The sequence below is a fragment of the Bos mutus genome, chromosome 14 (genome assembly GCF_027580195.1).
Source record: "Bos mutus isolate GX-2022 chromosome 14, NWIPB_WYAK_1.1, whole genome shotgun sequence".
In the NCBI taxonomy this organism is placed as follows: Eukaryota; Metazoa; Chordata; class Mammalia; order Artiodactyla; family Bovidae; genus Bos; species Bos mutus.
This window is the reverse complement of record NC_091630.1, coordinates 28,528,751-29,105,466: the sequence shown is the minus strand read 5'-3', so window position 1 is coordinate 29,105,466 and position 576,716 is coordinate 28,528,751. Positions and strand designations below refer to the sequence as shown.

Sequence of the window (576,716 nt, the reverse complement as noted above, 5' to 3'; positions counted from 1 at the left end):
TACTGATATTTTCCCAGTAATCTTGATTTCAGCTTGTGCTTCATCCAGTCCAGCGTTTCTCATGAAGTACTCTGCATACAAGTTAAGTAAGCAGGGTGACAATATACAGCCTTGACATACTACTTTCCTTATTTGGACCCAGTCCGTTGTTCCATGTCCAGTTCTAACTGTAGCTTCTTGACCTGCATACAGATTTCTCAGGAGGCAGGTCAGGTGGTCTGGTATTCTCACCTCTTTAGGAAGAGGAGCCAGAGACTAAATTGCCAACATCTGTTGGATCTTCAAAAAAAGCAAGAGAATTCCAGAAAAACACTTACTACTGCTTTATTGACTATGCCAAAGCCTTTGACTGTTGATCACAGCAAACTTTGGAAATTATAAAGTGATGGAAATTCAACAATATTGTGAATATACTAAATGCCACAGAATTATGCACTTAAAAATGGTTAAAAATTTAACTTTAATTTACCACCTTAGAAAATTTATAAATACATCTGTGTCTTACAAAAAAATAGATTTGCATTCTTATAAAATCTGTTATACCTAGTAAGGAGGATATTTTATGAAGAGAGCAATTTCTTAAAAGAATATTATAAGTAATAAGAAGACAATAACAAGACACAGAAAAAAACAATCATATCATGTGGTATACCAGAACAATTGAGAAGGCATTTTGAATTTTGCACTGGACCAGTAGTGTACATATGGTTTGAACATGTAAATAAGTGGATACCCACAGTCAGTCTAGAGAGAATAGCACAAAACCAGGTAATTGAATAAATAAAAATTATTGCATTTCACAAAGCCCCAAACTTAAAACATCTTAAATATGAATTCATTATCTTATCTAACACATTTCTGCTATAGTTTTCTTGGGTTCACTTAGGGGCACATTCAGAGATTTTAAGACAGAAACTCAGCCTTATCTTCCATGCATATTCTTATCTGGTTTCTACTTTTACTAAGTCTTGTCATTTTTATGTTTTGACTCTGGTTCTAAGAGTTCCTAGTCTGTGATGAGCTAAGAGGTACATGAATTCTTCACTTACATAAAGAGACATTTTCATTATGGGCTATTTTCTTATACTACATTAATTACAGAATTTTCATGTTTGTCAATGGCCCCTGGTCTATAACTATATTAATTACAGATTTATTTATAATGTGTCCCCCATCTAGTCGAAGCATATCTTTGTAAATCCATATGTACACAGGGCTCTCCTCCTAATAAATATCATTAGTGTTTTTGTCTGTAAGCCTATCAAATTACCACATTTACAAGTGTATTTGCCCTGATGATATCCTCCTTTTTTCCTCTTTTTAAGATATCCCCAGTAACAGAAGAAAATAGACTACAGGTATACTGTTAAACAAATCTTCCCCAAAGCCCTTTAAATATTTTTCTTCCCTTTCCCTTCCTAAGATGGTATGAAAAATCCCAAATGAATTTTATGGTCAACCAAATGTTGTTTATGAAGATTTCCTTCATTATCTGAAGCAAAATTGTCTTATCTCCTTTCACTCTCATTTAATACATATATTTCACACATTCTAAGTTTAGGGTGTAAGCCTCTCATGACATGGTCTGTGTATTATTTTTCTACATACGCAGCACTGGGTTAGTTTACCATATTGCCTGGCACGAAGTCCTCAATCTATAAATGTTTGTGGAATGGCAGGAGCAGATGATTTCATGAGAAACATTGTCTAATCAGGATTTATTGTAACTTCATAAAAATTAAAATCATGCTATAAAAATGTAGGCTTAGAATGACAGCACCTGAGCAGTAGCAAATGAAGAACTTTTTCTCATGTCATTTTTATATCAATGTAAAAATGATAATTTATAAATAGAAAGTAATTTATCTTTAATTGAAATCTTTACAGAGATAATTGTAGATTCACGTGTACTTGTAAAAAATATATATATATATATACATATATACACACAGAGTCTATATGCTCCTTACCCAATTTCCCTCAATGATAACATCTGTAGAATAGTATCACAACAGATTTCACATTTATATCAAACAATACACTGACTTCACACAGATTTCTGTAGTTTAACTAGTAATGATTTGGGGGCTTCCCTAGTGGCTCAAATGGTAAAGAATCTGCCTGCAATGCAGGAGACCCAGGTTCAACCCCTGAGTCAGGAAGATACCTTGGGGAAGGAAATGACAACCCACTCCAATATTCTTGCCTGGATAATTCCATGGACAAGGGAGCCTTCAGTCTGTGAGGTCACAAAGAGTCAGATATGACCGAGCGACTAACATTACATTACATTACATTTAGCTCTATGCAATTTTATCACATGTGTGGATTTGTGTTCTACCACCACAGTCAAATACAGAACATTTCCATCATTACAAGAATTCCTTTTAGAAAACTAGCTACTTTTTCAAAATATAGTAGCTAAAGAAGGATTCATAGCATGTAATGTATAAGGAAGTCACTTTAACTCTTAATCACCTATTACATATTACATGTTTTTGTTGGTACCAAGTATGTGCTATAAAAAAAAAACACCACACTACTTAAGAGATTTTGTTTGTGTACACACACACATTAAAATAATCTGAAGAAGGCATACTGAAAATTATTCACTGCCTTTAAATCTAATATGAGAAATATAACCAATATCTTGGTAGAAAAATGCTTGAGTAATGAATACAGTTGTAACACAAATTATCTGCTACTTTCTCTTTGATTCTCTGAGAACATCAACTTAAAATGTAATAAAATAAAATGGCCTACTCTACTCTGAAGTTGAGCTTATATAATTTCAACATCAATGTCTTTCAGGCCTAGTGTGTATTTTTTGGCAATAGCTTTCATTAGAATAATACACTAAAAGTTGGGAGGAGAGCTGAGCTGCCATTCAATGTAAAATGTACCCTATGAGCAGGCTTCCATAGCTGTTACTCACACATTATATGGAACAAGATGCAGGTTCATAAAGTAATTGGGGAAATGAAATAAAGAAAACAGAAAAGAATAAGTCTGTCAAATATATTCTTTTTTTATTTTATTGCTTAATTTACCCTCCTAGAAAAAGACAATGAAGAACTCTCTGTAACCTTACAAAGACAGTTTTAAGAATTATAAAAGAAAAATAACTGCTCAAGTTTCCTAATGGAGCTGTGAAAATTCTTAGTCAATATTATTTTCAATAAATAAGATTATAAAGAGATATGAGAATGTTTGCCAGATGGTATGCTTTTAAGTACCAATTTATGATTTCTAAAATATACTAGGAAGATAGATTTGCTCAAAATGAAAATAAGATATAATTCTTGGCATTTTTACAGTTACTTTCATCTTTGTTTCTCAAAAATTCCTTTTCTACACATAATATATTTAGAATGTAGGTGAGTTGTTGCCATGGTTGTTGTTGAAAGAGTTGAGAAGTGAAGAAAGCATGAAAATTCATCCACTTAGTGATAGGAGAGGGTCAGAAGTTTGATTAACTGAAGTACATGCTATATTATTTTTAAAGTATTTATCTGCCACATAGTAAGTGCTTGAAAGTTTTCACATTTTTATTATTAATCATCTGATTAGGAATTAGCCAATAATCTTAGACTTTTCCACTCAAAATAAAATTAGTTTTTATAAATAATAGAACTTTCTATATCTGGTACATAATAAAATCTATGGCTTGTATTAGTATGGGGCCATCTCAACATTTTCTTAGTGATAGCTTTGATTATCACTGCATATAAACCAAACCTCAAATTTAGTTCTGTGGTTAACTGGACTCATCTATGTGCTTCTGCTTGGGGCTTCTCATGAGGTTACAATTTGCTGCTTGCTAAACATGCATTCATCTTCAGTTCAGTTCAGTTCAGTCTCTCAGTCATGTCCGACTCTTTGTGACCCCATGAATCGCAGCACACCAGGCCTCCCTGTCCATCACCAACTCCCAGAGTTCACCCAGACTCACATCCATCAAGTCAGTGATATCATCCAGCCATCTCATCTTCTGTCATCCCCTTCTCCTCCTGCTCCCAACCCCTCCCAGCATCAGAGTCTTTTCCAATGAGTGAACTCTTTGCATGAGGTGGCCAAAGTACTGGAGTTTCAGCTTTAGCATCATTTATTCCAAAGAAATCCCAGGGCTGATCTCCTTCAGAATGGACTGGTTGGATCTCCTTGCAGTCCAAGGGACTCTCAAGAGTCTTCTGCAACACCACAGTTCAAAAGCATCAATTCTTCGGTGCTCAACCTTCTTCACAGTCCAACTCTCACATCCATACATGACCACAGGAAAAACCATAGCCTTGACTAGACAGACCTTTGTTGGCAAAGTAATGTCTCTGCTTTTGAATATGCTATCTAGGTTGGTCATAACTTTGCTTCCAAGGAGTAAGTGCCTTTTAATTTCATATCTGCAGTCACAATCTGCAGTGATTTTGGAGCCCAGAAAAATAAAGTCTGACACTGTTTCCACTGTTTCCCATCTATTTCCCATGAAGTGATGGGACTGGATGCCATGATCTTCGTTTTCTGAATGTTGAGCTTTAAGCCAAAATTTTCACTCTCCTCTTTCACTTTCAACAAGAGGCTTTTTAGTTCCTCTTCACTTTCTGCCATAAGGGTGGTATCATCTGCATATCTGAGGTTATTGCTATTTCTCCCGGCAATCTTGATTCTAGCTTGTGCTTCTTCCAGCCCAGCGTTTCTCATGATGTACTCTGCATATAACTTAAATAAGCAGGGTCACAATATACAGCCTTGACATACTCCTTTTCCTATTTGGAACCAGTCTGTTGTTCCATGTCCACTTAACTGTTGCTTCCTGACCTGCATACAAATTTCTCAAGAAGCAGATCAGATGGTCTGGTATTCCCATCTCTTTCAGAATTTTCCACACTTGATTGTGATCCACACAAAGGCTTTCATCTGAAGATTCTGTATAAATAGATGTTTAATTCATCCACACGGTTATATTTAATATTAGCTGAGGACTTGGAGCTAAGCTATCAAAGCTGATCAGATCCTGCATTTGGACTTCTTATAGCATGGTGTATGGGTTACAACAGGAATATCTAGAGAGAGAATTGTCCAAGAATGAGCATACATGCGTGAAAGGGAAGAAAGTATATGATGGAGTTCTGATGAATATCAGTAATTTTTTAAAGGGTATTAAAAGGAGATCCAACCAGTCCATTCTGAAGGAGATCAGCCCTGGGATTTCTTTGGAAGGAATGATGCTAAAGCTGAAACTCCAGTACTTTGGCCACATCATGCGAAGAGTTGACTCATTGGAAAAGACTCTGATGCTGGAAGGGATTGGGGGCAGGAGGAGAAGGGGACGACAGAGGATGAGATGGCTGGATGGCATCACTGACTCAATGGACGTGAGTCTGAGTGAACTCCGGGAGTTGGTGATGGACAGGGAGGCCTGGCGTGCTGCGATTCATGGGGTCGCAAAGAGTTGGACACAATTGAGCGACTAAACTGAACTGAACTGAAAAGAGTCAGAAGCAGAAGTAAACAAGATGTATAGGATGAAAACAAGAATATTACTTTACCATGGAGGAATTTTGACAAACCCTATTATGAAGTCATGTGAGATAAGTATTAAATTCTGTGTCTAGTGCTTAGTGACATGTAATTGCAGACTTGTGAAAACAATTGAATTATATGCACAAGAGTGAGGAATAAATGGGAAAGTGTAGAAAAGCACAGATGAGTTTAAAACAGAGGAAAGGGAAGACATAGCAGTGAAGGAGGGTGTATAATATGGAATTCCTTCAATGCTTTGTTTTATTTGTTGTGTTTTGTTTGGTAGATTTTGTTTTGTTTTAAAAAAGAAGTGTCATACTTGTATAAGAGAAAATCAGTAAACAGAAATGTTGATTACATAAGAGAGAGAAGAAAATCTATTATTTCAAATTTACTTAATAGTTTTCACATTATGATGTGAAAACATTGTTAAGACAGTGACTTGCAAGAAATTTTTCTTCAGTAACCACTCACTGTGGTTGAACTCTCTACTCTTGCAGTTTAAAAGAAGGAATTTCCCATTCAACAGACATTTTCCCTTTTCTTTAGGTCCAAATACAATTTCCCATTATTTTCATTTAGAAATTAGTTCCTGATATATATTTGTTTTATTTTAAATTTGTATATGGATTTTCAGACTTTTTTTTTTAAAGGATTTATTAGAAATCAAGGATATATTTGGGAGAAAAGTAGACACCCTGAAAGATAAATTGTATGAAATCAATAAATACAACTAAATTTCCTGAAAGTGAGTGACAGTAAATGGATGCTTGGGGCTGGTGCACAGGGATGACCCAGAGGGATGGTATGGCAAGGAAGGTGGGAGGGGGGTTCAGGATGGGGAACACATTTACACCCATGGCGGATTCATGTTGATGTATGGCAAAACCAATACAATATTGTAAAGATATTAGCCTCCAATTAAAACAAATGAATTTAAATTAAAAAAGATAAAAATTAAAATATTAAAATAAATAAACACCATTTAGTTTATTAAAATAAACAGAATGTGGAGAAGTAAGATGTATTCCATGTCAAGGAAATAAATAAGTTACAAATTATTTATAATCAGTTCAGTTCAGTCGCTCAGTCATGTCCGACTCTGTGACCCCATGAATCGCAGCACGCCAGGCCTCCCTGTCCATCACCAACTCCCGGAGGTCACTCAGACTCACTCCGTCGAGTCAGTGATGCCATCCAGCCATCTCATCTTCTGTCGTTCCTTCTCCTGCCCCAATCCTCCCAGCATCAAAGTCCTCTCCAATGAGTCAACTCTTTGCATGAGGTGGCCAAAGTACTGGAGTTTCAGCTTTAGCATCATTCCTTCCAAAGGAATCCCAGGGCTGATCTCCTTCAGAATGGACTGGTTGGATCTCCTTGCAGTCCAAGGGACTCTCAAGAGTCTTCTCCAACATCACAATTCAAAAGCATCAATTCTTCAGTGCTCAGCCTTCTTCACAGTCCAACTCTCACATCCATACATGACCACAGGAAAAACCATAGCCTTGACTAGATGAACCTTTGTTGGCAAAGTAATGTCTCTGCTTCTGAATATGCTATCTAGGTTGGTCAAAACTTTCCTTTCAAGGAGTAAGCGTCTTTTAATTTCATGGCTGCAGTCACCATCTGCAGTGATTTTGGAGCCCCCCAAAATAAAGTCTGACACTATTTCCACTGTTTCCCCATCTATTTCCCATGAAGGGATGGGACCGGATGCCATGATCTTCGTTTTCTGAATGTTGAGCTTTAAGCCAACTTTTTCACTCTCCACTTTCACTTTCATCCAGAGGCTTTTCAGTTCCTCTTCACTTTCTGCCATAAGGGTGGTGTCATCTGCATATCTGAGGTCATTGATATTTCTCCTGGCAATCTTGACTCCAGCTTGTGCTTCTTCCAGTCCAGCATTTCTCAAGATGTACTCTGCATAGAAGTTAAATAAGCAGGGTGACAATATACAGCCTTGACGTACTCCTTTTCCTATTTGGAACTAGTCTGTTGTTCCATGTCCAGTTCTAACTGTTGCTTCCTGACCTGCATACAGATTTCTCAAGAGGCAGGTCAGGTGGTCTGGTATTCCCATCTCTTTCAGAATTTTCCACAGTTTATTGTGATCCACACAGTCAAAGGCTTTGGCATAGTCAATAAAGCAGAAATAGATGTTTTTCTGGAACTCTCTTGCTTTTTCCATGATCCAGTGGATGTTGGCAATTTGATCTCTGGTTCCTCTGCTTTTTCTAAAACCAGCTTGAACATCAGGAAGTTCATGGTTCACATACTGCTCAAGCCTGGCTTCGAGAATTTTGAGCATTACTTTACTAGCGTGTGAGATGAGTGCAATTGTGCGGTAGTTTCAGCATCCTTTGGCATTGCCTTTCTTTGGGATTGGCATGAAAACTGACCTTTTCCTGTCCTGTGGCCACTGCTGAGTTTTCCAAATTTGCTGGCCTATTGAGTGCAGCACTTTCACAGCATCATCTTTCAGGATTTGAAAGAGCTCAACTGGAATTCCTTTACCTCCACTAGCTTTGTTTGTAGTAATGCTTTCTAAGGCCCACTTGACTGCACATTCCAGGACATCTGGCTCTAGGTCAGTGATCACACCATCGTGATTATCTGGGTCATGAAGATCTTTTGTACAGTTCTTCTGTGTATTCTTGCCACCTCTTCTTAATATCTTCTGCTTCTGTTAGGTCCATACCATTTCTGTCCTTTATCGAGCCCATCTTTGCATGAAATGTTCCTTTGGTATCTCTAATTTTCTTGAAGAGATCCCTAGTCTTTCCCATTCTGTTGTTTTCCTCTATTTCTTTGCATTGATTGGTGAGGAAGGCCTTCTTATCTCTTCTTCCTGTTCTTTGAACTCTGCATTCAGATGCTTATATCTTTCCTTTTCTCCTTTGCTTTTTTTGCTTCTGTTCTTTTTCACTGCTATTTGTAAGGCCTCCCAGACAGCCATTTTGCTTTTTTGCATTTCTTTTTCCATGGAAATGGCCTTGATCCCTGTCTCCTGTACAATGTCACAAACCTCCATCCATAGTTCATCAGGCACTAATATCAAATAATAATTAGCTTATTTGAACTCTCATTTAAGAATACTTATGAATATTAATCAGAGTGACACTTTATATTTTACTCCTCCTGTTGAGACAGATGATGGTGTTCAACTATTTCCACTAATTAATCTATATTTAGTCATTAATATTTTTACAAATTTTCACTCTTATTAGACTCAGTCAATTGGTACATTTTTATTAGTTGAACAAAAGTAAATGATTTTCAAATTGAGATATTCACTACAAAATGAGGACATCAGAGTCAATGAATTTTTAGTTAAACTTTTTAACATATCCTTTGTTTTACTTTTTAAAGCTGTCAGTAGATTATAAATAATTTGCCTCATCATTTGCCAAGATTGACGGATTGTAATCTAAGTGACCTTCTTCCAAGGATGAGTTAACAAGATTGATTTAAAGATCTGTCATACAGGAGCTTTAAAGCTTTGTCAAAATGCATTCAAGATTATGAATAATTTATTAATACAAACTTGTCACATCAACCAGTTCATATTTTCCCATTTTAATACTGTGCTGTAAAATAAATAATGAATAGTTATTAGATCACCTGTTTCATAATATAAATATTTCACTTTAACCATACCCTAAATTAGTTAATTAAAAAAAGTAAAATGTCATAAAACTAAAACTGCATAAACATTAGTTATAATAATGGAACAAATGCAGTAATAAATATATTTTGATTTTTAAGTTAAGATAGTCCTGCTATATAATAGGAAAAAGAATGTTTGAAGAGAATTAACTTTATTTTATATTTCTTGTAAACCTAACTTATTAATGTCAAGATTTAATCATTAGATAGAAAAATATATATACATACAGAATCTATAAAATCTCATCTCAAATACACATGCATGCATTTTTTTTTCTCATGTTGCTCATAGATTTCTTCCAAGACCTAATAATGAGAAAAACTATGGAGCCAAAGAATTTTCTTTTTTTCTCTCTCATATTTATTCTGCTAAATATCATTCTCCCCATATGATTTACTACATCAGACTTTTTAGATTTCTGCATAATTTGTGTGCATTTCTTTTTCCCTTTCATTTCTTCCTGTTACAAGTCATTCTTAAAATTATATTTTTACCCAATAGTTTTGTAAATACCATCATTTTCCTAATACTCTGTTAAAATCACTTTGATGATATATTATGGTAATACATCATGAGGTTATTGTTGCACTATTGTATTACTATAATACATCAAAAACACCAATATTCTGATTTGTAGTACAACAACTAATCATAAGTGCAGTTCCAGTTTAACTGTAATAATGGTTTTATATTTTTAAATTTTCTATTAAAATTGAAGCAATATAATTAACTTAAATGCAGACAAAATAAAAATTCGCTATGTATGCTATTGTTTTAGCAATAGTTTACACACTTTCCTTTATATTACAATTAAATGGGATTTAATGGGTGGTAGAATTTAACTATATATGTTGAGATGACTGAGTTCTCATAAATAAGAGATGTGACCTTTATTGGTGTTAATTCCCCATTTCCTAACCAACACCCCAAAACTTGAGGAAATATTGAGGGAAGACACTGAAACATACGACTGTACTTTCAAAGAAAGGATACTCTTGTGATTGTAAACTCTTCATTTAATTATGCAATTTTCTTGGTATATTGTCATTCAGAGAAAACTATAAAATTATATTAATACAACTGCAACTTAATGCAAGCCTAAACTTTAATATGTACTTGTGTTCTTTACTTTGATGGATATTAGCTAATATGAAAGATGTTATAAGTTGGTGAAGGGTATTATAAAGCATAGAATTGAAATGAGAAATGGATGCTTTAATCCCAGCAAACAAATTGGACCCTTGCCACCTACTGCAATGGAACTGAGCAAAAAAAAAAAAAAAAAAAGTCAGGTGACTGCATTTGTTAAAGACACTTATTTTATGTAACTATTAGGAAAGATTCTGACATATTTTCTAAATACAGCTAGAAAGTTTCTGATAGTGACATCTAAAGAGATATATGAATGTCAAGGAAAGGCACATGTTCTTACATATAATGTGCCCAAATTTTAAAAAGATATGTGATTTCAGTTTATTGCCTTCCTATTTTTATGTGGCCTAGATATTTACAGAACTGACCTCCAATTCCACATATCCATGCCCATAAGTTCTCTGGACTTGGCCATAGGGCTAACTTCAGCCAATGGAACAAAAAGTAATATGAGTAGAGGTTTAATATCACTCGTGAATTGGGTTTGTACTTTCTTATTTCTTAGATCTCTCATGCTGTCATGTGAAAAAAGTCTGGATTTATCTTGTGAGAATAAGAGGTTCTCTATAGAGAGGCCTGAGTAGTATCAATCATACCAGCATCAGAGTTGAGGTTTGAGACCAGTCAATTAGTCTATCCTAGACCTAGAGCCAGACATCCTGGAATGTAAGTCAAGTGGGCCATAGAAAGCATCACTATGAACAAAGCTAGTGGAGGTGATGGTATTCCAGTTGCGCTATTTCAAATTTGAAAGATGATGCTGTGAAAGTGCTGCACTCAATATGCCAGCAAATTTGGAAAACTCAGTAGTGGCCACAGGACTGGAAAAGGTCAGTTTTCATTCCAATCCCAAAGAAAGGCAATGCCAAAGAATGCTCAAACTATTGCACAGTTGCACTCATCTCACACGCTAGTAAAGTAATGCTCAAAATTCTCCAAGCCAGGCTTCAGCAATACGCAAACCACGAACTTCCAGATGTTCAAGCTGGTTTTAGAAAAGCCAGAGGAACCAGAGATCAAATTGCCAACATCCGCTGGATCATGGAAAAAGCAAGAGAGTTCCAGGAAAACATCTATTTCTGTTTTATCGACTATGCCAAAGCCTTTGACTGTGTGGATCACAATAAACTGTGGAAAATTCTGAAAGAGATGGGAAAACCAGACCACCTGATCTGCCTCTTGAGAAATTTGTATGCAGGTCAGGAAGCAACAGTTAGAACTGGACATGGAATAACAGACTGGTTCCAAATAGGAAAAGGAGTACATTAAGGCTGTATACTGTCACCCTGCTTATTTAACTTCTATGCAGAGTACATCATGAGAAACGCTGGACTGGAAGAAGCACAAGCTGGAATCAAGATTGCCAAGAGAAATATCAATAACCTCAGATATGCAGATGACATCAATAACCTCAGATATGCAAATGACACCACCCTTATGGCAGAAAGTGAAGAAGAACTAAAAGACTCTTGAAAGTGAAAAGGAGAGTGAAAAAGTTGACTTAAAGCTCAATTTCAGAAAACAAAGATCATGGCATCTGGTCCCATCACTTCATGGGAAATAGATGGGGAAACAGTGGAAACAGTGTCAGACTTTATATTTTGGGGCTCCAAAATCATTTTAGATGGTGATTGCAGCCCTGAAATTAAAAGATGCTTACTGCTTAGAAGGAAAGTTATGACCAACCTAGATAGCATATTTAAAAGCAGAGATGTTACTTTGTCAACAAAGGTCCGTCTAGTTAAGACTGGTTTTTCCAGTGGTCATGTATGAATGTGAGAGTTGACTGTGAAGAAAGCACAGATGAGTTTAAAACAGAGAAACTGTGGACATAGCAGTGAAGGAGGGTGTATAATATGGAATTCCTTCAATGCTTTGTTTTATTTGTTGTGTTTTGTTTGGTAGATTTTGTTTTGTTTTAAAAAGAAGTGTCATACTTGTATAAGAGAAAAATCAGTAAACAGAAATGTTGATTACATAAGAGAGAGAAGAAAATCTATTATATTTCAAATTTACTTAATAGTTTTCACATTATGATGTGAAAACATTGTTAAGACAGTGACTTGCAAGAAATTTTTCTTCAGTAACCACTCACTGTGGTTGAACTCTCTACTCTTGCAGTTTAAAAGAAGGAATTTCCCATTCAACAGACATTTTCCCTTTTCTTTAGGTCCAAATACAATTTCCCATTATTTTCATTTAGAAATTAGTTCCTGATATATATTTGTTTTATTTTAAATTTGTATATGGATTTTCAGACTTTTTTTTTTTAAAGGATTTATTAGAAATCAAGGATATATTTGGGAGAAAAGTAGACACCCTGAAAGATAAATTGTAATAAATCAATAAATACAACTAAATTTCCTGAAAGTGAGTGACAGTAAATGGATGCTTGGGGCTGGTGCACAGGGATGACCCAGAGGGATGGTATGGCAAGGAAGGTGGGAGGGGTTCAGGATGGGGAACACATTTACACCCATGGCGGATTCATGTTGATGTATTGACAAAGCAAAACCAATACAATATTGTAAAGATATTAGCCTCCAATTAAAACAAATGAATTTAAATTAAAAAGATAAAAATTAAAATATTAAAATAAATAAACACCATTTAGTTTATTAAAATAAACAGAATGTGGAGAAGTAAGATGTATTCCATGTCAAGGAAATAAATAAGTTACAAATTATTTATAATCAGTTCAGTTCAGTCGCTCAGTCATGTCCGACTCTGTGATCCCATGAATCGCAGCACGCCAGGCCTCCCTGTCCATCACCAACTCCCGGAGGTCACTCAGACTCACTCCGTCGAGTCAGTGATGCCATCCAGCCATCTCATCTTCTGTCGTTCCCTTCTCCTGCCCCCAATCCCTCCCAGCATCAAAGTCCTCTCCAATGAGTCAACTCTTTGCATGAGGTGGCCAAAGTACTGGAGTTTCAGCTTTAGCATCATTCCTTCCAAAGGAATCCCAGGGCTGATCTCCTTCAGAATGGACTGGTTGGATCTCCTTGCAGTCCAAGGGACTCTCAAGAGTCTTCTCCAACATCACAATTCAAAAGCATCAATTCTTCAGTGCTCAGCCTTCTTCACAGTCCAACTCTCACATCCATACATGACCACAGGAAAAACCATAGCCTTGACTAGATGAACCTTTGTTGGCAAAGTAATGTCTCTGCTTCTGAATATGCTATCTAGGTTGGTCAAAACTTTCCTTTCAAGGAGTAAGCGTCTTTTAATTTCATGGCTGCAGTCACCATCTGCAGTGATTTTGGAGCCCCCCAAAATAAAGTCTGACACTATTTCCACTGTTTCCCCATCTATTTCCCATGAAGGGATGGGACCGGATGCCATGATCTTCGTTTTCTGAATGTTGAGCTTTAAGCCAACTTTTTCACTCTCCACTTTCACTTTCATCCAGAGGCTTTTCAGTTCCTCTTCACTTTCTGCCATAAGGGTGGTGTCATCTGCATATCTGAGGTCATTGATATTTCTCCTGGCAATCTTGACTCCAGCTTGTGCTTCTTCCAGTCCAGCATTTCTCAAGATGTACTCTGCATAGAAGTTAAATAAGCAGGGTGACAATATACAGCCTTGACGTACTCCTTTTCCTATTTGGAACTAGTCTGTTGTTCCATGTCCAGTTCTAACTGTTGCTTCCTGACCTGCATACAGATTTCTCAAGAGGCAGGTCAGGTGGTCTGGTATTCCCATCTCTTTCAGAATTTTCCACAGTTTATTGTGATCCACACAGTCAAAGGCTTTGGCATAGTCAATAAAGCAGAAATAGATGTTTTCTGGAACTCTCTTGCTTTTCCATGATCCAGTGGATGTTGGCAATTTGATCTCTGGTTCCTCTGCTTTTTCTAAAACCAGCTTGAACATCAGGAAGTTCATGGTTCACATACTGCTCAAGCCTGGCTTGAGAATTTTGAGCATTACTTTACTAGCGTGTGAGATGAGTGCAATTGTGCGGTAGTTTCAGCATCCTTTGGCATTGCCTTTCTTTGGGATTGGCATGAAAACTGACCTTTTCCAGTCCTGTGGCCACTGCTGAGTTTTCCAAATTTGCTGGCCTATTGAGTGCAGCACTTTCACAGCATCATCTTTCAGGATTTGAAAGAGCTCAACTGGAATTCCTTTACCTCCACTAGCTTTGTTTGTAGTGATGCTTTCTAAGGCCCACTTGACTGCACATTCCAGGACATCTGGCTCTAGGTCAGTGATCACACCATCGTAATTATCTGGGTCATGAAGATCTTTTGTACAGTTCTTCTGTGTATTCTTGCCACCTCTTCTTAATATCTTCTGCTTCTGTTAGGTCCATACCATTTCTGTCCTTTATCGAGCCCATCTTTGCATGAAATGTTCCTTTGGTATCTCTAATTTTCTTGAAGAGATCCCTAGTCTTTCCCATTCTGTTGTTTTCCTCTATTTCTTTGCATTGATTGGTGAGGAAGGCCTTCTTATCTCTTCTTCCTGTTCTTTGGAACTCTGCATTCAGATGCTTATATCTTTCCTTTTCTCCTTTGCTTTTTTGCTTCTGTTCTTTTCACTGCTATTTGTAAGGCCTCCCCAGACAGCCATTTTGCTTTTTTGCATTTCTTTTCCATGGGAATGGCCTTGATCCCTGTCTCCTGTACAATGTCACAAACCTCCATCCATAGTTCATCAGGCACTAATATTAAATAATAATTAGCTTATTTGAACTCTCATTTAAGAATACTTATGAATATTAATCAGAGTGACACTTTATATTTTACTCCTCCTGTTGAGACAGATGATGGTGTTCAACTATTTCCACTAATTAATCTATATTTAGTCATTAATATTTTTACAAATTTTCACTCTTATTAGACTCAGTCAATTGGTACATTTTTATTAGTTGAACAAAAGTAAATGATTTTCAAATTGAGATATTCACTACAAAATGAGGACATCAGAGTCAATGAATTTTTAGTTAAACTTTTTTAACATATCCTTTGTTTTACTTTTAAAGCTGTCAGTAGATTATAAATAATTTGCCTCATCATTTGCCAAGATTGACGGATTGTAATCTAAGTGACCTTCTTCCAAGGATGAGTTAACAAGATTGATTTAAAGATCTGTCATACAGGAGCTTTAAAGCTTTGTCAAAATGCATTCAAGATTATGAATAATTTATTAATACAAACTTGTCACATCAACCAGTTCATATTTTCCCATTTTAATACTGTGCTGTAAAATAAATAATGAATAGTTATTAGATCACCTGTTTCATAATATAAATATTTCACTTTAACCATACCTAAATTAGTTAATTAAAAAAAGTAAAATGTCATAAAACTAAAACTGCATAAACATTAGTTATAATAATGGAACAAATGCAGTAATAAATATATTTTGATTTTTAAGTTAAGATAGTCCTGCTATATAATAGGAAAAAGAATGTTTGAAGAGAATTAACTTTATTTTATATTTCTTGTAAACCTACTTATTAATGTCAAGATTTAATCATTAGATAAAAAATATATATACATACAGAATCTATAAAATCTCATCTCAAATACACATGCATGCATTTTTTTTTCTCATGTTGCTCATAGATTTCTTCCAAGACCTAATAATGAGAAAAACTATGGAGCCAAAGAATTTTCTTTTTTTCTCTCATATTTATTCTGCTAAATATCATTCTCCCCATATGATTTACTACATCAGACTTTTTAGATTTCTGCATAATTTGTGTGCATTTCTTTTTCCCTTTTCATTTCTTCCTGTTACAAGTCATTCTTAAAATTATATTTTTACCCAATAGTTTTGTAAATACCATCATTTTCCTAATACTCTGTTAAAATCACTTTGATGATATATTATGGTAATACATCATGAGGTTATTGTTGCACTATTGTATTACTATAATACATCAAAAACACCAATATTCTGATTTGTAGTATAACAATTAATCATAAGTGCAGTTCCAGTTTAACTGTAATAATGGTTTTATATTTTTAAATTTTCTATTAAAATTGAAGCAATATAATTAACTTAAATGCAGACAAAATAAAAATTTGCTATGTATGCTATTGTTTTAGCAATAGTTTACACACTTTCCTTTATATTACAATTAAATGGGATTTAATGGGTGGTAGAATTTAACTATATATGTTGAGATGACTGAGTTCTCATAAATAAGAGATGTGACCTTTATTGGTGTTAATTCCCCATTTCCTAACCAACACCCCAAAACTTGAGGAAATATTGAAGGAAGACACTGAAACATACGACTGTACTTTCAAAGAAAAGATACTCTTGTGATTGTAAACTCTTCATTTAATTGTGCAATTTTCTTGGTATATTGTCATTCAGAGAAAACTATAAAATTATATTAATACAACTGCAACTTAATGCAAGCCTAAACTTTAATATGTACTTGTGTTCTTTACTTTGATGGATATTAGCTAATATGAAAGATGTTATAAGTTGGTGAAGGGTATTATAAAGCATAGAATTGAAATGAGAAATGGATGCTTTAATCCCAGCAAACAAATTGGACCCTTGCCACCTACTGCAATGGAACTGAGCAAAAAAAAAAAAAAAAAAAAGTCAGGTGACTGCATTTGTTAAAGACACTTATTTTATGTAACTATTAGGAAAGATTCTGACATATTTTCTAAATACAGCTAGAAAGTTTCTGATAGTGACATCTAAAGAGATATATGAATGTCAAGGAAAGGCACATGTTCTTACATATAATGTGCCCAAATTTTAAAAAGATATGTGATTTCAGTTTATTGCCTTCCTATTTTTATGTGGCCTAGATATTTACAGAACTGACCTCCAATTCCACATATCCATGCCCATAAGTTCTCTGGACTTGGCCATAGGGCTAACTTCAGCCAATGGAACAAAAAAAAAAATAATATGAGTAGAGGTTTAATATCACTCGTGAATTGGGTTTGTACTTTCTTATTTCTTAGATCTCTCATGCTGTCATGTGAAAAAGTCTGGATTTATCTTGTGAGAATAAGAGGTTCTCTATAGAGAGGCCTGAGTAGTATCAATCATACCAGCATCAGAGTTGAGGTTTGAGACCAGTCAATTAGTCTATCCTAGACCTAGAGCCAGACATCCTGGAATGTAAGTCAAGTGGGCCATAGAAAGCATCACTATGAACAAAGCTAGTGGAGGTGATGGTATTCCAGTTAAGCTATTTCAAATTTGAAAGATGATGCTGTGAAAGTGCTGCACTCAATATGCCAGCAAATTTGGAAAACTCAGTAGTGGCCACAGGACTGGAAAAGGTCAGTTTTCATTCCAATCCCAAAGAAAGGCAATGCCAAAGAATGCTCAAACTATTGCACAGTTGCACTCATCTCACACGCTAGTAAAGTAATGCTCAAAATTCTCCAAGCCAGGCTTCAGCAATACGCAAACCACGAACTTCCAGATGTTCAAGCTGGTTTTAGAAAAGCCAGAGGAACCAGAGATCAAATTGCCAACATCCGCTGGATCATGGAAAAAGCAAGAGAGTTCCAGGAAAACATCTATTTCTGTTTTATCGACTATGCCAAAGCCTTTGACTGTGTGGATCACAATAAACTGTGGAAAATTCTGAAAGAGATGGGAAAACCAGACCACCTGATCTGCCTCTTGAGAAATTTGTATGCAGGTCAGGAAGCAACAGTTAGAACTGGACATGGAATAACAGACTGGTTCCAAATAGGAAAAGGAGTACATTAAGGCTGTATACTGTCACCCTGCTTATTTAACTTCTATGCAGAGTACATCATGAGAAACGCTGGACTGGAAGAAGCACAAGCTGAAATCAAGATTGCCAGGAGAAATATCAATAACCTCAGATATGCAGATGACATCAATAACCTCAGATATGCAAATGACACCACCCTTATGGCAGAAAGTGAAGAAGAACTAAAAAGACTCTTGAAAGTGAAAAAGGAGAGTGAAAAAGTTGACTTAAAGCTCAATTTCAGAAAACAAAGATCATGGCATCTGGTCCCATCACTTCATGGGAAATAGATGGGGAAACAGTGGAAACAGTGTCAGACTTTATATTTTGGGGGCTCCAAAATCATTTTAGATGGTGATTGCAGCCCTGAAATTAAAAGATGCTTACTGCTTAGAAGGAAAGTTATGACCAACCTAGATAGCATATTTAAAAGCAGAGATGTTACTTTGTCAACAAAGGTCCGTCTAGTTAAGACTGGTTTTTCCAGTGGTCATGTATGAATGTGAGAGTTGGACTGTGAAGAAAGCTGAGCACCAAGGAATTGATACTTTTGAACTGTGGTGTTGGAGAAGACTCTTGAGAGTCCCTTGGACTGCGAGGAGATCCAACCAGTCCATTCTAAAGGAGATCGGTCCTGGGTGTTCATTAGAAGGACTGATGCCTAAGCTGAAACTCCAATACTTTGGCCACCTCATGCACAGAGTTGACTCATTGGAAAAGACCCTGATGTTGGGAGCAATTGGGGGCAGAAGGAGAAGGGGATAACAGAGGATGAGATGGCTGGATGACATCACTAACCCAATGGACATAAGTCTGAGTAAACTCTGGGTGTTTGTGATAGACAGGGAGGCCTGGCATGCTGCAGTTCATGGGGTCGCAGAGTCAGACACAACTGAGTGACTGAACTGAACTGAGACTCTAATGAAAGTAACTTAGTCATGTCTGACTCTTTGTGACCGTATGGACTGACCAGGCTCCTCTGTTCATGGAATTCTCCAGGGAAAAGATCTTCCCAACACAGGAATCAAACTTGGGTATTCCACATTGCAGGCAGATCTTTTACCATCTGAGCCACCAGGAAAGACCTCCTAAATCATAGAACTGCAGTTAATCTACCACCATCTGAATGAATCAACCAGGAAATAAATAGAATAGTGACACATAACTGTTGATTGTTTTAGTCAAGATTTGGGTGGTTTGTCAAACAAAAGCCAGCTGCTACTTTGGAAAGAGATACATGGGACTACATGCATGTACTAATAATAACTTCAGTATGAATTATTTAAACATTTGATTGCAATGCACACTCATTTCTGACAACTTGTATTGACTGATTTAAGTTTATATTATTATATTTATTTTCATTGCAACTTGGGGGAGAGTCCAGATTTCATTGCTTAAACTTTTGCTGATCTAAATATGTTAATAAAGTGCATTCACATTTTTTCTCTCCCTCTGAATTAGTAACTATACAAATGAAGATGAAAATCTAACAATAAGAAAGACAAAGAGAGATGATTTTATTAAAAGCTTTTATAGTCATTGGAGTTCAGATCAGATCAGTCGCTCAGTCGTGTCCGACTCTTTGTGACCCCATGAATCACAGCACGCCAGGCCTCCCTGTCCATCACCAGCTCCCAGAGTTCACTGAGACTCACGTCCATTGAGTCAGTGATGCCATCCAGCCATCTCATCCTCTGTCGTCCCCTTCTCCTCCTGCCCCCAATCCCTCCCAGCATCAGAGTCTTTTCCAATGAGTCAACTCTTCTCATGAGGTGGCCAAAGTACTGGAGTTTCAGCTTTAGCATCATTCCTTCCAAAGGAATCCCAGGGCTGATCTCCTTCAGAACGGACTGGTTGGATCTCTTTGCAGTCCAAGGGACTCTCAAGAGTCTTCTCCAACACCACAGTTCAAAAGCATCAATTCTTCGGTGCTCAGCCTTCTTCACAGTCCAACTCTCACATCCATACATGACCACAGGAAAAACCACAGCCTTGACTAGATGAACCTTTGTTGCAAAGTAATGTCTCTGCTTTTAAATATGCTATCTAGGTTGGTCATAACTTTCCTTTCAAGGAGTAAGCATCTTTTAATTTCATGGCTGCAGTCACCATCTACAGTGATTTTGGAGCCCAGAAAAATAAAGTCTGACACTGTTTCCACTATTTCCCCATCTATTTCCCATGAAGGGATGGGACCGGATGCCATGATCTTAGTTTTCTGAATGTTGAGCTTTAAGCCAACTTTTTCACTCTCCTCTTTCACTTTCATCAAGAGGCTTTTTAGTTCCTCTTCACTTTCTGCCATAAGGGTGGTATCATCTGCATATCTGAGGTTATTGATATTTCTCCCGGCAATCTTGATTCCAGCTTGTGTTTCTTCCAGTCCAGTGTTTCTCATGATGTACTCTGCATAGAAGTTAAATAAGCATGGTGACAATATACAGCCTTGATGTACTCCTTTTCCTATTTGGAACCAGTCTGTTGTTCCATGTCCAGTTCTAACTGTTGCTTCCTGACCTGCATACAAATTTCTCATGAGGCAGATCAGGTGGTCTGGTATTCCCATCTCTTTCAGAATTTTCCACAGTTTGTTGTGATCCACACAGTCAAAGGCTTTGGCATAGTCATGCAAAGCTAATTCAAGCACTGGTTTAATGAGAATGAGAAATACAAAGGAAGGTAAGTCATATAGTGATATGAAAATGAAAGTGAAGTCGCTCAGTCTTGTCTGTCTCTTTGCGACCCCATGGACTGTAGCCTACCAGGCTCCTCCATCCATGGGATTTTCCAGGCAAGAGCACTGGAGTGAACTGCCATTTCCTTCTCCAGGGGATCTTCCCAACCCAAGAATCGAACCCAGGTCTCCTGCATTGCAGACAGACACTTTACCATTTGAGTTACCAGGGAAGTCATAATATATTGATATAGAGGGAAATATATAGCAACATGGTAGACTGATTAACCACTCTTTCTCTCTCTGAGTGAACACATATACATATATATTTAATATTTTATATGTATGCAATTATGCATACTACTTTGTAAAAATATCCTCATAAAATAACTAACACTTTATCTGAAATGCTTGTTATAGCCTATTCAACATGCTTGATGTTATTTTCTACTAAGTAATGAATTACAGGAAAGTGAAACTGTTAGTTGCTCCATTTTGTCCAACTTTTGTGACCCCCATGGACTGTAACCCACCAGGCTCCTCTGTGCATGGATTTCTCCAGGCAAAATTATTAGAGTGGGTAGCCATTCCCTTCTCCAGGGACTCTTCTCCACCCAGGGATTAAACCTCAGGTCTCCTGCATTGGCAGGTAGATTCTTACTGTCTGAGCCACCAGGGAAGCCCTGTGTTATAGGAGCAAAACTTAAATAAAATTGCAGCAATGGATACTATGTCTGATAAGAGTGGTATTGAAGTAAAATAGTAAAGAGGACATTTTATAAGGTTCATGGTAACGGGGGAAAAAAAACAAGTATGAAATAATGTAGATTGAGATGGAAATTTTAATAAAATGCAAAATATGGGTCATGGAAAACATTATTTCTCAAATCTTATATGAAAGAATTGGACCATGCCTTTAATAGAGAAACTGTGCCAGAAGAGTAATAAGAAAATAGTTTCTATGATTGTGTTTATCTGCCAGAAAGTATAAGAATGTAATAACAGAGAGTAGTCAAGATGGCAAAAGAAAAAAAACCCTGAGCCTCCCTCTTATAGTCACACCAAAATTACAACTATTTCCAAAGCAACTATGGTTGAGAAAAAGAACAGATCAGTAGAAAATATCTTCTACAGCTAAAGGTATAAAGAAGAAACCACAGAGTTTTTCTAGGTGCAATGCTAAATTCCCGAGCTATTTACAAATACAAAGACTCAGCAGTAGACAAAAGAAAAGGAGTTGTCTGCATATTCATGTGCATGGACTAAATCGGGGTGAACCAAGGTTAACACAAAATTTAAGGGTAACTTAACAGTATTTTTTAGTTATTTTGAATACTAGGTCAGTTGGTGGTTTGCAGTAACTTGAAAATACTTCTTATGTTTAGAAACCATGACAATGGGAAAAAGGCTAAATAGCAGTGTTTGCATGTGACATGCACCATATGCTTTGATCTCGCAGATAATTGCTTTCATTTATAGAAGAAAAGTTTGAATCATTCAATAATTAGGGTTTCACTTTTGAGAGATGGAACTAGGACCCACTGTTCTGAGGCAATTCCTGCTATTATATTTATTCAGTCCTTTTGTTGCTGCTGTTTAGTCACTGAGTCATGTCTAACTCTTTTGAGACCCCATGGACTGTAGCCCACCAGGCTCCTCCTTTCAAGGGATTTCCCAAGAGAGAATGCTAGAGTAGGGTGCCACTTCCTTCTCCAGGGGATCTCCCCAGTCTAGGGATAAAACCTGTATCTCCTGCATTGGCAGCAGGAGATTCTTTACCACTGAACCACCTGGGAAACCCATTTGGTCCTTAATAAAACTTAAATTTGCACAGATATATTCTAGTTAAGCCATCAGTGCCAACATGTGAACTTGTTTTGATTAAAGACTTTCTTATATTAAAAAAGATACAAAGCTATATGATCATTAGGTCAAATCATGTTATCTTGTCATGTGTAATACAATAGTAAGAGAATGGCAGAGCGTAGTCAGATTCTATGATTGGAAAAATAAATTTTCAAATGATTTTTTGTTACAATATTGGCCTTGTTAAATGAATAGGTAGAATAAATATTTTGATTTTTAGACTAATAAGAAATAGCTCACAAAAATAACATCTATTTAAAGAGATTAAAAAAATTTTTACCTCAACTGAACATTTCAAGCACTATACTGAATAAATAGGATATAAATTATTTTCTTCCTATTTTAACAGATGAAGAAAATGATATTCCAAGATGATAAATTTCTCAAATCATCTCAACAGTATGTTAGAGGGATATAATGTATGATGTAGTTTCTAGGGCAATCAAATATTCAGTTTATCACGATGTCAAGGGAAAGTGGAAGTCCTGGTAGTTACAATAGTGATTTCAATATATAGTCTAGATTTATTTTGTCATTGCTGTGTTGGTGGTGGTGTTGAGAGATGTATTGAGAAGGGACTGAAAAATTAAATATGCTATTATTCTGGGGATCAATTTTATAAATTTAAGTTTAGACTGTGAATTTAGGCATGTTGTTTTCAGAATAGCTAAAAGAAAAAAAAAATGGAGCAGCTACACTATATAATATGATACATCACTTGGAAGTTTAAAAAAATTACCTATAACATAAAACCCAGTGTAATTTTGTAGCTTTCTTAATGTATGTAGGAATGAGAATTCTTGGATGAGCACAAACTACTCATGTGGTCTGAATTTGAAGATGTACTGTACTGGATTGCTCAGCTTTTTGTTAGGTGAGAAAGACAAGGATATGAACACGAAGAGAGATACACATTTGTGTACAGTAAACATGAACTATTTTGTTTTTTGTTTGTTTTTCCATGTGCTGACTTCAAGAAGTAAGTAGCACAACAATGTAGCACATGGCAAGGCAGGGTTGACTTTTGGGGGTGGGACATCTCTAAAAGGCAAGCAGTAGGAAGAAAATGACTGAGAGAAGAGTTAGTTATTTGACTGGAGTACTTTAGATCCAAAGTTGTATTTGACTCCTAAATATAATTTTCATTACTATAAGAGGATCTAGGCACTAAATAATAATGTTGACAAAATACTTTTTACAAACCCTTTAGATGCATATACAAATTTTAAAATTTTATTCATATAATATTAATTGATATCTGTTTGTGCATTTCCTATCATAACCAGAGACCAAGATCATCTCTAGTTCTTTTTACATTCAACATAAATGATTTTTCTGCTGTACTTCAGTTCTATACTGTGTTCAAAATTACTCTTAAATGTCCTTTAATTTTCCATAATTTTAAGATAATACTGAAATCTCTACAAGAATAAACTAATTTATGTTCATAATAAACATTATCAAATCCTTTGAATAAATAATCCACAGCTGTTAAACCATTTATCAACTAAGAAAGCTAATATGATAAATAGGTGGGGAATCAGTAGTTCATCATTTGTAAGTATATTCCATGAGCTGAAATAAAAAGAATTCTGTTGACAAATTAAAAAATTAAATGATGGCTATTTTTATGAAAGATTATCTGCTCTAACAGACTGAACATTCATTCACAGTACAAATATTACATTTTGAGTTATAACTGATATTTTTGGTGGCATATTGCCTTGAGTAAAGAGTAAAATAATATTTGAAAGTAACAAGAGAAAAAGAAAGAAATCCAATGAGACCACATGAGTAATTTCTCCTTGGGTTGCCACTTTACTCGGTAATTCTATTAGTAGTCAAAGGCTACTGTTACTAGTCTATTACTGTTTGCCTATAATTATGATGAATATGTTTAATCATATTAGAAGAGTTTATACCACATAAAGAAAGACATATTAATGTTATATCAAATATATTTAAAATATTAAAGCATTTTCATAATGTTAATAATGTTACTTTCAAATTCATTCTTCTGAATTACAGTTAGATATTTTAAACTTGTTTCTTTTTTTTTACTTATATATAATTGACTATTTAAGGTAATTTTGGAATTGTATAATATTTTTTAGTATAACCTTAATAAATATTACATATATTTATGATTATAAAAGAGCTCTTATCATGAACAACTGAATATTTTCATCTCTCTGGGCTTCATTTGATGATATTGGATCAATTATTTTAATCAAATACATGAATCAAGAGCAGGTAACATACAGAAATGAACACATTCTATTTGATATATTTATTAATATACCTGTAAAATACATGTTGAGGTATCTTGTATCATACAGACATGTTGAGGTAGTGTCTCACATATTATATAGGTGTTTTTGGGTATATGTTTGAGTACTGAAGCACTCTTTATGATAAAAGATTACAATAATGAAAAATATTTAAAATTCAGCATAATAGCTTTATTAAGTCAACAAAAAAGGACTTCTTGACTCTATCAAATTTCAAAAACAAGTATTAAAATTTGATAATAAAATATATATCTCTCATATGTTTCCTTATCTTTAAATTTAGAATATCCTGCATGCAGTTAGTTTACTTCTATATTTAGTATTTACCTCTTCAGTTTTCCTATGCAGTAGACTATAGTCATAGTATATTTAACATCAATGATTTTAGCCAACCTATAATTCAATTAGAGTTTCATAGCAGAAGAGTTTTACTTTTGCTGAAGCAGAGGATTCAGTTCACATACTTAGAAATTGGGAAGATTGTCATGTAGTGATTGAGCCTAAAAAACTATTCAACGTTGGCACTGCAAGACTTTTTTTAGCTTATTGGACTTCCAGCAATTTTAGGAAGTTATAAAACTACTTGTTTCAAAAATACAAAATTACTTTGAAAAGAAATCAACTGTTTTGGCTAGTGAAACTGGTAATAAAATGAAGAATCCCGTACGAATAACTTTTTACCAATAAATTAAGGACAGGGTATATAAACAGGTGACTATTCAATTTATGCTGCTGCTGCTAAGTTGCTTCAGTCGTGTCCGAGTCTGTGTGACACCATAGACGGCAGCCCACCAGGCTCCCCAGTCGCTGGGATTCTCCAGGCGAGAATACTGGAGTGGGTTGCCATTTCCTTCTCCAATGCATGAAAGTGAAAAGTGAAAGTGAAGTCACTGAGTCATGTCTGACTCTCTGCGACCCCATGGACTGCAGCCTACCAGGCTCCTCTGTCCATGGGATTTTCCAGGCTGGAAAATCCAGTACTGGAGTGGGGTGCCATTGCCTTCTCCGATTCAATTTATAATTGTATATAAATTATTGTGAATAAATGGCTGTATAACTTTAAAGATTTTTTAAAACAGAATTACGAAACTATTACAATCAGTATCTGTGATTCATAAATCCCTCACTCAGTCAAAATAGTATTTGAATAAGAAGTAAGCTAAAAAGAGTTAAGCACAAGTGCACTTAACTTCTGGAGAAAAAAACTCTTGGGAGATACATCTTCCTGAGGGAAACTTTCTATGAACTATAGATTGTAAGAAAGTTAATTTGATCAGCAATCTAAATTTCACAAACAGCAAACATAACTTTAAATATTTAAAAAATATTATTTATAACTGTATATTAACTGGAGAGGAAGGTGTCTAAATTATTATAGTGTTCTTATACTGGAGAATCATATAAAAATAAATGTTAGTGTAATTTTAGGAGAAAATGCCTTAAAAACCTAGAAACTCAGAGAGAAAGAAATTGTCTAATTTAAGGGAAAAAAAAAAAAAGATGATCAACTGATTCACTGTGAAGTCAGATACCAGAGTTCATGATCTTACTATGCTTATTCCATCATTATGAATCACTTATATGAGGGTCAAAACCAAGAACTTTTCATGCATTTCAGGCTATGTACAAATTCCTACTTCTGATGCAATATTTTGGAAACTGATTTTGTATATGTGAAAGATAGATAGACATGCTTCATTACAGGCATTTAAGTACTCATCACATACTTTATTGACAATCCACAAAATCTGCCAATGTAATAATGATTATTAAGTAAATGTTGCTTATTTCTATTAATCCTATGGAGTTTGATTCCACTGACACAAAACTCAAGATACTTTTGAACTTAAAATTGGCAAATATTTCATTAAATGGCTGAAAGCAATATGAAAGAACTGGTGAGTATATAATATAAAAATAGAAGGATTATTTTTAAAATTCCCCAGAAAACAGTGAAATTTAGAGAGACTAAATTTTTATAAATGTGGAAAAAATAGTAATAGTAGTATTTACTGACATTTATTGAGTTGTATTGTGTGCAAAATACTTAATACGAAGTACATCAATGAATCTTATACCTATGCTGAAACTTAGTCATGAACTGTCAAAATTTCAAAAATTGTGTTGGGTACAACTTAGTTTTATTTTCAATGTTTTTATCCAATTTTTCATGTGTTTTCTGCTTTTAAATAAACACTTGTAAGCAGTAAATATGCACATACATATATAACTTAATATTAAACATTTTTTTAAACAAATTTTTAAACAGTATGTAAAGTTTTTAATGAACTGAACTGAACTGAAGAAGAAATAAAGAGCCTCTTGATGACAGTGAAAGAGGAGAGTGAAAAAGTTGGCTTAAAGCTCAACATTCAGAAAACGAAGATCATGGCATCCAGTCCCATCACTTCATGGCAAATAGATGGGGAAACAGTGGAAACAGTGTCAGACTATTTTTTTTTTTTTTTTTTTTCCAAAATCACTGCAGATGGTGATTGCAGCCATGAAATTAAAAGGCGCTTACTCCTTGGAAGGAAAGTTATGACCAACCTAGATAGCATATTCAAAAGCAGAGACATTACTTTGCCAACAAAGGTCCATCTAGTCAAGGCTATGGTTTTTCCTGTGGTCATGTATGGATGTGAGAGTTGGACTGTGAAGAAAGCTGAGCGCCAAAGAATTGATGCTTTTGAACTGTGGTGTTGGAGCAGACTCTTGAGTCCCTTGGACTGCAAGGAGATCCAACCAGTCCATTCTGAAGGAGATCAGTCCTGGGTGTTCTTTGGAAGGAATGATGCCAAAGCTGAAACTCCAGTACTTTGGCCACCTCATGCGAAGAGTTGACTCATTGGAAAAGACTCTGATGCTGGGAGGGATTGGGGGCAGGAGGATCAGGGGACGACAGAGATGGCTGGATGGCATCACCAACTTGATGGATGTGAATTTGAGTGAACTCCAGGAATTGGTGATGGACAGGGAGGCCTGGCGTGCTGCAATTCATGGGGTCGCAAAGAGTCAGACATGACTGAGTGACTGAACTGAACGGAAAGTTCTTAATTTGATAGAAGAGTATGCCCTTAATTTTTTTCTGCTGATTTACTGCTTTTGTCTCCCTAAGAATCTCAAATCTCACAAGATCCTGAGAATATTACCTCATTAATCTGTGAAAACTTTTGGTGACCTTAGTGATAGATGTTTCAGCCTCCATTTCACAGATGGAGAAACTTGGATAGAGAAAGGTTAATTTGTTTGTGTAAGTTGACATACCATATCAATTGTTATGTTAGAAGAATTTAGGGGTTTTGCCTTGCTGGCTACTATATTATCCACTCTATCATTTTCGCAACATTGAGAGACAAAGTAACTCAGAAGTGAATAAAATGCGTACTTGGCCTCAACCATACTTCAGACCCCAACATATTCTACTGCTTATTCTAATATTCTTCTTTTATTCCACTTATCTTTAAAAGCATACAACAGAAGAAGGGAAGAAACTGAAGAAAGCACGGAAAAGAAATATTGCTGTAGCAACTGTCTCAGTGGGTATAACCACTTTCTCCGGGTTGGAGGGAGGCTAAATGACAAAGTCATGGGTTCTAAGATAACTCTCTCCATTAAAGAGTAAAAAAGAAAAAATTGAGTAGAATTAATGTTATTATGTTTTGAAACAAGACTAAGTGAATCATAGTGAATAAAAGAAAGTATTGCTGCCTTTCTGCAGTCCATACAGAAGTCTACATAAACAAACAAAATACTAGTTTTATTTCCCTGAACTACTCGGGAACAAAATTTAAGCTTTTCAAATTTTTCAAAGCATTCTGTTTGTCTCTGACAAAGCAGAGTAAAAGAAGTGTCAATGCTATCAAATGTGACCAATGCAAAATACTAAGATGTGCTTTTCCATCTAGAAAATCTAAGATCAATTTTATATAATTTTATAAAACTTGTCATAAACTCAATTATCAATCCCTAATCTAACTGACATCTCAAATAAAACTACCAATAATTTCATTTCTAAAGTAATCAATTTTCCTGCTTGGCAAAAATATTTATTCATGTTGTATTAAATGAAGTCAGGTTACATCAACTTCCTCTGAGAATCTAATTGGAAATGAGGGCTAAATGTCACTAAGACATGTTTTACTTATTTATAAGTTACTATCTACTTATTTGTGTTTTAAGTCTTATTTTCTGTATACTCTATGTGAAATGAAAATGGACATAGTATGGGTAGCTGCCTACCAGATACCATCCCACTATCTTCAGCACAACTTCAGTGTTAGAGTGGAGGAGGGGGAAGCAACAGAGCTCAAGCAATGTATTGATTCATGAGTCTAGGACCAGGGGATATGAGAAAGATGTAAGTTAGCTAATACACAAAGATTAGGGTCAAAGATTATGCCTCAATTTCTCCACTACATTCCATGATCCTCTGGTCTCTTTGAATAATTTTACTTATACTTTTGCTGTCACCATTTTTAGGATATATGCCTGAACAGGAGAAGGGATGAGCAAGCAGCTCATTTTAGAGGAATTTTAGGCAGTGAAAATACTCTATGTGGTACCATAATGATAGATACAGGTTACGATACCTTTGTCCAAACCCATAGAATGTACAACACGAAGAGTGAGTCATGATGTAAGCTGTGGACTTCAGGTGATCACAATATGTAAATATAGTTTCATTAATCGAAACAAAGGCATTACTCTGGTGGAGGATGTTGATAATAGGGGAGCGTATGCATGTGTAGTGACAGAGGTTATATGGGAGATCTATGTATCTTGGACTGCAAGGAGATCCAACCAGTCCATTCTGAAGGAGATCAGCCCTGGAATTTCTTTGGAAGGACTGATGCTAAAGCTGAAACTCCAGTATTTTGGCCACCTCATGCGAAGAGTTGACTCATTGGAAAAGACTCTGATGCTGGGAGGGATTGGGAGCAGGAGGAGAAGGGGATGACAGAGGATGAGATGACTGGATGGCATCACGGACTCGATGGACGTGAGTCTCAGTGAACTCCGGGAGTTGGTGATGGACAGGGAGGCCTGGCATGCTGCGATTCATGGGGTCACAGAGAGTTGGACACGACTGAGCAACTGATCTGATCTGATCTGATCTGATGTATCTTCCATTCATACTTGCTATGAAAGTTAAACTGCTCTGACAAGATTTTAATGAAAAAAATTGAAAGAAAGAGAAAAAAAGAGAAAGAGATGGAGGAAGGAAGGAGAGAAGAAAGAAAGAAAGGGAGGGAGGGAGGGAAGGAGAAAGCAAGAAAAGTGAGAGGGAGGGAGAGAGAAAGAGAGGGAGGAAGGAAAGACTTATGCCTGAGACAACTTTCACTTGTCTCAAAAGGAGGAAGAGAAATACATATAGAAGAATTCTTAGCATTCCCTCATGTGCATGAGCAAGAAGAGTCAGAATTACCAAGCTGACAACCAGCCAGCCCATAAATGCACAAACTATGATGACAAATTTGGGATATTATTTTAAAAAGTTAATTATCCCATTTCTATACTGCAATTCTCTGTGATGTGTTTGCAACTTCATTTATTGAGAAGAGTTGCCCATCTGCCAACTCCTTAAGCACTTGCTTTGAGTAATAATATGATAGTAATAACTTATACCTGTTGTTTGTCCAGGCCTTTTTTTTTTTTTTTTTGGTCTTGGAATCCTACCACATTATGTGACAAGAAAAAGGTAGCTTGCTGGAGTAAAGGAAACCTTGTGCTTCTGAATACAGTTAGTGGATTCATTCCAACAGAGGCCCTAGAGTTATAAGAAAGCCCAACCAAGATCATTGCTTCCAGTCATCTGGTATGCATTCAAACCTCAGACTCCTGGGGAAGCCCAGACGTGGCCAGAAGAACCACCCATAGAGAACAGTGCAAATCAGTGACTCATATAATCATAGCATACGATTATAAGTGGACTTCCCAAGTGGCTCAGTGGTGAAGAATCTATCTGCCAATGCAGGAGATACAGGTTCAACCCCTGGGTCAGGAAGATCCCCTGCAGAAGGAAAGGGCAACCTGCTCTAGTATCTTTGCCTGGAAAATCCCATGAACAGAGGAGCCTAGTGGGCTACAGTCCATGGGGCCGCAAAAGAGTTGCACACAGCTTAATGAATAAACAATGAAAATACCCTGAAATTCCACCAAAGTCCAATTTTTACTTAATTTAGGATGGAAAGAAAATTGATGGTGATCAGATTAGTATTTGAAATTAAGGTTGCTGGAGGCACTGAACATTGTGGTAATGGCAAATTTGAGTTTTTGACTACATGCTGGGGGCCTCAGGTCAGGTAAAAGCAGTGTGGGTGAAAAGGAGGTGATAGAAATGAGAGGTCACATTCTGGAAGGATCATTTTCATGGGAATCAGATCACAAAATATAATGACAGGAATAATATGGACAAGAGTAGCAATAGTTCAAGAGCTAAAATCTTCAGGTTTCAAGGGATGAGAGTGTGTCTTAAGAAGAGGTCAGTTCAGTTCAGTTCAGTCGCTCAGTCGTGTCTGACTCTTTGCAACCCCATGAATCGCAGCATGCCAGGCCTCCCTGTCCATCACCAAATCCCGGAGTGCACTCAGACTCACGTCCATCGAGTCAGTGATGCCATCCAGCCATCTCATCCTCTGTCATCCCCTTCTCCTCCTGCCCCCAATTCCTCCCAGCATCAGAGTCTTGACTGTAAAAGGCATAGTGAATAATATAATCTGATTTCATGGGATAAAAATATAGGAAAATTGAAAATAGAATGGAAGCAGCAATGAAGACAAACAGTATGTTTGACATTCCCCAAGCTGATACTACATATATCATGGCGTTGTTCATTGCCCAGTCACTCAGCCGTGTCTAACTCTTTGCCACCCCATGAACTGCAGCATGCTAGGCTTCCCTGTCCTTCACCATATCCTGGAGCTTGCTCAAACTCTGTCCATTGAGTCAGTGATGCTATCTAATCATCTTGTCCTCTGTTGTCCCCTTCTCCTCCTGCCTTCAATCTTTCCCAGCAACAGGGTCTTTTCAAGTGAATCAGTTCTTCGCATCAGTGGCCAAAGTATTGGAGTTTCAGCTTCAGCATCAGTCCTTCCAATGAATATTGAGGAGTGATTTCCTTTAAGATGGACTGGTTCGATCTCCTTGCAGTCCAAGGGACTCTCAAGAGTCTTCTCCAACACCACAGTTCAAAGGCATCAATTCTTAGTGCTCAGCCTTCTTTATGGTCCAACTCTCACATCCATACATGACTCTTGTGTGTTTATATGGACTTTTGTTGGCAAAGTAATGTCTCTGTTTTTCAATATGCTGTCTAGGTTGGTCATAGCTTTTCTTCCAAGGAGCAAGTGTCTTTTAATTTTGTGGCTGCAGTCACCACCTGCAGTGATTTTTGAGCCCAAGAAAATAAAGTCTGTCACTGTTTCTACTATTTCCCCATCTATTCGCCATGAGGTGATGGACTGGATGACACAATCTTAGTTGCTTGAATGTTGAGTTTTATTATTTAATATTATGACAGAGGAAAAAAAAAAAAAAGGGACTTATTTAAAAGCCTCCAAGTAACATTTAGTGTCATTAGGATACAGTCAGATTTATTTTAGAGAAAAAAGGTGAACTCAGCCTGCTGGATGAAGCACAAGCTGGAATCAAGATTGCTGGGAAAAATATCAATAACTTAAGATATGCAGATGACACCACCCTTATGGCAGAAAGCAAAGAACTAAAGAGCCTCTTGATGAAAGTAAAAGAGGAGAGTAAAAAAGTTGGCTTAAAAGTTAATATTCAGAAAACTAAGATCATGGCATCCGGTCCCATCACTTCATGACAAATAGATGGGGAAACAGTGGAAACAGTGGCTGACTTTATTTTTTTTTTGGCTCCAAAATCACTGCAGATGGTGATTGCAGTCGTGAAATTAAAAGACGCTTACTCCTTAGAAGGAAAGTTATGGCCAACCTAGATAGCATATTAAAAAGCAGAGACCACTTTGCCAACAAAGGTCCATCTAGTCAAGGCTATGATTTTTCCAGTAGTCATGTATGGATGTGAGAGTTGTACTATAAAGAAAGCTGAGTGCTGAAGAATTGATGCTTTTGAACTGTGGTGTTGTAGAAGACTCTTGAGAGTCCCTTGGACTGCAAGGAGATCCAACCAGTCCTTCCTAAAAGGGATTAGTCCTGAGTGTTCATTGGAAGGACTGATGCTGAAGCTGAAGCTCCAATACTTTGGCCACCTGATGCGAAAAGCTGAATCATTTGAAAAGACCCTGATGCTGGGAAAGATTGAGGACAGGAGGAGAAGGGGATGACAGAGGATGAGATAGTTGGATGGCGTCATTGACTCAATGGACATGGGTTTGGGTGGACTCTGGCAGTTGGTGATGGATAGGAAGGCCTGGCATGCTGTGGTTCATGGGGTTGCAAAGAGTCAGACATGACTGAGCAGCTGAACTGAACTGAGCAGCAATCACAGACGAATTTAAGAATATAAGGATTTGTTAAAGACTGAAATGTTTAGTTCTAGAGGATAAAGTGAGAAACTTTAAGGCATGCTAACAAAAATTCGTCTATGGGGTCGCACAGAGTCAGACACGACTGACACGACTTAGCAGCAGCAGCAGCAACAGAAATAAATGTTTAAAATGTGTAAGGACTGGAAACAATCTATGAACTCATCAACAGATGAAGATAAAATAATGTGATACACACACACATACAATGGAATATCACTCTGTCATTTAAAGAAAAATGAAATCTTGCTGTTTGCAATAGCATGGGTAGATTTTGAAGGTATTATGCTAAGTGAAATATATCTGAATGAAGAAGACAATTACATTATGATTTCACTCATGTGGAATATGAAAAATTAATAAGCAAAACAAAATGAATAATAAGCATGAACAAACCAAACCATAATGAACACATTGATAGAATAGAATTGTAATTATCAGAGGGGAGCTGGAGGGACAAAATGGATAAAGGGGATCAACTGTACAGTGACAGATGGGGTCACTGAAAATAAATTTTTGGTAGTTATTACAGAAGTAGAAATGTAATGTTGCAAAAAAAGTGGATAAGGATTAGAGTTGGTGCCTTGAGACTTCTGGAAGTTTTCTTACAATTTATGTGAAATAAATGTAGAGCATTAACAGAAAATAAGAAATGTATGTCATAGATTAAAACAGAGACTCACAAGACAGATTTAATTAGTGTAAGCCAATGACTACTGGTGTGGAAGAGAATTGGAGAATCTTGCCAGGAAAATACAGTGTTGAGAGATTTCAACTTGACTCTCTCTATTGGAAGGGAGTCTTTTTTCATGAAAGTAGTTAGTGCTACCCTTTATATCCCATTCTAGAGATATATTGTACCTCTAGGTGATGGGTCAGTTCAGTTCAGTTCAGTTGGTCAGTCGTGTCCGACTCTTTGCAACCCCATGAATTGCCACACGCCAGGTCTCCCTGTTCATCACCAACTCCCGGAGTTCACTCAAACTCATGTGATAGGTAGAAAGTGGTAAACAAATCATTTTTGTTCTTTTCCTTTATAAATGGTGAAAGAAAATGAGAAAATGTATGAGGGTTGGGAATAATTTAAAAATATATTTAATAAAGATATCACTAGTTTTTCTTAATATTAGATTTTTAAAATCAATTCAAATTTGGGAGGTATTATTAAGATAAAGGGGGGCCCCTGGTGGCTCAAACAGTAAAGAATTTGACTGTAATGCAGGAGAAGTAAAAGTGTTAGTCACACAGCTGTGTCCAATGCTTTGTGATCCCATGAACTGTATCCTGCCAGACTCCTATGTCCATGGAATTCTCCAGGCAAGAATACTGGAGTGGGTTACCATTCCCTTTTCCAGGGGAACTTCCCAACCTAGGGATTAAACCCAGGTCTCCTGCATTGTGGGCAGATTCTTTACTATCTGTGCCACCAGGGAAACCATTTGTCCGACTCTTTGTGACCCCATAGACTATACAGCCCATGGAATTCTCCTGGCCAGAATACTGGAGTAGTAGCCTTTCCCTTCTCCAGGGGATATTCCCAACCCAGGAATCAAACCCAAGTCTCCCACATTGCAAGTGGATTTTTTACAAGCTGAGCCACAAGCTGGATTCAATCCCTGGGTTGGGAAGATCACATACAGAAGGAAATAAAGAATATTTTTTTATCTTCAATGCTATGTGCAAAAATTCCAGCTTCATCTTCTAGACAGTGTATAAGTTTTAAATCATATGACAAAAGTGTCCCTTCAGAAACCTCAAACTAGCAGTGATATATAGACTTGATTGAAGGGGAAGAGATCAATTGCAGGATAGAGGCTGTGGATAGCCTATGTATGAAATAAACCTAGTGTTTGCATGGAGAATGGAAGACAGAAATCACTAGAAATATATTATAAAGCAATGATAATACAGGGTGTGAAAATTTCATATGGATATAAAATTATGAGAGCTGTGAAGTTGCAATGTTCTACAATTTCCAGTCATTTGAGATACAATTGTTTAACAATAATGAGAATTCTGTTTTTATATTCAGAAGAGACTAAATTATTTTTAATTGACTAAAGATTTGCCTTTGATTTTTAAAACTTGGGGAACATTTATATTATTAAAAATAAAAGTTGTGGTAAGGCTTGATGAGACATAAGGTGATTTTGTGAAGTAGCTATTGCTGCCATTTAGCAGTTTGTTAGATGATAATTCTCAAAATGAAACTGAACAAAATTCTGGTTTGGAATTCATTACTCAGTCCTTAAGGATGTTTTATTGGGAAAAATACGGTATTGTGCTGTCCAAATAGAACTTTATAATGAGCTCTTTTTATTTTACATTGGTTTTATAGTTACTAAAAGCACTGATTTTATGGGGGTTTCAAAAATTATTATCCCTGCTGCAACATTATAAATAGAAAGTGCATTAGTCTGTCACAGAGCTAACTTTGCTAAATTGGTTAATTTTGATCTAGTAAGCACAGCTTGAATGTAGAAGTAATTATAACTTGTATATATATTATACAAAAAATAAACCCAATAACTTATAATAAGGAAATGTATATATTATAGTGCATGAACATAAATTTATCCTAACATAGAAATTAATAATCTTATATATACAATATTTAACCCATTTTTTCCCCATGAACTATGAACATGGCAAATATATTTCTAAATCAATACTTTCCTAAGCAAAATATAAAAGGTTTAAGTCAACCTTCGGGAGATTATTGAAACATTTTTGAAATTAGGATTGTCTCAGCTAATCTCTGGCACTATTGTTAAAGAACTTGCCTGCCAATGAAGGAGACAAGAGATACAGGTTCAATCCCTGGGTGGAGAAAAGCAACCCACTCCAGTATTCTTGCCTGGAGAATCCCATGGACAGAGGAGCCTGGTGGGCTATAGTCCATAGTGTTACAAAGAGTTGGACATGACTGAGCAACTCAGTGTGCATGTACACATCTCACAAGGTTATTCTGAATATTTGTAGTAACGGTTATGAAAGAGATCACAGAGTCTGGAAGACTGTAAGTGATTGATGATGATAGTATTAATGATACAATTGATATTTATTGAGCAATTATGTGTCAGGAACAGTAAAAACGTTTTATACACTTTGGTCAAAATTTCCTTGAAATAACTCTACATGGTAAGTATTATTTTAGTTTTCATGTTATAGGTGAGGAAATTGAGGCTTAAAAACTTGCATGACTAAATTTAAAGTTATACTAACTAGAAAAAAAGTGAAGCTAGCATCCAAAGTCATGCCTGAAGCAATCAAATAAAATTGATATGTCGCCATGCCCATAAAACACATCTCTCTAAACTTCATATTCTAATTTTAGACAGGACATATATTCCACTCAACATAGCTAGATATAAATATTCTGAAAATCACGTAGTCGGAAGTCGCAGAGTTGGGATCTTATTCAAGCAGTTTTAAATGTTAAGGACTAGGTTGAGTACCCATGGAATTATTAGTTTCATTCATTCATACTTTTAAGTTTATCTTTTTTATGAACTTGTGTATATTCCACAGTTTTCAGTATTTTAGCTTCTGCCTTCTGAAATATTTTCCATTTTTGCTTTCTATATTTCCTTTAATTAAAATCCATATTCTTTTTTTATAAAATGCAAATATCATTAATCACCTTCTAATGTCCACCTCAAAAGTCTAACGTCAAATACCGTAGCTACAATGGAGTCATTGTAATTTCTTTAATATATTTATTGTTTTATGTTTCTATATGTTATTCACTTATTAGCTTGTTAAATATTTATTGAATGAACTAAAAGAATGAAAATGAGAAAACTATCTAAAATTCTTGACACCGTACCTAGGACAAATTAACTGCTTATTATGTATTCCTATTTTAGCTTGAACAAAATTAAGGCCAAAATCTCAGTGTCATCTTTGCTTCCTTACTTTCTCTAATTTGAAAATATGCCCAGAATCTAGTCGTTAATCATCACATCTATTGTTAGCACATTAGTCCAAGCCAAGATGTCGTCATCTTTCATCTGGACTAAGGTAGTTGTCTCTAATCCTCCATATTCTATATTTACTCTCTTCATCTTCTTTCAAACACAGTCAGAATGATCCTGTTGAAAATTGATAGATATGTAACTTCCTTACACAAAACTCTAACATTCTCATGACTTCCCATGTGATGTAGTATCATCCTCTCTCTCTCACTGTGCTCCTGCTATACCTATACAAACCTCCCTTATTGTTACCCGCATGCACCCCAGACATGATCCTAATTCAGGATGAGTGTACAGGCAGCTCTGTCTTCCTTAAAAACTTTCCCCCTGATACCTGTATAGCTCACCTGCCATGTCTCTTAAATCTTGTTCAAAAATTAGGTTTTTCAATGAGGTGTTTGTTGTTACTGTGGTTTACCCTATATAAAATTAAAATGCTCAACATCCTTTTCTATATTTCGTTTCCAATTTGCATTTCTCCATAAAGCTTATCATTTAACATACAACATACTCACGTACTCATTTTGTGTATTATATAACTTCCCCTAATATTTAAAACATGAAGGGCTGGAATTTTATTTTTATATCAACACCTAGAACAGAGCTGGGCACATATAAAAAAGTACTCAATAATATTTTCTGAATGAATATATTAACTATTTTCACTGAAAATTAAATTATTTTCACTGAAAATTAAATTATGAGCATTTCCCCAGATTACTATAAATTCTTCCCAGACATAATGTGTAATGACAGAAAGTGATATCCAAATTATGTTGATGGTGATTAACAGAAGTCCAATTTATATTAAGGTAAAAAATAAAGGTATTTGCTTAAATAACTTGAAAAGCCAAAGGCTCTATAATTAGGTCATCCATAGTGAGGGACTCTGAAGCACCAAAACTCTCTACTTCTCTTTGTAGATTAGTTACATTCTTTCCCATTGTCAGTCTATCTCCAAAGAGGAGAAGCAGGGTCACTTCCATGGACATAAAAGCTGTTCACAGAACACTTTGCTCAGAATGGCTCTGTGTTTAGTTTAATACCCTCTGGCTGCTATCTTGAAATCTGAACAGTAAGTCTTCCATTCTCATCTTACCCTAGGCCCTCATCATCATGTAGCTGGTCCTGGGTAGAGGCCATAGTCCAATAAACTTTGAACTCTTTATTTACACAATTTAAGTACTTCTCAGGCCAAAAATGCCTCTTCAGGCTGCCACCACCATGTAATCCCAGAGCCACCTGATACAAAGAGCCAACTCGTTGCAAAAACCCTGATGCTGGGAAAGACTGAGGGCAAGAGGTAAAAGGGATGATGGAGGATGAGAAGGTTAGATGGCATCAATGACTCAATGGACATGTGTTTGAGCAAACTCAGGGAGATAGTGAAGGACAAGGAAGCTTAGGTATGTTGCAGCTCATGGGGTCACAAAGAGTAGGAGGTGACCTAATGACTGAACAACAACAAAGTACTCCAAGAGAAGTGATTCTTCTACCTCTTTGTCTATCACTAGCATCAGTTCAAAATATATTGGGGACTCCATTGGCCCACACGGAGCACTTCCCATTCCTCTACACAATACTGTGCTTAGAAAACAGACATTTAATTAGATGAGAGTTTCTCTTGGACAAGGGGAAATCCCAGAGGTGAATAAGACCATGTTCACATTAAAAAAAAAGTGGGGAAGTGATACTAATCAATAAAAACAGTAAATATACATCACTTTGTATAATTAGAATTTGGGAATATGTCATAACTTTCTTAATTTCTGTTTACATTGCTCTCATTTAGACATTATATATATCACTATTAAGAAATCTTATTATATAAATATTTCCCCTGATTCTGATCATTTTTTATAGATAAGAAATCCTAGAAATTAAACTTATAACTTATAAAATATGAATAAATTTAGCCTTTTGATTTATATTTTCAAATTGATTCCAAGAAAGATTATGACAATTTATATTCTCATCACTCAATCACTAAGGGGCCACACTCAGCATACTTACCGGAATTTAATATTACCTCAAAATGGCCTAATAATTTAATATATTAAAAATAGAATCTGTGATTGAAATATATTGATTTGTCTTTTTGTTATCCCTAATTATGTGGAACATAATAGTTATATATTTTTAACAGTGCTTATTTTATATTTTAAATTATCCACTTATGTTTTTGCTCATTTCTCTTTTGTTTTTATCTGTTTTTTAGGGACATTTTCAATCTTGTGTCTTTCATAATTGTGGCAAATAGTTTTTCACAGTGATTTATGCTTAATTTACAATGAATCTTTGATGTGTCACCTTGGGAGAAGAAGTGAAAATGTGATTGACTGTGTGATACTTTGACTTTTTTAATACTCTAAATGTATAACTTCAAACTTGAGAATATAAAATAATTCTAATATATCAGTTTCATTTTAAACATTAAATATTGCCTCAAATCCTCACTGCCAACTCGCAAAATGTTGTATACCAATCTCATAAATTGGTAAAGCAACAGAATGAAAATGTCATGATTTCTATGTACAAGGCACACAATAATCACTTCTTTTGTTCCAAGTAATGTTATTTAGGTGCATCTTCTTGCCACTCCATAAAAATTCATGGTATCTTTATCAAAGTATCACTATTAGAGATTTTCCCCCTATTAAAGTGTTTCACAAAGGACTGCAAATATTGCTTAAGCTGTGACATCTTTATTTATTAAAAGTAGTTTTCTGTGGTTCAAGACAAGACAGTCAGACCTGTGCTGAAAATAAATAAAAATGTGAAGATGGGAATTTTTTACACTCATATTCTGTGAACTTTAATATACATATAAATACCCTATCCATTATTTTCTACTGAGTGAAGAGAATAAAATATGTTTCTTTCCAAATTATTTTTATAATTCTCCCAATTGAGGGGTATTAGACCCTGATGCTGGGAAAGATTGAAGGCAGGAGAAGGGGATGCCAGAGGATGATATGGTTGAATGGCATCACCGACTCTATGGACATGAGTTTGAGTAAGCTCCAGGAGTTGGTGATGGACAGGGAAGCCTGGTGTGCTGCAGTACATGGGTTGCAAACGAGTTGGACATGATTGAGTAGCTGAATTGAACTGATGGTTAATAACAGCTTTTGCTATGTGCCTGGCAATATTCTAAGTACTTTATATTTATTTACAAATTTAATCCAAACTACAAATTTGTAAAGTAGGTACTGTCATTAACACCATTTTTCAGATAAAATTTCAGGTCCAAAAGGTTATGTAATGAAAGCAGAGGCTGGAGTTTGATACAAAGTGATTTGACTTTGAACGAACACCTCAAGAGAAGAAAAATTCACAAGTAGATAAGCTCCAAGACTGTTTACTGACTGAGACTGCAAGAAATTTTTGCTTTTGATGCCCCAAAGACAGCAAATCAGAAACAGAAATAAGATTTACTATCACTATATTTAATATTTATTTATTTAACATCCTGGTTAATTCAAGACAGGGGAGTAGTATAATAAAGAGAAATATTAATGGGTGGAATAAGATTGAAGAAGAAAAATATTCATTATTTGCAGGTAATGATTGTATAGCTAGAAAATACAAAAGTTTTAGATTATTAGAAATATGTTTATTTATCAAGGTTTTTGGAAGAAAAATCCATTGTACATACCTATACTAGCAATAAACAAATGGAAAATAAATTTTAAAAGATCTTTAGAGAAATGCAAATTAAAATCCAGTAAGAAACAATTAAACCCTCACCAAAATGGCTAAAATTAAGAATTTCAAAGCCAAGTGTCGGTGATGATACACAGTGACTGGAATTCTCATGTTTCTGATGGAAGTCTAAAATGGCATAATTGCTTTGGAATACTGATTGACCTTATTAAAGCTAATTATATGTATATACAATGACTCCACAATTTTTTATCTGAATCAGAAATGAGTATTTATGTCCACCAAAAATATGCAAGAGTATTTGTAATGACTTTATTTGTAACAGTCACAGTTTAGAAACAACTACCCATAGATAATAGAAGGGATAATATATTTGTACTCTGGACTATTACATAGAAATAGAGAATAATAAAATTGGGACATGTAGTTTGGATAAATCTCACAAACAACTTTTAGGGGAAAAATTCATAAAAGAGTTTGTAATATGTAACTTTATTTAAATTAAGTTCATAAACAAACTAAAGTAACCTGTGGTAGAAGTCACAAAAATGATTACCTTTATGGGATTTACTGTTTGGTAGCTTTCTGGTGCTGGAATGATTATATCTTTATCTGAGTGGCAGTTGGACACTTACATACATATGTGGAAAATTTCAACTTGCACTTCAGATTGGTAAAATGTATTAAATCTAATCACAATAAAAATAATTTGTATACAAAAGAAATGTTATATAACATTTCTTTCCTTTATCATTAAGCAATATATTTGTTTACATTCTCATTTGGGAGAAACACTCAGGAAAGCATGAAAGCAGAATGCTGTTATATTATTATAGTGCCCCGTTGGTTTTATCAAGGATGCAAAGGGGAAAATGGTGGTTGACCCAAACAAATAAATATACACACTTATTAAAATAATTCTACTGGAATCCTTGAACTCCAGTCTGGTCATACGTCACTGAAGAACTTATTCCCGGAACTGTTCAGTTTGACTCCTCAAGCAGATAGCTTTTTAACCCTTTTCTCCTCCAGATAATGGAAAATCCAAGGGCTTTTCCCAAGATCTTCTCAAAAGGGGACAAGTGATTTATGTTGTAAATATCAAATTATGAATACAAACAGTAGATTTTGTTTACATTCTTCTCTAAAAGTAATGAAGGAATATATCTACATAAATTTTCCTTTAATTCTGAAAAGGTCATTGTATTCTTAGAGTTCCCCAAAGATTTTAACTGAAATAGTTTGGACTTTGTAACTGAATAAAATGTATGCACATAAAATAGGAAATTAAAAAAATGTAATCATTGTTCCAAATAGCTTTATATTAGCAAGAAATAGGCAAAGATTGCTAGTGATCAAAACAGGAAAATGATCAAAACTGATCTAAAAGACAAGAAACTATAAACAATCTAAATCGTGCATCAAGAATTTGCACTCTATGCCTTTGCATTTCTTTTCTATTTACATTAGATTTTTATGGTAAAATCTCTCTCTCTGCCACCCTACATTTAAAAAAATAAACTAAAACATTTATCCTGTCATTGTCTTAGCTGGTATTGGTAGTAATGTCTGTGCCTATGGCAAAGAGCGTATGACTATACCTCAAGATGTTCCTCACCAAGCAACTCACAACCAACAAGATTATACCAACTTCAGCCAAAAGGTATTCACAATACAAGTTCTTACTATTGGAGAACTAGACCATCAGTTTTTATAGATGGAAGATACTACATGCAGTCAGAGTATTCATTTGATTGAGAAAGAAACTGAGACTCTCTAGATTGAATAAAAGAAGGAATGAAGTGAAAAACACTGGTGTGATTATAAAATAAAGATCTGCCTAAATGGGGATCAGTCTAATTGTTTTTTCCCAAGGAAATCAGGGGAAATCCTGAGATTTGGGTGGAATCCTGAAGACTATCAATAATAGATTTTATAGGAGATAAGGAGGATATTTGAAAGTAGTAGCAAAGTCATTCAGCATGACTGACAGTTAAAGGGAAAGAAATGTACATTTATTGATCATCTTCTATGGAATAAATATGATACAAACCTTAAGAAAGCAGAGAAGAGTATTTTATACAAAAAATGGCAAAGATTTTACATCACTGTAATAAAAATAAAACTTTAATGTCAAGACAAAAATTTTTCTTGATATAATTATTAATTTTAATGAGCTGACAATATTTTATTCATGGTATAACTTAATTATTTTTCTTTCTTGAGTAAATATCAAAATTCAATCAGAAAATTTAAATCAAAAGTAGGAAAGCATTAAAATCAAATAATTAATGCCCACAGATACAACCAGTTTCTCTACACTTAAAAAAAATAATATATTACTTACACAAAAGCTGAGTTACTTTTTGGTTAAAAAAAATACAGTAACAGTTGGGAAAGGTAATGATTGAGAGCTTTTTACAAACTAAGATAGTATATGTACTTAGTATGAATTTTTCTTTACAATTCTTTGAGAAAATTACTTGTCACAGATATATTTTCCAGGATAATAACATGTAAGGTGTTCTCTTGGGAAAAAAACACCTGCAGATGTGGGAGGATAGGAAGGAAGTGGGAATAGTAAAAGGAAACTGAACTGACATGCTCAGTATTTTCTCTGGAGAGCTCAAATGTTGCAATGGCATTTCAACATTGTTTGCTTTGGGTGAGGAAGGGCGGGGGCTTTGTATCCCCAAAGAGACAAAAAATTGAAAGTCTCTGGAAGGGGCGTGACTTGGGCAGAGTGGTTCTGTTCAGCCAAGAAAACCCCCAGAAATGGAGAGAAATAAAGGAGGTACATGTGGGGAGAGAGCCAGTTATCCAAGATGGCATGTTCAGTCTGTCTTGCCCCACATTTTATAAATAATAACTAAGTAGCAGCTGAGCTCATTTATAGCCCTGCGCACGTGCCTCATAAGGTACTCATTTGGTCACAAGCTACTTTGTGCTGTAGGGATATATGGGATCCACCTAGAAACTGGCAGCATTACTGCTGTATCACAGCTGTGTCCATTGGGTCAGCCATGAGAGGAGAGAATATAGCGTATCTACTGTTACACTGTACAAACTAAGCTATTGGAGGTGACGGAATTCCAGTTGAGCTATTTCAAATTCTAAAAGATGATGCTGTGAAAGTGCTGCACTCAATATGCCAGCAAATTTGGTAAACTCAGCAGTGGCCACAGGACTGGAAAGGTCAGTTTTCATTCTAATCCCAAAGAAGGCCAGTGCCAAAAAATGCTGAAACTAACACACAATTACATTCATCTCCATGCTAGAAAAGTAATGCTCAAAATTCTATAAGGCAGGCTTCGAAGTTTGTGAACCCTGAACTTCCAGATGTTCATGCTGGATGTACAAAAGGCAGAGGAACTAGAGATCAAGTTGCCAACATCCGTTGGATCATCAAAAAAGCAAGAGAGTTCCAGAAAAACATCTACTTCTGTTTTATTGACTATGCCAACTATGCCAAAGCCTTTGAGTGTGTGGATCACAACAAACTGTGGAAAATTTTTCAAGATATGGGAATACCAGATCACCTGACTTGCGTCCTGAGAAATCCATATGCAGGTCAAGAAACAACAGTTAGAACTGGACATGAACAATGGACTGGTTTCAAATTGGGAAAGGAGTACACCAAGGCTGTATATTGTCACCCTGATTATTTAACTTACATGCAGAGGAAATCATGAGAAATGCTGGGATGGATGAAGCACAAGCTGAAATCAAGATTGCTGGGAGAAATATCAATAACCTCAAATATGCAGATGACACTACCCTTATGGCAGAAAGTGAAGAAGAACCAAAGAGTCTCTTGTAGAATGTGAAAGAGGAGAGTGGGAAAAGTTGGCTTAAAACTCAACATTCAGATAACTAAGATCATGGCATCTGATCCCATCACTTCATGGCAAATAGATGGGGAAATAGTGAAAACAGTGACAGACTTTATTTTGGGGGTCTCCAAAATCACTGCAGATGGTGACTGCAGACATGAAATTAAAAGACGCTTGCTCCTTGGAAGAAAAGTTTTGACCAACCTAGATAGCTTATTAAAAAGCAGACATTATTTTGCCAATAAAGGTCCATCTAGTCATAGCTATTGTTTTTCCAATAGTCATGTATGAATGTGAGAGTTGTACTATAAAGAAAGCTTAGTGCTGAATTGATGCTTTTGAACCCTGGTGTTGGACAAGACTCCCATGGACTACAAGGAGATCCTCCAATCAGTCCATCCTAAAGGAAATCAGTCCTGAATATTCATTCAAAGGACTGATGCTGAAGCTGAAGCTCCAATCCTTTGGCCACCTGATGTGAACAACTCACTCATTGGAAAAGACCCTGATGCTGGGAAAGATTGAAGGCAGGAGGAGAAGGGGATGACAGAGGATGAGATTGTTGGATGGCATCACTGACTCAATGGACATGAGTTTGAGTAAACTCTGGGAGTTGGTGATATACAGGGAGGCGTGGCCTACTGCAGTCCGTGGGGTCACAAAGAGTTGGACACGACTGACCGTCTGAACTGAACTGAACTGTTATGGCTGCTATGTCACCCAGAGAGGCTGTGCTATGACTGTTGTGCCATCCAGGAAAAAATAAATATGTTTTCAGTTCCTATGGCTCCTCGAGTCTTCTTCCTGCCTCTTAGCTGATGCCTTGTCTACCCTGGGTTCAGCAAACAGTGTGGACAGTGTGAATAGCAAGACAATTGACACTGAAAACAGCATCAGAAATACAGTACACTAAAGTCACACTGTGTATCTACAAACATTTCCTGACAGTGTCAAAGGGAGGTTGCCGGAGTCCAGCCCCAGTGGATCCAGGGAATTCGAAGGGGAGACGGCTTCAGCGATCAGGATACGATAGAATTAAAGATATAAAGAGTGGTTAAATAAGGATAGCTCAGTAGGAAAATTCAGCGGAGAAAAGAGGATGAATAACTTGGTTTACACGGAAAGCCAATAAAATTTCAAGACAAGAAATTTGCGTCACCTACATAGGCCGCAGGCGTCCTTCCTTTCTCCTGTTAAGGCCTCCCCAGTCAGATCTTAGAAGCCCAGGCATAATTAGTAGGCTTGACGAGCCTCCACGCTCCAGATGGGAATTCAGCCAGAAGGAGAGAGAAAGAATGACATGCGGAGACCAATCTTTCTAGGAACTGATCCCATTCTTTATTTTCCAGGGTCCGCTTTTATACACAGAAATGTAATACAAAAGTCATGCAGGGTCAGCAGTCCTGACTTTTGTCAAAATCAGGTGCTTCATACAAATGTATACAAAGGTTTTAGGGGTGTTACATCATCTTCTGGCCAAGGGGCCTGCTAAATTTATGACCCTCTCCTTGTGATAGTGGTCAGTCAACCAGAACACTTATTTTTCCAGGAGTGATTATTCTTAAAACAGACGCCACCTTCCGAAAGCGCCAGATAAGGTTACATTCTTATAGGGTGAGGGTGCAGTGGGTTTTAATTAAGAAAAGAATTTACTTAGCCTAAGGTCCAACATGATTAATATCAAGGTTAATACTTATTTCTCTTATATGTTAGTTACATTCATTAATGTGTATAAGGGGCAAGGGATATGGAGATGTAGCAAACATTGGCTCAACAAATGAAAAACCCTTCACCAATACAATTTTTCATCAGCCCACTATACTACACTAATAATTTCCTAACTTCTTAAAATAATCTGTTTTTAGAAAGTTTAGAGCATCTCGTGCCTCTCACGGTTGGGAGGCTGTGAACAATCACATGTGGCCGGACAAACCTGTCAGGCAGGCTAGAGAACCTTCAAAGGAGTTTGTAGGTTGAAACATTCCTGTCACGTCCAGGAATTATTATTAACTGGAACTCTAAGTTAACTCCTTCTCCGAAAGAGGTGGTGGAGGACAGCTCCCCGTAAAGTCAGAAGTGTAGTTGAGAGCACAAAGCAGTAAAGTATGCAGACTCTGGTTTTGGGGGTAGATGCTCGAGAATTTCCAGGGGGACTCCTGAGGCTTGATCCCACCTTTGCATATGCCGAGCCTCCTTCCTCATGACCTTTGCCACGGGCGGAGTTCCTCATGCTGGCTCCCGGCAGGAGGTAGAGCCCATACTGAACACTGAGTACAGGCAACAATTGTGGATTTATTGAAGCAACTGAAACTTGCAGGGTATCATTCCCAAGAGGAGAGAGCAGCTCAGAAGAGGATCCCAAAATTTGGCTGGCAGGTTTCCCATGATTCACCTGTTTGAGGTTTGAACTGCACCATGAGCAGGGTAAAACTCCATTAGGCTTTCAAAGTGATAGACATGGAAATATGTACTTAATATCACATAGTGTTGGAGTTCTGGCCCAACCAGAGTGGAGAAATTTATTAATTTCCAAGACACTAAAAGAAAAACTAGAAATACCACATCTCAAGAATAATTTGTTTAGTCCCTGAGTTGTGCCCAACTTTTTTGTGATCCCATGGACTGTAGCCTGCCAGGCTCCCCTATCCATTGGATTTCCCAGGCAAGAATACTGGAGTGGGCTTCAATTTCCTTCTCCAGGGGATCTTCCCCACCCAGGGATCAAATCTACATCTCCTGCTTTGGCAGGCAGATTCTTTACCACTGAGCCACCAGGGAAGCCCACATCTTAAGAATAGGAATACTATTTTATAAAAAGGAAAACTACATCAAGACTTGGAAAGACAGAAAGCTGTCTTTAAATTAAAAGCATGCAAGAAAAAAATTCAACACTGTTAAAAGAAAAACTGCATAGTCCAAATACCTAGTATAATCCAAAGTGGAATTTTAAAGATTCAGAGAAATTTAAATAAATCTTTTTTATGTAATGTTAAAAATTAATGAACATGGTTTCCATGGTATGTAGGAATATATTGAGTGATCTGATGTGCATGCTTGAAAATAAGAGGATGGGAAAAAGGGACAGGAGAAACATATAAAGATATAATTGCTGAAAAATTCCCATTTTATGAAAAAAAAATCAATATACAGATAACAGAAGCTCAGTAAATTCAAATAGGTCCAACATGGTGAAAACCAAAACAGACAGTCCAAAAAGAGAAAAACAATAAAGAAAGGGAGGATGGATTGGTGGATGGATGAGAGGAAGGAAGAAAGGGTCCTATATTCAGGAAACATTTCCTCCAAAAGTGAGAATGAAATAATGCCATTTTCATATAAATAGAAAGTAAACACTAATAAAAATTACCCAGACTGAACACTAATAAAAATGTTTTCTGATAAAAATCTGACTCTAAAAGAAATAACAAAGAATACTAGAAAATATAAATATTTGGGTAATTATATAAGATGGAATTTCCTCTTAATTTGCTCAAATGTCAGTATCTTATTAAAGAAAAATTATATGATTTACAAGTACAGATAAGTAAAATATATGCTAATAATACCAAATTATAGCAAAGAAATGAAATTACATTCTTGTAATATTCTTATGTTTGTGAAGTGTGACTTGTGAAGAATAGTGTGAACTAGTAACAAAGTAATTCTAATTTCTAAGAATGAACATCATAATACCCATTTCAACCACACACAAAAAAATGTGGTTAAAAGGAGATTTAGCTAAAAAGTCAATTGTGGATATAAAATGGAATAAAAAGCCAATTTATAAAATAAAATGGAATAAAATAAAAATAAATAATAAAAATAATGTGGAACAAGAAAATAAAACAATTTGAACAAATAAGAATAACAAGGTGGTACATTAAAATCTAAACACATCAAAGACTAAAATTATATAGAGCAAGTAACTCCATTAAAATGCAATTAAAATAACTCAATATAAAATGCAGTACAATCATTTTTGTAAACCTTTAGGCAGTTTCTAAACATTTCAAACACAGACCTATCACATCACCCAGAAATTCTACTCCTGTGTGTATATTCAATATAATTGAATACGTGTCCACAGAATGATTTAAATAAGACTGTTCATAGCAGCTTTGTTCATAATACCCTAAGACAGGAAACAGTTTGAATGTTTTCCAATAAGCAAATTGGGTTATATTCATGTAATGAATCCGTACAGAGCAATAAATCAAAAGAACAAACTGCTGACATACATACTAACATGGGTGGGTTTTAGAGCATTATACTGGATGAAAGAAGTGAGAAACAAAAGAGTACATAATTTCTGATTCCATTTACATGAATTTCAGTAATGGACATGTAATCTATGGTGATAAAATTAAGAAGAATAGTTATTTCTGGGAAGAATATGTTCATTGATTAGTAAGTGGCATGGAACACTCTGGAATTATCTAGGTGGTGGCATATATGTAATTTGTTTCACAGAATTTTTCCTATCAAATTAAGATGATTTATATTTAATCATTAGCAGTTAGTGTCATTAAACTTTTCATGGTCATAGGTGTTGTTTATTTTTCCTCCTAACACTTGTTTTCCTACTTTGTTAAACTGTTTTTTTTTTCTTTTGCAAATATAAATAGCATTGTTATTAAATCAGACTTGTTATTGCCTATTCTATTTCTATACTGCATATGATTTCTTAAGCTTTTGTTGTACAAAGCATTCTAAATATTGTTTATTTAGTTAGATTCTTAATACATTTTTTTTAATGTGTATAAGATCACAATATGATGTTCATGATTTCTGTATTCACTAGGTTGATGACTTACTTCTTAAGCTGTCATGATGGCCTTATCTGGAGCAATAACATCAGAGCTATCACAAAAACTCTAGATACTCAACATTATTCTGAATGAAAAGAAGGAACCAATGATTTATTAGGATTCAATGTTTAATAATTTGATCAATGTCTTAGAAAAAAATCAGATTTGTCACACTTTCAAGTAACTCTGAACAAAACATGGAATAAAGATGTCTTTACTTTTAAAATGAATGCATGTTTACCTGTGTGTGATAACTAGGTTGAGAAATGACAGGGATGAGGAATTGTTTTCCAATTAGATCTTTACCACCAAAATAAGTGGAATTATCTCAGAAAAATATTTCAGGGGAAAAACAACAACAAGAGGCCCTACCAATTTTCTTGTAAGGGAACAGTTGTTTTTAATGGTGGAAATTTCCTGCTGTGGCTATTTGACTACCTGCAGAGTTCCAGTGACAATTATGTGCTGCATTCACTATGAAGAAGATATGGAGACTGAAGCTATGGAGAAGCCATTCCCAAGTTAATCACTTTTCTTCAATAAAAACAACAGTTGGGCTCTTTAGAACTGTAATGTAGTCTTAGAAAAATTGAATTGTCTTGAATAAATTTTTAAGAATTATGAAACATGCTTTTCTTTAAACACTACCCCAAAACTACATTTTTAAAGATTCATGGTATTAAAGTTTAGAAACCAATATGAGGCAGCCAACACATTCATGGTGTGATCCCTGTGGCAGTGAACTTTGAACATTTGTTGATTAAACTCCATTAGCATGCACTTAATGTACTGGCACTGATACTGGCTTCTGAACATAAATATCTTATATTATTAGGCCTTAATTCTGAAACACATTTGTATAAAACTTTGCAAATAGATATCATCATTTGGAGGATTATTTCTCTAATTTTAGAAATAAAATACTGAACTGCACTACTACATTAAAGTGATAATAGGGAAATACACATATGCATATGATTCATAAAACTAGAAAAATAGTTATTTGAATGTAGATAAAATATTACTCCTTTTATCTGTATATTTACTGTGAAATATTTTGGAAATACAAGAAAATTCTATGGAGTAGAACTAACAGGTTAAATAGAAAAGACTCAAGTTAAATGTTTTATTATATTAACTTTATATAAAAATGAAAGTTATTTTATATTATAAAATTTAAATATGGTTGAGGTATTAAATGACAGGAATTATTAATTTTTCTGCTGCTGCTGCTAAGTCGCTTCAGTCATGTCCAACTCTGTGCAACCCCAGAGACGGCAGCCCACCAGGTTCCCCGTCCCTGGGACTCTCTAGGCAAGAACACTGGAGTGGGTTGCCATTTCCTTCTCCAATGCATAAAAAAAAAAAGAAAGTTATTTTAAAATTACTCATAGTTGTTGAATGTTAGTCATTTATGGCAATTAAATGAAAGAAGACTACTTGAGGTACCTTAGAATCTACATGGTATGCATATTTGCACAACCAGCTGTACTACCGCCCCCAAACTTGAGCCAAATCATTTTCAGACAATGGCTATGGCTCAAAAGTCATATAAAGAGATAAGAGTGGCACTTACGCTATGCTACACTAAGTCACTTCAGTCGTGTCTGACTCTGTGCGACCCCATAGAGGGCAGCCCACCAGGCTCCCCCATCCCTGGGATTCTCCAGGCAAGAACACTGGAGTGGGTTGCCATTTCCTTCTCCAATGCATGAAAGTGAAAAGTGAAAGTGAAGTCGCTCAGTCGTGTCCGACTCTTAGCGACCCCATGGACTGCAGCCTACCAGGCTCCTCCATCCATGGGATTTTCCAGGCAAGAGTACTGGAGTGGGTTGCTATTGCCTTCTCCCACAGAATACCTCATTTCTGTTCTCCATCCTGAACTCTTTCAGTGGGTGTTGGAGGTCAGCAGCTGCAGCAGAACATGATTTAATCGTTGTAGAAGTAGATGGCATGCACCCATGGCAAGTGCCAACTTGTGGTTGACACATTGATACAAATTATCAACCTCAAAGAATATTAATTCTATTTGCTAATCATGCTATCTTTATAGTCTTTAAACTTGGAGTTAATAATTTTGATTTAAATTTCTCATGGAAAAATAAATACTCAAAGAGAACAAGAAAAAACATGAAAAGAGCAGTTGAAATGATTCATACCACATGAAATCAGAAGTATTTTTACTATGAAAATATTTATTTTATAATAATAATGATAATTATAATAAAACATCAACAAAATAATAACTTCAAGAGTAACTAAAACAGCACAATAAAGATTTTTCTGGACCAAACCCAGTATTTTCAAAGAAGAAAATATGTGTAGATAAAATGATGATAGTCACTGTTATGATCTAAATTATTTTATCAAAGATCCAAATGAAGAAATATCTTAAACATATAAATCAGATGCTAAGTTAAAGACAGGGTATCTAAAAGGCAATTAATAAAAGTTTCAGAAAGAGATAAAACATTCAAAAGGATAAAAATTAATAATAGAAGAAATGTTTTCTAAACTGAAGAATGATTTAATTATTTCAAAGAAAAGAGATTACTCTGTTCTATTAAGACTGATGAATAAAGTCATGGACATATATACATTTAAAATTCTGAATACCAAGTCTAAACAGGGGAAAAAAAAAAAAAAAAAGAAAGCCTCAGCAGGAAAAGAGCAAGTTATTCTACATGAATTTAGGGTCATTCAGACTGACTTCTCCTTAGTGTATCTGGAATCTAGAATGTGAGACTCTTTCTCATAAAGTCTGCCTGACTGTGCAAAAGCATTTATAGTCATAAATAGCATTTATACTCTTTACTTTTCAGTTGTCACCTTTAAAAAACTTAATGAACAGGAACCTTGATTAAAAAGGAGACCAAAAGGTCAAGTTCTCACACCTTTCAAGAGGAAGAAGGCTCCTCTTTCCTGCCAAGGACTCAGTCAATGAAAAGCTATGAGTTCTTGGTTTACTAGAGCTTTCCAACTTCCTATTTCCCTCTAAAAGAGTATTTTCCTTTTCTTAATATGAAGACTCATAATGGTTATAGACCCAGAGTTTCAATTTTCTGCTGATCCCAAATGTCTTTAGGTGAAAATGGTATTTAGCATGAGGACTTCCTCCTCTTTTGTGAGTTACTCAATTTTCTTCTTTCCCATGTATGTGCTGTGTTTAGTCATTCAGACCAAAGTCTCCTGCATTGCAGGCAGATTCTTTACCAGCTGAGCTACCAGGGAAGCCCCTTTCCCATGTATATATGTTATTAAAATTCTGTTTTATTTTCTCCTGTTAATCTCTCTTGTGTCAATCTAAGTCTTAGATCAGCCAGAAAAACCAGGAAGGGTAGAGAAAATTTCTTCCTCATCAGTAAATGGATGCTATGTGGGATTTTATTTAAAGATATGAAGGAAATTATGATTAGAACCAAAAATAGAAATAAAATAATTACATATTCTTCAGAGGAGTGAAATTGGGTGACTGGTGTGGTGGGGGGGAAGCACTCACTACTGTTTCTTAAAAGATCTTTGTTATGATTGGACATTGCTGGTATATACAGACATATGTTATTTGCAAGTTTAAAGGCAAAATTAAAATTACTCAGAATAGTAATCAGATTTGTACCTGAGAGAAAGCAATCAGTAGAATAGGTCCCTGCCCCTATATACAAAAACAAAAATTTTCAGAAACTAGTAAGGAAAAAAGCATATAATTTATGATACAAACATAAATAATAATATTCTAATGAAAAATCAAATGTATAAAATGGTAATATATATAAATGGAAAGATATAAAAGAATGTTCTTTTGTTTTTCACGGATAGGAAGACAAAGCATTTTTCAGATGTTAATTCTTTTCTGAATATTCTATACATTTAAATCTATTTTAATAAATGCCAGCAGCACATTTAGAGTAAATTTTGACAAATGATATTGACATATTATAAACAGTTAATAATATTCAGAATGGGCTTCCAGGGTACTGAGTTGTAAAGAATCCATCTGCCAATGCAGGAGATGCAAGAGACCAGAGTTTGATCCCTGGGTCCAGAAGATCCCCTGGAGTAGGAAATAGCAACCCACTTCAGTATTCCTGCCTAGAAAATTCCATGGACAGAGGATCCTGGTGGGCTACAGTCCACAGAGTGGCAAAGATTTGGATGAGACTAAGAGACTGAGTTAGGACTTCCCTGGTGGCTCAGAGGGTTAAGCGTCTGTCTACAATGTGGGAGACCTGGGTTCGATCCCTGGGTCAGGAAGATCCCCTGGAGAAGGAAATGGCAATCCACTCCAGTACTATTGCCTGGAAAGTCCCATGGACAGAGGAGCCTGGTAGGCTACCCAGGGGGTCGCAAAGTAGGACACGACTGAGCGCCTTCACTTTCACTTTCACTTTCAAGAGACTGAGTACATACAGTCACTCAGTCATGTCCAAATCTTTGCCACCTGATCCAAAGAGCCAACTCATTGGAAAAGACCTTAATGCTGGGAAAGATTGAAGCCAAGAGAAGGGGATGACAGAGGATGAGATAGTTGGATGGTGACACCAACTCAGTGGACATGAGTGAAGGACAGGGAAGCCTGGAGTGCTGCAGTCCATGGGGTCGCAAAGAGTTAGACACGACTAAGCAACTGAACGACAACACACACACACACACACACCCATATAAAAGAAGAGGAGGACTTCACTGGTGGCACAGCAAATAAGAATCTGCCTGCCAATGCAAGAGACACAGACAGGTTTGATCCCTGGTCTGGGGAGATCCCACATGCCACAGAACAACTAGGCCTGTGCACACAACTACTGAGTCAATACTATAGCCCACGAGCTGCAACGACTGACCCTGTGTACCGCGACTAGTGAACCCGGGGCACCCTAGAGCTGCACACTGCAACGACTGAGCCTGTGTAGCGCTAACCTCAATTATTGAGGTGCGCACGCCTACAGCCTGTGCTCTCCAACAAGAGAAGCTGCCGAAATGAGAAGCCCACACAAAGAAGAGTAGCCCCTGCTCATCGCAACTAGAGAAGCCTGCATGGAGCAGCAAAGACCTAGTGAAACCAAAATAAAATCATTTTTTTTTTAAAGACAAGGGGAGGTTACTAATTTGTCAATTATTTTAAGTTAAAATGATCAAAGTAGGAATAATGGGAAAACAAAATTTGATTCAAAAGCCAATGGAAATTCAGTATATCAAAGAGCTACCTGAAAAATTGGTGGATTTTCTATAGGTGTTTGGCGTCTGAAGCAACCATTTGGAAAACAGCATATCTGGAGTTCAAATTTAATTCTTAGAACAAGAGATAGTACAAAAAATCAAACATTTAAGTTAAAAAAAATCATAAAAGTTAATGTAGAATTAAAAAGTAAAAATTGTACACTGTGAAAGATTTTCCTTAGAAGGCATAAATACAAAACAAAAACAGATTTACTAATAGCAGTCCAATTTACTTATGAAGAAATCAGGGTAAAGTCAACTTTATTTGCCCAAGGACATAGAGACAAGTATTAGCATAGCTTGGATCCTAATCCATTCTTTGAATATATTTACTACATGATTTGCTATTATCATAACTAAAATGATACCTTATTAGTATTAGCTAAATGGAGGTCTCCAAATAGCATTATAGTTATTAAATAGTCCTTAATCAAGGAAATGGTTTTGATTTGTATACATTCATTAGGTGGTGGTAAATGGTTTGATGCATTTTGCTAGCGAAACAAGCTAAGAGACACAATGATCATGGATATTCTATATTCAGTATTAATTTATGTATTCCTCTTCTATATTCAAACATTATCTGATTGAACTTTCATCAGAAGATTAATTTCATCATATTTTATATTTTAAGGACTTAAGAACACAAGTGATTCAGTCTATGATAAGTCTGTTGAGAGCAGAGATAGTAGCTTATTCATGATTGTATGCCCATAATAGATGAAGAATAACTTTAAGTTATTTTATATAAAAAAATATTTATTATATAAGTATGCTATTTACTATGCTAGGTGTATATTATTTAAATCAAGGGGAAATTTTAGCATAGGTATATACAATGAAGTCTATACAGGGTTTTCTTTTGTCAATGAATATATTTCATTTATAGACTATAGAAGTCTTCATATGTAGAGAAAGTGACAATAAATATCAATAAGTTACAGGGATGAGTTGATAAAAGGTAATTGAGAAATGAAAAAATATAATTACATGGCTGGGGCATATATACTATTAAAAAAATGGCAACTTTTACAGTGTCAGTTGTCTTTTAAATATCTTATACATGATCAAAAGAGGTAATTAATTTCTACTTCCATGTATCTAGACTCATAGTGGGTGTAGTCAGTTTAAATATATGTATACAAATAATACTCTGAATGCATGTTGACCTCAAATGAGCAACACTTAAAAGACATATTTTACTAATTAATAGAGGACCTTTGTACCAAAGTTTCACTAGCAGCATTACCACTTGGCAGGATGTTTATTCATTTACTTCTTTTTTAATTTTTAACTTTATGATTATGATTCACTAAATTGATTCTAAACTTCCTAGTGGGTCACTGCTAGAGTGAAAACACTCTAATATATATAACAGATCTTTTAAATACATACTATATGCATATACTTGGTTCTGCTCTTTGTTTCAATGCTTTTATTTATTTATTTTTCCTTTGTAAAATTATTTATTTTGGCTGCCTCAGGTCTTTGTTGAGGCACACAGGATCTTCATTTCATCATGCAGGATCTTACATTGAGGTGCACAAATTCTCTAGCTGTGGCACAGGAGCTCAGTGATTGTTGCTCAGTGGTTGCAGCTCAGGGGCTCCAGAATGAGGGAGCAAGCTTCAGCAGTTGCTGCTGGTAGGTTTCAATGTTTCAGTGCTTTTAAATTGCAAAGCACATTCAAGATGAAAAAGTTGGGGATATGGAAAAATATTTACAAAAATATGTGAGAAAATAGTGTTCAGTTGGTATAATTTGAATGGACTTAAACAGTAATTTTGGTGAAGGAAATCACAATCCACTTTAGCATTCTTGCCTGGAAAACCCCATGGGAAGAGGAGCCTGGTGGGCTATATAGTCCATGGAATTGCAGAGTTGGACAGGACTTAATAACTAAATAAACAACAGTAATTTTATATTTATATGAATCCATTAGCTTTTCTTTTTTCATTTTTAAAGTTAACAACTGAAATATTTATTTGCCATCCTACTTACCTCCTATATGCCCTTTATTTTGTAAAGTTTCTAATCTAATTCTTAGTTCTATAAATACTTACAGTACTGTATAGTACTGAGTTATAAACACAATCATAAAATTGGTTTTCCAGTTTATTTGAACTAGCATATTTTAATACTTTTAATAAATTGAATGCATTGTATAAATGCTGTTAAAATTGTTCTTTACAGTGATAAGTGTAAGGTTCAATTTTGTAAACTAAGATGCTTTCAGGAAACTTATCTAATGTATATAGACTTCAATAAATTTCAAAGAGGTTTGGAAAAAGATGTTCTTTAAAACCACCAGGAACAACAATTTTTAAACAACAAGAAATAGTTGAATAAAGAGAATGTTGTGATCAGTTATTATTTTTCAAATAAATGCATCTAGTACCCCAAAAAGATAGTGACAGAAATGTATCAAAGCTATAAAAATTGCACCCATAAGTTCAAACCAAATGCTCTGTTTAAAAATGTTGTTGATCTCTTTATGCCATTCCCATATGGATCCTGTCTACCATCACCACTTCCCTAAACATTTATAAAAATTTATTACTTAAGATGTGTATCATAATTGGATTATCAACAAACTAACAAACAGAAAACATGTGTAGTTGTACTCAATATAATGCAAGTGAATGAGGCACAGTGTTAAGTTGGTGGCAAATGATATAATGAGTTCTAGGAAGAACTCTTTGTAGGGAAAGCTTGTGACAGAGGGAGAAAATGTAAGCTCTGAGAATGTATTTGACAATCAGGGAAGGTATTAAGCCTATCTTTTAATATGGTTTGTGGGGTGTGGGGGGAAGTGCTCTGCTTTCAAATGGATGAGAAGCAATATCCTTAAAGAGAGATGAGTTTCATTTGAAACTGAGAAGTGAACAATACATTCATGGGAGAGTATTATAACAGGGGAAATATGGGAAATTATAAGCACCAACAGTTTAGGAGAGATCACATGACCAGAGGCATACAAATTTGGAGGAAAAAAGAATAAAAAGGATAATTGACAGGGTGATTTTACTCCAACAACCACTAGGAGGATAATGGACACTTGGGCCCTTCATGATACAATCTGTGATCTAAAATACAGTGGTCTCCTGTGAGATAATATCCCTTTACTTCTTTTTCTTTAGGAATTGGAAACAGAAGCTACCAGAGTATGATTCTCTTTTTCCAGCGGATGAGGGGGGAGGAGAGGTGACAGCTTAAGGATGGAAGAAACTAGATGATTAATTCAATACCAAAAGTAATAATGGGTGAGTGAGGATGTGGTCCTAAGAGTGTTATCAAGTTGGAAGCAGCCTAGAATATTGGATACTGAGTCTAACAGTGGTAAAAATGGTGTATGGGAGCTTTGAGAAATCTTTAGAAAAACTCTAATATCTAGCAAAACCTGGAAAATGATGGAAAGCCTTCTAGAATATCAAAAACAATAAAACCACAACTAATTGGATGCAGAATTTCCTAATTTGCTAATTTATAAAATATTTGCATTTTGGATTCATATAAACAGGTAATTAAGTACTGTGGTAAAACAAAATTTACTTGGACTGGTGCTATTTTGATATGGCACATTTGATTTTTCTAAACAGATATAACTAACTCTGCATACAGATGTTAACATATTTTCTTTTACATTGTTTTTTCTCTCCCATTTATCCTTCATTAGAAGTTCATCCCATTTTTCTTTCTCTATTGGCATCATCCCTTAAAGACTCCAGGAAGTCTTCATGTGGATATGGCTCAAAAAATGTCAGCCGGCACCAAACAGTACCCCAAGAATAAACAAGAGTCTAAATAGTCTAAATAAACCAGAGTGTTATGAAAACTTCCCAGCACTAGTCAGTGCAAGCTGTGGAGTGTGTGTGCCCTGCTCTAGGACCTGGAATTGAACCAGGCCATCGTTTCACCCTCACTCTCTTTTCCTTATGGATTCTGTTTAAGGGGCATTTTCTCTTCTTTCCTGAGAGAAGAAGTTAGACAGAACCAACCTGGGCTCTCTCACTGAACTTCATGATTGGAAGCACCATCTGGAGTTCAGCCTTTTCTCCCTGAAAGTATGGGGTTTCTTTTACAGTATGATCTTTCTCACATCAGGCTTCCCTTTGGTTCAGGGGTAAAGACTCTGCCTGCCAGTGCAGGAGACAAGGATTGCATCCCTGGGTCATGAAGATCCACTGGAGGAGGGCATGGCAACCCACTCCAGTATATTTGCCTGGAAAATCTCATGGACAAAAGAGTCTGGCAGGCTATGGTTCATGGGGTCGCAAAGAGTCAGACATGAGTGAGCTACTAAACAACTTCATATCAGAGAGAGTTCTGTGCAATATGTATTAAACCATGAAAGTCTTGACAGATTAAATCCCAACATTTTCTATTAGATTTTCCTTCCTCCCTGTACAACCTCCTTGTACAAGACCAGGGATGACTGCAAAACAAAGATGAAAGTTTATAGATATTTCCTGAATAAAATATATTCAAGGCAATCTAAAGTGCCAAGCCATTTAAGAATTACTTTTCAAGTACGTGGATACTAAATTAACATTATACTATACACAGTTTTAACTGCTTATTTTCCCTGTAGATATATATTTACTAATTCAAAATATATGAACATTTAAAAATTACATTATACATGATCATATCACCTGAAGTCTATAGATGTTTTTGTAATTAGTGACAATTAAATTTTTGTTCATATATTTTAAAATTGCTAGATTAAAAACAAATTGTATCTCGCTGTTTACAAGCAGAAAGTCATCATTAGTTAGGGTGACTTTAATCTAAAAATAAATATAAAATTAAACAGCAGTAACAGGCACAGAAATAATACATACTTTTTCTCTTCTTTCCAGTTTCATGAGTTTTGTCTCTGAAAGAAAACTAGACATTTCTGAAGCCCCAGGGTTATGATTTACAAAACTAAACAAGAATGGTAGAGTACCAATAAAATGTGCATATGTTTTTCAGTTAAAATATACGAATAAGTATATTTCTTTAAAATAATTATAAACAGTTTTGTATTGATATATAGTATATATATTTACATAAATATATATTATATTTATATGATATCAATCATATGATGTTTTATATGGTATATTTTGGTTCAAAATGAATTCCACCAAATCTCAGCATGTTGGCACTAAAGTGGTCTGGGATTGTACAATACAGTTTGCAAGGTTAAGAGAGATTATAGAAGTAGTGCTATTCCCAATTTCCTAATCATGCATTAATTTTACTTATTCTCATGTGATCACACAGAGCCCTGACCTTGCAACACACCAACTAATGTGTTTATATCTATTCTAAAGGAAAACAGAGTCAAATTATATATATTTTCTAGTAATTAATACTGTAGTTATATATATGTCTTACCGTTTTAACTCTGTATTTAATTTTCCTCTTAGACCCTACCAGTCAACATGCTTTTGTCCTCCACTATTTCAGTGAAATTTCCCTCTCTCACTCTCTTATGTAGGAACATCATCTATTCCATTATCTATTTCACTGTGGCTTTTTCTTTCTTTTTTGAGAATTGACTCAATCTGACAGTGAAATGGACAAAATTTAAATGTGGATTTCTATGAATTTTGACAAATGCATACATTCAATTAGCACACATAACCCAATCAACTGAACACAATCAGGTAATGGGAATTTCTATCACCATAGAAAATCTCATTATACTTCTAAAGCCTTCTGGTTACTTTCTCACTAATTTAGTATTTTTCCACTTAAGAACATATTAATAAAATAATAGACTCTGCGCTATTTTTGTACTTTTACAACTCAGTATGATTTTGAGATTCACCTGTGTTTTTTTTTTTAAAAACATATCAATGATTCTTTTTCATTGTTCAATAGTACTTTATATTTTTAAAGATGTGGGCCTGTCTATTATAACAGTTATTTGAATTACTTCTAATGTTTTGTTGATATGAATAAGTTCCTATGGAACATTCTTACATAGGCTTTTGTGGATATATATTTTTACTTCCCTTGAGAAGTACCTAAGAGTGGAATTACTAGGCCAGAGGTAGATGAATGCTCACTTTTATAATAAACTACCAAACAGTTACCCAAGGCAATAACATGACTTTACATTTCCATGAAAAATATAGGAGAATTCATGTTGCTTTTCATCTTTGCCAGAATTGAATGATTTTGATATTTTTAATGAAAACTATTCTAGTGTGGATGAAGTAATAAGTCACTATACTTTACTTTGCATTTTCCAAATAACTAACGTGGTTGAGCACTCTTTTTTTCTGTTAACTGGTTTTTCATATATCGTAACTGGTTTTTCATGTATCTTTTTTGGTAAAGCATTTTTTAAATTATATCCTTAATTTTCTATTGAATTGTTGGATTTCTTGTATTGAGCTATAAGAATTTTGTGTGTATTCAGATATAAGCTCTTTGTCACATACAAGCTCCTCATCAAATATGTGTATTCTGAATATTTTCTCTGTGTGTGGTTTGCACATTCTTAGTGCTTTTAAGTAAATTGGAAGTTATGAATTTTGATGAAGTTTATTAATTTTTCTTTCATGGTTAGTGTTTCTGCTGTGCTCTGGAACCTTGTCAAAGTTGCAAAGATACTCTTTGTTTTCTTATATAAGCTTTATATGTTTTTAGATTTGTGTATAAAAAATAATACATTTCAAATCATTTTTTTTTTTCATGTCTATGGCTATCTGTTGTTCAAGCAACATTTTCTGAGGAGACTTTTTTCTCCAGTAAACTTCTTTGGTACCTATTTCCGAACTATTCACCCATCCATTTCTTTTAAAACTCCAATGCCAATAAATATTCTTGATAACTGTAATTTTCTAAGTGTTCAAACAGGTAATGTAAACCTTGCAACTGTGAAATTCATTTAAATGTATACACAAAATATGTGCATTTATTGTATATAAACTGTGCAATAATGGTTTTAAAGGTTACCAACTATAACTGTGATTTGTCTTATTTTTCTCTTTACTGCTGTCAGTTTTGATTTTGTCTTTTTGAAACTCTAAGTACATTTGCAGTTAAGTTCCTGTTTTATTGATGAATAAACCTATGTCATTATATAATGTCGTTCTTTATCTCTTGTTTTTATGCTGTTTTTGATGATTATTACTTTGTGTTATACACTTTTTTTTCTTACATTCTATTACATCTTTTTTTTTTATCTTAGCATTATTTTATTTACAGTTTGTTTCTATGGACAGTACTTGATTGGGGCTTGTTTTTTTTTGTATCTTTGTGACAATTTTAGCCTTTCAAGTATCTAGTCCATTTATAAACTTTTAAGCTCTTTGAGATAACTGTAAATTTTCATATGGTTATAAGAAATATTAACCATATGGAAATTGGTAAATCTTTATTAATTATAATAAAGAAAGATCACACAATTCACCTAATTTTCCCCAAGAAAACTTGTATAACTATATCACTACCAGGAAATAAATATTAATAAAATCCATTGACTTCAGCCATATATCACAAGTTTTTCATACATTTATTTGTATGTGTGTGTTTTTGAGTTTGTTACTTAGTTCTGTGCAACTTTATCACATGTTGAGATTCACGTGACTACCAACATAGTCAATATACAGGACAATTACAGCAGAAAGATCGCTTATGCTACTGCCTAAACACCACAGCCATTCCTTCTCTATCTCTGTAATACCTGGCAACCAATAATGTTTTCCATCTCTATACTTTGGTCACTTTATGAATTTTATTTCTATGGACATGTGCATTATGTGAGCTCTGACATTTTCACTCAGCATAATACTCTTGAGAACCATACAAGTTTTGGAAAACCTCGTCATTGTGGTTCACTGAGTTTTCTACATTTTCTGAATTACTATTTTTCATAATATTTAGAAAGGTTTAGTCACTTTTTGATTAAATAGTGTAACCCCTTGTTCTGAATTGCTTCTCCCTCTGGGACTCTAATTAAACTCCTGTACATTAAATATTATAATATCATAGACACTGCAGATTTCTTTTTGGTATCTGCTTATTTTCTCTGCACTTCATAATGGAGCATCAGAGGAATAGGAAAAATTAAACTAATTGTATCATTATTTATAAAATTAGTAGACATCACCTAAACTGATTGGGGATTATGCAAGTTTGATTTATAAAAATTAAAATATCCTTAGTAATCATGAAAAAATTATATATGAAAGAATCATGAAGGGTGGATCACGAGTGGAATATTAATAAAAAGCCCATAAAAGTATAAACTAAAATGATGAGATGAATAAACATATCTGTCTTATTAAATATGGCAAATTCAGATATTAAAAGAGAAGTATATAGTACATTCTTTTTAATAAACAGAGGTATATAAATGTTCGGAGAAGGCAATGGCACCCCACTCCAGTACTCTTGCTTGGAAAATCCCATGGACGGAGGAGCCTGTTAGGCTGCAATCCATGGGGTCACTAAGGACAGGACTGAGCAACTTCACTTTCACTTTTCACTTTCATGCATTGGAGAAGGAAATGGCAACCCACTCCAGTGTTCTTGCCTGTAGAATCCCAGGGACGGGGGAGCCTCGTGGGCTGCCGACTATTGGGTCGCACAGAGTCGGACACGACTGAAGTGACTTAGCATAGCATATATATGTTAAAAATAGTTATTAAGCCCAAATGCCTCTGTCTTTTTCAACTAAGTTTTAAGTACATATTTATTAACCAACCACTCAATATTTTAGCTCCAAGTTTTACATTGTTTCTACTCTAGTATTGGGAGTATAAATTTATGTTTATATTACTATCACTCTGAATTGTGTTGGAAGGATTTCCTAAAATAATTTATATGAAGTGATCACTAAATTATTAAATCCTGTACCAAAATTATGTGATGGTTTTCAATAATACAGGTATGTATTTTTCTCATTCTTATTTACATATATATGCATAATCTAAATGAAAGAATAGGTAAATTCTACAAGTTTAATCTGATATTATAGTGGATAACTTGGAAAAGATGCAACACATTTAGCACTGGCAATTTTTAAAAAAAAGAGTAGAAAAAGTCCAACTCAATTGCACGCTTTGAACTTCTCTGCTTTTATATTTAGCAGTTATAGGACTATATTCTTGAATAAGGATTTTTTTTTTTTTAAGAACACAATTTCCTTTACTAAAGAATACTTCTCTGAACAGTATTCAACAAGAATTGTGACTGATCTAATTAAAACTATAATAATCCAGTCACACTTCTCATATAGTGCCCCTTATTAGCCTTTCAGGGAGTTTCCTTTGCAGTATAGCAAGCCGTGGCCAGGTCTGGGTTAAGGAAAATTGGATTCATTATGGCAGTGATGACAAATTATCTTCTGCAAGAATAGTTTAACACAATGGGTCAAAAGGGAAGAAACTAAACAAAAGAAACGAATGGCATGAGAATGAAAAAAGAATAAAATTGCATATTAAAAAAAAACCCAAAGCAATAGAAGAAATTATAAAAACTGAATAAAAAGGTAATGCAAAACTGTAGGCGTAATGAGTTTTCCTTGTCATTAGAGGTTATTACATTCTCATTTCTTTTATGATCATATGTGGCATATCCCAGTTTTTAAGGGCCTTCAACACATTTAGCAAAAGCAGTACATTCAAAATTACAGGAAACTCTTAGCTTTGAAATAATGGCTAACAGGCAATAATGAACCACTAATTTTTTTGGCAAAAGTTGGTAGCAGTTAGTATGGGTTAAAAGTTCAGTCTGATCCGGTATTTGATTTGCTCAAAGTTAAACTTTATTAAGTAATATATAAGCACTTTTCTTATCTCACTCTATTTTGCCAATATCAAAAATTGGAAAGGGACTTTAATACTTTTTGACATTTCTGTTATTCACACACTAATGATTTTGTTAAATCCAGCTTAGGATAAAATCATCCCAGGCATACTTAATATGAAATGGATTTCAACTGATATTTGGATTCGGTGCAAATATACCTAATATTATAGTATTAGGTAGAATTATTTAAATGATTAATAAAGTGTGTATTGTCTTTATGATGACTTATGAATATATTCAATACTGTGGATTTTACTGCAAAAAATGTCTCTAGATCTTTTAAAACTTCATTTGACTTTCGTAAAATTTTATTGTAATATATAGAGTACAGGTTTCCCTGATGGTTCAGACAGTAAAGAATCTGCCTACAATGCAGGAGACCTGGTTTCAATCCCTGGGTTAAGAGATCCCTTGGAGAAAGGCATGGCAACCCCCTCCAGTATTCTTGAATCCCCATAGACACAGGTGTCTGGGAGGCTACAGTTCATGGGATCACAAAGAGTAGGACAGGACTGAGTGACTAAGCACAGTACATACAGTATAGGTGCAATGATATCTATAGTAGATAATAGGAAATTAAATATTTGAGAAAGTGAAACAAATTTATGGTATGCTGTAACTAATACTTTGGTAAGGACTTAAGGTTAGCTTTTATAAATAACTTTTCTGTACCTTTGGAGACTATATTAAATATATATGTTAATATATGGTATATGTTATTCAATAATATGGACTATAGAACACATTAAATAAGATTTACATATGTGTTCTTCTACATAAGCATTAAATTTTTAGAAAAAATCCAAAACTGACATCTTTGTTTAATATTATTACTTTAAACTAAATGTAATTGACCAAGATGGTCACATGGAATTGGTCAAGATGTGTACCTTGGTAAACTCAGCAAAAGGCCCTTACACCATGATGTCTATTATTAAACGAATAATATTTGTTAATGGCAATTTGATTATTTGTTTAAAAAATACCACCATGAGCACTACATTGAGGAATTAATGTAAAGAGATACAAAGATGAAAAGGACATATGGGTATGAATGAGTTTTCAAATGAGTAAGAAAGACCAGTTGTGTATATCTATGTACCTAAAATTCAAGGTATGCCCATATATACCTAAAGTTCATTGTATGTTATGAGAAAAATAAAGTACCTATATAAATTGTGAAAACTATTATAATAAAAGGTTTGTAAAACATGTAGATTTTGTATGTGCCTTAGGACAATGGATGTATTTTGAGTATGTGGAAAAAATAGGAAAAGAATTTGTGTCTGAGAAAGTAATACGGACAGGAAACAAGAAATATAAAATACTGAAAATTTGGGGTCATGTGTAGAGAAGATTCTGGAACAAAGTCCTATTCAAAAGAATAGGAGATAGTGTTGGAGAGTTGGAGATAGGTTGTGGATGGAATTAAATGAATAATAAATGGTTTGTTATTCATACTTTGAAGATTTTAGGTAAGGGAACTGAATGATATCAGCTTTTGCTCTGAAAGGTGGATATAGCTATTTTAATTTAATAAATTGGAAATGACACAGACTTTACGTAGAATTCACATAGGGACAATAGGACAAATGAGAGTCAATGCCGACCTAAATTGGGTTGGAATTAGAGGGAATGAGAATGTTGGAAGAAATATGATTCCTTGTGGGGGATAAATAGGAATTAGCAGGTTATTTGAGTGGCAAGAAACATCAAAAAAATAAAGAAACCAATAATACATACAAGTTTATATTTAAACCCGAGTGGTCATATTGTCAAAGAACTCACGAAGGGACAATACTGAATAGCAAGCACCTTCTGATTGTTTACTATGTGGCAGTCACTAGCCTAAACGCCTCACGCCCATTATTTCATTTAGTCCTTAAAAAAACTCCAAAACTTGTGATGAACACATAATTTTTTGAGAAATTTTTAAACATTTTTGGAAACTTGCCCAATAATTGTGGATTATCAGGACTGGGATTAAACATAAAGAGTAAGACTCCAAAGATCATACCTATCCTGATTTTTATATAGAAGAGGCATAACATGCTTAAGGAGTGGGAGGACATACAACCAGGATATGGGGAGTCCAGGAGTAGATCTTAGAAATAATAAAATTCATTGTGTATTTGAGAAATAAAACACACTTTGTATGGCCTAAGAGTGGAATGCCAGATGAATTATGACAAGTAATGGTGTAAATAAAGAGAGATAATTTAAATACTTTTAAGGGCTGCCCTGTGGCTCAGTGGTAGAGAATCTGCCTGCCAATGCAGGAGATGCGGGTTCAATCCCTGGGTCAGGAAGATCCCCTGAAGAAGGAAATGGCAACCCACTCCATTATTGTCTGGAAAGTCCCATGGACAGAGGAGCCTGGCAGGCTACAGTTCATGAAGTCTCAAAGAGTTAGATACAATTTAGTGACAATGCAATGCCAATGTCAGTGCAAGACATGGCAAGGAAATTGGGCTAAAAGCAATAATAAGTTCTTTGTAAGTGTTAAGTAGGGAAGTAATATGATTAAATTTGGGATTTAAAAAGATAACACTGGCTGAAGTTAGGTAAACTTAGTTTGGGAAGAAGGAACAAGAAAGAAGGTAAGCATAAAGTTATGTTCCTTTTCTTGTTATTCAATCAGAAGCTGCATAGGCCATGGAAAATATAGCAATCTTAGATTCCTAGAAACAGGACCAGCAGGACTTGGACATGAACTGAATGCAGATAAGAGCAGAGGCAGTATGGAGAACAAATTTTATGCTCAGGATTCAGGATTGGGCAAGGTGATGTGATTGATGAGGTGTTCAGGATCCTACATATTGACAGAAACATGGCACATAAAGGAATGCCTTGGAGACAATAATGCTAAGTTTTGCTCCGTGCATATTCATTTAAGATGCTGGTAGGGCATTGGGTAAACATTTAGAATTGAAAGACCTTCCTTAAGAAAAAAAGAAAGGTCTTTGCATGTAGCTTTAAGTATTATAGTGGATTTTCCCCCAAAATTCTTTCCATGTGGTTCAGATAGTACTTACTAGGTCTATGAAGTGGATACATGTCATGGGCTAGCTGATGAGTATATGGCATTCTATTCAGCTCTTTCCACCTAGAACTTTTGCAAGGATGGGTATATGACCCAAGCCATACCTTCTAAACACACTGCATACATGCAGAGGTTTTTACTGGGACTTCAAAGTTACACAGTGCAAACCTGGTGGTGCTAGTGGCCTTATATTTAATGCCTTGCTAAATACTTTATGACAATGAAATACAGAGCAGAACCTATGGAAGAGACTTTTGACAGAATCACAGAACAACTGAATCCAACATTGGCTGAATCTACAAGGCACCAAGAGTCTCCTCAATTCTGTGAGTCAATTATTTTCTTTTATGTTTAAGCTCATTTGAATTATATTACCGTGCCATGCACCTAACACAGTACTGACAAATGCAGAAATCATTCACATGAGATTATACTTAGAAACCACATAATCTTCATAGAAAGGGAGAGTTTTACCTTGGATAAAGATGTCAGAGGAATCAATAAAATTGGGAAGTACTAAAATAGTACTGAGAAAAGAGTCTTAGTTGATGATGACAATTTCAAACTGCAAAGATATATGATACAATTTACTAGAAAGTGGGGTTGTAACCTTTTATTTTTAAAAGGAAAATACTATCTAAAGAAATTTTATTGGTAAGTAGACATAGAATTAGCTATGCAGACCAAAAACAAACAAACAAACAAAGAACTGCCAAAGGAAGTTTTTTGGTTTTTTTTTAATAATGGAAATTTTTGAGCATACTTATAATCTACAGAAAAAAAATCCATTGTGGAGGGAAATAATTAGGATGCCATGCAGAAAATAAATGATAGCAACTTCTATAGCTAGACAGGAAATATGAGTTCAAAAGTAGATGTGATATATTTATTAATAATTTTAAAAGAGCACACTGTAAATTGTTTATCAGCTCATTTAAAGAGGCTGGCTATCTATTTGCATTCCACATCATACCTTTTCATAGCAAGACGATAAGACTCAAAAACTAGTTGATTTGCCATAGCAAATTGCAATTGTAGCAAATAATTTTGTAATGGTTCTTTTTAAAGCAATGAATGAGGTTAGATGCCATCTGCAAAATAAAATTTGTGTTTATAGAAGATAGGCATTATCATTGCTTCTATCAAATTAATATATATTCTCATTAAATCATTTTTATTTCTCACAATTACCTAAAATAATTTATATGAAAGCTGCTGCTGCTGCTACTAAATCGCTTCAGTCGTGTCCGACTCTGTGCGACCCCATAGACGGCAGCCCACCAGGCTCCCCCGTCCCTGGGATTCTCCAGGCAAGAACACTGGAGTGGGTTGCCATTTCCTTCTCCAATGTGTGAAAGTGAAAAGTGAAAGTGAAGTCGCTCAGTCGTGTCCTCTTCCCAGCGACCCCATGGACTGCAGGGAGGACTACCAGGCTCCTCCGTCCATCGGATTTCCCAGGCAAGAGTACCGGAGTGGGTTGCCATTGCTTTCTCCATACATGAAAGCTAAAGAAGGTAAACTAAAACTTTTGATTAACTAAGGGAAATTATTTTTTAAGTTTCTTTTATTATCTTGATTAACATAGATAGTTAAGTGTCATGATAATAAATTGATTTAGTTCAAAAATTAAATTTTTCTTAAACTGACAAAAATTCATGACCTTCACCTGTCAGTTTCTTCCTGCATGATCCAACATTTACCTTTGTCTTACTTCTCTATTTTATTTTACATTTAGACTTTCTGTAGTTTAGGACTTTGCTGCCTAATGAGATTCATCAGTGTTTCTGGATTTTACACATCCAAGAGTATCCAGATTGTTCTTTTATTCATATCCATCTGGTCAAATGATTATAACCATTTCTTTCCAATGTAGACTCCACAGTGGGATTTACCCTTAGCTCTGAGTGTCATTAATATAATGCGCATGATAGGAAAAGCATCTGCAGTTTAAATAGTGATGAAATGTCATAGCAAAAAGTAAACCAAATAATTAATTTTTAATATTGCCAAAATTTCTATGTTAGTTTACATATTTGGTCATAACATTTTTATAACTTCTATCAGGATTGACAGTTATTTTGGTAATTGACATATACATGCAACATCTAGAGGGTGAGGGGAGATGAGAACAATATTATATAGGAAAAAGAATAAAATCCAAGGGGTTATAAAACTGAATAAAGATGGAATTAGTGGAGTTGTCTTACCCCAAGAGCCATTTACTCTTTCTTTAATTTGATGTAGTCTTTTAATGTTGGTTCAATTAAATTTTATTCTAACTCAAATTCTTAGATGCACATTGCTGAAAAACAAACTCCTACTATGACCATCACCTATCATGTTTCAAAGAAACAGTGTGCTTTTGTTTCCTTTTTAACCTAAAGAGCTTTACATGTTTGTCAGTTGTCATTAAAATGGTGCAGGACCTTATGATCCCTTCCCACCATGTCCTCAGCCTGCCTTTTGCCACTGCAAAACCTTCAGCCAAGTTTAATCAGAAAGGTGTGAAGATGCAAAAGCAAAGAAAAGCAGTCAAACAGGACAAAACAATAAAAGTTAAGTCAGGAAACAAAGTCAGGGACCTTTAGTTGCTTCTCAAAAGCTATAGATAATATTCTGAGCCATAACCCATAAGCTGTCTTATTGGTTCTGAACTGCACACCAGGTGGAAGAAGTTAACTACATAATCAAAAAACTGTAGCCATGACTTAAGCTGAGACAATTCCGAGAACTGGCCTCAAGAAAATGGGAACAAACCAACCCCGAAAGATGACACTGATCAAACCATTGCATGACCGATTTCAAGATGACCATCAGAGCTGACTGTGCTGTTTCTGAATTTAACCTCCTCCCTCATCTATAAAAGCTCTTCCCACAGTTAGGGGAGTTGACCATTGGACCAGAGTTCACCCCACCACTCTCCACATTTCAAGCATCCAAAATAAACCAAACTTTGCTTTCTACCAATTGCCTCTTTATTGGCTTTTGTGAGTGAACACTTTCAGTAACATCATCAATATGTTAAAATAAAAAACAAATGGAGACTAGCCTTGAAAATCCCAAGCAGACAAAACCAGTTTAATCATACAAGCAAAGCTTAATTTATCTTATTTTGTTAGATTAATTTTACCTGTGCCATTTCTTGCTTATGCCTCTGGAAATCATAAGTAAAACTTTAACTGTTTCCCAAAATTGATGAGGTAACTATTAACCAATTTCCTATTTTTTAAGAAAATTCTAATATTATAACCAATCACTGGTTTTTAAAAATGTCACTCTTTTCTCACTATATAAGCTGCTTCATAACAAGATAACCCTGAGCCTCATTTCATGTTTTGATTGAGCACTCCTGGGTCTCAAACTCATTCCTTTTTTTTTTTTTTTTTTGGTATATGTACAATAAACTTTTACAAATAATTACTACTTCAGTGCATTAGTTTTAATTCTGTTGTTTCTGAACTTTTAACAAATATAAAACACAAATGCATGACACTTACCTGAATTTTTGTGAATATACAACAAATAGATGTGAAGTCCAGTATTGGAATACTTCTTAACAGAACTCTCTTCGGGCTGGTCATCATGGCTTTGACTTTCAGGCCATCAGCATTGGAGAAAGATAAGGAGTTCCCTAACCAGCTCCCCATACTTGTGTTCTCCCATAAGCGTGATGCCTGAGCAATCTGGGTGCCGTCATCCTGGGTCCTGGCATTGCCCTTAGCCTGCCTGTTTATAAACTCCACTCAGGCTTAATTATCTCACCTGTCTAAGACATTACATTCAGCTGAATGATCACTTCTATAACTCTCTCAACCTTTCAAAAGTGATAATTTTATGTGTTATGTATGAACATTAATTTTCAACTTTATTTATATTTAGGGTACAAATATAATACATTATATGGGGAGTTATTTTCAAATTTATAGAACAATTTGAAGATGTAGCCTATGCATCCTACATATAGTATATATACTTTTGAAAATGTATGAGGCATTCATGCACTTAAATTTTGGAATGAAGTACCATGCTCTCGGGTGTCAAACATTTCTGCAACTGCATACTAAGTTTCTAACAATATTCAGCAATTTCTCCTGACAAAGTGAAGTGGAATTATAAGTGATAACCTGTGAAACCTTTTTGATATACATAACTGCTATGGATATTTTAGGTTAAAAGGCTTAGTTTTCCCACAGGCAGCAGTATTTTCTCTTTATACATCATTTTCCTCTTACCTGTTTATTCTGACAGTTTATTTCTTTGTCTTATTCAGCCTTGGAATACTCCACAAAAATCAAATGCTGTTGAGAAATTTAATGCATAAAATCATCAGTAGTCTGCTTCTTCCCTGAGTACCCATTCTTTGCTTGTTTGTCATCGTCTGTGCTCAGTCATGTCTGACTGTTTTCAATCCCATGGACTATAGCCTTTCAGGCGCCTCTGTCCATGGAATTTTCATGGCAAGAATACTGGAGCAGGTGGCCATTTCTTACTCCAGGGGATTTTCCTCACCCAAGGATCAAACCCGTGTCTCTTGCATCTCCTGCATTGGCAGGCGTATTCTTTACCTCTGAGCCACCTGGGAAGCCCAGCTGGCTTGTTAGAGTTGCTATAAAAACTTGCTTATTTGTGGGTGAGTGTTCAGTTTGGGTTTTTTGTAAAGGGACACTAAGAAATGATCAAAGCAATCTTGTTAAATTTAAGAAAATTAGAGAGAAAAAACTTTTCAATATTTTAGTCATTTATCTTCCTAAATATTGTCGTGTACTTCCTTTTATCCACACAAATGTCTAATTAACCAAATATAGTTTCATGGTAATTGTGTATTTCCACATTTCACCCTTTTTCACTTAATAATCTATCTTTCCATTAGCATTATTAAGATTAAGTGGTTGTGTGCCCACATGCTAAGTTGCTTCAGTTGTGTCTGACGTTTTGTGACCCCATGGACTGTAGCCCTCCAGGCTTCTCTGTCCATGGCATTCTCCAGGCAAGAATATTGGAGTGGATTGTATGCCTCCTCCAGGAGATCTTCCTGACCCAAGGATCGAATCCATGTCTCCGGCAGCTCCTGCTTTGCAGGTGGATTCTTTACCATTGAGCCAGAGGGAAGCCCCTAAATTAAGTGGTTAATTGTCAGATATTTAGCTATCTGTCTCTCTCACTTTTAATGATCAGCAGCCTCATAGTTTTACATAGATATCTACAAATATTACATGAAAGTTTCAAAATACATAAAGATTTAAAAATCAGTACATTTTATCATTATTTTAAAACTTGGTTAATTCTTACACTATTTTTATAAAATATAACTGCCTAAATCTAAATATATATGAGATATATTCCTTCTTTTTACACTTAACCAAAATACAGTCAAGTGCATTGGATCATTCAACACTCACTTGAATAAATTTTTTTTTATATCATATGTGTGTGCATATATTTATTTGATCAATTCATCATTATAATAGGCTTTATCAATTATCCACAAGTGTAACCTAGGGATAAAGTAGAGAGGAGATTATGAGAAAACTGTTTCTAAAAATAAAATACTGCTTCTATAAATAATAATACATTGAAACAAAAACAAATTAAATAATATTTTAATGCCATTATTCTGAGTTATTTTCATAAGTAGATATATTTTCTACATGTGTAAAATTTTCTAAATTTATAATCATATATGTGTAATGCATAAATAACTTGCATTCTTATTTTGGAAATTATAACTGTATCACAAGATTTCTGCATCTAAGACAATTTTTATAGTTGTCATGGTAAATATGTTTAATAAGCCATTTGTTGATATTATTTACTAAGTTTTTATAATACTAGCAAATGCTCTAACTTTTGAGAAAAAAATTGCTCAATATGCCAGCAAATTTGGAAAACTCAGCCGTGGCCACTGGACTGGAAAACATCAGTTTTCACTCCAACCCCAAAGATATGAAATGCCAAAGAATGCTCAAACTACCACACAATTGCACTCATCTCACATTCTAGTAAAGTAATTCTCAAAATTCTCCAAGACAGGCTTCAACAGTAGTGAACAATGAACCTCCAGATGTTCGAGCTGGATTTAGAAAAGGCAGAGGAACCAGAGATCAAACCACGAACATCCACTGGATTATCTAAAAAGTATGAGAGTTCCAGAAAACCATCTCCTTCTGCTTTATTGACTACACCAAGGTATCTGACTGTGTGGGTAATAACAAACTATGGAAAATCTTTAAAGATGAGAATACCAGACCACCTGACCTTCCTCCTGAGAAATCTATATGCAGGTTGGTAAGCAGCAGTTAGGACTGGACATGGAACAACAGACTGGTTCCAAATAGGGAAAGGAGTACATCAAGGCTGTATATTATCACCCTGCTTACTTAACTCACATGCAGGGTATATCATGAGAAATGCTGGGCTGCAGGAAGCACAAGCTGGAATCAAGATTGCCGGAAGAAATATCAATAACCTCAGATATGTAGTTGACACCACCTTTATGGCAGAAAGTGAAGAGGAACTAAAAAGCCTCTTGATGAAAGTGAAAGTGGAGAGTGAAAAAGTTGGCTTAAAGCTCAACATTCAGAAAATGAAGATCATGGCATCTGGTCCCATCACTTCATGGGAAATAGATGGGGAAACAGTGGAAACAGTGTCAGACTTTATTTTGGGGGGCTCCAAAATCACTGCACATGGTGACTGCAGCCATGAAATTAAAAGACACTTACTCTTTGGAAGGAAAGTTATGACCAACCTAGAAAGCATATTCAAAAGCAGAGACATTACTTTGCCAACAAAGGTCCGTCTAGTTAAGGCTATGGTTTTTCCAGTAGTCATGTATGGATGTGAGAGTTGAACTGTGAAGAAGGCTGAGTGCCGAAGAATTGATGGTTTTGAATTGTGGTGTTGGAGAAGACTCTTGAAAGTCCCTTGGACTGCAAGGACATCCAACCAGTCCATCCTAAAGGAAATCAGTCCTGGGTGTTCTTTGGAAGGAATGATGCTAAAGCTGAAACTCCAGTACTTTGGCCACCTCGTGCAAAGAGTTGACTCACTGGAAAAGACTCTAATGCTGGGAGGGATTGGGGGCAGGAGGAGAAGGGGACAACAGAAGATAAGATGGCTGGATGGCATCACTGACTCGATGGACATGAATTTGAGTGAACTCCAGGAGTTGGTGATGGACAGGGAGGCCTGGCGTGCTGAAATTCAAGGGGTCGCAAAGAGCCAGACAGGACTGAGCGACTGAACTGAACTGAACTGAAGTTATTTAAACATAATAATGTACTGCCATCTACTGGATTATGATGAATCAACAGGTCACTGAATGCACTGTTGTTATGTTGTCATGATATTTTGATGACTAGGGAGTCAAAAGTCACATGTTTGTAGCTAAAGAAAACTTCCTTTTTCAAATGGTTTATAAGTATATATTGGAGAAAAAGAGTAGAGCATATTTCTCTTTCTGACCTCATTCTACCCATACACAAACACACATACACCAAAAAAAAAAAAAAAAAATCTATCACTTCTCTAGGGATTATAGGAATTACATAATAATGACTAGTTTATAGCTTGATTGCTGTAAACAAAGATCTTGAAATCTGTTTGGAGAAGCAAAATATACTTACATAACAAAGAAAACAGTAAAATAAAAGGTTCAATTACAAACTATAAAGAGTCATTAAAATACTGTAAAAATTAAAAATACAGTTTAGGATTAGATTTTAGTTTGAGACAAACCTGAGTGTGAATCTTATGTCTGCACGTAGTTGACACATCATTATGTAAAATTTTTCTATAAGTTTCAATTTCCTTATAGGTACTGTCTGAATGGAAGCTGGCTGATGGGAGAGACTGACTGAGGGGGAAAGTAGGTCTTGTTCTGAAGGGTGGGGCAATATTCAGTAAATCTTTAATCCAATTTTCTGTTGATGGGTGGGGCTGTGTTCCCTCCCTGATATTTACCTGGGGCCCAACTATGGTAGAAGCCACTCTTCAGGGTGTGAACCATTGCTGAGGGCAAGGGCTGGGGCCGTGGTATTAGGCCTGGCTAGGTTTTGTTAGGAGAAGGCAATGGCAACCCACTCCAGTACTCTTGCCTGGAAAATCCCATGGACGGAGGGGCCTGGTGGGCTGCAGTCCATGGGGTTGCTAGGAGTTGGACACAACTGAGCGACTTCACTTTATTTTTTCACTTTCATGCATTGGAGAAGGAAATGGCAGCCCACTCCAGTGTTCTTACCTGGAGAATCCCAGGGATGGGGGAGCCTGGTGGGCTGCCGTCTATGGGGTCGCACAGAGTCGGACACGACTGAAGTGATTTAGCAGCAGCAGCAAACTATGGTAAAGGTAATGAAGATAAGGACGACCTGCTTGAAAAGGTCACTTGCAGGCACTGCTACACTCAGTGCCCCCAACCCTGCATCAGGCCACCGCCGACCCATGCCTCCGCTAGAGACTCCTGGCCACTCAGGGTAAGTCTGGGTCAGTCTCTTGTAGAAGTGCAAAGTCAAGTGGGCTTTAGGAAGCATTACTACGAACAAAGCTAGTGGAGGTGATGGAATTCCAGTTGAGCTATTTCAAATCCTAAAAGATGATGCTATGAAAGTGCTGCACTCATGCCAGCAAATTTGGAAAACTCAGCCGTGGCCACTGGACTGGAAAACATCAGTTTTCATTCTAATCCCAAAGAAAGGCAATGCCAAAGAATGCTCAAACTACCACACAATTGCACTCATCTCACATGCTAGTAAAGTAATGCTCAAAATTCTCCAAGCCAGGCTTCAACAGTACATGAATCATGAACTTTCAGATGTTCAAGCTGGATTTAGAAAGGGCAGAGGAACTAGACATCAAATTGCCAATGTCCATTGGATCATCAAAAAACATGAGAGTTCCAGAAAACAATCTACTTCTGCTTTATTGACTATGCCAAAGCCTTTGACTGTGTGGGTCACAACAAACTGTGGAAAATTATTTAAAAAATGGGAATACCAGACCACCTGATCTTCCTCTTGAGAAATCTGTATGCAGGTCAGGAAGCAATAGTTAGAACTGGACATGGAACAACAGACTGGTTCCAAATCCAGAAAGGAGTACATCAAGACTGTATATTGTCACCCTGCTTATTTAACTTATATTCAGAGTACATAATGAGAAACGCTGGGCTGGAAGAAGAACAAGATGGAACCAAGATTTCCGGGAGAAATATCGATAACCTCAAATATGCAGATGACACCACTATTATGGCAGAAAGTAAAGAAGAACTAAAGAGGCTCTTGATGAAAGTGAAAGAGGAGAGTGAAAAAGTTGGCTTAAAGCTCAACCTTCAGAAAAATAAGATCATGGCATCTGGTCCCATCACTTTATGGCAAATAGATGGGGAAACAGTGATAGACTTTATTTTTGGGGGCTCCAAAATCACTGCAGATGGTGACTGCAGCCATGAAATTGAAAGGTGCTTGCTCCTTGGAAGAAAAGTTATGACTAACCTGCTGCTGCTGCTGCTGCTGCTGCTAAGTCGCTTCAGTCGTGTCTGACTCTGTGCGAACCCATAGACAGCAGCCCACCAGGCTCCCTGTCCCTGGGAATCTCCAGGCAAGAACACTGGAGTGGGTTGCCATTTCCTTCTCCAATGCATGAAAGTGAAAAGTGAAAGTGAAGTCGCTCAGTCGTGTCTGACTCTTAGCCACCCCATGGACTGCAGCCTACCAGACTCCTCCATCCATGGGATTTTCCAGGAAGAGTACTTGAGTGGGGTGCCACTGCATTCTCTGACCTAGACAAACATTACTTTGCCCAAAAATGGTCCATCTGGTCAAAGCTATGGTTTTTCCAGTAGTCATGTATGGATGTGATTGATGGACTATAAAGAAAGCTGAGCACCAAAGAATTGATGCTTTTGAACTGTGGTATTGGAGAAGACTGTTGAGAGTCTGTTGGACTGCAAGGAGATCCAACCAGTCCATCCTAAAGGAAATCAGTCCTGAATATTCATTGCAAGGACTGATGCTGAAGCTGAAACTTCAATACTTTGGCCACCTGATGCAAAGAACTGACTCATTTGAAAAGACCCTGATGCTGAGAAAGATTGAAGATGGAAGGAGAAGGGGATGACAGAGAATGAGATGGTTGGATGACATCACCAACTCAATGTACATGAGTTTGAATAAACTCCAGAATTTGGTGATGGACAGGGTGGCCAGGTATGCTGTAGCCCATGGGGTCACAAAGAGTCAGACATGACTGAGCAACAGAACTGAACTGAACTGAACTGTCTGAATAGAGGTAATTCTACATGTTTATTATGAGTATTAAGTATAATAATAGGTATAAATAGCACAATGTCATTTACACAATGGTTAACTAATAATATTGTTTGAATTTATATATTTTTGACTAAAATTTTCATAGAAATTTGAAGACAAGATATTCTAATGTGATTTGTAGTAACTGAAATAGAAAGTTGAAGTAGGCTTTGAAATATTGAAATGATTTAGATAGGTTGTGATTAGGTATTGATACGTTATTACATTTACATTTTCATGTATTTTATGAATGTATTATTGAAATCATATGATAAAACTTATCTTCTCTTCTGAAACTATTGAAGATTTAGCATAAACAGGCTGGTGAACTTAATAGAGTTCCAACTTATAGCTGGCTTGATATATCCCTGCTCTTGAAAGAGAAGGAATAAACATTTATATTTCTGAAATAAGGACTTTAGGAGACATGAAATAGAAAGCTGTTCTTAAACAGGAAGAAATATTACATATATTGCTAACAGAAAAATGTTTAATATATTGTGTCTTAATTTCAGGATGCTATAAAAAATTACCATAGTCTGAGTGACTTGTAGACAAGAGAAACGTATTTCTCACAGTTCTGGAAGCTGAGAAGTCCAAGAACAAGGCACAGCAGTTTCCATGGCTGGTGAGACCCATTTCCTGGTTTATAGATGGTCCTCTCTCTGTGTCCTCATATGGTAGAAAGGGCAAGCTAGGTCTGTGTGGTGTTTGTTTGATTTTAATTGGGCTTCCCTGGTGGCTCAGACAATAAAGAATTTGCCTGCAATGTGAGAGACCCAAGTTCGATCCCCGGGTCAGGAAGATGCCCTGGAAAAGGGATTGGAAACCACTCCAGTACTCTTGCCTGAAGAAGCCCATGGACAGAGGAACCTGGCAGGCTACAGTCCATGGGATGGCAAAGAGTTAGACACAACTGAGCGGTTAACACTTTCACTTTATTTTAATAAAAAATCAAATGTTTTTATTAACTTTTTTTTAAATTATATAAGCTATACCCTCTAGACTTCCCAAAGCCCTGCCTCTAAATACCATAATTTTGAGGATTAGGTTTCAACATATGAATTTTAGGGCTCACAAACATTGGTGCCCACAATTTTTTTTTTTTTTTTTAAGAAAAGAACTTGTGTCCACACACAGAGGAAAAGAGAGTTTCACATTTTAGAACAAAGTCAAGAATAAGACCCAGAGTCATGAATAAGTGCAGAAGATGGAAAAGGAACGAAACGGTAAAAATGCTTTCAATTCAAAGATCAGAATCTTTGTGTGTGTGTAGTTTGTGTGTGTACTAAGTCGCTTCAGTCATGTCCCACTCTATGTAACCCTATGGATGGTGGCCAGCCAGGCTCCTCTCTATGGGATTCTTCAGGCAAGAATACTGGTGTCTGTCCCCATGCCCTCCTCCAGAAGATCTTCCTGACCCAGGGATTGAACCTATTTCTTGTTTCCTGTATTGGCAGGAGGTTCTTTACCACTAGCTCCACCTGGGAAGCCCATCAGAATCTTTAGAACCAAAAATAAAGACAGAATAGGCGTGCAAAGTGCACCAGCTTTGCAGTTTTACATATCCAGGTTCAAACAAGACTTTTATGTTAAACAGTGGTGTGTTGTTTATCTTGTAGAAATTAGTTAATCCTTTAAATTTTTCATAACATTCATTACAACCTAACCAGACAAAGACAACAGGAATAAGCCTGTTGACTGACAACAATACGCCTGTTGTCAGATTTATTGACTTGGTGTAGTGAGGGTGGAAATTCCAGAGGAATTTCTTTAAATTTGTGTTGATGCCTTGTGATTCTGGTAGAGCTATAAGTGATGTAGTCCTGCTTTCCCAGTCAAAGCAGGGAGCACCTCACCCTGGCCAAATATTTAGTGTTCTTTTCAGAAATGTGAATGTCCTACATTAGAGAGCATTGCTTTGCTTTGTCTGTGCTACCTGGATATAAAGATCTTGTAAACCTGGAGACTCAGTGGCCAACCTTGGATCACATGGAAAAAGAAGTTTTCAAAATGAAGACAGCACAAAAAAGATGAGTCAAGAAAACATCATCAGCCATGTTTAAAGGGGGCCTGATCTCTTTATTTTGTAGCTATGAGAAACAATCTATTCTTTTCTTTTTTCCTTTTTTAAATTGTAATTTTTCAAGAGACTGAAAATGATATAATGTTTTAATGAGGAAGATACATTTGAAGTGCACTTTTGAGAATAAATAATTTCCCAGAATGGGGTAAAGGACATCGACTGAGATATTTGTCCACTTCTGTTGTAAAGATACAACTCTTATTTTTAATAACTTGGTAGAAGTCATTAAAACCTTCTAGTGCTCTTAAGTGTATGATAATGTGTTTTAATTTTCATTAGTATATTTGACACATCTTTCTTGTCACTGTGGGGACCCACGCTTGAGTAACTCTCTTAAGTTAACTCATATTATCAACCTAAAGGACTCTCTTAAGTTTTTGCATTATCAGAATTGGTCTTAGATCCACAAAGAGAATTATATGTTCATATAATGTTTTGTTCGTATACGTTTTGTTTCTGTTTTTTCTCCAAGTGTCAAGTTTCAGTCCTTACCTATTATAGATTCATATTCAAAGCTGATGGCTAGTGATGACTTTCATTTCTATATGTAGGTATAGTAAACTGATTTCTTAACTGTTAATAGTAATCTGTTTGCCCTAATATAAATTCCATTATGTCTATTATTTCTCCTAAATTACGTGAGAGAGTATGTACAACCAAGAGGTAAAATAAGAGAAAGTGAAAATAATCCTCAGTTTAAAATGAGATAGCCTGAAACAGAAAGAAACTCTAGGTTTTAGCCAAAACTGAAAATCACTTGTGACATTCTGTCCAACTTCCTTAAATCACACATAAAGAATTAGTTATACATAAAATATAGCTTTCTACCTGATATGTGGTCAAGACATTTGTGTTGAGAGTCTCTAAGGCAACTTTCAGTTTTGGAGATTTGCTAGAAATACTTAAATAACTACTTTGGCTAATATTTATTACAATGAATGAATACAAAGTGAAAGAAACAAAGGGAAAATGCATGTGGGTAAAACTTTCAAGACTCTTCTTCAATGGAAACACAGGATATGCTCAATTCTTCCAGCCACAAATTGTGAAAATGTTTAAAGTATTTATTAAGGAAGCATATTTGAGACTTTTTATTGGTGGATGGTCATGTATCAAAATTCCAGATTCTCAAAAGGATAATGTTGTACTGCCTATAACATGTTTTTCCATAAATCATTTTGCACAACTTTCTATTCATCATTTATGGAAACTTGAAGAAACACAAACTGGAATCAAGATTGCTGGGAAAATATCAATAACCTCAGATATGCAGATGACACCACCCTTATGGCAGAAGGTGAAAGGAACTAAAAAGCCTCTTGATGAAAGTGAAAGTGGAGAGTGAAAAAGTTGGCTTAAAGCTCAACATTCAGAAAATGAAGATCATGGCATCTGGTCCCATCGCTTCATGGGAAATAGATGGGGAAACAGTGCAAACAGTGTCAGACTTTATTGTTTTGGGCTCCAAAATCACTGCATATGGTGATTGCAGCCATGAAATTAAAAGATGCTTACTCCTTGGAAGGAAAGTTATGACCAACCTAGATAGCATATTCAAAAGCAGAGACATTACTTTGCCAACAAAGGTTCATCTAGTCAAGGCTATGGTTTTTCCTGTGGTCATGTATGGATGTGAGAGTTGGACTGTAAAGAAGGCTGAGCGCCGAAGAATTGATGCTTTTGAACTGTGGTGTTGGAGAAGACTCTTGAGACTCCCTTGGACTGCAAGGAGATCCAACCAGTCCATTCTGAAGGAGATCAGCCCTGGGTGTTCTTTGGAAGGAATGATGCTAAAGCTGAAACTCCAGGACTTTGGCCACCTCATGCGAAGAGTTGACTCATTGGAAAAGACTCTGATGCTGGGAGGGATTGGGGGCAGGAGGAGAAGGGGATGACAGAGGATGAGATGGCTGGATGGCATCACTGACTCGATGGACGTGACTCTGGGTGAACTCCGAGAGTTGGTGATGGACAGGGAGGCCTGGCATATTGCGATTCATGGGGTCGCAAAGAGTCGGATACGACTGAGCGACTGAACTGAACTGAACTGAACTGATAAGCAGTCATGGTCCTGGATATCTATCAAAGATCCACAATGTTAATAGTCCTTCTAAGGATAGTTTACTCAGGTCTGCTAACAGTTTTTGCCTTGTTAGTTACTCAGTCATGTCCAGCTCTTTGCAAACCCATGGACAGTAGCCTAGATGCCAGGCTCATCTGTCTATGGAATTCTGCAGGCAAGAATGTTGGAGTGGGTTGCCATTTCCTTCTCCAGGGGATCTTCCCAATTCAGGGATTGAACCCAGGTCTCCTATATTGCAGGCAGATTCTTCACCATCTGAATCACCAGGGAAGCCCCTAACTCTTGTGCTTTTCTGATGAAAGATGCAAATGTATCAAAGTGTTAATATAGGAAATTTAAAAGAATGAATAATACAGCCTTGAATACTAATATCCTTAATAATTCATTGTGTAAACACTAAAGAGAATTAATTGTCTTCGTAATGGATAAATAATGGAGCCCTCACAAAAACAGATTTTAAATTTGCATTAATCAGTATACCCCAAACTGGTAATAAGTTAAAATTGGACTTTTACACCAGTGATAATTAACCCTGGCTAGGTGTCCTCTCTAGTTATGAAATCCAAATATCAGTATTTTTTTTTTAACTTCTCAGTTAATTATAATGTGCAGCCAATGTTGAGAACTATGGTTATAAAGCGATTAAACATTTTAATAACTGGGATTCAGGAAGCAACATTGCTGAGGTTTGGGTTCTGGGCTAGTAAAAGCTTTTTTGGAATATTGCTCCCCTATGGGACAATTTGCCTAAGAAATCTCATAAAAAAGCTTGCTGTATGGGTTTAAAGCTTCTTAACGAAGCTTTAATCACTTATTAACATCTTAGACATTTCTGTCTGTTCTTTATAAGTGTTTTTAGAGCAATTAGTAAAGATATTTTCGAAGAAATGAATCCTCACCACAGGAACTAAGTGTCTTAGGGAGAGAGAAAAATTATAATCAATAAATTTTCAATTGGTGGGAAATGTAGGAGTCTAATCCCAATATGAATCCAATTATGTTAGTAATGTTCATTGATTGTTTACTTTGTTCAGGCATTAGGTGAGATATCTGTGATACTAGCATTAATTGACAACAATTCCTATCATTAATGTATTTAGGACTTACTGTGCTTATAAGCTAATTGGGTCATTGTCATCCTGATAGCCCACATTAAGACTCCACCTTCTTCCTTGTAGTCATTTAATATGATTTTTATTTGACTTCCCTTCCAAAAGGCAATTGCTTAACATCTTATTCAGTTTTTCTCTTAATTGGATCAAAGTTCACTTTGTCTCCATTGTCAGTTTTGAGAAATGAAATTCTAAGTGCTTGGGTAATGGATTTGATAAGGTGACCATTAATTCAATTTTGCAAATGATTATTCTGATTTTTAAAATCTTTCTTAATTAATTAAATGGAAATCTGTGAGATCGGGGCTAATAATCATTTTAAATAGCTTCCTAGTCCGTGAAGATCTTTTCTTTTATAATTTGAAAACATTTCTACTTCCATTTTTTTGTTTCTCATTCTTTCCATTTTGGGAATTCACTTTTAAGTTCACTCCTTAATTTCCCACACAAGCCTAAAGGAAATCAAATAAAGAGAAATAATTAATCACACTTTCTTTTCTCTCATCAGTCACTATCATGATCACTCCATTACCTGAAGGAAAGAGGCAAATTTTCAAAACTATATCTTAAAATGTTCACATTTTATACTTTTATTATATAGAAAATAAACATCTAGACACATCAAAAAATGAAACAATATATTATAAATCAAATACTATCTCTTCAAATATGCACTACTTCCCACTTTTCTCATTAACATAGTTTGTACTGTATTATGTTACTTTTTGGAAAATCAGATTTATAATTATTTTTGACAATTATTTTACTTTGTATATTTTTCAATCACCTAGTTGATTAGTTCTTTTTCTGTAATGTAGTGTTCCTTTGCCTCTTCAATTTTTACTTTCTGTATTTCTTATACTTTTCTTTCTCTCAGCAATAACCATAGTATCTTAGCTAGAAATATCAATGTTTTCTTCATCTTTTTATAATCAATATATATACTCTATCATAAGAATAGTCAATATGATTATAGTTCTATTTCATATGAATAATAATATTCAATATGATACCAATCAATATTATGTAAGGAGAATTTTAGGACAAAATTTTTCATATCCATTTTCAAACTCTTGAATTTATAAAGTCAAACACGTACAGAATATCATGGTACTTATAAGTGTTTTATTAAAGAACAACCCAGCTACAGTTTTATAATTTCTTATTGTTTAAATGTTGGGGTCATTTTTTGCCATATTATTTATAATATATCTGTGAGATCCAGTATGGGTACCATATAACCTACTGCCTAAGACTTAAAGAATTCTACTATTAATGGAAGCATTTTATCAGTTTCTTGACCTCTCAGAAGGACAACATGAAGAAATGAAAAAACCAGTGTTCTTGGAGACAAAGAATCTTGATTTATTGCCAACATTTTTTAAAAGCAGAACCATGGTTAAGCATGTAGTTTCTCATTATGAATTTGAGATAATTCTGAAACTCAAACATCAAAAATGCATCCACATTTTTTTCAGTAAAAACATAAGCCATTGTTTTCATATTATAAATCCTGACAAATGTTTTAACCTCATTTTCTAATTTATCTGAGGCCATCATTTCTGCTCCAGCCAGCTGAAACTCTATGTCATCTACCACACATCATTTGTTGAGCTAACATTTGCAAAAAAACTCACACAAATGTATAAAATGATCTTCAAAGTATTTTTGTTGTCACAATGGTTGTTTTGCTTTTATCACTCGTGAAAACTGGCAGGTCTTTTTTCTTTCTCTTAAAAAATCTTGTGTATTGTTTTTAAACTGGTAATTATTGATGGAATTGGAATATATTTCAGTTTTACACAAGAAGAAAAATCTAATGATCATAAAGAGTTAATTTAAAGCCAAAAGTCCTGGCTGTTGTAGAAACGGAAGTGTTCATATTCATTAGAGAGAACATTTTTTATCTCATCTCTTCTACTTTATTTCCTAGTTAAAGATGCCTGTACTACAAAATTTAAACTAAATCACTCCTAGTTAATGTATATAGAGAGCTTTGAAGATGAAAAGTGTTACAGCAGATTACAGTTCTACTTATTGCGTATAATGAGAATTCAGCAACATAGATTAAATCTCACTTTGCAAATGGTATTTGCTAGTGTAGCTAACATGAATGAGGCTTCCTTCTTTTAAGTCTTGCATATTTGTCTATTTAGCAGTAATTAATTTGACTTTCTTTGATATTTTCAAAGGTAAAAATTATTTCTGCATCTTTTAAAGTGCCATTTGGCTCCTGGAAAAGTTATATATAATTTATTAATGTTCTAATTAGATGCAATAAAAGAGTATCTGACCTTTAAAATATCTGACAGCATATACTACTTTTTATCGACATAAATATTTTGCTCTTTTGAACTTGAGCAGTTTGACAAGTACTTATTTCTCTGTAGGATACAGGGAATTCTTAACAGAAATGGCTAGTACCAAAATTTTCCCATTTGCTTCCCAGTTGACCTAAAATAATCCAATCTGAAGCATTTATATATCACAGGTGTGGTGGTGGTGGTTTAGTCATGTCCGACTCTCAGGACCCCATGGACTGTAGCCTGCCAGGCTCCTCTGTCCATGGGATTTCCCAGGCAAGAATACAGGAATGGGTTGTCATTTCCTTCTCCAAGGGATATTTCTGACCCAAGGATTGAACTGATGTCTTGATCATTTGTCTCCTGCATTGTAGGCAGTCTCTTGCATGGCAGGTGGATTCTTCACTGACTGAGCCACCTGAGAAGCCCGTATCAGAGTTAAAGAATTGCTGTCTATCAAAGTCTTTTGCAAACTGGTATTGAGTCGTTTACTTGTATTTCCTTATCTTTTGTTTTGTAAAGATTGACCAAATTCCTTTCCGTTTTATTTACTCATCTCTACTGATTGAATTTCATTTTGGTAGGAATGTCCTTTTGGTACTTTTCTATTTCTCTGTCTTCCCGTGTACTTCCTGTGGCATGAGTCCTGCAGCTCTGCTTTTTCTGATTTTAGTTTTCCTAACCTGACTCTACCTAACTTCTACCCCTCATTCTGATAAAAACAAATTACCCCAACCTATATTTTCCATTATATCCACTACTGACAGTCATCAATAATCATACTGATGACAGTTCGTGCACCCATGCTAAGTTGCTTCAGTTGTGTCTGACTCTTTGTAACCCTATAGACTATTGCCAGGCTCCTCTGTCCATGGCTGCCATGCCCTCCTCCAGGGGATCTCCCCAAACCAGGGCTCCAACCCTCATCTCTTATGTCTGCCTCATTGGCAGACAGGTTCTTTACTACTAGCGCGACCTGGGAAGCCCACTGATGACAGGTAAATATTCCTAATTAGAAATTTCAGTATGTTTGGCTATGTTGGACTGAATATACATTGTTTTCCCTGAAACAGAATTTTGTTTATATGTTGAATATATAAACATTTTTACATGTGTATAGTTAGTTATTAGCATTACATATATACCTGCTGCTGCTAAGTCGCTTCAGTCGTGTCCAACTCTGCAATCCCATGGACTGCAGCCTACCAGGCTTCTCCATCCATGGGATTCTCCAGGCAAGAACACTGGAGTGGGTTGCCATTTCCTTCTCCAATGCATGAAAGTGGAAAGTGAAAGTGAAGTCATTCAGTCGTGTCTGACTCTTAGAGACCCCAATGACTGCAGCCTACCAGGCTCCTCCATCCATGGGATTTTCCCAGCAACAGTACTGGAGTGGGGTGCCATTGCCTTCTCCCACATATATGCATAGATGTACATATATTTCAAATATATGAATGCATGTGCATGTACATGTACATGGGCTTCCCAGATGGTTCAGTAGTAAAGAATCTGCCTGCCAATACAGAAGATGGGGTTCAATTCTTGGGACAGAAAGATTCCCTGGAGAAGGAAATGGCAACCTCCAGTATTCTGGCCTGGAGAACTCCATGGACAGAGGGCCCTGGGCCACTAAACAACAATGCATGTATGTGTATATATGTACTTTATCTCCCATTTCTGTCTACTCATATATGAGGCAGATAAAGCAAGATTAATTGTACTATTCATATTTCCTTTTATTTGCTTTTCTAAATAAAAATAATGATATGGCCTTATGATAGTAAATACATCCATAACTAATTTTAATAGCAGCTGTGGAATGTTTCATTTTGCTATACTACAATTATGCAACTGAATGCTTATTTTCAAATGTGAAAAATTCACCCCCTCCTTTAATTATGATCTCCATCAATTTTTATTGTGTATTTTTCTACCTTACAAGGAAAAAGTATTTTAATTAAGGTATTTAATTAATTTAATTAATGAGGGATTGAACTGACTTCACTTTAGGGCTTCTCAGTCTTCTACAATGGGGTGTTCACATGCTGTTCTTTCTACCTGAAATACTTTTACCCATCTCCACTGGGGATCCCCCATTCATTTTTCAAACCTTCACTTAATTGTTTTGGCTCTTCTGAATCCCTTGAAATTTCATATGAATACGAATCATCTAATTGTCAATTACTGAAGACATTTCTGCTGAAAATTTTATAAGAACTTCATCAAATCTGTAAATCAATTTAGGGATTACTGATATTTTGTCAATATTAAGTCTCTAAATCCATGATCATGGGATACCTTACCATTCATTGGAATTTCTTTAATAGCTTTCAAAAGTGCTTTCCTAGTTTTCAGTATACAATTCTTACACTTCTTTTGTCTTATTTAAACCAAAATATATTTTTCTTTTTGATGCTATTTTAAATGGAATTTTTTGATTAATTTTATTTTTAGAATGCTCACTCCTACTATACATAGAGTTGACATATATGCATGACTATGCACCCTTGCTGAAATCATTTTTTAGTGGAACTATTCAGTTCAGTTCAGTCGCTCAGTCGTGTCCGACTCTTTGCCACCCCATGAATCGCAGCACACCAGGCCTTCCTGTCCATTACCAACTCTCGGAGTTCACTCAGACTCACGTCCATTGAGTCAGTGATGCCATCCAGCCATCTCATCCTCTGTCGTCCCCTTCTCCTCCTGCCCCCAATCCCTCCCAGCATCAGAGTCTTTTCCAATGAGTCAACTCTTTGCATGAGGTGGCCAAGTACTGGAGTTTCAGCTGATCTCCTTCAGAATGGACTGGTTGGATCTCCTTGCAGTCCAAGGGACTCTCAACAGTCTTCTCCAACACCATACTTCAAAAGCATCAATTCTTTGGGACTCAGCTTTCTTCACAGTCCAACTCTCACATCCATATGTGACAACTGGAAAAACCAGAGCCTTGACTAGACGGACGTTTGTTGGCAAAGTAATGTCTCTGCTTTTCAATATGTTATTTAGGTTGGTCATAACTTTCCTTCCAAGGAGTAAGTGTCTTTTAAATTCATGGCTTCAATCACCATCTGCAGTGATTTTAGAGCCCCCCAAAATAAAGTCTGACACTGTTTCCACTGTTTCCCCATCTATTTCTCATGAAGTGATGGGACCAGATGCCATGATCTTCGTTTTCTGAATGTTGAGTTTTAAGCCAACTTTTTCACTCTCCTCTTTCACCTTCATCAAAAGGCTTTTTAGTTACTCTTCACTTTCTGCCATAAGGGTGGTGTCATCTGCATATCTGAGGTTATTGATATTTTCCCAGCAATCTTGATTCCAGCTTGTGCTTCTTCCAGTGAAGAGTTTCGCATGATGTACTCTGCATATTAGTTAAATAAGCAGGGTGACAATATACAACTTTGACGTACTCCTTTTCCTATTTGGAACCAGTCTGTGTTCCATGTCCAGTTCTAACTGTTGCTTCCTGACCTGCATACAGGTTTCTCAAGAGGCAGGTCAGGTGGTCTGGTATTCCCATTTCTTTCAGAATTTTCCATAGTTTATTGTGATCCACACAATCAAAGGCTTTAGCATAGTCAATAAAGCAGAAATAGATGTTTTTCTGGAACTCTCTTGTTTTTTCCATGATCCAGCGGATGTTGGCAATTTGATCTCTGGTTTCTCTGCCTTTTCTAAAACCAGCTTGAACATTGGGAAGTTCACGGTTCATGTATTGCTGAAGCCTGGCTTGGAGAATTTTGAGCATTACTTTACTAGCATGTGAGATGAGTGCAATTGTGCAGTAGTTTGAACATTCTTTGGCATTGCCTTTCTTTAGGATTGGAATGAAAACTGACCTTTTCCAGTCCTGTGGCCACTGCTGAGTTTTCCAAATTTGCTGGCCTATTGAGTGTAGCACTTTCACAGCATCATCTTTCAGTATTAAAAGAGCTCAACTGGAATTCCATCACCTCTACTAGCTTTGTTCGTAGTGGAACTATTAGGACTTTCTATATACAAAATCATTATCTGCAAAAGCAAATAGCTTGACTTTTCACTTCTTTTTTTCCTAATTGAAGGCGGTTTCTTTTTCATAATTAATTTTTCTGGCTATACATTGCACTGAAATGTTGACTAGAACTGGTGAAAGAAGACCATAGAATATAATCAGAGAACATACCTTGTATGATTTCAATCTTTTCAATTTATTAAGACTTTTTTATGACTTAATATATGATCTATCTCGGAAACTCTCCCATGTGAACTCGAATAGAATGTGCTCTATTATTAGGTGGTGTGCTCTATAGATGTCTATTACATCTAGTTGGTACATAGTATTATTATTATCTTTTATTTTTATACTAATTTTTTTGCTTATTTGCACTGTTGAGTTGTAGTGTCGAGTCCTAGAATTTGCAGTGTTGAGTCCTAGAACTGTTATTGATGAATTATTTATCTTCCATTCAGTTCTATCAGATATTTCTTCATGTATTTTGAGATTCTCTTTTGAGGTTCATGCTGCTGCTGCTGCTAAGTCGCTTCAGTCATGTCTGACTCTGTGTGACCCCATAGAGGGCAGCCCACCAGGCTCCCCTGTCCCTGGGATTCTCCAGGCAAGAATACTGGAGTGGGTTGCCATTTCCTTCTCCAATGCATGAAAGTGAAAAATCAAAGTGAAGTCGCTCAGTCATGTCTGACTCTTAGCAACCCCATGGACTGCAGCCTACCAGGCTCCTCCATCCATGGGATTTTCCAGGCAAGAGTACTGGAGTGGGTGCCATTGCCTTCTCCATTTGAGGTTCATACATTGTCATAAATGTTATATCTTCTTGATGGTCTGACATTTTTATTTTTATCATTGTGATTGTGGCCCTTTATCTCTAGTAACTTTTTTTACTTTAAGATCAATTTTGTCTTGATATTGTTGAGCCATTCCAATTCCCTATAGTTGCTCTTTGTATGGTATATATATTTCTATTCTTTTTATTTTCAAGCTATTTGTGTCTTTGAATTTAAATTGCATCTCCTGCTGATAGCTTCCCTGATAGCTCAGTTGGTAAAGAGTCCACCTGCAATACGGGATACTAGGTTCGATTCCTGGGTTGGAAAGATCCCCTGGAAAAGTGTAAGGCTACCCACTGCAGTATTTTGGCCTGGAGAATTCCATGGACAGTATAGTCCATGGGGTCGCAAAGAGTCAGACACGACTGAGGGACTTTAACTTTCCTGTTGAGAGCATATAGTTTTATCTAGATTCTTTTTTTCTTTCATCCAATATAAATATCTCTGCCTTTTCACTGGGCTTTGTAATCCAGTTACATTCAATGATATAATTGATATAGGTTATCTATACCTGCAGTTTCCTCTTTTCTTTCTACTTCAGGTGTATTTTGTTGCACTATTCTCTTTTTGGTATACCTTTTGATTATATAGATTTTTTAGTATAACATTTAAACTGTTTAAATACCTTTTAAATTGTATTTTTTTAATTATTAGTGACTTCTCTAGGGCTTATAATATATATCTAAAGTTATAAGAATCTACTTTAGATTTATATTGACTTAGATCCATAACAATATAGAATACATTATATATTGTATATGTAACATATATATATATGTTATAACATATATACTTATGTTATAATGTATGCTATAGCAATATAACATGCATAAATTTTATGTCATTGTTTACTTTTAATCATTTAAAAGTAATACCATATCTAAGAACAGAGATTCAAAATGCATTAAGTAAAAAAGTAATAGAACTGAAAGGTGAACTAGAAAAATCCACAATTATAGTTGTGGATGGCAACGCTTTTCTCTCAGTAATCAATAAAATGAGTTGACAAATAATTGGCAAGAAAGAATACCTGAAAAGACTACAAATCACAAGACCTAATTGGCATTTATAGAACATACCATTAGAAGAAAAATATACCTTCAAGTGCACATATAAGTTTCTTGAAGATGTGCCAATAAAGACCAAACATTGAAAACACTTAAAGTATACCCTGTTACCATAATGGAATTAACATCAAAATCAACATCAGAAATATCTAGAAAAATCCTCAAATATGTGGAAACTAAGCAATATACTTCCAAAAAAAGTGTGGGTCAACAGTAATTTCTACTAGAAATTATTTTGAAGTAGATTAAAATGAGTTCACTCTACTTAGCTTTAGAAAAATAATAAATTACTAGGTTTTAGTAATGCATAATTAGAATTTAAAATATACCAAAACACTGTAGTATGTACAATAGCATCCCCAAATGTTTAATATTTAGGGATATCTAACTAAATATTCAAAATGTGCATGTGTGCTCAATCACTCAGTTGTGTCTGACTGTTTGCTACTCTATGGATTCTATCTCACCAGGTTGCTTTGCCCATGGGATTTTCCAGGCAAGAATACTAGAGTGGGTTGCCAATTCCTCCTCCAGGGGATCATCCCAATGCAGTGATCAAACCCGTGTCTCCTGCATCTCATGAAGATTCTTTACTGCTGAGGCATCAGGGAATCCCCAAATATGCAAAATATTTGAAGTTAAATAAAAATATCAATGAATAATAAATATAGACATATGCCTCATTTTCTGTATCAGTAGAAGAAATTCTCTTTGAATTTATCTGCCAATTCATTGCAACCACAATCTAAATCTCACAAAATTTTTGTAGACAACGTTTATTTGAAAATTGACATTGAAAAGGGAAGTCTATAATAATAGCAAGACAAAAGAAGAAAAAGCTTAGAGGACTAATATTACTTGATTTCATGGTTTAATAAAAAGCCACAATAATCAAGACAATGTGATAGTAGCACAAGCACATAGATTAATGGAGAAATTCAGAAAGAGAAATTTAAATATATGTCAATTGATTAACAGCCAAAATTTCAAGTTATTTAAATTGAGAGTCTTTTCTACTAGCATTTCTGGAACACTAATATATGAAAGAAAAAATCAAAACCAAAATGGGAAAAAAAATTCTTGAATTCATACTTCTCATCATATACAATGAAGATTTCTAATATTTCCCCCATCATTCTAATCAATATGTCAAATGACCAAATATGCAGTCTGTTCCAAGTATTGTTAGTTCATCACGTGCCTAATCTCAGGGATCTCTTAAAGGTTAACTTTAGCCCCAATTTTATGTATATATGTATGTATTATATTTGCTCTTGAGTGCCCCTAAATGTGACAAATTGACTATTTCAGCTTTCTTCTAATTTACTCATAAAATAGTCAATATAGAAATTATAGCATCCTCCTTTGATACATATTACAGTGAACATGTACTGTTAAATTTTTTAATGCCCGGCAGAAAATATTTAGAAATTTTAAGAGAAGTAGTATTATACTATCTAACTTTTCTTTGTTTAAATATACAATTTATATAGGTTATGGTTTTTCTCATATACATCTCATTTCTAATTGATTTTCAAATATTGCTGTATATACATTTTACAATATATAAACATTACTTTGTACCATCATAACACTCAGCCTGCCTACTGACTTTGGAGAAAGAGTTATATTTCACAGATTTTATGTTTCTAAGAGTTAGCAAGTATATGGTTCTGTGATAAGTGCTTCGTTGTTGTCCACATATTAAATTCTAAATTAGGTTTCTGACTGCCAAAGATCTAATGAACCATTTATAATTTATCTTTTGTGGATTTCAAAGACTCTTATTAGAATTCTGAATAAGCTTGGAGAATGTGAATAGAAGTCACAGGAAAAATAACCAAATTTAGTAAGATATATCATATATTTAAAATGTTATGCAACATATACTTGGATATTGCAAACCTTAATTAATGCATTAAAGTGCCTTCATTATAAAAAGCAATATTTATAAAATAATAAACAATTTACCTCAATACTTACTTTTAAATGTTTAAATATTCCAACACTGGTTAAAAAAAAATCAATACATTCTATTTAGAAGAGTGACAAGAATTGTGTACAAGGTTAACTTAAAGTTCTATAGATGAATCAGAGTAATAAACAGAAATAACATGATTTTAAAGGAATTCTGCCATAATTTCCATAATATATTGTTTAACACTTTCAAGTATTAAAATGAGAGCAATAAGTGGAAATGTAATGTTTATCCAACACTTATCAAGTGTATATTATAAAATATGTGGTGTGTTGAAAAAATGGATGTAAACAAAATCTAATTCCCATACGCGTGTGTGCACATTCAGTCATGTTTGACTCTTTGTGACTCTATGGACTATAGCCCACCAGGCTCCTCTGTCCATGGGATTCTCCAGGCAAGAATACTGGAGTGGGTATTCATTTCCTTCTCCAGGGAATCTTCCCAACTCAGGGATCAAACATGTCTCCTGCATTGCAGGCACATTCTTTACTTCTTGAGCCATTGAGGCTTCCCTAATTTCCAAATATTTTAGTAAAATCAGACAGATCTCCATGCAGGCTACAATAAATTATAAAATCATAAATAGATCATTATAAAAGGACAGAAATATTATTTCTAATTTGTTATATTAAGGAAAGATCCCTCGCTTACTACCTCACATCCATTAGAATAACTAATATTTTTAAAAAGAAAAAAAATCTAGAAAATAACAAGTGTTAGAAGTGATGTGAAGAAATTAGAAGCTTTGGACATTACTGGTAGGAATGTAAAATGGTACAGTCACTGTAGAAGATAGTAGGATGGTTCCTCAAAAAATTAAACATGGAATTATGACAGGATCCAGAAATCTCACTTGTATGGTTATACCCAAAAAGAATTGAAAAAAAGAGACACAAACAGACATTTGTATTCCAAATAACCATTACTCACAGTAACCAAAGATAGGAAGAAAAAAAAAAAACTATGTCCATCAACAAATGAATGAATAAACAAAATATGACATACAGAAACTATGTATTATTATTCAGCATTAAAAAGGAATGAAACTCTGATACATGCTACAAGATGTCTAAACCTTGAAAACATTATGGTAAGTGAAATTAGCTAGATAAAAATGACAAATACTGTAAAATTTCATTTATACAAGGTACCTAGAATACTCAAATTCATAGAAACGGAGAGTAGAATAGTGGTTACTGGAGGATGTGTTTAATGGGTATAGATTTTCAGTTTGGATGATGTAGAAGCTAGTGGTGATAGTGAAACAACAATTTAAATGGACTTAGTAATAAGACATCCAGACAGCCTGGAATGTGAAGTCAAGTGGGCCTTAGAAAGCATCACTACGAATAAAGCTAGTGGAGGTGATGAAATTCAAGTTGAGCTATTTCAAATCCTGAAAGATGATGCTATGAAAGTGCTGCACTCAATATGCCAGCAAATCTGGAAAACTCAGCAGTGGCCACAGGACTGGAAAAAGTCAGTTTTCATCACAATTCGAAAGAAAGGCAATGCCAAAGAATGCTCAAACTACTGCACAATTACACTCATGTCACACGCTGGTAAAGTAATGCTCAAAATTCTCCAAGCCAGGCTTTAGCAATACGTGAACCATGAACTTCCTGATGTTCAAGCTGGTTTTAAAAAAGGCAGGGGAACCAGAGATCAATTGCCAACATCCACTGGGTCATTGAAAAATGAAGATAGTTCCAGAAAAACATCTATTTCTGCTTTATTGACTATGCCAAAGCCTTGACTGTGTGGATCACAATAAACTGTGGAAATTTCTGAAAGAGACGGGAATACCAGACCACCTGACCTGCTTCTTGAGAAATTTGTATGCAGGTCAGGAAGCAACAGTTAGAACTGGACATGGAACAACAGACTGGTTCCAAATAGGAAAAGGAGTATGTCAAGGCTGTATATCGTCACCCTGCTTATTTAACCTATGCAGAGTACATCATGAGAAATGCTGGGCTGGAAGAAGCACAAGCTGGAATCAAGATTGCTGGAGGAAATATCAATAACCTCAGATATGCAGATGACACCAAGCTTATGGTAGAAAGTGAAGAGGAACTAAAAAGCCTCTTGATGAAAGTGAAAGAGGAGAGTGAAAAAGTTGGCTTAAAGCTCAACATTCAGAAAATGAAGATCATGGCATCTGGTCCCATCACTTCATGGGAAATAGATGGGGAAACTGTGTCAAACTTTATTTTTGGGGGCTCCAAAATCACTGTAGATGGTGACTGTAGCCATGAAATTAAAAGACGCTTACTCCTTAGAAGGAAAGTTATGACCAACCTAGATAGCATTTGAAAAGCAGAGACATTACTTTGCCAACAAAGGTCCGTCTAGTCAAGGCTATGGTTTTTCCTGTGGTCATGTATGGATGTGAGAGTTGGACTGTGAAGAAAGCTGAGTGCTGAAGAATTGATGCTTTTGAACTGTGGTGTTGGAGAATACTCGAGAGTCCCTTGGACTGCAGGGAGGTCCAACCAGTTCATCCTAAAGGAGATCAGTCCTGGGTGTTCATTGGAAGGACTGATCCTGAAGCTGAAACTCCAATACTTTGGCCACCTCATGCGATGAGTTGACTCATTGGAAAAGACCCTGTTGCTGGGAGGGACTGGGGGCAGGAGGAGAAGGGGACGACAGAGGATGAGATGGCTGGATGGCATCACTGACTGGGTGGACGTGAGTTTGGGTGAACTCCGGGAGTTGGTGACGGACAAGGAGGCCTGGCGTGCTGAGATTCACGGGGTCGCAAAGAGTCGGACATGACTGAGCGACTGAAGTGAACTGATACAAAGGATGAGGTTGTATACTGAAGTTTAATATGCCAATAAAAATTCACAGACATCTGGTTTCTCATTTCTCTCAAGTGCTAGAATGTACTCAGCTTTATTTTCAAGCCTGAAGCCAAGAGAGATAAATATAGGGACAATCAAAGAAGAACAACATTTTTGCCCTGAAGTTTTCTTCCATGACTCAAACTATGCACATATTTGATGAAGGGAAAAATATGTCCTAACCCAGGAGTATGAAATATAATTTATAAAATTCTTTTAGAATTTTATATCATAAGACAAGTTCTCTTCTCCAGTATGTAAGTGAAAAAATATATAGCATGACTATCCTTAAGAAATAAACTTTTAAAAATATTGATTTATCTAGTATTTACTAAATTGTGTTTTTTTAATTTAAATTTATTTATTTTAATTGGAAGCTAATTACTTTACAATATTGTATTGGTTTTGCCATACATCAACATGAATCCGCCATGGGTGTACACATGTTCCCCATCCTGAACCCCCATCCCACCTCCCTCCCTGTACCATCCCTCTGGGTCATCCCAGTGTACCAGCTCCAAGCATCCTGTATCCTGCATGGAACCTGGACTGGTGATTTGTTTCTTATATGATATTATATATGTTTCAATTCTATTTTTCCAAATCATCCCACCCTCTCCCTCTCCCACAGAGTCCTAAATTGGTTTTTAAAATGAGCAGTAGTAAGTATATTGATATCCTTGCTAAAATTAAGCATACAACCTTTCCCAAGCAACATTTGAAATAATTATTGCATATTTGTCTGTATATTCACACATTTAATTTTTAAAACAAATGCAAATTCCCTTCTACTATTTAGTTAATAAGCAAGTTTACAACATGAACACAAACTACAAAAATATGCCATATTTTAAATTTGAAAAATACTTAAATGACTATATTATCTAAGAAGAGTACTTTGAGAAAATCTTTTGAACAGGTTTTGACTCTTTAATATCTTCAACCATAGCCTCTACAGCAAAATTAAGACACTTTCTGGATAACTCTGGCCATGCTCATGGCTAACTATCCTTCCAAATATGTCTTCATTCAGAACTACTAGACACAATTTCTTAACTCTCACTAAGACATCTTGCTGCCATGTAACTTTTTATTCACTGACTACTATCTGACTTTGTAGATAATGGGCAATTAATGATTAACCCACGTAAAAGTAGTTTCCCTTTATTTAGATGTGTTTATCTTTCCCAAAATGAATATTTTCATTATACAAGTACCTAACATAGACATTATTCAACTTCAAAAAATTAGTGTGTGGAAATTTCACTCGTCTTTTAGAAAACTTGAATAAATCAATTATCCTCATTCAGAATCCTGAGAAAACTGTCTTTTGCATCACTTAATTTCTGCATTAAAGAGAATCAGGCACCCAGGTGATACTTTTATTCACCTTTAACAGAATAATGAGTCTACAAATTTAAAGTTTTTATGTTACTACATTAGTTACTTGAAAAATTTTCAAGTTTTAATAACCTTTATTGATTCTAAACTCCTGAATAGTTCCATGTCAATAAATTATACTCTAAGAACAACTTTAAAATCTTAAATTACAAATACTGAGATCTTTAACATATTTTATATAAGCTAGTTGTTTGGATCTCTAAGTCAAACATGGATTTGCCAGATTGTAGGATTATTCTCAGCAGTTTGACATATTTACCTGGGTAGAAGACAAATAGGCCTCCTGAAAAGGAGTAAGAACATGAAATTGGTTCAGAGTTGTATTGACAATAAGGCTTAAAGAACAAAACAATAAATGGACAGTTAGTAGTTTAACTGGACATATCCTCTCTCCAAACTCTTAAAAATATGCTATGCATTCTAAATTACAAGTTAAAATTTGGCGTTATAAATAATATATTTTTGATGACTGTATTGTTTATTCCATAGAGTAAGTGCTAAATTGACTAATATTAAATTGTGTATTTTATTTCTGAATCTAGGGTACATAAAGATATTATAAACAGATATATGGATAGATGTATAGATACAGCTGTTCAGTTCTAATGCTAAAGATGTCAAATATCTGGCATTGAAATGTCAGTTTCATTCACTAAATTGATATTTTAATTATCCCTTTTATATTTTTTGCATAGAAATTTATATATGTAAGGAGTCTTAGAAATCTGTAAATATAGTCTTTTAATCTTATAAATGATTCAACTCGTATCTAAACAACTTGTCAAAGTACATGCAGCTATCAAGTATAAAAATAAATAATAATTTTGATTATCTATCTTCTTAGTATTTCTTTTGCTTTTACTTAAAAACTGTAACTAGTTAAAAAAACTAGCTTACTTTTAAAAAAGGAACATATGTTGCAACTAATATTTAATAAACCTAAATGATCCTGAGCATTCCACCCAATTTGTGATTTTTCAATGAATTCTTATTATTCACACAACTACATTTGAATGTGAATATTTATGGGTAATAGTGTATGAATCTGACTAAAATGTCTAAATAATGTAAGTTCATTTTATTTTCTAAGCTATAAAGGTATATAACAAACTAATAAAAATCAAACTGCTTTAGTATGATGTCCTTTTTGAAGGCAAATAAAGGAATTTATGTTCTTGTAATAAAAATTAAGAAGTATACATTCTTATAATAAAAACCTATTAATATTTTAGTGTATTCTAATAATGACATTAAGCAAACAATTGAAACTGCTGAATAAAGAAAATGGAGAACTTTTTCTCCTTCTATGTTATGCCTCAAGCCAACATTTTATCTACATAATACACAATTGTATTAGTAGTCACATTATTCCCTATTATTTACTTTTCATCTAACTTTACTATGTTCTAGTAGAAATCAAACTAGCACTCACCACTGGTTTAATGACTGCCCCAGCAGTTCTGGCAGGGAAAAGGAGAACCACAAATTAAAAAATTACTCATAGGCTACATTCTGGATCATAGCTTCCTTTAACCCTAAAAGACTATAAAGGTTATGCATTCAAACCTTTCAGATTTGAATTCAAACCATTCAAACCTTAAAGATCATAGTGGCTAATGACTTTCTATGTAAAGTCTTTACTTTCTATGTGATGGGAGTTTTCTATAGTCCCAGTTCTCCAGCTTTTCATTCAGAACTTTAACATGCCTTATGTGGCAGAATGTATTTTCCAAACTTGGCCAAACCACAGTGTCTCCCATCCAACGCATTCTTCCACTCTGCAATTCTCATCAAAATCTGGACTCAAATCTTTTCTTGTTGAATCTTGGCTGGTTTGATGACTGCTTCTAATAAAAAAGAAAATGGCATGATTTCACAGACTGGGTCAGAAAAGAGTGTACAGCTGCCACTTGACTCTTCTGGAAGTTTGGTTCTAGAACACTCCTTCTCATGATTTTTCCACTCATAATAATGCCATATGGTGAGAAGCCCAAGTCACACAAAGAGGCCACCTGTAGATACTCTGGTTGATAATCACAACTATTCCAAACCATTGTCTCACCCAGCCCAGGCACTAAGTCAGTGAAGAAGTTACCTGGGGAGTAAATCTTCCAGACCAAATCATTCTATCTTCCAGCTATTCAGGTCTTCAAAGATAAGCGTTTGTGGAGAACAGAGACACCTTCACCACTGAGTCTTTCCTGAGTTTCTGTCCAATAGAATATGAAGCACTATAAAATATTTGTGATTTAACACCACTAAATTTGGGGGTGATCATTATGCGGCAATTGGGCTACTGTTGCAAAGAAGACACATGTTGGATGTGAAAGTTAGAAGAAGACACCAAGGTCTCAATCTGAAGGACATGTATGTTAATGAAATGGAAACCAGAAGTGGTATCTTGGGTGATACAAGCAATAATTCCTTGGCATCCTACTTCTAATAAGAAATGATTATTTGAAAATGACTGTATTTTTAAATTACAGTTATTTTTGTTTTTCCTTGAAATACATTTAGGAAATCTGCATCTTGAGTATATAATTCAACAATCCATAAACTTAAGAATTCAGCTATATGAAGCTAATATTGAAAGAGAAACTTTTAGTCATCAAGTTTCATTCACCAAGTATTATTTGGGAACACATAAGAATGGGAATTAAGGACAGTTTTTTCCTTGATCAGGGATCAAATCTGGGCCCTCAGCAGTGAAAGCAAGTTCTAACCATTGGAGCCACCAGGAAATCCCCCGGTTAACCTGTTAATGTAGATTTGTAGACACATAAAAGACTTCCAAAACAGCTGAGCTTATTGGGAAGCATGGTCTTGATAGAGCCTCATATTGAAATAACATTAATGATAAAAGATATAAATTATTATATTTCATTAGGCTTATCTTCAGAGTAGATTATGTATATATGAGTTTCGGAAATATACATATACTTTGAACCCTGCTTAGAACTTCATCTGAATATAATCAAGGTCTACAGTTTTACCAGAGGCTCGGCAGGGGAAAGAGCTGCATCTAAGATCCCTCAGGTTGCTGGCAGACTTCATCTCCTTGTAGTTTTAGGACCAAGACTCCATTTTCTTGCTGGTTGTTAGCCAGGAGTTGCCTCTGCCAGTCCTGTGCCACATGGTCACTTGTGACACCCACTCCCCCTTGCCATATAACATAGCCTTATTAAGAGAGTGACATCACGTCACCTTCACCACGTTCTTCTGGCTCAGAATCAAGTAACAAGTCCTGCCCAAACTCACCCTGAGAAGGAATTACATAAGACTGTGTCTATTTGGTGAGGTCACCCTGTGTGTATGCGCGCATGCTCAGTCGTATCCGACTCTCTGCGACCCCCTGGACTGTAGCCAGCCAGGCTCCTGTCTGTGGGATTCTCTAGGCAAGAATACTGGAGCGGGTTGTCATTTCCTTCTCCAGGGGTCACCCTAAGGCTGTTCAAAAATGTCTTTGAATAATGTATTCAGTCACAGGGAAAATGTGATTAGACACAGAAGGATATAGTGCCTGTTTTGAAAAGCAGAGTTTATATCAAGAATTCAAAGAATTCTTTACTCAGACAATGGATATTTAATTATTAACACTATCTAATGTTCGAGTAGTCCTTGTGTGTCAGATAGTATCCTACGTCACAATACCCTATGCAATATGTTTTATTATCACTACTTTATATGTGAACAAAATGAGGCAATAAGATCTTACCAAACTCACATAGTTAGTTAGTAAGTAGCAAATTGAGATTTGAAGGAAGACAACTTTTCTACAACTCTTCACTATTTGTCCTTATAATATCTCTTGAAGATAGTCTCCATTAATTTATGCTGAATGGTTTATAGACTCTAAGCAACATCTAAAATATGGCACATATTTTGTATGTTTAATAAATATATATTATTTTTCCTTTATGTATGCACATGCTATGAAACCTATAATCAATACCTATATTTGATTAATAGGCTTCCAGGTGGCTTTAGTGGCAAAGAACATGCCTGCCAATGCAGGAGACATAAGAGACATGGGTTTGATCCCTGGGTAGGGAGATCCGTGAAGGAGGGCATAGCAACACACTCCAGTATTCTTGCTTGAAGAATCCCTTGGACAGAGGAGCCTGGTGGGCTAGAGTCCATAGGATTGCAAAGAGTCAGACATGACTGAAGTGATTTAGCATGCATGCATGCATACATGTTTGATTAATATGAAAATAAAATACCACTTCTATGGAAACTTAGGTTTCTGGACTGAACATAAGTCCATTTTACATGAAGCACTATCTCATAGGGAATGATGGAGAGAATCTAATGTTATATTAAAACCCATCCTGTACAATTTGCCACAACCTGACCTTTATCCTTCTATTGATGGAATCAGTATTACAGACTACCTGCTTCCTACACAATGTCTGAAAATTAATTACAACATATTACTTGACCTTTTTTACTTTGTGCTTGTGTATACTACCTGCCTGTTCTGTTTCAATCCTTGCTTCCTTTTAAACATCACATTTATCAGTTGTTATCTATGTACTCTATCCTAGGTTGTCTTTCCCCCATTAATAAAATCACATTTGATACACTGAGTTATTTCAGCTACTAGATTTATTGGCTAAGACTCAATCTCTCACCCTTCTCTCCCTCACCCTCTACCCCTCTTTTTCTTCCTCCCTTCTCTCATCCTTCCATTTACTTCACCTCATTTCTAGCTTCTCCTTCTCTCTCTTTCTCTCTCTTCTTCTCAGGCTCTCAGTCTCCTATGCTTCTCAGTTTTCCACTGAGAACTACACTTCACAAATAAATAATCAGTTGTAAAGAACTGTAGATAACATGTACAGTTAAAAATACATGCTACCACTAGGTGAAAATATATACATACAATATCAAGTCATAATATTACCATAGACATAAATTAACTCACTTGAATTCAAACTAAAGTTACTATAATAGTTGAATTCATACTATTTTAGTTTAAGACTGGCAAGAAATTCAGTTTTTTGTTTTGCATTTTTTGTTTAGAATCACCTGACTTGTGAAACACAGTGACAGAAACTCCTCCTTATGCATTGACTTCAGAGAAAATTAAAAACAGTTTCTTATCCTTTCTATCCAAAGATCCTTGCTGAATTGTGACATCAGGTCTTGTTTTACTAATTTCACATTTTTCAGGTTTGTTTTTTTTTTTTTTTCTTCCCATTTGTTGGGAAGAAGAAACCAAAACAATTTGATAGAGAATTTAACAAACATAAAATTAAATGATGATTCATGTCACATGCAACTTCCTCTGGGTCCCTGAGAAATTTCTGCACTTTCTATTTATGTTTACAATCTACTTTCTAACTTGACATGTCTTAAGAACTGGCTGAGTTTCCAACAAAGGCTGGATGAGGTGTGAGGCTTAACTAAGACAATGAAGAAATTCAGTGCCCCAGGATTTTAGGGGAAAAAAATAGAAACACAAAGACATTCATGAAAACTTGAGTTTATTATAATAGTTATATTTTATCACTTAGAAAAGTTACTTATAAACATACCTTTTCACGTCTGGGTCAGCATCATATTGATTGACTCCATGTATTTTAACCTTATTTAATCTTCTCAGGATGCAATAGGTAAAGCACTCTTCCACACATCTGAAACAGGTTTTATATTTGCAAGTTCCCTAATGCTACAGCACTCCCAATGAACAACTTTTCAATTGCCATAAAAACCATTCCTAAATTCTGATCCTTTAAAAAATATATATATTTCTATAAATATACTTTATTATTACTATTACCTTCTGGAAGTTTTATTTCTTTGTTGATATCATTGATTATTCTCTTCAATAAAACCATCTAATTGAAGATACCTAAATTTTATTGCATTGTAGGTGTATTAAGAATGGACTGTGTATGTATATTAGGCACTCAGTTGTGTCTGACTCTTTGTGACCTCATGTTCTGTAGCTCCTGTAGGCTCCTCTGTGCATGAAATTCTCCAGACAAGAATACTGGAATGGATTGCCATTCCATTCTCCAGGAGATCTTTCCAACCCAGCGATTGAACCCAGGTCTCTTGCATTGCAGGCAGATTCTTAACCCTCTGAGCAACCAGAGAAGCTCTAAGAACAGATTAGGTACTTTTATTTTTCAGTTGAATCAATATATTTAAGACCTATCAAGTTTTAGCTTTAATGTGTACATTTGAAGTGAGAATAAGTTTAACATTTGGGGCAAATAGGACACAATGAATTTTGACTGGGGGAGCAAATAAATGGAGAGAAGAAAGAATAAATGAACAGTGAAAGGTGTTTATTTTTATTAAAAATGACAGAAAACTTAATTGAAATAAAGTAGCATATATTATGCATTTATTCACTTATACAACAGATGTCCACAGAGTGAATTCTGTAACAAATGAAATATACACACACACACACACATATATATATATATTCTAGTTGTAGAGTCAGACTATAAACACATAATTTAAATTATACAGATTCTATTTATGACATTCTTGAAGAGGCAACACTATAGTGATGGAAAAAAGATGAGTGGTTGTTAAAATTTGGGGTTGATGTGGTATGATATTGGTTATATGTGGCTTTGCACACACTAAAATTCATGGAAATGCATATCCTAAATTAAAGGTGATTTTATTGAACATTAAAATAAAACCCAAGGATATAGAATTTTCAATAATAGACTGGTTAAAATATAATAAACTGACAGTATCAAGTTTTAATAATGATGTGCAACAATTGAATAATTCATTTACTACTGGTAGAAACTAGATTTGTACAACTTTAGAAAACTTCTCGGCATATTTACTACATATGCATACCTTATAACCCCAAAATTCATGTCCCATAAATATACCCAACAAAAAATGCAGACATCAGACTCTAAAAACTGTGCAACGTATATCTAAGCAGTATTCATAATGGATTGGTATGTGTGTGATATTTTCAAGGACAGAAAGAACCTCAAGGTAATTTTTTAATGAGCTAATAATTTAAATTTAAAACATTAATTTCTGAAATATTGTAAAAGTAATTTTCATACTTAAAAGCGTATAATGTAAAACAAGTTTATGATTGTTAGAATTCAAGATTTTAAGCATGAAAGAAATTAAAATGTAAGTAAAATAAATTCCTAAATTAAATTCCTTCCTAAATTAAAATTGGAAATAAGAATGCCAGTTTCAGATGCATTAAATTATACATACATATATATATATATATATATATATATATATATATAACTACCTCTGAGCTCTACTATTGAAATATGGAAACAATGACTAGTACCAGTATTGACAATCACCTTTAGTTACTATACTATATTCTCTGAAAACCGTTTTCCTCTAAGGGTATCAGGGCTAATTTAATGTCTGAGGTAGCTGTACTCAATTCCTTGGTCAGGAAGATCCCCTGGAGGATATCATGGCAACCCACTCCAGTATTCTTCCTGGAGAATTCCATGGACAGAGGAGCCTGGAGGGCTACAGTCCACAGGGTTGCAAACAGCTGGACACAACTGAAGCTTCTAAGAGCTAGTAGAGCTTACTAGCTCTACTAGTAAGATGAAGCAAGATCCTGTTACACAAGACAGAAATGAACCCAGAAAAGCATCACACAAATGTTAAATGCCATTTATTACTTGTTCCTTTGTAGCTCAGATGTTAAAGAATCTGCCTGCAATGCAGGAGACCCCGCTTTGATCCCTGGGTCTGGAAGATCCCCTGGAAAAGGAAATGGCAACCCACTCCAGTATTCTTGCCTGGAGAATTCTATGGTCAGAGGAGCCTGGATGGCTACACTCCAGGGGGCCGCAGAGTTGGACAGGACTTAGTGACTAACACTAACACAATAAATAAATGAGTGACCATTTATGTTAAAAACATACTTCCTACAAACATCATCTTAAGAAAGTATGATATTTTTTAATGTGCCTAGTATTGCATTGGATCTTCAAAGAAACAGAATTATTATCTACTTTGTAAGCTGTACCTAAAAAAATCACTGTGTATTGATAAAAAGGAGGGTGGCATCTTCTAAAGGACCCCTTATCCCTAGATATGATTAAAAAAAGAAGATAGAAATATATTATCTATTGAGACTTGAATAGTCGATGTTAAACTAAAGAGGAAAATCTAAAAATTGTGAAATTATTAAAACATACATCAAAAATTTATTCTTCTGTGTGTTGTCTTAATATATTGTCAAATCATAATATATTTTATCTAAAGAGCAATAAATCATATAAAGACACCAAGAAATTATTTGTTTAAAGTCTGCTCATGTTTTAATGCCAAAGACAACTAACTCAGTACTATATTTTAATCTTATTCTCTATTTATTATATGACCATGTGTTTTTAAACAAAATGTTTCTTACTGACTAAAAATTGGACAATATTAAATAAGTTTTATCATATTAATAATCATAACTGCAGTCATAATCAGCAGAATTTCAATTCAATAAAATATTTGCAGTATTAGGGAGGGGAAACTTCCATTTTCTGGCTCTATTTTCCTGTGGGGAGTTTGCTCTGAGTGGCACTGTTGGTCAGTTTCCATACCCCACAGCTGTTCTTCCCCATCAGAGGAAGACGGGCTTATCTGAGAGTGGAGTAATGAGAAACAGATTGTGTTTAGCTCAGCCCCACCTATCTTCATTCTCTCAAGTCTGCCAATCAGCACAGAGGCTCATTCTCATCCTCTCTAGGCCATGGATTATATTGAGTAAGACAGGTTCCCATTAAGGAAGTTGTCTTACTAAACCTTTTAGATTCTAGTAATTTCTGTGTCTAGGGAGTATGCTTATTCAGGAGTGTAATGTAAACAAGTCACTTTATTATTAAATCTATAGCCATGTATGCAAATCTAGACTTTGTCAGCATATCATTATAAAAATATTTTATTCTATCTGCTGAAAGTCTGTGACCCTCTGTTAATAGAGGCTGAACACAGATAATGGGGAAATTTTCATTTCTTACTTGTTTTAATCCTAGATTCAGGTGCACTTGCCTGTGACTCTATAGGCAGAGATAGAGACTGATATTAGGAAGTGAAATATACATGCAATGCTATGCCTTTAAAGTTTAGAGGAACTTGGTTTGGCTCAATTCATGCAGAATTTATAGGGAATTATATTGTACCATGAGAACACTTACAAAATTGTGCAGTTGGATATTAACAATGCAGCCTTAGTAAATAGACTTTTATAGTAAAAAGTGCTATAGCTTGACTGTGAACTCCCTCCTCCTCAGCTCAGCACCAGGGTGACCAAAGTGAGGGACCTAGAAAAAATAAGAATTTTTGAATATTTTTGAAAAACAACTTAGTTAAAATGAAGCCTAAATTTCTTAAAAAGTCAGAAATAGCTCAAAAAATTACAGTTGAGGCTGCATTCCTAGGTGAATTTTTATTTCAGTGTAGTCAACAATGTGTCATAAACATACTCTTCATGGGCACTTTTTCACATTTAAATTTGCTTTCCAGAGTTCTGGTTTCCAAGCATCGGACATAGACTGACAGGTTTTCTGTCAAAGGTAAAGTCAAGTGGTTTTCCCCACTGATTCCCTTTAACCAAGACACCGTTAAGACCTCTAATTTCTTAGACAATGCTAGGTCCTGGGTTACCTAGCAAAATATAAATTTGCCAGGAATAGTTTTGCCATAGGAACTAATGATACTAAATCACTTGAGTATGAGCCTGTCCTTTTTTATTCATTTGTTGGGCTCTTTCACAGACCCAGGAAATACTCACACCTGAGTATAACACTATGTCTCAAAGCGTCTTTGATTCTTTTTTGATATACAATATTAAAACTTTGAAGGAAACTGAAATCAACCCAGGTATCTAACACATCTCAAGATTAGATTAAGTATAGAAAAAAAGGATTTGGGGGAAACGCTAATAATTTTATGACTGGATTCTTTATATTTTGATTTATGTTGGAATAGTTATTAGCACATAATTTCATGAAGGATTTTGAACTTAACCTACCTCAAGGACTTTTAATATATGATCAATAGCTAATTTTTCCTGACATTGGTAATGGTGGAAATTCAACTGAGAATCTCATCATGGTTGACATTTTATTTTTGGACTATCTGTATTTTATCATTTAATCTCATTGTAAAACTTTCATAACATATTGATACAAGTTTGAACTTTTTTGGTTTGAGGTTTAAAGTTGGCTTACAGATATCTGAATTAATGTACACCATGACTTATAATCCCATGGATGGAGGAGCCTGGTGGGCTGCCATCCATGGGGTCACTAAGAGTCAGACATGACTGAGCAACTTCACTTTCACTTTTCACTTTCATGCATTGGAGAAGGAAATGGAAACCCACTCCAGTATTCTTGCCTGGAGAATCCCAGGGACGGGGGAGCCTGGTGGGCTGCTGTCTATGGGGTCGCACAGAGTTAGACACGACTGAAGCAACTTAGCAGCAGCAGCAGCATGACTTATTTTTAAACTGTAATTTTCTTTAGAAGTGATATTAGAACAATCAGCAAGTGATTGGGGCACATGAAGTTACAAGCAGAATGGTTCAATTGCAATCTCTCTTTTGCTGGATTGCATTATTGTAAAAATATGCATTACCCTCTTGTTAAGCTTTTTCCTTTTGGAACTCTCTCTATTGTATCCCTTTCCACTAGACCTCTCCATGATATTAGGCCATACTACCATTTCTCAGCCTTGACTGGGTGAATCTCTTTAAATCTGTGATTCACAACCTGACCCATATCTTGTCCCCAAGGAACATTTCATATTTTCTGGAGACTATTTTATTTTTTACAGCTTGGGGTTGATACTTGTATCTAGTGGGTAAAGAGATTGAAGACATTGGTAAACAATAATACACAAGACAATGCTACCTTCCTTTCCCTCCCCCAAAAGACAAAGAATTATCTGATCTCAAATGTTAGTAATGGTGAATTGGAGAAACTCAGCTTTAGACAATGAAATGTATAAAGGGACATGAATCACTTCTGAGCACTGCAGTATATTTCTGCCACTAGTCTTTTCATCTACCATGAGATAAGTGAAGGGGCTCAGATAGGATTTGCCCCCAATGTCTTAGATCCCCAAATGAAGAAGATAGGGAGGAGTGTCACAGGCAAGTCACAGGGGAAATATAATGTTGAGAAAGAAATCTTTTTGTTGTTACAAGCCATTAAAATTTAGGAATACTTTGTTATCTTATATAAATGTAAGCTGATTAACTACTTACTGTTTTTTAGTGATAAGATGAACAGTTTAATACCCGATATAGGTACAGTGTCTTCTGAATGTTTCTCAATTGGTTCCAAGAAAGAATCATTTTATTTATTGCTCTGCATTAAATTTTAAGAACATACGCTAAGATAAGGTTGATAATTCAGAAAAAAATGTGAACACTTCTATCAGAAGGGTTTTTATCTCCTAATAATGCCAGAAAATATTAAATGTGATAAAATTCACCTTCTCTTGAAAGGCAAAAGCATGTCAGTGGGCAGCTTAACTGAGTAAATTTTCTTAAATTTAATGTAGTTTTTAAAATGGTTGAACTCAAATCCCAAATAATCTGTAACTTGTGAAATAGTTCATAGACACTGGCTCTCAACAGACTTGAGAAAATAAAAATTTGAAAATGATTTTATTTAGGATAAATATACAGCACCCTCATAGCTTCCTATCATGAAGCCAACATTATGGATGACTGGCAAGTTCATTTCAGTGGCAAAATGAACAAAATCTGTGGATGCAAAATACTCCTGCTCTATAGTCAATGGTCTTGAATTTCAATTAGGGAGAGCAAAGAAGCTTGAATATCTGTAACCATGTGTGTGAAAATAGTTTCAGGGTCTCTTATTTTAAAGTCCATCCTCTAATCTTCAGTGTCCATACTTTTCTCATCGTTTATCAAAATATTTGGTGAGCACACATGAATACATGTGTCGGTGTTATATTCTTCTTGGCCTCCTTGATTCATCACTCTTCACCAGAAGGCATTTTCTTTTTGGAAGAGTGTTTTGCCTTATTGTGTATAATTCAGAATAGTTGGCACATAGTGAGTTTCAATATTTATGACTGAATTAGTGAACACATACATGAACAGATGACTTTAAATTGTGCTTATTCTCACAAAGTAAAAAAAAAAAGATATACATGAAAAGTTAGAGATTTAGAGCCAACCTAATGTTTCTATTATTATAATATTTTGCATATTTATTTCCTTAAATCCACACTTTACAAGAAAGAGAAATAAAATATTTTATCGTAACATCACTTTTTGGATTAGGAGTCAACAACCATTTTTACAAGATGATGAGTGGTTTGTGGCTACTGAATTTCTTAAAATGGACTGTGAGTATTATGAAATAAGCCAAGGAGTATAGACGTATAAAGAGGGTGATCAGATGCTGGAAAATACAGTTCTCTCACCTGGAAAATTCTTTCAAAGAAAGAACTCAGAGCCTATAAACTCTCTTGTCCTCGCAACAAAGTACACCATGCTGATGTTTAAAGTTTCAGTCTAGGCTCTTTGCCACATTATGATAGTAATGTATCTTTTTGAACTGTGTTAGATCCCTGGTTTCATTTGGAGAATGACATCTATTTTATATTTTTGTATTTAATATAAGAGAATTTGAAGTTACTCTAATGAAAACATAAAGGAAATAATTTTCCTTAGATGTTTAGACTTCATAAAAATTTAGAAAAGTTGAAAGAGTTTTGAACCTCAAGCTTCTTTATATTCAGTATAAAGTGATTTTATCTTAAAGCCTTGTGTATTTCAGAGGGAATTTAATTTTTCAAGAGTCTGTACCTTGGATACCCACAGTATCTCTCTACTGGTGTTAACTTGTTTGTCTCTATAATCACTACCTTGTTGAGCAAAAAGAATGCTTTTCCTGGAATTTACACACACACACAAACACACACTAATACACAGACCTGCTTTCTGAGGAGCATTAATTTTGTATAATAGTAATGTTTTTCTCTTGCCATCTAACTTACCTATATAAACCAGTCCACATTTATTGCAAGCATCAAGACTTTAGTCTAGAAATAATTAGGTGAGTAGCATGTTATTTGTCATTTGAGTTTAAAGTAGGTAAAATACAAATCACTATGAGCTCTAATTCTTTGTGTTTTGTAAGCATGTATATGCTTCTTGGGTCTTACTGTCCCCTGAATTCTGCCCCTTGTTTCACCAATATGCAAAGAAAATGTTTACTTCTTTGATTTGCATTGAAATAATTTTGAAAATTGTCAAGTTTGCTGGAAAATTACATTTAAAATCACTTTATTTTGCAAAATAATACCTGAAGGTATTGAAGAAGTTCAAGATTTACTTCCTAATTCGGAATCAATTTTTATAAAGAGGTTTTTAATTCCTAGAAAACTAAGATTGACAAAGAACCTCAGAAGAGAAATTGGATCAGTGCCATTAAAGCCTGCCCATCTGACTCAAGAGAAAGGCCATTTTTATAGCATCCTCTGACCAGATCCCATTGTTGTCCAGGTGGAGTGTGAAAGTATTTCAGCAAAGCAATTCATTTGCCTAGCTTGAGTAAGGAAAATAACCCTCCAGATGTTGCAGAAAATTCACATGCTTTTTGTTGTTGTATTGTTGCTGTTTCTTGAATTTATTTTTCCCGCTGCAACTGATTTGTCAACTCAGTTTGGGTCAGTTTGGCTTCCTTAATTTAGTCATAATCAACACCTGAACAACAATCATACAATATTAATATTTTATCAATAGTATCAATAGTAATGACTGTAAGAGGGTTTATACACTACAACATGTCTACTGAGGCTTAGGTATTTGTTTTATGCACCTTCATAAACAAACTCATGCTCCTTTGCTTCCCATCAAGATACAACAGAAACAAGCTTCCTGTCCACAGAAATTTAAACCAAATAATGAATGACTCTTTGGTGTCCCCTCAGTTCCCAGAAATGTCCCTCCTTCTCTTGTATTTTTCTAAAAATCTCAAGCTAATTAACCTGTTGTGAATGAGGGCTTTGAAGTCTGTAATGAAGTTTCAATATGAAACATATATGAGACATTCTGCCTTATGATTATTCATTCAATATAACACCCATTATGAGTCAGGCATTATAATGACTACTGAAGATAGAGACAAAAACAACAACAAAAACACAGAATGCCTGCCTTCAAGGGTTTCATAAAATAGAAGAGGACAGCAACCGAAATAATAACCTCCTTCCAGATGGCTCAGTAGTAAAAGAATCCACCTACCAATGCAGGAGATGCAGGTTCGATCCTTGGGTTGGGAAGATCCCCTGGAGAAGGAAAGGGCAATCCACTCCAGAATTCTTGCCCAGAAAATCCAATAGATAGAGGAGCCTGGTGGGCTACAGTTCATGGGGTCACAAAGAGTCAGACATGACTACGTGACTGAATATAGATATGCTTGAATAATTTCCAAAACAAAATGAGTTCTAAATGAATTTATTTGGTATGAACATGGATGATTCTTGTTAATATTTTTGCTTTCTTTTGATGTTCTGTAAATGTACAGTCTCTTCACTAACAGAGGTGACTGGTGAGTCTACCACAATCATTTTCTTTCTACAAGGTTAGTGGAAGAAGATGATAGAGAGAAATCTTCCTGATTATGTGACTACTTTTTTTCCAGGTGAGACACCTGTTGCACCAGAACTGTGGCTCCACCAGACTGCCAGGCTCTGCTACTTCAGGCGTGTATGGAGCAGGGTGAACATGTGAGAGCCTGGAAGGCCCTGTGCCTGACAGAGTCACTCTCCTTAGTGGAACTCACAATCACCTCCTCAGAAATTGTGTGTGTGTGTGTGTGTTAGTCACTCAGTAATGTCTGATTTTTACAACCCTAGGGACTGTAGCCCACTACTCTCCTCTGTCCATAGGATTCTCCAGGCAAGAATACTGGAGTGAGTAGCCATTTCCTTCTGCAGGAGATCTTCCCAATGAGATTTTCCCAACCCAGGGATCAAACCTAGGTCTCCTGCATTACAGGTGGATTCTTTACCATCTGAGCCACCAGGGAAGCCCTTCAGAAATACTGCTACTTCTTATGAGTGCTGCTGTTTCTTTTCATATTGATGACTTTCAACCTCCTTCCAGTTCTCAAAAACTTCCTCCACTGGTCTCCTCCACACCACTTATCTTCATTTCTTACCAGAATCCCAATTAGAAAAATGAAGGTTTTAGACACACACACACAAAAGCCAAGAATTAAAGCACTTTCAACCAACTTCATCTTTAGGGAAGAATCATAACCTGTCCCAGGGGCAATTTAGCACTGGGAAGTCTGCCTGCTTCAAGCAAGTGGGCTTCAGAGAGGAGATCGTTTGAGTACAAAATGATCATATTTCATTTTTTCTAACACATTTAATGAATGTTAAGCTGAAGATTAGAATGCCATGCAAATACTGTGATAGAAGAAGTCACCAGCCATGTGACAAACAGAGAAGATGTCCCTAACTCCTGACCATGAGAAACTCAGGGAATGATCTAAAAATTTTTTTCTGGGAAGGCCTCCAAAATGATTTTTGGACACAGCTGAGTCTTAAAAGACAGGGTGAGTTAATCAGGTGGTTGAAAGGGCTGGATTTTATTCTAAGCAGAAAAAGCAAGTACGACTAGTCAATGTCCTGATCTATTTAAGGAATCACATTTAGATCAGAACACACTGTGTACAGAACATGAAGAGTGATGAAAGAGAAGACTGGGAAAATAGTAGCCAGAGCATAAATGTTCTTTTCTACTCTAGAGATGTTATCTTTAAAACAATAAGACACAGGTATTAGCTCATGGAGGATCATTTTATTTATTGTTTTATTTATTATGCTTTTTTCAAATGTTCATATAGCTGTTAAAGCTGTTAGACCTTTAAGTTTAAAAAAAAAAAGAAAGGGTCTTGTAGCTATTTCCTATGAGTACTCCTAAAATGTCTTTAAATAGTAATTCTCAGTCATTTGGTAACATTTGGATCTTGCTATTATTATTTTATGCATTTAGTCATGGTATATTTGTGAATTTTACTGAAGTTCTAATTTCTGTTTTCAAGTCAAATTTTCCCTTTTAAGCCAAATTTTCTATGTTGGGATAATGTTGAATTCTATTCCTTCCTCAACTTTCTAATCAAATAATGCAATTTTACTCTTTACAATTGAATTAATAATCCCTTTGAAGTTAGATGAATATATCTCAGTTTCCCTTTTGAGGACTGAGGACATTTTAGCATAAACGTTAACTCTTAGAATGCACTATAATTTCATTTGTAGAGATGGTTTTTAAAAAAGAATAAAAAACAGAAAAAAATCTACTAAGTATATATTGAGTCAATTTTAGTTATTTAGCACTTACTTACTCAAAGTCATAGTCATTCCAGCCATTTGTGCTTTTTTTTTGTAAGCATATTATTATTATACTACTCCACATTTAAATAGGAACAAAAATAATTATCTGCTTGTGCAGCATAGCAGAAAATAATGAACCTAGAGGATGGTTAAGAGAGTAAACTATTACACAAGAAAAAAAAAAAAAAAAACAGAGGAAAACTTCACTATCTTGTGTGATATTCTGTTATTCTTGTGGTGTATAGGTTTGGTTTATGGAAACTACTGAGATGTTTCCTGTCTTCCAATCTATAAATCCACCCATTTGTGTGTGTGCATGTAAGAAGTTGATATAAATTAGTGAAGAGACTTATAACACCTCACATATCTGTTCTCTTTTTCTTATTAATACCCCACCTCTCACCTTTTATCTGGGTATAGGATGGATAGAATAATAGAAGTGACCTGGGTCTCTCCTGAATACAGTACTTCACAATCTGCCAAAATCTGTAGTGCCTTCCCAAACACACAAGTCTCAAAGTCAAAAAATCAGGAAAAGCACTTCTACCAGTCAACTGTTCTAGAATCATGTATCCTGGCTATGACTGTACCCACAAAATGGATGCACTATGCTTTCTGTCTCTCTCCATGTGATTTGGCTCTAAATCAAACTCTTAAGGAGGATCTATGTCATATTCTTAAGCTTGCAAGATAGTTTTAGAAATGTAGTTTTAAAATTGTTAGCTTCTGTATGCTAGTACAGTGCTTCCAAGGTGGCAATAGTGGTAAGGAACTCACCGTCTAATGCAAGAGACATAAGAGACACAGGTTTGATTCATGCCCCTGTAGGAGAGCATGGCAACCCACTCCAGTATCCTTGCCTGGAGAATTCCATGGACAGAACCTGGAGGGCTATACAGTCCATGGGGTCACAAAGAGTCGGACACAACTGAAGTAGCTTCATACACATCAGTGCCTATACTAGAAGCGGTCTGTGATATCTACCAACTGAAATTTTAATGAAGCTATTCAAGGTCATCACACTGGCCAAATAATATTAAAGTGTTTGTTTGTTTGTTTATTTTATGCTTACTACTGAACTCAGAAAATAAACAAATAAAAAAGCTTAAATAGCGGGAAAAAAACAGTGAAAAATTCACAGATCATCTACAGTCACAAAGCACTTTAAAGAGCTCTTTGTGGTTAATCCCCAAACATCTTTATCCACTCTTCTTTGACTACCTTGATAGTATGATTACTGAATTGACTGATTTACTTGATGCCATAAAGGACACTGATCATTGTATAAAACTTGTGTTGAACTCACTGACTTATAAGGATATCTAAAATGAACAGACTTCAAACTTGTTTAAAGTATAAGTGGTATCTTCCTAGTATAAAACAAAAGTATGTCAGAAAAAAAAAATGCCTATATTTAACTAGCTTTGTGAGAAATATCAAGTATTTTGCTAATACCTTCAATCTTATTTTTCTCAAATGACTTCTAATCACATCCAATGCCTTTGGAATAATCAGTTCAGTTCAGATCAGTCCCTCAGTCCTGTCCCACTTTTTTGCGACCTCATGAATTGCATCACACCAGGCCTCCCTGTTCATCACCAACTCCCGGAGTTTACTCAAACTCATGTCCATTGAGTCGGTGATGCCATCCAACCATCTCATCCTCTGTCATCCCCTTCTTCTCCTGCCCCCAATCCCTCCCAGCATCAGAGTCTTTTCCAATGACTCAACTCTTTGCATGAGGTGGCCAAAGTATTGGAGATTCAGCTTTAGCATCAGTCCTTCCAATGAACACCCAGGACTAATCTTCTTTAGAATGGACTGGATGGATCTCCTTGCAGTCCAAGGGACTCTCAAGAGTCTTCTCCAACACCACAGTTCAAAAGCATCGATTCTTCAGCACTCAGCTTTCTTCACAGTCCAACTCTCACATCCATATATGACCACTTCAATTAGACGGACCTTTGTTGGCAAAGTAATGTCTCTGCTTTTGAATATGCTATCTAGGTTGGTCACAACTTTCCTTCCAAGGAGTAAGTGTCTTTTAATTTCATGGCTGCAGTCACCATCTGCAGTGATTTTGGAGCCCCAAAAAATAAAGTCTGACACTGTTTCCACTCTTTCCCCATCTATTTCCCATGAAGTGATGGGACCGGATGCCATGATCTTCATTTTTTGAATGCTGAGCTTTAAGCCAACGTTTTCACTCTCCTCTTTCAACTTCATCAAGAGGCTTTTTAGTTCCTCTTCACTCTCTGCCATAAGGGTGGTGTCATATGCATATCTAAGGTTATTGATATTTCTCCTGGCAATCTTGATTCCAGCTTCTGCTTCTTCCAGCCCAGCGTTTCTCATGACGTACTCTGAATATAAGTTAAATAAGTAGGGTGACAATATACAGCCTTGTATACTTCTTTTCCTATTTGGAACCAGTCTCTTGTTCTATGTCCAGTTTTAACTGTTGCTTCCTGACCTGCATATAGGTTTCTCAAGAGGCAGGTCAGGTGGTCTGGTATTCCCATCTCTTTCAGAATTTTCCACAGTTTATTGTGATCCAGACAGTCAAAGGCTTTGGCATAGTCAATAAAGCAGAAATAGATGTTTTTCTGGAACTCTCTTGCTTTTTTGATGATCCAGCAGATGTTGGCAATTTGATCTCTGGTTCCTCTGCCTTTTCTAAAACCAGCTTGAACATCAGGAAGTTCACGGTTCATGTATTGCTGAAGCCTGGTTTGGAGAATTTTGAGCATTACTAGGATAACAAAATTTAGAAACGTGTCTCTGTCTTGCTCTACACATACAAAGAATATTTGGCCATGGCCCAGTCAATTCATCACTTTGACTGACTTACTGGTTAGTTATCATTTATTCCAAGGCTAGCTTTCCCACAATTTAAATGTCAAAATAAACTTGTTAGGTAGTTAGAATAGGAAAAAGGAGTCCAAAATTGCAGCGCCTAAAAGACAAAGAAAGAGAAAAGCCAGTGAAAACAGAACAAAAGAAATCTGTGGACCAGAGTGCAAACTTCAGGTGAAACACACCCCCTTCTTGGCTAGCCAATTTGCATAGGGCAGGCTCAGGGAGTAGGAGACAAAATGTATAAAAAGCAGAAACCAAGACTGATTATGCCTTGAGGGTGTACTATCCTTTGCTTGCCAAATAAAACTGAGTTTTAACCAATGGTCTGCCATTTCAAAACTTTGCTGCAGCAAGACAGAATTGAGGAAATTACACACTACCCCCACATATCTGTTTCTGTGATCCGGATGTAACCTGGTTGAAGCAACCTTGGCTCGGCCCCTACAAGGCGGGGCCAACCACAGCAGAAGCCCAACTCCGTGAAAGCTCATGCTGTGGAAGCTGAAAGTGAGGGAAACCTAGCATAGTAGAACTGACAAGAAGCTCAGAGTTCTGGAAACTGGGGCAGCAAAAATAAAATTGGCAGAAAGCTCACACAGCTCAGTCTCAGATTCCAAAAGACCTTCAGTTAAGGTAGGTCACACCTACCTCCTCACACCTATGGCTGGAAGGACATCTGGCTAATAAAATCTTAATTCCTTTACAATCTCTCATTTCTTGTTTCCTTGAACCCCCTGTGAACAGGCAAGCAGCAATGGGTGCAACTGAGGGACTCTGGCAGAGGCTACTCCCTAGTGTGTCCCAAAGGCTTCACTATCTGCTTCACCCTAGTAGCTGTTGCCCAAACAGGTGAGGGTTCTTCTGCCCTTAATCTTCTTTGTGCTAAGGATCCGGCCAATGAACATTGTGGGCACAGGTCAGGCATTTAGCAATTTTTCCAGCAAGTTATGAAAGGGGTTCCTTGGCACGTTTTTCCCACTGCTTTTTCCTCCTGTCTTTCAGCTCCTCTCTCCATCCATGCCACTCTTTACAAAGTATTGGGCAAGTCATCACCATTCTATTTCTGAAAATTGTGTTTGAAACTGTTTACCTAAGAATGGGACTCAGACCCATCTGGCAGGGACTCTGCTATGCTTGCTGCTGCTGCTAAGTCACTTCAGTCATGTCCGACTCTGTGTGACCCCAGAGATGTCAGCCCACCAGGCTCCCCTGTCCCTGGGATTCTCCAGGCCAGAACACTGGAGTGGGTTGCCATTTCCTTCTCCAATGCATGAAAGTGAAAAAGTGAAAGTGAAGTGGCTCAGTCGTGTCCGACTCTTAGTGACCCCATGGGCTGCAGCCCACCAGGCTCCTCCATCCATGGGATTTTCCAGGCAAGAGTACTGGAGTGGGGTGCCATTGCCTTCTCCGCTGCTATGCTTAGTCACTCAGTTGTGTTCAACTGGGACTTGAGCCTGGCCAAAACTCACACGGCCTTGTTTCAATACCTAATGAAGCACAGGTTCTTGGTGTCTTATTGCAAAAAAAAAAATTCAGTGAGAGACACAGCAATAGGTAAGAGGTAGATTTATTTGGATTCAGAGAGAAGCACACTCCACAGAGTTTGGGCCATCACAGAGGGAGAGTTGGAGGCCATCAAATGTGGTGTGGTTAGTTTTTTATGGCCTGGGTAGTTTCATATGCTAATGAGTGGAAGGATTCTTCCAACAATTAGGGAACCACCCACTCCTTAGTCTTTTGATAGTGCCTTGGAACTGTCATGGAGCCTCTGGGTGTATCATTTAGCTTGCAGATTAAGGATCTAGGTTTAGCTGAATTTGACTTGTCTGCCATCTTGGACCCATTTGATTTTAATGGGTTTATGTTATGCCCTTGGGCTATGTTATTTTTTCAAAAGTTGCACCCTGCCCTTTCCCTCCTGTTTCATGCTCTTTTCAGGAGCCCCATCTGAGCCCACAATGTTGCATATACATTGTGGCAACAATGTTTCTGGTTGTCCTGCCTGTCTTCTGGAAGGACAACCAGAAAATAGCTGGCCCTGGGGAAGAAAATACTGTATAATATCCACTCCATCCAGATATTCAAGCCTTCATCTTCCATGTTTCCTACAACACGTGTGTCAACTACTCCTCTCAGTGAACCTGCTAGGGCAAGTGACAGGCACACACACAAATGCCAGCTATAATTCCATCTGTTGTTGGCATCCCTTCAAAGGCAACTGGGCTTCCAAGGATAATGTTTGCACTGGTTGTTAGTCCTGCAGGCCATTTGGGCCCAAAACCTTACCACCCTTCTCCTAAAGCTACAAATATACCCCAGATCAAATCTCTGCTCCACTTTTATGGAACATCTGGTCTGTGGACTCTTGTCAATTTGTTCTTAGTTCAGTCACTCACTCACATCTGACTGTTTGTGACCCCATGGACTGCAGCACGCCAGGCTTCCCTCTCCATCACCAACTCCCAGGGATTACTCAAATGCATGTACATCAAGGAGGTGATGCCATCCAACCATCTCATCGTCTGTCATCCCCTTCTCCTCCTGCCCCCAATCTTTCCCAGCATCAGGGTCTTTTCAAATGAGTCAGTTCTTCTCATCAGGTGGCCAAAGTATTGGAGTTTCAGCTTCAGCATCAGTCCTTCCGATGAATATTCAGGACTGATTTCCTTTAGGATTGACTGGTTGGATCTCCTTGCAGTCCAGCAGACTCTCAAGAGTCTACTTCAAAAGCATCAATTCTTCAGTGCTCAGCTTTCTTTATAGTCCAACTCTCACACCTGTACATGACTACTGGAAAAACCATAGCTTTGACTAGACAGATCTTTGTTGGCAAAGTAATGTTTCTGCTTTTTATATACTGTCTAGGTTGGTCATAGCTTTTCTTCCAAGAAGTAAGCGTCTTTTAATTTCATGGCTTCAGGCACCATCTTCAGTGGTTTTGAACTCCAAGAAAATAAAGTCTGTCACTGTTTCCACTGTTTCCCCATCCATTTGTCATGAAGCGATGGAACCAGATGCCATGATCTTAGTTTTCTGAATGTTGAGTTTTAAGCCAACATTTTCACTCTCCTCTTTCACTTTCATCAAGAGGCTTTTTAGTTCTTCTTCGCTTTCTACCGTAAGGGTGGTGTCATCTGCATATCTGAGGTTATTGATGTTTCTGCCAGCAATCTTGATTCCAGCTTTTGCTTCATCCAGGTTGGCATTTCGAAGGATGCCATTTGCATATAAGTTAAATGATCAGGGTGATATGATACAGCCTTGGCATACTGCTTTCCCAATTTGGAACCAGTCTGTCGTTCCATGTACAGTTCTACTTAAGCCAGTTACTAACTCCTACAACCAGGATCCTGCCCCCTTGTAGGCAACATCACTCCACCCAGAAGCCTCTAACAGGACCAGATAATTGATTCCTTTGTCATTACTTCTGTTATTACCTAGAGTGGGTCTTTGACAATGAAATGTTTACCATTGGAAACATGTTTATCCTAAACTGCCCTTATGGAGGACTAGAGTAGAAATCAGTGACTTACATTCCCTCGGAGCAATAAAGGATATGGCTGTTTTGCCAGGTTCCCAGTCTCAGGGCACAGGATTGGCTTGCTTCACATCATGGTATTTATTTCCATCCATGGTGTACAAACCAGCAGTGAGTTAAGATTACACCTCCTTAATTCTACCCAGCAGTAGTTATGTCAGAGATCTTGGGGATGCTCAACTGCAGCCTGGGGTCCCAGGCGGTCTACCTGCCTCGACAGCCTAGAGATCTGGTCTCTGGGAGGTTGTCATGCCTCAGCCTGCTCAGGGGTCCATCAGCCCAGGCTGCCAGGAGTTCGACATGGCTCGACCTGCCTAGACATCTGGTCTCTGGGTGATTGTCACGCCTCTCCTGCTTGGGGATCCACCAGTCTGGGGGTCCCAGGAGGTCAGTCAGCCTCCACCTGCCTAGAGATCTGGTCCTTGGGAGGTTGTCTTGCTTCAACCTGCTCAGGGATCTGCCAGTCCAGGGTCCCAGGAGGTAGACATGCCTCAACCTGACCAGGGACCCAATTCTTGGATGCCAACATGCCTCGACCTGCCTGGGGATTTTATGTCTAGGAAGTTGTCATGCCTCAACTTGCTTAGGGATCTGCATCTTAACCCAGGGACGCCCAGCTCTTAGGTTGCAACAGTTACTGGGTAGGATAAGCTTCAGAAAGAGTTACTGCTAAGGAAGTCCACCCATGAAAAATATAAAGAAGCCAATTAGTTGTGGGACAGTGCCTGGTCTCGGCAATAACTCGAGTCCAACGAGAACCCCAAAACTAAAAGAGGCCCTCTAAAAGTTTACCAGTCTAGACTTAGACTCTTATGAAGAACAGGTGATTTTAAAGGACAAATTCCTGTCCCAATGTGCATCAGGATAAAGTTACAACAGCTACAGCAGCAGGACCCCGCTGCCTCTTTAGATGAGATGGTCTAGACAGCCACCAATACCTTTTATAACAGAGAAAAGGAGAGGGAGGCCAAGGCCCAGGAAAGGCAAAGAAGGAAAGAGACAAGGCATGCCTGGATGCTGGTTGCCCTCCAGCGAAGCCTTATGGCAAACTCCAAGTCCTTGAAGGACAAGACATGAGGCAAATGCTTATTCTGTAGACAGGCAGGACTCTGGGCAAAAGAGTACCTAAACTGTGTCAAGTCTCCCAAAGCAGCTTGCTATAAATGCCATCAAATGGTAAATTGGGTGGTACTCTGCCCTGGGGACCCAAGAGCCTCAAGGTCGTGGGCCAAGCCTTCCCTCACAATGGTTCAACAGAACTGAAGCAGCCCGCTCCAGCCAGCCCACCTGTCACAGATAACCATCACCGGGCTTTAGCCAAGGGTACAACTGGATGTGGCAGGTAGGTCTGAGTATCCCTTGGTTGACACAGGGACTACCTACTCTACCCTGACCTCCTACTCCAGAGCCTTCTCCTCCCAAACCTGTACCATTTGGGGTGCTACAGATAAGCAATTACAAAAAGATTCACCCAAGCACTTCTTTGTTGCTGGGACGGACAAATATTTTCCCACCAGTTTCTGGCGGTCCCTGAGTGTCCTACTCCCTTATTGAGAAGAGACCCATCTCTGCCTTTGAAATCTTACAGCTATTGCAGTCCAGATAGAAGATGCTTTAAAACTCTCTTTTGGGGGCAAACTAACCATTTTTACCAGCCACCAAGTGAAAAAATTCCTGAATGGGAGAGGCCATTTATGGATGTCACATCAAAGGATCCTCAGGTATCAAGTAGTGCTGATGGAAAATCCAGGCCTGACTATATCCTCTTCTGAGGCTCTTAACCCAGTTACCCTCCTGCCTACCCTAGAATGTTCTCTCCCCTTTCACTCTTGCCTAGGAAATTTGGACCACTGGACAAAACCCCTAGAGGGATTGTCAGAAGATCCTCTGATCAATCCTGAGGAAATCTGGTACACTGATGGAAGCAGCTTTGTCATGGATGGAAAAATAAGAGCTGGATTTGCAGTGGTCTCCAGTTTTGAGACCATAGAGGCCAAACGTTTGCCACCTGGTGAAAGTGAAAGTCGCTCTACCATGTCCAACTCTTTGCAACCCATGGACTATACAGTCCATGGAATTCTCCAGGCCAGAATACTGGAGTGGGTAGAATTTCCCTTCTCCAGGGGATCTTCCCAACCCAAGGATTGAACCCAGGTCTTGCCACCTGATACTTCAGCCCAATTAGCTGAGTTTGTAGCCCTGACTCACGCTTTAGAGCTGGGAAAAGGAAAAAGAGTAGCCATTTACACTAACTCCAAGTATGCCTTTCTGGTGCTACATGCGCATGCTGCTATTTGGAAAGAAAGAAGCCACTTCAGCACCCAAGGGTCCCCAATCAAATATGGTGATTAAATCCTTAGGTTATTGGAGGTGGTCCATCTGCCCCTTGAGGTTTCAGTCTCCTATTGTAAAGGACACCAAAAAGGGAGCAGCAAAGTGGCACAAGGGAACCAAGCAGCCAATCAGGCAGCTGAGAGAGCAGCATTACAGAACAAAGACCTAATAGGGGTTGCAACTGTAGTTCCACAGACTAATTTTCCAGAAACTCCTTCATATACTGAGTGTGAGACTCTTAAAGCTAAGAGTGAGGGCTTTTAAGATCTTTTGGGGTAGTTCCAAAAGGGGGACTCCTTTTTTTCTGCCTGGGAACTTCCAATGGAAGTTGGTTAACTCTTACATGCCACCACTGATTTAGGGGAGAAGGCTCCTCAAAGATTACTAGAAAGTTCCTTCAGAGTAACAGGCCTCCAACGACTCTAAAGCAAGTGGCCTCCTCTTGTCTCACTTGCCAATTAAACAAACCACAAGGATCTCGAAGACCTCAGATGGTCCAGCCCATCCAATGGCAGTTGGACTTCACCCAGATGCAAGTTCCTCAAAGGTATAAATACCTACTAGTCATGATAGGTACATTTACAGGATGGATTGAAGGCTTTCCCACCTGGACTGAGAAGGCTGAGGGGATACTAAAAAAAAAAAAAAAAACTGCTCCATGAAATCATTCCAAGATTTGATCTGCCCAAGTCATTACAAAGTGACAATGGGACATAATTTACTTCTAAGGCCACCCAAGGGGCTCTAAAGCATTGGGCATTACTTATTACCTCCATTGCCTGGAGGCCTCAGTCTTCAGGGAAAGTAGAAATAGCCAACCAATTCTTAAAATCTGAGATAAAATAGGTAACCCAGGAGATCTCCCTGGGATGGAAGGAGGCTTTAGCAATAGCTCTTCTCCGCACCCATATTGCCCTTAAGGAACAGGTTGGTTTTAATCCTTATGAGATGCTATACGGGAGACCTTCTGTTTATGTCAATGACCTCTTCCTAGAGTCAGAGGCTCAGACCCTCCAGTCTTATACTATGGCCATTGTGCAATTCCAACATAATATATGTTTGTAGGGTATCAACCAGGACCCAAAAGATCCTAAAGACCATTATATGCCCCAGGGACTCAAGTCCTAATTAAAGTATGGCAGGAGGGTCCCCAAAGGCTCAACTCCAGCCTACATGGAAGGGCCCCTACCTTGTAATACTTTCTACCCCCCATAGTAGCCAAGGTACCAGGGCACAATCCTGGATTCACTCCTCGTAAGTCAAGTTGTAGAAGAAAACAGAAGAGGATGCTCAATACACCTCCTGGGAGATCCCAGATATCTGTTTAGGATTACAAATGACTGCCATTCTAATGAACACCCCCAAAATTAATTTTCTGGGGATAAGATTTCTCAGGATAGCTCTAAAGAGCCAACACAGCTTGGCAGGGGTTGTACTCCAAAATAGACAGGAGATAGATCTCCTGATCCCTGAACAAGAGGGACTTAAGCTATCTTGAGTGAGATGTGTTGTTTCTGGGTAAATACCTCCAGCTAAGTTAAAGAAAGTTTCACAGTCCTCAAGATAAACATTCAGATCCTAAGGGATCTCAAAGAATGAGCTGAAGAGTTCTTGGGGTGACTACAATCTCTCTTTGGAGGATCCTTCTCCTGGCGAGGGGGGATTTGGAGTTGGCTAATGCCCCTACCAACCCCTGTTATCACAATATTGATACTGCTTATGATTGCTCCATGTATTATAAATTGTTTAACCCATTTTTTCTCTGCCCAGGTAACAAGCTACAAAATGCTGTGCTAGTTCAACAAGGATATCTATAACTACACCCGACCACAGAAAATATCACTCACCCTTTGATGGACACCATTATAATGACTCTGAGGCTTGAGACTAGCAGGAGCAGGAGGCTCAATGCCCCTTGCCATCCCAGCTCAGCAGGAAGTAATCAGAGAGATTTCAACACCACTATTCCTAAATAATTGGACTTCCCATATCTTGACTGGGGAATGTTAGTGGTTAGAATAGGGGGAAAGAGTCCAGAATGGCTGTGGCTAAAAGACAAAGAAAGGGAAAAGCCTGGGAAAACAGAACAAAAGAAAATCCGCAGACCGGAGTGAGAACTTTAGGTGGAACAAACACACCTCCTTCTTGGCTAGCCCAATTTGCATAGGGCAGGCTCAGGGGGGAAGAGACAAAACATATAAAAACAGGAAACCAAGACAGATTATGCCTCCAGGGAATACTATCCTTTGCTCGCCAAATAAAACTGAGTTGTAACCAAGCTGTGGGACTTCCCTGGTGGCTCAGATGGTAAAGCATCTGCCTACAATACGGGACACCCGGGTTCAATCCCTGGGTTGGGAAGATTTTCTGGAGAAGGAAATGGCAACCCACTCCAGTATTCTTGCCTGGAAAATTCCATGGACATAGGAGCCAGGTAGGCTACAGACCATGGGGTCGCAAAGAGTCAGACACGACTGAGTGACTTCATTTCACTTCACTTCACTTCCAAGTTGTAACAGTGGTCCACTGTTTCAAATCTTCGCTGTGGCAAGACAGAACCAAGGAAATTACGCATTCCTCCAAGAAACAAATAGATGTAAATGTCACATTAGGCTGTTACTTATTAAAGAGAAGAGATTGCAGACTGCCTTTACACTCAAACTGTAAGTCTTCCCTGGGTCTCCAGCTTGATGGCCTACTCTATAGAATTTGGACTTGCCAAGCCTCCACAATTATATGACCCAAATCCTTAAAATTAAAAAAAAATTAATAAAACTAATCTATCCACATATTTATCTATTTAAAAAGACATCTTATCCTGTTCCTCCGGAGAACCCTGACTAATATACTTCTAAATCTTTGGAATTCTCACATAATAAGAGTGTCTTTGTTATGCATGGTAAGTAAGCCTTTCATCATGCTAATGAGGTGACTCTGGATGGAGCTCTAGATACCTTATTTTAACAAGATGACCTAGGATATGGCTGACAATGTTAGAAAGACTAACCGGATGATTAGAGGGTTCTTTGAGTCCCATGATATCAACTGGACCTCCAGCTAGAAATCTAGTCTCCTGGCAGTGACTTCCCAAGCATACCCATACAATGAAACTCAAAAAACCTCCAAACACAGAAGCTCAGTTGAGTTTCTCTGGTTGGCTATATCCTTTGAATATTGTTATGTATCAGTTTCAGGAGGGAATCAGCATGGAAGTTTCACATCTAGAACCGTTTCAGACTTTGCTTATGTCAGGTGAATGTATGCTCCTTGGTTCTATCTGGTCGCAACAAAGATTTGGAGTGACAGACATTAAAGCCCTCGGCGCATCACAGCTCTCAGGTCTTGGACAAACCATGTTATAACTTTTAGACAAATCAGTGTTACAGCTCTATTTTATTTAGAAAATAGCAGGAGAATCCATCCTTGAAGCGTGAGGGCATGCCAACCCAAAGATGAAAAGAGAAGAAAGTGGAGGAGTGCACCAGCATGTAGGGGAGAGAGACAGAGAGAGAGAGAGCCCTTTGGCTCCTCTTTTTATATGTTTTTCTCTCCCCCTGGGCCTGCCCTATGCAAACTGGGCTAGCTAGGAGTGCTGTTTGTTCTACCTGAAGTCCTCACTCTGGTCCTCGGACGTTCCTTTGACCTTCCTTTGTTCTATTTTCGGGGCTTTTCCCTTCCTTGTCTTTCAGCCACCGCCATCTTGGACTCCTGTTTCCTATTCTAACTACCTAACACTTATAAGCCTCTTTCTTCAGCTGGTTATTATTTCTATCTTTTGGTTACAATACAATTACAATTGTAAGTATGGCACTTGAATTGGGTTCTGTGTACCTTTCCAGCAAATTATCGAACCTATGAATAATTGTGGGTACCCCCAAGTTTGTATGCAGTTAGTCTAAAATGAGGGTGACCCTGCTGCTGCTGCTGCTGCTGCTGCTAAGTCACTTCAGTCGTGTCTGACTCTGTGAGACCCCATAGACGGCAGCCCACCAGGCTCCCCCGTCCCTGGGATTCTCCAGGCAAGAACACTGGAGTGGGTTGCCATTTCCTTCTCCAATGTGTGAAAGTGAAAAGTGAAAGTGAAGTCGCTCAGTCGTGTCCAACTAGTAGCGACCCCATGGACTGCAGCCTACTAGGCTCCTCTATCCATGAGATTTTCTAGGCAAGAGTACTGGAGTGGCTTGCCATTGCCTTCTCCAGGGTGACCCTGGGGACCCCTAAAATTGTCACTAGTGTCTATAAACTGAGGGCAGTTTTATGGATGACTGTTATTAAACTTAATTTTGGCAAACCCATTGCTGGAAGAGATATGCTACATTAATTTTTAAGTAAAATATATTTTTATTTAAATTTCCAAATTGTAAAAATTTGCATTACATTTTAGGCTTCAGGGGGCTTATGTCTAGGGACATGAGTTGAATAAGAATCTCATGAAGTTCTGACTGCAACATATCTATGGAATGGTTTTTCTTAGTTTTAACCTTAACTTCAAAAACTATACACTCCATATCCTAGCCTATCCTAGCCATTTCTGACCTTGCTTAAACCATTTAGCTTATATAATTCTCAAATTTTTCATTTGTAAAAAGAAAAATTATGCCTATTATATTTAAAAATTTATATTGAGATCAATTCATAACAATCTACAGACTTTTTCATGAAACAAAATAATAACTATTTTAAAGCCAGTACCACTATTTTTCTATAGTTTTGGAATGTCAAATTACACTAAGTAGTTTACCAATTTTAGTATAATCTTAATTCTGTAATTGTAACAGATAAATCAAAAGTAAGCATAGCTTTATTTAAATCTTTGAAACCTTCTTGCTGGCTCTAGTGGTAATGCGAAAAAATTGAAATAGGCATTTAAACAAAACAAAAAATAACTGCCCTGTGTATTTTCAAAATAAACCTTTAAAATTCAATATCCTATTTAAAAACAAAACAAAAAACCTTGGTATGTAAGTGTACCTTAAATGTTGGACTGCATAACATGAATAATTTTTAATGTAATTTGACTTTTTTTTTTAGGTTTTTCTTTAAAAAGATAGACTTTTAAATAGTGAAACACCCCCAGGAAGTACTAATAGAAACTGAGTAAATAATCAATAGGCATAACATAATACTGACATCCAGTGGCCACTTAGGCTAATTGCAGAGGGATGTTCTGCTCAGATTATTCAGTGTTGGTAAGTTTGTCATGATTATTTAACTTGATGCTATCCACGTAAGAAGCAATTTCCTTATTGATCACAACATAAGTAATAAATGTAAGGTTAAAGATTGCTTGTACTAGTAATATGTTTTTTCTCTAATAACTCACACAATTATTAACAGACTCCCAGAGTATTAAGCAAACAAAAAACAACAGAAAATAACTACATCTCCCTCAATTCAAAATTTATATAGATAATTATCAGCATTTCACTTTTCACAAATAATCCTATGGATACACTTTGATTTTCAGGTTGCTTTTATAGACTTCTTCACATGCTCCTTTGAATTACATGTTTTTATTTGTAGCTGAGGTACATGTTTCAGTCAGGATTGTTGTTGCTATTTAGTCACTAAGTCATGTCCAGCTCTTTTGTGACCTCATGGACTGTAGCCTGACAGGCTCCTCTGTTCATGGGATTTCCCAGGCAAGAATATTGAAGTGGATGGTAATTTCCTTCTCCGGTGAATCTTCCTGACCGAGGGATAGAACCTGCATCTCAAAAAAAAAAAAAAAAAAAGGAACCTGCATCTCCTCTACTGGCAGGCAGATTCTTTACCACTAAGCCACCAGGGAAGCCCTTCAACCAGGATAGGCTGGGCTATATAGTTATAAATATCCACACACATTTATTCATTATTCAAATTACCGGTTAGAAGGAAAACTGTGCTCACTAGAATTACTTATGAGTCCAGACAGAGCAGCTACCATCATGAAATTGCTATTTGCTGTGGAGAAGGAAAGAGTGAGAGAATCTTAAAGAGTTCCATGTGTCAGTCAGATGTGATACTTCACAAAGGTCACAAGACTGTACTGGCAGAGCCAGTCACTCAGCCACACTCAGCAACAGGGGTCATGCAGTGATTCCTAATGTGTACTGGATGAAGAGAAAGCAGCTGGACATCAGCACCCTTGAAATTACATCCCTCTGTCTTGTTCTTTTGCCTTCTTGGTTAGTCTTTCTCCAACATTCTCCTAAATATTCAGGCCTTACAGTTTTAATCCCAGCTTCGAATAACATTTAGGCTGATGATTCTTAAATTTATTTTTCAGCCTATGCGTTTCTATAGCACTCCAGATCTTTTTAGCCAATATATTACTTAATATATCAATTTGATACCATCAAATCCCTTAAATTAAAAGTGACTGCAATATAAATTATGTTAACACTCCTGAACTTTTTCTATTTTGAAGTTTCTATATTTGTAAAATGACATTCTGTTAAACTTGCCAAAAATCTAGCAATCATCCTTGAAAATCCTAGGCTATTATTGACTTAGAAGGCCTTCTTTAAAAATTCCATCTTAATAATGACATTTCCCTGTCCTCAGTGAGGTTCAAGGCTAAGTTCATCAACCAAGTCAAGCTACCTAAGCAATTCAGATCCCGCACACAGTGCTAGAATAGTCAGTGGTAATAACTCTTTGAATCCAGGATGCTAAAGACAGCATCTACATCTGTTAAACTGCCACACTGTCCTGAAAATAAATAGATTGAGGTAAAGAAAGCCAAGTCAACTGATAAGTGAATCCAATTCTTTTTCACTTGTTTCAACACCTAATACAGCTGTGCTTGTATCTAATAGTAGTCCTGACTTTTCATTTACATGAGTCAATACATTGCTTTATTTTGTTTAAGGCAATTTGATTTAGATTTTCTGTCACTTGTACCTAAACAAGTTCTAAAGGAAATATACACAGAGACACATATACTTACAGCAGTATTACATTATTTAAGTAATTATATAATGTACTGCTGTGTATTGCATATAGTACTAATGCAATATATGTAATAATTATGTGATAATATTGAGGTATTTAAAAAATTTACATTAAGTACTATGAAAGTGAAAGTGTTATTCACTCAGCTATGTCCGACTCTTTGAAACCCCATGGTCTGTAGCCTGCCAGGCTCTTCTGTCCATGGAATTCTCCAGGCAAGAGTACTGGAGTGGGTAACCATTCCCTCCTCCAGAGGATCTTCCCGACTGGGTCTCCTGCATAGCAGGCAGATAGATTCTTTACTGTCTGAGCCACCAGGGAAGCCCCATAAAATATTATACATGTATATATACATGTATAATACTTTATGCATACATATGTTTATAAATATATATGTATAATGCACACATATATATTACAATAGACAGCATATTTCAATTAATGTAAAAATAATGGATACTTATAAAATACAGGATTTGTAGTATAAAATAAGTTGTATTTATATGTTTAGAAAGACTTTGGTTGTAGTCAAGTCTGTGGTTCAGGCTTCCATTTTAGGGATCAGATTTATGGAATTATTAGTTTCCAAAGTGACCTCTGGGCTTCCCTGGTGGCACTAGTGGTAAAGAACGCACCTGACAATGCAGGAGATATAAAAGCTGTGGGTTTGATCCCTGGGTTAGGAAGGTCCCCTGCAGGAGGGCATGGCAATCCCCTCCATTATTCTTGCCTGGAGAGTCCCATGGACAGAGGAACCTGGAGGGCTACAGCCCATAAGGTCACAGAGTTGGACACAACTGAAGCAACTTAGCATGCATGCAAAGTGACCGTTATGTGTTTTTCACACAAAATGATTTTATAGTTACATTTATGTGATGTGTATGGTGATTTCTATTTTTCTGCTCATGTGATCTGAAGCAGAGGCCCAGGTTCAAAGACCTACTAGCTATTCTATCCACTTTTACATCACTTGCCTGAGCCAATACTTATAGGAAAACAGTGGTCAAATTTCTGAATGAAGACAAGGTTTTCCTATACATTCCTGTTTCAGAATTTTTCTTTCCTAACCCGTCATTTTATGTTGGAAATTTGATTGTTGAAAAAGAACTAGAGAGAACATTTTAAAATAGACTGGAAAGAACTTAATAATAATTTACACAAGTTTTGATTAAAAATGTTTATCATTTAGATGGGCTGAAGAAACTACTTCACCTCTTTCTGATGTGAGTATTTGGCTTCATAAGGAAAGTAAAAGCCCACAATTTGCATAAGTCAGATCAACTTTGTCTGGTATTTTATGTGGGCCACAAACTACTGGTACCTGAAATAATCTCTTCCTTATTTTCAAAGTCAGGTTTTCTAAAATTGTGTTTTAGAGGCCATAGTCTCTGAATCAGATGCTCTGTGTGACTTTTGGGAACCCGTACTTTAAGATTTAGGACTATGTGTCCCTAAATTAAAAATCTGATGTTTCAAACCAGGAGCTTAAAAGCTGAAAAACAAAGGAAAAAAAAATCCTATTTAGTCATCATATTTAAGTCTCAAGCATATTATTGACTGAAATCTTGGGGTGCTAATAAATCTATTTTTGTGTCTTCCTTTTCTAATTAATTCCTTTATACCACAGATAGAATTCCTATAAACTACAGTGGGCACTGATGACATGAAAGAAATGGAAAAATAGACCCACTTAGGTGGACTTTCTGCCTTATGTTCATAGGAAAGTGGGAAAGAGAAGGAAGAGAGCAGGTGTTGGTCTGCACCCTGCAGGCCTATAAAGCCCTGTGCTTGCTCAGCCTCAAGACCAAACAAAGAACCCAAGTCACTGACGAAGACATCAATGGTTTAATGGATAGGGGAAATCTTACATTTCTGAAGCAAGGTCCTGGAGTGACACTACATCGTGTGCCACAGACAGCAGCGACGCGTAGGATATGACAGTAGTCTTTGCTCCTAGCAGGGAGGGGAGGTTCCCAATTATAGGAGAAATTGAAGTCAGGTTGGCTCATCAGCTACCAGGAGAAGTCAGGAAAGGGGCATGCCCTCTCACTGGCCCTGTGATAAGCTATCTTGGTGAAGATGTTCTGATCTAAAGATAAAAACAATCACTAGCTGGGGAAGTCAAGTATATGGGAAGGTCAGTTGTTTATGTGTAGGGTGTAGGTACGGAGAAGGCAATGGCAACCCACTTCAGTACTCTTGCCTGGAAAATCCCATGGAGGGAGGAGCCTGGTAGGCTGCAGTCCATGGGGTCGTGAAGAGTTGGACCCGACTGAGCAACTTCACTTTCACTTTTCACTTTCATGCATTGGAGAAGGAAATGGCAACCCACTCCAGTGTTCTTGCCTGGAGAATCCCAGGGACGGGGGAGCCTGGTGGGCTGCCGTCTATGGGGTCGCACAGAGTTGGACACGACTGAAGCGACTTAGCAGTAGCAGTAGCAGGGTGTAGGTGAAGCAGGCACTGGTTTAGCAGCAGGGAATGTTCACAGAGCACAGGAACAATTTTCTTGTGTGCTTTGACCATACAGAATGACTGAACAGAATATAATTGAGCATACTGGAAGAGATTACTACAAAAAAAAAAAAAAACAGAGAAATTTTACTCACCAAATTTCTTAGCACCATTTTCTTCAGCTGTTTAGTAAAACAAAACTTTGTCTAACTAGCCAGCACAAATGAACTACTGAGCTAAAGTGATCTAACCACTTGTTCACAACTTGTGTTGTGAATTGATTACCTCCAGGAGTTAAGCTAAAGGCTTTGTATCACTCAGTAATTGTAATTGAAGCTGAATGTAATTAATTATATAATTCTGGAATGTTAATATTAAATCCCATTCTAATCACATGATGAAACTGAATCATTATGAAAAATTTAGTTAGGTATGAGTAAAACCTCTGTAAGGGATTTGTTGGACATTTTTATTAGGAACAACAATAAAATTACTTTCACCTATAAAATGATACATGTTAGACTTCAGGCAGCTATTAATTATAATTAGTGAACTCTGTCTCTTTTTTCCTCATATCATAAACTCTTCTTTGTTCCCTAATACTTCTTAAATATAATTGCCTGATAGACTGAAACCAATTCTTTCCCTTCCCCTATCTTTCCGTAGTAATTTTCTTACAATGTTTGAATTTTAATTCACATAGCTATTTTAAAAATAACTGCATAAAGTTAGTAGATTCAGATCAGATCAGATCAGTCGCTCAGTCGTGTCTGACTCTTTGTGACCCCATGAATCACACCACGCCAGGCCTCCCTGTCCATCACCAACTCCCAGAGTTCACCGAGACTCACGTCCATGGAGTCAGTGATGCCATCCAACCATCTCATCTTCTGTCGTCCCCTTCTCCTCTTGCCCTCAATCCCTCCCAGCATCAGAGTCTTTTCCAATGAGTCAACTCTTCGCATGAGGTGGCCAAAGTACTGGAGTTTCAGCTTCAGCATCATTCCTTCCAAAGAAATCCCAGGGCTGATCTCCTTCAGAATGGACTGGGTGGATCTCCTTGCAGTCCAAGGGACTCTCAAGAGTCTTCTCCAACACCACACTTCAAAAGCATCAATTCTTTGGCACTCAGCCTTCTGCACAGTCCAACTCTCACATCCATACATGACCACAGGAAAAACCATAGCCTTGACTAGACGGACCTTTGTTGGCAAAGTAATGTCTCTGCTTTTGAATATGCTATCTAGGTTGGTCATAACTTTCCTTCCAAGGAGTAAGTGTCTTTTAATTTGATGGCTGCAGTCACCATCTGCAGTGATTTTGGAGCCCCAAAAATAAAGTCTGACACTGTATCCACTGTTTCCCCATCTATTTCCCATGAAGTGATGGGACCGGATGCCATGATCTTCGTTTTCTGAATGTTGAGCTTTAAGCCAACTTTTTCACTCTCCACTTTCACTCTCATCAAGAGGCTTTTGAGTTCCTCTTCACTTTCTGCCATAAGGGTGGTGTCATCTGCATATCTGAGGTTATTGAGATTTCTCCTGGCAGTCTTGATTCCAGCTTGTGTTTCTTCCAGTCCAGCGTTTCTCATGATGTACTCTGCATAGAAGTTAAATAAACAGGGTGACAATATACAACTTTGACGTACTCCTTTTCCTATTTAGAACCAGTCTGTTGTTCCATGTCCAGTTCTAACTGTTGCTTCCTGACCTGCATACAGATTTCTCAAGAGGCAGGTCAGGTGGTCTGATATTCCCATCTCTTTCAGAATTTTCCACAGTTTATTGTGATCCACACAGTCAAAGGCTTTGGCATAGTCAATAAAGCAGAAATAGATGCTTTTCTGGAACTCTCTTGCTTTTTCCATGATCCAGCGGATGTTGGCAATTTGATCTCTGGTTCCTCTGCCTTTTCTAAAACTAGCTTGAACATCACGAAGTTCACGGTTCACATATTGCTGAAGCCTGGCTTGGAGAATTTTAAGCATTACTTTACTAGCGTGTGAGATGAGTGCAATTGTGTGGTAGTTTGAGCATTCTTTGGCATTGCCTTTCTTTGGGATTGGAATGAAAACTGACCTTTTCCAGTCCTGTGGCCACTGCTGAGATTTCCAAATTTGCTGGCATATTGAGTGTAGCACTTTCACAGCATCATCTTTCAGGATTTGAAATAGCTCAACTGGAATTCCATCACCTCCACTAGCTTTGTTTGTAGTGTTTTGCTTTCTAAGGCCCACTTGACTTCACATTCCAGGATGTCTGGCTCTAGGTCAGTGATCGCACCATCGTGATTATCTGGGTCATGAAGATCTTTTTTGTACAGTTCTTCTGTGTGTTCTTGCCATCTCTTCTTAATATCTTCTGCTTCTGTTAGGTCCATAGCATTTCTGTCCTTTATCGAGCCCATCTTTGCATGAAATGTTCCCTTGGTATTTCTAATTTTCTTGAAGAGATCTCTAGTCTTTCCCATTTTGTTGTTTTCCTCTATTTCTTTGCATTGATCGCTGAAGAAGGCTTTCTTATCTCTTCTTGCTATTCTTTGGAACTCTGCATTCACATGTTTATATCTTTCCTTTTCTCCTTTGCTTTTTGCTTCTCTTCTTTTCACAGCTATTTGTAAGTCCTCCCCAGACAGCCATTTTGCTTTTTTGCATTTCTTTTTCTTGGGAATGGTCTTGATCCCTGTCTCCTGTACAATGTCACGAACCTCATTCCATAGTTCATCAGGCACACTATCTATCAGATCTAAGCCCTTAAATCTATTTCTCACTTGCACTGTATAATCATAAGGGATTTGATTTAGGTCATACCTGAATGGTCTAGTGGTTTTCCACACTTTCTTCAATTTAAGTCTGCATTTGGCAATAAGGAGTTCATGGTCTGAGCCACAGTCAGCTCCTAGTCTTGTTTTTGCTGACTGTATAGAGCTTCTCTATCTTTGGCTGCAAAGAATATAATCAATCTGATTTCGGTGTTGACCATCTGGTGATGTCCATGTGTAGACTCTTCTCTTGAGTTGTTGGAAGAGGGTGTTTTCTATGACCAGTGCGTTCTCTTGGCAAAACTCTGTTAGTCTTTGGCCTGCTTCATTCCATATTCCAAGGCCAAATTTGCCTGTTACTCCAGGTGTTTCTTGACTTCCTACTTCTGCATTCCAGTCCCCTATAATGAAAAGGACATCTCTTTTGGGTATTAGTTCTAAAAGATCTTGTAGGTCTTCATAGAACAGTTCAACTTCAGCTTCTTCAGCATTACTGGTTGGGGCATAGACTTGAATTACTGTGATAATTGAATGGTTTTCCTTGGAAACAAACAGAGATCATTCTGTCGTTTTTGAGATTGCATCCAAGTACTGCATTTCAGACTCTTTTGTTGACCATGATGGCTACTCCATTTCTTCTGAGGGATTTCTGCCCACAGTAGTAGATATAATGGTCATCTGAGAAATTCACCCATTCCAGTCCATTTCAGTTCGCTGATTCCTAGAATGTCGACATTTACTTTTGCCTTCTCTTGTTTGACCACTTCCAATTTGCCTTGATTCATGGACCTGACATTCCAGGTTCCTATGCAATATTGCTCTTTACAGCATCAGACCTTTCTTCTATCATCAGTCACATCCACAGCTGGGTATTCTTTTTGCTTTGGCTCCATCCCTTCATTCTTTCTGGAGTTATTTCTCCACTGATCTCCAGTAGCATATTGGGCACTTACCGACCTGGGAGTTCCTCTTTCAGTATCCTATCATTTTGCCTTTTCGTACTGTTCATGGGGTTCTCAAGGCAAGAATACTGAAGTGATTTGCCATTCCCTTCTCCAGTGGACCATATTCTGTCAGATCTCTCCACCATGACCCGCCCATCTTGGGTTGCCCCACGGGCATGGCTTAGTTTCATTGAGTTAGACAAGGCCCTGGTCCTAGTGTGATTAGATTGCAAGAGGGCATCAGAGGGCAAACACACTGAAACCATACTCACAGAAAGTTAGTAGATTAGGTTCAGCAAATATAATACACAGCAAATGTATAAACACTCACCCTTTCTTTACCCATATTTGATATTCAAAGCTGAAAATGACATTTTTCCTCTGTGTGTGTAATTTAAATGATTTTTCATGGACAGCTCCAAGCACCTACTAACCATAGATCAAACCAAGCAAATAAAATGAAATCTATTTGCCAACCCATCATTAGTTTATTAGCTATTCAAAGAGATGAGAAATCTCCCATTAACTTTTGTAGTTTCAATGCCCAGCACATTTGGGCCCTATGGTAATTATGCAGAAAGATATTATGAAGAGATGGAGACTCACTTCTATCAATATATCATCTATCTTCTACATATTCATGCCAGAACTGATAATCACTAAAGCGTAGTCATATATGTAATGAGAGTTGGACCATAAAGCAGGCTGAGCACCAAAGAATTGATGCTTTCGAGTTATGGTGCTGGGTAAGACTCTTGACAGTCCCTTAGCCTGCAAGGAGATCAAACCAGGCAATCCTAAAGAAAATCACCACTGAATATTCGTTGGAAGGACTGAAGCTGAAGCTGAAGCTCCAATACTTTGGCCATCTGATGCCATCTAAAAACAAAGAGAAAAGAAAACAACAACAACAACAACAACTCTTGATTGAACACAATAGACTAAAACACTAAAAATCATATTTAACATGGCTATCTCTTTCCAGGTCTTCAATGGACCTCTGCAACTTTTGTCTCAGTTTATACCCTTCACTTTCCCATGAATATTACTAGATCTTTGGGTGAAAGGATAATTTATCTGAAATAACAGCAGCTATCTGGATTTTTATTCTTTCTCAATGTTTTTGCTTTCTTTTTTCTTTCAGAATAGTTAAAAAGAGCTGAAACTCCCCAAATCATGAATTAATAATTTATGCAAGTTAACAACTTTCCTATTTAAAACCGCTTTAAGATAAAAACAAAAATTAATATGGCAGGTGACAATTTTGATTTTGTGACTGGTTGAGGATTACTTTAAGTTTAAACCTTTATTCAGTATTTAGTATTTTTGAAGTTCATTAGTTATAGTAATGGAAAGTAGGGTCTGTCTGCTCACTGCTAAAAAGCCAATAAGGTGGAGAAGCTGGTGGACTAGAATTTTTGCTTTTTTTCAGATGCCAGCAATAGGAACAGAGGGGTGAAGGAATTTCTGATCCAAAGGCTGACTCCCCTGAAATCAGTAGGTAAGAGCTTTTATAGTCAGGAGCTATATGCAGAAACAGCACAGTCACCTCTGACAGTCATCTTGAAATTGGTCATGCAGTGGCTTTGATCAGTATCATTCTGATTGTTTTAAGTACAGTGAATGTTCAGTTTTAAGGTCAGTTTGTTCCCTTTTCCTTGAAGCCAGTTCTTGGAATGTCGCAGCTTAAGTCTTGCCTGCACTCTAGTGATCATGTCATTAACTTCTTCCACCTGCTGTGGCTTTCAGTATCTGTCGGACAGCTTACAGGATATATAGCTCAGAATATTGTCGATAGCCCTGAGAAGGAACTAAAAGTCCTACTTTGCTTACTGAATAAATTGTTATTGTTTTGTCCTGTTAGACAGATTTTCTTTGCTTCTGCATTTTTTTACTTCTCTAATTAAACTTATTTCTCAGCTAAGTTTTTGCAGAGACAAAAGGCAGGCTAAGGACATAGGGAATATAAGCCCTAGATAGGGCCCCACTCCATTTCACTATAATTTTTAAAAAAATCTCCTTACAGACTATTTTAGAAGAAATATCCACTGTGCTTCATGGTCTGTGTCTGAAGCTCCATTGAGTAATATTGATGAGGATTACTTTCCTATAGGGTACTTTTAATACACATTGCCTGTAATTACTCTCTCTCAATAAAGCAAAAAAAAAAAAAAAAAAAAAGATTGTGTCTGATATAACTTCCTTGACCACCAAGATAGATCTCTATTTCCATTCTATATTCTTTTTGCTCATGCTTTAAATGTCTTCATTCTGTAATCCCATATAATTTTGCACAGAATTATTTAATTACATATGTATCTTCTATTGTCTTCAGAATGTACACTTTAAGAGAGTCTTTCTACTTTGTCCTTGTGAATATGTACTATGTAAATAGAACAATTCCTGGAATATAGCAGATGCTTATTAAATATTTTTGAAGAAATATGTAGTTAATCCAAAATTGGAAATGCACAAAAAACAGTTTTAATTTAAAACTCATTTCATTTTTATCACAGTTTTGTTATTGTTGTGATATGCAACAAAACCAAAATGATAGGGTTATTCTAAAATTCCACATTACAAATTAGGCTAAGATTTTACAATCCAATTAGATATAGTGTTTTTATTACATAAATAAAATTATCTATTGTCTTATAAAACAAGAGAAAAATTGAAATGGAATTTATCTCATATTTGAGGTTAGAATATTGATTTAGAATTTAAAATATCAACAGAGGCCAAGCTTACTATTATCCCTGTAAATATTTTGAAAGATATATAGCTAATCATTTATGTTTTCCACTTTCCTACACTCATGGCATATGCAAAACAAAACAGATACTATAGTTTGCATATAACAAAACATCCCCATTCTAAGGTAAGAAAAAAACAATCATTTAAAATTTATTATCCCAGGAGGTAATCTTAGATATGGCAAACACTATTAGGAGGTCGTTGTTGTAGTTTATGGGAGAAGGCAATGGCACCCCACTCCAGTACTGTTGCCCAGAAAATCCCATGGATGGAGGAGCCTGGTAGGCTGCAGTCCACGGGATCGATAAGAGTCAGACACGACTGAGTGACTTCACTTTCACTTTTCACTTTCATGCATTGGAGAAGGAAATGACAACCCACTCCAGTGTTCTTGCCTGGAGAATCCCAGGGATGGAGAAGCCTGGTAGGCTGCAGTCCATGGGGTTGCACAGAGTCGGACACGACTGAAGCGACTTAGCAGCAGCAGCAGTTGTAGTTTACAATCCTGTTCAACCAGGAGAGTTTGGATATTCAGCAAGCTGGTCCATGACAAATTTTCACCCAGGATCAATAGATTTGTTATAAGGAATAGTTTTAGGGAACACAATATTTTCTTATTTCTTTATCACTCTTAGTGATCTTTGTCCAACACTGTTTTCATATCCCTGGTTAAAAGCTCCTGGGAAAAAAGCTGTAACACTAGAAAGTTGTTTTTCCATCTAGGTTGCTTTGTCACTGCTTGTTCAGACCTGGCTTTGTAATGGGAAACAAGTAAAGGAAGACAACATGGGAGAGTTGAAGTTTCTTTCTTTCTTTCTTTTTAATTTATTTTTTATTGAAGGATAATTGCTTTACAAAATTTTGCTGTTTTCTGTCAAACCTCCACATGAATCAGCCAGAGGTATACAGATATCCCCTCCCTTTTGAACTTCCCTCCTATCTTCCTCCCCATCCCACCCCTCTGGGTTGATACAGAGCCCCTGTTTGAGTTTCCTGAGACATATAGCAAATTCCCATTAGCTATCTATTTTACATATAGTAATGTAAGTTTCCATGTTACTCTCTCCATACATCTCACTGTCTCCTCCCCTCTCCCCATGTCCACAAGTCTATTCTGTATGCCTGTTTCTCCATTGTTGCCCTGTAAATAAATTCTTCAGGACCGCTTTCTAAATTATGTATATATGTTAGAATACTGTATTTATCTTTCTCTTTCTGACTCACTTCACTCTGTATATGGGTTCTGGGTTCATCCACCTCATTAGAACTGACTCAAATGTGTTCCTTTTTATTCCATTGTGTGTATATATACCACAACTTCTTTATCCATTCATCTGTCCATGGATATCTAGGTTGCTTCCATGTTCTAGCTATTGTAAATAGTGCTGCAATGAACAATGGGATACATGTGTCTCTTTCAATTTTAGTTTCCTCAGAGTATATGCCTAGGAGTGGGATTTCTGGGTCATATGGTGGTTTTATTCCTAGTTTTTTAAGGAATCGTCATACCATCTTCCATAGTGGTTGTATCAATTTACTTTCCCACCAACAGTGCAAGAGTTTTCCCTTTTCTCCACACCTTTTCCAGCATTTATTGTTTGTAGACTTTTTAATGATGGCCATTCTGACTGGTGTGAGGTGATATCTCATTGTAGTTTTGATTGGCATTTCTCTAATAATAAGCGATGTTGAACACCCTTTCATGTGTTTGTTAGCCATTTGTATGTCTTTGGAGAAATGTCTGTTTAGGTCTTTTTCTCACTTTTTGATTGGGTTGTTTGTTTTTCTGGCATTGAGTTGTATGAGCTGCTTGTATTTTGGAAAGTAATCCTTTGTCAGTTGTTTCATTTGCTATTATTTTCTCCAATTCTGAGGGCTGTCTTTTCACCTTGCTTATAGTTTCCTTTGCTGTGCACAAGTTTTTAAATTTAATCAGGTCCCACCTGTTTAATTTTGTTTTATTTCCATTACTCTAGGAGGAGGGTCGGAGAAGGCAATGGCACCCCACTCCAGTACTCTTGCGTGGAAAATCCCATGGACGGAGCAGCCTGGTAGTCTGCAGTCCGCGGGGTCGTGAAGAGTTGGACCCGACTGAGCGACTTCACTTTCACTTTTCACTTTCATGCATTGGAGAAGGAAATGGCAACCCACTCCAGTGTTCTTGCCTGGAGAATCCCAGGGACGGCAGAGCCTGCTGGGCTGCCGTCTATGAGGTCGCACAGAGTGGGACACGACTGAAGCGACTTTGCAGCAGCAGCAGCAGCAGCAGGAGGAGGAGGGTCATAGAGGATCTTGCTTTTATATATGTCATCGAGTGTTCCGCCTATGTTTTTCTCTAAGAGTTTTATAGTTTCTGGTCTTATATTTAGGTATTTAATCAATTTTGAATTTATCTTTGTGTATGGTGTTAGGAAGTGTTCTAATTTCATTGTCTCACATGTAGCTGTCCAGTTTTCCCAGCACCATTTATTGAAGAGGCTGTCTTTGCCCCAGTGTATATTCTTGCCTCCTTTGTCAAAAATAAGGTACCCTTAGGTGCATGAGTTTATTTCTGGGATTTCTATCTTGTTCCATTGGTCTATATTTCTGTTTTTGTGCCAGTACCACACTGTCTTTATGACTGTAGCTTTCTAGTATAACCTGAAGTCAAGAAGCTTGATTCCTCCAGCTCCATTCTTCTTTCTTGATACTGCTTTGGCTATTTAAGGTCTTTTGTGTTTCCATATGAATTGTGAAATATTTTGTTCTAGTTCTTTGAAAAATGCCATTGGTAATTTGATAGGGATTGCACTGAATCTGTAGATTGCATTTGGTAGTATAGTCATTTTCACAATATTGATTAGTCCTACCCAGGAACATGGAATATCTCTCCATCTGTTTATGTCATTTTTGATTTCTTTTGTTAGTGTCTTATAATTTTCTGTCAACAGTTCTTTCGTCTCCTTAGGTAAGTTTATTCCTAGATATTTAATTCTTTTTGTTGCAATGGTGAATGAGATTGATTCCTTAATTGCTCTGATTTTTCATTGTTAGTATATAAAAATGCAAGTGATTTCTGTTTGTTGATTTTGTATCCTGCAACGTTGCTAAATTCACTGATTAGCTCTAGTAATTTTCTGATACTATCTTCAGGGTTTTCTATGTACAGTATCATGTCATCTGCAAACAGTGAGAGCTTTCCTTTTTCTTTCCTGATCTGGATTCCTTTTCTTTCTTTTTCTTCTCTGATTGCTGTAGCTAGGACTTCCAGAACTATGTTGAATGATAGTGGCAAAAGTGAACACTCTTGCTTTCTTCCTGACCTTAGGGGGATGCTTTCAGTTTTCACCATTGAGAATAATGTTTGCTGTAGGCTTATCATATATGGCCTTTACTATGTTGAAGTAGGTTCCTTCTATGCCCGTTTTTGGAAGACTTTTAATAATAAATAGGTGCTGAATTTTGTCAAAAGCTTTTTATGCACCTATTGAGATGATCATATGGTTTTTATCTTTCAATTTGTAAATGTGCTGTATCCCATTGATTGATTTCCATATATTGAAAAATTCTTGAATTCCTGGGAATAAACCCAATTTGATCATGGTGTATGAGCTTTTTGATGTGTTGCTGAATTCTGTTTGCTAAAATTTTGTTGAGGAATTTTGCTTCTATGTTCATCAGTGATATTGGCCTGTAGTTTTCTTTTTTTGGGTTGACTTTGTCTGGTTTGACATCAGGGTGATGGTGACATCATAGCATGAGTTTGGAAGTGTTATTTCCTCTGCAATTTTTTGAAAGTTTTAGAAGCATAGGCATTAGCTCTTCTCTAAATGTTTGATAGAATTCTCCCGTGAAGCAATCTTGACATGGGCTTTTGTTTTTTGGGAAATTTTTAATCACAGCTTCAATTTCAGTGCTTGTAATAGGGTTGTTCGTAATTTCTATTTCTTCCTGGTTCAGTCTAGGAAGATTGAACTTTTCTAAGAATCTGTCCATTTCTTCCAGATTATCTATTTTATTGCCATATAGTTGTTCATAAGAGTCTCATAATCCTTTGTATTTCTGCATTGACTGTTGTAACCTCTCCTTTTTCATTTCTAATTTTGTTGATTTGATTCTTCTCTCATTTTTTCTTGATGAGTCTGGATAAGAGTTTGTCAATTTTGTTTATCCTCTCAAAGAACCAGCTTTTAGTTTTATTAATCATTACTGTTGTTTCTTTCATTTCGTTTTCATTTATTTCTGCTTACAACTTTATGATTTCTTTCCTTCTATTAATTTTGGGGTTTTGTTCTTCTTTTTCCAGTTGCCTTCGGTGTAAATTTAGGTTGCCTATATGATGTTCAAGCTGGTTTTAGAAAAGGCAGAGGAACCAGAGATCAAATTGCCAACATCCGCTGGATCATGGAAAAAGCAAGAGAGTTTCAGAAAAACATCTATTTCTGCTTTATTGACTATTCCAAAGCCTTTGACTGTGTGGATCACAATAAACTGTGGAAAATTCTGAAAGAGATGGGAATACCAGACCACCTGATCTGCCTCTTGAGAAATTTGTATGCAGGTCAGGAAGCAACAGTTAGAACTGGACATGGAACAACAGACTGGTCCCAAATAGGAAAAGGAGTTCGTCAAGGCTGTATATTGTCACCCTGTTTATTTAACTTATATGCAGAGTACATCATGAGAAATGCTGGACTGGAAGAAACACAAGCTGGAATCAAGATTGCCAGGAGAAATATCAATAACCTCAGATATACAGATGACACCACCCTTATGGCAGAAAGTGAAAAGGAACTAAAAAGCCTCTTGATAAATGTGAAAGTGGAGAGTGAAAAAGTTGTCTTAAAGCTCAACATTCAGAAAACGAAGATCATGGCATCTGGTCCCATCACTTCATGGGAAATAGATGGGGAAACAGTGGAAACAGTGTCAGACTTTATTTTTCTGGGCTCCAAAATCACTGCATATGGTGACTGCAGCCATGAAATTAAAAGGCGTTTACTCCTTGGAAGGAAAGTTATGACCAACCTAGATAGCATATTCAAAAGCAGAGACATTACTTTGCCAACAAAGGTTCGTCTAGTCAAGGCTATGGTTTTTCCAGTGGTCATGTATGGATGTGAGAGTTGGACTGTGAAGACGGCTGAGCGCTGAAGAATTGATGCTTTTGAAGTGTGGTGTTGGAGAAGACTCTTGAGAGTCCCTTGGACTGCAAGGAGATCCAACCAGTCCATTCTGAAGGAGATCAGCTGAAACTCCAGTACTTTGACCACCTCATGCGAAGAGTTGACTCATTGGAAAAGACCCTGATGCTGGGAGGGATTGGGGGCAAGAGGAGAAGGGGACGACAGAGGATGAGATGGCTGGATGGCATTACTGACTCGATGGACAGAAGTCTGAGTGAACTCTGGGAGTTAGTGATGGACAGGGAGGTTGGCGTGCTGCAATTCATGGGGTCGCAAAGAGTTGGACATGACTGAGCGACTGATCTGATCTGATGTGATTTTCTTATTTCTTGAGATAGGATTGTATTGCTATAAATTTCCCTTTTAGAACTGCTTTTGCTGCATCTCATAGGTTTTGAGTTGTTGTGTTTTCATTGTCATTTGTTTCTGGAATTTTTTTTTTTTTTTTGGCTTCTTCAGTAACCTATTGGTTATTTAGAAACATGTTGGTTAATTTCCATGTGTTTGTGTTTCTTATAGCTTTTTCTTGTAATTTATATCTAGTCTTATATCACTATGGTCAGAGAAGATACTGGATACAATTTCAATTTTCTCAAGTTTACTGAGGTTTGATTTGTGACCCAAGATGTGGTCTATCCTGGAGAATATTCCATGTACACTTGAGAAGAAGGTGTATTCTTCTGCCTTTAGATGGAATGTCCTAAAGATATCCATGAGATCCATGTCATCTAATGTATCATTTAAGACTGTGTTTCCTTTTAGATTTTCTATTTTGATGATCTGTCCATTGGTGTGAGTAAGGTGTTAAAGTCTCCTACTATAATTGTGTTACTGTCAATTTTTCCCTTTATGTATGTATTTCTCTCATCTAATGTATCATTTAAGACTGTTTCCTTTTAGACTTTCTGTTTTGATGATCTGTCCATTGGTGTGAGTAAGGTGTTAAAGTCTCCTACTATAATTGTGTTACTGTCAATTTCTCCCTTTATGTATGTTAGTGTTTGTCTTATGTATTGGGTGCATAGATATTTACAACTGTTATGTCTTCCCCTTGGATTGATCCCTTGATCATTATGGAGTGTCCTTCCTTATCTCTTGTAATCTTCTTTATTTTAAGGTCTATTTTGTCTGATATGAATTGCTGCTCCAGCTTTCTTTTGCTTCCCATTTGCATGCAATATATTTGTCCATCTTCTCACTTTCACTGTTTATGTGTCTTGATGTCTCAAGTGGATTTCTTGTATGCAGTATATATATGGGTCTTGTTTTGTATCCATTCAGCCAGTCTGTATCTTTTGGTTGGAATATTTAATCCATTGACATTTAAATTAATTATTGATATATATGTTCCTATTGCCATGTTCTAATTATTTGGGGTTGATTTTGTAGATCTTTTTTCTTCTGTTGTATTTCTTGACTGTATATGTCTATTTAACATTTGTTATAGAGGTGCTTTGGTGGTACTGAATTCTCTTAACTTTTGCTGGTCTGAAATGCTCATTATTTTTCCATCAATTTTGAATGAGATTCTTGCCAGATATAGTAATCTTGGCTGTATATTTTTCCCTTTCAGTACTTTAAATATATCCTGCCAATCCCTTCTGGCCTGCAGAGTTTCTGCCGAAAGATCAGCTGTTAAGCATATGGGGTTTGCCTTGTATGCTACTTGTTTCTTTTCCCTTGCTGCTTTTAATCTTTCTTTGTGTTTAATATTTGTTAGTTTGATTAGTATGTGTTTTGGAATGTTTCTCCTTGGGTTTATCCTGTATGGGACTCTTTGTGCCTCTTGGATTTGATTGCCTATTTCCTTTTCCATGTTGGGGAAATTTTCAACTATAATCTTTTCAAAAATTTTCTCATACCCTTTCTTTTCTCTTCATCCTCTGGGACACCTATAATTTGAATGTTGGTATATTTGATATGGTCCCAGAGGTCTCTGAGACTTTCCTAAGCTCTTTCCATTCTTTTTACTTCATTCTGCTCTTCAGAAGTTATTTCCACCATTTTATCTTTCAGTTCACTGATTCATTCTTCTGCTTCAGATATTCTGCTATTGATTCCTTATAGAGTATTTTTAATTTCAGTAATTGTGTTGTTTGTCCCTGTATGCTTATTCTTCAATGCTTTTAGGTCTTTGTTAATTGATTGTTACATTTTCTCCATTTTGTTTTCAAGGTTTTTGATCATCTTTACTATCATTATTCTGAATTCTTTTCCAGATAATTTCCCAATTTTCTCTTCATTTATTTGGACTTCTGTGTTTCTAGTTTGTTCCTTCATTTGTGCAGTATTTCTCTGAAGTTTCATTTTTTTCTTCTTTTAAATTATTGTGTTTGAGGTCTCCTTTTCCCTGGCTTCAAGGAAAGTTGAATTATTTCCTTGAAGAAGTTTGAATTCTTTCTTCCTTTGGGTTTCTGCCCTCCTAAGGTTGGTCCAGTTGTTTGTATGAGCTTAGTATTCCGTGAGATTTGTGCTGAGTTTGTGTTTGTTTGTTTTTCCTCTGATGGGCAAGGCTGAGGGAGGTAGTAATCCTGTATGCTGATGATTCGGTTTGTATTTTTGTTTTGTTTGTTGTTGAGGCATCCTGCACAGTGTGCTACTGGTGGTTGGATGATGCTGGGTCTTGTATTCAAGTGGTCTCCTTTGTATGAGTTCTCATTCTTTGATAACCCCTAAGGTTAGTTCAGAGCACCGAGGGCTGCGACGGCACACACAGCGCGGCCGAGAGGAACTACCCCACGTCCAAGGTCAGGGGCAGAAGCCAGGAGGACCCCATGCCCAAGGGGCGGTGGCTGAGAGGAGCTACCCCATGTCTGAGGTCAGGGGTGGCGGCCGGGAGGAGCTACCCCATGTCCGAGGTCAGGGGCAGCAGCCGAGAGTGCCAGGCTGTGACAGCGCAGGAGCAGCTGAGAGGAGCTACCCGTCCAAGGTCAGGGGCAGAAGCCAGGAGGACCCCATGCCCAAGGGGTGGCGGCCAAGAGGAACTACCCCACATCCAAAGTCAGGGGCAGTGGCTGGGAAGAGCTACCACACTTCTGAGGTCAGGGGCAGCAGCCGAGAGGCACTACCCTGTGTCCAAGGTCAGGGGCGGCAGCCAAGAGAAGCTACCCCCTGCCCAAGGCCAGGGGCAGCAGCCGAGACGAGCAACCCCAAGTCCAAGGAGCAGTGGCTGCATGGGCACATGAGGGCCTAGAGGAGCTATTCCACGTTCAAGGTCAGAAGGGGCGGCAGTGAGGAGACAACCCTCATCCAAGGTAAGGAGTAGCGGCTGCACTTTGCTGGAGCAGCCGTGAAGAGATACCCCACGCCCAAGGTAAGAGAAACCCAAGTAAGATGGTAGGTGTTGCAAGAGGGCATCAGAGGGCAGACACACTGAAACCATACTCACAGAAAACTAGTCAATCTAATCACACTAGGACCACAGCCTTGTCTAACTCAATGAAACTAAGCCATGCCCATGGGGCGACCCAAGACGGGCAGGTCATGGTAGAGAGGTCTGACAGAATGTGGTCCACTGGAGAAGGGAATGGCAAACCACTTCAGTATTCTTGCTTGAGAACCCCATGAACAGTATGAAAAGGCAAAATGATAGGATACTGAAAAAGAAACTCCCCAGGTCAGTAGGTGCCCAATATGCTACTGGAGATCAGTGGAGAAATAACTCCAGAAAGAATGAAGGGATGGAGCCAAAGCAAAACAATACCCAGTTGGGGATGTGACTGGTGATAGAAGCAAGGTCCAATGCTGTAAAAAGCAATATTGCATAGGAACCTGGAATGTCAGGTCCATGAATCAAATTGGAAGTGCTCAAACAGGAGATGGCAAGAGTGAATGTCAACATTCTAGGAATCAGCAAACTAAAATGGACTGGAATGGGCGAATTTAACTCAGATGACCATTATATCTACTACTGCAGGCAGGAATCCCTTAGAAGAAATGGAGTAGCCATCATGGTCAGCAAAAGAGTCCAAAATGCAGTACTTGGATGCAATCTCAAAAACGACAGAATGATCTCTGTTCGTTTCCAAGGCGAACCATTCAATATCACAGTAATCCAAGTCTATGCCCCAACCAGTAACGCTGAAGAAGCTGAGGCTGAACGATTCTATGAAGACCTACAGGATCTTTTAGAACTAATACCTAAAAAAGATGTCCTTTTCATTATAGGGGACTGGAATGCAAAAGTAGGAAGTCAAGAAACACCTGGAGTAACAGGCAAATTTGGCCTTGGAATATGGAATGAAGCAGGGCAAAGATAATAGAGTTTTGCCAAGAAAATGCACTGGTCATAGCAAACATTCTCTTCCAACAACACAAGAGAAGACTCTACACATGGACATCACCAGATGGTCAACACCAAAACCAGACTGATTATATTCTTTGCAGCCAAAGTTGGAGAAGCTCTACACAGTCAACAAAAACAAGACTGGGAGCTGAGTGTGGCTCAGATCATGAACTCCTTATTGCCAAATTCAGACTGAAATTGAAGAAAGTAGGGAAAACCACTAGACCATTCAGGTATGACCTAAATCAAATCCCTTATGATTATACAGTGGAAGTGAGAAATAGATTTAAGGGCCTAGATCTGATAGATAGAGTGCCTGATGAACTATGGACGGAGGTTTGTGACATTGTACAGGAGACAGGGATAAAGACCATTCCCAAGAAAAAGAAATGCAAAAAAGCAAAATGGCTGTCTGAGGAGGCTTTACAAATAGCTGTGAAAAGGAAAGAAGGGAAAAGTAAAGCACAAAAGGAAAGATATAAGCATCTGAATGCAGAGTGCCAAAGAATAGCAAATAGAGATAAGAAAGCCTTCCTCAGCGACCAATGCAAAGAAATAGAGGAAAACAACAGAATGGGAAAGACTAGAGATCTCGTCAAGAAAATTAGAGATACCAAGGGAACATTTCATGCAAAGATAGGCTTGATAAAGGACAGAAATGGTGTGGACCTAACAGAAGCAGTAGATATTAAGAAGAGGTGGCAGGAATACACAGAAGAACTGTACAAAAAAGATCTTCATGACCCAGATAATCACAATGGTGTGATCACTGACCTAGAGCCAGACATCCTGGAATGTGAAGTCAAGTGCACCCTAGAAAATATCACTATGAACAAAGCTAGTGGAGGTGATGGGATTCCAGTTGCGCTATTTCAAATCCTGAAAGATGATGCTGTGAAAGTGCTGCACTCAATAGGCCAGCAAATTTGGAAAACTCAGCAGTGACCACAGGGCTGGAAAAGGACAGTTTTCATTCCAATCCCAAAGAAAGGCAATGCCAAAGAACGCTCAAACTACCACACAATTGCACTCATCTCACATGCTAGTAAAGTAATGCTCAAAATTCTTGAAGCCAGGCTTCAGCAATATGTGAACCGTGAACTTCGTGATGTTCAAGCTGGTTTTAGAAAAGGCAGAGGAACCAGAGATCAAATTGCCAACATCCGCTGGATCATGGAAAAAGCCAGAAAGTTCCAGAAAAGCATCTATTTCTGCTTTATTGACTATGCCAAAGCCTTTGACTGTGTGGATCACAGTAAACTGTGGAAAATTCTGAAAGAGATAGGAATACCAGACCACCTGACCTGCCTCTTGAGAAACCTGTATGCAGGTCAGGAAGCAACAGTTAGAACTGGACATGGAACAACAGACTGGTTCCAAATACGAAAAAGACTACGTCAAGGCTGTATATTGTCACCCTACCTATTCAAATTATATGCAGAATACATCATGAGAAATGTTGGGCTGGAAGAAGCAGAAGCTGGAATCAAGACTGCCAGGAGAAACTCAATAACCTCAGATATGCAGATGACACCACTCTTATGGCAGAAAGTGAAGAGGAACTAAAAAGCCTCTTGATGAAAGTAAAAGTGGAGAGTGAAAAAGTTGGCTTAAAGCTCAACATTCAGAAAACGAAGATCATGGCATCTGGTCCCATCACTTCATGGGAAATAGATGGGGAAACAGTGGAAACAGTGTCAGACTTTATTTTGGGGGGCTCCAAAATCACTACAGATGGTGACTGCAGCCATGAAATTAAAAGATGCTTACTCCTTGGAAGGAAAGTTACGACCAACCTACATAGCATATTCAAAAGCAGAGACATTACTTTGCCAACAAAGGTCGGTCTAGTCAAGGCTACTGTTTTTCGAGTTGCCATGTATGGATGTGAGAGTTGGACTGTGAAGAAGGCTGAGCGCAAAGAATTGATGCTTTTGAAGTGTGGTGTTGGAGAAGACTCTTGAGAGTCCCTTGGACTGCAAGGAGATCCAACCAGTCCATTCTGAAGGAGATCAGCCCTGGGAGTTCTTTGGAAGAAATGATGCTAAAGCTGAAACTCCAGTACTTTGGCCACCTCATGCAAAGAGTTGACTCATTGGAAAAGACTCTCATGCTGGGAGGGATTGGGGGCAGGAGGAAAAGGGGACGACAGAGGATGAGATGGCTGGATGGCATCACTGACTCAATGGACGTGAGTCTGAGTGAACTCCGGGAGTTGGTGATGGACAGAGAGGCCTGGCGTGCTGCGATTCATGTGATCGCAAAGAGTCAGACATGACTGAGCGACTGAACTGTACTGAACTGAAGCTTAGTTCTCTGGTAGTCTACGGTCTTGGAGTCAGTGCTCCCATTCCAAAGGCTCAGTGTTTGATTTTTTGTCAAGAACAAAGATTCCACAAGTGGCTTCTTATGGAATTAAGGGAGAGTAATACACATATCCAAAAATGAGAAACCAAAGATGAACCCCAGACATATGGCACTTACAAAATCAGGCAAATATTAATTGAAATAATGGAATATAAACATGTACATATATACCCATGACCAAAGTGAAAACAGTCCAGCAAAAATAAAGTACAATAGATTGACCTGGCAAATAAAGAAAATCAAACATTATATTTACCAGTTAAGAACAAAATGAACTTAAGAACAAACTGTTAAACAAAACTAAAGCAAATGCCATAAAGCAATGAAATGGGGAGTAAAGCAATGAAAACAAAACTAACAAATATGTTGAGAGGAAAGGAAAGAAAGAATAGATATGCAAAGTTAAATAGAGGTAGATGAAGAAAGTTTATATGCATTAAAGATTAACTACAAGGTGAAAAGAACAGTAGGAAAAGCAAACAAAGGAATGAATGTAGAAAAAATAATAATAGGTTTAAAAATTAAAATTAGAAAAAGAAAAGAAAAAAAAAAGGGGGGTGGGGAACCCCACAGAACTGCAAAAGCCCAATGTAGAGACAGAGGTTTATGACAACAACAACAACAAAAAATGTGTCTGAGGATAAAGAAAAATAAAAGCTCAAAATCTTAATTGGATTTCTTAGTGCCAATGAAATCTACAACTATAATGAGTTGGTGGGGGGAGGGTGGGAGGAAAAAAGAAGCAACAAAACTCCAAAAGAATTACAGAACAAGTCAAAATATAATAATAATAAATGTTTTTCTTGAGTCAGTACTGTCAGCGTCCTTTCCTGTGCTGGGAATCACAGTCCATCTTACCTTCCTAGGATGCTCTCCAGAGATCTCGTACTGATCTCTGGACCTGCTGTGGGGGCTGCTTAAATTCTAATCTGGTTCTACTCCTGTTTGTTCTTGATTCCAATGTACACAGCTATCAGAGCTAGTGTGTTTTCTTTTGTGGGAGCTCCTAATGGCCTTTTATATATTCCATAGACACAGAGTCTGCCTTGTTGATCCTGTGTATTTAACCTGCAGCTTTTACTGCTGATGGGAAGGTTTAGGGTCTTATTCCTTAGCCACACTGCCCCTGGGTTTCAGTTGTGGTTTTATTTCCTGCTCTACATGTGGGTCGTCCACTGGCGTTTAGCTTCTGAGGCTTCCCTGGAGGGCTTGGGTTTGCCCCTGTGAGGGCCAGGTGTGGAGGTGATGCAGCTGCTTGGGTCGCAGGGGTTCTGGCAGCACCAGGTACGCAGGGGGATTGATGGCCAGGGCAGCAGGAAATATAGTGCTCTAGAAGGCTATGGCAATCAGAATTGGCCAATATGTTTCAGTATTCTTGTCTGGTGAACCCCCTCTCTGACTGATAAGCCTGACAGGCCACAGTCTACAGGGTCACAAAGAGTCAGACAAGACAGAAGCAACCCTGCATGCATAAACACAAGAATTTTTTTTTTTTTTTTTCAGCCTGTGGCAGCTCTGCCCCAGTGAGAGTTGAGCATGAAGATGGTGCAACTGCTTGGCTTGCAGGGATGCTGGCAGCACCAAGTGTTCAGAGACACGAACCACCTCCATGGCAGGAGTTATGGCCCTATCAGAGTCTTTTTCTGAGCCTGTTGTAGGTGACAATCAGAAGGCCTCTTTGGCCAGTCTTTCTCTGTAGTGCCCACCATTCAGGCATTTAAAAAGATCCCTTGCCTGGGGTCCTTTTCTGTTGTTTGGCACATCAGGAATATAGAGGGGGCCCTCCTGACTGGGACTGGGGTCCTACTCTGTAGATTGGCCCATCAGGCACTTAAAGGGGCACCCTGGGTGGGGTCCTATTCTGTAGTTCAATGCCTCAGGCATTTGATGGGCCAGCCTCTCTATTGTTCAGCTGCCCTCGCTGGCATGTGGAGAGAGAGAGAGGCTACGGTGATGGCTCTACCTGCTACGTGTGACTCAGCAGTATTGCCTTGCTTCCATGGCTGCTTGGCTTTCCTCCACAGGCATTTCCCACCACAATCTCCTCTCTCACATCCCCTTGATCCAACTCTCTGCAGTCAACAGCAGTCCTTGCACTGGGATTGCTCCACAATCCTTAGACTCCAGCTCCCAGCCACTGCCCCTTCCAAGAGACCGACGTTCCTGCCAGGCATATGTATGGCTGTTGCAAGGATTGTCTGATTCTCACTCCATTTAGGCTGCCACAGATCAGCTGTCTCACTCTCAGCCTTAAATGTTTCTTCTCTGACTCAGACAATAACCCCACTGTGGGGATCAGACCCCTGCTTCAGATCCCCCACCTGCTGAGGGTAGGTCCAGTCCTACTATTACTCCTGTTTTTCCCCCTAGTTCCTTGTCCTACCAAGTTTTGTGTGGTCCTATGTATTCTTTTCCATTGGTCAGGTCCTCCTGTCCACTCTCAGCTGGTGTTCTGCATGCACTTCTGTGTCTTAAGGTGTATTCCTCATGTATCGGTGGAGAGAAATGTACTCCATGCCCACCTACTCTGCCGCCATCTTGTTCTCCTCTGACGTTTCCTTTTTATTAATCCCAAATGAAAATAGTCCAGCTACTGAGTTCCTGAGTGCACCCTGGTATATACCAATCAAAAGTAATGCTACCAAGTGGTAATGCTTATTTTGAGAAGCAGAAGATAAAGTTTTCAAAATTCAAATTATATCATGTTCTTTCTTTGTGGTATCTATGTCTACACGATGCCAGGAGATTAATTTAGATCACAGTTTTCTGCTCAACAGTTTTGCTGACATTTATAGCAAATGTGACAGGCAGAATAATAGCCCCCTTCGAAGATGCCCATGAACTAATCCCTGGAACCTGTGATTATTAGGTTCCATGGTAACAGAGAACTTAGGTTACAGATAGAATTGAAGTCGATAATTAACTGAGTTGGTGATATTATTCTGGATTATCTGAGTAGGCCTAATGTAATTACTTTAGGGTTTTTCTAAGTAAAGACAATCACAGGAGAGTTAATATTACAGTGCTGTGATATAAGTAACACTTGGCCAACTATTGCTTGCTTAAAGATGGAAGGGGTCAATGAGCTAAAGAATGTGAACAGTCTCTAGATACCAGGCAAGAAAACAGAATATCCTATAGAGTTTCCCGGAAGGAATACGGCCCTGCTAACACTTGATTTTAGCCAAATGAGAACCATTTTGGACTTTTGGTCTCTGGAACCATAAGGTAATATATTTGTGTTGTTTTAAGTTACCAAATTGTTACAGAATTCACCAGTAATAAATAAGATACTTGATCAAATTAGCTTTTCCTATTTCAAGTTTACAGCAGTCACAAGCATGGATCTGTAAGTGACTTTAACACTTAATCTTCCTTCAAATAAGACTATGTAAACTAGTTTTCTAAAAAATGGCAAATAAAATAAAAAATGGTATTGGACAATTTATACAAAAATGGAATCATTATGTTAGACACTAATACTGATATAATAATGTATGTTAATTACATCTCAATAAAAAAATAGTTTAAGTCCCAGTTATGTGAAAAAAAATAAAAATAAACTTTACATAAAAAAAAAAAGAAAAAAAAAAAAAAAAAAAGCTGAGGAGCAGATGCTGGAATGCTGTGACCCTGGGAAGTGACTGTGCCCTGCCAGGCCTGACAGCTGCCTCCCCAGATGACGCATTTACCCCTCCTCCAACTGCAAGCGTGCTGGCATGTAACTGCATCGGACCTGAACACACGTGCATGGGATTAGCTAGAAGGTAGGCTCTGTTTAAGGCTCCATCTCTTGTGGAATTAGGACCATTTTCTTTGTTCATTAGTAATTCATTTCAGTAGCTGGGATCTGAACCTCAAGGCATAGCATCTTTACTTACAAGACTTGCATTTTGGATAGCTGACTTTGAATGAATTTGCACCTGCAAAAACAGGTTTTTCTCTTTCTTCAGGGGGTAAATTATCTTAGACAGAAAAAAAAAAATGGCAAATAATAATTGAAATCTGCTGCTGCTGCTGCTAAGTCGATTCAGTCGTGTCTGACTCTGTGAAACCCCATAGACGGCAGCCCACTAGGCTCCCCCATCCCTGGGATTCTCCAGGCAAGAGCACTGGAGTGGGTTGCCATTTCCTTCTCCAATGCATGAAAGTGAAAAGTGAGAGTGAAGTCGCTCAGTCGTGTCCAACTCTTCAAGACCCCATGGACTGCAGCCTACCAGGCTCCTCCGTCCATGGGATTTTCCATGCAAGAGTACCGGAGTAGGGTGCCATTCCCTTCTCCAAATCGAAATCTAGTGCTAGGTAAAAAGTTCCTAGACTGGATACTAAAAGTATTATCTATAAATAGAAAATTCCCACTTGGAAACTGGGCTTCATTGCTCTGTGAATGACCTTGTTAGTAAGACAGCATAGCGTTTGGGAGATAATATTTGCAAACCAGATATCCAAAAAAGGACTAGTCTTTAGATTGTATAAAAACTCTTAAAACTCAATATTAAAAAAATAAAATAAAATTGAAAAAGGAGCACATGCTGTGGCTAAACAATAGACCCCACATCTGAGATTAATAAAATTCATATATATTAATTTATCACCTTATTTTAAATCTTTAGGTTTATATTGATTCAAGATTCTTGGTTTATCATATCATCATGGTCAAAAATCAATAACAAATGGTACCACTTTTGTTTTCTTTAAATATGGGCACATAATTTTATTGTTTTGGACATGATCTGTAACAGTTGCCATAATTTGATGATTTTGTGGGCCCATACTGTCTCATGGGGTGCTAGCCAAAATTTTCTTCAAACCTGACTTCCTATCAAAGACACTCTTCTGTGTTTCTAGAGAGATGAAGTTGTACTTCGTCTCTGGAAGTAACCACATTCCTTTCTTCCTACTATTTCCCTCCCTTCCCAGTCAATAACAACCATGACCTTAAGTTTCCCTTAGATTTCACTATTTTCCCAAATCTCCTGAGTTGAGAAGATCCCCTGGAGAAGGGAATGGCTACTCACTCCAGTATTTTTCCTATAGAATTCCATGGACAGAGGAGCCTGGTAGGCTAGAGTCCATGTGGTTGCAAAGAGTCAGACAAAGCTGAGCAAACTAACACTAACCCTACCATACATTCTACTTTAAAAAAAATATACAGGTACACCTTGTGTTATCAGTGATTTTTGATGTTACTGTCATACTTGTTTTCACATTTTTAGCAATAAAGTATTAATCTTTTTAATTAAGGTAGGTGCATTGTTTTTTAGACATACTGTTATTGCACATTTAATAGATTACAGCAGAGTATAAAGATACATGCATTAGAAAATAAAAAAATTCATGTGACTTACTTTATTGCAATATAAGCTTTATTGCAGTAGTCTGGAACTGAACCCACAATATCCCTGAGGTATGCCTGTATTAAAAATAAGTTCTGATTTAAAATTGGCTAAGTAAATGAAAATCAAAATGTTGAAGGCTTGAAAATGGACCCTTAAAGATAGGTATTTAAGCTGGTAAAGAATGTCCCTGCAATGCAGGAGACCTGAGTTTGATCACTGGGTTGGGAAGATCCCCTGAAGAAGGGCATGGCAACCCACTCCAGTATCCTTGTCTTTAGAATCCCCATGGACTGGGGAGCCTGCGGGCTACAGTCCATGGGGTCGCAAAGAGTCAAACAGGACTGAGCAACTAAGCACAGCACAAAAGTAACTAAGTTAAGGGTCTTGAATCAGGTAGAGTACCTGGATTATCTAGGTGGGCCCAATGTAATAACAAGTGTCCTTATAAGAGACAGGAAGAGGGGGATTTGTCTACAAAAAAAGGAAAATCAGAATAACGTAGTGTGAAAAAAGAGTTAGCTAGTCATCTTTGGCTCTGAAATAGAGAAAGTGGCCATGAGCCACAGATTTCAACTGACCTCTAGATGCCAAAAAAGGTTCAAATAAACAAACAAAATCACTGTCCTTGACTACACATTCCCTAGCTTTAACTCAGCAAGGCTTATTTCAGACTTGACTTTCAGGTAACATATTCATGTTGCTTTCAGGTGTGATATGGTCATCTGTTTCAGAAGCAATGGGAAACTACCAGGAAGGATGTGGTAAAAACAGTAACTGGGGATTTAGATTTGTGGTAAACTATAGGGGGAAATGCCTAAAGTATAATTATCAAATAAATCGCCACTGATATTTGTCATGTTTCAGTATATCTCTTGTTTTGGTGAATCCAGTTGTCAACAATTTAGTATAAGTTGGAGATAAATTTTTCCAGTTTTTTTAATTAGAAATTTTATATTTTAAATGCTTCCAAAGGTATTATTTTCATATTTTATTGAGTCATCACACAATTCAAAGAATTCAAGCAAAAAATTTAAGTAAAATGAGAAATGTACTTTAATGTAGGTGTAACTTTTTGAAATGTCATTATCATTTTTGGATGTGAGACTTGTTCCTAAAATTTTGCTTTTGATATTCATTTTCTGAATATAAAGATAATTATTTTTTGATAGTTTTGCTACTTAAGCTGAGATGAATTTCATGAAGTTAATTTTTGTTTATTATTATACTTGTGTAACTGACATAATTGGATTTTTAATAGTGCCATTCCAAAGCACATGCTAAAAGAAATCCCAACATAGATAATAATTTTATATATCTTTGGAGATACTATTTGAATTACATTTGAATTAAGATACTGAAGCATTTGTTTAATGCCACAATAAACACAATATCTGAAAAAGCTACTAATACTTTAATGATAACATTTTAACAAATAGCTGACTCCATAGAAAAATATTGCTTTATTTGTACAGGCATGATAAACATTTTAAATGGGATTTTACAACATTTAAAGCACTTGAAATAAAGTTTAAATATGGTTAATTAAATTTCACAAGAGTTTATTGAAAAACTATATATTATTCAACTAAAACTCTACAAAACCTCGTTTTACTTTTAAAATTGAAGTATAATAGACATACTGTAAATAGCACACATCATAAATGCATTTTGTGAACTTATTCATAAAATACTTAAATATCAAGACAGAAATTGTAATCTGAATCCCAAGAGCCTCATTTGTGTTCCTGCCCAGGCATTAATCCCATCAAAAGTAAAGGTTATCATGACATCTATCATTATAATTTGGTTCTGCCTATTTGAACAGTTGCATGTGTTATGTTGCAATTCTTTACTCTTTACTGACAATTATATGATTATATTGATATGCTATGAGGTAACTACTAAATCTACTTTTGATTGGAAGTTGATTTTTTTCCCCAAGTTTGGAGCCACTATAAATAATGCTATGTTGAATATTCTTATCTATGTCTCTTGGAATAATCTTGCTCATCTGTAGACTATATTACTAAAAGTGGAATTGCTTTGTAGTGCTGTAGATTATGGTAATGATTCATTCTGGTAGATAATACTAAACAGTTTTCTAAAGTGGTGACACCAGTTTATATAATCACCACGTTGCATGAGATTTCTAAATATTGCATGAGATTTCAAAAACTGATTTTGACATTTTCTTCAAATTCAGCTATTCTATTTGCTTAGTACTATATTTGTTGGAAATCAACTTTCCATAAATATGTGGAGGCATTTCATATATGGGTATTATCTGGAATCTTTTTATGCAGCCCTGGAAACATAGGGACAGGAAATTCCTTGAAGCAAATTATTTACTTTTCTGGGTAAATAAAGATAGAGATAGTAACTCCTTCCAGAGTCACTTAGTGATGTCTCTCAGAAGAAATTTGCCTAGTTTTCAGGGTAATAGACATAGGAATGACTTACTCCCCTCCCGAGAAACATTTGCTTATATTCCAGGGTAATAAAAATAATGTTTGTTGTTTCTGTATATTGGAGGGGATGAAAGAATGAGCAAATTTTCCAGCAGCTCCTCTATATCAGAGTGTTTCAATCTTATGTTTTATATTCTGTAACACACAGTGAATACATGAACAGTTACCAACTGGAACTCACTACATTGCTCTATGGGAAATGAGGCTCTAGGAATTACCATTATAATTTTACCCTGGTTTCTGCTTTCCCTGTGATAATAAAATGTGTTTGCTTCCAAGTTGAATGTCTTCTATTTTCTCTCTGTGTGACACACACATGGACATAACACACACACCTGAAAATAGGTAAAATACCAGACAGTTTATAGATTCTGACTTAAAAATATTATGGTTTTAATTTTCACTTCTCTGATGAATAATGAAATAAGACACCTTATTCTATGCCTAATGATGTTTTGGATGTTCTCTTGTAAAGTGCATATTTAGGTCTTTCCCCCAAGTTTATTAGGCTGTTTTTATTTGATTTGTGATTTAGTAAGTATTAAGTTCTTTATACAATTTTTGTCAGAAATAATAAAAGTTTAACACTATGGCTTTAATTTTTTCATTCTAATAATTGTTTCATCTGATGATAAGTTCTTAATTTTGATGAAGTATTTTTGACCAATATTTTGACCAATATTTTCTTTATATTTACTTTTGTTTTCTGATTAAGGATTATTCACTTCTCCTGTGGTCATAAAAATATTCTCTTTACATTTTCTTTTAGCTATATGTTTTATTGATATACCTTTCATATCTTTCTCTAAAATGCTATTTTACCTGACTTTTCAAACACAGTGTGAGTTAGATATCAGAGCTTATTTACTTTTCACACATCAATTTTCATTTAACCTAGCACATTCCTTCAAAGCACCTGTCTACACTACATGGTTAAGAGCACCTTTATTATAAACCAATTGATCAGCAGGGTCGAATCTCTCCTGATCCCTCTACTTTCTTCCATTATTTTATTTTTCTACTCTTATGCAAAACTTTACTATATTTTCTAGCTTTATAACTTTCATCAATTTTTTAAGCCATCAGTTTTCTTATTTTTCATAACTATTAATTATCACATATGAACTTAATGAAAATATTTTATGGTTTTATTATATTTATTTAGGTCAATTAAAAATACTGACATCTTTAAATAACATTTTTCCATGTACATGCTATGTCCCTCTGTTTATTTAGTCTTCTTTAATTTCTCCTAATATATAATATTTTGAAATTTTGGTGACAGAATTTTGCATACTCTTCATCACATTGCTTAGTCATAAGTTTAAAAGCTATCTTTAAAATTTTTATTTTTAAACTCTTTGCTTCTGATTTATTGAAATAAAATTGATTTTCATGCACTGAATTTTTTAGTAACTTTATCTTATTAATGCTATGTATATTTATAGTAACTCTATGCATAAGACTATACACAATATGATCCTCTTTTTTCATTTTCAGTTATGTCTCTTCTCTTGCCTTACTACACTGGCTAAAACTTATCAGTTAAGTAGTGATATTTTAATATTCTCAGTGTTATCAAAGCAAGTTATATTTTATCATTGAATACAATATTTGCTTCAAGATTTATATACGTATGTTTTATAGTTTCAGCGTGAAAGTCCACTCAGTCATGGCTGACTCTTTGCGACCCTATGGACTATACTGTCCATGGAATTCTCCAGGCCAGAATACTGGCCTGGGAAGCCTTTCCCTGCTCCAAGGGATCTTCTCAACCCAGGGATCAAACCCAGGTATCCCACATTGCAGGCAGATTCTTTACCAGCTGAGCCACAAGAAAAGCCCAGTTTAAGCATAAGTGACATCTATTATATAAATGTTTTAAAAGTTATCAAGTATAATTTTGGCATTATATGAAGCAATTATCTTTTTTGCTCAGTTACTCTGTCAATTTAATAAACTGATGATTTGAAAAGATAAATTTTGAAGCCATAAAATGTATTAAAATTTGTCATGACATTTACATGTTAATATAGAGAAAACATAGAAGTATGCTAATATGTTGCATTTATGATTATGAGAGTGTTTGCCTTATTCTCTGGTCCTGTAATATATCCTGGTCAGGGTATATACTCAAGATGCTCCTGCTAACTAAATGAGTTAACAAATTCTCTCATATGTTCTCTTTTGTGAATGAATTTGTATATGATTTTAACTATTTTTTGTCAGGATTTTATTTATTGTATGTATAAAAAGATGAGGCCTTAGAAATCTTACATCACTCACACAATTCTATCTGGCTAGTAGGTGGTGCATGCATGTTAAGTCACTTCAGGCTCTTTGAGACCCTATGGACTATAGTCTGCCAGGCTCCTCTGTCCATGGAATTCTCCAGGCAAGAATACTGTAGTGGGCTGCCATTTCTTCTCTAGGGCATCTTCCCAACCCAGGGATAGAACCTGGGTTTCCTGCATTGCAGGCAGATTCTTTATGGTCTGAACCTTGGGATATGGGCACAGGCTGTCTGGTGCCCAAGTACATATTCTAAACCTGTGGTTCCCAGTCTTTTGTGTTTCATAGATTTACAAAACACTTAGGAACGGATAATAGGTTTTCAACTTTTTTGAACTTTTGCATGTAAACAATGTTTTAAATATCAAACTAAGGATCTTCACTTCCTGAAAGAAATAGCTTCCCTTCCTACCACCACCCCCCCACCTCCCCTCCAATATGACTAGTGTAATGCACCTAACTCTACTTGGAATTTTTACTGTGTGCAAACAAGTTGTCTTTTAGCAAACAGTTCAGTTCAGTTCCATCACTCAGTCATGTCTGACTCTTTGCAACCCCGTGGACTACAGCACACCAGGCTTCCCTGTCCATTACCAACTCCTGGAGCTTACTCAAATTGATGTCCATTGAGTCAGAGATGCTATCCAACCATCTCATCCTCTGTTGTCCCCTTCTCCTCACACTTTCAATCTTTCCCAGCATCAGGGTCTTTTCAAATGAGTCAGTTCTTCACATCAGGTGGCCAAAGTATTGGAGTTTCAGCTTCATCATCAGTCCTTTCAATGAGTATTCAGGACTTACTTCCTTTAGGATGGACTGGTCAGATCTCCTTGCAGTCCAAGGGACTCTCAAGAGTGTTCTGCAGCACCACAGTCCAAAGGCATCAATTCTTCAGTGCTCAGCTTTCTTTGTAGTCAAACTCTCACATCCATACATGACTACTGGAAAAACCATAGCTTGGACTGCTGCTGCTGCTGCTAAGTCGCTTCAGTCGTGTCCGACTCTGTGCGACCCCAGAGACAGCAGCCCACCAGGCTCCCCCGTCCCTGGGATTCTCCAGGCAAGAACACTGGAACGGGTTGCCATTTCCTTCTCCAATGCATGGAAGTGAAAAGTGAAAGTGAAGTCGCTCAGTCATGTCCGACACTCAGTGACCCTATGGACTGCAGCCCACCAGGCTCCTCCGTCCATGGGATTTTCAGGCAAGAGTACTGGAGTGGGGTGCCATCGTTGACAAAGTAATGTCTCTGCTTTTTAATATGCTGTCTACGTTGATCATAACTTTTCTTCCAAGGAGCAAGTGTCTTTTAATTTCATTTCTGAGGTCACCATCCACAGTGATTTTGGAGCCCAAGAAAGTAAAGTTTGTCACTGTTTCCACTGCTTCTCCATCTATTTGCCACGAAGTGATGGGACCGGATGCTAGTTTTTTGAATGCGGAGTTTTAAGCCAGCGTTTTCATTCTCCTCTTTCACCTTTATCGAGGCTCTTTAGTTCCTCTTCTCTTTCTGCCATGAGGGTGGTATTATCTGCATATCTGAGGTTATTGATAGTTCACCTGGAAATCTTGATTCCAGCTTCTACTTCATCCAGTCTGGCATTTCTAATTGCTAATTAAGTCTAATATCTAATTGCCAATTTAATTCAATTGCTAATATTATTGGTCAATGGGAAAATGCATAAGACCACTAAAAATTTGGATTTTGAGAGTATTAAATTAGAGTCACACCACTTGTTAAATATCTCTGACTTGCCTGTTCCTAGCAGAAGGTACAGAAATAGGAAATGGGAAGTCCGGGTAAGAAACAATGATTACCGACATAACTTCCATTACTGATGAATAGAAGATAAGATTAAAGTAGCTGTGCTTTAGATTAATTCATGTTTTGTCTCCTCTTATATTCTCACACACGTCTTGCTAACTTACATGTTATTTATTAACATTTTAAGTTTTAGATGGGCATTGTGTTAGTTTCTGGGGACTAATGTAACAATGTATCACAAACTGGGTGAAAGAAAACTACATAAACTTATTGTCTCAGTTTTGGAAGCTGGATTCTGAACTCAGTATACTGGCAGAGCCATGCTCCCTTCAAAGCCTCCAGGAGAGAATCCTTCCTAGCATCTTCTAGATTCTGATATCCCCAGGGGATCCGTGGCTTATGGCAATGTAACTCCAGCTGGCCTCCCTCTTGTAAGGACAAATAAAAATTAAAAAGTAAGAGGTTTAATTTTCACTGTTGAAAATAAGGGAGAAATTCCTTTCCCCTCCTTTTCCTATAGCATCTACTGTAGAAAACTTAAAATCTTAAGTGCTTTCCCCTCTTTGAAATTTAAATAGATCATTTTGAAAACTAGACAAGTCTTTTGTCAGTTTTCTGATGCAGGAATGTCTTTCTCAAAGAAACAGAAGCCATCTCTTTGAAATGTAAGCATCAAAGAAGTTTGTTCTTCCTCTGGAATAAGCCAATTAGCTGACAGAATGTTGCCTTAATTACCAGGTAAAGCTAGCATGAACTACATGTGACAAATGGTACTGTCAATCCTCTTAATTGAGGACTAGCTGTAGCTTATCTTAACATGAGTTGTATCTGCTTGCCTAAATAAAAGTGAAATTTATTTCCGTCTTTGAATTCTCTTAGTGGAAATTGGTTTTGCACATTACATTTTGGTATAATGCCCATTCAGTACTATTCCTGTATAATGCTAATTCACTAACAAAAAATGTCCAACAATTTACCTTCTACCTTTTATGGAGAGGATTTCCAGGTTGGTAGGAGATTTTATTTTTAATTATATTTCCTTAGGAGTTTTCATAGGACCGTCTTCCTCTGTTATCTGTATCTTCTCATGGCATTCTGTATGTGTGTGTCCAAATTTCCCTCTTATAAGGCCATGAGTCATTTAAAATTAGGGATCTAATGGCCACATTTTAACTTTATTATGTATCTACAGACTTTACTTCTAAATGAAGTCACATTCACACATCCTAGGCATTCAGACTTCAATATATTTTAAAGAGAGAAGGGAACACTGTTCAAGCCATAATAAGAATATACCTGGGTTAACATCATTGCATAATGGTATAGTAGCTGTGTTTCTGGTATTTGGAGGAAAATCTTTTCATCTGGACAAAGCACAGGGTTGGATAATATGAGAGAAATGGGTAAGTGTTCTGAGTATTCTTTTGTTTCTCTAGATCCATTCTCAGCTCTTCTCTGTGCCCTTGATGCTGAGTTCCATACAAGGCATTATCTGGAAATCACATGACTTCTGTCTTCCAGTGAGGTTCAAACAACAGGAGTTAGAGTGTTGAGAAACTGGATTAGTTATTACTGTTCTTCCTGCATGTCAGTGCTTCAGTTTTATTACTAAAGCTTACAAATGCTGTCTAGTGGTCATCTTCTACAGGTACACACAATTCTTGCTTAATTCTAATAGACTCTCTGCATATCTCTTCATTCCAGAGTGATAAAATGTCTCCAAATAGGGGAGCATAATACTTACTTGAATGAGCTTGTAAAGTGTTGCAAGAGATTTTTGATGGGAAGTTATACCTAAGCACAGTGGGCTGCACACTCCCCAACGTGCATGAAAAAAAGACTGTGCAGGCCAATTAAGCGATTGGCTCCTAACCTTTCCCCACTCATGTAAGCAATAATGCTTTGTAAGTGTTACAAAAACAGGTGCTATAGACATGTTCCAAACCATGTATGACAGTCCGATTTCTATTGTAAATTACACATGAGGGTTTCTATTTAAATGAGATAATTCCACCCATATTTACTTATTTGCAGTTTTCATGCTTCATGGTTATACAACTGAACTAACAATTTCAAATGGTTTATAAACAGATTCTTCCCTAGAAGACAAGTGATATCTTAATCTCTTTACTCTGCTCTAGGAAAAAACTTCCCTACATGTCTTAGACAACTCCTTCTTTTTCATTTCTTCCCTTAATTTAAAAAATAGTAAAAAACATTTTTATTAAAAATTCTTTTTGTATGACTTTCTGAACTTGTCATTCTCACATTCACCAAATGATTAATAAAAAAAGCAAAAATATGTTTAACAATTTCCCTTTCCCTTTGTTTTCTTATTTAGCATTGCCTTTCCCTTCCCATCAAGTTGCTTGATTTATCTTTTATTCTACTTCTTACAGAGAATATTAATGCCAAAAAAGTATCAATCAGCTATAATTTTAAGCTTTTTCTCTACCACTTACTGAATTTTTAATTAAAAGTTTATTGTTTTGCAGACTATGCTTGAATAACTGAAAATATATGTGCAAATTTTTGATTCACCTCATCTAATTCAAAGAAATAAATTTTAATTTGCATATAAAATTCCTTGATAATGAGACTTTCTTCTATCTGTGTTACTTTCCCCATAAGTGCTGTAAGATCTTATAGTGATATTTTCATTAATTATGAAGTAATATAAGAACTTTTTATATATTCAAGTCTTTCAAAGAGAGAACCTGAAAATGAATGAGTTGTCTATTTGAGAAAAATAAATAAGAAAGGATTTTTGTTAATATTTTATCAAAAATATAACTCATGATTTCAATGCTACTGAACCACATTTTACATAACAAATTAATATGAGGAATTGTGAGTTGTGAATGTCTCTGAGGAAAATCATTCAAAAAAGACAATATTTGACCCAGTCTCACAAGAAAATTGATTTATAACTTAATATCATTAGGGAAATTAAAAAAAAAAAACCTATAGCTAAAAAAGTGAGAAATATTCAGGTATTACACAACAGCTAAGATTTTAAAATAATACTGACCTTTATACCTAGTCTAGCAAGGTGACTGCATCTTCAGAGAATTTCTTTGTGTTCCAAACATTCATCCAAGAATATGAATTGTTTCTAAAGTATGCTTTTCACAAAATAAACAATAATCCTGTATCAAAATTCAACCTTAAAAGGCCTTTTTTTTTTTTTTTTTTAGTATTTCAAAGATATAGAATATGGGTATATCCTATTGGGTTTCCCTGGTAGTTCACTGGGAAAGAATCCATCTGCCACTGCAGGAGATACAGATTCTATCCCTAGGTCAGGATGGTCCCCTGGAGAAGGAAATGGCAACCCACTCTAGTATTCTTGCCTGGGAAATCCCATGGACAGATAAGCCTGGTGGACTACAGTCAATGGGGTAAGAAAAGAGTCAGATACAACTTAGCAAGTAAATAGCAACAATAACATTTCAATTGATACATACACCACTTATGGGTTTTTGCTTATCTATTAATAGCATCTTTGTAAATATGATATTTGTTGGCAAAATCATTCTATCTTTAAATCCAAGTTTGCCTATGTGGTTACAGAGCAGCTGATTGTCATGCTTCAGTTCAGTTCAGTTCAGTAGCTCAGTTGTGTCCGACTCTTTGCGACCCCATGAATTTCAGCATGCCAGGCCTCCCTGTCCATCACTAACTCCCAGAGTTCACTCAAACTCACGTCCATTGAGTCGGTGATACCATCCAGCCATCTCATCCTCTGTCGTCCCCTTCTCCACCTGCCCCCAATCCCTCCCAGCACCACAGTCTTTTCCAATGAGTCAACTCTTCGTATGAGGTGGCCAAAGTACTAGAGTTTCAGCTTTAGCATCATTCCTTCCAAAGAACACCCAGCACCAATCTCCTTTAGAATGGACTGGTTGGATCTCCTTGTAGTCCAAGGGACTCTCAAGAGTCTTCTCCAACACCACACTTCAAAAGCATCAATTCTTCAGTGCTCAGCTTTCTTCACAGTCCAACTCTCACACCCATACATGACTACTGGAAAAACCATAGCCTTGACTAGACGGACCTTTGTTGGCAAAGTAATGTCTCTGCTTTCAATATGCTATCTAGGTTGGTCATAACTTTCCTTCCAAGGAGTAAGCGTCTTTTAATTGCATGGCTGCAATCACCATCTGCAGTGATTTTGGAGCCCCCCAAAATAAAGTCTGACACTGTTTCCACTGTTTCCCCATCTATTTCCCATGAAGTGATGGGACCAGATGCCATGCTCATCATTTTCTGAATGTTGAGCTTTAAGCCAACTTTTTCACTCTCCACTTTTACTTTCATCAAGAGGCTTTTTAGTTCCTCTTCACTTTCTGCCATAAGGGTGGTGTCATCTGCATATCTGAGGTTATTGGTATTTCTCCTGGCAATCTTGATTCCAGCTTGTGTGTCTTCCAGCCCAGCGTTTCTCATGATGTACACTGCATATAAGTTAAATAAGCAGGGTGACAATATACAGCCCTGATGTACTCCTTTTCCTATTTGGAACCAGTCTGTTGTTCCATGTCCAGTTCTAACTGTTGCTTCCAGACCTGCATACAGATTTCTCAAGAGGCAGGTCAGGTGATCTGGTATTCCCATCTCTTTCAGAATTTTCCACAGTTTATTGTGACCCACACTGTCAAAGGCTTTGGCATAGTCAATGCAAGGGGAGCAATCCCATGTCCAAGGAGCGGTGGCTGTGCGGGTGCAGGAGGACCGAGAGGATCTACTCCACGTTCAAGGTCAAGGGGGGCGGCTGTGAGGAGATACCCCTCGTTTAAGGTAAGAGAAATCGAAGTAAGATGGTAGGTGTTGCAAGAGGCATCGGAGGACAGACACACAAACCATAATCACAGAAAACTAGTCAGTCTACAATTACACGGACCAAGCCCTTGTCTAACTCAATGAAACTAAGCCACACCGTGTGGGGCCACCCAAGACAGGCGGGTCATGGTGGAGAGGTCTGACAGAATGTGGTCCACTGGAGAAGGGAATGGCAACCACTTCAGTATTCTTGCTTGAGAACCCCATGAACAGTACGAAAAGGCAAAATGATAGGATACTGAAAGAGGAACTCCCCAGATCGGTAGGTGCCCAATCTGCTACTGGAGATCAGTGGAGAAATAACTCCAGAAAGAATGAAGGGATGGAACCAAAGCAAAAACAATACCCAGCTGTGGATGTGACTGGTGATAGAAGCAAGGTCCAATTTTGTAAAGAGCAATATTCTATGGGAACCTGGAATGTCAGGTCCATGAATCAAGGCAAATTGGAAGTAGTCAAATAGGCGGTGGCAAGAGTGAAGTTCGACATTCTAGGAATCAGCGAACTAAAATGAAATGGAATGGGTGAATTTAACTCAGATAACCATTATATCTACTACTGTGAGCAGGAATCCCTTAGAAGAAATGGAGTAGCCATCATGGTCAACATAAGAGTCCGAAATGCAGTACTTGGATGCAATCTCAAAAACGGCAGAATGATCTCTGTTTGTTTCCAAGGCACGCCATTCAATATCACAGTAATCCAAGTCTATGCCCCAACCAGTAATGCTGAAGAAGCTGAAGTTGAATGGTTCTATGAAGACCTACAAGATCTTTTAGAACTAACACCCCAAAAAGATGTCCTTTTCATTATAGGGGACTGGAATGCAAAAGTAGGAAGTCAAGAAACACCTGGAGTAACAGGCAAATTTGGCCTTGGAATATGGAATGAAGCAGGGCAAAGGCTAATAGAGTTTTGCCAAGAGAACGCACTGGTCATAGAAAACACCCTCTTCCAACAACTCAAGAGAAGAGTCTATACATGGACATCACCAGATGGTCAACACCGAAATCAGATTGATTATATTCTTTGCAGCCAAAGATGGAGAAGCTCTATACAGTCATCAAAAACAAGACCAGGAGCTGACTGTGGCTCAGATCATGAACTCCTTATTGTCATACTTAGGTTATCTTTATTGTGTTGGGCATGGAAAGAAGGCTTATTTTCCAGGATGCCAAATTAATTAGGAGTTTTTACTGGGATTTGGAGACAGACATCACTGGGGATAGAATTCTCCTTGGAACACTATACTACTACTTGGAAATTATCTAGAAATGTCACAGTGAGCTCATACAAACATAATCATTGCTCAATTTCCTTTTCAGCTGGGGAAGCCTACAAACATAATCACTATACATAATACTTGGTCTAGATATTCAAATTTTGTTTTTGAAAGTTGGGGGAATATTTCAATTTTATGTGACTCTAATTTTTTTTTTTTTTTTTTAAGAGCTAGTCTTTGGCTACTTAATGAATTTCATCAATTGCCCTGGACCTGTCTTTTGGATATGTGCTGCAGAACAAACAGATTAAGATTGTGTGCTTTTTCTAGACAGATCTGAGGATAAAATCCTATAGCATCACTGAAATTCTATTGAATGGGATGGGAAAACTGTATGGAAGCCAGTGGGAGAAGGTAAGAATCTTTCTTGTTGCTACTGTATCATAATAGGCCCTTGTTTTAATGTGAAATACTGATTGATTTGGGTTATCAATTCAGTGATACAAATTTCTATTTCTATCAAACCACTCTTTGATGATGCCATATTTGTGAATCAATCAATTGTTAACTGACCTAAGGAATTTTGGTATTCACAATTTTCATTTTCCTATATGAATACTCATAATTTCTAAAAACAGTTTGGAAGTTAAAGCTATATATATTCTCTTTCACAAGTTCACTAACGTGTCATTTATAAAAATGTAAGCAAGTCTTATATGGAATTCATCCACACAAGCATAGAAGTGTCATAAAAACTCTGTCCTTGAATATTCATGAACTTCCTTTTCCCATCATTTTAAGTACTTTAACAAGAACTTTGCTAAGATTTCACTTCTAGAAATACATAGCAATATATTGAAAACTGGATCAGTGAACTTTCTATTCTGACCAGATGAGAGAGAATTATTTAATGTGGCAGATGTAAGGATCCACTGGAGTCCCATTGGAATTCTATTTCAATGCTATACAATAGAATGCTCTGTGATAATATTATTCCATATATGTGCTATAAAATATGTTAGCAACTTAGTCACTTTAAATGACAGAAATTAATTTCATTTAATTTTAATTAATTTAAATATAAACAGCTACATATTTAGCCCATTTCTGAACTAAGAGCTCTAAGCTAAAGCCATATGAGCACTGGTTTATTAAATTCTTATAGCTTACACATGGAGGCATAGAGGTATATTTATAATCTTTTTAATCAACAACAAATTTTAAATATTACTCATTGCACAAGTGAAACCTTACTTTTATCATTCTTAATTGTTAATTTCTGATAAAAATGCCAATTGTGGAGTGTGGATTAGGGAGATTAGTTTCAGAACTGCTAACTACCTACTCAAGAAATCAAAATCTTGATAAAAGTAACTACTCTTAGGTTGTAGATTATTGTACATTTATTTCCCCCACATATATACATCATGATGTTTATGTTGAAATATCTTAAGTACTTACAGAATAAAAAGCTATGTATCTTCATTTCTCAAACAATAAAATGGTAATAACACTAATTATTTTAAAATATAATATTGCTTTTTGACTTGAATCTGAAACTCCAAGAGAGAAACTGATGCTGAAATATCCCTTGTAGTTGTAAACAACAACAAAAATGACCATATCATATGAAAAATTAGAACAAAATTTCAGATATTGCAAATCAACTGTCCTCTCCAAAGAAGAAAATACAAAACACAAGCCCCAGTACCAATACAACTATTTGCCTTAAGGCTTTTTGAAGCCTCACACAGGGATGTTGAGCCCAGGAACATAGTAGCAGTAATTACAATTCAGTTCTGCTGAAGTTACTGGAATTTGTAAAGCAGGACACCTGAAAGAAAGAGGCTGTGCAAAGAAAGAGGTCCAGGTATCTGCACAGGGACACTGAAACCAAGTCCCCTTAAAATTGAGTTCCTTTGCTGAGTTTGCAATTAACCTCTCTTTCTAAAATGTTATTCCTTCTCTTGTCCTACCACTGTTCCCTCAGGATTGAAGACTATCAAAGAAAAGGGCAGATTGAAACCCAATAGGTCTGTGCAGGGACCTCCCTTATACAAAAGACACTATATATCCTCCATTTCTTGTTTGTAAAAACAAAAACAAACAAACAAAAAATGCCTTAATCTCCTATTGTTTTCGCTAAATTCCAAAATACTTATTCAAGCAGTTACTTACTAGGGAAGTGAGAGAATTCAGAAACAAAGGGAAAGCAGTCTAGAAACAAGAATTCAGTTATAAAAACAGAATCCTAGTTGCTTCTCAAAGAAATACATACAAATCTGAATGGTTTTGTGGAAACTAAAGACCCTGCCCAAGTGGAAGATGATGACTGCATGTTGACCATTAGAATGTACACCCTAAAGTGGTTGAAATCAGGAGGTTGATGATTGAGATTCTAGAAACACCACCTTCACCATGAACCAATTAGAAGAAAGTCATGTACCCTGTAGCCCTCAACTCAAACGTTGCCTTTAAAAACCCTTCCCTGAAACCCATATTAGTGATTGAGTCTTTTGAGCATGAGCTATCCATACTCCTTCTTAACCCCTGAATAAACATTGTACTTCCCTTCCCTACAACCTCATGTCAGTAAATGGGCTTTGCCATGGAATAGGTGAGGGAACCCAAGGTTGTGCAGTTTTATCCAGCTAGTAAGAAGAGAGATTACTATAATCCCTAGTATAAAATTGAGACCTTAGAAACATCACATTTCAAGAGTGCTGCGTTAGACTAGCCCTAATGAAAGCTTTTTGAAAGCCTTAACACTGATTCACAGGTAACTTAACTGCCTTCTAGTATAAATTCAACATTCTGGAAAAGGAGGAGCACATGATGCTGATTTTCAAAAATGTAGAGTCCTCGATGTTCAGTATACAATTGTAGGGGAGCAGAATTTGCCACTCTAAAATATGTCTCTTTGGCATGTTAATTGTTCTAAGTTGGTAATTTTCTGAGAAACAGCAGACATGGGAAAGGCTCTAAAAATCAAGTACTATTTACCCTTTTGCAAGAAACATTTACATTGTAAGGGAAATCTCCATATATAAGGGCATCTCCCTCTCCAAACCTGGAAGAAGAGGGTGACCAAATCTGAAGAAACTCATATCAATGGAGGAAGCAATAACTTTTCTTTTAAAAATATATTTTATATTGGAGTATAGTTGATAAATAATGATGTGTTAGTTATACATGTACAGAAAAATGATTTAGTTATACCCATAAGTATATACTATTTTTCAAATGCTTTTCTCATTTAGGTTATTGCAGATTATTGAGCTAAGTTCCCTCTGCTTGATAATTTATTTTAAATACAGTACTGTGTACATCCCAAACTCCCAAACTATCCCTCCCCACCTCACCCTTTCCCCTGGTAATCATAATTTTCTTCTATAAGACTATGTTTGAGTTTTGTAAATAAAGTCATTTGTATCATTTTCTTTAGATACAACATATGAGTGATATCATATGATATTTGTCTTTTTCTGTCTAACTTACTTCACTCAGTATGATAATCTCTAGGCCCATTCCTGTTGCTGCAAATAGCATTACTTTATCCTTTTTAATAACTGAGTAATATTCCATTGTATGTATGTACCACATCTTTATCATTCAACTTTTGATAGACATTTAGGTTGCTTCCATGTCTTGCCTATTGTAAACAGTGCTGCAATTAATGTTGGGGTGCATGTATCCTTTGGAGTCAAACTTACATTGGTATCACAATCACCTTTGCTTAATGAGCTTTTCCTGGTAAGCTTCCTAAAACTCTCAACATCCTCTTTAGCCTTTAGTTGATGGTTTTGTCCATTTTATCAAGTTACTCAATTTTCTGGGTCTCTCCCAAGTACACACAATTAAAATTTGTTTTATTTTCCCTGTTAATTTGTCTCAAGACAATTTAATTCTTAGGCCAGCCATAAGAACATAGAAGGGCAGAGGAAAATTTCTTTCTCCCCAACACAATAATAAATTATTAGATAAATGAGATGTAGGGAAATCAGAAAACAAAGAAAAGAAACAGCTAACATCAGAAAATAAGAAACAGCTTCAAAATAGCCAAGAAGTTAGAATTAACAGACAAATATTTTAAAAGACGTTCAGTTCAGTTCAGGTCAGTCGCTCAGTCGTGTCCGACTCTTTGTGACCCCGTGAATTGTAGCATTCCAGGCCTCCCTGTCCATCACTAACTCCCAGAGTTCATTCAGACTCACATCCATCGAGTCGGTGATGCCATCCAGCCATCTCATCCTCTGTCGTCCCCTTCTCCACCTGCTCCCAATCCCTCCCAGAATCACAGTCTTTTCCAATGAGTCAACTCTTCGCATGAGGTGGCCAAAGTACTGGAGTTTCAGCTTTAGCATCATTCCTTCCAAAGAACTCCCAGGGCTGATCTCCTTTAGAATGGACTGGTTGGATCTCCTTGTAGTCCAAGGGACTCTCAAGAGTCTTCTCCAACACCACAGTTTAAAAGCATCAATTCTTTGGGACTCAAGCTTTCTTCATAGTCCAACTCTCACATCCATACATGACCACTGGAAAAACCAGAGCCTTGACTAGACGGACCTTTGTTGGCAAAGTAATGTCTCTGCTTTTGAATATGCTATCTAGGTTGGTCATAACTTTCCTTCCAAGGAGTAAGCGTCTTTTAATTTCATGGCTCCAATCACCATCTGCAGTGATTTTGGAGCCCCCAAAAATAAAGTCTGACACTGCTTCCACTGTTTCCCCATCTATTTCCCATGAAGTGATGGGACCAGATGTCATGATCAGATTATGTTTAAGAATTTAAGGAAAAATGTGAAAAATTGGAGATTTCAATAGAGAATTCTCTATTATAAAAAAATCAAAATTCGAGAGTGAGTGGTACAATGTCTCCAGGATATTGGAACAGCCAATTAGGCAATGCAAAGGAAAAGAGTAGGAAACAGAAAGGAAGAATGAATAATAGAAACTATTCAAATCAAAGCAAAAAGAGATAATGGGCTACAAACCATGATCATAGTCTCAGGGATGTTGGGACAAAAACAACTTGTCTAAAATTATGTAAAAGAGGAGTCCCAGAAAGAAATGGGAAAGAGAAAGACAGACTTATTTTAAAGAAAAAAATAATGATTTTTTTTTTTTTTTTGCTTGAAAAGTTTAATTTATGGATCCTGGAAGCTTAAGGAGCTACAAATCAAGATAAATATTGTTTAAAAAATAAGTACTATATGTAGCAAAGAAAAAATCCTTTAAAAAAAAGAAGCAAATTGAAGATACTTTCAGATAAACAAAACATGAGTGAATTCATCTCCAGTAGACCTGCTTTATAAAAAATGACAAAGGAACCTTTTCCAGGCTGTAAGAAAATAAGCTAAATGGAACTGCAGGACTATACAAATGAATGAGAGGGTCATAATTGGTAGTTGTGTGTGAATCTGATTTTGCCTATATTTACATTAGCTCAATGATGCTAAAAGAAGTGAATTTTAAACAACAGGATGTATATAGGCTAGATTTAAAGGATAGAAAATACATGAAATGCAAATATTTATGAAAATAAACTGTGAATGAAAACAGTGTGGTACTGGTACAAAGCTAGACATATAAACCAACAGGCAGGAAGGAGAGATAGAGAGATGATATTTTGCTAGCTAGCTAGCTAAAAATAATTTTCTACAAGGATGCCAGGACCATTCAGTGGGAAAGGGCAGTCTTTTCAAAACCTGCTGCCGGGAAAACTAAATATGCACAAGATAAAAAGAAAAGAAAAAAAGAAAGAAATTTGACCTTTACATTACACCTGATACAAAAATTAATTCAAAATGAATTAAAGACCTAAATGTAACAGGTAACACTATAAAGCTCTTGGAAGGAAACAGAGCAAAACTTCACAACACTGAACTTGGTGATGATTTAGTGGAGATGGCACCAAAAGCATAAGCAGGAAAAGAAAATTAGATAAATTGGACTTCAAACTTAAGAATTTTTGTGCCTGAAAGTACACTATCAACTGAGTGAAAAAGCAAACCACATAGTGAGAACAAATACTTGTGAATTGTATTTTCTGATAATGATCAATATTCACAATATATGAAGAATGAATACAGCTCAGAAATTGAAAAAAAAGATACAATTCAAAATGGGCAAAGGACTTGAAGAGAGTCTCTTAAAAAGTATACAAGTGGCTAATAAGCACATGGAAAAAAATGGTCAACATCACTAATCATTCATATCAGGTCAGATCAGTCACTCAGTTGTGTCCAACCCTTTGCAACCCCATGAATCACAGCACGCCAGGCCTCCCTGTCCATCACCAACTCCCGGAGTTCACTGAAACTCACGTCCATCGAGTCAGTGATGCCATCCAGCCATTTCATCCTCTGTCGTCCCCTTCTCCTCTTGCCCCCAATCCCTCCCAGAATCACAGTCTTTTCCAATGAGTCAACTCTTCGCATGAGGTGGCCAAAGTACTGGAGTTTCAGCTTTAGCATCATTCCTTCCAAAGAAATCCCAGGGCTGATCTCCTTCAGAATGGACTGGTTGGATCTCCTTGCAGTCCAAGGGACTCGCAAGAGTCTTCTCCAACACCACACTTCAAAAGCATCAATTCTTTGGTGCTCAGCCGTCTTCACAGTCCAAATCTCACATCCATACATGACCACAGGAAAAACAACAGCCTTGACTAGACGAACCTTTGTTGGCAAAGTAATGTCTCTGCTTTTGAATATGCTATCCAGGTTGGTCATAACTTTCCTTCCAAGGAGTAAGCGTCTTTTAATTTCATGGCTGCAGTCACCATCTGTAGTGATTTTGGAGCCCAGAAAAATAAAGTCTGACACTGTTTCCACTGTTTCCCCATCTATTTCCCATGAAGTGATGGGACCGGATGCCATGATCTTCGTTTTCTGAATGTTGAGCTTTAAGCCAACTTTTTCACTCTCCACTTTCACTTTCATCAAGAGGCTTTTGAGTTCCTCTTCACTGTCTGCCATAAGGGTGGAGTCATCTGCATATCTGAGGTTATTGATATTTCTCCTGGCAATCTTGATTCCAGCTTGTGTTTCTTCCAGTCCAGCGTTTCTCATGATGTACTCTGCATATAAGTTAAATAAACAGGGTGACAATATACAGCCTTGACGAACTCCTTTTCCTATTTGGAACCAGTCTGTTGTTCAAAATGTAAATTACAACTACAATGAGAGGCTTCCCTAATGGCTCAATGGTGAAGAGTCACCTGCCAATGTAGGAGAGGAGGGTTCAATCCCTGATCGGAGAAGGTTCCTCTTGCCAGGATGCAGAATAGGGAGGAAGTTATTGTTCAAAGAGTACAGAGTTCGGGAAGATGATCAGTTCTGGAGATGAATAGTGGTAATGATTGCACAGCAACGTGAATATGCCAATGCTATTGAACCATACACTTAAAAATTGTTAAGATGTTAAATTTTATGCTTATTTTACCACAGTAAAAAATGGAGTAAGTATATTAGTATCAGAAAAACTCTCAAGTTAAAGCATGTTACCAGAGAAAAAGAGGTAAATTTCATAACAAAAGTGCCAGTTTATCAGCAAGGCATACATACTTATCCTAAATGTACAGACATCAAATGAGAGCTGTTCTAAATAATTCAAGTAAAATCTCCCAGAAGTAAAAGGAGCAATAAATAAACCTACAATTATATTTGAGACTCCTATCTCAGAAATGGATAAAACAAGTAAGTTCTACCAACCATATTCATGTATTTGCTATTTATACAACACTATACCAAACGCACTGGAATAAATGCTTCTTTCAAGAACTCACTACCAATGAACCAGAAAGACTACATTAGACCAATAGAGGAGTCTCAGTAAACCGAAAAGGATTGAAAGAATATACAGTATGTGATTTGAATACAGTGTAATTGCATAAGAAATAAAAAAGAAAATGATATATCAGAATTCCCTAACTATTGGAAATGAAAATAGTATATTAGAGGAAAAAATTCAAGGTGAAAATTAAGAGATTTTTTTTTATAGGACGTTTATAAGACAAAGCCTCAGAATTTGTGGGAGGTTGTTAAGGCAGTAATCGAAGGGAAATTTTTAATTCTACCTAATAATTCTAGAAAATGAAAAATAATTTAAATTCTGTGACTTTAGTTTCTATCTTCAGAAGCTATCAAAGAGGTGTAAATTAAGCTCAAAAAAGTGGGGAAAGGAAACAATGATGGTAAGAGCATAAATTAATAAAACAGTAAAAAGATAATAATGTAGAAAATCAATGAAGCTGAAAAATATTTTCCAAAAGTATTAATAAAATTGATAAACCTCTAGCCAGACTGATCACAAAAATGAGATAAAAACATATTTCCAATAGAGGAGAGAAAGGGAAAGGAAGTGAAAAAAATGTCAAGAAGAATTAATGAGTTTCAGGAAAGATAATATTTTACTTCAATCTGGAAAATACAAGCAAAAAATGCCCCAAGATTTTCTTCTAGCTAAATAGAGCCACTTCAACTCTCTCAAAATGACATCATCGAAAGTCTTAAATACTTTTTAGCTTCCATAATTATATTTTTAGAACATACAAATTAATATGAACTAAATAACAGATGTGACTTTCACCTTTAAAAATTCAAGCTTGTTCATAAAAAGCTTTCAAAACAACTTTTAAAATTGCCCTATCAGCAAGATACACTTTATATTAAAACATGTTGTAAGCATTTAATTGTCATGCTGTTGTTATATGGAATTTATAGACCAGTTATACCCATTTTTCACATAGATATAATCATCAGTAATTCTCTACATGCAGACTTATATTTAGATATCTCCTGCCATTTTGCCTGAAATGTTAAAATTTCAAAGTTAGACAATTCTTCCTTTATCTGGGATATTTGAGATTTTCAATTAAAAATCTGCTGGAAGCTTTAATGTAAATTAGAAAACCATCTTTTACTTTTTTGCATAAAGTACAGATTTCAACACTGTATCTATACATCTAAAATCTTTACTATGTATCAATTTTCCATCCTAGGCAATTAAGATTTAATTTCCCTATGCCAGGTTTTTGTATGTTTAAAGAAACAGAATCTACATGTTTCCCCTTCATTTTGTTTTTGCTAATTTTAAAAAGAAAATTGTGATTATAAAATAATGAACAGTCACACATGCACACAGACACACATACACACACCATATAAGGTAATTTTCTTGATCATAAACATAGTTTAAGAATACTAGAGGTTAGAGGGATATACTGAGAGTTTGGAATTATCTATACACTGCTACATTTAAAATAAAATACTTTTCCATTTAAAAAATAGAATACTACAGGATAAATACTTATATTACTCCATCAATTATTAGAAATTCTACATTTAGAGTTAAATTTCTTGTTTAAATAGCCTAATAATTTACACTTCCTTAAAATAGTCCAACATATACTTTGTCATAATGCAGATATAGAAATAGTGTTTCATTAACTATTTATGAATTTTCCACAGTTTATTGTGATCCACCCCATCAAAGGTTTTGGCATAGTCAATAAAGCAAAAGTAGATGTTTTTCTGGAACTCTCTTGCTTTTTCAAGGAGATCAGTCCGGGGTGTTCTTTGGATGGACTGATGCTAAAGCTGAAACTCCAGTACTTTGGCCACCTCATGCGAAGAGTTGACTCATTGGAAAAGACTCTGATGCTGGGAGGGATTGGGGGCAGGAGGAAAAGGGGACGACAGAGGATGAGATGGCTGGATGGCATCACTGACTCGATGGACGTGAGTCTGAGTGAATTCCGGGAGTTGGTGATGGACAGGGAGGCCTGGCGTGCTGCGATTCATGGGGTCGCAAAGAGTCAGATACAACTGAGCAACTAAATTGAACTGAATTGATCTTGCTTTTTTGATGATCCAGCAGATGTTGGCAATTTGATCTCTGGTTCCCCTGCCTTTTCTAAATTCAGCCTCAACATCTGTAAGTTGACAGTTCACATACTGTTGAAGCCTGGCTTAGAGAATTTTGAGCATTACTTTGCTAACATGTGAGATGAGTGCAATTGTGCAGTAGTTTGAGTATTCTTTGGCATTGCCTTTCTTTGGTATTGGAATGAAAATCCCACTGACCTTTTCCAGTCCTGTGGCCACTGCTGAATTTTCCAGATTTGCTGGCATATTAAGTGTAGCACTTTTACAGCATCATCTTTTAGGATTTGAAATAGCTCAACTGGAATTCCATCACATCCACTAGCTTTGTTCATAGTAATGCTTCCTAAAGTCCACTTGAATTTGCATACCAGGATGTCTGGCTGTAGGTGAGTGATCACACAATTGTGGTTATCTGGATCATGAAGATCTTTTTTGTATAGTTCTGTGTATTCTTACCACCTTTTCTTAATATCTCTGGCTTCTGTTAGGTCTATACCATTTCTGTCCTTTACTGTGCCCATCATTACATGAAATGTTCCCTTGCTATCTTTAATTTTCTTGAAGAGATCTCTAGTCTTTCCCATTCTATTGTTTTCCTCTATTTCTTTGCACTGATCACTGAGGAAGTCTTTCTTATCTCTCCTTGCTATTCTTCTTTGCTATTCTTTGGAACTCTGTGGAAAATTCTTAAATAGATCGGAATACCAGACCACCTGACCTGCCTCCTGAGAAATCTGTGTGCAGGTCAAGAAGCAACAGATAGAACTGGACATAAAACAACAGACTTGTTCCAAATTGGAAAAGGAGTACGTCAAGGCTGTAAATTGTCACCCTGCTTATTTAACTTATATGCAGAGTACATTACGCAAAATGCCAGGCTGGATGAAACGCAAGTTGGAATCAAGATTGCTGGAATCACTAACCTCAGATACACAGATGATACCACCCTTATGGCAGAAAGCAAAGAACTAAAGAGCCTCTTGATGAAAGTGAAAGAGGAGAGTGGAAAAGTTGGCTTAAAACTCAACATTCAGAAAACGAAGATCATGGTATCTGGTCCTATAACTTCATGGCAAATGGATGGGGAAACAATGGAAAGAGTGACAGACTTTATTTTTTTGGGCTCCAAAATCACTGCAGATGGTGACTGCAGCCATGAAATTAAAAGACGCTTGCTCCTTGGAAGAAAAGCTATGACCAACTTAGATAGCATATTAAAAGGCAGAGACAGTACTTGCCTATAGGTCCATCTAGTCCAACCTATGGTTTTTCCAGTAGTTATGTATGAATGTGAGAGTTGGACTGTAAAGAAAGCTGAGTCCCAAAGAATTGATGCTTTTGAACTCTGGTGTTGGAGAAGACTCTTGCGAGTCCCTTGGACGGCAAGGAGATCCAACCAGTCCATTCTAAAGGAAATCAGTTCTGAATATTCATTGGAAGGACTGATGCTGAAGCTGAAATTCCAATACTTTGCCCACCTGAAGCCAAGAACTCACTCATTGGAAAAGACACTGGTGCTGGGAAAGATTGAAGGCTGGAGGAGAAGGGGATGACAGAGGATGAGATGGTTGTTGGCATCACCGACTCGATGGACAGCAGTTTGAGTAAGCCCCAGAATTGGTGATGGACAGGGAGGCCTGGTGTGCTGCATGGTCCATGGGGTTGCAAAAAGTCAGACATGACTGAGGGACTGAACTGAACTAAACTGAACTATTTATGAAAGAACCTTTAATTATTTTCCTTAGATAATTTGCTGATCATCTTCCTTTCTTCCTCCTATTGCAAAAAGGCATTTTATCACAGGCAGCTACTACTACTACTTAGGCAGGTACCCTGACTGTTCAACAAAATATGCTTTTTGGTTTTCACTTATTTAAATTAATAATATCTTTATTGTTTAATTTCAAATACTTATAACTTCAGTTAATTTGGATTAAGAAAAGAAAATTTTAAAAATCCAGGATTCAAAATGTAAAAGAAAAATATAATAATACTCATATGCTCATCTTTCAGCCTCAACATTTATCATTTTGCCAATCTTATGTCTTCTCTTTCCCAGTTTCTTCCCTTTCCTCATTTACTGAGTATTTTTTTCAATTACTGAAGTATAAAGTACAGTGTAATTTTTTCCATAAGTGCTTTAGTAAACAATATTACTATTTTTTACCATGTTGTTAAAATACTGTATTTTTAATTCTTTCAGTAAAATTATTAACAATATTTATTGTTTCTATTATTTCAGCAGAATATATGGTTATTTTGATACACACATGGTAAGTACTATTTCAGAATTAAAGAAAAGTACTGAAATGAAGTCAGTTCTATTTTAGATGTTTCAATTGTGTGAGTCTATTGTTTCTTGGGAGAAGGCAATGGCAACCCACTCTAGTACTCTTGCCTGGCAAATCCCATGGACAGAGGAGCCTGGTAGGCTGCAGTCCATGGGATCGAAAAGAGTCAGACACGACTGAGTGACTTCACTTTCACTTTCATGCATTGGAGAAGGAAATGGCAACCCACTCCATTGTTCTCACCTGGAGAATCTCAGGGACGGGGGAGCCTGGTGGGCTGCCATCCCTGGGGTCGCACAGAGTCGGACACGACTGAAGCGACTTAGCAGTAGCAGTATTGTTTCTTGCCTAGATTACTACATTATTCTCTTAAATGATCTTACACACTTTCTCTTCTTCAGTCTCTAAACACAGTAGCTAGGTAATCTAGTTAAAATATAAGTTGAGTCATGAATCTGTGCTTAAAACCATCTAATAACTTTTCATATCACTCAAAACAGAAACCATAGTCTTTATAACAGCCTACAAGGCTGGGCCTTTCTAACTGCTCTGTGACCTCCTCGCTTGGGTCACTCTTCTTCAGTCTTTGGACCCTCTTGCTTTTTCTCAAACTCCCTGTGTTCTGAACTCAGGATTTTCTTTCTATTTGCTATACCTAGAATGTGTGACTTACTTCCTTTTCTCCTTCAAAACTGTATTCCAGTTAACATGCTTATTGATGGCTTCTTTAAAATAAATATATAAAAAATATGAATAGAACCCAGTTCCACATCCATTTCAGGACTACAGAACTCCTTATCCCCTTCCCCTAACTTATTTTGTATCATTATCAAGTCTGACCTATGAAAGTGATATGTTTTACTTAATGTCTACCTCCTCCTACTAGAATTAAAAGGCCCTGAGAGAGTTTCAGGGGCTGTTTTGAAAATACCTGAGCATGACAGGCAATCAACACATAATGTTTAAGTAAACTGAAGAAACATTGAAACTAGGAGATCATCTTAGTCCTATTTTTAGATATTGGATGTGGGGTTCTCAAAACTCCAAATCACGGATCCCAGATGATGAAGAGCCTGTGAAGATTATAATGATTCATATAATTGGTTATTTTTTTACTTTTACCTGAAGCAGAATGCTACCACCTCGCTTGTGTTGTACTATTTTCTTTTCAATATTTTATTATGAGTAGAGTTGAAATAATTTTACAATGACCATTCACAGAACACCAGCTAGATTCTACCAATATTTTATCTTTATACTTCTTTTAGCTTATATTTATCCATCTAACCATCTCTCTAATCATCCCTTCATCCATCTTGAATATGATGTATTTTAAAGCTAGCTTCAGTTATTAGTATACTTTCCATAAATACTTCAGCATGCATATAATTTACTGAAGTTTTATTTTTTTAACTTGTTTTCCCTTGACATAAAATTTACATAGAACAAAATGCATAAATTTTAAGTGTACATTTTCTGAATTTTTATAGATCCATGACATCAGAATGTTACTTTACGCCCCTTCCCAGCCATTCCCACTCACAGTCCTACAAGGTACTCATAGTTATGACTTTTGAATATGGAATATTTCCTCATTCTATGATAGCATATAAATGAAGTAATTTGTTTATACATATAATATAAAGTTCATTTCACATAGCATAATGTTTTTGAGATTCATTCATGTTTTGGTGTGTATCAGCATTCCATTCCTTTACATTGCTGAGTGATATTAATATTACATTATATGGAAATACCACATGCTATTTATCCAATATCCTATTAATAGACACTTGCACCAGTCCAAATTTCTGAGATGGATATGTATCTAAGTCTTTTTGTGGACGTATGTTTTCTTGTCTCTTATGGTAGTACCTAATAATGATATGGTTGGATTATGGCTTAAGTACATGTTTACATTTGTAAGACATAGCTGGAGCTTTTTATGATTATACTATTTTGCACTAATATCAATAATATATGAAAATTCTAGTTTTTCCATATCCTTGGCAATATTTGATTTTTTTGGTCTTTGTAATCTTAGTCATTCAGCTAGGTGTGATTTTTTATCTATTTATGATATTAATATGTATTTTCTGAGGCCTAATGATATTAAAAATATTTTTCATATGTTATTCATATATCTTCTATTTGACTTTTATATATATTCACATTATTTGACTTTTTATTATTGAGTTATAAAAGTTCTTTCTATATTCTTTCTGAGATAAATATTGCATAAGTATTATGCCTCAATTTTTGGCTCTTTATTTAAATTAATTTTGATGAACAGATGCTTTCAGATTGATAAAATCTAATTATCAATATTTCCTTTCATTTTTATTCCATTTTGTATCCTTCTAAGAATCTTTGCTTAATGCAAGTCATAAAATTACTTTCTAATATTCCCTCTATGTTTTCAGCTTTGATGCTTATCTTCATAAACAATCTTGAATTGATTTTTATGTTGTGAGGTAGACATCAAAGTTCCATTTTTAAGAATATGGATATCCAGCTATATAAACATCATTTTTTAAAAAGACTTTCCCTTTTCCAGTGAAGTCAATTGTTAGCTATTAAAAAAACAAAATGACGATATAAGTGTGATTGATCTAGGAACAATATAATATATTCTATTTATCTCTTTGTTGAATTGTATATCAAAATCATACCTTCTTGATTACCCAAGCTTCAATTTCTACCCTTATTTGAAGTCAGATAATGTACATTTTATACCTTTGTTCTACTTAGTTTAAGAATGTCTTGGATATACTAATTTGTTAGCACTGATGTATAAATCTTATCATTAGCTTGTCATTCATACAAAACAAAAAAAAACATTTTTTCTTTTCGTTGTGTTTTGCTTAGAAGAACTTTCCAAGATTTCAAACTTACATTTCCATTTAATTAATCTGGTAGGAAAAAATCTAATCATAATTTCTTAAACTCCATCTCTTGTGTTCTTTTTACAGATACAACTAGATTAATCAATATATCAAAATAATCATATCATTAGTAAGGCATTACTACATTTTAATTAACAGATAATAAAATGCTTGTATTGAGAATACTTTAATACTAATGGTCCTGTGATTTCCTACTTATTAAGTGCTTTGTAGAGATTTTAAACTATCAAATATAAGAAGGTAGTTAGAATTGCAAAACATATTTGATGAAATGATCTTGTCAAAACCATTTTTTGACCTAACAGCTGCCAATTTCATTTCATCATGCTAAAGTTTCAATTCTGGAAGTTAAAATTAAAATCCATAAATATATTTATAAATACGTTGAGATTAATTTCAACATTAGCTATAATAATAGTTTGTTTCTCTGTAATTTGTAAATATCTGATGATGATATCAAGGTAATTATATCTCAATTAAATATTATTGTATGTAGTCATCAAAATGATGTTGATAATAGTGTGTTTAATAAGTTCTCTCATAGCTAACCCTTGCAATACTGATAGTTGCATTTTAAATTTGTTTATACCTCTTTCTCATAAAATATTGGAGAAATGTTGGTAAAGTCATACACTAAATTTGTTGCTATGGGCTCAAATTATTAGTAAGATGAGCATGCTAATTAATTTATAAAACATATCTACTAAGTTACTATCTTGTGCCGTACACTTGGCAGGCATGCTAATTTGCTTCCGTTTTGTCTGACTCTATGAAATCCTATGGACTGTATTCCACCAGGCTCCTCTGTCCACGGGACTCTCCAGGCAAGAACACTGGATAGGGTTGCCAGGCCCTTCTCGAGGGCATCTTCCTGACCTAGGGACTGAACCCAGGTTAGCTTTCTGTAAAAAACATAAAGTATTATCATTGGATAGAGAAAGACCTAAGGTAAAAAAAAAAAAAAAAGAGATATGATAGACTGTGGAGTATGTAATAATAGTTATGGTAAGCTGAGTTTTAATATGTCCCAACAGATTTTACACATTCTTGTGTACCTGTCCCATATAATTAATTCCCTGGACAGTAAATCTATGTATTTCACTTCTGTGGTTAGGTCATGTTCTATGGCACTTATGAGTTTAAGAAAAAGATGCACTGGTGCTTCCCTAACCAGGAATGCTAAGGAGGCTGAATAGGGTTAAATACAATTTCTGCTACAAGTTAAAATTTTTGTCTTGGTTCCTGATTATGTGAAAGAAGTGAACTTTAATTACTTAAACATGCAGTTTACGGAACTGATAGCTCAAGTATCAGGTTCCCTCTCCTGATACTTTTTTTGGGGGGGGCTCCAAAATCACTGTGGATGGTGACTGCAGCCATAAAAATAAAAGATGCTTGCTCCTTGGAAGAAAAGCTGTGACCAGCATGTTAAAAAGCAGAGACATTGCTTTGCCAACAAATGCCTGTCTAGTCAAAGCTATGGTTTTTCCAGTAGTCATGTATGGATGCGAGCTTAGCACCGAAGAACTGATGCTTTTGAACTGTGGTGTTGGAGAAAACTCTTGAGAGTCCCTTGGACTGCAAGGAGATCCAACCAGCCAATCCTAAAGGAAATCAGTCCCAAATATTCATTGGAAGGACTGATGCTGAAGCTGAAACTCCAATACTTTGGCCACCTGATGCAAAGAACTCATTCATTGGAAAAGACCCTGAAGCTGGGAAAGATTAAAGACAGGAGGAGAAGGGGATGACAGGATGAGATGGTTGGATGGCATCACCGACTCAATGGACATGAACTTGAGCAAGTTCTGGGAGTTGGTGATGGACAGGGAAGCCTGGAATATTGCAGTCCATGAGGTCACAAAGAGTCAGACGCTACTGAGAAACTCAACTGAACTCCTGAATCTGATATCTGAACCTGCTGAATCTCTATCCACAGCCCTAAATCCAATGGACAATGACGCACTTGGACAACTACGCTTTACCCATCACCAGGAACATGAGTTTACCTCCAATGAACACTGCTCCAGTAAGCCTGATGCATTCCATTTGTGGTCATTTTCCTTTGTTTGCATTTAAGTTCAAAATTCATAAGGAAAAACAGATATTAACCACTGGACTAACAACACTGCAATATGCATTTGCTGATGATAAAAGAATCGGATCAGTAATTTTCAACTTTAAAAAAAACATTAGATGATGGATGAACTAAATATTTTATCTGTATCCACTTATGCATAAATCCTATATATACTAACCCATGATGTGTCAAGACCCAGGTTTTGTCTCCCACATGTTGTTAAATTATAATGAATAGAGTAATCCAAAAGCTTGGAATCAAAGTGTGCTCTAAACACTGAGTCTAGAATCTATCTTTGTTAGCCATCTGCCAGAAACTCTTGCTTCTATGACACAAACACCAAAGCTAATCTGTTGGTTATATCCCTATCATGGGTCACTGCTCAGCTCTTTCTAAGTCACAAAGAAATGAGCAACTTGCTGTTTAAGCAAATGTCTCCTGGCAGAAGGAAGAAATTTATTTTACACTTGACTTTTGTATACTTCCAGACTCCCCACATTTCTTACCTTCTAAACTTCTGTGACCCCATCTCCTGGTGGCTTCTTAGAGTGTTCCTTATGAAATAGTAATTCTATTCTGTCTGTTTCTATACCTGTGTGCCTGTCTTTGTCCATCTCTCTCATGACTTACTTGACTCCTGAACCCATCACAAACTAGAGTTTGAACCTGTGATACCTGACCACAATCTGTCCCTCCTTGATCATTGTCTTCTAGTCATGTTTCTTTTGTAACCACTAACCTTCATTCCAAACTTCATCCTGCCTCTGTTATGCTTGGTCAGGTTAGTATACTATAGTTGGTATACCATAAATGATTTAAATGATATTTAAAAGTAATGTGTACATTATGATTGTCACCAATTATCTCCAAGGGGATTAGTAATCCTTATTAGAAGTGGATTTCATATCTTCAGTTAAAAAAAAAAAAGCATCAGTGACACAGAAAACTTATACAAAAGCATTCTCAAGATATTTTCTAGTGTATATGAAGGGAAAATGAGGTTAATAAAAAAATCCCTTGAAAAATTCAGTGACAGATAAAATAATTCAAATTTTAATGCATCCCAGAAGAGAATGTAAAATTATAATTGACTACTGAGTGTAAAGATGGAACAGCACCTAACATGAAGATATATGTTTCTGAAGAGGATAAATGGAAGAAACATTTTTTTAAGTCATTATTAACTTCAACGTTAAAAAAATGAAGATAAAGGCAACAATCCAAATCCAGGCAAACAAGAAATCAAAAACAAACCTGAAAAGTCAAGTCCTACTGTAAAAATATATATATATACATATTAAATCATTAATTTTATCATGCTTCCTCCTTTCTTAGCAAACACAAAGTTTTGCTCCTATACATCACATAACAATGATTTTATGTAGAGAATGATTATGCGTTGGTAGATTTTAAAAGGCACTCTTTTTCAGTAGAAAATAGCACAATATTGTAAATCAACTATACTTCAATAAAAAAACTTTTAAAGGTACTTTATTTTAAAATAGCTTCATTAAGATATAAATGGCATGCAATAAACAAACTTAGAGTGCATAATTTGATAAGGTTTGACATATATATACATCATAAAACCATCACTACAATCAGGATAATTAACGTATATCTGTCACTTGAAACTTTTCTTCCTACTTTGAGTCTTGCATCAACCTCTCCACTCCTGCCCCCAACAACCACTGATCTTCATTACTGCTGACCAACCTAGGTTAATTTGCACTGTGTAAAGTTTTATATAAGAGATATTAAAGTATGTTATTTCCGTTTTTGGTGTGGCTTCTAAAACTCAAGAATTATTACTTTGTGATTCATCTAAGTCACTGCATGTGTCAATAGTTCAAATTCCATTACATGTATATGCTACAGTTTACTTGTCTACTCACCTGTTGATGAATTTTTTATTTCAAGTTTGAGCCTACTATAAATAAAATTACTATGCACTGCTGCTGCTGCTGCTGCTGCTAAGTCGCTTCAGTCGTGTCCGACTCTGTGTGACCCCATGGGCGGCAGCCCACCAGGCTCCTCCGTCCATGGGATTTTCCAGGTAAGAGTACTGGAGTGGGGTGCCATCACCTTCTCCGATTACTATGCACATCCATGTATAAATCTTTGTGCAGATATATATTCAACACTTAGAAATGAAGTGGAATGATCATAGAGTAGGTATAGCTTCAATTTCTAAGAAACTGCCCTGATGTTTCTCAAGGTTGTTGTTGCATTCCCACCAACAGTGTATGAGAGTTCTAATTTCTCTACACCCTCATCAATGGTCTATCTTTTTCATTTTAGACACTGTAATAGGTATCTCCTTATGGTTTTAATTTGCATTTTCCTTTAATTAATGATGTTAGGTCACTTTCAAATAAGTTAGGTCACTTATTTGACACCTGAATATTTCTAGGGTAAAGTATTTGTAAAATATATTGCCCCCATTGTTTTGATTATTACTTTTCATACTAAGTTTTGAAATTAAAAAAACACATTATATATAAATGTGTGTGTGTATGTGTCAAAGAATTGATGGTTTTGAATTGTGGTGTTGGAGAAGACTCTTGAGAGTCCCTTGGACTGCAAGGAGATCCAGCCGGTCCATCCTAAAGATCAGTCCTGAGTGTTCATTGGAAGGACTGATGTTGAAGCTGAAACTCCAATACTTTGGCCACCTGATGTGAAGAGCTGACTCATTGGAAAAGACCCTGATGCTGGGAAAGATTTAAGGCAGGAGAAGAAGGGGATGACAGGATGAGATGGTTGGATGGCATCACCGACTCAATGGACATGAGCGTGAGTAAACTCTGGGAGTTGGTGATGGACAGGGAGGCCTTGCGTGCTGCAGTTCAGAGGGTTGCAAAGAGTCAGACATGACTGAGTGACTGAACTGAACTGAATTGATGCGTGTGCGTGTATATATATATATCTTCTGCAAGCCAAATTTGGAAAACACATTATGCAACAATTCCTTATAGGAGTAAGGGTATAGTATATGTAATGCATTTATCACACAAACTGTCACATAGCAACCCATCAGTAAATAGTTACTTTTCAGTTATTTTTGCTACCTTTGCAAGTAAACACAAGTTCTGAATGTCACTACTGTGTTGTGAAAAAGTTAAGCAAGTGCAAGTTTTCTATGTGTGATATGAGAATAATGATAAAAATTTTTAAAGAAATAGTAGAATTAAGACACTGAGCCTGCTTGAAATTAAAAATACTAAACTGATTGTTGATTTGTCTTTTCCTCCAAATTACATAGCAATATGATTGAAAATTAAGGAGCATTAGGAGCAATCAACACTTCTGAGTTTTACCTAGAAAGAAAATGAAGCAGAGGATTGGGTGGATGGTGAAATGGGAACTTTATACTCCACTACATTTGATTATGAATACATAAAAGTGGAAATAACATTTTTGTATTATCTCTGATTTATGAGTTATTTTTTTTTAAAAAGAGTTATTTTTATGTATTGATATTGTATAAAGGCTTTTTATTCATTAATGGATCTATTTGGCTATATCTTCTTAGAGCACTTGATATTTTAAATAAACTTGATACTCTTGGTAAGAATATTCTCCTGTACCAAAAATAAATCTTACAAAATTTTAATTCAAGTAAGATAGTAGACCTAAACTAACTTTCTTCAAAATATCTTTAAGTTATAAAAGAAGGACTGAAGTACAAAAACAGAGAGCAATCTCTTGATCATCTGTATGTATTCTTTGGAAAAAAGCTTATTTGGGCTCTCTGCCCTTTTTTTTAAATTGGTTGCTTATTTCCTTGATATTGAGTTATATAAGCTGTTTATAATTTTGGATATTGACCTCTTATCAGATATATGATTTGCAAATCTTTTCTCCCACTTTATAGGTCGTCTTTGGGTTTGAAGATGTTTTTCATTGCTTGTAGAGCTTTTTGGTTTGATGTAGTTCCATTTGTTTAATTTTGCTTTCATTTCCTTTGCCTGAGAAAACATATCCAAAAAGATATTGCTAACACTGATGTCAAGGAACATATGGTGTATGTTTTCTTCTAAGGGTTTTGTGATTTCAGCTCTTACTTTCAAGTTAATCCATTTTAAGTTAATTTTGTGTGGTATAAAAGAGTGGTCTAGTTTCATTGTTTTGCATGTGGCTGTCCAGTTTTCCCAAAACTATTTTTTGAAGCAACTATTATTTCCATACTGTATGTTCTTTGCTCCTTTGTTGTAATTAATTGTTCATACATATATGGGTTTATTTCTGGAACTTTAATTCTGTTTCATTGACTTCTGTGTCTGTTTTGCCTGCCAATACCATGCTGTTTGGATTACTGTAGCTTTGTAGTATAAGTTGAAATCAGGGAATGTGATACCTCCAGCTTAGTTATTTTCTTCTCAGGATTGCTTTGGAGTCTTTTGTGGTTCAATATACATTTTAGGATTTTGGGTTCTATTTCTGTAGAAAATTTCATTGGGATTTTGATAGGGATTACACTGAATCTGTAGATTGCTTTAGGTAATATGGACATTTTAACAATGCTAATCTTCCAATCCATGAGCATAAAATATATATTTTTTTGTCTTCAGTTTCTTTCAAAAATGACTTGGAATTTTCAATGTACAGGTCTTTCATCTCCTTAGTTAAATTTACTGCTAGGTATTTTGTTCTTTTGTTGCTATTGTAAATGAAATTGTCTTTTTAACTTGTCTTTCTACTAGTTCATTTTGAGTGTACAGAGATGTAACATTTTAATATTGATTTTATACCCTAAACTTTTCTCTGTTAATTTATTATTTCTAATTTTTTTTTCTAATAGCTTTTTGGCAAAGTCTTTGGAATTTTGTACATATAAAATCATGTCAGTCACAAATAGTGACAGTTTTACCTCTTCATTTCCAATTTGTATACCTTTTTTTTTTTTTACCTATGTGTATGGTTAAGATTTTCAACACTGTGCTGAATAAAAGTAGTAAGAGTGGGCATCCTTGTCTTATTCTTGATCTTAGAGGGGTAAATTTCAGTTTTTTACCATTGATTACAGTGTTAGTGTAGGTTAGTCATATTGTGTTGAGGTAGATTCCTTTATTGTGTTGAGTTATATTTTTTCTAAACTGATTTTACTAAGGTTTTCTATTTTAATCATAAATGAGTCCTAAACTTTGCCTAATGCCTTTTCTACATCTTTGGGACTGTCATACAATTTTTATTTTGTTAATGTGGTATATTACATTGATTGGTTTATGGACATTGAATCATTTTTGCATCCCTAGAATAAATCCCATTTGATCATGGTGTTACTCCTTTTACTATATTATTTTATTGCATTTATTAATGTTTTTTTGAGGATTTTTGAATCTCTATTTATCAGAGATATTGGTCTGTATCTTTCTTTCTTTCATGTCAGGATGATCTTGATCTTGTAAAATGAGTTAAGAAGCATTCTGTCCTATTACATTTTTTGAAATAATTTGAGAAGGATGGGTGTTAATTCTTTGAATGTTTGGTAGAATTCACCTTTTAAGTCATCTGTTCCTCAATTTTTTTTTTCTTTTGGGGAAGTTTTGATATTTGTTTCAATCTCTGTATTAGTGACTAATCTATTCAGATTTTCTATTTCTTCAAGATTCAGTCTTGGAAGATTGTATGATTCTAAGAATTTATCCATCTCCTCTAAGTTTTCCAATCTATTGACCTAAAGCTGTTCATAGTATTCTGTTTTAGTCCTTGGTACACCTGTGGTATGCACTGCAATTTCTTCCCTTTCATTTCTGATTTTATTTATCCAAATCATCTCTCTTTTTATATTAGTGAATCTAGCTAAAGATTTGTCAATTTTGGTTATCTTTAAAACAAAAGAAAACAAAACAGCTTTTTAGTTTGATTGATCTTTTCTATTGTCTTTATTATTTCCCTTCTTTTTGTTTGTTCTTATTTTTCTAGGTCCTCTAAGTGTAAGGTTAGATTGTTCATTTGAGTTGTTTTTTGTTGTTTTGTTTTTCGTATTTCTATAAACTTCCTTCTTCATACCCTTTTGATGTCTCTGATAAATTTTGGTATGTTGTATTCATAATTTTATTTATCTTCAGGTATTTTTTCCCTTTGATTTTTTTTTGTTGTTGTTGATGAAATAGTTTTTCAGTAGTATGTGCTTAGTTTCCATATATCTGTGATTTTTTTCCTGCTTTCTTCTTATTAACTGATCTTTACCTTCATACCATTGTGGCTGGAAGATGCTTGATATGATTTCAATCTCCTTATGTTTATTGAGGCTTGTCCTATCATATTACCTATCCTTGAGAATATTCCATGTGCCTTTGAGAAAAATGTGTATGTATTCTACTGCATTTGGATAGGATGTCCTGAATAAATCTATTAAGTCCATGTAGACTAGTGTTTCATTTAAGGCTGCTATTTCTTTATTGATTTTCTGTCTGAATTAGATATCCATTGATGTAAGTGGGATGTTAAACTCACCTACTATTCTTGTGTTGTTTTCAAGGTCTCCCTTTCAGTTCAGTTCAGTCACTCAGTCATCTCTGACTCATTATGACCCCATGGACTGCAGCACACTAGGCTTCCCTATCCATCACCAACTCCCAGAGCTTGCTCAAACTCATGTCCATTGAGTCAGTAATGCCATCCAACCATCTCATCCTCTGTTTTCCCCCTCTCCTCCTGCCTTCAATCTTTCTCAGCATCAGGGTCTTTTCCAATGAAACAGTTCTTCTCATCAGGTGGCCAAAATATTGGAGCTTCCGCTTCAGCATCACTTTTTCCAATGAATATTCAGGACTGATTTCCTTTAGGATTGAACTCCCTTTAGATATAGTAATGTCTCCCTAGACTTCCTTTCGGTCTATTAATAATCACTAAATATTTTGGTGCTTCCATGTAGGTGCACATATATTAAAAAAAACTTACATTTTCTTGATGAATTGTCCCCTTTAATCGTCATATTGCGGGGTCCAGCCCCGGTAGATCCAGGGAATTCGAAGGGAGAAGGCATCGGCGATCAGGAAACAACAGCTTATTTAAATGTTAATTAAAGATATAAAGAGTGGTTAAATAAGGATAGCTCAGTGAGAAGATTTAGTGGAGAAAAGAGGCTGAATAATTCAGCCAGAAGGTGAGAGAAAGAACGACATGGGGAGACAAGTTTCGGTGAACAAGGCCCGCACTTTATTTTCCAAAGTAGTTTTTATACCTTAAGTTATGCATAGAGGATAATGGGGAAGGGTAGAGTCATGCAGTAAGCCAGGCTTTCTTCCTGCAAACTTATCATATGCAAAAGTTTAGGTGATTTGCATCATCTTCTGGCCCAGAGGCCTGTTAACATTTTAAGACCCTTTCTTCAGAAAACTTATTTTTCTCTAAAGGTGATTATTCTAAAGTCAGGCGCCACCGTCCAAAAGCATTAGATAAAGTTGCATTCCTATAAGGCAAAGGTGTAGTGGGCTATAACAAGAAAAGAATTAACTCAAGGGTCCAAGTTACAAACATTAAAGCTACTGCTTACACCAATTATATTAATCAATACACTGCCAGGGACACAGCAGGTAAGGGATATGGAGACTTAGCAGCAAACATTGGCCCAACAAGTGAAAAACCCTTCACCAATACAATTTCTAATCAATCTTTTAACTGCTCAAAGGAATCTGTATTTAGACAGTTTAGAACATCTCATGCCTCTCACAGTTGGGAGGCTCTGAGCAATCACATGTGGCCGGAAAAACCTATTCAGGCAGGCTGGAGGACTTCCAAAGGAGTTTGTAGGTTGAAACATCATCACACCCAGGAATTATTAACTGGAGCTGTAAGTTAACTCTTTTTTTCAGAGAGAGGTAGTGGGGGACAGCCCCCCATAAAGTCAGAGGTGTAGGTGAGAGTACAAAGCAGAAAGTAGGCAGACTCTGGTTTTGGGGGTAGATGCTCAAGAATTTCCAGGGGGACTCCTGAGGCTCGATCCCACCTTTGCTTATGCCGAGCCTCCTTCCTCATGACCTTTGCCATGGGCGGAGTGCCTCACTCAGGCTCCCGGCCGTCATATGATGATTTTTATATCCTGTTTCCTTCTTTTTTTTGACTTGAAGTCTATTTTGTCTGATGTGAGTATGGCTAACACCCATTTTCTTCTGGATGTCATTTTCTTGGTGTATCATCTTCCATCCCCTCCCATTGAGCTCATGTTTTTCTTGACAATTGAGGTGAGTTTCCTGAAGGCAGCATATTTAGTTTTGTTTTGTTTTTTAATCCATTCATTCCCTCTTTGTCTTCTGACTGGTGAGTTCAATGCATTTATAATTATGGTCATTATTGATAAATGAGGATTTCGTGTTGCTGTTTTTTACCTTCTTGTTACTCCAGATCTCCACAATTTCTTTTTCTTCGTGCTTCTGTCCACCATTTTAGCTTGGAGGTTTTATGTGATATTTTGCTCAGTTCCCTTTTATAATATTTTTTGTTTACTACTTTAGATTTTTGTTTTGTGGTTGCCACAAGTTTTACATAAAACATCTCAGATAAAATAGTCCTTTTTCAGCTGATAGCATCTTATTAATTTGCTTATACAAATTCCATCCTTTTATTTTTCCCTTTTATGCTTTGTTGTCTCAAATTATCCCATTTTATGTTCTGAATTCGTTACCAAATTGAAATAGTTATAGTTTGTATTTACTACATTTCCTCCCCTTTAATCTTTATGTTATAATGAAATGTTTAACAACCTATTTTGATATATAGATTTACAATTTTCTGATTCTGTTTATCATCTTACTCAAAGTTTTATGCATTGTTTTGTTTGTTTGTTTCAAGTAAAGGAGTTTCAAGGACTTCCCTGTGGCTCAGATGGTAAAGCATCTGCCTTCAATGTGGGAGACCCAGGTTCGATCCCTGCATTGGGAAGATCCCCTGGAGAAGGAAATGGCAACCCACTCCAATACCCTTGCCTGGAAAATCCCATTGGCAGAGGAGCCTGGTAGGCAACAGTCCATGGGGTCGCAAAGAGTCGGACACAACTGAATGACTTCACTTCGAAGGAGTTTCAATACCTTGTAAGACAGGTCTAGTGGTGATAAACTTCCTCAGCTTTTGTTTGTCTGGAAAAGTTTATTTTCCTTTATATCTGAATGATAACTTTGCTGGATAGAATATGCTTAGCTAATAGTTTTCATCTTTCAATAGTTTGAGAATGTGAGTCCACTCTTCTGACATGTAGAGTTTCTGCTGAGAAATGTGCTGATAGACTAATGGGAGTTCCTTTGTAGATTGCTAGTTTTTTTTTTTTTTTTAATTGACTGCCTTTAAATATCTCTTTTTCATTAACTTTTTACAGTCTTAATATAATGTCTCCTAGAGAAGGACCTTTTGCATTAGGGTAATTAGATGTTCTCTTACCTTCAAGAATGTTTATCTCAGTTCCTTCCCTGTGTTTTGGAAGTTCTCAGCTATTATTTCCTTAAATATCCTCTCTATTCCTTTCTCTTTTCTCCTTATATTGTACCTATTATTATTATGTTGCACTTCTAATGGAGTCAGATAGCTCTTGTAGAATTTCATTTTAATATCCTATTTCTTCTCATCTTCTACCTATATGATGTTTAGATTTCTATCTTTGAGCTTGCTATTCTCACTCCCTGATGATCTTCTGTATTACCACTGCTTTCTAAATGCATTCTTTATTTTACTAAGTTCTTCAGCTCCAGAATTTCTGACTGGTTCCTTTTTAGAGTTTCAGTATCTTTGGTAAGGTATTGCTTCTGTTCATTCATTTTAATCCTGAGCTAGTAAACATTTTTTCCCTGAGTTTTCTCATAGTTCAGAGTTATCTCATGATGTATATTTTAAATTCTCTATCAGTTAGATCACAATATTCTATGAATTTAAATTAAGTTTCTATAGAATTATTTTATTTTTGTGATGCTGTGTTAAGGTAATTTTTAATGGTTCTGGATGAAATATTTCTTTGCCAATGCATGTAACATAATGGACACCTTTCTTTAGGTAAAACATTATTGTTGTTGTTTGTTGTTTAGTCACTAAGTCATGTCTGACTCTTTTGCAACCCCTTGGACTGTAGCTTGCCAGGCTCCTCTGTCCATGGGATTTCCCAGGCAAAAGACCTGGAGCAGGTTGTTATTTCCTTCTCCAGGGAATCTTCCCAACCCAGGAATCAAAGCCACATCTCCTGTATTGGCATGTGGATTCTTTACCACTGAGCCACCAGGAGAACTTTTTAATTTGATTTTTTTCTTTTGTTTTTGAGTAGGTCGCACTCTAGCGTAAGTTTGCTTCCTCCCCCCCCTACCTGCGCTGCCTCTGGCTATATTTTAGAATGAACATTTTTCACCCTCCACCACCTCCCGAAGATGTCACCCAGTGACCTCATTGCTTATGCCTACAGGGTTGCTGGTGATTTGCTGCTGCTGGTGTCAGTGTTGTCACTGGTTACAGTACAAGGGACACTGAGATGGCAGGCACCTCCATCTCATCCGGATTTGCTTGGATTGTGGGTTCCACTGCCTTGGGTGGAGGAGGATTGCCAGGGGTTAGGATCATGGATACTTCTGCCACTTCCCTGGTTGTCAGGTTTACAGGTGCCACCGTGGCAGGCAAAGAGGTTGAGTGGTGGGTGCTTCTGCAGGTTAGGGATGGGGTCACAGGCCCCACCTTCACTGCTGCCCAATTCTCTGGGGCTATCAGCACCACTGTGACCAGAAGACTGGAGTCATTTCTTCCACCTCCCCTGTTGCTGTTGTGTTCTCTAAGACTGTGGGCTCAGATCCCAGGGCTGGGGAGGCAGTCCAGTATTGCATGCATTTTATGTTGTTCCCAAGTTCTGCCTCCTCTATGTGTTCCAGTCCACCTACATTTAGGTGTACAGATGTGTGGAACTCTCTTGCATCCTGGTGTATTGAATAGAGGAAACTTTTGAATTTTAAAGTTTTACTGGTTGTAAATTGAAGGGGAGAAATGGAGTATTTCATATCACCATGATGTTGACCAGAATTCTGCCACTATAATTTTCATTTCATGCATCACACTTTTTTGGTAGGTTTTTGATAGGTTTAATTTCCATATAAACTGGTCATAATAATTTTATTTCAATTAGTAATATTTTTATCAAATTAAATTGTTATTTCTCCATAAACTTGAAATTTGTTTTTTATGGAAACCTCCATTTCAACTAGTTCTTTAAACTATTAAAATTACAGAAGGTATGAGGCACTGACTGTTTTGGGCATGTTAAAATACAGCACGTAGCTGAGAGGAAAGAAAAAAGAAGCTAGGATAAGAAATTATATTGTCTGAAAATTTTAAACGTTGAAAGTAGGCCTCTTCTGGCAGAATTTGAGCATTATAATAATACAGTTTCTAACATAGTAAGAATTTCACTAAAAAGAAGGATATAATCCAGTAGGGGGAAAATGAGGAGAAATAGTTCAGGAGGTGGGTTCCCGGAAACATTTTTTATATGTAGAATGTTTTCTACAGAGTTTCAGTCAGTGACTTGTGCAGGAAGAATCTAATCACTAGAAGACAGATGTGCAGTCAGGTGAGCTTCAAGGGTATCTTACAACCGCAAAAATAAACAAATAGAGTCCCAGAAAAGAAAAGAGAAACAAAATCCAAATTTTATGGGTGTATAAGTTCAGTTCAGTTCAGTCACTCAGTCGTGTCTGACTCTGAGACCACGTGGACTGCAGCATGCCAGGCTTCCCTGTCCATCACCAACTCCTGGAGTTTACTAAAATTCATGTCCATTGAGTCAGTGATGCCATTCAACTATCTCATCCTCTGTCGTCCCCTTCTCCTCCTGGCTTCAATCTTTCACAGCATCAGGGTCTTTTCGAATGAGTCAGCTCTTCACATCAGGTGGCCAAAGTATCGGAGTTTCAGCTCAATATCAGTCCTTGCAATGAATATTCAGGACTGATTTCCTTTAGGATGGACTGGTTGGATCTCTTTGCAATCCAAGGGACACTCAAGAGTCTTCTCCAACACCACAGTTCAAAAGCATCAATTCTTTGGTGCTCAGCTTTTTTTATAGTTTAACTCTCAGATCCATACATGACTACTCTAAAAACCACAGCCTTGACTAGATGGACCTTTGTTGGCAAAGTAATGTCCCTGCTTTTTAATATGCTAAGTTGGTCATAACTTTTCTTCCAAGGAGTAAGCATCTTTTAATTTCATGGCTGCAGTCATCATCTGCAGTAATTTTGGAGCCCCCAAAAATAAAGTTTGTGCTGTTTCTCCAACTATTTGCCATGAAGTGATGGGACCAGATGTCATGATCTTTGTTTTCTGAATGTTGAGCTTTAAGCCAACTTTTTCAACTCTCCTCTGCACCTTCATCAAGAGCCTCTTTACTTCTTCTTCACCTTCCACCATAAGGGTGGTGTCATCCTCATATCTGAGGTTATTGGTATTTCTCCTGGCAATCTTGATTCCAGCTTGTGTTTCATCCAGCCCAGCTTTACTCATGATGTTCTCTGCACATAAGTTAAATAAGCAGGGTGACAATATACAGTCTTGATGTACTCCTTTTCCTATTTGGAACCAGCCTGTTGTTCCATGTCCAGTTCTAACTGTCGCTTCCTGACTTGCATACAGATTTCTCAGGAGGCACGTCAGGTGGTCTGGTATTCCCATGTCTTTCAGAATTTTCCGCAGTTTATTGTGATCCACACAGTCAGTGGCTTTGGCATAGTCAATAAAGCAGAAGCAGATGTTTTTCTAGAACTCTCTTACTTTTTCAATGATCCAGTAGATGTTGGCAATTTGATCTCTGGTTCCTCTGCCTTTTCTAAAACCAACTTGAATATCTGGAAGTTCATGCTTCACGTATTGCTGAAGCCTGGCTTGGAGAATTTTGAGCATTACTTTACTAGCCTGTGAGATGAGTGGAATTGTGCAGTAGTTTGAGCATTCTTTAGCATTGCCCTTTTTTTGGATTGGATTGAAAACTGACCTTTTTCCAGTCTCGTGGCCACTGCTGAGTTTTCCAAATTTGCTAGCATATTGAGTGCAGCATTTTCACAGTATCATGTTTAAGGATGTATCTTTATGGATGTATAACAAAATCCAAAAGAAGAAAGTCAACAGTTATATAAATCAAAGGCTCACTTTGTATTCAAATTTTGTGCATATACTTTTACTAAGCAGTTATACTATAATCCTACACCAGATATACAACTGAAATTCCTACTGTGCTTCATGTTGTCTTCAATACTGACCCAGATATATCAGTAGGTATAACTATGCAGAGTTAGTATAAATATAAGGAAGAAAGCTCATAATTTTAGATATAACATTTGGTGAAAGAACCAGTTTATACTACTTGCCACATTTTAAGGTCTCAATAGACACACTGTAGCTAGTGATTACCATATTAGGCAATGTAGATATAAGAAAATATCCATTATCAGAAAAATTATATTAGAAAGATATGTTCTAGATGTTTAATAAATTAGATAACATTCAGTGTAGTAATCTTAAATGATAATAGAGGGAATCCCTGGCTTGGAACTGCTAAGTTTTGCAAGTCAGTGTTCCCCTCCCCTCTACCTTCTTTCAATTCCTCACACTAAAAATTGTTAACTTTTACTGACATATTTTCCTCTCCCCCTTTACAATTTTGGTGGCAGTTCATTACGTTTGAATGAAACATATTTGTAAAAATCATTATAAATTATGGTGTAATGTATTATAATTATAATACAAATTTATTTTATGTAAATCCATAGTGATATATCTTGAAATAAATGAAACTTGACTTATTCAATTGTTATAGTACTAGAGTATAATTAAAATGCAAGGTCATTTAGAAAATGACATAAAAACTTTTTAGGACTGGTATAAACATTTTATGTGGTCAAAGAAAAATAATTGGAAAATGCTAACCTCTTTCCTCCACAAATTAAACTAATTGAGATAATTGTGAGTTCCATAATTGAATTAAGGAACTGATATTTTAGGGACAGGTCAGGAACCAACAATTAGATCTGGACATGGAACAATAGACTGGTTCCAAATAGGAAACAGAGTATGTCAAGGCTGTATATTGTCACCTTGCTTATTTAACTTATATGCAGAGTACATCATGAGAAACGCTGGGCTGGAAGAAGCACAAGCTGGAGTTAAGATTGCTGGGAGAAATATCAATAACTTCAGATATGCAGATGACACCACCTTTATGGCAGAAAGTGAATAAGAACTAAAAAGCCTCTTGATGAAAGTGAAAGAGAAGAGTGAAAAAGTTGGCTTAAAGCTCAACATTCAGAAAACTAAGATCATGGCATCTGGTCCCATCATTTTATGGCAAATAGATGGGGAAACAGTGGAAACAGTGTCAGATTTTATTTTGGGGGGCTCCAAAATCACTGCAGATGGTGACTGCAGCCATGAAATTAAAAGATGCTTACTCCTTGGAAGAAAAGTTATGACCAACCTAGATAGCATATTCAAAAGCAGAGACATTACTTTGCCAACAAAGGTCCATCTAGTCAAGGCTATGGTTTTTCCAGTAGTCATGTATGGATGGGAGAGTTGGACTGAGGGCCGAAGAATTGATGCTTTTGAACTATGGTGTTGGAGAAGACTCTTGAGAGTCCATGGGACTGTAAGGAGATCCAACCAGTCCATCCTAAAGGAGATCAGTCCTCGATGTTCATTGGAAGGACTGATGCTGAAGCTGAAACTCCAATAATTTGGCCACCTCATGTGAAGAGTTGACTCATTGGAAAAGACTCTGATGCTGGGAGGGATTGGGGGCAGGAGGAAAAAGGGACAACAGAGGATGAGATGGCTGGATGGCATCACCGACTCGATGGATGAGTTTGGGTGAACTCTGGGAGTTGGTGATGGACAGGGAGGCCTGGCGTGCTACGATTCATGGGCTCGCAAAGAGTCGGACATGACCGAGCGACTGAACTGAACTGGACTGACTACTTCTCTTAAAATACACAATTCTTAAACAGTCTGTATGAGTGTTATATTTAGAATAAATTCATCAAATTGACTTTTCCTGAATGATGTGCAATAAAGATTAGTGAGACTGTGTCTTCAAGAATGACTTTATTTATTTAGTTTCTCAGATGATTTCTTTATGAGAGCAAACTTCCAGGTATACTCAGTCTAAGTCACCCAGCATCATCTTATAGTCAGTTGGAATTACTTGGAAATTCACTACTTTATTCTGTCTTTTACTATCAAATTATGTTAGAATTTACTCTTATTCTTAATAAAGGCAAGTTAAGATAAAATAATTGTTATTTAGAGGATCTCACACTCCCAATAAAGTGATACCTCTTAATCTTTAAGATTCTAATAATCAGTCTATAGTTATTTCAAATTGGGTTTGAACAAGTGGACATTTTATTATTGATATAATTAGACAATTGAACTGGTGATTTTATCACATAATTTGTTGTATTCATAAAAAGTTTATATAATATAAAACTAAGTGCATACAGTTATATAAAACACATATATCTTTGTCCTCATTCACTAGAAATAATTTATTGTTTCATTTTTAGGGATATTAAACATAGCTTTGGAGAAAGATATATTTTATCCAACACTAGGAGAATAATGGCTCAGATCTTATCTATATAACAAAAGTTGTATACAGCTGTTGTATTTCAAGATTCCTCAGAATGAATTCATAAACAACTGAGGTGAATATTTTTTTCAGAGATTCATCAAAATTTAAGTTTCTCTCCATAGAGCTTCAGAAATAAACAATTGTATTTTTGATATTATTGTTTATTTTGGTCTAATACTTGATTATTTTTGGTAGAGAAATAGTATACAAATGCATCTTATTATTTTATGCACATATGCCTTAAATCCTCAGGGTTTACAAAAGACACAAGAGCACAAGTACATATACACAATCACAAACACCTAAGTCATTGATTCACTTAACAAGGAATCAGTGTTAACAAGGAATCAATGTTTGGCTTTGAGTAAGCCAATCAGGGGGAAAAAAAAAAAGGTGAAGTGGTGGGCAGTATCTCTAGTATCTCCTGGCCAAGTAGTAAATGGTTCAGGCATCACAATTAGTTTTTCAAAGAATGAAAAGAAGAAACTCAATTTATTTTTTTTTCCTTGTTGAAAATAAGAAAGAAAATTCCTATTTTCTTAAAATTTTTCTTTTATATTGGGGTATAGTTGATTAGTAATGCTGTGTATAGAAAAGTGATTACGTTATTCTTTTCAAATTTTTTCCCATTTAACTTGTTACACAAATATTGAGCAGAATTCCCTGGGCTATATAGTAGGTTCTTATTTTAAATATAGCCATTCTTTTTCAAAACTTTTCTCATTTAGGTTATTACATGAATATTGAGCAGAGTTCCCTGGGCTATATAGTAGGTTCTTATTTTAAATATAGCTATTCTTTTTCAAAACTTTTCTCATTTAGGTTATTACATGAATATTGAGCAGAGTTCCCTGGGCTATACACTAGGTCCGTATTTTTAATACAGTAGTGTGTTTATGTCAATCCCAAGCTCCCAAATTTATCCCTGTCCCTCAAGCTCATGGGGTTGCAAGAGTAGGACATGACTTAGGGACTAAACCACCACTCATTTCTTTGCTAACCATAAGATTATTTTCTAAGTCTGTGAACCTGTGTCTCTTTTATAAATAAATTCATTTGTATCATTTCTTTAGATTTCACATATGATTGGTATCAGATGATATCTGTTGAAGAAACTCCATTTCTGAAAAGTGAAGATATTCATTCATTTTTTGAGTGAAAAAAATAAAAGTTTTATTTTCACATATTATGTAATTTTAATATAATTTCCATTGACAGTTTAGATAAAGGTAGATTGAAAGTTAAAGTGGCTCAGTCCTGTCCGACTCTTTGCAACCCCATGGACTACAAAGTCCATGGAATTCTCTAGGCCAGAATACTAGAGTGGGTAGCCTTTCCCTTCTCCAGGGGATCTTCCCAAACCAGGGATCAAACCCAGGTCTCCTGCAATGCAGGCGGATTCTTTACCAGATGAGCCACAAGGGAAGCCCAAGAATACTGGGGTGGGTAGCCTGTCCCTTCTCCAGGGGATCTTCCCAATCCAGGAATCCTACATTTCAAGTGGATTCTTTACAAACTGAGCTATAAGGGAAGCCCAAAGGCAAACTGGGCTTCCCTTGTGGCTCAACTGGTAAAGGCTCAGCTGATAAAGGCTCAGTTGGTAAATAATCTGGTAAACTGTATGTTATCATACACTTCACTGTTATTGATATACATGTTAGCTTCTCATTTGAAGACATATTCCTGAAGTCAGGTTTTTATCTTATATATCCCCTGCTGCTGCTGCTAAGTCGCTTCAGTCGTGAACGACTCTGTGCGACCCCACAGACCGCAGCCCACCAGGCTCCCCTGTCCCTGGGATTCTCCAGGCAAGAACACTGGAGTGGGTTGCCATTTGCTTCTCCAATGCATGAAAGTGAAAAGTGAAAGTGAAGTCGCTCAGTTGTGTCCCGTGTCCGACTCTTGGCGACCCGATGGACTGTAGCCTACCAGGCTCCTCTGTCCATGGGAGTTTTCAGGCAAGAGTGCTGGAGCGGGGTGCCATTGCCTTCTCCGATATATCCCCTAGCATTAGTATTTATTTTTTAGAATATAGAAGGCATTCTGCAATTGTTTGATGAATAAACAATTCTGTCTTCCTATGTTATTGTGAAAGTATTGGGTACAATACTGAAAATAGAGAAGTAATTTTCAAGATAAATTTCAGTAACTGACCAGACCTCTGGTATATATATAATATTACTTTGAATGTTTCGTTCCTAACAATATTTATTCATGCTATTTCTTTTCTAATGGTATTTGTTAGTTTTTCTATATGTAGAATGAGAGAAATTCCTTTTTGCAATGGAATGAAGGCAGCAGTGCCTGAGCTATGTGTAATAGGAAGAAAATATCTTTTTTAAATCATGAATTGTAATGAATTATGTTGAATAAGAAAGCAGGAAAAATTAATCTTTGAAAACACATTAAAGTAACTTAATTTACTTTAAATCCAGATTTAGCATCAAATTCTGTATACTTTTATGTAAAATTTATAATTAAAAATTTACCAACTAAGATTATAAATTATACATTGATTTATTACTCAGAAATATAAAATAATGTTAATTTATTCTTATATTATATATGGTAAAATACCTTACCACGTAATCCAAGCTTTGTATAATTCACTGATTAAAACCTTATTACAACTTATAAGCCATATTCTGAATTTTAGAAATAGTGTCATTAGCTTAGAGAGGCATCCTGTTTGAACCATGAGTTTTTAAAAAATCAAAATTTTAGAACAAATTTTACATTAAATTAACAGTATTAAAACACTGGCACTGGGAACTTCTTTTTAGCCAGAGCGAAGCTGAGTGTCAGAGCTTCCCACATGGCTTGAACCCGAGGCCTAGGTTTTAGCTTCCCAAAAAACATTAACACTAAAGCTACACACATGGTCACCCCAGCCAACTTCCAGGCTGTTTTAGAGTAGTGGATGGGGATGGGATGTGCACTTTGCCAGTTACTGTGGTCTACCCAGGAGTTCTTGGGAGCAGCCAGTACCTAACCTTGGATCTTATTAGTTAATTTTTGGTCTTAGTAAATGATATTTTGGAGAAGGCAATGGCACCCCACTCCAGTACTCTTGCCTGGAAAATCCCATGGATGGCGGAGCCTGGTAGGCTGCAGTCCATGGGGCCGCTAAGAGTTGGACATGACTGAGCGACTTCCCTTTCACTTTTCACTTTCATTTATTGGAGAAGGAAATGGTAACTCACTCCAGTACTCTTGTCTGGAGAATCCCAGGGTCGGGGCAGCCTGGTGGGCTTCCATCTACGGGGTCGCATAGAGTCAGACATGACTGAAACGACTTAGCAGCTTAGCAAATGATATTTATTTTTCATAATGGATGCATTTAAATAACTTAACAAGTCAATCTGTATGAATACTGCCTAAACTATAAGTTCTAGTCTAAAAAATATTGTTGTTTTCAGGGGAAGTTTTCCTATGGTATGCTCAAGAAGAAAAATAATCTATAAAACATGAGAGTTGAATCAATTTAGTAAGTACTAATAGATTTTTTTAAGGGTTTATTTATTTATTTCTTTTTTTGCCACACTGCATGGCTTGTGGTGTCATAGCTCTCCAACCACAGATTGAACCTGGGCCCTCAGCAGTGCAAGTATGGAGTTCTAACCACTGGAATGCAAGGGAATTCTCTTAGTACTAGATTTGAGAGAAGAGCACATATATATATTTTTTTAATGTTGATTATGTATAAATTTTCATTGAACAGGTATATCATTTTCATGGATTTTTGAAACTTTTCATAAGTAAATGGTGAAAAAAACCAATAGACCAAAGGAATATCAAACAGAACTTAATAAGTAGATTTTTGCTTAAGGGGATTTTTTCTAGAAGGATTGTCTTTTCCAAAAGGTAAAACTGAATGGAAAAATATTGCTTTCATTCAGTACTATACTATTTGCTATACATTTAAAAACCGATGCTTTCAAAATATAATTATTTTCATTAATTCAAACAGTTATTTACTAAAATATCTATTTGATACCTTCAATGTATCAGTAGTGTTTCTACATGGTTTTTATATCAATTACATTTAAAATAAAGACATTTGTGGGGGATCTCCTGGTGGCCCAGTTGTTGGGATCAACACTTTCATGGCAATGGCCCAGGTTCAATCCCTGGTCCAGGAACTAGGATCCTGAAAGCGGTATGGTGTGACCAAAAATAAATAAATAAAGACATTATTTAAAAATGAATTCTCACCCACTAAAAATTATTGAGTTTTTAAAATAAAATAGGTATTATTTCCTGAAATATTTATATGGAAATATGACAACATTTGGGGCTTCCCTGGTAGCTCAACTGGTAAAGAATCTGCCTGCAGTGCAGGAGACCCAGTTTGATTCCTGGGTTGGGAAGATCCACTGGAGAAGGGATAGGCCACCCACTTCAGTATTCTTGGGCTTCCCTTATGGCTCATCTAGTAAAGAATCTGCCTGCAAAGCGGGAGACATGAGTTTGATCTCTGGGTTGGGAAAATCACCTGAAGAAGGGAAAGACTACCCTCTCCAGTATTCTGGCCTGGAGAATTCCATGGACTATACAGTTGCAAAGAGTTGGACACACCTGAGCATCTTTCACTTCACTTTGCATGACAGAGTTTAAATAATTTTAGTCTATTGATCAGGGAAAAAAATAAACTTTTTCAACATCTAATTAAATACAGTAACATTTCACCTTTTAAGGAAACATTAATTTATGTTTATGCCATAAAAATCCTAATTTCTTTGTAAATTGAATTGTCTTTCTTCAGTTCAGATCAGTTCAGTCACTCAGTCGTGTCTGACTCTTTGCGACCCCATGAATTGCAGCTCACCAGGCCTCCCTGTCCATCACCAACTCTCAGAATTCACCCAAACTCACATCCATCGAATCAGTGATGCCATCCAGCCATCCAGCCATCTCATCCTCTGTTGCCCCCTTCTCCTCCTGCCCTCAATCCCTCCCAGCATCAGGGTCTTTTCCAATGAGTCAACTCTTCGCATGAGGTGGCCAAAGTACTGGAGTTTCAGCTTTAGTATCATTCTTTCCAAAGAACACCCAGGACTGATCTCCTTTGGAATGGACTGGTTGGATCTTCTTGTAGTCCAAGAGACTCTCAAGAGTCTTCTCCAACACCACAGTTCAAAAGCATCAATTCTTTGGCACTCAGCTTTCTTCACAGTCCAACTCTCACAAGCAGCTTTATTGAGATATGTTACACACCTAAGAGGAACTCATCAAACACTAGACTTTGAAATGAAGTTCGGGGCTATTCTTGTCAGTTACTTGAAGAAAGACTAGTCAGGCAAGTATGAAGAGTGGCAGAGAAATGTATGTTCAACTATCAACTATTCTACTTCTCTTACATCTCATCCTTCATTGTTATACAACAAAAATATATTTCTGAAATTTCTATTCCCGTGTGACAAAATTAAAAGCTTCACATACTTCCTAGGTACCTTATTACTAGAAATATTTTGGTTGTTGGCATAGCCTTTCTCCTTCTCCCCTTCCTATCCTACAATCTCAAAGGAAACTTAAATGTATTTTAGAAACATGTGACAAAGATATGAAATGAAATGGTGTAGTGCAAACCAGGCAGAAGGCAGCACACTGAAAATCAGATTCTAAGTCTTGATAATATGTGTACCTACTGAATGCACTTCACCCTTTTAAGAACAATGGTGGGTTTATTTGACTCCCCAACTGATTTTTCTTGTTTATAATGTCTCATTATTTTTTATCTATAACTATTACTTCTGATTCTTGATAATTGATAGCTAACTTTAAAGAATTTTGAAAATCTTAAATAATACATTTCATCTCTTGTATTATTTTGAAATATTTTATTTTAGCCTCATAGATAGTAACTACTTAATGACATCATGAAAATGATTTATTTGTTTCAACGATATCCTTAGAATGCTTTTTTTGTCATACCAAACTACTAACCTTAACCCCTCTGCCATATTTCCTTTGCTGATGAGCAATATCAATTCTGATATCTCATGAACTCATGACAACTTACAGTTCTACAGCACTTAGTTTTATAGCATGTTTGTTCTAGACGAGGATAGAAAAGCATTTGCCAGAAGGACACATGGTATCTATTTTCTCTTTACAAGTGACATTGTAAACCTATTTCCAAACAGTTATGTGAAAATGTGAGATTTTCTCCTCCACTCTAGTCTGCATGTGAGCTTAATCGTGCAGTCATGTCTTTTTATGTCTCCATGGATGGTAGCCCACCAGGCTCCTCTGTTCATGGGACTTTTCAGGCAAGAATACTGGAGTGGGCTGCCACTTCCTCCTCCAGAGGATCTTCCCAATCCAGGAATCAAATCGGTGTCTCATACATCTCCTGCATTGCAGGTAGATTCTTTACCTGCTGAGCCATTGGGAGAGCCCACTCTTTGGTTTAGAAGACTACTAAGACCACTAAAGATATTTTTAAGTTTTAAGATATACAAATCCATATGGGCAGAATCTCAGAACTGGAATCAATTAGTAAATTTCTCTCAGATATTAATTATAGCTTTAAGGACTATGAGAGAGTAAGAGAGAGAGATTTGAGGTCTTGACATAGTTATAAATTCAATCACTAAAACCAGAACCATGGGGTCAGCATTCTTCTTTTATCTTACCACAGGCATCTAATGGCTATTGTAGTTTTTTTCAGTTCTATCTCCTTACTAACTCCTTAACAACTCCGAGAACAATTTTCTCCTTCATATCCACATTGATATTGCCTTGGTTCAAGTTATCAGCATCTCTAATCTTGTTAGAAATGTACCGTTACTGCCATTGCTATCTCTAAATTTATACTTCCAGTTCATCCTCTCAACAATGCCAGAGGGGTCATTCTAAAAAATAAATGTGATCATAATATTTGTCTATTTGAAATTCTATAGTAGACCACTATTGGCTAACATAAAGTTCAAATAGTTCAGCTTGGCACACAAATATCTCCCTAATCTGGCCCCTAGAAATCACTGTAACCTCTCTACAACTAGGCTTTCTCTATATTTCTAGAATGAAAAATTACTTACTGAATTCACTGAATATTATGCATGTTTAGGAAATACTAAGTTTTGTGCATGTTTTTTTCTGGGCTTCCCAGGTGGCTAGTGGTAAAGAACCACTTGCCAATGCAGGAGACATAAGAGATGCGGGTTTGATTCCTGGGTCAGGAAGATACCCTGGAGGAGGGAATGACAACCCACTCCAGTATTCTTGCCTTGAGAATCCCATGGAAAGGGGAGCCTGGAAGTCCTCTGGGTCACAAAGAATCAGACATGACTGAAGCAACTTAGCCTGCACACATGCTTTTCTACAAGTTCCTCATCATATTTTCTCAAGAAAAATACCTAATATCATGTGATATAAATCTTGCACATCTCATCTCTAATGCTTGCTGCTGCTGCTGCTAAGTTGCTTCAGTCGTGTCTGACTCTGTGCAACCCCATAGACAGCAGCCCATTAGGCTCCTCTGTCCCTGGGATTCTCCAGGCAAGAACACTGGAGTGGGTTGCCGTTTCCTTCTTCAATGCATGAAAGTAAAAAGTGAAAGTGAAGTCGCTCAGTCGTGTCCAACTCTTAGCGACCCCATGGACTACAGCCCACCAGGCTCCTCCATCCATGGGATTTTCCAAGCAAAAGTACTGGAGTGGGGTGCCATTGCCTTCTCTGCTCTAATGCTTAGTGGCCACCATTTATTTTAAAAATGAATAATTGACATTAATTTTCCACACTGTATGCTATGTGGGCAACATTAACATGTTCAGCATTATGGTAAATGTTATTAATAACATTTTATTCCTTTTTCTTCCAGGAGACAATATTTTTCCTATAGGCAGTTGTTCTGTCTTGTTTCCTGCATTTCTAAACACAAAATGTCTAAGTAACGTGGAGGTGTTCCTGGAGAATGTTTTCATTACATTTTGTTCATTTCTTCCTCCACCTATGTCTTCTTCCTAAGAAGTAAACAACCAGCTATAGCAATGAATAATTAAATGTCAAAATAATATTTCCTTACCTAAAGGGACATGCTTTTCCTCCTGTTTTTTTTTCATTAAATTTATCTATAAAATCTTTTCTAATTTGCCAGAGTCTTTAGTACTATTTTTTGTCCATCAATATTTTAAAAATAAGCAACTCAGTAATGATGGATGAACTAATATTAAACTAATCTTCCCACAGATAAGAGCTATAATGTCTGAATTTAAAATATACATATATATACATACCTACATATGAAAAAATATGTATGCATATGAGTGAGAAAAAAAATATATGAAGGTACTTTGAGAGAGAAAAAAGACAGATGATCCTTAAAGAGTGGGGTTGCAATAAGTGCGATGATCATGTGTGCTGACTTTTCCCTAAAGGCACTCTCCAGGATTCACACAAGATGTCTGGAACTCAAACAGGAATCTGCAGCCTTACCATCCTGAGGACCTGGAGGGCAAAGTTAACACAATCCCCTGGATTGTGAAATGTAGGTAATAAATACACTTAAAGGAGGGAATTGTAGCGAGATGCTCCAAAATCTGTGCAAACTCGCTTTAGATCATGCCAAATTATACAGAAGTGTGGGAGATCCCAGCGGATCCAGTGGCAGAGAACAATAGCAAAAAAGCTGAAAAAATTAAGCAGAACCCATAATTTCTACAATCAAGCATCTACACCATCCAGAATATAATCAAAATTTGCTCTACTTGTGAAGAAACAGGAAACTGTGACCAATAATCAAAAGTAAAAGAAGTGAATCTGAAAACAAGAGTTTGAAATTTATAGAGAATTTAACGTTTATTTTAAATTTGAAGAGTTCAATGAAAACTATAGTCACTTAGATAAATGTGAGTTAATCACAACTGCAAAATGAATGTAATGAAAAGAAGCAAATTGAAATTGAAGAATTGAAAAGTAAAATATCAAATGGATGGCCTAACACCCTACTATAGACTGCAGGAAAAATCAACTGTATATTTTAGTCCCAGATAGACCACTAGAAGACTTAAAAGCTGGAAATATAGATTAAAAATAGTTTGAAAAATGAATATATCCTCGGCTTCCTGTGGTAAAACAGTCAGCATGTACACAACTGGAGTCTAGAGAAAGATGAGAGACATAAGGCTGGGAAAAAATGGAAGATTAATGGATTCAAATTCCCAAATATGGTGAGAACTATATAATTACTGATCAAAGTTCTATGAACCCTAATCAAGGTAAAACAAAGAAAATCACATCCAGAAACGTCTTAGTCAAATTGCTCAAAAATCAAGACAAACAAATAAAACAGAATAAAAGAACAAATTACATACAGGAGAACAATTGTATAGATGAATAACAATTGATTTTACATTAAAAAAGGAAACCAGAGGTCAATGGAACAACATCTTTAAAGTATTTTTCAAAATATCCCACAAAACTGTCAACAAAACTGTCAACTAACTGTCATTCGGGGGCAGACACAACCCATGGTAACCTCTGATTGCTAAATCCTTATATAATCCCTTTTTGAGTGTTGGGAGAAACTGTGCCTTGTTTCAGCAATTTTATCCATGGTTTTCAAACTAAGGGAAATAAAAGCATATATAAATGAAGTTACATGATTTTTATAGCAGCTTTATTCATAAAATCCCCAAAATGTAAGCAATGAAAAACCTATTAACAGGTGAAAGAAATAAAAAATTATATTTGTATTCCCACAATGGAATGCTTCTTAACATTGCAAAGTGACATGGAAATGACAGAGTCAACAACATAGATGAATCTCATATATATCCTGAGTGAAAGAAGCTGAACACAGAACAGTGCACTCTATACATTTCCATTTTTATGAAATTCTAGAACTTGAAAACCCAATCATGAAAATAATTGTAAAAACTGTTACTTCTGGGTTGTTCATTGACTAGGAAAGGGCATGGAAGGCCTTTAGATAGCAAGGAAATAAACTAAACTTATAGAGGAATTTGTTACAGATATGTGTTTGTCAATGTTCATTTTCACAGGTCAGGCCCAAGAAGCTGACTCTGAAATGAAGGTGAGAAGGATGGGAGCTGAAGAACTGAATTGCAGGCCCAACTGCTGCCCTGTACCAGTAAGATCAACCAGCAGAAGAACTATGGTGTGATTTTAGACATCAATAGAAAGCTTATTAAGAATTAACATGAATTTTATAATCCATCATTATACCAATTAATGTAAAAAATATTATACTTTAACATTTAGTGATACACTAGATACATAAATTTTATAAGGAAAGAAATAACTTAATTGAATCACCATTTCATCTCTATTTTCTCATTCACTAGTATCAGGCCACTGACCTAATATCTGGGGGCAAAAATAAAGGAAAATGTACGGTTTCACTTTTTGAATGTGAAATATTTATTTTGAGTGGCAAATTATCAAGCAGGAAGATGTAAATGAAAACAATGGTACACAGATATATATGAATTATAGAAACTTAAAATTACTAAATTCTTGCAGAATTCATGTAAATTAGCAAATTTAACAATTTATGGTTATGCTGGAAAAGATATTTAAATCACTCTTTTATATTAAAAAATAATTCTGAGGATATATGAATACCTTGTATGTAGGGTAACAAATGGTGCAGAAACACCCAAAAAAGTTGTATATGCCATGAGCCATCATTATTTTATTAACATCTTTTATTCCCAGATGTATGACTACTTATTAGGTGTTAATTCTTTAATGTTAATATCTTATTTTTGTCCCTCAAATATGCTTAATCATGTACGGAAGTAATGAAATAACCCCTGCTAAGTATTGTTCTGCAAATATGGGTAATTAGTTTTATTGGCTATAATATAAATCCACCTAAAATTCATAGCAGGGCAAAACTATATTCTTGAAAACTACCTTATATTTAGCTTACTAGAACATGTCCCTAAGTAAATATTTGCGATATCAAGATTGTATCCATCCATTTGTTCCTCAAGTATCCCCAGACTCTGGTAAACTATTTGCCAATTAATAGGCACATATTAATTTTTAAAACAAATGACAGATTAAAATTATTAGACATAACATAATTAGTACAATATTTGCAATACTTTTGGTAATATTTTATTTTATATTCAAAGTATTTCAGTTAGCTTTCTCTATTGTAAATTCATTCTGAATATATTCAGAAACTCACCATATATGAGCAGCTTTAAGGGATAACTTTTAAATAAGTGGAATTTTCTCTGATTCTGATAATATCAAGGTTTGCAAGCCTAGACCAGATTTGGATATTCTTAATGTGGATAACATCTCTATCACAGAGTTAGATGAGAGATTTGAAATAAATAGTGCAAACTTTGTTATAGCCATTAGGGCAAGGAGGACAAAATTTTCTTACTATGAGGGAAATTCAGGATGGATTTAATAACTGCAGAATATTGTGTATTCGACCTTAATAGTCTACTCCAAGGTCATTTAACTTCAATGAAATACACTGGAAATAAAACTTGTGAAATTCAGTATGTATCAAAATAAAAATTTATAAGAATCCCTCTATCCCACTACCACTCTCAGTCACAGTGTTAAATTTCATTTTATGGAAAGTATTAATAGGATTTACACATTTATCTAAGTAAAAAGAGCTATAAGTTCCCTATTTAAATAGTGGAATGTATCATAAAAAATAATTTCAGCTGCATTATTAAAAAATACTTATTCTCCTCTTTTTATAACACATAAATCACCTGGATACTCGAAGGTTATAACTCAAGTTTTCCTATGAATCAATAGTTTCTTAATTTTATAGCCAAAAAAAAAAAAAAAGTATGCATTCTAGAATGGTAGATCTTGGTCCTGTTCACTGATCATTTCTCCACCTTTGGCACTTTTCTGCTTTCAGAACTGTGCCCATTTTGATGACTTTTGGTCAAAGAAAAGAGACAGTAAGTGATGTGCGTCACTTCTGCATAGGAAGATTTAATTTTTAGTGCAAGACTCTAGATACCCCTGCACTAATGATTGTGGAAACAGTTGTTGATGTTTAGGTGTACATGTAGCCGTCACTGGCACAATAACCAGGACTTGTAGGAAATTTTACAAGAGCAATTAATACCTTTGAGATTCAAAATGTTGTGTTGCTATTGTTGTCCCTGTGTTGTTGTAATTGCAATATATCTTATCATACCTTGATGGATAACTTCAGTGTTATTTCTATTCATATGTTCTAGTAGAGAAGAAAAATCATAAACTTTCTGTCTAGTAAAGAGACAACCTAAATCATTCATTGAAATCCTAAGTATCAAGAAGGATAAAACCAATGCCTAGGACAGAAAGGAGAAGTCTATATTCAGATGCATATTCCAGCATTATCCCTACAGTAGAGTTTCAGTTAAGAGAACAGGAGGTGCCATTTAGAAAGACCGAGTATCAAATGTGTAGTTTAAGCACAAAGTTTTTACTCACTTTTCTAAAAGTCACATTTTATTATAAAAATCAGACTATGTATTTACAAATGAAAAAAAAAGTCACTAATTCAGAATATTATGTGAACTACCAAAAAATAAGTTATAAATGTGTTTATGTAAATAAAGTGCCCAACAGCTTTGGTATCTATTTATTTTTTAATTAAAACTTAGATATGGATGGCTTCCTAGAGTATAATTCTAAAACTTTTCCTTATTTGTTATTTCAAATTCAGTCAGTTCACTTCAGTCACTCAGTCATGACTGACTCTTTGTGACACCATGAATCCCAGCACACCAGGCCTCCCTGTCCATCACCAACTCCCAGAGTTCACCCAAACTCATGTTCATCGTGTCCGTAATGCCATCCAGCCATCTCATCCTCTGTCGTCCCTTCTCCTCCTGCCCCCAATCCCTCCCAGCATCAGAGTCTTTTCCAACGAGTCAACTCTTCGCATATGGTGGCCAAAGTATTGGAGTTTCAGCTTCAGCATCAGTCCTTCCAAAGAACACCGAGGACTGATCTCCTTTAGAATGGACTGGTTGGATCTCCTTGCAGGCCAAGGGACTCTCAAGAGTCTTCTCCAACACCACAGTTCAAAACCATCAATTCTTTGGTGCTCAGCTTTCTTCTCAGTCCAACTTTCACATCGATACATGACTACTGGAAAAACCATAGCCTTGACTAGACGGAGCTTTGTTGGCAAAGTAATGTCTCTGCTTTTGAATATGCTATTTAGCTAGGTTGGTCATAACTTTTCTTCCAAGGAGTAAGCATCTTTTAATTTCATGGCTGCAATCATCATTTGCAGTGATTTTGGAGCCCCCAAAAATAAAGTCTGACACTGTTTCCACTATTTTCCCATCTATTTCCCATGAAGTGATGGGACCAGATGCCATGATCTTAATTTTCTGAATGTTGAGCTTTAAGCCAACTTTTTCACTCTCCTCTTTCACTTTCATCAAGAGGTTCTTTAGTTCCTCTTCACTTTCTGCCATAAGGGTGGTGTCATCTGCATATCTGAGGTTATTGATATTTCTCCTGGAAATCTTGTCTCCAGCTTGTGCTTCTTCCAGCCCAGCGTTTCTCGTGATGTACACTGCATATATGTCACATAAGCAGGGTGATAATATACAGCCTTGATGTACTCCTTTTCCTATTTGGAACCAGTCTGTTGTTCCATGTCCAGTTCTAACTGTTTCTTCTTGACCTGCATACAGGTTTCTCAAGAGGCAGGTCAGGTGTTCTGGTATTCCCATCTCTTTCAGAATTTTCCACAGTTTATTGTGATCCACACAGTCAAAGGCTTTGGCATAGTCAATAAAGCAGAAATAGGTGTTTTTCTGGAACTCTCTTGCTTTTTCCATGATCCAGCAGATGTTGTCTATTTGATCTCTGCTCCTCTGCCTTTTCTAAAACCAGCTTGAGCATCTGGAAGTTCACAGTTCATGTATTGCTGAAGCCTGGCTTGGAGAATTTTGAGCATTACTTTACTGACATGTGAGATGAGTGCAATTGTGTGGTAGTTTGAGCATTCTTTGGCATTGCCTTTCTTTGGGATTGGAATCAAAACTGACCTTTTCCAGTCCTGTGGCCACTGCTGAGTTTTCCAAATTTGCTGGCATATTGAGTGCAGCACTTTCACAGCATCACCTTTCAGGATTTGAAATAGCTCAACTGGAGTTCCATCACCTCCACTAGCTTTGTTCATAGTGATGCTTTCTAAGGCCCACTTGACTTCACATTCCAGGATGTCTTGCTCTAGGTGAGTGATCACACCATCGTGATTATCTTGGTCATGAAGATCTTTTTTGTACAGTTCTTCTGTGTATTCTTGCCACCTCTTCTTAATATCTTCTGCTTCTGTGAGGCCCATACCATTTCTGTCCTTTATCAAGCCCATCTTTGGAGGAAATGTTGTTCCCTTGGTATCTCTAATTTTCTTGAACAGATCTCTAGCCTTTCCCATTTGGTTGTTTTCCTGTATTTCTTTGCATTGTTTGCTGAGGAAGGCTTTCTTAACTGTCCTTGCTATTCTTTGGAACTCTGCATTCACATGCTTATATCTTTCCTTTTCTCCTTTGCTTTTCACTTTTCTTCTTTTCACAGCTATTTGTAAGGCCTCCCCAGACAGCCATTTTGCTTTTTTGCATTTCTTTTCCATGGGGATGGTCTTTATCCCTGTCTCCTGTACAATGTTACAAATCTCCATCTATAGTTCATCAGGCAATCTATCTGTCAGATCTAGTCCCTTAAATCTATTTCTCACTTCCACTGTATAATCATAAGGAATTTGATTTAGGTCGTACCTGAATGGTCTAGTGGTTTTCCCTACTTTCTTCAATTTCAGTCTGAATTTGGCAATAAGGAGTTCATAATCTGAGCCACAGTCAGCTCCTCGTCTTGTTTTTGCTGACTGTATAGAGCGTCTCCATCTTTGGCTGCAAAGAATATAATCAATCTGATTTTGGTGTTAACCATCTGGTGATGTCCATGTGTAGACTCTTCTCTTGTGTTGTTGGAAGAGGGTGTTTGCTGTGACCAGTGCGTTCTCTTGGCAAAACTCTATTAGTCTTTTCCCTGCTTCATTCCGTATTCCAAGGCCAAATTTGCCTGTTACTCCAGGTGTTTCTTGACTTCCTACTTCTGCATTCCAGTCCCCTATAATAAAAAGGACATCTTTTTTGAGTGTTAGTTCTAAAAGGTCTTGTAGGTCTTCATAGAACCGTTCAACTTCAGCTTCTTCAGCGTTACTGGTTGGGGCATAGATTTGGATTACTGTGATATTGAATGGTTTGCCTTGGAAACAAACAGAGATCATTCTGCATCCAAGTACTGCATTTCAGACTCTTTTGTTGACCATGATGTCTATTCCATTTCTTCTAAGGGATTCCTGCCCACAGTAGTAGATATAATGGTCACCTGAGTTAAATTCACCCATTCCAGTCCATTTTAGTTTGCTGATTCCTAGAATGTTGATGTTCACTCTTGCCATCTCCTGTTTGACTACTTCCAATTTGCCTTGATTCATGGACCTAACATTCCAGGTTCCTATGCAATATTGCTCTTTATAGCATCGGACCTTGCTTCTATCACTGGTCACATCCTCAGCTGGGTATTGTTTTTGCTTTGGCTCCATCCCTTCATTCTTTCTGGAGTCATTTCTCCACTGATCTCCAGTAGCACATTACCTTAACAGCTCTCTATACTAAACATATTAACTTTGTTCAGTTTTGTTATAAAAGTGCATTCATTTTCCTCTTAGCAGCATGAAATATAACTGTAAAGGAGAGATAAGTTTGCCAGTTGTTCAATTTTCACAATATTTAGCATTCTTTTTAAGAAACAACATGAGAAATGATGCCTGTAATAATAGCTAATATTTGTACAGCACTTGCTGTGCCAAATTATGATCCTAGTGCTTTATATTGCTTATCTCATTTATTTTAACAACCAACCTATGTGCCTGGGCCTGTTATTGTAAACCCCTGAGGCTAAAATGCTTAAGATTATTGCCCAAGTAATCCATTTAATTCAGTATGGATATTAAACACAAATGGTAGGCACAGGCTACAGAATCTGCTCCCATAACTGTCATATTAAGTATGAATATTGTGTAGGGCCTTATTATTTAAGATTCATTATCATTATCATTTGATAATGTATTGGTGTCTCCAATTTTCTTATCCAGTCTCTGGGTCTGTGCTCAGGATGAAAATTTTTAAATCAGAATACCATGCAAAACAATTCACAGAGCCAATGGTGTTACAGTAGGTGGATAGCTAGATATGAGCAGAGAAATGGGGTCAGGGGCCAGGTGGGAGGAAACCACTCATCTTGTTATTAGCGGAGGTCTGTGGACAGACAAGGAAAGCAGGAGCCTTCAAACTAATAGGAAACCACACATTTTGGGTTATAATGATCCAAGTAGCAGACAAGGAAAGGTGAGGAAAGGCAGGAATTTCTTGCTTCTAATGTAACATCTTGCTTGTTGTGCTCTCATTACTATGAGATTAGCTTTACAGGTAAGAAGTACCCATCACATACCTATACCATGACACTTCTAAATTAAGCTAAACAGGGACAAAAATCCTTCCTTGCCTTGGGAAGATGGAGCTGGGATGAAAACCAGGAAGTCTATCCCCAAACTCCTCCTTCCCCAGTGAATATTCTGCCCCTTCATTTGTATGCCGCTCGTAACCATCTTGCCAAAGAAATCCAGGGGGCAGCTTCTCACGAAAAAGCCTGCTCCCCATCTGAGAGTCTATTCTTGCTTAAATAAACTTTCACTTTACTTTATTACGTCTCTGCATCATCTCCGAATTCCTTCCTGATGAAGAAAAAACCTTAAATTCACGGCCAACAGTGTGATTACAAATTTAGTCTTAGTGACCAGGCAGGCAATACTGTATTTCATTGTTAATGAATTGTGGTTCATTTACTATAAAGACTATCTGACAAAAATGTTCCTTATTGTGCCACTAAGTTTTTTTGTTGTTGTTGTTGTTGTTTTGTATACGAATTCAACACAAGAGTTCTTTTGTTTCAGGGGGATGAATTATTTGCCTCAAGTGAATGTCTAAGCTTTTCATAGCAGCGATACATGCATTTTTAAGAGTATGTATTGAGCGTCAAGAATTGATGCTTTTGAACTGTGGTGTTGGAGAAGACTCTTGAGAGTCCCTTGGACTGCAAGGAGATCCAACCAGTCCATTCTGAAGGAGATCAGCCCTGGGATTTCTTTGGAAGGAATGATGCTAAAGCTGAAACTCCAGTACTTTGGCCACCTCATGCAAAGAGTTGACTCATTGGAAAAGACTCTGATGCTGGGAGGGATTGGAGGCAGGAGGAGAAGGGGACGACAGAGGATGAGATGGCTGGATGGCATCACTGACTCGATGGACGTGAGTCTGGGTGAACTCTGGGAGTTGGTGGTGGACAGGGAGGCCTGGCGTGCAGCGATTCACGGGGTCGCAAAGAGTCGAACATGACTGAGCGACTGAACTGAACTGAACTGATTCTTACATTTGAACAAAAAGGTTTTTCTTCAATTTCTTTTTTAGGGAGGAATCAGATTTTGATTTTGTTTTTGATATGATGTACTCAACCCTTATAAGATGACACTAGTTAACTAGAAATACTTTTTTCACAAAGTAATTTGCTTCTACATCAAAAATGCAAACAAATGAAGCTAAAGAAGTTTTCCAAATTGCTACTATTTTCATTTCACCAGCTGTGTGTGAAAATTCTAGTTGATCCACACCTTTACTAGAACTTGGGGTCATCAGATATTTAAAATTTCACTTTTCTAAAGGTTGTGTAGTAATATCTCATTATGGCTTCTTTTATATTGCCCAATGACAAATGATTAGGGGAATGTCTTTGATTTGCTGGTCATTTGTATATTGTATTTTCTTTTGTGAAGTGTGTGTTGAAATAGTTTGCACATATTTATGTTGATCGTTGCCTTATTATAAAATTCTAAATGTATTTTGTATAGTCTGCACAAAAAAACCTCTTTATTAAATAAATGTTTAGAGGTATTTTCAATAATTTTAGAGTTTCTAAGTCAAAATAGACATATTTATAATCTAGTATTATAGAAATGACTGCCTGAACTGAAAAAATAGAAAATCAATGAAATGTGTTCCCCTTTGAGATTAAGGAGATTTTTCCTTTTTTTTTAAGGTGAATAGTGTTAAAAGAATTTGATTTTTAATTTCAAGTATGTGTTTCATTTTATAATGACACATATACTCTTTCTAATCATTTGTCCAATTTTTATGATATTGGAATACATAAAACTGCAGAAATTCGGAAATAGACATATCAGTTTTATCCCTAAGGCACTGACAATATGCACATTCTCATATAGAGGTGTCACATGTGGCCTAAGGCAATGTAGGAACTTAGCTTTCCACACTGGGCAGGGGAAAAAGAAAAAAAAAGTCTTCTGCCAATCAGAAGCATTCTAAAACTTGCTGACAAAGAAAAATACTAGTATTGCTAACTCTAAAAATTTGAAAATTATCACCTGATGATAGATAACAGATTAACTCATTTGAAAAGTTAATTTGGAATGCTTAAATAAGATCCTTGCTTTATTTTGTTGTTAACAATATAATTTTAAAATAAGTAATCAAATATTTCCAAAGTAATGCCTTTCTTTCTTTCTTTTTCTGAAATATGGTGCCATAATAACTTAAAAGGTAACAATAATATATTTTAATTTCACTACCTTGATAGTCACTATATATTTCTTCTGTGAGGTAGCATTGTGCTTCCCTTGATGCTATGGAAGAGTTTACATTGGGTTGAGAGGTGTCTTGGGGAATATTCATGTTTAAGAGAGAGGTATTGAAATTAGAACTTGGCAACATACTTTATTCAGAAGATGAAACTTATTCTTTGTATGTAAGTAGACAGAAGCAAACTATTTATTCATAGGGAAATAAAGGAAATCAGCTTGTGCTCCAGATGCTATGCTTACAAAAATAAAATTAAACACTACTATTGGGAAATGTCAGAAGGAAATGTCTTCTTCACACAAACACAAGGCAGAGATTTTTAAAATTAACATACCAACATTTTGAACTGACTCATTGGAAAAGACCCTGATGCTGGGAAAGACTGAAGTCAGGAGGAGAAGGGGACGACAGAGGGTGAGATGGTTGGATGGCATCATCGGCTGAATGCATATGAGCTTGAGCAAACTCCGGGAGTTGGTGGTGGACAGGGAAGCCAGGTGTGCTGCAGTCCACGGGGTCGCAAAGAGTCGGACACAACTGAGCAACTGAACTGATACCAACATTTTAAAAATATACCTTTCAGCTTTATAGTTCTATGCTCATTGACATACAGATAGAATATGATAATGTTTTGTATATCTCTTCATGGTCAGAGAGTTTTTAAAGATACACTGTCCATCCAAATTATTGGCAAACTTAAATTCACATCGATAAATTAATTGAAATCAATTACCAATATAATATGTATAAAAACTAATGTACTATTTAGTGTAAAACAAATTAAATAGGCATAAATTAAATTCTGGAAAATGTTATAATTAATTGTGGAGGTACCGATTGAATTTGGCTCTTCCTTTCTTCCATAGAAACAGAGTTTAACCTATGCTTATGTTATCCAGATATTGAATATACTTTCCACTATTTATTTTAATCTTTACTTCCAACCATATTTCTAAGTTCACACAAACAGAAGCAAAACATAAGATTTGTATACCAATCCAACCTCAGGCAACTAAAAGAAAATTTCTGCCCTGAAGTCTATCTCTCTTTTTCCTGAGATCTGGAATTTGCACAAGGCAGAAGCCATCTCTGAATAAGTAAATGTGTTCGAAACTCCAGCAAAAGGTGGGATGCTGCTGCTTCTGCTGCTGCGTCACTTCAGTAGTGTCCGACTCTGTGCGACCCCATAAATGGTAGCCCACCAGGCTCCTCTGTCCACGGGTTTCTCCAGGCTAGAATACTGGAGTGGATTGCCATTTCCTTTCCCAAAAGGTGGGATAACACTGGAATAAACTAAAATCCTTGAATAGTCATGTGGAACAGAGTCATTCCAATTCTGACCATTCGCCTCATAAGTATGACTTGAGAAAGATGCCTGTAGGATTTTATCTAGCTGCATATGCCTTGGATTTCTTGGTTAAAGCCTATTAGCAAATAAGTAGTTAATGACTGGAAGAAAAATAAAAACTGAGAATAAATAGTTTTAAATGAGGCAATACATTATTAGGATGACAAAATTTTCATATCTGAATGCTATATCTTAATTATATTATATGAAAAAACTGTCAAATGTATGGAAATATCCATAATGATATTACTTGTTATATCACATTTTAATCAAGAGAAGAATATTTTTAAGAGAGGGGAAAAGATAATGCTATCATATAAAAATAACATTTTAAAACTATGTTTATATATATATATATAAACTAATATAACACACATAATTACTATAAATTTCACATATTTCTACTGCACTATTAAATCATGTAATTATTATTTTAAGGTATTTCCATGCAATCTCAAAATATGGACAGTTTTTTCCTATTGGAACACTTAGAAGGGCAACTTGCTAAAAACAGGTTTTTTGTCTTATTCAACATTTAAAAAAATGTATTGTATCCTGAAATGTCATTAGTGTCATAAAACTGCCAGTTAAGTTAATAAAAATTCATTTTTTTAAGGAAAAATGTTGAGTTTTAGTAGTTCTCTAGCTGTATGTTACATGAATCCATCATGTACCACCAGTAGAGCACATTCTTCAAGTTGATACTTCAGTTAGAATTTTTTCAGATATCAGAAAGATGAAAAAATAAAGTTGATTTTTGGAAAAGTCAGTGGGAATTACTCAAAGCTCACTTTAAGAGGAAGTCAGCTAGTGCATCTCCAAAATCCTCTGACCTTACTGGAATATAAATACGATTCTAAACTTGAGAGTCCAAATTGATCAAAATTTTTTACCCGGGCTCACTTGAAAACTAGAAAAATAGCCAGCCTTTCTCATAAGTGTTGTCACAAAAAATAGCTGTAAAGTGTATAAAATTCAGATAAAAGGTGTATTTCATATTTTCCTTCGATACTGCCCTCCTTGCCAATGTTTAGTAAACTTTGTCTAATGTGAAGAAGAATAAATGATAAGTTAAATGGTCAATATAAGTGGTCCCCATTATATTGATATTTTTAGAATATTTAAACTCTATATCATCTGAGAAATAAATTAGAAATAAATAAAATTCATAATTTTAGAGGATAAACTGAAGAATGCATTATGCCAACAAAAGTAATTATATAATATCTCTATAGTCATGGGAAATAGATGGGGAAACAGTGGAAACAGTGTCAGACTTTATTTTTCTGGGCCCCAAAATCACTGCAGATGGTAACTGCAGCCATGAAATTAAAAGATGCTTACTCCTTGGAAGGAAAGTTATGACCAACCTAGATAGCATATTCAAAAGCAGAGACGTTACTTTGCCAATGAAGGTTCATCTAATCAAGGCTATGGTTTTTCCAGTGGTCATGTATGGATGTGAAAGTTGGACTGTGAAGAAGGCTGAGTGCCAAAGAATTGATGCTTTTGAACTGTGGTGTTGGAGAAGACTCTTGAGAGTCCCTTGGACTGCAAGGAGATCCAACCAGTCCATTCTGAAGGAGATCAGCCCTGGGGTTTCTTTGGAAGGAATGATGCTAAAGCTGCAACTGCAGTACTTTGGCCACCTCACGCGAAGAGTTGACTCACTGGAAAAGACTCTGATGCTGGGAGAGACTGGTGGCAAGAGGAGAAGGGGACGACAGAAGATGAGATGGCTGGATGGCATCACTGACTCGATGGATGTGAGTCTGGGTGAACTCCGGGAGTTGGTGATGGACAGGGAGGCCTGGCGTACTGAGATTCATGGGATCGCAAAGAGTCGGACACGACTGAGTGACTGATCTGTTCTGATCTGATAGTTATTTTGGTAGACATTTTGCTACCATTGGTAGACACTTGGTGGACAAAATTTCAAATATGATCATTGCAGAAAATATTATTTAAAAACCACCATCAAAACAAATTTGAATGAAAACTACCTATTAGTTAAAAACCTTTAGGACTTCATCAAATTCAAGGTTGGTTAACTATTATCCATATCAAGGATAGTGATTTACTTGTTTGACCAAATAATAGCAATGCCAAAGGTGAACACTGTTTGCAAGACAAACATTCATGGAATAAGAAAGTATTAAAGAGTAGAGAATATCGTATACTTTTCAAAAGATTACTGGGTATTTATCACCAATCAAAATTAATCTCTCTCTCTCCCTGCCACCCCTGCTTTTCCTGTTATGACCATTAACATAGACTAATTATAATTCTACCCCTGACCTGCAAATAAAGATTAAGTAAAATGGATCATGATAAAGGTAAAACAGCCATATTAGTTCCAACAGATTGCATTAGAAATAAATTTATAGTTTGGAGTATGAAATCTTCACTCTAACAAAGGCAGTAATGGTAGTTTTAATCATTGATCATTCTGAAACAAGATTTTAAAAAGGTAGTATTTTTATCTATCTTTGTCTTTACAAAACTTTCTGGCCAATTGATTTTGGGAAAATTACTTAAACTTTCCTTCCTTCAGTTTCCTTAATTATAAGATTGGCATAATAATAATTTCTATATTTTAAACTTATGTACTTTAATTGATTAGCTTCCTAGGACTGCCATAAAAATTTTTTTCATAACTTGGTGGTAGGCAACAAGAGAAATGTATTTTCTTACACTGCTCAAAGATAGATGAACAAAATCCAGTTGTGAGCAGGCCCAAGGTCTCTGATAGGGCTACAAAGGAATCCTTTCCAGCCTCTCCCTAACTTCTAGCATCCCTGACAATTCTTGGAGTACCCTGGATTATGGCAGCATAAATCCAATCTCTGCCTTTGTTCTCACATGACTTTCATTTCTGTGTGTCCCTTCTTCTTTTAAGGACATTAGTCATTGGGTTTACAGTCTACTTTCATCTACTATGATCTCATCTTAATTTAATTACGTCTGCAAAACCCTATTTCTGAAAGAGAGCACATCTGAAACTCTAGGTAGAATTTTGTCTATTCAAGCAATTACACTATTATAGACTTATTGACAATTCATTTTATAGTATTGTATTTAATCTAACACATTTGTGCAATCTGATATTACAAAAAAAAAAAAAACTATCTTAGGTTTTACCTTTATACAATTGAATTTGAAAAACACTAACCAATTAGAGACTTTGACTAAGAATTTGTGACTTCACTTTGGGAATGATAAAGTAGCTTAGAAGAGACAAACACAATAAGTGACTTCAATAAATAAAAATTATTGAATTTAAAATATTCATACTTTAAAAGCTTTAGATAATTGTTAAATAAAAAACTTATGAGGATATCCACTTTAGGCCATGATGAAGTAAGTGAGGCCAAATTTACCATACACCATAAAAACTAGAAAACTGAACAAAATATATTAAGCAGGTGCTTTCAGTTATTGGACAACAGGTAGCACATGGCTATGATCCCTGAAACAAGAGAAATAAATGAGGTGAATATCAATATCACCCCAACTCTTTACCTGGGGATATCTCCCTGCCCAATGTTCAGAATGAAATGTTCAAGTAGACAATGTTTGTCTCAGAGCTAAGGAGACAGAAATTGGAGTTGAAAATTTGGAAGTTGATAGAAATTGTGGGCATAAACTGTAACATGTAGGAGATACATAGGATAAGAGCTATAAAACTGCTGGATTCTTTGCATAATGCTACTCTGATCATGCATAAAGCATGTGCCACTGGTCAAGAAAAACAAACATGCAAACAGAAAGAAGAAAAAGTAGGTGCCAATAATAAATAATTCTCACATATAAGGTGGGAGAAATTTGAAACAAGACTGTTGATCAGTTGATGATCAGTAGAAAACTAGGAAGAAACATGCTTCTGTAATATGGCTAAATTAGTCTGAGTAAAGACTAAACAAATCTCTAACAAAATTTATGAACAAGCTTCCAAAAGATGAATCTGATTAGCAAATTACTTGCCAGTCATTTTACAAGAAGAAAAACAAATCCAAACCTCAACAATTTAACAATCATAATGTTTGTCATCTAATCATATATTACTATTTGTAAAAGAATCAGCAAATTTGACTCATAATCAGGAGAATTTTATAAGGTAATAAAAATATATAATAAAATGACAGAAGATGAGATCAGTATACAATAACCTTAAAGGAGCTATTATACATATGCTTAATAATTTAACAGAACACTTGAATATAAAAAGAAGAGAAAAGGAAACAGGTGGAATTACTAGAAATGGAAATTGAAAAGACTGAATTTATTGCATGAAATTAAGATTTCATGAGGAGTTGCAGGAGGAAAAAAAAAAAAAACTCAACTTGAAGACAGCGATTGACCTTAGCTAAACTGAACCACAGAGAAAACGAAAAAGACTGTACAAACCATCCCTGATCCCAGGGATCAAGCCAACTAACATAAATGCTATTGAATTTCTAGAAGGAAGGGGGATATAAAAAATACTGTATATATGAAGAAATAGTAGCTAAAAATTTCCCATGTTTGAAGAAAAATGTTTCTGGAAACAAGTATTCATCAAACTCCAAGTAAGATAAACTCAAAGAAAACCACACACAGTCATATTATAATAAAATTAATAAAGTCAGTGATAAAAAATATTTAAAGCATCAATATATAAAAAAAAAGATACAATGCATACACAGGAACAATTTAAAAGAATAATCTCAGTTTTCTCATCAGAAAATACACAACTCAAAGAACACTGGAGAAACATCCTTGATGTATTAAAAGAAAAGGAAGAATTATCAACCAAGGTTTTAAATATACAGTTAGCATTTGCTTCTGAAAGGAAAGTAAAATAAAGACATTAACAGACAGGCAAAATCAGAGAGCTTATGCTCCTAGTACATCTTCATCACAAGAACTGCTGAAAGCAAACACTTACTTTTTCTGCCTGGCATGTAGAAGCTGGAAAGAACATCACTCCCACCCTGACAAATAGAAAGAGCTGGGTGATCTACAAAATAATAACTTTTCCTGAACCTAGCAGAGAGCTGAGTTCATATGACAATCAACCAGCCTGTGTGCTTAGAGAAGACAGCACCTCAAATGAGCACTGCAAACCACTGACAGCAGGAGGAAGACAAGGCCTCCAGTCAGGCAGGTAAGATGTTGCTAAAATGTTTACTGAGTTGCTAAAGGGGCCAACTGTGATCTAGCATGAAAGTACAGAATCCAGCGGAACCACAGACACGGGGGCCTTTAAATGTATTTGCAGGCTGTTCTGCACAGACCTCACTAAGTTCTCACGAGAAAGACTGGGGGCAGGGAGAGTCCAGAGAAAACTTCTTTGGCTGAGGCAGGAATAAGGAAGAGGAGTGGCAGTGCTGTAGGAAAGGCATATACGCTGCTTGGTTCTTTCTACCTTGAAAAACCAAAGACTTAAGTCCCACATGGAAGGACAACAAATTCTGTCACCCTCAGTATAGGAAGACACACTGTAGTGGGTAACTCGGAGAAATAAACCTGTCTACTTCTCAAGGTTGGGAAGAAAACTACCCTGGACCCACACCATTAGACTCTCCTATTATGTTGTTGCTGTTATGTTAGTCACTAAGTCGTGTCTGACTCTTTCATGACCCCATGGACTTTTGCCTGCCAGGCTCCTCAGTTCATGGGGTTTCCCAGGCAAGAATACTAGAGTGGGTTGCCATTTTCTTCAGGGAACCTTCCCAACCTAGGGATTGAACTACTTGACTTCCCTGGTGGCTCAGATAGTAAAGTGTCTGCCTACAATGTGGGAGACCCAGGTTTGATCCCTGGGTCAGGAAGATTCTCTGGAGAAGGAAATGGCAACCCACTCCAGTACTTTTGCCTGGAAAACCCCATGGACCTAGGAGCATGGTAGGCTACAGTCAATGGGTCTCAAAGAGTCAGACACGACTGAGCAACTTCACTTTCAGAGATTGAACTTGTGTCTCCTGTTTGGCAGGAAGATTCTTTACCACTGAGCCACCTAGGAAGCCCATCCAATCATGTAAACAGCTGGAGATTAGGGAATTGTCAGAGACTAAGAATCCACAGAAAGTGTTAGCTTCATCCTCTTCTATAATTCTTGATTGACTGATAATTTTTCTAGAAAGGGGATAACTCAGAGAGGATTAATCTAAAAAGCAGTAGTGGAAAGTTAAAAAGAGAGCAGAGATTGTAAGAAGTGACATACTGTAGCTTGCATCCACACAACTCCCTGTTGTACAAAATCCTCACAATCATCAGAAGAGCATGAGAGAATTCAATCTCCACAATGCATTACTACATTGCTTGTTTTCAACCAAATACTACTTGATATACACAGGAAAAGTGTGACTAACCTACAATTAAAATAAAAAGTAGAGAGTGACTACAAGTGGAGCCACATGTTGGTTTTAGCGGACATAGATTTCAGAGCAGCTATTATAAATAAATTAAAAGGAATAAAATATTATATGTTCAAATAATTGAAGGTTGATATTGTATTTGTGACTGCAGCCATGAAATTAAAAGAAGCTTACTGCTTGGAAGGAAAGTTATGACCAACCTAGATAGTATGTTCAAAAGCAGAGACATTACTTTGCCAACAAAGATCCGTCTAGTCAAGGCTATGGTTTTTCCAGTGGTCATGTATGGATGTGAGAGTTGGACTGTGAAGAAGGCTGAGCGCCAAAGAATTGATGCTTTTGAACTGTGGTGTTGGAGAAGACTCTTCAGAGTCCCTTGGACTGCAAGGAGATCCAACCAGTCCATTCTGAAGGAGATCAGCCCTGGGATTTCTTTGGAAGGAATGATGCTAAAGCTGAAACTCCTGTACTTTGGCCACCTCATGTGAAGAGTTGACTCATTGGAAAAGACTCTGATGCTTGGAGGGATTGGGGGCAGGAGGAGAAGGGGATGACAGAGGATGAGATGGCTGGATGGCATCACTGACTTGATGGACGTGAATCTGGGTGAACTCCGGGTGTTGGTGTTGGACAGGGAGGCCTGGCTTGCTGCAATTCATAGGGTCGCAGAGTCGGACACGACTGAGCGACTGATCTGATCTGATCTGATTGTATTTGTGAATAAATAGATTGATAACTTCACAGAGAGATAGAATTTATAAAATGTAGACTTTCTACAGTTGAAAATTATAATTACTGAAACAAAAATTTCAGTAAATGATAGTATAGGATTAGAGATGCAAGAAGAAACAGTAACTAAAACAGGGATTATAGAAATTAATCAATCTAAAGAGCCAAAAAATAAAATAAGAAAAATACACAAAACATCATCAGAGTGCAGTGTGTCCATATGATGTTGTGAAACACTGTAGTAGGAATCTCAGAAAGAGAAATATGCAGAACATATATATAAATATGTTTAAAAAATAATGGCTGAAAACTTCATCAGGCTTCCTTGGTGGCTCAGATGGTAAAGAATCTGCCTTCAATGAAGGAGACTGGGGTTCTATTCCTTATTGGATAAGATCCCTTGGAGGAGGGCATGGCAACCCACTCCAGTGTTCTTGCCTGGAGAATCCCCATGGACAGAGGAGCCTGGTGGGCTGCAGTCCACGGGGTGGCAAAGAGCAGGACACGACTGAGCAACTAAGCACACATCAGATCAGATCAGTCGCTCAGTCATGTCTGACTATTTGCGACCCCATGAATCGCAGCACGCCAGGCCTCCCTGTCCATCACCAACTCCTGGAGTTCACTCAGACTCACGTCCATCGAGTCAGTGATGCCATCCAGCCATCTCATCCTCTGTTGTCCCCTTCTCCTCCTGCCCCCAATCCCTCCCAGCATCAGAGTCTTTTCCAATGAGTCAACTCTTTGCATGAGGTGGCCAAAATACTGGAGTTTCAGCTTTATCATCATTCCTTCCAAATAAATCTCAGGGCTGATCTCCTTCAGAAAGGACTGGTTGGATCTCCTTGCAGTCCAAGGGACTCTCAAGAGTCTTCTCCAACACCACAGTTCAAAAGCATCAATTCTTCGGCGCTCAGCCTTCTTCACAGTCCAACTCTCACATCCATACATGACCACAGGAAAAACCATAGCCTTGACTAGACGAACCTTTGTTAGCAAAGTAATGTCTCTGCTTTTCAATATGCTATCTAGGTTGGTCATAACTTTCCTCCCAAGGAGTAAGCGTCTTTTAATTTCATGGCTGCAGTCACCATCTGTAGTGATTTTGGAGCCCAGAAAAATAAAGTCTTACACTGTTTCCACTGTTTCCCCATCTATTTCCCATGAAGTGATGGGACCAGATGCCATGATCTTTGTTTTCTGAATGTTGAGCTTTAAGCCAACTTTTTCACTCTCCACTTTCACTTTCATCAAGAGGCTTTTGAGTTCCTCTTCACTTTCTGCCATAAAGGTGGTGTCATCTGCATATCTGAGGTTATTGACATTTCTTCCAGCAATCTTGATTCCAGCTTGTGCTTCTTCCAGTCCAGTGTTTTCATGATGTACTCTGCATATAAGTTAAATAAACAGGATGACAATATACAGCCTTGACGAACTCCTTTTCCTATTTGGAACCAGTCTGTTGTTCCATGTCCAGTTCTAATTGTTGCTTCCTGACCTGCATACAAATTTTTCAAGAGGCAGATCAGGTGGTCTGGTATTCCCAACTCTTTCAGAATTTTCCACAGTTTATTGTGATCCACACAGTCAAAGGCTTTGGCATAATCGATAAAGCAGAAATAGATGTTTTTCTGAAACTCTCTTGCTTTTTCTATGATCCAGCGGACACACACACACACATTTATTTACAGACCCAAGGACTTGACATACCCCAAGAAAAATAAACACAAAGATATATAATCACAGACACTTCAGAGGAAAGGGTAGACTGTGATAGCTAGAGAGAAAATCTTGAAAGCAACAAGAGGAAAACATGGTATGTAAATGTATGTAAAGATACAATCGAAGGCAAAAGACATTAGAACAAAGTATTCCATGTGCTATAGTAAAATAATACCATCAAGCAATATTCAATATCTAGTAAATCTACATGACAAAAGTCAAGGCAAGACAAAGATATATTGAGATAAAACCAAAACAAAAAAGTTATAAACAGCAGATTTTCAGCATAAGAAAGGCTAAAGGAAGTTAGTTTGGAGGAAAATGACACTAAACGGTAATTGGGATAAACAGAAAGAGATTAAGGGTAAAAGGTAAATTTGTGAGTAAAGAAAATAAAGTATTATTTTGTTTTCTTATTCTATTAAAGGATATTATTTGATAAATCAAAAATTAAAATGCTATGTTAAGAGGAGTTGTAATATATGTACATGTAATATTTATATGAAAATAATATGAGAGAATGAAATTATTTATAAATTATATATCTTATAGAAGTCTATTATTCTCAGTATACAAAAAGACTTTATGACTTAACTGTAAAAAGTCAAAAACTCAAAAGGGGCAAAAAATATGAATAAACATTTCTCCAAAGAAAATATACAAATAGCCACTAAGTACATTAAAAGTAGCTCAATGTCATTAATCATCAGGGCAATACAAACCAAAACTGCAATGAGTACCACTTCATACCTACCAGGATGGCTATAATAAAAAGATGAACAAAAAGTAAGTTTTGGCAAGGATGTGCAGAATTTGGAGTCTTCATACATTGCTGGTGGGAAGGGAAACAGTACAGCTGCTGTGGAAGACAGTTTGGCAGGTCCTCAAAACATTAAACAGAGTTATCCAGCATTTCCAAACCTAAGTATATACTGATAAAACTGAAAATGTGTGTTCATACAAAATCTCATACATGAATATTCATAGTAGTGTTACAAGAATCTTTAAAATTTAGATATCACCCATATGTCCATAATGTGATGAATAGAAAACAAGATAGCATATTCTTCAGCCATGGAAAGTAATAGTGTTATGATACATGTTACAACCTGGATGAATTTTCAAATTACTATGCTTAGTAAGAAAGCCAGACACAAAACCCCATGCATTACATGATTCACATATTACATGATTCACATTGATAAATGTGGAAATTAAATGGTTTCAAGGGACTGGGCAGAGGGAGAATAGGGAGTGATTGCTAATAGGTTCAGGGTGTTAGTTCTTGTTGCCATAACAAAATACTAAAGAATGGGTGGTTTACACAACAGAAATTTATGAGGACAGTTGTCTTCTCACTGTGTCATTACATGGCCTCATCTCTGTACATGCATGGAGCGATCTCTGGTACCCCTTCTTTTGGTAATGACAACATTCCTATCAAATTATATCCTGACACTTTTGACTCCATTAAACTTTATCTCCCAAAGATCCCATTTCCAAATACAGTCACACTGGCATTAGGGCTTTAACACGCACATTTGGGTGGGAGGCACAATATAGTCCATAGCATGGAGTGATGACAATGTTCTAGAATTGGATAGTGGCAGTGGTTGCATAATCATATGAATATACTGAAAGACATTACATTTTACTGTAAATTTTATAGTATGTGAGTTGTATCTCACAAAGATGAGCGTATGTGTGTGCATACATACACCTGCTCACATTTCATTGATGTTTTAAGAACTTCTCTGGTCTAGTGTGACAGTTGATAATCCCTGGTACCCTTAGGCACAAGAGATGTATGTCCATATTCAACAAGCTCTTTACAGTGGGGCTCCACTGCATGCTCAAAGAAAAGGGGGAGGAAGACCATGGTTCTGTGGAAGTCCTTCCCAGTGGCACTCAAGCACAAATCCCATATGCCTCCTGGAATCTTCAAAACCTGTGTGGGGGAGTAAGAAACTCTTCCACTCCAACTCATGAGAATGAGCATCATACAATGCTTCTAAAACAAAAGACAAAATGCCATAAACTGAGTGGCGTAGTTAATAGAAATGTATTTTCTCAGAGTTGTGGAGTCTGGAAGTCTGATATCTGGGTGCTGGCATGGTCTAGTTCTAGTGAGGCCTTTCTTCCATGTGGGTTGGGAGGAGAAAGAGAGGCAGAGAAGGTGTTGTGGTGTCTCTTCTTCCCAGAAGGGCATTAAGCCCATTTTGAGGACTCTGCTCTCATGGTCTCATCTAAACCTAACTATCTCTCACAGGCCCATCTACAAATACCTTCATGTTAGGGGCTACAGCTTCATCATGTGAATCTTAGGGAGACACAATCTAGTCCGTAGCAAGTATCTCTGAGGAAGAGCTAGAAGCAAAAGCTTGCTGCCCCCGTGAGAGTGACTGGAAACCCACTCACTCTCAGAATCCTGAACTGATACAAAGCAGAGGTCTCAGTGGAAGAAGCAGGAAACCCTTGACTACTCAAGTTCTCACAGATGCAAGGCTGATTGTCTGTTTTCACTTTTCCACAGTGCCATTTTTTCCAATAGTACTGAATTATGAACTGAACTAATAATAAATGTTCTTGTTTAAGAAAGTATCTTAAATATTACCTGGATTCTATATAATATGTAAAAGAAAATATTATGCTTTTCTAATAATGAATCCAAGTGTTGCTTGAAGAGAGGAAGCAGTTTTGAAAAATGAATGTAATGTCATATTTTTCACATTATTATATACTTTATTTGTCACACACACATATGACATTTGCTTTATATTAAGAGGAATCAACAGAAAAATAAAATATTACAAAAAGAAGCAAAAATAAATCATGATGCTATTTGGCTAAGAGTTAGATTATTTTGTCAGTTTGTAGCATAAAAAATTGTTTTCCCCTATAGACTCAAATAGAAGCCTAGTATTCTTTTATATACTTTAATAAACTAATATTTCCTATAGTCTCATAGTAGATATTGAACTCTTTTTCAAAAGAACAAGCACTGTAGGGAACATTTTATGTCATCACTAAATAAAGTGAAATATGTATTATATATAGCAGACAACAAAAGAGCTTTGAGACACTACTTTGTCATTCCAACTGGCAAAAAAAAATAGATAACTGGAGCTATAATATGACTCTGTACTGTAATTATGAGGTATTAAATATGTGAGTCTATGCCATACATCAAAGTTGAACTTATTTTCATTTATCTGCCAGGAAAGCAGTAGCAGCCAAAAGCAAGCAAATCTCTGTGCTCCCAACACCAATAACAGTGAACAAATTTTCCTTTAGTCTCTCATGGCAATAACACAAAATGTTACTAAATTAGAACACTATAAAGATTTAAAGTTCAAAGATACGGAAGGAGATAAATAGAAACAAACATGCAAGCAGTGAAATCTTTACATCTCAAAGCATCTTCTGTTCACTCTCCATTTTAAAATTCTAACTAATCTGGCTTTTCATCATCGTAATGCTTAGTCTCTCAGTAATGTCTGACCCTTTGCGACTCCATGGATTGTGGCCCAGTAGGCTTCTCTGTTCATGGGATTTTCCAGGCAAGAATACTGGAGTGGATAGCCATTTCCTTCTCCAGGGGATTTTCCCAAGCCAAGGATGAAATACAGGTCTCTTGGATTGCAGGCAGATTTATTACTATCTGAACCACTGGGAAAGCCATAATCTGACTTTTACCTTCATTCCAATCCCAAGAAAGGCAATGCCAAGGAATGCTCAAACTACCACACAATTGCACTCATCTCACACGCTAGTAAAGTAATGCTCAAAATATTCCAAGCCAGGCTTCAGCAATACATGAACCGTGAACTTCCAGATGTTCAAGCTGGTTTTAGAAAAGGCAGAGGAACCAGAAATCAAGTTGCCAACATTCGCTGGATCATCGAAAAAACAAGAAAGTTCCAGAGAAACATCTATTTCTGTTTATTGACTATGCCAAAGACTTTGACTGTGTGGATCACAACAAACTGTGGAAAATTCTGAAAGAGATGGGAACACCAGATCACCTGACCTGCATCTTGAGAAACCTATATGCAGATCAGGAAGCAATAGTTAGAACTGGACATGGAACAACAGACTGGTTCCAAATAGGAAAAGGAGTACATCAAGGCTGTGTATTGTCACCCTGCTTATTTAACTTCTATATAGTGCATCATGAGAAAACCTGGGCTGTATGAAGCACAAGCTGGAATCAAGATTGCTGGGAGAAATATCAATAACCTCATATATGCAGATGACACTACCCTTATGGCAGAAAGTGAAGAGGAACTCAAAAGCCTCTTGATGAAAGTGAAAGAAGAGAGTGAAAAAGTTGGTTTAAAGCTCAACATTCAGAAACTAAGATCATGGCCTCTGGTCCCATCATTTCATGGCAAATAGATGGGAAAACAATGGAAACAGTGGCTGACTTTATTTTCTGGGCTCCAAAAGCACTGCATATGGTGATTTCAGCCATGAAATTAAAAGACATTTACTCCTTGGAAGGAAAGTTATGACCAACCTAGATAGCATATTAAAAAGCAGAGACATTACATTGTTAACAAAGGTCCATCTAGTCAAGGCTATGGTTTTTCCAGAGGCTATGTATGGATGTGAGATTTGGACTATAAAGAAAGCAGATAATTGATGGTTTTAGAACTGTGGTGTTGGAGAAGACTTTTGAGAGTCCCTTGGAATACCAGGAGATCCAACCAGTCCATCCTCAAGGAGATCAGTCCTAGGTGTTCATTGGAAGGGTTGACGTTGAAGCTGAAACTCCAATACCTTGGCCACCTGATGCGAAAAGCTGACTCATTTGAAAAGAGCCTGATGCTGGGAAAGATTGAGGGCAGGAGAAGAAGGGGATGAAAGAGGATGAGCAGGATGGGGAACACATGTATACCTGTGGTGGATTCATTTTGATATTTGGCAAAACTAATACAATTATGTAAAGTTTAAAAATAAAATAAAATTAAAAAAATAATAATAAAAAAAAGAAAAAGAAAGAGGATGAGATGGTTGGACGGCATCACCAACTCAATGGACATGGATTTGGGTGGACTCCAGGAGTTGGTGGTGGACAGGGAGGCCAGGCATGCTGCAGTTCATGGAGTGGCAAAGAGTCAGACACAACTGAGCAACTGAACTGAACTGAAATGTAAGTAGTTAAAGAGTAAGGCTAGAATGACCACCAGGGAGTACTGCTTGATAGCCTATATGATAAAATGATCAGAATTTGTTAATCTCTGAAGGACGAATATCTTTCTGCTCTTATAAAAATTCAATTTAGTTCTTAAGGAATGTACAAATATATGTGGAGTATAGAGATTTCTGCTAAATATAACAATGTAAAATAGTTATCAAGCAAAAGTAAAAAATAGAACAGTATACTTTCACTTTTTAAACAGTAAAATTGGGGAATTAATGAAAACAGAATGGTAAAATATATAAAATAATATAAATTTTGGTACCGCTTCAACAAAAAACAGTTCATTAAGTTCCTAGTATCTAATTCAACAACAAAAAATGATAGTAAATGATATGCCAATAAATGTTATGTATTGTTCTTATCATTATTGAAATCTTACTAAAAATAATTACATCTATTGTTCCATTGAGATGGAATTTCATCAATAAATTCCATAAAAGCACAGATAAATAAAAATGTCATTGCTTTTATAAAAATCTACATAAATGGAACTAATATAGTAGTTCAACTTTTGACATCAAGCAGGAAGTATTCATCTTTTTATATTATTATTGTTCTCTTTCTGTTAGTGCTTAGATATGCATTCAGTCTCAATAGGGAATGAAGCTTCTCTTTTGATATCTCTGCCTAATTTGTAGAGAGCTGGAATCAAAGCTGCTCTAATAATATCTACTTCTTCATTATGTTTAAAAGGATTAAACAATGTTAAAGTCCCTGATGTCATCAAATTTTTTGCTTGATATTTTTCTCATTTGATTTACGGTATCTGTGTGATTTTGAAAGTCGTATTGATAGTAATGGGAACACAGCAAAAACCTTAAAAATCAAAATGTGTAATTGAGTTCAGAGTAACTCAAGATACAGGAAAACTTGTAAGTTAAAAGATTTTCTGAAAAAAAATGAACTGGAAGGTTTTTTTTTTTTAAGTTCTTATACACTACTGCTTCAGAATTAATTAATATATCAATATACCAGTTTTGGTATATAAATAAATGTAACTCTAAAGCAGATTAATTATTTCTTATTAACACTTTACACATATAGATACACATAGTAATCATATATAGTTTTATTATTCTTTCAAGTTATTATATGATTTAGAAAAGTTTCCATTTTTTTTAATCGAAAATTTTACATTTGCTTAGAATTATTTCTTTCTTGATGGATTAAGAAAAGTATTTTTCTTAACTTTGACCTGGTGGTTTGTAGTGAAGTATCTAAATTTTTAATATTGTTTTTCAATTGAATAAAATTGATATAAAGCTTTCTTAAATTTTTCACATTCTCTTGGTAAGTGTTGGACACTTACATTTTTCTACACTATATGTAATTTCCGTTCAGTTTAGTCGTTCACTTGTGTCTGACTCTTTGTGAACCCATGGGTTGCAGCACGCCAGGATTCCCTGCCCATCACGAACTCCTGGGGCTTACTCAAACTCATGCCCATCGAGTCTGTGATGCCATCCAGACATCTCATCCTCTGTTGTTACCTTCTCCCACCTTCAGTCTTTCCCAGCATCAGGGTCTCTTCCAGTGAGTCAGTTCTTCGCATCAGGTGGCCAAAGTATTGGAGTTTCAGCTTCAACATCAATCCTTCCAATGAATATTTAGGACTGATTTCATTTAGGATGGACTAGTTGCATCTCCTTGCAGTCCAAGGGACTCTCAAGAGTCTTCTCCAAAACCACAGTTCAAAAACATCAATTCTTTGGTGCTCAGGTTTCTTCACATTCCAAATTTCACATCCGTACATGACCACTGGAAAAACCATAGCCTTGACTAGACAGACCTTTGTTGGCAAAGTAATGTCTCTGCTTTTTAATACGCTCTCTAGGTTGGTCATAGCTTTCCATCCAGGAGCAAGTGTCTTTTAATTCCATGGCTGAAATCACCATCTGTAGTGATTTTGGAGCCCCAAAAATAAAGTCTGACACTGTTTCCCCATGTATTTCCCATGAAGTGATGGGACCGGATGCCATGATCTTAGTTTTCTGAATGTTGAGCTTTAAGCCAACTTTTTCACTCTCCACTTTCACTTTCATCAAGAGGCTTTTTACTTCCTCCTCGTTTCCTGCCATAAGGGTGGTGTCATCTGCATATTTGAGGTTATTGATATTTCTCCTGGCAATCTTGATTCCAGCTTGTGCTTCATCCAGCCCAACATTTTGCTTGATGTACTCCACATATAATTTAATAAGCAGGGTGACAATATACAGCCTTGACATTCTACTTTCCTGATTTGGAACCAGTCTATTGTTCTATGTCCAGTTCTAACTGTTGTTTCTTGACCTGCATACAGATTTCTCAAGAGGCAGGTCGGGTAGTCTGGTATTCCCATCTCTTGAAGAATTTTCCACAGTTTGTTGTGATCCACACCATCAAAGGCTTTGGTGTAGTCAACAAAGCAAAAGAGGATGTTTTTCTGGAACTCACTTACTTTTTTGATGATCCAACAGATGCTGGCAATTTGATCTTTTGTTTCTCTGCCTTTTCCAAAATCAGCTTGAACATCTGGAAGTTCACAGTTGACATACTGTTGAAGATTTTCTTGGAGAATTTTAAACATTACTATGCTAGTGCGTGAGATGAACGCAATTATGTGGTAGTTTGAACATTCTTTGGCATTGCCTTTCTTTGGGATTGGAGTGATAACTGACCTTTTCCAGTTCTGTGGCCACTGCTGAGTTTTCCAGATTTATTGGCATATTGAGTGTAGCACTTTCACGGCATCATCTTTTAGGATTTATAATAGCTCAGCTGAAATTTCATCACCTCCTCTAAGCTTTGTTTATAGTGATGCTTCCTAAGGCCCACTTGACTTCACATTCCAGGATGTCTGGCTCTAGGTCAGTGACCACACCATCGTGGTTATCTGGGTCATAAAGATCTTTTTTGTATAGTTCTTCTGTGTATTTTTGCCACCTCTTTTTAATATCTTCTGCTTCTGTTAGGTCCAAACCATTTCTATCCTTAACTGTGTCCTTCTTTGCTTGAAATTTTCCCTTGGTGTCTCTAATTTTCTTGAAGAGATCTCTAGTCTTTCCCATTCTATTGCTTTCCTCTCTTTTTTGCATTGATCACTGAGGAAGGTTTTATTATCTCTCCTTGCTATTCTTTGGAACTCTGGATTCAGATGGGTATATCTTTCCTTTTTTCTTTTTCCTTTAGTTTCTCTTCTTTTCAACATTTTTACACATTTAATGTAGATACAAATACACTGTTATTTTAAAAATCTTCTACTACATATTTTTTGCAATTTCAGTAATACAAACAGAATATTCAATATTTGTTTTCCATTGAATAATTTTTGTGACAAAAATACTTCAACAAATAATCAACATTTGTTTCTTTGAAAGTATCTTATTAGCATATGTTTTCTGTTATGTTTTCTGTTTTTTTCTAATTTCACTGCTTTTTATTTTTTTAATTTTATTATTTTTTTTACTTTTCATTTTTTTAATATATATATTTTATTTTTAAGTTTACAATATTGTATTGGCTTTGCCATATATCAACATGAATCCACCACAGGTATACACGTGTTCCCAATCCTGAACCCTCCTCTCTCCTCCCTCCCCGTACCATCCCTCTGGGTCGTCCCAGTGCACCAGCCCCAAGCATCCAGTATCGTGCTTCGAACCTGGACTGGCAACTCATTTCATATATGATATTATACTCATTCCAATGCCATTCTCCCAAATCATCCCACCGTCTCCCTCTCCCTCTCCCTCTCCCACAGAGTCTAAAAGACTATTCTATATATCAGTGTCTCTTTTGCTGTCTTGTATACAGGGTTATTGTTACCATCTGTCTAAATTCCACATATATGCGTTAGTATACTGTACTGGTGTTTTTCTTTCTGTTATATTTTAATGTCATTTTCAACTACTATTATATTTCTATTTTATTGTTTTCATTTGTATAATTTTATTTGTAATAAAATCAAGTTGGAAAATCTTATGCACAAGAACCAGTGATATAAATATAAACAAATATAAATGTATATGCACATATAATGGAACACAATGTATTTTCAAAATATGATTTTACATTATGTCATTAGATTTTATATACTTTTGAATCTGTATTTCATCCTTTCTTAAGACTAAACTGGTTGAAATATGAGAGTAGTATTTAAATGAGAAATAAATATTTTGATACATTTCTGCAAGGGACTTATAACCATATTGTTTCAAGTTATAAAACCAGATCAAGATATTATTATATGAAAAGCTCGTTTCTTACAGTGTAAACTTACATAGCATATTTGGTACTCTGTTACAAAGTACTAATCTATTAAACATAAAGTCCCCTCCTGTATATTTCCCTCCATACTCCTTTACAAACACACACACACTTCAATATATTAATAAAAAGATTCCTGCATTTTCTATTTTTGATATTCCTACAAAAAATAGAAAATAATAGTTGCAATCAAATAAATTAGTAAAAATATAAATGTAGAAATATATAACTTCACACATTCTTTCCATATGAACAAATATACAGACTGCCTTCTATGAAGTACAAATATAAACTTTTAACATTATATACTGAACTGATTTGGCAGGATTTCCACAAACAGATATGGAATTTTGACTTACAGAGTTACACATTTATTGTTTACCTATGAATGTTTTTCAGTACTTTGCATTTTTTACTAAAACGTCAAGAGAGGCAATTTGCACATCTGCTTTCAGTGATAGTTTTAAAAAAATTAACTGAATATTGCATTTGAATTAAAAAAATATGTATTCATAATGTCAGTGTGCATTTGAATACTTCCCACTGTGAAGTATGTGCAAATAAATACCTCAGAGGATTTATTTGGAAAGAAATCCCATCTGAAAATAATACATTGGCAGAAAATTAAGACCTATTTAATTACTATTATAGAAATAATTAAAATGTAGGTAACTCAAAAAAAAATGTAGGTAACTCAATTAATGCAAATGACATCTAGCTAAAATTGTATTTGCTACAATTATGGTCCATTCCTAAATATTCCTTTAAGTTCCAAGATATTAAGCATGCTCAACAATCAGATTTTTCCTATTTATAGAAAAATAAAAGCTTTACATTCATCCTTACTTTTAGAGACTTTAATATGCTTTATATAAATATATAATTCTCAACAATTTTCATATTTACATTACCTTTTGAATTAAGTACTTATATTAAGATAGAAAATTTAAGATTCCACATAAAGAGGCACAGATGTAGAAAACAAACTTATGGTTACCCACGGAAAAAGGAGAAGATTACAAAATACCTGAGATGTAAAAATAAGATTATAGAAAATTATTCTTTCCCCTTACTTAACGACTACAACAACAAGGCTCAGTAGAGAAATAACGGACTATAGAAGAAGAGCTGCAAGACATACACTCTGAGGAGAAGTTCTCAGTGAAACCCCAAGCCAGAAGAAGAGACCAAAGCAAAGAGACAAGAGTAATTTAAAGCTACTGTAAACATTAAATATAGCCCACTCCTAGCCAGATTAATCTAAATCCTCATACTGAAAATCTACTTACTTATCACATGCTACTGTCAGATATAACACAATACAGCTTTCAAGAAAAAAATTATAAGATATGCCAAAAACACAATCTAAAATAAACATAAGACAAAGCAAGCCTAAGAACCAGAATCATATACTGGACAAAGATGTCAGAATTATCAGACAAAGAGTTTAATATAACTGTGAATAACATGTCAAGAATACTGATGGGTAAAAGACAGAAATATGCAAGAACAGAAGGGGATATAATACCTGTAAGAAAGAAATTCTAGAAATCAAACACACTATAGCAGAACTGAAGGCTGACGACTATGGCCTCAAAGTACATTTGGTCATAGTTAAGGAAAGTATCAGCGGTACTGAAGATAGGTTAATAAAAACATGAAAATCAAATGCAAAGAGAATAAAGTGGAAAAAGAAACAAAAAGCTTTCAGAAACTGTGGGGTACTTTCAAAAGTTATAACATTTACATGATTGGAATACCAAATGGAGAAGAAATGGAGTAAAAGAAATATTTGAAGTAACAATGGCTATGAATTTTCCAAAATTATTCACCAAACCACAAATATAGGAAACTCAGGGAAAACCAAGAAAGACAAACACCAAGAAAAATATATATAGGGAATTTTTCAAATTAACTGGCACATTTCTAAATAACAATGGGTAGGAGTCTTAAGAAAGATTTAAAAAATATTTTAAACTAAACTAAAATTAACAACATCAAAATTTATTAGATACAGCAAAATCAGTGCTTAGAGAGATATTTATAGCATTTAATGCATATACTAATAAAAGAAAGAAAATCTAAAATTAACAAGCTAATCCTTGATCTTGGAAACTAACAACAGAAGAAGAACAATTTATGACTAAACCAAGCAAAAGAAAATAAATAGTAAAAACTAGAAATGAATTAAATTGAAAACAGAAAAGTGATAGAGAATATCAGCAAAATCAAAAGCTTATTCTTTGAAAGCTTCAATAAAATTAATAAATCTCTAGTTCAAGCTAACAAAAGAAACAAGTTATCAGAATCATATCAGAAATGAAATAGGTGCCTCACTACTGACCCCAGAAACATTAAAAAGAAATTATGAACAAACCTAATGCCCATAAATGTGACAGCAAAAAAAAATGTATCACTATTATGAAAGATTCCCAAAAATCAAAACTCATACAAGGAGAAACAGACGATCTGAATAAGTTTGTAGTTATTATAGAATTGATTAAATACTTTCCTAGAAAGAAAGCACCAGCTTCAGATGTTTTCAATGAAGAAAGTTACTACATTTTTAAGGACAAAAATACTAATTTTCCACAATTTCTTCCAGAAAATAGAAAACACTTCCTAACTCATTGTATGAGAACAGTGTTACCCTAATAATAACAACAGATAAAGTCTTACAAGAAAGGAAAATTACAGGACAATTATCTTTCATGAATAAAGAAAAATTAGCAAAACAAAGATAGCAATGTATGTAAAGATTTATTAAATACCATAACCAAGTGGGAATTTATTTTCACATTTGAGAAGCAGGTTCAATATTTGAAAATCAATCTATGTAATCCACCAAATCAAAAGATAAAAAGATATATTATATGATCATAGTAATGGATGCAAAAATGTATTGTGAAACTTCAGTATTAAATCATGGGGAAAACACTTGCCAAACCAGAAATAGAGTTGAACTTTCTCTATTGGCTAAAGAATAGCTATATCCAATCTCCTCCTCAAAAAAGTTTGCAGCATAATTAGTATTGAGAAACTTTGAAGATTTCTCCCTAAAACTGAAAATAAGACAAAGATGCTATCTCTCACCACTTCTTTTCAATATTGTCCTGGACTTCCTAGATAGTACAACAGAATAAGAAAACAAAGTATAGATTGGATGGGAAGAAGTAACTCTCTAATCACAAAAGACATAATTATCTATTTAGAAAATCCCAAATAAACAACAAAAATAAAACACCTAGAAACAAACTAGTGTATAAATGGAAACAGCATTTATTGTACAGATCAGTTACTTTCCTGATACACTAGTAACAAACATTTAAAGAATAAAAAAGAATTTAAAAGCTATATAATAATACCAAAAATGATATACTTAAGTATAAATCTAACTTCACAAGTTCACGTGAAATTTTCAATAAGATAGATATTATTAGCCATAATTACGCAATAACTAATTTTTTTTAAAGTGGGTGTTAGACTTTATTATGGAGAAGGCAGTGGTACCCCACTCCAGTACTCTTGCCTGGGAAATCCCATGGATGGAGGGGTCTGGTAGGCTGCAGACCATGGGGTCGCAAAGAGTCGGACACGACTGAGCAACTTCACTTTGACTTTTCACTTTCATGCATTGGAGAAGGAAATGGCAATCCACTCCAGTGTTCTTGCCTGGAGAATCCCAGGGACGGGGGAGCCTGGTGGGCTGCCGTCTATGGGGTCCCACAGAGTCGGACACGACTGAAGTGACTTAGTAGCAGCAGACTTTATTAACTCTTCTGGTCTGTGAAAGACATTGTTAAGAGAATGAGAAGATAAGCCGAGGGACTGGGAAAAAATACTGGTAAAACAGATGTTTGAGATAGGACATATATCCAAAATGTGCGAATAATTTTAAAAACTAAACAATAAAAAAAATACCCAATTTAAAAATAGGAAAAAGATGTGAACAGACAACTTTGCCAAGAAGGTATATAGATGGCAAATAAATATATGGAAAAAAATACTCAATATCTATTGTCATCAGAGAATTTCAAATTAAGACAACAGTGAAATACCACTACTCACTTATGACTATGAAAAAAGAAGGGGAAAAAAACTTTTAATACAAATTGCTGGCAAGTAAAATTCCATGGACAGAGGGGCCTAGCAGGCTATAGTCCATGGGGTCACAAAGAGTTGGACATGACTGAGCGACTGAGCACACACACACACATAAAGAGAAAAAGGAATTTTCATTTATGCTGTGAATGCAAAATGGCATAGTCACTTTGGAAGACAATCTGACAATTTGTAACACAATTAAGCATAGTCTTACTATATTATCTCATAATTATGCTCCTAGATTTGAAAATTTATGGTCATAAAAACTGCATGCAAATGTTTTTAGCATGTCCAGTCACTATTCCAAAAACTTAAAGCAACCAAAATGTCTTTACATAAGTGAATGGATAAACAAGCAATTGTATATCTATACATTGAATTACTCTTCAGCAGTTAAAAATAATGACCCAAACAAGTTTATGAAATATACAGGATGAATTTTAAATGCATATTACTAAGTATACGAGCCAATTTTAAAACACCGAATACTATATATACTGTATTATTTCAATCATGTGACATTTACAAAAGGCAGAAATATTGATTAGTGGTTGTCATTTTAGAAGAAAGGAAAATGAACTGGTGAAGTAGAGGAGATTTTCTTTAGGATGGCAGAACTTCTTTTACTATAATGATGAAAACAAAGGAGAACCTTGATGTAGGCAATTTAAAATATTTTAAAAGCCAGGAGATTCCACAATGGAACGTAAATTGTGAAAGGAGATCTAATCATATAACAGTCTTAAGAATAACCTCACTGAAAGAGATGGGAGAAAAAAATGTGCTGACCTACGCAACTCTGGAAATGCAAAGTCTGTAAGACTAAATCCAAATGGAGCTGCATTCAAGCATTGCCCTTTGGTTGAAAAAGTTATTTTCCACGGTAGTATGAATTCATTTCTGCTACCTCTATATGTGTATACTTGAATTAAAATATTATATAAATGGATGATTGATGGTGAGAATCAGACATCTCATTTTTAGAGTAGGAGGTTATGGATAAGCTAGAGGGAGGCTAGAATGATCCCCTATCATAATGCATTAGGGTTGGAGGTGTCCTTAATGAACTCACATTTATCTTAACATAGATGAAGATGATCACATATATAAATATTTACAGATAACTATATATATGAGTTAATATACATACATATATGTTGTAGCAGGGAGGACCTAGAAATAATGACATCCCAATTGTAATAAACACATCTAGCACTCAGATAAAACTAGAACAATTTGAGGTAGATGATAGTTATATATTTAGAAAAGGCATAGGAACCAGAGGTCAAATTGCCAGCATTTGTTGGATCATAGAGAAAAACATCTACTTCTGCTTCACTGACTGTGCTAAAGCTTTTAACTGTGTGTATCACAATGAACTGTGGAAAATTCTTAAAGAGGTGGGAATACCAGATTACCTTACCTGTCTTCTGGGAAACCTGTATGTGAGTCAAGAAACATAGTTATAACTGAACAAGAAACAATGGACTGGTTCAAATTTGGTAAAGGTGTATGACAAGACTGTATATTGTCATCCTGGTTATTTAACTTCTATGCAGAGTGCATGCTCAGTTGCTTCACTCATGTATGACTCTTTGTGATTCTGTGGACCATAGTCCACCAGGCTCCTCTGCCAATGGGATTCCCCACACAAGAATACTGGAATGGGGTGCCATGCCCTCCTCCAGGGGATCTTCTTGGCCCAGGTATCGAGCCAGCATCTCCTGCACTTCCTGCATTGCAAGTGGATTCTTTACCCACTGAGCCACCTGGGAAGCCCTTTATGCAGAGTACATCATGTGAAATCCTGGCCTGGATGAATCACAAGCTAGAATCAGGATTGCCAGGAAAAATATCAACAACCTCACACATGCAGATGATACCAGTCTAGTGGCAGAAAGAGGAACTAAAGAGCCTCTTGATGAGGCTGAAAGAGGAGAGTGAAAAAGCTGGCTTAAAACTCAACATTCAAAAATAAATAAATAAATCATGGCATCCAGTTCCATTACTTCATGGCAAATATTAATAGGAAGAGAGAAAGTGTAAGCAGTGACAGATTTTATTTTCTTGAGCTCCAAAATCACCACAGATGGTGAGTGCAGCCTGAAATTAAAAGACACTTGCTCCTTGGATGGAAACCTATAACAAACAGTGCAGAGACATCACTGCCAACAAAGGTCCATATAATCAAAGCTATGGATTTTCCAAAGCTATCGAAAAGTAACACTTTTCCATATAATCAAAGCTAGTCACATATGGGTGTGAGAGTTGGACCATGAAGAAGGCTGAGCACCAACGAATTGATAATTTTGAATCATGGTGCTGGAGAAGACTCTAGAGAGCCCCTTGGACAGCAGGGAGATCAAATCAGTCAATCCTAAAGGAAATCAACTCTGAATATTCTTTGGAAGGACTGAAGCTGAAGCTGAAGATCTAATGCTTTGGCCACTTGGTACAAAGAGCTGACTCATTGGAAAAGACGCTGATGTTGGGAAAGACTGAAGGCAGGAGGAGAATCGGGCAGCAGAGAATGAGATGGTTAGATAGTACCACTGACTAAATGAACATGAATTTGAGCAAACTCCAGGAGATACTGAAGGACAGGGTAGGCTGCTGTGCTGCAGTCCATAGTGTTGCAATGAGTCAGACATGACTTAACGACTCAACAAGAACAATATAGATAAAATAGTAATCAATTATAATCCAAAGTATAAATATTTATGAGTTCATAGTGATATAAATAAATAATTGAATAAAAAATAAGGGAGAAGAGACAAAATCCCCATGAGATAGAATTCCAAATAATTATTGTAGATACTTCACTCTCAAGGTTGTTAAGGAAAACTTCCCACAACGTAATAGTGGGCTGTGTACAGTTCTTTCTAAATATACAGTGTGGAAAAGAAAGGCGGGGGTGGGTAGGGTGCAGTGTATGGCAAAAAAGCACAATTTTTTTCAAACACTACCTCAATCAGGTAATAAAGTTAAGTATCCATTGTGATAAGTTACACTGTTAGTGTGTTCTCTTTCCATGAAAAAGTAACAGTTTACCTCTGTGGTATTGTTTCCAAGAATACATAACCTTAATCTAATTTTGACTAAAACATCTGACAATCCCAATAGTGGAATAGTGTACAAATATCCAGATATCATTCCTCAACACTGTTGCTGCTGCTGCTGCTGCTGCTGCGTCGCTTCAGTCGTGTCCGACTCTGTGTGACCCCATAGACGGCAGCCCACCGGGCTTCCCCATCCCTGGGATTCTCCAGGCAAGAACACTGGAGTGGGTTGCCATTTCCTTCTCCAATGCATGAAAGTGAAAAGTGAAAGTGAAGTCGCTCAGTCGTGTCCAACTCTTAGCAAGCCCATGGACTGCAGCCTACCAGGCTCCTCCGTCCATGGGATCCAGTACTCGTCCAGGCAAGAGTACTGGAGTGGGGTGCCATTGCCTTCTCCGTCAACACTGTTAAGGTTATCAAAAACAAGGAAAGTGAGAAACTGTCACTGCCAAGAGGACTGTTTATTACTTGTCATATCAACTAAATAAAATGGGCTTCCTAGATGGGACCCTAGAGTGGAAAATAAAAATAGGTGAAAGCTAAAGAAATCTGAAATAAAATACAGATTTTAGTGATAATCTACCAATATTGGTTAACAATTGTAACAAATATACTGCTGTACAGAAAAATTTAAGCTGAATTTCCTTAATTCAGTATGTTCAAATAGAAAATCCTTGAAGTTATTTAAATAACAAGATCAACACCTTCCCAAAATGCTGATGTTCAAAATCTTAGGTAGGACATCGCTTCTCTCTTAGCCATTATTTCTCTTTGGTCACCAGTACAACTCTACATTGCTATGTGAACTGTAACACTGCACTTTGATTTATCCTTCTCTCCAGGGAATGGTATTTCTATTTTCAAAAATGAAAGCATGGTAAAAATATATAAGGCATGAGATTTAAGATCAGAAACAGATTGAGTTAAACTAATGATGTTGCTATGTACAACCTGAAACCTTGGTGCTAGACTGAATGGTTTTGTCCCCTCTCCCTCAGTTTATATGTTGAACACTCAGTCTCTAATGTGATGGTATTCAGATGTGGGGCCCTTTCATAGGTAGTTGGGTCATGAGGACTACACCCTTGTGACTGACATTAGTGCCCTTTTAAATGAGAGCCTAAAGAGATCTTTCACTCTTTCTACCATGTGAGGATCCAAGAAGTTGCCAGTTTGCAGAGGATACAAGAAAGTTGCCAGTTTGCAATCTGGAAGAAGACACTCACCCCAACTCAAAAATACTGGCATCCTGAACCCAGACTTCCAGTCTATTTAGAACTATGAGAAATTAATTTCTATTGTATATAAGCCCCTCTGTCTATGGCACTTTGTTATAACATCCTGAACTGTTATAACAATCTGACACTTGGGCATGTTGCTTAATATACTTAAGCTCAGTAGTCTTTTATATAAAAAGTCTAAATGAACATAGTATTGCTATAAAGATTAAATGAGTTATCATATGTGAGTATACATATATTTGTAGTCTATACTTAAGGTTCCACTGTACCATTTGATGTTCCATAAAACCAGTTTAAATGTTTACCATGTCCTTTTGAGGACTGAATAATCATTTACCCTCTATTTTCTTTTTCTCTACCCAGCATAATGACTTATATCTGGAAATTTTTACATGAGGAATGTTCATATAATTATCTGAAATAGATATATCTCTTAGAGAAACATCATAGTTGATTAAGTCTACATAGGGTCATTCTAGTCTATTTATTAAGAATGCCTCACTTTTTACATAGTAAGGACAAATACACAGATTATATAATCATCTCATCTAAAGAGACTATTATTTGGGGATAGAACTATTTTAGATGAGACGTTTTTGCCAAAATTTAAAAAATATTGTATGCATTAGAATTAATAATAACAAGAGCATCAACAGCAATAGCAGTGACAACTTTGCTAAATCTATGTCAAGCATAGTACAAGTGGGAGAATCACCTATAACTTTATTACAGTTCTTACGCTGAATCCCTTAGGTGTGCAACAAGCAAGAAGGTTAATGAAACAAAAAAGTCTTCCTTTGTTTATTACCCAAAATACATGATTATGGCTATTTCCTATGCAGGCAAGATTTACAAAGTAAAGTGTCTTTTCTGCTGCCCATTTGGTTAAAGGATAAGAAGCATGTGAAACATTTTATGTAGTAAGTCAAGTGTTTCAGATAAGGCAAACTTCCATTTTCCTGGAGAAAAATGTCAAGGTGAATGCCTTCAAATCAATTCAGTTAAATTCAATAGAAAAAAAATTCAGTGATTATGTGAAAGACATTAGCAGAGATTAGAAGCGGTTGGATGGTGGTGTTGATGATGTAGAAACAGAATTAGACATGGTCTCTGCATTCATTTTACAGAAGAACCTGTCCATTATGGATATGTCACCAAAATTTTGGACTGCATTAGGCAAATGACATTCTGTTCTTTTTAAAGAGAAATGAGGAAGTTTTGAAAACTTGAATATTAATTTTGATTTATAAAGATCACATTTCTTAAATGTCTTTTACCTTTGATCTGTCTTTCTCTTGCCTAATCCTTTTCAAATTGAATTGCTTTGAGCATTGTTACATAGTTCATCTTTAGGGAGGAGGAAAAGTAAAATAAAAAAGAATTATTTAATACATACAGGCATCACATACATCCCAACAGATAGTAAAAACATTTCCTTTATGTCTTTTAGAATCTGATTCCTGAAGAGGTGCATTCCTAAATATTGCTAAATATTCTATTCAATACTGGTATGAACCTGGGATAAATGGCTGTTTTAGACCAACCTCAGTACTGATCAAATTTAAAATATGTACCCCCATACTTGAGCATAATTGAAAGTTAAATGTTCTCATTAAAAATACAAATAAAATATTATATTCATAAGCTAAAGAAAAACTTGGTCAAATTTTCCATCACTAAATATCTCATGGCTCCAACATAAGAACCCTCTTAAATCTTCCTTCCATCCCCCATATTCCCTCATCTGTCCTTCAAATCCACTCCTTACAGTTTGCCATTATTTTTTGCTTGTTCAAATTCTAGTCCTTTCCTCCAGCACAAATTCCTTTGCCTTACAAATTTTAGCCAATCCTGTTGTTCTCAATTCTTTCAAACTCTTCCACCAGAATGTTCTTTATTGGACAGAGGAGTCAGAAAGAAAGAAAGTGAAGTCGCTCAGTCATGTCCGACTCTTTGCGACCCCATGGACTGAAGCCTACCAGGCTCCTCCATCCACAGAATTTTCCAGGCAAGAGTACTGGAGTGGGTTGCCATTTCATTCTCCAGGGGATCTTCCCAACCCAAAGATCAAACCCAGGTCTCCCGCATTGTAGGTAGACGCCTTACCATCTGAGCCACCAGGGAAGTCAGAGTTGTGCTAAATTAAATGTCAGTTGGTTTCTCAAATGCTATTAATATGTTTAAATCTGTATGCAACAAAGTCTCACTCTGCTGATTTTTCACAAATTAATCTGCACTCATAATGTGTATGTTTTATGGAGCCTGTATGCTGTTACAAGTATCAATGTATAATCTTGCATAAAGATTAGGATTTGAGATTTATCAGATCAGACTAGATTGGATTCACCCAGATAATATAGTATACTCTCCCTATTTTAAGGTCTATAATTTAATTATATCTTAGAGGCATTTTCCACAAGTAAAGTAACACATTGACAAGTTTTAGTGATTTAGTCATGACATCTTTGTCAGTTAAGGCAGTAGGACATTTGCCTACAACCAGAATCATGATGTTCAGCAAGTAAATGCCTTATTACTGATTAAGCTCAGGAAGTAAATCCAGGGTACTACCTGGTTTATCATTCTCATGTCAAGCATCAAGGTTTAGATAATCAGTAGCATAATGGTAATGAATGGTCAGTAAACCATTTAAAACCTATTGTTTACACAAAAGATATTAATTCTTAATTTTGAAATAATTAGGAAAGTTTGAATTGCATCTGAGATATGTATTTACCTTATTCACATAGGAGCCATTTATACCATGGGCCATCACCATTTTAAACTAAGGTATTTATAAAACCTCAGCATTTTTAGAATATATTATTTTAAAATTATACAAAGTACATATCATTTTTAATGTTATGTGTTTTTATTGCTTTGATGTTATCATTATCTGATAAAATTGTACATTACTCTTTTTCAGAATTTGCTTTAACTAAAATCTAAAAAAACAAAAAAACAAAAAACTGTACATTTAACTAATAAGCCCTATCTAACATGATCATATAATTATTCATGATCATTCAAATCAAATACTATCTTGGGTTGTTTTACTTAAAACAAGAAGAGTGTTCAACTGACATCTGTTTTCAAACATCAAATTCATCTCATGCATTTTTGCATTTTTTAGTATCACATATCATAAAAGAAAATACAAAAAGCATTTAAAAAGTTTTAATTAGGATTTCTTATTTCTTCTACTGTGATGTGAAGATACTATACTTGTTTTTTTACCTTTGGCCTTAATAAGTATGATTCAGAAGTAATTTCTTTCTCAGTTACTGTCTCAGTCTGATTTGCTCCATTAACTCCAATATAGGAAGCAAGTTCTGAAATTGGAAGATAAAATAATTCTGGATGTATCAAATAGCCTTTTAAATTTTTCATTGTAACCTGAAGAAACATTTTGACCAAACTTCTGAATATTAAACCTTAAAGAAAGAACACTTGTTATTTTTCAACATCTGTGTCAATGGAGAGAATCTCTCTGCTACTTAATATAGTCTATTAATCTATTTGGAGCTATGAATTTATCTTCCCCCCCAATGCTACTAACATTTCATGGATTACTATGGCATCCTTAATTTAGAGGAGCTGAGTTAAAACAGGTACAGGTATTGTTATCTAAAATGTGTTCTTTACATACTTGTATATTACTAAATCAAAAAATATTTTATAAGTTGCTCCTATTGAGAGATACTGATGAGGTCTCTCAGAGAATAGAGAAATAAATTTTATGTGGTCCTGATATTTCATAGGTCAGATTTTTACCACAGCTGGTAGAAAGAGTAAAAGAAATAGAAATATTCACATATATCCCTTTCAACATTATACTTATCATTTTTTCCAGTTTTCTTCAATTAAGCCTATTTCCCCTACCTTCTCCAAATATCATCAGTAAACTTTACCCTTCACTCTTCAAATCCTGTCTTCATAATCTTTCTGAAATGTCTACATTTTAATACTAAGGGCCTAGGCATTCTAAACAGTCATCTTGACGTTAAGTCCTTAGAGTGTTTATCTACTCCACGTTCAAGGTCAGGAAGGGCGGCCCTGAGGAGATACCCCTCGTCCAAGGTAAGGAGTGGTGGCTACGCTTTGCTGGAGCAACTGTGAAGAGATACCCCATGACCAAGGTAAGAGAAGCCCAAGTAAGACGGTAGGTATGGCAAGAGGGCAGCAGAGGGCAGACACGCTGAAACCATAATCACAGAAAACTAGCCAATCTGATCACACTAGGACCACAGCCTTGTCTAACAAATGAAACTAAGCCACGCCGTGTGGGGCCACCCAAGATGGGCGGGTCATGGTGGAGAGGTGTGAAAGAATGTGGTCCACTGGAGACGGGAATGGCAAACCACTTCAATATTCTTGCCTTGAGAACCCCATGAACAGTATGAAAAGGCAAAATGATAGAATACTGAAAGAGGAACTCCCCAGAACGTTAAATGCCCAATATGCTACTGGAGATCAGTGGAGAAATAACTCCAGAAAGAATGAAGGGATGGGGCCAAAGCAAAAACAATAAATACCCAGTTGTGGATGTAACTCGTGATAGAAGTAAGGTCCGATGCTGTAAAGAGCAATATTGCATAGGAACCTGGAATGTCAGGTCCGTTAATCAAGGCAAAATGGAAGTAGTCAAACAGGAGATGGCAGAGTGAACGTCGACATTCTAGGAAGCAGCGAACTGAAATGGACTGGAATGGGTGAATTTAACTCAGATGGACATTATATCTACTACTGTGGGCAGGAGTCCCTTAGAAGAAATGGAGTAGCCATCATGGTCAACATAAGAGTTCAAAATGCAGTACTGGGATGCAATCTCAAAAACGACAGACTGATCTCTGTTCGTTTTCAAGGCAAACCATTCCTCATCATGGTAATCCAAGCCTATGCCCCAACCAGTAATGGTGAAGAAGTTGAATGGTTCTATGAAGACCTACAAGACCTTTTAGAACTAACACCCCAAAAAGATGTCCTTTTCATTAAAGGGGACTGGAATGCAAAAGTAGGAAGTCAAGAAACACCTGGAGTAACAGGCAAATTTGGCCTTGGAGTACGGAATAAAGCAGGGCAAAGGCTAATAGAGTTTTGCCAAGAGAACGCACTGGTCACAGCAAACACTCTCTTCTAACAACACAAGAGAAGACTCTATGCATGGACATCACCAGATGGTCAACACCGAATTAACATTGATTATATTCTTTGCAGCCGAAGATGAAGAAGCTCTATACAGTCAGCAAAAACAAGACCAGGAGCTGACTGTGACTCAGTTCATGAACTCCTTATTGCCAAATTCAGACTTAAATTGAAGAAAGGAGGGAAAACCACGAGACCATTCAGGTATGACTTAAATCAAATCCCTTATGATTATACAGTGGAAGTGAGAAATAGATTTAAGGGACTAGATTTGATAGAGTGCCTGATGAGCTATGGAATGAGGTTCGTGACATTGTACAGGAGACAGGAATCAAGACCATCCCCAAGAAAAAGAAATGCAAAAAAGCAAAATGGCTCTCTGAGGACACCTTAGAAATAGCTGTGAAAAGAAGAGAAGTGAAAAGCAAAGGAGAAAAGGAAAGATATAAGCATCTGAATGCAGACTTCCAAGGAATAGCAAGGAGAGATAAGAAAACGTTCCTCAGTAATCAGTCCAGGTTCAATGCAGGATACAGGATGCTTGGGGCTGGTGCACTAGGATGACCCAGAGGGATGGTACGAGGAGGGAGGTGGGTGGGGGTTCAGGATGGGGAACATGTGTACACAGGTGGTGGATTCATGTTGATGTATGACAAAACCAATACAATATTGTAATTAGCCTTCAATTAAATAAATAAATTTATATTAAAAATAAAATAAAATATTTTTTTGAAAAAAAAAAAAAAAAGAAATAGAGGAAAACAATGGCACCCCACTCCAGTACGCTTGCCTGGAAACTCCCATGGATGGAGGAGCCTGGTAGGCTGCAGTCCATGGGATCCCTGAGGGTCGGACATGACTGAGTGACTTCACTTTCACTTTTCACTTTCATGCACTGGAGAAGGAAATGGCAGCTCACTCCAGTGTTCTTGCCTGGAGAATCCCAGGGACGGGGGAGCCTGGTGGGCTGCCATCTATGGGGTCGCACAGAGTCAGACACGACTGAAGTGACTTAGCAGTAGCAGTAGCAGAGATCTCTTCAAGAAAACTAGAGATACCAAGGGAACATTTCATGCAAAGATGGGCTCAATAAAGGACAGAAATGGTATGGACCTAACAGAAGCAGAAGATATTAAGAAGAGGTGGCAAGAATACACAGAAGAACTGTACAAAAAAGATCTTCATGACCAAGATAATCACGATGGTGTGATCACTCACCTAGAGCCAGACATCCTGGAATGTGAAGTCAAGTGGGCCTTATAAAGCATCACTAAGAACAAAGTTAGGGGAGGTGATGGAATTCCAGTGGAGCTATTTCAAATCCTGAAAGATGATGCTGTGAAAGTCCTGCACTCAATGTGCCAGCAAATTTGGAAAACTCAGCAGTGGCCGCAGGACTGGAAAAGGTCAATTTTCGTTCCAATCCCAAAGAAAGTCAATGCCAAAGAATGCTCAAACTACCGCACAATTGCACTCACCTCACACGCTAGTAAAGTAATGCTCAAAATTCTCCAAGCCAGATTTCAGCAACATGTGAACAGTGAACTTCTTGATGTTCAAGCTGGTTTTAGAAAAGGCAGAGGAACCAGAGATCAAAATGCCAACATCCACTGGATCATCGTAAAAGCAAGAGAGTTCCAGAAAAACATCTATTTCTGCTTTATTGACTATGCCAAAGCCTTTGACTGTGTGGATCACAATAAACTGGAAAATTCTGAAAGAGATGGGAATACCAGACCACCTGACCTGCCTCCTGAGAAACCTATATGCAGGTCAGAAAGAAACAGTTAGAACTAGACATGGAACAACAGAGGGGTTCCAAATAGGAAAAGGAGTACGTCAAGGCTGAATATTGTCACCCTGCTTATTTAACTTATATGCAGAGTACATCATGAGAAACACTGGGCTAGAAGAAGCAGAACCTGGAATCAAGATTGCCAGGAGAAATATCAATAACCTCAGATATTCAGACGACACCACCCTTATGGCATAAAGTGAAGAGGAACTAAAGAGCCTCTTGATGAAAGTGAAAGAGGAGAGTGAAAAAGTTGGCTTAAAGCTCAACTTTCAGAAAATGAAGATCATAGCATCTGGTCCCATCACTTCATGGGAAATAGATGGGAAAACAGTGGAAACAGTGTCAGACTTTATTTTTGGGGGCTCCAAAATCACTGGAGATGGTGACTTCAGCCATGAAATTAAAAGACGCTTACTCCTTGAAAGGAAAGTTATGACCATCCTAGATAGCATATTCAAAAGCAGAGCCCTTACTTTGTCAACAAAGGTCCATCTAGTCAAGGCTATGGTTTTTCCAGTAGGCATGTATAGATGTGAGAGTTGGACTGTGAAGAAAGCTGAGCACTGAAGAATTGATGCTTTTGAACTGTGGTGTTGGAGAAGACTCTTGAGAGTCCCTTGGACTGCAAGGAGATCCAACCAGTCCATTCTAAAGGAGATCAGTCTTGGGTGTTCTTTGGAAGGAACTATGCTAAAGCTGAAACTTCAGTACTTTGGCCACTTTGTACAAAGAGTTGACTTATTGGAAAAGACCCTGATCCTGGGAGGGATTGGAGGCAGGAGGAGAAGGGGACGACAGAGGATGAGATGGCTGGATGGCATCACCGACTCAATGGATGTGAGTCTGAGTGAAATCTAGGAGTTTGTGATGGACAGGGAGGCCTGGTGTGCTGCGATTCATGGGGTTGCAAAGAGTCACACACAATTGAGCGACTGAACTAACTGAACTGAGTGTTTTATCTTTTTCTCTTTATATTTTTGCTAAAAACTATGTTAGCAACTGTAACTCATATGCATAAAAGACAACGATGCTTACCATAACAACTCGAGAATTCACAACAGATCAGATTCTAAATCAGACTCCTCCCATACATCAGGGATATTGTGTCAAGCTTTATCAGTAATTTTTAAGGATACAAAAATTTTGTGACACAAATTAAATGGCCAAGTCCAGGATCCCTTATATAGTTCCACACTGATTTTTCTTCTCCCTTGGAGCAACTCTGGCCTAGGTTAACACATGAGGTTTCTGAGTGAGATGTATAGTCATCTCATTTACACAGAAACCATTTATATCGTGGAACATCATCATTTTAAACTGAGATATTTACATAACTAGCGTATTTTACAGAAACTATGTCGCATAAGTTCTTAGACTCCAGGTCTTTTACAGTAAGAGATTCAGACAACCAGGTCTATTCTGCTGAAAACATTCTACATATAGAGACTATCTTCCTAGCAAAAAGCACTAGGTTATTCACCAGGAAGTTTGCCAGAACATAAACATGTCTAAAAAAAAAGAAACACAAATATGTCTATGAAAAAAACTTGACATGTTTAACTGTCTCACTTTCTTTCATGTGTCTCACACCCAGAATTTCACAGCAGCTTTTTAATCCTTTAAACACATTTCTTTTTAAAAAGTATTTTCCCAATTGGCCATTAAGACAGACAAAAGCAAAACAAAGAAAAATTTCTTAAAATTATTCTGGCTTCTTGTTCTCTCATTTTATGCAACACAATTTTGACCGCATTTTCCCATGGAAATTAACTTGTGGAATTTTTTCTCTGTATATTCCTACTACATACTATCCTAGTGACTAATGGTATCCTGGGGGAATAAAAAGAGGTGGTATATTGACTGTGATAAAATTTCTCATTATTCAATAAATGATTTATTGATTTTACTTCCTATGTTTAAGTATCAAATATGATCCTTATCTCTACCAACAGGAGTAATTCTTTAAAATAATTTTAATTTTTCTACAAAATATTCATTCCACCTAGTATAATATTCTCCAAGTTCATCCCTATTGTTGCATATGTCAGAATTCTCTTCTTTCTCAAAGATTAATAATCCATTGAGTGCATATATATTTTCTTTATTCAGCCATCTGTTGATAGACATTTGCGACACTGCCATATCTTGGTTAGTGTGTATTACGCCACAATGTATCAAATCACTGTAGTACAGATTATCTCTTCAAGGTCCTGACGCTATTTACTTCGGATACATACCCAGAGATGCGGTTGCTGTATCATATGGCGGTTTTATTATCAATTTTGGGGAGCTGCCATGCTCTTCTCCATACTGGCTGCACAATTTTAGAGACACCACCGATAATGTCCAAAAGTTCGAATTTCTATGTGTCCTTGACAATACTTGCTGTTATTAATTTTTTTTACAATAGCCATCCTAAGAGGTATGAAGTGATATTTCATTGTGGTTTTGATTTGCATTTCCCTGATGACTGATAATCTATTCACGTACCATCTGTATATGTTGGCCATTTATATAATCTCTTTGGAAAAATGTCTATTCAAGATTTCATCCATTTTTTACAGGATTATTAAGAGTTCTTGCTATTGAGTTGTACTCTTATATGTTTTAAATATGAATCGCTGATCAGATAAATGGTTTGCAAATATTTTATCCCATTCTGTAGGTTGCCTTTTCACTCTGTAATTGCTTTCTTTTCTGTGCAGAAGCTGTTTAGTTTGATATAGTCTTACTTTTCTAATTTTGCTTTCTTTGCTCATGCTTTTGTTATCATTGCCAAGACTAATCTATGAAGATTTTCCTCTACATTTTTTATAGGAGTTTTACAGTTTCAGGTCTTATGTTTAAATCTTTAATCTGTTCTGAGTTGACTTTGCATACGTTGTAAAAGAAGGGTCCACTTTCATTCTTTCACATGTATTAATAGATGTTCAGTTTTCCCATTACTATTTATTGAAGAGACTGTTCTTTACCCATTATATACTCTTTAGCACTGTTCTAGAAGATTATAACCATTTATAAGAAGTATCTAAAGTAGTTACACTCAAAGAAACAGAGACTAGAATGCCAAGGGTTGGAGAGAATGTGAAATGGGAAGTTGCTGTCTAAAAGATAAAAAGTTATAGTTAGTCTAAGATGAATAAGTTTTGGAGATCTGCTATACAACTGTGGGACTATAGTTAAAATACTGTATTTATATAATATATCAACCTAAAAAATTGTGAAGAAACTAGATCTTATGTTGTTTTTACCACATTAAAATGTATAAACATAATTAAACTTGGTTCTAACACTTGCATAATTTTACCAACAAGTTATATCACAATTTTAAGTTTTTCTTTAAGAATTTTTTTCTCAGTATGCTAAAAAATTAAAAAGCATAATTTTCTCTGCAGTTGAGACAGGACATTACTACTAACAGAATACCCAGGGGCTGCATGAATGCTAATTTACATAGTATGTATAAATTCACTTATTCCCTCATCAAGCAATTCATGAAACTGAATTATAGTTTGTCTCAATTTGGCAATGTTTATTGAGTAAGTGAGATAAAATTTTCACACAAATTGGGCATTTAAATTCTTAACATTTTGTGCTTATTCCTCACATCTCCATAAAAATATAACAATAATTAAAAATTTTGAAATACTGTGAGAATTACCAAAATGTGACACAAAGATACAAACTGACCAACTGCTGTTGGAAAAATGCTGCCAACAGACTTGAGCCATACTGGGTTGCCACAAATCTACAATTTTTTTTAAGCCCTGAAATGTCTGCAAAGCACAACAAAGCAAAATGCAAGAAAACAAGGCATGCCTGTATTCTTCCTTTGGAAAACTCTATGCCCAGGAAAGGCCAAAGAACCTCCTTCTACTTTACTTCCATAGCTGAGTTTCTCAGGTGTGAGTTCAGCACCAATGCTCTATGTCTCTCAACCACAGGAGGGTCAGAGCACTCCAAAGCCTTTCTTATCAGAACAGAGGTAAAGAATTAGCACTCCGCCTCCTCCCACCACGTGGCACTCATAACACTTATGGCAATAGCTGCCTCTGATAGTCCCTTCCTCTCCTCACCCTATATGAATGGAATCAAGAGTCCAGGGAGTGACTTCTCAGACACTTCCAATTCTGCAGTGATCTAATTTTGGAATTTCACATTTTTTAGGAATCTTCAGGCCTACTGATGAAATTCAGTGTTCATACCCTTTAACATCTATACATCATCAATTGAGACTATTTTTACAGTTTCACATGTTGCTATATTTCATTAAAAATAAGGTATACATTTTCCATATTAGCATGCTGCTGCTGCTAAGTCACTTCAGTAGTGTCCGACTCTGTGTGACCCTATGGACGGCAGCCCACCAGGCTCCCCCATCCCTGGGATTCTCACAAGAACACTGGACTGAGTTGCCATTTCCTTCTCCAATGCATGAAAGTGAAAAGTGAAAGTGAAGTTGCTCAGTCATGTCCGACTCTTTGTGACCCCATGGACTGCAGCCTACCAGGCTCCTCTGTCCATGGGATTTTCCAGCCAAGAGTACTGGAGTGGGTGGCCATTGCCTTCTCCATCCATATTAGCTTATGTGTGTATATATATATATATATATTTACTTCCGGCAGTACATTTTTCATTATATGACTACATATTTATTCTGTCCCCTACAAATAATGTATCTAATTTCAAATTTCAGGTCATGAAAAAAAAACTTTTTTTGCATATTTTATTTGTAAAGTGTCTGGAATACTATAGTTCAATTTCTTAGAACAAGATTCAGTGGGCTGAGAACTAATGTATGCTTAAATGTTAATATGCATTTGATAATGTATATCATCAAATTATACAACCATTGGTAATATATGCCAGTGCTGAATTCCCTACATCATAACTCAGATTGTATGTCATCTAATGTGGAGCCTTGGTAAAGGATTTCTGTATTGATAACTATTTTTAATTTGAATTCCCTTTATTATGAGTAAATTTGAAAATATTTTTGTGATTTTTTTAAGCATTTTAGAAATTCCAATAAACTGTCTGCTTGTATATATTGCCCATTTCATTTTTCCCAATCCATTTTTGTAATTGATTTACTATTCAGTAAGAATGTTTAATGGAGAAGGCAATGGCACCCCACTCCAGTACTCTTGCCTGGAAAATCCCATGGACGGAGGAGCCTGGTGGGCTGCAGTCCATGGGGTCACTAGGAGTCGGACACGACTGAGCGACTTCACTTTCACTTTTCACTTTCATGCATTGGAGAAGGAAATGGCAACCCACTCCAGTGTTCTTGCCTGGAGAATCCCAGGGACGGGGGGACCTGGTGGGCTGCCGTCTATGGGGTTGCACAGAGTCGGACACAACTGAAGTGACTTAGCAGCAGCAGCAGCAGCAGCAGCAAGAATGTTTAATATATTAAAAAGATAAAGTGTTTTCTATACATATTGTCAATATCTTCCCCTAGCATGGCTTATATGTTTGGCTTTGTTCATCATGTGTTTTTCTTATGTATATATCAAATTTATTACGATGGCTTTAATCTTTATCTTAGCTAGGATTTCAGAACTACAAAATAATATTTAAATGAAGAATATACATACATAAAATCATATGAATAATAACTACCGCACAATTGCACTCATCTCACATGCTAGTAAAGTAATGCTCAAAATTCTCCAAGCCAGGCTTCAGCAATATGTAAACTGTGAACTTCCTGATGTGCAAGCTGGTTTTAGAAAAGGCAGAGGAACCAGAGATCAAATTGCCAACATTCGCTGGATCATTGAAAAAGCAAGAGAGTTTCAGAAAAACATCTATTTCTGCTTTATTGACTATGCCAAAGCCTTTGACAGTGTGGATCACAAGAAACTGTGAAAAATTCTGAAAGAGATGGGAATAACAGACCACCTGACCTGCCTCTTGAGAAATCTGTATGCAGGTCAGGAAGCAACAGTTAGAACTGGACATGAAACAACAGACTGGTTCCATATAGGGAAAGGAGTACATCAAGACTGTATATTGTCACCCTGTTTATTTAACTTATATGCAAAGTACATCATGAGAAACACTGGACTGGAAGAAACACAAGCTGGAATCAAGATTGCTGGGAATATATCAATAACCTCAGATATGCAGATGACACCACCCTTATGGCAGAAAGTGAAGAGGAACTCAAAAGCCTCTTGATGAAAGTGAAAGTGGAGAGTGAAAAAGTTGGCTTAAAGCTCAACATTCAGAAAACGAAGATCATGGCATCTAGTCCCATCACTTCATGGGAAATAGATAGGGAAACAGTGGAAACAGTGTCAGACTTTATTTTTGGGGGCTCCAAAATCACTGCAGATGGTGACTGCAGCCATGAAATTAAAAGACGCTTACTCCTTGGAAGGAAAGTTATGACCACCTAGATAGCATATTCAAAAGCAGAGACATTACTTTGCCAACAAAGGTCCATCGAGTCGAGGCTATGGTTTTTCCTGTGGTTATGTATGGATGTGAGAGTTGGACTGTGAAGAAGGTGAGCACCGAAGAATTGATGCTTTTGAACTGTGGTGTTGGAGAAGACTCTTGAGAGTCCCTTGGACTGCAAGGAGATCCAAGCAGTCCATTCTGAAGGAGATCAGCCCTGGGATTTTTTTGGAAGGAATGATGCTAAAGCTGAAAATCCAGTACTTTGGCCACCTCATGTGAAGAGTTGACTCATTGGAAAAGAGTCTGATGCTGGGGAGGGATTGCGGGCAAGAGGAGAAGGGGACGACAGAGGACGAGATGCCTAGATGGCATCACTGACTCGATGGACGTGAGTCTGAGTGAACTCTGGGAGTTTGTGATAGACAGGGAGGCCTGGCGTGCTGCAATTCATGGGGTCACAAAGAGTCGGACAGGACTAAGCGACTAATCTGATCTGATAAATATTAAATTATGTATGTGAAATGAGAACTACCAGATGTAAAACCTGGGTTTAGAAAAGGCAGAGGAACCAGAGAGTCTGATGCTGGGAGGGATTGGGGGCAAGAGGAGAAGGGGACGACAGAGGATGAGATGGCTGGATGGCATCACTGACTCGATGGACGTGAGTCTGAGAGAACTCCGGGAGTTGGTGATGGACAGGGAGGCCTGGCATGCTGCGATTCATGGGGTCGCAAAGAGTCGGACACGACTGAGAGACTGATCTGATCTGATGTATATTTAAATATTCAGACTATTCAAAAAAGGATAAAATTTGGGTGAAATATTCCATAAAGGCATAGGGTTTTTTTTTCTTTTTTTTTTTACATGATGGTTACACAGTTGGGATTAACAGCATTTTAGTTAATTGCTTTGTAACAAATTTAATATATTTAAGGATTTTGTAATACAGTTTACTATCTAGGAGGGCAAGATCTCCTTATGTTACTCTTTTTTCTTGTCAGAATTTTCCATGCAATCTGTTTCTATGTTCCATATTTACTATCTATATCAAATTTAAGAATAGTTAGCTACTCAACTTTGAAAAAGTTTTCCTGCTTAGTATTTTTTTAGGAATAATTCATTTCAAACATACTTGAGGAAAAAACCATTAGAAAATTTCTATCAGAAGATAATGATGCTGTTGGATGAAAGAAGATGAAGACTGATAGTAATCCTGGGTTTTAGCAATATCCTTTAACAGAATGCTCATGAAATGAAGTGATTTAGAGATAATGGTGAGAGGAAAGGATCTGACACTTTTTTTTCCCTTTGATCTATCAGTATACTTAAGCTATATATTGATACTTACATAAAATTATGTATATTTTTTAAAACGACTTGTGCATGAAATTACTTATAATGATAGTTATTAGTTCAGAATATTATCTGGAAGGCTTGTTGTAGTCCATGGGAATCTGGTAACCAAATACAAACATACATACAAATATACTTAATATACATATACACACTAATATTTTCATTAAGTGCATATGAATGTACGCATGCATGTATATTTTACCTAATGTTTTGTGGAGTACACTTAAACCTACAGGCTATTTATATATTACCCATTGATGGACTAGACTAGACTTTGGTGATTCAGATCAGTAATTGTAACAGGAATAGGATAACAAGAATGAAAAAAAGCTCTGTGGTTGATAATGAAAATAAGTTCTGCTGAAATGTCATGTTATAAGGGAAATAATACAAAAGATATTTTGTTTTCTTAGCAAAAAGAAAGCCTTCCAAGTTCTCCATTTTTCTATTCACACACACACACAAATACAAAGTAATAGATAATTATGTTAGGTTAATATTTTGATAAACTTTGAGTTTGGAAGGTGAAACTCAAAGGCCATGCTGAAGGAGCAATGGTAGGTCTTTGCTCTGTTATCACACTTTTTAGTTGGCATTCACAAGATAAGAGAAATTTCTTCCATAGGTGAAGGGTATTGAAGAGGAGAAATGGAGAAAGATGTGTGCTATCAAGGGAGAGATTTTGAGGATGAAGAACTAGATAATTAATGGGAAATTTGTATATTTTTACATTTTAGTATGTAATGAGTGTTCTTTTCCCTTTAAAACTCACACTTCCTCTGAATTCTTTCAGAAATTTTTGAGGTATACAAAAAGTGAGAAGTCGTCTTAGAAGCTGAGAAGAGGGCATGAATAGAGACCTGTTGTTAAAGTACAAGCATTCACTAGGGCATAAAACCTTTTGTATATCATTTACAGTTTAATGCATTTCATTGAATAAACCTTATTTATGAGCACATAGTAAAGGATATGTAAAAATAGCTCACGAAAGTTTTGACAACTATATATTGTATAAGTGGATACATTAATTAACAAGCAATCCAATTAATATATGTGTTATTAAAGGAAAACTGGGCAAGGATAGGAATACAGAAAAGCTATGTGGTCCTTGACAGTATTGTTTTTATATTATGTGGCTTGTAAACCATAAATTTTCTTGTGATGATGTACATGGAGTGATATGCAGTTACTTAAACAAAAACTGTCAAATCAGTTTGACAGCTAGAAACAGTCTTCCAGTGGTATGGAAAGGGGAAGAAAACTTTAGCAATCAGGAGCAAGAAACTGGATACAAAAATTGGTATTGTAACACAAACCTGGTCACAGGCTTAGATTGGTGTCCTCCAATATATTCATGACAGTACTCAGAGACCCTATAAAATCACCCTTGGGATTCTGAAATAGTACATCTATTATCCTTGGCCAAAATACTGTCAGAACTGCTTCTACAATTATTGAGTAAACTATATTACCTGTTAGCTCATGATATAGAGTTATTGCCTTTTTAGGATTTGAAGTCCTAGATTTAAGGGCCAGATGGGACTTATTTGTCATAAAGTAAACTAAAAAATGGGTAAAAAGATAATCCTCCAGTTTATACACATTTACTTTTATACCTCAGTCCTAAGCTATAATACCTGCTATTACCCTAACACCTTTGTTTCTGTTTTAAATCCCAAAGGGCACTTATCTTATTTTGAAACAGATGTGCAGATAAAAAAATGGAGCTGTTAAGGAAGATTTTTATTGTTAGAAAAATGTAATATAGTTGATACATCTCAAACAAATAGCAGAAATGCACTATTTCTACTATGCAGATTCATTTAGAAGTGTGTTTTCTTTTCCAGAGACCCAGATGCTTTCTAATATGGGTATGGCAAGAATTTACTCATGAGCTATCTGGAAAAATATTTGGAAATATGTGCTAAGCAACTATTTTAATTTTATATCACTTAATACAATAAAGAATACAGAATAAATACATAAGCATGTATTTACCCATGAAATCTCTACCCAGATCAAGATATAGAATATTATTAACATTTCTGAAGCATTACTTTTCAATCAGTAACCCCCAAATATTAACTACCATTCTAACCTCCATCACCATAGAATAATTTTGCCTGAGTTTTACCTACATAAAAATACCATTATAGAACATAAACAAACTCATTTATTTATGGCTTCCTTTGTTCAATACCATATGTATGAGATTCATCCCCTTTGTTGTGAACTTCACATGTTTCAATTGTTGTATAGTATTCCATTGTGGGTATAAAGAAAGAAAGAAGGTGAAGTTGCTCTATCATGTCTGACTCTTTGCAACCCCATGGACTGTAATCCACCAGGCTCCTCTGACCACTGGGATTCTCCAGTCAAGAAAAAAGGATTGGGTTGCCATGTCCTCTCCAGTATATCTTTCCAACCAAGGGATCAAACCCTGGTCTCCCACATTATAGGTGGATTCTTTATTGTCTGAGTCACCAGGGAAGCCCCCAAATACTGTAATACAATACAATAAGGATATTATAATTTCTAATGTTAGAGGCAATGTTTGTATATTTCATGCTTACAATTTTTGGAGCATTTTGAACATGTGACTTTATGTTTTCTATAAGATCCTGGGCTCAAATTTTTTCAAATATTGTTTTGCTACTTTTTCTCACAGCACTGTAACTTATACCCATATTTATACCCTTTCACTGTTCTAATTTCTCATACAAATTTCTTTTCATATATTCCATCTTTTTCCTATCTGTGCTTCTTTGTGAATATTTTACCCAGTTGACTAAATACGTTTTCAGTTGTATGTAAACTACTGTTTAATACAATAAATTTCATTGAAGTATAGTTTGTATACACTAGAGTATGGATTTTAGGTTTATAGTTTTATGAATTAACTACTGATGGACAGAAACATATGATTTTTGTGCAGGTATTTTGCAACCTAAAACTTCCATGAATTAGTTTACTACCTCTAATGCTTTCCTGTGGATTTTCTATGTGTATAGACTCTTGTCTTTTATGACTAGATATAGTTTTATCTCTTCATTACCAATTTGGATGCATTTAAAATCTTTTTCTTGTCTAATTACTCTGGCTAGAACTTCCCATACAATCTTGAAAGGAGTGGTGAAGGCAGGCATCTTAGTATTGTTGGTAGTTTTTGGGAGAAAGAATTTCAGTTTTTTACCATTGATAATAATGTTACTCAGTAATTTTTCATAAATGTCCCTTATTGTGTTGACAAATTTTCCTTATATTCTTAGCATTCTGAGGGTTTTCATCATGAAAAGGTACTGGATTTTTTCAAACGTCTTTTATGTGTTAACTGAGATGAACATGGAATTTTTTGTGTTTTGAGTTTTTCCCCTTAATTCTAGTAATGTGATATGTTACATGCACTTATTTGTGTTAAACAACTCTTGTATTCCTTGGATAAATCCCACTTGGTCATGGTATATAGTAATACTTCTAATGTGTTGTTGGATTTTATTGATTAAGAGTATTTTCTGGAAAATTTTTGCATTTAAGTTCATCATTATTCTTGGCCTATAATTTTATTTTATTTTGATGTCTTTATCTGACTTTGAATAGGGATAATATTGGCCTCATAAAATGAGTTAGGAAGTGTTCCTTCTTCAGTGTTTTAGAAGAGTTTGAGAAAGAACAGTGAAAAATAAATTTTTCTTTCCATTTATTTTACTTTTTAACACCAGAAATTTCTATTTGGTTCTTTTATATAATTCATACGTCTTTATTCATATTTTTACTTTTTCTTGAATTATTATTTCCCTAATTTCCTTTAATTATTTGTCCGTGGTTTCCTTTAGCTCTTTGAGCATAATTGAAGTAGTTAACTTAAAATCTCTCTCTAGTAAATCCAATGCCTGATTTTCTTAGAGGATACTTTCTGTTCATTTGTATTTTTCCTATGAATTAGCAGGAGTGTCATATATATCCTATGTCTTTGAATTCTTGGTGATACTTTGCTATTGAAAAAAATTTGAATATTATATTCAAAATTTGAATATTTTAATAGTATAATATGGTAATTATGAAAATCAGATTTTTTCCCCTTCCCAAGGGCTTGCTGTTCCTGGTTGTTGAAGACTGCAATCATCTGTCTGTTTAGTTACCTTTTCCAAACTATTATTTCAGAGATATATTTCTTGTCCTTATGGTCACTCAAGTCTTGGCTCCTTCAGGTTTTATTCAGATAGTGTTTTGACAGAGATTTTCTTGAATGCCAGGAGCATTTTTAAACTGCCCTTTTCTTTACTCAGTACTTGTTTGGTACTATAAACCTTTGATCTTTCTTAGAGTTCTAACAGGTTGGCTCTGACAGATTTTGCTTCCTTTTCAATGTTTCTATGGAGGGACAGAAATTTGGAGCTGCCTACTCTGCAATTTTGCTGATATATTTGCCTTGTTATTTTTGTTTGGATGTAGTATATTATATTTAAGTTATAACTTTTTTAAAGCTTCAGAAAACATTATTTTCATACAAATTTTTTTTTTATCTTAAACTGAAATCATAAATTTGTCAGTAGTCAGTTTTAGATTCTGTTTCTGCTGATATGCTTCTATTTAGCCTACTCTAAGCCCTTATGGTTGGGCTTCCCTGGTGACTCAGATGGTAAAGAATCTGCCTCAATGCAAGACACTGGGGTTCAATCCCTGGGTCAGGAAGATCCCCTAGGGAAGGGAATGGCTACCCACTCCAGTATTCTTGCCTGGAGAATTCCATTGACAGAGGAGCCTGGCAGGCTATAGCCCATGAGGTTGCAAAGAGTCAGATACAACTGAGTGACAAACACTTTCACACTCCACACACATAGGTTCTTGTGGTATCTGATCAAAAGCTTGGTGTGTTTACTGAATCCTTTCACCATAGTGCACCTTAAATTTCAATGTTTGTTACCCTAGTACTACATGATTGTTGAATTCTCTGCTAAGTTCTATAATATCCTTATTTAATCTATTTAAAATAGATAAATGCTATTTTATCTTTTTTTCTTGGAGCTCTTTCTAGTGCATTTGCAGTTTATGAACTGGTTAAATTCACTGAAGTCAGTGACACATACATTTTCTGGCATTTTGTGCAGAGCAGGTCCTCTGTGGTTCTTTTGTGTATGTTAGTTGCTCAGTCATGTCTGACTTTGTGCGATCCCATGGACTGCAGCTCACCAGGCTCCTCTGTCCATGGAGTTCTCCAGGCAAGAATATTGGAGTGGGCTGCCATTCCTTTCTCCAGAGGAAGTCCCCAATCCAAGGATCAAACCTGGATCTCCGGCATTGCAGGCAGATTCTGTACCATCTGAGCCAACAGGGAAGCTCCTCTGTAGTTCTTACTTTCAATTTTTTTGTCTGTAAAGTTAAAAGCTCAAATTCCAACCTGCCACCTGCTGCAACCATAGTCTCAGGTGGACTTTACTTCTTGCTTGGACTCTAGTTTGTAAATTGTTAAATGTCTTGGTTTGAATGTGGAACTTTCCATAATGTTCATTCTTTCTCTCAGGAGGCATAGTTCCTTATAACATACTTCTTTGACTCTTCATGTCTATGAATAATTGTTTTTGTATTTTTTTCAGATTTTAATGTCGTTTGGAATTGCTAGTATTATTCATGTTGCTTCCCTCACTTTTGAGGTTTAGTCACCAATGAAGATATTTTGAATTCACCTGTGTCCCAAGGCAACACGGTGCTGTGTTCTCAAAGCCTGTGAAATTTTGCCAACTATCTTTCCTCTAGTAGGAGCCTTTCTCAGGTATAGATCCACGTTTTCAGCCTCTTGCTTAGCTCCAAGATGAGCAAATGCCTCTTGGGAAAAAAATGACTGCAAATATCACCATTTTCAATTTCTCTCTCTGGTGTATAGTTCTGAAATTCTTCTGTTTTGAAACATTTTACTGAATTCAAATACATGAATTCTTTAGCTGTCTTCAGTAAGAGCAATGGTCTGAAGCTAGTTACTCTAATTCACTTCGGAGTAGAACACTGATACATGTATTTTAAATGGTAAAATCAAGTGTCTTGCAGTATTATTGTTAATGGGGATTCTAGAGAATGATGAGCTGAATTCTGGAATGAAGACATTATATTTTTCTTTACTAATTAAGTGTAAATTTTAATTCTATCATACATATAAAGTTACATAGACATGTTCCCAATTGTTCATATGTATCTATTCCATTACTTTCTCAAAATTTCATTTAGAAGTGTTTTTTCATTAGATCTTTTCAATCAATAAAATTTTCAGAATCATTTTTCATATATGTATATACACATGTACTTTGAGTAGTCACAAAGTGAATATGTGTAAGAACAACAGTAATTTTTAACTCTTCCCAACTACTCATCTAATAATAATTTCCCAACAGCCTTAATAATTTAAAGATCAAATATAACTTCCTACTTTAACTGAAATCTCAATCACTTTTAGGACAATATTTCCCTGAAAATTTCCTTTCAATAGTTTATTCTCTATCTTACTACTAATGACACTGATACTAGATTATACAATGCCTAAACTACATAATCAATAAGACAGTTATTTTGAATGCTTATTAAATTTATACTTCATTATTGATAAATATGCAAATATCCTATTTGAACAAAAAAGAGACAGTTCTCCATATGGACATCACCAAACGGTCAATAACAAAATCAGACTGATTATATTCCTTGTAGCCAAAAAACAGAGAAACCCTATACAGTCAGCAAAAACAAGACCAGAGGCTGACTGTAGCTCAGATCATGAATTCTTTATTGCAAAATCCAGACTTAAATTAAAGAAAGTAGGGAAAACCACTAGCCCATTCAGATATGACATAAATGAAATCCTTTATGACTATACAGTGGAAGCAACAAATAGATTCAAGGGATTAGATCTGATAGACAGAATGCTTAAAGAACTCAGGACAGAGATTCATGACATGAATCTCTGTACAGGAGATGGTGACCAAAGGTGGTGATGGTACAGGAGGTGGTGACCAAAACCATCCCCAAGAAAAAGAAGTGCAAAAAGGCAAAGTGCTTGTCTGAGGAGGGCTTGCAAATAGCTGAGTAAAGAAGTAAAAGGCAAAGCAGAAAGGGAAAGTTATACCCAACTGAATGCAGAGTTCCAAATAAAAGCAAGGAGCGATAAGACAGCCTTAAGAGAACAATGAAAAGAAATAGGAAAATAATAGAATGGGAAAGACAGAGATCTCTTCAAGAAAATTAGAGATACCAAGGGATCATTTCATGAAAAGATGGGCACAATAAAAGACAAAAACAGTAAGGATCTAACAGAAGAAGAAGAGATTGGGATGAGGTGGCAAGAATACACAGAAGAACTGTACCAAAAAAAAAGGTATTAATGACCTGGACAGCCATGATGGTGTGGTGACTAATCTAGATATCCTGGAGTGTCAAGTGGGCCTTAGGAACCATTACTATCAACAAAGCTAGTGGAGGTGATGGAATTCCAGCTGAGCTATTTCAAACCCTAAAAGATACTGGTAAAGTGTGCATTCAATATGCTGGCAAATTTGGAAAACTCAGCAGTAGCCAAAGGACTGGAAAAGGTCAGTTTTCATTTCAATCCCAAAGAAAGGCAATGCCAAAGAATGTTCAAAGTACCATACATTGAGCTCATTTCACATACTAGAAAGGTCATTCTTTTTTTTTTCTTTTTTTAGAAAGGTCATTCTTGAAATCCTTCAAGATAGATTTTTCAACAGTACATGAACTGAGAACTTCCAGATATACAAGCTGGATTTGAAAAAGGCAGAGGAACAAGAGATCAAATTGACAACATTTTCTGGATCATGGAGAAAGCCAGAGAATTAAAAAAAAAAAAAAAAAAAAAACCTTCTATTTCTGCTTCATTGACTATGCTAAAGTCTTTGACTGTATGGATCACAACAAACTGTGGAAAATTCTTAAAGAGATAGGAATACCAGACCACTTTATCTGCCTCCTGAAAAACCTCTATTCATGTCAAGAATTAACAGTTAGAACCAGACATGGAAAAACAGACTTGGTTCCAAATTGGGAAAGGAATATGTCAAGGCTGTATACTGTCACCCTACTTATTTAACTTATATGCAGAGTACATCATGTGAAATGCTGGGATGGTTAATCATGAGCTGGAATCAAGGTTGCTGGGAGAAATATACAAACATCACATAATCAGATACTATCACACTAATAGCAGAAAGTGAAGAGGAACTAAAGAGCCCCTTGATGATGTGAAAGAGAGTAGAAAGCTGTCTTAAAACTCAAAATTCAAAAAATTGAGATCATGGCATTTGGTCCCATCACTTCATGGCAAATAGTTGGGGAAACAATGGAAACAGTGACAGACTCTTTTCTCAGGCTCCAAAATCACTGAAGATGGTGACTTCAGCCATGAAATTAAAAGATGCTTGTTCCTTCAAGGAAAAGCTATGACAACCCTAGACAATGTATTAAAAAGCAGAGACATTTCTTTGCCAACAATGGTCCATATAGTCAAAGTTATGGCTTTTACAGTAGTCATGTACAAATATGAGAGTTGGACCATAAAGAAGGCTGAGTGCTGAAGAATTGATGCTTTTGAACTGTGGTGCTGGGGAAGACTTTCACCACCAAGAGAGAGTCCCTTGGACTGCAAGGAGATCAAATCAGTCAATCCTAAAGGAAATCAACTCTGAATATTCACCGGAAGGGCTGATGCCTAAGCTGAAGCTCTAATACTTTGACCGCCTAATACAAAAGTGGACTTATTAGCAAAGACCCTGATGCTAGTAGAGATGAGGGCAGGGGGAGAAGGGAGGCAACAGAGGATACGATGGTTGGATGGCATCATTGACTCAATGGACATGAGTTTGAGCAATCTCTGGGAGATAGTGAAGGACAGGGAAGCCTGGCATGTTGCAGTTCATGGGGTCTCAGAGGGTCAGACATGAATTAGTGACTTAACAACAACAATTAATGCGTATATCTTTTCCTCAAGTGTACGTTAAACATTTTCACAAAGTGATCAACATAACCATGAATAAGTTCCATATAGCAAGAATAATTTATCACAAGATAATAAACTAGAAATTAACAGCACCAACAAAGATATAACAGCTCATCTATAAGAAAATTTAAAAAAACATAACTCTAAAATGATAAGGCAGACAAAAGCAGAATTTGAAAAAAAAAATATCATGGAACCACTCTATTAGAGGAAAATTACAGCCTTGTACACAAACAAAATGATAAAAACGTAAAATTAAATTCTAAACTTAAAAAGAATAAAGAAAAAATTTAGAGAATACTAAGTACACCAAGAGAAAGCGTATAAATAAGATAAAAAAAAAATTGATAGAACACAGGTTATGCTTTGGATACACCCTGGATGTAATTAACTAGAAACAAAGCCTAAAATAGGGATTTTGACAAATATAATTAAGAAAATAATCTTAAGGAAAAACTGAATAGAGAATCAGGAAAACTTTGCACATATAAGGTTCTAGGTACCTTTTAGTTTTGCCTTGATTTGGGGGCAAACTGAGTGAAATATACATTATACTGCAGAGTTTTCTCACTTTGAAGGAAGGTGGCTGGGCTACTAAACTTGCAAGTCAACCAAACAGGCAGTCTTCTGGGGGAAATTATGCTCCAAGTTATCTCCAGCAAGGAGGTTCTCATCAACAAAGGGCAATTCTCCCAAGAATATCACACCTTTTATGCCACTCCCTGTAATGCTTGCTCTCCTTGTGAGACTAATGCACTGGCAAATCAAGGGCATCTAACAACGTACCTGTGGACTACACCGCAGAACACCTAATGTCTATTAATAAGAATGAAAGGAAGGCTTTATAAGGATATCAAAGTGTTAGGTTGGAAATTAGGCATGAGCATGAAGGGGTGGCCTAGCAGAAAAGAATGAAAGCTGATCTCTAAGCCCCGTCCCAGACATGCCCTAATGTGGCTAGGAAAGTTCACAGATACCTAAAAAATAACCAGAGACTTTTCTAACTCCTGTGCATGTGCCCTAGCCACACAGTGGATACAAACTAACCACAGGGGCTTCTCCAACTCCACAAGTGCCCTTGATGCACATCTGTGTCCTCAAGGGGCCTCAGGCAGTTGGGAGCCCATTAAGGGTTCATAAATATTCTATACATGCATAGATCTGATTATAACAAATTATGGGAAAGACATGCACAATAGAGTCTATTGTTACATAATTTGTCAATCAAAATTGTAAGTCTACACCCACCTAGATGAATATGTAAAAGCCCTGTCTTGAAAATCCCCATACCTCATCATTCCCAACAAAGATCCGTATTGTCAAAGCTGTGGTTTTTCCAGTAGTCATGTATGGATGTGAGCGTTGGACCATAAAGAAGGTTGAGCGCCAAAGAATTGATGCTTTTGAACCATGGTACTGGTGAAGATTCTAGAGAGTCATTTGAACTGCAAGATCAAATTAGTCGATCCTAGAGGAAATTAACCCTGAATATTCATTGGAAGGACTGATGCTGAAGCTCCAATACTTTGGTCACCTGATGTGAAGAATTGACTCATTAGAAAAGACCCTGAGGCTGGGAAAGATTGCAGGAGGGAGGAGAAGGGGATGACAGAGGATGAGATTGCTGGATGGCATCACTGACTCAATGGACCTGAGTTTTAGCTATCTCCAGGAGATGGTGAAGGGCAGGGTAGCCTGGCGTGCTGCAGTCCATGAGGTTGAAAAGAGTCAGACACAACTGAGCGACTGAACAACAACAGCATCATTCCCAGGTCAGTACCTCTCTCGGCTTGGGCAACCTTTCCCTTGAGGTGTCCTTTCTGCTGTTTCCCTAATAAACTTGTCTTTGCCATGGGTAAGACCTCAGATTCTTATTTGTGTCTTTTCAAAGAACTGAGGCCCGCAAAGTAGGGTTCTCTTCAACTCTCCCCAAATCTGCTATCAAAAGGATCAGACCTATCAGGAAAAGAAGCTCAAACTACTGAGATGGAAGCTGAAGAATAGAGCACCTAAACTGAATAGTAAAGAAGAGTAGTCACAAACATTACATAAAAACTCATTTGCCATTATTGAAATGATGATTGTAGCCTTTGTTTTATTTCCTTCCTTCATATGTTTTAAACATAATTAAACTAAAACTGCTTTCTTCATTCTTTTCACTTTGCCTCATCATCTTATTTAGGCTGGGATAAATTTTACAATTTAGTCTTCAAAATTCATAAAGTTGGATAAGATTATGAGAAATTGAGAGTTAAAAGAGTATCAAACAGATATTCTATCAGAGTCAATTACACTAAGCAATAATACCTGGGCAATAATTCTTTTGAGATAAATTGGCGGTTTTGTTGCTTTTTGTTTTGTTTTTATTTTTAAATGCAAAATATTTATATTATGATGAACTGAAGAACTGTTTTTCAAATATAGTTAAGAGAATACAGTTCATTGTGGAAGATGAGCTCAAAATATTGGCATGTAATGAATATTTGTCAATATTTTAGCAGTTCAAAATTTGAACCCTGTACCATGTTTTGGAATTCCTCACTATATAAATTGTGGTGGGCTCCATCTTTTACATCATACATAGGAGAGAATATGAGAAAAAGAGTAAGCAAATTAAGAACAATTGATTTGATTTCATATCTGGCATATAAATTACAAATTAAAGAATCAATGAATTAATATCTAAAGAATAAGTTCACCAAGAAGTAAGTGGAAGGAACTTACTTCCTTCAGGAGTAAGGTCCTGCAGGAGAAGTGGAAGAAAACTTCCCTAACCTAGGGCATTAGTGAGCAGGAAAGTGAATAGAGATTGAGGCTGGCACATTAATATTTACCTGAAGCTCTTCCCAGGAATTTCAAAATACTTCATGAAGTATTCCAAAGGCCAATGGGAAGAGAAGAATTAAAACAAGAATGTATTAAGGATTTGTAATGTGGTTGGATTTACTGTAAGCCTTTTGCTAAGCAACTGAGTAATCTGAGTGATTTAGACACTTATCAGGTCCTTGACAGCAAACTGTAAATAGAATGGAGTAAACCATACAGTTGACAAACAACAGAAAACATTTATCTCAACCTTGGCAAAATATGTATTCAATTTATTCTGTTTACCTCACCATATATCAATGTCTATTCTACTATTTTTCTTAGATATATAAACATGACTGATGACCTTTCAGTCTTGTTTTCTATTTTAGAGAGGAAGTATTTCTGAATAAATATTTATCCAAAGTATTGATGTATAACATAAATATATATGTGCATGCATATGTATATGAATATATAGTTTGTAATTTGCATATATGCATATACATATATGTGTATATACATACTGTTTTTCAGTCACTAAGTTATGTCTGACTCTTTTGTGACCCCATGGGCTGTAGCCCACAAGGCTCATCTGTCCATGGGATTTCCCAGGCAAGAATACTGGAGTGCCATTTCCTTTGTGAAGAACCAACTCAATGGAAAAGACCCTAATGCTGGGAGAGATGGAAGGCAGGAGGAGAAGGGAACAACAGAGGATGAGGCAGTTGGATGGCATCACTGGTTCAATGGACGTAAGTTTGAGCAAACTCCAGGAGATAGTGAAGGACAGAGAAGCCTGGCATGCTGCAGTCCATGGGTCACAAAGAGTTGGACATCACCTAGCGACTGAACAACAATGAGATTCCCTGCCCTTGGGATCTTCCCAACCAAGGTATTGGATTCACATCTCTTGTATTGCCAGGCAGATTCTTTACCACTGAGCCACCTGGGAAGCCTGTATGTATATATGTGTGTGTGTGTATGTTTATATATAAATATATTTACAAAAAAAAATATATATATATATAATTCCTTTTCTTCTATTTCCTCCACCCTCTAATTCTGCAGGTGATTCAATGGGGTGACAAATTTGAAAAACAGTGAAGGTTCCGATTTCTACATCAGAAATCAAAGGAATAAAAATTGTTTCTTCTCTGCATACTTCTGCTGCTGCTGCTAAGTCGCTTCAGTCGTATCCAACTCTGTGCGACCCCATAGACGGCAGCCCACCAGGCTCCCCTATTGCTGGGATTCTCCAGGCAAGAACACTGGAGTGGGTTCCATTTCCTTCTCCAATGCATGAAAGTGAAAAGTGAAAGTGAAGTCACTTAGTTGTGTCCAACTCTTAGCGACCCCATGAACTGCAGCCTACCAGGCTCTTCCATCCATGAGATTTTCCAGACAAGAGTACTGGAGCAGGGTGCCATTGCCTTCTCTGCTGCATACTTCTACACTACTATAAAATAAAGAATGTGGCTCACCATATGGATTTGTAATGTGGTTACAAATTTTTGTAATAAGGACTAAGTCATATTGACCAACAGTACACCCTGAAAGGAATTCATGACAAAAACCAGGATGAAGTACTTTACACTTTGGAGAAACAGGACCCTTAGGATGTGTATATCTGGAAGAATTTTAATGAACCTAGATATTCTTGCATCTTCTCATACACAGAAAACTACTAAACTCACCAACTGAGATATCTATTTTTTCTGACTAGCAGTGACCTTTTACTAAGATGTATGCTTGAGTGCACAAAGCCATATTTACTGATTTATTTGCCTACCCCTTTGGGCAGTCCCCAGAGCTACTGAGAGGCTGTTTCCTGGGCTATAGTCTTCAGTAAGTTCCCTAAATAAAACTGAGACTCACAACTCTTACTTGGTTTGCTCTTTTTCCAGTGAACAATATCCATCTATATCTGTATCCTCCCAAAATGGCTCTTTGTAAAAATGAAAGTGCCTCCTGCTTGGATGTGAACTTCTATTAAAATAATTTGCACAAGCTTTGATGTTAATAAAAAGTTGAGTTGATCCCTGACTTTTTAAACTTTTTATTATTAGTTTCATGATTTGCGATAAGTACACCTCCTGAGATTGTTTCCCCATGAATAAAAATGGAAAAATATAATCTGTTGACTTGTGGATTAAATAATGTGCATAGGAACCTTAATAGAGTACTTCAGATATATTACTTGAAACATATAGGATCTGTGGGATGGTACAATTAAGTACCATGATCAGGATAGTGGTGACATAAAATTAAACATGTAATACTATTGTCCTTGGAGAAGGGAAATGGCAATCTACTTCAGTATTCTTGCCTTGAGAATCCCAAGGACAGAGAAGCTTGGTGGGCTACAGTCCATGGGGTTGCAAAGAGTTGGACACGACTGAACAACTAACACACACACACAATTGCCCAGAGCTAAGCATACACTCACACACAGAAATGAATGCATGTATAACTGAGGAAACGTACTAAGCTATTTGGATTGAACCAAGCAGATTTTGAGGTGTCCTATAGGCATTTGATGTTGTATTACAGCACATTTGATGCTGTATTACAGGGGGAGGCCAGGTGAATAATGAAGGGGCATCTCCATATATTATGTTGCAGGTACCTATGAATTACAATAATTTTTCAATATAAGTTTTTAAAACTAGTATGACCTGATGCTTTTTTCAGGAAGAAGGAAATTTTCCTCTACCCTTTTAGATTCTTCTTGCAGTCTAAGTATTAAATTGATATGAAAGATTAACAAGAGAAAATCAAACAAAATCTTAATAACATGTATATATTGGAAAGACTTAGGAAAACTGAGTAATTTCCCAAAATGGCTGAATCCTTCACATTAAGTACAATTTTCAGTTAAAAACAAAAGAGCGTTCTCTTGAGGGTAGTGTTTCAGGACTTCAAAGGGGAGGTAGGTAATTTATTTACATGGAGGTAGAAAAGCAAATACTTGGTAAACAGATGTTTGCTGGACCATCCAAAGACAGCAGGACACAGAGAGAAATTTTAACCAACAGACTTTGCTAGGTTCCTGCCTGTCCACACACCAAGTTCATGCTACAGTTAATTATCTGTAACTATAGAGTTAGGTCCCTTCCTGAAACAGGTCTTCTGTCTACATTCTTTTAGGCAGTAAGGGGTAAGGTCAAAGTTCTTCCTGAGTCTTTTGGGCTTTAAAAATAATCAGCCTAAATTAATTTTCCTGCAAAAAAAGACACAGTTGGGGGTAACAGATTTTGTTGGCCTACATTTTGTTTTTATTGTAGCAGTGGTGATTGAGGGTGTAGGGGTTATGATATGATACTGGTGCTAAGGCTGTACTGTTTAAGGGCACACTCTCTAATCTTCCACACAAGTGAAGTGGAGAGTCTACAGTGTTAACTATGAAGACACTGACATCCTGGAGAAAGAAATCCAGGGTAATATCTTTATTCCCATCTCTGAGTTAGCTCTTTTTGCTAATGGGTCAGTTTGTACTTAAGATTTTCTGTTTTAAAATTCAATTTGGCACTATAGATAAAACAAGGACTAGAGTTTTAACTCCATGATAAAATTAGAAGGGATATTTTTTCAAAGAGATGCCATTTCATTTAGTCATAAATCACACTTGTTGAAGTAATATGGCCAGTTATTTGAAATAGGAAATGGCAAACCACTCTAATATTTTTGCCTGGAAAATTCCATGGACAGAGGAGCCTGGCGGGCGACAGTCCATGGGGTCGCAGATTTGGACACAACTGAGCATATACACACATGGTCAGTTATTAGAACTAACTGTGACAACCTCATGAGGACAGGGGTATTCATCAAAGATTCAGTAGTTACATTCCATAGCAGAGGGAAATAATGCATTTTAAAATTGCTAGTGAAGATGGACCTTAAGTCAGTTTAAATGATGCCTTTCCAAATTCCCAGGGCATCCTCAATGAAAGGCATTCACTTTCAGTGGAGATAGTTTCTGCTTAAGCCTTCATACATAATTAACTACAGGAAAAAAATATATTTACAAATTATTTATTTACCTATTTACAATTAAATTTCTTTTTTTAAGTTATATTATTTTTTTATTAAATTTATTTATTTTAATTAGAGGCTAATTACTTTACAATATTATATTGGTTTTGCCATACATCAACATGAATCCGCCACGGGTATACACATGTTCCCCATCCTGGACCACCTCCCACCTCCCTCCCCATACCATCTCTCTGGGTCATCCCAGTGCACCAGCCTCAAGCTTCCTGTATCCTGTAAATTTCTTTTAGGTAGTCAAGGAAGCTGTATTTCCTATTTATGGCAATCTATGTGGGATACCATAACCAAGGCCCTTTTCATTTTTCTGTCAATATATTTTCCTTTACACTTATTAAATTCTCCTCTACTGTACATTCATAAGATGACATTATACCACCCTTTTATCTATTCTATAGTTCAGTTTCCTTGAGAGCAGTTTAAAGTGAAGAACATTCAGTCTTTAGGCCTCGTGGAAAAGAACTAAATATTTAGGAAAATCATACAGTTCTTCAGTAGTGGAAGAAGTACTCCATAGCTGTCATATGAAATGGCTTAAACAAAATTAAACATTTAGCCATAGTATTCCTATTCTTTAAATTTATGCTGCTTTTTGCATGCTGCTTTATACTAAATCCACTTAAAATACATATGCAGCTCTGATAGTGACAGCTTAAATTTGAGAAGATTGACATAAAGGCCAAGTAAAAATGCTGTGTAGTCCTGTGAAGGGCATATGGAGAAGACTTGGTTTTAAAAGTCATTTTTCCCATATCAGGTTATTTTTTCAATTATAGAGCTACATTTATATACTCTTCAAAATTTTATTAAAGGCCTATTATGTTATAAAATATTTCCAGAATACTTCAAAAAAGATATTAATATTTGATAGTTCATATTTATACATTTTTAAAAAGAATGTATTTCCTCATTCTTTAAAAAGTTTAACCATAGTATTTAACTGTATTTAAGTACTCCTAATTAATTTAAATACACTGAAGAAAAATATAAATCATGTCTAATTAAATATTTTAATAAATAAACTCTTTAAGTGTTCACTATAATTGTCTTCAAACAGAAAGATACAATTAGAAATTAATCTGCATAAATTTTCAGTCATTTGACAATCATAGGTCTAATATTATATATACTGCTATAGAGAGACCATTACAAATGTCAACAAAGAGCAATCTAGTTGAACTGGTTTTTCTGCAATAAATTTTGGTGACAATTAAATTTGAAAACTTTCCCCTTCCTTTTCTTTATTTCTCTTCTTTCTTCCTTTTTGAGTGGTTAAACCAGGGTTTCATCACAACTTCCCTTAGTATTTGGTTCTTTGTATCCTTTAAAACTTTCAGTGCAGTTCAGTCATTCAGTCGTGTCCAACTCTTTGTGACCCCATGAACTGCAGCACGTCAGGCCTCCCTGTCCATCACCAACTCCCGGAATCCACCCAAACCCATGTTCATTGAGTTGGTGATGCCATCCAACCATTTCATCCTCTGTCGTCCCCTTCTCCTGCCCTCAATCTTTCCCAGCATCAGGGTCTTTACAAATGAGTCAGCTCCTCGCATCAGGTGGCCAAAGTATTGGAGTTTCAGCTTCAACATCAGTCCCTCCAATGAACACCAAGGACTGATCTCCGTTAGGATGGATTGGTTGGATCTCCTTGCAGTCCAAGGGCCTCTCAAGAGTCTTCTCCAACACCACAGTTCAAAAGCATCAATTCTTTAGTGCTCAGCCTTCTTTATAGTCCAACTCTCACATCCATACATGACCACTGGAAACCATAGCCTTGACCTCATGGACCTTTGTTGGCAAAGTAATGTCTGCTTTTCAATATGCTATCTAGGTTAGTCATAACTTTCCTTGCAAGGAGCAAGCGTCTTTTAATTTCATGGCTGCGATCACCATCTGCAGTGATTTTGGAGCCCCAAAATATAAAGTGTGACACTGTTTCCACTGTTTCCCCATCTATTTCCCATGAGGTGATGGGACCGGATGCCATGATCTTTGTTTTCTGAATGTTGAGCTTTAAGCCAACTTTTTCACTCTCCTCTTTCACTTTCATCAAGAGGCTCTTTAGTTCTTCTTTGCTTTCTGCCATAAGAGTGGTGTCATCTGCATATCTGAGCTTATCGATATTTCTCCCAGCAATCTTGATTCCAGTTTGTGCTTCCTCCAGCCCAGCATTTCTCATGATGTACTCTGCATATAAGTTAAATAAGCAGGGTGACAATATACAGCCTTGACGTACTCCTTTTCCTATTTGGGACCAGTCTGTTGTTCCATGTCCAGTTCTAACTGTTGCTTTCTGATCTGCATACAGGTTTCTCAAGAGGCAGGTCAGGTGGTCTGCTATTCCCATCTTTTTTACAATTTTCCACAGTTTATTGTGATCCACACAGTCAAAGGCTTTGGCATAGTCAATAAAGCAGAAATAGATGTTTTTTTGGAACTCTCTTGTTTTTTCGATGATCCAGCTGATGTTGGCATTTTGACCTCTGGATCCTCTGCCTTTTCTAAAACCATCTTGAACATCTGCAAGTTCACAGTTCACGTATTGCTGAAGCCTGGCTTGGAGAATTTTGAGCATTACTTTACTAGCTTGTGAGATGAGTGCAATTGTGCGGTAGTTTGAGCATTCTTTGGCATTGCCTTTCTTAAGGATTGGAATGAAAACTGACCTTTAAAACTAAAGTGAGCTCTTAATTATTAAGACAATTACTACTTTGTCATATGCCTTTCCAATATTTTTTTTTAGTTTTTACCTATTTGCCTCTTATTTTTAATTTGTGTTATTTTTTAATCTATTTTTCTTTTTTTCTTACTTTTTTCCTTTTGCTTCAAGTTTGGATAGACCACTTATAAATAGTGTAACCATGGGGAAGTCACTTAGCTTTGTTCTGCTTCAGTTTGCTGAATGGTAAAATGGAAATTAAAATTGCATCTCCCTTTATGCTTGTTGTACACAGGTAATTTTCATAACACACCAAGGGGCTTAGAACATTGTTTGGAGCACAGTGTTACATATTATTATTATTATTTATTTAATTCTTAATCATACAATAGTCTCTACATGGGTACTTTCTTCTGTTCATCAATCTACTATTTTCTGGACTAAAGCCACACTTTTAATCTTCCAATATTTTCAAAATACAATTTATATATTTAAAAGGGATACTAACTTTGTTTCTTTCCATTATACAATATTAAGCCATTTTAATAAATATTTTATTTCTATATAAATGTTAGAATTTTTATTAATGTTTACTATATTTATAGCTATACTGAATAAAATTCCATTTTACCCTGAAACACCGTGCACTGTCCCATATGTTGAAAAATCCACTACAGACCTCAATGGAATCTTGTAATTTATTGTCCATATACGTCTTGATTGTCACTTTGTTGTGATTGTTTTATGCATTTGATAGATTTTTAGAGGTTATAAATGAGAAAGAATTAACTGCATTAGTCAAGGATCACCAGAAAAAGAAGGTGATATATATGTGTGGTTATATATAGTCTTTTCTAACAAGAAGTATATTTGTTTTAAAGAATTGACTCACACAATTGTGAAGGTGCAAATCAAAAATCTGTAGGGTAGGATGGTGGGATGGAAACCCAGGGAAGACTTGCTGAGTCCAAAGACACTGCCAGAAATATTTCTTCTTGCTCAGAGGAGGTCAGTATTTGTTCTGTTAAGGCCATCAACTGATTGAATGAAACCCACCCACATTATGGAGGGTAAACTGCTTCACTCAGTGTTCTCTGATTTAAATATTATTTTATCTAAAGAACACCTTCACAGAATTATCCAGAATAATCTTTGACCAGATATCTGAGCATCTAGGGCCATCCAAGCTGATGCACAAAATGAACCCCCACCTGATATTTCAAGTGACTAACATTTTTCACAGATGTCTTAAGGTTCTTCAAAGCATTGTTAGGATTTAAGATATCCAATGATCAAACACATTTGCAAAAAGTGGCAAGTTCAGTTAATCTTGTTACTGAAATGTATTGCTTTTAATTCATCTTTATTTCCCTGTCATCACCATGTCAGCTCTGTTTGCCAGGTGTCTTTCAATTTCAAGTGAAAGAATCCCAACATGAATTAGATAAAAAGGTGAAATGATTTTGTTTTAGGTAGCTGCTTATTGATATTAGTCATGATTAGAACAAGGTTTCAAAAGGAATAGTCAACTGTATTTGTTGACTGTATTTGTTTGCTCTGTATTTTCCCCCTCAGCTATAGGCTTAGTCAAGTTGATTTCATCTAGTGGCAACAAGTGCAACTGACATCTTTGGGTTGGAATTTTTTATACTTAGGGAATCCCAAGGGGTAAAATATCTAATAATAAAACTCCAGGGAATTTTCTGTGTATTTTTACTTTGATTTATGTGCTCATCCCTGAAACCTTCAGTGGAAAAATATTCTGAAAATATGAACCTAAATGATATTCCTAAATTTGTAGTCACTGAAGAGAGAAAGGAAGAAACTCTAACAACCTATGCATACTTGGATGACTTTCTAGATAAAGAGGAAAAAGAAAATGATTCTGGTAACAATAGATATGGTAGATGAATCTGGCCAAGGTAAACAAAAGTGTATACTACAAATTCAAAATGTGTTACATTCCTCTTTATTTTCAGTATTGATATCTATAACTTATTTGTTTTCTATTTCTATCTATATAAATATATAATTTCTTGAATTAATAATGTAAATAATGCATTTTGACTTTATTATCAAAAGTTCTCCTTGTATTCTTTCTGACTTACAGATTTCCCCAAATGTCATTATTTAGTTATTATAGCGGGCTTCCCTGGTAGTTCAGCTGATAAAGAATCTGCCTGCAATGCAGGACACCATGGTTTGATTCCTGAGTCGGGAAGATCCCCTGGGGAAGGGATAGGTTTACCCACTCCAGTATTATGTTAGATTAAGCTAGTGTAATTTTTGTTTGTTTTTTGTTTTGCTCTTATCAAAAGTTACACTTTTTAATAAATGTAATTTCTAAAAGTCAGGATTAAAGTTGCAGTTGGTCTGACATTTTATCAATATGATCATAGGGCTCTTATTCTTTTACTCATTACAAAGAAAAAAATATCCAATATATCTTATAAAACCTTACACTGTTAGACTTTAAAAAGTAATATTTTAAATGTATCTGGGTATATTTAGTTGATAGCTGAAAATTGTTGTTGAATGATGCTAGTCTGTGATTGTATTTTAATTTTCTACATTTTGAGGTAAAAAGTACCTCATAAACATTTTCATTTTCAAATATTTTTAGCCTATCTACCTACATCATTGCTAGTTTTTAATCTTAATGCTTCCTTTCTTTTTCTTCTGTGTAGCTAAATTAACCTACTCTTAACTTTTATTATTTTATCAACTTTAATTTATCATTTTTATTCTTTTTTCTTTTATTTAGTTTATGTTTAGTTTTCTTTAGCCCTCTTTGTTGAGTTTTAAAATTTTATTTTGAAAGAATTCTAGTTATATAGAGGAATTGCCAGTGTAATAAAATTTCTGCATATTCTCAACCCTGCTTTCCTTAATGTTAATATCTTGTATGCTCATGGGGTATTTATTAAAATTAAGAAATAACACAAACAGAATACTATTAATTAAATAAGATTAACTTATAAGAATGATTTGCTGTATTTTCCAGTTGTTGTAAATCTTGTTCTAATTTCTATTGTAAATACTACACACAATATATACACAAGAAGTGAATGTTGCCCATAATTTCTATTAAGCTTTTAGTTTGAAAGTGAAGTGACAAGCGTTAATCACTCAGTCATGTCTGATATTTTGCGACCCTATGGATTGTAACCTTCCAGGCTTCTCTGTCTACGGATTTCTCCAGGCAGGAACACTGGAGTGGGTAGCCATTCCCTTCTCCAGTGGATCTTCCCAACCCAGGGATCAACCCAGGTCTCCTGCATTGCAGGCAGATTCTTTACAGTCTGAGCCACCAGGGATTAACATGAAATTCTGAAAAACAACACGTAGAGCACTCACATACATTTTGCCCAATTTCTCCCATTTGTTCAGTTCAGTTCAGTTGCTCAGTCGTGTCCAACTGTTTGCAACCCCATGAATCGCAGCATGCCAGGCCTCCCTGTCCATCACCAACTCCTGGAGTTCACTCAGACTCACGTCCATCGAGCCAGTGATGCCATCCAGCCATTTCATCCTCTGTCGTCCCCTTCACCTCCTGCCCCCAATCCCTCCCAGCATCAGAGTCTTTTCCAATGAGTCAACTCTTTGCATCAGGTGGCCAAAGTACTGGAGTTTCAGCTGATCTCCTTCAGAATGGACTGGTTGGATCTCCTTGTAGTCCAAGGGACTCTCAAGAGTCTTCTCCAACACCACAGTTCAAAGGCATCAATTCTTCGGCACTCAGCCTTCTTCACAGTCCAACTCTCACATCCATACATGACCACAGGAAAAACCATACCTTGACTAGACGAACCTTTGTTGGCAAAGTAATGTCTCCGCTTCTGAATATGCTATCTAGGTTGGTCATAACTTTCTTTCCAAGGAGTAAGCGTCTTTTAATTTCATGGCTGCAGTCACCATCTGCAGTTATTTTGGAGCCCCAAAAATAAAGTCTGACACTGTTTCCACTGTTTCCCCATCTGTTTCCCATGAAGTGATGGGACTGGATGCCATGATCTTTGTTTTCTGAATGTTGACCTTTAAACCAACTTTTTCACTCTCCTCTTTCACTTTCATCAAGAGGCTTTTCAGTTCCTCTTCACTTTCTGCCATACGGCTGCTGTCATCTGGATATCTGAGGTTATTGATATTTCTCCCGGCAGTCTTGATTCCAGCTTATGTTTCTTCCAGTCCAGAGTTTCTCATGATATAATCTGCATATACGTTAAATAAGCAGGGTGACAATATACAGCCTTGACGAACTCCTTTTCCTATTTGGAACCAGTCTGTTGTTCCATGTCCATTTCTAACTGTTGCTTCCTGAACTGCATACAAATTTCTCAAGAGGCAGATCAGGTGGTCTGGTATTCCCATCTCTTTCAGAATTTTCCACAGTTTATTGTGATCCACACAGTCAAAGGCTTTGGCATAGTCAATAAAGCAGAAATCGATGTTTTTCTGGAACTCTCTTGCTTTTTCCATGATCCAGCAGATATTTGCAATTTGATCTCGGGTTCCTCTGCCTTTTGTAAATCCAGCTTGAACATCTGGAAATTCATGGTTCACATATTGCTGAAGCCTGGCTTGGAGAATTTTGAGCATTACTTTACTAGTATGTGAGATGAGTGCAATTGTGCGGTAGTTTGAGCATTCTTTGGCATTGCCTTTCTTTGGGATTGGAATGAAAACTGACCTTTTCCAGTCCTGTGGCCACTGCTGAGTTTTCTGAATTTGTGGGCATATTGAGTGCAGCACTTTCACAGCATCATCTTTCAGGATTTGAAGTAGCTCAACTGGAATTCCATCACCTGCACGAGCTTTGTTCATAGTGATGCTTTCTAAGGCCCACTTGACTTCACATTCCAAGATGTCTGGTTCTAGGTGAGTGATCAACCATCATGATTATCTGGGTCATGAAGATCTTTTTTGTACAGTTTTTCTGTGTATTCTTGCCATCTCTTCTTAATATCTTCTGCTTCTATTAGGTCCATACCATTTCTGTCCTTTATTGTGCCCATCCTTGCATGAAATCTTCCCTTGATATCTCTAATTTTCTTGAAGAAATCTCTAGTCTTTCCCGTTGTGTTGTTTTCCTCTATTTCTTTGCATTGATCGCTGAAGAAGGCTTTCTTATGTCTTTTTGCTATTCTTTGGAACTCTGCATTCAGATGTTTATATCTTTCCTTTTCTCCCTTGCTTTTTGCTTCTCTTCTTTTCAGAGCTATTTTTAAGGCCTCCCCAGACACCCATTTTGCCTTTTTGCTTTTCTTTTCCATGGGATGGTCTTGATCCCTGTCTCCTGTACAATGTCATGAACCTCATGCCATAGTTCATCAGGCACTCTGTCTATCAGATCTAGGTCCTTAAATCTATTTCTCACTTCCACTGTAGAATCATAAGGGATTTGATTTAGGTCATACCTGAATGGTCTAGGGTTTTCCCTCCTTTCTTCAATTTCTGTCTGAATTTTGCAATAAGGAGTTCATGGTCTGAGCCACAATCAGCTCCTGGTCTTTTTTTTTTTTTCTGACTGTATAGAGCTTCTCCATCTTTGGCTGCAAAGATTGGCCATCTGGTAATGTCCATGTGTAGAGTCTTCTCTTGTGTTATTGGAAGAGGGTGTTTGTTATGATCAGTGCATTTTCTTGGCAAAACTCTATTACCCTTTGCCCTGCTTCATTCTGTATTCAAAGGCCAAATTTGCTGTTACTCCAGGTGTTTCTTGACTTCCTACTTTTGCATTCCAGTCCCCTATAATGAAAAGGACATCTTTTTTGGGTGCTAGTTCTAAAAGGTCTTGTAGATCTTCATAGAACTGTTCAACTTCAGCTTCTTCAGCATTACTGGTTGGGGCATAGACTTGGATTACCAGGATTTTGAATGGTTTGCCTTGGAAATGAACAGAGATCATTCTGTCGTTTTTGAGATTGCATCCAAGTACTGCATTTCGGACTCTTTTGTTGACCATCATGGCCACTCCATTTCTTCTAAGGGATTCCTGCCTGCAGTAGTAGATATAATGGTCATCTGAGTTAAATTCACCCATTCCAGTCCATTTCAGTTTGCTGATTCCTAGAATGTCCACATTCACTCTTGCCATCTCTTGTTTGACCACTTCCAATTTGCTTTGATTCATGGACCTGACATCCAGGTTCCTATGCAATATTGTTCTTTACAGCATCAGACCTTGCTTCTATCACCAGTCACATCCACAGCTGGGTATTGTTTTTGCTTTGGCTCCATCCCTTCATTCTTTCTCGAGTTATTTCTCCACTGATCTCCAGTAGCATATTGGGCACCTACTGACCTGGGGAGTTCTTCTTTCAGTATCCTATCATTTTGCCTTTTCATACTGTTCATAGGGTTCTCAAGGCAAGAATACTGAAGTGGTTTGCCATTCCCTTCTCCAGTGGACCAGATTCTGTCAGATCTCTCCACCATGACCCTCCCATCTTGGGTTGCCCCACGGGCATGGCTTAGTTTCATTGAGTTAGACAAGGCTGTGGTCCTAGTGTGATTAGATTGACTAGTTTTCTGTGAGTATGGTTTCAGTGTGTCTGCCCTCTGATGCCCTCTTGCAACACCTACCGTCTTACTTGGGTTTCTCTTACCTTGGGCGTGGGGTATCTCTTCACGGCTACTCCAGCGAAGTGCAGCTGCTGCTCCTTAACTTGGATAAGGGGTATCTCCTCACCACCGCCCTTCCTGACCTTCAATGTGGGATAGCTCCTCTAGGCCCTCCTATGCCCACGCAGCCACGGCTCCTTGGACGTGGGGTTGGTCCTCCTGGCCGCCGCCCCTGGCCTCAGGCATGGGGGCGTGGGGTAGCTCCTCCCAGCCACCGCTCCCATTTGTAACATATTGGAAAACTATAATAAAACATCACCAACTGGAATATTGCCATGATACAGTCAATATACACAAAATTTTCATCACCAATGGGATCTTTATCTTCCCTTCCTATAGCCACACCCTTCCTTTCCATCTCACTCCTTCCTTAATTGCTGATAATCAGTAAGCCCTTGCCTGCCCAAATCTAAAGCTTTGTCATATTAAGAATGTTATGTAAATTGAATCATACATTATGTAAGTTTTTTTGTTACTGGCTTTTTAAAAACTTAGCATAACTCGCTGGAAATTCATCAAAGATATCATGTATGAAAGAAAGAGTTAGTCACTCAGTTTTGTTTGACTCTTTGCAACCCCATGGCATCTGGTCCCATCACTTCATGGTAAATAGATGGGGAAACAGTGGAAACAGTGTCAGACTTTATTTTTGGGGGCTCCAAAATCACTGCAGATGGTGATTGGAGCCATGAAATTAAAAGACACTTACTCTTGGAAAGAAAGTTATGACCAACCTAGATAGCATATTAAAAAGCAGATATTACTTTGCCAACAAAGGTCCGTCTAGTCAAGGCTATGGTTTTTCCAGTGGTCATGTATGGATGTGAGAATTGGACTGTGAAGAAGGCTGAGCACTGAAGAATTGATGCTTTTGAACTGTGGTGTTGGATAAGACTCTTGAGAGTCCCTTGAACTGCAAGGACGTCCAACCAGTCCATCCTAAAGGAGATCAGTCCTGGGTGTTCATTGGAAGGACTGATGCTGAGGCTGAAACTCCAGTACTTTGGCCACCTCATGCGAAGAGTTGACTCTTTGGAGAAGACCCTGAACCTGGGAGGGATTGAGGGCAGGAGGAGAAGGGGATAACAGAGGATGAGATGGCTGGATGACATCACTGACTCAATGCACATGAGTTTGGGTGAACTCCGGGAGTTGTGATGGACAGGGAGGTTGGCGTGCTGCAATTTATGGGGTCTCAAAGAGTCGGACATGACTGAGCGACTGAACTGAACTAAACTTGCAACCCCATGGACTGTATTCTGCCAAGCTCCTCTGGCCTTGGGATTCTCCAGGCAAGAACAGTGGAGTGGGTTGCCATTGCCTTCTCCAGGGGATCTTCCTGACCCAGGTATAACTCTCTGGAAATTCATCAAGGATATTATGTATATAAACAGTTAGTTTCTTTGCAATGTTGAACAGATTTTATGGTATGGTTTGCACTACTATTTGTTTAACAGTTTACTTGTTGTTTCTAGTTTGGAACTATTACAAATAAAGCTACTGTAAGCATTAGCTTACAGGGTTTTTGTGAACATAAGTCTACATTTCTATGGGATAAGTATTCATGAATGCAATTGCTTTGTTGTAGGGTAGTTGCACGTTTAGATATTTTTTAAGTAACTGCCAAGTTATTTTCCAGAATGGGTCCACCATTTAATATGCCTACCCACAATGTTTGAGTAATCCAGATTGTCTACATTTTCACCAAAATTAATGTTTCTAATATTTTAAAATTTTAATCCATTTTTGGTAAAGTGGATGGAATATAAACGTTACCATTAATGATAGTGCAGTCATAATATCGTACAAACATCATTATTTGCTCCAGAACATTTTTTACCCCAAAGGTAAATGAAACATATAGGGGCCTTGTGGGTTTGTAAACACAGATGCCCTTCTGTCTTCCATTTCTTATAGGTAAGACTCCAGCCTCTATGATCTTCTTTAAGTTCTGAAAGATGGTTTCCAACAGTTGCTAATCAAAGGAGGAGCAGCCAAAAATTAAAGGGACCAGAGAATCTCATCAAGATTGGGGGGCTTCCCTGGTGGTGCAGTGGATGAGAATCCACCTGCCAGTGCAGGGAACGTGGGTTGGATCCTTGGTCTGGGAAGGGTTCCACGTGCCATGGAGCAACTAAGCCAGTGCACCACAACTACTGAACCTGTGTGTTGCAATAACTGAGCCTGTGTGCTGCAACTCCTGAAGCCCATGTCCCTAGAACCTGTGCTGCACCACAAGAGAAGCCACCTCAATGAGAAGCCTATGTACAGCAACTAGAGAGCAGCTCCAATTTTCTGCAACTAGAGAAAGCCTGCATGCAGCAACAAAGACTCAGAGCAACCAAAAAAAATAAATAAAGATAGAAAAAATTAAAAAATAAAAGATTAGGTCACCCAGCCACCTGGGTTGAGATTAAATGAGTGCAAGTCCTGCTCACCTTCTAATCTTGTCAGAGACCCCACCTTTGAACCACTACTCATCAAATCCTCTGGGGTTGACACACCAGTCAGAAGCAATAAAGCTATACTTTTCTATTTCAACCAAAACTCTGTCCCTGGATTTTAATTCATATTCACATACAGAGTCTTAGCTTTCCTTAATGTAAATCCCATACCTGCTAAGCAATCACTGCCCATCCTTATCTCTCCTCAGTGCTTGTATATCTAAACCACTAATCTGCTTTTTGTCTCTATCAGTTCAGTTCATTTGCTCAGTTGTGTCTGACTCTTTGCAACCCCATGGACGTCCATCAGCAACTTCTGCAGCTTACTCAAACCCATGTCCATTGAGTTGGTGATGCCATCCAACCATCTCATCATCTGTCATCCTCTCATCCTCCTGCCTTCAATCTTTCTGGAAGCCTATGTCACTAGAACCTGTGCGTCACAAGAGAAGCTCCAATAAGAACTAGAAAAGATTACTTTTCATTCCAATCCCAAAGAAGGGCAATGCCAAAGAATGTTCAAACTACTGCACAATTGCACTCATCTAACAGGCTAGTATGAAAAGGCAAAATGATGGGATACTGAAAGAGAAACTCCCCAGGTCAGCAGGTGCCCAATATGCTACTGGAGATCAGTGGAGAAATAACTCCAGAAAGAATGAAGGGATGGAGCCAAAGCAAAAACAATACCCAGTGTGGATACAACTGGTGACAGAAGCAAGGTCCGATGCTGTAAAGAGCAATATTGCATAGGAACCTGGAATGTCAGGTCCATGAATCAAGGCAAACTGGAAGTGGTCAAACAAGAGATGGCAAGAGTGAATGTCGACATTCTAGAAATCAGTGAACTGAAATGGACTGGAATAGGTGAATTTAACTCAGATGACCATTATATCTACTACTGCGGGCAGGAATCCCTTAGAAGAAATGGAGTGGCCATCATGGTCAACAAAAGAGTCCAAAATGCAGTACTGGGATGTAATCTCAAAAACGACAGAATGATCTCTGTTCCTTTCCAAGGCAAACCATTAAAAATCCTGGTAATCCAAGTCTATGCCCCAACCAGTAATGCTGAAGAAGCTGAAGTTGAACAGTTCTATGGAGACCTACAAGACCTTTTAGAACTAACACCCAAAAAAGATGTCCTTTTCATTATAGGGGACTGGAATGCAAAAGTAGGAAGTCAAGAAACACCTGGAGTAACAGGCAAATTTGGCCTTGGAATACAGAATGAAGCAGAGCAAAGACTAATAGAGTTTTGCCAAGAAAATGCACTGGTCATAGCAAACACCCTCTTCCAACAACACAAGAGAAGACTCTATATGTGGACATCACCAGATGGTCAACACCGAAATCAGATTGATTATATTCTTTGCAGCCAAAGATGGAGAAGCTCTATACAGTCAGCAAAAACAAGACTGGGAGCTGACTGTGGCTCAGACCATGAACTCCTTACTGACAAATTCAGACAGAAATTGAAGAAAGTAGGGAAAACCACTCGACCATTCAGGTATGACCTAAATCAAATCCCTTATGATTATACAATGGAAGTGAGAAATAGATTTAAGGGCCTAGATCTGATAGATAGAGTGCCTGATGAACTATGGACGGAGGTTTGTGACATTGTATAGGAGACAGGGATCAAGACCATCCCCATGGAAAAGAAATGCAAAAAAGCAAAATGGCTGTCTGGGGAGGCCTTACAAATAGCTGTGAAAAGAAGAGAAGCGAAAAGCAAAGGAAAAAGGAAAGATATAAACATCTGAATGCAGAGTTCCAAAGAATAGCAAGAAGAGATAAGAAAGCCTTTTTCAGCGATCAATGCAAAGAAATAGAGGAAAACAACAGAATGGGAAAGACTAGGGATCTCTTCAAGAAAATCAGAGATACCAAAGGAATATTTCATGCAAAAATGAGCTCAATAAAGGACAGAAATGGTATGGACTTAATAGAAGCAGAAGATATTAATAAGAGATGGCAAGAATACACAGAAGAACTGTACAAAAACGATCTTCACGATCCAGATAATCACGATGGTGTGATCACTGACCTAGAGCCAGACATCCTGGAATGTGAAGTCAAGTGGGCCTTAGAAAGCATCACTATGAACAAAGCAAGTGCAGTTGATGGAATTCCAGTTGAGTTATTCCAAATCCTGAAAGATAATGCTGTGAAAGTGCTGCACTCAATATGCCAGCAAATTCGGAAAACTCAGCAGTGGCCACAGGACTGGAAAAGGTCAGTTTTCATTCCAATCCCAAAGAAAGGCAATGCCAAAGAATGCTCAAACTACTGCACGATTGCACTCATCTCACACGTTAGTAAAGTAATGCTCAAAATTCCCTAAGCCAGGCTTCAGCAATATGTGAACCGTGAACTTCCTGATGTTCAAGCTGGTTTTAGAAAAGGCAGAGGAACCAGAGATCAAATTGCCGACATCTGCTGGATCATGGAAAAAGCAAGAGAGTTCCAGAAAAACATCGATTTCTGCTTTATTGACTATGCCAAAGCCTTTGACTGTGTGGATCACAAGAAACTGTGGAAAATTCTGAAGGAGATGGGAATACCAGAACACCTGATCTGCCTCTTGAGAAATTTGTATGCAGGTCAGGAAGCAACAGTTAGAACTGGACATGGAACAACAGACTGGTTCCAAATAGGAAAAGGATTTCGTCAAGGCTGTATATTGTCACCCTGTTTATTTAACTTCTATGCAGAGAACATCATGAGAAACGCTGGACTGGAAGAAACACAAGCTGGAATCAAGATTGCCGGGAGAAATATTAATAACCTCAGATATGCAGATGATACCACCCTTATGGCAGAAAGTGAAGAGGAACTAAAAAGCCTCTTGATGAAAGTGAAAGTGGAGAGTGAAAAAGTTGGCCTAAAGCTCAACATTCAGAAAACGAAGATCATGGCATCTGGTCCCACCACTTCATGGGAAATAGATGGGGAAACAGTGGAAACAGTGTCAGACTTTATTTTTTTCGGCTCTGAAATCACTACAGATGGTGACTGCAGCCATGAAATTAAAAGACGCTTACTCCTTGGAAGGAAAGTTATCCAATCCAGATAGCATATTCAAAAGCAGAGACATTACTTTGCCAACAAAGGTTCGTCTAGTCAAGGCTATGGTTTTTCCTGTGGTCATGTATGGATGTGAGAGTTGGACTGTGAAGAAGGCTGAGTGCCAAAGAATTGATGGTTTTGAACTGTGGTGTTGGAGAAGACTCTTGAGAGTCCCTTGGACTTCAAGGAGATTCAAGCAGTCCATTCTGAAGGAGACCAGCCCTGGGATTTCTTTGGAAGGAATGATGCTAAAGCTGAAACTCCAGTACTTTGGCCACCTCATGCAAAGAGTTGACTCATTGGAAACGACTCTGATGCTGGGAGGGATTGGGAGCAGGAGGAGAAGGGGTCGACAGAGGATGAGATGGCTGGATGGCATCACTGACTCAATGGACATGAGTCTGAGTGAACTACGGGAGTTGGTGATGGACAGGGAGGCCTGGCATGCTGCGATTCATGGGGTCGCAAAGAGTTGGACAGGACTGAGCGACTGATTAAAAAAAAAACAAAAAAAACAGGCTAGCAAAGCAATGCTCAAAATTTTCCAAGCCAGGCTTCAACAGTACATGAGTTGAGAAGTTCCAGATGCTCAAGTTGGATTTAGAAAAGGCACAGCAACCACAGATTAAATTGCATCATACAAAAAGCAAGAGAATTCCAGAAAAACGTCTACTTCTGTTTTGTCTCTATGAATTTGCCTATTTTGTATAATTGGCAGAAATGGGATATAGAACATATGGCCTTTTGTGTTTGGCTTCTTCCACCTACTGAAAGTTCATTAATATTGCAGAATGTATTAATATCATTTCTTCATTCCTTTTGATGGCTGAATAATACTTCATTGTATTTCCTTTTTGGTGACCATGTATTCATTGTTAGCATTCAGAAATAGAATTCATTTTTAAATTTTTATCATATATCAAATGATTGTGCTAAAATCATTAAAATATTTTTATAAGTTTTTTTCTTCTATTTTGTATATTCCTTGGTATTTTCTATGAAATAATCATATTATCTGCAAATAGAAAACATTTTATTTTTTCTGATTTGTATGCATTTTCTTACCTTTTTAATCTTACTGCATTGGCTAGAATTTCCAATCTTGTGCTGTGTGAGTGGTCAAAGTGGACATTCTTGCCTTATTCCTAATCATAAGAGGAAATTATCATCTTTCAGAATTTTAGCCATAGGCTTTTTTTCTGTTCTTTATCAATTTAAGGAAGTTTCTTTGTATTCAAAGTTCTCTGATTTTTTTTATCATAAATTATTTATTTATTTTTCTAGGTTCTTGAGATGAAATCTTAGGTTAATTTTAGACTTTCACTTTTCAATAATATGAATTTAGTGCTATAAATTTCCTTCTTAGCACTGATTTTGTTGTGTCTCACAAATTTTGATATGTTGTATATTCACTTTAATTCAAAGTAATGCATTTAATAAATTTTTCCTTGAGACTTCTTCTCTGATCATGCATTATTTAAAAGCATGTTGGTTACCCAATGTTTGGAAATTTTCCTTTTATGTTTCTATTATTGAATTCTGTTTCTATTATAGACAGGGACAATATTTGTATGGGTTCAATTTCACTTTTATGTCACTAAAATTGTATTAAGTATTTTGAAGATTGTTTTATGATTCATGATATGGTCGATTTTGGTATATGTTTTATGGGCCTTGTTAAAAATGTGTATTCTGTTGTTGGACATGTATGTGTTTTATGAATGTTGATTAGATCTTTGTTGAGAGTATTGTGTTCTATATTTTTTTTTTATTTTTCTGTCTAATTTTCTATCTCTATGTGAGAGAAGGATCTTGACGTTTAATTATACTTGTGGAATTTTCTTTTTATCTTTTCAGTTCTATCAGCTGTTTTCATTTCACAGATTTTGTAGCCAAGTAGTTTCATATTTAGGTTTTCTATGTCTTACTGTTGCTGCTGCTGCTGCTAAGTCTCTTCAGTCGTGTCTGACTCTGTGCGACCCCATAGATTGCAGCCCACCAGGCTCCCCCATCCCTGGGATTCTCCAGGCAAGAACACTAGAGTGGGTTGCCATTTCCTTCTCCAGTGCGTGAAAGTGAAGTTGCTCAGTCGTGTCTGACTCTTTGTGACCCCATGGACTGCAGCCTACCAGGCTCCTCCGTCCATGGGATTTTCCGGGGAAGAGTACCGGAGTAGAGTGCCATTGCCTTCTCTGCTATATCTTACTAGTAGATGGATACTCTTATTAACATCATTAATTTATAATTTCCCATCTCTGGAATTGATTATTTTCTTTACTCTGATTTTTATGTTTTTCTGATATTGAAATGCTCACTCTTTCTTTTCATTAGTGTTTTCATACTATATATAAATATTTTTCCATCTTTTACTTTCATTGTGCCTATAGTGTTATAGTTGAAGTGAGTTCCTTTTAAGAAGTACACAAGTGGGTCATGTTCTTTAATCCATTTTCCTAACCTCTCATATTTATTGGATTAGTTAGGCAATTTGCACTTAATTTATCAGTATATCAGGATTTTCTTTCTCCTTGTTCGTGTTTCCATGTTGCAAGCTTCTGAGATATGCAAAGCAAAAATATAGCTCAGAGAACTAGTCGCTGTACCATTTCTTATTTACAGAGACCCTCAACTGGGTTTTCTTCTTTTCTCTACCTTTCAGAGTCTTCCTGAGCTTGCTCTCTGTATGGTGCCTGAAAATTTCAGTTGTACTTGGTGGGAGGAATAAGGAAAACAGTGTCTATTTGACCTAAGAAGCAGTAATTCCTCAAAAAAATAATAATTTGGAAATTATTTGTTCTGTATTCTTTTATGTAATGGTCAGTCAGATGTGGTCATGAGAGGAGATAAATGAGAGGCTATGGAAAAAAGTATATTACATTCACAAGTCTTAGAAACAGGAGGCACAGCACACTTAACAGGACAATATAGAAAAGTATCAGCATTAGTTAGGAGCAGAAAGGGCAGGGGTAAGGGGAGAACATCTGTCATGGTCTTTATTAAAGTTTCTACCAAAAAAAGGCAGGGCAGGGAAGGATAAACACCTTAGGATTGGATACTTTGGGTCATGGTGGAGAGGTCTGACAGATTGTGGTCCACTGGAAAAAGGAATGGCAAACCACTTCAGTATTCTTGCCTTGAGAACCCCATGAACAGTATCAAAAGGCAAAATGATAGGATACTGAAAGAGGAACTCCCCAGATCAGTAGGTGCCCGATATGCTACTGGAGATCAGTGGAGAAATAACTCCAGAAAGAATGAAGGGATGGAGCCAAAGCAAAAACAATACCCAGCTGTGGATGTGACTGGTGATAGAAGCAAGGTTCAATGCTATAAAGAGCAATATTGCATAGGAACCTGGAATGTTAGGTACATTAATCAAGGCAAACTGGAAGTGATCAAACAGGAGATGGAAAGAGTGAATGTCGACATTCTAGGGATCAGCAAACTGAAATGGATTGGAATAGGTGCATTTAACTCAGATGACCATTATATCTACTACTGCGGGCAGGAATCCCTTAGAGAAATGGAGTAGCCATCATGGTCCAAAAAAGTGTCCGAAATGCAGGACTTGGATGCAATCTCAAAAACAACAGAATGATCTCTGTTCCTTTCCAAGGCAAACCATTCAAAATCCTGGTAATCCAAGTCTATGCCCCAACCAGTAACGCTGAAGAAGCTGAAGTTGAACGGTTCTATGAAGACCTACAAGACCTTTTAGAACTAACACCCAAAAAAGATGTCCTTTTCATTATAGGGGACTGGAATGCAGAAGTAGGAAGTCAAGAAACACCTGGAGTAACAGGCAAATTTGGCCTTGGAATACAGAATGAAGCAGGGCAAAGACTAATAGAGTTTTGCCAAGAAATTCCACTGGTCATAAAAAACACCCTCTTCCAACAACACCAGAGAAGACTCTATACATGGACATCACCAGATGGTCAACACCGAAATCAGATTGATTATATTCTTTGCAGCCAAAGATGGAGAAGCTCTAAAGTCAGCAAAAACAAGACTGGGAGCTGACTGTGGCTCAGGCCATGAACTCCTTACTGACAAATTCAGACAGAAATTGAAGAAAGCAGGGAAAACCACTAGACTGGGTGATATTTAGGTGATATGACCTAAATCAAATCCCTTATGATTATACAATGGAAGTGAGAAATAGATTTAAGGGCCTAGAACTGATAGATAGAGTGCCTGATGAACTATGGACGGAGGTTTGTGACATTGTACAGGAGACAGGGATCAAGACCATCCCCATGGAAAAGAAATGCAAAAAAGCAAAATGGCTGTCTGGGGAGGCCTTCCAAATAGCTGTGAAAAGAAGAGAAGTTTCAAAAAGCAAAGGAGAAAAGGAAAGACATAAGCATCTGAATGCAGAGTTCCAAAGAATAGCAAGGAGAGAAAAGAAAACCTTCCTCAGTGATCAATGCAAAGAAATAGAGGAAAACAACAGAATGGGAAAGACTAGAGATCTCTTCAAGAAAATTAGAGACGTCTAGTAAACATTTCATGCAAAGATGGGCTCGATAAAAGACAGAAATGGTATGGACCTAACAGAAGCAGAAGATATTAATAAGAGATGGCAAGAATACACAGAAGAACTGTACAAAAAAGAGCTTCACAACCCAGATAATCACGATGGTGTGATCACTGACCTAGAGCCAGACATCCTGGAATGTGAAGTCAAGTGGGCCTTAGAAAGCATCACTATGAACAAAGCTAGTGGAGGTGATGGAATTCCAGTTGAGCTACTTCAAATCCTGAAAGATGATGCTGTGAAAGTGCTGCACTCAATATGCCAGCAAATTTGGAAAACTCAGCAGTGGCCATGGGACTGGAAAAGGTCAGTTTTTGGTCCACTCCCAAAGAAAGGCAATGCCAGAGAATGCTCAAACTACCACACAATTGCACTCATCTCACACGCTAGTAAAGTAATGCTCAAAATTCTCCAAGCCAGGCTTCAGCAATACATGAACCACGAACTTCCTGATATTCAAGCTGTTTTTAGGAAAGGCAGAGGAACCAGAGATCAAATTGCCAATATCCGCTGGATCATGGAAGAAGCAAGAGAGTTCCAGAAAAACATCTATTTCTGCTTTCTTGACTATGCCAAAGCCTTTGACTGTGTGGATCACAATAAACTGTGGAAAATTCTGAAAGAGATGGGAATACTAGACCACCTGACCTGCCTCTTCAGAAACCTATATGCAGGTCAGGAAACAACAGTTAGAACTGGACATGGAACAACAGACTGGTTCCAAATAGGAAAAGGAGTTCATCAAGGCTGTATACTGTCACCCTGCTTATTTAACTTATATGCAGAGTACATCATGAGAAACGCTGGGCTGGAGGAAGCACAAGCTGGATACAAGATTGCCAGGAGAAATATCAATAACCTCAGATATGCAGATGATACCAGCCTTATGGTAGAAAGTGAAGAGGAACTAAAAAGCCTCTTGATGAAAGTCAAAAAAAGGAGAAAAAGTTGGCTTAAAGCTCAACACTCAGAAAACGAAGATCATGGCATCTGGTCCCATCACTTCATGGAAAAAAGATGGGGAAACAGTGGAGACAGTGTAAGACTTTATTTTTTTGGGCTCCAAAATAACTGCAGATGGTGATTGCAGCAATGAAATTAAAAGATGCTTACTCCTTGGAATGAAAGTTATGACCAACCTAGATAGGATATTCAAAAGGAGAGACATTACTTTGCCAACAAGGTCCTTCTGGTCAAGGCTATGTTTTTTCCAGTGGTCATGTATGGATGTGAAAGTTGGACTGTGAAGAAAGCTGAAGGCCACAGAATGAAAGTTTTTGAACTGTGGTGTTGGAGAAGACTTGAGAGTCCTTTGGACTGCAAGCAGATCCAACCAGTCCATTTTAAAGGAGATAAGTCCTGGGTGTTCTTTGGAAGGACTGATGCTAAAGCTGAAACTCCAATACTTTGGCCACCTCATGCGAAGTGTTGACTCATTGGAAAAGACTCTGATGCTGGGAGGGATTGCGGGCAGGAGGAGAAGCGGACGACAGAGGATGAGATAGCTGAATGGCATCATTGACTCGATGGGTGTGAGTTTGGGTGAACTCCAGGAGTTGGTGATGGGCAGGGAGGCCTAGAGTGCTGCAATTCATGGGGTTGCAAAGAGTCGGACACATCTGAGCAACTGAACTGAACTGAGATGATAGGGGTAATTTTTCATTGGTGGTGCCAGGCCCTTGGTGATTGAGACAGAAGAATATTTCTGGCTGAGGTGGATGTGCAGTCCAGATAGAGGAGATATGGCTCTGGATTGGTTAGTGTTCATAATAAGGCATGATTCTGCTACACTACACTATTCTTGCAGTCTCTAAGATCTGGCTATCCTCTGGAAGGGAAACTCTCCCTAGCCAGAAAGAGTTTTAAGATGTCAAATGTCCTACTATACAAAAAATAAAAATACAATATGTCCCTTTCCTAGGGTTTATTAAATAATCAATGTTAATGTTCTAGTTACAAAAGGGAAATCTAACATTTTTATATTATTTTTATCTTTTGCAAAAAATCTGTGTATTTTTCACAGTAGTGCTTATATTTTATGGGAAAAATTATGAGAATTCAACACTCTGAACTTTCAGTAAGCAATCTTTTTCCTTACCACTGCTACCACCTTAATCACATAACGTGGTTGCTTTCTCTTTCAAAAGACATTTGTTTGTATATTATTAGTGACTTCAACACCCAATTCTTATTTTGTATATAGTGATAAAGTGATCCTGAAATGAGGGGCTGGGAGTCAGGGGATGTGGACTCCTGGGAATGGAAGCTTAATTTTTTTGAGTCCTGTTTCTTGCAGGCAAGACTCCAGCCTCTATGACCTTCCCTGAGTTCCGAAGGGCGGATTCAAATAGTTGTTAATCAAGACGGAGGGCTTCCCTTGTGGCTCAGCTTGTAAAGAATCTGCCTGCAATGCGGGAGTCCTGGGTTACATCTCTGGGTTGAGAAGATCCCCTGGAGAAGGAAAAGGCTACCCACTCCAGTATTCTGGCCTGGATAATTCCATTGACTATACAGTCCATGGGGTTACAAACAGTCAGACAGGACTGAGTGACTTTCACAAAATCAAGAGAGAAGCAGCCAAGAAACCACCTGAGGTGAGATCAAGGGACTAGAGAAGTTCATCAGTGATGAAACCCTGAACACACCCTAATCTTGTCAGCAACCCCACCTTTGAACCATTGTTGTAGGAGTTAAAGAGAAGTTGCTCATTCTTGTCCAACTCTTTGGGACCCCATAGACTGTAGGCTACCAGGTTCCTCTATCCATGGGATTTTCCAGACAAGAATACTGGAGTGGGTTGCCATTTCCTTCTCCAGGAGATCTTACCAAACCAGGGATTGAATCCGAGTATCCCATATTGTAGGCAGACGCTTTACCTTCTGAGACACTGGGGAAGTCGACTCCTTGTTTGTTGTAAAACTCCTCATCAAATCCCCCCAGGTCAGGACACATAGTTTTCAAGGGCAGGGACCCTCAGTGTTCCCCTTTGCAAGACAAATAAATAAAGCTATTCTTTCCTTCTTTACTCAAAACTCTGACATTCAATTTGGCACCCAGTACAGAGGTTGAGATTTCAGCATTCATCCCAAAGAACATCTCCCTGAGAATCAGTTGTGCCCTTAGCACAAGAATAAACAGTAGATCTAAATAGGCTCTTTATTTCTTTTTTTTTTCTCCTCCAGTTGGAATGCTACTAGAGACTTCCTCCTTATTTATAGGTCTAGCAAAATCTGTTTTCATCCATATTATTGGTATTTGTGGTCTTAGGATACACTTACTTTCTTTGGGTAAGAACATTTATCTGGGAATAATTCAGATAACTTTTTATTATGGGTTGTATCTATCATTATTTAGAAAATGAAAACTTAGAAAATTGAAATACTCATGTTAATATAACATCAACATAAATAAAATCCACATGTTAACAATATTAGAATTTATATGAAAAAACATTTTCTAAAAAAGTTCATTAATTGTAAAAATCACACTTAAGTTTTTGAAAATCTTTTTCATTTCTTGTTTAAAAAAATTCAGACGAACTCTCACATCAGTATCTGCTTTTAATATAATCTTATACTTTGTTTTTATTGAAGCATATGAAAATATGGTTTCACGTATACAATGTAGTTTGAAAAAGGAGGAATTATTTTATTCTTAATTTTAAATGATTGCAATTACTCTACTTTAATAATACATCAAAACTCAAAAAAAAAAAAAAGGTAATAAGGTAATTTATTCAAGAACAGTTGCAAGTTGGAGCCTGAAATCATATCCATAAACATTTCATACTCAGTTATATTAAAATCCATTGTTCTAGCTTGGATTTTTCAATAGATATATTATGCATGCTTGATTTTATAACATCATGAATTGGTCATTTGGAAAACAGTGAATTACTGGTATTAAAATCTTCCAAATATTGACACTTTGTATGATGCAATATCAAAACAATTTGTATGATCACTCATCTTGAGAAATTTTTTAAATATTGTAAAGCTATTTAGCTCTTTGCCCTGAATGTGCTTTCTAAAATTTTTATCTTGTTGCAAGTTTAAATTTTGCCACCTACACCAAATACCAGAGAATTTCCCCCTTGTAGTGATAAGTTACCTTCAAGCATTTCTGAGAAAATGCCTGCCAAATGCCCAATACCATAGCTAGTTGGTCAGTTTTTCTTATAAGTGGAAGTGACATTTCATGAAATAAGCTAGTTCAGCTGGCAAATCAAACAATCACACAAATATTTTTTCATCAATACAATCATTTTACTTAAGTATGTAACAGAAGAGCTTTTTCTGTATTTCCAATGTGTCACAGAGAGTATCAAAAAATATATTAACTTAAAGTTCAAGATATGAGAAAGTTAATTATTTCACGTCTTCCTCAAAACATTCTTAGAGAAACTTATTTGTTTCCTGTGAGTGGTGACAGGATATGATGATTACTGTTAAACTAAGGTGGAAGTGTTTTGATTTGTGCTAAGTAGTTGCCAGTCTAATTTGACAGTTTTTATACCAGCTGTGCAAAAATTAACACACTTAAAAAGGAAATGAATGCCTTAATATTATTACCTAAAAATTATTATAAAATAGTTTTGATTTTGCAGTTGTACTATGTTTTATTCCCCTTGAACCTCAATCTAAGATCTACTTGATAATTTTTGCCACCAAATTACCACCTGCCACAAATATCACCAAAACCTTCTTACTCAAAATTCCCACAATTTCAACTTCTGCTACCAACAAAATAAATAAATATCAATAACTACTATATAAAAAGTAGCTAAAATAACTCATTTCTATTATTTTTTGCCTTAACATACAATGTATAATTCCCTCACACATCACTGTTCCAGGAGGGTCACAAAATAAGAAAATCAATAAACAAAAATGTCATGGGTTAAATCCAGCACTTTATAACTATGTATCTCCAAAATTTGTTTTTAACAAATTTATCTCAATATCTCTTTAGAAAGAGATCAGACCCCAGCCAGGAAACAATATCAGGCTTCATCTTAACAAAATTCCAGAGGGGGAACAACAAAAAAACAGAAAAGACAAAACAGAAACATAACCATGCTGAGAGTGTCTTGGATCATGAGATAAAAGCCTCAACATTGGTTTCATATTTGAATATATGGAGTTCTAAAGAATTCTGTGGATATACATTTATCCAGAAACATTTGCATTCTAGTATATACAAAAAAGACTGAAATGTGATTAGGCATGTTGCTTCATCATAGATGTCTCATAAGAGCAACAGAGTAGTCATCGCCACATTTTTTAGTTAAACTTAGTAATTTGACTGTATACATAGTCAAAGTTGAGATAACTGCTGTCTGTTGTTTGTCACTTGGAGACCTGTTTACTATTTCACTTGTCATTTAATTTGTCAGAACCTACAAATGTTTGTCACTCAGAAAACAGTGTCAGACTTTAATATTTGGGGCTCCAAAATCACTGCAGATGGTGATTGCAGCCATGAAATTAAAAGACGCTTACTCCTTGGAAGAAAAGTTATGACCAACCTAGATAGCATATTGAAAAGCAGAGACATTACTTTGCCAACAAAGGTCCACCTAGTCAAGGCTATGGTTTTTCCTGTGGTCATGTATGGATGTGAGAGTTGGACTGTGAAGAAAGCTGATCACCAAAGAATTGATGCTTTTGAACTGTGGTGTTGTAGCAGACTCTTGAGTCCCTTGGACTGCAAGGAGATCCAACCAGTCCATTCTGAAGGAGATCAGTCCTGAGTGTTCTTTGGAAGGAATGATGCTAAAGCTGAAACTCCAGTACTTTGGCCACCTCATGCGAAGAGTTGACTCATTGGAAAAGACTCTGATTCTGGGAGGGATTGGGGGAAGGAGGAATAGGGGACGACAGAGGATGAGATGGCTGGATGGCATCACTGACTCGATGGACGTGAGTTTGGGTGAACTCCAGGAGATGGTGATGGACAGGGAGACCTGGCGTGCTGCGATCCATGGGGTCACAAAGAGTCGGACACGACTGAGTGACTGAACTGAACTGAACTGAACTAGCAGGGTATTTACAATAAATTCTATTCAATTACAAATTAAGACATGTTTCCCCATTTTCTACAATGCTTTGAAAATTCTGGGTAGACGTCTCTGGGTTTTATATCAGATCCAGTTTCCACTTAATGTACTCTTCCCTATTCTATAATCTCTTAAGAAATGAATATTCTTTCCCTATGCCTTATTTGTGAACATTCCTTTCAATCTACTTCATATTAAAATGTAGTTCAATAGTGTTTAATTCAATATTTAACTCACCTGTCATTTAGGTACCAAGTATTGAGTTTAAACCTTACATATACTAGCATTCATATGTTTCTCAAAATTTCTTATATCCATCATGTTAAATAAATGTATGTTAGGATGAGGGGTGATGATAAATAAAATACAATAGATACCAGGAAGGTACCTATCTGCATTGGTAGATGAACTCTTTTATCACTGAACCACCAGGTAAGTCCCTATTTATAAGCTAGGAACTTAATTTTTAAACACAATGATTAGGTTGATTTACACAATACCAATTAATTAAAAATACTTACTCTATTATTGAGAAGACTAGAGGTTAAGAGGTAGGAACTTTTAGCTTTCAATCAGAGGCCTTTCTAGAATAAGATGAGGGTTTACCATGTATATTTATTTATTTAACAAATGTGGTTGCAGTTTCTGATCTAGTATATAATAAGCTTGAAAGCCACAGCTCTATCCTAATAAGTAAAATCCTGAACAAACTGAAAACTCAACTCATCTTAGATCCCTAAGAGAAGTGAGGTCACAAAGCAAACCACTATGTCCCAAATTCCATGGCGTTGCAAAGAGTTGGACACGACAGAGCAACTAAGCACATCCCCCAAATGGAGAAACAACAGGTGAATACAGATAATCACAACTTACCATGAACTGAAACCTATGTTGAAATCAATATCAGGTAGGCAAACCCAAAAAAGAATCATGGAGCTGCTGGTGATATCAGTGCAGATAAAGTTGAGAGTTAAGAACTCCAGGGGAATCTGATATATGAAAATCCCTATGGTTTTGTGACTTCTACCTCCAGGAGGTCTACCAGACCCTTATAGTGAAAATGTGAGAAAAATTCCCTCATGCTTCCAGAAGGCGAAGAGAAAAAGAATTATTTATAAAATACTCTGCTGTGCTTAGTCGCTCAGTCGTGTCTGACTCTTTGTGACTCTATGGACTGTAGGCTGCCAGGCTCCTCTGTCCATGGGATTTTCCAGGCAAGAATACTGGAGTGGGTTGCCATGCCCTCCTCTAGCGGATCTTCCCAACTCAGGGATTGAACCCAGGTCTCCTGCATTGCAGGCAGATTCTTTACCAATTGAGCCACCAGAGAAGCCCAAAAATACTCCAGGGCAATGGTTAAGACTCCACACTCCCAATGCAGGGATCTGGGTTCTATCTTTGGTCAGGGAATTAGATCCCACATGCTGCAACTAAAGATCCCACATATTACAATTAAGATCAAAGATTCCATGTTCCACAACTAAGACCTGGTGCAGCCAAATGAATAAATAAATATTTTTAAAAAAGAAAACTACTCAGAGCATCTGTTCTTATCATGGTCTGCTCACAGGAGCAACTATTTAAGCAGAAGTTATACTGCTAGAGTTCTATCAGAACCCTAGTAAGAAGCGGAATGCCCAACTTCAGTTGTTTCTATCCTTCCATGACAGGGAACAGAAATACCAAACCCCAGCCCACTCTAGCCATCTTTTCCTACTAAAAAAAAAAAAGGATATTGAGAAGTACTAGTGAAGTTCACAGAGGCACACACTCAAAAGACTAAAATTTAATGAATCAAAGGACTATAGAATGCTTCCTCTCTCCCAGTGCCTTATCATTGAGGTTGAAATTGTTAGTCAGTAAACGTAGGAACTCTGAGACCTCAACCTGTTTCAATAAATATCCTATTCCATTTACCTAAAACTATACCCTTTGTCCCAAATTCTTGGCTCTCAGAGGCTGTGTACTGAGTGTACCAGCACTCAGGTTCAAGAAAGGGTAATAATTAACTTCTGTTCCATATGCCTGAGGGGAAAAAAAATTGGTGATCATTAATCTTTAGCTCATATGTCTGGTCCATTGTAAAATGGCCAGTGGTCATGAGAAAAGGTCAAGGGATGGCAACTTAATGACTAAGAAAACTAAGAATCTGAGGATCAAAAGAAGCCATAAAGATGTCAAGTAAAGCATTGTGACCTTTAAGCTGATGGCTTAGAAATGACATATGTTAAAAGTAAGAACTAATCAGAAGTGTACAAATCAATACTAGTAAGAAAATAAACTGCTGTAAGTCCAGTCTTTTGGGGTATTTCACCCCCTCTCAGTGTCTATGCTGAGAGCTTGTATTTCCTTTCTCTCTGAAATAAATCCTGTTTGCTTGCTACCATGAGAGTTTGCATGTTTGAGTTCATTCTTCAGCTGCCCAAACAAGAACTTGGATTCCCGTTTCACCATCACATTATAAAAAACCTATCTATACAGTTTCTTTTACCTAGTACATGATGTCTGTCCATTAAGGAAAAAATTATAAGACATAATAAAAGACAAAATCACATTTTGAGTATAACGAGTAAGCATAAACAAGGTTCGGATATGGCAGGGATGCTAGAACAATCAAATCAGAAATTTAAAAGGACTACAATTAACGAAACAGAGTAGGACCCTGCAGGACTGTCCAGGGTATAAAAACTCCTTCGTGTTCCTTTTTTCTTGTCTGAAGGAAAAGGACTTCAGTCTCCTAGACCTTCTCTGAGTTCCAAAGAGAAGACTCAAACAGTATCTAATTAGGGAAGTGAGAGCATGCAGAGACAAAGAAAAAGCAGTCAAGGAACAATAATGCAGCAAAAAAGCAGAGCCCTAGTTCCTCTTCAAGGGATATACCTTCAAGGGATATACATAACAATCCGATACATATCTTTTGAGTTCTTCTACAGGAACTAAGGCCACCACCCAGGTGGAGGTCAGTAATTTCAGACTTAGAAGCAGCATGTAGACTCCAGACTGGTTAGAAACAGAAGGCTGATGATTGAGATGTTTGAAACACCATCTTATTACCTCAGCACCAACAAATCAGAAGAAAGTTGCACACACTGCAGCCCCTTCTTCTCCCCTAGTATTGCCTTTAAACACTCTTTTCTGAATCCTATCATGGAGTTTGGATCTTTAGAGTAGGAGTCTCCCATATTTCTTGCTTGGCCCTTGCAGTAAAACTTTCTCTCTACTCTAAACTCTGACATTTTAGTTTATTTGGCCTGTGCATCGAGCATACAAACTTAAGTTCCGTAACATTAGTATACTAAGGGATCCAATGCAAGTAAACACTGTATAAGAGCAGATAGGAATTATAAGAAAAAACCAGAAAAAAATGCTAGAGATCAATACACTAATAGAAATGCAGATTGCCTTTGATGGACTTATTAGTAGACTGGACATGCTTAAGGGAAGAATCTCTGAGATTGAGGATATTTCAGTAGGTACCCCTAACACTAAAAAGCAAAGAGGTACCCTTAACACTGAAAAGCAAAGACTGAAAGAAAAACAAACAAACAAACACAACAGAATATCCAAGAAATGTGGGCCAACTACATTGTGGCCAACCACATGTGGGCTTCACTAAGGTGAAGCATATGCTTAATGGCAGAAAAAGACGAAAGAACAGAAGAAATATTTGAAACAATAGTGACTGAGAATTTCCCTATATTTTTCACATTTTTGAGGTCTGATTGACATATAACATCATATAAGTTTTAAAGGCACAGCATATTGATTCAATACATTTCTACTGCAATGTGGTCACTATTGTAGCATTAGCTTCCCTGGTGGCTCAGACAGTAAAGCATCTGCCTGCAGTGCAGGAGACCTAGGTTCGATCCCTGGGTTGGGAAGATCCCCTGGAGAAGGAATGGCAACCCACTCTAGTACTCTTGCCTGGAAAATTCCATGGACTGAGTAGCCTGGTAGACTATAGTCCATGGGGTTGCAAAGAGTTGGATATGACTGAGCGATTTCACTTTCACTTTCTGTTATATCACATAATTATCATTTTTTCTAGTGGTAAGAGAATTTCTCCATATTGTTAGACAAAACCTACAGACTCAGGAGCTCAGAGAACATCTAGTCACATAAAAGCCAAAAACTCTATGCCTAGACATATCATTTTCAAACTACATAAAAATTAAAGAGAGTCCTGGCAGAAATCCAAAGAAAATATACATTGTCTATAGAGGAAAAAAATATATACATAAGAATTATATCTGATTTATCCTCAGAAACCACACAAACAAGAAGATTGGAGTGACATATCTAAAGTGGTGAGGAAAAAACCAAATCTGCAAAATTATCCTTCAAAACTGAGAGAGAAATAAAAACTTATAGACCAACCAAAGTTGGAGGAATTTGTTGCCTGTAGATCCAACTTGCAAGAAGTGTTAAGTGTTTTTTTAATAAGAAGGAAAACGGCATAAGGGGAGACTGAATCTACATAAAGAATGGAAGAGCACCAAAGAAGAAATTAGTCAAGGTAGAAAAAAAATTATTTTTCTTTTATTTTTAATTAAACTAAAGATAATAGTTTATTCCAAACAATAACAGCAACTATGCGTTCAGTTGATGTATAAGTGAAGTGAATGACAGAGACACAAAGGACAGAAGAATTAGGACTATTTTACTATCATAATTACTTGCACTACCTGAGAAAAAGCGACATTTATTTACCAACAAAGGTCCGTCTAATCAAAGCTATGGTTTTTCCAGTAGTTGTATATGGATGTGATAGCTGGACTATAAAGAAAGCTGAGCACCAAAGAATTGATGCTTCTGAACTGTGGTGTTGAAGAAGACTCTTGAGACTCCCTTGGACAGCAAGGAGATCCAATCAGTCCATCCTAAAGGAAATCACAAGGCTATGGTTTTTCCAGTGGTCATATATGGATGTGAGAGTTGGACTGTGAAGAAAGCTGAACGCCAAAGAACTGATGCTTTTGAACTGTGGTGTTGGAGAAGACTCTTGAGAGTCCCTTGGACTGCAAGGAGATCCAACCAGTCCATTCTGAAGCAGATCAGCCCTGGGATTTCTTTGGAAGGAATGATGCTAAAGCTGAAACTCCAGTACTTTGGCCACCTCATGCGAAGAGTTGACTCATTGGAAAAGACTCTGATGCTGGGAGGGATTGGGGGCAGGAGGAGAAGGGGACAACAGAGGATGAGATGGCTGGATGGCATCATGACTTGATGGACGTGAGTCTGAGTGAACTATGGGAGTTGGTGATGGACAGGGAGGCCTGGTGTGCTGCGATTCATGGGGTCGCAAAGAGTCGGACATGACTGAGCTACTGAACTGAACTGAACTGAAAGGAAATCAGTCCTGAATATTCATTGGAAGAACTGATGCTGAAACTGAAAATCCAATACTTTGGCCACCTGATGTGAAGAACTGACTCATTAGAAAAGACCCAGATGCTGGGAAAGATGAAGGCAGGAGGAGAAGGGGACAACAGAGGATGAGATGGTTGGATGGCATCACCAATGCGATGGGCATGAGTTTGAGTAGGCTCCAGAAGTTGGTGATGGACAGGGAAGCCTGGTGTGCTGCAGTCCATGTGGTCAAAAAGAGTCAGACATGACTGAGTGTCTGAACTGAATCTGAGAAGATATTTATGTTATTTAAAAGTGGACTTGGATTGTGTTATTTGAAAGCGCACTTGGACTGGCTGCAAATATATACTGCAAACTCTAGAGCAATCACTAGAAAAAGTGAAAACAGAAGTGCAACTGATATGCTAAGAAAGAAGAGAAAATGGAATCATATAAAATGCTCAAATAAAACTACTACAGGGTAAAAATGTACATAAAAGCTAGGAACAAAGAAAAAGGGCAACACATAAAATACAATAAAATATATTGCAGATATTAAACTGATACAGTTCTAAATGTACTAATTTAAAAACACAGTTTCAGAGTGGATAAAAATTATCAACTATATATCATTTATAAGAAACCCAATATGTGTGTTTCTAAAGGCAAATATAAATTAAAATATAATAAGTGGAGAGATATATGCTAACATTAATCAAAGGAAATATTAATAGGAGCAGTTACTGAAATTATTTTCTGACAGAGCAGACTTCAGAGCAAGGAAAGTTATAAGGGATAAAGAAAGCTATTATGCAATGATAAAGACATCTCATCAAAGAAAATATGCAGGTGGCAAATAAGCATATGAAAACATGTTCCCCATTATATGTCATTTGGGAAATGCGAATTAAAACAACAGTAGGGTATCACTACACCTTGGCATGGCTGAAATTCATAACACTGGCTTCAAATGATAGAAAGGGTGTGGAGCACCAGGTGCTCTCACTCATTGTTGATGGCAGTGCAAATTGGTACAGCTGCTTTGGAAGACTGTGGCAGTCTTTTTTTTTTTTTTATAAAACTAATCATACTCTGAGCATATTAGCAATCACATTCCTTGGTATTTATGCAAAGAAGTTAAAAACGTATGTCCACAGAAAAACCTGCATATGGATGTTTATAATAGCTGTATTCATAAATGCCCAAACTTGGGAGTAACCAATATGTCCTTCAGTAGGTGAAAAACAAGTAAACTGTGGTACATCCAGACAATAGAATAATATTCAGTGCTAAAATGAAATAAGCTATTTTTTCATTAAAATATATTGAGGAAATTTAAATGCATATTTCTAAGTGAAAGATGTCAAGCTGAAAAGGGTAAATAGTATAAACTTCCAACTATATGATCTTCCCAAAATGGAGTTGGGGTGTGGAGATGAATAGGCAGATCACAGATAATTTTTAGGGCAGTGAGAGATCTATGTGTTAGTATAATGTTGGATGCAAGTCACTAACTTCAAATTCATAGAATGTACAACACAAAAATCCCAGTGTGCACTATGGATTCTGGGTGCACTATGGATATTGCTGTGTCCTTGTAGGGACTCAACTATAACAAATTTACTACTCTGGGGGGATATTCTGATATAGGGAGGGCATGCGTGTGTGGGGATAAAGATGAACCTATGAAATTTCTACTCAATTATATATGAACTTAAAACTGCTCTAAAAGTAAGTATAACAAAAAATGAAATTGAAGAAAATGTGTGGATTGCATAAGCCTATTATAGATTTGCCAAAGTTTAAGGACTGGAAAAGGTCAGTTTTCATTCCAATCCCAAAGAAGGCAATTCCAAAGAATGCTCAAACTACCGCACAATTGCACTCATCTCATATGCTAGTAAAGTAATGCTCAAAATTCTCCAAGCCAGGCTTCAGCAATATGTGAGCCATGAACCTCCTAATGTTCAAGCTGGTTTTAGAAAAGGCAGAGGAACCAGAGATCAAATTGCAAACATCCGCTGGATCATGGAAAAAGCAAGAGAGTTTCAGAAAAACATCTATTTCTGCTTTATTGACTATGCCAAATCCTTTGACTGTGTGCATCACAATCAACTGTGGACAATTCTGAAAGAGATGGGAATACCAGACCACCTGACCTGCCTTGAGAAATCTGTATGCAGGTCAGGAAGCAACAGTTAGAACTGGACATGGAACAATAGACTGGTTCCAAATAGGAAAAGGAGTATGTCAGTGCTGTATATTGTCATCCTGCTTATTTAACTTATATGCAGAGTACATCATGAGAAATGCTGGGTTGGAAGAAGCACAAGCTGGAATCAAGATTGCCGGAAGAAATATCAAGAACCTCAGATATGCAGATGATACCAGCCTTATGGCAGAAAGTGAAGAGGAACTCAAAAGCCTCTTGATGAAAGTGAAAGTGGAGAGTGGAAAAGTTGGCTTAAAGCTCAACATTCAGAAAACAAAAATCATGGCATCTGGTCCCATTACTTCATGGGAAATAGATGGGGAAACAGTGTCAAACTTTATTTTTTGGGGCTCCAAAATCACTGCAGATGGTGACTGCAGCCATGAAATTAAAAGACGCTTACTCCTTGGAAGGAAAGTTATGACCAACCTACATAGCATATTCAAAAGCAGAGACATTACTTTGCCAACAAAGGTCCATCTAGTCAAGGCTATGGTTTTTCCTGTGGTCATGTATGGATGTGAGAGTTGGACTGTGAAGAAGGCTAAGTGCCGAAGAATGAATGCTTTTGAACTGTGGTGTTGGAGAAGACTCTTGAGAGTCCCTTGGACTGCAAGGAGATCCAACCAGTCCATTCTAAAGGAGATCAGCCCTGGGATTTCTTTGGAAGGAATGATGCTGAAGCTGAAAGTCCAGTACTTTGGCCACCTCATGCGAAGAGTTGACTCATTGGAAAAGACTCTGATGCTGGGAGGGATTGGGGGCAGGAGGAGAAGGGGACGACAGAGGATGAGATGGCTGGATGGCATCACTGACTCGATGGACATGAGTCTGAGTGAACTCTGGGAGTTGGTGATGGACAGGGAGGTCTGGCGTGCTGGGATTCATGAGGTTGCAAAGAGTTGGACACAACTGAGCGACTGAACTGAACTGAAGGATTCTTTCCCTTTTTTGTTGAAAATTTGATTTTCAAATGGTGAAGTCTATAAAATGAAGCTGATATTTATTTGCAATCTAAGTAGACTTCATTACTAATTCATGTTCTATTTTATATTCGATTCAATGTATATATCTTTAATTGTTATATATTTTCCACTCACATACAGTGATTATATTTCGATATAAAACAGTATAGCAGCATGTTTCTATTTTCTCAGTTTTACTCTTTGCATTGAATTGTTTTGTATATTACTTTTATAAATCTTATATATTACACATTATTTTGTTACTATATTTGCTTAAATCTGTCATCTTTTAAGGAAAATTAAGATTTATTTTATACTTATACCTCCAGCTTCCACTTCTGGTATGTCTCATTCTCTCATATTGAATCTATCTAGCATTATTTTCCTTCTATCAGAAGAACTTCCTTTAATATTTCTTTTTGTATTATCTATTGGTGATGAATTCTGTATTTATTTTATTATTATTTCTCATAGATCTTTTATTAGGGGTATAGTTTTTAGTTGACAATATTGCCTCATGGCAACCTGTTAGTATCTTAAATATTTTGCTTCACATTTTGTCTTTTTTTTTTTTTTTTTTTTGGTTTGCATCATTTCTGATGAGATGTTTACTGTCAAATTTGGTCTGCTATGCCTAATTGCCTTTTTTTCTCCAGCTACTTTTAATATTGTCTCTTTTTCACTGCATTTCAGTAATTGCAATTATCTAGGGCTTAGATATGGTTTCCTTCATATCCTTTTTACTGAGTTTGTTAAGATTTTTGAATATTTGGAATTAGAGTTTTCATCAAGTTTGCAACTTCATCACCATAACTTTTACACTATTTGTCTGCACACTTCTTTCTGAACTCCAATTATATATATATCTTCAGTTCCGTTCAGTTGCTCAGTCGTGTCCGGCTCTTCACGACCCCATGAATCACAGCACACCAGGCTCGCCTGTCCATCACCAACTCCCAGAGTTTACTCAAATTCATGTCCATCAAGTCGGTGATGCCATCCAGCCATCTCATCCTCTGTCGTCCCCTTCTCCTCCTGCCCCCAATCCCTCCCAGCATCAGGGTCTTTTCCAATGAGTCAACACTTCGCATGAGGTGGCCAAAGTATTGGAGTTTCAGCTTCAGCATCAGTCTTTCCAATGAACACCCAGGACTGATCTCCTTTAGGATGGACTGGTTGATTCTTCTTGCAGGCCAAGGGACTCTCAAGAGTCTTCTCCAACACCACAGTTCAAAAGCATCAATTCTTCAGTGCTCAGCTTTCTTCACAGTCCAACTGTCACATCCATACATGACCACAGGAAAAACCATAACCTTGACTAGATGGACCTTTCTTGGCAAAATAATATCTCTGCTTTTGAACATGCTATCTAGGTTGGTCATAACTTTCCTTCCAAGGAGCAAGCATCTTTTAATTTCATGGTTGCAATCACCATCTGCAGTGATTTTGGAGCCCCCCAAAATAAAGTCTGACACTGTTTCCACTGTTTCCCCTGTTTCCCCATCTATTTCCCATGAAGTGATGGGACCAGATGCCATGATCTTCGTTTTCTGAATGTTGAGCTTTAAGACAACTTTTCCACTCTCCTCTTTCACTTCCATCAAAGGGCTTTTTAGTTCCTCTTCACTTTCTGCTGTAAGGGTGGTATTATCTGCATATCTGAGGTTATTGATATTTCTCCCAGCAATCTTGAATCCAGCTTGTGCTTCTTCCAGTCCAGTGTTTCTCATGATGTTCTCTGTATATAAGTTACATAAGCAGGGTGACAATATACAGCCTTGACGTACTCCTTTTCCTATTTGGAACCAGTCTGTTGTTCCATGTCCAGTTCTAACTGTTGCTTCCTGATCTGCATATAGGTTTCTCAATATGCAGGTCAGGTGGTCTGGTATTCCCATCTCTTTCACAATTTTCCACAGTTGATTGTAATGCACACAGTCAAAGGCTTTGGCATAGTCAATAAAGCAGAAATAGATGTTTTTCTGGAACTCTCTTGCTTTTTCCATGATCCAGTGGATGTTGGCAATTTGATCTTTGGTTCCTCTGCCTTTTCTAAAACCAGCTTGAACATTAGGAAGTTCATGGTTCACGTATTGCTGAAACCTGGCTTGGAGAATTTTGAGCATTACTTTACTAGCGTGTGAGGTGAGTGCAATTGTGCAGTAGTTTGAGCATTCTTTGTCATTGCCTTTCTTTGAGATTGGAATGAAAACTGACATTTTCCAGTCCTGTGGCCACTGCTGAGTTTTCCAAATTTGCTGACATATTGAGTGCAGCACTTTCACAGCATCATCTTTCAGAATTTGAAATAGCTCAATTGGAATTCCATCACCTCCACTAGCTTTGTTTGTAGTGATGCTTTCTAAGGCCTACTTGACTTCACATTCCAGGATGTCTGGCTCTAGGTGTGTGATTACACCATCATGATATGTATCTTAGACCATGGAATTTGCCCTGCAGTTCACTGCTGTTCTTTGCATTATTCTATATTCTTTTTTCCCCCTCTCTTTCTGTTTTATTTGAATGGTTTCTATTTCTATATTATCATGTACAATAACTTTTTCTTTTACAGTGTCTGGCTTGCTGCTTGTTTTATACAGTATGTTTTTCATCTTAGATGCTGTATTTTTTAATCTCTAAAAATTTTTATTTTATTTTATTTGTGAGATTTTATTTACACCTACATTTTTTTTTTCATCATGCTTATGTATTTTTCTACCTGTTTCTATTAACTGAATTGTTCTTGGTTATGGTCATATTTACCTGCTTCTTTATATATCTTGCAATTTTTTTGGGGGGTGCTGAACATCCTTGCATAACTTTGAGTAGTTTTGTTCTTATTTAATACACAGTTATTAGGAGTAATTGATTGTTCTGAGGCTTGAGTTTAAGATAATATATCAGCAAGTTTATACTAGCCTTTTTTATTGGGCTAATTTGGTTCACTGCTGAGCTATGCTCAAAACAGTATTGCAATATTGCACACTGTTTTCCTTCTATCATACTATTATATTTATATTTACTTATTTTCTTTATGCTGTGTATAAGTATTACTGTTATTGAGCAAAACAACATGGATTGGTCGCCAGTGCTAGGGGAGGACTTCAACTTCATGAAGGAGAGTAAAAATCACCAGGATTAGAAATTCAAGCACATCTGTCACCTGAAATAGGTAATAGAGTTGCCAAGGAAAACACAACACAGTCAACCACTGAGTAGACAAAGAGTACTTTTACTCACGTAGAGACAAGACAGCAAAATCAGCTAGAACAGTCAGTGCTGGTATCTCACGGTTAGTGGTGCCTCCAGCAGCAAACAAAGGGCAGTTGACCTATGTGCGCCCATCTCTTGTTGCAGAAGTTACACTCCTCCTCCTCCTTCCAGTGAAGTCTGAAAAGCTGAAAGCTGCAAGCCTGCCTGAGCACCACTGATACACATACATAAGCAGAACAAAAAGAATAGTCATTGACCATAATACAGGGAAAGATATTCCCACAAAAGTTTTATCACCAGCACAGGCTATGTGGTCTCTTAAAGAATTAGCTCTTCCTGCTAATAGTGTGTGTGAGGTTCATAGATCAGCCTGTTAACCTATTTTTTTCTCTTCAGAAAACTAAAAATCTAGTATGTATTATAAACAGGTTAATATATAGGAAAAATTAGACTATTATGTCAATAGTATTTTCATTCAACAAAAAGAGAATTGACAGAATCTAGATTTGGAAAGGCACTGCTGCTGCTGCTGCTGCTGCTGCTGCTAAGTCGCTTCAGTCGTGTCTGACTCTGTGCGACCCCATAGACGGCAGCCCACTAGGCTCCCCCATCCCCGGGATTCTCCAGGCAAGACTACTGGAGTGGGTTGCCATTTCCTTCTCCCTAGACTCCATGAATTCCCTAGTTTTCATTTGGCAAATTAGGATCCCAAGCCTCAAAGCCACTCAAGGTCTTGGACAAAATGGTAATACTTCAATATTCACGAAATGTTAGCACATTTTATTTCCAGTCTAAAACTAGTTTTCCTTAATTTATATTCAAAATGATAGTAATATGTAAGACGCAAATCTATTGAACACAATTCTCAATTGAACACTTAGTTAAATCTGAAATAAAGGCAGCAGTGACCCATTTCTCTTTCACTTGTTCATTTTAAATCTCTGATTTTTATTCTACCCTTGAGAAGAACAGCACATAAGATATACACTGCTTAGAAAGAGGTGGGGGGGGGGTGGGTCAGGGTTATGGAGGCCAAGTAGCAAAGGATAGCTAGATACTTAGGGGTAATGGGGGAAATTTTTGTTGGCTAAATAATGTGCCCCAACACATGCATTGAGGAGGAATGCTTTCAAGGGCCTTAACAACCTCATCTAGCTTCTGTAAATCCATGGCAATAGAAATCTTAGAACAAACAACATATATTTTTTTTTGCTTTTATAAAACACATTTTGTTCCATAAAACACTACCAGATATATTTTGGCATCAGGTGCATTTAGGACATAGTGCATTAATTGAAAATGGACAGGTTTGGGGTTAGTCATAAATAGTTACTACATACTTGTGACAATTGATACTTTTAACTGTAAATATAGGGGGACAAATCCTAAATGTGTTCAAATAATAGAGATATTTTTTACTTCACATATGTTGACAGGTGTTAATAGGGAGGATCCAGGACTGGTTCATTCCAAAATCAAGTGAATTCCCCATAGATGTGTTTTCTCTATTATTTTCACTCTGTCATTCTCAGCATTTTTCAGCATCATACATTGTTGCTAGATGGTCACATATTATTTAGGAAATTTATCTTCATATACGAGTTTTTAGAAATACTAGTTTTATGAAAATGTCCTTCTATTGACCAACCTTTAAGTTCAAGAAAAACCATCCAAGTTTTTCAATCCTTAAGAATCTTCTCTCATCTTACATGGGCCAGAATTATTTCAGAATTCTTTCTACAAACAGACCAATGACACCACATGGATTTATTCAGCTTTTTCCCAATATGCTATAGGACACAATGAAGCCCTAGAGAAAATGACTTGAAACGCTATGTTCTCACTTTTCCCAAGGACAGTACAGAGTGAGCACCAATTCAGATACACAGGAGAAAGTTAGCTTATTATGTAAAATATATGTCTTAGGGCATTAGGATGTAATTCTTTCCTAGAATCCCAGTGGAAAAGGGCTATCTGTATTAACCTTATATATTCTCTGTGTCTGGGTTCTGGGGACACAGATGTCTTCTGTAATGTAAATATCTGCTAGAGTAATTTCAACTAAATTCAGCTTCCATTAGCAAAAAAAAAGAAAAAGAAAATGGGTGTTGGGTAGAATAATAACTGTCTTCCACATGTGTTTATTAAGAGTGATACATATTGTGTTATGCTGTGATATGTTCCTTCAAGCAGCTCCTCAGGACTGAAGGAATTTTTCTGCTTGCTATTGGAAGCATTGCCAGCAGACACTCTTGTACTCTGAAACCTCACTGGGAATTGTCTCAGCTAAAAAGATTCCTCTCACTAAATATCATTCTGGCTTCAAAATTTCCCATGGTGTTGGATAGAGACTTTGCTGAACAATATCACAAGGTAACTACTTCTTTTATTCCAATCTGTTTCTTTTCTTTCCCTTCCAAAGGTGGTCATCCCAAAAGCACATCCAGATAATCTCCTGCATGCTTGTGTGCCTCTCTGAGTGTAGTATCAGGAAATGGTTCTAAAAAGTTCCTGTTATTGTACCTGATTTCTAACAATTCATTTGACAAATAGATAATATATAATGTTTCACCATTCTCTTGATGTGCTACAAGATAAAACAGAGAAGTTTAAATGGGGGAATAGAGGGAGATACTATAAAACTATATTTTTGTTGGATTTTCTAGAAGAATGAAAGTTCAAATAGAATGTTTGATGATTTGTTAATTCAAGGAACATTACAGTGGGAGTGTAACATTTAAGTTTTAATTAGTAAGAAGTAGGCAGATGCTATATTTCAATGTTGCAAATATTCTGCCAGTTTTACAGTCTACTTTATAAATAAGGACATGATAATTTCTTGATGTAGGATTAAGTTTAATAGGCAAGTAAAAACAGCATTTGAATCAAGCAACTTAACATGATGAATAGACCTACAGAGTATGGTATTTCATTAGGAGGCTCAAAATGTTTTGGTGCAAGGCATAGAACTTATAGGTGAGCACACCTTAGGCCTTACTACTAGCTTGTCACCTTTGTTAATTAGCTTCAATACACATGACCTCTGGTAACTATCTGGTATTAACCTGAGTCTCTTTCATTTAACATCTTATATCCACTGCTTTATTCCTTAGTTTTAGGCTATTAAGTTACATAGCATTGTGGCAGAAATAATCATGATAGGAGAGTGTTCCCTGGGCCTTTCACTGCTCTTCATTCCCCAACATTCCCACCACTGAGATAAGGTTGGGTTTCCTTTCTCCTTCCCTCTCTCTGTCCTTCTTAATCCTTACACTATCTTAGAATTAAAAAAAAAAAAAAATCAAATTATGCTATGAGAATAAATCCAGATCTGATAAAAGAAGTCAACTTATAAAACATATTTTCTCCTCTGATGCATTTGCCAGCTCCACAAAAATGGTGAGTAGGGGCAATTAAAGACCAAAGATAAGGGAAGGATAGAAAAAGGAGAAGCATTGAGATCTATATTATTAATTATTTATTTCTTCTGGAAGTGAACTGAACTGATACTGAACACCTTTCTGATTTCATAAAAAATAATGTTTTCTAGCATGTGGGACAAGTCAAAGTGTAGCTCTGCTTCAAATAACATCAAAACTTGGTAACCTTTTCAAACTTCATGTGAGAGTATGAGGTAGTTAGAATAGGAAAAAGCAGTCCAAAATGGTGGTGGCTAAAAGACAAAAAAGGAGAAAAGCCTGTGAAGATGGAGCAAGGGAAAACCCAAGGACCCGAGTGAGAACCTTAGGTGAAACAAACAGCCTGATTTGCATAAAGCAGGCTCAAGATGGGGGAGGAGATGAACATATAAAAGGAGGAAGCTAAGATGGACTGAGGCCTCTCCTTTGTGGTCAGCCTGCCCTCACACCTTGAGGGTGTACTTTCCTTTGTTGCTTGCCAGGTAAAACTCTGAGCTGTAACCAAGCTAAAACACTGGTCCACTGCTTCAAGTTTTTGCTGTGGTAAGACAAAACCGAGGAAATTACACACTGTCCCAACATACCTGGTGCCATGACTCAGATTTAACCTGGCTGAAACAACCTTGGCTTGGCCCCTGCAAGGCAGAGGCCAAACACAGCAGAAGCCCAACCCGGCGAAAGCTCCAGTAGTGGAAGCTGAACACAAAGAAAACCCAGCACGGTGAAAGTGACAAGAAGCCCAGTGTGCTAGTAACTGGGACAACAAAAACAAACTCAGCAGAAAGCTCACGCTGCTCAGTCTCAGATTCCAGAAGAGCTCCAGTTGAGGTAGGAGGTCCTCGCTCCTATGCCTGGAAGGACATATGGCTAACAAAATCTTAATTCCTTTACAATCCTTCATTTCTTGTTTCCTCAAACCCCCTGCAAACAGGCCAGTGGCAGTGGGTGTGACTGAGGGACACTGGCAGGGGCTAATCCCCAGTGTGTCCTGAAGGCTCTTTTATCTGTTATGCCCTAGTAGCTGTTGCCTAAGTAAGAGAGGGTTCTTTTGTCCTTAATCTTTGTGCCAAGGATCAGGCCAATGAAAACTGTGAGCCCAGGTCAGGTATTTAGCAGATTTTCCAGCAGATTATAAAGGGGATTCCTTAGTACATTTCTCCCACTGCTTTTTCCTCCTGTCCTTCAGTTCTTCTCTCCACCTATGCCACTGCTTACAAAGTATTGGGCAGGTCATCATCTTTCCTGAATGGGGAAAGTTGTGTTTGAAACTGTTTACCTAAGAGTGGGACTCAAACCCACATAGCAAGGACTCTGTGCTGTGCTTAGTGACTTAGTCATGACTGACTGGGACTTGAGCCCAGCCAAAACCCACAGTGCCTGATATCAGGACCTAATGAAGCTCAGGTTCTTGATGTCTCATTGAAAAAATTCAGTGAGAGACACAGCAATAGGTAAGAGGTGAATTTTTTTGGATGTAGAGAGAAGCAGACTCCACAGGGTGTGGGCCATTACAGAGGGTGAGTGCAAGTGTGGTGGCCATGGAATGTGACGTTAGTTTTCACGAGCTGGGAGCTTTAATATACTAATGAGTGGGAGGATCCTGTGGCCACAGGACTGGAAAAGTTTCAGTTTTCATTCCAATCCCAAAGAAAGGCAGTGCCAAAGAATGTTCAAACTACTGCACAATTTAACTCATCTCACACATTAGCAAAGTAATGCTCAAAATTCTCCAAGCCAGGCTTCAACACTATGTGAACTGTGAACTTTCAGATGTTCAAGCTGGGTTTTAGAAAAGGCAGAGGAACCAGAGATCAAATTGCCAACATCCGATGGCTCATTGAAAAACCGAGAGTTCCAGAAAAACATCTACTTCTGCTTTATTGACTATTCCAAAGCCCTTGATTGTGTGGATCACCACAAACTGTGGAAAATTCTTCAAGAGATGGGAATACCAGACCACCTGACCTGCTTCCTGAGAAATGTGTATGCAGGTCAAGAAGCAATAGTTAGATCTGGACATGGAACAACAAACTGGTTCCAAATCAGAGAGGGAGCATGTAAAGGCTGTATATTGTCACCCTGCTTATTTAACCTGCAGAGTACAACATGAGAAATGCTGGCCTGGATGAAGCACAAGCTGGAATCAAGATTTCTGGGAGAAATATCAATAACCTCAGATATGCAAATGACACCACCCTTATGGCAGAAAGTGAAGAGGAACTAAAAAGCCTCTTGATGAAAGTGAAAGAGGAGAGTGAAAAAGTTGGCTTAAAGCTCAACATTCAGAAAACTAAGATCATGGCATCCGGTTCCATCATTTCATGGCAAATAGATGGGGAAACAATGGAAACAGTGAGAGACTTAATTTTGGGGGGCTCCAGAATCACTGCAGATGGTTACTGTAGCCATGAAATTCAAAGATGCTTGCTCCTTGGAAGGAAAGCTATGACCAACCTAGACAGCATATTAAAAAGCAAGGACATTACTTTGCCAAGAAGGCCCATCTAGTCAAAGCTATGGTTTTTCCAGTAGTAATGTATGGATGTGAGAGCTGGACTATAAATTAAGCTGAACACCAAAAAATTGACGCTTTTGAATTGTGGTGTTGGAGAAGACTCTTGAGAGTCTCTTGGACTGCAAGGAGATCCAACCAGTCAATCGCAAAGGAAATCAGTCCTGAATATTCATTGGAAGGACTGATGCTGAAGCTGAAACTCCAGTACTTTGGCCACCTGATGCAAAGAACTGACTCATTGGAAAATACCCTGATGCTGGGAAAGAATGAAGGCAGGAGGAGAAGGAGACAACAGAGGATGAGATGGTTTGATGGCATCACCAACTTAATAGATATGAGTTTGAGCAAACTCCAGGTGTTGGTGATGGACAGGGAAACCTGGCGTGTTGTAGTCCATGGCGTGGGAAAGAGTCGGACATGACTGAGAAACTGAACTGGGAGGATCATTCCAACAGTTGGGGAACTACCCCCTCCTTACTCTTTTGATAGTGCCTTGGAACTGTCCTGGCTCCTCTGGGTGTGTCATTTAGCTTGCAGACTGAGAATGTAGTTGAATTTGACTTGTCATTTTGTACCCATTTGATTTTTATCGGTTTATGTTATGCCCTTGGGCTATGTCATTCTTTCAAAAGTTGTGCCCAGCCCCCTCCCCTCCTGTTTCATACTCTTTTCCTGAGCCCCATCTGGGCCCACAGTGTTGCCTCTATTGTCTTCTGGAGGGACAACCAGAAAATAGCTGGCCCTTCCTTGGGAAGGAAATACTATATAATAGTCAATCCTTCTAGATATCCCAGTCTTCATCTTTCATGTTTCCTACAACATGTGCAACTACAGCATCTCTCAGTAAACCTACTTGGGCAGGTGATAGGCACACAATGTCTGCTAGAAGTCCATCTCTTGGTGGCATCCCTTCTAGGGCAATTGGGCTTCCAGAGATAATGTTTGCCACTTTAGGAGTTAGCCCTGAAGGCTGTTTGGGCCCAAACCCTTACCACCATTCTGCTAAACTTACAAACATACCCCTGGATCAAATTTCCATTCCATGGAACATGGAACATGTGGTTTGTTGCCTCTTATCAATTTGTTCTTAAGCGACTTACTAACTCCTACAACCCGGACCCTGCCCTCTTGTAGGCAACATCTCTCCACCCCACTTATTATTAAAATATTCTTAAAGCCCTTAGAAACATCAGATAACACACTCCTTTGTCATTACTTCTGTTATTACCTAAGGTGGGTCTATGGCAATGAAATGTTTACCATTGGAGACACCCTAAGTTGTTCTTATGTAGGACTAGGGGAGGAAATCAGTGACTTACATTCCCTGGGAGCAATAAGAGGATAAGGCTTATGGCTGTTTCACAAGATTTCCAGTCTCAGGGCACAGGCTTGGATTGCTTTACATCATGGTATCTATTCCTATTGGCAGTGGACAAGCCAGCAAATAGTTAAGATTGCAACCCCTTAATCCTACCCAGCACTAGTCACACCGAAGAGCATAGGGATGCCCAGCTCCAGCCTGGGGTCTCAGAGGTCGACCTGATACAATCTGCCTAGGGATCTGGTCCCTGAGAGATTGTCATGCCTCAACCTGCTCAGGGATCTGCCAGTCTGGTGGTCCTAGGAGGCTGACCTGCCTCGACTTGCATAGGGATCTGGTCCTCAGGAGGTTGTCACATGTCAACCTGCTTGGGGATCTGCACCCTGACTGGGGGATGCCTGGCTCTCAGGTTGCAACAGTACTGGGTAGGATAGGCTTCAGAAAGACTCACCTCTAAGGAAGTCCACCCGTAGAAATAGAAGGAAGCCTATTAATTGTGGGACTGTGCCCAGTCTCAGCTACAACTCAGGAGCCAAATGAGAACCCCCATTGCCTTTCTGGAAAGGCTAAAAGAGGCCCTCCAAAAGTTTGCCAATCTGGACTTAGAATCTTATGAGGAACAGGTGGTTTTAAAGAACAAATTCCTGTCCCAGTGTGTGTCAGACATCAGGATAAAGTTACAACAACTCCAGCAGCAAGACCCTACTGCCTCTTTTGATGAGATGGTCCAGACAGCCACCAATACCTTGTATGACAGAGAACAAGAGAGGGAGGCCAAGGCCCAGGAAAGGGAGAAAAGGAAAGAGAGAAGTCATGCGCAGATGATGGCCACCCTCCAGGGAAGCCTTATGGCAAGCCCTAAGTCCTTAAAGGACAAGGGAAGAGGCAAATGCCTAATATGTCGACAGGCGGACACTGGGCAAATGAGTGTCCAAACCATGACAAATCTCCTAAAATGGCTTGCTACAATGCCATCAAGTGGGACATTGGGCAACACTCTGTCCTAGGGGCCCAAGAGCCTCAAGGCTAAGCACCAAGCCTTCCCTCATGATGGTTCAACATGACTGAAGCAGGCCGCTCTAGTGAGCCCACCTGTCACAGAAAATCATCACTGGGATAGAGCCAAGGGTAAAACTGGATTTGGCAGGTAGGTCTGCGAATTTCTTGGTTGATATAGGGACTACCTACTCTGTCCTGACGTCCTGCTCCAGAGCCTCCTCCACCCAAACTTGTACCATTTTGGGTGCTACAGGAAAAACAATTACAAAAGATTCACCTAAGGACTTCTTTGTTGCTGGGATGGACAAATATTTTCCCACCAGTTTCTGGTGGTCCCTGGGTGTCCTACTCTCTTACTGGGAAGAGGTCTCCCTGCTTTTGAAATCTTGCAACTAATGCAGTCCTGAGAGAAGATGCTTTAAAACTCTGTCTTGGGGGCAAACTAACCATTTTTACCAGCCACCAAGTGAAACAATTCCTAAATGGGAGAGGCCATTTATGAATGTTTGATCAAAGGATCCTCAAATATCAAGTAGTGCTGATGGAAAACCCAAGCCTGACTATATCCCCTTGTGAGGTTATTAACCCAGACAGCCTCCTGCCTATGCCCATGGGTTCTCTCCCCTTTTCACTCTTGCCTAGAAACCTTGGATCACTGGACAAAACCCCAAGAGGGATTGTCAGAAGATCCTCTGACCAATCCTGGGAAAATCCAGTACACTGATGCAAGCAGCTTTGCTTTGGATGGAAAAAGAAGAGCTGGATATGCAGTAGTCTCTATTTTGAGATCATAGGGGCTAAACCTTTGCCACCAGGTACTTCCAGCCCAATTAGCTGAGCTCATAGCCCTGACTTGAGTTTTAGAGCTGAGAAAAGGAAAATGAGTAGTTATTTATACTGACTCCAAGTATGTTTTTCTGGTGCTACATGCACATGCTGCTATTTGGAAAGAAAGAGGCCGCTTGAACACTGGAGGGCTCCCAATCAAAAATGTTGATCAAATCCTTACAGTCTTGGAGGCAGTCCATCTGCCTTCTGAGGTTTCAGTCTCCCATTATAAAGGACACCCAAAAGGGAGCACAGAAGTGGCATGAGGGAACCCAAGCAGCTCATCAGGCAGCTAAGAGAGCAGCATTACAGAACAATGACCTAGTAGGGGTTGCCACCTTAGTTCCACAGGCTAGTTTGCCAGAAACTCCTTCATATACTGAAGGTGAGACTCTTAAAGTTAAGAGTGAGGGCTTTCAAGAAAATCATAGGGGGTGGGGGGTGGGCTCCAAAAAGAAGGGACTCCTTTTTCTGCCTGGGAAGTTACTAATTTAGAGGAGAAGGCCCTTCAAAGATTACTAGGAATTTCCTTCAGAGGAACAGGTCTCCAAATGACTAGAAGGCAAGTGGTCTCCTCTTGTTTCACTTATCCATTAAACAAACCCAAGGAGCTTGAAGACCCAGCCCATCCAATGGCATGGGACCCACCCAGGAGAGGACTGGCAGATGGACTTCACCCAGATGCCAGTTTCTCAAAGGTATAATTACCTATTAGTCATGATAGATTCATTCACAGGATGGACTGAAGGCCTTCCCAATTGAAGGCTTAGGAGGTGGTTAAAAAAAAAAAAAAACTGCTCCATGAGCTCATTCTGAGTTTTGGTCTGCCCACATTATTACAAAGTGACAGTGGGACATCATTTACTTCTAAGGTCACCCAAGGGATCTCTAAAGCATTGAGCATTACTTATTATCTACATTGTCCCTGGAGGCCTCAATCTTCAGGAAAAGTAGAAAGAGCCAACCAATTATTAAAAACAGTGATAAAAAAGATAACCCAGGAGTCTTCCCTGGGATGGAAGGAGGCTTTACCAATAGCTCTCCTCAACACCCATATTGCCCCTAAGGAAAAGGTTGGTCTTAATCCTTATGAAATGTTATATGGGAGATCTTTTGTTTATGTCAGTGGCCTCTTCCTAGTTCCAGAGGCTCAGACCCTCTGGTCTTATACCATGGCCATTGGATGATTCCAACAAGATATATGCTTGTGGGGTGTCAACTAGAACCCAAAAGATTCTAAACAGCCACCACTATATGCTCCAGCGACACAAATCCTAATTGAAGTCTGGAAAGATGGGTCCCCAAAGGCTCAACTCCAGCCCACATGGAAGGGCCCCTACCCTGTAATACTTTCTACCCCCACAGTAGTCAAGGTACCAGGGCATGGCGCCTGGATTCACTCCTCATGAGTCAAGCCATGGAAAAAAACAGAAGAGTACACTCAATACACCTGTGAGCCCCTGGGAGATCTCATATACCTATTTAGGACTACAAATGAGTGCCGTTCTAATGAACACCCCTAAAATTAAGTTTCTGGGGATAAGATTTCTCAGGATAGCTCTAAAGAGCCAACACAGCTTGGCAGGGGTTGTACTCCAAAACAGGCAGGAGATAGATCTCCTGATCCCTAAACAAGGAGGGACTTGAGCTATCTTGAATGAGCCATGTTATTTCTGGTTAAATACCTCCAGCTAAGTTAAAGAAACTCTCACAGTCCTCAAGATAAACATTCAGATCCTATGGAATCTCAAAGAATGAGCTGGAGAGTTCTCAGGGTTGCTACAATTTCTCTTTGGGGGATCCTTCTCCTAGTAAGGGGGGATTTGGAATTAGCTAATGCTGTTATCATTGTATTGACATTGCTTATGATTGCTCCATGTATTATCAATTCTTTAACCAAATTGTCTCTGCCCAGGTCAACAAGCTACAAAATACAGTGATAGTTCAACAAGGATCAGAGAAGGCAATGGCACCCCACTCCAGTACTCTTGCCTGGAAAATCCCATGGATGGAGGAGCCTGGTAGGCTGCAGTCCATGGGGTCGCTAAGAGTCGGACACAACTAAGCAACTTCACTTTCACTTTTCACTTTCATGCATTGGAGAAGGAAATGGCAACCCACTCCAGTGTTCTTGCCTGGAAAATCCCAGGGACGGGGGAGCCTGGTGGGCTGCCGTCTATGGGATTGCACAGAGTTGGACATGACTGAAGCAACTTAGCAGCAGCAGCAGTTCAACAAGGATATATAAAACTACACCTGACCACAAAATGGACACCACTATAATGACTCTGAGGCTTGAGACTAGCAAGAGTGGGAGGCCCAATGCACCTCACCATCCCAGCTCAGCAGGAAGTAGCAAGAGAGACCTTGACACCCCTACTCCCAAAGAATTGGACCTCCCATCATCTTGGGGAAGGGGGGAATGTTAGGTAGTTAGAATAGGTAAGAGTCCAAAATGGGGGTGGCTAAAAGACAAAGACGGAGAAAAGTCCACAAAAATGGAGCAAGAGAAAATCTAAGGACCAGAGTGAGAACCTCAGGTGAAACAAATAGCCCAATTTGCATAGGGCAGGCTCAAGGTAGGGGAGGAGACAAAGGTATAAAAGGAAGAAGCCAGGATGAATTGAGGCCTCTTTGGAGTTGGCTCGCCTTCATGCCTTGAGGGTGTACTTTCCTTTGCTTGCTGAATAAAGCTCTGAGCCATAACAGAGCTATAACACTGGTCTGCCACTTCAGACTTTTGCTGTGATGAGACAGAACTGAGGAAATTACACACTCCCCAACAAGAGTAATCACAATTTCCATTTCAAATCCGGTGATTTTCTTTAAAATGTTTCTCCTGTGTGCCAAACCAACCTTGACACATCAGAGCAAACTATAATACTTAAAGTCAGCAAATACTCATACTTTAGTAGCCTCACATTTTAGTAACCTAACACAGCATAATGCATACATATGGAACTCACAGTATCCTCTTCTAAATTACTACCCACCCGTAGATGAAACACAGAACACAGCTCTACAACATCTCCACCTTGGGAATTCCTTGGAAGTCCAGTGATTAAGACTCAGCACTTTCACTGCCAAGGTTCAATCCTGGTTAAGGAACTAAGATTCTACAAGCTGTGCAGTGAGATGAAAAAACAAAAACAAAACCACCACCACCAACAAAAAAACCCTCCTAAATGATCATTGCAACCCCACAAAATTTTTCATTCAATATGTCAATTTTGTTTTTATCTAACTCTATTTATTCTCTATTGTAGTTTCTGTTGACCTTTAGGCTTAATTTCAGTTATTTTATATTTAACAACTTATTCTGTAAACATTGTACTAGTATAAATCCTTTGTAATATAATTTAGGTCCAATTCATCTCTAAAAATATTTATTAAATCTATTTGTGTTGTGTAAAAAGTTAGAGATGGTATGAAAATAGCCAACATTCGCATTCTGTAAAATTGTGATCTAAGAAAACAAAATTAAAATATTTTGCTTTTTAATCTCTGATTACTGCATTTAGTCTCTGATTACTCTAGAAATGCAAACTAATTTTGATTCTATATATAATAAAACCTGAGCCTTCAAAGACATTAAATCTCTGGTTCAAATATTTTGGCCAAGTACACAAAGACCAAATGGAAGAAATGTAGAATTGGGGTGTGTGTGTGTGTGTGTGTGTGTGTGTGTGTGTATTTAAAGTTATCCCTAGAGCATTTGTGTTCAATCGCTTCTGTCATGTTTGGCTCTTTGCAACTCTGTTCATGAGATTTTCCCAGCAAGAACAGTGGGGTGATGGCCATGCCTTCTTCCAGGGGACCTTCATGACCCAGGAAGCAAACTCACATATCCTGTGTTTCCTGATATGCTAACATTTCACAGGCATTTGTTCCATTTTCTTGTATTTTAAGTCTATTATAAAGCTTCAAGGAACATTCTTTGATGATATAGGTCAATAATACTTGTTGATAGTTTACAAGTGACTTTTCCTGTTTGATTTGACACTCTTGTTAAGTATTTTTGCACAGTACTTTGTTAAGCAGTGGGCATTAGAGCCAAACACAGAGAAAAAACTTGAAACATTGGTCAAACCAGACAACACTTTTGTTGATTTTGTGAAGAATGCAGATCACATTATGAATGGACAAACCAATTTTGTACCAAACAAAATATACTGAAGGATAATATTAATAGTCCTTTATTGGATATGCCTTTGCAAAGATTTCCCCTTCCCACCCCCACCCTCATTTGTGGCCTGTCTTCTCTTTCTCTTATTATTATCTTTCCTAGAGCAGAAGTTTTTAATTGTATTGAGGTGCAATTTATCAACTATTTCTCCCATGGATTGTTCCTTTAATATTATCTAAAAAGTTGCCTGGGCTTCCCTGGTGGCTCAAATGGTAAAACGTCTGCCTGCAGATGCTGGATTCGATCACTGGGTCAGGAAGGTCCTGTGGAGAAGGTAATGGCAACACACTCCAATACTCTTGCCTGGAAAATGCCATGGACAGAAGAGCCAGACCCAAAGTCATTTGCATTTTCTCCTATGTTACCTTCTAGATGTTTAATAGTTTTGCCTTTTAAAATTTGGTTTGTGATGCATTGTGAGATTTTTTTTTTAATGGTGTAAGACTTATGTCTAGATTCATTTTTACACATGTGGATACCCAGTTCTTCCAGCACCATTTGTTGAAAAACTATCTTTGCTGCTTTTCACTTCCTTTGCTTCTTTGTGAGTCTATTTTTGGGTTCTCTATTCTGTTCCATTGATTTATTTTTCTATTCTTTCATCAATACCTCACTGCCTCGATTACTGTGTCAGACCTGCAATTTTGTTCTCCTTCAATACAGTGTTGGTTATTCTAAATTTGTTATCCAAAATATACAAAGAATTCTCAAAATTAAACAATTAAAGAAAAACAATTAAAACATAATAAGATCTTAACAAACACTTCACCAAAGAGGATATGCAGATGGAAAATAGCAGACAAAAGATACTTCACATAATATATTATCTGGGAAATGCAAATTAAAGCAACAATAAAATACCACTACATACCTATTAGAATGGTCTAAATTCAGAACACTAATAGTGTCAAATACTGATAATGATGTGGAGCAACAGGAACTCTCATCCATTGTTGATAGGAATGCAAAATGGTACAGTCACTTTGGAAGATATTTTAGCAGTTTCTTATGAAACTAAATATACACTTACCATATGATTTAGCATTTGGGCTCCTTGGTATTTACTCAAAGGAGTTGGGTTCATTATGTGAACACAGAAACTTGCACATGGATGTTTAGAGCAGCTTTATTCATAAATGCTAAAAGTTGGAAGCAACCAAGATGTCCTCCAGTAGGTGATTGGGTAAATATAATGTGTTACATCTAGACATCTAGTGTATTACATCTATTACATCTAGTGTAATATCATTCTGTACTAAAAAGAAATGAGTTATCAAGCTATGAAAAGACATACAGGGGATTTAAATGCATATTCCTAAAAGAAAGAAACCGATCTGAAAAAGCTATGTTGTATGTCATTCCAATTGTATGACATTCTGGAAAAGGCAAAACTATGAAGGCAGTTGCCAGGAGCTGGGTGGAGGGAGGAATAGGTAGAATTCAGAGAATTTGTGGGGCAGTGAAAATATTCTATAATGATTGATAAATGTCAGTATTCATTTGTCCAAATCCATAGATGTACAACACCAAGAATAAACTATCAACTATCAGTCTTGGTTGATCATGATTTATCAATTTAGGTTCATCAGTTTTAATAAATGAACATCTCTGAGGAGGGTTGTTGATAATGGGAAAGACTATGCATGCTTGGGAGCATGGGACATAAGGGAAACCTCTGTATCTTCCTCTCAGTTTTGCTGTGAACCTTTAGCTGCTTAAAAGATTGCCTTAATTGAAAATCTCTAGATAAAACAATGGATAAACTTTGTTGAATGGGATGATTGATTGTTTTTCTTCACCGTGTATTTTAATATATTTTTTTAATTGGAGGATAATTGCTTTGCAATGTTCTGTTGGTTTCTGCTGTATTTTAACAAATTCTGTATGTTTAGTTTCAAGTAGATCTTCCTACTCTTGGTTTGACTTCCACAATTCTATAAATATTAGAAATGTAAAGCACTCCTAAAGATCTCTACAAAAGTTGGAATTAATTGACTCTTATAGCCTCACAATCTTTCTTTCTTTAGGGTTTCTGCTTCCATTGCATTTGTAGTGCTTCTTCAAAACATGGTGTTAACCTAAACATGGGATCACATATGTGAGCAAGCACACATTTAAATTAAAATCATAAACAGTCTTTAAAAAATCACTATAAGCATTAATGAGTCTTTTAAATTACAATTGCAAAGTAGGGTATTAGAAATCATTTTAGAAATAATCCTTTCCCCTTACTTTTCATCCTTCACTCTACACTGCTGACCCAACCTCCCAAATTTATAAAAATCATACAATAAATTCTAGGTAATCAGGATGCTCTTTACTACTTATTCCATCCAGTCTTTCTACTAACTTTGTACTCTGTCTTGTCTCCATGGTTCTGAGCACTTAGAACTTGATTCCATAATTCAGCCTTAATGTCCAACTCTGACTCAGATTATATTTGCCACAATGCAGTACTGGGTTTGAAATTACCAGGGGATTTTAGGAAACTGCATAGAAGTAGCTTCTTCTCTCATATTAAGATCTGATATTAACCATGTAAAGCTATGTGCCAGGGTTCATGATAATGTTCTCTATGAACTGTTGCAAACAATAATATCAAAAATTAAAAAAAAAAAAGAAATAACCCTTTCTCAAATACTGTTATAAATATCCTTGTTTCCCACCTAACATCATCCATCCTACTTTCTTTGTCTGCTACATCTCATTCAGTTTTAGAATAGAAGGAAATTCATTTGCATACAGAGAACTTCTCATATGTTAAAACAATACAATTGCACACACACACACACACACACACACACACATACGTGTTTTGTTGAGGCCAGGGAAGTCTGCTTCAAAATATGCCTCAATGCCATATTGATTATTTTGAATTAGTCACTTAAGAAAGAGCTGATGCAAGAGGCACCTTTTGACTCTTCTCTCTAAAGTAGGAAATAAATCTCTCATGTGAAAGGTGCTCTCCCAACATCTGCACCTAGAGGTAGAAGAGAGAATTTATCACTATAGAGAGGGAATTTGGGGCTGAGAAGCTGAGAAACATGGTTGCTTCTTTAATTTACTACCCCAAGCTCAAACTTTGTTTAGATTATTCACTAAATATGTATGCGTAGCCTAAGTTCTCTGTCCTGTCTATTCGTCACAAAATTTATTTTTCCTTGTCTAAAAAGTATAAAAGCTATTTTCTCTATTTCTTAAGCCCCACTTTTGATACCTCCATGTAAACAAATTAAAATTCTTTCTTTTTCTCCTGTTTATCTGTCTGTTTTGATTTTACTATGTCTAGCCATAAGAATGCAAGAACGGTAGGGGAAATTTTCATCTCCCCAACAGTGTGTGTGTGTGTGTGTGTGTGTGTGCGCGCACATGTGCCTGTGTGCATACTCACTATTGCTTCTTTAATCAACTATTAACCAAATATGGTTAATATTTTTTTAAAAACTTTTAATAATTCTAGCATTAGTAACAAATCAGTAATATATAACATCTATATAACATCTAAAAAAATCAACACAAGAGTGTAGTTTTAATTATCTTTTCTAGGATATTGGTTACCTAGGAAATATCAGCAAGAGGAAATATAATTAACATATCTTGTCAACTGTATTATTGGAATGAAAAATGAAATACAAAGAATCCTTCCTTTTTCAATTATTAAATTTTCTCTAAACTTTGTTGACATAAATGCAGTTTCTAGCAGCTCATCATTCATCTACAATATATAAATTTGACTTAGTCCTGACTGCATACAGTAAGAGCTTAAAAATAATATAACTTAATTCTTGTTTTTTTTTATGTAATTTTTAAACATGTCATTTTCCTACAAAGAATTTTCAGTATACTTCAGAAATTATTATCTTTTCAAACTCTTAACTACAGCTTTAATAAAATGTCAGGCAATTTAAGCTTGATTTTTTTGTTATATTTTTTTATTCTAAAAATGTTTTTCTCAATATTCTCAGAAATATAAGTGAATTTATAGTAAAATGGCAAATATTTAAAAATGAAACAGCATGCTACATAAAATGGAAATTCAAATTCATTTCTGCTTTCTATGTCTCCCATTCAAAAGAAGCTTGAGTATATTTGCATGTACATTTGGTATGTATGCATGTGTGTGTACGTGTGTGTGTTGCACATGTTATGTGTTTATTAAGTGACCTATATACTTTATGACTTGACAGATGTCTCAGTAACTATGAATTAAATTCAAAACTTAACTATGCTTAATTAAATTCATAATTATTTTTTTCCTCTAGTTCATATAATATTGCACCTTTCAGAGAACATCATTCAAATTTGCTTTGGAGGCACTGAAAGTTTTGTCAGACATAATCATCATGCAGCCCTATTATAATGTTCTTCCTCTCTGCTCTGTCCATCATCATCTCCCATTAAATGGTCACTCTTGGCAAAGCTAATTGTGGTTTTCTGTTCAATATCATTTTGGAGCTGCCTATTTTAGAATATGTTTGATAAGGAGTCAATCTTGTCTACATGTGAAGAACCAGAATAAAGCTATGTGTAAGGATAAAAAGAATCTTAGAGGAAAGAGGGACTGCCTTCCAGTCCTCTTTTCCTGCCTTATTGTGTCTCCTTTAAAATATAACAGACCTGATAAAAGGCCTAAACTTTTGATTTTATAATTCAAGGTTATAGGCTTTCTGACATTTGGAACTATGAACATATACCTGCTATATGAACTCGGTTCTTTCGGGGAGTATCAAGGAGACAGTCACAGGGTTCATCCATTTTCTCTCAAGGAGCTAAGAGATGTTTTAGTTGTTTCTTTTACTTTACTGCATATATTTATCTGAAATTCAGTCCAGACTTTGTAGTTGCTTTCGCATCATCTTAAATGTTGATTCCAATATTAAATTGTGTCTTCTAATATTCAGTTGCATCTTCTCTTTCTACTACACTGGTCTGAAAGTGAAAGTCACTCAGTTGTGTCCAACTCTTTGCAAACCCATGGACAATAGCCTGCCAGGCTCCTCTGTCTGTGGAATACTCCAGGCAAGAATATATTGGAGTGGGTAACCTTTTCCTTCTCCAGGGAATCTTCCCAACCCTAGGATCAAACTTAGGTCTCCCACATTGCAGGCAGATTCCTTACTGTCTGAGCCACCAGGGAAGCCCAAGAATACTGGAGTGGATAGCCAACCCCTTCTCCAGAGGATCTTCCCCACCCTGGGATAGAATTGGAGTTTCCTGCATTGCAGGTAGATTCTTTACTATCTGAGCTACCAGGGAAGCCTTAGGGGAAATCACTTGTTGGTAATATTGCATTAATTCCTCACCATGGTATCCCAGGGATGAGGATATATGATAATCTTCCTCACAGTCAATTTTTTTATGAAAATAAATCATTCTCCTAAGTTTCTTCAAACTCATGCAGTAATGCATCTTTCTCTCTCCATGTTGTCATCCAACATGTTCATTTAAGTGATAAAAGTAATAATCTGTAACTTGAGAGAAATGTTATAGGTTTGGTGTAAATGCTGTTATATGCAACATGAATTATCATGAATAAGATCCATTATAAGTTGCATGCATCTTTTGTTAATTTTTAATTATATCTCTTAACCATACCACTTTAGGAAAGTTTTTAGTGTTTTCACACATGTTATATCAAGTCACTCTCTCTAATGCTGCTGCTTTAATTTTCATTACAGCTTCTCTTTAAACAATTAATATGTATGAGTTCTATGGAACTTCTTAATATATACTCTGTAGTTGAAAATTACTGGCGATAAAAATAATTATAAATTTATTTTCATTTTTTATTGTTGTTCTCCATAACAAGTGATACTGGAATAGTACAAAGATTTTTCTTATGAAAATAAATAAGAATCAAGAGTGATAGGAATAAACTGAATGTTTAGATAAATAAAATTAATGTATAGGGGGAAAGCCCACAAAGTTATGTGCTTTGAAGCTTTCTTAAATCCTGTACAAATTTGAGGTCTTCAAATAAACCATCTTAACCTTTATTTTTCAGGGAAGAAAAGAAAACAAACATTTTCATTTAGTTTAAAAGCTGTATTACATTCAGTTCTCCCAAACACATATAATAAATATATCAATCTTTACCCTGGGAAAACAATGAGTCGAGCAATTTGTAGACTCATTAACTGCCCTACAAAGTATATATTTTAATACTATTACAAATGATTTTTTTTGTTGTTTTTACATTATTATTGTTGTTCAGTCATTCAGTCAAGTCTGACTCTTTGTGATCCCATGGACTACAGCACCCGGACTCCCTTGTCCTTCACTATCTCTCAGAGTTAGCTCAAATTCATGTCCATTGAGTTGGTGATGCTATCTAACCATTTCATCCTCTGCTGCACTCTTCTCCTTTTGCCTTCAACCTTTTTCAGCATTAGGATCTTTTCCAATGAGTTGGCTCTTTGCATCAGGTAGCCAAACTATTGGAGCTTCAGCTCCAGCATCAATTCTTCCAATAAATATTCATGGTTGATATCTTTTAGGATTGATTGGTTTGATCTCCTTGCTGTCCAAGGAACCCTCCAGAGTCTTCTCCAGCATCACAATTCTTTGGTGCTCAGTCTTCTTTATGGTCCAACGCTCATGTCCATTCATGACTAGTGGGGAAACCATAGCTTTGACTATAAAGACCTTTGTCAGCAAAGTGATGTCTCTGCTTTTTAATATGCGGTCTAGGTTAATTTTAGCTTTCCTTCCTGGTGGCTTAGATGGTAAAGAGTCTGCCTGCAATGTGAGAGACCTGGGTTCCATCCCTGGGTTGGGGAGATCCCCTGGAGAATGAAATGGCAACCCACTCCAGTATTCTTGCTGGAAAATTCCATGGATGTAGTAGCCTGGTGGGCTAAAATTTATGGGTTTGCAAAGAGCTGGACACAACTGCACAACTAACACTTTCACTTTCCTTCCAAGGAGAAAGTGTTTTTTAATTTCATGGTTGCAGTTGCTGTCCACAGTGACTTTGGAGCCCAAGAAAGTAAAGTTTGTCACTGCTTCCACTTTTCCCCCTTCCATTTGCCATGAAGTGATGGCACCAGATGTCATAATCTTCATTTTTTGAATGTTGAGTTTTAAGCCAGCTTTTTTGCTCTCCTCTTTCACTCTCATCAAAAGGCTCTTTAGTTCCTCTTTACTTTCTGCTATTAGAGTGGAATCATCTGCATATCTGAGGTTGTTGATATTTTTTCCAGCAATCTTTACTTCAACTTGTGATTCATCCAGCCAGGCATTTCACAAGATATACTCTGCATGTAAGTTAAATAAGCAAAGTGATAATATGCAGCCTTGTCATACTCCTTTCCCAATTTTGAACCAGTCCATTGTTCCAAGTCAGGTTTTAACTGTTGCTTCTTGACTCATATAGGTTTCTCAGGAGATACGTAAGATAGTCTGGTATTCTCATCTTTTAAGAATTTTCCAGTTTTTTTGTGTGATCCGCACAAAGGCTTTAGTGTAGTCATGGAAACACAAGTAGATGTTTTTTTCTGAAATTCCCTTACATTACTGAAGGAATTTATAATTTGACTCTTGCTAATATGTGTATATAAGCAATAAACATTAGGTTTAAATAGTAACTGAGGTTTATTTTACAGTGCTTTCAATCAAATATTTAGCAACAGGACACACTGATCTGTATTCACACTGATCTGTCTTTGTTGTAAAGACTTTTGGAATCGAGTATCCATCTCTAATAAACTCTGGGCTTCAGAAACCATTTCATCTAAAAATCCTGCAGAATTTGAGATTATAAAATGTATCAATCTATGTGGAAAGAAAAAGTATCCAAAAAACTGTGAGTAGAAATGAACATTAGCAAAAGATATGTAAAAGAAATAAGAAAACTAAATACAGAAATATAAATGGTTATAATTATTAAATTAGAAAAAATTAAATAGTTAAAATAATAAAATAATATAGACATTTGAAAATTAACGTTTTTGATGAAAGAGAGAGAAGGAAGAAAGGAAAGAAAGCAAGTTGATTTTGATGAGTGAGAAAAAGAGAGACAGAGACAATGAGAAAGAATGGAGGCATGGAGATAGTGAAGGAGGGACAAAGAGGAAGGGAAGAAAGACATACATAAAGAAGTCAAAGAAATTCTAATTAGATCAGTAATTATAGAGGAGTTGGAGAAGATCTAGAAAGAAATGTTTGAAAGGATAATACAAAGTAATAATAGAAGTTAATACTAAACCTTAAAGAAGAGAAAATTTAATTTATTTAATATATGCTATCAAAGAAGTTAGCAAAATAAAACAATACAGTAAATTTTTAAAAGCTTTATAGAAAAGTGAAAGTAAAATGCATTGTTGTAAAGAAGTAAAAAGACTCATTAGGCAAGCATCATGGATTAATACAGTACATACACAAGACGTGGTGAGGAGTAACAAAATTGCTTTGCAAACACAGCATACACATTTGTGTATATAGCACTTATCATTTTCTAAAATTATAAGAAATGTCATGTGTACTGAACTGATTTTTAAATAAGAAAATGAATTCAGGGAGTTTAAGTAATTCATTAAAATCTTTTCTCAAATAGGCTGAAGGGATCTGAAGCAATACCCATTATCTCTAGCCTAGTAAACTTAAGCAGTTTTTTGGGGCCTCTGTAAAGATTCTATTTTGAATTATATTAAAATTATAAAAATTAAATTAATCGATATATATATTATTAAAATGTACCTATGGCTATTGTTTTAGCCTGTGGTTAGTATTATTTTCCATGTTTAAAACACATTACATGACTGTTTCATTTTCACAGTTTCATTTTTTTTTTCTTCTTAAGAGATTAGGAAATATATTTTAAAATGTTCAAAAACTATATTTACTAATTACAGTTTTTTGGTTATTCCAGCTCTCAGTTCAGTTCAGTGGGTCAGTCATGTACAACTCTTTGTGACCCCATGGACTGCAGCACGGCCAGGCTTCCCTGTCCATCACTAACTCCTGGAGCCTACTCAAACTCATGTCCATCGCGTCGGTGATGCCATCCCCCCATCTCATACTGCCGTCCCCTTCTCCTCCCGCCTTCAATCTTCAATTTCAGCTCTAGTAACCAATAAAATTCTGGAATTCTTAAGTGATTTAATCAGGAAGAAAATATTTAAAATAAGAAACATCAGTATAATATAGAACTAATGCCAACTAAAATAGAACCTAATTCATTTTCCTGGCAGGAAAATATACTGTTTCTATGTCATTGAATTCTTTGTGAAGTTGTTCTTTTATTCTAATAACTTTGGATTTTAACTTATAAAACATATATTTTTATAGCTTCATCACAGAACTTTGTAAATATTATTTCAATTGACATACCTATGTTATCATAGAGAATCAATTGCTTTGTCCTAGAAAAGACAACCTTTCAGAAGTATAATAAAAGAAAATTAGATCTACAGCCCTGCTTTCCATATGTAAATATTCTCTTCCAAACACTGAATCACTTATTCAAAATGCATATCCAAATCTTGTGGTTTTGGCAAAGTTCTAGAAGAATTCATTAGAAAATAAAGTAATTTTTGTAATATAACTTCGTCTCCTAACTACAATAGCACAGATTTGTGTTCTATTCCCACTTTTCTGTCAATCAATAATACTCATAATAATGTTTTTATATTATTCTTAACACTGATTATGGGTTGCCACTCCTAATTCACAGATTAATTTTTATTACTTATACACACAGAGTTTATCAACATAAAGACTGGATTTGTATGTAATTAGATCTTCCTTAAGTTTTTCTTATTCAAACATGAACAGATATGATTCTCTTCAAGCAATCTCACTCATTCCTTGACTATTTCCTTGTCTTGTTTTCTTCATCTCTATCCTTGTATCATTGATAATAACTCTGAACATGTACATCATATTCTCATGTGGGCATTGTTTAAATGTACTATGAATAGTGAAACAGAGAGGAAAGCTATGATAGCATCAATATCAATGGAATGACTGCCGCTAGGTAAAAGTCAGGAAAGTGGTAACTTTATGACAAAATCTGTGGTCTTAAGATAAAAAAATCTCTCCAAAACTGATTCACTAAATTCAGCAATTCAGTATGGGTATTTTTAGGTGCAATCCTTATCATGTGCTAAGTTCAAATGAATATTGATATTTTTTATATTCTATTTTTCATATTTATTTTAAATATTTGTAACATATTTAATTAATTATATTAATAATATTTAATTTATTGATTTAATATTTTGAATATAATTGTTAATATATTTTAATTAGGCAATTAGGCATATTTCTTTTTTTCTTTCTTTTTAAAATAATATTTTGGCTCAGTGCACATGTTCATTTAGATAAAGATGGTAATAATTTTATAGAATTCTAAAATATATCATTGGAAATTTTATTTGGATTGTAATAATTTCATGGATTATTTCAGAAGATAATTTTCTAGTTAAGAAGATAATATGTAGAAGATTTTCCATGTTTTCCATGTAAGAAAGTAGTAGGTTTCTCCATTTATTTCCAGATTACTTTTTTCAGTTCTAAATAAACTATTGTAAGTTTTTCTGTGTAGGAATACTACTTTGATGGAAAATCTTCTACATACTCTTTCTACATTGTCTATTGTATATTTCATTTTGCTTGGAAATCACTGATGTGTATATATTTGATTACAGTATGTCCCTTAAATAAAATTCAGTTATTACCTGTATTACTTTTAAAGATAGTTTTCTCTTGGATTCTTCAGTTAAGATACCTTAAAATACATTAGTATATTTATCATTTATTTATTATAGTAAGAATAGATTATATGAGATCAACTCTGAGCAAAGTTTTAAGTGTACAGTATTATAAACTACATAGACAGTGTTATGTAGAAAATATCTTACTCATTTCTCATAACTGAAACTTTATACCCATTGAACAGCAACTCCTCATTTCCTGCTATTTCCTACCAGTCCCTGGCAACATTTTACGTGCTCAGTTCCTATTCAAAATTGATATATATACCTCACCTTGTCAAGTCCCAGGATATGGCCATTTTCTTAAGTGCAATTACTCCACAAAATTCAGGTCCCATATCATATTCTGCCTGCCCTGAGGAAATAACCACTGACAATGCTACCTAAATGCTCCCTGTACTACCGGACTTACTCAACGGATGCAATTCAATCTCTAAATATTTGTTCCTTTTTAGAATTATTATTTTTCATTTATTTATTGTCTTTTTCTAATCATTAATAGAATGTCTTATTTTTCTTTGTATTTTTGGCACATAGCACACAGGTAGGTCAAAATAATAGTAATTTTAATTGACTAATCAACATAACAGGCTTTGCCTTTCAACTGGCACATTTCATAAATTTTCTTCAAATAGTCCACTAATAAATGTATCTTTAAAATCTTCTGTATTATTGACTGATTTCTGATTTTTAATTACTTATTATTCATTCCTTTCTGTTTTTTCTATACAAAGTGTATTTCTGTTTGCTGAGGAAACCACTTTTTAAAAAATTCTTTCCAGAGTTAATGTGAAATACATAGTATATCTTATATTCTTTCAGTTTAAACAGGAGCTTAGCATCTTATTATTATTTTCTTATTGACAGTCATCATGTATTTTGATCTTAATTATCACATTTACATTTTTATTTTTATACTATGCTGTGCTGTGCAAGTCATGTCCAACACTTTGTGACCCCATGGACTGTAGCCCACCAGGCTTTTCAGTTCATAGAGTTATCCAAGCAAGAATACTAGAGTGGGTTGCCATTTTCTTCTCCAGGGAGTCTCCCCAACCCAGGGATTGAACCCAGGTCTCCAGCATTGCAGGTGGATTCTTTACCATCTGAGCCACTAGGGAAGCCCATTGTTATATGATATCTTCTTTCAAAAACATATTTTTTCATTTAATTTAATTTTATTTTTGGTTGTGCTGTGTAGCTTGTGGGATTTTAGTTCCCTGACCAGGGATTGAACCTGTGTCACAGCAGTGAAAGTGCTGAGTCCTAACCACTGGACCACCAGGAAACTCCCTGCTGCTGCTGCTGCTGCTAAGTCACTTCAGTCGTGTCCGACTCTGTGCGACCCCATTGACGGCAGCCCACCAGGCTCCCCCGTCCCTGGGATTCTCCAGGCAAGAACACTGGAGTGGGTTGCCATTTCCTTCTCCAATGCATGAAAGTGAAAAGTGAAAGTGAAGTCACTCAGTCGTGTCCAACTCTGGCGACCCCATGGACTGCAGCCTACCAGGCTCCTCCATCCATGGGATTTTCCAGGCAAGAATACTGGAGTGGGATGCCATTGCCTTCTCTGAGGAAACTCCCTAAAAACATATTTTTAAGGAGATTTAGAAAATGTTTTATTTAAGATAGTTATTTCTCCAAACAGAAGCATTATTATTTTATTAGTTAACTAAGAATACTTAAAAATAAATTCATCAATAAATTTTCAGAAAACCTAATCTTGAGGATGAAAAATTTTGGCAAGCTGAAAAAGTTACGGTCTATGAATGGAAAGCATTAAAAACATTAAAAATAATATATACAATCATACAATACCAATATGATTACCATCTTTTCTTGTAAAATGAGGTATGTTACTAATTGCCAAAATGATACAGAGCCAATAAAAACAAATTATATAGGAACAGCTTAGTTAGCAATAACATCACTTACTTAGAACATGTAATTCTAAAATCAAGTTTGCATGTAATTTCCTGATTGATTTATTCTATGACTCCTTAACTTTTACAGGGTAATGCATAATTTCTGCACTCTATTTTCATTATTTTAAACTAGTATTCCAAGCAGGCATGCACACATGTGAACACAAACGCATATACACACATAAATGCTTGCAATAATGTTCTCTTGCACAGACTCTTTACATACTCCTTTCCACAAGCATTTTCAAATGATATGGTGATAAATATACGGTGATAAATTTCTTACAGTTTTATTTCTACTCACCAACTGTTTTTCACTAATATTTTCTTTTTGACCTCTCTAAAGAATTCTCTGCAAGGAGATCAAACCAGTCAATCCTAGAGGAAATAAACCCTGAATATTCATTGGAAGGACTGATGCCTAAATTGAAGCTCCAGTACTTTGGCCACCGGATATGAAGAGCTGACTCATTAGAAAATACACTGATGCTGGGAAAGATTGAAGGCAGGAGAAGGGAACGACAGATGATGAGATGGTTGGATGACAACACCGACTCGATGGACATGAGTTTGAGCAGGCTCCAGGAGTTGGTGATGGACAGGGAATGCTGGCATGCTGCAGTCCATGGGGTCACAAAGAGTTGGACTTGACTGAGCAACTGAACTGACTGAAAGAATTCTTACATAAAAGTAAAATTCATAAATGTGCAGTGACAAATTTAAGGTGTAATAATTTATATGAAGATTCATTTATAAATAGACTTCTCAATGACCCAAGTGTGAATTTTGGTCATTTAACTTATATACTTAACACATGAGTTTATAATTTTAGAAAAGGAATAGTGGAGAGAGAATCAAATAAAACTTCTTAATTTGTCAACTAAAGGACTATAAGAACATAGTTTTGGATAGCATGTAAAATAGCATTTAGATAAATACAAAGATGAAAATATTTGCTAATTTATACTCAGAGGAAAAATATACATTGACATCTGACTTTTCAAAAAGGATAAAAACAAAGTAAAAATAGGATAAAATACACAAAAATATGGATTGCCATTTTGGAAATCTTGAAAAAAATAAACAACTTATATTCATCAAAATTATCCCTCAGAAATGAACATTCCTCAAAAGAAACTTCTGGGCCCAAAAGTTTTAACCAAACATCTAAAGAAAGCTAACATCATATTTACACATTATTTTCAAAAAAAAGAAAAAGAATACTTCCCACTTCATTTTATGAGTCTGTTATTACCCTAATACCAAAACTAGACAATAAGTACAAAAAAAAGAAACAAAACAAAACAAAACCTCTCCAAGGTTTTGCTCATAAACTTCCATGCAAAATGCATTAAAATATTAGTAAATTAAATTTAGAAATGTATAAAAAGAATTTATGTATGAAGGCTAAATCAGGTTTCTACATTTTTTTGTTGTTGTTGTTGTTCTCTGCAAACAGATACTTCTTACTTCTTCCTTTCCAATTTGGATGTCTTTTATGTCTAATTCTTTGGATTAGGACTTCTAGTACTATGTTAAACAGAAGTGTCAAGGGTGGGCACTGGATCTTGGAGAAGTTTTCAGTTCCTTACCCCCACCCCTGGAAATGAATTCACAGGCTCACAACCAACTAATCTTCAGCAAGTTTGCTAATAATATACAACGGAAAAGGATAAAATCTCTTCAACAAATTGTGTTAGGAAAACTGGCTGTTCACATGCAGAACAATGAAATTCAACCCTTATCTCACACCATATACCAAAAAACCCCTCAAATCATTTAAACAAAATACCCGAATCCATAAATTTACCAAAAGAAAACATGGGGAATATTTTTTATTTTCCACACTGGCTTTAGCAACTATTTTTTTGGATATGATACCAAAAGAACAGGCAACCAAATTAAAAATAATCAAGTCTGATAGCATCTAACTATTAATACAAAGCTTCCACAGAGCAAAAGAAATAATCAACAAAGTAAAAAGGCAATTTACTAAATGGGAGAAAGCATTGCAAACCCTGTATTTGATAATTTTCAAAATATATAAGGAAATCATATAACTCAATAGTGAGAAACACACTGATCAAACAGTGGACAAAAGATTTGAATAGATATTTCTCCAAAGAAGATATACAAATGGTGGCCAATAGGCATATCAAAGATGCTCTACCTTGTTAATCATCATTGAAATGCAAATCAAAGCAACAGTGAGATATCACCTCACATCTGTTAGGGTAGCTATTAAAAAGTCAAAAGGCAATACATTTCAGCAAGTTTGTGGAGAAATTGAAACCTTTCTACATTATTGGTAAGAAAATAAAACAGTAAGTATTAGTATGGAAAACAGTTTTGAGGCTACTCAAAAATTTAAAAATGGAACTATTATGTACTCCCACTCCTGTGTATCATTCAAAAGAACTAAAATCAGGATCTCAAAGAGATAGCTGCAATCTCATGTTGCTGGTATGAAACTTCACAATAACCAAGATATGGATACCAAGCAAATGTTCATCAACAGATGGAAAACAAAATGTGCTATAGGGGAATTCCTTGGAGGGTCAGTGGTTAACACTCCATGCTTCCACTGTAGAAAGTCCAGGTTCTATTACTGGTCAGGGAACTAGAATCCTGCAAGTGGTGTGGTGCAGCCAAAAAAAAAGAAGAAAAAGAAGAAAATGTGTATATATATATATGTGTGTGTGTGTGTGTGTGTATATATATATATATATATGAACATTATTCAGCCTTTAAAAAGAAGAAAATTTGGCAGTTTACAGCAATATGAATGAACTTTGAAGACACTGTATTAATTGAAACAAGTCAAAGTGCAAATACAACTATATAAGGCATTTAAAATAGTCAAAGACATAGAATTAGACAATAGAATAGCTGTTACACTGGATGAAGAAAGGGGTACATGGAGAGCTGTTGTTCAATATACCTAGACTTATACAAGATGAGTAAGTTCCAGACATCTACTATACAAAGTGTCTAGTTAACAATAAGGCATTGTATACTTAAATCCAGTGAAAAAAGCCAGCAACAAAAGGTTACATCCTCTATGCACCCATTTTTATAATCTTTGCAAAATGAAATTACAGAGATGGAGAACAGATTCAGTTCAGTTCAATCGCTCAGTCACATCTGACTCTTTGAGAACTCATGGACCACAGCATGCCAGGCCTCTCTGTCCATCACCAACTGCTGGAGTTTACTCAAATTCATGTCCATTGAGTTGGTGATGCCATCCAACCATCTCATCCTCTGTCATCCCCTTCTCCTGCCTTCAATCTTTCCCAGCATCAGGGTCTTTTCAAATGAGTCAATTCTTCACATCATGTGGGGATTTTCAGCTTCAGCATCAGTCCTTCCAATGAGTATTCAGGACTGATTTGCTTTAGGATGGACTGATTGGATCTCCTTCCAGTCCAAGGGACTCTCAAGAGGCTTCTCCAACACCACAGTTAAAAAATGTCAATTTTTTTGGTGCTCAGCTTTCTTTATAGTCCAACCCTCACATCCGTACATGACTACTGGAAAAACCATAGCTTTGACTAGATGGACTTTTTTTGGCAAAGTAATGTCTCTGCTTTTTAATATGCTGTCTAGGTTGGTCATAATTTTCTTCCAAGGAGCAAATGTCTTTTAATTTCATGGCTGCAGTCACCATCTGCAGTGATTTTGGAGCCCCGCAAAATAAAGTCTCTCACTGTTTCCACTGTTTTCCCATCTATTTGCCATGAAGTGATGGGACCAGATGCCATGATCTTCGTTTTCTGAATGCTGAATTTTAAGCCAACTTTTTCTCTCTCCTCTTTCTCTTTCATCAAGGGGCTCTTTAGTTCTTCACTTTCTGCCACAAGGGTCGTATCATCTGCATATTTGAGGTTATTGATATTTCTCCTGGCAATCTTGATTCAGGCTTGTGCTTCATCCAGCCCAGCATTTCTCATGATGTACTCTGCATACACCTTGAACAAGCAGGGTGACAATATACAGCCTTGATGTACTCCTTTCCCAATTTGGAACCAGTCTCTTGTTCCATGTCCAGTTCTAACTGTTGCTTCCCGACCTGCATACAGATTTCTCAGGAAGCAGGTCAGGTGGTGTGGTATTCCCATCTCTTGAAAGAATTTTCCACAGTTTATTGTGATCCACACAGTTACAGGCTTTGGCATAGTGAATAAAGAAGAATTAGATGTTTTTTCTGGAACTCTCATGATTTTTTGATGATCAACGGATGTTGGCAATTTGATCTCTGGTTCCTCTGCCTTTTCTAAATCCAACTTGAACATCTTGAAGTTCATGGTTCATGTAATATTGAGCCTGGCTTGGAGAATTTTGAGCATTACTTTGCTAGCATGTGAGATGGGTGCAATTTGCGGTAGTTTGAGTATTCTTTGGGATTGGAATGAAAACTGACCTTTTCCAGTCCTGTGGCAGATTAGAGTTTGCCAAAGACTAGGTAAGAAAGGGGTAAGAGGGTTGGTTATAAAAGTGGAGAATGAAAAATCCTTGTCTTGAAACTATTTTGAATGGGTTGGTGGTCAACTTTATATGCTATATATATATATATATATATATATATATATATATATATATGATAAAATTACATAGAACTAAATACATACACACCGTCGTGATTATCTGGGTCATGAAGCTCTTTTTTGTACAGTTCTTCCAGTGGTCATGTATGGATGTGAGAGTTGGACTGTGAAGAAGGCTGAGCACTGAAGACCTGATGCTTTTGAACTGTGGTGTTGGAGAAGACTCTTGAGAGTCCCTTGGACTGCAAGAAGATCCAACCAGTCCATTCTGAAGGAGATCAGCCCTGGGATTTCTTTGGAAGGAATGATGCTAAAGCTGAAACTCCAGTACTTTGGCCACCTCATGTGAAGAGTTGACTCATTGGAAAAGACTCTGATGCTGGGAGGGATTGTGGGCAGGAGGAGAAGGGGACGACAGAGGATTAGATGGCTGGATGGCATCGCCGACTCGATGGACATGAGTTTGAGTAAACTCCGGGAGTTGGTGATGGACAGGGAGGCCTGGTGCGCTGCGATTCATGGGGTTGTGAAGAGTTGGACATGACTGAGCGATTGAACTGAACTGAACTGAGATACGTACACATACACACACACACAAATGGATGCATTTAAAATGGTGATCCGAGTAAGTTCTATTGATTATATCAATGTAAGTTTCTTTGTTTTAATATTGTACTATATTTAAGCATGAAGTTGACTTTAGAAAAACTGGGTAGATAAATGGTATATGAGATGAGTTCATATTATTTCTTACAGTGGCATTCCAATCTATAATAATTTCAAAACAAAAGTGGTAAAGGACCTCCTGGTAGCAACAAATGCACTCAAAGACCAGATTTTGGTCTCTAATGATACTCTAGGGCCAGGGCAGAGAAAATACAGAACTATCCTGGACCATACTGTAGTGTCAGAATTTAAGAAAAGGCATTAAAAAGACACAGGAAACAATATGATACCCCTGTTGAAAAAAAATTAGCTAAAAAGTAAATATGATATATATATATAATTTATAATATAAATTTGCATTATTTATAATTTATATATAAAATACATACAGTTAAACCATTAGTGTAAAATAAACATCCATATTTATATAAATAAATAATTGAATAAATAAATGAAGAAGGAAAAAACTCTGTCTTGTGAAATGAATTACAGTGCTTTCTTTACATACTAACTCCCTCCAGGCATGGTGTTTGATTCTTACATACCCTCTTCTCCAAAGAGAAGAATGATCTCCCCTCAGTAACTTGCTTCCCAAAAATAGAATATGGAAAGGAAAAAAGAAACACAATTCTATATTGTAGATACCCACTAAATATCACCTTACCCTGGTGATTAACGCCTTCACCATATATCTAACCCAAAGTTAACATCACCACTGCTAAGTCATACTGATAGCATGCATTTTTAATATAATGTGATAAGGAAACCCAGGGTCAGAACTAACCATAAGAAACATATCAGAAAATCCCAAGTTGAGCAAGATTTTCAAAATATCTAGTTAATGCTCCTCAAAACCATCAAGATCATGAAAAACAAGGACAATCTGAGAAACTGCCATGGATACTAAAGATATATGGTTTCAAATGTAACATATATTGAATAAGATCCTAGAAGAGAAAAAGATAATAAGTGAAAACAAATGAAATCTGAATAAAATATGGAAATTTAGGTACCATTGTAGGTTTCTTGTTGTTATTGTTATTCAGTCGCTAAGTCATGGCCAACTCTTTGCGACCCCATGGACTGCAGCATGCCAGGCTTCCCTGTCTTTCACCATCTCCCAGAGTTTGCTCAAGCTTATGTCCATTGAGTCGGTGATGGTAACAAATCATCTCATCCTCTGCTGCCCCCTTCTCCTGCCCTCAATCTTTTCCTGCATCAGGATATTTTCCAATGAATTGGTTCTTTGCATCAGGTGGTCAAAGTATTGGAGCTTCAGCTTCAGCATCAGTGCTTCCAATGAATATTCAGGGTTTATTCCCTTTAGGATTGACTGGTTTGATCATCTTGATCTTTAACTGACTCTCAAGAGTCTTCTTCAGCACCAGAATTCTGTTCAGCACTCAGTCTTTTTGTGGTCTAACTCTCACATCCATTCATAACTACTGGAAAAACCATAGTTTTGGCTACACAGACCTTTGTCAGCAAAGTGATATCTCTGCTTTTTAATACACTATCTAGATTTGTCATAGCTTTGTCTTTTGGATATGTCTTTCCAAGGAATAAGCATCCATTCTATAGTACTCTAACTATAGGGTAAACTGAGTGAAAAGCATATAGAATATTTCTCTATTATCTTTGCAACTTTTTTCTATAAATATAAAGTTATTCTAAAATAAAACTCTTGTTAAAAACTAAATATAATTAAAAATCCAATTTTTTAGTGACACTAGTCTCATTTCAATTACTCAGTAGTCACATGTGGCTACTATACTGCACAGCAGAGATACAGGATATTTCCCACATGATATCAGTACACTTAGCATAGTATCTCTCCCCTGTCCAATTTTCCCCCAAAGCCTCACTTATCAAGATGAGCTTTTACTCCAATCATTGAGATCCAAAAACAATTTTGACTAATCACTAATCAACAGAGACTAATTACACATAAACAGGTGGTCAATAGTGGGATAAACCCATAATCTAAGTCTGAAGGCAAGGCATCTAACACCTAATCTTCAACTGTAATGTTTGATGCCCCTATTAACCACTCCTAGAATTGCACTAAACCTCATCTATTTAACCTTCATAGGATCATAGAGAATACAGGCAGTAAAGGGAGCCTGGTAGACCTGCAGAAAAGTGAAATGGCTTTCCCTGCCACAATCTTCCTCAACCAACCTTGGACAATGTCTCCTGTACTTGAGTTTGGCTCAAAATTCTGAAATACATTTACTGAGCAGCAAACCCCTCCAAGCACTTACCCTTAAAAATTACACTAACTACAACTTCCCAATACCACAAAGAAACTTTCATAACAGTCCCCTGGTAAGACCAAAGGTTTCTGAGGCAACAGGGAAAGCTTAAGTGTGGGACACCACACAATAAGGAAAGGAAACAGAAATAGCCATGTCCAAGGAATTATCCACACAAAATTGTGTGCAAAACAAAACAGAACCAAGGAGTTGTTACATAAATGGACTAAAAATGGCATCTGTATATTGGCCCCTATGTTGGTTAATTTTTCATAGGAGGTTAAGATAACAAGCTCAAAAGCAACCAGCACAAAACTCAAATTGTTGAAGATCTAACTACTTGAAATATAGCCCAATCAGATATACAGCATTTAGAGTTTGCCTTCTTTCCATATCACATGAAATTTCACCCAACATCTGTTAGTCATACAAGGACAGACCATTTAGCTATAGAAAACCATCAACTGTTACTGTCCTTCAGAGCCCTCTGATTCAGAGTATTCCCCTCCTGCTGTTAAGTGACATCATCTGGACAGGGAAGTTCCCTCTCCCCTGGGAGTTCCCTTCTGTTTCCATTTCTCGGCAATGGCCCTGCACTGCTGTCTCTGAAAGTCTTCTGCTATAAATGCTCATCTCCCTCAGGCAGTCCTGTCCAAGTGGCCACCCAATAAACCTCAGGCAGTATTGTGCAATATTGCCTTTTCATGGCCATTTCTTTTCCTTGATCAGCCCTGAAATCCTTGATATCTACTCTCAGCTTTCAGCCATCACTTCATACCTCTATCATGAAGACAATCTCTATATTCTTGCACTTTTCTAAGCAGTAGACTATTGTTTCTTGTTTCTTCATAACTGTTACCTTTCTAAGAAGGGACATACTTTATTATTTAAACAAAATATTATACAGAAAAGCAGGGCCTACAAGTAAAAACGAATTTGTAAAGTATCAGATGTTTGTTGAATGCTTATAGCTGTAGCATCAAATGTCAGTTGTTTACCTGTCATACTAGTAAGTAAAGATGGCAGAATGGCAGAGTAAGATCTATGTAAAAATTTACTATTTCCATTGGAGAAGCATTTTCTTCTTATTATTATTTTGGTAAAGTGTATGGAAGTGATTCCTAGAAATCTGTCATCTTCTATATGATCTCAATTTTCCTCAACAGTCATTGCTATTTAGCATTTTAAACAATGTAATTCTCAGTGGGCCCTGGGGCTGTTGTATCTTTTTTTAAGACTACAGGGTATCAGAGTTTCAAGATAGCATTATTAGAATAGAACCTTATATCAAGCATTTCAAAAAATCACTGTTGTATAACAGCTTGAAAGCTCTGGGCTTTGTTAAGTAGATAGCATCACAGCTTGTCAGAATCATCAGCCACCAACTGGGATTGTGATATAAGGGTTTAAAGAAGCATTGTTACTTTCCAGTAGAAGGCATTAATATTTAAAATGGTAGTTTTCACCTTTTTTTATATTTCTCTGAATTGAGTTACTTGATTGTTTAATTCTGGGCAAAACCTTTCATAAGCTACTGTGAATTTAATCATTGTATTCCTTTCCCAAATGCTAGCCTTTATAAAATAGTTTCCACTTACATATTTTTTTTCAGTTTAAGCATTTGCAGCTAAAGAACAATTATAGTCATTCTGTTTCAAACTTTAAAAAATTAATTCAAATAGTAACAAAAGACATTTTCCCATCTCTTCCAATTTTATCATTGGTAGTCTCAATACCAGGTAATTGTATCAGGCAAAATGACAAAACTTATTTAATAAATTGGACATGCCATTCTATAAACTAAACCTAAAGTGAATGGCATATTATTTTGTCACAATGCTTTTATTCTGCACTGTATTTGGTTGAAACATTCAAATGAGGGAAACAGTTTAAATATGACATTTTTCATGTGCTTTATCACTATAATAATTACTTTTAAATTGTTCAAATGAGATAATTTGTAGTATAAAAATTGTAAAATTTACTTTCTTAAGTACAAATATATTCTTTGACCTAAGATTTAAATACTCAGTTCCATAACTTGTATATGTTTTTTGACTTGGGCAATACTGTAGGCGCTCCACCTATAGCCGTAGTTAAATTGCTCAGTCACGTTTGACTTTTTGAGAGCCCATGTACTGCAGCATGCCAGGCTTCTCTGTCCATCACCAATTCCCAGAGTTTACACAAACTCATGTCCATTGAGTCAGTGATGCCATCCAACCATCTCATCCTCTATAGTCCCCTTCTCCTCCCGCCCTCAATCCTTCCTAGTAACAGAGTCTTTTCCGAAGAGTCAGTTCTTTGCATCAGGTGGCCAAAGTACTGGAGTTTCAGCTTCAGCATCAGTCCTCCCAATGAATATTTAGACTGATTTCCTTGAGGATGGACTGGTTGGATCTCCTTGCTGTCCAAGGGACTCTCAAGAGTCTTCTCCAACACTGCAGTTCAAAAGCATCAATTCTTTGGCACTCAGCTTCTTTATAGTCCAACTCTCACACCCATATGTAACTACTGGAAAAACCATAGTTTGACTAGATGGACCTCATTGGCAAAGTAATGTCTCTGCTTTTTAGTAGGCTGTCTAGGTTGGTCATAGCTTTTCTTCCAATGAGCAAGTGTCTTTTAATTTCATGGCTGCAGTCACTATCTGCAGTGATTTTGGAGCCCAAGAAAATAAAACCTCACTGTTTTCATTGTTTCCCCATCTATTTGCCATGATGTGATAGGACCAGATGCCATGATCTTAGTTTTCTAAATGTTAAGTTTTAAGCCAACATAGCCTTAAGGCCTTAACAGTTCTGGTATCTGGTATCCAGGACAAATTCCAGGTTTCCCTTGTGGCTCAGCTGGTAAAGAATCTGCCTGCAATGCAGGAGACCTGGGTTTGATCCCTAGATTGGGAAGATCCCCTGGAGAAGGGAAAAGCTACCCACTTCAGTATTCTGGCCTGGAGAATTGCATGGACTGGATAGTCCATGGGGTCACAAAGTGTGGGACATGCTTTCGTTTCACTTTCAGGACAACTTCCAGTTGCCACTATCCATCCCTCTGCCTGAGGGCTTTCTCCAGGGAAGGCTACCAGATGCCATCAGAACAGACAGTTCCCAACTGGGAGTCTTAAATATTCTGTACCAACTTCCCATCTTTTGGATACAATAACAAATGTGTGTTCTTCACTGTCTCATGCTGTTACTGGCTTCATAACATTTTGGGGCTTCTTTCTTTTTCCTATTTCAATTTTCCACTGTCCTACCAGTGTGTCTGCATCTCTCAAATAAACTACTTATATTTGAATTCTTATGTCATGGTTGTTTAAAACATTCATCACTACTTTGATAGTGTTCTCTCCCTCCCATCAACAAACTGTCAATTTCCATTTGTTTACTCTCAGTATACATGAATTTTTCTATTCTTATAATAACCCAGAATAGCTCTCCCACCTATTTCTTTTTAAATATCATATTCCCCTCCATATTTCTACAGTTCTCTGCTCATCTTCAGTAAACACTTCTTGATATTAATAGCATTTCTTATAAAGGAGCACCTCCCCACAGCTTATTTAGTTTTCAGCCCATTCCAATGCAGCAAAAGCCTCTTACTCCTCCAGATTAGGAAACATTTCCTTGCCAAAGTAATTTTATTTTTAAATCTGATGAGCATGTCTCTGTCTTCATCTATCTCAATATCCCAGGAGAATCTGGTGCTGTTGAACATATCCTACTTCCTACATATATCCTGATACATGCATTGTACAAGCCATAAACATCCCTTTAAGTTTTACTTTCCAATATTTGTAAATGGAGAAACTATTTACCCAGAGTCTGAAAACAAATACTTATGAGATCTATATGATTTGCTTTCTCTACATATTCCAAATAGTTAATGTATTAAAAAAAAAACAAAAGTAAAAACAAACAAACAAAAGCATGTTTGTTTATAGTATTTCATTTCTCCACATTCTCTAAGTTTTTAACATCTTCCCAGCTTCACCATGAAATTCTGGACCAGTTCACCATCATCCTAAGCCTGAATAATAAAATAAATTTCCATTTGGTATCTGATTCTATGCTTCCTGCCTCTCCCTAGTTTATTCTTCACATAGGAACCTGAATGACTTTTTTTTGTTAACAAAAACCTAGTGCTGTAAGGATTACAATTTCAATTTGTTCCTATAGCCTAAAAGTCCAGCAGAATCTGGCTTTGCATTAGCTTTTAAATATCATTTCCTAACATTTGCTTTTTTGTATAAGCTTCTGCTACACAATCAGAGTAGAATCAGATATTTTGAAACTATGTTAAAGAGGATAAAATATCAAAAACAAATTATATATGAAAGTGTTACTATTTAGAATGAGCAAAGAAATCATAAAAAGTACACATTTTTGAAAACATACATTCTAAGAACATCATAACATAGAGAAAAACAACACAATATTATATCATTATTAACTTCTTGAACTACTTTACAGTTTTTTCCTCTGTTTGCTGAATATTCTAATTGTCTTTTCATATCAGAATAATTTTGTAATGTAGTTTTCTAAAGAGATAGTAGAAAGATAATTCAGTCTCATTTCATAATTGGGATTTGTTTATTATGTATTTTTGATGGGTAACCACAAAATTTAAATATGGAAGTACTCTGGTTTGTGTGCCTGTCAAACACATAGATTCTGACCATTTTAGTTTTAGGTTTTGCCAATCAAATAAGAAAAATGAATAGATTCTGTATTTATAATTTTATATACCACAGTATCAATACCTGATACATGAGAACTTCTATTTCAACTAGGCATCAATGAGAACTAAATCTTTCATATTATGACAGGTAAATTTTTCTACAAACTGTGTCCTGTTTGTGTTCAAGTTTTGTTCCTCCTATTTTGTACTCCATCCTTCCAGTATGTGGCACCAAAGTGCACATCCTTTTTAAGGTCATAATTACGATGTATCCATATCATGGATGAAGGAGATTCCTAGAAGCTATTTTCATGCAAGAATGGTTAGGAATAATTTACCTGCATACTGAAGAGATTGATTATATATATATATGTGTATATATATATATATATATGAACATACATACATACATACACACACACACACACACACACACACACATATATATATATATGTTGTTGTTTAGGTGCTAACTCATGTATACCATCTTGTGACCCCATGGACTATAGCCCACCAGGATCCTCTGTCCATGGAATTTCCCAGGAAAGAAGACTGGAATGGGCTGTCATTTCCTTCTCTAGAGGATCTTCCTGACTCAAGGATCCAACCAATTTCTCCTGCACTACAGGAAGATTCTTTACCACTGAGCCACAAGGGAAGCCCTATACATATAAAACATATATTATAAATAACAGATTTAGTTCTCATTTACACGTAGTTGAAATAGAAGTTCTCACCCATCAAGTATTGATACTGTGGTGTGTGTATGTATATATATATATATATATATACATACTGCTAAATTCAAATCAAATGTATCACCAATTAAACATAGATCCAGACAATGAATAAATGAGTGAATGAACAATACTTGTCTCCTTCACAGCTCTGGACATTTACTTTAGGAAGTAATTAAAATATAGCTCTTAGAATATACTCAACATGAATTTGAATCACTGCCCTGCTGCTTATTAATCTTTCTTATTCTCAGTTGGATTAAATAGAAAAGAAATAATAAGATAGAATTATCTAATATGAGTGATCACATTATGTGTAAATGGTCCAACTTTCTAATTAGAGATTATCAGATTGGATAAAATAGCAAGGACAATAAAGAACTCAAGTAATAAATAGTTTAAAAGAATGAAAACTCACAAGTATAGGTAAAGATTTCAATAGTTCAGCTTAGTGCTAAGCATGTTGTGGCTTAGTCACTGTCATGTCTGACACTTTGGGATCCCATGGACTATAACCTGCCAGGCTCTTCTGTCCACAGGGATTTTCCAGGCGAGAACACAGGAGTGGGCTGCCATGACCTCCTCCAAGGTATCTTCCCAACCCATGGATTAAATCCAGGTCTTGTGCATTGCAGGTGGATTATTTATCATCTGAGCCACCAGGGAAGACCAAGACACTAGAGTGGGTAGCCTATCCCTTCTCCAGGGGAACTTCCTAACCCAGGAATCAAACCAGGGTCTCTTGCATTGCAGGGGGATTCTTTTTTAAATAACTGATAAACCAGGGAGGCAAGAAAACAATGACATAGATAAGTTAAATAAAAGAAATGCAAAAAAGCAAAATGGCTGTCTGAGGAGGCCTTACAAATAGCTATGAAAAGAAGAGAAGCAAAAACAAAGGAGAAAAGGAAAGATATAAGCATCTGAATGCAGAGTTCCAAAGAATAGCAAGGAGAGATAAGAAAGCCTTCCTCAGTGATCAATGCAAAGAAATAGAGGAAAACAACAGAATGGGAAAGATTAGAGATCTCTTCAAGAAAATTAGAGATACTAAGGGAACGTTTCATGCAAAGATGGGCTTGATAAAGGACAGAAATGGTATGGACCTAACAGAAGCAGAAGATATTAAGAAGAGGTGGCAAGAATACACAGAAGAACTATACAAAAAAGATCTTCATGACCCAGATAATCACAATGGTGTGATCACTGACCTAGAACCAGACATCCTGGAATGTGAAGTCAAGGGGGCCTTAGAAAGCATCACTATGAACAAAGCTAGTGGAGGTGATGGAATTCCAGTTGAGCTATTTCAAATTCTGAAAGATGATCCTGTGAAAGTGCTGCATTCAATATGCCAGCATATTTGGAAAACTCAGCAGTGGCCACAGGACTGGAAAAGGTCAGTTTTTAGTCCAATCCCAAAGAAAGGCAATGCCAAAGAATGCTCAAACTACGGCACATTTGCACTCATCTCACACGCTAGTAAAGTAATGCTCAAAATTCTCTAAGCCAGGCTTCAGCAATACATGAACCATGAACTTCCAGATGTTCAAGCTGGTTTTAGAAAAGGCAGAAGAATCAGAGATCAAATTGCCAACATCTGCTGGATCATGGAAAAAGCGAGAGAGTTACAGAAAAACATCTATTTCTGCTTTATTGACTATGCCAAAGCCTTTGACTGTGTGGATCACAATAAACTGTGGAAAATTCTGAAAGCGATGGGAATACTAGACCACCTGGCCCGTCTCTTGAGAAACCCATATACAGGGCAGGAAGCAAAAATTAGAACTGAACATGAAACAACAGACTGGTTTCAAATAGGAAAAGGAGTACGTGAAGGCTGTATATTGTCACCCTGCTTACTTAACTTATACGCAGAGTACATCATGAGAAATGTTGGGCTGGATGAAGCACAAGCTGGAATCAAGATTGCCAGGAGAAATATCAATAATCTCAGATATGCAGTTGACACCACCCTTATGGCAGAAAGTTAAGAGGAACTAAAAATCCTCTTGAAGAAAGTGATAGAGGAGAGTGAAAAATTTGGCTTAAAGCTCAACATTCAGAAAACAAAGATCATGGGATCTGGTCCCATTACTTCATGGGAAGTAGATGGGGAAACACTGGAAACAGTGTCAGACTTTATTTTGGGGGGCTCCAAAATCACTGCAGATGGTGATTGCAGCCATGAAATTAAAAGATGCTTACTCCTTGGAAGGAAAGTTATGACCAACCTAGATAGCATATTCAAAAGCAGAAACATTACTTTGTCAACAAAGATCCATCTAGTCAAGGCTATGTTTTTTCCAGTGGTCATGTATGGATGTGAGAATTGGACTGTGAAGAAAGCTGAGTAATGAAGAATTGATGATTTTGAACTGTGGTGTTGGAGAAGACTTTTGAGAGTCCCCTGGACTGCAAGGATAATGCAATGGGATATTACTCAGCCATAAAAAGGAACACATTTGAGTCAGTTCTAATGAGGTGGATGAACCTAGAGACTATTGTACAGAGTGAAGTAATCAGAAAAAGAAAAGCAAATATTGTATACTAATGCATATATACGGAATCTAGACAGATGGTACTGATGAAATTTTTTGTGGGGCAGCAGTGGAGAAACAGACAAAGAGAACAGACTTATGGACATGGTGGGGAGGAGGAAGGAAAGGGTGGAATCTATGAAGAAAGTAACATGGAAACTTACATTAAAATAAGTAAATAAGTAAAATAGATAGCCAATGGTAATTTGCTATATGACTCAGGGAACTCAAACCAGGCTCTGTAACAACCTAGAGGGGTGAGATGAGGAGGGAGTTGGGAGGGAGGTTCAAAAGGGAGGGGACATATGTATACTTATGGTTGATGTCTGGCAAAAACCAACACTATTCTGTAAAGCAATTATCCCACAATTAAAAGACAAATAAATTAAAAAAAATTTTTTTTAAGTTCTTCACATAAGGTGGAAAATGTAATTATGTGAGGTGATGGTTGTTAACTAAACTTATTGTGATAATCATTTTGCAGTTCAGGCATATTTCAAATCATTATGCTGTAAACATGAAATTAATTTAATATGCTAAGTCAATTATATATCAATAAAACTATGAAAAAATGAGTTAAAAAAAAATAGAGGTGCCAATTACCATGAATGGTCAGCTATTTAGAAAGAGAATGTGAGTTATTAAGCTTCTTGTTTTCTTTTACTTTTTCAAGAATACACAATATTCTTGAAACAATAGTGAATAATATTCTATATTTATGTACATGTTTATAATTTTTGTGTGTTCTTTTTTAATTTTGAATATCCAGAGTTCCTTTAGTTGTATTTTTCCAGAATTCATAATTATAAACCTCAGTTTAACTTGTTGGTATGAGGTTCATAATGTATAATCATTTTTTAAAGGGCCTCCAAAATATACAAGTCTGCAGATATGTGCAATAATTTGGAATATTTGCTTTAAGTCAAAAGAGGTAAATATAATTTAAATATGCTAATTGGAAGTAATTTGCATAATAATGATATGTATCATTACAAGATACACTTAAAAGCTTAGTAGCCTGGCCTCTTTAAAAGACATTTAAGATACATAAATATTCATATAGCATTTCTACTGTGCTTTCAATTAGCAAAATATTGTGAGCTACTCTCAGTCAATGTTTGGGAAAATTTTAACAGTTTAACTTTTAACTTTTGGATGACTGAGCAATTACGAATATTTTTATAAATCTTGGATGTACATTTTATAGTATAATTATCATTAGTAATGAAAGTATTAAGAATTTAGTAAACATGTTGAATAAGTACAAAATAATAAAGCAAAAAAAAAGCACATGCAAAAAAGTTACCAAAATAGCTTAGCTTATGATTAAATTAATCTCTTTCCACTTGTGGAGACAGCAATTTTTGTGAATGGTCAGCTATCGATAGAGAAAATGGGAGATAATAAACTTGATTATCTTTCAATTTTTCAAGATATCTCTCAAAATAAGTGGTAAAAGAACAATGTAACTAGTAACTGCTTAACAATAAACAGTAAAATAATGTTATTAACAATAGTCAATTTTTGAGTACATTCTCTGCTGAACACTATTAAGAACAGTGTTCTTCAAACACTGTTTGAAGAACCCTGTTGTTATTGTTGTTTAGTCACTAAGTTGGCTCCGACTATAGCCTGTCAGGCTCCTCTGTTCATGGGATTTCTCAGGCAAGAATAATGAAGTGCGTTGCTGTTTCCTTCTCCAAGGGATCTTCCCTACCCTGGGGTTGAACCCATGTCTCCTGCATTAGCAGATGGATTCTTACCACTGAGCCACTGGGGAAACTCCACCAAGAACTTTACAGGACTTTAATTTTACACTGTTCTTCTGAAGAAGAAGCTATTAATAGCTCTAAGATCATGCCATCTGGTCCCATGACTTCATGGGAAATAGATGGGGAAACAGTGGAAACAGTGGCAGACTTTATTTTTGGGGGGCCCCAAAATCACTGCAGATGGTGATTGCAGTCATGAAATTAAAAGACGCTTACTCCTTGGAACGAAAGTTATGACTAACCTAGATAGCATATTGAAAAGCAGAGACATTACTTTGCCAACAAAGGTCCGACTAGTCAAGGCTATGGTTTTTCCAGTCGTCATGTATGGATGTGAGAGTTGGACTGTGAAGAAAGCTGAGCGTCGAAGAGTTAATGCTTTTGAACTGTGGTGTTGGAGAAGACTCTTGAGAGTCCCTTGGACTGCAAGGAGATCCAATCAGTCCATCCTAAAGGAGATCAGTCCTGGGATTTCATTGGAAGGACTGATGCTGAAGCTGAAACTCCAATACTTTGGCCATCTCATGAGAAGAGTTGACTCCTTGGAAAAGACCCTGATGCTGGGAGGGACTGGGGGCAGGAGGAGAAGGGGACGACAGAGGATGAGATGGCTGGATGGCATCACCAAGTAGATGCAGATGAGTTTGGGTAAACTCCGGGAGTTGGTGATGGACAGGGAGGCCTGGCGTGCTGCAATTCATGGGGTCGCAAAGAATCGGACATGACTGAGCAACTGAACTGAATATATGTATGAGAAATTGAATTTCAGAGAAGGAATAGTATGTGATTCCAGACTAGAAAGTGAAGAAGCAAGACAAACCTGTGCCCCACAATGAAGTCCTAGCACAGCCAAAATAAAAAATAAAAAAATAAAGAAAAAGAAAATGAAGAGGTCACAGTTTGAACATAGGCAAATGGGATACAAATCCCACATTCTTAATTATTATGCTTCTATCTATGTGACATAAGAATAGCAAATAAAATAAATTTACTTTCTTTACAGTCCAGCTTTGCTTTCATAATTCTAGTATATTAATGAGAAGAGTTTTAACCTGAAAGCAGTGCCAAGTACTCAATGACAGCAACATGCTGCTCAAACTATTATAGTTCTGCTCAGGCAATTCATCCTAAAGCACTACAGTGATTGTCACAATTTCATATAATTATCTGCCTTGGAAATGAAAAGACTGGAAAAACACCCATCAAATGTCTTTTTTATTTTTTCTATGAGCTTAGGACTTTCTGACAATAATTGTATATTTCAAACCTATAGCTCAAAATCCTAAGATACTGAAAAAGAATCTGAAAATTGACATTATGCATTTTACCCTACAGCAGCATGCCTTACTATATAGATGACTTCACCTATTTCAAAATATACTCCAATTTAAATCTCTTTGTCCTTGTCAAATGCCTTCATATATAGCCACTATTCTTAAATTTGGAACTAAAATAAAGTTCTTTGCTTGTGGTATCTGTTGGGGGTAGTTCTGGAGAGTGAGGTAAAAGAAAAACTAAAAATTCTTTGACCTCCCTCTATTCCAATTTTGAAACAACCTCCTCACAACAAATTCATATCACAGATGTAAGATACTCTTTGTGAAAATTTCACGAACTGGCATGGAAGATAGTTTTAAGGACTGAGGAATTACTGACGCTTATAAAGCCACAAGTAAAAGTATTTTCTTACATATTTGAGGTATACATCCATGAAGATATCAGGGAATAAAGTAAAATACAATAAAAAAACAGCTACAACAAAGTTAAATATTTTCTAATCTTTAAAAGTAACACATGCTATTTTTAAACACACAGAAAAAGATAGTTAAAAATATGAAAATGTTTTTTTAAAAAGCATGCAATTTAGAAAACATAAGAAAAATATAATACAGTCATACCAAATAATGCAAGGGACATACATATTTTTAAAAACAGAGTATTTTTATAGCAGTTTTACGTTCATAGAAAAATTTAGAAAAAGTACAGAGATACCTATATATGCCTACTATACTTCCTCTCCCTACGGATGCATAGTCTCTCCTACAATCAACATCCCGCACAGAGTGATACACTTGCTATAATTAATGAACCTACACTGACACATTTATATTGGGGCTCATTCTTGATGTTGCATATTTCTATAGGTTTTGATAAATATATAAGGATATTTATCTACTATAAGAGATTCACACAGAGCAGTTCTATTACCCTAAAAATCCTCTATGCTCTATATATTCCTTGGCTATTCATTCTTTTCTATCCTTTAATTGCTGGCATCTAATGGTATTTTTACTATCCCTAGTTTGTCTTTTCGGATAAGGCAATGGCACCCCACTCCAGTACTCTTGCCTGGAAAATCCCATGGACGGAGGAACCTGGTAGGCTCCAGTCCATGGGGTCGCTAAGAGTTGGACACGACTGAGCGACTTCACTTTCACTTTTCACTTTCATGCATTGGAGAAGGAAATGGCAACCCACTCCAGTGTTCTTGCCTGGAGAATCCCAGGGACAGAGGAGCCTGGTGGACTGCTGTCTATGGGGTTGCACAGAGTCGGACACGGCTGAAGAGACATAGCAGCAGCAGCAGTTTGTCTTTTATAGAATGTCATATAACTGGAATCACATGGGCTTCTATCACACAGTAATAGGCATTTAAGAATTCTCCATGTCTTTTTGTGTCTTGATAACCCATTTCTTTTTAGCAACTGAATACTATTTCATTGGGGGCTTCCCAGGTGGCACAGTGGTAAAGAATCCACTTGCAATGCAGGAAACATGGGTTTGCTCCTTGGGTTGGGAAGATCCCCTGGAGAAGGAAATGACAACCAATTCCAATATTCTTGCCTGGGAAATCCCATGAGCAGAGGAGCCTTGTGGGCTATAGTCCATGGGATCACAAAAGAGTTGGACACAACTTAGCAACCAAACAACAACTATTACATTGTCTGGATGTATCATAGTTTACTTATTCATTCACCTACTTGAAGGACCTCATGGTTGCTTCCAACTTTTGGCAGTTATGAATAAAGCTGCCACAAATGTTCACGTACAAGTTTTGTGTGGACATAAGTTTTCAAATCATTTGAGTAAATACCAATAAGCAAAACTGCTGGATTTGAATATGGTTTGTATGGGAGTAGAAGGTTTAGTTTTGTAAAAACTACCAAACTGTCTTTCAAAGTAACAAAGTACCATTTTGCATTCCAATCAGCAAAGAGCAAGTTCCTGCTGATCCACATGCTCACCAACATGTTTGGATTTTAGCCATTATAACAGATGTGCAATTATATCTCATTTTAATGGGGAATTCCCTAACGATGCATGATGTACAGTATTGTTTCATGTCTTTACTTGCCCTCTGGATATCTTATTTGGTGAGGTGACTGTTCACCTTCTTAACTCTTTTTTCCCCAGTTTTGTGGGAACATGATTAACTTAACGGTGTACAATACGAATGATTTGAGACATATATATTCAAAACATTTACAACAGTAGGGCTACTTAACACATCCTTTACTCAACTAATTACCATTTTGTTGTTTTTGCTGTTATGATAAGAACATTAAAGCTCTAATCTGATAGCAACTTCAAGGTATACACTACAGTATTGTTAATTATAGTCACCATTCTGTATTCCCAGATCCCCAGAACTTACATTGTAACTAAAAGTTTGTAGCCTTTGAACAACATCTCCCATTTTCCCCACCTTTCAGGCTCTGGCAACCACCATTCTACTCTTTGTCTCTATGACTTTTGATTTTTTCAGATTTCACCTATAAGTGAAACCATACAGTATCTGTCCTTCTCTATCTGACATTTCACTTAGCATAATGCCCTCAAGTTCCAACCATGTTGTTGCAAATGTTTCCTATTTCTTAAGGCTGAATTATATTCTAGTGTAAGGAATATCTTTACTTTCTCTATCCATTCATCCATAGATGGAAACTTAGGTTGTTTCCATGTCTTGAATACTGTGAATAATAATGCTGAATGAATATGAGAGTGTAGATATCCCTTCAAGGTAGTGATTTCATTTCCTTAAAATATATGGTCAGAAGTGAGATTCCTGGAGCATATGGTAGTTTTATTTTTAATTTTTTAGAAACCTCCCTACTGCCTTCCACTATGGCTTCACCAATGTACATTTCTACCAATAGTGTATCAGTGTTCTTTCTTCACATTTTGACCAGCATTTAGTACCTCTTGTCTTTTCTACAATAACCATTCTAACAGGTTTGAGATAATATTTCACTGTGGTTTTGACTTGCCTGTATGACTTTCATGTCTTCTTTGGACAAATTTCTAATCAAGTTCTCTGCTCAGTTTTTAATCAGATTCTTTCTTTTTCTTTTTTTGCTATTGAGTTTTATGAGTTTCATATATGTTCCAGGTATTACCCTCTTACCAAATGTGGTTTGCAAATATTACTCCTACCTCAGAATTTACTTTTTCATTTTAATGATTATTTCTTTTGCTGTGCAAAACTTTTTAGCTTGATATAGTTGAATTTGCTGATTTTTTGCTTTTGTTATTTTAATCAGGTTATTTTGTTATTTTAATCTAAAATTTTTGAAAATTTTGTATATGTCCATGTTTTTTGTCCATTAGACCATTCAGATATGACCTAAATCCAATCCCTTACAACTATACAGTGGAAGTGGTAAATAGATTCAAGGGATTAGATCTGACAGACAGAGTGCCTGAAGAACTATGGATGGAGGTTCATGACATTGTACAGCAGGCAGTGATCAAGACCATTCCCAAAAAAAGGAATGCAAAAAGGCAAAATGGTTGTCTGAGGAGGCTTTATAAACAGCTATGAAAAGAAGAGAAGCAAAAAGCAAAGGAGAAAATGAAAGATATACCCATTTGAATGCAGAGTTCCAAAGAATAGCAAGGAGAGAAAAGAAAGCTTTTTTCAGTGATGAATTCAAAGAAATAGAGGAAAACAATAGAATGGGAAAGACAGAGATCTCATCAAGATAATGAGAGATAGCAAGAAAATATTTCATGCAAAGATGGGCACAATAAAGGACAGAAATGGTATGGATTTAACAGAAGCAGAAGATATTAACAAGAGGTGGCAAAAAATACTCAGAAGAACTATATGAAAAAGATCTTCATGACCCAGATAATCACAATGGTGTGATCACTCAGCTAGAGTCAGACATCCTGGAATGCGAAGTCAAGTGGGCCTTAGGAAGCATTACAAAAAACAAAGCTTGTGGAGGTAATGGAATTCCAGTTGAACTACTTCAAATCCTAAAAGATGATGCTGTGAAAGTCCTGCACTTAATATACCAGCAAATTTGGAAAACTCAGCAGTGGCCACAGGACTGGAAAAGGTCAGTTTTCATTCCAATCCCAAAGAAAGGCAATGCCAAAAATTGCTCAAACTACCACACAATTACACGCATCTCACACGCTAGTAAAGTAATGCTCAAAATTCTCCAAGCCAGGATTCAACAGCATGTGAACCGTGAACTTCCAGATGTTCAAGCTGGATTTAGAAAAGGCAGAGAAACCAGAGATCAAATTGTCAACATCCCTTGGATCATCGAAAAAGCAAGAGAGTTCCAGAAAATCATCTACTTCTGCTTTATTGACTATGCCAAAGCCTTTGATTGTGTAGATAACAAAAACTGTGGAAAAAATTCTTCAAGACATGGAAATACCAGACCACCTGGCCTGCCTCCTGAGAAATCTGTATGCAGGTTGAAGAGCAACAGTTAGAGCTGGACATGGAACAACAGACTGGTTCCAAATGGGAAAAGGACTACGTCAAGGCTGTATATTGTCACCCTGCTTATTTAACTTATATCTAGAGTACATCATGAGACATGTTGGGCTGGATGAAGCACAAGCTGGATTCAAGATTTCTGGGAGAAATATCAATAATCTCAGATGTGCAGATGACACCACCCATATGGCCGAAAGTAAAGAAGAGCTACAGAGCCTCTTCATGAAAGTGAAAGAGGAGAGTGAAATAGTTTGCTTAAAACTCAGCATTCATAAAACTAAGATCATGGCATCTGGTCCCACCACTTCATAGCAAATAGACAGGGAAACATTGGAAACATTGAGAGACTTTATTTTGGGGGGGCTCCAAAATCACTGCAGATGGTGACTGCAGCCATGAAATTAAAAGACACTTGCTCCTTTTAGAAGCAAAGTTACGACCAATGTAGAAAACATATTAAAAAGCAGAGACATTACATTGCCAACAAAGGTCCATCCAGTCAAAGCCATGGTTTTTCCAGTAGTCATGTATGGATGTGAGAGTTGGATTATAAAGAAAGCTTAGTGCCGAAGAATTGATGATTTTGAACTGTGCTGTTGGAGAAAACTCTTGAGAGTCCCTTGGATGGCAAGGAGATCCAACCAGGCAATCCTAAAGGAAATCAGTCGTGAATATTCATTGGAAGGGCTAATGCTGAAGCTGAAACTCCAACACTTTGGCCACCTGATGCAAAGAACTGACTCATTGGAAAAGACCTTGATTCTGGAAAAGATCGAAGGCAGGAGGAGAAGGGGATGACACAGGATGAGATGGTTGGATGGCATCACCAAGTCAATGGATATGAGTTTGAGTAAACTCTGGGAGTTGGTGATGGACAGGGAGGCCCGGAGTACTGCAATCCATGTGGTCACAAATAGTCAGACATGACTAAGTGACTGAACTGAAGTTTTATGTGCTTAGAATTTAATAATTATCATACTTAAAATGATAGAATTTTATTAAAAGGGACCCATCTCATGATCGGCAATGTAGAAAACTGCACTCTTTCTGCATGAATTGCCTGGGTAAGTGCAGTTGAAAAGATTGTTACTAGGAACTAGATTCCAGCAAATCCTTTCCAGTTCACTTCACTTCACATCAATTAGGAAGTTTTGGTGCTACAATAATATGATTTTTAATGTAGAATTCTCATGTAACTGCCATATACTGGAAATGTTAGGTTATTTAATCTCAAATCACATATTCAATGAAATAGAAATATAATTTACTTTTATTTTTAACCTTCATTTTGGAATTTGAACTGAAATCAATTATTCAATTAAAGTAACACTTTGTATCATGTATCAAAATTATTAAAACTTTACACTGTGTTAACCAATAATTCTATTTCTAGAAATATATTTAGGAAATGAATTATGTAGTTAAGTATTTCTAGAGGTTCATTCAGTTCAGTTCGGTCACTTAGTCATGTCCGACTCTTTGCGACCCCATGAATTGCAGCATGCCCAGGCCTCCCTGGCCATCACCAACTCCCGGAGTTTACCCAAACTCATGTTCAATGAGTCAGTGATGCCATCCAGCCATCTCATCCTCTGTCGTCCCCTTCTCCTCCTGCCCCCAATTCCTCCCAGCATCAGAGTCTTTTTCAATGAGTCAACTCTTCTCATGAAGTGGCCAAAGTATTGGAGTTTCAGCTTTAGCATCAGTCCTTCTAAAGAACACCCAGGACTGATCTCCTTTAGGATGGACTGGTTGGATCTCCTTGCAGTCCAAGGGACTCTCAAGAGTATACCTGTGGCGGATTCATTTTGATATTTGGCAAAACTAATACAATTATGTAAAGATTAAAAATAAAATAAAATTAGAAAAAAAATAAAATCAATTCTGAAAAATTCCAAGCACTCTATGAATGAATAAAATGAACAAATGGCAAAAAAAAAAAAAAAAAAAAAGTCTTCTCAACACCACAGTTCAAAAGCATCAATTCTTCAGTGATCAGCTTTCTCCACAGTCCAACTCTAACATCCATATATGACTACTGGAAAAACCATAGCCTTGACTAGGACTTTTGTTGGCAAAGTAATGCCTCTGCTTTTCCATATGCTATCTAGGTTGGTCATAACTTTCGTTCCAAGGAGTAAGCGTCTTTTTTTTTTTTTTTTTTTTTTTTTTCAAAAATTTTATTTAAAAAAATCACATGCTCCCCATCCTGAACCCTCCTCCCTCCCAACCTCCCCATACCATCCCCCTGGGCCTTCCCAGCGCACCAGCCCCAAGCATCCAGCATCGTGCACTGAACCTGGACTGGCATCTCGTTTCATACATGACATTTCACATGTTTCAATGTCACTCTCCCAAATCTTCCCACCCTCTCCCACAGAGTCCATAAGACTGTTCTATACATCAGTGTCTCTTTTGCTGTCTCGTACACAGGGTTATCGTTACCATCTTTCTAAATTCCATATACATGCGTTAGTATACTGTATTTATGTTTTTCCTTCTGGCTTACTTCACTCTGTATAATAGTCTCCAGTTTCATCCACCTCATTAGAACTGATTCAAATATATTCTTTTTAATGGCTGAGTAATACTCCATTGTGTATATGTACCACAGCTTTCTTATCCATTCAACTGCTGATGGACATCTAGGTTGTTTCCATGTCCTGGCTATTATAAACAGTGCTGAGATGAACATTGGGGTACACGTGTCTCTTTCCCTTCTGGTTTCCTCAGTGTGTATGCCCAGCAGTGGGATTGCTGGATCATAAGGCAGTTCTATTTCCAGTTTTTTAAGGAATCTCCACACTGTTCTCCATAGTGGCTGTACTAATTTGCATTCCCACCAACAGTGTAAGAGGGTTCCCTTTTCTCCACACCCTCTCCAGCATTTATTATTTGTAGACTGTTGGATCGCAGCCATTCTGACTGGTGTGAAATGGTACCTCATAGTGGTTTTGATTTGCATTTCTCTGATAAAGAGTGATGTTGAACATCTTTTCAAGTGTTTGTTAGCCATCTGTATGTCTTCTTTGGAGAAATGTCTATTTATATCTTTGGCCCATTTTTTGATTGGGTCATTTATTTTTCTGGAGTTGAGCTGTAGGAGTTGCTTGTATATTTTTGAGATTAGTTGTTTGTCGGTTGCTTCATTTGCTATTATTTTCTCCCATTCTGAAGGCTGTCTTTTCACCTTGCTAATAGTTTCCTTTGATGTGCAGAAGCTTTTAAGTTTAATTAGGTCCCATTTGTTTATTTTTGCTTTTATTTCCAATATTCTGGGAGGTGGGTCATAGAGGATCCTGCTGTGATGTATGTCAGAGAGTGTTTTGCCTATGTTCTCCTCTAGGAGTTTTATAGTTTCTGGTCTTATGTTGAGATCTTTAATCCATTTTGAGTTTATTTTTGTATATGGTGTTAGAAAGTGTTCTAGTTTCATTCTTTTACAAGTGGTTGACCAGATTTCCCAGCACCACTTGTTAAAGAGATTGTCTTTAATCCACTGTATATTCTTGCCTCCTTTGTCAAAGATAAGGTGTCCATATGTGCGTGGATTTATCTCTGGGCTTTCTATTTTGTTCCATTGATCTATATTTCTGTCTTTGTGCCAGTACCATACTGTCTTGATAACTGTGGCTTTGTAGTAGAGCCTGAAGTCAGGTAGGTTGATTCCTCCAGTTCCATTTTTTTTTTCTCAAGATCGCTCTGGCTATTCGAGGTTTTTTGTATTTCCATACAAATTGTGAAATTATTTGTTCTAGCTCTGTGAAGAATACTGTTGGTAGCTTGATAGGGATTGCGTTGAATCTATAAACTGTAATCAAAAATCTTCCAGCAAACAAAAGCCCAGGTCCAGACGGCTTCACAGCTGAATTCTACCAAAAATTCAGAGAAGAGCTAACACCTATCCTGCTCAAACTCTTCCAGAAAATTGCAGAGGAAGGTAAACTTCCAAACTCATTCTATGAGGCCACCATCACCCTAATACCAAAACCTGACAAAGATGCCACAAAAAAAAAAACTATAGGCCAATATCACTGATGAACATAGATGCAAAAATCCTAAACAAAATTCTAGCAATCAGAATCCAACAACACATTAAAAAGATCATACACCATGACCAAGTGGGCTTTATCCCAGGGATGCAAGGATTCTTCAATATCCGCAAATCAATCAATGTAATACACCACATTAACAAATTGAAAAACAAAAACCATATGATTATCTCAATAGATGCAGAGAAAGCCTTTGACAAAATTCAACACCCATTTATGATAAAAACTCTCCAGAAAGCAGGAATAGAAGGAACATACCTCAACATAATAAAAGCTATATATGACAAACCCACAGCAAACATTATCCTCAATGGTGAAAAATTGAAAGCATTTCCTCTTAAGTCAGGAACAAAACAAGGGTGCCCACTTTCACCATTACTATTCAACATAGTTTTGGAAGCGTCTTTTAATTTCATGGCTGTAATCACCATCTGCAGTGATTTCGGAGCCCCCCAAAATAAAGTCTGGCATCATTTCCACTGTTTCCCCATCTATTTGCCAGGAAGTGATGGGGCCAGATGCCATGATCTTAGTTTTCTGAACGTTGAGCTTTAAGCCAACTTTTTCACTCTCCTCTTTCACTTTCATCAAGAGGCTTTTTAGTTCCTCTTCACTTCTTGCCATAAGGGTGGTGTCATCTGCATATCTGAGGTTATTGATATTTCTCCTGGCAATCTTGATTCCAGCTTGTGCTTCTTCCAGCCCAGTTTCTCATGATGCACTCTGCTTATAAGTTAAATAAGCAGGGTGACAATAAGCAGCCTTGACGTACTCCTTTTCCTATTTGGAACCAGTCTGTTGTTCCATGTCCAGTTCTAACTGTTGCTTCCTGACCTGCATATAGGTTTCTCAAGAGGCAGGTCAGGTGGTCTGGTATTCCCATCTCTTTCAGAATTTTCCACAGTTTACTGTGATCCATACAGTCAAAGACTTTGGCACAGTCAATAAAGCAGAAATAGATAAAGCAGTTTTTCTGGAACTCTCTTCCTTTTTCCATGATCCAGCAGGTGTTGGCAATTTGATCTGTGGTTCCTCTGCCTTTTCTAAAACCAGTTTGCACATCTGGAAGTTCACGGTTCACATATTGTTGAAGCCTGGCTTGCAGAATTTTGAGCATTACTTTACTATCGTGTAAGATGAGTGCAATTGTACTACTATTTATACTGATGAAGAATGGGAAATCTATATTAGTATCAAATATTAGTAGACAATTTAAATAATTATACAAATTTTAAGTATTATGCATAATTTGAGATGCCCTGGTGGCTCAGACAGCAAAGAGTATGCTTGCAATGCAGGAGACCAGGTTCAATCCCTGAGTCAGGAGTAGGATATGACCACCCGCTCCAGTATCCTTGCCTGGAGAATCCCATAGACAGAAGAGCCTGGAAAGCCCAGTCCATGGTTTTGCAAAGAGACAGGACTGAACAACTAACACTTCCTTCTTTCTTTATACATCCTTTACCATTTTCTACTAAATCACATGTCCAGGGAAATTTGATATATAAAGAAAAGTGCAAGTTAGTAGTGTATACAATATGAAGCCAAACTTGTTAAAATGAAAGGAGAAAGAGGAATAAAGAGAAAAATGTGGAAGGTGGAGAAAAACTTCAAAATTGATCACATTTTGATCTTTTTGTTTTGTTCTCCTATATCATTCAAATGAATGATTGATTGATTGAATTGAGTGATTTATTTAAATTTAGTTTTACTTTCATTGCTAGTTTATGGAAATATATCATCACTTTTTTCCTTAAACATTTTCATCTTGAATAGTAGTACAGAGTTCATATTGATTCAAAGATCATCTTAAGGACCATCTCAACTTTGATATATTCACTGATAATTTATCCTTACTTGATATGTCTCTTCATTAAATGTTCAGAGATATCAATCATTACCATCACAGTACATTAATTGATTCTATAATATCATCTGTATTCTTTAGCAGGTTCATATTTGCTTTGTAACCTCACTAAAACTGCCAACTCTTAGGGCTAAAGATATAGGACATAGTGAATAATGTAGTAATCAAGTGGTAGTGCATTAATGACCAAGGTAATGAGGTATTATTGCAGAGTTTTTTTTATTAATCATCTATTTCCTCTTTATTCTTTGTCCAAAACCCGATTAAATGAAAATGCTCCATTTACAGCCAGAGAAATATGTAATCCCTAGGAATAGGACAATCAACTAGAGCAGCAAGTCCAATTTTTCATTTTCCTGTTTTCTTTTTTTTTTTTAATTTTATTTTATTTTTAAACTTTACAATATTGTATTAGTTTTGCCAAATATCGAAATGAGTCCGCCACAGGTATACCCGCGTTCCCCATCCTGAACCCTCCTCCCTCCTCCCTCCCCTACCCTCCCTCTGGGTCTTGCCAGTGCACCAGCCCCAAGCATCCAGTACCGTGCATTGAACCTGGACTGGTGACTCGTTTCATACATGATATTATACATGTTTCAATGCTATTCTCCCAAATCTCCCCACCCTCTCCCTCTCCCACAGAGTCCATAAGACTGATCTATACATCGGTGTCTCTTTTGCTGTCTCGTACACAGGGTTATTGTTACCATCTTTCTAAATTCCATATATATGCGTTAGTATACTGTATTCTATTGCTTCTTAATTACATTATTTTTGTTTACACTCTGTTATCAGATTCATAAAACATTCCTAAGTGTAAAGGTGAGAAAAATGGGCTATTACTTTAGCTATATGACATTGCCATAAATAATTTGGTGATTTAACATGAGAAATTCCAAAGTGCAAAAGAAACTATGTTACATGTATATACGTTTATCTTTCCTTTGGTTACTTAAAAATAAGGTAGAGAATATGTTACCTTCAAATTTTAGTACTCAATTTTCTGCATTCTAATTCATTTGTAATACATTTTAGTATTTTACTTCTTATTCATGTACTCAGAGTGGGGAGTTTGTTTTGAAAACTGCATCCCTGTGAAAACAACTTTCAAATATATTGCAAAGACTAGGTGATTCTTTGATGGTTATTTTTAACATTCTTTTTGTTCACATTCTCATTATACTTCCTCTGTATATTCAAAGAAATATTCAAACTTATAACAGCAATTTGGAAGAATGTTTATACAATGTTGACCTCTATTTAATAAGTGAATATTTCTGTCACTGCAATAAAATTTCTTCAGACACTATAATATAAAAGTACGACAAACTTTAATGAGTAGAGGGGGCAAAGTATTCTCTTCTGCAATGTTCTGATAAGAATTTGTTTCTATAAGAGATTTTACCCTTCTGTAATTGGAAAATTCTAATCCTCACAAATTAAAGACCAAATGTAATAATGTATTACTCTCATTGTATTTCTTGGAGACAAATACGAAATTTGACATTACTTATGTGTATCACTGGCTTTTTATAAATAAGCTATTCTTTGTACTATTGAAATTTAAATTCCTTCATTTAGTATTGTGTTATTTATTTTAGAATAAGATTATCAACGAAATTATGTTTTAAATATTGTGATAATGTGCTTTAATATCTATAATTATATAATCCCAAACTATAGATGTCTCTGATAATTATATTTTTAAACCCTATTAATTTATTTTATAAGACAATTTATATTACATCACATTTATATTGTATTACATAACAGAATCATATTTATAATTGCATAGATGTATTTATGTGTTTTTAACCATGGTATAAATCTGAGATATTATTGGCCAGACTCTGACAGAAACTTAAAAATCCTCAGAAGATAACACACATGTAGCATATACTCCGGAGAAGACAATGGTACCCCACTCCAGTACTCTTGCCTGGAAAATCCCATGGACGGAGGAGCCTGGTAGGCTCCAGTCCATGGGGTCGCGAAGAGTCAGACACGACTGAGCGACTTCACTTTCACTTTTCACTTTCATGCATTGGAGAAGGAAATGGCAACCCACTCCAGTGTTCTTGCCTGGAGAATCCCAGGGACAGGGGAGCCTCATGGGCTGCCGTCTGGGGTCGCACGGAGTCAGACACAACTGAAGCGACTTAGCAGCAGCAACAGCAGCATATACTCACTAGGCCTTCATTGTCTTTGTGTCTGTGTACTTTTCTTTTGTTTAGCTTCTTTACAACACCTCTTTTTGCCTATGGACATTATAGGCATCACTACAATTCAATACCAATTCAAAAATTATGATGAAGATTCATATGTGGTCCTCATAATAGTAGATAATGATAAAGTTCTGAGTGTGAGAGAAAACAAAAATGCTGTCAAAGATACTTATAAGTTTGTTGAATAGAGAGTAAAAGATGTTTTTTGAGATGCACACTGTTAGCTTTCATCATTTCCTTTGGCAATTTTTAATCAGTAAAATAATAATGCTAATCTATTTTTAATTTAAAACTTTGTATTTTTAATCTTCATTTATGAAAAAGAGAAAACAGCAACACAGAGCCTCTATACTTGCACAGTAACAATCAGACAAATGTGTGAAACATTTGTTCCTTTTTGGCAGGTCATCACTTTCACTCCAGTGCACACAGTCCCGTCAGCTCCCCAAATCTGAGGCTAAGAGTGAGGCACCATTTATTGTTTTGTTAGCCTTGCTGTTTTCTTCTAGTAGGAATTGATAAAAGATTAAAATACTGCATACTTATTTCAATAAAACAATACCTGATAGAAAAAATCCAGTATTTAATTAAAATGGGTTTATTATACATCTAGCCATCTTCAATATAAATCAATATATGTTCACTTCCCCAAAATATGCACCTCCCCCCTTTTTGGCTGCTTACGTCTTTCTTTGAAATCCTTAACTACTTTAGCTTTTGTGAGTGTAAAGAAAATAGAAAAACTATAATAATGTATAATTCATTAATTTCCTGTTAGTGTTAGTTGCTCAGTCGTGCCCGACTCTTTGAGATCCCATGGACTGCAGCCCACCAGGCTCCTGTGTCCATGAGATTTTCCAGACAAGGATACTAGAGTGGATTGTTGTTTCCTTCTCCAGGGGATCTTCCCGACCCAGGGGTCAAACCTGGGTCTCCTGCACTGCAGGCAGATTCTTTACGAACTGAGCTCTTTCATCCTGAAGAATGCCATTCCCGTCAGCAGTGAGTCTGAGCCTGCCTGATGCTGCCTTCCAATTCTCTGCAAATCCAGCTGATCAGCAACTTCCTGAAGACCTCCCTTAAGATTTTTACAACTCTTCATCAGGTATTTCCTAGCAAGTATATATTTAAAGAGTTGGACATGACTTAGCAACTGAACAACAAAACATTTAAATATATATCTTATCCAAATTGACATAATAAACAGTATAGCTTTATGTAAGTTCATTTCACAAAGCCAGCATATTCACTTTTCACATGCAACTTCAAAATTTGTTTCATTATCACTACAGCCAACTTGTCAGAATTTGTCCTTTTATCTTCCTATTTAAGCTGTTTGAAGTATAATAAAGTTCAAATATTTTGCTACTGCTGTCATATTTTTCTAAAAGTATATTTAACATTAAAATGCAAAATGGCAATTGGTTACAGTTAGTTACAATTTAGGCAAATGGTTAAATTGTTAATTTTTATTATACTTCAAATACACTGTTGTCCAAACTAGATTACGCTTGCTTTTTTTTGCTGGAAAGTGTCATTGTTCAAACTGGGGGGTGAGGAGGACTAAAGCTGAAATCAATACCTTGTATGGAGTGATGTTTCATGAAGTAGTATCACTAAAATGATTTTAGTGATAAATAAAATAATTCAGTGCAATGGAAACTCAGTGCTCACCAACATGTGATCTACATCACCACAGTGTAAGCTACAGAGCCAAACTGTATGTTTTGGCAAAGCTTATCATCTTAATGGTTTTAATGTGTTTATACTCCACGACAATTTGATTCTAATTGTTTTCTGATTGGCACCCAGGTAAATATCCCTAGGACAACACAGATCACGATAACTGTTAATGGACTGAACTTTTCTATGATTAGCTTCTGCACTGATTTCTGTGAAACCCTGAATATGCAAGGCTTTATTATGGGATTATTTTAAGGAATTAAGGTGTAGAGATTATCATTAGTGAACTTGTACACATATAATTATATATTTTGAAATTTCAATCACTTTGAAAGATTTGTATTAAATAATATGGTCACATTAAGCCCTGCCAACTATTAAATAATTCTTTCTATGATCATACTATACATGTTAAAATGTCATATACTTATAACAACATATTGCTTTTGTTCTAAAAGGCATAAATATACATTTGCATTTTTTTACAAGTTACTTTCTTAAAATTTCTTTGTTTTTGGTAAATATATTCTATTACTTTCAAGCTATCATTTCATGTTAGTAAATTTATTAAGGAGGTTAGAACAGTTCATATTGTTTTTAATACAGGTTGTTTTAAAATGATGTTATAGCAATGTTAACTACTATTCATTCAGTATAAGCAGAACTGCAGTATAAAAGGTTAATGAAAAAATATCTTCTGTCTTATTTATCTAGAGTTTTAACTCTGTAGGAAATCAGAATCATATTGACCTCTAGCTCATCTAGATAAATGTTAATTGAGTATTTTAAAGAACATGGCTTACTTTTTAAATGAGGACTCTTAGTGAGGATTGAAATCTGAAAACGCTGTTTCAAAATATATCTTAAATTTAAAATATTCAATACAATCACTTCATACATTCATTGATTAGAAAACCATGATTAACACATTCATTAAAAAAATGAATTTTTGTTTCTTTTTTTCCCAACTACCTCCTAAACGGAAGCCCACAGTCAAATGCTCTCCACTTTTGAAATATTCTTTTTTTTTAATGAAAAGAACTAACAATCTTAAACTTTTTACTATTTTGCACTAGTTTTATTATTTGTATCTTAAGTTTGCATTATTGATGAAATATATGTTGAATGGCATAATTATCAGATTAATTACATAACCAAATAATGGGTTTTTATTTTAATAAAATATGCTATATGTAGATTTCAGGATACTTAGTTTTGTTTTTAGAAACTGTGAGTGATTAGAATTCCAAATGATGTTTGGTTAATGTATAATGATATATCTTCAGATTAGAAAACAAACTCCAAGTGATATAATTTACTCTGTAAAAATTTTAAAATCAGCCAAATATTGTTCATATTAAAATGTGTACAATGATCCCAAAAAGTCTTTAGATGCTTTTTCAATTCAATTAGGACTTTTAATAATATCACAGAGATGAAGTTTGAAAGTATAGTTTTGTAAATACTACAGTTGAAATTTTATAATTTTAAAATGCTTTACATTTTAAGATGGGGAATGGCAACCCATACCAGTATTCTTGCCTGGAGAATTCCATGGACAGAGGAACCTGATGAGCTGCAGTCTATGGGGTGGCAAAGAGTCATAAGACTGAGTGACTTACATATCTACTTCTACATTTTAATGTAAATTTCAGGGAATTTTCTGGTGATCCAGCGGTTAGGACTTAGTGCTTTTACTGCCATGGCCCAGGTTCAATCTCTGGTTGGGGAACTGAGACCCCACAAGCCGCATAGTGTGGCCAAAAATATTTTTAAAAAGTAAAGCAAATTTCAGAGAATATTAAGTTTATTAATTTTGTAATCGGTTTTCAATTTGAATCAATATAATGTATGTTTGCTACTTTGGAGAAAAAATAGTAATACAAATATATTAATACAAATATGTTAAAATTATAAATCAATTTTATAAATAGAAGTTACATAAAAATACTTTTAAATTTATATTTTAAAATATAAATTCAATATAAAGTATAATATAAAATTTTATAGATTGGCATAATTTTATAAGTATAAATTATAGTTTATAATTTTAACAAAGACTTGATATTAAATATTTCATAAGACTTTAACATATTTAAATAAATAATTATAAAAATCATGATATAAAAGGCAAAACAATAACAATAAAAATATCAAACATTCTAGAATTCATAAAATATTCAATGAAGCATTTTAAATTAAAATAAACTTGTTAATAAACCATTATTATTAAATTAGATATTAAGCTATTGCTATTATTATTAGATGTTAAACTATTGCTAATCCTCTTAAAGGTCACTTTCAAGGACAACTAAATTTCTATAGTGCTGATGGGGTTCAGGATGGGGAACACATGTATAATTTTTTTAAATTAAAATTGAATAAAAAAAATAAAAAAAAAAAAAAAAAGAATGAAACAGGAAAAAAAAATTTCTATAGTGCTGATGACATTCTCTATATATAAGTATTACATATTGAGTGTTATATATTTTAATATTCATTAAACAGTCATGTATCACCCTTAATCTTTAGCTGGTGCTTACATAATAAAAACTTTTAGGTCAAAGTCAATTACCAAAATACATAAAACAATACAAAAGGTGTAGTAGATTTGTAGGAATTCTGGGGCTGTTAGAAAAATATAAAAATGGGAGCAACTAAAATCACTGGGAATATTTTTGAAAGAGTCATAGGAGAGGTGATGTTTCATCTGGAGATTGAATGAGTAGAATTCTAAGAGAAAAGGAAACATTATTCATGAATATAGTTATAAATAGCATGCCTGAAAACATTAAAAAACGATTGCTGCTCCATGAACATAACTGAAGCACAGGATCCACACGGCCAACAATATGTATGGAAGAATTAAAGCTAGTTATGCAAGAGACTGATACAAAGCAGAGATTTCCTGAACAGCATGGAATTTTACTTTAAGATTTCCATTATTCTCATGCCTGATGTACTATCCCTACTACTGGATGATTATTTTTATAACCTGAGGAAAATATACACTGACTTCTTTGAGACTATCAAGTTATGTTCTTTTTCTCTACCCCAATATACTGTGGCTTGGATCATAGTGAAAAAGTTACAGCATTTCTTTCTAAAGGCCAGCTGCACTATTTCCTGCTTTGGTGTTGTCTAGGATACTTATTTAAAATGCAAAGTGTAGTAGATCCAGATATCAGACTGTTTTAGCAAACTGCTCATATGATTCCTATGTGCACTAAGTGTGAGTCACTGAATTGAACTTTGCAAGATGCCTGAGAACACAATGATTTAAAGCCAGGCTTGTTCTTATGGTACAACAAACCTCAGCTTCAGAAAACAGAGCTCGCTCCTTACTATATGGTAAGGGAGACAACAAACAAGCAACAATGATAACAAAAACAGAAAGAAAGAAATTCAGGTAAATATTTAATGAACAGCTAAATTATTATAGCAACTGTTCAAATTCTTCCTAAGGTTTTGAATCTTGGCAGTTCTATGAAGCAAATATTAAACTAATTTATAAAGAAGCAAACCAAGGTATAAATATCCTGTTAGAAAAAAAGAGATATAAATCTATGATCATATAAGTCTATGATCATTCCTGCACAGTGATGATAACTCTATATTCACATATTCAGACATTCTTCACAAATTTAGAAAATTTGTCTGTCATGCCCCAAGAAAATCTCATTAAAAGTTTATGAACAAAAGAGTAGAAAATATATTGAACATTCCTTCTGGTAACTGCCCTTATTTTAGATTATCTGGTAACTTATATTTAAATATAGATCTCTGCTATTGAATTTAATGTATGCAGCTGCTCCTTACAAAAGAAATAGAAATATCTTTGTCATAAGATTTGTGTGTTAGACACCCACTGACAACATTTTCTTTTCTACAGTTCAAAGTTATCATAGTATCTCTAGTCATATCTGTGTTCAAGATAATAAATATTTATATTTGTTCATTTACTCATTATCTCTCAATAACTAAAGGGGCATTTGTAATAAAAAATTAACAAAGTATTCTTTTAAAAAATTTATAATAGTATTTAATGTGTTACTTTAAAACATGTAATGCATTTTCTTCCAAAAGAAAATATTTTGAAATAATTTTAAACTGTTTTTTGTCACTATAATAAATATAATAAAAAGATATCTTTTCACCTTAAATAGTAATTTAGTTAGTTCCAAGTATGTTCCAGGCACTACAGTATGTTCATTTTCTCATATTATACAAAATTAAGTATATCTAGAAATCTTATAATTTAGTCTTTATAATTATCTTCACTTAAAATGAGGAAACTAAAATTAAGCCTAGTGTAAGTGACTAATCTTTGGCTACAGACAAGATTCATTCTGCTGTCTTCAGTTTTTCTCTGATTGTCCTATTTTTGCCCTTTCCAAATGTTGGCTTTATATTAGTTTGGTGTCAAGATGGCAGGATATATGCAAGACATCCAATAGAATGTATATAAATTGTAAAAAGTGTGCATTTACTCCGTGGAGTGAAGATATTTTACCCAGATTACTCCCAGCTGATATTGCCTCATGTCTGCTTAGAAGACTCAGAATACAAGCACATCTCCAAATCATTCACTAGTATAGGGTTGTAAGCACATAATTCACTTAGAAAATCAAATATTCAAGCTGGTATTAAGAAAAGGCAGAGGAACCAGAGATCAAATTGCCAACTCCACAGGAACATCAAAAAAGAGAGAGAATTCCAGAAAAACATGTGTTTCTGTCAAAGCCTTTGATTGTGTGGATCACAATAAACTGTGGAAAACTCTTCAAGAGATGGGAATACCAGACCACCTGACCTGCCTCTTGAGAAATCTGTATGCAGGTCAGAAAGCAACGGTTAGAACTGGACATGGATTAACAGACTGGTTCCTAATGGGAAAAGGAGTACGTCAAGGCTGTATATTGTCAGCCTGCTTATTTAACTTCTATGCAGAATACATCGTGAGAAATGCTGGGCTGGATGAAGCACAAGCTGGAATCAAGATTGCCGGGAGAAATATCAATAACTTCAGATATGAAGATAACACCACCCTTATGAAGAGGAACTAAAAAGCCTCTTGATGAAAGTGAAAGTGGAGAGTAAAAAGTTGGCTTAAAGCTCAACATTCAGAAAACGAAGATCATGGCATCCGGTCCCATCACTTCATGGGAAATAGATGGGGAAAGAGTGGAAACAGTGTCAGACTTTATTTTTTTGGGCTCCAAAATCACTGCAGATGGTGACTGCAGCCATGAAATTAAAAGACGCTTACTCCTTGGAAGGAAAGTTATGATCAACCTAGATAGCATATTCAAAAGCAGAGACATTACTTTGCCAACAAAGGTCTGTCTAGTCAAGGCTATGGTGTTTCCATTGGTCATGTATGGATGTGAGTTGGACGGTGAAGAAAGCTGAGTGCTGAAGAATTGATGCTTTTGAACTGTGGTGTTGGAGAAAACTCTTGAGAGTCCCTTGGACTGCAAGAAGATCCAAGCAGGCCATCCTAAATGAGATCAGTCCTAGATGTTCATTGGAAGGACTGATGCTGAAGCTGAAACTCCAGTACTTTGGCCACCTCATGCAAAGTGTTCACTCATTTGAAAAGACCCTGATGCTGGGAGGGATTGGAGGCAGGAGGAGAAGGGGACGAGAGAGGATGAGATGGCTGGATGTCATCACTGTCTCGATGCACATGAGTTTGAGTGAACTCCGGGAGTTGGTGATGGACTGGGAGGCCTGGCGTGCTGTGATTCATGGGGTTGCAAAGAGTCTGACAGGACTGAATGAGTGAACTGAACTGAAACCACTAATAGTGTCTGCTACATTTGTCTTCTGGAGGAAGAAAATACTGAGACAGATTGAGATACATAGTCTTAAAAAAAAAAAAAGGGATGTACAAATATTTGGCTGTTTGTTATGTGTGTACATTTGTTGAAAACAATATGCAGACAAAATATTCAAAATAATAGAAATCTTATATATTAGAAATTAAATAGATTTCCAGTATAATATGAATAAAATACTACTTATTGAAACTTATTGAAAACAAACATAAATGAGAACATAAATTATATATACATACTTGGACACATATTTTAATTTTTTATAATAAAAAAGAGAGAATATTTTCATTATATTGGGGCATTTACTATTGTTAGTAGTGTTTACTTTGGCAGTGAAGTCATCTTGTACCTTTTGTGTAACTTTGGTAAACTGGGTTGGGCAAAGAAGAATAAGTTAAAATGAGAACTAGAACTCTATGTGTTTTCCTGGAGTGGTTAGCCTTTTCCTTCTCCAGGATATCTTCTCTACCCAGGGATCAAATCCAGGTCTCCCACATTGCAGGCATATTCTTTATTGGCTGAGCCACAAGGGAAGCTCAAGTATACTCGAGTGGGTAGCCTATCCCTTCTCCAGTAGATCTTCCCGACCAAGGAATCAAATCAGGGTCTCCCTCATTGCAGGCAGATTCTTTACCAACTGAGCTATCAGGAAGCCTTGTTAATATCAGAGTGCTATTAATGCTAAGTAGAATGCGTATCTATTGATATTTTTATCAGAGAAACTTAAGTGATAAAAGTTCACAGGGGAGGGCAGATGAATTAGTCAATTTAAGCGATGGATTGTGATGGTAACCCATACATCTTGAAATCACAGTGTTGTTAGACAAGAAAGGTTTATTTCTTATTCACACAAAATCTGTTGTAGGTCAGACCAGTTACTCAAATATGGTGACTTAGATCTCCACATTCTACCCTTCTTTTGGTTCCACCATCTCAACATTTGGAACACAGAAGGTGGAGATGAGAGATGAAATGGCTCTTAATTGTTTCAGTTGGACACATATCACCTCAATTCAACCTAACTGCAAAAAATAGGTGCTCCATAAAAGAGAATATGTGGATAATCAATGTGATCTTAACAAACTCTGCAATAGAAATTTTGACTGGGTAAGTGGTCAGTAGGTTTAAGGGGTTAAAAGAGGGAGAGAGGAGGTAAAAGGTTAGTGCTAGGTTTTATAATTATGCCCTGATATGTGTTTCATCTTTTGAGTGATTATTTGTCTATGCTTGGCTACATGACTTATTTAGACCAATGAAATGATATCAGAAGAGAATTTTCCGACAGAGAACTTAAGATTTGGTATTTCTTATAATCTCTTTTACTTGCCATGATGACTTAATATCCTCCAGATAGTTGGCTTAATCAGTAATCCAAGGAACAAACAAGGTCAATTAAGGACACCTTGGGCTTTCTTTTTGTGGTTTCAGGTTTTTACAATTGTCTCAGCAACCTCACAGACACACATCTTCCATTGTTCAAGTGAGTGCTAACTTACATGAAATCCCAGGAGTGATACCTTAGGGTTACTAGTGAAAGTAGCTCAGTCATGTCCTACCCTGCGACCACATGCGCTGTAGCCTGTCAGGCTCCTCTGTCCCTGGAATTCTGCAGTCCAGAATACTAGAGTGGGTAGTAGTTTCCTTCTCCAGTGGATCTTCCCAACCCAGGGATCCAACCCAGGTCTCCCACATTGCAGGTGGATTCTTTACCATCTGAGCCACCAGGGAAGGGGGACTAGGCCTACATGCAAACTTTTATGAGGTAAGCTGAAGTGAGTGAGCTATTATAGACTTCATTTTGTCCCAGCTCCCATTGAAGCTAAAGCTCAGAGATTACCAGTAGATTCTGGGCAATGCTTGTGCTAGAGTGCATTTGATTCATCTACAGGCTCACTTCATGAGGATATGCTGGTCACTTCACATCTCTGAGGTTCAGTTTCCATAGCTATCATGTTGGGAAAATAATAATATCCTATTCACGGATTATTTTTATTGTTAGACTATGAATTATGATATTTAAATTGAGATGCTTCAGCAAAGTTAATAAGTTAATTGTTTTTGACATAAAACTAATTACATATATTGTCAATAAAAACAATTATGTGATGAATTTAATCTTTAAACTATAGGTTGATTAGAAATATCACATATTTTTAAGTGAAACTCTTAGAACTATCTTTATAATACAAGGATTACAAAGGTGACCGGGATTTCTAATTACTCAGTGTTACCTTCCCTAAAATACATGTACTTTCAAAAATAATTCTTCTTTACCATTTTGTTTTTACTTTTCAATATAAGACTTTTTAAACCTTCAAAGCAGCAAGGTTGGAAGAGGCAAAAACGTTTAAACATTGTTGGTAAGGAGTCTGAGTGTGTGCGTGCATCAGGCACATAAGAGCTTGATATTTTACTGTGCTGGCACTCTTAGATACATATTTCTCCATTGATCAACTGAAAGACAGAAATGTGACTTGGTCAGGTTTAAACATCCCTTCAAAGAATATAATATTAGTGACGTGCAGTAAAGAAAGAAAAACTAGTCCAATGCCAGTTGTGCCTTCCAAGCTCATTTATACATAGAAAGAAGATTAAAGTACTGTTTCAGATTTATGGTAAAGGAATCACAAGATATATTTTCACAAGGGCAACTAAAGCAGTTGAAGTTTATAGCATAATAAAACAACAGAAATTACCGAGTGTTTGGGGGGCAACAAACGGCAGTGATCTCACTGTGTTACCACGGAGGTTTGAAATGTTAAGGGGATCTTGGTGCATAGGCTATTATTGATAATGGCAAAATACTCAGCGGAAACATGAAAGAACAAAAATGATGCTCTGAGGACCAACAGTGATTCAGAAGACTCTCTAGATAGTAGGCCCATGGTAGTCATTTGCTTTGAATTATGTTTCTTACACTAATCAGGAAAAAAAAAAAAAAAAATCACGTATTTGAAATCTAATCAGAAATACAATTGTTAGAAATTAAAAAAAAAAAAAAACTAGTAAGCAAACTTCATCAGGATTTCTGTTGTTTAAAAGCCATTTGTTTTAAATTTTAATGAAAAAATAAGATAATTCTGTCCAAGATTTTTCATAACAGAAATTGAATTTTAAATCCAATTAGTGGTGTTTTAACAAGATGAGACAATCTCAGAAGTCTATCTCTAATTCTATGTTATTTTTCTAAAAAACTTTAAGTAGTTCTAGTTGTTCAGTTACTCAGTCTGTCTGACTCTTTGTGACCCCCTGGACTGCAGCATGCCAGGCTTCCCTGTCCTTCACCGTCTCCTAAAACTTGTTCATGCTTATGTCCATTGAGTCGGTGATGCTAACCAATCATCTCATCCTCTGTCGTTCCCTTCTCCTCCTGCTCCCAATCTTTCCTAGCATCACGATCTTTTTCAGTGAGTCAGCTCTTCGCATCAGGTGGCCAAAGTATTGGAGCTTCAACTTCAGCATCAGCCCTTCCAATGAATATTCAGGACTGATTTCCTTTAGGATGGACTGGTTTGATTGATCTCCTTGCAATCCAAGGGACTCTCAAGAGTCTTCTCCAGGACCATAGTTCAAAAGTATCAATTCTTCACTGCTTAGACTTCTTTATGGTCCAAATCTCACATCCGTACATGACTGCTGATAAAACCATAGCTTTGACTGTATGCACCTTTGTTGGCAAAGTGATGTTTCTGCTTTTTGCAAGCAAAAGTTAAGAGAATTCAGCACCACCAAACCAGCTATACATCAAATGCTAAAGGAACTTCTCTAGGCAGAAATATAAGGGAAGGAAAAAGACTTACAGAAAATAAACCCTAAACAATTAAGAAAACAGTAATAGGATCAAATGCACCAACCAAAAAACATCCTGGCTGGGCGAATGAAAACATCTGCAGGTATGCATTTCCACTTCCTTACCACATCACCCTGCCTGACCCCTCAAATTGTATGTAATTATTTTATATTGTTAAGTTTATCATGTTCCCATTATGGCATGCAATTGTAATTATCTTTTATTTTTTGTCTGGCTATTGATTGTGAAAACTGAAAAATATCTTTTACTATTGTGATTAACTATTACTCAGTACCATTGTATCATGATTGATCAGCAGAAAAACAATAGAAACCTAGATCACCAAAACTATGATTAACAGAAAAACTTGTAATCTTTTTTTAAAATACAGATACATATCAGAATTATCTTGAAATTTTTTGAAAAATACAAATAACCAGGTACTGCTCTTTTTTCTCCCATCCAGAGCTCCAGATATATTTCTAATGAACAACTATGTTTAAAAACAACTGGACTATATGATGATCCTTTGCTTTTATCTAGTTTGTTTCACTTTTTCTATTTCACATTCAATGCCTCCATTTCATTTAGTTTATGGTTTCCAATTTCTCCATCTCTTTTTTTTTTTAATGTTCTTTCTCAAACATAGTAGAAAAGCTTTCCTATACACACACACACACACACACACACATATATATACACATAATATGTATTGTATATTTTGGAAAACTTAGGAAAACTAAAAAAAAATTTTCCACATTTTGATTCTATGGTTTGACTTAGTATTAATAGAATGCTAGATTTCTGATTTAAAAAAGCAGATATGCAACAAGCAACAAAGGTTTACTGTATAGCACAGGGAACTATAGCCAATATCTGTAATAACCTATAATGGAAAATAATTTCAAAATTAATACATGTGTATATGTATAACTGAATCACCTTACTGTGCACCTGAAACATTTTAAGTTAACTTTACTTCAGTAAAATATATATATTAAGAAAAAAAGTATAATGGTGAAGGGACGTCCCTGGTGGTCCAGTGATTAAAACTCCACACTTCTAATGCAGAGGACCTGGTTCGATCCCTGGTTGTGGAGCTAAGACCCCACATGCCTCATGGACAAAAGAACAAACAAAAAAAAATTAAAAGAAAAAATAAAGGTGAAATAAAGACATTCTCAGACAAAAGAAAATTGAGAGAATTGATAGCTAACAGAGAGACTCTAAATGAAATGATAAAGTTTCGTATCTTCAGATAGAATGAAAATGATATCAGAAACTCAGAACATCAGGAAGCAACACAGAAATGATAAAAAATCTGGGTAAATATAATAGACAATTTTTCTCTTTTTGAGTTTTTTAAAAATATTCAAATAAATTTAAATTTAAAAAATAAAATATTTAAAATATTCAGAGCATCAAATAAAAAAACAAGGATTCACTGGATAGCACAGGGAACTATATTCAATATCTTAGAATAAACTATAATGGGAAAGAATCTGAAAAGTGATGTCTCTGCTTTTTAATATGTTATCTAGGTGTGTCATAGCTTTTATTCCAAGGAGCAAACATCTTTTAATTTCATGACTGCAGTCACTGTCCACAGTGATCGAAATATATTCAAATTAATCTTTAAAAACAATCCTTCACCACATAGTTGTATAGAACTTCAGTGGAAACTGTATACATATACCAACCTGAGGGTAATGTGCATCTTGGACACACAGATTAGCATTGCAGAAATCTGACATTACTATAAAAAAAAGCCCTAAACTTTTCAGCTCATGTGAATCATTTTCTCTGTGTTTTGGGTTTCAGAGTGCATATCTGCTACCTAAATAATATAGATTAAAGTTCTAAGTAGCAATTGTGTTTCAATTGAACTAGAACTATTATTGACTAAATCAAATACTATATCTATTTAAAGATTTTTAGTGTAGTTAAGGAAAAAATGTTCACATAATTGAATGATTATTCAAATAAACAGACTGAACAACTCAGAATTTTTTTTTTTTTTGGCTCTACTGTGAGGATGGCAAGATCATATTTCCCTGGCCAGGGACTAAACCCCCACCCTGGCAGTGAGAGAGCTGAGTCCTAACTGCTTGAACCACCAGGGAATCCCCAATGACTCAGATATTTGAAAAGTTCATAGAAGCTTTTTCTTTTTTGTGTGTGTGTGTGTGTTTATTTTTATTTATTTTTTTTTTCATATATATACATATTTTATAATTTTTGTGACTTTTTTCCCTCTTTTTTTTTTTTTTTTTGTTTTTTTTCCTTTTTTTTAAAATGAATCCGCCACAGGTATACCTGTGTTCCCCATCCTGAACCCTCCTCCCTCCTCCTTCCCCATACCCTCCCTCTGGGTCGTCCCAGCGCACCAGCCCCAAGCATACAGCATCGTGCATCGAACCTGGACTGGCGACTCGTTTCATACATGATATTATACATGTTTCAATGCCATTCTCCCAAATCACCCCACCCTCTCCCTCTCCCACAGAGTCCATAAGACTGATCTATACATCAGTGTCTCTTTTGCTGTCTCGTACAAAGGGTTATTGTTACCATCTTTCTAAATTTAATATATATGCATTAGTATACTGTATTGGTGTTTTTCTTTCTGGCTTACTTCACTCTGTATAATAGGTTCCCGTTTCATCCATCTCATTAGAACTGATTCAAATGTATTCTTTTTAATGGCTGAGTAATACTCCATTGTGTATATGTACCATAGCTTTCTTATCCATTCATCTGCTGATGGGCATCTAGGTTGCTTCCATGTCCTGGCTATTATAAACAGTGCTGCGATGAACATTGGGGTACACATGTCTCTTTCCCTTCTGGTTTCCTCAGGTTGTATGCCCAGCAGTGGGATTGCTGGATCATAAGGTAGTTCTATTTCCAGTTTTTTAAGGAATCTCCACACTGTTCTCCATAGTGGCTGTACTAGTTTGCATTCTTCAATTAAAAAAAAAGGAAACAAAAATCATAGAGATAACTGTGGGTAAGGTTACCAAATAGTTTTCACAGATTAGGTGTTTATAACTGCATTATCAACAAACATTAACCATGTAAAGTGACGATGAATATCCAGAAGATATTCCTGTAATAAAATATAAAGGTAGGAAAAAACAATTGTTGTTTTCAATCATTAAGTCGTGTCTGACTCTTCACAACCCTTTGGACTGCAGCACTCGAGGTTTCTCTGTCCTTCACCACCTCCCAGAGCTTGCTCAAATTCATGTCCACTGAGTTGGTGATACCATCCAACCATCTCATTCTCTGTCATCCCCTTTTCCTCCTGACTTCAATCTTTCCCAGCATCAAGGTCTTTTCCAATGACTCCGCTCTTTGCATCAGGTGACCAAAGTATTGGAGCTTCAACTTTAGCATCAGTTCTTCCAATGAATATTCAGGGTTGATTTCCTTAGGATTGATTGGTATGATCTCCTTGCGGTCCAAGGGACTCTTAAGAGTCTTCTCCAACACCACGGTTCAAAAGCATCAATTCTTCAGTGGTCAGAAAAACAATAGTGTCAGGATATAGACAATTTAGTCACAGATATAATGTGCCTAAAGAAAATACAATTTTATAGCCAATCCTTTCCTCTTCTTTCTTCTCAAAAAGAAAACTTTGAAACCTTTGTCTTTTAGAGACAGCTGGGAGTTAAGTTAAATATTAATATCATAATATTTTAACTCAAGAATCAGTTATAGCTATAGGTTATCTCTAATTCATTGTCCGGGCCTTTACCAACACAATCCTTATGTCTTAATGTTATGTTTTGTATTATAGTACAAGTCATCATTGTATATAAACAGAATAAAACATTTTATTAAAGTAAAATAAAATTAAACATTCTATTAAAATAAAAGATTGTATTAAACTGTTACCAAAAGTAAAGGAATAATATTTGCACATGGAATTTTTTATTTAATTTTTAAATAATTATGTTTGTGAATTTTTTCTTTTTCTAATAGCACAATATTCACTGCACGCATTCTTCAGTTAAAAAAGTGAGCTAATTAAAACTCCTTTATGTTTTTATGTTTACCCATTCACCCCTTGCAAAATGTCATTACTCATATAAAATCATTAAAATACACTGCTGAGCTTTATTTTTGAGAAAATAATACCTATCATTAAAAAAAAGGTTAATTAAAATTAAAAACAGTTGGAGAAACAGAAGGGTAGGAGTGTGAAAGAAATAGAATGCAAAAGAAAGTGCAAACATATAGATTTTTTTACATGCTCACAAATTTTGCAGTAGCAAATCTTCAGCATAGCTGAATAGTACTGACAGAATATCCCATAAAGCCTGAATCAGGAATCACAGACATTAGTAGATAGATTGGGGATTTAGAGGGCAAGTGAGATGTTTTCAGTGAAAGTACCAATTTATCAGCTTCTGACAAGCTTGAATCTACAGGAAGTACCAGGAAGGTGGGCAGATAGCAAAATGACAATGAAACAAGTGTAGAAAACTGAAGGTTTATCTTCTGATTCAAATCAAGTTAATGGATAAAAGGGGAAAATTCCTGTTAAGATTTTATTTTTAAACATTGGGTAAATTGTACAGAATGTAGTTGCATTTCACTAATGTATTTAAGTTTATAAAACAAATTTTTATTGAATTTCATATATAACTTCATGTATTAATAATTTTTATTTAATGCAATGGATTTCATCTCTAAAGTCACTCAATATGATATTACTGAATTTAATGTCAAATAGTTCTATAAAATATTACTAAATCTATCTCAAAAGTCTATATAATTGGAAAATACGTAGCAAACTTATGTGAAGGAAAATAGGGAAACATTTGAATAAAATACATAACTGACAATAATTATTAATCTAATCCATTTTAATATATTTTAACATGAACAAACAGGTTCCCAAGTCATGCTACAAATTAATGCCAAATATATGAGCCAAAAAAATATTGCTTCATTGTTGACCTATTCGTGTTAAATATTAATTCATTTGGACATGTTCCTGTAACTCAGCAGTAAAGAATCTGCCTGCAATGCAGGAGATGCAGGAGAAGTGGGTTCGATCCCTGGGTCAAAAAGATCCCTGCAGGAGAGCTTGGAAACCCACTCCAGTACTCTTGCCAGGAAAATCCTATGGACAGGGAAGTCTGGTTGCAAAAGGTAGACACAACTGAAGTGATTGAGCACACATGCATAATTCAAAGATCAAATTTTGTCCGTGCAATTACACTGCAAATTTTTAAAAATTTTAACATACTTTCTTATTAGAAGCCACATGATAAGAATCCAGAACTATACAATTCTGGAAGTTGAGATATCATAAAATCTTTATTTTTTGATATTCTAATTTTACTTTGACCACACCAACAACTACCACTAATGCTGCTGCTGTTACTACTATTACTAGGTACTACTACCTAGTATTACTACCACTACAAATACTACTAATGTAATATTCAAAGATGAAATGTGTCACATTTATAGCATATATCAAATATTTTTAGTGTGAGATATATTTTTCTTTCTTTATTTCTTAATGATAGAGGTCAAGTTTAGTGTTTTTTTTTTTTTTTTCCACTGAACTCCACTGTGATAGGTAACTAGCAGTCATTTAACACCAACATATTTACAGAAAACAAAATTTTGGCTCAAACTTCAAGAAAAATGTTGATGTTTAACTAAACCTTCCATCTTTGAAGTATTTTTAACATTAATTTTTAATTGTGGGATTATGTTCCTGGAATATGTGATGTGTGGATATCCTTTGAGCATTATGTTGAGTATTCTTCCTAAGATAAAGTATTTTAATAGGTAATTAAATAATAGCAATCTATAATCATTAAAAAAAAGTGTTTTTTTGAACCACATACTTAAATGTATGTATGTTACTTTGAATAGAGTTTATTCCTATTCTTTTATTTTTCAATCAAATAGACTTAATTACTTACTTAATTTCATTTATTTTCTTGTTCTATTTCCCTTTCTCCAAATCTGATATACTTTTTTCTGAGTTTGCTTTTCTGCCATTCATCTCCAACACTAAGTTAGTTCCTGATGCAAAAGATTGATCCAATATTTTTATAACTTACAAAATGATCACCACAATTAAGTTTAGTTATTTATTGTCAGTATGCAAAGCTATTACATTATACCTCTTACTTTCTTCCACCTATTTCACTAGTTCCCCTACACTGCTCCACTCTGGCAAACACCTGTTTGTTCTCTGTATCTATGACTTTGTTTCTGTTTTGTTATGTTTCTCTTTGCTTTTCTTTTTAGATTCCACATACAGGTGAAATATATTTGTATTTCTCTGTCTGACTTATTTCTCTTAGCATAATACCCCCTAGGTCCATCCTCATGGTCACTAATGGCAAGATTTCATTCATTTTTATGGCTGAGTAATATTTTTATAGATATCAAATGTTCTTTATCCACTCATCTTTCAATGAGTACTGTTGTTTTTGTTCAGCCACTAGGTCGTGTTTGATTCTTTGTCACCCCATGGACTGCAGCACATCAGGCTTCCCTGTCCTTCACCATCTCCCAGAGTTTGTTCAAACTCATGTCCATTGACTTGGTGATGCCATCGAACCATTTCATTGTTTATTGACCCCTTCTCCTCCTGCCCTCAATCTTTCCCAGCATCAGGGTCTGTTTCAGTGAATCAGTTTTTCACATCAGGTGGCCAAAGTACTGGAGCTTCAGCTTCAGCATCAGTCCTTCCAATGAATATTCAGGGTTGATTTCCTTTAGGATCGACTGGTTTGGTCTCCTTGCAGTCCAAGGGACTCTCGAGAGTCTTCTCCAGCACCACAATTCGAAAGCATCAATCTTTCTGTGCTCAGTATTGTTTATGGTCCAAATCTCACATCCATTCATGACTACTGGTAAAACCATAGCTTTGACTATATGGACCTTTGTTGGTAAAGTGATGTCTCTGCTTTTTAGCATACTGTCTTGGTTTGTCATAGTGTTCCTTCCAAGGAGCAAGTGTCTTAATTTCATGGTTGCAGTCACAGTCCTCAGTGATTGTGCAGCCCATTACAAATAAAGTCAGACACAACTGAGCACATGGAGCAAAAATATAGATTATTTTATTACCTTTTGCCCTTTAACCTTCCTACTAGGTTGATAAGTGCTTGAGCTACTGACTTTTGAGTATTTGCTTTTACCAGTGAGATTTTTTTCCTTTTGTAGTTTTCATATTCCTAACTGTGATAATGTCTTTTCCATTTAGAGAAAACTCTTTAACTTTTTTTTTTTTTTTGCTAAGCTGACGTAGTGATCCCAAGCTCTTTTAGCTTTTGCTTGTCTCTAAATAAAACTCTCTCTCTATCAAATCTGAATGATAGTTATCAGGCAGAGTATCCTTGGTTATAGGTTTTTTCCTTTCGTTGCCTTACATATATCATGCCACTTCTTTCTGGTCTGCAACATTTCTGCTATCAAGTCAACTGACATGTTTCTATGAGTTCCTTTGGATGTATCTTGTTGATGTTCCTTTTCTGCTTTTGAAATTTTCCCTTTATCTTTAATTTTTGCCACTTTAAATATAATGTGTCTTGGTGTGGCCCTCTTTGGGTGTTTCTTATTTGGGACTCTCTGTTTCCCAAATCTGAATATCTATTTCCTGTCCCAATTTAGAAAAAAATTTAGCTTTTATTGCTTCAATTCAATTATCTATCCTAATTTTATTCAATTATCTGCTAGTAATATATGCACTATATATTAATACGTGTGTAAGTGCAAAGAAGAAAAGCTAGAGGATATATTCCAACCTTCTTAGAGTAGCTGGCTTTGGGGAGGGACTGGGACTAGAAGAGTTGTGAAAAACATTGCTAGATTTTAAAATGCAGGTGTATTCATTTTTGTGTAATTTAAAAATAATTGGACAAAAATTAAAGAGTCTTCTTTTGAGACACCTCTAATGTGATTGCTAGTATGACTGATGTTGTCCCAGAGCTCTCTTAAATTTTTTATTTAAATTGCTTTTTCTTTATTCCATTCAGCTTGAGTGATTTCCACTGCACTGTCTTCCATTTCATTGATCCATTATCCCATGTCATCTAACCTTCTATTGATTCTAACATTTTATATATATATGCTATTGTATTTTTCAGCTTGGTTCTTTATAGTTTTACATTTATTTGTTTGTTAAGCTCCTCATTGTTTTCATCCATTTTTCTCCTGGGTTAATTAAGCAACTTTATGATAATTACCTTGAACCTATTGAGTAGACTATATATCTCTGTTATTCAGTCACTCAGTTGTGTCTGACTCTTTGCAACCCCATGGACTGCAGGACACCAGGCTTCCCTGTCCTTCATCATCTTCCAGAGTTTGTTCAAACTCATGTCCATTGAGCCAGTGATGCCATCCAATCATTTTATCTTCTGTCATCCCCTTCTCCTTCTGCCTTCAGTCTTTCCCGCATCAGGGTCTTTTCCAGTGAATCAACTCTTCTCATCAAGTGGCTAAAGTATTGGAGCTTCGGCTTCAGCATCAGTCCTTCCAATGAATATTCAGGACTGATTTCTTTAGGATTGATTGGTTTGATCTCCTTGTAGTCCAAGTGACTGCCAAGAGTCTTCTCCAATGCCATAGTTCAGAAGCATCAATTCTTTGGTGCTCAGCCTTCTTCATGTTCCAACTCTCACATCCATACATGACTACTGGAAAAACCATAGCTTTGACTGTATGGATATATCTCTACTCTGTATATCTCTACTATGTTTAATTCTTCTTTTGAGGTTTTATCTTATTGCTTCTTTTAGAACATATTCCTTAGTCACTTCATTTTGTCGAATTCTTATACTAGGTAACTGGGTTACATTCCTTGATCTTGGAGAAGTGGTCTTATGTAGAAAGATGTCCTCTGGGGTCCACTGGCACGTTTCCTCTTGTAACCAGAGTTATAGGATCTAGGAGTGCCCCCTATGTTAGCTGAGAGTGCCCTTCTGTTGGCTGGACTGGTCATAGTAGGCACTTTAGTAGGTGAGACTGATCCCTGTTTTGGATGGCTACCAAGGCCTGCCTCATAAGTCGACTGCTGGCTACTAGTAGGCAGAGCCTGGTCCTGGTGCAGCTAGCTGTGGGGCCTGTGGGGCCATGGCTAGTGCCAACCCCAGGCCCTGTGTGGCTGTGGATGCAGGTCTTGACCACACCACATCTCTACCCTTTCTATTTTTCTCATTTTGGTTCCTTCTTTACACCTTTAGTTGTGGGAAATTTTTTCTGCTAGTCTTATGGTAGTTCTCAAGGATAATTCCTTTGTAACTAGCTGTATAATTAAGAGGTAATCTCAGTCTTCCTATTCTGCTATCTTGACTACTCTCCAAATATTCTCTATATACATATAATTTTGCCCAAGTGTTTATTTTGTTCTTTCCAATTTAGAAGTTTGCTCTGAATTTTCACTTGTGCAGTCTTTATGCAGAGAAATCTTGCCTGAACAAGTTCTGTTTTTTGATTTTATCATTATTTTTTGTGGACAAATATCTTTCTAGGTTTGAAAAGTTGCCATCATAAATCATAACTGGTAACAAATGCACACTTTATATTTGCAAGATTCCTATCATGTATATATGAAATATATATTTAAATATATTAATTGTTGTCATTTTTAAACATGTAAGCCTAAGCCCATTTATCCTTACATTAAACAAAATATTTACATTTTTCATTATATGTATATTTTTATTTCTTCCATGTTTTTATATGAAAATAATTTTGTTTTTATGCTAAATTATATTACTTTGTACAGAAATATTAATATAAAATTTTACTTACAATCCATATGAAATTATCCAATTTTATTTTATCATTTTTAATTTAGTTTTCATTTTATCATGACTATTCTGCTTTACCTTCTTACTGTCTAATTATTATAGCCTTGTACATTTTTTCAATTTTTCTAGGTCATTTAGATTTAGACTAATGTTTCTTAGAACATTCTAAACAAAGTTGATCTGTTAATTTGATATGAAATTTCCAAAAAAGAAAATTAATCCTATCTGGAAAATTTGTTTTAATTCATTTATTAAATATGAGGAACATTCAGATAATACAAGATGAACTATCAGAAGGAATTAAAATTCAGCCTGATAAGAGAGGCTTTACCATGAATGAATATTCATGCAAAAAAGCATGAATAAAATTAATGCTGACAAATAAATGCTGACAAAAAAATTCATCTCTTATCACATTGTCTATTATCCCACCTTGAATTATAGCAAGAGATGATTGCAGTTGCACTGGTCATGCCTCAGAAGTTAAGACATATCAATTCTAGCTCTTTAAGGAGTTTCAGCTTTACAAACAATGCCTCCTAAAGAGGTCTTCTATGTGTATTCAGCTGCTCAGTCGTGTCTGACTCCTTGCTACATGGACTGGGGCATGCCAGGCTCCTCTGCCCATGGAATTTTCCAGGCAAGAATACTGGAGTGGGTTGCCATTTCCTCCTCCAGGGTATCTTCCTGACCCAGGGACTGAACCCACATCTCTTGTGTCTCCTGCTTTGCCATGAGGATTCTTTACCTCTGAGCCACTAGGAAGTCCCAAAGATATCTCAGGAAAGATTTTCCCTCTACAAATGTTATTTCAGTTGGTTTAATAAAAAATCTATACGAAACAAATTTATATAATAAAAGCATTTGATTTTGTACAGAAAGAAGCCCCACATCATGAGAAGTTCAAAGACAGAAAGGTAGAAGGAGGTATATATATGCTTTCTTGAGTTACAAATGGAATAGGGGCCAGGTGCTTCCAAGGCTAGCAGGGTAATGAACAATAAGAAGAAAAGTAGATGTTAGGTAATTAGATGTAGCCCTTGTTATATATATATGTGGATCACACAGATAAAAATTATCTTTGGTTTGGCTATTCGAGGTTTTTTGTATTTCCATACAAACTGTGAAATTATTTGTTCTAGCTCTGTGACGAATACCATTGGTAGCTTGATAGGGATTGCATTGAATCTATAAATTGCTTTGGGTAGTATACTCATTTTCACTACATTGATTCTTCCAATCCATGAACATGGTATACTTCTCCATCTATTCGTGTCCTCTTTGATTTCTTTCATCAGTGTTTTATAGTTTTCTATATGTAGGTCTTTAGTTTCTTTAGGTAGATATATTCCTAAGTATTTTATTCTTTTCAATGCAATGGTGAATGGAGTTGTTTCCTTAATTTCTCTTTCTATTTTCTCATTATTAGTGTATAGGAATGTAAGGGGTTTCTGTGTGTTGATTTTATATCCTGCAAATTTACTATATTCATTGATTAGTTCTAGTAATTTTCTGGTGGAGTCTTTAGGGTTTTCTATGTAGAGGATCATGTCATCTGCAAACAGTGAGAGTTTTCCTTCTTCCTTTCCAGTTTGGATTCCTTTTATTTCTTTTTCTGCTTTGATTGCTGTGGCCAAAACTTCCAAAACTATGTTGAATAGTAATGGTGAAAGTGGGCACCCTTGTCTTGTTCCTGACTTTAGAGGAAATGCTTTCAATTTTTCACCATCGAGGATAACATTTGCTGTGGGTTTGTCATATATAGCTTTTATTATGTTGAAGTATGTTCCTTCTATTCCTGCTTTCTGGAGAGTTTTTATCATAAATGGATGCTGAATTTTGTCAAAGGCTTTCTCTGCATCTATTGAGATACTCATATGGTTTTTACTTTTCAATTTGTTAATGTGGTGTATTACATTGATTGATTTGCGGATATTGAAGAATCCTTGCATCCCTGGGATAAAGCCCACTTGGTCATGGTGTATGATCTTTTTAATGTGTTGTTGGATTCTGATTGCTAGAATTTTGTTAAGGATTTTTGCCTCTATGTTCATCAGTGATATTGGCCTGTAGTTTTCCTTTTTTGTGGCATCTTTGTCAGGTTTTGGTATTAGGGTGATGGTGGCCTCATAGAATGAGTTTGGAAGTTTACCTTCCTCTGAAATTTTCTGGAAGGGTTTGAGTAGGATAGGTGTTAGCTCTTCTCTAAATTTTTGGTAGAATTCAGCTGTGAAGCCATCTGGACCTGGACTTTTGTTTGCTGGAAGATTTCTGATTACAGTTCAATTTCCGTGCTTGTGATGGGTCTGTTAAGATTTTCTATTTCTTCCTGGTCCAATTATGGAAAGTTGTACTTTTCTATGAATTTGTCCATTTCTTCTACGTTGTCCATTTTATTGGCATATAATTGCTGATAGTAGTCTCTTATGATCCTTTGTATTTCTGTGTTGTTTGTTGTGATCTCTCCATTTTCATTTCTAATTTTATGGATTTGATTTTTCTCCCTTTGTTTCTTGATGAGTCTGGATAATGGTTTGTCAATTTTATTTATCCTTTCAAAGAACCAGCTTTTGGCTTTGCTGATTTTTGCTATGGTCTCTTTTGTTTCTTTTGCATTTATTTCTGCCCTAATTTTTAAGATTTCTTGCCTTCTACTAACCCTGGGGTTCTTCATTTCTTCCTTTTCTAGTTGCTTTAGGTGTACAGTTAGAAAAATGGAACTGGAGGAATCAACCTGCCTGACTTCAGGCTCTACTACAAAGCCACAGTCATCAAGACAGTACGGTACTGGCACAAAGACAGAAATATAGATCAATGGAACAAAATAGAAAGCCCAGAGATAAGCCCACGCACCTATGGACACCTTATCTTTGACAAAGGAGGCAGGAAAATACAATGGATTAAAGACAATCTCTTTAATAAGTGGTGCTGGGAAAACTGGTCAACCACTTGCAAAAGAATGAAGCTAGAACACTTTCTCACACCATACACAAAAATAAACTGAAAATGGATTAAAGATCTAAACGTAAGACCAGAAACTATAAAACTCCTAGAGGAGAACATAGGCAAAACACTCTCTGACATACATCACAGCAGGATCCTCTATGACCCACCTCCCAGAATATTGGAAATCAAAGCAAAAATAAACAATGGGGACCTAATAAACCTAAAAGCTTCTGCACAACAAAGGAAACTACAAGCAAAGTGAAAAGACAGACTTCAGAATGGGAGAAAATAATAGCAAATGAAGCAACTGACAAACAACTAATCTCAAAAATATACAAGCAACTCCTACAGCTCAATTCCAGAAAAATAAATGACCCAATTAAAAAGTGGGCCAAAGAACTAAATAGACATTTCTTCAAAGAAGACATACAGATGGCTAACAACCACATGAAAAGATGCTCAACATCGCTCATTATCAGAGAAATGCAAATCAAAACCACTATGAGGTACCATTTCACACCAGTCAGAATGGCTGCGATCCAACAGTCTACAAGCAATAAACGCTGGAGAGTATGTGGAGAAAAGGGAACCCTCTTACACTGTTGGTGGGAATGCAAACTAGTACAGCCACTAGGGAGAACAGTGTGGAGATTCCTTAAAAAACTGGAAATAGAACTGCCTTATGATCCAGCAATCCCACTGCTGGGCATACACACTGAGGAAATCAGAATTGAAAGAGACACGTGTACCCCAATGTTCATTGCAGCACTGTTTATAATAGCCAGGACATTGAAGCAACCTAGATGCCCATCATCAGATGAATGGATAAGAAAGCAGTGGTACATATACACAATGGAGTATTACTCAGCCATTAAAAAGAATGCATTTGAATCAGTTCTAATGAGGTGGAAGAAACTGGAGCCTATTATACAGAGTGAAGTAAGCCAGAAAGAAAAACACCAATACAGTATACTAACACATAAATATGAAATTTAGAAAGATGGTAACAATAACCCTGTATACGAGACAGCAAAAGAGATACTGATGTATAGAACAATTTTTTGGACTCTGTGGGAGAGGGAGAGGATAGGATGATTTGGGAGAATGGCATTGAAACATGTATAATATCATGTATGAAACGAGTCGCCAGGCCAGGTTCGATGCATGATACTGGATGCTTGGGGCTGGTGCACTGGGACGACCCAGAGGGATGGTATGGGGAGGGAGGTGGGAGGAGGGTTCAGGATGGGGAACACATGTATACCTGTGGCGGATTCATTTTGATATATGGCAAAACCAATACAATATTGTAAAGTTAAAAAATAAAATAAAATTAATTAAAAAAATTATCTTTAGTAATAATCCTCATTCTGGAAAATTTAAATTCTAGGTAGGTAAGGGCTGGTGGGTCAGAAGTTTCTCTTTTACCTACAGGATCCTGATTGCCTGTGGGCCAAGATAATCCACCTGCCAGGGTGGCACATTTGGAGGAGGTTTGTACGGAACTCCTTCAGGGAGAATTGACGGAATTGCCTTCCCCCTCTTTCATGCTAGTGCCTTAAACAAGTGGACATAAAAATTACTGTTCTTGTTTCACATTTGTCATGGCTGGCTCAGCCCGTCCTTATTCTGGAACACATTTCAAAAACAAAACCAAGTATAATTTATTCAATTCCTCATAAGAGTATATACTGCATAGGACCATATTAAATCAGTGTACCTTTTGTTTCAACTAACACCCATGCCTCTTCTCCATAATAACATGTCCTAGCTGAGTAGTAATAGAATGAAAGAACTGAAGGTCTGCTAAACTTGGCCTGCATGAACATAAAGGTGAATCCCTGCTGCCTTTTAAACAGAAAACACTAGTCTTCCTCAAACTGGATAATCTCCCTATCTTCTTTTGTCTTCAATGATTTGACATTTTTGAAGAATTAAAAGACACTCTGCAGAATCACCTTCATTTGTGTTTGTTTGATGCTTCTATTCCAACTGTGTTTTCTGAGATTCTATATTTTTCTATTTGGCATCGATTTATCACAGGCAAGGTTATTTTAACTCTGTATTTTTATATATTATTTAACTCTCTATATAACTCTATTTATATATATATAAATATATATATATAATTAAATATATATATATATATATATATATATAAAATATATATTATATCGGAGAAGGCAATGGCACCCCACTCCAGTACTCTTGCCTGGAAAATCCCATGGATGGAGGAGCCTGGTAGGCTGCAGTCCATGGGGTCGCTAAGAGTCGGACACGACTGTGTGACTCTCCTTTCACTTTTCACTTTCATGCATTGGAGAAAGAAATGGCAACCCACTCCAGTGTTCTTGCCTGGAGAATCCCAGGGACGGGGGAGCCTGGTGGGCTGCCGTCTATGAAGTCGCACAGAGTCGGACATGACTGAAGTGATTTAGCATAGCATATATTATATAACTCTATATATTATTTAACTGTCTCTATATATTTAACTCTATATATTTTTACTTCCCTTATTCTTGATGTTCTGGCATTTTCAGTCTTACTGACTATGGAGAGACTGCCCCTCTCAGGGCTAGCCAATTCTTAGATAGCAAAAGGCTTGCCTGGGAGGATTCCAGGCAAGTAGAGACCACTCCAAACTAGCCAACCCTAAACTGTTTCCTCTGCTTTGTCTTACCTTTTTCCAAGAAATCCTATTAAGGGAAATTTCCCTCACTCCTGCTTCTGTCTCCTAACCAGTATACTTTCACTGTGGCCCTGCATGGTACAGTATGATCCTTCTCTCAGAAATATAAGTAATCATCTTCTTTCAAAGGCATTGACCTGTGTCACTCAGTCACCTCCACAAACTAAAATACGGTGGATACAAATGAGACAGCTTCCTTATACATTGATTCAGATTAGAATTTTTGGTAAAAATTGCATAGAAGTGACATTTTCTTCTCAGCACACCATATCAGGAAGCATATGATATGTATTCTTCTAATTGCTAGTGATATTAATTGATGGGTTTAAGATGGGGTTGGCCACATTTTTAAATATAAAATTTTTTCTCTTTTAAAATTAATAAGTATCTTGTGTGGAGTCAATGAAAGATGCACACAGTCTTTTTCTTATCAGCTTTCATCTACCAGGTTAACTATTCATCAATGACTTTTGCCTGAGACAATTATTATGATGATCATGAATGGTGATCAAATATCATTCTTCATCTAATCTATCTAGGGAGATTGATTTTACTCTTCAATGTCTAGCAACATATGCTGACATGTATAAATCTATCCTCTGCTCCATATGGATAACATTAATTCTTATGTATTTATGCATCCATAATTTTAATTTACAACTTAAGCACATGTCATGTTGATTTGACTGAATTTCTTGGGCACTTTAAATTTTCACTTGTTGGATTATGATCTTTCTCTGGACATATATTTTTCCTTAAGCACATAACTGATGCAACCTATAGTAGTTAATGAGAATGGTTATAAAGTACATACAAATTATTTGGTACTCCCCCCTTCAAAAGTTCTAGTGAATGACATGTCAACTTTGTGAATGAAAGTTTTGTGATACTATTAATACTATCTCATGAACATGGCCAGGCACAACCCTCAGTGTTTTTTTCTGTTTCTAGTTGTTTGTTGTATATGATCACAGTGACCTTGAAATTCATGTCTTTAAAAAGGTAGAGACATACATTAGAAGAATCCTGTGTTCTTGAATCATCATTTGAGGTAAATGCAAATGAAACAGGAATGACGACAGTGGACTTTATGTGAAATTTAAAATTCTCTTGTCTGTTTCAACCATTGTACATTTCCAGAATTTTTTGTTGTTGCTACAGCAAAGAATAGACCCTTATTTGATATACTTCATTTACTTCACTTAATGTTGGGAATGAAATATTACTTCAAAGTAATATGTGAAAACTGAAAAGGTCCATATTGGCCAGCATAACAGATAACACAGAAAAAATATTTAATACTTAAAATTGGGGTGGGGGAGAGTTTTCCACATTAATTTGCACTGAGATAGGGCTGGCCAGAAGAGGTGAATAGTTAGAAAAGTACAAAGGAAGAATAAAAGTTCAGACTTCATGCTGTTTGTGACTTATGAGAGGAATAGTCTACAGTGCGTAAAAGTATATCTTGAATTACTACTTTTGAGAATAGCAACAGTTATTTACAAAGTATCCAGCTAAATAAGAACAAACTAGAGAAAACTGAATTCAGAATGTCTATTTAATTGTCAACCTAATGATATGCCAAATTGAACCTGACTTCTAGAGTAACTAGAGCTAATAAACTAAAATTTTTGCCAGGAATATTTTAGATGATATCACTAGAGAATGTAACAGTAGTTGGGCCCAATAGTATGGGCTTCTAACAAACAGATCTGAAATATTCAGGTCTTAGGTATGTGTTTAAGTAATGTGATAAATGGGCTTCCCTTGTGGCTCAGATGGTAAAGAATCCACCTGCAATGAGGGAGACCTAGCTTGGATCCCTGGGATGGGAAGATCCCCTGGAGGACAGCATGGCAACCCACTCCAGTATCCTCGCCTGGAGAATCCCCATAGACAAGAGAAGCCTTGCAGACTATGGTGCATGGTGTTGCAAAGAGTCGGATATGACCAAGAGACTAAGCACAACACAGCACAGCACAATGTGATAAACAGAATCATTTAGAGAACTTTGTTGAAAAATTAGCTAATCATGTTGTATTTAAAAGATATGGGGCTTCCCAGGTGGTGCTAGTGGTAAAGAACCCACCTGCCAATGCAAGAGACATAAGAGACATGGGTTCAATCACTGGGTCCAGAAGATCCCCTGGAAGAGGGCATGGCAACCCATGCCAGTATTCTTGCCTGAAGAATCCCATAGACAGGAGTTTGGTGGGCTACAGTCCATAGGGTCACAAGGAGTCAGACATGACAAGTGACATAGCACAAACACACACACACACACACATACTTTAAATATGTATGCTCTGTTATTACTCTGGCAATAACAGGATGAATAGGAAATATACAGGCTTTTTTATACAGGTGCATTTATTTTATTTGGCTTCCTAAGGGGCACAATGGTAAAGAATCCACCTGCCAATGCAGGAGACACAAAAGATGCAGGATCAATTTCTGGGTTGGGAAGATCCCCTCGAGTAGGAAATGGTAATCCGCTTCAGTATTCCTGCCTGGAAAATTCCATGGACAGAGGAGCCTAGCAGTCCATGGGTCACAAAGAGTCAGACCTGACTGAGCAACTGAGCATACACACACAAAATTCGTATGTTGAAATCCTAATGCCCATGTCACTGTGTTAGGAGGTGCATTATTGAGAAGTGAATAGGATATGATGGTGCCGCCTTCATGAATGAAGGTTAGTGCTCTTAAGAAAGAGGCTCTATAGAGATATCCAGCCCTTCCACCCTGTGTGGACACAAGAAGAAGGCACAGGCGACTATGAACAAGAATCCTCATCAGAACTCAATTTTTTTGAGTCTCGATCTTGTGCTTTCCAGCTTCTGAGCAGTAAAATTTTGCTGTTTATAAGGTACCTACTCTGTGGTATTATAACAGCCTGAACAGACTGTCATGCATAAAATCATAATGAACTTAGATCTAAGAAATAGATCTCAATACATCAATAAAGTGAGTGAGTAAATGGATCATAGACATTAGAATAAATAGAAGTAGAGAGGAAGGAAGTGGTAATAAAATTAATGTTAAAGCACCATGGGAGGATGCCTCAAATATAGGCTCCAATGATCCCTGCTCTTCAGATTCATATCATTGTGCAATCCCCACCTCTTGAATGTAGGTTGGGCATATTGACTCACTTCTAATAAACTGGTTATGAGATGTCATTTCTGAGCTTGATTACAAAAGACTGTAGCTTCTGACTTGGATCTCTAATTCTCTACTTGCTTACTCTGCAGAAAGTCAGTTGACACATGAGCTGAACTGTGGAGAGGCCCAACTGGCAAGGAAATGTCTCCAACCAGTAATAAATTGAGAACCTGAGACCTGCCAGCATGTGAGTGAGTTTGTGAGCTGTTTTTTCTATTTTTTTTTTCTCCCCAAATTGAGCTCTGATATGACTGCAGCCAGGAGCAACATATTGACTGAAGACTTATGAGAAATTCTGAGCTAATGACATTCAGGTTCTTGACCCTCAGAGAAAATGTGAGATAATAAACATTTCTTGTATTTAGCCTCTACATCTTGAGGTAATTTGTTCCACAGCATTAGTTAATGACTATAAATAACTTCCTTATTTTTATTCAAAGGTAATTTCTTATTTTTCAGGGCCTGATCACCAGAAAATAAAAGCCTGGGCCTCAGTGACATTTAAAACGATCACTTTATTCACTATTATAAATATCATCATAAAAGTACACTTTTCTTCATTTATCTAAATATACTAGGAGGATGGTATCAAATCATAGTTCAGAATTGTGATCTAATAAATGACTAAGCATCACTTAAAAAGTTGATCTTATAAGGTTCTGATTAAGTTAGTCTGAGTCAGTATATAAGAATCTGGATATTTCAAAATATTTCATGATGACTGTGCTGTAAAACCATGTTTAAAATGCAATGCTAAATTAATGTTTTATATTATTAATATAGTACATATAATACATAAGATCATTACAATATAACTGGAATCAACAATTATAAAGTCATATGGAATATATCATGCTGTGTTAAAACAGCTTTTCTTTTATAAAATAAGGCTCATAAAAGGTGTTTTCTGTTAGTTTCAATGTAATGCCTAAGTTTGTAGCAAAATGTTGCTAGTCCGAATCAATAAAGTAATATAACTGAACACCTATTAGTTTCTCCATTTGATCCCATAAAATCCTTCTTTCACATCCCAAATCCTTATGTTAGATATTTTACATTAAATTGGGATTTGGAGAAATAAATTTCACCCCAGCTTCTGCAGATAGAAAATGACAAAATTATGATTTGTATTTGGGTACATCTAATCCCAAATGTACTACATCTTGTGAACTATAGAGTACTATGCTTAGTGGTGTTAGGTACATGGTAAAACTATGAGCATCACAGGGTGAGGCTACTCAGATTTCCATTGTATTGATTGTGTCTTGAGGCAGAACTTGCCGGGTGAATTCATTATGAATCAAATTTATATTCACCTGGAGAGCTGCTAGATTTCTTCTTCTCAGGAAACCAAATTGTTTCTTAACCTAATATTATCTATCATTTCAAAACAAGGAAGAGAGAGCAAGGGAGAAATGCAGCTTTAAAACAAGAAACTGAAATATTTCAAATAATTACCTTCTGCCCATTTATCCACATATTTGGGGAGCATGCATTATGTGATGAAAATGAAATGATATGGCAGCAATGAAAATGTCTCATCAGATCTGCTGTGGGAAGGGAAATTGACAAAAAGCTCCTAGTTATGTTCTGAATCCACCATCATGTTAGCACTGAAGTCATTCTCTGCACAGGTTTCCCATGCTGCACTGGTGGTAAAAAAACAAAAAACAAACAAACAAACAAAACCCTACTGAAAATGTAGAAGATATAGGAGATGCAGGTACGATTTCTAGGTTGGGACAATCTCCTGGAGGAGGATCCAGTATTCTTGCCTAGAGAATCCCATGGACAGAGGAACCTAGTGGGCTACAGTCCATAGGGTGCAAAAAGTTGGATACAATTGAAGCAACCTAGCATGCACACACTTACATTCTGAACAGTCTGCTTAAAGCTAAAACTAAGAGCAACAGGTTGTGCTAATGAGAACCTATCCACATAAACTGTAAGAGACTCTGGCTACAGGACTCTTCATTAATGTGCTGAATCTTTTTTAGATCTGTGCTATAGTCTGAATGTCTTCCTACTAAACCCTTCTCTCCCACTCACCTCCACAGTGGTAATATGTGCACCATGGTTTGAAGTCTCTTCTTACCTCCTGTTGGTTCCTCCATTTTTTCTGTCAGAGGAATTTTATTCAAGAAATTCTTTGTCAGTCTAATTCAATTTGGATGTCTGCTTGTCAGAAGACCCTAACAATGCAAATGATGATACAAAAATACCAGTTAAGTGCGTGTCACTGAAGTGCAGTGCTTCAGATAAATAGATATCTATTTCAAAAGACACATGGGGACCTACATCAACATAGACAGTGGAGTTAGCTTGTTTCCATTAAATTTGACCAATATCCTGCTGAAGAACAAAATGAGAAATCTAGGGTTAAAAACAGAAAGAATCACTGCGAGCCTTAGGGGGGATCTTTGGTAGTTACCAAAAGTTGTTTTTTCCCTGTAGTTAAAAAAGCATATGCAAACAATCAGCAGGCTGATAGATTTGTATTTTCAGAAACATTTAAATGTTTAGCCAAGGCATATCTGTTATGGTATAATCATGACCTGGTTTTGAATAAACTGAGATCCTCTAAGCATGGAATAAGTAGGGATCCTGAACCTCTGAGCCATTGAATGGCACCTCCTGTCAAATCAGCAGTGGCATTAGGTTAGTAACAAAGTGTATGATAAATGTAATGTGCTTGAAATATCCTAAAATCATTCCTCACCCCCAGTTCATGGAAAAGTTGTTTCCATGAAACTAGTCCCTGCTGCCAAAAAGGTTGGGGACCACTGGATAGAGAACATTTGAAAGGATGCTTGTGAGAATGTTGACTCAGAGCTTGTAGATGTAGCCTGCTCATTCTCAATACGACACAGAACTTATGCCATAGTGGGAGATGCAGCAATAGGAGCTACACTGAGGAAATGCCCCCATCTCTTCTGGCTGCCAGGATGCATGCATGCATGCCAAGTTGCTTCAGTCATCTCCGACTCTGTGTGATCCTATGGGCCATAGCCAGCCAGGATCCTCTGTCCATGGGATTCTCCAGACCAGAATATTGGACTGGGTTGCCATGCCTCCTCCAGGGGATCTTCCTGGCCCAGGGATCGAACCTGCATGTCTTATGTCTCCTTCATTGTCAGGGAGGTTCTCTACCACTATTGCCACCTGGGAATCCACAAAGTAGAACTACCACTCATGCTAAGTCACTTCAGTTAATATAGTGACTCAGATTAAATCTCATCATAAATAGGACCTCTCAAGGAAGGACAACATTTAGACACTAACAGTACTAGAAGTACATCTGGGGTTAAATTTTGAGGACACTTAATCAAGAAGGACAGAATGTAAGATTGGATAAGCAGGAATGTATTGACTTGGCATTTTCTTGGATTAACATGCTTGCAAAAACCCTAGGCAGAGATGTAAACTCACTGCCAGTATAGTTTATTAAAGGCTGGAAAAATAAATGATCACTGCTCAATGAAGTGAAGATGACTGGATTACTCCAACAGAAGTTAGGACATGGAAATTGATATGCAAAAATGCACATTTCAGGATAAACCAGAAGACTTACCAGAGAATTACATTTTATTGAGGGTACAGAGGGCACACTAGTCACCAAGGCCCTCAGGAAACTGTGGGTAAGAAGGATATCAGCCTCACTGAAACCAGAAGGAACTGGCCTCACTGATACTTAAGAGGATGCTATGCCTTCATAGAAGAAAGAGATAGAGATAGCACTCATCTGACAGAAGATAGCAGATGGCAATTACCATAAAAAAGCCTACAAGGCATCTCATGATGAACATGGGGCAAGGAGGGATAAAACTGACAGGCAGCAACAACAACAGTAACAACAACAACAACAATAACTGCTTAATATATAGAAGCTAAAAAGATGAAAGAATGGAGGATTAAGGTGAAAAGCATAGTTTCTCCAATAAAAAGTTGCAGTCTCTATATTTAGTTGAACCAGTTTACAGATTTGGAGTATATTTACTAAAGATTTGTCCAGATCCCTAGAAGAAAGAACCCATATCTATGTGGCAGGTATATATCATGATGATTCTTACCCTAAGGGGATCTATGGACATTTACATAAGCAATTGTGCTCAGATAAGGAAACTACTCAGACATTTAGAAGACTACTAAATATAGAAACTGTATTAACACTGACACTTTGAAACATAAAATATCATAGTAACTCCCCTTCTCAGGGTGAGAGCTTACAGGGCCCAGGTAATAAATGAAGACTTGACTAATGCAATTTATAGAGGGTACAATGATTTTACCGACCTACCCAGTGATCATTATCCCAATCCATCTCTGTATAATTAAAATATTTGGCATCTTAAATAGCCTGATTTGGGTTGTTGGCTTATGGAATACTCCAGGTGGTGATCTCAGAAACAGTCTCTCACATAAGCTGAAATAATACATGAAAAAGAGTACTGCATCCATGACAGGACAATAGATTGGTAAAAGACATGAATACCTAAAAGATGTAGGTGTGTTCAGTTCAGTTCAGTTCAGTCACTCAGTTGTGTCTGACTCTTTGCAATCCCATTGACTGGAGCACACCAGGCCTCCCTGTCCATCACCAACTCCTGGAGATTACCCAAACTCATGTCCATTGAGTCAGTGATGTCATCCAACCAACTCAATTTCTGTTTTCCACTTTTCCTCCTGACTTCAATCTTTCCCAGCATCAGGATCTTTTCAAGATCATGGATCTTGAAAAGAGTCATGGATCCTGACTCCATGCAAGTCAGTTATTCCAATCGGGTGTCCAAAGTATTGGAGTTTCAGCATCAGTCCTTCCAGTGAATATTCAGGACTGAATTATTCAGTCCTACAGGATGGACTGGTTGGATCTAATTGCAGTCCAAGGGACTCTAAAGAGTCTTCTCCAAGAGCACAGTTCAAAAGCATCAATTCTTCAGCACTCAGCTTTCTTTATAATCCAACTCTCACATGCATACTTGACTACTGGAAAAAACATAGCTTTGACTAGATGGACATATTTTGCGAAGTAATGTTTCTGTTTTTTAATATGTTGCCTGTGAAAAGAAGAGAAGTGAAAAGCAAAGGAGAAAGGGAAAGATACACCCATTTGAATGCAGAGTTCCAAAGAATAGCAAGGAGAGATAAGAAAATCTTCCTCAGTGATCAATGTAAGAAATAGAGGAAAACAATAGAATGGGAAAGACTAGAGATCTCTTCAAGAAAATTAGAGATACCAAGGGAACATTTCATGCAAAGATGGGCTCCATAAAGGACATAAATGGTATGGACTTAACAGAAGCAGAAGATATTAAGAAGAGGTGGCAAGAATACACAGAAGAACTGTACAAAAAGATCTTCAGGACCCAAATTATTACAAAGGTGTGATCACTCACACTCACCTAGATCTGGACATCCTGGAATGTGAAGTCAGGTGGGCCTTAGGAAGCATCACTATGAACAAAGCTAGTGGAGGTGATGGAATTCCAGTTGAGCTATTTCAAATCCTAAAAGATGATTCTATAAAAGTGCTGCACTCAATATGTCAGCAAATTTGGAAAACTCAGCAGTGGCCATAGGACTGGAAAAGGTCAGTTTTCATTCTAACCTGAAAGAAAGGTAATGAGAAAGAATGCTCAAACTGACACACAACTGTACTCATCTCACACGCTAGTAAAGTAATGCTCAAAATTCTTCAAGCCAGGCTTCAGCAATATGTGAACCATGAACTTCGAGATGTCCACGCTGGTTTTAGAAAAAGCAGAGGAACCAGAGAACAAATTGCCAACATCCGCTGGATCATTGAAAAAGCAAGAGAGTTCCAAACAAACATCTGTTTCTGCTTTATTGACTATGCCAAAGCCTTTGAGCGTGTGGATCACAATAAATTGTAGAAAATTCTGAAAGAGATGGGAATACAAGACCACCTGGTCTGCCTTTTGAGAAGCTTGTATGCAGGTCAGGAAGCAGCAGTTAGAACTGGACATGGAACAATAGACTAGTTCCAAATAGACAATAGACTAGTTCCAAATAGGAAAAGGAGTACGTCAAAACTGTATATTGTCACCCTGTTTATTTAACCTATATGCAGAGTACATCATGAGAAACGCTGGACTGGATGAAGCACAAGCTGGAATCAAGATTGCCAGGAGAAATATCAATAACCTCAGATATGCAGATGACACCACCCTTATGGCAGAAAGTGAAGAGGAACTAAAAAGCCTCTTGATGAAAGTGAAAGAGGAGAGTGAAAAAGTTGGCTTAAAGCTCAACATTCAGAAAACTAAGATCATGGCATCCGGTCCCATCACTTCAGGGGAAATAGTTAGGGAAACAGTGGGAACAGTGGCTGACTTTATTTTTCTGGGCTCCAAATCACTGCAGATAGTGATTGCAGCCATGAAGTTAAAAGATGCTTACTCCTTGGAAGGAAAGTTATGACCAACCTGGACAGCATATCAAAAAGCAGAGACATTACTTTGCCAACAAAGTCCATAGTCAAAGCTATGGTTTTTCCTGTAGTCATGTATTGATGTGAGAGTTGGACTATAAAGAAAGCTGAGCGCAGAAGAATTGATGCTTTTGAACTATGGTGTTGGAGAAGACTCTTGAGAGTCCCTTGGACTGCAAGGAGATCCAACCAGTCAATCCTAAAGGAGATTAGTCCTGGGTGTTCATTGGAGGGACTGATGCTGAAGCTGAAACTCCAGTACTTTGGCCACCTGATGCAGAAAGCTGACTCATCTGAAAAGACCCTGATGGTGGGAAAGATTGAAGGCAGGAGGATAAGTGGATGATAGAGGATGAGATGGTTGGATGGCATCACGGACGCAATGGACATGGGTTTTGGTGGACTCTGGGAGTTGGTGATGGACAGGGAGGCCCGGCATGCTGCAGATCATGGGGTCTCAAAGAGTCAGACACAACTGAGCGACTGAACTATACTGAACTACATTGGTCATAACTTTTCTTCCAAGGAACAACCATCTTTTAATTTCATGGCTGCAGTCACCATCTACAGTGATTTTGGAGCTGAAAAAAATAAAGTCTCTCACTATTTCCATTGTTTCCCCATCTATTTGCCATGTAGTTATGGGACCAGGTGCCATGATCTTTGTTTCTATAAAGTTAAGCTTTAAGCCAACATTTTCACTCCCCTCTTTAACTTTCATCAAGAGGCTCTTTAGTTCTTCTTCACTTTCTGCCATAAGGGTAGTGTCATCTGCATATCTGAGGTTATTTACATTTCACCTGGCAATCTTGATTCCATCTTGTGCTTCATCCAGTCCAGAATTTCTCATGATGTACTCTGCATATAAGTTAAACAAGCAGGGTGACAATATACAGTCTTGATGTACTCCTTTCCTGATTTGGAACCAGTCTTTGTTCCATGTCCAGTTCTAACTGTTGCTTCTTGACCTGCATACAGATTTCCCAGGAGGCAGGTCAGATGGTCTGGTATTCCCATCTCTTGAAGAATTTTCCACAGTTTGTGTGATCCACACTATCAAAGGCTTTGGCATAGTCAATAAAGCAGAAGTAGATGTTCTTCAGGAACTCTCTTGCCTTTTTATTGATCCAACAGATGCTGGCAATTTGATCTCTGGTTCCTCAGCCTTTTCTAAATCCAGCTTGAACATCCGGAAGTTCACAGTTCGTGTACTCTTGAAGCCTGCTTGGAGAATTTTGAGCATTACTTTGCTAGTGTGTGAGGTAAGTGCAATTGTGCTCTAGTTTGTGCGTTCTTTGGCATTGTCTTTCTTTGGGGTTGGAATGAAAACTTAAATGTGGTCCACTGGAGAAGGGAATGGCAAACCACTTCAGTATTCTTGCCTTGAGATCCCCATGAACAGTATCAAAAAGCAAAAAGATAGGAATACTGAAAGATGAACTCCCCAGGTCAGTAGGTACCCAATATGCTACTGGAGATCAGTGAAGAAATAACTCCAGAAAGAATAAAGAGACAGATCTAAAGCAAAAACAACACCCGTTGTGGATGTGACTGGTGATGGAAGTAAAATCTGATGCTGCAATGTCTGGAATGTTAGGTCCATGAATCAAAGCAAATTGGAAATAGTCAAACAGGAGATAGCAAGAGTAAAAGTCGACATTTTAGGATCAGTTATCTAAAATGGGCTGGAATGGTTGAATTTAACTCAGATGACCATTGTACGTACTACTGTGGGCAAGAATTCCTTAGAAGAAACAGAGTAGCCATCATAGCCAACAAGAGAATCCGAAATGCAGTACTTGGATGCAATCTCAAAAATGACAGAATGTTCTCTGTTCATTTCCAAGGCAAACCATACAATATCACAGTAAACCAAGTCTATTCCCTGACCAGTAATGCTGAAGAAGCTGAATTTGAATGGCTCTATGAAGACATTCAAGACCTTCTGTAACTAACACCCAAAAAAGATGTACTTTTCATTATAGGGGACAGGAATGCAAAAGTAAGAAGTCAAGAAACACCTGGAGTAACAGGCAAATTTCACCTTGGAGTATGGAATGAAGCAGGGCAAAGGCTAACAGAGTTTTGCCAAGAGAACACACTGGTCATAGCAAACACCCTCTTCCAACAACAGAAGAGAAGACTCTACATATGGACATCACCAGATGGTCAATGCAGAAATCAGATTGATTATAGTCTTTGCAGCCAAAGATGGAGAATCTCTATACAGTCAGCAAAAACCAGACCTGGAGCTGACTGTTGCTCAGATCATGAACTCTTTATTGCTAAATTCAGACTTGAAGAAAGTAAGGAAAACCACTAGACCATTCAGTTAGGGGTTTTAGTCTCTATTATATCCCAATTTCAGAGAAGGCAAGGGCACCCCACTCCAGTACTCTTGCCTGGAAAATCCCATGGATGGAGGAGCCTGGAAGGCTGCAGTCCATGGGGTTGCTGAGGGTCGGACATGACTGAGTGACTTCACTTTCACTTTTCACATTCATGCATTGGAGAAGAAAATGGCAACCCACTCCAGTGTTCTTGCCTGGAGAATCCCAGGGACAGGGGAGCCTGGTGGGCTGCCATCTATGGGGTCGCACAGAGTCGGACACAACTGAAGTGACTTAGCAGCATATCCCAATTTAACTAACTAGTCTTGTCCTTCCAGAAGCTGGATAAAAACTTATAAAATGTTTATAGACTACTGAAACCTTGACTAAGTCATACACTTATTACAGCTACAGGGTTAAATATGTCATATTTGCTAGAGATGATTATTAAAACTTCATATTTAAGATATGTGGACACTGGTTTGACAAATGTATTCTTCTCCATTTTAGTGTGAAACGAGTATAAAAAACTGCAGTCATGTGAGATAGTCCACCATATCCATTTACAGTTTTGCCTCACTGCTATGTTAATATTTCCATTCTCCATGATTATACATTTAAGAGAGATCAAGACATTCCACAGGACCACCTACACATCCCACAGAACCTCAAACGGGTCCATCACATCAATGACATCATGCTGATTGGACATTATGAGAAAGAAACATGACAGACCTTTAAACACATATTCTCCAGATGGTGAGACATGTAATCTATGAAGATTCACAGATCATGGAAAAGTTCATGGACCTAAACCTTTTCAGTTTAGGACTACTGAGCTGCCCTATTTCCTAGGTGACACAGAATTCAATGTTATGCAGGGCCAGGTTTAAGATGAAGCTTCATAGTAGGCTGAAACAGTGCAAGCAACCCTGATCCTCAGCCATGTGTTTTGGCAGATCCTATGGCGTTGGAGGTTTCAGTGGTTGGAAAAGATACAATATGGAGCTTAGAGTTAGTCCTACAGGTTGAGTTTAAATGCAAGGCCTCTGGGATACTGGAACAAGATCATTCATCACAGAAGAGTATTACACAGTTTGTAAAGTAGCTCTTGTCAGATATTGAACTCTTCTGGAATATACAAAACTCTTGACCATGGGAGATCAAATAGTGTTGTTTCTGAAATTACCTGTTTTGGGGTGGATTCTGTTAATCTGCCAAATTGCATAGTAAGATGAACCTGGAAGTAATCCATTATATCACTAAAATGGCACATTAATCCCAAGGAGGACCAAAGTGAACAAATTAGCTTCATGAATATATAGCCCAGACAACTCTGTCACCCACCATAAGTGCAGCAATATCCCTCCCTCAGCTTAGAGCTATAGATGTTGGGATAAGAGGGTAGGGTATACAACCAGCTGAAGGAGGAAGGAATTATCTGACTTTTGATTATGTTTTGTTCACACTACACCCTCATACAAGCTGAAAAATGACCAATGATTTCATTATAGGTACATTCAGACATTTTCTTAAAAGAGAATGGAGAGGGAACATCTGAATGAGAAAAGTTATAAGAAGTCTATTTGATCATTTACATTGTTTGAAAAGAAAGTGGCCCAAAGGGAGAATATATAAATTCTTAGGTATTGACTAGTATCCTGGGTTTTTGGTTGGGAGTTTGTAAAAAAAAAAGTATTGAAGATCAGAGAAAAGCCAATCATGGTAGAAAAATCACAGGGATGGATTGATGACAACTACAATGAAATGTTATGATTATTTTATCACACATTAATACCCACCAAGAAGCATTTACCAATGAAGAAGCATTGAATATGCCATATACACATGATTTAATCAGTTAACAGCAGTCACTTAATCATTGCCCATTCTGGAATGGGACTGATGGGCACACACAAAAAAAGTGACCATAATGACAATGATGGAAGGTATGCATAAGTCTAGAAGGATAGATTCTTACTTTCCAAGGCCAATTTTTATACTGCTGCCTATGAATGTCTAACTTCATAGCAGAGATGGTGATGGAATGGGCTTTGGATATACTCCTTGTATATAACTCACATAACTCACCATCCAGATACAGCCTGCTTCACAGAATGCTGGAATTTTTTGTAAAGGCACACCCGGAGCTCCCTCTCAGAGGCAGTTCTTCCAGGTGAAGTATATGCATTAAATTAGAGACTTCCATATGGGTTTGTGACCCTAAATGAAAGAATATGTGACTCTGAGAATCAACGGGTAAAACATTAGTGGAGTTCTTACTATCATACCAAATGGTCCACTGGGATCTGGGTGTATCTGTCCATTAAAATCAGCGCTCTGTGGATTTGTTAGTCCTACTCCACAAATCAGGTACTGACTTGCGTCAGGTCAGCTAACGTGAAAAGCTAGTGGAGCTGATGGAATTCCAGCTGAGCCTTTTCAGTTCTAAAAGATGAGGCTGTTAAAGTGCTGCACTCAATATGCCAGAAAAGTTGGAAAACTCAGCAGTGGTCACAGGGCTGGAAAAGTTCAGTTTCCATTCCAATCCCAAAGAAAGGCCATGCCAAAGAAGGCACAAACTACTGTGCACAATGTTATGTGCACATTATGTTATGTGCACAAACCTAGACAGCATATTTAAAAGCAGAGACATCGCTTTGCCGACAAAGGTCCTTACAGTCAAAGCTACTGTTTTTCCAGTAATCATGTACAGACATGAGAGTTGGATCATAAAGAAGGCTAAGTGCTGAAGAACTGATGTTTTTGAAATGTGATACTGGACAAGATCCTGAGGTTCCCTTGGATAGCAAGGAGATCAAACCAGTCAATCTAAAGGAAATCAATTTTAAACATTCATTGGAAAGACTGATGCTGAAGCTAAAGCTCCAATACTTTGGCCACCTTGTGTGAAGAATCAACTCATTGGAAAAGACCCTGATTCTGGGAAAGATTGAGCACAGTAGGAGAAAGGGGAAACAAAGGATGAGATGGTTGGATGGCATCACTGAATTAATGAAGATGAGTTTGAGTAAACTCTGGGAGTTAGTGAAGGATATGGCACGAAATTAAGCATGGACTGGCATAGGGTCAGTCATCCATAAGGTTGAAGAGTTGGATATGACTAAGTGACTGAAGAACAGCAGCAATATGCAAAAGAATCAAGCTGGATTTTTCTTTCACACTACGCACAAAAACAAATCCAAAACAGATTAAAGGCTTAAATGTAATATCTGAAACCATAAAAGTTCTAGGAAAAAACATAGGCATTATGCTCTTTCATGTTAGTCTTAGTTTTGTTTTTTTTTTTTGCTAAGCCTTCTCAGGAAAGGGAAACAAAGGTAAAAGTATATAGATGGAACTACTTAAAACTAAAATAAAGAAAATCATCAACAAAATGAAAAGGCAACCTACTAAATGGGAGAAGATGTCTGCAAACAATATGTACAATAAAGGGTTAATATCCAAACTATCCAAAGAAGTCATAGTCAGTCAGTTCAGTCAGTGCAGTCCCTCAGTCGTGTCTGACTCATTGTGACCCCATGAATCATAGGACTCCAAGCCTCTATCACCAACTCCCAGAGTTCACTCAAACTCATGTCCATCGAGTTGGTGATGCCATCCAGCCATCTCATCCTCTGTCATCCACTTATTCTCCTGCCCCCAATCCCTCTCAGCATCAGAGTCTTTTCCAATGAGTCAACTCTTCGAATGAGGTGGCCAAAGTACTGGAGTTTCAGCTTTAGCATCAGTCCTTCCAAAGAAATCCCAGGGCTGATCTCCTTTAGAATGGACTGGTTGGATCTCCTTGCAGTCCAAGGGACTCTCAAGAGTCTTCTCCAACACCACAGTTCAAAAGCATCAATTCTTTGGTGCTCAACTTTCTTCACAGTCCAACTCTCACATCCATACATGACCACAGGAAAAACCATAGCCTTGACTAGATGAACCTTTGTTGGCAAAGTCATGTCTCTGCTTTTGAATATGCTATCTAGGTTGGTCAGACTTTCCTTCCAAGGAGTAAGCGTCTTTTAATTTCATGGCTGCAGTCACCATCTTCAGTGATTTTAGAGCCCAGAAAAATAAAGTCTGACACTGTTTCCACTGTTTCCCGAACTACTTGCCTTGAAGTGATGGGACCAGATGCCATGATCTTTGTTTTCTGAATGTTGAGCTTTAAGCCAACTTTTCACTCTCCTCTTTCACTTTCATCAGGAGGCTTTTTAGTTCCTCTTCACTTTCTGCCATAAGGGTGGTGTCATCTGCATATCTGAGGTTATTGATGTTTCTCCCGGCAATCTTGATTCCAGCTTGTGCTTCTTCCAGCCCAGAGTTTCTCATGATGTACTCTGCATAGAAGTTAAACAAGCAGGTCATAACCCAATGTCAAAAAACCAAACATTCCAATTAAATGGACAGACGGTGTGAATAGACATCTTTTCAAAGAAGACCTACAAATGACCAATGGACACATGAAAAAATGCTGAAAATCACTTATTGTCAGGGAAATGAAAATCAAAACCTTAATGAGATATCAACTCACACTTGTCAGAACAGCTATTATCATAAGTGTTGGTTCAGTTCAGTTCAGTCACTCAGTCGTGTCCGACTCTGCGACCCCATGAATCGCAGTACGCCAGGTCTCCCTGTCTATCATCAACTCCCGGAGTTCACCCAGACTCATGTCCATCGAGTCAGTGATGCCATCCAGCCATCTCATCCTCTGTTGTCCCCTTCTCCTCTTGCCCTCAATCCCTCCCAGCATCAGAGTCTTTTCCAATGAGTCAGCTCTTCACATGAGGTGGCCAAAGTAATGGAGTTTCAGCTTCAGCATCACTCCTTCCAAAGAAATCCCAGGGCTGATCTCCTTCAAAATGGACTGGTTGGATCTCCTTGCAGTCCAAGGGACTCTCAAGAGTCTTCTCCAACACCACACTTCAAAAGCATCAATTCTTCGGCACTCAGCCTTCTTCACAGTCCAACTCTCACATCCATACAGGGAACACTTGTGCACTATTGATGAGGGTATAAACTGGTGAGATCACTATGGAAAATTGTATGAAGATTCCTCCAAAAGTTAAAAATAGAACTACAATATAATCCAGCAATATGATCCAAAACTCCTGGATATTTATGCAAAGAAAATGAAGCACTAATTCAAAAGGATATATGCACTCTTATGTTCAGGGCAACATGATTTGTATTAGCCAAGATATGGAAGAACCTAAATGTCCATAGATGAGTGGACAAAAAATATATGGTAAATAGATATAAAGGAATATTGCCCAGCCATTAAAAAAAACATTTTTAATCAGTATCCCTTTATTGAATAAGCCCATATTTTTTCCTGCTGACACAAAAAAACATTTTTAAACTCTACTTGTTATTTTATATTGGAGTAGAGTTGATTTACAGTGTTGTGTTAGTTTCAGGTGTACAGAAAAGTGATTCACTAATATATGTACCTGCAAAAATGAATAAGATCTAGCCATTTGTTACAAAATGAAATGGACCTCGAGGTTATTACGCTAAGTGAGCTAAGTCAGACAGAGGAAGAAAAAACTGTATGATTTCACTTGAATGTAGAATCTAAAAACAAAAACAAAAAAATGAACAAACAATGAAACAGAAACATAATTACTGATGCAGAGAATAAACAGGAGGTTGCAAGAGGGAAAAAGAATGGAGAAAGAGCAATCAGTGCAGTCGCTCAGTCGTGTCCAAATCTTTGCGACCTCATAGACTGCAGCACTCCAGGCCTCCCTGTCCACCACCAACTCCCAGAGTTTACCCAAACTCATGTCCATTGAGTCGGTGATGCCATCCCATCATCTCACCCTCTGTCGTCCCCTTCTCCTCCCACCTTCAATCTTTCCCAGCATAAGGGTTTTTTTTTTTCCATTGAGTCAGCTCTTTGCATCAGGTGGCCAAAGTACCTTCAACATCAGTCCTTCCAATGAACACTCAGGACTGATCCCTTTTAGGAAGGACTGGTTGGATCTCCTTGCAGTCCAAGGGACTCTCAAGAGTCTTCTCCAATACCACAGTTCAAAAGCACCAATTCTTCAGCATTCAGCTTTCTTTATAGTCCAACTCTCACATCCATACATGATTACAGGAAAAAACCATAGCTTTGACTAGACGGACATTTGTTGGCAAAGTAATGTCTCTGCTTTTTAACATGCTGTTTAGGTTGGTCATAACCTTCCTTCCAAGGAGTAAGAGTCTTTTAATTTCATGGCTGCAGTCACCATCTGCAGTGATTTTGGAGCCCCCCCCCCAAATAGAGTCTGCCACTGTTTCCACTGTTCCTGCAACTATTTTCCATGAAGTGATGGGACCGGATGCCATGATCTTAGTTTTCTGAATGTTGAGCTTTAAGCCAAATTTTTCACTCTCCTCTTTCACTTTCATCAAGAGGCTCTTTAGTTCTTCTTAACTTTTTGTCATAAGGGTGGTGTCACCTGCATATCTGAGGTTATTGATATTTCTCCCGGCAATCTTGATTCCAGCTTGTGCTTCATCCAGCCCAGTGTTTCTTATGATGTACTCTGCATATAAGTTGAACAAGCAAGTTGAAAGTACACAGCCTTGACATACTCCTTTTCCTATTTGGAACCAGTCTGTTGTTCCATGTCTAGTTCTAACTGCTGCTTCCTGACCTACATACATATTTCTCAGGAGGCAGGTCAGGTAGTCTGGTATTCCCATATCTTCCAGAATTTTCTACAGTTTATTATGATCCACACTGTCAAAGGCTTTGGCATAGTCAATAAAGCAGTAATAGATGTTTTTCTGGAACTCTCTTGCTTTTTCCATGATCCAGCGGATGTTGGCAATTTGATCTCTGGTTCCTATGCCCTTTATAAAATCAGCTTTAACATCCGGAAGGTCACGGTTCATGTATTGTTGAAGTCTGGCTTGGAGAATTCTGAGCATGACTTTACTAGAATGTTAAATGAGTGCAATTGTGAGGTATTTTGATTTTCTTTGGCATTGCCTTCCTTAGGGGTTGGAATGAAAACTGACCTTTTCCAGTCCTGTGGCCACTGATGAGTTTTCCATAGTTGCTGGCATATTGAGTGAAGCTCTTTCACAGCATCATCTTTTAGGATTTAAAATAGCTCAACTTGAATTCCATCACCTCCACTAGCTTTGTTTGTAATGATGCTTCCTAAGGACCACCTGACTTCACATTCCAGGATGTTTGGCTGTAGGTGAGTGATTACACTATCCTGATTATCTGGGTCGTGAAGATCTTTTTTGTATAGTTCTGTGTATTCTTGCCACCTCTTCCTAATATCTTCTGCTTCTGTTATGTCCATTCCATATCTGTCCTGTATTGTGTTCATCTTTGCATGAAATGTTCCCTTGGTATCTCTAATTGTCTTGAAGAGATTCTAGTCTTTCCCATTCTATTGTTTTCCTCTATTTCTTTGCACTTATCACTGAGGAAGGCCTTCGTACCTCTCCTCGATGTTCTTTGGAACTCTGCATTCAAATGGGTTTATTTTTCCTTTTTCTCCTTCGCTTTTCACTTCTTTTCTTTTCACTGCTGTTTGTAAGGCCTCCTCAGACAGCCATTTTTCTTTTTTGCATTTCTTTTTCTTGGGAATGGTCTTGATCCCTGTCTCCTGTACAATGTCATGAACCTCCATCCATAGTTCATCAAGCACTCTGTCTATCACATCTAGTCCCTTAAATGTTTCTCACTTTCACTGTATAATCATAAGGGAGTTGATTTAGGTCCTTTGTGAGTGGTCTAGAGGTTTTCCCTACTTTCTTCAATTTCACTCTCTATTTGGCAATAAAGAGTTCATGATCTGAGCTATAGTCAGCTCCTGGTCTTGTTTTTGTTGACTGTATAGAGCTTCTCCACCTTTGGCTGCAAAGAATATAATAGGAAAGGGCCATTAAGAGGTACAAACCTTACGTTATTAATTAAAAAGAGTCACAGGTATGAAATGTACATTTTGGGAAATATATTCAAAAATTACAAAATATCTTTTACGCTGATAGATGACAGACTTATTATGGTGATCATTTTGAAATATATAGAACTATCAAATTATCATGTTGTATAATAAGAACTAACATGGTCTTGTAGGAATAATATACTTGAAAAAGATAGAAACTTGCAGAAAAAGATTAGATTTGTATTTACCAGAGGTAGGAGTTGAGGGGAAAAGGAGTTGGGTGAAAACAGTCAAAAGGTATAAACTTCCAGTTATATAAATAAGTACTAGAGATACAACATACAATATAATTAATACTGTTGCATGTTATCTATGAAACTTGTTAAGATAGTAAATCCAAAATTTTTTTCTATTTAATTTTATATCTATTATATATGAAATGATGGATGTTCACTAAATGTTATGATAATCACTTCATAATTTATGTAAATCAAATCATCATGCTGCAAACCTAAACTCATGCAGTGCTGTATGTCAATTATACCTGAACAAAACTAGAAGAAAAAAAATGGAGGAGGGAGGATGATTACTGCTTTCAATCCCGAAATCAAGTACCATGATAGGGTTTACAGTCCTTCCCACCCATTTCTCTCTTATGAAATTTCTCTCAGGGAAAGAAGTGCACAGGAATCAAGGAGGAGCTGCTCTCTAAACCCATGTGAAGAAATAGACCCCTGTGGCACAAAATATGGACTGTGGCAGGCATAATAAACAGTACTCAGATCTCCTGCTCCTGCAGTGTAATTGACTGCTGCTCCCAGGTTCTGCTCTCTGAATCTAGCAGTGTATTTGCATTAGACCAGGTTCTCCTAGGCTGTTTCTAGCCAGTGACTAAATGCAACAAGGATACAGATATGGGTTCATTTCTACAAGATATAAGACTCTTCTGATTGGTGGCTTTGACTGAAAATTTCTAATAATCATACTGCACTCTGAGACTCTTTCTATCCAACCACTAGATTTCCTCTCTCCCACAGAGGGGTCAAACTTGCATTGCAGTCTAAAATCTCTGCCCATCTTCACTTTCCCTCATGGGTATTTCTCACAGTGTAATCTCCTCCATGTCAAGCATCTGCTTCTCCAAAACCCAAACTACACAAATGAGAGTCTTACTCTAAAGAGACCACATTTATTGTCATAATGTCCTTATTACTCTCTATATAAAGCTAGTCATGGAGAAGAGTACTTCAAAATTAGTTTAGTATAAATAAAATAAATATTAACAAATAGAGAATACCATGACCTTTTTTTCCCCCTGCTCTCTTATTTACCTTAAAGTAGATTGGTGTTTTCTTAATAATAGGTGTATAACATTAAAAAAAAAAAAAAAAAAAACACAGCTTTGTTTCTTGATTGCACTTCTAAAGTTTCTTTCAGTATATTGATTATGATTTGTTATTTACTTGATCTGAATGCCATCAACAGTCATCATTTAACCTTGAAGTATTAAATTAAATATTATGTGCATGTATTAACCTCAATGTCATAAGTGTATGATATTTTAAATAAACATAACTTGTTTGACATGATACAAATATTATTAGAGGAAAAATTATTGTCACAAAATGATAAGAAAAAAAGAATGTATTTTGTGTGGATACATATATATTAGATTCTACTATTATCCTTCAAAACACAGTATCCTAAAGTCTGTTCTTTTAATGCTTTATGTCCTTGATTCAATTACTCTTTGGACTGCATAATATTTTTGTTTTGAATTGGCTGACAGTTGGCAGAATAAGAAAAGAGTTGTCAAATAAAAAAGTAAAATGTTTAGCAATGCAGTTGGATCCAGTAATATTTATAATCATAGGCTTAAATGTTTCTAGGTGTTTCTGTGTCTCCTTTCTCTTTAATTCTCTGAAAAGTTTTTTCGTTTCTTCCTCACTGAATACTGTCTTTAATCTCATGCTGCCAAAGTCCTGAGATGTATATTTTAATATTTCTTCCACTTAAGATTTTTGAAGAATTGAGCTTGAAAAATTATAGAAATGTGCTCTGGTTATTTTATCTTATACCAGAACATTCTCCTGAACCAAGAACTTGCAGCTAATGGGACTATAGTAAAATATCAAGGATTTTTCTAGGACTACACTTAGAGTAAAAGTAAGAATAGGACCTGGTAAAAGTGACTATTTTAGGAATAAAGCAAGAAGCTATTTATTTAAAAAATATTGTCCACTCTATTCTGCAATTTATGTATTTCAGTGAAAGTGAAAGTCGCTTAGTCCTGTCCGACTCTTTGTGACCCCCTGGATGATACAGTCCATGGAATTCTCCAGTCCAGAATACTGGAGTGGGTAGCCATGAAATTAAAAGACACTTAACTCCTTGGAAGAAAAGTTATGACCAACTCAGCAGTGGCCACAGGACTGGAAAAGGTCAGTTTTCATTCCAATCCCAAAGAAAGGCAATGCCAAAGAATGCTCAAACTACCACACAATTGCGCTCATCTCACACACTAGTAAAGTAATGCTTAAAATTCTCCAAGCCAGGCTCCAGCAATATGTGAACCCTGAACTTCCTGATGTCCAAGCTGGTTTTAGAAAAGGCAGAGGAACCAGAGATCAAATTGCCAACATCCGCTGGATCATGGAAAAAGCAAGAGAGTTCCAGAAAAACATCTATTTCTGCTTTATTGACTATGCCAAAGCCTTTGACTGTGTGGATCACAATAAACTGTGGAAAATACTGAAAGAGATGGGAATACTAGACCATCTGATCTGCCTCTTGAGAAATCTGTATGCAGGTCAGGAAGCAACAGTTAGAACTAGACATAGAACAACAGACTGGTTTCAAATAGGAAAAGGAGTTTGTCAAGGCTGTATATGGTCACCCTGTTTATTTAACTTATATGCAGAGTACATCATGAGAAACGATGGACTGGAAGAAACACAAGCTGGAACTAAGATTGGCGGGAGAAATATCAATAACCTCAGATATGCAGATGATACCACCCTTATGGCAGAAAGTGAAGAGGAACTAAAAAGCCTCTTGATGAAGGTGAAAGTAGAGAATGAAAAAGTTGGCTTAAAGCTCAACATTCAGAAAATGAAGATCATGGCATCCGGTCCCATCACTTCATGGTAAATAGATGGGGAAACAATGGAAACAGTGTCAGACTTTATTTTTCTGGGCTCCAAAATCACTGTAGATGGTGACTGCAGCCATGAAATTAAAAGACGCTTACTCCTTGGAAGGAAAGTTATGACCAATCTAGATAGCATATTCAAAAGCAGAGACATTACTTTGCCAACAAAAGTTCATCTAGTCAAGGCTATGGTTTTTCTAATGGTCATGTATGGATGTGAGAGTTGGACTGTGAAGAAGGCTGAGTGCCGAAGAATTGATGCTTTTGAATTGTGGTGTTGGAGAAGACTCTTGAGAGTCCCTTGGACTGCAAGGAGATCCAACCAGTCCATTCTAAAGGAGATCAGCCCTGGGTGTTCTTTGGAAGGAATGATGCTAAAGCTGAAACTCCAGTACTTTGGCCACCTCATGCGAAGAGTTGACTCATTGGAAAAGACTCTGATGCTGGGAGGGATTGGGGGCAGGAGGAGAAGGGGACAACAGAGGATGAGATGGCTGGATGGCATCACTGACTCGATGGATGAGTTTGAGTGAACTCTGGGAGTTGGTGATGGACAGGGAGGCCTGGTGTGCTGTGACTCATGGGGTCACAGAGAGTCGGACATGACTGAGCGACTGAACTGAACTGAGCCTTTCCCTTCTCCATTCAGTTCAGTTCAGTTCAGTCGCTCAGTCGTGTCTGACTCTTTGCAACCCCATGAATCGCAGCACGCCAGGCCTCCCTGTCCATCACCAACTCCCAGAGTTCACTCAGACTCATGTCCATCGAGTCAGTGATGCCATCCAGCCATCTCATCCTCTGTCGTCCCCTCCCTTCTCCATTGGATCTTCCCAACTCAGAGATCGAACCCAGGTCTCCCACATTGCAGGCAGATTCTTTACTAACTGAGCCACAAGGGGAGCCCAAGTGTTTCAGAGTTTATGTTAAAATAGACAGATGCTAGAAAAGGACTTTTTGTATTAATATAATTAGCGAGATTTAGAAAATGTTGTTAAAATTAATTCAAATATCAGAGGAAGTTCAGGGATGGTTTGATTTAAAAGGTTTGTACTCATTTGTTGTTTAGTTGTTAAGTAATATCCAAGCCTTTTATGACCCCATGAACTGTAGTGTGCCAGGTTCCTCTGTCCATGGGATTTCCCAGGCAAAAATACTGTAGTTGGTTGCCATTTCTTTCTCCAGGGTTGTACTCACTAGCAATTTGTAAAAAACTTTTAGATGAGTCTCTTATTTAAAAGATGATCAGAAAAATAATACTACCATGAATTAGGTTCATTACTCATTCTAAGTCAGAAATCATTCTAGATAGAAAAATATTTATTAAATATAGTTCAAAATCTTCCATTGATAAAGAGCTAAGCATAGAAAGTCATAGTATTAATTACAATCTTAATAATGTAATATCCCACCAGACTGATATATCTTTTTTTTCAATTCTGTACCTTGTCTATGTCATATCACTCATATTACTGATGTAATCTGTTCATGTATTACTGCTTGACAGTAAGTTTCTTGAAGGTAGGGGCTGTTTTAAATTTATATCTATATTCTTTGCATTCCATAAAATGCCTAGAAGTGTGGCCTCTATAAAAAAAATTTTTTTAATAAAAAAAATTAACCAAAAGCAGAGATTTATTACTACACACTCAGGATTTGTGGGAAATAAGAGAGGAAAGATCATCTATTTAAGGATTTTAGGCCCTAAATAAGAGAACATTACACAGAAGTATAAAGAAGAAACATACTTACTTATTGGAAGCATCTTTTACAAAGAATAAGTTCAGACCTACTCAATATTGAGTTATTGAACTACTGTCCTCAACTAAGGTCAGGTGTGACTCAGGGTCTAAAGTACACCTATGAGTTTAGGTGACAGTCAAATGGATGCAACTTCAAAGCTGACAGATCAAACAGGAGCAGAGACTATTTCTTGCTGTTATATAGCAAATATGAATTCCTGGCACTGTAACAGAACTATATTATACACTGTGATATTAAAACAATTAAACTGTATTTTCTGAACTGTTTTAGACATAGTATTTCTATTATAAATTTGTTTTAAATATAAAGTAAAGAAATCCTAGAATAGCAGGAAGCAAAAGTATACATAGGGTAGTTCAGCTTTTCAAATGCCTGCTTTTTAAAATATAAGTAAAATCAAATAACAGGTAAGACAAAAATAACTGTCAAGTCTTTCTGTGGTTTTTATTTTTCCTATACTTGGTACTAATAGAGACAACTAGAGGGTCAACATGTGTTTAATAACTTAGGTTAAAATCTAACTATCCAAAACAACAAATGAAATGCAGAATATCATACATGGTGATTTTTTTCACATGAAATATAAAAACAAAATATAAAAAAGAAATAGTGAGAGTGATACACTGAGCCATAAAGCTATAATTATATACTTCACTTTTATAAAATACCTGGCATAATTCCATGATAAATGATGATTAGAAAAATATTCTAGGGATATAGTGTTTATTCTCAGGAGTTATAAAAGTTTTCAGACATCAGATATTAGTCATAAATTACTTCTTTCTGGCACTAAATGGTAGCCTGCTGCTCAGGAAAAATTAATTTAGTGCTTTATGTCTTTAGAATACACAAGCTAATGTCAAATCATAAAATGATTATCACATAATTAGCTTTATTAATAATAGTAATATATTCATATTATACTCTAAAATCAGCAAGATTCTTCCAGTAAGTCACTCAGTAAAAATAATTTAAATATTTTGGAAGCTAATTAACTTTGTCTATGAAGCACCATTTAACATACTAACATTGCAATTTACTAAGCAGCAGAAGTTGACCTAAACGAGACATATGCAGCTCTGCAACTCAAAATTATTGCAGTTTTCTAACCTCTAAAACTTCTGTTCTATAGTGGACCTCAACTGAGAAATACTCTTACAAGTATTTAAAGAGGATACATTCCTCTTTAAATAGTAGTTAATACTAGTACATAATAGTAGATAGTAGGATTGTTATCCCCACTATCACACTATTGAAACCAAGACTATCAACTGTTCACTTCGGGGTGCTGAGTGCAAGCTCCATTGAATGACTTCTAATGACACAAACGGGAATTTAGGACTATGCCCAGGACAAAATTAATAGAAGAGAAAGTTCTGAGTGCCAGCATGTATTTCTTCATGGAAGCCTTTCATGCAATTGGTCTTATTCATTTACAGGTCACACTTTAAAGTTTTACATGGCACTGCTGCTACTGCTGCTAAGTCGCTTCAGTCGTGTCCGACTCTGTGAGACCCCATAGACGGCAGCCCATGGGCTCCTCCGTCCCTCGGATTCTCCAGGCAAGAATACTGGAGTGGGTTACCATTTCCTTCTCCAGGGCATGAATGCATGCTAAGTCGCTTCAGTCATGTCCGACTCTGTGCGACCCTATGGACAGCAGCCCACCAGGCTCGTCTGCCCACAGTATCCTCTAGGCAAGAATACTGGAGTGGGTTGCCGTTTCACAGTACTAACACAGTACTGCTACTGCTAAGTCACTTCAGTAGTGTCCGACCCTGTGCAACCCCATAGATGGCCTCCTACCAAGGCTCCTCTCTCCCTGGGATTCTCCAGGCAAGAACACTGGAGTGGGTTGCCATTTCCTTCCCCAATGCACGAAAGTGAAAAGTGAAGGTGAGGTCGCTCAGTCATGTCCAACTCTTGGCGACCTCATGGACTGCAGCCTTCCAAGCTCCTCCGTCCATGGGATTTCCTAGGCAAGAGTACTGGAGTAGGGTGCCATTGCCTTCTCCAACACACAGTACTATAACACTTGAAATCAAAAATCATGCTTACTTTGTCTTTTCCCTTATTTGTTACCACTACAAAATAATAGCTTTCAGTTTGTTCTTCTAATATGACTATGTTGTGGAGGAAAAAAAAATCCAAAGAAAAGAAAATAGATTGAGATTTAGAAACTTCATTCTTTACAGAAATCTATACTGCACTTGAGTTTTCCTAAGGAAATGCTGATGTTCTCAGTATCATTTTCTACAAAATAAAATCAAATAAAAATATATACATATGCCCTGCTTTGTAATACAATAATAACTTTTATTCCCTCAGGCAACATCTTTAAGTTATTTACTTAGTGAAGATATATGAAAACACAGGCATATGCTTGAAATTGGTAAAATCTATGAAGCCAATTTTATTTTATGACATCTTGTGTCTTTATGGTATTGAGAAAGATCTCTCAATTTTTTGAATGTTGAAATTAATGATTATAGGTTCCTGAATGCCACAACACAAAAAAATGGACATTTTGACTGATTGCTTTTAAGTATTTGCTATGAAGATACAGTGAGTGGTGACAGTGTAAAGTATCATGTGCTCAATATAATATACAAATTTGTAACACTGGAAAAGATTTAAATTTCAGTAAACATTTTGGTAAACTTACAAATGCAGTTAAAATGACAGAGAGGCTACAGTTTAGAAAATAAGTAGAAAGTGATATTTCAAAGTAATATAAAATAAATGTGTAAAGTCTTGATTCTTAGAAATTTGGAATATGCTTAAAGGATTTTTTTTTTTTTTTTGAAACCTTCTTACAACATTTCACATCTCCTGGTGGTTCAGCAGTAAAGAATCCACCTCCCAATGCAGAAGACATGTGTTCAATCCCTGGGTCAGGAAGATCCCTTGGAGGAGGAAATGGCAACCCACTCCAGAATTATTGCCTGGGAAATTCTATGGACAGAGGAGCCTGGAGGGCTATAGTCCATGGGGTCACAAAGAGTTGGACACAGCTGAAGTCACTGAGCACACACGCACATTCTGCCTCTCTTGCACAGATACTGTACTCAATTATTTTTCCTAAGTTTTAAAATTCTAATAATAAAAGCTTTGACTATATCCCAAACCAAAACTACCTCTCTGAATTACTGAAGATGGCCTTCACTACTATTCAATGACCAACTGGGTATAAAAATTAGAAGCTGGTGTGTAGGAAATCTGTTTCCTTTCCTGATATCACCTCCAGAGAAACAGTCTGGTTAAATAATCTTTCAAGCATGCTAACTGGATCTCTCGATAGCATTTATTAACATGTCATCTTCTATGGAATGCTTAAAGCAATTATATACCTTATTATATACCTTAAAGCAATATATACCTTATATGTCTAGATTACTTATGGCAAAAATACCATGAAATTATGGATTTATAGGGTATGTTGCTCTGGAAAATTTTAGATATGTAATTATCAGCATAAACAGAGTTGGTATTTCTTGATTGTATTCATTAAAAACTGATTGCTTCTTAGCTACAAAATGTACCTTTTTAGACTGCTTTGTGAACATGAATCTGCATCCTTTTAAATATTTGTTTTTCTTATGCCAGCTGGCATAAAATTTTGTCACTAGAGCACACTGCTGGAGAAAAAGAGTTTGGCTTCCTATTTCTGGAGCACTGATTTTGCAAGTTCCTGTAGAGTTCAAAGCTTCCCTAGTGCCTAATTCTACCAACACATAGCAGGGACAGGCAGCAATATCTGGCAGTCAGCAGCTTCCTTTGACATCTCCCATCTCTTGACAGTTTTTGGAAGAGTGACTCTTTCCTAGTGTCCAGCTCGTGCAGTGCATGGCAGGCAGCAGCATTCAGCAGACGACCTATTCCCAAGCATCTCTTAGCCACGGGCTCTTTCAAAATACCTGACTGGTACAATGGACAGTGGCCAGTAGAATCTCACACGGAATAGCTTTCCCCAGTATTGAGTATCCAGGTAGGTTTCTAGTAAGTTTCAGAGGGCATATTTTCAGCAAGTTCTGCTGGCATGGCATCACAGAACTTCTGTCATCCTGTGAGTCACAGCTGTGCTCTCTACAAGAGAATTGGGGTCTCCTCTCTGGGAGATGCAAATTTTTCCTTGGGTAGTCTATCAAAGGGTTAGTGATTGCTCCTTAAATTTGTTATTTCTACACCTGAATTTTACTTTACTTTTTACTTGCTAATACCTCCTTCTTTATTCTAATAACCTATTATAGTTAATGATTCTTTATATTAAACTTCCCCTGTTCAAATAAAGAAATGAGAAATCATTGTAAAATTGCACTGCTAACTACCCTCAAAGGGGCATATATTCACTATCACAATATATTACAAAAGTTTTATCTCAAGAGTACTGGTATGTTCCAAGTAAAATATATTGCATGGTTTAAACAAAGGAAAATATTAATTTTCAGTTTTGGAATATTGCTATATCTTCATTTAGCTCCAGAGAAGCCTTAAAGTTTAGTTCCTGGATAATGTTCCAACATCAATTCTCCATTCTTCATTCAGGAACTCATACAAAAACTATAAAAATATTTTACTATAGTCTTGATGTTTGCAGAATTCTTTGAGCAAAGAAAGTGAAGATAGGCAACCTAACAATTGTGTAAAGATGGACTTAAAGATTGAACATTGTGATTGATCTCAATATTTAATAAAAGGTAAGAAATAAGACATGGTTAAAAACTAAAGACTATGTATTTTGAAATCTTATTTTTCACCCACAAGTAGGATTACTCAAAACTTACTAATTATGTTGCTATGATAGTTTAATGAAAAAATTAATGTGAAATGCTCTAATGATTTACTTCTTTATTATTCAGTGTCCATAACCAGACAACTCTCTCATTTCTCCTTATTCTAGGACTCAGGCTGATAGATCATTCACCAGACCAAATATTGGTCTTCTCCTTATCAGAGTAAGAGAGCTCTCTAGAAAATCTTACATGAACCCTCAAATACTGCTATGTGTAAACGGAACATGTTGATTCCACTAACAATTCATTGAATATAGCTAGTTATATATCCCCCTCACTGAAAGGGAGCAAGAAAGACCAATCTCATCAGAGTCCTGAAAGAGAAAAAAAGAACTCTTTATAAAATCATAGCAATAAATACTATAGTCTATCCTCTGGTCACAACTCATGTGGTTCAGTTTTGTACCCTAAACAAGGTAAACTGTTAAAAAAGGTTCTTAAGTACAGGATCTCTGCATGTTGTGCAGTAACCTCTAAGCCAGGTTGACCTAGTCCAGACTTGCATAAAGTAAACAACAGCAATAACAAATTATCTGCTCTTTAAACACCCAATACAGCACAATAAACATTTTCATTTGGAAAAAAGAAGATTGGAAGATACAGAAGTCATTGGTTTATAGCAAAACTGGTATCTTGCTGAGCAAGGAGTCTCCACATGATATTCTCTATGACCTTTGTCTCTGACTTCTAATTTTTTTCTTTTCTTTAACCTCCTCCATTTTCACTTGGCTAAATTTGAACTGGGCATTGGATAATATATTCATTTGGGAGGCTATGCAGTTTTTTCATATCCTTCTGCCAAGAGTTATACACACAGTTCGTTTCGAAAACATAATTTAAATTTGTTTTATTTCTATTTTTTTTTTGCTCCTATGAACATCTCTTTAAATTAATTCCTGATATTGTTAGCACATCACTCTTTAGTGGGTAAATGCAGTTATTAGCTTTTCTCTGAGCCAGTTTACCCAATTGTAATTTTAGAGTTAGCACAGCAACTTTTAAAAGTATAGATTATTTTCACTATATAAAAAATATATAAGATAATATAGTGTGGTACACTGCTTACATGTTTCTCTATAACACACTTTGCTCTCAATTTTTTCATCATCTCAACAAAAGCTTTTCAAGCAGCTTAAGCTTGTGAGCAGTCCCAACCATGAGACACTGTATTTGATCTTATTCTCCTCAGTACCTCATTCTTTTAAATTCCAAATCCTTGCCTAGAGTATTACTTCCTTCTAATAATTAGTCACTTCTATGATATAAAACGGAGAAGGCAATGGTACCCCACTCCAGTACTCTTGCCTGGAAAATCCCATGGACGGAGGACCCTGGTGGGCTGCAGTCCATTGGGTCGCTAAGAGTCAGACACGACTGAGCGACTTCACCTTCACTTTTCACTTTCATGCATTGGAGAAGGAAATGGCAACCCACTCCAGTGTTCTTGCCTGGAGAATCCCAGGGACGGGGGAGCCTGGTGGGCTGCCGTCTATGGGGTTGCACAGAGTCGGACACGACTGAAGTGACTTAGCAGCAGCAGCAGCGTGATATAAAAGCTATCACCAATATAATACTAAGTGACTGGAAGCCTGGGATATTTTTTGATAAAACATATGCAATCTCCAATTATTGGCAATTGGTGACCATTGCCTAATGGTGGTGATCCATACCTAATTCAGTAGAAATTAAATAAATATAACATTATTAAGATTAAAATAATTATCATCACTTGCATTCTTTATATAAAATTTGTAACTTTCTAATTTGGTTCTAAGGTTCTAAAGAAATTTTTCATCAGGAAAAATATACCCTGGAAGATTATCTGTTACTGACAAAGAAGTTATATGAAGAAATGAATGCTCTACCCTTGACTAACAAATGCCAGTACTGCTAAGGCCTTCAGTGAGTTATCATAGAGAATGAAACTCAATTTGAGCTGACCATTGTTATATGTCCCCCAAATATAAATACAAATATATTGTTGTTGTTTGTTGTTCAGTTGCTAAGTAATATCCAACCTTTTTGTGAACTCATGGACTGTAGCCCACCAGCTCATCTGTCCATGGGATTTCCCAGGAAAGAATACTGGAGTGGGTTGCTACTTCTTTCTCCAGGGGATATTCCTGGCCCAGACATCAAATCCATGTCTCCTGCATTGCAAGCAGGATCTTTATTGCTGAGCCACCAACAAAGCCCAGCCCTACAATTGATATAAGCATAAATAAGTATGATTTATGTGTGTGAGCATATATATACATATACACATGCACACACATTTACTAGAATTAAAATAGATATTTAAAATAAATTACTATTTATCCTAAAATCCCAAATTTCTATCTTATCTTATGTCAGATCAGTTCAATAGCTCAGTTGCATCTGATTCTTTTCGAACCCAAGGCCTTTAGCATGCCAGGCTTCCCTGTCCATCACCAATTCCCTGAGCATACATAAACTTATGTCCATTGAGTCGGTGATGCCATCCAATCATCTCATCCTCTGTCATCCCCTTCTCCTCCTGCCTTCAATCTTTCAAAGCATCAGGGTCTTTTCCAATGAGTCAGTTCTTTGCATCAGGTGGCCAAAGTATTGGAGACTCAGCTTCAGCATCAGTCCTTCCAATGAATATTCAGGACTGATCTCCTTTAGGATGGACTGGTTGGATCTCCTTGCAGTCCAAGGGACTCTCAAGAGTCTTCTCCAACACCACAGTTCAAAAGCATCAATTCTTTGGCACTCACCTTTCTTTATAGTCCAACTCTCATATCCTTACATGACTACTGGAAAAACCATAGCTTTGACTAGACAGACCTTTTTTGGAAAAGTAATGTCTCTGCTTTTTAATATGCTGTCTAGGTTGGTCATAACTTTTCTTCCAAGGAGCAAGTGTCTTTTAATTTCACAGCTGCAGTCACCATCTGCAGTGATTTGGCAGCCCCCCAAAATAAAGACAGCCACTGTTTCCATTGTTTCCCCCATTTATTTGCCATGAAGAGTTGGGACTAGCTGCCATGATCTTAGTTTTCTGAATGTTGAGCTTTAAGCCAACTCTCCTCTTTCACTTTCATCAAGAGGCTTTTTAAGTTCCTCTTCACTTTCTGTCTTAAGGGTGGTGTCATCTGTATATCTGAGGTTATCGATATTTCTCCTGGCAATCTTGATTTCAGCTTGTGCTTCATCCAGCCCTGCGTTTCTCATGATGTACTCTGCATATACGTTAAATAAGCACGGTGACAATATACAGCCTTGACGTACTCCTTTTCCTATTTGGAACCAGTCTATTGTTCCATGTCCAGTTCTAACTGTTGCTTCTTGACCTGCATACAGATTTCTCAGGAGGCAGGTCAGCTGGTCTGGTAATCTCATCTCTTTAAGAGTTTTCTTACAGTTGTTGTGATCTGCACAGTCAAAGGCTTTGGCAAAGTCAATATAGCAGAAGTAGATGTTTTACTGGAACTCTCTTGCTTTATCCACAAATAATAGTTATTTAAGAGGAGCAGTGAATGTTGAACAAGTTTTCTTTTTTCTCGTCAAGAAAATGTTGCAAGACAAGTTGGGTTGTTATGTTCATTATTATTTCACTACTATTCCTCACTGATGATAGAGTGAGATAGGAGGAAAAACCATTGGTTCTTATTAGAATAGTAGTATTTTACTTGTGGTTTATATACCCAGGAACAGTTGGGCTAAAATCAATGTGATGATTATGATGATTATGGTAACTTTATTGTTTACTTTCATTTTACACTGAAAGTTTTCTTTGTGAAAAATAAGTTTGATATCTAATTATATCATTACAATAATGAAAAATCAATATAAATACAGATATCTTGTTAAACTCCTATTGAATAATGTATTTTCTTGAGACTATTCAAATATTTTCCTGCCTACTTGTCATTTTTATTTGACCATCTCGGGCTAAAATCAATGTGATGATTATGATGATTATGGTAACTTTATTGTTTACTTTCATTTTACACTGAAAGTTTTCTTTGTGAAAAATAAGTTTGATATCTAATTATATCATTACAATAATGAAAAATCAATATAAATACAGATATCTTGTTAAACTCCTATTGAATAATGTATTTTCTTGAGACTATTCAAATATTTTCCTGCCTACTTGTCATTTTTATTTGACCATCTTATAGGAAACTCAAACACACTATGGCGCAAACTCTTTATTCTTTTGTTCAACACTGTACTTAGCCAATAAACTACCAATGTTTCCTATATCTGAAGATATCACCAATATTTACCTAAGTAGTGAAGGCCAAAACCTAGGAGTCACAATTCAATCTTTCTTCTACTCTCCTAAAATTTTGAGATAAGAGACCAGCTCAAGTGAAAATAAATATGATAGATAAGGGATTAATATGCAACATATATAAACAGCTCATTCAACTCAATATAAAAAAAAAGACTGAATAGGCAGAAGATCTTAACAGATATTTTTACAAAGAGGAAATACAGATGGCCAACTGTTACATAAAAAGATGCTCAACATCATTAATCATCAGACAAATGCAAATTAGAACCACAATGACATTCTGTCAGAATGTCCATCATCAAAAAGACCACAAATAGCAAATGTTTGTGAAGATATGAAGAAAGGGAACCCTTGTTTAGTATTGGTGGGAATGTAAACAGGTGTAGCCACTGGGGAAAACAGTATGGACATTCCTCAAAAAGATTAGAAACACAACTATCATATGACTCAGGACTTCCACACCTAAGTATACATCTGAAGAAAACTAAACCACTAATTTGAAAACATACATGTGACCCAGTGTTCATAGCAGCATTATTTACAATAGCCAAGATGCAGAAGCAACCTAAGTGTCCATCAATAGACAGACACTTCTTCATCGTCTCATCTGTTGCTGGAATACTTATATGTGTGTGTGTGTGTGTGTGTGTGTATAGACTGGAGAATGGCAACCCACTCCAGTGTTGTTGCCTGGAGAATCCCATGAAAGGGGAGCCTGGTAGGCTACAGTCCATGAAGTCACAGAAAAGTCAGACACGACTTAGTGATTGAAAAACAACATATACCTAGACAGATATCCCATGTACAAGAACAAAGGAGAAGCCCCAGCATGTTGGTAGGAGGGGTGAAATCACATTTTGAATCAAGCCCCATACCCACCAGACACTTGGAGGGCTCAAACAAAACTTTGTGCACACCAGGACCCAGAGACCCCACAGAGACTGAGCCAGACCCATGTTTGAGTGTCTCTTACAGAGGTAAATGTCAGCAGTGGCCTGCTGCAGGGGCAGAGGCTGTGGATGCAGCAGACCTGGGCCACACAGCCTGTGGCATAAGCATTCTTGGAGGAGGTCACCATTAACCCCACCATAAAGCCATCAAGCAGATGACCCACAAACTGCAGGAAAATTATACCAAAGAAATTCTCACACTGTTAAGAAAATTCTAGGACCCACAACAGATTTCCCAACCTGGGGATCTGGCAAAGGGACTGAGAAGCCCAGGGACTTTGACTTTGGAGGCCAGTGGGATTTGATTACAGAACTTACACAGGACTGGGGAAACAGACTCTTGAAGAGCACAAAGAAAACCTTGTGTGCACCAGGACCCAGGAGAAAGGAGCAGTTAAGAGAGTCAGTTCCCAGGCAGGTTGATAAGGAGTCCAGGATCCCCAAGGAAGAGGAGGAGGAGGAGGAGAAAGCGGTCTGGGGCTCTCAAAGAGGAGATAGAGGTCTGGAATTCTCAAGGAGGAGGAAAGCACAAATGCCTTTATTTTTATCTCTACATTCATTAGTCTTAGTCACATAAAATGTTTTGTTTTTGTTTCCTTTAAGCCTGGAACTGATGATTACACAACAAACAACTCAGTTTAAACTCTGTACTAAGGATTATATAACAACAATGTATCCTGCTTGAGGACAGTTTCACCTTCCCTGAAAACCTTCTGACTAATCCTGTTATCTTAAAATGTATATTATGGATGGGATGGGTCTAGTGATATCTTTCTATTGTTAGTGCTAATCCTGTCATCTTACAATGTAAATTGTGGGTGTGGGTCTAGTAAGGTCTTTCTTTACAACTTCAAGACATTCTTTTGATTTATTGCAATAAATAATTTAAAAAGTATATAACTCCCTTGCTAACTCTAGCAAGGGGGGCACTCTCTGTCCCCCTTCTGATGTTTACATTAGAAGCTTTCTCTGTCCTTTTTCACCTTAATAAAACTTGACTACACAAAATCTCTTGTGTGATCAAGCCTGGTCCCCAGACCCAAAGCTAAATCTTCTTTAGAGACCATAAATCTGACATCGTTCACCATAAGCTATCAGAGTGACCCCAAAAGAGACTGACCCAGACTTGCCTATGAGTGTCCAGGAGTCTCCAGCAGAGGCATGGGTCGGAGGTGGCCTGCTGCAGGGTCTGGGGCACTGAGTGAAACAATGCATGCACAGGACATTTTGAAGGAGGTCACCATTGTCTTTATTACCTCCACCATAGTTTGGTCTCAGATCAAACAGCAGGGAAGGAACACAGCCCATCAACAAAAAATTGGATTAAAGATTTACTGAGCACACCCCTGCCCATGAGAACTAGACCCAGTTTCCCCAACAGTCAACCTCTCTCATCAGGAAGCTTCCATGAGCCTCTTATCCTAACCCAACAGAGGGAAGACAAACCCATCAGAGGGAAGAAAACCACAATCACAGAAAACTAACCAATGTAATCACATGAACCACAGCCTTGTCTAACTCAATGAAACTATGAGCATTACATGTAGGGCCACCGAAGACTGATGGGTCATGGCAGTGAGTTCTGACAAAACGTCTGATCCACTGAAGAAGGGAATGGCAAACCGCTTCAGCATTCTTGCCTTGGGAACCCCGTGAACAGTATGAAAAGGCAAAAATATATGACACTGAAAGATGAACTCTACAGGGTGGTAGGTGCCTAATATGTTACAGGAGAAGAGTGGAGAAATAACTCCAGAAAAGAATGAAGTGATGAAGCCAAAGCAAAAACAACTTCCAGTTGTGGATGTGACTGGTGATGGAAGTAAAGTCCAATGCTGTAAAGAACAATATTGAATAGGAACCTTGAATATGAGGTCCATGAATCAAGGTAAATTAGAAGTGGTCAAACAGGAGATGGCAAGAGTGAACATAGAAGAAATGCAGTAGCCCTCATAGTCAACAAAAGAGTCTGAAATGCAGTATTTGGGTGCAATCAGAAAAACGACAGAATGAACTCTGTTCGTTTCCAAGGAAAACCATTCAAAAAGATAGTAATCCAAGTCTAAGCCCCAATCAGTAATGCTGAAGAAGCTGAAATTAAATGGTTCTATGAAGAATTACAAGATCTTTTAGAACTAACACCCTGAAAAGATGTCCTTTTAATTATAGGGGAAGGGAAGGAAGGGAACTCGCTCAGTCGTATCCGACTCTTTGAGACCCCATGGACTGTAGCCCACCAGGCTCCTCCGTCCATGGGATTTTCCAGGTGAGAGTACTGAAGTGGGTTGCCATTTCCTTCTCCAGGGGATCTTCCCTGCCCAGGAATCGAACCTGGGTCTCCTGCATTGTAGGCAGACACTTTACCGTCTGAGCCACCAGGGAAATCCTTCATTATACGGTACTGGAATGCAAAAGTAGGAAATCAAGAGATACCTGGAGTAACAGTAAGTTTGGCTGTGGAGTACAAAATGAAACAGGGCAAAGGCTAACAGAGTTTTGCCAAGAAAACACACTGGTCATAGCAAACATCCTCTTCCAACTACCCAAAAGATGACTACACGTGGATATCACCAGATGGTCAATACCAAAATCAGATTGATTATATTTGCAGCCAAAGATGGAGAAGCTCTATACAGCCAGCAAATACAAGACCAGGAGCTGACTGTGGCTCAGATCATGAACTCCTTATTATCAAATTCACTTAAATTGAAGAAAGTAGGGAAGACCACTCAACCATTCAGGTATTACCTAAATCGAGTCCCTTATGATTAAACAGTGGAAGTAAAAAATAGATAAAGGGATTAGATCAGATAGACAGAGTGCCTGAAGAACTATGGACAAAGGTTCATGACATTGTACAGGAGGCTGTGATCAAGATCATACCCAAGAAAAAGAAATGCAAAAAGACACAATGGTTCTCTGAGAAGGCCTTATAAATAGCTGAGAAAAGAAGAGATGCAAAAGGCAAAGGAAAAAAGGAAAGATATACCCATCTGAATGCAGAGTTCCAAAGAATAGCAAGAGGGATAAGAAAGCCTTCCTCAGTGATCAGTGCAAAGAAACAGAGAAAAACAATAGAAGGGTAAAGACTAGAAATCTCTTCAAGAAAATGAGAGATACCAAGGGAATATTTCATGCAAAGATGGGCACAATAAAGTAAAGAAACGGTATGGAACTAACAGAAGCACAAGATATTAAGAGGAGGTGGCAAGAATACACAGAAGAACTATACAAAAAGGATCTTCGTGACCCAAATACCCACGATGCTGTGATCACTCACCAATAGCCAGACATTCTGGAATGTGAAGTCAAGTGGGCCTTAGGGAGCATCACTAACAAGAAAGCTTGTGGAGGTGATGGAATTCCAGTTTAATTACCTTAAATCCTAAAAGATGATGCTGTGAAAGTGTTGTACTCAATACGTAGGCAAATTTGGAAAACTCAGCAGTGGCTACAGGACTGGAAAAGGTCAGTTTTCATTCCAATCCCAAAGAAAGGCGATGCCAAAGAATGCTCAAACTACCACACAATTGCACTCATCTTATACCCTAACAAAGTAACGCTCAAAATTCTCCAAGCCAGGCTTCAACAGTATGTGAACTGTGAATTTCCAGATGGTCAAGCTGGATTTAGAAAAGCCAGAGAAACCAGAGATCAAATTGCCAACATCTGTTGGATCATCCAAAAAGCAGGATAATTCCAGAAAAAAAACATCTACTTCTGCTTTATTGATTATGCCAAAGCCTTTGACTGTGTAGATCACAACAGACTGTGGAAAGCTCTCAAAGAGATGGAAATATCAGACCACCTGACCTGCCTCCTGAGATATCTGTATGGAGGTCAATAAGCAACAGTTACAACTGAACATGGAACAACAGACTAGTTCCAAGTTGGGAAAAGAGTATGTTAAGGCTGTGTATTTTCACTCTGCTTATTTAACTTGTATGTAGGGTACATCATGTGAAATACTGGGCTGGATGAAACACAAGTGGGAATCAACACTGCTGGGAGAAATATCAATAACCTCAGATATGCAGATGACACCACCCTTATGGCAGAAAGTGAAGAAGAGCTAAAGAGCCTCTTGATGAACATGAAAGAGGAGAGCTAAAAAGTTGGCTTAAAGCTCAACATTCAGAAAACTAAGATCATGGCATCTAGTCCCATCAGTTCAGTTCAGTTCAGTCACTCAGTTGTGTCCGGCTCTGTGACCCTATGAATTGCAGCACACCAGACCTCCATGTCCATCACCAACTCCTAGAGTTTACCCAAACTCATCTCCATCGAGTCAGTGATGCCATCAGCCATCTCACCCTCTGTCGTCCCCTTCTCCTCCTGCCCCCAATCCCTCCCAGCATCAGAGTCTTTTCCAATGAGTCAACTCTTCACATGAGCTGGCCAAAGTATTGGAGTTTCAGCTTTAGCATCAGTCCTTCCAAAGAACACCCAGGACTGATCTCCTTTAGAATGGACTGGTTGGATCTCATCACTTCATGCCAAATAAATGGGGAAATAATGTAAAAAGTGACAGACTTTATTTTGGGGGGCTGCCAAATCACTGCAGATGGTGACTGAAGCCATTAAATTAACAGACACTTGTTCCTTGGAAGAAAAGTTATGACCAACATAGACAGCATATTAAAAAGCAGAGACATTACTTTTCCAGAAAAGATCTGTCTGGTCAAAGCTATGGTTTTTCCAGTAGTCATGTATGGATGTGAGAGTTGGACTATAAAGAAAGGTGAGCACCAAAGAATTGATGCTTTTGAACTGTGGTGTTGGAGAAGACTCTTGAGAGTCCCTTGGACTGCAAGGAGATCCAAACAATCCATCCTAAAGGAGATCAGTCCTGAATATTCATTGGAAGGACTGATGCTGAAGCTGCATCTCCAATACTTTGGCCACCTGGTGCAAAGAACTGACTGATTTGAAAAGACCCTGATCCTTTGAAAGACTGAAGGCAGGAGCAGAAGGGGATGACAGACAATAACATGGTTGGAGGAATCACTGACTCAATGGACATGAGTTTGAGTAAGCTCCAGGAATTGGTGATGGATAGGGAAGCCCGGCGTGCTGCTGTCCATGGCGTTGGAAAGAGTGGACATGACTGAGCAACTGAACTGAACTGATACCTAGACAGTGTGTTGAAAAGCAGAGACATTACTCTTCTGACTAAGGTCTTTATAGCCAAAGCTCTGGCTTTCCCAGTGGCCACATATGATTGTGATTGCTAGATTGTAAAGAAGGCAGAGCACCAAAGAATTGATGCCTTCTAACTGTGGTGTTGGAAAAGCCTCCTGAGAGTCCCTTGGACAGCAAGGAGATCAAACCAGCCAGTATTAAGGGAAATCAACACTGAATACTCATTGAAAGGACTGATGCTGAAGCTGAAATTACAGTATTTTGGTATTTGATGCAAACAGCTGACTCATTGGAGCAGTCCCCAGTGCTAAGAAAGATTGAGGGGAGAAGGACAGGAGGGTGTCAGAGGATGACATGGCTAGATGGCATCACTGATGCAATGGACATGAACCTGGGCAAACTTTGGGAGACAGTGAGGGACAGAGAGGCCTGGCATGCTACAGTCTATGGTGTGGCAAATAGTTGGACATGACTGGACAACTGAATAACAACATACACAATAGACTAATACTTAGTCATTAAATATGACAATTTCCCATATACAACAACATGGTTGAACCTGGAGAGTATTGTGCTTAGTGAAATAAGTCAGAGACAGGAAGACAAATACCATCCATATGCTATCACATATATGTAGAATCTAAGAAATGAAACAAACAAATGAATATAATGAAACAAAAAACAGACTTACAGATGTAGAAAACAAACTAGTGGTTAACAGTGTGGAAAGGGAAGGTAGGAGGAGAAAGATAGGAGTAGGGTATTAAGATGTACAAACTACCATGTTTAAAATAAATAAGCTACAAGCATATGCTGCACAGCATATGGAATTCAGTCAATATTTATAACTTCAAATGGATTACAATCTATAAAACTTTGAATTTGTACATCTACTATTAACATATTCTAAATTAACTATACCTCAAAAAAGATATATATCAATTATAACAGTATCATGTAGAATAGTTTCACTGACCTAAAAAACCTCTGTCCTCTGCTTGTTTGGCATCCCTTGACCTTTTTATGATATCCAAGGTGTTTTCTTTCTCAGAATGTTATACAGCCAGAATCATAGTATATGTAGCCTTTTTATATTGGCTTCTTTCACTTGGTAGTATGTATTTAAGGTTCCTCCATGATTTTTCATAGCTTGATAGCTCATTTCTTAGCACTGAATAATATTCCACTGTCTGGATGCAGCACAATGTATTTAACCATTCACCTACTGAAGGATATCTTGGTTATCTCCAAGTTTTGGCAGTCATGAATAAAGAAAGCCGCTATATTCTGTCTTTACAGGATTTTGTGTGAATGTAAGTTTTCTACTCATTTAGGTAAATAACATGGAGTGTGATTGTTGAATTTTAGGTAGGAGTATGTTTAGTTGTGTAAAAAGTTACCAAACTTTCAAAGTGGATGTATTACCAATATTTTGCATTCCCACCAGCAATGGATTCAAATTATTATTATGCTTTTGTTTCCTTTCAGTGAGAGCTGGAGCTATTAGGGATCTCAATGACAACATCACTTGATATTAGCTTTAAATAACATGTTCACATGTGGCTAACTTTTTTCTCTTTTTTTACCTTTTGCTTTCTTCTTCTTTTTCTTTTTTTTGGTGATAAAAATTAATGGAGACTTTGGTGGTCACAACTTGAGGGTATAGAAGACTAAACTTATCCATGGAAAAATGATAAAGTACAGAATTTTAAAGATGCAGGAAGGAGAATAGTACATCAGTCTCCTCCCAGGTCATCCAAAATCTGGTGTAAACTGCTTGAATAATTTTCTTCTTGAATTGAAAAACTGGTGTCTTAAATCTGCCTCATGTGATTCATATTTTCTATTAAAGCAGTTTTTAACAGAGACAGAATTAATTGGGAGAAAGTCCTAGAGAAATGACTAATGAAAATGATTTTGAGTAATTTCTTGCTCTGTTTATGATGCATTACATAGTTTGGATGGAGAAAAACTGCTTGATAATAGCATTTTTCTTTAGAAAGCCAGTTCCTCAAATCCATAAAAACCAGAGTAGAGAATTTAAAAATTTGAAGTGATTGGTTCAACGGCAGAAAGAGTTAAACTCTCAGAATCAACTACATCTAGGTCAAAAGCCTTGACAGACTATCAACTGGGACAGTCAAAATTTCTGGGAAAGAAGCCAAGAGAGAGAGCACCAAGATCAAGAGCTATAAATCTTAAGAATGAAGTTCTCTCTAAATCTAAAGGCCCACCTTACTTACCCATATCTTTTTAAATTTAAGAACATTTGCCTTATAAACTCTGAGGCAGATGGTCAGGACTTATCAAAGTTAAGGACAATAAGCCTTAATCTTTCTTTTCAGTTTCAACAAAATATCAGAACTCTCAGAAGGGACCCTAAGCTGTATGCCAGAGTTTAGATATTTTGGGTAAGAAAAGGTTTTTGTTTTGTTTTTTAATAGTGGGCTTAAACGGAAAGGGAAAGACTAATTTTTTATTTAGGGACATAAATCTGAGTTTTCTAAGTTTGAATAACTGGAAATTGTTTAATGTTTCCCTGGGTGTGTTTTGGAATTAATTTACGCAGCTCTTGGGCTTCCCTGGTAACTCAGCTGGTAAAGAATCTACCTGTAGTGCAGGAGATCCCAGTCCCAATCCTGAGCCGGGCAGTTTTCCTGGAGAAAGGATAGGCTACCCGCTCCAGTATTGCCTGGTGACCTGAGTTAAGAATCTGCCTGCAATATGGGAGACCTGGTTTGATCTCTGGATTGGGATGAACCCCTGAAGGAGGGCATGGCAACCCACTCCAGTATTCTTGCCTGGAGGATCCCCATGAGCAGAGAAGCCTGGCAGGTTACAGTCCATGGGGTTACAAAGTGTCGGACAGGATTGAGTGACCAATCACAGCACAGCAAGTGCAGCTATTGCAAAACCACCAAATAGAGCACATACAGTCCAGATCACTAATAACTGGACAGTCTAAATGGGAGGTCGTGGAGCTCCTAATCATGATCAAAATATTAAAAAGGAAACCAATACTGATTGATACAGTTAGTGAGTAAAATTGCAATTATATTCCAGAATTTGAAGAAACTATCTAATCCATGATTTATGATTTACTTATCTAGATGACACCTGGAAATGACCTCTGGGTATTAAAAAACTAAACAAAGACATTCCATCCATGTGTACAAGGACATTTACTACATTTATTTTTTTTTTAAATCTCTCTATTCCAATACCTCTGATAAGAAGTTAGTGATTTGAGAGACAGATTAATTCAATGCAAGTACATATTGACCATGAACAATAGTTTCACATTATTTTGGTAAATGAAAAATACATTTCCTATTTTTTACCAGAATATATGAATCTATCAGAATTTTCACAATTTTAAAAGTCAGAATATTAAAAAAAAAAATGTGGTTTGAAGTTGGGTACTCTGGGAAGTAGAATCTAAGGCAGAAGTTTATTTCCAGGAGATTAATTGGGAAGTGCTCTTTTGAAGGACAATGTAGAAGAGTATAAAAAGTAGAATAGACAGAACAAAAATTTGAACTGAGATTCACTTCTGACAGTGATCCCAGATAATCAAACTCAGAGCTTTGGGATGGGGATGATCCTGCAGATTTATCTTATATTGAGCAAGGAAATTGACCTTACATCCCTTGCATTGACCAGTAATTGGATGATGGCTTCTTAGTTAAGAGAGATAAACTAGGTCAATAAAAATTTCTTCAGATGGGAGGATAATTCCAGGAGAGGGGCTCAGTTGATAATTGTCAGCTGCCAACACTTTTAGTACCTGGAGAATGAATGATTTACTTAGCAGCAGAGGAATGACAGGAAGGCCCTAGAGCATCTGATATACCCTGACCCCTTATTCTCCATGGAAACATTATTTGTATAATATGATAGAAAAGTATGTTCTCCATAATTCTGGGCAGTTTTTCCTGGAATATTTGCAAGCTGATATTTGGTGGGATGAACTAGAGTCCCCACTGCTATGTCTGAGCAGCATTATATGCATATAGTTGTATACTTTCAACCGCAACTGATGTCATCCTTAGTCTGTTACTAAGTCTAGATTCCCCTCATATTTGGTTGGAACATCTGTTTCAGAGAGTTACTTCATGGCTTTAGTGATAAACCTTTTCCTGAGTAAGTCCAGCTCCTACTCACCAATCATTTAGACTATAGTCGTTGAACTTCCCCACTTACTAACAAAACTGGGCAAAGGAGAGATCTACAAGTGGGACATTTCATTATTATTTTTTACTTATTGTGTTTGATGTCTCCTTTTCCCAAGCTTCAAGGTTGAAATATTTCTTCCTTCTGGTTTCTGCCTTCCTAAGGTAGGTCCAGGGGGTTGTGTAAGTGGTTTGTGTGAGCTTTGTATAGGGTGAGATTTGTGCTGAGTTTTTTTGTTGTTGTTTCTCCTTTGATGGGCAAGGCTGAGTGAGGTGGTAATCCTATTTTCTGATGACTGTGCTTGCATTTTTGTTTTGTTTGTTGTTTAGATGAGGCATCCTGCACAGGGTGCTTCTGGTGGTTAGGTGATGCTAGGTCTTGTATTCAAGTGGTTTCCTTTGTGTGAATTCTCACTGTTTGATACTCCCTAGAGTTAGATCTCTGGTCATCTAGGGTCTTGGAGTCACTGCTCCCACTCCAAAGGCTTAGGGCTTAATCTCTGGTCAGGAATGAACATTCCACAAGTGCTTTGTTATGGCATTAAGTGAGATTAAAAAAATACCCAAAAACAAGAAACCAAAAATAAATCCCAGACAAATGGCAGTTACAAAATCAGGGAAATAATAATTTAAATTAAGGAATATACACATATACATATACAACTATGAGCAAAGTGAAAACAGTCCAACAAAAATAAGTACAGTAGATTGACCCAGTGAACAAAGGAAACCAAAAATTATATCTACCAGTTAAGAACAAAACTAACTAAAGCACAAATTGGAAAACAAAACTAAAGCAAGGTGCCAATTGGGGAATAAAGCAATGAAAATAAAACTAACAAATGTGTTGAGAAGAAAGGAAAGAAAGAAAAGAAAGAATAGGTATGCAAGTTTAAATAGAGTTAGATAAAGAAGATTTATATACATTAAAGATTAACTGCAAGGGGAAAAGAACAGTAGGAAAATCAAACAAAGGAACAAATGTAGAAAAAATAATAATAGGTTTAAAAAATTAATGAGATATAAAAAAATTCCACAGAACTGCAAAAGCCCAATGTAGAGGCAGAGGTTTATAATAACAATAAAAAGTATGACTGAGAAAAAAAAAAAAAAGCTCAAAAGCTTAATTAGATTTCATAGTGCCAATAAAATCAACAACTATAACAGAGGGGAGAAAAAAAGGGGAAAAAAGAAAAAGAAAAAAAGAAAAAAGAATCTATAGAAGTCAAAACATAAGAATAATAAATGTTTTTCTTGAGTTACTGCTATTAGAGTCCTTTCCCTTGCTGGGAGTCAAAGTTCACCTCATCTCCCAAGGATACCCCCCAGTACTGTGCTCATCTCTGGACCTGCTGTGGCAGCAGCTCAGATTCTAATCTGGTCCTACCCCTGTGTGTTCTTGCCTCCAATGTCCACAGCTATCAGAACTAGTGCGTTTTCTTTTGTGGGAGCTCTCAATGATCTTTTATATATTCCATAGATACAGAATCTACGTGGTTGATCATGTGGATTTAATTTGCAGCTTGTACTGCTGCTGGGAAGGTTTTGGGTCTTCTTCCTTAGCTACAGTGCCTCTGGGTTTCTAATGTGGCTTTATTTCCATCTTTGCATGTGGGTTATCCACTGGGGTTTGCTTCTGAGGCTGCCTTGGAGGACTTGGGTTTGCCCCTCTGAGGGCCAAGTGTGGAGGTGGTGCAGCTGCTTGGTTTGCAGGGGTTCTGGCAGCACCAGGTACTTAGGGGAATTGGTGGCTAGGGCAGCAGGAAATACAGTCCTCTAGCAGGAAGCGCAGTGGCTGTGACGGACCACGCAGAAAGCGTGGCCTAGAGGAGCTACCCTTGCCCAAGGTCTGGGGCAGGGCCCTAGAGCGCCAGGCTGCGACGGTGTAGGAGCGGCCAAGAGGAGCTACCCCACATCCAAGGAGCGGCGGCTGCACCGGCACAGGAGGGCCTAGAGGAGCTACTCCACGTTCAAGGTCAGGAGGGGCAACATCGTCCAAGGTAAGGAGCAGCGCTTTACTGGACCAGCTGTGAAGAGATACCCCACGTCCAAGGTAAGAGAAATCCAAGTAAGACAGTAGGTGTTGTGAGAGGGCATCAGAGGGCAGACACACTGAAACCATAAGTACAGAAAACTAGCCAATCTGATCACATGGACTACAGCCTTGTCTAACTCAATGAAACTAAGCCATGCCATGTGGGGCCACCCAAGACGGACGGGTTATGGTGGAGAGGTCTGACAGAATGTGGCCCACTGGAGAAGGGAATGTCAAACCACTTCAGTATTCTTGCCTTGAGAACCCCATGAACAGTATGAAAAGGCAAAACGATAGGATACTGAAAAGGGAACTCCCCAGGTTGGTAACTGCCCAATATGCTACTGGAGATCAATGGAGAAATAACTCCAGAAAGAATGAAGTGACTGAGCCAAAGCATAAAACAATACCCAGTTGTATGTGACTGGTGAAAGAAGCAAGGTCCGATGCTGTAAAGAGCAATATTGCATAGGAACCTGGAATGTTAGGTCCATGAATCAAGGCAAATTGGAAGTGGTCAAACAGGAGATGGCAAGAGTGAACATCGACATTCTAGGAATCAGCAAACTAAAATGGACTGGAATGGGTGAATTTAAATTAGATGACCATTATATCTACTACTGTGGGCAGGAATCCCTTAGAAGAAATGGAGTAGCCATCACGGTTAACATAAGAGTCTGAAATGCAGTACTTGGATGCAATCTCAAAAACGACAGAATGATCTCTGTTCGTTTCCAAGGCAAACCATTCAATATCACAGTAATCCAAGCCTATACCCCAACCAGTAACACTGAAGAATCTGAAGTTGAATGGTTCTATGAAAACCTACAAGACCTTTTAGAACTAACACCCAAAAAAGATGTCCTTTTCAATATAGGGGACTGGAATGCAAAAGTAGGAAGTCAAGAAACACCTGGACTAACAGGCAAATTTGGCCTTGGGATACAGAATGAAACAGGGCAAAGGCTAATAGAGCTTTGCCAAGAGAACACACTGGTCATAGAAAACACCCTCTTCCAACAACAAAAGAGAAGACTCTACACATGGACATCACCAGATGGTCAACACCAGAATCAGATTGATTATATTCTTTGCAGACAAAGATGGAGAAGCTCTATATAGTCAGCAAAAACAAGACAAGGAGCTGACTGTGGCTCAGATCATGAACTCCTTATTGCCAAATTCAGACTTAAATTGAGAAAGTAGGGAAAACCACTAGATCATTCAGGTATGACCAAAATTAAATCCCGTGCGATTTCACAGTGGAAGTGAGAAATAGATTTAAGGGACTAGATCTGATAGAGTGCCTAATGAACTATGGACGGAAATTTGTGATATTGTACAGGAGACAAGGATCAAGACCATCCGCATGGACAAGAAATGCAAAAAAGCAAAATGAATGTCTAAAGAGGCCTTACAAATAGCTGTGAAAAGAAAAGAAGTGAAAAGCAAAGGAGAAAAGGAAAGACATAAGCAACTGAATGCAGAGTTCCAAAGAATAGCAAGGAGAGATAAGAAAGCCTTCTTCAGTGATTAGTGCAAAGAAATAGAGGAAAACAACAGAATGGGAAAGACTAGAGATCTCTTCAAGAAAATTAGAGATAACAAGGGAACATTTCATGCAAAGATGGGCTCGATAAAGGACAGAAATGGACCTAACAAAAGCAGAAAATATTGAGAAGGGGTGGCAAGAATACACAGAAGAACCGTATAAAGAAGATCTCCACGACCCAGAAAATCACGATGGTGTGATCACTCACCAAGAGCCAGACATCCTGGAATGTGAAGTCAAGTGGGCCTTAGAAAGCATCACTACGAACAAAGCTAGTGGAGGTGATTGAATTCCAGTTTGAGCTATTTCAAATCCTGAAAGATGATGCTGTGAAAGTGCTGCACTCAATATGCCAGCAAATTTGGAAATCTCAGCAGTGGCCACAGGACTGGAAAAGGTCAGTTTTCATTCCAATCCCAAAGAAAGTCAATGCCAAAGAATGCTCAAACTACCACACAATTGCACTCATCTCACACGCTAGTAAAGTAATGCTCAAAATTCTCCAAGCTAGGCTTCAGTAATACATGAACCGTGAACTTCCAGATGTTCAGCTGGTTTTAGAAAAGGCAGAGGAACCAGAGACCAAATTGCCAACATTTGCTGGATCATGGCAAAAGCAAGAGAGTTCCAGAAAAACATCTATTTCTGCTTTATTGACTATGCCAAAGCCTTTGACTGTGTGGATCACAATAAACTGTGGAAAATTCTGAAAGAGATGGGAATACCAGACCACCTGACCTGCCTCTGGAGAAATCTATATGCATGTAGGAAGCAGCAGTTAGAACTGGACATGGAACAACAGACTGGTTCCAAATAGGAAAAGGAGTACATCAAGGCTGTATATTGTCACCATGCTAATTTAACTTATATGCAGAGTACATCATGAGAAACACTGGCCTGGAAGAAGCACTAGCTGGAATCAAGATTGCCGGGAGAAATATCAATCACCTCAGATATGCAGATGACACCACCCTTATGGCAGAAAGTGATGAGGAACTAAAAAGCCTCTTGTTGAAAGTGAAAGAGAAGAGTGAAAAAGTTGGCTTAAAGCTCAGCATTCAGAAAACTAAGATCATGGTATCTGGTCCCATTACTTCATGAGAAGTAGATGGGGAAACAGTGTCCAGCTTTATTTTTTTGGTCTCCAAAATCACTGCAGATGGTGATTGCTGCCATGAAATTAAAAGACGCTTACTCCTTGGAAGGAAAGTTATGACCAACCTAAGTAGTATATTCAAAAGCAAAGATATTACTCTGCCAACAAAGGTCCGTCTAGTCAAGGCTATAGTTTTTCCAGTGGTCATGTATGGATGTGAGAGTTGGACTGTGAAGAAAGCTGAGCGCCAAAGAATTGATGGTTTTGAACTGTGGTGTTGGAGAAGACTCTTGAGAGTCCTGTGGATTGCAAGAAGGTCCAACCAGTCCATCCTAAAGGAAATCAGTCCTGAGTGTTCATTGTAAGGACTGATGTTTAATCTGAAACTCCAGTACTTTTGCTACCTGATGCGAAGAGCTGACTCATTTGAAAAACACTGATGCTGGGAAATATTGAAGGCAGGAAGAGAAGGGGATGACAGGGGATGAGGTGGTTAGATGGGAAGATCCTCCTGAGAAGGGAACGTCTACCCACTCCAGTATTCTGGCCTGAAGAATCCATGAACTCTATAGTCCATGGGGTTGTAAAGGGTCAGACACAACTGAGCGACTTTCACTTCACTTCACTTCACTTCACAGCAGCAAATAATTGGGAAACAAAATATAAAATAATTCCATTTACTTAGTAGCACTAACATAGGAACAAATTAGATGAAAGATATGCCAGAAGATATATGTGGAGTTTCTTGTTGGTGAACATGTGGAGATTTGGAGACAGTGTTGTGTTCAGAAAGGCATGGAAATTCCTTACCCTTTCCTCACACTTTTCCCTCTGCATCTCTTCCATCTTGACTACTCCTCAGCTACACCACGCCAAAGATTCTAGGAGAGTAAATCCTAAGGTATTGTTTTGGCAAAGCTTTTAAATCACAATAAAATAATTATAAAACGTCAAAAAAATGTGGACACATAATGCATATAGTGGTCATGTATGTATGTGAGAGTTGGACTGTGAAGAAGGCTGAGTGCTGAAGAATGGATGCTTTTGAATTGTGGTGTTGGAGAAGACTCTTGAGAGTCCCTTGGACTGCAAGGAGATCCAACCAGTCCATTCTGAAGGAGATCAGTCCTGGGTGTTCATTGGAGGGACTGATGCTAAAGCTGAAACTCCAATATTTTAGCCACCTCATGCGAAGAGTTGACTCATTGGAAAAGACTCTGATGCTGGGAGGGATTGGGGGCAGGAGGAGAAGGGGACGACAGAGGATGAGATGGCTGGATGGCATCACTGACTCGATGGACATGAGTCTGAGTGAACTCTGGGATTTGGTGATGGACAGGGAGGCCTGGCACGCTGCAATTCATGGGGTTGCAAAGAGTCTGACACAACTGAGCCACTGAATTGACCTGAATGCATATACATATATATATATATATATATATAGAGAGAGAGAGAGAGAGAGAGAGAGAGAGAGAGAGAAAGAGAGAGAGAGAGAGGGAGGGAGAGAGAGTACTAGTGTTAGCTAGCTGTATTAAGTTTATGGATTAGAAGTCTCTAACTTCTAAAAACTTTTTAAAAAGAAACTGATAATATGCTTGAGAATCAGAGTAAAGTTTGGATTTACTATATTGAATAATGAGACACTGTTATTTCCATGTCCTGGCTCTTATAAATAGTGTTGCAATGAACATTGGGGTTCATGTGTCTTTTTGAATTATGTCTTTTTCAGGATAGGTATACTACATAGACTTTCTTTCTTTTCTTTTTTTTTTTTTTTTTTTTTACAAATATTGAACTATCCTTTCATTCACTTGGTCATGGTGTTTGATTCTTAGAATCACTTCACTGCACACAGTGGGCCCTGCCACTGTTCACCTTTGAGGAAACATACATTCTTACTGGCTGTTTCTTTTTTGGTGACTGATGATTTTTACACAGCTCTGTGGATTATGGATTCCCACCAGCAATGAATAAAAGCCCCTGTAGCTCCACAATGTTGTCAGACTTTGGTGTTGTCAGTGTTCCAGGTTTTGACCATTCTAACAGGTGGTAGGAGTACATCATGATTTTCTTTCAAAGATTTTTTTTTTTTTTAATTTTAACTATTTTACTATTTCTTTTATGGATTGTGCCTCTGCTTCTAAGAAGTCACTGCTATACCTAGGGTCATTTAGGATGTTTCCTATGACATTTTCTAGGAATTTAGTTTTGCTTTTTACACTTAGGTGTATGGTCCATTTGAGGTAAACTTTATGAAGCATGCAAGGTTTGTTCTCTAATATATGTATTCAAATACTACATTTTTTCTAAGTACTGTTTTTGCTGTATGGCACAAATTTTGGTAAGTTGTTCTTATTTTCGTTTAAAAATATTTTTTTTAATTCTTGAGATTTCTTCTTTACTTATGTATCATTTAGATGTTTGTTGTTTAATCTCTATGTAATTTATAATTTTCTAGTTGTCTTTCTGTTACTTGATTTTTAGTTTAATTCCCCTGTGGCCTGAAAGCTTTCATGGTATGATTTCTGCTCTTTTAAATTTGTTAAGCTGTGTTATATGGCCCCAAAAGTGGCCTATCTTGCTGAATGTTCTATGCATGAGTACATCATGTAATCAGTTTTGTTGGATGAAGTAATCTATGGATGTCAATTATATTCAATTGATTGATGGTATTCTTTAGTTTAGCTATGCTCTTATTGATATCCTACCTGCTGGGTCTATCCAGTGTAGTCTCACTGTAGTCTTCTTTTGGTTGGAAGTATATGACCATGCTATGTATCATGGAGGGACAGGCTTGGGGTAGGGAGGGGAATAGTGGATGAGTTGGTAACTTCTCTACCTCAAGCTTAGGGCTTTCCTGGTGGCTCAGTGATAAAGAATCCACTTACTAATGTAGGAGACACAGGAGATATGGGTTCAATCCCTGTGTTGGGAAGATTCCCTAGAGAAGGAAATGGCAACCCACTCCAGTATTTTTGCCTGGGAAATCACATGGAAGAGGAGCCTGGCAGTCTATAGTCCATGGGTTCACAGAAGAGTCAGACACGACTTAGTGACTAAACAACAGCTACCTGAAGCTCACTTGGTACAATTCCATAAAGATAACCTGAAGACTGATGTGTGTTTATAGCAATTGGGCAGCCTTAGACCTGGTGCCTGCCACATGTCTCAAAAATAAAACAAACTAAGACAATAGGATGGGGGCATTTGCTGGGAAAGCAAATATAGTCTCTCTAATGGATCAGTTCAGTTCAGTTCAGTCGCTCAGTCGTGTCTGACTCTTTGCAACCCCATGAATTGCAGCACGCCAGGCCTCCCTGTCCATCACCAACTCCTGGAGTTCACTCAAACTCATGTCCATTGAGTTGGTGATACCATCCAGCCATCTCATCCTGTCGTCCCCTTCTCCTCCTGCCCCCAAACCCTCCCAGCATCAGAGTCTTTTCCAATGAGTCAACTCTTCACATGAGCTGGCCAAAGTATTGGAGTTTCAGCTTTAGCATCATTCCTTCCAAAGAATACCCAGGACTGATTTTTAGAATGGACCGGTTGGATCTCCGTGCAGTCCAATGGTTGGAGACTCTCAGTTGTTGGAGTGATATAAATATGACTACATTTTTATTTACCTTAACTTCAAGAATTTATTATCACAACACTAAGTTCATTTTATCTAAAATTTCTCAATGTTATGTTTGCCATATTGCTGGAAAACTGAAGTTTTATGTTATTTTATAAACATGTTTTAACTTATCTCTAACTTGAGCCACATCAAGTTGGTTCATATTTAACATAGCTTCTCATTAAAAATCTTAATGTTCTACATCCTCCCTTCTATTGTTGGTGTATTTATCCTAGATAACAGGCATGAGTTTCAGAAAAGTTAAGAAAAATAAAAACAATAGACATTGTAGATTCCAAAGCTTGAGAAATCTTACACAATGATTTATTCATGGTTCCTAATTTATAATTCCTGATTTCTTGCCGATTTTCTACCAAGAGAATTGAAACTATTAACTGAAAGATTTTGAACAGTAAACATTTATGTCCAAAAGTATTATTTTATGGACATATTTTAAAATTACCTATCTATGAGAAAAGTTTATCTTATTAAGAAAGGATTTGTAGATAAGAAATTGCGTCCATTAAATAATAGGCTTCCTTTTAAACTTTAATTGTGGAGATTATTTTTTTGTCATCTGTTTAATTTGTGACCTAGATAATTGTTATTTGCATTAATGTTTTAAAGAAAAAAAAATTATTGATTCAATTAAATATTTGCTTTCTCCTTGGATACTTGGACAGAATGATATGGCTTTTAAATAGTAGAATATCGGAGAAGGCAATGGCAACCCACTCCAGTACTCTTGCCTGGAAAATCCCATGGACGGAGGAGCCTGGTGGGCTGCAGTCCATGGGGTCGATAGGAATCAGACACAACTGAGCGACTTCACTTTGACTTTTCACTTTCATGCATTGGAGAAGGAAATGGCAACCCACTCCAGTGTTCTTCCCTGGAGAATCCCAAGGACGGGGGAGCCTGGTGGGCTGCTGTCTATGGGGTCACACAGAGTTGGACATGACTGAAGCGACTTAGCAGCAGTAGAATATCAGATTATATTATCATTGAATCATCTTATTGTCGGGGGAGTGTGTAATTTCCTCGGTTCTGTCTTGTCACAACAAAAATTTGAAGCGATGGATGGGCTAGTGTTACAGCTCTATGTAACTTCCTCAGTCAAACCAGTGTTACAACTCAGTTCTATACAGAAATTAAAGGAAAATACACCCTCAAGGCATGAGGGTGAGCTGACCCTAATGATTCACAGAGAAGAGAAGCCCCCAGGCCAGTCTTGGCTTCTCTTTTTATGTTTCTTTCTCCTCCCCCTGAGCCTGCCCTATGTAAATTGGGCTAGCCAGGAGGGCTGTTGTTTTACCTGAGGGCCTCACTCGGGTCCTCTGACCTTCCAGAGGGCTTTTCCCTTCTTTGTCTTTTAGCCACGGCCATTCTGGACTCCTTTTTCCTATTCTAACTAGCTAACATTTTTGTTGTGATGAGACAGAACTAAGGAAATTACAAACTCTCCCAACATTACCTTGATTAATATAAGTATATATGAATTTAAAAATGCTAATAGCAGTGATTCCTAATCTAACAGTCTTTAATAGCTCATTTACTTTTGATCCATTTTGTATTATGAATTGAAATTGTTGTAATAATTTAAAAACTGCCTTTGGAAATAAGCTTTCATGAGATTTTATTAGAAGCTCTTGAATAATAAGCGATTTTTGAGATGGTATATGCTCCCTTCATTTTAGAGATTGTTAAGGCAATTCCCTCAAATGATAGTAAAACATGTGTAGGAAATAATGTGAAAATAGTGAAAGTACATCTAATGCTTTTATGGTATTCTAAAGTCAGTCTCTGAATACACAAACTTTCATTATTCTTCAGTGTTCTGTGATTAGAAAAGTGACTAAAGATTAAAGTTTGCATATTATTTTACAATATCTAGTTACCAAGGACATACACTAATTAAGAAGCATCAAGCTAACCTGAAATACATCGGAATGTTATAAGGACTTATAACTCTGTTCCACTATTTGCAACCCCATGAACTGTAGCCTGTGTCTGTCCATGGAATTTTCTAGGCAAGAATACTGGAGTGGGTTGCAATTCCCTTCTCCAGAGGATCTTCCTGAACTAGGAATTGAACCTGGGTCTCCTGAATTGCAGGTAGATTCTTTACCATCTGAGCCATGGGGAAAACTCCCTATCTTCAACAGTTTATTATAAAAGATCTTGGCTTCTAAGAATTTTCATTCTCAAACTTATTCAAAGGACGTTTTGTATCATTTAAAACATCACATTTGTATTAATTTTACTTGAGAGTAACTATATTATCAACTGAATAGCAAATAAGGCACTTTTTCCCCTCTCAAAGCTGGGGATAAATATTTTTACAGCTAAAAGAATAACTTAATCTACTGCTTAATTGCTTAAACTAAAGAAATCCTCAAACAGCCTCTCTATGCTATTTGGATTTGCTTCTTTTGTTTTGTTAATGGTGTCTTTTGATGGGACAGAATCTTCCAATTCTGATGAAACACAAATTAGCAGTTTCTTTGTTTTATGGTTGCTCTTTTGATCTCCCTAAGAAATACTTTCTACTGAAAGTGACTAAGATGATTTTTTTAAAGACTTTATAGTTTTAGTACTTAAGAATCTTTCAATTTATTATTCCTACTTTTACATGACTTGGTTGTTTTAAGGCATTTGTATTTATATATAAAGTTTAGAATCATACTGTTAATTTCTACAATCTGCTGTGATTTTGATCAGGACAGAGTTTTAACTAAAAGTTTTTTTGTACCTTCAGAAAAATGTGGTAGTTTCAAGTGTTGTGACCTGCCCCTTCATTACTAAAAGGTATTCCAAAAGAGCTGATGTTTCAGAAATTTTATTGAAGATAGCATTTTTAAAATATCTTTTTCCATTTTTTTTTGTTTGCTAGTTTATAGAAACAAAATTGGCATTTCATTCTTAAACTTTGGTAAATTAATTGATTAGTTTCCTTAGGATTTTCTAAACAGGCTATTATCTATTACCTGAATGTACTATCTGAATGTAAAAGAGTTTTACTTTTTAATTCTTTATGTTTTTTATTTCATTTTCTTAATTATTGAACTATTTATGCTTTCTAGTGCAATAATAAAACGTTAAGATGACACATTCTTGTTCAGTCCTCAAATTAGAAGAAATTCAACAGTTTAATAATTCAAAATTCAATTTGAGTATACCCATTAAATACTTTAACATCAAGATTATTAGCTGTACATACTTTGTGCCCATCTGTTGGGTTTGTCAGAGAAGGCAATGGCACCCCACTCCAGTACTCTTGCCTGGAAAATCCCATGGATGGAGGAGCCTGGTAGGCTGCAATCCATGGGGTCGATAGAGTCAGACACGGCTGAGCGACTTCACTTTCACTTTTCACTTTCATGCATTGGAGAAGGAAATGGCAGCCCACTCCAGTGTTCTTGCCTGGAGAACCCCAGGGATGGGGGAGCCTGGTGGGCTGCCGTCTATGGGGTCGCACAGAGTCGGACACGATTGAAGCAACTTAGCAGCAGCATTGGGTTTGTGCCCTAACTTGACAAAGTTTACATCTCTTCCTATTTTATGAGAGTCTTTGAAATTACAAATTAGTTTTGGATTTTGTCACTGCCTTTCCTACATATTTTGAGATAATTTTTCTCTTTTTCCCTGATAATGTAGAATACTGCTTTGCTTGATTTGGGATCAGATCAGATCAGATCAGATCAGTCGCTCAGTTGTGTCCCACTCTTTGCGACCCCATGAATCTCAGCACGCCAGGCCTCCCTGTCCATCACCAACTCCCAGAGTTCACTGAGACTCACGACCATCGAGTCAGTGATGCCATCCAGCCATCTCATCCTCTGTCGTTCCCTTCTCCTCCTGCCCCCAATCCCTCCCAGCATCAGAGTCTTTTCCAATGAGTCAACTCTTCGCATGAGGTGGCCAAAGTACGGGAGTTTCAGCTTTAGCATCATTCCTTCCAAAGAAATCCCAGGGCTGATCTCCTTCAGAATGGACTGGGTGGATCTCCTTGCAGTCCAAGGGACTCTCAAGAGTCTTCTCCAACACCACAATTCAAAAGCATCAATTCTTCAGCGCTCAGCCTTCTTCACAGTCCAACTCTCACATCCATACATGACCACAGGAAAAACCATAGCCTTGACTAGACGAACCTTTGTTGGCAAAGTAATGTCTCTGCTTTTGAACATGCTATCTAGGTTGGTCATAACTTTCCTTCCAAGGAGTAAGCGTCTTTTAATTTCATGGCTGCAGTCACCATCTGCAGTGATTACTAATCTTTAATTATTACAATAAAACCATGCCAAAGTTTCCTAAACATTTTATATGTTTAATATTTGAACTGTTGATATTATATTAAGAAATTAAGTTTTATGTTCATAAGTTATTTAAATTAAATAAATAAATTGGGAAGTATTCTATTGTCCTCTATTATCTGAAACAATTTGTGTAAGATTGTCATGATTTCAAAACTAAATGCTTTATATAATTAACAACTAGAGAAACTGATCCTTGAAACTTCATGCAGAAAAACTTTAAATTGCAATTTAAAAAAATTGGGTGGAAGCATGTTCAAAGTTTTTTACTCCTAATGTACTAACTTCAGTAAACTTCAAAATTTTCTTCAACCTAATAAAAAGTTGTTAAATTTGTGAACACAAATACCTTTCTTCATATTGACTTATTATGCTTTTTGTGTCTATATGATGTCTAAGGCAGTTTCCTTCTAATATTGATAGTTTATATATTCTTATATTTTTAAATCTTGGTCAGTTATATTTGCAATTCATCAGTATAACTAATATTTCCATTAGTAGGCTTGTTAAATTTATTTTCCTACTTTATTTCTAATTTCATGTTTAGTACTTATTTCCCTCTGTTTATATAAATTTTAGCATGGCTTTTGAGCTTCTTAAAGTTGACTACTGAATAATTAATATATAATTGTCCAAGTATTATAATTTTTACTTACAGAAATTTCATTTTTAATAACTTCCCTTTTCCATAGTTTCATTATGCAATCAGTTCAGTTCAGTTCACTCATCACTCAGTCATGCCAAACTCTTTGCAACACCATGGACTACACACACCAGGCTTCCATGTCCATCACCAACTCCGGGAGTTTATTCAAACTCATGTCCATCGAGTTGGTGATGCCATCCAACCATCTCATCCTCCATCATCCCCTTCTTCTCCCATCTTCAATCCTTCCCAGCATCAGGGTCTCTTCCAATGAGTCAGTTCTATGCATCAGGTGGCCAAAGTATTGGAGCTTCAGCGTCAGCATCAGTCCTTCCAATGAATATTCAGGACTGATTTCCTTTAGGTTGGACTGGTTGGATCTCCACGCTATCCAAGGAACTCTCAAGAGTCTTCTCCAACACCACAGTTCAAAAGCATCAGTTCTTCGGCACTCACCTTTCTTTATAGTCCAACTCTCACATCCATACATGACTACTGGAAAAACCATGAGTATAACTAGATGGAATTTTGTTGGAAAAGTAATGTCTCTGCTTTTTAATATGCTGTCTAGGTTGGTCATAATTTTTCTTTCAAGGAGCAAGTCTCTTTCAATTTCATGGCTACAGTTACCATCTGCAATGATTTTGGAGCCCCAAAATGTAAAAGTCTGTCACAGCTTGCAATGTTTCCCCATCTATTTCCCATGAAGTGATGGGACTGGATGCCATGATCTTAGAATGTTGAGTTTTAAGCCAAGATTTTCACTCTCCTCTTTCACTTTCATCAAGAGGCTCTTTAGTTCTTCACTTTCTGCCATAAGGGTGGTGTCATCTGCATATCTGAGGTTATTGATATTTCTCCCAGCAATCTTGATTCCTGCTTGTGGTTCATCCAGCCCAGCGTTTCTCATTATGTACTCTTCATATAAGTTAAAGAAGCAGGGTGACAACATACAGCCTTGACGTACTCCTTTTCCCATTTGGAACCAGTCTGTTGTTCCATGTAAAGTTTTAACTGTTGCTTCCTGACCTGCATACAGGTTTCTCAAGAGGCAGATCAGGTGTTCTGGTATTCCCATCTCTTTCAGAATTTTCTACAGTTTGTCATGACCCACACAATTAAAAGGCTTTGGCATAGTCAATAAAGCAGAAATAGATGTTTTTCTGGAACTCGCTTGCTTTTTCGATGATCCAACCGATGTTGGCAATTTGATCTCTGGTCCCTCTGCCTTTTCTAAATCCAGCTTGAACATCTGGACGTTCACAGTTCATGTGTTGTTGAAGCCTGGTTTGGAGAATTTTGAGCATTACTTTACTACCATGTGAGATGAGTGCAACTGTGTGATAGTTTGAGCCTTCTTTGGCATTGCCTTTCTTTGGGATTGGAATGAAAACTGACCTTTTCCAGTCCTGTGGCCACTGCTGAGTTTCCAAATTTGCTGGCATATGGAGTGCAGCACTATAACAGCATCATCTTTTAGTAATTGAAATGGATCACTGGAATTCCATCACTGCCTCTAGCTGTGTTCATAGTGATGCCTCCTAAGGCCCACTTGACTTCCCATTACAGGATGTCTGGCTATAGGTGAGTGATCATACCATCGTGATTATCTGGGTTATGAAGATTTTTTTTTTTCATATAGTTCTTCTGTGTATTCCTGCCACCTCTACTTAATATCTTCTGTTTTGGTTAGGTCCATATGATTTCTGTCCTTTATTGTGCCCATCTTTGCATGAAATGTTCCCTTGGTATCTCTAATTTTCTTGAAGAGATTTCTCGTCTTTCCCATTCTGTTGTTTTCCTCTATTTCTTTGCATTGATCACTGAGAAAGGCTTTCTTATCTCTCCTTTCTAGTCTTTGGAACTCTGCATTCAGATGGGTATATTTTTCCTTTTCTCCTTTGCTTTCTGCTTCTCTTCTTTTCACAGCTTTTTGTAAGGCCTCCTCAGACAGCCATTTTGCTTTTTTTTTGCATTACTTCTTTCTTGGGGATGGTCTTGATCCCTGTCTCCTGTACAATGTCATGAACAGCTTTTCATAGTTCTTCAGGCACTCTATCAGATCTAATCCCTTGAATCTATTTCTAACTTCCACTGCATAATTGTAAGGGATTTGATTTAGGTCATACTTGAATGGTCTAGTGGTTTTCCGTACTTTCTTCAATTTCACTCTGAATTTGTCAAAAAGGAGTTCATGATCTGAGCCACTCCCAATTTTGTTTTTGCTGACTCTATAGAGTATCTTCATCTTTGACTACAAAACATATAATCAATCTTGTTTTTGTATTGACCATCTGGTGATGTCCATTAAAGTCTTCGCTTGTATTATTGGAAGAGAGTGTTTGCCAAGATCAGTGCATTGTCTTGGCAAAACTCTATTAGCCTTTGCTGTGCTTCATTCTATACTCAAAAGCCAAATCTGCCTGATACCCCAGGTGTTTCTTGACTTCCTACTTTGCATTCCAGTTCCATATAATGAAAAGGACATCTTTTTTGGGTATTAGTTCTAGAAAGTCTGGTAGGTCTTCACAGAACCGTTCAACTTCAGATACTTCAGCATTACTCGTTGGGCCATAGACTTGGATTACCATGATTTTGAATGGTTTGCCTTGGAAACAAATAGAGATCATTTTGTCATTTTTGAATTTGCATCGAAGTACTGCATTTCATACTCTTTTGTTGACTATGATGGCTATTCCATTGTCTTCTAAGGGATTCTTGCCCACAGTAGTAGACATAATGATTACCATAGTTAAATTCACCCATTCCAATCCATTTTAGATCACTGATTTTTAAAATGTCAATGGTCACTTTTGCCATCTCCCATTTGACCACTTCCAATTTGCCTTGATTCATGGACCTAACCTTCCAGGTTCCTATGCAACATTGCTCTTTACAGCATCGGACCTTGCTTCCATCAACAGTCACATCCACAACTGGGTGTTGTTTTTGCTTTGGCTCCATCTCTTCCTTCTTTCTGGAGTTATTTCTCCACTGACCTCCAGTAGCATATTGGGCACCTACTGACCTGGGGATTTCATCTTTCTGTGTCCTATCTTTTGACTTTTCATACTGTTCATGGGGTTCTCAAGGCAAGAATACTGAAGTGGTTTGCCATGCCCTTCTCCAGTGGACCACATTTTGTCAGAAATCACAACCATGACCCTTCCGTCTTGGGTGGCCCTACATGGCATGGCTCATAGTTTCATTGAGTTAGACAAGGCTGTGGTCCATGTGATTAGACTGGTTAGTTTTCTGTGATTGTGGTTTTCAGTCTGTCTGCACTCTGATGGAGAAGGATAAGAGGGTGATGGAAGCTTCCTAATGGGATTGACTGATTGAGGGGGAAACAGTTTTGATTGGCGGGGCCATGCTCAGTAAATCTTAAATACACTTTTCTGTTGATGGGCGGAGCTGTGTTCCCTCCCTGATATTTTTCAGTTTCAGTTCAGTTGCTCAGTTTGTCTGACTCTTTGTGACCCCATGAATCGAAGCACACCTCCCTGTCCATCACCAACTCCCAGAGTCCACTTAAACCCATGTCCATTTACCTGGGGCCAAACTATCATGAAGGTTAATTAAGATAATGGTGACCTCCTTCAAAAGATCCCATGCATGTACTGCTACACTCACTGCCCCAACCCTGCAGCAGGCCACCACCAACCCACACCTCTGCTGGAGACTCCTGGATACTCAAGGGCAAGGCTGGGTCAGACTCTTGTGGAATCACTGCTCCTTTTTCCTGTGTCCTGTTGTGTATGGGTTTCTGTCTGTGCCCTCCAAGTGTCTTATTTCCCAGTCCTGTATAAGTGCTGGCAGCTGTATGGTGGGGTTAATGGAGACCTCCTCCAAGAGGGCTTATGCCATACCCCGTCTGCTCCACCCAGAGCCCCTGCCCCTGCGGCAGTCCACTGCTGAGCCGTACCTCCACAGGAGATGCTCAAACACAGTTCTGTCTCAGTCTCTGTGGGGTTCCTGGGTCCTGGTGCACACAAGGTTTGTTTGAGCCCACTGAGCATCTCTGGCAGGAATGGGGTTTGATTCTAAATGTGAATTTGCTCCTCCTACAGTCTTTCTGGGATTTCTCCTTTGCGCTTGGATATGGGGTATCTCCTCAAATTCATTCCAGAACTGCACATCTGCTGCTCCAGCACCTACCGTCTTGTTGGGGCTGTTCCTTTGCCCTTGGATATGGGGTATTTCCTCTCAGCTGCTCCAGTGATGTGCAGCTGCTGCTCCAGCGCCTACTGTCTGGGACTTCTCTGACATTGGATACAGAGCTGTGGCTGCCTGGTGCTGGAGCGGCTGAGAGGAGATACCCCACGTCCAGGGAGAGAGACTGCTTAGCCATAAAATAATACTGCCTGGGGACCAAGAATAGAAGCCTAAAAGGATATGGAGTTGTTTTAAGTTATTTTTTCTTGGACCGATGTTAGTCATTACGTCAAAGGAAAATAAACTGAAGAATTGTACCTTAGCATTCTACACCATTTTAGTAATAAAAAAATTACAGAAATCAAACAGACCGTAGTTTTCTTTGTCAAATAACTTTGCCTTCGGCTTACTTCCAGGGACTGGGAATTGGGAAGCAGTAAATGGAATATTTGGTGGGTATTATGATATCCATGCAATTAAATCGTATTTCCATTATTCAATGAGGAAACTGAAGCTGGAAGTATTAAAGCACATACGAATGTAACACAGTTACTGAGTGATGGAGAAAAAATCCACCTCAAATAGTTTGACCCAAGAACTCACATGCTAAGATACTACACTATGGTACCTCTCTTCACATTCCACGGATTGTACCATTAGAGTCATGTTAAATTATATTTGTAGGCACTATCCTGGTTTTATGCAGGATAATCCTGATTTCTAGTTGGAGTATTCCTTCTGTGGATTGTGCTGCCTTTATGGACTAATGAATTGTGAAAATGAAAAAAAATGAGATATTACATAATAAAAAATAAATGCCATTACCTTAGTTATAAATAAACATTTTTCAGAGCTAATTAATGTCTGAAATTGAAGTGAGAAGTTCATGTTAGAAATACTACTAGCAATGAGATAAACATCACAGTATTAATTTAATGTACTGGACAAATGCAATAGCTGTAATAAAGAAAAATTTAGGGCACTATAACTATAGTGTCTGGATGTGAAAAATAAAAAGTACAGTAGCTATATAGAGACTTCATATGTCTTTTGAAAAATAAATCCAGTGATGTACTACAACAAGTGAAAGAAACTGCATATTAAACTAATTCTATATCCAGAAATAAGGGTTAGGGAAGAACATTTTAGCAATAATTCAGATAGACTCCATGGCGAGGAGTAAAAGAGTGCAGAAATTAGTTTCTGAGGTTACAAATTAAAGGCAGTGGTTATGCAGTTTTACACTCAATGTTGACAACTTACCGTTATTCTTATTGGTAATAAGTGATGTAAAAATTAATGTTATTTTCCCAAAGAATAATCTGTTATATGTGTCAGTCCAGATTGTTGAAGATTATATTCATTTGTATATTAGGAAAAAAGCTTAATAGCCTTGAATTAATCAAACCTTTATTTATATTTCTTTCATACAAAAAAGTCTGGAGTAGGCAATCCAGAATTGAGCATCTCTGTGGAATTCTTTATAAAAGTCTTCACCATCCTTATATGGGGTTTCTATCCCTTAGTATATGATATTTTCCTTTGACTTCTGGAACTCCAATCATGACAACAGAGACTACATAAGAAGGAAAAGAAGAAGGGCAAGCCCTTCCTTACGAAGTTCCACTGGCAATCTCACCCAACACCTGTACTTATAATTCACTGTCCAGAACTTGACAATGTGGCAAAAATGTACTAAAGCTGAAATTTGAAAATAATTTTTTTCCCTCCTAAGGAATATTGTATCCAGATTTTAAAATAAAAGGGCATAATTTCTAAGGAAAAAGAGTAACATGGATGTTGTAATCTCTGCCAGATACTCCAAAATGAAAAGGCCCACTTATAAATTGAACAGTTCCAAGAGAACTGAACTCAAAGTCTTCAGATTTTCAATTATGTAGACAGGGTTAACTAAGCCCATAAACATTAAATCATTTCCCAAAGTCATACCAATACTTTATGGAACTACAAGAATGTGAATCTTGATCCTCTGGCCACTAGTGCATCTCACTGATCTGCACCAACTTCAAATTTAACTGTTTGTAATCAAGAACAAAAAAGAAATTTACACCTTAAACAAACAAAAAAATGGCTTCAAAGCTTCTTTTACCTTTTTAATTAAATTTTTAATACAGTGTAACACAAAGATGTAAATCCCTAAATCATGTGTTCAATAAATTATCACAACATAAACAAATCAATACGCATCAATTTAAAAATTTCTAGAACTCCAATGTCCTGATCTGCCACCGTCTATTCAATAGTTACTCCCACCAATCAAATTTAAACACAAGCCTAATTTTTAACACCATAATTTTGCCTGACTTTGTATTTTATGTTTATAGAATCATACATTTGTGTATTATGTTTATTTATCCTTTTAAATAGCAGTAACTCATTAATTCTCATATAGTATCATTTAGTACAGATTATTTAATATCCTATTGATAGACATTTGAGTCATTTTGGTGTCCTGAATATTGCCTCTATAAATATCCTGTTATGTGGATTTTGAAGCATGCAAAAAGGCAATCCAATTTGCTATGTAAAGGCTAAGAGAAAAATCGCTGAGTTATATTGTGTGCAGGCATTCAATTTTGTAAAACTCACCAGTGTTTGCACCAATTTCACTTTTACTATTAGCAACTGAGAGTTCTATTTTGCTTCATATTCTTATCAGGACACAGTATAGCTGTTATAAATAAACAGTTCTCCTATATGGTTAAAATGCATGGTAGAGAGAGGGCCAGTTCTTTATATTCCTACATTGGCATATTCCTTTCCCCCATGGGTTTCCCTGGTGGCTCAGACAGTAAAGAACGCCTGCAATGCAGGAGACCCGACTTCAATTCCTGGGTTGGTAAGATCCCCTGGAGAAAGGAATGACAACCCTCTTCAGTATTCATGTCTGGAGAATTCCATGGAGAGAGGAGCCTGGTTGGGCTACTGTCCATGGGTTCGCAAAGAGGTGGACAAGACTGAGTGACTAACACTCACTTCCCTCTATTGGGGGAAGTTCTTTCCATTTCAGCAAAGTTTCTTAGAAGAAAGTTGGCAGTAGAGTAGACAGAAGACCCCAGCATCTGGCCTAATAAGTCATTTAGTATTGAAGGGGCATATGTCTGATGCAAATGAACACTACTTTAGTCCAGCTCCCAATTATGTATCATGCTGCTGCTGTTGCTAAGTCGCTTCAGTCGTGTCCAGCTCTGTGTGACCCCACAGACGGCAGCCCACCAGGTTCCCCCGTCCCTGGGATTCTCCAGGCAAGAACACTGGAGTGGGTTGCCGTTTCCTTCTCCAATGCATGAAAGTGAAAAGTGAAAGTGAAGTCGCTCAGTCATAGCTGACTCTTCACGACCCCATGGACTGCAGCCTACCAGGCTCCTTCGCCCATGGGATTTTCCAGGCAAGAGTACTGGAGTGGGTTGCCATTGCCTTCTCCGATTATGTATCATAAATAGAGTTAATTAAATAGATAAAACACTGAAGCTTTTTAAATGCCTCTTCCCTGTTTATAATCATATTGACTTATGGAGGGATACTAAAGCCATTCTAATAAGAATTATGGACATTACCATAGATATTCCTTTAGATATATGAAATAATGCTTGTTTTTAATGTATCTTGATTTGGTCTTTTAAATTTTAATCAAAATCAAGTCACAGTCTCAATAATTAGGAATAACTTTGTCTTAAAAAGTGATTCAGGCTATTGCTAATGTAAAATCAATTAGGCATAACACTCCTTAAATCTTAGAAAAGGAGTTAGTTAATTCGGTTATTGCCCTGAGCTGTGATTAGAAACATGTTTTATATGTGACTTTATTTGATTAAGATGTCTTTCCCCAATGTTTATATACACAACACTTGTTCAGAGATGTGCTATATGGTGTAGGAAAGGTATCATTTATCACGGTAAATTATATCCGAACATATTCATTGTTAATATATCTATCATCCTACATTTGTATCTGTAATTTTCTGAGCACGTGCTGTGTTGTGCTTAGTCATGTCCGACTCTTTGTGACCCCATGGACTGTAGCCCGCCAGGCTCCTCTGCCCATGGGGATTCTCCAGGCAAAAATACTGCAGTGGGTTGCCATGCCCTCCTCCAGGGGATCTTCCCAACCCAGGGATCGAACCCAGGTCTCCCACATTGCAGGTGGATTCTTTACCATCTGTACCACATTTGCACGCAGATTCTTTACCATCTGAGCTACTAGGGAAGACTAATTTTCTAAGCATAGAGATTGAATATATACCATATAGGTAAATTTATTATTTAATTATAACAATCTTGTGTGTGTGTGCATGTGTGTGTGTCAGTCACTCAGTCATGTCTGACTCTCTGAGACCCCCATAGACTGTAACATGCCAAAAACATCAACAGTAAAAAACAACATTTCCTGGTGGTAAATTCTTCAAATAGTAATACTGCTATTATAAGAATCACAAAAATGGGGGAAACTTTACAAATGCAAACACAAAGATATGTAAGAACAGGTAATATCTTAATATTTCATAGAAAGCAAGCAGATCAAGAAAAAGTTAAGGCAGTAGCCTTTGTTGCTTTTTGATTTTTTAATGGAAAATTCAATGATGTATACAAGTAGAACCCCACTTGATAATACAGATGTATATTGTAAAGCTTTACAGAAACAGTCAATTTCCCTCAACATCGCCAATACGCGATTCACCATTCATGGATCATGTCAAATACCAACTCTAAAGCAATCATACCTGAATTGTTCAACTGGATGTTTTATACTCTCTTTCTTTTCTATGTCTCTTGTTATTTGTCATGCATGTTTTCACATTCATTTGTGGACATTTCTTTCTTTCTTTTATTTTTAGGATCATATTAGCCAAAGTTTATTCTTCTTATTTATTTAAAAAAATTTTTTTTTTATTTTTAACTTTATAATATTGTATTGGTTTTACCATATATCAAAATGAATCCGCCACAGGTATACATGTGTTTCCCACCCTGAACCCTCCTCCCTCCTTCCTCCCCATACCATCCCTCTGGGTCATCCCAGTGCACCAGCCTCAAGCATCCAGTATCATGCACTGAACCTGGACTGGCGACTCGTTTCATATATGATATTATACATGTTTCAATGCCATTCTCCCAAATCATCCCACCCTCTCCCTCTCCCACAGAGTCCAAAATACTGTTCTATACATTAGTATCTCTTTTGCTGTCTTGTATACAGGGTTATTGTTACCATCTTTCTAAATTCCATATTTATGTGTTAGTATACTGTACTGGTGTTTTTCTTTCTGGCTTACTTCACTCTGTATAATAGGCTCCAGTTTCATCCACCTCATTAGAACTGATTCAAATGCATTATTTTTAATGGCTGAGTAATACTCCATTGTGTATATGTACCACTGCTTTCTTATCCATTCACCTGCTGATGGACATCTAGGTTGCTTCCATGTCCTGGCTATTATAAACAATGCTGAGATGAACATTGGGGTACACGTGTCTCTTTCCCTTCTGGTTTCCTCAGTGTGTATGCCCAGCAGTGGGATTGCTGGATCATAAGGCAGTTCTATTTCCAGTTTTTTAAGGAATCTCCACACTGTTCTCCATAGTGGCTGTACTAGTTTGCATTCCCACCAACAGTGTAAGAGGGTTCCCTTTTCTCCACACCCTCTCCAGCATTTACTGCTTGTAGACTGTTGGATCGCAGCCATTCTGACTGGTGTGAAATGGTACCTCATAGTGGTTTTGATTTGCATTTCTCTGATAATGAGTGATGTTGAGCATCTTTTCATGTGTTTGTTAGCCAACTGTATGTCTTCTTTGGAGAAATGTCTATTCAGTTCTTTGACCCATTTTTTGATTGGGTCATTTTTTTTTCTGGAGTTGAGCTGTAGGAGTTGCTTGTATATTTTTGAGATTAGTTGTTTGTCAGTTGCTTCATTTGCTATTATTTTCTCCCATTCTGAAGGCTGCCTTTTCACCTTGCTGATAGTTTCCTTTGTTGTGCAGAGGCTTTTAAGTTTAATTAGGTCCCATTTGTTTATTTTTGCTTTTATTTCCAATATTCTGGGAGGTGGGTCATAGAGGATCCTGCTGTGATGTATGTCGGAGAGTGTTTTGCCTATGTTCTCCTCTAGGAGTTGTATAGTTTCTGGTCTTACGTTGAGATCTTTAATCCATTTTGAGTTTACTTTTGTCTATGGTGTTAGAAAGTGTTCTAGTTTCACTCTTTTACAAGTGGTTGACCAGTTTTCCCAGCACCACTTGTTAAAGAGATTGTCTTTAATCTATTGTATATTCTTGCCTCCTTTGTCAAAGATAAGGTGTCCATAGGTGCGTGGGCTTATCTCTGGGCTTTCTATTTTGTTCCATTGATCTATATTTCTGTCTTTGTGCCAGTACCATAGTGTCTTGATGACTGTGGCTTTGTAGTAGAGCCTGAAGTCAGGTAGGTTGATTCCTCCAGTTCCATTCTTTCTCAAGGTTGCTTTGGCTATTCGAGGTTTTTTGTATTTCCATACAAATTGTGAAATTATTTGTTCTAGCTCTGTGAAGAATACTGTTGGTAGCTTGATAGGGATTGCATTGAATCTATAAATTGCTTTGGGTAGTATACTCATTTTCACTATATTGATTCTTCCAATCCATGAACATGGTATATTTCTCCATCTATTAGTGTCCTCTTTGATTTCTTTCACCAGTGTTTTACAGTTTTCTATACATAAGTCTTTAGTTTCTTTAGGTAGATATATTCTTAAGTATTTTATTCTTTTCGTTGCAATGGTGAATGGAATTATTTCCTTAATTTCTCTATTTTCTCATTATTAGTGTATAGGAATGCAAGGGATTTCTGTGTGTTGATTTTATATACTGCAACTTTACTATATTCACTGATTAGTTCTAGTAATTTTCTGGTGGAGTCTTTAGGGTTTTCTATGTAGAGGATCATGTCATCTGCAAACTGTGAGAGTTTTACTTCTTTTCCAATTTGGATTCCTTTTATTTCTTTTTCTGCTCTGATTGCTGTGGCCAAAACTTCCAAAACTATGTTGAATAGTAATGGTGAAAGTGGGCACCCTTGTCTTGTTCCTGACTTTAGAGGAAATGCTTTCAATTTTTCACCATTGAGGATAACATTTGCTGTGGGTTTATCATATATAGCTTTTATTATGTTGAGGTATGTTCCTTCTATTCCTGCTTTCTGGAGAGTTTTTATCATAAATGGATGTTGAATTTTGTCAAAGGCTTTCTCTGCATCTATTGAGATAATCGTATGGTTTTTATTTTTCAGTTTGTTAATGTGGTGTATTACATTGATTGATTTGCAAATATTGAAGAATCTTTGCATCCCTGGGATAAAGCCCACTTGGTCATGGTGTATGATCTTTTCAATGTGTTGTAGGATTCTGATTGCTAGAATTTTGTTAAGAATTTTTGCCTCTATATTCATCAGTGATATTGGTATGTAGTTTTCTTTTTTTGTGGCATTTTTGTCAGGTTTTGGTATTAGGGTGATGGTGGCCTCATAGAATGAGTTTGGAAGTTTACCTTCCTCTGCAATTTTCTGGAAGAGTTTGAGTAGGATAGGTGTTAGCTCTTCTCTAAATTTTTGGTAGAATTCAGCTGTGAAGCCATCTGGACCTGGACTTTTGTTTGCTGGAAGATTTCTGATTACAGTTTCAATTTCCATGCTTGTGATGGGTCTGTAAAGATTTTTTATTTCTTCCTGGTCCAGTTTTGGAAATTTGTACTTTTATAAGAATTTGTCCTTTTCTTCCACGTTGTCCATTTTATCGGCATATAATTGCTGATAGTAGTCTCTTATGATCCTTTGTATTTCTGTGTTATCTGTTATGATCGCTCCATTTTCATTTCTAATTTTATTGATTTGATTTTTCTCCCTTTGTTTCTTGATGAGTCTGGCTAATGGTTTGTCAGTTTTATTTATCCTTTCAAAGAACCAGCTTTTGGCTTTGTTGATTTTTGCTATGGTCTCTTTTGTTTCTTTTCCATTTATTTCTGCCCTAATTTTTAAGATTTCTTTCCTTCTACTAACCCTGGGGTTCTTCATTTCTTCCTTTTCTAGTTGCTTTAGGTGTAGAGTTAGGTTATTTATTTGACTTTTTTTCTTATTTCTTGAGGTATGCCTGTTTTTCTATGAAATTTCCCCTTAGGACTGCTTTTACAGTGTTCCACAGGTTTTGGGTTGTTGTGTTTTCATTTTCATTCGTTTCTATGCAAATTTTGATTTCTTTTTTGTGATTTCTTCTGTGATTTGTTGGTTATTCAGCAGTGTGTTGTTCAGCCTCCATATGTTGGGATTTTTAATAGTTTTTCTCCTGTAATTGAGATCTATTCTTACTGCATTGTGGTCAGAAAAGATGCTTGGAATGATTTCAATTTTTCTGAATTTACCAAGGCTAGATTTATGCCCCAGGATGTGATCTATCTGGGAGAAGGTTCCGTGTGCGCTTGAGAAAAAAGGTGAAATTCATTGTTTGGGGATGAAATGTCCTATAGATATCAATTAGGTCTAACTGGTCTATTGTATCATTTAAAGTTTGTGTTTCCTTGTTAATTTTCTGTTTAGTTGATCTATCCATAGGTGTGAGTGGGGTATTAAAGTCTCCCACTATTATTGTGTTATTGTTTATTTCTCCTTTCATACTTGTTAGCATTTGTCTTACATATTGCATTGCTCCTATGTTGGGTGCCTATATATTTATAATTGTTATATCTTTTTCTTGGATTCATCCTTTGATCATTATGTAGTGACCTTCTTTGTCTCTTTTCACAGCCTTTGTTTTAAAGTCTATTTCATCTGATATGAGTATTACTACTCCTGCTTTCTTTTGGTCTCTATTTGCATGGAAAATCTTTTTTCAGCCCTTCACTTTCAGTCTATATATGTCCCCTGATTTGAGGTGGGTCTCTTGTAGACAACAAATGTAGGGGTCTTGTTTTTGTATCCATTCAGCCAGTCTTTGTCTTTTGGTTGGGGCATTCAACCCATTTACGTTTAAGGTAATTATTGATAAGTATGATCCTATTGCCATTTACTTTATTGTTTCAGGCTTGAATTTATACACCCTTTTTGTGTTTTCTGTCTAGAGAATATCCTTTAGTATTTGTTGGAGAGCTGGTTTGGTGGTGCTGATTTCTCTCAGCTTTTGCTTGTCTGAAAAGCTTTTGATTTCTCCTTCATATTTGAATGAGATCCTTGCTGGGTACAATAATCTGGGCTGTAGGTTATTTTCTTTCATCATTTTAAGTATGTCTTGCCATTCCCTCCTGGCTTGAAGAGTTTCTATTGAAAGATCAGTTGTTATCCTTATGGGAATTCCCTTGTGTGATATTTGTTGTTTTTCCCTTGATGCTTTTAACATTTGTTCTTTGTGTTTGATCTTTGTTAATTTGATTAATATGTGTCTTGGGGTGTTTCGCCTTGGGTTTATCCTGTTTGGGACTCTCTGGGTTTCTTGGACTTGGGTGATTATTTCCTTCCCCATTTTAGGGAAGTTTTCAACTATTATCTCCTCAAGTATTTTCTCATGGTCTTTCTTTTTGTCTTCTTCTTCTGGGACTCCTATGATTCGAATGTTGTAGCGTTTAATACTGTCCTGGAGGTCTCTGAGATTGTCCTCATTTCTTTCAATTCGTTTTTCCTTTTTCCTCTCTGATTCATTTATTTCTACCATTCTATCTTCTAATTCACTAATCCTATCTTTTGCCTCTGTTATTCTACTATTTGTTGCCTCCAGAGTGTTTTTGATCTCATTTATTGCATTATTCATTATATATTGACTCTTTTTTATTTCTTCTAGGTCCTTGTTAAACCTTTCTTGCATCTTCTCAATCCTTGTCTCCAGGCTATTTATCTGTGATTCCATTTCGATTTCAAGATTTTGGATCAATTTCACTATCATTATTCGGAATTCTTTATCAGGTAGATTCCTTATCTCTTCCTCTTTTGTTTGGTTTGGTGGGCATTTATCCTGTTCCTTTACCTGCTGGGTATTCCTCTGTCTCTTCATCTTGTTTATATTGCTGAGTTTGGGGTGTCCTTTCTGTATTCTGGCAGTTTGTGGAGTTCTCTTTATTGTGGAGTTTCCTTGCTGTGTGTGGGTTTGTACAGGTGTCTTGTCAAGGTTTCTTGGTTAGGGAAGCTTGTGTCGGTGTTCTGTTGGGTGAAGCTGGATTTCTTCTCTCTGGAGTGCAATGAAGTGTCCAGTAATGAGTGATGAGATGTCTATGGTTTTGGAGTAACTTTGGGCAGCCTGTATATTGGAGCTCAGGGCTGTGTTCCTGTGTTGCTGAAGAATTTTCTTGGTATGTCTTGCCCTGGAACTTGGTCCTTGTGCGGTGCTTGGTTTCAGTGTAGGTATGGAGGCATTTGATGAGCTCCTGTCAATTAATGTTCCCTGGAGTCAGGAGTTCCCTGGAGTCAGGGTTTGGACTTAAGCCTCCTGCTTCCAGTTATTGATCTTATTTTTACAGTAGTTTCAAAACTTCTCCTTCTATACAGCACCACTGATAAAACATCTAGGTTAAAGATGAAAAGTTTCTCCACCATGAAGGTCACCCAGAGAGGTTCACAGAGTTACATGGAGAAGAGAAGAGGGAGGAGGGAGTTAGAGGTGACCCAAATGAGATGAGGTGGAATCAATAGAGGAGACAGCAGGCTAGACAGTAATCACTTCCTTATGTGCACTCCACAACTGGACCGCTCAGAGATGTTCACGGAGTTATACAGAGAAGAGAAGAGGGAGGAAAGAGACAGATGTGGCCAGGAGGATAAAAGGGGGGAATGAAAAGGAGAGAGATCCATCCAGTAATCAGTTCCCTAAGTGTTCTCCACCATCTGGAACACACAGAAATTCAGAGTTGGGTAGAGTAGAGAGGGGTTAGGGAAGAGACACAGGCGACCTGGTGGAGAAAAAGGAGAGTGCAAAGGGGGAGAGAGCAGTCAAGCCAGTAATCTCGCTCCCAAGTAAAAAATGGGTACTGAAGATCAGGTTCTTAAAGGTACAAAATTGGTAACAAATACCTAAAATCATAAATTAAAAATCTAGAGTAGAGTTTGGAATTTCAAAAATACAATATTAAGGAAAAGAAAGAAAAAAAAGTCATAAAAATTATAAAGAAAATATAGGTACAAAATTGATAACAAATACCAAAAAGCAAAACTAAAAATCTAGAGTTTGGAATGTCAAAAATACAATGTTAAAGAAAAGAAGAAAAGGAAAAAAAAAAAACAAACAAACAAACAAAACAAAAAAAAAAAGAAAGAGAAAAAAAAAAAAAAAACAAGGTCACAAAAATTATAAAAAAATATATGAAGTTTGCTTTAAAAAAAAATAGGGTCTTTTTTTTTTTTCAAAGTAATAGTAGGTTATAAAAGTGAAAATTAAAGGAGTAATGGAGGACTTAAAATTTTTTTTAAAAAAGTAAGAAAGAAAGAATGATTGTAAAAATAGTAAAAATATATCTAGGACTTTCTCTGGTGTTGTTGTGGGTATTGTGAGGTCAGTTCATTTTTGGCTAGTTCCTTGGTCCGGCTTATATTTCTCAAGATCTATAGCCCCATTCCTATGTAGTCGGTACTAATGACAGGGTTTTAATCTATTGCCTGTCGCTCCCAAGCCGGTTCCCTCTGTTATAGCTTCTTCTGTTTGCTGGTCTCTTCAGTGTCTGGTTTCCGCCCTGATACAAAGGGGGCGGTGGTGGACACTTTTTTTTTTTTTTAGGCTCACTTGTTCACTTTTTTAGGCTGTGGGGAGGGAGGGACGCTGAAAACAAGTAACACTGGCGTGTGCTCGCAGTGCCTCAGCCACACTGGGTCCGCCCCTGCTCATGGCGCGTGTAGCCTCCCTGCCCACACAGCTCAGGCTCTAGGTTGCTTTGCCGGGAACCATCCGAGGCCGGCCCTGGGCTGCTTGCACCTCCCAAGTCTAAGCCGCTCAGGTTCAGGCACTCGGGTAGTCCTCAGAGGCGCAGACTCGGTTGGGCCTACGTTTTGTGCCCTTCCCAGGTCCAAGCAGCTCAGATGATGAGGTGTCTGGCAAGCGCGGTTGCTGCGACTTATCCCCTCCCCTCCACTGGGTTTTCTGGGTGTAAAACTGGCGCACCTTCTTATGCGGATGTTGACAGTCCAGAACCCCAAGAAGTCTTAGTTAGCAAAGAAGCCTGCTTACAATTTTGTAGATAATGTCTCTCTGGGGCTGCGATTGCCCCCTTCCGGCTCTGGCTGCCTGTCACCGGAGGGGGATGGTCTGCAGCCGGCTATCTCTGTTCAGTCCTTTGTTCTGTGCGAGGGCCTGGCAGTGCCTTAGGTTACGGCTGGCTTTTTGTGTGGTAGATATCCCACAGTCTGGTTTGCTAGCCCAAATTAGTTCGCTCAGATAGCGCTTGGGGTATTCAGGCCAGATCCTTACTCTAAGCAGTGCAGCCCGCACCTCCCTGCGCAGCCCTGGCTTGCTAGTGGTGGGTGCAGGCGTCTGCGCTGCTTCTCTGCTGGGGAAGTTACCGTTGGGCTCGTAATCTGTGGGTTTTAATTGCTTATTTACTTTTCCTCCCTGTTATGTTGCCCTCTGTGGCTCGGGGTCTCTGTGCCCTCCAAGGCTCGGCACAGACTCGGAAATGAGAGTGTTTCCTGGTGTTTGGAAACTTCTCTCTTTTTAAGACTCCCTTCCCAGGACGGAGCTCCATCCCTCCCTCTTTTGTCTCTTTTTTTATCTTTTATATTTTTTCCTACCTCCTTTCGAAGACAATGGGCTGCTTTTCTGGGTGCCTGATGTCCTCTGCCGGCATTCAGAAGTTGTTTTGTGGAATTTACTCGGCATTTAAATGTTCTTTTGATGAATTTGTGGGGGAGAAAGTAGTCTCCCCGTCCTATTCCTCTGCCATCTTAGCTCCTCTTCCGGACATTTCTTATTGCAGAAAAAAAAAAAAAAAAATGTATGAATTTACAACATTTAGTTTTGGTTTACCCAGGAATTCTTGAACATTATTTTTTGCATTTAATTGGTGTATAACATTTCTTCCAATGAATAATGATTTCTCTGAGCAACTGTGATACATTTTACAATTCAGCTATAATACAATACAGATGTGCATCAGGCATTTTGATCAATCCTCTAAAATATGTATTCAAAATAAGAAAATACAATTTTTCAGTATTTGTGTAGTCTCCAGAAGTGTTTAGGTATGCTCCATATTTAAGAATATGTGTGTGTGCACATACACATGTATGTATGTGTGTGATTTTTTCCAAAATTTCATGATGAACCAAAAGAAAAAAAAATCAACAATGGTCACATCTATGCATTGTGGCTCAGCCATAAAATATTAATTTAGGTTATCATGTAACCTGGTACATCACTTTCATATGTGCATATGTGCAAGCGTGTATGTGAGGTTTTATTCTTCTTTGACAAATGAAAAGACAAGTCTCTGGGATTTTATGTGATTTACGCAAAATCATAGAAATAGTAAATGAAGAAAAAACACTTGCACTCAGGTAGTTTTATATGTACGTTGTTGTTTCTATTGTTTTTCTCTTCGGTTCAGTTCAGTTCAGTCGCTCAGTCGTGTCCAACTCTTTGCGACCCCATGAATCTCAGCACGCCAGGCCTCCCCGTCCATCACCAACTCCAGGAGTTCACTCAGACTCAAGTCCATCGAGTCAGTGATGCCATCCAGCCATCTCATCCTCTGTCATACCCTTCTCCTCCTGCCCCCAATCTCTCCCAGCATCAGAGTCTTTTCCAATGAATCAACTCTTCGCATGAGGTGGCCAAAGTACTGGAGTTTCACCTTTAGCATCATTCCTTCCAAAGAAATCCCAGGGCTGATCTCCTTCAGAATGGACTGGCTGGATCTCCTTGCAGTCCAAGGGACTCTCAAGAGTCTTCTCCAACACCACAATTCAAAAGCATCAATTCTATGGCGCTCAGCTTTCTTCACAGTCCAACTCTCACATCCATACATGACCACAGGAAAAACCATAGCCTTGACTAGACGGACCTTTGTTGGCAAAGTAGTGTCTCTGCTTTTCAATATGCTATCTAATTCCATTCTATTACCATAAATAGTTTATGTTTCTGTTTTTCCTCATTGTGATACCTTATTTTATATTTTATACTTATAATCTTAAGTTGATAAATTCCATCTTATTGGAAATATCAACTTGATAATATCCATTTTAAAATTTATTATTAATAATAAAAGTTAACAAGTGCATGTTTCCAATGTATTTCAGAGATGATATAACCTAGAACATGGGTCATTATTAATATTTACTTCCTTTTTTTTCAACACTGAACAATATAATAATCATGAGTCCTTACTGGCAAAGTATCATATAACTTTTGTATGTGTCAAACAAAATTTTACTACCTTTTAACTGAGAAATATTTTGAAAGACTGCGTTTAAATCTATACTGTATAAGTTTATTTGGAATGAAGATTTCCAGGTAAAGTACAAGGATTGGTATATAGTTTTTAATTAACTGCATGCTTTATATTTCTACTTTAATATATTTTGGAACTATTATTACATAGAAAACTTTTTTTCACAGTGCTCTTTAACAAAATTTTGTAATGATTAATTAGCAGAATGAGTATATATATACTTATCAGACAGTTGGTGCCCCAGAGCTAAATCAACCCATGGAAAGAAGAGGTTTATATGAGGTTTATATAACTTGGGAAGTTTCCAACGTGTACCTGGGCCTTTTCTTCAACCAGTAGTGATATTCATAACTTCAGTTAGAAGATCTGTGACTCAGTGTCCCTATAATAAATCACTCAGAAGACAAGGGCACCCTGTAATGGAGGAGCAGCCATTATGATTGTAGTCCAGCTCTGTCCATGGTACATAGCTCTCTATGAGACCATGGGAGCCTGGTGATCTTGTGTGCTCTGCTTCCTCTCTGCCTGTGAGACCTCCTCTACATCCTCACAAAAACAATCCAGTATTTTATAACTACACTATGTGGCACTAATAATCTATGTGCCCCTGTTCCTCTGAAATAAATCACGATTAAACAACTAGTAAACAAATAAAACCTTTCTAAAGTAATTATTTTAAAATGTATTTCAAAAGAGAAAGTTAGAAACATTTAGTATTTTCTTGAGGAATCAGTTTTTTTTTTTCCTTATATTTTCTCCAATAAGAAATTTTCAATCACAGAAAAACATACCTTTGGGAAGAGCAATAGTATGTAAAATAAAATATAGATAAAGCTTGAGGTAATCTCTCAGAAGCCCTGTAACAATTTTAAGAAACTCTTCAGGCAAAAATAGAAAACCTCAATATCACTAGCTTATTTGGAAAGAAGACAAAAGGGTTTCAAAATGTAACAGCTACAATTCTTCAGAAGCACCCATCTGGAAAAACTCTTAATATTCATGCTAATATAATTCTGTTTTTAAGCACATATGTGTGTGTGTATGTGTGTGTATAGCTTAAAAAGCTGCTTTGATAATGCAGCATGAGTAATAAGAGGTTATTTTTAATTTTAAAAGTTCAAATTTGATTCAGAATTTATATAATTTTGATATTTCCAAGTAAAAATGAAATTATTCATTCTCCCACTTTTAATGACTTTTTACATAAATGAAAAAGCAAGGTATATTTTTAGTTTTCAGTTTCACCTCAGACAGAAAGGAGTGATCATTAATTTTCCAGAAATGTTCAAATTTAAATAATAATAGCTATTTTAATAATAATAATAAAGATTGTGCCTTAAGCTGCAAATTAATTTGCTGAGTGTAGAAGTTGCACTGCTTCAGTGAATTAAACAAATCTCTTTTCAATTTTATGCTTTTCTCAAACTTTCTGGGATAACGGGTTAGGATCTTTCAAGCCCTCCCTTGATAATCCAAGTGTAGTTCATGAACCATAAGCACCAGTATCATCTATAAGGTTTTATTTGAAAGTTCAGACTCTGAGGACCTCCCAGAACTAGAATCTGGATTCTAACTAGAACATTAGTCGATCAATTTTTAAGTTTTAGAACCCTTGCTGCAGACCTAAAATTCTCACAGTTTGCTGTACATTAGAATCACCTGGGAGGATATTAAACTGCTGATGCCTGGATTCTATCCCCAGGTTATTCCAAAGTGGTACCAAGTTTTAAAACTTATTACTGATGCTTTTTAAGAATGCCTAGATGGCCATTAGGGCCTCCATTTTGTAAAGTTAGGCACAGAGACCTGAAGCTTTCATATGACAGAGCTAGTATTTAAATCATACTTACCATTTTTCTATATTGACTCCAGTATAGGGTCATAGGTATGAGAGAAACTCCAGAGCAGATATATATATATATATATATATATATATATATATATATATATATGTTTTTATATATCATATGTATGCCTCAGTGGTAAAGAATTCTTCCAATGCATGAGACATGACTTTGACGCCTAGGTTGGGAAGATCCCTGGAGAAGAAAATGGCAACCAACTCCAATATTCTTGCCTGGGAAATCCCATGGCCAGAGGAGCCTCGGGGTCTGCAGGTCATGGGGTCTCAAAAGAGTCAGATATGACTTACATACAAAATTTACATACACATATAAATTTAAAAATAAAATTATTGGGTTATTCTTTTTACCAAAGACTCATTAAGATTAAAGAGATTTACTAGCCTATTTGGAAAGAACTGAGCAACTGATCCGCTGGATCATGGAAAAAGCAAGAGAGTTCCAGAAAAACATCTATTTCTGCTTTATTGACTATGCCAAAGCCTTTGACTGTGTGGATCACAATAAACTGTGGAAAATTCTAAAAGAGATGGGAATACCAGACCACCTGACCTACCTCCTGAAAAATCTGTATGCAGGTCAGGAAGCAACAGTTAGAACTGGACATGGAACAACAGACTAGTTCCAAATAGGAAAAGGAGTACGTCAAGACTGTATATTGTCACCCTGCTTATTTAACTTATATGCAGAGTACATCATGAGAAATGCTGGGCTGGAAAAAGCACAGGCTGGAATCAAGATTGCCAGGAGAAATATCAATAACCTCAGATATGCAGATGACACCACCCTTATGGCAGAAAGTGAAGAAAAACTAAAGAGCCTCTTGATGAAAGTGAAAGAGGAGAGTGAAAAAGTTGGCTTAAAGTTCAACATTCAGAAAACTAAGATCATGGCATCTGGTCCCATCATTTTGTGGCAAATATATGGGGAAATAGTGGAAACAGTGGCTGATGTTATTTTTTGGGGCTCCTAAATCACTGAAGATGGTGACTGCAGCCATGAAATTAAAAGATGCTTATTCCTTGGAAGAAAAGTTATGAACAACCTAGACAGCATATTAAATAACAGAGACATTACTTTGCCAACAAAGGTCGTCTAGTCAAGGCTATGGTTTTTCCAGTAGTCATGTATGGATGTGAGAGTTGGACTATAAAGAAAGCTGAGTGCCAGATAATTGATGCTTTTGAACACTGCGGTCTTGGACAAGACTGTTGAGAGTCCCTTGGACTGCAAGGAGATCCAAACAGTCCATCCTAAAGGAGATCAATCCTAAGTGTTCATTGGAAGGACTGATGTTGAGACTGATGTTGAGACTGAAACTTCAGTACTTTGGCCACCTGTGGAAAGAAATGACTCTTTCGAAAAGACCCTGATGCTGGCAAAGATTGAAGGTGGGAAGAGAAGGGGACAGAGGATGAGATTGTTGGATGGCATCACCGACTCAAAGGACATGAGTTTGAGTAGACTCCGGGAGTTGGTGATGGACAAGGAGGCTTGGCATGTTGCGGTCCATGGTGTTGCAAAGAGTCGGACACGACTGAGCGACTGAACTGAACTCAAAGAGGAAATTATAAAATATAGTTTTAATAAGGAATTTTTAAACTGTAGAATTATTATTCTTTTTTTTTTTTTTGAAAACTAGTTAGTGAATATTAGGGTTTCAGGAGATCACCACTCTAAAACTGCACTAGCTGCTGCTGCTACTGCTGCTAAGTCGCTTCAGTCATGTCCAACTCTGTGAGACCCCATGGACTGCAGCCTACCAGGTTTCTCCGTCCATGGGATTCTCCAGGCAAGAACACTGGAGTGGGTTGCCATTTCCTTCTCCAAAAACTGCATTAGATTACATGTTAATTTCTTATTTCAAAAAAACATATTTTTTCTTGTGCATTTTAGTACTAGATAATATAAATCTGTATAATCAGTGTTTATAAACAATGTCTTTTAAAAGTCAAATAAATCATTGCCTGAAAAGCTAGGAAATTATTGCTATTTTATATTTACTTTAAACTGAACATCCAAATTTATTTTTTCTACCTAATTACTTTTGATATCATAAACCCTTCACATATTCTTTTTAAGAAATACATTGCATTGGACATTTTCTTCTATTGCCACTGAAAAAACACAATCATGCCAAAGCAATAATCCAGGGTATCATTAAGATTCTGTCCTAGTTTCCATCCCCTCTAGTGGCCACAGACAATCTATGAGTAGATTTTATAGTAAAGGAAGGTAGGGTTGGAGGAAATAATCTTAGTGTAATATTCCAAGAAGTATCTGTTTTTCTGCTTAGATGCTTATAACTGTTTGACAGCAATAGGTCTGAGGTCACAGTACCCAGAAAGAAGGATTGGAAATGTGCTCTTTTATCATCATTAAGAAATTCAAACATGCATGCTTCAGCAGCATCCCATCATTGGTGGGACTGATACCGATGAACGAGACAAGGATATTGGGTATGCTAGAAATTCATACTCTCTGAGTTTGTAACATTTCCAAGGGCCAAGTTGGCTTTAGAAAAAGTATTTTTTTTATAAATAGTATTTTAGGAAACATGAGCTTTTGCCTAAAAAGATTTATGACAGTTTGATTACACTTGTTTGACTCAGTATGAATAGAATGCTAGATTTCTAATAAAAATATATATATATGCAACAAGCAAAAAAAGGTTTACTAGCATAGGGAACTAGAGACAATATATGTAATAATCTATAATGGAAAATAATTTTTAAATAATATATGTGTATATGTATAAGTGAATCACCTTGCTGTGCACTTGAAATAAGTCAACTATACATCAATGAAGTATACACATATAAAAAAAGTATTTAAAGCATTTGTTTACAAAATCAAGTTGGTGACTGAGGTTTACAAATTATTTCATATTATCAAAATAAAAAATAGGCTAATATGAAAAAATTTCAGGAGGACTGAATCTAGAGTTCTATAACTTTAAGCCAAAAATATAGATAAAACAAAGGGAAGAAAAATTTGAAGAAATTACTATTAAAGTTTCAATAGCCCTCAACTTGACAGAGCATTTCCGATCCAGAGTTTATGATATTTCTCAATCACTTTCTCAATTTTATTTAATTTTAAAATATACTGACAGATATTAGTGTCTTGATGTATTAAATGCACTGTGGATCTACACATGTGAAATCTCTGTAAATACCGTTAAGTGATTTCTAGTATTACTTTTAGGAATATGCTGCAAAAATATATAAGGCAATAGTTAGCAACATGTATATTAATAAATCTTTCTCAAGGTAGAAAATAAAAATATTAAAAAATCTTATTATCACTATAACTATCTAAAGAAGTCAAAATCATTTACAAAACCTCAACCAAAATGTGTTTTATCTTATGCATTGCCATGTTATACTCTTGAGAGAAAAAAATTAAGAACCATACTATTTACCCTGTTTAGTGAAAAAGAAAAGGACCTTTTTAAAAAAAAATTCAAATTAAAACCCTAGGTAATTTTAGTTTGTATGTTTAATTGTACTTTCTTTTTTTCTGATTGATATAATGTCATGACACTGTGGCTCAAAAAAAAAAAAAAAAGACTGACAGAAGAAAAAAGGACAAGAGAAATGCATAGGTAAGAATATTCTGTTGAGAAATAGGGCAAATTTAAAGTAACTGACCTTGCGTAGCGTATGAGAGTCAGGGATAATTGTACCTGTTATTAAATTTTCAATCAAATGTTCATAAATGACTGTGGTATTGACTTCTGTATTCAGGCCACACCTGCTCTCAGGAGCACTGCAAAAAGCAGTCTGGTTGCAAAGACAGCTTTTCATTAGTAGAGCATTCCACAATAGCCAGGGTATTTTTACTCTGGATTTGCAGTTTGTGAAGAAAGAGCTTAAAAACAGATTAACAGACTTAGACTTGTTTGACAGTTATAGTAAATTCTATTTCAAAAATAATAACAAAGAAGAGGAAATGTATTTTTATTGATCATAAAATCACAGCCTTCAGTTTTTTTGTGCATGAATTTTAAGTGAATCAAAGTTAACAGTCTCAATAGATGTTATAAAATTATTACATCTGATTTTATTAAGAGTAAGTGCTTAAAACGCAAGATAGTTACCTTTTTTAGTAAATAAAGACAACATGAAAAAAAGAAAATGGGTAAAATTTTATATATCTTTTATATAATAAGGTATAATGTAAAATACACCATCTCAGAATGCAAGCCATGTTTAGTGAGGTCAGTATACACAAAATAAGCAAATATATATTAAATAATTTGCCCCAGCCTACAGAAACCTTACCATTAATGTTTTATTAAATGTATATTCTAATTGCTATTTTCTTGCTGCTTAACTAGAAGTTTTAATAGTTTTCATTCTACCACTGTTTAAAATCAAGACTCACTCATTATGTGTGTGTGTATGTGTGTGTATCTTTGTGTGTAGAAAAGTAGTTTATTGTGTGGCACACACAGATACCATTTTATGCTAGTACCAACCTGTTTAATAACTATAGATTTGTAATGTATTTTGAAATCAGGGCATGTAATGCCTCTAAGGAAGGCATCCTTTGATCCCTCAAGATGGAGAATTTTTTGTTAGTTTGTTTAATTCTGGACCCTTTATATACTTCTGTTTATCCTGGTGCTCTGATAATTCATTTATATATAAATTATATATAACAAATATACCCCATATATAAATATATATTATAAAATATATATCTGTAAATATAAATTTATAAATATATTTATAAAATATTAATACAAATTAATACTTTATATCAATATTATGTATTTAAACTACAATTATTCATAACTTATCCATAATTTATAAATTATAATTACTTATAACATATTATTATAATTATATTAAACTATAAATTATAATTATTTAAAACTTAATATATAATATAGTATATTTACAATATATAATTACATATTAAATTATAATTATAAAATAATCCATATTAGTATAAATATATGTATATAAATGCCTTTATAAATTTATAGATTTAGAAAATATTAATATAAATTAATAATTTATATAATGTAATTCTTATTAAATTATAAATTATAATTACTTATAAATTAATATATTGGATATATATAATATATAATAACATATAAATTCTATATCTATAACATTCAGGGCTTTCTAATCCATAGCCACCATATATACATCTGAAAAAAATATGCTACCCTGCTATTTTATTTCACTAATGAAATAAAAAAAAATACACTCTACTACTTTAAACCTAAAATTATAACACAAATTCAAAAATAATTTGTTGAAGATTTATGTGCATGAGAAACAGCTAAGCACTAGAGAAAAAACATAATTATTGCTTGGTTTATATCTAAAATAGTTAACTATTAAGTGAGCAGACTTCTCTACAAATGACTACAAAGATGTTGTCATAAAAGGTAAGATGGATAAAATAATTATATTATAATAAAAGAAGTAGTGGCTAACCTTCCCTAGAGAAGGTAAATTTTTTACAAAGCATAAAATATTGTAGGGGGAATCATTATTGTTGCTTTTCCTTTTAATAATCAGAATTTTATCATTCCAGAATATTTCTTTTGCCAAAGTATTGCACACAGTATCAGTCAAAGCAGTAAGAAATACATGAGAAGTATATCATGACTAATACTTTGGAAAATTAAACAAGCCAAAAAATGAATATTCACTGAAAGAGTGGATGATACTACGTTAATTTTTAGGAATCAGAAAGTGAGTTGTTCAAAGCAGTAAATTACATGATTATATATATATAATCTTATATATTACCTTTTTTTTAAACTTGTAATTAATGGCACATTGAACAACATATAAAATATTGTTAAATAAATGAAAAAAATGGTGAACAAATATCTTGGAAACCAAAATAAAACCAAACAAAATAAAACATTAAAAAATTCTGAAAAATCAAACAATGTGAAATGTATTATAAGTTTTTGAGGAGTTGAGGAAAAGTAAGAAAAAGCCAATAAGCAAAATATTTTTCTTAAGAATTCAAAAACTTCTTGGACACGGAGACACCATATACCTCATAAACCAGGGATGCAGAGTGGGGCCAAAAACAAGATTGGTGGAAAGATTTATGAGGAGAAGTTAAATGTTTAAATTCTTTTTGGGGCATTACATAGCATATGAGTGAACATCTGTACCAGATAAGAATCTGAGTGGTAGGGTAGAGAGGAATTACTTTTTGGTCTCTGGAAATTTTTGCAAACCCAAGGAAAGTAGAAACCAGCATATAAAAATAAGATAATTAAAAGAAATGTTGTATTCTGATAACTCCAGTCCATCTTTTATTTATCAGGTCCCAGAATTCTGATAACCACTCTCAAATCCTCTAAGTAAAAGTCTGATATATATCTCTCTGAGCAACTAACCAAAACAAACCTATCAATAAAACGATTTAAGGAATGCATAATGAAAAGTGTCTTGCTGTTTCATATCAAATTTGTAAAGATCATGTCAATATATATTTTAATATTGTTTTAAATTACACAGGGAAATGTACAGTCAGGAATTCAGTAAAAACAAAGCTTCTAAATGAAAGAGAAAAACAGCAAAAGAAAAGGAGTTATCACAGTAACCAAAAAAAATTGTAAAAAAAACTATAATTATTTCATAAAAATACCAATAGTAGAATAAAAGCATACTTATAAATATGAATACATATTTCAGTTCAGTTCAGTTCAGTTGCTCAGTCGTGTCTGACTCTTTGCGACCCCATGAATCGCAGCACACCAGGCCTCCCTGTCCATCACCAACTCCTGGAGTTTACCCAAACTCATATCCATCGATTCGGTGATGCCATACAGCCATCTCATCCTCTGTCATCCCCTTCTCCTCCTGCCCCCAATCCCTCCCAGCATCAGGGTCTTTTCCAATGAGTCAACTTTTCGCATGAGGTGGCCAAAGTATTGGAGTTTCAGCTTCAGCATCAGTCCTTCCAATGAACACCCAGGACTGATCTCCTACATTAATACAATCATAATTATATTCTTATATATATCAAATATATATAATAACAATAGAAAGTGATTATGAAGAGTGGAAGATAAATTGAGAAAACTTCCAAGTGATAGCTTATGGTGAAGAAGTCATATTTGTTATCTCCGAAAAAAAAGACTTAGCTTCAGGACCAGGGACACAGGCTTGATCACTCAAGAGCTTTTGTGTAGCAGAGTTTTATTAAAGTATGAAAAGGTACAGAGAAAGCTTCTGACCTAGACATCAGAAGGGTGATGGAGAGTGCCCCTCTTGCTTGTCTAAGCAAGGGAGTTATATACTTTTTAACCAGTTATTACAATAAATCAAAAGAATGTCTCAAGGTTGTAAAGATTTTACTAGATCCACTCCCATAATATACATTTTAAGAGAATAGGATTAATCAGGAGGTTTTCAGGAAGGAGAAACAAGTCCTCAGGCAGGACACATTATTGTTATATAACCCTCACTAAGGAATGTAGAAAAAAAATGTCCTTTTGTCCTGTTCTTTTCCTTGAGAATTCCAGATCCCTATCTCCTCCCTGAGAGCCCCAGATCCCTTTTTCCTCCTTGGGGACCCGGGACTTCTTATCAACCTGCCTAGGAATTAACTCTCTCACAAGTAAGTGTAAAAAAAAAAAAAAAACAAATATATATAGGAGGAAAATTAACAAAGTTAGAGAATTAATCTGTAGGACAGACAACACAGAAAAACAGCAGGGAAATAAAAAAGAATGATCACATAAATAGTTTAAAAAAATGCCCAAGATCAAAAAAGAAAAGTTATCATAGTGAATGGCTCATCCAATAAGATAAATAAAGATTCACACCAATGTGTATAATTAATTATCAGAGAACCAAAGATAATAAGAAGTACATGAAGAATCCAGACAGAAACAAATAAAATCTCCCTTTTGAGGAATCAAAGTTGGATGCATCACAGGACCTGATTTCAAACTACAAATTATAAAGCTGTAATATGCTTCCCTGGTAGCTCAGATGGTAGATCCACCTGCAGGGAGGGAGACCTGGGTTTGGTATCTGGAGAAAGGAGTGGCAACCCACTCCAGTATTCTTGCCTGAAGAATCCCCATGGACAGAGGACCTTGGCAGGCTACAGACATGAGGTCACAAAGAGTCAGACAGGACTGAGTGACTAAGCACAGCACAGTAATTAAAATAGTTGGTATTGGCATAAAAATGGACACACAGATCAATGGGGGAAAAAGAGTAGAAATAAACCCATGCACATATGATTAATTAACTTATACAAAGGATCCAAGAACATATAATACAATCCCTTCAGTAGTGTCGGGAGAACTGGATAGCCACACACAAAAGAATGAAACCTGACCACTATTTTATATTATACAGAAAAAGTAATTCCAAGTGGACCAAAGCCTTGACTAAGACTTAAGACCATAAAACCCTTATAAGAATACACAGGCAGTAAGGTGCCTAACGTTGGTCTTGAAGATGATTTCTTAAATCTGACAACAAAGGCAAAAATAAATAATTAGGACTACATCACAGTAAAAAGTTTTTACACAGCAAAGGAAATCATCAAAAACAAACAAACAAACAAAAAAACAACAAAAAAACAACCTATTGAATGGGAGAAAATACTTGAAAGTCATATACCTGAATAGGGGTTAATATCAAAAATACATAAATACATGTAAAACTCAATACCAAAATAAATTCTGATTAAAATATAGGCAGAAGACCTGAACAGACAATTTTCCAAAGAAGACATACAGATAGCCAACAGCACATTAAAAGATGCTCAATATAATTAACCATCAGGGAAATGTAAATCAAAACCACAATAACATACCACCTCACGCATGTTAGAATTACTATTAACAAAAAGACAAGAAATAATCAAGTGTAGGCAAGGATGTGGAGAAAAGGGAACCCTTGTGCACTGTTGATGGGAATGTTAATTGGTGCAGTCACTTTGGAAAATCATATAAAGTTCCTCAAGAAATTAAAAGTATGATAAATGATTCCACTTCTGGATATTTATCCAAGGAAAATTAAAACACTAAATCAAAAAGACATGCACGCTCATGTTCACTGCACATTATTTATAATAGCCAAGACATGGAACCAGCTAAGTATCCATTGATGGATGGACGAAGAAAATATGATATATTTATATATAAATAGAGATTACTGAGCCATAAAAAAAGAATGCAATCTTTCCATTTGGAACGACATGAATAGACCTTGAGACATTATGCTAAATGAGATGAATCAGACCAAAAAAGACGAATGTCATATGACCTACCTTATATGTGCAATTAAAAAAACAAACAAAAAAAACAAAACAATAACGAACTCATAGATATAGAGGACAGATTGGGGATTGCCAGATGTGGGGATGCAGAGTGGGAGAAATGAGTAGCGGGAATCAAAAGCTAAAAAGAAAACAAAAACAAGGGAATCAAAAGCTAAAAAGAAAACAAAAACCTAGTTACATTGCTTTTGATGTTGAACCTATCAATTTTTAGTGTGGGCTTTTGGATTTTCATGATATAGGATCTTTTCCAATTCTAGCTCTGTGTCCTAGGAATCATTTAAATTACACTTACTGCTAAATAGGAGAGAGGAAAAAAAAACATGCACAAAGATATAGTCAAGAGAAATCTGTAGTAAATCAATGGGGGGAAACACACACACACAAATCTCAAGAAACAGTAGAAATATGTGAGAGCAAGGAAATACTTTAAGTGGGATATTTAGAGAATTCTATGAAGGACGATTAAGGAATGAGCTAGGAGGCCTAATGTAGAGAAGACATAGTAAGCAAACATTCTAAACTGGGAAGGACAGAGGGTTACACAATGGATGGCAGAGGTAAGAGAGGTAGGGAGAAGACTGATGGATAATAGTGATATGATGTTCTCAATCTATATTGAATAAAGCTGCTGAGCTGCAGTAGGTGATTAGGAATAGTCAGTGAAAGGTACATATAAAAGTAAGTCTAACAAAGACAGGCTTCCATTTAACTCCAGGGAAACCACATATTTAAAGAAACAAAAAAGCCTCACAAAAGTTAACTTAAGATACACTGAATTTAGACCCATTTCTTGTATCTCAACATTTTAATCTAATTTTTGTATTACCAATAGCTATCCTTGTTTTCGTTTTTGTCATAATTAACACTTTAAGATATAAGTATTAATTGATATTACCAATTTGTTTAACTCTGCAGTTTAATATGCCTTGAAATAATCTTTGTGCCTCATATAGGATCAGGTTTGGAAAATATCCTATAAATGACACATGTACATTATTTTGTTTAAGAGTTTACTGACTGATGTGTAACTGACATCAAAGAAAGTTAATATATTGAACCGTACAAGATTTTACCTATGTATAATCTCATTAACATTGTTAATACAAAATTTTTTATGTATCTATTAATTAAAAATACGCTTACTCCTTGGAAGAAAAGTTATGATCAACCTAGATAGCATATTAAAAAGCAGAGACATGACTTTACCAACAAAGGTCCATCTCGTCAAGGCTATGGTTTTTCCAGAAGTCATGTATGGATGTGAAAATTGGACTATAAAGAAAGCTGAGCACTGAAGAATTGATGCTTTTGAACTGTGGTGTTACGAAGACTCTTGAGAGTCCCTTGGACTGCAAGGAGATCCAACCAGTCCATCCTAAAGGACATCAGTCCTGAGTGTTCACTGGAAGGACTGATGTTGAAGCTGAAACTCCAATACTTTGGCCACCTCACACGAAGAACTGACTCATTGGAAAAGACACTGATGCTGGAAAAGATTGAAGGCCAGAGGAGAAGGGGACGACAGAGGATGAGATGGCTGGATGGCATCACTGACTCAATGGAGATGAGTTTGAGTAAACTCCAGGATTTGGTGATGGACAAGGCGGCCTGGACCCCATGGACTGCAGACCCCATGGACTGAAGCATGCCAGGCTTCCCTGTCTATAATCAACTCCCAACGCTTGCTCAAATTCATGTCCATTGAGTCGGTGATGCCATCCAACCATCGCATCCTTCTCCTCCTGCCTTCAATCTTTCCCAGCATCAGGGTCTTTTCCAGTGAGTCAGTTCTTCACATCAGGTGGCCAAAGTATTGGAGCTTCAACTTCAGCATCGGTCCTTCCAATAAATATTCATGACTGATTTCCTTTAGGATTGACTGGTTTGATCCCCTTGCAGTCCAAGGGACTTTCAAGAGTCTTCTCCAACACCACAGTTCAAAAGCATCATTCTTCGCTGCTCAGCTTTCTTTGTGGTCTAACTCTCACATCCATACTTAACTACTGGAGAAACCATAGCTTTGATAGACAGACCTTTGTTGGCAAAATAATGTCTCTGCTTTTTAATATACTGCCTAAGTTGGTCATAGCTTTTCTTCCAAGGAGAAAGCGTCTTTTAATTTCATGGCTGCAGTCACCATCTGTAGTGATTTTGGAGCCCAAGAAAATAAAGTCTGTCACTGATTACTATTGTTTTGTAGTAAATTTAGATATCAGGAAGTGTGAGTCCTTCAACTTTGTTATTATCAAAATTATTATTTTAAAGATTGTTTTGTTTATTCTAGGTCCCTTGAATTTTTGTATAAATTTTTTGATCAATTTGCCTGCCAAGACTAGCTGGGATTTTGATGGGATGGCCTGCTGTGCCTGGGACATAGCCTCTACCCTAAAAACAGGGCTGGGTGGAGCAAGAAAGGCAGATGAAGAATAAAGCCTACAACCTCTCACCTGACGTATAGTCCCAGTAACACAGATCTTGGAGAATCGAGGTTAGGCAAGGGGAAGCCCCCACTTCTTGGACATAACCACCTGGAGTGGATCTTTCATCATTTTGTGCTGAGATATCAAAAGGCTGGAGGCAGCATGTTGTAACTCAAGCCCCACAGACTTGCTGCTTTATGTAGACTTGGTAGATTTTCTCAGGTGTTTACTTTTGTGTACACATTTAGGACAAATTCCAGACACTTTAAATCTGTGTGTGAGGGTTTTCAAAAATATTTTTTTACCAGTTACGGTTGTTTTTTGGAGAGCACATAAATGGAGTTCTTCACTTTTTCATTCTAGAAGTGAATCTTCACTACTGTGCTTTAAACCATCATAGTCAAATATGATATTTTAAATTGAAGCTATATAAAATTTGCCAAATATCAAATGATTACTGACCTATATGTCCAAAGGAAAAACCATTGTGTTGTGCAAATGTTCATTTGATATTAATGGAATTTCACATTTATATGATGGAAATTTTAATGAAAATATTTGATATTAATCTCCTTATGATTACTTATCAGAAATGATTTAACTAGTTAATTATTAAAAATACCATAAATCAATTTGAAAGCCATAAAAGCCATGGAAGTTGAAAAAGTTTCTGAATATAAATGTATGAAATGAAATGAAATGTTGTAGAATGAAGAATAAGAAATGGCTAGGAAATAAGATAGAACAGGAAATATATAAAGGTCAAGATGGTAGTAAAGCTTCACTGTGTGATTTTAATATTTCACAAGATATAAATATAGTCATTTAAAATATAGAATAAGATCAACTGCAAAAAATCAATAAAAATAATTCAGAAGGATTACTAACCAACCAGTTCAATAGTGACACCCTTGATACAAATTATTTAAAGTTAAATTGAATACACAGGGGATATGATAAACTCTTGCTAAATTAACAAAAAAAATCACCTCGTTATTCTGTGCCGGGGACCAGCCCCGGCTGATCCAGGGTATTCGAAGGAGAGACGGCGTAGGCGAAGATCAGGAAACAACTGCTTAATTAAATGTTAATTAAGGATATAAAGAGTAATAGAATGAGGATAGCTCAGTGAGGAAATTCAGTGGAGAAAAGAGGCTGAAATAAGGATTGCTCAGTGAGGAAATTCAGTGGAGAAAAGAGGCTGAATAATTCAGCCAGAAGGTAAGAGAAAGAACGACATGGTGAGACCAAGTTTCGGTGAACAAGGCCCGCACTTTATTTTCCAAAGTAGTTTTTATACCTTAAGTTATGCATAGAGGATAATGGGGGAAGGGGTAGAGTCTTGAAGCAAGCCAGGCTTTCTTCCTGCAAGCTTATCATATGCAAAAGCTTAGGTGATTTGCATCATCTTCTGGCCCGGAGGCCTGTTAACATTTTAAGACCCTTTCTTCAGAAAACTTATTTTTCTCTAAAGGTGATTGGTCAGGAGCCACCCTCCAAAAGCATTAGATAAAGTTGCATTCCTACAGAGCAAAGGTGTGGTGGGCTATAATAAGAAAAAGAATTAACAGGTTACAAACACTAAAGCTACTACTTACACCAATTATATTAATCAATACACTGCCAGGGACACAGCAGGTAAGGGATATGGAAACTTAGCAGCAAACATTGGCCCAACAAGTGAAAATCCCTTCACCAATACAATTTCTAATCAATCTTTTAACTACTCAAAAGAATCTGTATTTAGACAGTTTAGAACATCTCCTGCCTCTCACAGTTGGGAGGCTCTGAACAATCACATGTGGCCGGAAAAACCTATTCAGGCAGGCTAGAGGATTTCCAAAGGAGTTTGTAGGTTAAACACTGTCACACCCAGGAATTATTAACTGGAGCTGTAAGCTAACTTTTTTTTCAGAGAGGTAGTGGGGGACAGCCCCCCAGTAAAGTCAGAGGTGTAGGTGAAAGCACAAAGCAGAAAGTAGGCAGACTCTGGTTTTGGGGGTATATGCTCGAGAATTTCCAGGGGGACTCCTGAAGCTCCTTCCCGCCTTTGCGTATGCCGAGCCTCCTTCCTCATGACCTTTGTCATGGGCGGAGTTCCTCACGCTGGCTACCGGCAGTGATAGAATTCCAGTTGAGCTATTCCAGATCCTGAAAGATGATGCTGTGGAAAGTGCTGCACTCAATATGCAATATGCACTCAATATGCAATATGCCGGCTCCCGGCAATTCTGCATTTCAATATTCTTCCATTTAAGTAAATATTTTTCTTTTTAAACAATAATAGAGCAGAAGGAAACTTTTGGAGGTTATGGATATGTTTATAGCATAGATTACGCTGACAGTTTCAAGACTGTATATTATCTCCACACTAATCAAATTGTACACGTTATATATGGAGACATTTTGTATGCCAATCATACCTTAATCGGAGAAGGCAATGGCAGCCCACTCCAGTACTCTTGCCTGGAAAATCCCATGGATGGAGGAGCCTGGTAGGCTGCAGTCCATGAGATCGTGAAGAGTCGGACACAACTGAGCGACTTCACTTTCACTTTTCACTTTCATGCATTGGAGAAGGAAATGGCAGCCCACTCCAGTGTTCTTGCCTGGAGAATCCCAGGGATGGGGGAGCCTGGTGGGCTGCCGTCTATGGGGTCGTACAGAGTTGGACACAACTGAAGCGACTTAACAGCAGCAGCAGCAGCAGCAGCAGCAGCATACCTTAATAAGATGGTTTAAAAATTATTTTCATATTTATTTCACCAAGGCTGATTGCTTCTTGGAATATGAATTATCTTAGATGAATTTGTATCAATAGCTGCTATATAAAAATGTATAGTAACCACTCGTTATATATTTGTTAATTATAAGTTTAAGTTTGTTTAATATAATGAGCCATTCTCAAACAACTACTCAATCATCCATTGGTAGGCATAATATTGGAAATAAGAATTAAATGTCATTCTATGGGGGAAGCATTATTCCCAAGTGAAAAAGGAAAACAATCAGAGCCAAAAAAAAAAAAAAAAAAAAGCTAGGCTTTGTCTTTATCCTTTCATCATTACCCAGCTTGGTTTTTATTAAAACATCATAGCTTTGATTAAGAGTATTGTGTGGAATCACAGAAAGTGGAATCAAAATTTTAATCTATCATTAGATTAAAATCTAGTTACATGACTTTAACTTATAAGAGCCTCTGTTTATTCCTTGCTAAAATACAGAATTAATACCTACTAACAGCATTGCTTTTGTTAATTAAATAGGTTAGTCAATTTCTTATATGCTATTACAAAGTAATTTCTTAGTTACTATTATAAATTATCTCACTTTATAATAGTACTCTGGATTTTTTATGGTACCTATTCTTACATATTTTCTTTACTCAGCTAATACAACAACTGAATTAGGAAATGACCGACAAGGGGCTTCCCATGAAGCTCAGTGGTAAAGAATCTGCCCGCCAGTGCAGGAGACTCAGGAAATGTGGGTTTGATGCCTGGGTCGGAAGATCCCCTGGAGTAGGAAATGGTACCCCCTCCAGTATTCTTGCCTGGAAAATTCCTTGGAAATAAGATCCTGGCAGTCTATAGCCCATGAGGTCTCAAAGAGTTGTACACAAAACTGAGCACCTCCACAAGGGCTAATTTATTTGAAACACACATAGTGACTCTATAAAAAGCAGATTTTCCTTTTTCAGTATCTTCTGTTTTCAACAGCCTCCATATATATGTTATGTGTATCTTTGATGTTTGTGTATATTTGGCCCAAAATGACAAAGCCTCGGAAGATTAAACTTATATTGTTACAGGATGAAAAATATTGTAACATTTTTTATTGTGGCCATGATGGTATGGGAAGGCAGGAGGGACGAGGGTTCAGGATGGGTAACACATGTATACCTGTGGCGGATTCATTTCGATATTTGGCAAAACCAATACAATATTGTAAAGTTTTAAAATAAAATAAAATTTAAAAAAAATATGTATTACATATCCCAAAGTGATACCCAATAAACATCCCCATCTTCATACCAGGAAAAAATATAAGAAAGCAAAGAGAAAGATACAAATTTTATTTATGATTAAGCCTCATGTGGAGGTTACAATTACACTTGTCAGTCAAACTGACCTTCTAGATAAATCTCTGAATAAAATACATTCTGTCATTGTATAACTAAATGAAAGTAGCTTTCCCACTCTTCAGGATTAGAGGCCCTGTCCTGGGGGAAACTCATGCTCAAGGAAAAGATGGACATAACAGTGTTAATTAAGGATTAGTTTAAAATCATTTCCAAGTTTCCCTTGGTGAAATTAGTTAAAGGAGGTTAAAGTGAGAAGAGTTATAAGAGAATTCTTACTACCTGGGAAGAACCATTATGAAGAGAAACTAAATAATGCTCCCACAATCATTCCTCAGCTGCTTTTCCTGAACCTATTTGACTTGACCATTAAGACCATGACCACACCAAGATGAGGTTATTTGTCTTGCCTAACAGTATGAGCGGAGAAGGAAATGACAGCCCACTCCAGTGTTCTTGCCTGGAGAATCCCAGGGACGGGGGATCCTGGTGGGCTGCCATCAGTGGGGTCACACAGAGTCGGACATGACTGAAGTGACTTAGCAGCAGCAGCAGCAGCAGCAACAGTATGAGCCTGCTCCCACCTTCCTGATACTGCCTCTCCCAAAACAACTTCTCATTCTTTGAGAATGGTTAGCATTTTGCTGTCTGGGAATCTGAAATAGATATGAATAATGCACTAATTTGATTTCATGTCAAATCTACTCTGCTCTAAGGCTGAAAATGTATTCTCTATTCCATTTCTCATCTCAAGTTAAGTTTATTCAGACTACAACATAGCCTATTAGGAATTATACAATGAGTTTAAATGACTCCATTAAGAAGTTTAATAATAAGATACATAAGGCCATTCAATAATAAAATGTCAACACCATAGACATGCCATAAACTTGAATATACGCCCCTTAGCAATATGAACTTTACATGGAGGTATTAAAGTTCAAAGATTAAATCCTCCCACTAGTTAAATTTCAAATGAATTCAAGTCTGAAATAAAAATATTCTGCCTTAGTATGTTAACAATAGAAGGGAATTAAAATGTTCCAATTTGTTGCAGCACTTTGTCGTAGACAAAGTGGTTCTTCAACCTCAGGTGGTGGTTGAGTTCTGTCAGCTGCTTGGATATGAGGTATCTTTTGTTGGACCTATCACAGTTCCTTTAGAGACCCAAAAGTTGAATGAGATTAAGGCCAAGTCTTCAGGTACCTCATATTGTTATTTAATAGGGTAGAAATATTAGAGAGCTCACAACAATCAAGTTTAAAAGCAAGCTTATTACACTCTGAGAGGAATTAAGTTTGGGCAAAATTATGTTTTCAGAATGAGTCTCTGTGGGATGCCCAACACTGTATCAAAGATACAGAGATATCTGAGGGAGCAAGTGTCGATGAAGATTTTTGTTTTCAAGTGCATCTGTATATTAAATTGGCTAATGTTCTCTTCAGAATTAACAATATGTTCAGAATTAAAAACTTGAGTTGAACTCACTGAGCAACAAGTGTTATTCAACTGTACATAGACTTTTATTTAGCTTTATGTGTTTCCTATATCTGGGCTAAAAATATACTCTTAGTTCCAAGAACCCTGCCTCCTAGAGAAGACTTTCAGGTGATATTCATTTATCATGTAATGAAGTAAACTGCTAGTAAACAGTAAACAGCTAGTAAACAGCATTTCAGTTCAGTTCAGTCACTGAGTCGTGTCAGACTCTTTGCAACCCCATGGACTGCAGCACGCCATGCTTCCTTGTCCATCACCAACTCCTGGAGCTTTCTCAAACTCATGTCCATCAAGTCAGTGATGCCATCCAACCATCTCATCCTCCGTCATCCCCTTCTTCTCCTGCCTTCAATCTTTCCCAGCATCAAGGTCTTTTCCAATGAGTCAGTCCTTCACATCAGGTGGCCAAAGTATTGGAGTTTCAGCTTCAGCATCAGTCCTTCCAATGAATATTCATGACTGATTTCCTTTAGGATTGACTTTAGTATTGATCTCCTTGTAGACCAAGGGACTCTAAAGAGTCTTCTCCAACACAGTTCAAAAGCATCGATTCTTCAGCGTTCAGCTTTCTTTATGGTCCAACTCTCACATCCATACATGACTACTGGAAAAACCATAGCTTTGACCAGAAGACCTTTGTTGGCAAAGTAATGACAGCATTTAGGAGAACATAACTAAAGGCTAAAATTTAAAATCTGAATCTTAGGTCCATTCAATCTGCTTAGAACTGGTATTTCTGTCTTGTTCTCCTTCAAGAACTTCTTTTCTTTAGACTTTTATATTTTTGTAGGCAAACTTGCAAATCCACATGCATAAATGTTAACAGCTTGAAATTAAATAATCATTTTCCCCTACTCTTGATGTCATGATCAAGCTACATGCATTTAAGGTTAGTCTTTCTAAAGGATTCCTTTTCTTTTTACGCCTATTCAAATTTAAAGGAATGGATCTAAAGTTATCTACCTAAATCTCATGCTGATAATTTCTCAGTAGTGCTCTTAAACACAAGTAAAACTCATTAGCTCGGGAGGTCTAGAAAGACTGCACTATTTCAAAAATAAATCCATGCCTATCAGAAAAACATATCCGTATAGAGACAAATAGCAGCCTTGCATTCTGAAGTTGTGTGCCTCTGAAACAGGCCCTCCAGACTGGTTCTTTGCTGGAGTTTCTGTTGGTAGTATATGCTGCTTGGACACTGCAGCAACCTACTTAAATTATCCAGAAATTTGCCAAGACTGGCCACACACCCTTCACTTCTGGTAAGGCCTAAAATTTACGACCTGTATTCAAGGTGACTCAGTGGATAGCCTTATTAGAAGTAGGAGTCAAAATACCGGGTGGCTCTTTTCTTTAGGTCAGAACAGTTTAAACTCAGATGGGAATACCAGACCACCTGACCAGCCTCTTGAGAAACCTATATGCAGGTTAGAAAGCAACAGTTAGAACTGGACATGAAACAACAGACTGGTTCCAAATAGGGAAAGGAGTTACGTCAAGGCTGTATATTGTCACCCCACTTACTTAACTTATATGCAGAGTACATCATGAGAAATGCTGGGCTGGAAGAAGAGCAAGCTGGAATCAAGATTGCCAGGAGAAATATCAATAACCTCAGATATGCAGATGACACCTCCCTTATGGCAGAAAGTGAAGAGGAACTCAAAAGCCTCTTGATGAAAGTGAAAGAGGACAGTGAAAAAGTTGGCTTAAAGCTCAACATTCAGAAAACGAAGATCATGGCATCTGGTTCTATCACTTCATGGGAAATAGATGGGGAAACAGTGGAAACAGTGTCAGACTTTCTTTTTTTGGGCTCCAAAACCAATGCAGATGGTGATTCCAGCCATGAAATTAAAAGACGCTTACTCCTTGGAAGAAAAGTTATGACGAACTTAGACAGCATATTAAAAAGCAGAGACATAACTTTGCCAACAAAGGTCCGTCTAGTCAAGGCTATGGTTTTTCCAGTGATCATGTATGGATGTGAGAGTTGGATGGTGAAGAAAGCTGAGTGTCGAAGAATTGATGCTTTTGAACTGTGGTGTTGGAGAAGACTCTTCCAAGACCCTCGGACTGCAAGGAGATCCAACCAGTCCATCCTAAAGGAGATCAGTCCTGGGTTTTCATTGGAAGTACTGATACTGAAGCTGAAACTCCAGTACTTTGGCCACCTCATGAGAAGAGTTGACTCATTGGAAAAGACCCTGATGCTGGGAGGGATTGGGGGCAGGAGGAGAAGGGGATGACAAGAGGATGAGATGGCTGGATGGCATCACCGACTTGATGCACGAGTTTGGGTGAACTCCAGGAGCTGGTAATGGACAGGGACACCTGGCGTGCTGCAATTGATGGGGTCGCAAAGAGTCGGACACGACTGAGCAACTGAACTGAACTGAATCACTGCAACAACCTGCTTAGCCATGCAGAAGCCTCTATAAACTACTAAGTTAAAAATGCCCTTTCCACATATTAACCAATGTTTATATACTCTGCCTAATCACAGGGCACTGACGTGTTATTTTGATCTGAAAGTCTATTCCATATTTTTTCTCGCCATTTTTGATGAATGTCCAAATGTTGAGAACTTTGTGGTGACACCCAAAATAGTCCTCTATTCTCTGACAGAGTTGAGAAATAAAGGAATAAAAGATGGTGATTCAAACGTTACTCTTGTTGCTAACAGTTTAATTGGCAGTGTTGCTTTGAAGGTCAAAATGGGTCTTCAAACTGAACCCCAGATCTGGAAGAGTCCACCCAGACACACAGAGGCAATGCTATGGTTGCAGGGAAGGGAGCCCCACATGGTGTAGGAGAGGTAGTCTTCTGGAGGACAAGGGGAAGCTATCCAGTAGAGACAAAGGTATAGCTGAACCGAGGATGTCCAGAACTGAAGATGTCCAGCTGACTTTTTACAAAAGGCAAATGAACCAACCTTTTCTTGAGTAAAATGAGGAAAATAAGGTGGAAAGTGAAAGGGAAGCAGCTGTGTAGGACTATTTTGTTACATATATTTGAGGAGAGTGATGAACAGTATTACTTAAAAGCTCACAAACTGGTGCATGTCCAAGCATCTTCAAGTTTTAGATGTCATTTAATGCAAAAAAAAAAAAAACTAAATATTTACTAATATACTAAATTGCTAAATATATAACAATCACTAATAATCATTAAAACTATGAACCATATTTTTAAAGAAAATTTATGTAAACAAGTTATGGGCTAATTTATTTGCATCAATTATACCTGTAAGTCAAAGCAAGTATTTGATAAAATTCAACCTTATACATTACATCTACAAGTGGATCCTAAATTATTTATACTGATTGGTTTAACTTACAGGAGATGCAGGGAGGATCTTTTTTTGAGAAATAGTGATTGTTTCCATAAATAAGAGTACTTTTATGATGAATGGTTAATTCCATTTGGGAAGAAATGGTTAGTTGCTTATCAGTCTTTCAAAACCTAAAAACTTTTCTATTGATATTTATTAAAGTTCAAAATTCTCCAAGCCAGGCTTCAGCAATACATGAACTGTGAACTTCAGATGTTCAAGCTGGTTTTAGAAAAGGCAGAGGAACCAGAGATCTAATTCCCAACATCCGCTGGATCATCAAAAAAGCAAGAGAGTTCCAGAAAAACATCTATTTCTGCTTTATTGACTATGCCAAAGCCTTTTACTGTGTGGATCACAATAAACTGTGGAAAATTCTAAAAGAGATGGGAATACCAGACCACCTGACCTGCCTCTTGAGAAACCTGTATGCAGGTCAGGAAGCAACAGTTAGAATTGGACATGGAACAACAGACTGGTTCCAAATAGGAAAAGGAGTACATCAAGGCTGTATATTGTCACCCTGCTTATTTAACTTATATGCAGAGTACATCATGAGAAACGCTGGGCTGGAAAAAGCACGAGCTGGAATCAAAGATTGCCAGGAGAAATATCAATAACCTCAGATATGCAGATGACACCACCCTTATGGCAGAAAGTGAAGAAGAACTAAAGGGCCTCTTGATGAAGGTGAAAGAGGAGAGTGAAAAAGTTGGCTTAAAGCTCAACATTCAGAAAATGAAGATCATGGCATCCGGTCCCATCACTTCATGGCAAGTAGATGAGGAAACAGTGGACACAGTGTCAGACTTTACTTTTTTGGGCTCCAAAACCAATGCAGATGATGATTGCAGCCATGAAATTAAAAGATGCTTATTCCTTGGAAGGAAAGTTATGACCAACCTAGATAGCATATTCAAAAGCAGAGATATTATTTGCCAACAAAGGTCCGTCTAGTCAAGGCTATGGTTTTTCCAGTGGTCATGTATGGATACGAGAGTTGTAGTAAATGCTCTTTTTTTTTTTTTTTTTTGGTACTACTGCTGCCACATTCAAAATAATATCAATGAGCTCTGGGAAACATCATATTAAATGATTCATTGTATATACAGGTGCCCTGAAATAGAGTCATCCAAGGGACAATCCTTGAGTCCTTAGGAGTATTAGGAGTTTGGCTGACAGCAAACCCTATCCTATTTTTCAGTTACAGGAGGTGCACTGAAGCTTGTTATTTCTAAGTCATGCAGCTCATCAAATAGTGATAGCCAAAGTCAATCAAAGATTGAGCATTAACGTAATACTAATTTCAGTACATGGGTAGTTAATGCTGTATTTAGAGAAAGGGAAATGCTTATCTCAATTATTTCAATTCTGTTTACATAAAAGGATAATTTTATGAAGATGCTATGAGAATAGAAAGAATGTTTATGCAGTAAATGCAATGTTTACTACGAAGATGTTAGATATGTTGAAAGTTAATTTAGCAACAAAATATAGCTTCTATGAAAAATGTGTAGAAAGTTTCTTACTTTATATGACTTTAGGAGTGATGGGAAACCGCCTGGTCGCTAAACTATTTTTCTCATGAGAATTTTCCTGCCTGTGAAATTTCACTGCTAAAAATCATTGATTTACTTTTAACTTACTATTCTCTATTAAAATGGGATTGTTTCTTTATAAGATGGTACTTGAATAATACAGAAGGGAAACAAAAGAAAACCAAAACTTAAACTCTAATTCACACAAAGGTGCTCATTCAAAGAAAAGGCACATTCTAGGAAGTAGGTAATCTACTCTATTAGGGCACTGGAAAGAAATAAAGGAGAAAGACATTTCACTACATCCCTAATGTCTTGCATTAGCCTCACACTCTATTTATCCTCCACTTGAATTGATGCACTAGTGACATGTATTATAGTGGCTATTCTTCTTGACATATGGCTTTACTTCTATAAGGCTCATTGTTCTCCTCCTCTCTCCTTCCCCTCCTCTGTCTTTTTGTTTTGCTTGTTTTTGTTGTTGTTGCTTGTTCGTTTGTTTTGGCTGGGGCTTGTGGCATGTGGGATCTTAGTTCCCCAGCCAGGGACTGAACCCATTCCCCATGCATTGGGAGCATAGAGTCTTAACCACTGGACAGCCAAGAAGGACCTCCTTCTCCTTCTTTTTATTTGGGAAAGATGATGAACCTGGACCAGTCTCAAAGTATCATACACACACGTAAAAGTCTTTACTATGACTGTTCCAGTCTGAGATCTTCTTATCCTTTTTTTTTTTTTTTAAATTTCAGTCTGTAGAAATAGAGTCTGATTTCTCTCTCCTTTATTACTCTCAAAATTGTAATATTAGGAATAATGTCTCATTTCTAAGACACCTTTCATTTAAAGACTCCCACACTGAACTACAACTTTCTCCTCATTGAGTGAACATGTCACAACCTCAGTAATCAGAATGTATAGTGTATCACTGTAACTGCTGCTTTATTAACTCATTTGGGCAGCGTTTATTTATTGAACAATGTATCAATAAGTGCCTTGCAAGGAAATAAACATTCTAGGTATTTTGTTCAGTCATAATTTTACAGAGGTAACTGTTTAGATAATACAGGAGCTGAAAAGACAAAGAGGAGATGGTGAAGTGCCATAAAGGACAGCAACTAGGAGGATAGTTAACATCCAGGATAGGAGAGACAGAGAAATGAAATAGTATTACTAGAACTCAAAAACCAGACCATCTGTAACAATATAGGAACTCCCAGGAAGGAGTTGCACAAGCAACCAGGTAAACAAAGAACACGCACCCACTGCAGAAAAATCAACTTGGGAGAGCTGAAGTAAGAGGAATACCCTGTCTTCTCCTCTCCTACTTCTCATTGTCAAACAGTCCCTTAACAGCTAAATAGTGCCTCACTGAGCAAAACAAAAAGAAACAAACAAAAAATCACTAGAAAATAGATTTTCAAGAGAACAATAAAGAATTGAAATTCAAGTAATAAAAAGTGGTTCAAATTTCAACTATGTACCAGGTACTCTTTTAAGTGTTAATAATAGGAATTCAGCAATAAACAAAATCAACTAATTCCGTGTCCTTGGGAGGATTATATGTAGTACTTAACACATACCAGTTACTCAAAATTACTGTAAATATACCAATATACTTTTAAAACACTAATACATTAAACCTTATAAAACTCTATGGGGTGAATATTACTGACTCTCCCACTGAGATGACAAATGGAAAGACAGGGAGGTTGAAGTTCTTCAGACAGGGAGGGTGAAGTTCTTCAGGCACAGAATCATAGAGCCAGGATTCTAACCAAGCATTCTGCGCTCAGGGTACCTTCTCCTTAATTCTAATTGATCTTTTCATGCTTATAGTTTCTACCCTTTCTTCATACCATATATAAAGATAACCATAACATTGAAGAAAATTTTAAAAATCTTACAAGGTTTACATATTAAAATTTAGAAAATTTCAAACACAGCATAAATTTATTACCCCCAATATAAATATCATTTCAAACATAGGTGGATGGCCATGCATCCATGCATTATTAATGTTGCACAAAAGCATACTGAATTTTATGAGCAATAAAATAGAGAACTTCTAGGGAATGTTTCTACACCTCAGTTTTTAGAATTTTCAGATGGTGAGAACAAAGAATCAGAACCAGGAAACAGTATTATAAATTAAATGTTACATGGAGAGAGGGGGTACCATAAGGGCAATGAGAACATTTGAATATAGACTATGAACTCAGCCTACTTTACAATTTCTCTATGGCTACACAAAATCAAAGAAAGCCAACAGAGGGATTTTCTAAATTACTGAGTGCAGCATTCCCATTGCTTGCTGCAAGGCACCAAAAGAATTCACCAGAAGAGTCTGTGCTATGACTTCCTTTGTAAATGTGTTGATGTGAATGCATTTTGATGGAGAATACATTGTATCTCTTTCCCCCTTAAGTATTCAGAGGATCAGAGATAACACTTGTGAAAGCATCATTTATAGTGCAGTATTTCACATAGAACAATAAAACAAACAAAAAATGTTTCTTCATAAAAGACTGAGACATTGTGATAGTAGCTTCTTTCCTCTTTCCATTGTTCTTACAAGAACACTTGCTGTGTCTTGTCCCAAGTGAGTGGTAAATCTCCTGGTTTAAAATTATACGGATGCAGGTCATAATGACTGACTACATGATCTTTGATTCTTTTTAACTTAAAAACAACTCCTAGAGTTTAAAACAATTGAAATGTGAACTGATGCCTGTGGAATCCCTGCTGCTCTTTGTGAATGATGTATGAAATGAAAATCTCTACCTAGTGCAGGGAATACTGACATCATGTAATTATAGCCATGCCGGCCAGCAGTCCATTTAGTCAGAATGGAAAAAGCATACCTGTTCTAAAAGTAATTCCGTCTGCATGAAGAATACTATATGATGAGAGCCTTAGGTATGCAGTGTAAACTTTTATTTTTCTAGTCTCATTGCTCAGCTACAAGGTTTATGTTAAAGTCATTCACATACCAAATTCTTTCTTATCCTAATTTCAAATAGGTATAATAATTAATTTCTTAAAATATTGAAATTCTAGTTATCTACCTACAGGTTGTTACACAAAAGAAATTTTCTACAACCTATTCAACTGTTTGCAGAACTCTCCTTTCATTAATAGTAAGAGCAAACTAAAGAGTAAAAAGAGAACAGAGGACTGACCATAATAACTGTGCTGAAACAAATGTGAGGCTTCATTTATTTTTCTAAAGATAAACAAGGTGGGTCTGCTATCCACAACCAAGAATTATTTACTGCAAATATTCTGCAAACACATTTTTAAGTATTTGACATATTTAAATATTCATTAAAATATGCACAAGTAAAATATTTCTCATAATTCTGTGGTAGAATTGAACTCTTCATGTTGGTGCATTACATATCCATGGTATAAATTAATGATACTGATAAGAAAAAAACAAAAATATATAGACTTTAAATACACAAATACATCTTTATAAGTAGCCATCCTTGGAGTCTTATGAATTTATTAAAATAATGTGATCACTGAACTTAATTTTGATATTGCCTTCAGACTTGTGAGACTCATAGGACTTAATACATTTTTTAGCACAGGAAAATCATGTAACTTTTTAATAATATATTTAGGTAAGGGTCACTAAACATTGGCGAGATTACAAAAGTCAACATCAGGGAGTGTGTCTTTTATTAGCTTTAAAACTTCATAGCAAATTAATTTATGACGTTTCACCTTTAATTATCCACTGAAGTACTCTGACTTTTATATTGCCGGTGCAAAGAATCCATAAGCCACATTTCTGCTCCCATTTGGTCAGGCTCATATAGAATGGGTACAAAAGGGAAGAGAAAAAGCTAGAGGGAGAATAGACTCTCTGTTTTCTACCCATTGACTTTTCTCTATTTGCTTTCTATTTTGATTCACAACTGTGACACACAGTGGACAATTTGTTCCAGTAAGAATGTGATTCCTTTTCTTAAAACGTCAATAAAACCATCCTTATCATATACTTTCAGAGATGCCAGCATTCATGGAAGACTGAATGAGATTAAGAGTTGATGTGTTAATATATAAAATGTTTGGTCCCATCCATGGGTCCCTCTGCTGGCTTTGAGAAGACAGTACCAGCTGAGTGGTACCTTCTTATTAGGTGTCTGAGTTCTAGCCTTATGTTGCTTCTGCTCTAATCTTTTAAGTTTTAATTATCCCCATCTTCTCTTTGTCCCACCAGACAACCTCCATGTACTTCATATTTCTTTTTAATGCCTTGTCTTCAATGATAATTGTGAACTATTCTCCCATCCTTGTACCTTTTGGCAATTCTTCCCATTAGGTAGAGTTTACTTCCCCTCCTGCTGGATGAGTTGGCACTGCAACATGCCTTGACCAATAGCATGGGACAGGAATGAAGCCTGGCGACTTTATACTTGCTCATTTGAAGTTTTGCACTACCATGTAAGAAGTACAACTACGCTGTTTTGAGAGAAGCAGACCCTGACATTTCAGCTACCCTGAGATGTCAGAGACATTCTGAGCTGTTAGGATTGATTAGCTCAAGCTGTGCTCCCAGATATATGAAGTTGTATGAATTATCTAAGTTGGACCATTTGGAATAGAAGAACAGACCAGATGATCCCTGGAAACCAACAGAATCATGAGAAAAAATAAATCATGATTGTTTTAAGTCATTAGGTAAAGGAGTAATTGGTTACATATTAGTATATAATTGATAAAGCCTTTTTAGTACTTTAAGAACTAACTTTTATGATAAATGTCTGTTAAAACAACTGTTATGCGGTTTCTGTCTCCTGGTTGGACCATAACAGATTCAAACATAAATACTGAAACCAATAAAATAACTTGTTCAGAATGAGCTTATACGGTTTGCCAATGTTTTCTACATGCTAAACTGGCATTTAAAAAATAATTTTAATTATAAGCCATCAAGAAAATTAATTATAACAGGAATCTGATTTTCAGAAAAATTTAAAGAATTCATTAAACAGGATAATGATGGGATAGGCTATAGCTACTTTTGAAGAAACAGCAAATTTTACAAAAGGAAATGTTTGGTATATAACTACATAGTTACTATTTGTCATCTTAAAACTACTGTACAGGTCCCTGATGATATATTAAACAGAATCACATTCAGGTCACTTTATATACTGTCTTCAGATGAAGACCTTAAAGCTAATACTATGCTACTGTAGAAAGTAACTATTATGAGGTATTAAGAGCATTCTTGGTTGTAGGGTAAAATACTATGTCAGTGTGAGGTGCCATGAATGAATAATAGTTATGGCAGTGAGTGTAATTCGTGCAAGTTAATGGATGGGTTTAAAATCCTGAGTTTTAAGTTTGGCTTATGCAAAGTGATCAATGAGAAAAGATATTAGGAAGTCTGTAATACTAAAAAGCCATATAACAGGAACATTTTACTTTTCAAAGCATTTCAACAGAGAAGCTTATGATATTGAAGGAGATTGTCTTCCATAGGAAGATTTGAGCAGGATTTAGCATAATTTTCTTAGGATCAGGTACTTCTATGACCATCAAGACATAGAAAACATATTGCCAGGAAACACATAATATCAATTTATGCCTGTCAGAGCATTCTATCAAGGCAGGATTTTAGTACATCAAGATGGATAGAAGACCACCGAATCTGCAAGTATAAGCAGTGTTTGAGCATGCAAAAATGTGGAAGGAGTGAATCTCCAAATTTTACCCTCAAGAACCTTTAACAAGTCCTATAACAGCAATGGTATATGGTGTTGCATTCTTTCTTTTTCCTTTTAGTGAATTTTCACTAATACCCTCAGGTGAAAAAGCTGAAACAACATCGTCCTGCTATGATTTTAACCTATACATTTCATATAAAAGCAATTTATACTCTTGTTTGAATATATGTAACATTTGAAATAAAGTTTCATGTATATTTGTCTCTGCAACATCCTAAAACTGGGAACACTATGATTTTCCTCTGGTAAGCATACAAAAAGTGTGTGTGTGTGTGTGTGTGTGTGTTGTAGTTAGAAATAAATAGCTGATAAACAGAAGGAAGTAACTCCCACTTCTGCAAAATAGTATTGAAAGAAATGTGTATGCAGGTAGACACTGTATAATACACAGAGAGACAATAAAGCTAGTCAAATCATAGCTCTCTGTATGCCTGTTTGAGTAAAAGTTCCACACATGAAAAAGAAAAAAGTGTGTAGCAAGCAATCTGTATTTTCGTGAAAGGTACTGGGTTAATAACATTTATATACTCTCTGCCAGGCATTGTTCTAAATTCTTTATATACATCAAGTGAATCAGTCCTCACAACATTATTATTTACTATAATTTTATAGATGAAGAAACAATTAAATAGTAATATCACTACTCAAAGCATATAGCTAATAAATGGTGCAGACAGGATTTATGTATACATAACCAAGTTTTGTATATACTTACTGTAACTATGGTTCAAATTATGCTACTTTTGCTAAAACTTGGGAGATTGAGAAAGTTTTGCCATCAAAATAATAAATCAAATTATATAAAAGATGTTCTGCAATGCTTAACTTGCATAACAAGTCAATAAAAACCTATTTGCTTAAGTTCATTGTAAAAGGAGAATGGTGACTACCAAAGGAAGAACTGGCATTTTCCACATGTATTAAACAGTACACATTTATATAAATAACATAGAAAGAAGACATTTACAGTGAATACATATTGTCTCTGACATTGTAGGGCAAGCACTCTATAACTCAGTAATTTTCCACATTGTCGGCCTGGGCTTCCTAAGGTAAAAACTAGACAATAAACAGTTCCAGATTATTATCCTTCTGGTGTGCATGCACCATTCTTAGATACTGCCAGTTCAAAGCAACCCAATGAGGCTTTAATTCAAAAGTGGCCAACATGAAGTTGTAGCTGCATATTCTAGCAAGCATGTGGGAGAGGTGTAACTATCTCAGGGTGGAAGAGGTGGTTTATTTACTATTTTGCTATGGTTTGAAACTTCAGTTATTCTTAAGTGTTTGATATTTGCATAAATTCTTTGGCATATATAGGATTGGTTAACATTTTAAAATCTTCTTCTCATCAGATAGATTCCCAAGGATTACTTACTATGGGAATACTAAAGTACATGGGATATTTAAATATTTTCATAAATGTCATCAATTTACACAACTCTGATTGGCTTTGAATGTCTTACATACTGCCTTACTTTCAAAAGCATTGATTATCATTAAAAAATGTCAATCTGATGGGTGAAAACTGCTACCTTACACTTAATGCTTTTTAAATTTGTTTATATTTGCATTCATATTTTATTATCCATGTGTATTTTTAGTCTTATGTTGATGTCCTTTAAGCATCTGGATTGTATTTTAACTTTTTTCTCATTTAGATTTGCAAGCTATAAATATATCAAATATATTAACTCTTGTTTCATATTGGTTAAAGTTATGTTTTTATTTCAGAAAAAAATTATAATTACATGTGCTGATGATAATAATTTTGATTAGTGTTTTACTTTTCATGTAGAAGATTCCCTGACAGTGGAGAAATAACTTTGGTTATTCATACTTTATTTGTTAAAAGTGCTTATTTTGTTCAAACCTTAAACAATGGTTTCAGAATTCAAAGAGAAAGGCCAGAATATGCAAAAAAAAAAATAAAGATTAGGTACTGAAAGCTTACTCTTACATATATGTAAGTGCAAATGATGTAGGTTAAAGTATAAAAACATGATTTTATTGATTAATTCACAAATATGTATTAAGTACTATGTATGCTCAGTTTTTTACTGGCAACATGAAAGATACAAGTGAATTACAATGAAATTTTTCTTAAGGCACTTGTACTTGGTAAATGAATAATAGTTTAAAATAAATAATAGTTTTAAAAATATTATTTGAAAATGTCTATATTGTTTTATTACCATAAAACATGCAATTAGTGAAATCAATGTCAGTTTTTTTTTTTTTTTAGTGGGCTTTCTTTTCTCAGAAATGTTGCTACAGTTCTTTCTACTCAAGAAATGTATCAACAATTCTAACAAGGGGAATTACATGGAATTCCTGAAACAGGAAGAACAAACAAAAAGAAAAAAACAATGGAAACATAATGAAGTATCTTGTGCAGATGGATAAAAAGAAGTCTGCTCAGAGGAAGTACTGAATTCTAAATAATAAAACTTAATTCTTACAATACAGTCTGGTTCACATGGGCTGGAACTAATAAACAATGACCTGATTAAAAGAGAGAGATGTGTGACGTTGGGTGTTCCATGAGAAATGTTTATTAGCACCAGATGAGTATCTGAGGAATATCACATTGAAGTCTGTCGAAGGTGATGTGGGAAATCTTGGAATCGAAAAGTTAGGTAATGGAATCAGTGATACTCTTTTTCTCAGAATTGAGACAAAGTAATTTGCTGTCTTGATTATAACTCTCAAATTTTACTAGTCAGAATGTACAAACTAAAAATAAATGAATCTGACAGTTTGATCAAGATGTGGATTATGCTAGAGAAGCACAATGTGGAAAACTGTGGCTAATAAGCATTCTAAATGTAGATCAAACAATACATGCATTTTCTTTGCCTTTTTGTTAGTTATAATAATAGTTTTATCTTCTTTCCCTGTGAAAAACAGGAAAGGACATTTCCTTCATATTGTCTAATAAACGTAACTGGGATCATAAATTTTACAGTGGCTAGAGTAGGTGTTTTGAAGTGTTTTGTGCGTTTTTATGAAAATCTCAAGGGCTGCACATTTATTCTCCTTACAAAGTTTTAAAATCTAATAGTAATTTGGCATGCTGTACTTTTGTATGGGCAAGAGAATGTAGGGAAAGGATCATCTACAATTTGGCATGTTTATCAGGTAGGGTCCAGATTGAAATTGATGCTATAGGGCTATAACAATGCAAACTATTATGCAACAATGATGAACAAAAATGTCTGGTATATTGTATGCTATTTATAAGAGGAAAATGAAATCGCTTTGTGACTGCATACTTAAGAAATAACTTTGAAGCAAAGTTATTTTGCTTCAAAGTGAAGCAAAGTAAAATGAGTAAAAAAAGTGAAGACTTGTAAAATGAGTTTTCTTTAGTTGTCCATCAATTAACACACATCATTATAAAGAATAAAACTACTAATCTTAATTCTGAATTTCACTTACGTTAAATATATTCTAAATTTTCTGTACATTCCCTCCAAGAAGCAAGCATCCAAATTTTCATTTTATTCTACTATATATATTTTTTCTTTGATTACTAGATAATTTATCCATTTTTTCCATGCAATAAAAAATCTGAATAACTGATGCACAACAAATGAAAGATTTCAATTTTTTGGAATATTTAAATCTATACCAAAAATAACAAATACAGAAGATGAGTAACAAATCAACTTTTAAAAAGTTTAGCAATAAATACCCTTCTTCTAAACTTCCAATCATAACAACCACTTGACACCTAATTATGTCTTACCTTATTTTCAGTCAATTGCCAAATATTCTGAGTAGTTACTCTACAAAAATGACCATGTGAACATAAACACAAGGTAAAAATTGTTTACCATTTACTTTTATTTCCTTCAGATGATCATTCTCCATCAAAGTACATGTTGTAAACATTTTATTTTTCCCCACACAGGAACTAAACAACTGCTATATCCCACAGTAGAAACTAAAATATTTGTTTTATAACAAGACAAATAAGGAGTCACAGGGTCTTAAATACAAATATTGGTATACATGTGGGTTAGACAGTTCTTGTCAGTTAATACGATGGATTTTGGCCAGGTAAAATGAAACGTGCTTTTGGTAAAGAACTAATTGTTTTGAAATTTATTTTATTTTTATATTTTAATATAAATTTATTTAATTGGAGGTTAATTACCTTACAATTTATAGGCAGCAAGTTAGAATTCAGAGACTCAATCTATTCAATCAACTAGAATATATTCAAACTAAAATTGTAATGTTACTTTTTATTCCCAGAAATAGTGGTTATTTACTTTTTAACATACTTTTATCTTTTGTGTTACTGTTTAAGAAATCAAATCAAAGAATATTACCTTCTAGGTATGAGTGTATTTTGTTTTAAAAATGTAACAAAAGTATATTGTTCTATCTAGCATGTATTAACTTCTTAAATGTGCTGTTAAATTTCCCTCTTATGATTTAACTATGGTTATAAATAATTTTGGTTACATCCTGCACCATAACAAACAAGCCTAAGATGTAATGGCTTAAAATATGTGCTGAGAAAATACCCACAGCCTGTGGCCTTTGTTGTAAACCTGCAAGTTAAGCATGATTTTCATACTTTTAAAGGTTTGTAAGGCCAGGGACCATATGTGGACCACAAGTCCTAAAACATTTAATATATGACCCTTTGCAAAAATGGTTGTCAATATCTAGCTTAAACAAACCACCATTTTGTTATGTTACAATCCAAATGGGGCTCAGCTGATTGAGTCACTTATCTTGCTTCAGGTATCTCAAGTGGTTGCAGTATCTCAAATGGGAACTGGGATTAAAGCTGAAGCTGGTTAATTATAATCTTGTACTTCTCCAAGTGGCTTTTCTCTCTAGGTGATACCTCATCATCCAGGACCTCTCTACATGAGTAGCCTGAATTTCCCGCCTGATGTCTTGCAGCCACAAGAGTATAGAAGAGGAAGCTACCTTAATAATATATATATTTTTTGTGGGGTGGGGATGGTTGGAGACCTTCCCTGTACTCCTTTTTTTTTTTTTTTTTTTAATTTGTTGGTCATTTATTTTAAATACAGCAGTATGTACATGTCAATCCCAAACTCTCTAACTACTCCTCACCCACACCCTTCACCCCCTAATAACCACAATTTCATTTTCTAGGTCTGTTGAGTCTGTTTCTGTTTTGTAAATAAGTTGATTTGTATCATTTTCTTTTTTAGATTCTGCATTTAAGCAGTATCATGTGCTATTCCTTTCTTTGACTTCTCTCAGTATGACAATCTCTAGGTCCATCCACATTGCTGCAGATAGCACTGTTTCATTCTTTTTAATGGCTGAGTAATATTCCATTGTATGTATGTACCACCTCTTTATCCATTCCTCTTTCAATGGACATTTAGGTTGCTTCCATGTCTTGGCTACTGTAAACAATGCTGCAATGAACACTGGGGTGCATGTATCCTTTTGGACCATGTATTTCTCCAGATATATGCCCACGAGTGAGATTGCTAGATTATCTGGCAGCTCTCTAGTTTTGTAAGGAACCTCCATACTGTTCTCCACAGTAGTTCTACTAATTTACATTCTCACCAACAGTGAAGGAGAGCTCCATTCTCTCCACTCTCTCTCTTCAGCATTTATTGTTTGTGGATTTTTTGATAACAGCCATACTATGGCAACCACTCCAGTACTCTTGCCTGGAAACTCCCATGGATGGAGGAGCCTGGTAGGCTGCAGTCCATGGGGTCACTAAGAGTCCGGCACGACTGAGCAACTTCACTTTCACGCATTGGAAAAGGAAATGGCAACCCGCTCCAGTATTCTTGCCTGGAGAATCCCAGGGACAGAGGAGCCTAGTGGGCTGCCATCTATGGGACTGCACAGAGTTGGACACGACTGAAGTGACTTAGCAGCAGCAGCAGCATACTGACTGATGTGAGGTGTTATCTCATTGTACTTTTCATTTCCATTTCTCTAGTAATTAGCAATGTTGACCATCTCTTCATGTGTCTCTTGGCCATTTGTGGGTCTTCTTTGCAGAAATGTCTATATAGGTCTTCTACCATCTTCTGATTGGGTTGTTCGTTTTGATGATATAAAGCAGCTTGAGATATTTGTAAATTTTGGAGACTAGTCTCTTGCAGGTCACATCGTCTGCAAATATTTTATTCTATTCTGACTTGATGCTCTTCTTAATGCCTGGGCTAAGAACTTTCAGAATGCCACTTCCTCTCCATTCTATTTATCAAATTAGTCACAATTCTAGCCTGAATTCAAGTGGAAAGACATTAAGTCCCACCTCCCAATTTATAGAATATCATCTGCCTATTGTGAGGGTCAGACATTTTGAAACCATCCACCTCTAGGACTTAACAATTTATTTCCTTCCATGTGCCAAGTATACCCATTCCCTTGTGTGTGTGCATGTGTGAGTGCTCAGTCATGTTGAACTCTTTGTGATCTCATGGACTGTAGCCCACTATGGTTCTCCGTCCATGGGATTCTCCAGGCAAGAATGCTGGAGTAGGTTGCAATTTCCTCCTTCAAGGGATTTTCCTGACCCAGGGATTGAACCCGTGTCTCCTGTGTCTCCTGCACTGGTAGGCCTACTCTTTACCACTGAGCCACCTCGGAAGCCCCTAGACCCCCAAAAGTATCGTCCCTTTACAGTATCAGCTTCAACTCTAGAAATCCCTACTTTAAAACAGGAATAGTGTAGATGAGGGTCCTCTGGTGTGATTTGTTTTACCTCCTTGGATACTGACATTTTTGAGCTAGGGACTTTGAAATAGGGACAGGTTTTCTGTACTCCATTCACTCAACACACAACAGTGAATGGGACAAATAATCCATAGCAGGCTCTCACTCTGGATGTAAGCAGAAAGTAGGAGAAAGAGAGGAATAAGCATCCCAAAGCCATTTGGATACATATATATATTTCCTTGATTAGAACTTCCACTTCCTTTGAAGTGGCTCCCCACAGATGTTGGCTCCAATCTCCAGCCCTTACTTTGTCCTCAGAGTTAACTTCACTTTTGTCTAAGAAATGAGGCAAGTTGCAGCTCATTAACTTCAGCCTGCATCCTGATTATAGATTTGGTCCCAGGGCAACTTTTGCCATTATGAACTTCATTTATTCCTTTCAGTATAAGGTGGTATAATTCCTTTAACAACAAGTGTCAAATTACAATAAAATTATTTAGATTAAAAATACCATTCATTTCTTCCAAAAGTGAAACCTTCGCCACCATTTTCTCCTGTGAGGCTACTGGGGTAAAGCATCCTTAAGGTTCTTAGAAATCGTATTTTTGATCAAGAGACTTTTATATCTAGGGGAAAATGTTTAGAAATAACATTTGTTTTGATGTTTAACAGAGGAGTTTACAGTAATCCTTGATTTAAAATTTATCTCAAGGTTGAGTTTTACCGGCAATGGCCTAGATTTGACCTTTGCTCTGAGTCTATTGCCTATTTCCATTCTTTTTGGTCTTCTATAAAAACTGAAATGAATACAAAGTTTTATTTTTGAAGTCAGAACATCCTTGCTTCTTTATGTTTCCTCTCAGTTATCTTGACAAATTGAGAAGTTCCTTTTTAGCTCATCTGGCTTCTCCTATACTTTATCATCAACAGATTTTTGTTTTAAACGAAACAAAACCATAAAACAGCTTACATTCTTAACATTCTGCCTCGATATCTCATTAACCAGATCAACAAGTTTTTTAGATTTCCTTTCATCTTTCATGATCCCTTCATTGACTGCTTTGTTTACTATAACTTAGGCCCCTTTCTTTTCAGCTCAAATAATTTCCTTCTTTCCTTCAATCCTAAATCTTATCAAGGAGCTTCCAGCTTCTACCCACCATGTTATCCCCAAATGAATGACACACACTGTAAGATTTTTTGTGTATGTGTGTGTGTGATAGCAATATGTTATTTCACTTCAATATTGTCAAGTAACAGGTAACTTTAAATTTGGTGGTTCATTCAACAACCATTTTATTCTATTCTATGATTCTGTGGGTTGGCCAGAATAAGCTAGTATAGATTGTTCTATCTGTCTGGCTTGAGTTCTCTTAAGCAGGTATAATCAGATAGTGGCTGGGCTGTATGTTGCTTCTGTACTATTCTTTTTGGTCTCTCTCTGTTGTAGCTAATCTTCCAAGACCTCATCATATGCTTTTTCTAGCAGGACAACTTGGACTTCTTGGCAGCTTAGGACTCTATGATGGAGACCTTAGGCTGCTAGGTCTTTCTAATGACTGGGTCAGAAACCATCACAAGTAGTTCAGATTCAAGGAGAGCAGCATTTCCTCTTCTCATGGTAGACAGTGAAGGGAATGGTGGATAGGTTTCACATTGTCTTTGGAAGTCAGCTAACCCATATAAGGGGTGTTGTGTGTCTTTAAAGTCAAGTTAAACTGTTGAAAAGCAGGGTTGTAGTCTATTTTACTATTTTTATTTCCATTTTAAAGAATAAAAAAATACGCTGGCTTACCCATCTTCTTCCATGCCATAAAGAGAAACAGGATACTAGAAATAAAGTGAGGCAATGTATAAATCAGAGTATTTTTGTCAGTTTGCACCATTTTAAGAGATCACTTTAACTAGTCTAACTGGAACATTTAACTGCCATCTAGAAATTTGCAACAATACTGGAGTTTGTAACAGCTTTGGTTATATATTCTATCCTTATTCCATGGGAGGACTGTAGGCTGTATGAGTGATATAATAAATTTGTCTTGAAAACTTAAAACCCAGAATACTGGAAAACAAGTAAGAGCATTCAATACCACAAATGATAAAAATAGTAAAACTGAAATTTTTGGAGGATTTGGTGTCCAGAATTAGCAACATCTTAAAATGCACCGTCTAAGATCCTGGCCCCTCACCCTGACAGTTACACAAAGTAGACACTGAAAAGTCCAGTACTACTGAATTTTCAACATTGTGCAAATGGGGCAATATGGCTCATATAGATAGCAATCACAGCTATCTTTTATAACAGATCGCAATTTGCTTAACCGCTCAACCTAGACATAAATTCTAGCAGCAACATTTAATGTTCAATTACTGCATCTCTTTTATTGATATTGAAAACAGCACTTCGTTTCTCTTTGGAGGATTATATTTGCATTATTTTGTGAACATTTGGAAAAGAGTAGACCAACAAGTTAAATAATGTACTTTTATTCTATGCCTTTCAGGAGAAGGAAATTCAGACTTCTTGTTAATATTTTTAATCATGTTGATATCTCACGTATAAATGTTACTCAGATATATTGCTGTACCATATATTATTACCAAGGTGCTGGTTTCAATAAAAATCAAATTATAAGCTCTCGGAATTTGAGTTGATGCCTAGAATTAGGAAGTTTTATGCAACTGCATATGAAAATTATGCATAACTGCCAACTCTAGGTTACTGTAATACCTTTTGAAACTTTCTGAATTATTGAATTGAATATTCTCTCTCAACATCCCTCACTGTAGTGAAAACACCTGTACAATGATTTTATATTCAGGCAATATTCCAGGTATGTTACCATTCTTAAGGTAAAAAATGTGTGAATTTATTTTAGAAATTGAGTAAAACACCTATTTTAATATAATCTCCACTTGGGTAATTACCATATGAAGAGTGTGTGCACCTTTTTTTCCTTTTTTCCAGCTCTTCTAATTTATTATGGTTGCATATTTGTATAGGTCCTAGAAGACACAGAAACTCACTCATTAGATTCCTTGCAATCTGTTAGTGTTAGTCTATGTAAAATTTACACGCCTTGCATGGAATTGATCACTGAATATATTAACTCTCTCTAGATTAGAGCAGATCAATTTTAGTACAGAGATCATTCTGTATTTTCCAAATAATTGCATTTGGTTGAATATATAAACTAAGCTTCAGAGACATATTTTTCTGAACTCTAATATGCAATAGTGCAGATGCACAGTAAACCTTGGAGTATCATACAAGCAAACTGGCTCCTGAGCAACAACAGAGCAAATGGTGACTTCTGCACTCAAAGGAGACAAGCAGATGGTGAATAATTCAGAGAGACTCAAAATATTCCAAACTTTGAAAATTGTGCAAATAAATCACAAGCACAATACAAAGAGAGGTTGGCTGGTTTGGACTGTTATAACACAGTTCAAATAACTTCATGTGTGAAGAGACCCAACTTTAATCCAGATGGATCCATGAATCACTAAAATTATAGGTGATTTAAATATCTCCTTAATCTTGTGGAAGTTCAATACACTTTACAGTATGCTGAAAAATACTATGGCTTATGATTTCATGTTACCCCCTGGTTCCAGTTCTACTCTTCCCTTACTCACTGTTGCCAAGTCTCATTCCTGCCTAGTACTAATTCAAATATGGAACATACAATTTTCACATGATGTCTCTTATAAACTATTTAAAAAATATAGATGTATTTATGTTACACCCAAATTGCATAAAATACTCAAGGTCTATGGGAAAATAGCACTACAATACAAATACCAAATAAGGTTAAGTTAAATGTTCGATTTTTCCTATGCTTGTTTACACACCACCTAGAATTCTCCTGGGTGCCATCTCTCTCTTATGATACATTTCACACTTATCCCTTTTTATCTGCTCCTATCACTTGATATTCCGAAGACATTAAGATGACTAAAAGGAAGACAACTTTAAAAAAATGTGTAAAATCTGTGAAAAAAATTATCCATGTAATAATGATAGCCTGGGGACAAGATCTAAGGTGTTATTCTTTGCTAAAATCAAGTTGAATTACTTAACCTATTTAAATATTAAAATATTTCAAAAATAAAATTGAAAATATGCATATAAAATACCAAAATAAATCATAATCCAACACTGATGTATAACTATAGTTAACATTTTAGTGTATTCCCTCCTAGTCATTTGATATATGATTGTCTATCCACTCAGAAATAACTAACATTAAAACTTATTTCTTTTACAATAATTTTTACTTGCATATTTGACACTATGCAGGCAAAGAGCAACATATTAATCTATAAAGATTATATCTGAGTGGACCTAACTCTAAGAGAATATGAAAAGAGGCTTGGTGAAAAATAACAGTAGATGGTTTATTATTCAGGCTTATTAAATACATAAAATCTGATAATTCAAGTAACTCATGAGCTTTAGAATAAATGGATAATTACTTATATTTCTTGGTAATTAAATTGACACTCCTGTTAATAACTAATAAGTACCTTTTTAATATCCACAGTCTCTAAATGCAAATATGTCAATTATTTTTGGCTGGTGATAGAACAAAAGAGTGTTTATTGTTCTTTTTTAAACAATCATCAGACACATGAAAATATGCCACTTGTAATTAATAAGGAAATGGCTCAAGAAAAAAATCTATTTTTCTGGGAAAATATCTCAAAAATGTCTCAACAAACTAAAATAGTGAAAGAATGACTTTTTCTTCCTAAAATCAGGAACATGACAAAATGTCTTCCATCACCACTTCTATTCAGGACGATACATGAGGTTCTAGCCAGAGCAAGTAGCCAATGAGGCAAGATTAAAAAAAAAAAAAAAAGTCCACGTTTAAAACTGTTTTATTAACAGATAGTATGAACATGGATAAAGAAAATCTTAAGAATTACACACACACAAAAAAAATCTATGAAAACTAATGAGCTAAATAAAGACTCAGAATAAAATCAACATACAAAAACCAAATGTATTTCCATACACCAGCAATAAATAACCCCTTAAAAAAAAACATAAAAAATTAAATTAAGAAACTAAGTATATGCATTGTAACAAAAATACTTAGAATTATAGTTGACAAAAGAAGTGGAAAAAGAGACACACACAAAACCACAAAATTTTGAGGTAATTAAAAAAAAAATACCGAAAAAGTTTGTGTCCACTCTTTTATAAGCTCATGGTAATTAAGTCTAAGCAGAATATTTCAAAAGTTACAAAATATTACTAAGATACGTAAAGCAAAAGATACAAAACGTAAAAAACAGCCTTAAAAAAAAAAATGAACTTTCACTGCCTGACTTCAAAAGTCAGTATAAAAGAGAGGTATGGCATTAGCAACAATGGCAGTGTAGGTAACTCTCGGGGCTCATTTTTCCACAAAAACAGGGGGAGGAGAATGAGCAAAAAGTGTCAAACAACTTGTGGGAACTCTGGAAAACAGTGGGAGGTTTACAGGAACCAAGTGAACGCCATATCAAATAAAAGCCACCGGATGCCCCGACTCACCAGCGGTCTCGAAAAAAGGCAGCCCAGGTTCCCAGCGTGCGGCCAGGCTCCACGAAGAGCAGAGCAGACCTTCTCGTGAAACTGCATCAGTTTTTCTAGAAGTTGCCTGAAGAACTGCTCTCTTAGAGCGAAACTGGAACTCTCTTGAGAAGAAAAGTTTCTATGTAGCGGGCGTCCTCGAAACATTGAAAGACAAGTGAAAAACCTCTCTGCGACCTGGGACAAAGATTCCCGGCAAAGAAAACAGGAAACTTGAATAACTGAGAGGAAAAAGCTGAAGATAGTGTTTCTTTCGGTGAAGCAGGTTATGAGAAATCGCCCGCACACAAGGGTTTAAAAGCCACGCACAGACCCAGGACTAGGCGCATGCTCAGACAAGACCTGGGGGAGAACTCGGGAGCTTTCATCCGGCCGGATCTTCCCGCTCAAGGCGGAAAACTTCGTGCTGCTGACTGGAGCGGTAAGCGGCCTTGTAAAGCATCAGAACAACTTAGTAGAGCCAATCTGCTAGGACAGAAGGAAATGGCAACCCACTCCAGTGTTCTTGCCTGGAGAATCCCAGGGACGGGGGAGCCTGGTGGGCTGCCCTCTATGGGGTCTCACAGAGTCAGACACGACTGAAGTGACTTAGCAGTAGCAGCAGCAGCTAGGACAGAAAGGTGTGTATTTTCTTACTTTTTGTTCCAGGCATTTAAGGAACTTCTGTTAACACGGCAACTTGTAGCTGTTGCAGAGTTTTCTTTTGTTCCAGGCTCCACTCAAAACTAGCTGCTTTTTGGCTTAGTCAGAAGATGCACTAGAGTAGCAGTCCTGAATGAGGATTATATTGCCTCAAAATTCTGAGACCCACAAGTCCGTTTTGTTCTGTTGTTTTTCTTTTTCTCTCTCTCTTTTTTTTTTTTTTTGGTAGGAGGGGCCAGATACAGCAATTTATTCATGACTATAAAAGGGAGAACTTGACATGTCCATACCATTGGACCTTTAGAAACTTTTGTGAGGTTGGTTAACGGCCCCTGAGTTTTTGTTGTATTTATTTCCCACCCGTTACACAAAAATGACTTAGCAGTATGTCTAGACTAAGTGTGCTTCCTGATTACTAGGTCCAATCAACATAATCTCACTATTGTAGTGGACCAATGTGATGTCTTGTGGAAGGGAAAGGGGAACACTGTCCCTACTGACTAGACTATGGAGTAAATTTGTAGAATTCATGTGCTTCTGAGATGCCTTGTAGACACACCATGATAAAACAGCCAACAACATAGGCCTCTGTATATCAGTGTTCTGATTACAGCCCTGGTTCTGTATGTAGTCCATTAGAGTAACCATGCCCACCTTATTTATGGCAATTAATCATAGTCACTAGGCTACTGCCATCAAGGCTCCCATTGTTACCATTACATTTTATGGGCCACAATTTGATGGTAGTACTTCCGGCTCTAATGTCTGGTCTACAAGCAAGAGCTGTTACAGAGTTTTTCAAGGATGCTGGGGCTTCTCTTATAGATATATCTCTCATAGTCAAGTGAAAGATATGTCCTTTTGGACACTCCAGGAGAAGTTGAGCAGATCTACATGTTATGTAACCCTAACATTAAAATATCCCTTCTCTCTGGATACCCACCTCAACATTATACTATAGAATTTTTATTAATAGCATTTTAACTTCATTTATTACAGGCTATGTTTGCCCTTTAAAGTGTGTCAAGTTAAATATCAAACCCAGAATCTCCCTTTAGTGGCCAATATCAAATTCAGCCTGACCCAACTTTATATTCTTTTCATCATGATTCAACACATTTATGACTGAGTCCCATACATATTCCCAGATTTTATTCTGCATAATAGTTTAAAAAATTCAGTTACTTTGGTGAGTAGTTCCCTTCCTTATGAGTCTAACTTTGTACCTTACCCTCTGGGGCCTGATAGGATTTGAGTCTACTTTTAGTCTAAAAGCAAAGAGAGATGGAAAGGAATCAGCAGTAGCTTGCTGGTAAACTACCACAGAGGATGCAATTAGTTTCTTCAGGCAAAAGAGGGCTAACCCACTCAGACAGAGGAAGAATAATAGCTGCTTCTGTTGGTAAAGAAGACTAAGCAGAATTGATAGGTTTTCTGCCCCAGATTCATCAGGATCCACTCAATATCCTATTCCAGTTTTTTAGAATCCCATTCCTTCCTAAACAGTAACTTCACTTTAGCAGCAGATATGCTATGGATTAGAATTCAATTTCTGTTGTAATGCAGCCACTTACAGGATGATATTCTGGAACTGGTTTTTCAGAAATTTTTACCCATCAGTTGCAGGAAATAAGGATTTCTTTCAGGGCACAAAGAGAGGATTTTTAGGTCACTAATGCAGAGTTAAAGCTTAGAGTGTTCTTTTCACTACCCACTTTCTCAGCACAGTTCAAATCAACCAGCCAATTACATATACTCCTTAATTTGACTAAAATATTTTAAGGTAATAAATACATGATCATTCAGAATCTCCCTTTTTATAAGGATTTAATTTAGCAAAATACTATTAAGAAACAAGTCAAGAGAGTTGTACTCTACTCTAATTAGTGGAGTATATAGACGACTAAATTACATTCTTTCTCAGTCATGTCCAACTATTTGTGACCCTGTGGACTGTAGCCCATTCAAGCTTCTCTGTGCATGGGATTATCCAGGCAAGAATACTGGAGTAGGTCTCCATTTCCTCCTCCAAGGGATCTTCCTGACCTACTTGTGTAACCCGTGTCTCCAATGGCTCCTGCATTAGCAGGCAGGTTCTTTACCATTGAGCCACCTGAGAAGCCAGACCACTAAATTAAATAACATTAATTCATTTTTTAGTAGTCTCAATTTATAATCATTTCGTATCAAAATCCAGTCCTCTCTACATTTTCTTTCATTTTTGCTTCCTCTTTTGATGGTAGTTCCCTTCTGAGAGAACTGTTATATAATATTGAGGCAACAAAAGTATTAAAAAATCCTATATTACATAGACAATTTATATAACTGACTCCAACTTATTTGGAAAGTTATTTAAAATTCAAAATGCTCCTAAAACTGGCTTATTCTAAAAAACTATATAGCCAGCCAATACTGATTCATTGGGCCAGTAGCCACTCAAGAATTCTGGAGTTAATAATTGCATGATCTTGAAATACCTGGCTTACTAAAAGTGGAAGACAGACATAAAGAGACTGGTATTGACCATTTTGTTTAAAATTCTTCAATTTTGTTGCAATGTACATGTTTACAAAGCTCTGTCAAAATTTTAAAATGAAAACATCCTAAAGCAAATAACCACACCCTAAAAAACAAATATTTAGTCTTCCTTAAATGAATTTTCTGTGAAGGTATCAAATTACCCAGTAATGCTAACCTTTGCTCAGTTCCATCTTTGCTTCTTAAAATATTGCTTCATTGTAATTGATACTGTAAATCAACTCTAAAAACATTAATTCACTACTGTATTTAGAAATTATTGTCATCTCACTTTTATATTAACATAATTTTACTTTATAAACTGAAAAAATGACCAAAGATTTGAAAATTAACATATTTCTTGGTCCACATTACCCATCATTTTGAGGAATTGAAGGTGACAGAAGTATAATGGGTAATAGCACATCAAATGAAAGATCCATGACTGCTTTGAATATTTAGTACTAAAGGTTAAAACACCTTTTCAGGAATATTTCTTAGCTACAAAGTTCATAATGCAGATTTTAATTTTTACAGGTGGGAAAGTATGATAAATGTTAAGAACAAATAAGGATAAAGCAGAAGATATTCTCTGCACTAACTTGAAACATAAAGTAGGTATGAGATCTCGGTATCATATTCTGGTAGTGTAAAACATCATAATACTAAAATTTGCATTTTAGATATATATGCCTGAAATTATGTTATTATTACATAATTTTAATGACCACTTGATAAAAGACATGAAAAAGGCATGAAGTTACACTCAGGATTATCTTTGGAAGCTCTACTATTGTAGTGGAGGTCTTAAGTGCATAGTGGATATCTTAGCTTAATAGCATTGTAAATACTAAATTTTCTAAAAAAAAATTACTGAGACAATAATAAAAAAATAAGAATCAGAGTCTTTCTGAATTATAATAAGTAGTATTAATGAAAGCAATGAATTCATGCTAAAATTTTTTAGCATAATCTTGCAGCGCCAACAACTAGCATACCATACATACTTAATGATTAACAAAATGTATGAATTAAAACATTGGCTTAGTATGATCACAGCAAGCTATACCTGTGGAAAGATGGGTGAGGAAATCAAAGTGCTTGAGGACTGAATAGGAAGCTAGGAAATACGAATTGAAAAATATGAACTCTCTGAAGTAGGTTTTGAGGAGGCCAGAAAGACTGTATGGGAAAGGATATGTGAATTTATTTTCTATTTTATTGTTTTATTTTTATTTTTTGGAATATGTGTGGATTTTTACTTTTTAATATAAATTTATTTATTTTAATTGAAGGTTAATTTATTTATTTATTTTTAATAACAAAAACTTATATGTGAAAAAAAAAAAGTTAACCTGAGGAATCAAAATGAAAGAGTATCTTGGTATAAATAAAGAAGAAATGCATTTTAGTTCTTCTGAAAAAATAATGGAAGCCTCAGGACAGAATGTTATTCTGGCCTCAAATAAGATAGTAGACAGCCATTTATTAAAACTAAGAATATATAGGTAGATTCTTTTCAGTTTATAGTTTGGCATTGAGAAAGTAAGGGATTTTTGACAGTGTTTTTGTTGTTTTCATTTGCTTGTTACTTTTACTGGTGGCTCAGAGGTTAAAGCATCTGCCTCTAATGCGGGAGACCTGGGTTCAATCCCTGGGTCAGGCAGATCCCCTGGAGAAGGAAATGGCAACCCACTCCAGTATTCTTGCCTGGAGAATCCCATGTATGGAGGAGCCTGGTGGGCTACAGTCCACGGGGTCGCAAAGAGTTGGACATGACTGAGTGACTTAACTTTTATTTGCTGAAAGTATGCAGTAGGGGTGGAAAGGAGTTAGGAAAATAACTGTTGTAGGAAGTGAGAACAATAGAATATATGAGAAGCAGTACTTTGAAAAAATATTTATTTATTTGCATCTGTGCTGGATCTTTGTTGCTGCCTGGGCTTTTCTCTAGTTGTCATGAGGGGGGTCTACTATAGTTGTAGTTTGTGGGCTCCTCATTGGGGTGGCTTTTCTTGTTGTGGAGCAGGGGCACCAGGGTTCACGGGTTCCAGTAGTTGCTGCTTGTGGGCTATAGAGCGCAGGCTCAGTAGTTACGGCACATGGCTTAGTTGCCCCGTGGCATGTGGGATCTTCCCGGATCAGGGATCAAACCCATGTCCTCTGCATTGGCAAGTGGACGCTTCACCAGTGGACTACTTCACCTGAAGTAGTACTTTTTAAATGATGTAAATCAATATACTATTGAAAGGTATTCTTGAGGGCCAAGTATGTAAGTGGACTTCTTTTATGGTGTGACTTTTAAATTAGTGCTTGCTATTCCAATACATATGATGATATAAAGATATTTAGATTTAGGTGAGGAAAAGGTTCATCCAAACAGGTAGGAAAAAATCCTTTGGTCAAGGGTGCTATTAAAATTATTGTATATTAACTCTGTAACAGTGTGAAGCATTCCAAAGTGAGTTCTGATAGAAGGAGGAAAAAAAAACCAAAAAACTGAAGATGGACAAATAGGGTGTGCATTCATAAGGAATACCTAGAAACATATAGAAATATTTCCTATAGGATTGCATTGTGGATGGTTTGGAAATAGCAAAGACTTAAATGGACTCCTTTGGAAGTGTGAAGCAACTTTATGCCCTAATAGGCTGTGATGCATCTCCACTAAGGCTGATTCAGAAATTTCTAATATGTGAGGTCCTATGCAAAGTACAGCAGAGTATCATCCAGAGGAAGATAAAAATAGTTAAGTATTTCCAAAAATTCTCTGAAGAATTAATAAATGGAAGAGGCTGGTAAGACATTCTAGGTAATATTAATTCCATAGTAATTTGAATGAATTATGTTAACTGACAAAGTATCCAACTGTAGAACACCAAAAATTCTGGGCATAGTCTCACATCCCTTTTAGGTAAACTTGCAGTAAAGTAAGTGAAATGGTCACAGATCAAAAGCAAACCAGAATCAGGTTTCCAAACTGGAAAAATAATGTTTAGACCCTAGTGGATGTAAGGTTCTTTGCCAAAACCCTCAGGATTGTGCTTTAATATTCACACAGACAAGAAATGATCTTGGGTGAACTAATGGTGGAGACTTTTTTGTCAGTATGAACCTTGAATGGACAAAGCATCAGTGAAAGAGTGAGCAGAAAAATCTTGGCACTCTGAGAAAGGGAGATAACCTTTTCAAACTCAGGTCTATAAAAAAAAAATGGTGGCAATGAAATATTCCTTTAGAAATCTGTAATTTGTATGCTGCATTCACACTGGTGTAAGGTTTAATATTATTCTACCTGAGTGGTCTATCTGAGAAACTAGTTTCAGGTTGGTAGTAAGCACATGCACCTAAATAATGCTAGAGCAAATCCTCTCTAGAAAAACACAGATCTGTTCAAGCCCCTATGATCCTTGACATTAACATCAAATGTGATTTCATATCATATATGAAACGAATCACCAGTCCAGGTTTGATGCATGATACAGGATGCTTGGGGCTGGAGCACTGGGACGACCCAGAGGGATGGTACGGGGTGGGAGGTGAGAGGGGAGTTCAGGATGGGGAGCACATGGACACACATGGTGGATTCATGTTGATGTATGGCAAAACCAATACAATATTGTAAAGTAATTAACCTCCAATTAAAATAAATTTATATTAAAAAAACATGGGGAAACAAGTTACTATAAACAGGACAAAGGAAATTTAGTCTGCAAGGAGTTTAGATGTTAGAATTTCCCCATATGGATGGTAGAATATGAGTTAAAGAATGGAAATATATATATATATATATATACAAGGCAGACACTAATAATGAGAAAAAGAGATATTGTGGATAAAGGCATTTAAAGTGATACAGAGAGTGCCTGCTTAATGAAAAGAGTTTAATACAGTAAGAAACTACATTTAAAACTTCACCAAAAAGCATAATACAATTTAAAATTTTATAAAAGCATAAAAAATAACCACAAATTATGGAAGACAAAACTTTGCAAAAGAGTACAAAAATTGACAAATCCACCTTTATGTGTGGAGATTTAAAATTTTCTCTGGAACCATTGGTAGAATAAATAGCTTAGTAAGGATCAAAGGATTTTAAAAATATTTAAGTAATAAACTTGCTCTAAAGACATATACGTATATACTTACACAATAAAATAAACTTATTTTCAAGCATGTAATAATCAAGAACTGACCCTTAATTGAAAGGATACAAAATCACAATTTTATAACTATAATAACATTAGTTTGGAAATTAACTTAAAATTTAATGAAAACTTTTCAAACTAGTAGGATTCTTTTAAATAGTAAGAACTATTTAAAAGAAGTAATTTAAATTTATGTTCATATAAATGAGAATAAAAGAGCTAAGAGGTGATGAACAAAAGGTCCAACCTAATAATTTAGAAAGGCCAGCATAGCAAATGAAAGAAAATAGAGGGGTAAAAAGATAAAAATAAGACCAGGATTGTTTACTGGTTCTTTGACGTTAATTATTTTGAGAAATTTAACATATATATATTATATATATATATATATATATAAATATGTATTTAATATATAGAAAAAGAAAACAGAGTGGCATAGTGACATAGCTACAGAATGACATAGCTACAAATGAAGGACAGATTAAAAGACATTGAAAGAAAAATAGAAACATGATGTTGCCTGTAAATTTAAAAATTTAAACTAGCAACCTAATTTCAAAGTATAGATTGTCAAGCATTTTCAAGAAGAAATAGCAAGATCATTTTAAGAATTTTGAATTCATATAATTGAAAAATGATGCTCATATAGAAATTGAATCATTGGTTAAAAATTGTCATGGACAGCATCTAAGAAAACTGAGTGAGAATGTATACATGACAATATTAAGAAAAGAAAATGTGAGTTAAACATTGGGCACCAAGGTGGTATATCATGTATCAGCATCTGTGAAGAGGAAGTAGCAGGAAAGTAGAGACTTCTGATGGGCTTGATAACTGGAGACCTTGCAGTCACTAAGTCATGTCCAGCTTGTTGCAACCCCATGGACTGCAGTGCGCCAGGCTCCCTTTCCTTTCTCCTGGACTCTTCTCCTGGAGTATGCTCAGATTCATGTTCATTGAATTGATGGTACCATCGAACCATCTTGTCCTCTGCTGCCCTCTTCTCCTTTTGCCTTCAATCTTCCCCAGTATCAGAGTATTTTCCAGTGAGTCAGTTCTTTGCATCAGGTGGCCAAAGTATTGGAGCTTTGGCTTCAGCATCAATCCTTCCAATGAATATTAAGGATTGATTTCCTTTAGGACTGACTGGTTTGATCTTGTAGTCCAGGGGACTCTCAAGAGTATTTTTCAGCACCACAGTTCGAAAGCACCAGTTGTTCGGTGTTCAACATTCTTTATGATTCAACTCTCATATCCATAGATGACTACTGGAAAAACCATAGCTTTGACTATATGGACATTTGTTGGCAAAGTGATGTCTCTGCTTTTTAGTATGATATCTAGGTTTGTCATAGTTTTCCTTCCAAAGAACAAACATCTTTTGATTTCATGGCTGCTGCAGTCACCATTTGTAGTGATTTTGGAGCCCAAGAAATAAAATCTGTCACTGCTTCCAATTTTCCCTCTTCTGTTTGCCGTGAAGTGATAAGACCAGACATCATGATCTTAGTTTTTAAGCCAGCTTTTTCCAATAGATCCTAACCTCAAAAATGAAAGATCATAAATGCTTATGGAAACCTTAGCAGGCCAATCTGATAAAAGCAGGTCCGACTGGAAGGGGCTTTGCAAATTGTAATTCCTAACATAACTACTTGTACTAAGAACAGACTCTTGGGAGTAAAATTAAGATTGAAAAGACAATGAAGATGAAGGGCAATCAAAAGAAATGTACAGATGAAAATACATGTGGGAAGAAGATAAAGTAATTGCAAAAATTATGAAAACCCATTTTTGAGTAGTTTATGATTACAATAAAAGGAGCAATATTAGAGCTATCTTCTCTGGAATCTTGATTATTTCTTGATCAGAATGTGGATCCAGAGTTTCCCAATCTACAGACATACCATTGACATTTTGGACCAGACAGTTGTTTATTGAGGGAAACTGTCCTATGCATTGCAGAATTTTTAGCCATATTTTTAGTCTTACTCAGTAGATGTCAGTGGCAACCCACCAGTTATAATAACCAAAAATGTCTGTAGTCATTTCCAGGTGTCCCTGTGGTGATGAGATCATCCCTGTTTGGGAGCTCATCTCACCTCATGAGTGATAGGAAAGAACTGTGGTTGAATTTCATATAAGTTGTGTGAAACAAAAAGAAAATGAGAATTATTAATAAGTAATTCCCCTAACATAGTGAAGTCACATCAGAGTGATGTGTCCCCAAAACACATACTCAAAGAAAAATAAGAATTTACCAAAAAATATTTTAAAAAAACATAAAGATTACAAAATTTTAGAAATGAGATATGACAAAAATGAATTATAAAGATAAAACATTTTGTAGAAAAAATTTTGTATTTATATATATATATATATAAATAAAATTATGTATATTTTATTATGTGTATATAATGTATACTTTTATGAAAATGAAGGCTGAAATAGAAGGAATGAAGAAAACACCATTGGGATGGGAGTGGACTCACAACCATGAAAGCTGTTGAAGTACCATATATCTCACCATCCAGAAGACTAGGGAATTTATCGAGAGAGTTAATACTGAAGTCCTGTAAAGAGCTAGGGGAACTCCACTGCAGCATTAAAATGCAAAAATGCATGTTTAGTTCAAATAGAGGATCCACTGTCCATTGCATTAGTGTGCAAGACTACCATTCAAAATTTAGTGAATTTTCCATCCATATTTATAATAATTTTCTGAATTCTTATTTTTTCAACTCAGCTTCAAGATATACTTTATACTCTAAATTTATTTTAAGAGATTCTCAATTATAAATTAATCTGAATAATATTTATTATTTTCTAGTTGCTGAGGGATGACACTTGATATGATATTCTATGTTTTAATATTTCCATTTGATATATATTGCTTTAATAGCATTTTTCCAAAATTAGCACTTAGGCAAAATAATTTTCTCAGGAAATTCTAATACTCTGGCTTAGTTGGGTGGGGATGCATACTGAGTTAAAAATACTTGAGGAACTTAAAAATTACATGATAGAATTTGCTTTTGAGATTTGCCCTCTGATGAGGTCAGACTAAAATACATATTAAATTATTAAATATTTTTCAAAATAAAGGAAATATATTGTAAAAATTAGAGTAACTTAAACTGTTATTCTGAGAAAATTCTTCTTTTGTGATTAAAAAAAAGTGCTGTTTTCTTAGAAGAACATAGATGCTAACAGTTAAAACTACTTTTGTAAAATTAGAAGGTATTTATGTAGTAAAAACTCATCATGATAGGAAAAGAAAAATCATTTTTGGAAACTAAATAGAATGTACAAAATATCAAGGATTAGGGATATATAACAAAGATTAAAAATATAAGTGAGATATGAAAAAAACAAGAAATATATCAAATAAATAAGCCCCACATGATTACCAATATAGTTCACCAAGCTTATTCATTTGTCTGCTTAATGTATTAATATATTAACTGATTTATTGATTTCTGAATATATAAAGTAAAAAATTTAAAGAAATATTTGTTGCCAAGCAGTAATATAAAATTTTCATCTGTAATGGTGAAAACATTTAATCATATACGTTAAAGACCAACTTGAAATCCCAGTTCAACTGGCTGTAGTTTGAAAGTCCAACACTGCACCAGTGAATAACTTGAGAGATATATGTACCAAAAGAAAAATATCATCTTTCTAGGAGTAAAATCAAGAAAAGTAGAATAGAACAGAATGAAATTGTTTTATTCGTTACTTGAAGAGAAAATCAATGCTTTTCTAATGGATGTTTTCTTCTCAGGGCAATGTATTTTATGGAATGGTTTCACTTGTCTTTTGTATATTAACATTTTTAATGAAATAGTAGTCATAAGGTATACAGTGTATTTTTAATATTTTATTATGTTTCTCCTTTTTCTTTGTAAGTTAATACTAGCAATTTAAAAATACTTTTAATTATCAACAAAAGATATGTTGGAAAAATATGCATTCATGTAAATTTTGTATATAATATAAATGTCAACACCTAGTTTAGGTTAAGAAATATATCTGAATTTGAAGTTAAGGACAGATAGAAGACTAGAGTATATTATTATCTGTATTTCAAACTTCAAAACATTAATAGATTTAAATATTTAAAATTATCCTGTCATTCACAACTTGTGAGATTTTTAGTTTTATTTTGGGAAAAAATTCCTTTCTTTAAACTATATTTAGTGTTGATTTCATATGAAAGAATAAAATTTGAAAAGGGTAAAATATAATTTACTTGATGATATATAATACCAAGCCTTTCTGGAAAATTAATATAAATATGATATTTTTCTCACATAGGGATTAAAGAAAATTTGTTTAAAAACTTGCCAAGAGGAAATTTAGTTATAATCTGTAGGAAAGACCTTTATTAATGATTCAACTTTGACAACTTTATGTGAACCTCATAGACAGCACATAGTCCTTAAATACTACGACTGGCTTTGTCTGTTTCCTGTGACTGACGCATCAACTTCCATTTCTGAATCTTAAAATCCCTGATGAATCTGTGTTCTTTCTAATTCTTGATATCTCAGTCTCACTCAGAGATGAAACAGAATATTTGGGAGAACCTTTGGCTCATTGAATTTTGAAGCTGGAAAGGATCAGTAAAACTTTCTTATTTATAAAGCTGTAGATGGGAAGTAAGAAGCTCACAGGTTTTAAGTGGCTAAATTATTCCAAAGTCAAATAAAGTTTTTTAGCAATTAGGGTGCTTTTTACCACTAGTTTCTACTTTTACATTTACATTTTCATTCTCTTTGTCCTACCTCAGTGCTCAGAAAAGAAAAGAAGGTACATGAATTGATAAATATTTGTTGAAAGAATAAATTCATTTCATGTACCTCATTGGAATATCTTTTGAATGGAGAGATTCTCTGAGATGGAGAAGAGACTCTTGTTCTGATCTAAGATTTGGTACAAATTTAGGTGCTACATAGTGATAATTTATAATTTATAGACCTCAATTATGTACTCAGTCACACTTTTTTTTTCCTGTGATGAATTGGCTTTTTATGGTAACCTTTGTGTACCTGTTCTTTTTAAAATTTAAAAAAAAAAAGAATTTTGAAGTATAATTGACTTAAAATATTTTATTAGTTTCAGGTATATTGTGATTTGTTTTATATGATTATACTCTATATAAAGCTATTATAAAGCATTTGGCTATATTTCCTGTGCTATCCTTGTATCTTTTTTTTTAAAATACCTAATAATTTATGTTTCTTAGTCTTCTTGCCTTATTTTGCCCCTCCTATCATCACTTGCCCACTGTTAACTACTAATTTGTTTTCTGTATCTGTGAGTTTGTGCCTGTTTTATTATATTTGCCAATTATTTTATTTTTTTAAATTCCACATATAAATGAAATGCTACATATCTTGAAAGTAAATAAAGTGTTTGTTTCCAAGTAAAAATATTTTGGAAGTCAAAAAAGCATTGGTGAAAGAAGAAACTTATTTACTGAGTACCCACTGTAGGTCAGACATGATTTTAGTACTAGAATCCTGAATAAAACAGTGGTGGACCTTTCCCTTGTGACTCACATTTTAATAGAAGTATGCACAGAGCATAAAACAGCGTGGAGAAAAAGAAGGTACTCTACCCCAGTGACTCCAAGAATGCTCAGAAGAAAGGTGAGTACAAAGGAAATCTTGAAAGCATGTGTTCAGTAGGATGAGAGGATGGGAAAACATCCCAGCAAATGGAGAAAGACGTGAAGCAGCAGAGGGGCCTGACAGGGACTGCTGGGGAAGAAGGCAAAGATGAAGGGAGAAACAAGGCTAATCTTGAACTAGGCAAACTGTCCGTGTAGAAATCAGGGTGCTGGAGTTGAGGGTGAATTGAGACTGCTACCTCTGGCTATGTGAACATATATCAAGGCAGTATGGAATCAAGGGAGATAATTATAAACTTAAAATGTACTGATGTTGAGATGTCTATGGGACTGACAAAACAATTGGTAATAAGCACAATAGAGAAGAAGAATAGGCTGAAAATTTAGAGTTCAAATAATGCATCACTTCAGCTTACTCTCCTTCTGTTGCTTCCCATCCTCTATCTGCATTATCTCACATAGGGCTGCCAACCTTTTAAAATAAACAAAACCCCACACTCTAAGAATAATTTTCTAAAAGATCGCTGAACACCAAACAGAACCATCTCTTCTCAATACTCAAGTATTTAGCCAAATTTATATAAAACCTATTACACTGTCATTATTTTTCTGTGACATGGTAGACTGTCTGAGACCCTAATTTTGAAAACCACCAATGTATTCTAAAGGATCACATTCAAATAAAATTTTAACACAGAATATTATGATCAAACCATTTCTTCTTTCTCCTGAGTGTATCCTGATGCTGCTGTTTCCAGCACATCTTGCCCTCTGATTATCCTTCAAGTCTGAAATGCCCAGCCCGTCTGCCCAAGCTGGCTGTCCTTTTTGACACCAACACATGCATGTGGCAAGCACACACTCATTTTAGGTGAGACTCAGCTTAAATGTCATCTCTTCTAGAAATCTCTCTCTAGAAGATCACCACCACTCCTGTTCTTCCACACAATGAACTGGTCAGTTCCCTAACGGAAAGAGATTGACTTGGTACAGATGACATTCATCAAAGTGTACCCAGAACACAGGACTTATTACTAAACAAGCAGAAAATGATGGTATCTGCACTGGTCAGAATCTTGGAGACCTACATGGGCATCATCTACAAAAACACGGCTACCGAAATGCTGCAGGAGTTCTGTCTTCATGATGCCACAGAGTGCTAATGTGGACTTGATTATTTTGAAGAAGAGTGTATTTTTAGCCCTCACAGTATAAAATAAAATAAATTGCATCAGTTAAAACAGCAGAAATGAATGATCAAAGTATAAGTAGCCCTCGGTCTAGGATAAGAAACAAAACAAAACAGGATATGACTATATGCACAGCATGAGAGCAAGCTGCCTCTAATGAGTATATATCAGTGGTATCCCAGGGCCCACACCCAAGCAGACAGGAAGAGGTATCAGGTTGCTGGCCTGCAAACCACGCTGAAACCACACAAGCTTGATAATAAGTATTTATCAGGGTTTGCACTTTCTGTGCCTAACTGAGGCTCCAGGATTTTATCATCCATGAATGTAATATCTCCTTAGAAATAAAAACAGTTTTATCTTAGTACCCCTAGATATAGCAAAGAATAAAGGTAATTTTATTTTTTAATTAGTTTGTATTATAATAGATTTACAATAATTTTAATTAAACTTATTTGTTTAGTTTCAATAAATTATGAACACCTCAAGAATCAAAAAAAAAGAAGGAAAGAAAAAAAGGAGAACATAGGTGAACAGTATTACATATTTTTAAACCAATCACCTACATCTTTCCCTGTTCCCCAGCTTCTCTGCACTAGTGGTAGTGGGATTCAGCATCAAAAGTGAGGCTAAAAATAGGCTGAATGTAGAGCTAGAGCTTTGTTCCCCTCTGCTTCAGGAAAGACACTTCAGTTAAGTAAAGCCAATAAATCAGCTATCATGTTTAAGTGCCAAAGCAGGCAAACCGCTATGTGAACTTATCTGGGCTAAACAAAAATGTATTAAAAACATTTTTGGCTTTGAAGAACTTACATTTTGGCTGTAAAAACCTTAAAAAGAACTAAAATATAAATTGGCAAAGATATGTGGATATGTGTGTATAATGTGTCCAGAAAATATGTGCTTGAGGAGTGGTATAGATATTAAAACGCTATATAAGAAAGCTTGCCTGATATATATAGTTGCCAAGTATGGAACAATTTGAGTATCAGCACATGTAATATGTAAATCTACTGAAGAAAGTAAGATTCATGAGTCTGTACTCTATTGAATGAATGAATGAGTAAAATGTTTAGAGACTGGTGGAATTAAAGAATCACCATTTGGCAACCAAGATAGTTAAACTTGACAAGAGAAAAATCATCATGGCTTCTAAAATTGTTGAATAAAAGCATAATAGGAAATAAGACTTTCATTTCAAAGCATTGCCTCACAACACAATAATTATAGACTTTAAATGAATAACTTACTCTGGGAAAACCTGACAGATACCACCTTAACCATGTGACCAAAATGAGCATCACCAGTAATGGGAAATATCAAAATCTTGCTTCACCTGATAAAATGTAATGAAAAAAAAAAAGTTCTGGTAAGATATAATAAATACAAAATACTCTGATACTTCAGCTGAAAATTCATAACTAGAATCTAAGCAGAGGGAGAGGGAGAAGAAGACATCAGGAAAACCTAAACTAACAAACTCTACAAAATGGCAAGCTTATGTCTTCAAAATATGTTAAAATTATAAAAGATATGAAGAGACCGAAGAGTTGTCACAGATTAAAGGTGACTAATGACTTACCTGGTGACTCAGACTGTAAAGAGTCTGCCTGCAGACGCAGGTTTGATCCCTCAGTCAGGAAGATCCCCTGGAGAAGGAGATAGCTCCAGTATTCTTGCCTGGAGAATCCCATGGACAGAGGAGCCTGGCAGGCTACAGTCCATGGGGTTGCAAAGAGTAGAACACTAATGAGTGACTTCATTTTTGCTTTTCTTTCAAGGGCTTCCCAGGTGGCTCAGTGATAAAGAAACCACCTGCCAATGCAGGGGCCACAGGAGATGCAGGTTGGATCCCTGGGTCAGGAAGATTCCCTGGAGAAGGAAATGGCAACCTACTCCAATATTCTTGCTGGGATAATTCATAGACTGAGGAATCTGGCAGGCTACAGTCCACGGGGTCACAAAGAATCAGACATAACTGAGTGACTGAGCTCACATGCACAAAGGTGACTGAAGAACACACAACAAATAAATATTAGGTATGATCCTGGACAGATGATTTTGCTCTAAAGTTCTTTACCAGATTGGAGTTAAAATTTGAATGAAGTTTATAGATTAGATGATGCTGTGCTTAGTCACTCAGTCTTGTCTGGCTCTTTGTGACCCCATGGACTGTAGCACTCCAGGCACCTCTGTCCATGGGGATTCTCCAGGCAAGCATATTGGAGTGGGTTGCCATGCTGTCCTCCAGGGTTCTTCCCAACCCAGGATTCGAACCCAGGTTTCCAGTGTTACAGGTGGATGATTATCATTGTAGGATGATTTGTAGGATGCATTGTAGGATGGTTATCAATATTATTTCCTGAATTTTATGGCTACACTACATATATATTATGGCTGTTTTTTATAGCAATTTTAGGTTCACAACAAAATTGAGAGAAAAATACAGAGATATTTCATATTTCCCCTTGTCCCACACATGAAAAATCTCCCCAATTAATAACAGCCTTCACCAGAGTGATACATTTGTTACAGTAGATGAATCTACATTGAAACACCATCATCAACAAAGTTCATAGTTTACAATACAGTTCACTCTTGCTGTTGTACATTCTGTGATTATAGTATAATACACTGTATTTTTACTACCCTAAAAATACTGTTATGTATACACTACCTCAGAAGGACTGATGCTGAAGCTGAAGCTCCAATACTTTGTCCACCTTGATGCAAAGAACTGACTCATTGGAAAAGACCCTGATGCTGGGAAAGATTGAAGGCAGGAGGAGAAGGGGACAACTGAGGATGATGGTTGGATGGCATCACTGACTCACTGGACGTGAGCTTGAGTGAGCTCTGGGAGATGTTGAAGGACATGGAAGCCTGGTGTACTGCAGTCCATGGGGTCACAAAGAGTCGGACATGACTGAGCAGCTGAACTGAACTGAACTCCCCCAACATGAATGAATCTTACTGTCTCCATAGGTTTGCCTTTTCCAGTGTCATTCAGTTGGAATCATACAATATGTAATTGTCTCAGATAGGCTTATTTCACTTAGTAATATGTATTTAAAGTTCCTCAGTGTCGTGTCATGGCTTGATAACTCATTTCTTTCCAGCACTGAATAAAATATCATTTCTCTTTATACCACAGTTTATTTTTTTACTGAAGAACATCTTGTTTGGTTCCAAACATTGGCGATTGAAAATAAAACTGTTATAAGTGTGCAGATTTTTGTGTGGACCCATGTTTTCAACTCCTTTTGGTTGAGTGTGATTGATGGATTAAATGGTAAGAGTATGTTTAGTTTTGTAAGAAACTGCCAAACTGTCTTCCAAAGTGGCTTACATTGTGCATTCTCATCAGCAATGAATGAATGTCCCTGTTTTTTCCACATCCTTGCCAGTGTTTGGTGTTGTCAGTGTTCCTGATGTTGGCTACTCTAATAGGTGTGTCATGGTACCTCAGTATTTTAATTTTGCATTACACTGATGACAAATGATGGGGAACATCATTTCATATGTGTATTTTCTTGAATGAGGGGTCTGTTAAGGTCTTTGACTAATTTTTTTTTTTATTAGATTTTTTGTTTTCTTGTTGAGTATTAAGAATTCTTTCTGTATTTTGAGTAGCAGCCTTTATTGGATGTGTCTTTTGTGAATATTTTCTCTGTTTTCATTCCTGTAACAGTGTGTTTAACAGAAAGGAAAAAAAAGAAATTAAGTTAAATTAGGTCCAGTTTATCAATTCTTCTTTTCATGGATTGAGCCTTTGTTGTTTTCTAAAAAGCCATTACCAAAGCCAAGGTCATCTAGAATTCGCCTATGTTATTTTATTGTTTTGCAAGCTGAATTTAGGTTTGTAGTCCATTTTGAGTTAATTTTTGTAAAGGCACTAAGGTCTCTGTCTACTTTTCTTTTCTTTTTTTTCAGTTTTTCTCACAGCATTTATTGAGAAGACTGGCTTTGCTCCATTGTATTGCCTTTGCTCATTTGTCATAGATCAACAGATGGTATTAATGCATGTCTGTGCCTGGGCTTTATTCCATTCTATTGATCTGTCTTTTATTTTCCAACACCACATTGTCATGATTAATACAGCTTTCTGATTAGTCTTTAAGTCTTAAAGTTGGGCAGTGTCAATCCTCTTAACTGTTCTCCTTCAGTGTTTGTGTTGACTATTCTGAGTCCTTTCCCTTTCCATATAAACTTTAGAACCAGTTTGTCAAAATTAACATAATAACTTGCTAGGATTTTGATTGGAATTGCATTGAATCTGTAGACCAAGTTGGAAAGTTCTGAGATCTTGACAACATTGAGCCTTCCTGTCCATGAACGTGGAATATCCCTCTGTTTATTTAGTTCTTCTTTGATTTCCTTCATTAGAGTTTTATAGTTTTCCTCATTTCTTAGATTTATACCTAACCATTTAATCTTTGAAGGTACCAATGTATATATTGTATATTTATTCTTTTCTTGTCTTATTGCATTATTTTAGTGATAAGTATTTGTTCACTGACCTTTAAGTATGATATTAACTGTAGTATTTTTTTTTTTACATGTTCTTATTCAAGTTGAGAAAGTTCCCCTGATTTCCTAGCTTACTAACAATTTTTATTACAAATGGGTGTTGGATTTTGTCAAATAGTTGTTCTACATCTGTTGATATACTATTACTACATAAATGTGATTTTTCTTTTAGAATGTTGTTGTAATGAATTACATTAATCAGTATTATAATACTGAACCATAATTGTGTATTTGGGATTCAACTTGGTTGTGGTATATAATTTTTTAATATACATTCTCGGGTTTGATTTGCTAGTGTTTTGCTGAAGATCTGTTTTTGCATCTATGTTCATCAAAGATATTGGTCTGTAGTTTTGTTTTCTTGTAATGTCTTTGTTTTTCAGGTTAGGACAATATTGATCTCATAGAAAGAGATAGGAAGTATTTCCTCTGCTGTGTCTTCTGAAAGAATTCAGAAAGAATTGGTATAATATATCCCTTAAATATTTGGTAAAAGAAAGTTATATTGTAATTTTGGCAATATTCTGGCTATCTATTGACCTGAAATAGACCATCCCAAATTTTAGAGACTAAAACAAACACAAAACATTTAAAGAGACATTGCCCACAATTCTGTTGTTGAGTGGACTCCAAAGAAGGATTCACATGTGATTTCAGTGAGAAGCAAAGGCCACAGTGTCTGAGTTAGAAGTGTGAGGTAATCATTATATGGTTGGCAGTTGGTATTGGATGTCAGTCAGATGCTCAGCTAGTGCTGCTGTCCATGATATTTTCTTAAATGATGCCAGAGTTCCTAGAATAGTGTTTATGCTAAGTGTTTATTTTTAAGTGTTTGTAGACTTACATCCCAGATGTCACTCCTTCTCCAATTTATTGGTCAAGGTAAATTAGTAATCTCAGATCAAATTCAAGGTTTCTTTGATATGCTGACCTTAAGCTGTGAAGAGCGTAGACAAAAGGCGAGGTTGAAGCTTTTCATTTGATTACGTTGGGGAATTGTAATTAAAAACAAAATCTTCTCCTAACTGTCAATACTTAAAGGTAGTAGAGGAAGAAAACACTATTATTATTAAGATTGAACCAGAATGTGACGCATATCACCGGCAATCCACTCAGAGACTGTAGACAGGAATTTCACTCCCTTGTATATAGCCAAGCTTTATATAAGCCATTACATACCTGTTTTCATGATAAACAATAGCTAGTTCTTCAGAGGACCTCACAGCACTCTCTGTCACACTTAGTTCCTACAAACTTAATAATTGTAAGTAACCATCCAAGTTAGCTTGTTGACTCTATCCAGATGAGAAATGGACATCTCATATCTTTATGTTAAGAGGTAATTTTGCAGCTTGGATAAACATTTCTGTTGAAGACTGTCAGCTGCTAATTATCCCCCAGACTGGAAAATAGGGATACTATTTTCATTAACATTTCTATTTCAAAATGTTGGTTCCTAGGCCCTTGAAAAAGACATTCCTGGTTCGCAAAGCTAACAAAAAGCCTAGTTTGTTTTCAAATAATTTCTATGCATCTCAAAGAAAGGAGGAATTATTTATAATTTTAAGTCTTATGTAAATTCTCTAAGGAAAAGTAGGGAAGGAGAATGTTTTCTCTTATCTTCAAAAGATAATTTAGCCTGCTACTTTTAATTCTGATTTGTTCATATAGTTAATAGTGGACACAATGTCACAAATTTTTCTAGTCCAGTCCATTACATTTCTGGGAAAAGACATCCACTATATGTAATTAAATTATTTCATATCTCTACAGCACATTATCCTCAAGTTAAATGTATGCTCTTTGAGCAGTACGGCTCTTTGAAACTACCTCCAACTGATTCATATTTTCTATTAATTGTGGCTATCAAGACTTAATTTTATTCCATCCTTAGATATGTTTTTGACTATTCTGTTTCTTATTTCAGAATTTTCTCTCATGATGAATAAGGAATTTCTTATGTTCTGTAAATGATCTGTTTCCAAGTTTCTTAAGTACCCTGTTTGTTTCTTTAAATTTATCCAAACTTATATGAATTGTTGAAATCCCTGAAATCTCCCTTGATCATGTGATATTTCATGGGCTTAATTATTTCTTTATAAAATAAAGCCTTTGTGAGCATTCAGTCCCTAATTCAAAAAACATTTACCTTAGTGTTTTTATGAAGTGTTTCAATCAAAGTCAAGGAAAACAACTATTATGTTTTGATGAGCTATTGAAAGCAGTGGTGAATAAAACAAACACACAAATTAAGGGAAAATAATAAAAGTAAACCCCTCAAACATTTTTAATGTTAATTGGTGGGTCATTTTTTGCTTAAACATTAAAAGGGACTTATTGAGAAACTGCCAAATATATATGGATGTCTCCACTATTGTGAGACATAGAAAGATTTTAAATAGGAACTGTGTAGTAATGCTTCAATTAGTGTGTTCTCTGTAGAAAATATCCTTTCACAGTAAGTGAGCTGAATAAAAAAATTTAAAAAAATCTTCATAATTCTGATGAAGCAGACTGCTGTGCAACTGCATGAAAAAAGATTTTTAATCAGGAGCATCTATTTGGTATGGGCCAATTGAAGCAAACACAGTCAACCCAAGGGAAATTTATGAAGTCTTTCAAGTTTATTATCCATGTACAGTCTCTCCTCTGTTTTTTGCTATAAGATTGTTACTGTCAATTTCAAATAGAATGCCCTATGCTTTGCTTATTTTATACTTATCTTTGAAATTGGGGAAGATACAGATAAGCAGTTATTTATAGATTATGATTGATATACCATTATTTAAACATTTTCAATTAGATTTTTAAATGTTAAACAATGGATTAAAAGATTTTGCTTTGTTTTTTTCTCTTTCTCTCCCTTTTCCTCTTCCCTTCCCTGTTATCCTCCTTATATTCTTACCTCCTCCTTCTCTACATCCCTTTCCTTCTTGAAAACATAATAACATTAGGAGATGAGATATTAGGATGGGAGATAGAAACTTTGAGGTTTTAGTCAGTCTTCTTAAAGTACACACACACACACACACACGTCAATCTTCTTAATTATAAAGTACACACACATGCACACACGCAAAAAAGTCAGCTAGTTCTTGTTTTGGGGGGTCCACTGGAGAAAGGAATCGCAAACTACTTCAGTATTCTTGCCTTGAGAACCCCATGAACAGTATGAAAAGGCAAAATGATAGGATACTGAAAGAAGAACTACCCAGGTTGGTAGGTGCCCAATATGGGAGATCAGTGGAGTAATAACTCCAGATAGAATGAAGGGATGGAGCCAAAGCAAAAACAATACCCAGCTGTGGATGTGACTGGTGATAAAAACAAGGTTCAATGCTGTAAAGAGCAATATTGCATAGGAACCTGGAATGTTAAGTCCGTTAATCAAGGCAAATTGGAAGTGGTCAAACAGGAGATGGCAAGAGTGAACGTCAATATTCTAGGAATCAGTGAACTAAAATGGACAGAATGGATGAATTTAACTCAGATGACCATTATATCTACTACTGTGGGCAGGAATACCTTCGAAGAAATGGAGTAGTCATCATGGTCAACAAAAGAGTCCAAAATGCAGTACTTGGATACAATCTCAAAAATGACAGAATGATCTCTGTTCGTTTCCAAGGCAAACCATTCAATATCACAGTAATCCAAGCCTATGGCCCAACCAGTAATGCTGAAGAAGCTGAAGTTGAACGGTTCTATGAAAACATACAGGACCTTTTAGAACTAACACCCAAAAAAGATGTCCTTTTCATTATAGGGGACTGGAATGCAAAAGTAGGAAGTCAAGAAACACCTGGAGTAACAGACAAATTTGGGCTTGGAATACAGAATGAAGCAGGGCAAAGACTAATGGAGTTTTGCCAAGAAAATGCACTGGTATAGCAAATACCCTCTTCCAATAACACAAGAGAAGACTCTACAAGTGGACATCACCAGATGGTCAACAGTGATATCAGATTGATTATATTCTTTGCAGCCAAAGATGAAGAAGCTCTATACAGTCAGCAACAAGAAGACTGGGAGCTGACTGTGGCTCAGATCATGAATTCCTTATTGCCAAATTCAGATTTAAATTGAAGAAAGTAGGGAAAACCACTAGACCATTCAGGTATGACCTAAATCAAATCCCTTATGATTATACAGTGGAAGTGAGAAATATATATAAGAGTCTAGATCTGATAGAATGCCTGATGAACTATGGACTGAGGTTCGTGACATTGTACAGGAGACGGGGATCAAGACCATCCCCATGGAAAAGAAATGCAAAAAGCAAAGTAACTGTCTGAGAAGGCCTTACAAATAGCTGTGAAACGAAGAGAAGTTAAAAGCAAAGGAGAAAAAGAAAGATATTCCCATATTTATGCCAATTTCCAAAGAATATCAAGGAGAGAGAAGAAAGCCTTCCTCAATGATAAATACAAAGAAATAGAGGAAAACAACAGAATGGGAAAGACTAGAGATCTCTTCAAGAAAATTAGAGATACCAAGGGAACATTTCATGCAACGGTGGGCTCGATAATGGTATGGACCTAACAGAAGCAGAAGATATTAAGAAGAGGTGGCAAGAATACACAGAAGAACTGTACAAAAAAGATCTTATGACCCAGATAATCACGATGGTGTGGTCAATCATCTAGAGCCAGACATCCTGGAATGTGAAGTCAAGTTGGCCTTAGAAAGCATCACTACAAACAAAGCTAGTGGAGGTGATAGAATTCCAGTTGAGCTATTTCAAATCCTGAAAGATGATGCTATGAAAGTACTGCACTCAATATGCCAGCGAATTTGGAAAACTCTGCAGTGGCCACAGGACTGGAAAAGGCCAGTTTTCATTCCAGTTCCAAAGAAAGGCAATGCCAAAGAATGCTCAAACTACTGCACAATTGCACTCATCTCACATGCTAGTAAAGTAATGCTCAAAATTTTCCAAGCCAGGCTATAGCAATACATGAACCGTGGACTTCCAGATGTCCAAGCTGGTTTTAGAAAAGGCAGAGGAACCAGAAATCAAGTTGCCAACATCTGCTGGATCATGGAAAAAGCAAGAGAGTTCCAGAAAAGCATCTATTTCTGCTTTATTGACTATGCCAAAGCCTTTGACTGTGTGGATAACGATAAACTGTGGAAAATTCTGAAAGAGATGGGCATGCCAGACCACCTGACCTGCCTCTTGAGAAACCTATATGCAGGTCAGGAAGCAACAGTTAGAACTGGACATGGAACAAAAGACTGGTTCCAAATAGGAAAAGGAGTACGTCAAGGCTGTATATTGTCACTCTGCTCATTTAACTTATATGCAGAGTACATCATGAGAAACCCTAGACTGGAAGAAGCACGAGCTGGAATCAAGATTGCCAGGAGAAATATCAATAACCTCAGATATGCAGATGACACCACCTTATGGCAGAAAGTGAAGAGGAACTAAAAAGCCTCTTGATGAAAGTGAAAAAGGAGAGTGAAAAAGTTAGCTTAAAGCTCAACATTCAGAAAATGAAGATCATGGCATCTGGTCCCATCAGTTCATGGGAAATAGATGGGGAAACAGTGGAAACAGTGACAGACTTTATATTTTGGGGCTCCAAAATCACTGAAGATGATGATTTCAGCCATGAAACACAAAACCCATCTTAGCATGAAAGTAAGCTAAAAAGAAGCTTACTCCTTGAAAGGAAAGTTATGACCAACCTAGATAACATATTAAAAAGAAGAGACATTACTTTGCCAATGAAGGTCCATCTAGTGAAGGCTATGGTTTTTCCAGTGGTCATGTATGGATGTGAGAGTTGGACTGTGAAGAAAGCTGAGCACCGAAGAATTGATGCTTTTGAACTGTGGTGTTGGAGAAGACTCTTGAGAGTCCCTTGGACTACAAGGAGGTCCAACCAGTCCATAAACACAAACACACAAAAAGTAAGTTTAACCACACATACCCTCATCAGTCAGGTCAGTCACTCATTTGTGTCCAATTCTGGGACCCCATGAATCTCAGCACACCAGGCATCCCTGTCCATCACCAAATTCTGGAGTTCACCCAAACTCATGTGCATTGAGTCGGTGATGCCATCCAGCCATCTCATCCTCTAAAAACATATCTACATATGTTTTTGCTTTAGTTATCTATTGGTTCTGTAACAGGTGACCACACATTTTGAATTAAATAAATGAAATTGTATTACCAGATGGTTTAGCAAGTTGGGAGTCTAAACTGGGTCAGCAAGGCATCCTTCCTTCATGAGGCTCTAAGAGAGAATCCAACCTATTTCCTTGCATTTTCCGGCTTTTAGAGGCTGCTTACATTTCATGGCTTAGAGCTCTGCATCACTTTGGCTTCTGTTTCTATCATTATATCTTCTTTCCCACTGCTTCCATTGTTACATCACTTCAAATTCCAACCCTTCTGAGTATATCTTTTAAGCATGCTTCTAATTACATTTAGTCTGCCTGGATAATTCAGGGTAAATCCCCCACTTCAAATTCATTAACTTAATCACATCTGCAGTTTTTGTTTGTTTCTTTTTGCCTAGTAAGGTAAGATATTCACAGGTTCTTGGGATTTGGACTTGGCTCCATTTGTGGGGTGAGTGACAATTATTCAGCCTACCACAATTTTGAAAGAAAATATTTTAGATTTTAAATAAAATTTTCAAATAATATAATGTATTTATCCATCAGTAAAGAAGAGAAATACTTACTTTATAGTAACATTCAGGCTATGAATGTATAATAATGAAATGTTATAGATGAAGATCCTTGTAACACCTTCTCACTTCCATTCCCCTGTCCTTCTCTCCAGTCATTTCCCAACTGAATTTTATAAGTAAACTTCTAGTTTATAGTTAATGGACATTTATAAACAGTCCATCCTAAAGGAGATTAATCCTGGGTATTCATTGGAAGGACTGATGTTGAAGCTGAAACTTCAATACTTTGGCCACCTGGTGCGAAGAGCTGACTCATTGGAAAACACCCTGATGTTGGGAAAGATGGAGGGCAGGAAGAGAAGGGGACGACAGAGGATGAGATGATTGGATGGCATCATTGACCTGATGGACATGGGTTTGGGTGAACTCCGGGAGTTGGTGATGGACAGGGAGGCCTGGCGTGCTGCAGTTCATGGGATCACAAAGAGTCAGACACAACTGAGCGACTGAACTGAACTGAACTGAACATGGTCTTTAATTTTTGATCTTTAATTTTTAATTTTTGATCTTTAATTTTTATTTGACTGTAATAAAGTGTAAAGCTAAACATTGGAGAGTATCTAGCAAAAATTAATTGTTTACTTTTTTCATGTAATTGAAATTGTCATTTTTTCTCCTTTAATTAGATGATAACATTAATATTATATTGGTATGTGTGAATATAAAAAGAAATACTAAATACTGAAATATTAAAACATTTTTAAATTAAAAAATCATCTGGAGCAGCAAGATATTTAAAACAGTTCTCCACAATCTCTCTATTTGATATTTAGATTTTACATAATAACATTATGAGTAGTTATTCTAATTTAAGATTTTCACTGCCTTTTTAAATGTAAATACTTTATGTTGATTAAAGCATCTGTCTTCGATGTGGGAGAACTGGGTTCAATCCCTGGGTGGGGAAGATCCCCTGGAGAAGGAAATGGCAAGTACACTCCAGTACTCTTGCCTGGAAAATCCCATGAATGGAGGAGCCTGGTAGGCAACAGACAATGGGGTCGCAAAGAGTCAGAAATGACTGGGTGACTTCACTTTTTCTCACTTTCACTATGTTGATAGATATTACAGATAATATAATGTTATTATTTTGATTTAAAGTTAACTCTTTCCTTATTTCTCTTTATAATTTATGTTACGGTTTGTTTTTCCTGTTACATTTTCTGCTTTATTTTCTTCCAAGTTAATATGAAACACATTTTTATAATTTTCCAATATGGCATTTAAATATCCATTTGATATTTCAATTGCACTGCACCAAAATAGTACTTTACCAGTGGATATATTAATGTGATAACAATCCAGAAAAAATCTTTTGTCTCTTCATTTTGAAGTAATTTTCCTCCTTGAAAAATGTCTTGTTTTGTTTTTCTTTCATGTAACATAATTAAATATTAATAGATTTTAGAGAACCATTCGCTGTATATGAAGATAACTAAATAATAACTAAAGTAATAGAGAAATCTATTTAACATAATTCAAGAAAAACAATGGACTGAATCTATATGTTAAAATACCACACTGTGATCTAGAAAAATGGACAAGTGATTTATATACAGAAATATGCTACTAAATTTAGGCAATAGAATAAAAGAGGAGGCTGAAGAATGGGGCAAAATATTTACAAACCAGATATCTGATAATGAATTATCATCTAAAATACATGAGTTATTCCTACAGCTCAATAGCTAAAAAGAACACAACAATAAAACAGAAAAAATGATTTTAAAAAATGGGCTAAGAGTTTGAATAGACATTTTCCTAGAGAAGACATACAAATTGCCAACAGGTATATGAAAATATGCTCAATATCACTAATCATGATGGAAATGTGAATGAGATATTACCTCATATGTGTTATGATGGTTATTATCAAAACAAAAGATTAGGAGTGTTGTTAAGGATGGGGAGAAATTGGAACTCTCTACATTGTTTTTGGGAATGTAAAATGGTACAGCCTGTAAGGAAAATAAAATGAAGTTTCCTCAAAAAATTAAAAATAGCACTGTCATGTGATTCAGCATTTGGATAAATATCCATGGAAATGGAGAGCTGTTATTCAGTGAGTGTAAATTTTAGTTATAAAAGATAAAGTTCTAGAGATCCTCTGTACAATGTCATGCTTATATGTAACAGTAGCAAAAATGCCTATTGGGTAATACAAAAATTTGTTAAGAGGGTAAAGCTAATGTTATGAGCTTTTTACCCCAATAGAAAGTGTTATTTAACTTGTTTTAAGTGTTGTATCAGATAGTGAAACATTTTGATTGACATACAGAATATAATGTAAAATAGAAATATCTTCAAAGTTATTATCATTTCTGTAATTACTATGGTTAGTCCTAATTACTATGGTTAGGACTGCTGCTGCTGCTGCTGCTAAGTCACTTCAGTCGTGTCCTACTCTGTGCGACCCCATAGACGGCAGCCCACCAGGCTCCGTCGTCCCTGGGATTCTCCAGGCAAGAACACTGGAGTGGGTTGCCATTTCCTTTTCCAATGCATGAAAGTGAAAAGGGAAAGTGAAGTCGCTTAGTCGTGTCCGACTCTTCGCGACCCCATGGTTAGGACTACAAAAATAAAATACCAAGTGCATAGTTCAGTAAGGATAAGTGATTATATATATATGTATGTATGTATAAATCAGAGAAGTTGTAATAGGTGGAGGTTTACACTATCTGGCTTCACTGGTGGCTCAGATGGTACAGAATCCACCTGTATTGTGGGATACTTAGGTTTGATCACTGGGTTGGGAAGATTCCCTGGAGGAGGGCGTGACAACCCACTCCAGTATTCTTTTTTTTTTTTTTTTTCAACTACAATTTTATTTTATTTTTAAACTTTACAAAATTGTATTAGTTTTGCCAAATATAAAAATGAATCCACCACAGGTATACATGTGTTCCCCAACCTGAACCCTCCTCCCTCCTCCCTCCCCATACCATCACTCTGGGTCGTCCCAGTACACTAGCCCCAAGCATCCAGTATCGTGCATGGAACCTGGACTGGCAACTCATTTCATACATGATATTTTACATGTTTCAATGCCATTCTCCCAAATCTTCCCACCCTCCCCCTCTCCCACAGAGTCCATAAGACTCTATACATCAGTGTCTCTTTTGCTGTCTCGTACACAGGGTTATTGTTACCATCTTTCTAAATTCCATATATATGTGTTAGTATACTGTATTGGTGTTTTTCTTTCTGGCTTACTTCACTCTGTATAATAGGCTCCAGTTTCATCCATCTCATTAGAACTGATTCAAATGTACTCTTTTTAATGGCTGAGTAATACTCCATTGTGTATATGTACCACAGCTTTCTTATCCATTCATCTGCTGATGGGCATCTAGGTTGCTTCCATGTCCTAGCTATTATAAACAGTGCTGCAATGAACATTGGGGTACACGTATCTCTTTCCCTTCTGGTTTCTTCAGTGTGTATGCCCAGCAGTGGGATTGCTGGATCATAAGGCAGTTCTATTTCCAGTTTTTTAAGGAATCTCCACACTGTTCTCCATAGTGGCTGTACTAGTTTGCATTCCCACCAACAGTGTAAGAGGGTTCCCTTTTCTCCACACCCTCTCCAGCATTTATTGCTTGTAGACTTTTGGATCGCAGCCATTCTGACTGGTGTGAAATGGTACCTCATAGTGGTTTTGATTTGCATTTCTCTGATAATGAGTGATGTTGAGCATCTTTTCATGTGTTTGTTAGCCATCTGTATGTCTTCTTTGGAGAAATGTCTATTTAGTTCTTTGGCCCATTTTTTCATTGGGTCATTTATTTTTCTGGCCACTCCAGTATTCTTGCCTGGAGAATCCCCATGAACAGAGGAGCCTGTCAGGCTACAGCCCATGGGGTTGCAAAGAGTCAGACAGGACTTAGTGACTAAGCACACAGCACATTACACTGTCTATATTTTTTCTAAATTTTTTTAACACATAAACATTTTGTAAACTTTCATGTTATAATATTGTGAATTACAAACTAGTACAGAGAAAAAATAAAGTTAATTTCATCTACAAAGAAATGATAGAAATTTGATTTGAAAGCACTGAATTATGATGTTAAAAATAAGCAGTCAAATCTAAAGTGATTATCATAAGATTATCATTTTAATATGAAATTTCACCTAAATATAGCTACTTGAAATTTATATTTGGAAAATAAAATAAAGGTTTCCCTCACACTCTGAAAGTAGAACATTCTTATGAAGCCTTTTGTAAGCTAAAATGGTGTAAGTGAAAGAAGCAGATACCTTAGGACATGTCTTGCTAATGAATGCACAAATAAATCAAGATAAAACACAGATGTCCTAATAAGTAATAGTTTTTAAGTTTAGATCTTGGGAAATAAGGCCAATTTCTATACAACTAGGAAGTGTTCTCTGATTCTTCAAATCATAAGATCTAGCAGAATCCTGTTATCCATTAAGCTCTAATTACAGTTTAAAGCATCATACTTATTTGAGTTTTACCACTGGTACCTACAAAAGTCTGGAGAAAAATGCCACTCTGACCAAGGAAAAAGAATAAATTCCTTTATAATTTCAGGTCCTTAGTTTTAATTAAATATCCATACTTTTCACTATCTTCATTAATAACATTTAATTCAATTTTACTTTTTGTCTAAATTCTTGGCATCTATTCTAATATTTCTTTGCAGTACATCTCCAAATGCATGTGGTGATTGGTGCCTAGTGATAGAATTTAGAATTAAGTCCACATATTTAGGTACCTATTGGGTAAGCAAAAATGCCTCTTCATTTGAAAACAGACCCCTCTTTACAGCCCAATGAATATTGGTGAATTTCATGGATGTAGTTGTGTCTGCTTAGCTTAATAGATGATTTATTCAAATGAGGCATGTAGCAAAAAGAAATTAATAAGGTTATGTATCTGTGAAATATGATGACCTTGATTAAATGTGACAGCCATCTTAAGAATATATGCATGGATCATGGGTTACCTCAATGATTTCCAAAATGCTGCAAATTCTTATGGAGCTCCATTAATTTTAACAGAAGTAATGTGATTACAAATGTGAAATTGGAGATCTCCAAGTGTATTACACAAGTGAAGGATTGCTTAAGCTGCTACTTTATTGAATATATAGTATATTATTTGTGCATATTAAAAGATAATAAGCAAATCTGCCCTCATAACTAAAAATAAACTGAAGAAAAAGATGTCATTATTTTTACTTTGCCAACCATTATGCTGATTCCTCTATACATATGCATCTGTTCTTGAGATGATTATATTTTTTAAAAATATATAGAGCATGAGAGACACCTACTGGTTTTTATAAACTATTGAATACTTTAAGCAACTGTAAAATTCTCTTCAGTTGACAACTTTGTAGTTACTTCATGTTTTTATCTGTCATGCATTTTAAAATATTTTAATAGACTTTTTAGAACAGTTTTCTCTTTTTAAAAATGAGTTTATTAAGATATAATTCACTCATCATACAACTAACTGATTTAATTTATACAGTTCAGTGGTTTTAGGTATATTTAGAGAATTGTGCAAGCATCATCACAATTGATTTTAGAACATTCTCACCATGTTCGAAAGAAGCCTCATCTTCCTTAACCATCACTTCCTAATCCTCCCAAACCTAGATAATTGCTGATCTCTCTGTATTTTCTGTCTATGTAGCTTTCCTTTCTTTGGACAAATGGATTCATGCAACATCTGGTCATTTCTGTGTAGCTTCTTTCACTTAGCATACTGACTTTCAGTAGAACAGTTTTAGGTTCCCAACAAAATTGAACAGAAAGTACAACATTCCTATATACCCTCTGTGTCCCTCTCTTACAACCTTCCCTGCTATCCGCCTCCCCTACTCAAGATGTACTTTTGTTACAATTGATTAACATGGACACATTATTATCACACAAATTCCACAGTTTCCATTCGGGCCCTCTCTTGGTGGTGGTCATTCTATGGCTTTTGACAAATTCGTAGTGACATATATCCATCATTGCTGCTGCTGCTAAGTTGCTTCAGTCGTGTCCGACTCTGTGCGACCCCATAGACAGCAGCCCACCAGACTCATCCGTCCCAGGGATTCTCCAGGCAAGAACACTGGAGTGGGTTCCCATTTCCTTCTCCAATGCATGTGTGCATACTAAGTTGCTTCAGTCGTATCCAACTCTGTGCGACCTCATGGACAGCAGCCCACCAGGCTCCTCTGACCACGGGATTCCCCAGGCAAGAATACTGGAGTGGGTTGCTGTTTCCTTCTCCAATCCATCATTATACATACAGAATAATTTCACTACCATAAAAATCCTCTGTGCTTTGGCTGTTTATCCCTCCCTCCCTCATTGATACAAGTATTGATGTAAGGTTTAAGTTTAAGGTGTTCTACCAGATTGCACCTAAACTGTCAAAAGTATGAGGGAATAGAACTAGATGTTTCAGATGTTAGATGTCATTCCCTTCTCCAGGGGATCTTTTTGACCCAAGTATCGAACCCAGGGCTTCTGCATTGCAGGCAGTTTCTTTACCATCTGAGCCACGAGGGAAGCTTAATGTTTAAGATGCAAACAAATTAAAAAAAAAAAAAAAACCCTACTTATACCTGTAGAATAAACCCCGAAAATTTCAATTATTTGCATAATAACTTTAATCTCAGTCTATTTTATGTTCCCACTTGATATTCCCTAATCTTGGCCTCTGTTATCTTTTTTTTGTACCCTTTGCTCTCTGCTCTTGCTGTATTCAAAACAAGATGCCTATTTCTTTTTCAAAATTAATCTGCTTTCTATCTTATACATTACCACCAAAATAGTTAATGAAATTTTACTCTAGGTTTACTTCAATCCAATAGTGACTGAAATGTTGTATTCAGAAAAACTCTGTATTGTTTAGAATAATAATAATTGCTTAAATTTCTAAATATTATAATGTCTTTGAAAATGGTAGAAGATTCCTTATAATTAACCTACCTTTCAAAATGAGTTTTACCTCTCATGTTTTATTCACAACCCTTGCTATTTCAGTCTAGTGGATCCACCATATTAACATGAAAAAACCCCAAGCCATCAAATGGGAGAGAACATGGAGGAGATCCATTAGATTGTTATGGACCAATTTTGGACAGTCATATCATTTCTTCTCACAACTCATCATTGCAAAACCTCAAAACAACAATTCTAAAGGATACCTGAAACAGTTGTACTAAGGAAAAATGGAAAAGTTTGTTGACCAGTTAGCTGTTCACTGTCAAATTAAATGTGAGATAAGTCAGAGATCATTGTGATGTATTAGTAAAGAACCTGATGGCCTGGGTTACATGCACAATCCAGGGTCATGCTTATCTTATTGTCATAATTAATAGTCCTGTTTTCTAAAATGGTTGGTATCTATGGTAAATTATACAATGATTTTATGTATTATATACAGTCTCCATGGAGAATATCTGTCCAAACCCTTCCCTGAGGCTTTAATATACAACTCTATTCTATTTTAAACCATATATTTTAGAAATTTGTCTCCTCCATTCTTTCCTTATTGACTATCATATTTCAGTAGACTTTTCTGTCTTGTTCTAAATACAATATTTATAATTCTGTCACCCCATCAGGATATTATTTGGATTTTCCTTGCTTTGTTGACAGATTTTCATTTGTGTAGATGGTAAAAAACACTTCTTACTTTTTTGTAGTTATCCTTAAGTTCTTTATAAACAGGACCTCTGGCCATGACTGAATGAAACAGTGCTTTAAATGAACACCAGTGATTTCTGAAGACGAAGATGAATGATCATTTAGTGATTTTATTCTTTATCAATCTGCATAACATTTGGCATTATTGATTCTTCCTTCTGCTTTGAAATCTCCTCCTTCCTCCAGTAATTTTAAACTCTTGGCCTTGTACCTACTTTTCTACCTGCTTTTCTCTTTCTTTTTTAAATTCTGCTTTTGGATATTTTCTCAAGTTTAGCCATATCTCTTCTTTATTTAGAAATACTTTTTGTTCTGAGAAGTAAAATTTATTGTTTTTCTGAGGGTCTATTGTAAAAACAATTCTGTAAGTCCTTTGTGCTCTGATGTTGTATAGAGGTTCTGCAATCTGACAACCCCTTGTGCATAGGTATTAGGATTTTCTCTCAAAGAAACACTGGCAGCAATGGCTGACTCTACAAATATAGACCAATATGAAACAAATCAGTAGTCCTCCAAGGGAAAATAAATTAACACAAAGCAATGTTGACAACAGTGACAAGATAAATCTTAAGAAATAGGATTGTAAGACATTAAAATGAGCATAATTAATACAAGCAGAAATAAGTATACTGTGAAAGTCACTCAGTCCTGTCTGACTTTTTGTGACCCCATGGACTATAGTCCACGGAGAAGGCAATGGCATCCCACTCCAGTACTCTTGCTTGGAAAATCCCAAGGATGGAGGAGCCTGGGAGGCTGCAGTCCATGGGGTCACTAGGAGTCAGACACGACTGAGCGACTTCGCTTTCACTTTTCACTTTCATGCATTGGAGAAGGAAATGGCAACCCACTCCAGTGTTCTTGCCTGGAGAATCCCAGGGACAGGGGAGCCTGGTGGGCTGCCGTCTATGGGGTCACACAGAGTCGGACATGACTGAAGTGACTTAGCAGCAGCAGCAGGACTATAGTCCATGGAATTCTCCAGGCCAGAATATAGGAGTGGATAGCCTTTCCCTTCTCCAGGGGATCTTCCCAACCCAGGTATCAAACCCAGGTCTCTCTCTTTGCAGGTGGATTTTTTACCAACTGAGCCACAAGGGAAGCCCAAGAATACTGGAGTGGGTAGCCTATCCCTTCTCCAGCAGATCTTCCTGACCCAGGAATACAACTGGGGTCTCTTGCATTGCAAGCAGATTCTTTGTCAGCTGAGCTATCAGGGAAGCTCCAGAGAAATAAGGTGATATCTTATTCTAGAAAGAAGAACAACCACCTTTTTAAAAAGAGCTGTTTTAGCTCCTAACAGAGAAACATACTCATTCAGCTGTTTTCTCAGGTGACTAAGAGGAAGACAGCCCATTTCTTTTTCTAGGATGTCTTTCATTCATCCATGCTAATTATTTTAGAAGGGTGACTTCATTCTTTGTAATCTGCTTTAGTGGGAAGCTCTAAAATTCATCTCCTGAGGTATTAGGGTGACACTTATGTTTGCTTCTTTTTTTGTCTTGCTGATTTACTTTCCCCTCTTTTTCCTTCTGGACTTGTGTATTTCACCCTAACCTCTACTGGCTGCCATTTTCAAATCATCTGTGAAAAACAAGCTTAAAATTATGCAGATAGTGAAGAAAAGAGCAACATAAAACAAAGATAAATAAGCAAACAAAAATGTAAAACAAAGCCTGATGAAGAAATGGAAACTTGGAGGCATGATTATGCCAGTTACTATTTCTCAAAGTTGATAGTACCTTACCTGTACCAGAAATTGAAACAACACTTGTTACGATAGATCTTAGAATGGATACAGATGAAAAATAAGCTATTTAAGTAGCAAATGGATCATCAGAGTTCTCCCAGAACATAGCACAGATATATGGGATTTAAAAAAGATTTATCTTTTTAATAAAGTGAAAAAATATTAATTTTCTATATATTAATTGTTATATTAGCAAAAATTGAAGAAAGTAGTAATTATGCTGCTATATTATATAAACAGTCTTACTATATTAAATCATATTTTGTAAGCAAACATAATGTTTTAGAAGTAATTTACTATGAACATAAAAGATCCAAAGACCACCAAAATAATTTGTGGAAAAATAATTGTCTTCAAGGGCCTTGGTGTTTTTATTTTATGACTCATATTGAGGTGGCTTTATTCATTTTATTTTCTGAGAAAAATAGAGTTATTTGACTTTTGAATTTAATATAGAATTGAGTAAATATTCTTTTTCATCTTTGTTTGGAATTATGTAACATGTTTCGTTCCTAACAGTGTATACTAGAATTTCTTGTGCTTTTTATTTTTACTTAAATCAGACATTTTTCAGTTTGACCTTTATACAGAAGAAGATATTTGAAAAATTCTCTTTTCTAATTTACAAATTTCTACCATGATTTTCTGGAGAAGGAAATGGCAACCCACTCCAGTATTTTTGCCTGGAAAATTCCATGGACAGAGGAGGCTGGTGGACTATAGTCCATGGGGTCGCAAAGAGTAGGAAATGACTTAGCAACTACCACTTGCATAATATTTTATCATATGTCAATAAAGTTAATCTACCCCAAGATCAATAAATATGTTGATACATGCATTTTGCTGTCTTAGGTCCAGCTGTGACCCTGTGGACTATAGCCTGCCAGGCTCCTCTGTCAATAGGTTTATCTAGCAAGAATACTGGAGTGGCTTACCATTTCCTTCTCTAGGGGATCTTCTTGAATCAGGGATAGAATCTGCATCTCTTGCATTAGCAGACAGATTCTCTGCCACTGAGCCACCTGGGAAGCCAAATATGTTGATGGCCTCATTAAAAAATATCTTAAAAATAAATTCCCTTAAATATACTTTTGGTTACATACACGCATGCTCATTTGCTCAGTCGTGTCCAACTCTTTGTGACCTTGTTGACTCTAGCTCACCAGACTCCTCTGTCCATGGGATTTTCCTGGCAAGAATACTGGAGTGGGTTGCCATTTCCTTCTCCAGGAAATCCCCCCACAAATTTCTATGTTTTACTTTTCATTAAATACAAAACTTAATAGATTTTTGTATTCATATTTAAACTGAGCCAAATAAAAGTTATATCTAAGGAGGTTTTTACTAGTAGATGGTGCTGTCTTCACTTGTGCAGTGCAATTTATACTAGTTTAGAATTGACCTGCACCTTTTGAATGTATGTAAATATATTTTGAATGTATGTAAATATCTCACACACTGGCAAAGTAATGCTCAAAATTCTCCGAGTAAGGCTTCAACAGTATGTGAACCAAGAACATCCAGATGTTCAAGCTGGATTTGGACTTCCCTGATAGCTCAGTTGGTAAAGAATCTGCCTGCAGTGCAGGAGACCCAAGTTTGATATGTGGGGTTGGGAAGATTCTCCTGGAGAAGGAAATGGCAACCCACTCCAGTATTCTTGCCTGGAAAACCCTATGGACAGAGGACTCTGGCGGGCTTCAGTCCATGGGGTCATAAGAATAGGACATGACTTAGTGACTAAACCAGAAATCTGGATTTCCAAAAGGCAGAGGAACCAGAGATCAAATTGCCAACATCCTTTGGATCATCTAAAAAGCAAGAGAGTTCCAAAAACACCTGCTTTATTGACTATGCTGAAGCCTTTGACTGTGTGGATCACAACAAACTGGAAAATTTTAAAGAGATGGGAATACCAGACCACCTTACCTGCCTCTTGAAAAATCTGAATGCAGATCAAGAAGCAACAGTCAGCACCAGACATGGAACGACAGACTGGTTCCAATTAGGAAAGGAGTATATCAAGACTGTATATTGTCACCCTGTTTATTTAACTTATATGCAGAGTACACCATGCAAAATGCTGGGCTGGATGAAGCACAAGCTGGAATAAAGATTGCCAGGAGAAATGTCAATAATCTCAGATATGCAGATGACACCACCCTTATGGCAGAAAGCAAAGAAGAACTGAAGAGCCTCTTGATAAAAGAGGAGAGTGAAAAAGCTGGCCTAAAACTCAGCATTCAAAAAATGGAGATCTTGGTATCTGGTTCTGTCACTTCACAGCAAATAAATGGGTAAACAATGACAGACTTTATTTTCTTGGGCTGGAAAATCACTGCAGATGGTAACTGCAGCCATGAAATTAGAAGACACTTGCTCCTTGGAAGTAAAGCTATGACCAACCTAGACAGCATATTAAAAAGCAGAGACATTACTTTGCCAACAAAGGTCCATCTAGTGAAAGCTATAGTTTTTTCCAGTAGTCATGTGAGAGTTGGACTATAAAGAAAGCTGAGTGCCAAAGAATGATACTTTTGAACTGTGGTGTTGGAGAAGACTCTTGAGAGTCCCTTAGACTGCAAGGCGATCCAACCAGTCCATCCTAAAGGAAATCAGTCCTGAATATTCTTTGGAAAGACTGATGCTAAGGCTGAAACTCCAATACTTTGGCCATCTGATGTGAAGAACTGACTCATTGGAAAAGAACCTGATGCTGGGAAAGATTGAAGTTTGGAGAAGGGGATGACAGAGGATGAGATGGTTGGATGGCATCACCGACTCAATGGACATGAGTTTGGGTGGGCTCCAGGAGTTGGTGTTGGACAGGGAGGCCTGGCATGCTGCAGTTCATGGGGTTGCAAAGAGTCGGACATGACTGAGTGACTGAACCGAACTGAACTGAGAGGTATTTTATTTATGAGAAGATCTGAATGATGTTTTTCTTATAAAATGTATTCCATTAGCCTATCATATATTCTTCTAAACATTATTTCCATAAATCTATTTATTTGGAGACCAAGAGCAAAATCCTGTTTCTCTCTGACTCAGTCATATGGCTGATATTTAATTAAAAACAAAAACTGATTATAAACTAATGATTTATAACATACCCCTAGGGGATCAGATAGGAAAAGTTGACATAATATGACAGATCCTTTCTTTCAACCACTAGATATAGGAAACATTCTAAATATGAAAAGTCAATTTATTTTCAGAAAGCATGTTACTGATTTAGTAAAGATAAAATTAAATAATCTTTGAAAGAGGGAGACATAAGAATTATGAATAGTAAGTCACTGATATTTGACCTGGGAAAAATAAAGGATAGTATGCTTCATCAATTGTTCATTTCCCTTTGATAGTGAATCACAACAGGAGAAAGTCAGACTTCTCTGCAGTGGATGCTTGATGCATTTTTAGAACCCAAAGGTAAGCAGCAGCCTCAGCAGAGGTTCTTACTGCTTTCTGTCTATGCAGTGCATTTCAATTAAATATAGATAGTTGTGATATAGGAAGAAAATTTTTTTAAAAATGCCATTTATATATCACAATGAAGTTATTCTGTACATAGTACTGTTCACATTTAATTTACATGTAAGTCAAAAATGCATAAAATGAAGGAACTCTGAGAAAACAAAGGTATTTTAAATCAAGAAATGATATAAGGTTGGACTTCAGGATAAATTAGATCTCTATAATATAGTTGCACTGTAAAGCCATCTGAATGGAAAACTAAAAGGCCTTAAAATCTATTCTAAAATCTGACATGCAGAAAAACTGAGTTACCCGTGAAATGGGGAATAATGGATAAAAAGCAAATTGTATGACATGTAGAAATGAGTCTTGACTGAATCTACCCATTGTTTACATGAATAAAAATAAATTTCTAGAGGATATAGTTTGTGGAAATATATGTCAAATACCACTTTATCAAGCCCTAATCCAATATTTTTAAGTCATTTTTTTACTTCCCCTCAAGCAAGAGATGCCCAAGTACTAGGACTTTGGCTGACAAGTTCTAATATACTTTTCTTGGATTGTATTTTAATTTTCCTAAGATATCCACATCCCCTTTTCCTCTCCCTTATTCCTATTGGAATGCAGATATTGCAGCAGAGATATAGTCTCCATATGGAGGCCACATAATAAAAATAAGAAAAGAAAAAGGGAATCAGGCAGATACAGGCCCTGATATAGTTGATTTACTGAACTAACAGTCTTAACAATGCTTGTTATCATCTCCAGAGTCTCATCCTTTAATGTTAGCTGAATTCCATTATCTTTAGACTAAGACATACAAGATAACTCATACAAGGCTTAGATTTTTCTTGTGTACCAGTTGTAGATAGACAGTATAATTATAGAATTGTTTAAAGGACAGTTGAAAAGGTGGGGACACATGATAGTTTAAGGAGGTAATGTAAGGAATATTTTATAGCAATATTATGGGCAAAAAGTTCTGGGAAGCAGAAAGTCAATACTACAAGGAACAAGCTCCTTATACAGGGAGTGTACTGCTGAATTTTTACATCTGCCACTAAACATCAGTTTAACAACTCAAAATACTACAGTGTGGAAACTGGTAACCTCTGTACCTAGATGCTAGAAGTGTTTCTACAGCCCTTGATGTGATGAACACTTGCATTGACTGAAATAGGCAAAGGATAGATTCTTCAAATCCAAATTTGTCTTAAGTTCATTTTTTGTATTGACAGCTCACACAGATATATCATAATGGTGAAACTGATGTCACCTATTAGTTCCTTTGCAGAAATGATAAGAGAGTGAATTTTTTAATTTCTACCTTGGTAAATCAGGTCATATAAGACAAATGATCCTCTAAAAGATGCAAAAATATTCAAGAGATACTTGGAAGTCAGAAAACAAGCCAATTTACCATTTCCATGGCAGAGAAATTCTAATTCTCTCCTTTCTGCTTTCTAAACTATTTGTTCAAAAGTTCTGTGTAAACATTATGAGTATTGTTGTGAACATTAAATTATCCTGTGTCTGTATTTTTAATACATTAAGTAAATATACATAATATATATATGATATATAATGTGTGTTCACCTAAAATAACTAGCTTTGTTGAAAAAAACAGCATTGGTAAAATAAGCTACATATTGATATTGACAGAGGTTTGCTAAGAGGGAAAACATATTCTGTAACACAAGTGAAAATGCTTTGTTTAGACTGGAGGCCCAGACTGTAGATTAAAAAGAAAAAAGAACCCTCTTCCCCCAGAAAGATTAGGTGCCTATTGATAGAGTGAAAGCTAAGAATTAAAGACTTGAGTTCTGGTTATCAGCTTTATTTTGAAGTAAGTAATTAAAAGTATCACATAGGTAAGGATTTCATTTAAATTTTACCTCTACATTCCTGGAAAAAAACATACTTTCTTAAGAGCCCCAGAGAGCTACTGACTGAATATAGTCATAGTATCAGTTGAGTGCTCCATTTTAATTGAAACATAGTGAGGACTAATGATCAAATCATGTTTCCCCTTCTCGTTTTCCTTAGCAAGTATTATTCTCTGTGTATGTAGAAGTTGGTTTGTGTCACTATAGTCCCGAAGTTGTTTCTGTGGGAAAGCTGGGTAGTACAAGGCCTTATTGTAAATTTAACTATGAAATGTATTCAAACCCAATTAAACACACAGGCAAATGCATACTGTTGTATATATTTGTTTCTTTTTGTTACATAGTGAATACTTCTTATTCATCTATCTTAAAGACTTCAGGCTATTTTTTTTTTTTTTTTTTTTTTCTTCAGTCTGCTGTTATAGGGCTTCCAAGGTGGCAGTAAGTGGAAAAGAACCCGCCTGCAGGAATAGGAATCAGTTTTCCTATTTATTTGCTTCTGTATGGCATTGTGGATCATAGTTGGTAGGGAGTCCAAATTATGTTTTCTTCCCAGGTGATGCTAGTGGTAAAGAACCCACCTGCCAGTGCAGGAGATGCAAGAGACATGGGTTCGATCCCTGGGTCAGGAAGATCCCCTGGAGAAGAGCATGACAACCTACTACAGTATTCTTGCCTGGAGAATCCCATGGACAGAGGAACCTGGCGGGCTACAGTCCATGGAGTCACAAGGAGTTGGACACGACTGAAGCGACTTAGCATGTAGCACATAGGGCATTATGGATCATAGTTGGTAGAGCATCCAAATTATGTTTTCTTCTTTTAAAAGTAACTGAGTTTTGTTCTGGCAAGCAGATACATTACTAGTAGATCCATTTTATCCTGCCAGGCTTAGAGTTATTCTTTCTTAGAGAATGTCAGTCTATTTTTGTATTTAACAATAACTTGTGCTTCTTAACTCATCATATTTTTTCCTTTGTATGGCTTTTCTGCATTCCAACTGAATAACCAAGGTTTAGGAGTTTCTCTCTATTCCAGTTAGGTTAATTCCTAACTGGTAGTTCTAAGTAAATTCTTGTGTTTATATCTGTGTCACAGGCTCAGACTACAGTGAATGACCACACAGACTGCTGGTATCCATTACTCTTCACAACTCCCATATCTCTTAATGTCCTGGTTGTAAATTTCAGCTGATATGAGATACTTAAGTTCTGCTCTCTGTTTTTCTGCCTTAAATTTAGTTTCTTTGTCTTAGCTATACTACCAGTGTTTCAGAGTATTGTTTGGCTCAAAATCTTTAGGATGTGTGAAAAGAAGTACCAGTGTTCATTGGTAAGAGCACTATGCTGAAAAAAGTCTTATGTGTCTCAGAACCACTTCCATCACTGTATCCTCCCATTTACCCCCCAGATTCTGACTCTGTCTCCTGTTGCCCTAGCAAGCATTCCAAGGGCATTTGCACATGGTAGTAATTATCCCTGTGCATGGTAAATTCCCCAGAGACCTCTTTTCCCCTATTTTACTGTGGATATTTCTTGACACCATGACCTCACTGACGTCACCTCCAGAGATAGGCTTCTGTGAGCCTTAGTCCATATCAGCTCATTCTACCATTCTTCACCATGACAACCTATTTTATTCTCTGAATTGCATATGTTTTCTGTGTGATATTTTATTGCTTATATTTTAATAAATTTATTTAATATCATCTATCTCCATAAAGATGATGATGACTATGATAACTCTTTTGAATGCCTACTCAGTGGCTGGCATTTTTAAAAGTTCTTTATATACAGAAACTAAGGTGAAACTCTCAGCACCGATCTAAGGCAGGTACTAATCATGTCCATTTTTCAGAGGAAAACTGGAGGAGGCTCACCAGGGTTAAAAAACAAGCTCCAATTTACTCCACCACCAGTAGGTGAGGGTGGACTTTTAATTATGCCGATAAGTTCAACTTCAAAGCCTGTGGTTTTGACCATTGTCCTATTCAGTGTCTCAACTGAAACTAGCTCACAGGTATAGAGAACTCCCTGTGTGCCTGATGCTCTTCATGAGTTTCCATGTTGAATAGTTTAATCCTGCAACAGCCCTCTGGGGGAATCGTGTCCCTTCCGGTATCTCTGCTGGAGAAATTGAGGCAAAGAGAAGTTAAATCATTTTCCCAAGTCAAAAGCCAGTGAGAGGCTGATCCTAATTGGGATTCAGGAACCTGAATCCATAGGGCATGCTTTTTACTAGTGTGCTCTTTCACCTCTAGGAAGGAAGGGTCACGTTAACCTTGCTAACTAATGTACCTCCAGCACTCAGGTAGAGCATGGCGCTTTATAAACATTGAAAAAAGGACCGAAGAACAGTAATGAATATATCAGCAGTGGTAATATCAGATACATATATAACTGTATATAACTTTAGAGTATGGTTGAATAGGACTTCTTTTATTTCTTGTAAAAGCCATTTTTTTTTTTTTAACCTGAAATATATTTGTTACTCTGAAGCCATTAGGTAATATTATAGATTCCTCCCATTGTCTAAGCTTCTAGGGAAAAAAACGTTAATATGCCCTGTCATGATTATTTTCCTTATTATATTTAATATATACTTTAAAACCCATATACATATAATTTCATATAGATTATTTTATATATATATATATATATATATAAATATAATTGAATATAGTCCCCAAATCATGTTTTATAGCATGTTTACTTTTTGTTCTCTATTGCATTAAGACATTTTATCTATATATTTTGATTTGGATTTTAATGCTTTTAAGATAATATCAGGAATTGAAGACATGTTTAGAAAAATGAGTAAACTAGAAAATTATATGAAGAAATTATACCTCTGTAATTACTAATCCCTTATATATTTTTGACATATAACTTAAGATTTATAAATAAAATTGGTGGAAAGAACATCTGTTTCTTGATTAAATCCGTTTATATTGGTATAATGTGTCTTGCTGGGTGTTACATTTTTTTTGTTTTAACTTTATTGTAAATTATTTAAAACATCACTGTTTCTCATCTTCAGTAGAATTGAAAATTAAAACTGTCTTTAAATTATTAATACTATTTCTTTGCAGTTGTGTGAATAGACAGCTATTTTGCTTAAAATTTTAATATTATGATGTGCTAATTTGGTTCTATAATTAGATTGATATTAGTTTATTATGATTTTTAAAATAATTTTTAAATGCCATATTTAAAACATTGTGGTCATAGTTGCACTATACTGACTTGTAGTGCATTTTCTCCTTTTCTAAAGCTATTACATGAAATAACTGAAATGAAAATATTTGCAAAAATCATCTGAAATTATTCACTAGTTAAGAATTTTCTAACAGTTTTTATTTTTTTACCATTTGCTTCCTTATTTGATATTTATAACATTCTTGAAAATCAGTGATTATGCTTTTCAGAGTAAGCCATTGAGACTCAAAGAGTTCAAGCAAGTTATTAAATTTCACATTGTGAATAGGTAGAACAACTATTCATAAGCATGGTTTCCAGAGTTCAAATGCATTTATCATTTTTGTAGCTTAGTAGATTTAGGATAATGAGTTGCTTTTATATGTCCAGAACTAAAAAGCCTAGAGAAGTTAACTCTAAAAAATATTAAGGAATACATTTAAAATCTCATATATGTATATTATTACCTTTCAATTTTATGTTGAGTACCATTCTAATTTTCCTTCCTTAACGGCTTTTACCCTTAAAACAAACACTTCAGAATCTATTACACATGTGGCTCAGTCTAAATAGTGAAACTGTTCTTTGAGAACAGATATGTTACCATTTTTTTTTCTGTGTAATCATTAATTCTGTGTAATCATTAATTAGGAAAATCAAACCAAGCTGACTGATTTTATGATTGATGTAAATGATGATAATATGAATTGTGATAATTATTTGACATTACTATTGTGTCTCTAAATTCTGGATTTTTATTTATCCTTTCAAAGAACCAGCTTTTGGTTTTGTTGACATAGTTTTGGAAGTTTTGGCCACAGCAATCAGAGCAGAAAAAGAAATAAAAGGAATCCAAATTGGAAAAGAAGAAGTAAAACTCTCACTATTTGCAGATGACATGATCCTCTACATAGAAAACCCTAAAGACTCCACCAGAAAATTACTAGAACTAATCAATAACTATAGTAAAGTTGCAGGATATAAAATCAACACACAGAAATCCCTTGCATTCCTATACACTAATAATGAGAAAACAGAAAGAGAAATTAAGGAAACAATTCCATTCACCATTGCAACGGAAAGAATAAAATACTTAGGAATATATCTACCTAAAGAAACTTAAGACCTATATATAGAAAACTATAAAACACTGGTGAAAGAAATCAAAGAGGACACTAATAGATGGAGAAATATACCATGTTCATGGATTGGAAGAATCAATATAGTGAAAATGAGTATACTACCCAAAGCAATTTATAGATTCAATGCAATCCCTAACAAGCTACCAACAGTATTCTTCACAGAGCTAGAACAAATAATTTCACAATTTGTATGGAAATACAAAAAACCTCGAATAGCCAAAGCGATCTTGAGAAAGAAGAATGGAACTGGAGGAATCAACCTACCTGACTTCAGGCTCTACTACAAAGCCACAGTTATCAAGACAGTATGGTACTGGCACAAAGACAGAAATATAGATCAATGGAACAAAATAGAAAGCCCAGAGATAAATCCACGCACATATGGACACCTTATCTTTGACAAAGGAGGCAAGAATATACAATGGATTAAAGACTATCTCTTTAACAAGTGGTGCTGGGAAAACTGGTCAACCACTTGTAAAAGAATGAAACTGGACCACTTTCTAACACCATACACAAAAATAAACTCAAAATGGATTAAAGATCTAAACGTAAGACCAGAAACTATAAAACTCCTAGAGGAGAACATAGGCAAAACACTCTCTGACATACATCACAGCAGGATCCTCTATGACCCACCTCCCAGAATATCGGAAATAAAAGCAAAAATAAACAAATGGGACCTAATTAACCTTAAAAGCTTCTGCACATCAAAGGAAACTATCAGCAAGGTGAAAAGACAGCCTTCATAATGGGAGAAAATAATAGCAAATGAAGCAACTGACAAACAACTAATCTCAAAAATATACAAGCAACTCCTATAGCTCAACTCCAGAAAATAAATGACCCAATCAAAAAATGGGCCAAAGAACTAAATAGACATTTCTCCAAAGAAGACATACAGATGGCTAACAAACACATGAAAAGATGCTCAACATCACTCATTATCAGAGAAATGCAAATCAAGACCACTATGAGGTACCATTTCACACCAGTCAGAATGGCTGCGATCCAAAAGTCTACAAGTAATAAATGTTGGAGAGGGTGTGGAGAAAAGGGAACCCTCTTACACTGTTGGTGGGAATGCAAACTAGTACAGCCACTATGGAGAACAGTGTGGAGATTCCTTAAGAAACTGGAAATAGAACTGCCTTATGATCCAGCAATCCCACTGCTGGGCATACACACTCAGGAAACCAGAAGGGAAAGAGACACGTGTACCCCAATGTTCATCGCAGCACTGTTTATAATAGCCAGGACATGGAAGCAACCTAGATGTCCATCAGCAGATGAATGGATAAGAAAGCTGTGGCACATATACACAATGGAGTATTACTCAGCCATTAAAAAGAATACATTTGAATCAGTTCTAATGAGGTGGATGAAACTGGAGCCTATTATACAGAGTGAAGTAAGCCAGAAGGAAAAACACCAATACAGTATACTAACGCATATATATGGAGTTTAGAAAGATGATAACAATAACCCTGTGTACGAGACAGCAAAAGAGACACTGATGTATGGAACAATCTTATGGACTCTGTTGCAGAGAGAGAGGGTGGGAAGATTTGGGAGAATGGCATTGAAACATGTAAAATATCATGTATGAAACGAGATGCCAGTCCAGGTTCGATGCACGATACTGGATGCTTGGGGCTGGTGCACGGGGACGACCCAGAGGGATGGTGTGGGGAGGGGGGAGGGAGGAGGGTTCGGGATGGGGAACACATGTATACCTGTGATGGATTCATTTTGATATTTGGCAAAACTAATACAATTATGTAAAGTTTAAAAATAAAATAAAATTAAAAAAATAAATTCTGGATTTTTAAAGTAAATCTTAAAAAGAGAATATGGCCACAATAACATGAAAACTCTTTATATAATTTGTGAACCAGTTGCTTATACTGAGTATAAGGGGTTGTTTTTTGTTGCCAGCTATTCACGTCTCTTGTGGAACCAGGTGGGAGCATTAACTACTAATTAGCAAATACATACAAAATGTTGCAAAATGAATGATGACAGAAAAATATATTTAGTATTTAAGCCTAAAATTTCATTAAAAAGTTTCAAAACATAACAATACTTTTTAGATACTTTACTACATATATTTTTTTATTTTAAATTTACTATTGGATATTTTTAAGTAAAAGGAAACCAAGTTTTAATATCAGAATTAAAATGAAATTATTTATTTATTTCTGTTGCTGAAAATGACATTGGGCTTGGAAATTGGAGAAAATTTACTGCTATTGCAAGAGTTAGTCTCCAAGTAGATCCTTCATTCATTTCTTGACACAATCAATCAGCATGCATGCATTTAGCAGGCAAGTATTATCTTAGGTGGTGTGACTAATTGGCAAAAAACTGTGGTGCCAACAGAATAGACTCTTTCATTTGTGCATAAAACATACTATCTGAATATATTTAGAAATACATTAGAACAATGATTCTTAAATGTAATTGCATACAAACCAACTAGAGGTTGGTGAAATTGTAGGTCTGGATTGGGGCCTGAGATTTCACATTTCTAGCAAACTCATAGGTGATGCAGATGTTATTGGATTATAGACTAAACTTTGAATAAGACATTAGCAGCTGACAAAATTAATTTAGTAAATTAAAATTCATCGTATTACTGTTATTTTGACTTAATTCACAATTATGACTGGTGAGTTCTTTGAAAAATTGTGTTCTTTTGATACATACCTCAAGATTTTCCTATATTTTACTCTCCTGTATATTCCTATATATTTTCCTTGCTATATACTCACCCTTCTATAAATGCTTATACTAACATAATATTCTGTACTTTAAAATTATGCTGCCTTTTCCCTTCTGAGTCATATCTGTAGAATGATTCTTATCAGTTCATTGTAGGCTAGGAAGATGGAATTAAAAATCTTTCTTTATTCTGTTCCTCTTTCTGGGCTTCAACTAATCTGTCACTTATTCATCAGTATACCTGAAAAGAATATTATACCACTTCCTATGTAATTTAAGTTTCTTTTAACACTATATTTTTAAATTCCTTTTATATATCCTTATATTATTTTTGTCATGCATTTTACCTTTATATATGCATACATTTTACCTTTATATGTATAAGCACAAAATAAATTATTTTTTTAGCCAGTTATCTTTTAAAGCCATTAAAATAGCTTTAAGAAAAAAATGAAAATAATTTTATTTTACTTTCACTTAATTCATTCTAGCACACTCTTATTTCTTTGTGTTAATCCAGGTGTGTGCTGGCAATGAACCCTTTAATTTTGTTAATGTAAAAGTATTTATTTCTATATTTCTTTATAGGCTTTGTAGTCTCTAAGCATTTGTGAATTTAAGAATAAGGAAATCTCAGATGTTTTGGATGATACAAAAACTAGAAATCTTTAATATGTGGAAAAACCCATTTCTATTTGTCTGAAGATAGGCACTAGAGAAGGAAATGGCAGCCCACTCTGGTGTTCTTGCCTGGAGAATCCCAGGGACGGGGGAGCCTGGTGGGCTGCTGTCTATGGGGTCGCACAGAGTGGAAAATGACTGAAGTGACTTAGCAGCAGCAGCAGCAGGGGTAATATTAGATGTAGTCTCGAAGTCTTGTCTATATATGAAAGTAGACAATTTAGATTTGTTTGAGACTGTTGAAGAGGTGAGTAAAAGTTATTTCAAATATAGAAAAAAGCAGGGATATTCAATAAGTCTAAAAATCGTGATTGAATGTAGAACTGAAATTGGAAGTGAATTTCCAAGAAAATTGCTTAATGAAAATATAGTAGTGTTATAATGAATCATGTTATAGATATAATAGTAAACAACATATTTTGAGAACTTACTATTGAGACTGCTTGAATATTCTTAGAACAACGTGGAAATGCAATATAAAACTTTTACCTTATATTCAAACAATTGCATAAATACAGCAGTTAAAAAGATGCCAGCATGATGCATATTATTTCTGAATTTAGCAGGCTTGATGCTGTATATCTAGATAAAAGGATCAGATAAAAGGCAGAACTTGGGCCATATACAAGAAACAGAAAATCTAAAAATAAGACGCTGGAGGCCCAAGAATTCCAGTAATAATTAAACAACACATAAAGAAACATCAACATTTTTAAATTGAGAAAATTCAAGAAATATTAGGCTGTGGGTAGTTTTAGGATGAAGAACACTTAAAACTTTGGAATAGAAATTCGTTTATGAAGTGAATATACACAATATTAGTACTATTTAGAAAAACCACAAGGACGACTTCACAACTGGCCCAGTGGTTAAGACTTTACCTTCCAGTATAGGGGGTGCTAGCTACATCCCTGGTTGGGAAGCTAAGAGCTCACATGCTTCGCAACCAAAAGAACAAAACATAAAACAGAAGCAATATTGTAACAACTTCATTAAAGACTTTAAAAATGGTCCTCATTAAAAGAAAGAAAAGAAAAGGAAAAAAAAGAGAGAGAAGAAATGATTAATATTGAATTACCGATACTGAATTTTCAATATAAATCTATCATCTGACATTAAACTTTATATATTTTATCTCTGATTTTCAGAAGACTTTTTTATAGTGTCTGTGGGAAAGGATTCAAGAAAAATTGGATTCACCAAAAACTGGGGTAAAACAAATGTATAGTTATTATTAATTCTTTTTTGCTTCTGTTTTTAATGTAAACTACAAAGTGCATCTAGTTTCTCCTTTTGCTACCATTGAAGGGATTTTAAAGGTAGACTTTCATAGAGTTCAGATTAAAATACTAAGATCCATGAGAGCATATATCTTGGCATGTAACAGTAGTACTATTAATTATATGTACTTTTTATTGACAGCTTACTGCTTTTTACTAGTCTACTCTTTTTACATTACATTATTTAATTTAGTTGTCATGAAAATTCTGAGACCTAATATGCCTCTGTGTCATGATGCAATCTTTATCTTAGAAATGGAGGGGAGGGACATTTGTAGGAGAGAGCAAATGCCATAAGACTTAGACTGGCTTATTCGCTAGATAAAACTTCAGTTCAGTTCAATTCAGTTGCTCAGTCATGTCCGACTCTTTGCGACCCCATGAATCGCAGCACTCCAGGCCTCCCTGTCCATCACCAACTCCCGGAGCTCACTCAGACGCACGTCCATCGATGGCTATTCAGCCATCTTATCCTCTGTCGTCCCCTTCTCCTCTTGCCCCCAATCTCTCCCAGCATAAGGGTCTTTTCCAATGAGTCAACTCTTTGCATCAGGAGGCCAAAATATAGGAGTTTCAGCGTTAGAATTAGTCCTTCAAATGGACACCCAGGACTGATCTCCTTTAGAATGGACTAGTTGGATCTCCTTGCAGTCCAAGGGACTCTCAAGAATCTTCTCCAACACCACAGTTCAAAAGCATCAATTCTTCGGCACTTAGCTCTCTTCACAGTCCAACTGTCACATCCATACATGACCACTGGAAAAACCATAGCCTTGACTAGATGGACCTTTGTTGGCAAAGTAATGTCTCTGCTTTTGAATATGCTATCTAGGTTGGTCATAACTTCCCTTCCAAGGAGTGTCTTCTAATTTCATGGCTAGAATCACCATCTGCAGTGATTTTGGAGCCCCCCCCAAAAATAAAGTCTGACACTGTTTCCACTGTTTCCCCATCTATTTCCCATGAAGCGATGGTACTAGATGCCATGATCTTCGTTTTCTGAATGTTGAGCTTTAAGCCGACATTTTCACTGTCCTCTTTCACTTTCCTCAAGAGGCTTTTTAGTTCCTCTTCACTTTCTGCCATAAGGGTGGTGTCATCTGCATATTTGAGGTTATTGATATTTCTCCCAGCAATATTGATTCCAGCTTATGCTTCCTCCAGCATTTCTCATGATATATGCTTCATATAAATTAAAAAAGCAGGGTGACAATATACAGCCTTGACATACTCCTTTTCCTATTTGGAACCAGTCTGTTGTTCCATGTCCAGTTCTAACTGTTACTTCCTGACCTGCATACAGGTTTCTCAAGAGGCAAGTCAGGTGGTCTGGTATTCCTATCTCTTTCAGAATTTTCCACAGTTTATTGTGATTCACACAGTCAAAGGCTTTGGCATAGTCAATAAAGCAGAAATAGATGCTTTTCTGGAACTCTCTTGCTTTTTCAGTGATCCAACAGATGTAGCTATTTGATCTCTTGTTCCTTTGCCTTTTCTAAAACCAGCTTGAACATCAGGAAGTTCACGGTTCACATATTGCTGAAGCCTGGCTTGGAGAATTTTGAGCATTACTTTACTAGCGTGTGATATGAGTGCAATTGTGTGGTAGTCTGAGCATTTTTTGGCATTGCCTTTCTTTGGGATTGGAATGAAAATGGACCTTTTCCAGTCCTGTGGCCACTGCTGAATTTTCCAAATTTGCTGGCATATTGAGTGCAGCACTTTCACAGCGTCATCTTTCTGGATTTTAAATAGCTCAACTGGAATTCCATCACCTCCACTAGCTTTGTTCATAGTGATGCTTTCTAAGGCCCGCTTGACTTCACATTCCAGGTTGTCTGGCTCTAGGTGAGTGATCACACCATTGTGATTATCCGGATCATGAAGATCTTTTTTGTACAGTTCTTCTGTGTATTCTTGCCACTTCTTAATATCTTCTGCTTCTGTTAGGTCCATACCATTTCTGTCCTTTATCGAGCCCATCTTTGGAGGAAATTTTCCCTTGGTATCTCTAATTTTCTTGAAGAGATCTCTAGTCTTTCCCATTCTGTTGTTTTCCTCTATTTCTTTGCATTGATTGCTGAGGAAAGCTTTCTTATCTCTCCTTGCTATTCTTTGGAACTCTGCATTCAGAGGTTTATATCTTTCCTTTCCTCCTTTGCTTTTCATTTCTGTTCTTTTCACAGCTATTTGTAAGACCTCCCCAGACAGCCATTTTGCTTTTTTGCATTTCTTATCCATGGGGATGGTCTTGATTCCTATCTCCTATACAATTTCATGAACCTCATTCCATAGTTCATCAGGCATTCTGTCAGATCAAGACCCTTAAATCTATTTCTCACTTCCACTGTATAATCATAAGGGATTTGATTTAGGTCATACCTGAATGGTCTAGTGGTTTTCCCTACTTTCTTTAATTTAAGTCTGAATTTGGTAATAAGGAGTTCATGACCTCAGCCATAGTCAGCTCCCGGTCTTGTTTTTGCTGACTGTATAGAGCTTCTCCATCTTTGGCTGCAAAGAATATAATCAATCTGATTTTGGTGTTGACCATCTGGTGGTGTCCATTTGTAGTTGGTCTTGTGTTGTTGGAAGAGGGTGTTTGTTATGACCAGTGTGTTCTCTTGGCAAAACCCTATTAGCCTTTGCCCTGCTTTCATTCCATATTCCAAGCCCAAATTTGCCTGTTACCCCAGGTGTTTCTTGACTTCCTACTTTTGCATTCCAGTCCCCTGTAATGAAAAGGACATCTTTTTTGGGTGTTAGTTCTAAAAGGTCTTGTAGGTCTTCATAGAACTGTTCAACTTCAGCCTCTTCAGCATTACTGATTGGGGCAAAGGCTTGGATTACTGTAATATTGAATGATTTGCCTTGGAAATGGACAGAGGTCATTCTGTTGGTTTTGAGATTGAAGTCAAGTACTGCATTTCAGACTCTTTTGTTGACCATGGTGGCTACTCCATTTCTTCTAAGGAATTCCTGCCCACAGTAGTAGATATAATGGTCACCTGAGTTAAATTCACCCATTCCAATCCATTTTAGTTCACTGATTCCTAGAATGTCGACGTTCACTCTTGCCATCTCCTGTGTGACCACTTCTAATTTGCCTCAATTCGTGACATTCCAGGTTCCTATGCAATATTGCTCTTTACAGCATCAGACCTTGCTTCTATCACCAGTCACGTCCACAGCTGGGTATTGATTTGCTTTGGCTCCATGCCTTCATTCTTTGGAGTTATTTCTCCACTGATCTCCAGTAGCATATTGGGCACCTACTGACCTGGGGAGTTCCTCTTTCAGTATCTTATCATTTTGCCTTTTCATACTGTTCATGGGGTTCTCAAGGCAAGAATACTGAAGTGGTTTGCCATTCCCTTTTCCAGTGGACCACATTCTATCAGACTTCTCCACCATGACCCGCCCGTCTTGGGTGGCCCCACATGACATGGCTTAGTTTCATTGAGTTAGACAAGGCTGTGGTCCATGTGATCAGATTGACTAGTTTTCTGTGATTATGGTTTCAGTATATCTGCCCTCTGATGCCCTCTTGTAACACCTACCGTCTTACTTGGGTTTCTCTTACCTTGGACGTGGGGTATCTCTTCACAGCTGCTCCTTACCTTGGACGAGGGGTGTCTCCTCACGGCTGCCCCTCCTGACCTTGAACGTGGAGTCACTCCTCTCAGCCCTCCTGGGCCTGTGCAGAGAAGGAGATAAAAGGATCATTTTTTTTTTCCAGTTTTATTCTGGGCTTTGGACAATGTGGGCTTCCCTGCTAGCTCAGCTGATAAAGAATCCGCTTGCAATGCAGGAGATCTCCGTTTGATCCCTGGGTTTTAAAGATCCCCTGGAGAAGGGAACTGCTACCCATTCCAGTATTCTGGCCTGGAGAATTCCATGGACTGTGTAGTCCATGAGGTCACAAAGAGTCAGACACTACTGAGCAACTTTCACTTGGAAAGTGTGGTATGAACAATCATTGCATGCTTGATATTTTATAGTATGCTTACTTAAATCAGAGGAATGTCACTAATCACAATAATGTTCCAGATATATGAAAAAATGATATTAATAAAAGCTATATTTGGATAGTATCCTGCCCATAACCTTAGAAATTATAAGGAGTAAAAGTTACCTCATGAGCAGTAGAATATTTGACCAAGTCATGTCCAGGAAAATAGACCAAGTGTGAAGTTTCTTACAAACATAAGTTTGAAATAAATGTGAACTTTTTGTGTCTGTCTGTACATTTGAAATAATTTAACTATGTAGTGTAATTGTAACCAGATCATTGAAAAAGTTGGACTCATAGGTATAAACAGAAAATCAGTATTTTTCTCTCATATCTCCTTCAGATTTGTTCTGTTAGTGAATTCTTGACTGTCTCATTCAAAATCTTGAGTAGGTACTCTTTCCACTTTAATAATTTTTATTATTTCAGGTAACACAAAATAGTTATATCCCAGTATAAAATTAATTATATCAAAGTATCCATGTTTTCCAATAAAGTCTCCCATTGCAATAGTTTAGGGTGACTTCAGTTTGAAAATCTTCAGTGGCATAGGTTAAAGGGAACCTGCTTATCTTAGTTTCCATTCTACATTTTATAGTCCACTTTTTTCTCTGTATACTGCTTTAAGCTTTTTCACACCCTAGGATAATGAAGGAGAGGTAAGATATGGAAAAGATCTGACTGAAGTTTAACTTAGTTAAAATCTAGTTTTGATAACCTTTATTGTTGAATATGCTAGTTTGGGCTTTCTTTTCATGGGCTAGTTTTGTAAGTCAGTTAAAGATTTCCTACTTAAGTCCTACACCTGCATTTTCCTACAAAGCTGATTTCTTCTCAAGCTGTCTGGTTTGACTTCACCTTAGCCTTTGGGCTTTTGTTGCTTCATGCATTCAGGGGTTGGGGGTGGAGGGGACATCTAAAACTCCCTCTAGTTAGACCACCCGAGGAAGGACTCAACAGAATTCCAGGCAAAACTATTAATAGCTGCATTCAGCAAGGGCTTGCATACAGTTCATTTAGAACATTTAATCCTGCCCTGTCATAGTTACAAATGCAGCTCTTCTCTGTTGTAGCTCTGTCTTTTTTTCTGACAGCTAAAGCCATCTTCTTACTTTTAGATTATTTTTGAAAAATAGGCAGAAAACCTACCCCCCATTCTTGTGACACTCACACTCATGAGATGCAGAACAAGCAGTTTAAGTAGGTCTCTTGAGGATCCTTCACTCATTTAAAGTGAAGAGAAAAGATTTTCTTCTCTAACTCTAATGTGGGCTTCCTTGAAGACAGCAGGCTAGGAAGAAGCTAAGGAAGATTCATTGTGCTTCATAGCAAAAGTAGATATTGCTGAAGTTGGACATATGTGTGTAAGTCCTGACAATCCTCTTAGTCCTGTTACTCCTGGATAACCTGGGATTCCTAAACTCCAAAAGGTACAGAAGAAGAAAGGGATTCTGAGATTGTATACACTATAATCAATTCATTTCTCTCCATTTGGGTAGGGGAGAGTGAAAACTATACACCAGAATGAAAAAGGTATAGCCTGACTACTCAAGAAGCTTAAAAATATAAAAGAGAAGGCTATCATGAAGAAGTAGGTAGCTGACTTGTCATGATTATCCCTATATTATGCAATATAAGAAATATGGAGCAGGAAACTGGAGAGTAAAAATAGTTATAACCAACACATCCTCTGCACTTCCCTTCTGTTGAGCAAGGAAACTAACGGTGCTGGTCTGTTACTGTTCTTTAAATAAAATAGTCATTATTATTGGCAACCTATCATGCTATTTGTTAACGTATATTTTGTAAGAAAATTGGCTTGATGGGAAGAGATGCTCACTTTTGTGACAGCTTTAAAATACATTTTTATCATTTAGCATTTCTCAAGTTCAGTCTCTGTGGGAAGCAATCTATTATAAGGCAGATTTGTCTAACAGGTCCTCCAGACCTTCACAGATTCCTCCCTCCAGGGCTGATATTTGTGGTGATAAGAAACATAAAGAAAACCATTAAATAAAATAAAAAAGATAAAAAATATACAAGAAAGTACAATTTATGTCTTTATTTTGTACTTTTAGAAACATGCAGCTCAACCTAAAGAAAGCTCATCTATTGTTAACAAAACTTAGAATTAGCCTGCTCAGAATTAATGCTTACAAAGCACATGTTTTTGCATTTTAGATAATGTCTTTCTATTAAACACTAAGCGGCAGTATTTTTGCCAAAGATACTCGTGTCTTTTTATTATTTTTATATAAATTATACTACCAAGTTCATAGGAGAATACGGTATTAGTATTCTAAGGTCATTCCTAGATTACATTTCTATTAAGATAAAATAATTATAAATAAACCTCAGTTTCTTTGTAGCTATTACTCATCAAATCAAATTTATGGTAAGCAATATAGCCTTAGATATTAAGTCAAGTAACAACAAAAGGGCTTCCCTGGTGGCTCAGTGGTAAAGAATGCTCATGCAGTGCAGGAGCTGCAAGAGATGCTGGTTCAATTCCTGGGTAGGGAAGATAACCTGGAGGAGGGCATGACAACCTACTCCAGTATTCTTGCCTGGTGAATCCCATGGACAGAGAAGCTTGGAGGCTACAGTCCATGAGGTCACAAAGAGTTGGACATGAATGAAGTGACTTAGCACACACACATGCAAACAACAAAAATGTCACAATGTATTAAAAGCAGCCTTAACTACAGTTCCTTATATTGTACCTTGAAAAGTATTCACCATTTCTAGTTTAATAAATAATGTTTTTAAGGAAAGAAATTTGTTTTTGTTCACAGGAGAGCAGTATAATTCAGTGGTTGTGTAGAGACCCTGAGTCAAGGTACCTGGGTTCAAAGCCAACCTTGTCACTTATCAACAATGAGACTTAGCAAATTACTTTGCATTTTTGCATCACAGTTTAGTTTCTCTGTGTAAAGCTTTATAATACTGCTTACCTTATGAGATTTTTGTGAGAGTCCAATTTTTAATTAATACAGTAAATTTCAAATAGCACATGATATACAGTAGGCAGTTTATGAGTGGTTACTACTAATGTAATTGGCATCAACTTTGAGAAAACAAGATTGTGTTATGGAGATATATTTCATTTCTGGTCTTCAATAATAAATATATTATTTGCCTGCCTCTGTACTACTAAACAAACTTTCAAAACTCTTCTATTAATAAATCCCACTTTCTGCTTCATTGAGCATATTGACTCTCCATGTTTATACAATTTTCTTCAGTTTAAGAGGATAGTGTATCTCATTGCTGAAAGAAGAATCATTCACCTACACCCTGGATAACATTTCCACACCTTTGCCACGTCTTTGTTCCTCAGTCATTTGCCTTCTCTATTTCCTATGTTTCTATACATTTTGCTCATGTACTTTGCTTACTTAACTCATGCACATATTCAAGTGTCATCATTCTCAACCATCATCCTGCAAGGTTTTTGTGACCCCACATCACTAACACATTATTTCTAGAGATTGTACCATAAGTAGAATTCTCTATGGATTCACTTCCACTTCTTGTATTTATATCTGGATTTTTCTCTGGAATAATTCCTATTTAACAGAAGCCACGATGTCTGTGGAACGGAATGTGGGATCAGCAAGTATAAGCTTTTCCTATGTAATATCACTGCCAGATTAGAGAATGTCACATACTCATTCTATACTTCTACTCCATGATATCTATGGCCCTACCTGCTCCTAGTTCTTATACATTTGTGCATAATAATTCTCTGTTGTCTCTTTTATGGGCTGTAATTCCTTTATCTGTCACTTAAATAATGGTTTTCTTTAGGATTCTAAAATAGACTCTATATTTCTTCTACTCTTTATTCTACAGGATAAAACTCTTCATTCCCTTCAGTTTTCCCATCAATTTCATATATTTACATTTTTATAATCAATATAACCTTTATGTACAAGGCAATGCACAGATCTAATGTATAGTATAGTGAGTTTTAATAGTGTCATCTCAATCAAAATATAAAATATCATGTTTATCTCAGAAAGTTATCATGTAGCTCTTTTAAAATATACTTTGTGTTAAAATATTGAATTTAACTATTATAATTAAATAAAAGTTTTTAAATGTATCAAAATTTGTGAAATAACCTGAAGCAGTGCTTAAGAGGAATATTTTCAGCATTAAATGCTTATATTCAAAAAGAAGGATGGGGCTGACATCAAAGTCCTAGTGTTCTTGATACAACAAAAAGCAAATTAAACTCCAAGCAGAAGGAAGAAGATGATAAAGAGCAGGAATCAATAACATTGTAAAAAATAATGTAGATGGATTCATTAATCCAAATATTGGTGCTTTGAATATAAAAATAAAAGTGCTAAAGCTTTAGCTACATTGGCAAGAGAGGAGAGAGCAAGCACAAGGGAGAGGGAGGAAAGAGATGACCAATATTAAGAATGAAAGAACATCCATATAGGTTGTATAGACATCAAGAATTGTAAAGGACTATTATATAAGACTTCATGTCAACAAATTTAATAAAATTGCTATCTTAGACAAATGAATAAATTCCTTGAAAGACATAAACTACCAGTTTACTCAAGAAAAAATAGATAAGAGCTTTATATATATTGAAAAATTGAAGTTTTTCATTAAAAAATCTTAATATAAATGCATGTACACACAGATGCTATCTCAAGAACATACACACAAACTGTCAGGCCCAGATGGCTTCACTAGTGAAATCTTACAAACATTGTAAGACAAAATAATATCAGTTCTATATAGCTTCTCAGAAAATGAAAAAGAAATATTATCTAACTCACTGTATATAGTATTACCCTTTTTCTTTCTATTCTTCAGATACTGTAATTTCTAATAATGCCAAAGAATGTTCCAACTACCACAAAATTGCACTCATCTCATAGGCTATATATAGTCTGTGGCAATGACAAATAGATTCAAGGGATTAGGTCTGATAGAGTGCCTGAAGAACTATGGACAGAGGTTCGTGATATTGTACAGGAGGCAGTGATCAAGACCATCCCCAAGAAAAAGAAATGCAAAAGGGAAAAATGGTTGTCTGAGGAGGTCTTACAAATAGCTGAGAAAGGAAAAGAATCTAAAGGCAAAGGAGAAAATGAAAGATATACCCATCTGAATACAGAGTTCCAAAGAATAGCAAGAAGAGATAAGAAAGGCTTCCTCAGTGCTCAACGCAGAAAAAGCTTGGAAAACAAAGAATGGGAAAGGCTAGAAATCTCTTCAAGAAAATTAGAGATACCAAGGGAACATTTCATGCAAAGATGGGCACAATAGAGGACAGAAATGGTATAGACCTAACAGAAGCAGAAGATATTAAGAAGAGGAGGCAAGAATACAGAGAACTATACAAAAAAGAACATCACGACCCAGATAACCATAGTGGTGTGATCACTCACCGAGAGTCAGACATCATAGAATGCAGTCAAGTGGGCCTTAGGAGGCATCACTACAAATAAACCTAGTGGAGGTGATGGAATTCCAGCTGAGCTGTTTCAAATCCTGAAAGATGATGCAATGAAAGTGCTTTACTCAATACACCAGCAAATTTGGAAAACTCAGCAGTGGCCACAGGACTGGAAAAGGTCAGTTTCATTCCAATCCCAAATAAAGGCAATGCTAAAGAATGCTCAAACTACCACACAATTGCACTCATCTCACATGCTAGTAAAGTAATGCTCAAAATTCCCCAAGCCAGGCTTCAACAGTATGTGAACCATGAATTTCCAGATGTTCAAGTGGGATTTAGAGAAGTCAGAGGAACCAGAGAGCAAATTGCCAACATCCACTGGATCATCGAAAAAGCAAGAGAGTTCCAGCAAAACATCTATTTCTGCTTTATTGACTATGCCAAAGCCTTCGATTGTGTGGATCACAACAAACTGTGGAAAATTCTTAAAGAGATGGGAATACTACACCACTTTTCCTGCCTCCTGAGAAATCTGTATGCAAGTCAGGAAGCAACAGTTAAAACTGAACAAAGAACAGCAGACTGGTTCCAAATCAGGCAAAGGAGTACGTCAAGGCTGTATATTGTCACCTTGCTTATTTAACTTACATACAGAGTACATTATGCAAATTGCTGAGCTGGATGAAACACAAGCTGGAAAAAAGATTGCTGAGAGAAATATTAATAACCTCAGATATGCAGATGACACCACCCTCATGGCAGAAAGTGAAGAAGAACTAAAGAGCCTC

At 36.5% G+C, this 576,716-nt stretch overlaps 2 non-coding genes across 2 annotated transcripts; both read right to left on the bottom strand.

Annotated features, from left to right (window-relative positions):
* Positions 1-340,797: 340,797 nt before the first annotated feature.
* Positions 340,798-340,869, bottom strand: TRNAE-UUC (transfer RNA glutamic acid (anticodon UUC)). Its single transcript has one exon. It is a non-coding gene; the product is annotated as a tRNA-Glu (tRNA).
* Positions 340,870-436,426: 95,557 nt separating this feature from the next.
* On the bottom strand, positions 436,427-436,498 carry TRNAC-ACA (transfer RNA cysteine (anticodon ACA)). The gene has a single exon. It is a non-coding gene; the product is annotated as a tRNA-Cys (tRNA).
* Between the last annotated feature and the right edge of the window lie 140,218 nt (positions 436,499-576,716).